Here is a 545,897-nt window from a genome sequence, read left to right as displayed (position 1 = left end):
TGTGTGCGTGAAAAATCCGACACTGTGTGTGTGTGTGAAAATCCGACACTGTGTGTGTGTGTGTGAAAAATCCGACACTGTGTGTGTGTGTGTGTGTGTGAAAATCCGACACTGTGTGTGTGTGAGTGCGTGAAAAATCCGACACTGTGTGTGTGTGAAAATCCGACACTGTGTGTGTGTGAGTGCGTGAATATCCGACAATGTGTGTGTGTGTGTGAAAATCCGACACTGTGTGTGTGTGTGTGTGTGAAAATCCGACACTGTGTGTGTGTGTGTGTGTGTGAAAATCCGACACTGTGTGTGTGTGTGTGTGTGTGTGTGTGAAAATCCGACACTGTGTGTGTGTGAGTGCGTGAAAAATCCGACACTGAGTGTGTGTGTGTGTGAAAATCTGACACTGTGTGTGTGTGTGTGTGTGTGTGTGTGTGTGTGTGAAAATCCGACACTGTGTGTGTGTGTGTGTGTGACAATCCGGCACTGTGTGTGTGTGTGTGTGTGTGTGTGAAAATCCGACACTGTGTGTGTGTGTGTGAGTGCGTGAAAAATCCGACACTGTGTGTGTGTGTGTGTGTGTGTGTGTGTGTGACAATCCGGCACTGTGTGTGTGTGTGTGTGTGTGTGTGAAAATCCGACACTGTGTGTGTGTGTGTGAGTGCGTGAAAAATCCGACACTGTGTGTGTGTGTGTGTGAAAATCCGACACTGTGTGTGTGTGTGTGTGAAAATCCGACACTATGTGTGTGTGTGTGTGTGTGCGTGAAAAATCCGACACTGTGTGTGTGTGTGCGTGAAAATCCGACACTGTGTGTGTGTGTGTGTGTGTGTGAAAATCCGACACTGTGTGTGTGTGAGTGCGTGAAATATCCGACACTGTGTGTGTGTGTGAGTGCGTGAAAATTCCGACACTGTGTGTGTGTGTGTGTGAAAATCCGACACTGTGTGTGTGTGTGTGTGAAAATCCGACACTGTGTGTGTGTGTGAGTGTGTGAAAATCTGACACTGTGTGTGTGTGAGTGCGTGAAAAATCTAACACTGTGTGTGTGTGTGTGTGAAAATCCGACACTGTGTGTGTGTGTGTGTGTGTGAAAATCCGACACTGTGTGTGTGTGTGTGTGAAAATCCGACACTGTGTGTGTGTGTGCGTGAAAAATCCGACAGTGTGTGTGTGTGTGTGTGTGTGAAAATCCGACACTGTGTGTGTGTGTGTGTGAAAATACGACACTATGTGTGTGAGTGCGTGAAAATCCGACACTGTGTGTGAGTGAAAATCCGTCACTGTGTGTGTGTGTGTGTGTGAGTGCGTGAAAATCCGACACTGTGTGTGTGAGTGCGTGTGAAAATCTGACACTGTGTGTGTGTGTGTGTGAAAATCCGACATTGTGTGTGTGTGCATGAAAAATCCGTCACTGTGTGTGAGTGCGTGAAAATCCAACACTGTGTGTGTGTGTGTGCGTGAAAAATCCGACACTGTGTGTGTGTGTGAAAATCCGACAGTGTGTGTGTGTGTGTGTGTGTGTGTGAAAAATCCGACACTGTGTGTGTGCGAAAATCCGACAGTGTGTGTGTGTGAGTGCGTGAAAAATTCGACTGAGTGTGTGTGTGAAAATCTGACACTGTGTGTGTGTGTGTGTGTGTGAAAAATCCGACACTGTGTGTGTGTGTGTGCGTGAAAATCCGACAGTGTGTGTGAGTGCGTGAAAATCCGACACTGTGTGTGTGTGTGTGTGAAAAATCCGACACTGTGTGTGTGTGAAAATCCGACACTGTGTGTGTGTGTGAGTGCGTGAAAATCCGACACTGTGTGTGTGTGTGTGTGTGTGAAAATCCGTCACTGTGTGTGTGTGTGCGTGAAAATCCGACACTGTGTGTGTGTGTGTGTGTGTGTGAAAATCCGTCACTGTGTGTGTGTGTGTGAAAATCCGACAGTGTGTGTGTGTGTGTGAAAATCCAACACTGTGTGTGTGTGTGTGTGAAAATCCAACACTGTGTGTGTGTATGTGTGTGAAAATCCGACACTGTGTGTGAGTGTGTGTGAAAATCCGACACTGTGTGTGTGTGTGCGTGAAAATCCGACACTGTTTGTGTGTGTGCGTGAAAAATCCGACACTGTGTGTGTGAGTGCGTGAAAAATCCGACACTGTGTGTGTGTGTGTGTGAAAAATCCGACACTGTGTGTGTGTGTGTGTGTGTGTGTGTGAAAAATCCGACACTGTGTGTGTGTGTGCGTGAAAAATCCGACAGTGTGTGTGTGTGTGTGAAAAATCCGACACTGTGTGTGTGTGTGTGTGTGTGAAAATCCGACACTGTGTGTGTGTGTGTGTGTGTGAAAATCCGACACTGTGTGTGTGTGTGTGTGTGCGTGAAAAATCCGACACTGTGTGTGTGTGTGTGTGTGAGTGCGTGAAAAATCTAACACTGTGTGTGTGTGTGTGTGAAAATCCGACACTGTGTGTGTGTGTGTGTGTGTGCGTGAAAAATCCGACACTGTGTGTGTGTGTGTGTGTGCGTGAAAAATCCGACACTGTGTGTGTGTGTGAAAATCCGACACTGTGTGTGTGTGTGTGAAAAATCCGACACTGTGTGTGTGTGTGTGTGTGAAAATCCGACACTGTGTGTGTGTGAGTGCGTGAAAAATCCGACACTGTGTGTGTGTGAAAATCCGACACTGTGTGTGTGAGTGTGTGTGTGAAAATCCGACACTGTGTGTGTGTGAGTGCGTGAATACCCGACACTGTGTGTGTGTGTGTGAAAATCCGACACTGTGTGTGTGTGTGTGTGTGAAAATCCCACACTGTGTGTGTGTGTGTGTGTGAAAATCCGACACTGTGTGTGTGTGAGTGCGTGAAAAATCCGACACTGAGTGTGAGTGAAAATCCGTCACTGTGTGTGTGTGTGTGTGTGAGTGCGTGAAAATCCGACACTGTGTGTGTGAGTGCGTGTGAAAATCTGACACTGTGTGTGTGTGTGTGTGTGTGAAAATCCGACATTGTGTGTGTGTGCATGAAAAATCCGTCACTGTGTGTGAGTGCGTGAAAATCCAACACTGTGTGTGTGTGTGTGCGTGAAAAATCCGACACTGTGTGTGTGTGTGTGAAAATCCGACACAGTGTGTGTGTGTGTGTGTGTGTGTGAAAAATCCGACACTGTGTGTGTGCGAAAATCCGACAGTGTGTGTGTGAGTGCGTGAAAAATTCGACTGAGTGTGTGTGTGAAAATCTGACACTGTGTGTGTGTGTGTGTGTGTGTGAAAAATCCGACACTGTGTGTGTGTGTGTGTGTGCGTGAAAATCCGACAGTGTGTGTGAGTGCGTGAAAATCCGACACTGTGTGTGTGTGTGTGTGAAAAATCCGACACTGTGTGTGTGTGAAAATCCGACACTGTGTGTGTGTGTGAGTGCGTGAAAATCCGACACTGTGTGTGTGTGTGTGTGTGTGTGTGAAAATCCGTCACTGTGTGTGTGTGTGCGTGAAAATCCGACACTGTGTGTGTGTGTGTGTGTGTGTGAAAATCCGTCACTGTGTGTGTGTGTGTGAAAATCCGACAGTGTGTGTGTGTGTGTGAAAATCCAACACTGTGTGTGTGTGTGTGTGAAAATCCAACACTGTGTGTGTGTATGTGTGTGTGTGTGTGTGAAAATCCGACACTGTGTGTGTGTGAGTGCGTGAAAAATCCGACACTGAGTGTGTGTGTGTGTGAAAATCTGACACTGTGTGTGTGTGTGTGTGTGTGTGTGTGTGTGTGTGTGTGTGAAAATCCGACACTGTGTGTGTGTGTGTGTGTGACAATCTGGCACTGTGTGTGTGTGTGTGTGTGTGTGTGAAAATCCGACACTGTGTGTGTGTGTGTGTGCGTGAAAAATCCGACACTGTGTGTGTGTGTGAGTGCGTGAAAAATCCGACACTGTGTGTGAAAATCTGACACTGTGTGTGTGTGTGTGTGAAAATCCGACACTGTGTGTGTGTGTGTGTGAAAATCCGACACTATGTGTGTGTGTGTGTGTGTGCGTGAAAAATCCGACACTGTGTGTGTGTGTGCGTGAAAATCCGACACTGTGTGTGTGTGTGTGTGTGTGTGTGAAAATCCGACACTGTGTGTGTGTGAGTGCGTGAAAAATCCGACACTGTGTGTGTGTGAGTGCGTGAAAAATCCGACACTGTGTGTGTGTGTGAGTGCGTGAAAATTCTGACACTGTGTAAGTGTGTGTGTGTGAAAATCCGACACTGTGTGTGTGTGTGTGTGAAAATCCGACACTGTGTGTGTGTGTGAGTGTGTGAAAATCTGACACTGTGTGTGTGTGAGTGCGTGAAAAATCTAACACTGTGTGTGTGTGTGTGAAAATCCGACACTGTGTGTGTGTGTGTGTGTGTGAAAATCCGACACTGTGTGTGTGTGTGCGTGAAAAATCCGACAGTGTGTGTGTGTGTGTGTGTGTGTGAAAATCCGACACTGTGTGTGTGTGTGTGTGAAAATACGACACTATGTGTGTGAGTGCGTGAAAATCCGACACTGTGTGTGAGTGAAAATCCGTCACTGTGTGTGTGTGTGTGTGTGAGTGCGTGAAAATCCGACACTGTGTGTGTGAGTGCGTGTGAAAATCTGACACTGTGTGTGTGTGTGTGTGTGTGTGTGAAAATCCGACATTGTGTGTGTGTGTGCATGAAAAATCCGTCACTGTGTGTGAGTGCGTGAAAATCCAACACTGTGTGTGTGTGTGTGCGTGAAAAATCCGACACTGTGTGTGTGTGTGTGAAAATCCGACACAGTGTGTGTGTGTGTGTGTGTGTGTGAAAAATCCGACACTGTGTGTGTGCGAAAATCCGACAGTGTGTGTGTGAGTGCGTGAAAAATTCGACTGAGTGTGTGTGTGAAAATCTGACACTGTGTGTGTGTGTGTGTGTGTGAAAAATCCGACACTGTGTGTGTGTGTGTGTGTGCGTGAAAATCCGACAGTGTGTGTGAGTGCGTGAAAATCCGACACTGTGTGTGTGTGTGTGTGAAAAATCCGACACTGTGTGTGTGTGAAAATCCGACACTGTGTGTGTGTGTGAGTGCGTGAAAATCCGACACTGTGTGTGTGTGTGTGTGTGTGTGTGAAAATCCGTCACTGTGTGTGTGTGTGCGTGAAAATCCGACACTGTGTGTGTGTGTGTGTGTGTGTGAAAATCCGTCACTGTGTGTGTGTGTGTGAAAATCCGACAGTGTGTGTGTGTGTGTGAAAATCCAACACTGTGTGTGTGTGTGTGTGAAAATCCAACACTGTGTGTGTGTATGTGTGTGAAAATCCGACACTGTGTGTGTGTGTGAAAATCCGACACTGTGTGTGTGTGTGCGTGAAAATCCGACACTGTTTGTGTGTGTGCGTGAAAAATCCGACACTGTGTGTGTGAGTGCGTGAAAAATCCGACACTGTGTGTGTGTGTGTGTGAAAAATCCGACACTGTGTGTGTGTGTGTGTGTGTGTGTGTGTGTGAAAAATCCGACACTGTGTGTGTGTGTGCGTGAAAAATCCGACAGTGTGTGTGTGTGTGTGAAAAATCCGACACTGTGTGTGTGTGTGTGTGTGTGAAAATCCGACACTGTGTGTGTGTGTGTGTGTGTGAAAATCCGACACTGTGTGTGTGTGTGTGTGTGTGTGCGTGAAAAATCCGACACTGTGTGTGTGTGTGAGTGCTTGAAAAATCCGACACTGTGTGTGTGTGTGTGTGAAAATCCGACACTGTGTGTGTGTGTGAAAATCCGACACTGTGTGTGTGTGTGTGAAAAATCCGAAACTGTGTGTGTGTGTGTGTGTGTGAAAATCCGACACTGTGTGTGTGTGAGTGCGTGAAAAATCCGACACTGTGTGTGTGTGAAAATCCGACACTGTGTGTGTGAGTGTGTGTGTGAAAATCCGACACTGTGTGTGTGTGAGTGCGTGAATATCCGACACTGTGTGTGTGTGTGTGAAAATCCGACACTGTGTGTGTGTGTGTGTGTGAAAATCCGACACTGTGTGTGTGTGTGTGTGTGTGTGAAAATCCGACACTGTGTGTGTGTGTGTGTGTGTGAAAATCCGACACTGTGTGTGTGTGAGTGCGTGAAAAATCCGACACTGTGTGTGTGTGTGTGCGTGAAAATCCGACACTGTGTGTGTGTGTGTGTGAAAAATCCGACACTGTGTGTGTGTGTGTGTGAAAATCCGACACTGTGTGTGTGTGTGAAAATCCGACACTGTGTGTGTGTGAAAAATCCGACACTGTGTGTGTGTGTGTGTGTGAAAATCCGACACTGTGTGTGTGTGAGTGCGTGAAAAATCCGACACTGTGTGTGTGTGAAAATCCGACACTGTGTGTGTGAGTGTGTGTGTGAAAATCCGACACTGTGTGTGTGTGAGTGCGTGAATATCCGACACTGTGTGTGTGTGTGTGAAAATCCGACACTGTGTGTGTGTGTGTGAAAATCCGACACTGTGTGTGTGTGTGTGTGTGTGAAAATCCGACACTGTGTGTGTGTGAGTGCGTGAAAAATCCGACACTGTGTGTGTGTGTGAAAATCTGACACTGTGTGTGTGTGTGTGTGTGTGTGTGTGTGTGTGAAAATCCGACACTGTGTGTGTGTGTGTGTGTGACAATCCGGCACTGTGTGTGTGTGTGTGTGTGTGTGTGAAAATCCGACACTGTGTGTGTGTGTGTGTGTGCGTGAAAAATCCGACACTGTGTGTGTGTGTGAGTGCGTGAAAAATCCGACACTGTGTGTGTGTGTGTGTGAAAATCTGACACTGTGTGTGTGTGTGTGTGAAAATCCGACACTGTGTGTGTGTGTGTGTGAAAATCCGACACTATGTGTGTGTGTGTGTGTGTGCGTGAAAAATCCGACACTGTGTGTGTGTGTGCGTGAAAATCCGACACTGTGTGTGTGTGTGTGTGAAAATCCGACACTGTGTGTGTGTGTGTGTAAAATACGACACTATGTGTGTGAGTGCGTGAAAATCCGACACTGTGTGTGAGTGAAAATCCGTCACTGTGTGTGTGTGTGTGTGTGAGTGCGTGAAAATCCGACACTGTGTGTGTGAGTGCGTGTGAAAATCTGACACTGTGTGTGTGTGTGTGTGTGTGAAAATCCGACATTGTGTGTGTGTGCATGAAAAATCCGTCACTGTGTGTGAGTGCGTGAAAATCCAACACTGTGTGTGTGTGTGTGCGTGAAAAATCCGACACTGTGTGTGTGTGTGTGAAAATCCGACACTGTGTGTGTGTGTGTGTGAAAATACGACACTATGTGTGTGAGTGCGTGAAAATCCGACACTGTGTGTGAGTGAAAATCCGTCACTGTGTGTGTGTGTGTGTGTGAGTGCGTGAAAATCCGACACTGTGTGTGTGAGTGCGTGTGAAAATCTGACACTGTGTGTGTGTGTGTGTGTGTGAAAATCCGACATTGTGTGTGTGTGCATGAAAAATCCGTCACTGTGTGTGAGTGCGTGAAAATCCAACACTGTGTGTGTGTGTGTGCGTGAAAAATCCGACACTGTGTGTGTGTGTGTGAAAATCCGACACAGTGTGTGTGTGTGTGTGTGTGAAAAATCCGACACTGTGTGTGTGCGAAAATCCGACAGTGTGTGTGTGTGAGTGCGTGAAAAATTCGACTGAGTGTGTGTGTGAAAATCTGACACTGTGTGTGTGTGTGTGTGTGTGTGAAAAATCCGACACTGTGTGTGTGTGTGTGAGTGCGTGAAAATCCGACACTGTGTGTGTGTGTGTGTGAAAATCCGACACTGTGTGTGTGTGTGAGTGCGTGAAAATCCGACACTGTGTGTGTGTGTGTGTGTGTGTGTGAAAATCCGTATCTGTGTGTGTGTGTGCGTGAAAATCCGACACTGTGTGTGTGTGTGTGTGTGTGTGAAAATCCGTCACTGTGTGTGTGTGTGTGAAAATCCGACAGTGTGTGTGTGTGTGTGAAAATCCAACACTGTGTGTGTGTGTGTGTGTGTGAAAATCCAACACTGTGTGTGTGTATGTGTGTGAAAATCCGACACTGTGTGTGAGTGTGTGTGAAAATCCGACACTGTGTGTGTGTGTGCGTGAAAATCCGACACTGTTTGTGTGTGTGCGTGAAAAATCCGACACTGTGTGTGTGAGTGCGTGAAAAATCCGACACTGTGTGTGTGTGTGTGTGAAAAATCCGACACTGTGTGTGTGTGTGTGTGTGTGTGTGTGTGCGTGAAAAATCCGACAGTGTGTGTGTGTGTGTGAAAAATCCGACACTGTGTGTGTGTGTGTGTGTGTGAAAATCCGACACTGTGTGTGTGTGTGTGTGTGCGTGAAAAATCCGACACTGTGTGTGTGTGTGAGTGCGTGAAAAATCCGACACTGTGTGTGTGTGTGTGTGAAAATCCGACACTGTGTGTGTGTGTGTGTGTGTGCGTGAAAAATCCGACACTGTGTGTGTGTGTGTGTGTGCGTGAAAAATCCGACACTGTGTGTGTGTGTGAAAATCCGACACTGTGTGTGTGTGTGTGAAAAATCCGACACTGTGTGTGTGTGTGTGTGTGTGAAAATCCGACACTGTGTGTGTGTGAGTGCGTGAAAAATCCGACACTGTGTGTGTGTGAAAATCCGACACTGTGTGTGTGAGTGTGTGTGTGAAAATCCGACACTGTGTGTGTGTGAGTGCGTGAAAAATCCGACACTGAGTGTGTGTGTGTGTGAAAATCTGACACTGTGTGTGTGTGTGTGTGTGACAATCCGGCACTGTGTGTGTGTGTGTGTGTGTGTGTGAAAATCCGACACTGTGTGTGTGTGTGTGAGTGCGTGAAAAATCCGACACTGTGTGTGTGTGTGTGTGAAAATCTGACACTGTGTGTGTGTGTGTGTGAAAATCCGACACTATGTGTGTGTGTGTGTGTGTGCGTGAAAAATCCGACACTGTGTGTGTGTGTGCGTGAAAATCCGACACTGTGTGTGTGTGTGTGTGTGTGAAAATCCGACACTGTGTGTGTGTGAGTGCGTGAAAAATCCGACACTGTGTGTGTGTGAGTGCGTGAAAAATCCGACACTGTGTGTGTGTGTGTGTGAAAATCCGACACTGTGTGTGTGTGTGAGTGTGTGAAAATCCGACACTGTGTGTGTGAAAATCCGACACTGTGTGTGTGTGTGTGTGAAAATCCGACACTGTGTGTGTGAGTGCGTGAAAAATCCGACACTGTGTGTGTGTGTGTGTGAAAATCCGACACTGTGTGTGTGTGTGAGTGTGTGAAAATCCGACACTGTGTGTGTGAAAATCCGACACTGTGTGTGTGTGTGTGTGAAAATCCGACACTGTGTGTGTGTGTGCGTGAAAAATCCGACACTGTGTGTGTGTGTGTGTGTGTGAAAATCCGACACTGTGTGTGTGTGTGTGTGAAAATCCGACACTGTGTGTGTGTGTGCGTGAAAAATCCGACAGTGTGTGTGTGTGTGTGTGTGTGAAAATCCGACACTGTGTGTGTGTGTGTGTGAAAATACGACACTATGTGTGTGAGTGCGTGAAAATCCGACACTGTGTGTGAGTGAAAATCCGTCACTGTGTGTGTGTGTGTGTGTGAGTGCGTGAAAATCCGACACTGTGTGTGTGAGTGCGTGTGAAAATCTGACACTGTGTGTGTGTGTGTGTGTGTGAAAATCCGACATTGTGTGTGTGTGCATGAAAAATCCGTCACTGTGTGTGAGTGCGTGAAAATCCAACACTGTGTGTGTGTGTGTGCGTGAAAAATCCGACACTGTGTGTGTGTGTGAAAATCCGACAGTGTGTGTGTGTGAGTGCGTGAAAAATTCGACTGAGTGTGTGTGTGAAAATCTGACACTGTGTGTGTGTGTGTGTGTGAAAAATCCGACACTGTGTGTGTGTGTGTGCGTGAAAATCCGACAGTGTGTGTGAGTGCGTGAAAATCCGACACTGTGTGTGTGTGTGTGTGAAAAATCCGACACTGTGTGTGTGCGAAAATCCGACAGTGTGTGTGTGTGAGTGCGTGAAAAATTCGACTGAGTGTGTGTGTGAAAATCTGACACTGTGTGTGTGTGTGTGTGTGAAAAATCCGACACTGTGTGTGTGTGTGTGCGTGAAAATCCGACAGTGTGTGTGAGTGCGTGAAAATCCGACACTGTGTGTGTGTGTGTGTGAAAAATCCGACACTGTGTGTGTGTGAAAATCCGACACTGTGTGTGTGTGTGAGTGCGTGAAAATCCGACACTGTGTGTGTGTGTGTGTGTGTGTGTGAAAATCCGTCACTGTGTGTGTGTGTGCGTGAAAATCCGACACTGTGTGTGTGTGTGTGTGTGTGAAAATCCGTCACTGTGTGTGTGTGTGTGAAAATCCGACAGTGTGTGTGTGTGTGTGAAAATCCAACACTGTGTGTGTGTGTGTGTGAAAATCCAACACTGTGTGTGTGTATGTGTGTGAAAATCCGACACTGTGTGTGAGTGTGTGTGAAAATCCGACACTGTGTGTGTGTGTGCGTGAAAATCCGACACTGTTTGTGTGTGTGCGTGAAAAATCCGACACTGTGTGTGTGAGTGCGTGAAAAATCCGACACTGTGTGTGTTTGTGTGTGAAAAATCCGACACTGTGTGTGTGTGTGCGTGAAAAATCCGACAGTGTGTGTGTGTGTGTGAAAAATCCGACACTGTGTGTGTGTGTGTGTGTGTGAAAATCCGACACTGTGTGTGTGTGTGTGTGTGTGAAAATCCGACACTGTGTGTGTGTGTGTGTGTGTGTGTGTGCGTGAAAAATCCGACACTGTGTGTGTGTGTGAGTGCGTGAAAAATCTAACACTGTGTGTGTGTGTGTGTGAAAATCCGACACTGTGTGTGTGTGTGTGTGTGCGTGAAAAATCCGACACTGTGTGTGTGTGTGTGTGTGCGTGAAAAATCCGACACTGTGTGTGTGTGTGAAAATCCGACACTGTGTGTGTGTGCGTGAAAAATCCGACACTGTGTGTGTGTGTGTGTGTGTGAAAATCCGACACTGTGTGTGTGTGAGTGCGTGAAAAATCCGACACTGTGTGTGTGTGAAAATCCGACACTGTGTGTGTTGAGTGCGTGAATATCCGACACTGTGTGTGTGTGTGTGAAAATCCGACACTGTGTGTGTGTGTGTGTGTGAAAATCCGACACTGTGTGTGTGTGTGTGTGTGTGTGTGTGTGTGAAAATCCGACACTGTGTGTGTGTGAGTGCGTGAAAAATCCGACACTGAGTGTGTGTGTGTGTGAAAATCTGACACTGTGTGTGTGTGTGTGTGTGTGTGTGTGTGTGTGTGTGTGTGTGTGTGAAAATCCGACACTGTGTGTGTGTGTGTGTGTGTGTGTGACAATCCGGCACTGTGTGTGTGTGTGTGTGTGTGTGTGAAAATCCGACACTGTGTGTGTGTGTGTGTGTGTGTGCGTGAAAAATCCGACACTGTGTGTGTTTGTGAGTGCGTGAAAAATCCGACACTGTGTGTGTGTGTGTGTGAAAATCTGACACTGTGTGTGTGTGTGTGTGAAAATCCGACACTGTGTGTGTGTGTGTGTGAAAATCCGACACTATGTGTGTGTGTGTGTGTGTGCGTGAAAAATCCGACACTGTGTGTGTGTGTGCGTGAAAATCCGACACTGTGTGTGTGTGTGTGTGTGTGTGTGAAAATCCGACACTGTGTGTGTGTGAGTGCGTGAAAAATCTGACACTGTGTGTGTGTGAGTGCGTGAAAAATCCGACACTGTGTGTGTGTGTGAGTGCGTGAAAATTCTGACACTGTGTAAGTGTGTGTGTGTGAAAATCCGACACTGTGTGTGTGTGTGTGTGAAAATCCGACACTGTGTGTGTGTGTGAGTGTGTGAAAATCTGACACTGTGTGTGTGTGAGTGCGTGAAAAATCTAACACTGTGTGTGTGTGTGTGAAAATCCGACACTGTGTGTGTGTGTGTGTGTGTGAAAATCCGACACTGTGTGTGTGTGTGTGTGAAAATCCGACACTGTGTGTGTGTGTGCGTGAAAAATCCGACAGTGTGTGTGTGTGTGTGTGTGTGTGAAAATCCGACACTGTGTGTGTGTGTGTGTGAAAATACGACACTATGTGTGTGAGTGCGTGAAAATCCGACACTGTGTGTGAGTGAAAATCCGTCACTGTGTGTGTGTGTGTGTGTGAGTGCGTGAAAATCCGACACTGTGTGTGTGAGTGCGTGTGAAAATCTGACACTGTGTGTGTGTGTGTGTGTGTGAAAATCCGACATTGTGTGTGTGTGCATGAAAAATCCGTCACTGTGTGTGAGTGCGTGAAAATCCAACACTGTGTGTGTGTGTGTGCGTGAAAAATCCGACACTGTGTGTGTGTGTGTGAAAATCCGACACTGTGTGTGTGTGTGTGTGTGTGTGTGAAAAATCCGACACTGTGTGTGTGCGAAAATCCGACAGTGTGTGTGTGTGAGTGCGTGAAAAATTCGACTGAGTGTGTGTGTGAAAATCTGACACTGTGTGTGTGTGTGTGTGTGAAAAATCCGACACTGTGTGTGTGTGTGTGCGTGAAAATCCGACAGTGTGTGTGAGTGCGTGAAAATCCGACACTGTGTGTGTGTGTGTGTGAAAAATCCGACACTGTGTGTGTGTGAAAATCCGACACTGTGTGTGTGTGTGAGTGCGTGAAAATCCGACACTGTGTGTGTGTGTGTGTGTGTGTGTGAAAATCCGTCACTGTGTGTGTGTGTGCGTGAAAATCCGACACTGTGTGTGTGTGTGTGTGTGTGTGTGAAAATCCGTCACTGTGTGTGTGTGTGCGTGAAAATCCGACACTGTGTGTGTGTGTGTGTGTGTGTGTGTGAAAAATCCGACACTGTGTGTGTGTGTGCGTGAAAAATCCAACAGTGTGTGTGTGTGTGTGTGTGTGAAAATCCAACACTGTGTGTGTGTGTGTGTGTGTGAAAATCCAACACTGTGTGTGTGTATGTGTGTGAAAATCCGACACTGTGTGTGAGTGTGTGTGAAAATCCGACACTGTGTGTGTGTGTGCGTGAAAATCCGACACTGTTTGTGTGTGTGCGTGAAAAATCCGACACTGTGTGTGTGAGTGCGTGAAAAATCCGACACTGTGTGTGTGTGTGTGTGCGTGAAAATCCGATACTGTTTGTGTGAGTGCGTGAAAAATCCGACAGTGTGTGTGTGTGTGTGTGAAAAATCCGACACTGTGTGTGTGTGTGTGTGTGTGTGTGTGAAAAATCCGACACTGTGTGTGTGTGTGCGTGAAAAATCCAACAGTGTGTGTGTGTGTGTGTGTGTGAAAAATCCGACACTGTGTGTGTGTGTGTGTGTGTGAAAATCCGACACTGTGTGTGTGTGTGTGTGTGTGTGTGAAAATCCGACACTGTGTGTGTGTGTGTGTGTGTGTGCGTGAAAAATCCGACACTGTGTGTGTGTGTGAGTGCGTGAAAAATCTAACACTGTGTGTGTGTGTGTGCGTGAAAAATCCGACACTGTGTGTGTGTGAAAATCCGACACTGTGTGTGTGTGTGTGAAAAATCCGACACTGTGTGTGTGTGTGTGTGTGTGAAAATCCGACACTGTGTGTGTGTGAGTGCGTGAAAAATCCGACACTGTGTGTGTGTGAAAATCCGACACTGTGTGTGTGAGTGTGTGTGTGAAAATCCGACACTGTGTGTGTGTGAGTGCGTGAATATCCGACACTGTGTGTGTGTGTGTGAAAATCCGACACTGTGTGTGTGTGTGTGTGTGTGAAAATCCGACACTGTGTGTGTGTGTGTGTGTGTGAAAATCCGACACTGTGTGTGTGTGAGTGCGTGAAAAATCCGACACTGTGTGTGTGTGTGTGCGTGAAAATCCGACACTGTGTGTGTGTGTGAAAATCCGACACTGTGTGTGTGAGTGCGTGAAAAATCCGACACTGTGTGTGAGTGCGTGAAAATCCGACACTGTGTGTGTGTGTGTGTGTGTGTGAAAATCCGACACTGTGTGTGTGTGTGTGTGAAAATCCGACACTGTGTGTGTGTGTGAAAATCCGACACTGTGTGTGTGAGTGCGTGAAAAATCCGACACTGTGTGTGAGTGCGTGAAAATCCGACACTGTGTGTGTGTGAGTGCGTGAAAAATCCGTCACTGTGTGTGTGTGTGTGTGTGAAAATCCGTCACTGTGTGTGTGTGAAAATCCGACACTGTGTGTGTGTGAGTGCGTGAAAAATCCGACACTGTGTGTGTGTGTGTGCGTGAAAATCCGACACTGTGTGTGTGTGTGTGTGAAAAATCCGACACTGTGTGTGTGTGTGAAAATCCGACACTGTGTGTGTGTGTGTGAAAAATCCGACACTGTGTGTGTGTGTGTGTGTGAAAATCCGACACTGTGTGTGTGTGAGTGCGTGAAAAATCCGACACTGTGTGTGTGTGTGTGTGTGTGAAAATCCGACACTGTGTGTGTGAGTGTGTGTGTGAAAATCCGACACTGTGTGTGTGTGAGTGCGTGAATATCCGACACTGTGTGTGTGTGTGTGAAAATCCGACACTGTGTGTGTGTGTGTGAAAATCCGACACTGTGTGTGTGTGTGTGAAAATCCGACACTGTGTGTGTGTGTGTGTGTGTGAAAATCCGACACTGTGTGTGTGTGTGTGTGTGTGAAAATCCGACACTGTGTGTGTGTGAGTGCGTGAAAAATCCGACACTGTGTGTGTGTGTGTGCGTGAAAATCCGACACTGTGTGTGTGTGAGTGCGTGAAAATCTGACACTGTGTGTGTGTGAGTGCGTGAAAAATCTAACACTGTGTGTGTGTGTGTGTGAAAATCTGACACTGTGTGTGTGTGTGTGTGAAAATCCGACACTGTGTGTGTGTGAGTGCGTGAAAAATCCGACACTGTGTGTGTGTGAAAATCCGACACTGTGTGTGTGTGTGTGTGCGAAAATCCGACACTGTGTGCGTGAGTGCGTGAAAAATACGACACTGTGTGTGTGCGAAAATCCGACAGTGTGTGAGTGCGTGAAAAATTCAACTCTGTGTGTAAGTGTGTGTGTGTGAAAATCTGACACTGTGTGTGTGAGTGTGTGAAAATCCGACACTGTGTGTGTGAATACGTGAATAATTCGACACTGTGTGTGAGTGTGTGAAAAATCTGACACTACGCTTGTGAGTGCGTGAAAATCCGACACTGTGTGCGTGAATGTGTTTTGGACACTATGTGTGTCCACTGCCACACTGTCCCCATCATGTGTGACTCTGCCACTCTTTTTCATGCTACAGAAGGTTCTCAGTGGTACAAATAATGGTACAAACCATGTCTGCAGCTGTTTCTCTACAGTGGCAGAGGCACTCCATTGCCCTCCATAGAATCAGTTATGAAATGTGTATAGAAAAAAATGCTTTATTCTACTGATCTACAGCCAGTAACTCATACTATTCTTTAGAATGTTTTGTGCACTAAGCAGCAATAATCGTTAGTGTGTGACATGCCACATCCTTAGAAACAGCCAAGTTACCCATGTGGTTGAGAGACCTTCTGTCAACTGAGACGTTTGCTCTTAGCTCCAACTGCTTGTACGTGACAAACCTCTACAGCAGCCCCCAGCTTCTTCAGCTCACTCAGCCAGATCATCTGCTTGTGGGACAGGCGATCGTTGGGACCTTTCACTTCTACCAGCTACAGAGAAATGGGTGTGATATTAGCTGAGTACGTATGTATGTCTGAAAGAACTTAAAAATCGTTCATTTTGCAGATTAAGTGAATAACTTTCTTTTATGGCTATTATTTGCAACTAAAATTACAGATTTAACACAATGGTAGACCAGTAGGAGCTAAATGATTAATTCACATCCCTAAAAAAGCTTAACTGATAGACAATGAAATTTTATGTATTAATTAATTACTCACCAAAGCAATCAGAGGAACTGGTCATAAGTGATCAAGAACCACGGATCCTCTACCAACCTTAACTGCCATTCATCTCCAGTATCACAGTTCCAGCTTTAACTGAGCAGCATCAAGTACAGCAGCTGCTTCAGAGAACTTCTGTATTCAGCTGTGCTTTATAAAAGCATAACAAGATGCTTTTACAAGATAATAGTCTTCTAGCTCTATTCCACTAGAGCACAAGATGCAGACCATGGCTGATTACTCCTTGTTTTTGGTAGCAGCATTCTATGTATTTCTGAGTGGTGACTTTAGCAGCCGTTGTGAACAGCAGTCAGAATCTGCACAGCTGATTTATTGAATAACAGTTGCTTTACTGTAATTTTAATCTAACAGATCTATTCTGCAACAATACCTAGCCCTCTCTTGCTGGTTTTTATTACAACCATAAAAGCAACACCAAAAATGTGATGAAACATCAGGTAAGCAATCAACCGCTATTTGCCATACAGCTGCTGATCAGAGGAGCAGTGGGTTTAGCTCCACCACAACAGGAGAAATACAGTTAGTATAGACTGACAAGTAGCAGTTGTTGTACCTGTCTTTAGGTAGGACCCACTGAGCACTACATCATCTATCTACTACTGTACCTTGAAGTGATTGCTGTGAGTACTCCACACAACCAGATCAGGAAGCCCCCCTCTGCAATGGCGCAGATCTTTGGAAAGCCGCCTAAAAACACCACTCAGAAACATTCCTCCAAGGCTTGAGACGAGGCTCTGTAAGAGAAGTTCACACAGCTGACCGTTTCACTTTCCTGTACAGCCATTTCTCAATCCCCACAAGAATATTCTATGGCCAGTTATATACAGCAATTTCCCCTCTGTGATCCTTAACGATTGTTGTAGGAAAAGTGGCCATGTCTGAAAAGGGTAACAGCACTTCTTAGCATTAGTGAGAACTGTGCTGAAGTCCCCACTCAGCTCCCCTTCACCATCAGTGAGGGAGTGATTTGTTTTCTCAGTGCATGAGGTCAAGCTTGCTCATTTTCTGAGCATTCTGAAGCCATATGGGAGCTTAATAACACAGAGCGCCCATTCTGGACAAGAGTTATTTACCTGAACCTGCTGGAGGGAACTAAAAAGTCCCCAGTTAACCAGTGCTGCTGCTTTTCCCTCCTGAGTGGTCCAGACATCAGCAATTAAGTTTGCCAGTGTGTCCAAGGAAGCTTCATGAAGCAGCTGGAGCCTGGCCTCAATGGCATCTCTCCTGTTCTCATAGAAGCAGTCAGTGTATAAATCCAGGGGGAACATCTGCATGGCAAGTGAACAAATCCAGAGAGAACATCAGCAAGACAGTGCTGAGGACCTGCTGGCAAAGCAGTGACTACGGGAATGACAGTGCCCTGCGTTACACTTCTCTTCACCTGAACTACCACTTTGTTTACAGATAATTTAACTCGAATGAGTCCACCTCAATTATTAGGGAAAAAATTGTATATTACAACAAACAGTTGATGACAGTGCAGCAAACGCTGGCCTCATCTTAACCCATGCTGTTGTTTTATTATTTTGTTTTGTTTTTTAACTCGAGTCAAAGGTCTCTTTAATTCACAGAATACAAAGGGCTGTAGGTGGGATCTGGAATCAGGATCAAGGCTGCTGTGAGGTGTCCCACCTCAACCCCACCTCAATGGGGGTGGACATTAACAAATCCAAAACCTGAAATTAAAGGAAAATGCATTTCCTTTTAAAAGTTATTGAAGAAAATATATTTTTAATGTAATGTGTTATCTTCAAACATGATCTATACAATGGAATACAAGTTCTTCCACTGGTTACTAAGAACACTGTAACCAGTGAGCTCAGATACAGGCTATCTGCATTTAACCCAATCAATCCCACTCCATCTGACAGTCAGTCCAGACTTACATGGCACTCTGTCACTGAGAAGCCCTTTAGCAAAGCAACAAGCCCCATATAACAGCACAGAACAACTAACACCAAGCCTTGTCTGAAAAGTCCCTCAGACTAAAATGTGAATCCAGTCCAGAATGAGAGCGTTAACATGGCTACAGAACCTACAGCAACATGGGTGAAGGAATTAAATAAACACAGCCTTTCAAAAATACCTGATAGGAATTTCTGAAGACATCGGGTATGCCATCCATGAAAATGATATCCCACATTAGAATACCATACAGCGTAATAAATGTTGAACCCTCTCCGTGAATACCTGAAAGGCAAAATTTCACAATAAAATACAATTATTTTGGTCCTAAAAATGGAAACATCATTAACTTCTACAACAGTTTCCTATGAAGTTCAGAGATCAGAAAGGCAAAAGAAGTGATTTTCAAAGAAGTTTATAGGAGACTTTTCTTTTTTTCCTAGCAAAAACCATTTCAAAACTGCCTTTTGCTCATGAAGAACAGCAAAAAAGGCCAGAAAGGTCAGCTGGAAAATACAGAGCATTTTGAGGAGGGAATACAATCAGACAAAAATCAGGTCTAGTTAATTACCTAAACTGCTTAGTAATTCAGTTCTTTGCTCTCACAGTTAGATAACTGTATAAAAAAAAGTTACTATTTACCCTGATCAAAACCATTCTGTCTGTAATGAGTTAATGCAAGTTCCTCAACAGAGCACATGACTGTGGATACACTGCAGTCTTTGCCTCCTTCTTCTTCATCGCTGACACCCTCCATTAGGAACACAGACTTTCCCAGTCCTGTTTGAGGACACATCTTTCCCTTGATTGTAACCTGAAAATATGAAACCTGGTAGTTACTTTCCAGCATCCTGTATTTTCTTTTTTTTTTTTTTTTAAACCAGAACTAGATTGACTTTTGGAAGTAACCATGTAAAATTTGGCTGGTTATTCCCCCAGAGTCATTCTGTTAAAAGAAATAAGCTTTTATAAACTGGACAGTTTTTAAGAAAAAAAAAATTACCCAAAAATGCTGAGCAGAAGGGAATGTTATTATCTCCATCTGCAAAACCAGGAGGAAAGAATACGGACAACAGGAGAGATTCTGGTCTGAGATGAGCAGGGCTATGGGGAGGTATGCTGAGGGAGAAAGGGGCTCTGCTCTGACTTTGCCTGGACACAAATCAATTTGCAACAGCAGAAAGAAGGAAAAGAATCATTCCAATATGATGACAGCGTATTATATTGCATAACTGTATTGTGTATATTTGTGAAAAATAAACCCTTGTGTTTTCTTGTGCCATTAACCTTATGCTTGCAACATCCAGTAACTATTTCTCACATACAGCGTATGCTGAGCATATCAGCAGCAATGCCCAGACTTCTTGCTCAGACTCTGACTTCCATCAGAGAAGTTCTGAGGGTGTCAGTGGTAAATTCATAGGGTTTCTATCTGCTAAGATTTGTACAAGAGCATTTTGTACATTACATTTTTGCTTCAGAAACACATTCGTATTCACTTTCCTACAGCATGAGTAAGCTAGCAGTTGGTGAACAGCCCATGCTGACAGCCTCCCACATCACCTCTTGTCAGAACAGGAAAGACTTATGGAGTCTGTATGTTTCAGAAGTACCCGGTATCTTTACTTACGTGTGTCACATCCTCCACAGTTATGTCTGGCAGATCTTGAAAAAGGCACCTGAACTGCCTGCAGCTCGGTGAGTCTCTGATGCGCAGAGCCCGCAGGTAGAGAGCAAGACGGTGCCCTGTCCGCACAAACGGGTCAGCCAGTCCATTCTTAATGCAATCAACGGCCTAGTAAGGAACAACGTAAGCAGCACCTTAGAAAGGTGCTGACACAAATCTGTCTGTTCTTACCAAGCCCAAAGGACTAACTGATTCAGAGAGCATATGAATATAAAACCCAGGATGTAAGATGGGGCCAGGTTTAGTACACATCTAATAAAGTTTTATCATTTTATTTTGCATTGGAAGGCTATTTTATTCAAATTCTGTGTGTGACACAAAGGAATTATTCTCCATTTGCACTGATCAATGTAAGACTGAGTGAGTTGGAATTCTACATAAATGACCAGAAAAAGGTTAAAGACTAACACTCTTCTGTACAATTTCCAATTTGAAATTTGGAAAAAACCTGATGTGAAGTTACAAGATGCAGAAGAGACACTGCAGAAACCAGACCACCTACAACAGTATTTCCTTTTAACAACCTCATAATCTAACACAGCAGAAAATATGGAGCAACTGGTTACTTAACTTTGGGATTTTTAATATCTGTATTTCCAGAGGAACCCATCCAGCTGCTCCTTTCATGAAACAACATTTTTAACTCATAGAATAGAATCATAGAATCATAAGGTTGGAAAGGACCTATAAGATCATCTAGTCCAACCATCCACCCTTTAACATACCTAAAGAAAACCCCTAAACCATATCCAGCTCTCTATCCAGGTGCTTCTTGAACACTGCCAGTGATGGCGGCTCCACCACCTCCCTGGGCAGCCACTCCAGTGCCTGACCACCCTCTGAGAAAAAAAGTTCCTTCTTATGTTTCCACCCAGCACCTGCAGGGTTTGCAGCCATATACCACACTGTAGGAAAGATACCTGCTTGGTGTTTTTCAAGTGCTGATGCAGATTCAGAGCAAGGCGATCCCACCACCGCCCCCTGCTGTCAGTACAATACACATCCTGAGCCAAAAGCGTCTGCAGCTCTTGCACTGCTGCCTGCAGCAACCAAAGTATATCTCCATTAGCAAAGCTAGAAAACCAAGCTGAAGTTCCATTATATAATTCGCTTATCATTTTCCTTTATGGTACTATTAAAACTTTGCACGATTCAAACAATATTTTTACTTCTGCACCCAAGTATTCAGTTGCCTGGGTATAAGTTACGAACTCTATTTCTATAGCTAACCAAAGTAAAATATCCAAAGCCTTTTTTAGAATAATCTGTTTTACTGTATCACATAAATCAGAGGCCTTTGGAGAACTTGATATCTCAGGTGAAAAGGCCAGAGATTCCACAAGACTTCTCTTCCAAGAATTTTCATTTTTAAGGGTAATAACCAAACTAGCAAAACAGATACCTTCAAACAATGAAATAATGTCTCAGAAACAATCCTACAGCATATTACATGTGGCAAATCTCTAAGGCATAAGCATAAATAAAAGCAATATTTAAAATCTGGGTTTCCTCCAATAGCTTCTCAAGCAGCAAAAAAAGAGACACCGTATACTTACAAGTAACACGTTAAAGAGAAGGGTATGAAGCTATTGCAAACATCATCACCATTTGCCATCCACATCAGAAGTACAAAGCAATGTATAATGCTACAGTTAAAGCATTGTGCTGTTCACTTCATCACTTTACCTCATACATGTGAAGCCTCTGCAAAATTTCAACACCTTGAGAAAGTATCCTTGTGTATTTCCAGCCAACTGTGAAATGTCGCAGATACTCGGGTAGAACTCTGTGACAGCTGAAAAGTGAGAGCAGCTCAGGAGCCATTTTAATTCATCTTAAAACAAACACCCTTACAAAAATAAGAACTAAAGCATTCAAAACATGAAATGTCTTATATATTAACTGAGTATTACAGCTGCAAAGACAAGACCCCAAATGTCTGCTAAGGCAGTGATAGTAAGCTGCATTTGTGTCACCTGTTTTTTTGATTCAAGAGGAGCAGAATTGTTAATTAACAACTTCTGCATCAGATGCAAAATAAGAAGCTATTACATCATGTTTTCTTACTGCCAACTTGTTCTCTGAAGTCAGAAGGATCACTTCAGAAACTCAGCTAAACAAAAAGGGAAAGGCTGTAACAAGCACTTCCAGCCCTGAGGATGATGAACACCTTCTGTGCAGGCACCTCTATGTTCCAAGAACTTACTGAAATATTTAAATATTTCACATCCAATTTCACACTGCCATCGGTGTGAAACAGAACAGACCTCCACGTCGCTCTCCATGAATACAAGTTTAAATCAATTGCAATGACAATGAATACAATGTCAAATTTAACACTTCAACTTTCAGTGCATCATTAAGCCAGAAATCAAAATAATTAAAACAACCACCAATGAAGGATGCTTCAAAACCAGTACACATTACTTCAGCTCTCAGATCTTTAGTAATGCTTCCTGAATGACACACACTTGAAAGTTACAACAGATGAATAACCCAGTATGTTTTCCCATAACCTTTGCAACATTCTTTTGTTCACAGTGAATTTTAAACTCTGCTGATTGTTACTGGCCTAAAAGCCATAAAACCAAACTATGACAAGGGAAAAATAAGGCTCTTGTTCTCCCACACTGGCATGTGGAACAGAAATGTTTGAGTGCCTCGTCCATGCCTACCAATTCATTCCCAAGGCTTTAGAAAAAAAATAAAAGGCTTTTCATATATAGCACTTAAAAGCTAAACAAACAGCCAGGAAGTTCAAAGCTTTCAAGAACATTAACGCTGCTTAATTTTGTTAGGCTTGAATAAGTTTAAAGGCCTCTTTCCAAACCAAAAGACAATACACTTAACAGTCTTATAAGGACACTACAGCAGTTTCCTGCGTACTACCTCAAGGAAGGATGGTTTTTCAGATTGTTCCAGGTCTCTTTTGCACACACATACAGATGATGAGCTTCTTCCCAGTTCCCATTTACCATTGCAGTGGCTATATCATTTGACAGGTGAGCAGCAGTTGCATACCTAGGGGAACAAAAACATAATTGCTGCTTTAGAATCAAGAAGCATTTACAGTTAAAAATTGATCAATTCCCTCGTACAATACTTTCTAAACATTCCCTCCCAGTCTCCAAAGCCACTGAACCATGCAGTCAACTTTATTCTTAACCTTGTACAATCAGCAAGGATGCAGATGTTACATTTTAAAATACATATAAAACCAGGGAACGCATTTTTAGTTTTGTTCAGGATTTTGTTCTCATAATCATCACAGCAGCATCAGAAACACCTTTCATCAGCAGATGACCATTAACCAAATAATACAAGCTATTGTGAGTTACAAGTGTAACACAGATACAGAGAAACACCTTAAATCACTGCAGAAGAGCAATTCTACTTATTCACTACTTATTCTACTTATTATCTGTAGTTTTACAGAAGTATCTTATTTGCCTATGTAAGTATTGTAGTAAGGCTTCTCAAAAAGAAAATAGACTTCCAAATTGCCAAAGCTCCCCCTACCTGATAAGATCTTCTCTGTCCTGAAAGACTTGTGTTTTCCTATGTACAGTGTAACTGGGGAATACCACACGTCCCGTGTTTACCATAAGAACTGTGAAGAGCTGGCCTTGACCAGCACTACCAGCTTCTTCATCCTCCACTGACTCAGACAGTGAAAATAGCAGCAGGATTCGAGAGAAGACAGCTCGAGGGCTTTTACAAATTCTGACTGATCTTCCAGCCAGATCCTTTGCCCTGGAAGAACAAGAAGAGAGACTACACTAATCATTTTTCCCCACCGCGAATAAACATTCAAATATTCAAATGCATTATAAGAACTGTTTTGTTATCACATCATCTACCGTGTAAACTCCATTTTCAAAGAACATCCTGAGTTGGAAGGGACTCACAAGTCCACCAAGTCCTGGCTCCACATAGGACTTGCCAAAATGCAAACCCTACACCTGAGAGCTGTATCCAAACACTCTTGGAACTCCAGCAGCTTGGGGCTGTGACCACTGCCCTGGGAAGCCTGTTTCAGGCCTAATCAATCTTGCAGATTTTCCCCCAAAAAAGCCCCTTGAGAATCAACATAGAATACATGAAAATGCATTAACTAATAAAAATAAAAAATAATTGGAACTAACTGCCCTTTGGGTGCAACCACTCCTGTTGCTATGGCAGGCACTGCCAACATGCATCCAATTGTGGTTAGTTGTTATGGCAGTGTTTAATGATCAAAACTTTAAATCCTGTGGTTTAGAATCTTCATAAAGTCATTTCATACAGACAAGATAACAACAGCCTTTTTTCTTGGAGAAGGGCAGGGGGTGTTTTTGGAATTTAAGTTTACCAGGTTCCTTTCCATTTCCTGGATACATTTTTTTCCCTCAATCCTCCTTCATACAATTTAAGTCAAAATGAGGATAATATTGTCCAGAGCAGAAAAGTGTTATCCTGTTTTAAAAAGGGTCTGATTCTTCCCCTTTTGTTTGATCCAGAAATTAGAAGTCAGTAACCTGTAAATCAATACTTAACACTGCCTTCTTTTATATCTAAATTGACTGAACTCTCATCAAAAAGCATGTTGATTGAGTTCTTCAAAGGATAACGTGTATTCACTTGCAAAACTTCACTACAGATTCAAACAGCTTACGAGGTACCTTTTTAAAATAACAGTTCCAATACCAGCATGATTCCTGCTGAAGACTGAACGTTGTTTTGCCAACCTCAGGAAATCATCCACAAGTTGCTGTTTCTGGCCATTTGGGTTTGGCAAGTGAAAGATCTTTGCTAAAGATTTTAGTTCAGGGGCAGAAAGCAAATCCAAACCTTCACACAGGTCTTCCAGTTCAGATTCTAGAAATAAAACAATCCACATGCATTTGTTATGTGATATACCTACACACTCAAGCAGCAACAGTTCAAAGTACTCCACATTGATGTAACCCAATTTAATGACTTAGATTCTTCAAAAATATATTACTGATACTGCCCAGTCCAGCATTAAATTCATTATCTTCAAAGGTCCAATCAAAAAATCCCTTGGTAAAGCAATGCAAAATCAAAGAAATTTTGCTAGGTTACACAAACTGCTGCTCAGGAAGAGCCTCAGTCTTCCTGATAACTGAAACTTTGCCCAGTGCAAAAAACAAATGGACTGCCAGGGAGAAGCATGAGCAGGGCTGCTCCAAAGGGAGCAGTCAGACAGGAATCAAGGGTAATCACAGCATGTTCAGTGCCTTCACCATCCACCTGTGTGGTCCCACCATAAATGAGAGCATGGGCAGATCAGAAGTCCTTGTAATACTTTCTACGAGCAGCCCCAGGAAAGACACGACGGTTCATCTAAAAGATGAGCTGGACCTTGAGTTAGAAACAAGCCTACAGCTTAGGTCTGAGTCCCATCCACAGTAAATGGCTGTAGGTAAGACTAGAAACAAACTGGAAGTGCTGGTTGGAGGTCCACCCAGCAAACGATGACAGCGCTGAAGACAGGTGGGCCTGCAAGACAGCTCCTGGCACAACTGAGAGATACTAATGGGAGCTCCTGGACCAATGTGCAGATGATGCACAGCTCAGGGTCTGAGATGAGGCTGATGAGGGCAAGTAAGACCTAAAAGACACATCAGTGACACAGACATTTATTCACCTCTCCCTACCATCTCTCTACTATGCACTAACTGTTTAATTATTAACATAATATAACATAGGGTTCATGGACCCAAAACCTTTAGTTATTTTGCTCTTCTGATTCTCAAAGGAAGGATAAGTATGTAATACATTAAATGCTAACATGCCACAACTCCATGTTTTATTTATAATACCTTTAAAACTTACTAATGCAGGCCATACCTGTTTGCAGAAATCTGGCTTCAACCAGTTCTTCGATTATTGGTGACAAATCCACAGCTATCTCTTCATACTCAATTTTGTTCACTTTTAACCAGTTCAGCTTGCGCTGAAAAAGTCTCACATACAACTTCTGGCCACCAACTGCAAATTTTAGTTGCAACAAGGAAGGAAAATAAGATAATTAAATTCCAGAACCTGACACTATGCATAATCACTACCTTACCTACAAAAAGAACTTTGATGCAGATATGTTCTAAAACACATTTTAAACCTGCTTGTGTTCTGAAGACAAACTTGGTAAAATAACAGAAAGTATTTTGCAAAGCAATCATTGCTTATCAGACTCTAAGTTTCATAGACAATTATCACAATGTACTTGATAGGTAATGAACTGTTCTCTGGTTCTTGAGCAGACTTCTTCAGCCTTTTTTAATAGAAAGTTTCCAGGATCAATTCACTGAGACAAATACATTCAGACACCTCAGCTTGTTATTTTCTCTGTAGGGTTACCTCCCCATTTTGCAAATCTGGAAGAAAAGGGCTGAGTAACACACCAACATCCTCTCTTTGCACCGTGGAATCTGACAAAAATCAGCCTGCAATTCAGGAAAGGCACGTGAGGACTGCTTTTTCTCTAAAGGATTTGAATAACAATTAAAAAATAGAAATGAATAGCAAATAAATAATTTTAAAAGTGTATGCGCTTTTTCTTGTTATGATAACTGAGAAGCAACACTTGCTTGGGTAGAAACGACTAATGTGACAAATCTCTCATCTACCTGAACTATTCAAGTATTCTGTCCAAGGTTTCTTGAAGGAAAAAGTGTTCCATCACTTGTCCAGAATTCATTATCTACTGACTTAATGCTGCTGGCTCACCATCCCTTGCCAAGTGGCCTTTGCTGATTCCTGATAAATAAAGTTCTATGTTATCAGCTCATCTTACTTATGATAGTCTTAACTTACATTAGCACTATTTAAAGTGTTCAGTGTCACTGCATTTAATTATTACAATACAATCTAAAACAATTTAATTGTAATGAAACAATCACTGTAGAAATGAGTAAATGTAGAGGTCTACTTCCTCCCCTAGAGTTTCTTCACCCTTTTTTAACAACCATCTTCTTATGTGGTTGGAGTTAACTCCGCTGACTTTTCCACTAGGACAGATGAATAATGCTAATATGGTCTTCTAGCTGCTTGACTTAAGACCAGAAGGTCTTTTCTGCAGGCTGCCTGACCACAGCTTAAGTGCTCCCTGAAGAGACAAATGTGTGTTTACTCTTTCTTTATTTTTAAGGAACATGAGACTACTCATCAGAGCTCTATTTTTCCTAAAAAGCACATACAAACAGTATTGTTAGGACTTTCTAGGAACAAACATTAAAGAACACGGAGCTCTAAATAATTAGGATAGTTTTCTTCCAGTCTGCAAAACGATAAAAACGGGGAAACAGCAGCAGTGCAGCAAAAAATGAATAGAATTGCTCAGGTTGGAAAAGACCTTGAAGATCATTGAGTCCAACCACAACCTGACCATAGTACCCTAACTAACAACCCTCCACTAAATCATGTCCCTGAGTACAACATCCAAATGGTTTTCAAACACATCCAGGGACAGTGACTCCCTGGGGAGCCTATTCCAGTGCTTAACAACCCTTTCTGTAAAGTTCTTCCTATCTAACCTAAATCTAATCTCTAGAGAGAAAAAAGAGGAAGATAAATGTCAGATATACACACAATCATATATATACATATATTAAATTCTCTCCCCAATTCACCCATCTCTTCCCTGTTTATTATTACATTCCATTAAAGCAGCATTTGCTAAGTTTACCTGCAGGAAGCTCCTGGAGGGACACGTCTCCTGAGAAAAAGGAGCCTCCATTAAGTTTAACAAGCTGAACTGCCTGTTGGTACAGTGCTCTTCACTCAAAGCTATGAAACAGTTCTCTCTACAACAGACAGCATGACAATATAAAAACAGATACCTGATAATTGGCAGAACTTAGTAATAACGTTCATATCTTGCTCATCAAAGAGTCTCACATCATCTTCATTCTCCAACACTGCTCGCAACACCATTAAAAAGTTTCGGAGGTAATATGGGTGACCAGGAGAGCTAATCTCATTTATTTTACTTAAAATATCACTAACAGAATTTAGAGACTCCATATTTTCCAATAAATTATGATTAAACTCATAGTTTAAGTCTTCAAGAACTTCCACAGGAAGCAGCTGTTCATCACTGCCATTACAGCAGCTTTGTGAGTCACTGTTCACTTCCACCTCTGAAGACAGAACATATTGAGCACGAGGCTGTGCCTCAACCTCTGAACTGCTGACCGGCTCTGCTGATGTACCAACAGCCAGATGTGTTTGAGAATTACTAGGACTGAGCACCACGCCTTTACATCTACTTCCAACTCTGGAGTTCCTTGCATCAAGCAGCACTCTTTTGTTGTTATGAGCCAGTAATGATGACTGTGCAACATCTGTAAGATCTCCCTTATTATCTTCATTTATTTCAGCCTGAACTTCAGACTCCTCCTCTGAGGGATTCTGCTCCTGGTGCACTCTCTGAACAAGCTCATTTTCTTTCTGAGAACTATGCCCGGCACAGATCTCATCAGCACTGTCACCCAGTGCTGCAGCCCCATCGCACACGCTGTGAGCAGCTGGAGGTGAGGAGTCCATCTCTTTATACACGATCTGTTTTCCTCTCTGCATGCAGCGTCTTCTGGACAGTTTAGATGACAAGCTTCCCAACGAGACGACTTTAACTGTTTGCTCCTGTGGCTCTGTGTAAACATCACCGCCTGAACCCTCACTGCTAAAATAAGGACTAACCTGCAGTGCTGCCCTCCCTCCTGTTTTCAGCACACTGCTTTGGGAAGGGCTCGTTCTGCGATGTGAGGGCTCTGAGCAATGTGGGCTGTTATTACCGCTCACAGGTGTGCCTGGCAGGCTCCGGGAGGTAACAAGTGCTGCACCACCATCACCAGCACCACACAGCTCGTCCATGTGCTGGTTAATCCCGTACCTCGGCACCATCTGCCCACACACGGGACAGGAAACTTTGGCAGGGGGGACGTTGTTGAAAAATGAAATGATAGAAGACGATGGCGGAGGTACGGCCGGCGTTCCTTTATCTTCCACTTTCCTCGCCGTTTCTTTTTTCTTCTTCTTTCTGCTCGGCGACAAGGCCAGTTGGGCTTTTCTCCTTCCTGAAAACCTGGATTCGGACATGATGGCACTTCAGCGCCTTTCTGCAGCACAGGCAGCTCTGCTCAGCGCATGCTCGCTCCTTCTGCAACAGTTAAACACGTAAAAAAAGAACAGAAAGAAAGAGACAAGCAGTCTTTGCACGACCCATGGGCCTCGCAGCGCTGCCCCGCTGCCTCCACGGCTGCTCCGACCCCGCTCACGTTACCGCACCCGCCGCCTGAGGCCCAACATTCCCGCAGCGCCCGGCGGCAGGTCGTGCAGCGCAGCGCCGAGCGAGCGGCAGGCACGGACAGCTGAGCGCAGAGCGGCAACGTCAAAGGATAAGGCCGGCAGAGGGGAAACCCTGCTCAACAACCTGGGAGACTGCGGAGTGAATCAGGTGGGTAACGCTTACCGGTACCGCCCAAATAGCTCTGCCTTAATCAAAGCGCTTTAAGTACAACAGCACAGGCTGCCTTAAAAGCAGCTGTGGGGTCCCTGCTTCACACTTTGCCCCCCTCGGAGAGGAATCTGCTCCTGGAGGAGTCCACCACCACGACTGTGCAGGAGCGGCACAGCTGAGGTGGTGTTAAAATAAAAAAGCAAATAACATGGCACTTTTTAACACAGGTTAACGTACATCTTCAATCGTCTGTTTGCTATGTGTTTTTGAAGGAAGCGATCCTTCATTGCTGACAGGAGTGGGTGAAGGTAGAGGCAGTCACGCTCTTCAAGGAAACTTTCACATCCTAAAGCAGCCTTAAGGTTTTAATCTCAGAACAGGCACATACCCAACTGTAGAGTTGCATCCCTAGACTACAAACTGAAAACTTAATACTGTTACACCTCTACTATATAAAAACATTGCATAAAAAAGCAACAGCTTATAGCCGGCACCTGTAAGTCACATCAGAAAGTTACAGATCTGGCAACTGTCACCAAGTTTTTGTTATTGAATGAGAAATAAAAGATAGAGGAAAGTGTCTGTATCACAGTGTAGACCTTCCCAGAACATTTTAATGATGTACAAAGACTAAAAACCATCCCAATTCAGCATTAAAATACAAACACTGTTTCTGTATGTACTGATATATACAGATCTAGTACGTATAAAAAAGCCAATTATAATTTAAGCTTATGGACAGATATGTCTTTCTGCTTTTTTTGTTTCTTCTTCAATTTGTTTGCATCTTTGATTTGCATTCTCACTTGGTCTTGTAACTGGGAGAAGAAGGCTTGGGATGACTTCACAGCCTTGTCTTTTCCTTCATCCTGTCAACAGACAAATGGTTACAGTTAGGAAATACATAAACAGTGTCATTGTATTTGTCGGTTCTTTAAAAGAAGTCACATCACCTGTAACTAATAATTGATTTTTGGAGGGTCATGTTTACACAATGAATAACATGCTATGCATAAGCTATGCAACAAGGTTTGGGCAGGCAAGCACACACGCTACTTGGGTCCAAGGTATCTGAAGGGACTGTAGATGCAAATGCACGAAGAGGAACAGGAAAGAAACCAACCATTCCCTGTAAGCATGCTAAACATCCCGAGGATTTCAGAGCTCCTCAGCTAGTGAAAATGAAATTACGTAGGGATATTTGAGAGCACCGTACCTTGAGTAGGGAGGCTTTTCCTTCTTTTGTAAGCTTTTTTAATTTTGCTGCAGCAGCTTTTTTGCTGAGCTTTGTGCTGTGTTCTGGTTTCATCTTTTCAAGTAGTTTTTGCCGTTTTTCCTTTTCCCTGAGCTTTATACGCTTACGAAGCTTCTTCTTTCTCCGCTCTCGTTTTTTGTCCGTGGGAGTCTTTTCTGCATCTGTTTTTACATCACCAGCTTTGTTCTTTTCCTAAAGAGAAAGAGATCTCTGTATCCATAGGCACATAAAAGAACGCTCACCTTACAGTATTCCAGACTGTCTCAGCATTTTGATTACTTCAGACATTTAACCAGCTTACTATCACATTAAGACAAATTAAAAACCATCAGAAGCCACTATTTGTACAGCTGATAGATTGTACTGCCATTCAACTGTCCTTTCCACTCAGCTATATATTGGGAAAAAGAATTACAATCACAAGAACAAAGCCCAACCATACTATCACAACCCAGGACACCTGGGAGGCATAATTCTCTCACTGATGTGACAACTGGTATATATATATTATAAAATATATAAATATATATATATACATATAACATATATGAAAGTATAAAAGGAAGAAAAAAACAAAAAAAGGAGGATTTTTATTACCTTGATCTCCTCTGGTGCCAAGAGAGCAGCATCGCTAACAGCAACAGGAGCTACTTCTTCCATACTTATAGCCGGCAGGTTTGACACTATTTTAACTTCTGGCACAGGCTAGAAATAAGGAAACATTCAAGACTAAGCACACCATTTCACAGGAGATTATAGGCAACCAGATATACTGAGTATCTGGTTTTGTTTACAGGCAATTATAGTGTGCCTACTATGGAAACAGAATAAGTTCTATCTTCACTTAAAAATATACTTGAAAAATGGAATGTCTCCAGTTTGGGAGATTAAAAAAAAAAAGAAAAAAGAAAGAAAAAGAGTAATTTTGATAGAGAAGTACATACTGGTTTGGGCGTGAAGTGGAAATTACAAAGTGCATCCAGTTTCAGGAAAAGTGAATCCATCATCTCCTGAATTTCTTTGTGCTCAGGATTTTCTTCTTCTTCTGTTTTTTCCTGCATTAATAATGCAATGTTACTGCAACATCAGTCATAAAATGATTTTACTTTAGCAAGATTGATGACATAGTATGCAATTCACAGCTATTCCACATATGAACACTCAGAAATACTGAGGTATTTCCACAGCAGTGAAAGCAGGTGATGATGAAAACTCCAAACCAGAAGGAAAAGCACTGTTCATGTTACCTGATGAAGTTTCAAGTATTCTTGCTCATAGATCTCAGCCAGACTCAATTTACTCTTTTCATGATCCAAAGTAATGCGTTTCTTGTATTCAAAGGCATCCTCTTTTGGTTTTTCTTTTGGTACTACATCATCCCATGCCTGGAAAAGCGATAAATTAATCATCAAATGCAAGTACAGACCAATATGTACAACAGCTTATTTAGAACACGAACTTATCTGGCATATTAACTAGTTCACACACATGGTAACCCAAAAGCTCTGAAAGTTCACACTCTCATTTGTAAATGAAAGACTGCAAGGGTGGCTAATATAAAGATGTTAACCAAGATGGTGGTAAATAGTCAAAGGTTATTAGCAAAGGAAAACTCACCAATGTCGATGCCTTGACCGGAAAGCTAAGGCAGTCTCCACTGGGGAGCGATCTCCAAGAGATGCTGCCTCAGTGGTGGTCAGCCCTTAAATGAGGTCTCAGAGGAGGTGGAGTCAAGGTCCACCCCTTCTGGAAGCACAGCTAGATTACTCTCACCTGTGCTCCTCCAGCTGTTCCAACACTTGCCTCAGCTGATTAATCAGAGGTTCAAGCTGTGATTTCCCATACAAAGACATACAGCTCAAGTTTGCTTACTTATTTTCAGTGGATCAGTGGAAAAAAAAAAAATAGTATAACAAATGTGTACTTTCCTTAAATACTTAAATATTCTTCCAATATATACTTTTATTTATTTAACTAACTGTAAACCTCAACATCTTGGGGGAGACAAATCCTCTATCAGTGTCTTTCAAGTAAAATAAAGTACACAACTGAGCTTTAGTTAGTACTCAGAATCCACAAATAACTACACAATTAGGGTCACAGTCCAAAGTTTGGAGACTGGTGTTATATTCTAAATTAATTCCTTACATATTTTAAAGACAGCTCAGGAAAAAAGAAACTGCCAGTTGCAGAAATCAATCAAGAAAATTCCCTATCTAACATTTCAAAAGCTTAAACACTCTGGTGAAACCAGTTTACAAACAAAATATAGAGAGATGCATCAAGATATTAACCTCATCCAATATTCTCTGCTTGATGATATCTTCAAGTTTAAAAGTAGTTTCTTCTGTGATCACAGGAGCTGAAAAAAATAAAAGATTAATGACTGTGGTAAGACATACTTTTTGTTATGAGGAATAAAAAAAAGAAAGAAAGTCCTCAATAAAATCATAGTAGTGTTACATTTCTGTTGATAGGTGAAGTTCAGTAAATAACACTGTTCCCTTCTACTGCAGAGAAATGTAAACGGGAAGGAGCACCATGTTATGTGGGACTCGTAAGCAATTAAGCCTGCCACTGTATTAAGGAGCATTCAAGCAAGTAAAAACTGAGCCAATAAGACTGTTGTTTCCTGTATTTCCCAGAATGAAAGTGCACAGACGTTTACCTGGCATTCTTGTTACCCTACTCTGGAGTCAGGGGTGTTGTCAGCATGCTTAGAGAGAAGACAATTCAACACAACAGGGCAACATGCTTTCAAGAAAGCCACCCTTCAGTACTTACCCATCCGAACTGCATGATCAAAGAGCACTGTTTCCTCCAAAAGGCTGTTTTCAGGTCTCTTATGCCCAGTCACTTCCCCTTTAAGCTGCCATGGTTTCTCCTCCAACAACTCTTCTTCTAAACTCTTTATTTTTTCACTCATCTGAAAAACAAATTTCCTAAGAAGTTTAAAACAGTTCACAAGTAAACTCAAAGAAAGAAATAGCTATTTCAGGTACTTCCAATTCCTACTCACATAAAAATGTGAGAATGTAACTCTACATGTACATCAGATACACATAAACCACTTTCCTTAAGTTGCAAGCAGGTACTCCATGTTTCTCTAACTTCTTTAGAGTCTGGCAATCATTAAAAAAACATGGCCATAGTTTCAAAGTATTAGAAAAATAAATCAATTACCTTTTCCTGTCTCTTCTCAAAAGATGACTTCATCTCATTGAGATCAATATCCCTCCCTAACTGCATATCAGTTACATCTTCTGTTTCACTGTCATCTGGCAAACTAAAAGAAACTTTTTTATTCCTCATATTTTCCATGACTGCTTCATTAATATCCTCAGCCCTGTAAAATCAAAATGCAATGCATGATAAAGTAGAAGTTTAAAAGCCACCTGTTTTACACAAAATACTTCATTCACTACAGCTTACCTGGCACAAGTAACTCATAGCTAAGAACTGCAATAGACCTTCAATGAAGGCATAGACACTAGGGAAACTTCTATATATTAAAACTAACTTTCAATAAGCAAATTAAGCTAATTATAGCTTTTACCTGATTTAGTGAAATAAATACCAAGAAACACTCAGGAGAGGAGTAAAATACTTTCTGACTAAGATGACAATACAATCCACAACGATACAACAGAAAATGAAATGGCAAATGCTGAGTAAAGAGAACCTGGATTTCACACTTCATTTTCTAAATCAACAGAGCGGCACATTTAGACTGCAAAGAACATTTTAACTGCAAATAATGCATATACTTACTCAGATATACTTTCTTCATTCTCCTTTTCAATAGCACTATCTGCTTCCTCATCCTCATAGTCTTCAGCAGCATCAGCTGCTAAGTCATCATTGTCATCAACAGGATCAAAGAAGTCTTTGTACGTTAGATCTCTAGAGCTTTTAACTGGCTAAAAACATGAGACAGAAAAACCTGTTAGTTTGACAGAAGACTAAGGTTATCCTGCCTCTAACACCTGGGGAAGTCGGAGAAAAATAGATTTTGCTGATTATTCACTGGCATTCGTATATATTCCCTTATATCTTGGGCATTCTTTGTAGGAAGAATCTCAGGAAACATTAATTAAAAAAAAATTATTTTCTAAACAAGTACACAGCAACTCAGCAAATGCAAGTTACAAAGCTGCATCCCTGAAAAAAGAAGTTGCCAAGCCCCCTGTGCTCTGTCTCTGCACCAGTCGCCCTAGAGATTCCCCCATCACCAGAGGTCAGTATGAGCAATGTTTGCTCATCCTTGTTTGCTGGGTCAGGTATTCTGCAGTCCAGCAAGGTCACAAAGTTTCTACCAAATGACTTCCAAGACCTTAATCTGTGCACAAACACAAGACCCACCTAAAGAGAAACTGCAAAAGGTAGATGGTACATTTTTCTACAGCAGCTTATTTTGTTATAGAGATTTATGTCAAACATATTGTTAATATAAAGCCCCAGAAATAATCATTAGACAAATTTAACTTGTCAGTTAACTTGGCCAGATACCAGATCGTGATTTAAAAAAATAAAAGAATTCAAAGAATCCTGTTACTGATATTCTTACTTTGACTTTAGCTTCTTCAAATTCTTCTTCCTCGTCATCTGAGATAATGTCTTCAAAATAGTCAATATCATCTTCTTCCTCCTCGTCTCTTTCCCCGTTTTCCTTCTCCACCTCTTCTAGAAAAGCTTCCATCTCAGCCAGCTTGAAAAACTTGTCATCCACTACAGACTTTCTTCCTGTTTTTTTCACTGTTGTTTTTTTGGCTGTTTTAGTTTCTTGCTCTAGTGCTTCAATATCAAAGTCAACATCAGAATCTTCATCACTGTATTTCTCTATTACACTTTCTCTGGGTTTACTTTTCTTTTCTTTAGCTTCAGTTTTATGTTTTATGTAGGCATCCTCCTGTTCAGTTTCTGCTTCTATCATGTCTTCCACTTCACTATCACTGCTGGCTTCTGCATCAGAGCCGTCATCTTCCTGGTCAGAGATAAGGCAAAGGTCGTTATCGTTGGTACACTGTGCAACAGATTTCGGGAAGACATCAAGAATCACATTATTCTGGAGCTCCAATTGTTGCCAGATCTGTTCTTCATCAAAGTTCTCTATCACCAGCTCTTTCAGAGGACTTCCACGAACTACACTGCTTCCAAGAGCTTTATTTAAATCATAAAGAGTCTTTGTTAAGGTTCTGAAGTCAGCAGCCAGCTCATCCTGCACACTGGGAGTAGGAAAAGAAAGAAAAGAACTTTGAAAAGCACAGCAGGTGTTGTGTTTTTGTTCCCACACACACACACTTCTGCTCTGCAGAACTCACTCACTTTCATTCATACACAGCTCCTACTGAGCTAACCGTGCAGCCACGTTTCTGCAGAGTCCCATCTCCCTGCTGAGGCCCTTTGGTGCTGCAGACCGGCATCCTTCAACAGTTACCGCTTTCACATAACGTTCTACATATCAGAGTACAGCTATCGAGCATTCCCAGCCACAGGGACGTTGCAGTTAAGTCTCTTTACTTGCACGTTCCCCCCTTCTGCACCCGCACCTCATTGTATTCTGATCCCATGTGAGCAACCCACAAGTTCTGAGGCAGCACAGCACCAAACACCCAAGCTCCCCAGCCACAAAACCATCTCTCTCTGCCGCCTCATCCCTCAGCACTTATCCTCGGGCAGCCATTCAGCTTCTCCCAGCACCAAAACACACAAGGAAGAAACAGACACCCCGACAGCTGAGGAAAGGTCCGGGACGTCGCATCGGCACCGGCATGGCCCGGCAGAACGCGGCTCTGCGCACCACAAGGCCCCAGAAGGCACCATAATGCCGGTCGGACCGGCACGACGCCCCGCGGTACCTGAGGAAGCGCTCTGGTCGCGCCGCAGCAGCTCCAGCCACACGGAGACATTTCTCCAGCCCGGCCACGGCCGCCATCGCCCTCACGTGCACCTGCCCCGGCCCCGCCCCGAGCACTCGCCAAAAGCTCCGTGCAGCTCCAGCAGCCGGCACCAGCGTTCCGCGCAACAACGTTCCGCCCGCACGGCCTGACCGGGCGCAGCGTCAGGAGGCGGCCCGGCCCCGCCTGCCCGAGGCTGGGCAGACTGACAGCGGTCGGGCGGCGACATGGCGGCCTCACTGGGGCGCGCGGCGGCCGGTAACGGGGTAACGGGGGGCCGGGCGGGGCGGGGCTGATGAGAGCGGGGCAGTGCGGGTAGCGGCAGCTCTGCCTGCCCGGTGCGCGCTGCCCGCCGCCTCTCTGGGTGCTTTACGGGCCAGCTGCGGGACCTGCCGGGTCGGCTTTAAAAAGGTCCGATACGAATGGCATTATCTGTCTTAGGATAAACTTACGTGGCGAGCCACCTGCTTAATACTTAGGGCACCAAGACAGAGAAACAAAGAGAAGCTTGCCTTTAAATTGTAACTTAGAGGTCAAATGCAAAATTCTTTCCTATTCACTATAGTAATTAACCTCAAGTGTTTCCTCCCCTAACAGTAATGGCAGACTCCCCTCGCTGCACAGTTTTACTGCCACCGACTGCAGGAGAAAAGTGAATGAGACCCGGTGTAGTCCAGTGCTCCTCCAGAGCTACAGTGCCCTTCTGATCCCAAAGTAGCTCTGGCACAAACAGAGCAGTGCCAAGGACAGTCCCGGCCTTGCTGGCTGGCACTTTCCAAAACGCTAACAGCACCTCCTGTGATTTCAGACAGACTGTGCCTGTTACTAGGCATGTAACTATTTGCTCCAGAAAGCTCATACGCAGTATACACAGCCCTGCTATGCCCAGCTCCACGTGGTCAGAGCACAGTCTCTGCACTTGGGAGTTTTCCTCAATGTCAAACCAGGCCATAGAGCAGTGCCTGCTGAGAAGGCTCTTCTCACTGTGACCCACTGCTCTGTAACCCCTCCAGAGAGCACTGCTGCACTCAGTAGGAGCTTGCTTGGAGCTATTTACCTCACCGTGTAAGTCAACCAACACTGCCCCCATCAGGGGCAACAAGCCTATATTCATATATTCAACGTTTGCAGGATGCCATTCTATGCCTCTATCAAGACAACTGCACACGTTTGAACTCCTGATGCACACAATGCTGGCATTCAGACACTTAACAATTAAAAAAATAACACCCAATAGATACGTTAAAAATATTCTTCAAATGAAGCTGAACATGGTAACATACATTCCACAGTAATGCCAAAACTAAAGACAGTAATCATATACTAGGGCAGGGTGTGCTGAATCTTCTATAAGGGACAAAATGCCTAAAAAGACTCAGATTGGGTTATCAGTGTCTGAAAAATTACGTATTTAAAAAGAACAGTGGGGTAAATGATATATATAGTAGGAGAAGAAACTGCATGCGTGAATTTGCATGTGCACGTTTGTCAGACAGGGACACAGTTGGACAGACACTTCACTCGCAGTCTCAGTTGGTTTCAAAAGAAACAAAGTCTTATTTTTTAACATTGGATAAAGTTCAGAATTATCTGAGTAATTGTGTAAGTTACAGGATGAATGCTTTTGTGTTTGAAGAATGTAACCACATCTCTCTGAACAAAGGACTGGCTTTGTTATGTATGCATAATTCACTGAAACATGAAAGTGATGGAGTTTCATTCTGAAGTTGCTGGAAAGCTTTCTTTTTCACTGCAGGGTCATCCTTTGATTATTGGGTGTGCTACTTCTTAGCATGAAAATGAGGCCAAAAACATGAAGATGAGTAAAGAGTAGAATTTCAATTAACTAGTAACTATATGGCTACTATGTAATTCCATAAAAATACAAATGCTTTTTGTTTATTCTCAGTCAATCAAATCCTTATGGAATTAAAATATGCATATGACTAGAGATAGAATAAAGTCACACATCTTCACTATTCTAAGAAAAACCTTCATCCATACATACTCACTGAAAAAGTAGAGTTCTTAGGAGGGGGAAGTGGGTTGATGCATAACTAATGCTTATGAGTATTTTGACTTTACAAGAATCTTAGAAGTATCCTTAACCTCTTCACTCCATTGTCATGGCAGGAAATACTGCAGAAATCAAATGCTTCTTGAGTAGAACCCAACAGAAATAACACTTTCTATTTCCTTTACAATTGCTTCAGTGTAAAGGTGGCTAATATAAAGATGTTAACCAAGGCGATGATAAATAGTCAAAGGTTATTAGTAAAGAAGACTCACCAATGTCAAAGCCTGGACTGGATAGCTGAGGCAGTCTCCACCAAGGAGCAATCTCCAAGAGATACTGCATCAGTGGTGGTCAGCCCTTAAATGAGGTCTCAGAGGAGGTGGAGTCGAGGTCCACCCCTTCTGGGAGCACAGCTCCATTACTCTCACCTGTGCTCCCGCAGCTGACCCAACACTTGCCTCAGCTGATTAATCAGTGGTTCCAGCTGTGATTTCCCATACACTTCAGTAACAGCCAAGTAACAGTCTACCTCTCTAATTTTTTGTCAGTTTACTTGAAAGTAGACAAAATGCAAATTTAATCATAATAGCTGTGTAATCTTATGCCCTGTGTGAAGCATAGCAACGGTTACAGATGGGAGATATCAAGATGACTGGGGAACGTTGTAGCTTTTCCTACCAGTCATGACTGCCTGAAAATCTACATTAGTAGTATTTCCATTCAATCATGGCATATCAATACTTGAAAACAGGAATGAAATAAGAAAAGTGCGTAGAAAACATCAGAAATAGTATAGCAAGTGGTCATTTCACATCTTCCTTCTCTTTTGGAAAATACTGACTTGAAAGTTTCTCTTGCTTCACCAAGAATTGAATTAGACCTTAAAAAGCGATGACAGGAAACAGCTGTTATTCTTAGGTAGATTGAAAAGAGTATTTGACTTTTTAAAATGCATTATTTACTTTGGTAACCTGGTCAAACTCAAGTCTAGTTAATTATCCATTCCTCTAATTATATCAACTAGAAAGTGCACGTTTGGTATGTAATAGAGCATTGCATACTACTGCTTCCCCAGGCAAGTGCTTTGTTCACTCCAGATACAGTTTCATTTAGATAACAACTGTACCTACAAAATAGTTTCTGCATAGATATTTGAGAAACAACAGATTTTCTTCAGCATAGAAGTTGCTGGTAGATTTTAATATGTAAAAGCTGAAAAGTACTTTGAAATATTGAGTTACTATACGAGCACTATTGTAACCTAAGGGTAACAAAAGCAAAGAAAGAATTTTCCATAACTTCTGGCTGTGATGAAAGTGATGACAGGATGTACTGTGTGAAAGGCTGGCAGGAATTACACCAGAACACTTACTTGGAGAGCTGAGCAAGCTTATGAAAGCACTTAGTGTAGGATGCTGGTTTACTATCAAAATATTCTGAATATGTTTTCTTTTATGTTAGTAAGTATTGAAAATATGTAAACTGCATATTGTTAAAGCTGATACGTAAGTACATACACACGTCTCAGTACTGCATCTTTCTCGTTTGTGTAGTAAAATGAATGGATAGCTGCACTCTTCCAGCTGTGAAACCAGCTGATTAATTACAGCTACTGCTGTACCTTACAGAGACTAGTAACTTTTCAGAATACAAAGAGCCTGAAGAATGTAAGCCTAAGTGTATTGGAAAGCATTCAGAATCTCAGTGCAACCTTGGCACAAACTCTTAGCAAAATAGCACATCTGTGAATTTGCAGCTAAGAGTGCATCAAAGACAAATGCTGAGATGCCTCTAGGTTGGCCTTGAGGCACTGGGAACTCTGACATGGCCTAAAGCAAACTGGCATGAAATTCAAATGCTGCCTTTCTGAATACATCCTTTCATTTGATTCTAATTGTGGTGCTAGATGCAACCAGTAAGAGCAATGTTTCCCTCCCATCTCTCCAAATTCAGCAGATTGTAATTGCTCTAATTCTACTTTTTTTTTTTTTGTTTTCCAGATTGAAAAAAAAAACCAAACAACTTTTGAACTACTTGAGCAGAACAGAAATAAGATGTAGCACAAAGTTCAGTACTGTCTTGTCAGAGCAGTCTGAAGAGTTGTATAGACATCTGAGCAGTTCTTCATTGTACCTCATTCCTCCAGGATTTCTCCGTCTTTTATCTACATCTAGATACTATCCTTTGCCTTTGTGTCATATTGTCGTTCAGTATGTTTTGTTTTTCATTACCTTTTCGTTTATGATGAGTGGTGGTTGGTGGTTTTTCTTTAAGTCATACTGAACTAAGTGGCACTAGTTGCATTAAAAAAGCAAATATTTTAATGAGCTGAATCATTGTTCAGTAGGGCGTGGTATTATTCATTGTACTTAGAAGAGAAAGATTTCTAAACACCTTGAAACATGCCAGTGAAACCAAATATAAGACCTGTGTGAGACATGAGGAAAATAAAAGCAGTTAAAGACATAATCATTGGAGAAAGGGGAAATAGGAAATGAAACACAGGAGAGGAGATGATAGTGTTCCTCGAGCCTCAAACGCAACATGACATTTCTTTCCTTGCTGGAGTTAGTGCTAACAGATAAAAGCTCAAGTCTTTAATCTTTCTTTTGGGTCTTGCAGCATCAGTTAGTTCTGTCCTAGGTTTTTGTTGTTGTTCTTGTTTGCTTGTTTTAATTCCTACATGTATAGATATGTCCTTATTTCTTTTTGTATTTTATAAAAGGCTCTGAAAAATTCAGAAGCAACTTTTAAGTACATTATAAAGCTGACTGCTGTATTTGGCCACATATTCCTACTTTTAACAAGCATATACAAGCATTTAGAACACTTCTGAATAATTACAGTCTCTGAAAAAGAAGTTCCCGTGAGCTGAGAGTTCTGTGGAGTAATTCTTTCCTTGGTCTTTGTCTACAGTCTGCATTCCACAGCAGTTTGCTTAGAACAGGGAGTTACATAGGTCTCTTAAAAGGGCAAAGAGGGATACTGATATTTTCTCAAAAGCATCACATCGATGCTATTCACTTTTTTTTTTTTCAGGGCTTCTTACCAGACTGCAGACCTCAGCTCCAACACTACGAACTTTATTATCATCAAATTCTTTTTCTCAGAATGTTCCAAGCTGTTTGTGGAAATTGGGCCGACTTAATCATGTAGCAATTGCAGTACCTGATCTGGAGAAAGCTCAGTCCTTGTATAAAGATGTGCTAGGAGCACAGGTGAGCGAGACTGTTGCTCTTCCTGAACATGGTGTCTACACTGTCTTTGTGGAGCTGGGAAATACAAAGCTGGAACTTCTACACCCTTTAGGAGAGAAAAGTCCCATTGCAAGCTTTCTGCAAAAGAATAAGACTGGAGGAATGCATCATATCTGCATTGAGGTATTTAACGTAATATATTATATAGTAAGATACCAGATATTGAAGTTTGGATTTTATTTTTTTTTTCATAGGTTTAAACTGTGTAAAGAACAAACATAAAAGGCTGTCATAGTTGTGAAAATTTCTGTTGTAGAGATGAGAGCCTTAAACGTGGCTGTTTTCTGTTTTGAAAACCAGAGTTCCATCCCATAAATTACATCAACTTCCACTCCTGGGTGCTGTAGAAATTATGTGTTGTTACTATGTATCCAGTGTTGAAGGTACACAAGGCCAAGGGCTTGTTAAGAGTACTTGATGGGTGGTAACTTCTTGGCATTGGAACTTCCTGATAGACGCTGGAAAAAGATGCAGTTTTAAGTTTAAGCTTAGGTATAGTTTAGATCCTCAGTAGTTTACTGCTGTTTGATATGTCTTTGATAATTGTATAAAGAAGTCAAAAAAAGACCATTGGTCACAGTGACCAAACATCAGCAAAGTTTCTTCTGGCACGTTATTCTCGTTCAGCAGAGAGATAAGTTTAAAAGCAATAGAGTATAAAGGTGCTGGGCATAGTAGTCAACTTATTTAGTATACTCATATTTTAGTGTAGGTGGTAGATGCAAAATTCCATAGTGCTGCCTATTTTTAATGCTTTCCATATTTGAGTATTGCAAACTTTATTATTTCACTCAAAAAGGTATAAAAAAATAAAGGGATTCCCAATGTGAGTGAAATGGTTTTCCAACTTCAGCTATAAGGACCATTCTGTTTTAGAAGCATGAAGGCTAACCTAGGAAATGGGGAGTATAGAAGAAAGAAGTGATTTGCAGTAAGACCAAAGAAATGCTCAAGCCCTCTGTAGGACCAGCACTACTGAGTTATAGGTACAAGAGAAAGATGACGTGGGCACTTTGCAGCAAAAACCCCCCCAAGAATTTTAAGTAAATGTAATCCTTTTGAAGAAGATTTAAGAACTATTTATTACCATCTGAAATTGTTCTGCCTAGTTCTCTGTTCTGTAGGGATAAGATCTTTCTTGTTGAAGACAAACCAAAGACAAACCAAATAACCAAAGTCATCAAGGGAAAACATACTGTTAATTATGGAAACTGTGAAGAATGGGACCTGCTAATTATCTCATGTTGAAAAATGCAGAAGCGTTGTATTAAAGAAGAAAACATGTCGCTGTAAATAGTAGGCAAAGAAAACCAGGAGTTGTAATGGAGCAGATAATTTGGATTGAACATATGAGGTAGTACTACCTACAGCCAGAACCTCCTAAGTGAAGTCTTAGAACTCACTGTTAGATTCTCTAAGCAAAAAAGTAAATAAAAATCAGATAAAGAGTGTTTAAAGTCTCCTATATGAGTGGTAAATTCAAATGGAAGGTTATAGACCAGTTTGCATGGAAAAAAATATTTGTTGGCTTGATCACCACCGTATCAAAAAGCAATTAACCACTCCTCCTCCAATTTCCTATTCCCCACAGAATGAAAATCTGAGCATTTCAAGGCATGTTCTCTTCTGAAATTGAGCAAAAAAAATATTTCAGATAAACAAACAAAAATGTTCATTTGAAATTTGAAAATATTTTGTAGAAATAACTTTCCATGACAAATCTTACTGCAAAAAGCTGAATTCTAACAATGTCTTTCAGTACTAAGGTGGAAGTCTGATGAGCTTATCAAATTGCTTTTAATTTCTTCCTTCTGTCTCACTGTTTAAAGTAAAATTTTATATTGATGTGTTGGTAGAGAATTTGCTTTGGACAAAATAAGCATTTTTTGAAGAAATCAAGTAATTCCAGATGAATTACAATTGAAATTAGTAACTGCAATGACAAGAATGCTGAATGTTTGGTAAGATATCCAGCCCTGAAACTCTTAATGTGATTGCAACCACAGACTTTCCACTGTTTGCTCTCATTGCTTCCTTAGGGACACAGAAATTGATTCCAGCTGAGCCCAGACACAGTTCCTCTTTTGGCCATCTCTGCAGGAGCTGCAGTAGCTTTTCTGCTTGGGGAAGCAACCCGAAGGGGGCTATAGGCTACTTCTGACACTGTGCTGTCTTTCTTTATATAACACTTGAGTCATTTCTTTTTCTCTTTTTTTTTTTTTTTCTGGCTGACTGGTAGTTGTGTGTAGGAGGAGTTGTAGGGAGATCTGAATTCTGATCAACAAAACTGCAGCAAACGAGTAGGAATTAACAGATGTCTGTTACTCTGAGTCAAGGCATTTTTCATACAATAGTGTTATGAATGTTTATTCATGGAGTTATGTCCAGACACCTCAGCTGGGAAAAAAACAATGCAATTATTTTTAATTCATTATAGATTATTGACTATTGTATTTGCTAAACTGAGTGCTAATTGTATTACACTGGAGGATGAATGCATTTAAGGTTTGGGGACATTCAAACAATTTGATATCGTGACATCAAACCTAAGATCACATTATGTAGTTTAGACAGGTTTTTGTTAATTACATTTTACTGCAGGAAACTTCTGAAATGTAATGGTAAATGCTGTTGTTCTGATTAATTTTGATTTAAAAAAAAGAAAAAGGAACAGGTCATAGACTGGGGATATTTTCTGATGAACTTCTGTAAACAGTATTTTTCTTTTATAAGGTTGATGACATAAAAGCAGCCATGGCAGAACTGAAGAAAAAAAAGATTCGAATATTGAGCGAAGAGCCAAAAATAGGTGCACATGGCAAACCTGTGATTTTTCTTCACCCTAAAGATTGCCACGGAGTCCTTGTGGAACTTGAGCAAGCCTGAGCTGCAATATTCATAAATTAGACAATAAATGAGTTGTGAAGTTACTGAGCTGGTGCTGAGAATATTGATGTGCTATTCACTCTTTACAAATTCACTGTAGTTCCTGTGGATTAAGTACGGCTTTTGAGCAATGAGACAGTGCTGCAGATTTCTTTTTCCCGCATTTGATTTTCAGAATCAATGTGTTGACATTTCTTGAATTCACTATGATTCTCAAGATGTACACCTAAGCCAAGCTGCATTTATAACAGTAATTTTGTTCTGTTGCCTCATGTTCTTGCTGCATGGCTTTACTTCTGTAACCACAGAAACTGTACGGTTTCTAGGTCATTCCACATTATTTTGTTCTACATTTTAAAGCAGAGACCCAATTCTCAGTGACAACAGTAAAAGCTTAGATACCCCCTTTAGAAATAAAGGGAAAGGGAACATTGTACTTTCTGTTTTCGCCATTCACTGTCTGTGCTTCATGCTGATTGACTGATTCGTGCAATAAATAAATCTATATTTTATTGTATGGCTATCTGAAATCATTAAATACATTTTCCTTGGCATAACAGTTAATGAGTGAGGAAGTTACAAGCGTAAATCATCATGTTGTTATACGGACTCTGCATATGCAGACAACGGGAAGAAAGTGTCTGAAAAATGACATGATAGAGATATATTTCAGACTTTAAGATGCATCCTGCATTTTTGTTTTTGTCAGCCAGTGAATACTTGTTTTCAGATTTTATCCCTAGGAAGATCTCTGAGAGACACCTGAACAAATAGTGGGAAATCACTTGCTTTACAAATACTGTTTTCTAATGCAGAAGTGCTTACAGAATCACTGGAAAGCATAAGAAACATGAATCTTGGTTGTGTACAGTCTCCTCACATCAGAGAGCATGCCAGTGTACTTAGTTTCTCATAGACTGCAGTCACAGTTTGTTGACTTATTCATGGCCAGGCCTCATGTTATTTGTGTGTGTTAAGCAAGCAGTGTTTGTCCTGATACTTTTCTAAGTTCATTTTGATATCAACTGTAAAAGCTGAATACTTTCTGTTTCTCTCATTATTTTTCCCAGTCCTTAGAAATAATATTTTTACCAGCTAAACCACAACCTGCATTTTTTATTTTCCTGCACATACTGTGAATTGTTCCACCTTGATCTAAAATAAGTTCATTTTATTCTAGGATAGGAAAACCTCTGGTTTTATCATGTTCAGTCTGCAATTAATCCACCTGGATTTAAGAAAAAATAGTGCATCAGTTTGGATTTGTGATCATTATTACCATCTTTACCCAGTTTATTGTAAGTTTGGGAATAACTTCTGTTTTGAAGCCACAGTTGCAGCATTTAAAACGGTTGTGAGACTGACCATTTGGAAAGCTGTGAATGAATGACAAGAGAAACTTCTTCTCACCACTTCCTGAATGGGATATCTTTCTTAATGCACATGCCAAAGTATTGCTGCATGTTGCTAAGGACAGTCCTTGGATTTGGACTGTCTTGCTGTGGCACATTAATGGAAATTGATGTGACCAAGAAGGTCTTACCGGAAAACAGCAGAATGTGGGAATGGTGAGATACTAACAGGAAGGGCTCAGCTGATTCTCTCCTTATTAGAAATTCATCCACTAGTGATACGGACTTGGGTTTGTTGGGCTCCAGAACCTTTAGTTAAGAGAAAAAGGTAAGAGTTAATTGTTTTATCACTGTATTTGTGAAATTATTAGACTGTGAAGCAGAAGAAAATTCCTAGCACTTCTCATATTGGTACTGGGCTGCACTAGAAGTAGTCAGTAAACTGATAGTTTAAATCACAGAATGTTGAATCGTGTAAGATTAATATGGAAATGGAAACTAACAACTTACAAGGGATTTACTTATGAACTTACAAAGGAATTGGCCAACACTTTAAAATGGAAGATCTCACCTTCTTGGAAACACAAATTCTATCACCTTTGATAAATGTTTTTAAAGCAGTTTGAATGTTTTATGAAATGCAAATTTACTTTATTGTGAAGGAGGAATGTTTGCCTCCTAAAACTGTATAGTCCTTTAGTATTTATAACGTTATGCTATCTCTGGTGTTTCATGTTCATTTGCACTGTCTCTCACGTTATTAAAAGCACAGTTAATTGCTCAATGTACAGCATAGATTCACAAGTTAGGAAGAGTTCTTCCAAACGTTTAAAGTAGATATATTTTGAAGTACTTTGTGACATTTCTAGATGTAATATGAAGTGATCTTTAACTGTTAACACTTTGTTACCATAAAAATAGTACACAGGTACTAAAATCTTCCATAAGATGTTAAATGAACCTTTTAATTCACTTTTACATTGCATTTTTTCCAGTAATAAAGATAAGTTTAAGTCATGATTTAAAGGAAACAAAAAGTTCTAAAGTAACAAGTAACTGTAAGAGACCAGACAGTTTGCATTAAATGAGAAGGAAAACCTCACTTCTGCATCAGTGGCTGGTACCACAGACAAAAAGAAAAGAAGATAAATGTAGCAGCTTAATAACAAATAGCTGTTGTGTGAATCCTAATAGAAATTGAACCTAAACAAACAAAAAATCCACTAGCTGGGTTTCCATGAAAGGCCTTTGCATATAGATGGAATTTGAGTTGGTGCTAAGCAACTGGTACAGCTACCGCAGGGCAAACAAAGCGTACCAAGCTGGACGGGATGCAGAGTGAACATTGAGACTGACCAGAACGCAATACAATGACATTAAGGCGGCTTTTCACTTTTGCTGTCATTACAAAGATTGCCTTTTAGAGTCAATAACTACAAATCTGAGATCTGCATATTGATGAGCAAGTCCTGTCATAACTGGCCTAGCAGCACTCCATCTCACATGATCTCCTTAATTTACCAAGTAACTGCAATCACCTCCCTGTGGGAAGATCTCGTTGTTTCTGGTAAAACGACCGAGAAGCCAACTGGGTTTGTCACTGACCATAAGAAATGTCATTCTTGGAAAACTACAGGATCACAGAATGGCCTGGGTTGAAAAGGCCCACAGTGCTCATCCAGCTCCAACCCTTGCTATGTGCAGGGTCACCAACCAGCAGCCCAGGCTGCCCAGAGCCACATCCAGCCTGGCCTTGAATGCCTGCAGGGATGGGGCATCCACAGCCTCCTTGGGCAACCTGTTCAGTGCGTCACCTCCCTGTGTGAAAAACTTCCTCTAGTTTCTAACCTAACCCTCCCGTCTCACTTTAAAACTGTTCCCCTCGCCCTACCCCTATCCCTATCCCTATCCCTATCCCTATCCCTATCCCTATCCCTATCCCTATCCCTATCCCTACCCCTATCCCTATCCCTACCCCTATCCCTATCCCTATCCCTATCCTTATCCCTACCCCTATCCCTATCCCTACCCCTACCCCTACCCCTATCCCTATCCCTATCCCTACCCCTACCCCTATCCCTATCCCTATCCCTATCCCTATCCCTATCCCTATCCCTATCCCTATCCCTATCCCTATCCCTATCCCTATCCCTACCCCTATCCCTACCCCTATCCCTATCCCTATCCCTATCCCTACCCCTACCCCTACCCCTATCCCCCCCTGTAGCCATACTCTGTCCTTTCCTTCACGCCGCTCTGCGGGGTGCTGAGTCGGGCTCGAATCGCGGGTCTCGATCGAGTCGTGCTCTCGGCGGGTTCCTCCCCGTCTCCCTTTGGCGCCGCGGCGGTGGCGCTATGCGCCATGCATGTTCCCGGGCGGCCGGCTGTATTCTCTCACGCAGCTTCCCGGGCCCACCAGCCGTGTCGGTGTGTGGCGCCGAGGCTGCACACAAAAGAGCGGTTGCTGCCCCCGTGTCGGTCGCCGCGGCGCGGGGTGGGGACCGGCATCGCGGCTGTCAGCCAGGGTAAGGAGCGGGGCCGCAGGGCACGGACACCCCGCGGGCGGCGACACGGCGGGGCCGGGGCTCCTTGGCGGGTGGGGCGGCAGCATCCCCGCGGCTCCTCGGGGGAGCGGGAGCCCCGCGGCGCCTCACGGAGCTGAGCGGGAGAACCTCGGCCCGAGCGGGCGCCGCGCACCTCGAGAGCGGCAGCGGGGCCGCCCCCGGCCCGTCCCCCGCCGCCGGTAACCGCTGTGCCCGCGGGGGGACCCTCCGGCTTTGGGGGCAGCCCTGCGGCATGGCGGCGCGGGGCTCGGCCGTGCGGGGCTGCGCGGGGCCGCTCTCCTCCCGCCGCCCCTCGGCCGCCCGGAGCCCGCGGGGATGGTTGGGGCGCTGCACCGGGCGGCCGCTGTGCCGCTGTGCTCCCCGCGGGACGGCCGCCCCCAGCGCTGTGCCCGGCCCGCCCGGCTCCGCTCGGCTCCGTGCGCTGATGCGGGCGCTCGGTGCAGACGGGCGGCGCGGCTACAAGCACAGTGTCAGGGTTTTGTTGCAGGGCTGGAGGCTCGAGGGTCCGTTAATGGTCAGACGAAACGCAGGAGAAGCCCTCATGCAATGCAGCACCGCTAGGAGTTTGTTTCTGATTTCATGCCTCCCATGCAGCAAACGGATCAAACATTGTCATTAGCTTTTTTTTTTTTTTTTTTTCCTTTTTTTCTTTTTTTCCCCGGCTCCCTTCGTCATCAGATCTGGAGGGGAAAAAGCCGCTCCATGAGGGGCTCCCAATTTTTCCTGGGATAAACAGCAGCAGGCATTACATGGTGATCTGCCTTCCCCTTTTGGAGCAGTTTTTGAATCCAATTCTTGTATTGCCGTAACAAAAGGGATGGGGGTGGGGGAGAGGAGGGGAATGCTGCGTTTCTGGCTGCATCTCGAGAGGTGAGGGCTGGCTCCTTGCCTCGGCAGCCTGCGCTTACAGGGCTCTGTACTTAGCATCCTCAGTGTCATCCTGGCGGCTGCTGCATGGCAGTGAGGGCGTATAAGAAGTGTAAATAAAGGCGACAGAAATCTGGTTGCAATTCAAAGATGATATGCATTACGTTGAGGGTTAAGAAAAGTCAGAAATGACTGTGGCTCGTTTGGGTAAGAAATGGAAATGTTTCAGTTGTATTACCTTGTCAAGGCCACTGTATAATCTCCGTGGAGGGGGGCTGGGAAATCTGTTTGCAGAGAAGGTATTCCATCTATTCTGCCTATTGCCCAGTGCTCCCTCATTTTAGCAGCAGAAATGAACAACAGAAGCAACTGCTATCACAGTTCTATGTGGCTGTGTGTAAGCAATAGTATTTCTACATAAGATAATCTTAAAGGGAATTTTTGTGTAATTGTTTATCAGCACTTAAAAGTAAAAACACAGTACGTGCTGGTTATCTGTATGTTGAAAAGCATATGATCGAAGCTTTTCTTACAGCATGAGATGGAAATTGATCACTGTATAATCCAGATTCTTCTCTGTGTGGGACAGTCAAGGTGGATGGACCTTTTATTTCTGTATGTTGTGCTATGAGTACTGAACCACAGAAGGGGAAGCTGCTGTACTTTTTCCTTTATAGGCTTATAACGTTTTACGCTGCAGAGCTGTCCTTGTAAACCTTGACTGTCAGGCTTCCAAAGCCTAAATTCTGTGATAGTTTCGGTCTTATCTGCACTTGGAAATAGCTAAGGCTATTTTTAAAGATGCTGTGTTGCCCCTAATCATCAGCTGTGTTATTGCTTCGCCCTGATCCTCTAATCATAAAGAAAAAGAGTTCCTGCAAACGTCGTGGTGGCTCAGCTTTTTTGGTCAGTCTTATGATTCTAAGGGGGGGGTGGGCATCTTGAAGAGTGATCTTTTGTGGAGTTACTTGGTTGATGCCAGCTTAAGTTGGAGGCTGGAGATAAATTTTAACAAGAGCTAGGTCCATAAGAAGTGACCTTTGATTAACGCTGTAAACATGAAGAACTACTTCAAGTGTAATTGTACCATCTCTCCAGCTGTTCTGACAAGAATGCTTGCTAATTTCCCAAAATACCATTGCTTAAGCCTCTTCCATGTTATGTTCCTGTGCTGAAGGTGAAGAAATCCAGCAAGAAGGGATCTGTTCCTGGTTACCACATCACAGAGAAAAATAAAGATCTTCTTGTTCAGAACTAAATGTTGGTTGAAACCTTGAACCCATCCTCACTTGAGGAAGCCTAGAGTTAATGACCTTCTGTATCCATTTCTTATTGAATCCATGCTTGAATAAAATAGCCCATGCTTTTAGCCACTGCAACAATAGAGGCTGGAGAGCAGCACTGCTGAGAGGGCTCTGGGGCTGTGGTGGACATGAACCTGCACATGAACCAGATGTGTGCCTTAGCAGCAAAGATGGCCAGCAGCATCTTGGTCTGTGTGGAACACAGCCAGTAGACCAAGGGAAGTAATTATCCCCTTCTACTCTACATTAATTACACTGTATCTGTAAAATCGTGTTTAGTTTTTGGCACACTTAGTACAGGGAAGATGATTATGAACTGGAGTGTGTTAAGCAGAGGCCACCCAAGTGGTTTGGGCTGGAGGCCAGGCCCTATGAAAGGAGACTTTGGGAGTGGGGATTGCTCAGCTTCGAGAAAGGAAGGGCTGGGGGACAATCTTCCAGTACTTAAAAGGATGTCATCAAGAAAGCAGAGCAAACCTCCTCACAGTGGTGTGTGGCAGAGAATGAGACACAACAGGCATGTGCTGAAACAAGAGATGTTCAAGCCGGATATTTAGGGAATTTTTTCAGCTACGAGGGCAGTGATGCATGGGAGCAGGTTGCCCAGAGAGGCTGTGTGGTCTTTATCGATGGGGATTTTTAAGACCAGACTGGATAATACCCTGAACAACCAGATCTGGGCCTTCTGAAGACCACGGTTTGAACAGAATGTTGGACAAGACACCTCCAGTGTTCTTTCCAACCTGAATTTTCATATCGTCCTGCAAATAGTTGTATGTTTGTGCCTATCTTTAACTGATACAAGAATTAGATGTTACACGACACAGAACTTTTTTTAGGACGAACTAGACTTACCCATGTATCTCAGCTAAGACAGAATGTAGTATCAGTATGATATGCTGGCCAACTATCATTACTTTTGCTGATAAACAAATATGTTACTATATGCCTCATGCGGAGGAGATATTTACTTGATAAATTCATATTTTAATGTTGGTGTAGATAAAAGGAAGAATGCACTCTCTAAGTATTTGGTTTTTTTTTGCCACTCCTGTCAGGCAGTTAAAGCCTTGGAACCTTAATGTAAGAGACACAGCAGTAGTTCTTAGAGCTGGAGAAAATAAAGCACCAGTGCTGCTGTATGGATTTCACAAGTTAAGAGGAAGACTTGCAAGTAGAGCCCAAATCCATGAATTTTTAGATGCTTCACGAAACATGCAATTGCTGATTACAGTGTTCATTGTAAGTACTTTGGATATTTGAAAATGCTTTTTATCTACTGGGGAGAGCAACCAAACATTAGGATTATGCATTGATGGATTTGTTGTTCTTTTTTTCCTGATGACCTATTTACCTTTGAAGACTGTGTGAAAAGCAACACCAGAAAGCACCATGCATGTCTTGAAATGTTCACTGCTTTAGGTTCATCCTGCCTGCAGAAGCTAAACACACAACATGTAAACTTTATTATGCCATCTGTGAGGAGAGGGCTTGCTTTCAAGTCTAAATTTTCTCAAAACTTGAGTCTCATCTCTTAATGGTACCATTTTCCAGAAGAAAGATCTTATACCATTGGTAAAAACAAATACAGAACAAAGCATTTATTCCTGATGCTCATAGGTAAATGCACTGTCACTTGAGTACGTTACATTTCTTTCCTTTTTTATTGCAGTACTTACTGTCTTCACCTACTGCAGCAGAGAGGGATGACTTGCACTTCAAGAGGAGTGAGTTAGAGTAGACCAGAGATGCTACAGATAACTGCAGGATTAATAGGTACTTCCACCTAGGCAAAAGGGAAAGAACTAGAAGCTCTGTAGGTGGAGATGAGAGGATAGAAGTCTCATCATTCTCATATGATAAGGCTGTGTGATGTTATGCTGGAGATGCATACTCTAAAATATATTCATGCATGAAGGGATCATTTGCTTTTAAAACAGCGGCAGATAAGATAAAGAGGAAAAGAAAGTTTGCCAAAGAGATATGTGTGTGTGTATATCTATATTTAAAACAAAAAAAATCTTGGATGGAAGAAGTATGGCAGTTGTAAGCAGTATGGGGTTTGTAGTCTAGATAGGGATTTTCAAATAGCACTAATTCTGCAGTGCTGATATCCAGCTGGATTCCCACTGGTGACTACAGGAAGGAGTATTCTGGGATAGTTGTCTGTTTTGAAGTATTAAAGATGAAGCTTCCCTTAGAGAATAGTACTTCTAATTACAGACTCCGGTAATTAAGGTTCATCCACATAGGAATTACTTGCTATTGTTTTATTTCTTAAGAGACAGGTTGAATATTTCTATTCTGTTCATTGACTGAAGTAGTTTTGACCTTCTTTTGTAAATTGATGTTGGGAGCATTTGTGAACATGTATAGCTAGCATTATTTCCAGTCTTCTGAGCTATTTTTGGAAAGATTCGCCTCTCAAACATGTTTGTCAGCTACAACCTTTGTGAAAGTTCCTCTCCCCAAGTCAGTTGTATCACAACTACGATCATTTTCAAAGAGTGAAACCTTTTCTAGGTTTTCTTAAAGCTCATTTAAAACATTTCTACAGTTGAGAGACCTGACTCTGCAAGTTTGTCTTCTATGACTCTTATGACTCTTCTATGTTCATGTGTTAAGAGTCTGTAATCCATGAAGAATTAGTGGAACTCTTTCACATAAGTTCAGTGGTTAGATTCCGCTAACATTTTGTAGTCATAGCAGGAAAGTTACTTCTCACTGTCATAAGCATAGCCCACAGGTTACAGTCCAACAGTGGATTTGTAACACAACCCATGGAAGGTGACACTGTTCAGGTAGATTTGAAGGTCGAGCTGTTTGACCACTGCAGTCCAGAACACCAAGTAACAAGATAATTTAGGGATCTGGGGGTTCGTTTCCCTTTTTTTTTCTGTAAGGCAGTGACTGTAAAGAGTCATCTCTGCTTTAATGTTGTTTTACTTTGGATTTGTTGTGAGTGACAGCCAAGTGCTTATCTTCGCGTGACACTGCAAGGTTCCCTGAAGATTTAGTGAGATAGTAATTCCAGTAAAAATTGAACAGAAAATTCATATTTTAGCAGATAAGCAGAGATTGAGAATTTATGTTCTTACATACAGGCTTTCATCTTTACATCTCACAATGGTAAAAGAGTGTAAGTGAAGAAGACCTTTCATATCTGAGGCTTTTAACAGTTAATATAAATCTTAGTTGCACTAACAAATTGGTAATAGATAGTGAAAATGTTACCTTAATTTTCCACAAACATACTGTACCTAGATGTGATCCCTAAGGATCTTTAGATGGAAGTCCATAGGCTTCCTGCCATGCAGAGGGCCACTAGTGGCCCTGTAGCACCAAGAATTCTTAATCACAGAGAGGATGAAGGTATTATAGCATTTAATACCAAGGAAGAAAGAAAGTCAGATGGAACCAACTGTTCTAGTCAGGAAGCATTTGCAACAGGGCAGGAAATTTTGGAGTGGTTTTGGTAATAGAGCTTGGGGAAAGCTCATCTATGTAAAGCAGAGAAACCTGTAGATCTTTAAATGCCGAATTACTTTAGGAATTTACTAAACTGATTAGAGAAATATTATTAGCACATCACAAAGGAGGAGCACTGGGGTGGGGTGGGGAAAGAGGGGGCACAACATGATAACATCTGTGTTGGTGGTGGTGATAGTCTGTATGTGAAAATTCTCTGAGGAGGAGGAAGTGATGAATTTTTGAAGTGTGTGCTTGGCTTCAAAAGAGAATATTTAGAGGTACGGAGTCTGGCTGACATTAGCTGTGTTTCCAGTCAAGGTGATACTTGCCTCAAATGGAATGAAACACGTAACTATGAAGTCACAGCATCACAGAATTCCAGGGGTTGGAAGGGACCTAAAGAGGATACTGAGTCCAACTTCTCCTCTCAAGCAGGTTCCCTACAGTAGGTCACACAGGTAGGCATCAAGATGGGTCTTGAATATCTCCAGAGAAAAAGACTGCACAACCTCTCTAGGCAACCTGTTCCAGTGCTCTGTTACCCTTACTGTAAAGAAGTTCTTCCCCATATTTATAAGGAACTTCCTGTGTTCAAGTTTTGGGCCATTGCTCCTTGTCCTACTGCTATGCACCACTGAGAAGAACCTGGCCTCCCTTTTGCCCCCTTTAGATATTTTTATAAATTCATTAGTCATTGAAGCAACCGCTGAATAACCAACTACCAAACAACAAAAAATTCAGCCTGTGTGCCTTTTTTTTCCTCTCTTAAATACAAACCATTTAGCCAAGTATTTTTACACTACACAGCTTTTTCCCCCATCACTACACAAGCTCTAATACAGGGGGAGATGCCCAAGTTCCACAAGGACAGCACCTATCTAAGCAAAAGATAATCCCAGAAAGAGTAGCTCTATTTGGCATTCAGTGTTCAGATTCTGTGAAATAGCTAATCTTTATATGAGAAAAAGAATGTGGAATAAAATAGGATTCCCCCACAGCCTTCCATGTATTTGCTACCTTCATCCATTAGACAGAAACAAGGGGGTTTGCGTGGAATTTCTGTCTCCCACTGTACTGTTCAAAATTAACATCCTCTGCTGTACGTTACTGGTTAGCCTGTCTTACATGTCTCAGAAGTGCTAGTTAATTTTGCCGTCTCCTGCCCCAACAAAATGGTGATATATTCCTAACTGAGCACCTGGTTACTGAAGAAACTGGAGCAACTAAAAAGAACAGTTGCACATACAAGATTCTGTTCTGGAATGGCATCATTTTTTGTTCACTTTTTCTTTGTTTATTTGTTTGATTTCAACGAGCGAAATGATACCAAGTAGTTGCCGTTACTGTCTAGAATCACTGGTCCTAGCTACCACAGAAATAACACTTCAATGCAAGGGAAATTGAACCCTTTTGCTTTAGTCAAATGTTAAAATAGGCCTCAAAACTCACACTCTTAAAGCATAAAAGCAAACCCTTTCAACACATCACAGGGAATACATGGAAATGGAATTGCTTGTTTCTCATTCAGAAGGAAGATTGCTTTACAGCTACCAGATACATACTAAATCTCTCTCCTGGGAATGAAGGCTTTTATGTATTTTTTTAAATGTTTTATTCTAATCTGTCGCTTTTCTATTTAAGGATGGCCACCCTGACTGAAATTTCCTGGGCCAGAAGGGTTTTCAGAGATTTGATACTACTTGCTACAGGGTTTCATGACTGCTGGATTATCTCAAATTAGGGTGCAAGTTCTGCCCCAATATCTAATGCTCATATTGTTTCCAAGCCCAATGCAGCTACCAATGTAGTAATAATTCTGAGTGCAGTCTCACAAAGAACACAAATATTTCCACTGTTATAACCTGATTCAGGATGGGAAAGAAGCCTTGTTTCCAAATTCTTCCTTCTCAGCATAGCATGTTGTTGCCATGCTACCAGAATTGCTTGCCTTCATATTTAAATTTACTCTTAACAGATTTACATTTAAAAAGAATAAATTGTTGACGCTAAAGTACATTAAAATATAAAATAACCTGATAAGGCATAAACCTTGTCATTCTTTTCATCATATATTTCTGACTTCTCCAGGTGTTTTTGTTTGTTTTGTTTTCTAATCACTAAATAAAGCCCAGCGCAACATCAGAAATCCCAGACATGAATGAACCAACACAGCCTGATAAGGGTCTGTGCAGCAAAGGTTAATGTCAAGAGAGGAATATAAATTATAATTTCCATACTTAATGAAAATGTGCATTTTGCCTACCTCAGTAAGTGCTTCTTCCATCCTTTGTAGAGTCCATGATTTATCATTACAAGGGGAAATCAGAGGATAACTATATTTTCTTGTCATAATTCAGCTGTGGATAAAAAGAATGTAGTTTATATACATACATACATACATACATACAAACACACTCAAAATTCTTAAGACACATAACTTGTGTTACTGGAACATAACTCTTGATTAAATATATGGAAGCTTTTAAAAGCAGCTTATCCCTGTGATATTATTAGCCAGTCAATCAGTGTGGCTTTAATTATGTAGAAGTATTTGACATGCTATGGCCCAGGAGATAAGAGCTGTGGCATAATGGGTGATAGGCAGAAACAGTTCTGTTGGTAACTAGAACTGTCATGCTTAGTGCTGCATCTGTGGTATGAAATGAGCAGTTGAGAGGAGAGCTCCTAGTAAATACTGAATTGCATTGCATTATTTATTCCAATATTATGAAGGCTTTCATGTTGGAAGACTTGCTCTGGAAATACCACAGTAGAAGCAGTAGTGTGTTTTTAAGTCTTTAAAAAATTATAATAAAGGGTTTTTCTTAGGGCTTTCAGTGAATCACAGAATTATCAAGGTGAAGTGACACTAAAATTGTGTGTTGAGATACTTGCTGTTTTCAGTATTTGGAAAGAGAACACCTTAGGGTTTTTAGCACTTCTGTTACGCCTCTGTGCACTGATAATTTATTACCTCCAGAGCATGTATTTCCACTGATATTTGCCCCTGCTTAGTATTCAACACATAAGTACTAGATGAAATTTAGCTTTTGAACATCTTATCATGAAGTGTCAAAGCAAAGAAAGTCAATTTGATGGTCCTGTGCTACAGAGAGATGCTGAAATGACTTGGCTAGAATCATTTGCCCTGCTTGATGACTGAACCAGGAGCACTGAGGTCCCCAGAATAGTTGCCCAATGGTTTATCCACGTTACTATCCTACTGTTGTTCCTGCTTTGTACATTAACATCCATGAAAAGAACAAACTGTTAACCAATGCACTTTCTGTCATACAAATATCTTGCTGTCATTTTGCTGTAGGAATGTTTTGCTTCATAAGCAAATGTACGAAGACATTTTACATTCTGATGTGATAAGGACCCATAGTCATCTGTGATTTGCTTCCTACGGACTGGAAGGAGGGAAACTGATTTTGTTGTTGTTGTTATTACTGCAGCACTGCTGGCACATATCTGTATTTATTTTGGAGTTTTTAAATCAAAATGTAGTAAAATTTTAGCCTTATTCTTCAGCCAGCATTGAACTAAGATTTGATAACACCTTTTGATATTGGGAACCATGTTATATTTCATGGGTTGGTTAACATTCCAGCTGTTGGTGTGTGAGAATCTCAGCTGGCTGTAAGAATGGAAAAACTGTGAATAAGTACTTTAAACATCTGAGGACAGTACGACATCTTTAAATAATTTTGGAATCTTTGTGATTGACAATGCTATAGCAGTTGTAGTGGAAAGAAACAGATGCTGGTTAATATTAAGAAACTTGAGTGATATAAACTTGAATTAGTGTGTATTTTTATGATAGTAGTTAACATTTTGGTAAAAGTTTGCAATAACAGTAGTCAAGCAAAATGCCATACAGAGGTTCTGAAGTAGCTGTTTTGTCAGTAATTACTCCACAGTGTTTCATGCTTATATCTGTGTAATGATAATCCTAATTAAATTAATCTAGTACTTAAGGCAATCTAATAGCCTGATGTGGTATTGGTAAATAACATCACAGGTTGGGAAACATCAGATGAGTACACTGGTAATCATAACTTCCCCAAACTTTCCATATTCTGGCACAATCTGCCTACAAGCCATCAAAGAGTTTAGGATCCCTTTGAGGTAGGCATTGACAAAGACAGCCACAGGCAGTCAATGCTTGTAAGACTGACCTATCTGGCAGTTAAATATCTTCTATTCACCTGACAGAGGAAAAGAGTTATTGCAAGACTGCAAAAATGTGGTACAGCCAGTATAACCTCGTATTGGCATAGAGATAAGATGGGAAAGACTGGACTTAATCAATAATACACAAAGCTTTTGCTGAAAACTTGGAATAATAGGTAAATCTACAATGATCAGCCTACATTTACTTAACTGGAAAAAATCTTTATTTTTATTTTACTACTCACTTTAATTTTGCTCTTAACTTTCTTGCTGGTTTGAACCCTGGTGGTAAGAATAACTACTTTTATAAATGAATGCAAAGAATTTTTTACCTCTGTAAATACGAAAAGAATCATTTGAGTTGGCAGGGACCCTTAAAAGTCATCTAGTCCAACTCCCCTGCAACCAACAGGGATACCTACAGCTCAGAGCCTGGCCCAGCCTGGTCCAGCCTGACCCTGAATCTCTCTGAAGACAGGATACAGCATATGAACCTGCGTAAGCTGGAAAGTTTTTAAGCACTTTGTGGCAGGTGTCTCTGTGAAATACTCAGCCCAATGAAATCTTGGTTAATGGGCTTTTCCACCACAGACATAATTTGGGTGGTTTTTTTTTGCCCCCAGTTGACTGTTGTTACTGTAGCAAATAAAGATGAAGAATTAAATGCAGGAAAAATACTATGTGGCTGTTGAGGGCTTGAATCTGAAAGGGAGGTGTCAAATAGCATAGAAACCGATTATAGCCATGTCATGATAGGCTACAAATGATGGTCTCAAATAGTTTTCCTCACAGGATACAAAGTGCCTTCCAAAATTGACTGAGGGCGCCAAGAAAAGGTCTATGCAGTATTACTGTTTTGCAGTTAGAGTCAACCTCAGGTCATGAAGGTATTCTTTAAATGTCATATTCTGCCAGCTATCACTATTGCAATTTCTGCCATGTATAAAAGTAACCGTAGACAAGACATGACTTGTTCTAAGCCTGTACCAGAGCTTACATACATATTGGCCAGAGTATCAGCTGAAGAAAACTTAATCTATTTATGACCAAAGAAGCAAAACACTGAAAAATGTTAGCAATACTTATATTGCCATTTAGATTTTTGCTTTAATATCTGCTTACTGCATGTTTAGTGATGAGAGAGGCAGAATACTGAATGGAATATACACAGATAAACACAAAATAGGCTATGATCCAAAGAGTACTGATTGGATGTCTCAGGTAAGATGTTCTAGTGATCTATCAATTAATTCATTTTGAAAGGAAAAGCATTAATTACTGAAAGTATTATCCAAGAGCCTAGCCCAGGATATGTAATGATCATTCAAGCAAGGTATTGTCTAGCCACAAATGAAATGAAATGTAGGGGAAAATCTTGTTCTCATAAAAGTTTATACATGTATCTCTAAAGCTTCATTAACATTCCTCAAGATACATCCTAATCCTTTGATAGACAGTATGAAACAAATAAGGCAATAAGCAGTTACAGAGCATGGCATTTCCTGTGTGTAGCTCTTTTCCATACTCGTGTCCAGCTATAACCTTCTCTTACACAGAAGTACAGCAACCTCGCACTGCAGGTTTAAAGCCCTTTATCCTACAGAACTGTTATATGTGATTTTTTACATATGATGCCATTACTGAATTAACATGCTGCATCAGGTAAATTGCTGCCTTCAACAAATATTGTGTTGATACCAACTGCTGACCTAATTAACCCTGACATTGCATCTTGTTCAACCACAGAGTACTTTTACCAAGGAGAATGGCTGAAGCTGCATTAGTGCTTTTAGGAATTGCTTAACAGTGCATTTTCAGCTTTCTTCTTGTTCTAAACTGCACTGATGCCTACTTAGCTTGTCAATAACTAATAGAGAAACTCTATCCATGCAAACTTCCATATCTTCAGTTACAGACAGACTCATTAAAGTCTGAAATATAGAATAAAAGAAAAGGAAAAAACAACTCCAAACCCAGGCACAGGAATTAGGCTGAAAATCTCTGATAGTAGAATTTTACCAGATCATAAGAATTCTCAACATTCCCATTTCTAGCAAAGCACAATAAGAGCCAGCAAGGTATTCTCCCTTGTACTTTGCTGAAGTAACTAGGGCATGCACACAAAAACTGTCCAAGATGTGCTCTAAAAAGGTATGAAAAACATATTATGGACTACCAAAAACTTATGCCAACATGATCTACAATTTCTGTTCTAATATTTGTATTTATATCTATTTTCATAATGACAGTATTTCAGCTTTACCACACTGTGGAGTGCAGGATTCACAGTCTCCAGTGTTTCAAGTGGTTGCTTTCCCTGTAATGACTTGGCAAAAATGAAATAAACATTCACTGTCTTCACGGAGGTCTAAAGGGAAATGAATGCTTCCTCAGCCCTCAGGCAGACTGTTGATAGCAGGGGAACTATGCTCAGAAGTTATTCATCTACTGGGGCTTAACCTCTCAGCAACTGATGTGGTGGTATTTTTTCCTTGAATCATATGGAATCCACTGTATAGCTGCAGAAGGCACATAAAAGTGGGATGCCCTTTTGAAGATAATCAGAGATTTTAATAAATATTCATCCCCTTTTTCTTATCAGAATCATCCAAGATCAGGAGTAAACCAGCATTTTGTCATTCTGCTTTTTCTGAGCAAGCCTAATTTTCCAGTATTCAACAACTCCAGCTAGATTAGATCCCCATGGCTGCCTTCTGCTCTACAAGCTGTTAGAATCTGATGGGATAAGAAGACTTATGCATCAGAACCCAGGCAGCTAATGGCTTCTGACTTCCTGGCTTCAAGTAGTGCCTTTGAAGCAACAGTGTTAATGCCTACATTTTAAGTATAGAAAGTCTGTTCTGTCAAGGATTTAACTTGAACTTTGCCTGTGGATTTCTGAGAAATGTTCTCTCCACCTTCACTGAAAACTCTTCTCAATCCAGAGGCAGCCTAGATAGTCAGTCACATTTATTTTTTTAAAGAATCTTTTAATGGCAGGCTAATTGCATACTTTGTTTTATACCCTGTGTGTGATACATTTAAAGGTAACATTCTCTTCTATCCCAAAGGATGAACAATCTGTTCACAGGATTTTGCTTCACCCTTTAAGTTCTTTTGTGCCCTTCATTTTGAACCACTCATAAAGATATTTCATTATTTTCCAAACAGCTGAGTGGTCTGTTATTGTAATCACTACAATTTGCAGAGCACTTGACATCAGGTAAGCTTTCTTTCTCAGACTTAAAGACTTCCATGAAATTGGTACTTGAATCTGACCTGGTCTTCCAGCCAAAGATAAATAGAATCCATAATGCTTCAACAGTTGTCTGCCACTCCACTCAAATTCATCACTTCCCAAAGAGAAGTGGCATGTTTGGGAAGTTGGCAAGGATTTCAGTGAGTGCTGAATGCCTTTTGTTCTTTATGTAGCATCAGAAAAGAAACAAAGCTTTGAAATCTTCTGTTCTGGCAGTAAGGATATTGAGTGAGAAAAACAAGTAAAACAGCTCAGTTCTCAAATAATAAAATTCCTATCCTTGGTATTGCAATTTCATGGGTAAAAATCTGGGTAGAGTATTCACCACTTGTTGAAGCAAGACTTCTTGCAAATGTCATTCTTTGCATTGGTCACACAACTGTAAAAACACTTCACATCTCAGAAAACTTCAGCCTGGATGGACCCAATTTTTCTAACACAATACAACAATGACATTTTGAAAAAGATACTTGAGTAGAATTTTAAAAAGGCTTTATCTAACATTTTACCTTACTAATTACCCCCTTCTGTTACAGTTATGAGGTCCTGATCCTTCAATGTACAGAACATTTACTGCTGAGATTTAAATCTCCAGGTACCTAAATGACTGTAAATGGATTTGCAGTAGCTTATGAGGTTTGTCACTTAGTACAAAGAAGCTATTCACATTTCTGTAGGGGGAGCTCCATACAATACATTCTGATATAGAAGTACTTCTGTGTAGTAGTGTAGGTATAAGCTGTCAAGTGATGCTGTTCTTTCCCTTCTGGGCATTACTGCTCAGTTGCGTAGGTCTGGCAGTCAGTGCTGGTAGCTGCTTTCCCCTGCCACCATTTGTTGCTAGGCTTCTCATCTGCTCTGCTATTTCATATCAGATTGTGCCAGAGACAGAACAGTTAAGTCTGCAGAGAACAGCAGCTCTCTGAAACTTGCCGTGCAATAAGTGATAACCTCCCATAATGCAGGATGCTTAAGATGTTAAAATGCAACAACAGAAGGTGAAATTAAAATATGAGTTTTGCTTGAAATGTCTAAATTGGCTGCATCTTTTCACTGTTCTCAAAGTACATTGCCTATTCTTTTATAATTAAAGCTTGAAATTATGTTATGTATGCTGCAGTGATTGATTGCAAAATGTAAAAGGAATTTACAATTCTATGGAGGGAAAGCTTCATAATAATTAGTAATATTCTTTTAGAAGTTTGAAGTAACTGTTTCTTTCTCAGGGATTTCCATCCTATTTCTGGCAAGCATTTCCTTGTGCTGCATTTTTAGTGCTGTAAATGCCATTCTGGATTGCTGATAGGCTCAGGACTCAAACAATCTGTAGTCAGATGACCAGGTGCCTTGATTGGATAATTTTGTGCTGGGTTGCAGTAAGCTACCAAAACACAGGCTAGGACTTTACAAAGAGGCTGCATTCCCTTATAGTCCAGCTAGGAGCTCATGCTGCATTCAGTTTTCCACAGAATTTGAAAAACTGATAGAGAACTGAGTTTCCCCTTTCAAGATTTAATATGCTTTCAGTGCTACTAAATCAGAATCGTGTGTTCTATTATACTGAAATTTTGCAATGTAATGCATCCTAAGTGTATTTTGCTACTTCCAAGTACCACAAAATTGTTAATATTTCATGGAACTTCCTCCCCCCAGTATTAAAAAAAGAATACCTTCTATGTCTTGTACAACATTCAAAAGCTAGAAAAATGCAGAGAAACCATGAAAAAGACTATAGGGAAAGAGGACAGTTGAATATCATTTCTGCACCTGTGCAAAGGTCATTTTCATGCACTAGAAAGCTGAGAGATGCTGCAAAATGAAGCCTGTGGCAAATACGGAGCTGAGAAACAGGCATAACCAGAGGCAGAACCTCTGGATCCATCTGCTGCTCTTGAGTGTAGAGAGATGCTTCAGTGTGTACTGCAGAGCAACCAGGGAAAAAGGAATTATTTCCCTACTAGAACCTTCCTTCCTCATTGCACAACATACATACAGTGATGTCCTTGGAGAACATATTTCAACCTTGAAAATCAAAGTGTTTTTCACAAACCTCTAGGTAATACTAATGCTTTGTAAACAAATGTGTTTAATTCTGTGCATCTGAAAGGAATTCATTCTTTCATGTAATATCTAAATTTAAGTTCTTATGTATCTCAGCGCTGCTTACTAAAATTGCTGAAGCGGGTATCTTTGGTTTTAATATAGATGCAGCTGATCCTGACTAGATTTGCTCTGCTTTGTTTCATAGTTCTACCAAAGCTTTGAATCAGATCCATTCATGAGGCATCTTGTACTACATACAGAAGTACCCCTAGGGCACTGTAGAAATTAATATTCCATCTGTGATTGTAGCTAATAGTTAATTTATCACTTGGCAGTGAGAAACAAGAGACTAGATTACTGATTAATTATAATCAAGCTTCACAGAATGCTCACGTGTAGGCAGAAGTGGAAGTGTTAACATACAGGTGGTGACCTTTTGCAATCTGCAATCTATTTTGGTGGTGTTAAATCTAGTAGTTTAAGAAACAAATAAGAACAGTGGTAAGAAGTGCCAGTAATTTTAGTTTAGCTAATTAAAATTCTATGACTAGCACAGAGGATTTGAATTCATGATAACTTCAAGTTTGGCAAAGGGAAATAAAAGAAGTCTCAAGAGTTGCTTTTTGCTGTAACCTGTCACATCTTATTACCCTGTTTCCAACCTTCTCTGATTTAAAATAAAACAAATTTTTGTTTCTTCGTTAGAAAGGCAAGGAAATAGTCAAATAACTACAACCAGCAGGTACATCTGAAATAATACCATTATTGCTGTTGTTGACTGTTCTAAGAAACCATGACATAGTGGCCCTACGAATAATCAGGTTTTGTCACCTAGGAAGAACCTTCAGAAAAATACTAGAAGGAGATGAGAAGGAGATGTATGTGAATTCCAATAATCATCTGATACATAGTTATCAAATGAAATCCAGAGAGACACTAGAATATGTCCTCTTACATACACATGGCTAAAAAGTGAACAGACAAATCTCATCTGCTTATGTGTATGTATGGAAAAGAGGTGCTTTTGGGCCAGCCTCTTCATCTGGGCTTGACACATCTGTGCCCAGGTATAACTCCAGTTATTTACAGTTGTGCACACATGCCTGCTCTGCACTAAAACTGTTTGGGGGTTTGGGTTTTGTTTTGAAACCATAACAATTTCAAAAGAACAACGTTAGACTTTTCAGGCCATCTAATGAATTCTGATGCTCATTTTTCCTAATGAATTCTTGTGCAGTGTCACAGGGTCAGATATAGCCTGATGTGAAATGTGTCATCATTAATTTATCTCTGTGGCAAATACATACAGATGTATTAAGGACATAACTGATTGGGGTTGGCTGTTAGCTTCAGGAAGCGGAAGGTGCAGGTCCAGTAATTAGTTCTAAAGTCCTCTATCTGTCAGACATTGTAGACCTAATAGATAGAGATCATGGGAGAAAAATCTGACAGCTTTTGACTCAGTCTCGTAATCCAGTTTCACTGCCACCATCTTTAGCTGAGACTATTCTTGGAGTCTTCCACCTGTGGGAAAAATGCTATCAAGTATAGTGACAGAATAGACTATCAGATAATTTAGCAGTATTAAACTGAAGCCTTCTTAAAGTAGGCATGCGTGGGAAGGACTCTGGCTCTGCTGCATGTAGTTTTAGAAGGGATCCACTGCTACTGTAGTTGTTGATTTAAGATGCAAAGCACTGTGCAGGCTGGGCTTTTCTTTTGTCATTATTTCTCCAGTTAAGATGCATTGAATTGATCAGTGGATTCAGCCCAGCTAATTGCAGAGCATCAATTACTGTTATTGTGGAAACACCTTTACATTCAATTGGAAAGAGTCCTTTAATTCTTTCAGAGAGCAAGAGGAAGGTTGTGGAATCTCCCATACAGCTTTGTCTCTATCCTAAAGAAACAGATTCTGTTGCTTTGGAATGGGAACACTTTTGTTGCCCTTAATCTTTTAAAGTGGACAAGAGCTACCATACTTCTTTTCCCACTGTTCTGTTTCATTTGCTCTATTTTCTTTTAGAAGATAGTGCTAATTATGTATTTCCTCAGTACAGTCTTTGATCTCATAGTAAGAGGGGAGTTAGATGCCTGCAGTGCACGCTGCTGTTACTTCTGGAATATATCTTTTTTCATGTGGTTTACACATTGGTGCTCTATTACGCTGCTTTTGTGTGACCTATAATTTTCTTGCTAGTCAAACTTTTGTTCTAATTCCACAAAAAGATTCATTTCTTAGTAGATCAGTTTGAAATACATTTTAGACATATACAGCTATCTGTTTTGCTTGCTCATAATATACTAGCTTTTCTAATATATACTCTGCCATGTTGACTCTCTTTAATCAGTTACTCTAGGGCTGTTTCCATAAATCCACTGAAACCTTAGTGCTCTCTGCAGACATGAAAAAACAGACAGTGGTCTTGTTAAAAAGTCTCTTTACAGGGTTATTCAGCCAACTCCTCTGCATCACGACTGGTTTTCACTGATAAATAATTTTAAGGAAAGAACTTATATTCATGTAAGTTTAAACAAAAGTTGAAGAAGTAAAGAAAAAAATCTCAGATCAGGCTTGTCCTGAACAAATAAGATATGCTTTTTTTTCCTATTGTATAGTTGTGGTACATCAGGCTTGCCCAGAATTGGAAACAGCATTCTCATACATTGTGCAGTATGATCAAGTTTGATGCAGATCTGCAGACCTACACAACAGTGATAAGACATAAACACTTATTTTAGTGCCACTATGAGCATAAACAAGCAGTTTGGGGTATAACGTAGTGGATTTTTTTAGTGTTTCATTTCTTGTCTGTAGCCAATGATATATAGGCATTTTCTATGCAGAGGAGCAGCCATTGTATTTCTTCAAAATAGTTGTCATAATTGTGGTTTTGGATGAAAAGATAGTCTTTCAAGATTTGAAAACACTAGGTTTGAGACTTCAGTCCCCAGATAGGTAGTTAATCCTAAACCCACTGAGCAATTCTAGAGCCTTCAGTTTTACTTCTAGCGATACTATTTGGGAGCTATTGGTAATAGGTGAATGGTTGGACTGGATGATCTTTTAGGTCTTTTCCAACCTTGGTGATTCTATGATTCTATTCATGTAGGTAAGAACTGGCAGGGTCGGGCTTTTTCACAGCTGAAGCAATAACATTTATTTTTAATAGGATGCTCTAGTCCTTCTATGCAGACTTGTGAAATGGTTGTTCCCCAGGCTGCTGCTTCACACACAGTAGTGGTGTTTTGGGCTGCAGATGGAGCAGAGAAGGCAAATAAAAGTAAGTGAGACTAAATCATTTGTGTCATTACAGTCTAAAGTCGAACTGATCAAGCAGAATTATCTTTGCCTAGCTGCATGAAATCTGCAGTGACTACAGTAATTTGGATTAGAGGCAAACAGGAACATTTTTAAGTGGATTTGGAAAGACATCTCATGATAATCCTAATATGCTACAAAATAACTGATGCTGTATTCAGACTCACTTAAAACCATTGGCAGAGAACTACACGTGTTTTTAGAGTTTAATATCTGTCCTTTCACATAATGTATACAGACATGCATTTACTTACTAAACCTTGAGTAATGCATAGGAAGCTGTTTTTTTCTTAGTTTATTTCTAAAGTGTTTCTGTATTATTTCACCTCTGTCCTTTTCAGTTAAAACTCAAATCCATTCCTCCAGCACTATTTATGAAATAATTGATCTCTGGAAAGTAATAAGAATGCTAATTAATTTATTTTAAGTTTTCATTTAAATTCCATTATGTATTGACTTTAAGTATCCTTTTATATATAATTTTGTCTCAGCAAACCTCATTGTTGTAAAATGGATGATAATAGGATAGACTATGCAAACTGCCCTAGGAAAGAGGAAACATGAGGTCTTTAGTACAGATGTAGTTCTTTGTACCGGACAGCTATCATGACCTACAGGGAGGGGGGAGTCCATGGTAGTATAGAGAAAGATGCTATGGCATTTAGAAAAGTGCCAGTGAAGCAAACTGTAAACTGTAGTGTCTCTAGGTAGCTACACGTGATACCTAAAGAATTTGAAATACAATTCAAGTTCCAATTATGCTGATCTGCAATTAAAGTTTAGTGATGATAAAACTAGACATGTTCAAGGGAGAGACTACATTACAGCAAAATACATGCTCCTGAAATTCTTGCGCTGCTGGTATGTTTAAGAGCCATTTTTGTTGAGAGAATGTAATGGTTATTATAAAAGGTGGACATATTTGATAGTTTCTAGACATTGTCTCTATAACTTGTATATTCAGAAAACAGCAGTTTGATGAGAAAGGGCAATTTTCTACCAGATGTGTTCTCCTGTAGTGTAGTAATCAGAGAACTTAACAGATGGATCAGGATTTGTTCACTGTTAAAATTTACATTACTTTAATACTTAGAGTGGATGTAAGTAAAACTGTAATGTGCTTTTCCTAACAATAGGTAAAATAATGGTTATCATTACCAGCATGTCATCTGATGGATGCAGTCAGTGTCAGCATACTGTAAATTCATTTTTGTTTCTTTGGTTCATACATGCACCTTTCTTGGCAATACATGTTCTGTAGCAGAGTCCCTGCTGCAGTACATCTTAATAAAAATCACAGAATCATAGAATAACACAGGTTGGAAAAGACCTCCAAGATCATCAAGTCCATCCACAGCCTAACCATAGTACCCTGACAACCCTCTGCTAAATCACATCTCTGAGCACCAAATCAGTGAATTGAAAAAGAAACTAAAATTTGGAACTTAACAAACGAGCCATATACTCAGTGTAATTCAAATCAAACTCAGTAATTTCACTAATAAGTGAGAAATAATTAGCCCTGATCAGCCAGGAATAAATATTATGCCAGTGGTGAAATAAACTGTTTCTAGGAATTGTCATGTATCTGCATCTTTTTTTTTGTAGGAGGTCTTGCTTCACTTTTCAGAGCTGGATGTTTTATTTGCTGAAGCCCAGAGCCCTTAGATACTGTACAGTCTGTTGATATTGTTCTCCATGCTGCAGCTAACGAAATGGATGAAAACATATGGTGATGAAAATGCTACAAGTTCTTCATCTTTATGGCACTATACAAACATTGGCTAATGGACAACTATTATCCTCCTATTATAGGAATAACGTTGGGTTCTTTTTAGGGGGAGAAAACAGAAGAGCAGCTTAATTTTGCAGAACCAAAATTCTGATGTTCTGTTAGTGCCTGGGACCTCAGATTGGAGAATTTCAATGAAAGATTGAGTTTAGCACACAAATTAAGCTGGTCAGCTGTTCCGACTTTCTCCAAGTACTTTTTTCAGAATCAGCAGAAACAAGTAGGTGTTCAGTTGTTGGCACAAGCAGGAAAAAGTCCATTCATAGCCCGAGCATAAGGAGCAGAATGAAGTCTGTCTTTTTTTCATGCAGGAATTGAGCAAAGTTGTACAGTCATAATTACAGATCTTGAGATCTTTGTTCAAGCAAAGGATTTTAAGAACTTAAGCTAACAAAAATATATCTCTTGTGTCTATGTCAGATAAAAGTTAATAAGTTGGCACTGTCAACTTTTTACATAAGCTTAAAGAAAAATGAAATAGTTTTAATATGTACATGTATAAGTAATGTACTAGCACGTACTTTTTCATAAAGCATCACTAAGGAAGGCTTCAGTCAGCACTAAACAAACAGCACTGTAAGAAAAAGTAGAATCATAACATCATAGGATCTTTAAGGTTGGAAAGACCAATAAGATATCTAGTAATTTATGTTTAATTTATAATCTGTTTTGGACTTTAGTGGAAACATTTAAAATTCTGTAAATTGATGGAGGGATGAAGGCTGTGAGTAGAGCAGAGCCTGTTTATTGCACAAAAAGGAGTGCATGTTTGCATTTATCATAAGCATTATTAAATACTTGCCCTGAAGATACCATGACACTTAAGGTACTTAGCACCTTACACAATGAATGTCAGCATTAGACATAATACCTTCAGGAGAAGTTTTATTTTGTTTTCTTATTAACCCTGCAAGAAGTCCATATACTGCCCCAAGACAGGCAAGATTCTCATGAAAACACTTAAATATTTGAAGATGCCTTAAAATAGAAACGAACAGATACGTTTGCTTATTCTGGTAGGGTCTGAAAAAGCTCCAGGAATCCACCTGGGACTCCTGTGAATCAGCACAATGAAAGTATAAATTTCTGTCTTGATCTGTCTTTCACTCAGATGGAGTAACTGATCAGAAATAAAGTGTCTTTTATTTTTATTGTGTAACTCAGGAACAATTTATGTCTTCCTGAACCCCCTTCCATTCCCCAAATTACTCATAATAATAGAGTCAGAATTTATTATTCATATTCTACTTGAGATATATATTTGTTATATGAGTTCTAGGTTGCTCAGGACTACTGCAGAAAGCTACAAATAAACATGATATTTTGGACAAGAAATTCCCACATACTCTTCATTATTTATTTACTAGGCTTAATTTTTTTTGTGTTTTTGGATAATTATATCTTTGTACAACACCTTGGCATAATAACCTCTATCTGTCCTCTACAGTAGGAGCACTAGTCCTCTGTTCTGGTGATTCCTTTCTTACTTCATGCCTTAACAAGAGGGTGAACAGATCTTTTCTGCCAATACAGCAGACCTTTCTTATTCCAAAAAGATAAAGTTATTCCCTCTTCGACCTTTAAGAAACATAATTGCTAGAGTTTTATTTGACTGAAATCCATGGGGTTGTTCATCATATCAGATTTGTTAGGAAGCCAGGCAGCATTTCTGTAAATGCTGGAGTTGGAATGCTACTTATTCATTCAGCATGCATTCCTGGTTCTGTGGTGAGACGTAGAAAATTGCTGCAGTATGGTGCAGTGGTACATCAGCTTGCTGCCACCTTTTGGCACCCATCCCAAAGGTTGAATTTTATTGCAGCCAAGTTTTGCTGTACATTTAAGCCCTACTGCATAACGGACTTGAGAAAATTAACTGCTCTCTAATTGTAGATCTCAAGGACATTAAAACAATGTAGTAATGTAATAATGTACAATGCAGTATAAATGGCAGATTATGTAATCTGAAATAAAATACAGTAAAATGTGTTGTAAAAGAAAAATCACAATAAGCGAAGAGAGTATGTTTAGAATGCTATGAAAGCAAGGTATTACAGCGAGATCATTTAAATCTGACCTCAGAGATGTATTTAAATGACTTTGGCAGGAAGAAGTACTATCTCGGGTGCAGCATCTAGGAAATGTACCATATTAGCTGTAACTTTCTTTCATGGACTTTTAACAGTAAGTAAGTAAGACTGCGTACCTTTTAAACAGAGTTTAACTTCAAAGGTATTTCAGTTTTAGAAACAGCACTAGAAATTATTTTGAGTCTAAAACAGACTCATTCCTGCTTACCAAGGGAAGTATGCATGACAAACTTAGATTAAGAATAGTATTTCAGATACAGATACTTAATTTCATCTGCCAAGCTGTATCAGTTTATTTTTTTGTTTCATGATGATATTCTGGTTAGTGTTAGGATATTCGGTAGTATATAAAATATATTTGAAGTATGTATCTATTGGAGTGAACATGAGCTCTAGATTTAACTGAGAAATATGTGAGATCATGCAGAGCTTTACTTTAAGATCTTGAATTCAATGAAACAGTAACATAGAAGTTCAGTTGTCATTAATCTAGTAGGTGAAAAACTCTTATAGGTCATTTTGCCCCAACTCTAAAACAGGAAATTGACCTCTTCTCTTGCCTGAGAATGGATGTTGTACTGAGAAATACAGTATGTTAAGAGATCTTAATAACTTAAAATGACTGCATGCCTGTTCATTTAATGACTTAAAGTGTTTTTCTTTCTTTTCGTATTTTTGTGTATAGGAAAAATACTAGTACAAATACTATGGAAGAAAGGATGATGCTACAGTATTTGCAGCAGCACATTGTAGGTGCTAAGCATACTAAGGAAGATGTATATAAAAATATAGGGATGTAGAAATATCACCCCAAACCTTTATTCCTCTCTTATGTTTAAGCTATTAGACCAAACTGCATTCCTCCTATGACATTGCTGGACAGTTGCTTTCTATTTTGAGACTTTACATTCTGGTAGTCAAACATCAGAACCACTGCTCTGTTCTCAACTGTTTTTACCATTGCCAGCATGATTTTCTTCTTGAAATGGTGCCCTCCCTTATCAGTCTTTCATGGCTCTATTCATTTCTGTGTCCTGAAATATTTTTTCTAGTTATTTTTCCAAGGAATCTCCTTCTTTTCCCAGTAAAAGCCTGTATAGTCCTGTTCACTGTTCTGTCCTGTTTTCCTTCATGCCCTTAGTCTCAGCAAATAACAAACACAAATTCAGTTTCCCCCCGCAGACAATACTTTTCTTATCTATCATCCAAACCTGCAATTAGCACCTCTCTTTTTATGTGCTATCCTAAGTGTAGCATATTCTTTCAGTATCTCATCCATGTAAGTCAGCTTCTTTTACATATTCTAATTAAGTCATCTGATTTTTGTGAAGCTTCCTCTGACCTTGGTGAAAGCAATTTCTTTTATGTATGATCAGACTACCACTGCAAAGATCATTTTCTCACACCCTGATGTTACTGCATCACCTCTTATCTTGACAGCACTGCTTCCATTTCCATTACACTAATAATAATGATATTTTTTTTAATGGCTCTTCAAGTGAAAACTCTTAAAGTTTTTTATTTTCTGTTTATCAGCCAACTGATGAGACTCTTGATGATATTTGAAAAGTCATGGCATTCAAGTGAAGTTCCCAGTGACTGGAAAGGAGGCAGTATAGCACCCATTCTTAAGGAGAGTAGGAAGAATGCCCCAGGGAACTACTGGCCCATGAGCCTCACATCAGTGCCAGGGAAGATCATGGAGGAGATCCTCCCTGTAAGCTATGCAAAGGCACATGGAATTGAGGGACCTGACATGAGACAACCAGAAATGGCTTCACCAAGGGCAAGTCCTGCCTGACCAGCTTTGTTGCTTTTTATGATGGCCTAAGTACATGAGTGGACAAGGGAAAATATGCAGATGTCATCTATCCGGACTGTAGTAAGGCCTTTGATGCCATTCAATGAGAACTGGACAGGCTCAAGAAGTGAGCCAAGGACCTCAAGAGATGCAGTAAAACCAAGTGCAAGGTTGGAGATGTAAGGATGGAGCACAGCCCTGCCAGCTGGGACCTGGGGGTACTGATGGATGGCAAGCTGGGCATAAGCCAACAATGTGCCCTCCCAGCCCAGAAAGCCAACTGTATCCTGAGCTGTATAAAAAGATACATAAATGCACAAATTAAGTTTTTCAGAATAGTATCATGGAGAAGATATAAAAATAAATCAATATACAGAATGTAATGTTGGGATCCTGTCGGGTGTTTTCAGCTTCTGTATGCACATCATGCCCATTGCCTTAACCCACTTAAACCGACTGTGGAGGTCGGGCTGTACAATCTCCAGGGAGATAGAGAACTTCAGTCCTCAGAAGTTAGTAAGGAATTCTATTAGAAATATGGAAATGAACTGAGTACAGAGGGTGCCTGTGTTTCCTGGTGTGAGACACCTTGCTTAGCCCAAGTCTAAAATTGTTCTGAAGAATAGCTGAGGTAACACAAAACTATTTCAAACCCATATAAATTGTGTTAGTGATGTTTTTCCTCCTCATTTTTTCCTCCGATTAAGAGTTCAGATTTTCCTCCACATTTACTCCAGAAGTATTCATTATGTTTTCAAAATTGTGACATCCTCCTTGCATAAAGGCCTAAGTGATATCCTGCCATTGTTCTGAAAAGGTAGATTTTGGCTTCCCTGTGATTCCAATATATGGGGTATTCACCAGTGATACAGCTCTATCAAAAGTGAGCAATTTAACATCAAAAAATGTTATATTATCTCTTCTTGAACAGATGGTACCCTTCCTTATTCTGTAAGCATAAATTACTGCTAAGCTTAGACTAATTTATTCACTCCTTAGAAGTGTAGCCAGTAGCTTGCTATCTAGCAGCTTGAGTGTTCACATCCATCAGCTCAATTAGTGATCCGAAAGCAAAACCCATCTCTTGGGATGTCATAACCATTCTGAGACACACCTGGGAGGACTTCACGCCTCTGCCCAAATAGGTGAATATGGATTTCATTCATCCGTGAAATAATACTGTAGAGAATCATGTTAGGCTAAGAACTCCAGGCATGATTCAATACATATTACCAATATAAGATAAAACAAACCTATGCTTGTGGAAAAAACAGGGTGATGGAAATTGCTTTAAGGACACTTCCTGTGTTTGTTGTCACTCAAAATAACATACTGCTGGTTTTCTAAAGAATGTTAAAGTTCCTGCAAAGCTAAGGAGACATTTGAAGGAAGTGACTGTGCACTTTAATTATTCCTGTTCTTGAGGACATTTTGTGCTCAGCTGTTTGGATGAGTTTCAGCTGAGGTCTGAAAAACACAACCAAAGAATGAGAAAATAGTGTTGAATAACTTCAGGATATTACTAAAACTTTTAAAATCTCTCAGGTAAAGGATTTGATAAGCATGCAGAATTAGTGGCTTTATGCATCTGGGCAGACACTACAGATGTTGCATAGAATGCCTGAGATGAATACGGGTATAGTCTCTTAACAAAGCACAAATCCAGACGCTGCTGGAGCCCTACTGCAATTCAGGAATAAGGGCACAGAACATTCTAGCTGGTCTCTAAGAATCAGCGTACGTTTTGTTTGGTGGCATTTTTGTTTTATAGTTCTCTATCACCACTTTAGTTATGCCTGCAGCTCTTCTGCAACAGTTCCATATACTGGAACAGTAACTGATATGATTTGTAGCTAGAGTTGTAACAGCTCGGGCACCCCAGCCCCAGACAGAGCACTGCCATGCAAGAGTGAGATTAGTCAACATTTGATGATTGGTCTTAGAAATGCACAACGTGTTGCAGCTTTACCCCACCGAACAGCTTATGGGCAGATTTTCTAAAGGTACTACAGTGCATAAATGATAATTTCGGACAATTTACAGTGATTTTTTCCCCTGGGAGTTGAATTTGCAAACTTTGCAAGTGTAAGGCTGAGGACAGAAATAGAATAATACTTTGACATAGTCTCAGATCACCTGACACTGTAAAATTCATCTTCTAGGCCTCCTATCATTACTTTCAACAGCATGTTCCTTAATGGTGACATTCCTGTCTATGCTGCATGGGTGGGTTTTCTCATCAGTAGCTGTCACTGTCCTTTGTATAACTGCTGATCCTTTTTCATTTTCCATTTGCTTTGCCAGCTTCTCCTCCCTTTCTCATTTTCCATTTTTCTCTCATTTATCAAAGTGCCACATTTTGCGGACATCCCCGGCCACTTATCCATTCATAACTGCAAGTCCTCCAAAAGAAGTTTCCATTTAGATGCTTACTTAAGAGCCTTCAGATGTTGCCATTCGTCCATGCATTTGTAGAGGCATGCAGTTCTGAAAGTGTTGTGCTTTCTGAAGTCAGCTTAGCAGGTTAATGTGTAGTGTATTCTATTATTTATTATTTAAACGTAACCTGCTTCAAATTACATGCTTATTTGTCATCTATGATTTGTACCCATTTCAAACAATTATTTTTTTTGTAAAATAAGTGAAGATTCACCTTAGTGGATTTATTATTAAAACTTACATACTGTTTTTGAAATTAACAGACATGGAAAACTATATTGAGCATAGTTATAACTGTTTTGAAGGATTCAAGTCATGTTTAGACAGAGACACCCAAATGCATTCACTTGATTCAGTACCTGCCTGCAGTACCCCTCCTAAAATACATGTCCTGTTGCTTTCATCTAAAATATAATTATTATGTAAAGGAAGTAGTTAGAGATAGCCTTTTCATAATGGGTAGATGGAGGAGAGGAGGAATATTCTGCTTATTAGTCACTGCTTAATTAAATATGCTGTAACTATGAAATTCTTACTGTACTCAGCTTAAGATGTGAATATTCACATGGAGGCTGGCCACAAGTGTTGTCCCCCAGGGGTCTGTTGTGGGAGTGGTGCTCTTCAACATCCTTACCAATGACATAGTGGGATTGTGTGAACCCTCAGCAAGCTTGCTGATGACACTAAGCTGAGTGGTGCAGCTGACACAATAGAAGGGAGAGATGCCATCCAGAGGGACCTGGACAGCCTTGAAAAGTGGGCTCATGTGAACAGAGTGAGGTTCAAAAAGGCCAAGAGCAAGGTGTTGTACGATGCAGAATATAGTACAGAAAAAGATTGTAGCTCCTAGCAATGAAAAAGCTGCTTTCGAGGACATTATTCCAATCTCAGTTACTGCACCAATTGAAGCGTGGGAATTAGTATCTGTTGAAATGTAACACTTGATTTTTTCCCCCTGTTCTTTTTATTCAAAAGGGTTTATTTTACTCTTTTTGAATATATACCTACCCGTACCATTTCATTTCTGAACATGTAAAAATTAATGTAGGAACTTATGGTCTATATTTAAGTATATAATATTTAATGTAGGCTGTTAACGTGACGTGTATGGATTTTCTCTAGTTGGCTCTCCTGGGAAAGATTATTTTAGAATGCAGTTGCCACTGATGGCTACTATTAATGCAAGCAGTGAACTAATTTGCATTTCACACAGCAGAACCCTTTATCAGACACAGCACAGGCATGGAAAGAGCTCAGAGTAGCAGCAGGTCTCCAGGCAGTGGGAAAAGGGTACAGAAGGTAAAGGCTGAAGGAAGCCTGCTTCACTGCAGAAGGGAGAAGAATGGCAAAGGCACAAGGAAGCTTTGAATGCATCCTTATTATCTTGGTAGACAGTCTTTCACAAACTCATCAGAGCAGCATATCTTCCTACCACATCAGTCTCTTTGCACCAGAACAATGATAGAGGTGGAACACTTCGAGCCATCAAATCCCCCAAACAAGCTGAGTTTTAATTACATTCCAATTGGTGCACAACTCTCAAATGGTTGTATGATGTTTCATCATCTCTGCTTTGGCTCCATTGCAATTTTTACCCTTCAGTCTCAAATTGCAATAATTATATTTCTGCACAAACCAAGCCATAAAGTTTCCCCTAAGATAACAATTAGTGTTACATCTTCTGTTGATAGTTACCCAGAAGAGAACTACAGGTACTACTACCATGCCTCTTCTCTTCTGAAGAGCAAGACTTCTCTAAATATATCCTAAGGCAAATCCTCAGTGCTCAGCATGAAGCAATGGGGTACTCCCAGCTACTGAGCCATCTCATTAATTGCAACTGTGCTTGTCAGGGAACAGTAAAAGAGATGCCTGCCTTGTCTTCTGTGCCAGAAAGCTGCAGGCAACAGTAAGTACAGTTGGTCCTTCAAACAGTTAATGCGTGTGTGAATCACGAAGCATATATGCTGTACTTGAGAGATGCAATTCAGCAGTACATATAACAGACCTTTGTTTTTGCTGATCATTTAAGAAGGAAACAAAGAAACATGCATTGTTTCTGAGGCTTTGACATACAAAAGTGAAGGAGTAAGGGGAATACAGCTAGACTTTCTTTTATGGAGGAAATTGTTGGGGAGTGAGGAGACAATTAAATCAGACTTCTCCCTTTTGAAAACATTGTTAGTCTTGGACAGAATTCCCCATTGCTACCCTTCACGTTCCTTATTTTCTGCTGCAGTTGCAATACAAAATATCCTCCAGCACATGCACAGGATCTACATCAAGGAGATCAGAAAAATTCAACCAGAAATAGCCGACCCAATCAAAGTTTTATAGACCAAAGAAACACTGGCAGCATAATTTATTTTAATGGATGTATTAAGCTTTCACCATCTGTTCTGCCCCTAATTATAAATGCCAAAAGAACATATTTCACAGTTACATCAGTAAGAAGATATTATTCATGCACTTATATGTTACTTCTACACTAACGCTTCTACAGTGTTCTCATACTGCCTACGCAACTCAGAGCAAGCTGCTGGCATCTGAAATTGAACTTCTTGCTATAAGGCATTTTTCAGTAACAATGTTTCAGTGGGAGGGGATTTAATGTAAGATGTATTTTTAAGGAAAAATAAGTGGGAGAATGAAAACCTTTTGTTTAGTCTCTGGGAGGCTTATTTTTATTCCTTATCAATCCCAAACATAAATGTATACTTATATAAGTTTGTCTCATGCTTCATACGGTTGTCAGAATTAAAACTGAGCAGAATTACTGAGGTGCTCAATGTTTTAAAGGAAATATTTTAAGACCTGTTTACTCGTTTTGTTCACAGTGTGAGCAAAATCTATGAATAATTTCACAGCTTCTTAAAGAAAATATATCTTCTGTTAGAGCGCAGAAGCGTATACTGGATATTTTTGCTTCTGTTCTCTAATCCTGTAGTGAATGTGTTGTGTACTTGTTTAAAATTTCATTACTTCTGAGCAAATACAGAGATAAATACAAGTAAAAATCACTTCTAAATCATTTGGGGTGAAATACTCAAATACTTTGCTAAATAAAACTGACCATATACAGGCCTCTAACTTGCATGAGGAATCAAGCTGGCGATGGATTAATCACTAGACCTTAAGCTGTTTCTTCTTACACAGACTTTGGAGAAGTACTTTTTTCTCAGCTTTCTTGCATTCCATTCCACATGTCTGTTCAGATGGTGTGTATCCAGTGAGGCACATATACAGTGCCTATCACAACAGCTGCTTTAAGCAGCATTAGTATGCAACCTTTCTTGCACCTTTCAGAGCAGTAATAGGTAGACAAGGTATCTTCACTGGGGAAAGTAAAGTGCGGCATCTATTCAATAACAAAAATAGAGTAATTTATAATGCTTACTTGATCAAGTAAAAGACCATGGGACGACAACAACAACAAAAGCCCTTCAAGTAAGGCTTAGTGATTATGTGAGGGAAGGAAATGATTTAGAAAGCCACTGATGCTAACCCAGAACTTCCTCCCATGGATTCATTGAATGTATCACGTAAGAGGGAAGCTTGAGCAGTTCTCCCTGTACAAGACATCTCTGCTGCTGGGCTGTGCTGGCTGGAAGTGTGTTCAGCACACAAGATGAAGTGTTAGCAGTATGCTAATCAGTACAGAATTACCTACTATGTGACATTCAGTGTTGCAGACTGTGCCAGTCCTGCACTTAAGAAAAACAGAACAGAGAAATAAATCTTCCCAGTTAGTCTTGATAGAGCATGATTTGTTTTGCTTTAACAGTTTAGTTGCTGATATTCACTTGACCTTCAAAGCGTTAATCATGGCAACTGTATGATGGAAAAGAATAATTGTAAGAAAAGGAAGCATATTAACACTTGTGTTAAAGGAGTAGATCTATCCTCAGGATGGTCTGAGCATCTCAAGAAATCCATAGTAACATAATATAGAGAAAAGGAAAATTAACTATGGAAAATATAATTGGTATTACACTGCTTGCATTGAAATCTTAGGAGGAAGGATCTGAACTTTTCTTCTTGAATACCATTTACATTCCCAAATAGGGTGGAAGGGACCACCCTTCTCAACAGCCTTATTCCTCTGTAACAAATCAACCAGATACGAGCACTTTTTATATTCAAGCAGCTACAAAACAATGTTCTACAACAGCATAAAGTCTATATGAAAAAACAATAAAAATATATAGATGGTAGTGTGCTGCTAAGAGACAGGAGAAATGAAAGGCATCGCCAGCATCCTACTAGGAAATTTTTTAAATGGAAGGAGGAAGATGATGCCAGGATAGGGGATTCACAGAATAAAATAGAAAGGGAACAAAAATCATTTGTCATTCTAAGCTGGTGTTATTGTGTCTTTGTATTTCCATGGAAATTAATAGGAAGCATCATTTTTGGAGCAGCCTACATACAAAGACATAAGTGGATATATAGGGGCATAAGACATATATGGGCAGGTAACAGTATTCAAACTATCCAAAGGGACTCCTTTGCATCTGAGTACATCTGTGAGTAAGAGCTGTGACCTAGAAGGAATCCCTCATCAGCCAAATACAACAGAATTATGTTCCCCTGTACCAGCAGGGGCTGAATTTTGACTCAAGTAAACTCCTAGCTGAACTAACATACATGCTACCCTTAATTCCTCCTAATTTTATACAGATACTTTTTCTTTCTTTTAAACTCTGCATAGAGACACGAGGAGAGAGGAAGGGGACCCTCTGTCTTTGGAGGTAGATGTGTAGGTTAACATAAATCCAGACATAACAAACACTGCCACTTTTTGGTTTATAATCTTGTGGTGCATCAGAAACTAAATCCTAGGAAAAAATTGGTTATTTGCTCTTTTTGCTCTCATCCTCAAAACTGTAAGAGGCTTATCAACAATGCAGGTAACTGCACACACTGAGAAATATTACCTATCCTTTCATACGGATGTGGGGAGAAACACATGGTCACAGAGACTGTGGATTGTTTGCCATCTATTTTACTTTCTTTCTGTTCCTGTTGGGTATTTCCATTTTCACTGAGCACAGGCGATGTAAAGATAAATGGAAAGTTAACAATTAAGCAGTAGAAATCAATTTTCCATCCTACCTGTATTTAGGTAAAAAAAAAAAAAGTTCATATTCTTACACTGTTTTTGATCTCCTTGTTTCACAGGAAGAACAATTACTGTAGCCTTTCTTTTGAGTGCTAAGGTAAAAAGAAAATTTCTTCTTTAAGATGGATGCATGCAAAAGAAGAAGGGTAGAAAAGAAAATGGAATGCAAGACTTAAAAATCAAGTTTCATGCACAGGCTGGGATTGGGTGTAGAAACTGCAGTTACACATGGAAACACATTCTTGAGTTTCTGAGGTAAAATAAGGATTAAGAGAGAAGCAAGGGATGAATGGTCTTGTATTCTCTTTACTTTAGAAAAATACATAAGAAACCTGATGTATTCATGTTGCCAAGTGCACAATCGCTCAGAAGAAACCTCTACTATCTAAACTTTATACCTGGGGAAAGTAAATGTTTAAGTATAGGAAGTACAATATGAAGCAAAATATCTTCTAATATTGGACAATACTCTGAGTGTCTTTATCTCCCTAATTCCCTTGAAGATGCTACACAATATTCTTTTCTGCACCCACTCCTCTTTTCCTTTTTGGTGTTTTAATTCAAGTATGCAGTCATCAGAGTGCTGTATTATCAGCTCAGTTTGTTAGTCTGATAGTACTAAACTGACTGTTGTTCAAACATGACCTAATTTACCTTGAGTGCTTTTGTTTCTTGTCTAAATTCATGTTGAAAATGTCTAATGCACATTCTCAGCAAAGATAAGTCAGATACTTTTAGGAGAATGCTTGGTTATGCTTTTGTTATCCTGAAATAAGTAGTTGTGGCAGTTTGCTGTGTATTTTTACATGGATTCTCTGCAGTCAGTGATATCATGTTCTTAAATATCCCCTAAAGAAACAGCTGAAATCTTCATGCAGAAAGTGATCTGGAAATGCTGTGTTTACTGCTCTTCTGGTTTTCCAAGACAGCCCATTCCTAACTGCGTATCTGCAGTCATTTTAAGCCTTGCTTCTGTTCTGCATTGATTACTGCAGCATGTCCTCAGTTGTGCTGTATCAGCATAAAATAATAATAAATCTTTTGATGTAGAAAGAAAGAAGTGAAAGGCATTTAGTGTGTGCTTAGCACCATGTGTGAGTATAAACTCACAAAGCTATACCATGGCAGTAGGTAAATACTTAACCTTTTCTCCTCAAATGAGCATTTCCTCAGTAGAACCATATGACATTTACAGATGACTGCAATAAACGGAAAAAGGAACAGCTTTAAACATTTTGTGAAAAGATTCTCATCTAACAAGTGCTTGATTATCAGCATGCATTTCTTTGTAGTTGGTATTAACTGGCTTAATAACTGCAAGCTCACGAGTCAAGGGAAAGCAAGGCCTCTCCCCCTCCTCCTGCAATAGGAACACACAGTCTTCTTGTACATGTTATTTTCAAATAGCCCTTACGAATAATGAAAATTTCAAAAAAGGAAAATGAGAGGATACTCTGAATTAACTTTGGCTGCCTGCTGACCTCTGCAAGACCAAGGATCACAATAAGGCTACTTTAAAATGGCCAGGAGGAACATTAATTTGTAAAGTGCCTCCTGTCCTCAGTGTTAGTGTTAGTGCAGCAATAAAACTCAATTAAATTCCTTACTGGCTGTAAGTAATAGGAAAGCTCTTAAAGATTTCATTTCACAGCTATTCTACATGAGCTCAAAAAAAAACCAAACAAAAAACCTAATAAAGTGTCTGCTATGGAAATGTATGAAATGATTAAAGGAGATAAGAGAAAAGCATTTTTAGATTTTTAATTTAGTACTGAAGGAAAATTCTATTTGTATTTGATTTGTAGATGACGTTCAAATTAAAAGCATTTTTAGTTGCATGTTTGTATTAGTAAAATTAATTATTAATGACATCCTAACTAAATACTAAAACAGAGTTACATAGAGACAGACATAGTGCATTATCCTCTACTTCTAAGATACTGAAAATGCTTTTGAAAATGCTCATCAACATTCAAGGAGAGCCTGGGAGCAAAACAATAAGGATTCCTTTTAAATGTATACCTTGCAGAGCATACGGCCTCTCTGTCAGTTGATGTTTTTATGTCTTATACATTTTTTAAAGCACTGATTACTTCGTTATGTGAGTAGTTTTATATTACTTGAACGAGACTAACAGCTGTATCAGTTTGGATCAGAATAGTTAGCAGTAAGCAATCCCATCCTTGCAGCCCTTACAAGAAGTCAAAGCCACAAATCCTGTAGTCTCTGCACTGCCCAGCAAGTCAGGGAGAAGACTCTGTGTGCATTTCCTTCACTTGTTACTAGAATTATTATACTTGTGTGTTAAGGAAGTTGATAGCCAGGTGCTGCTGCCTATTTATAAAGTTTAACTTGCTCCTTTGGATAATCTCTCTCTCCAAGCTTTGATTAAATGAACTACTATTAACAAAAACTATTATTTTAATGGATACTTTGGCTATTGAATATTTTAAAGTAGTTTCTTACTGTGCTTTGTAGGGCAGATGCAAAATTCAGCTTTCAAATTCAGAATAGAAGTAGTGAAAGGGCTTAGGAATTCTAGCAGAAGGTGATGGATCTTATTTGCATTGTGTTGGATGATCAGCTTCTCAGATTGATTATTTAGGACATTAGGATTATTTAGGACATCTGACTCTTGGATGCATTCTGGATTGTTCTTTGAATTCAGGCTACTGATGTACAAGTTAAGACATCATATATGGCCAAATAATCCATTCAATATTCATTCATGTTAATTCCTGCCATTTTCTGACTCTGCATTACAGATAACCGAAGCAAGGAGGTGCAGAATTGGCTTAGCAGAGCTTGCACACCTCGTGCTGTGGGTGTCAGCTGCCATAGCAGAATGCTTATTTTTGAGCTACACTTGAAAAGCTACGCTGGGTGTCTTGAGCTTATTGTATCACATGCACACACATGCACAGTCTCCATGACTGTTAAAATGCGACAGATATGACTTGGAGAATACAAATTGAGAAAGGAAATTAAATTGGCAGCATCTCACCCGTCCTTTCAGGGAAGGTGAGGAGGGTCACAGAAATAGGATCTATTTATGGATATGCTATCAATCCTCACTGAGGTCTGAGTACATGGAAATTTGCTTTTGTGGCTGAGATATTAAACTGGAATTTCAAGCGAATATCCTGTACATTTCAGATTGTATTTTTATTTCTTGTTTCAGTTTTTTTTTTTTCAGATGCATGTGTGAATTTCATTCACATGTACGTGGTCTGAGAGTACTTTCATGTGTTTCATTTAACCAGTGAAATTATCATCCTTTTACAGCAGCATCTCAGTGAGTGTTTGCGGCTGAGCAGCACTGGCATTCTGAGCAAGATTACCAGTTAGAGAGAAAATAGGATATTTGGATGCATTTGGAAAATACCTGGAAATTATTAAAAAGAAAGAATCTTGGTAGCTAATTGAAGATACTGAAGTCAGCTTAAATTAATATAGGCAATTCTTACTTCCCTTTGTCAAGTCAGTCTTTTTAACCACACAGCACATCTTTTTCCAGTGATATTCTCTTCCAAGTGACCATATGAAAGGCCAAGAAGAAATTGCATATGCTTTACAAGCAATGAAATCAAACCCAGAGCTGCAAGGAAACTACACACGGGAGTAAAAATTTGCTGATTACTTCCTGCTACAGTATTCTTAAAGGGTCACAGTTTTAATAACTGTAGACAGATCTAATATTTTAAATTGAAATCCATCTAAACGTGATGAAAAATAAATGCAGCTGTTTTGGGGAAACTCATTTGCAACATTTCTTCCAGATATTCACACCTCTTGACAACAAACAGCACACATGAATTTGCTACTTTCCTATCTTAGTTAAATGAAGTAGTGAACACATTCTCTTGGTGAGTTAGGAGCAAGTTTTATCCATAGGTACAATATTCTCTACATCAATAGATGCATTATAGATGACTGGCTTTGATCTCTACACTAAGTACATGGCCACATGATATTCAAGATGCTCAACAGCTATGATTTACTTTAAGCCAGTAGATTTCAGTATCCCTGCATTATCAAATGTTAAATCATTCCCTTAAGGCCTGTTTAAAGTGTTCCCAGCTTATTTCTGTGAAAAGGACAAGAAGATGGTCATTATTTTGGAAAACTGTACTTTGAAACAAAACCACAGCAAACATTTCAGACAACTGCTCAAGGAATAAGATACCAAAGTACAGAAAAAAGAAATGTGGTACAATAACGTACGGAAATCTCAAGTCTGTGAAATTCAAAGCCATCTATTCCCCAGCGCAAGTTATCAGCCTGGTACTCTTAAGCAAGAAAGATAAGGCAGAGCATTAATAGCCCAAACATTCAGAGCTCCATTATTTATCAGATGGAACCACTCACATGTCTCAGCAGCAGATTTGGTAAAGCCAGGAATGGAAGGAAGGAAGGGAGAAGTTTAAAAATATGCCAGTAAAACTATAGGTGCCTCATGTTTAATCCTTATGGTGGGGAACAAAAAGTATGCTCCCCTTCTCATAAACTGAGAGAAGAAAGTGTGAACAGGGGAAAGAATTTGCATTGAGATGGCTTAGATCCACACCATCTACTGATAGAATGGAAATATCCTGATTTAAGACATCCAGAATACAGATCTAGTGCATGCACCTAAATAAAAAAACAAAAAAAACCAAAAAAAACCCTGTTTTTTAAAGAGCAGTTTTCATACCTGCTATAAATATACAGTGTTTTGGGTGTAAGATGGCTGTTATCTTGCCATTAGTGGCCATACAGTCCTCGACTTTTCTCAGAAACCATCTTCAAAGGTTTCTAAGTACTCTGACACACACTGATGAGAGAAATGCAGACATAAAATTGGGTACCTGTAATCTAGCAAAAGGGTAGGGCCATAAAGCACTTGAAAAATTCATTTGTTTTTTAATAAAGAACTAAGCTTAATATTTATTCAGGTTATCGAGTCCATCATAGTTTATAAGAAGTATGTTTTACTTGTAACTATGGCTACAGATGCAGGACTTCTCCCTGAAAAGCATTCTATTTTTCCTTGGTAAGATGTTTCTTGGAGAGAAGGCATATTAAAGAAACTGCTTATGAAAAATAAGAAGTCCTGAATCAGAATAAAGATCTCATCTGTCTTGTACTTTATTGAGCAATAATAATGGGTTGCTGGAGCTGACATTAAAATTTGTAGCGTCTTAATGCTTGGTAGCCAAACTCCACAGTACTCTGCAATTGAAATGCTATACTGCATTCAGTCTGTTGCTCATAAGGCATTTGTATGTCGCAGAAAACTTACTATTCTTACCTGCTTTGAACAGATAAAATGTTTGAAGTTCAGAAGGCTTGCTTTCAGCAGCCTGGCTGTAAACACGTTACATCTCTCTTTAGAGATAAAAGAATTTTGGGGAGCCCTTCCTTGATCAGAAGTGCCTCAGTTTAAACATTTTCTTTCCAATTATGAGTTTTCCCCAAACAATTTGACCTCCTGCTACCTGAAGTGATTTCGTGCTGTGACTTCAATGCTTCCTAATGATAACATTTTTTGTTCAGCATCTTTGAATTTTAATAAATATTTTGAGTGATAGTTAACTACCCTTTATGGATAAAGTCCTTTCATCTCACCTGTGGATATCTGCAGATTAGGGATCAGATTCTCTGCAGTGCATTCTGCATGTCAGATGTAAATGAGTGTGTAAGTACCCTACAAAGCAAGGGACAAAACAGGCCTTCAGATAAACTACACAGTGCATGCAGGTGTTCTTCCAGACACACCACAGTCCATTCTATGCGCTGCTTCTTGGGCCTACTTGAAAGTGCTCATATAGAACCTAGCAAGGGGTTCCAGACATCATCTCACTGCTCATCTTTCACACTAGCACCTAATCATAGTTTAAAGCACATCACTATGGTTGGTACTTTGCTTTCAGTAACTACATGTAAACATATGAGACTATAACAGTATTATTCAGAGCATCTATATAGTTCCAAAATCTATATTTAAGGAAGCTGTTCTTTTCATAAGACACATGCAACTTTTCTGCTGACAACTGATGGAAAAGCTGATGTTGTAAAGGTTTCGAGACATCTTGAGCATCTACTAAAGTGACTGACAGAGTATTTATCTTCTAACCAGTTTTACAAACAAGGAGTATTTACTGATATGCAACGTGTGCCTTAGACAGAGGGAAGATCTTCCTAATCTCACTGCGCAAATGAGATGATCATCTGCTATGGAGCAGTGTGCCTGAAACACAACCAGCTGCAGCCTGAAAATATTTTCTCAAAGCTTGCAATTGTAAAATCCCATGACATAATGCACTGTTAATGAAACCCTTGATTATCTTCATTATTTACTATTATTATTAAATCTGTATTCTGTAAAATGCCTCATAATTTAGCTTTCCAGTTTGCTTATTCTGTTTAACAAAGGCAGGATATTTTATCTTGAGAAGAATTATCACAATAGTCTACTTTTGTATTATTTCAGTAGTTTTGTGGGGGAGCTTTTTGTTTGCTTTTTTTTTTTTTCATTTACTAAATCTGCCAGCAGCTCTAGTATTTCTAGGTTTGAAAGAGACAATACTGTGCTAACAGGAGAAAAATGCAATGTAATCCTCTTACACTAATGGGATAGGGAGGTGCTAATGGCATTCAGCAGATTTTAGAGGTTTCATCGCTGGGAGAATTCTGTAGAACTTCCAGATGTTAAAAGCCTGTTCTGTGTTCCACTGCAAATGGCACTCAGCAGCGTCTGCTACTGACTGTACTTTCACCTGGAGAACTGTCTGAATATGATAAACTCCTTAAAGCACACTGCACATTTTTAACTTTTTATTCTTCTTATTATTTGAGACTCAAGCACTCGAGTGTGGTGAATGAATGGTGATGTAATAAATCTTTTTATATTGTTTGCACCACAGTTAATAATTCATTTTTGAATGACCATGCTACCTGTCTCCAGCTAGCCAGCTATAAGAATAGCTACCAGCAATACCTGAATTTTATGACTTTTATGTCAGTAGATACTGCTCAGTAACAAAGGTATCATCTGTTAAGGCCTGGAGATCTTATTTCTTTTGACCCAATCTGATTTTCAGCCTCAGTTTCCACAGCAAAAAACAAAAATAGGTCTAAACTGCTAAAAATTCACCCTTCGTGCACTCAGGCACCTCCTTTCTTGAAAGGTATATTTTCAAATAGGTAAATGAAGCCATTTCATTAGTTTAAAAATAACAGCTCAACATCAAATGAAACCTCAAGTCACCGTTTTTAGAGCTGAGGACTACAGCGTGACCAGATCTCTTGGTTTGGTGGAAAGCTTTGTTCTTCCACAGACTTTCCCTGAAGGTGGGGGGCACTGGCCATCTCTTAGAATTATTGGTATCCAGTTAGAACAGCACCTCAAGATCATTTATGTCCACAAAAATCCCATTAAAAGAGGCATTAGGGATATGCTGGACCTGCTGAGCATGTACACATGCCTTTTACTCCATACACTTGATATTTATGTGTATTTACTGCACATGCATGTCTAACATCCTAATTATTAAAAAAAATAATAAAAATAGTAGTTCTACTTGTATCCTAAGAAATAATTGAAGCTTCTGTCCTAGATCTTCTCCACCCTGGAAATAAAGGGTTGTAGTTTTGTGCGTGTATATATATTTATTGCTTTAGAGAAAAAGTCTAAATGTTTTTAACAAACCCAGCTACTACTTACTGTCAGGCTACCGGAGCTGTACTCAGAGACAGTAGGGGAACCTTCACACTTGTGAATTTTCATAAGACTGAGATGCCATTCAGGACGAAGAATGTCACAACAGACCCCTAATTTAGTTATGCCTTGGCAGTTCTGACTGTAGGATACATTCTTTTTGCTTCCAAATACACTACTAGACAAGGAATGCAAAAAGAAGATCAGACACACTCAGCTATTCGTCCCCCTACATTTCTTTCATTGGAGTCATTGTGCCCTTTCTGAAATCAGTGCCTGCAAGCTTAATCACCTGTGCATTACACAGGTAGATCAGAGTTCCTTTGGAAATACAGATCCTCTTTGCACCTGCTTTTAGAAGAGTCAGCAGGTCAGCCTGCACTCCTGTTATATAGCTCCATGATTCCTCACTGTCTGTAGTATCAGATCTACTGAAAAGGGAACATGTAGTTAATGCAGTTTGGCCTTGGGGAACCAAATGACTGCAGAATCCAAAGTCATGGCAGGCTCACGTCCTGTTATCTGCTCATTATAAATTCTATTTCCCCAGTCTAGAATCAGTCACAATTCATCTTGGCTGACTTAGCTGATGGGAGTCAGTTAAATCTTCTGTAATGAAAGCCTACTGAGAAATACTATTAGTCTGATATTAAAATTGTTTTGAAAAAACTGAAGTTAGACTTTCTCCTGCTTTAATTATTTGCTTATTAAATATATATAACTAGCATAAAGGCTTGGAACCACAACTTTTCTAGTACAGTTTTGTTGAAAAATTCTATCATTCAAGTTACAATTGAACCAAATAATTTGCTAAATACAGCTCTTATGGACCTGTGAAATTACACATGTTTATGTATGTGAAAGGATCAGTTTCTTGGCAGTATTTTTAAATGATGAACACATAGGACTGATCTCTGGAATAGCTGAAGCCTGTTGTGCTTTGAAAACACTGCTCAGCAATAGAGAAAGATGCCAGCAGACCATGTGCAGTAATGCAGTCTTATGGCAAAGCACATTGCAATGCTTATGATACACCTACACCTAAAGACAACCATAATAAAGGGCAGATAAGTTAATAATTTTAGAAACAATTTAATTGCAGTCAGACTGTATTGGATACGTGGGGAAAATGGGAGTCCCTGAATTATTTGAAGGAACCATGACTTGAATGGGTGTTTTGCAAAACGCAGGCTGAAAAGATCATGTAGCTGTAGAGAAGCACACAATGGTACAACACATTTACAGCTGGAGGAAGCTAACAAACCCCACCAAACTGCACAAGCCACTCAAACTGCTGAGTACATTAATGGAAAAACTGCCAGAGAGCTTGTTCTACTTCTTGGAGCACTGTTCAGCTCCTGAATCCACTATGTATGTAAAGCAGTTCTTTAAACACAGCCAGGAGTGTTCTACTGGGTATTTTACTTTATTGCTGTGCTTACATTTGTGCACTGTTCCCCATTTCTAGTGGGAATTTAGTCAGTCTCTCTCCATAGGAGCAGTAATGAAGGTAACTTTCTACACAGGTGAAAAGATGTGCAAGTGCTAACAGTTCATAACCCTCTCTCTGCAGCTGTCTGGGATTAGGTGCAAGGAATTCAGGAGAACGCTAATGGCTGTTCAACAGAATGCATTCCAGTTATAAGCAGTAGCCCTGCTGCAGGAGTGAGCAGCTCCCCTACACACACTCATTTAGAAATGCAGCACATGTAGGCTGATTCCCTTTTCTGCTCAGTATTTTGAGGCAGGGAAAGTAGGAAAGGAGCCCTGTGTAGCTTGGCCCTTAACCACTGATGAAGATTTAGCAGTGTACTATACAACACAGATTTGTCTAATCAAGATAAAAATGACTGAATTCCAAGGAGAATGAAGAACACAGCACTGACTTCTGTGCTCTCAGGGACATTCGTTTTATCAGAAGTTGAAAACTCCACTTTGAATGATACAGAGATCTGAGTTAACTCTCCTCTGCTGAAGAGGGAACTGTGGCAGTAGGAGGGAGCACTACACCAAGCAGAGCAAGCGACCCGTTGACTGACTGAACACGTGGAGCTCCTTACCTTTAAGAGCAAATCTTGTCTCAAAACGCAGTCTTCATACGAACTTGGGTTTGAAAACTGCACTTAGTAATTCAAATGCATCAGTATGGTTGTGGAAGCCACGCTTACTGTAGTTGAAAAATAGTATAATCAGCACACATTCAGTCTGCAATTCAAAAGCTGAGAAAAAGAAATTCTGCTTTATTTTTTTCTTCCATGTAATCAGTATTTGGATTCTTGTCATGTAGTGCCTAGCTGTGAAGTTGGCAAAGAAAAAGAAGGCAACCATAAGTGTAACTGCTGCACATCGCCTGCTTCTGAGTTCAGTTTTAATACTCTGAGATCAGCCTTGCCTCTTATTGAAAGAATTCAGACTTTTTTTTAAACCTCAGTTGTGTACTTTGTGAACAGGTGCCTCAGTTTTTCCCATACTTGCATAGACAGACTTGTTTCATGGGAAATTGCTATAGGGTCTGTTGTGGTACAGTCCTCAAGCAGCACTGTTCTTGACTAGACATAGTTATCTTTCAGTAAAGACAAAACAGGTCACTGTAGCCTACTTGCACTGTCAATCAAAAATACTATTCCATAGCTCTTGATCTTGTTTTAAGTTTGTATCATGTGCTTACCCATTCCTGATTGTTTACTTGGTAGAGCTAAGAAGGCTTTATTGCAAATGCGTCTTTTTTCTTGGAATGTAGTTTAAATGGTTTGCAAGCCAATATTTGATTTAACAATAGGAGATTCTTAATGGCATCCAGCTAGTAAGAGCTAATAAACCAGTATACAGTTCATTTTTAAAATAACATAATAGTAATGCATTATACTTAAGTGCCGTATGTGACAGCTAATTTAATAGACACTCCTTTCCTTTAGTTTTCATAAGGGTGGGTCAGACCTTCACGGTATTTTTTTCCAGTACACGTGAAAATTGTACCTAAGCTGAAAATTGAAAATAACTACAGCTTCCTGTATTGCAGTCAAAGCATGACCTCTTAGTGGCAAGAAAAAGGAAAACTAATTTAAAGGTTCCAGATTAATTTTCTATCAAATACACACACACACAAAAGCTTCATTAGAACATGCTTTGTATAAGCGTAGAACCTTTTCTTTCTGTTCCTTTCAGTGTGCAAGTTATTATACTTCATATCACAGTTCTGCAATACCAGTATTTTAGAAGTTAGGTGTCTGTGAATCTAATTTAAATACCTATAAACACATCCTTTCTACCATTTTAATCCTGTTGTTTCTTATTAGCATCACCGATCTCCGATGATGACCTTCCCTGAATGTGTTTTTCCTTTTCCCTACAGTAATTGCCTAGAAATGATTGTCATATAAGGAGTTGGCTATGGCAAACAGGAAGCGTCAGAGCACTACAGCCAGCATGCTGGATCACAGAGCAAGAGCTTGCCCAACTTCATCTCACAACAGGGAGCCTGAAAATGAGGAAAGTGATCTTCCTATTGAAGATTATCCAGCAAAGGAGGCAGAACTAGCAACCATCAGACAAGGCAGTCCTACACCCTTGGAACATGAGTGCAATGATCATAGTGGAGACGGTGACTCCAGCTCTGACTACGTGAATAACACCTCTGAGGAGGAGGACTATGATGAAGGCTTGCCAGAAGAAGAGGAAGGGATCACATACTATATTAGATACTGTCCAGAGGATGACAGTTACCTGGAAGGAATGGACTGCAATGGAGAAGAATATGCTGCCAGTGAGGAACACCATGTTGAAACAGATGAATGTCAGGAAGCTGTAGAAGAGTGGTCTGAAGATAAAATTCAGCACCAGGATGAAAATGAGGTGACAGACAGGCAAGAGTGGCAGGAAGGTCAAGACAACGGCATTCAGGTTTTAGAGGATGAAGCATCATCTTTGGAGATACAAGACCAAGATGAGAATATACAATACTGTCAAAGTGAAGGTGGCTACCCGGACTATTACCCAGCAGAGGCTAATGGAAACTCACAGGGGATATCGCCATATCATTCTAGAAAAGAGGATGCAGAGCTAGAAGAGCAGGAAGAGGACATTGACCAGATTGTAGCAGAAATCAAAATGAGTATGAGCATGAGCAGCATAAACAGTACAACGGAGATGAGTCCAGAGCACACTGGGACTGAAAACATGGCACATGACTATAAAGAGACTTGTTCAAAGGGAGAAGCTGTTCACAGTGCTAACAGGCATGAAGGGAGGCCAAAATCACTGAATATCCCATCTGCCTCTAAGCACAGTGGAGATGTGCCTAGGGGGTTTAAAGCAAAATCAAGAACTCCAGAGGACAGACAGAAGTGGCCACAAGAGCAGGTATGAGATTCTCTTTTTTTAAAAAAATCCAGATTGTCAGAGGCATAAATAGAACTATTATGCTTAATAATTATTCTAGACAGAAATGAAGAGCAATAGCTCTGCTTTTACTCTATATTGTATTCAAACTGCATAGTTACATTGTATGCTTAGAAAAATGTGCTTAATATAGTCAATGTAGGTCAATCCAGGACAGTTGTTTTAAACAAATCAGAGAACTAAGTGAAACAAGGTATTCTAGATGCATGGCATAAAACAGTTTTGCAGTTCTGTAACTCCTCCCTCTCCCCCCCCCTCCCGGGACAGACTTTATACAACCTTAAAACTGAAGGTCAGAACTGAAATAGCTGAGAGTCTTTCCCTCCATTAAGGTCTCCTCTTCCACCACCTCTGTAGCCAATTACTGTTAATTTTCTTTGCTTTCAATAGAGCATAAACCAACCCTAGATGCTGCATGTGTGAAAACCAACAAGAAATATCCACTCATTTCTGTGTTTGTGCATTGCTGATCTGGACAAGAAACTTCACTCATACAAAAAATGTTATCCATCAGTTTTATCACAGTGATGTTGATTCCAATTTACACCATGTGTGGTTTTTTGTTTTACAAAAAAGTCCCAGAAAAAAGAATCCAAGAACAAAGCTCAAATTTTTGTTCCAGACAAACAGAGCTGTGAGGTTTTCTTCAGTGGCTTTTTAAATTCCAAACTGACATCAGACTGCTCTCAGGTCAGATACTTTGGATCTTTGACCGCTCACCCCTCACCACGTGCAAGCAAAACCTAATTATTCTGAAATTTTATGCAGCTTAATATTAGTTATTTTCTTTAATGAACGGATCTGCTTAAAAGAGGTAAAACCAAAGTGTATTTAGCTGGCAGACTAGGAAAGATAATTGGGTTATTTTATATATTATCTTTTAATTAAAACACTTTGTTAAGCTTCAGAGGTATAAATTTCCTGTTTCAGTTTCACAGAAGCTATCGCTATTGAAAACCATAGTACTGTAATGCCCCATGTCTAATGGAGTAATGCATCCTAGGTTAATCCATAAAAGCAGACATCAAAATACATCAATTCCCCTTAAAAATCCACAACAAAAAGAAATCAAAAGTCTAAGTACAAGAGGATGGAACAGATCAGCTTCTACTATAATGAACAAAAAACCTTAGGGGGTTTATTCACAGATTTTCCATACCTACAGTAAGTTTTAAGTATTCACTTCTATGTTCTATTTTCAAAGCACAATTAGAACTGAATTGCATCACTTGCTATATTCAGTAGCTTAGTGACAGCATTAAAGTGATAGTTTGCACAACTAAAGGATTGATGATCTTGTTGGCTTTGAGTAGCACCTAGTCATTGTCGAGGACCAGAGAAATCCTGCGAAGTTTTTTAGGCTAGTGAGTGTCAGAAAGAACTGGCTCATCCAGCACACCAGAAGCTGCTGCTTTGCAAGAAGAGCTCTTGAACAACAAAGTTATGCAGTGAATTCTTACATATGGTTGAATAAGTGTGTTTTGTTTTGCTTTTTTTTAATCCTGAATGTCTGCTAGTCCCAAACCGACTTCAAAATAGGCTTTTCTTTCAACATCCTTTTGTGCTCTCTCAGTGTTTATTTATCAGAAGTTGAGCTGAGTTGCACTGTACCTTCACTATTCTTCTCAGACTTCTAACAACCAGGATTTTGCAGCACAAGGATATTGATGTAACTGCCGCTGGAGTGAAAATAATCAAAGGGACCCAAGCATTGCTGAACTGCCTGAGTTCTAAGCATTATTTCCCATATGCTATTGTCTAACAGATAGAGCATTAAGCAGTGCACAGTATTTCATTTCTCTCTTCAAACAAGAGGGGAAAAAAAAACTAAAGTAATTCCTCATGTAGATATCTGGAAGCACAAGCATCCATTTCAGCTCTGTACAAAGAGATAAGCCTGCAGGGTGAGCAGACATGCTCTTATTTCACAGTAGAGGAGATGGAGAAGAATTGCTGTGTCCTCTCTGGGGAGAGGGGCACATAAGTCCGTAAGCCCCGAAAGTGTGAAGAACGGACAAACAGAGGTTGGCAAATGAAGACATGATCAGACTTTCCCCTTGCCCCATTCTAAGTCTCCAGGGATATAAAGGAAATATTTTAAAGAACATTAAATAAACTTTAACGAGTACCACCTGAATGTATTTATAAGCTAAACCTTATCTTGCTGTGTTCTGTTCCCTCACTGTAGGTTGTTCATCCTCAGCTGTCTGTAGAAATCAGGCTAGATGAGGCAATATTATGGTATCGTTTCTGCCAAGATGTGTCTTGCACTTAATAGTTCACTAAATGCCATAAGCATGAGGCTGTGCTGCACCTTTAGCATAGGCATCAGACCTCACAGAGTATGGAGTATATGCCATTTTCTGTTTCTCTTCTGAGGCATTCAGATCTTCTGATTCTCACTATAAAATGTGTGAGAGCTGGATGCAGGCAGTGAGCTTTCTAGAGGAAAGTATCTCTCATTTGTGAAAGCAAGGTAGTAATGATATTATTTACAATAAATCTAGTTCATCTGGAGCAAAATGAGAAAAATTCAAGGCCACTGGTGATAGATTTTCACACTAGACTTCTTGCCTAAAAGATTCTCAGATTTGCTGTCTTATTCAAATGTCTGCTATTTGTAAGCACATCTCACAATACAAAATACTGTGGCAATAAGAATAATAATGAAGTGGAAGTTCATGCACTGCCCCAGACCTCTAAGTGTAAACTTGGATGTTATTTTAAACCAAAAAGCTGCATGAATGTCAGTGTTAGTTGTTTTCATTGATAAGCGAACAAACGTGCATAAAAGCACAAAAAGCATGTACTGCACTGTCTTTAATTTTTGTTTTTTTAAGGCTTCTGCTCCCATCTCCCACGTCTGTCTACACCATATATAAATCTTAGGTTAGTCTCCAACAACTGAAATTGATGTACAAAATTATTTATATGTTTAAGAAATGTACCAAGTCACTGCCTAGGATAAGCACTAATATACTTGCACATCAAGCACTAAACAGTAAAGCAAAGAAAAAAACAGTACAATGAAAACCCAACAGCCACTATTGTAAAGGTTCCAGTAGGTAAGTCTGTTTTTAGCAACCAAGCTCCAGAATACATCCAAAAAGGACCCAACAAACTGGAATCTCTGCGCACAAGTCAGCCTCCAGATGTAAACACATACACTCGACCCCAAAAACTCTGTGGATATGATTTTCAGAGTATGAACTTATGTATTTCCATATTCCCAGGAAAGCACAGAAGGATATCTGCACTACATAAGCCAAAGAGTAACCTGGCAAACCCCAAGTAAGTTTAGATTGTATTTCTGCTGTTGCTTACACAACTTCAATTTTTCACGTTTTCTACTTCACATTATAGGAGAGGCATCACACCCCTTAATTTGAAACTGAATATTTGAGGCTTTTTTATGTGAAGGCACAATATTTTGACAGCTTCATCAAGCCAAGAGATCCACATCTGTCCCATTTTCCCCTTCGACACCTGAGACTGACCATCTAACAGTCCCAAGCACATAACAGAGAAATTAGTTTAATAGGAACTACAGCCCTGCACCAGCAGCAGGACCAGCACAATGAGAACAAATCACAAAAAGAATGCTCACCCATCTCTGAAGACCCAAGCTTGCAAAAAGAGTCCACAAAGGAGAGATCCCCCACAAGAGATCATTCCTCAGTGGCAGTCAGCTCATAATGAGGTCTAAGGGGTGGAGCCCATTATTACCCTCACCTGTGCTTCCAGAGCTGACCAGAGCTCAATCAGTGGTTTGAGTCATGACTCAGTAGATCCCATACAAGCACTATGAACAGGCTTACTACTAGGCTACCTCCTCTGATTCAAGTTGATGCTTTAGTTGCACATAGATAATTTTCTAGAGACACAGTAGCATTTAAATACCAGGAGGAGGTACAACAAAAAATCACCTTCGGAAAACACCAATGGAGATTACAAAGTTAAAACCAGAAACTGACATTTAGTGACATGACAGTGCCCATTTGCCTTGCCTTTGTTCTAGAGATAAAAAAAAAAAACAAATCTAGATGAAAATATCAAGGCCTGCTGGCTTACTCATGCAACAGAGAACTTTACAATCTAGTCAAGGCACTCATTGGAACCTATCACAAAACATTTCATTTCAAAATGCAAATTAGCTTCAGAGTACATGAGCAGGTAGATCTGTTTCTCAACTCATTACTTAATGCAGCATTTGAACATCGTTGCTAGTGAAGAGATTGGCAGGAACACCATAAGCCCAATTATTCAAACATTTAAAACACTGTAATAAAACTTCAACCTTCTTTCAAGCTGCACTCAGTGCTTGCTTTTCAACTCTTGACCAACAGGATTATCAGTTACAGAAAAGTTAATCTTTCATTTCTCTCCCAAATTATTCCTCTAAATAAAGAAATAAAAAGAGACAAACCTGCTCATTTCTAGCAGAAAAGCACACATTCAGTGCTTTGTACCACCGCAGCATTCAGGAGCACAACCTCGAGGAGAACCGCAGAGCTGAAATGAGCTTCTAATTGAAAAGAAGTACGGCTTAGAGCAGAATAAGCAATCAGCATGCTAAACACCAACTGCACGCACCACCAACTTAAGCAGCAGGTGGGATCCACAGGAGGCAGGGCAGGGTAGTTATAAGGGGGTCTGATAGCCCTGGGGAGAGCAGCCCAGGTGGCCTCAGGCTGGTCATCAGGGTGTGGGTGGAACCCTGGGTTTGTTTCTGCACCACCTGTGCTGTTGCTCCAGTGATCTCAGTTGAGTTAGTGCAGTCAGGTTTTCCTCACAGCCTTAAGATGACTTTTCTAGTTGTTTTATGTTCTACCATGTAATGCTGGATACTGCTTTGGTGCTCTCTGAGACATAAATTTCAATGACACCACACCTTTAATGTTCTGATAGTTGCTGGGTATCTCCTGTTCAGACTGTGCATGATGGTTAGTGACACCCAAATGGGAACAGCAGTACCTTTCAGTTGTTTGAAACAGATTTTGCTCAAGAGCGTACAGTGTTGTTCTTAAAGGGAAGGTAAACATGTACACAAGCAAAGCAAGTCTAAACAGAGCAAATTCCTTGAGCTCCTTTTCTACAGATTACAAACAAGGACACCTTCCCTACAGCAGTGAACGATCTCTCAGAGAAATGCATGTTTTCAAGTTTACATTACAGTGCATTCTTTCTTTCTTTCACTGTGTACCTGTGCGTATGTATGAAAAGACAGGGAGTTGCAGGATGTAAAATGATCTGTTACTCAAATTATTTGAAAAAGTAACAGCGGAATAGTTTGTTTAAATAAGTACAAATCTACTGAGTCCAGGTATAAAGTATGTACAATATCTTGCAGGTGTTTAGCTCCAATGTGCTTGAAAATAACTCAAAAATGAAATGTCATCCATGTATTTGGTGATATTTTACAGTAAGGCATGGAACCTTCTTTGGAGTTACTATCAAAGAGCATAATTGGAACTGTGATCCCAAGGGCTGCATAAGTCCCATTTCCACTTAGGATTTGTGACAGACATATTTCAGTAATGTTTTGCAGCATCCAGTGTGTGCTTAATAAAGCAGCCAACCAATTCTTTATTGACGTGCAGGTGTGCTTTCATTTTATGGAGGTGTGTGGTAATCAGAACTGACAGTGATTTAAAAGTATTAAAATCCTGTTGTACGTATTGGATTTAATTTATTTGCTGTCACTCTTTTTACAGTTCAATGCATCTTCATTATGGCCATGTCATGTTTCCTGCTTAAAGCATATTTGGTCTAATCCTACTATTTTAGGGAATAACGTATGATTATTATAGTATTATTATCAAAGCCCTTTGGGTATTTGTTTACCCATATTGATATAATTCACTGCACATCAACACATATTGCTCCATATCAGTTCAGCCCTGCAATACGATTAGATTTGTCTTGTATCAAACAAAATAGCATTACTAAGTAAGCTTCTTAGCTACTGCAGCCATCTACACAAGGCACTGGTCTGCTTCCCCATATCGTGGAGCTCTGTGCCTCAATCCATCTCAGGTATTCTACTTCCCAAAAACCATGCTTACTTCTTTCCTTGTGTATGCTGTCTTACCTGAATGTTGTTGTTATGAAGTAGCAGCACTAATATATCTGCTTCAGTCTCACATTTTATTTAGCTGACAAACCATTATTCATGGGGAGTAATTTGTCTAGAGACAAACACAAAAACATTCTTTGATCTACAGCTGGGTATTGCATTTGGAAGTCAGCAGACAAGGAGTTATGCTCACAGGTAACTTTCATGCTGATGCTTTGAAATAATAATGGCTCAGCATTTTCCATTAGCACAACTGTTCGTACAGAACTGCATTTGTCCAGCCTTCCAGCACATTTAGGCACTCTTTTACACATAATGGGGAAGCAGAGAAAAAAGAAAGTGAAATGTCCTTAACCATAAAAAATGACATCTAGAAATCTAGAATTACCTGGGTAATTCTATGATTCTATGATTCAGGCCTTCCAGATTTCTAACAGTGAAACGGTGTCAGGAAAACTTCACTTTCTTGGCAGTTGTGGGACATGCAGTCCCTGTTCCAGGTGCTGTTCTGTGACTTGGGTCAGTCTTGAGAAATTCTGCTCATGAGGATTTTGTGGCTGAGAAGAAAAAGAGCATTCCCTGGTTTTAAGACTCATTTTTTCCCTCAAATATGCTTTTATATTTTCACTTCAGCATTTAGCCTGAAGCTGCGCTACCAGCTATCGGTACATGTCCAAAAATGGCCCAAAAAGAGGGAGATACCATAAGGAGTATCCCATGAACAGAGAATCCTGGAGTCAGTGCTAGGATACTGCTTTCCCAATCAGAGGTGCCTTTAGGACTGTATGATTTTGTCCACTGCTAAGCATGAACATACTTTAAAATTCTGATTTTGGTTTGTAAACAATTTCAGAAAACAAAAGGATTTTAAGTCCTTTCTCTCTTTTCTTACAGATGTGCAATGGTTTAGAACAGCCACGGAAGCAGCAGCGTTCTGACCTCAATGGGCCAGTTGACAATAATAACACACCTGAGGTAGGTGCTTTAGGCCATTCTGCGGGTTGAGAACCCAGTTACCAAACTGTCAGCTTTCTCCCTCTCACAAACATGAACTCGTCCTTTTCCTGAACTGATGATAAATTCCATGACTGTGTATTCAGATCTTTAAACCATACCCATCAGTCACTTGCTACCACATTCATTTAATTTAACCATCCACACTATATACTCAAGCCTAGAATTTTCTGATGACATAAATAAGAGAGAAAACACGTCAGAAGTTCTTGTATTACTGAAGAGTAAAAGCAACATCAAAAAGAAATTGGCTTCTCTTTGTTTTCTTTTCCCCTAAAATGCCAGATTTTGAAACCAAAGGACTGCTTAATTCTCACAGTCCTTTAAATAATCCCTACTATGAAGCACCTCATTCAGTTCTGAGGGCTCAAATGATTCGTTTTCTTTTAGTGGCCTCAGGGGTGAATGTGTCCCTGCTCAGTCAGCTCTGGAAAAGACACAGTGATAGGCAGACCTGCTCTTGTCACTGAAGAGTGGAGCACACAAGGCACCTCAGAATGCACAATGAGGTTAAGCTCGAGGCTGGACACAATCAAGTAAAATTCAGACTAAAAAGCAGCAATGAGTTTTCTCACAAACATACAACCATATTTAGCCTGCTGCTTTACTGAGGAGACAGATTTCTGAAACTTTTTCTCATTAGAGAGAAATCAGCCCCTTCCTTGGAAACAGTGGTACCTGAGGAGGCCAATGTAAAACAAACAAATGGCAGGACTTGATCTGTTCATTTAGAGTATAGACAGTAGTGGTAGGCTTAGGCAGTGTGCAGTCAGGGACAGTTCTTTTCATTCATCGACTAAGAATCTTGATTTGTGAAATACTGTTAAATGTTCCTAATGGTAAATTTGGGATGTTATGTAGTGTGATCCAGTGGATGAGTTACTGGGCTGGGATTAGAATCTGTGGTTGGTATTGCTCATTTGACAGCTGACTTCATTTTTTTCCTCACACCACCTTATTTTTTGTATGATAGGACCTGCTTAAAATACTTTAAGATTCCAGGAAAACAGAACTGTGTAACAGGTTGGGTTAATTACTATAATGCACTGTGTTTCATTGTTGTAAATAATGGCGATGCAAAAGTTATGCAGAGAAAACTGTGTTGTTTTTTTTTTTTTAATTAATAGTCAGCTGTTTGTAATATGAATTCACTTGAGTTTGTGAAAATTATTTCATTACATTTACACCATGTATTACTTTTATTTTTCAACAGTCAAAGAAAGTGTCTTCGTTTCCAAGTTTTGTTGATGGTAAGTTACGCATCATCCAAGTTAAAGTATAAACAAGGAAATGATATATTTTAAAGATCAAAATTCTAGAATTCTAAAAAAAAAAGTCAAATTCAAGAGAAGCAGCTCCAAAGTGTAAAGAATTAATTAAACCTATTTCTGTTCAGAATACACCACGCATGGAAATATTTAACATTCTTATACATACCACTGACAATGAGAGCTGATGACGATAAGAAGGGCAAACAGAGCACTAGGCGAGATTAAAGGCAAGATGGAGACAGCTACAAACCTGGAAGGAGATCAAATGGCAGAAAACAGTGGGTCCTGTCAGGGTGAGGTTCATGGAGGTAGAAGAGCACTCTGTTCTTTATTGCTTTGCACAGAGAAAGGAATCAAGCAACTGAACTGTTCAGAGATCTGCTCTGACACACTTTTCTCCACAATGTGAACTGTAAATGAAGGACACAAATTTTATTTCTGATGCCATTCCCAATACAAGGAAAAGTAACTGTGGCTTAGAACAATACTAGAATGTTCAACGTGTTTTTCACCTATTCCCTGACCCTGTCAGCTTGACTAGCAGCTTCTGTTTCTAATCATTTCCTCCAAGATCTAGAGCAAATGGAAAGTTCAAAGACAGCCCCATTTACACAATTGACATCTGACAGAAACTACGCATCACGCTTGGCATATACTGGCTAACAGGCCCTAAATAGAAGTAAATTAAATGCATTTCCCAAAGGCAGGAGAGACAAGAAGGCAAGCTGATCCTTTGTAATAAGCATCTACTGAGCATATGTTGGACAACTATAAAGGGAGGGCAGCACAAGTGGAGCTTTAAAAGAAAAAAAATGGTCCCTAACAACGCTGGCAGGAACAACTACACTTTTATTTTACTGGAGTAAAAAGGTTACATTTATTTCTTTTTTAACCAGTCAGCTCACCAGCTCTCTAATGGAAGGGGGTCAGCATACGCTTATAGATAACAGAGGGGTCTTTTTTAGTGCAGTCTTTCTGCTGTCTCTGATTTTTGTTTTCTCAAGTATCACAGTGTGAAGGGATACACTGTCCATTGGGCTTTTTCTATTGCAGGTATTACAGAGCACTGTCGAATAAAAATAAACATGTAGCTCACTAGGAGCTTCTGGGCAGTGGGTTTGGACTTGGTGATCTCCAGAGGTCTCTTCCAACCCCTATAATTCTGTGATAGCTAATCTCTGCTTTCTGAACCCAAAAACCACTCACAGTTCTAATAATTAACTTGTATATTGTGTCCCAAAAAGAATAGGACACCGCTGCACATGAAAAAGAATCTGCCAGCTAACATCCTTGTACTTGAGGGCACCATAACCACGTTCTGGTCACCATTCATCTGTTGAGGCATTTAACATTCAGTATGACTCCTCAGCTACAGTAGCCTTATCTGTATTGGATGGCTTGGTGCAAAAAAATATAGGAAATGCGTGTCTTTGCTCTTGTAGTTGTTTTGGTAGTTGTACCAATATGTGCCTGCAGTGGTAATCTGTGCAGCGTTCAGGAGTTTTGCCTTGTTCCCACCCTACATTTATCTTGTCATCTTAAATCTCATTTCCCTTGCAACGTCTCAACCAAAATGAAATAACAAAATAAGCCAAAATATGTGATTTGCAGGTAGGCATTCTGCGAGGTGACGTATGCTCTGTGGCCATTTATTCCTTACTGAAAGTTTGCTGCACTGCCACTCACTGTAAGGTCCCAGTAACTTCACCGAGCACAGTGGTTCCCGGCAGGAGCTGAAAGTGCTTCAGTGCTTTGAGTGCAATCCCTGACACTCCCTGAATCTCTGGCTTATGCATTATTTCAGATAAATATAAAACATGTCATCTGAACACCTTATTAAATTCAATTACGTTGCATTACCGATTTATTTTCCTTAAAAATAATTAATAAGTTAATTTAAACATTTTTAGAGTCTCCAGTTTTGGTTTAGAAATATTAAATATACTCACTGCATTACTAGTTAAGCAGAAAATCAAGTAATCTCTATTGCCTCCTATGGGACAGAAATTTGAATTGTTCAGAAAAAGTTCTCTAACTTTTAAAATGTCTACACCAACTTAAAATTCCAGCCTTTAACATTCAGATCTCCTTCTTTCTCCTTCCCTTCCTTATTAGGAAGCATTACATATTCTTACAGCCAAGGGCAGCCCTAAGTACTCTGATGAGCTGGATTTCATCCAAGTCTGCATTTTTATATTCTTTAAACATCACAGATAAGGAAAGAAAATACTCAGGTAACCCAGTTTGACCCTGGCAGTTCTCAATACCATTCCTTACATCCCTCCTACAGATGTCTTAACCTATCTGACAGTACCTCCCATTTCCCTCATGTTGGGAAGTGTACGTTGGAAATGTTTTCTGCCCAGCACACTTGTGGTTTCGGTGGTTTCTGTGGTTGATTTTGTTTTGCACTACCTGTTGCTGTAAGCATTCTGTATGAGCTTTTATTTTATACTTAATGCAGCAGAATTTGTTACTAGAACAGTAATTCTGAAAAAAGCACCAATTCTAGTTCTATGAGATTATATCCAGCCAAAAGGAAACATTTCTGAAGAATCAAAATAAATAAAATTAGTTTAACAGAATTGCTTTAAACGCCAGATTTTCACATTTTCAAGAATTTTTTGGACAAACTTGTTAAAAATACTGTTGCTGGCACCAAACTACGGGAATATGAGAAGAATTTGTTCTTTCCTTTGTAATGCTTATTGATTTCACAAACCCATGAGGTATAGTGAGGTATTACTGTCCCATGCTCTGAGCTGCCAATAGCACATGCAGACAGGCTGCTAAGTTTGTCTTTGAAAGGCCTTTGACAGCCAGCAGTCACTTGGAAATCAAGATCTAAAAGAAACAAATCTAACAGAAAAAAAAGAGCTAATTTCACACTCTTGAAAACAATTAGAAGAGAACACGGGCTTTCTCAAATTCAGAGCTTCTGGGATGGGAAGGAAGTAATTTAGGACTGAAATGTTTTAAATAACCATGATCTTTCTTTCTTATTTTTATTGACCAGTTCTGCAAGGAGACAGAATGTTGGTCCTTGCTTGATGTGGTAGGATCTATATTAGAATTTGTATCAAGCATTCCAGTTTTATTTGTCTTCATGCATATAAAATATTTCAATAAAATGAATTTAAATTAACTGCCAGCAGAGGTTAGTTAAACTGATTTAAACATGATGTGGATAAGTGTATTTCAGAGGTAACACAACCCTGATTTAATTTAGCCTGATTTACTTAGCCTGAAGTGAGTGAAGGTAAACCAAATTAAAGCCACTTCAATTCTGAATGATGCAGGGATCTAATGAAATTTTGTTAACCAGCATTAAGATCACATCTTTAATTATTTTTTTCTCTTTGCTGTCTGTGCAACAAGATATCAGCGTGATACAACATGAACATGTTTTTTGCTTGCTGAAAGAGGTACAGATTCACCAAACTAAGTTTTAGGCCCAAAAGGATGTCTGAATGACATCATCCTAAGAGCTACCATGGAAAATGCATCACTTACCTGCTGAAAAACTTAATGGTGCCCAGTAGTAAACAAATGTGATCAGAGATAACAGTAAATGGAGCTTTGTTGGAATTTTCTTTTTAATTATGTCATTCAACAAATGATCACTACAGGAACAAGGATCGTTTTTAGAGGTACTGAAAGACTTGATCTTAATGACCAACTTACGTGACATTTTAAATTAGGAGATTCAGGAGGATTTTGTTGAGGTTTTTCACATTTTTAATGAAAATCATCTGATTTTAATGAAGAGGCAAACTATCGCTGGATTTATATGGATGTGACCTAATGCAGAGTATGTCTAACTGTGGTCTATACCTGTACTCTTGAGGCTTGAAACTGAAGTGTTTCCTAGGAAAACAAATGGCTCTAATTTGTGAATTTTTGGTATAAACAAAAAGGCTTTTACTTACATATGTATGTATGTATATTTTTAATACCAAATGACAAGGACTGGTCTGCTTTTCAATGGTTGATCATTCCAGCAAAGGAATGTGAAACGTGCGTGGAAGTATAGGAGGCTGCAACACTGGCTGAGGAAGAAAGAGCCTTCTTGCAATCAAGATCATTTACTATTGGAACACTTCTTGTAAATTACAACAAGAGAGTGAGGGGTAGGAATACTCACCAGCAGACAGATCTGCAAACCACTGCTGAGTGCTCTAACATGCTTTCTGTTTTCCCATCTCAGTATATTAATTTTCCACAATCATTTGCTTATAAAGGAATCACAAGTCCACAGTACAAGAATCATCTTTTGAAATTGCCACTTCCATTCAGTGTTGCTTTTCCCTCACACATGAGGCTGACATACATCAAGAAAACGTGGCAGCTGCTTGGCAAGTTGACAGAGCTGAAAGAAAAAATATTTAAAAAACTCTTGGGCAACAGAAAATATTTGCAGTCCAGGGATTTCAGATTCTGGGATGGCTTTTCTTACGTGTTGATCTAATAAAGCTAGGTGTAAAGCTGAACAGAGGGTGATGAGCATAGTCCCAGTAGGAAGTAAATGCTGTCCTTGATTCTTGTCCCTGTCCCCTCCTCTTCACCTCTGGAAAGAAACAACTTAGGTAAGGTTCTAAGATTTACTCATATTTCAAAGTCACTCCATAATGAATATTAAGCATATACAAAGGCATTTTGCTGAACAAGGTATTAAACATTAAGGAATACTAAGTTCCACTATTTCCTTCTATTTTTTAAACTAATTTTTTCCTAATCTTTCCATGTGTTCTATTTCCATAATTGCCTTATGTCCCTTCCCTGCTTTCAGGGGAAAAGGCTGTATGACCTTGCGGGTGCTATTGCTCAGACTGTGAGGCTTTCATCCTGCTTTGTTCAGCAGCCTGTTTCTCCAGCTCTCTATTTATGCAATTGGTACCAGACTAACAACTGTATTTCTCTATCAGTCCCTGAATTTAGGCCTTACACATTACTATATGGCATCAAGATGCCATACTTACTGCTGTCATTTCTCCAAATTTTAACTGTTACGTTTCATATTGAAACACAGCACATCTTTCTTCCAAACCTTAATAGCCTTAATTCAGTTTCTCATCTCTATATCCTCTTCTGAGACACAGTAACTGTAAACTTGCCATGTCAGTTCCAGGACCTTGTGAACCCGAAGACCTCATTGATGGAATCATCTTTGCAGCCAATTACCTGGGCTCCACACAGCTGCTCTCTGAGCGCAACCCTTCCAAAAACATAAGGATGATGCAGGCTCAAGAGGCAGTGAGCCGTGTTAAGGTAGGGGGTCTTTATGGTTTGTAGAATACTTTCTGGTACATTGACAGCTGATCTCTAAACACGATGAGATCTGCAGCTTCAAACCCACTGTGAAGTGTATTTATGTTAGTACAGACGTAGTACAATACACACCATAATTTCCCAGTGCTTGTTATGAAGAAACATACAGCTTCCCCTAGGAACAATATATAAATTACTCCACAGTCTATTCAAAATCGTTTCAAAGCTGTATGAACAATTTATGTATTAAAAACAAATTGCATTTTGTAATTAGAAAATATTCCAATGACAAATGGATGTTTTTTTACTGCGTTTCCCATTGTGTCATTAATTCCTTTACTAAAGATTGTGAAAATGACTCTGAATATATTGAATGATCTTGAATGTTCAAACCTTTATATTTCCATTTAGCCTTTTGTGAAGTCTGAAGCAATAACAATCCTAACCTGCCAGGTATACTTGACTACTTTGGGTAGTCACTGAAAGGAGCTTAAGTTATGTTTTATATGACAATTGCATTTTGGACATATGACTAATATTACTACAACATTCATAGAAACACTTAAGTTTAAAATAGTGCATGTCCTGTCAGTTTACTGCTGTATATTTAGCAGGATAAATGTTATCAGCAGGATAAATGTTACCAGACAACACTCTTTGGTATTTTTTTTTGTAATCAATCAACAACATGCATAATGCCATGAAACCCGGTTATGCTCCAGAACAGCATAAGATACAGACAGTCCCTTCTCTCTCTCACATCCTTCTCCCACTGGCCCCAGATTTTTAATTTTCAACATTCTGGATTCATAGTCAAAAGGTTTCCCTGACTTCACACACTGTCTTTTCTCTTTTTTTGTGTGTACATCTGTCTGCATTCTTTTTTTATGCTACTCTTCAGAGGATGCAAAAGGCGGCTAAAATCAAGAAAAAAGCGGTGTGTAAACTGTTTTTCTTGAATTCTAATGTTTACTTACATTTCTGTTGTATTTGTTCCTCACAGAGCATTGTGTCTTTCATTATGGGTCCTCATAAAGTTGTCATTTTGATTTATTCTTTGTTAAGTAATAGAATACTGGATGGAATAAAATTAACTCATTTTCCTCATTGTTCACTTGCTAGAGTGCCTGTCTGCTGCTGCTCTTCTTCTGTTTAATACTTCTCATTTGTTTAGTCCAGATATATAGTCAGTGTTTTCCAGGAGACTTTTTAGATGTAATCCTTATCTGTATTTTGCCAGCCAAAGTGATTAGATCTGTTTTCTATGCCTATGACTTACATATATTTACTAAAATACTGTCAATATTTAAAAAACAAATAAAGTACATTAAGCAAGTAGTAGCTGGAGCAATTCAAGAGACATTTCATCTAGTAAAAAATATACGTTAGTTAGCTAACTCTATTTAACAAAAATACTACTAAAATTAATCTCTTTGTAATAATCATGGATAGAAAGCACCACAAGTAATCTCTGCCAAAGTAGATTTGTGCTGCTTTGTATTTTGTTGAAGTTAATTTAATTTGAATTAATATGAATGAATTATAGGCATAGCTAAGCCTTTCTAACTATAGAAAAGGATAGCAAATACATCACACTTCCTTGTACCATGTCATCAAAGAAACACAATTGTAACCTGGAGACTGATGCCTGCATTTAGCAAAAGGTAATATGGTCTGTGGCCTTTCTATTCTAAGGCGGGTAAGATGGGTGCTGGTAAATATTGATTGCAAGGGTGCACTGTGGATAAACAGCCTGGAGGAATAAATAGATTCCTGGTGGGAGTGTTAGGTGAGCCCTTGCATGATGCCCCTCTGTGAGGCAGAAGCTTCTTGGCCACCTTCTCTTCTGTTGTCTCCCTGGTGTAGAGCCAGGCCCTATAATTAAGAAAACACACGTGGCATTGTACTGCAGCCCCACTTGCTCCGTGACCTTGTTTTCTTATGGTATATCATTTCCCTAAAAAGCAGTGCTTAGAATTTGAGGTCTCCAGTGCACCTACCTAAAGGCTCTCTGTGCAGGAAGAGATGTCAGGTCAGCTCTCAGCTCTGTATTTTTTGGGGAAAAAAAAAATCTAAAAAAAAGTCCAAAGCACAGTATTGAGCATCATCTTGAACTTCTGTTTGTGAGCTCACTGAAGGCAGCAAGGGCTAAGCAGCTGATGGAAGTCACTTTCTCAGTTCCAGAGCCTCAAGAACTGATGTGCGTTAATAAGACAGTGGGGAAGAAACAGCCACATTGATTCTCCCATTCTGGTTATGCACAGAGAATTACAGTACCTGAGCAGTCAACCCCAGGGGCTCTGAACATTCACTCTTAAGCACAAGAGTACACTTCACTCTTCCTATGCAGTCAATGTGTCCTTTGCATGTATGTAGGAACACTTTTGAATAGCTGTCTTTGCAGTGGTTCAGCAATGCAATTGGCTCACATCACATTATGCTTGGAGTGATCTGTGAATTTGTTATTCTAAAGACAAAATTAAAATTTCCACTGTAACAAAGCATCTGTCTTGTAGACCTCGGAAGGAGAATCCCAGGCCTTGACCGAGGTGGACCTGTTCATCTCCACACAGAGGATCAAAGTTCTAAATGCAGACACACAGGTGAGCCGTGATTAAACATCTCCATGAATAACGTTGATTGTTTCAAAGACATCTTTTGTTAGTCTGCACTCCTATTATTGCCAATGGGAAACAAACAAGTTTGAATACATTGAATCTTAGAAATATTATTGTTGTAACACTTGCCACTGACTGATTTTGCTTATTTGATGTGTGAGAAAATGTTTGAGGTTGAGATCTATAATTCTGTTTAGGAAAAGATGTAACATTCATTCAGAATGTGTGTACCCTGTCTCTGAACGTACCAGTACTTAGGACCTAACAAGAAAGTCATTCACTTCTTTGACCAAGACATTCCTATCTTGCCATTGAAAAAATTTAACCTACAACTTTTCATAAATCATATCTGTGCTCCCATCTTCTTTGCCCAAGGTAGATTACTCATTATTAATTATTCATATTAAAACAACATCCAAAGGCTGCAGCAATGATCAGCCTCATCTTCTAGGAATCACATATGCATTCAAAGAGGCCATCTTTGTGAGGATGCTTTTCTTAAGGAACTGACCATTATTAACATATACCTTATGCGTGTTTCAGTACTAAGTGTAATCATCTCACAGTATCTCTTAGTCTGCAACCACACTTACAGAAATATATTCAAATTTTCATTCTTATGAGAGGTTTAGAGAAGGAAAATGTTACCAATGTTTTTGCTTTGGTTTTTATTACAAGTCTCCACTGTATACAGCTAATAACAGCTGGAAATAATAGATAAGACCTCCGGTTACAATAAGGAAAGAAACATTCAGAAAATGTTCAGTTATGTTTGATAGATCCAAATCATAGAGGCACGAGAAAATTCATCGTGCAATGTTTGGGAAAATCATTGGAGCAATTTTAAGACAACTTTTCAATTATATTCTTCCAGAACTTATAAGTTTTAGTTCTTTTTTTTTTTTTTTTAAATTTAATTTAATTTAATTTTTTTTATTTTAAGTATCAGAGCACACCAAGAATTACAGGAAAGTTCAATGGTCAGAAAGATGCCCAAACAAACCAACTGTTTGGAGAAAAGCAAGTGTCAGCATAGGTGTGTCAGAAGGAAATCATGTCCAATCAGTAATTTCCATCTGTGACAAGGGAATAGATTTGTCCACAGCAGAGAAGCAGCCAACACACCTACTGACTTAAATCAGGCTTTTAATGCCTTTAATTGCTGTCTCATCGAACATTTCTAGATTATATCATTTGCATAGAGGAGATACAAGCAGGCCAAACAGTTTTCAGTGTACTTATTACTGATATGTTGCCATGTAAATGGAAGCAATATAAAGAGCAGAGGGAGTCTCAGAAGCATGCTTTAATCTAATGCTCTTCCATGTTCTCATTAACAACTTGGAAGAGGGAAACAGAAAATGGTTTATAATAGCTAAAGTAGTATTTAAAGTATATAAAGCTATATACTTTTAGCTTGGTTTATAAGATCAGAGCTCAGAAATATCATGGCTAAAGAAGAAAAAAATCTTCCATAAAGACAAATGTAGCATTCTACATACAGGACTTTCTGTTGTTTTTGATTACTATATTATTGTATTGATTATTAGCAAGGCAGACACCTACTTCTCCCTAAAATACAAGACAGAGTTATCAACTGTTAATGTGTGGGCAATTATAACATCTCTAGTAGAGTCTTTTTCTTTTACCATAAGCAGATGTCCCTAACATGCCATTAGAATGCCCAGGGCATGGCACCAGATGAGAACAGAATAATGCATCTAACTTGGCAGAACTATTTACAGTCTGCCAACCATAATCAGTCCCAGTACAACCCTTCATCTATAATGACCAATACAACTACTTGTTATGTCAGCATTTTTTTGAACTCATGCATTATCCAAGAGCATATAATCAAAGTTTGATTACTTTTTGCATTTGTGTAAAATAAAATGATAGTAATTATAAGTGTAAAGGCAACTAACCTCAATTATTGATAGATTAACAGCTGCATTTTGTTAGTAGATAAAACAGATGAGTTCTCTCTGTGAAACAAATGCTATTCTTAGTTTAAGTCACCCTACCTTTCCATCTTTGTTACTTCACTATGAAGTACTTAAAGCCTGAACAGCAATTTTTTAAGAAACAATTTTAAAGGAAGTCCTTTGAGGAACCCAACAAACACTTTGTCAGTCACTGCCATCCTGCTTTCCTGATTCATCCCAGATAACACTAGAAACGTGTTTAAAATGTTATCTACCATGAGGAATGCTGTCCAGTGTGATCTGTTCAACTAGAACAACAAAAGCAACAGTGGAGTTACAAACTGTCTGGACATGCTTTGTGCTCCTTTCTTTTTATACAGCCTGTCTTTCAGAATGCTGTAAGGAACTTCTTCATTCCGCTGTTGGCACGCTTTGCTTCTTTGGCCTGGTAATATTTTTCAGAGCTTGTGAAGTTTCTGTGGCAGCTGGCAGAGGCAGTCTGTTATTTCATGGCTTTATCAATTATATAAAATCTATATCTGCAGCGTGCCATCCATGTTTTAACCCATCTGTAGCTCTGCATAGCTCACATGAGGTAGCAGCCAATAGTGTTCTCAGTTAAAAGATGATATGCAGTATGGCTGAATACGATGACTAGCATCATTATGGTTACATTGCCCTGTCAAAATAAGACCAGCTCAGATGGCACTAAAATGGCCCCCATGCCACTTTTTAGTTCCCTGTGCTGAAAATATTCAGGTCAAGGTGACCACTTCCTCCTTAGTAGACAAGATAGAAGCATTGTTAGGCTTGGTCACATACCTGCTTGGAATGAGAGCAGCTCTTTCCTGACTGCTGTAGCTTTACATGCTGAAAAGCAGCAGAAATATCATTGCAGCCTTTCCCCTCTTCTTGCTCATTCAGTGGAAGGATGCTGGGAGTGATGCAACTGGGACAGCTAGCAGACAAAAAGACAAGAGACAACTGTATACATGGAGTCCCTGCTAGATGACTGGTTTCATAAAATCTTCTGGCTTCACAGACTGATTCACACTGCCAAGGACTAATTCATGTCAGAGGTTACAAAAATGCTTCTGAATTTCAAGGATAGCAACAGGGGATTCCAGTGGAGTTCCATGGAAAGAAAGGGAGATTCTGAGTAAAGGAAAGATGGACAGGAGAAGACAGAAAGGAATTTGGAAACAGACAAACAGAATTGTTAAGGACAAATAAAAAGACAGGAAGAACTGAGTGGGCGGCACTAGACAAAGGATGAGTGAAAAATAAAGCAGATGGGCAGGGCAGAGATGGAGGCATTATGGAATGTTAAAAAAAAGTGAAGATGAGATGAAGGTAATGGAAAATAGGTTGGAATGGAATATGGAATGAAAGCAAGAAGACTGATACATGTTTACAGTCGTTATATAATATTTACCTTATTCCAAAATAAAATTGCATCAGATAACAAAAAGATGAGAAGGAATGGGGGAATGCTTTCACTCCTACAAGGGGAAAGTAAAAACAAAACCTCTGTGTAACTCCTGTGTGATGTTGAAGACAAAGGCTTTCTTGGCAGGTGAGAGAATCGTATTCATTTTCCCAAGTCCATTCACTCTTGTGAACACTGCACGTTTGATTACACACTTGCAGAACACTCATTGCAGACTGCTGAACAGCAATTATCTCTGCAGAGCTCCCAACATCCTGCTGAGAGATGTCCATTATGAAACATTTTTCCATACTGAGAGAGGTGTTATAAATCGTAATGAGCCCCTGCAAATCTTAGAGAGAACCCCCAACCATCTCTTAACCATCATCTCTTTTCATACTGTAGATATAAGCATAGAACATTTTCTTTCAAGGCTGAGAAGGATCATTAAAATCATTTTATGGATAATGAGTCTCTTAAATAAGACAGGTGGTTCTAAGAAACAATCCGCATTTTTCTCTGTCAAGTTAAATCACACTGAAATTCTTAATTACTTGTCAACTTGACACTCCTCTACTGCTAGGCCTTAGAGATTTGTTCCACTAATGGTAAAGTAAAACCTTGCTATTTATATAAATGATGCTGATGCTTACATAAAATAATGAAAATTGTGTATAATCTCATATCTCAATAAGGTTTTTTTTAAAGAAAAATCAGATATCAATTGAAATGCTGCTACTGCTGACACACGAGGAGGGTACCTCAGTCATCTGATATGACTGAACTCGGTAAAAACTGATCTGATGCTGCCCAGTAGGATATTCAGGTACACACTGAGAGTCACTAGCAATAACATAAAATACATCGGATAAAAGAAGAAATAAAACTTCCTTGAAAACAGGGAAGTATCATTTCTATGGAAACTACAACAGATACAAAGAGCACAACAACACTATCTGAGAGAGCAAATTCTCAGCTACAAAACGCTCTTTTTCAGCAGAACCACCACCATTAGCTGTGCCCTTTAGCAAGTGATGAACAGTATCAATAAAGATTAATATAACCTTGCTGTATGTAAGAAAACATTATCTTCGGTATTACTGTTGTTGTTGGACATAACTTAAACAAAATCAATTGTAATTAAAAAGTAATTTTACACATTATTGCTACTGAAAAACATAAGTACAAAAAAAAAGTCAGGAAATTGTAACATTTTCTCTTATTGAGATTACTGCTGAAACTTGTTCTGTCATTGTGAAATGCATCTGCTTCATTTAGCACAACAAACACACAAGCAAAGTGTAATTTTCCAACAGCATGAAATTGTTTAGAAAACATTATTATAGATCTTTGTTACTGCTTCACCACGTTGCATCTGCTCAGGCAACACTTTCACCAAAGCTGATGCCTTGAACCATGAATACATCCTCAGAGTTCATGCCCAGGAACTGCACAGGTATTGTCAGGTTGCCCACAGAAAGCACAGCTGCAGATTCTGTTATTCTCAAGCAGATCATCCAAGAGAGCAGATGCAGCATTTGTAGGATAACAGCAGGTATGAAAAATGTTTCTCTCTTTGCGCCATGTAGGAAACAATGATGGATCATGCCCTACGCACTATCTCATATATTGCTGACATTGGTAACATTGTGGTGCTAATGGCACGCCGCCGCATGCCAAGATCAGCTTCTCAAGACTGTATTGAAACAACACCTGGTGCCCAGGAAGGAAAGAAGCAGTATAAAATGATATGCCACGTCTTTGAATCAGAGGATGTAAGTAAACTGAATTTAACTCTATTCAAAAACTGTGTGTCACGTGGAGAATGAAATTACATCTAATTTTTTGAATGAGCTTTTTTTGTCAATAATTTTTTTTTTTTCTGATTGAAGTTAGAGCTGATGTGGGGGAAAACAGTCCATATTCTCGTGTTTTCTGTCTCCACAAAGTTATCTCAGTCCCAAAATGTCTCCTTTGTCTCATCAAATATCATTGAATCATTTCTGTTCATTCTGCAATGCTTCTCCAACTGCTTTAGAACTTAGTTATCTTGAGTTGTCTGACCTCCCGTGGTCAAAATGAATTTATGAGATATTAAATGGATCGTCCTGGATTAGATTCACTAGCCCAGTAGATAGCCAGATATGCAGGACTCCAAGATGAGAGGCAATGGGCTGGAACCATTCTGGTTCTCTTTCAGACTGAAGCCAAGTTGCCAAGAACATCTACCAACTTGGCAGCTGTGGTACAAGATGGCTTACTTACCTCTGGTTGGTACGTGACTCCTTCTCAAAGATGCAACTTGTTCCTTTGATATTTAAGAACACATTCAGTTCATTTTTTTCAGTTCTCTCTCTTTTTTTTTTTTTTTCATCCCAAGTGAAGATTTTGAAACAGCAGTTTAGGAGTAAATGCAGGGAGCTAAGGAAGGAAGTCTCTCTCTATTTAGGAAAATGTTTCCTCACAAGCAGAAGAGTTCGGTAGGTCTTCAGCAAAAGGCTATAGTGTGATAAAAAGCTACACAAGAACTCTCAGCTATTGCTTTAGAGCATCTGTGCGACAGGAAGGATAATTTCAGTCAAACTCTGAGATTCAATTCCACAGCAGCCGTAAATTGAGTTTTACCAAGAAGTGCTTTAAGAAGAAATGAGGTTCAGGTTCTTCTGGTAATTCTGATGCAACTGAAAATTGGATGAATGTACCTGTAACCAGTCTCAAAATAGAACTGCAGATCTAGTGGGTGCAGAACACTTCTGTACATACTTGCTTCAGCCCTGTGAAAATTAATGGCGTGCTACACCCTTATCTCTTGTGGCAGAGTAGATCACCTTGCTTTGCTGCCATATGTATCTAGGCATTGTTTTGTAGCTAAACAGAAGGTACTTGTGTCTAAAGCAGCAGACCTGAGGGCTTCAATATTTATGGAAAAAAATACCAAATCATAAAAAAGAAGAGAAAATTTGATATCTGTTTTTAATTGGGAAAGTTGAAATACAGGTATGACTTATAGGCAGAACGAAACAATTCTGAGCACTGTTGTAGAGGAACAGCTTTAAATATAATTTCTATCATATGAATTTTAAATATATATATCTTCAGTCACAATTATCAGATTGCACAGTTTGTGAGCAAAGCAGTCATTTTCTTTATTTTAAAGCAGTTAAGCTTGTGAAGGAGAAATGGTGCTGTCAAAAGGTGTGAGCTCTAGACTGGGTCTGTTCTCAGACCTACACCTGAGCTCTGAAACTGCTCTGCTGCGGTCATCTTTTCAAGCAACTGAATTACATTATCTCTAAGCCGTGCACAGTACTGAAGGCTTTCAAAAACATTCATAAACATTTGCAAATACAGATGAAATTGAAATGTAATTACTGTCTACTACCAGCAATAATAGAAGATGACATCCAGGCATGTTGGTTTTGAGCATGTGAAAAGTAATGGGCAGGAAAAGAAAGCAATTACACTGGAGTTAGTAAGTCAGTAAGAACCGGTGATAAACTAATAATGGAACGAGACAGAAACATTCTTGATGACTTCTGCACAACTACAAACATCGTGGTATTAATTAATCACTCTTATGAGAGTTGAGAAGATGTTTCAGAATGTGAAGGAATAAGAAGTGAGTGGCTGTAGGCTAATTGTAGCCCTTGTTTTCCAGTCATGCAGATTGGTGCTTCTTTGTACTTCACCACAATTGAAGTAATGTAGCATCAAAGAAAACACTGTTTATCTGATAGGTAGAGCGTGAAAAGACTTAGACTGGTGTTGTCCAGAAAACCCTGTGCATCACATTGCACTGGACATGGCCTACTGTCTAAGTTATAATGTTTCATTTCCAGATGAGTTTTATAGTTGTCATTTCGAGTATTATTCGGGAGTTACATTCTTCAGATCACTGGGAGTAACTTTACTCATATTCTCTAATGACAGATTACAGTTCCTGAAAACCACAAACATAAACCCCAACTTGGCATTCTCTTGTGAGCTTGAGGTGGCGGAAAAACAGACCAAGCTCCTTTTAACTTACCTCTTCATGTTTCTCTGTGTTCCAGTGCCACCTAGTGGAACCAGAAAGTCAGTTAAATGACAGTTCATTCATTCCTTAATCTATGTGAATATTGCAGCAAGGTAAATGTGCCAAGCAATCAGTATCATTATCATCAGTTCCTGCCAGTTTCTTTCTAATGCATATGTACTTCTGGCATATTGAACTATCTGTAACTGCAATGTTAGATTGACTGCACACACTATACAGCCCACTTTAATGAGAAGTCATATTACATACTGTAGTAAAATCCATACCTAGATAAATGCTACAAAAAGTTAATAAAGGTACAGGGGCTTTGGGGTAGTTAGCATGAGGAGGCTGTAGTCATGGCTCCTGCTATGCTCTTGAAAGCATCTCTCACACTACTAGTGAAAAGGTGGTAACAGCAGTAGCTACTGTAATGTCCAGTGGTCAAGTAGAGCTATTACTGGTTTGCTCGGAACATGAGAGATGTCACAGCAGTAACGGGAGCACAGATGTTTTTATTGAAGCGGTGTTTTCAGTTGCATAATACCAAGGTGGAAAAGCATCAGGTGACACTACAGCCAAAATGACTGGTGTGCAATGTCCATGAAGTCATGTGAAAGCTTAGCAACAGCTCTTGTCACAACTGCAAATACACGTGTGAGAAGCACAGTCTGTGGTGGTGTGTTCTGAAAACTGTTCCATATTGCTTCAAGGCCATGTTCTCCAGTGCTCACTGGCACAGAGACGTAAATAGCATGTGGCTGCTTGCTGCTAAGGTGTGCTCATGGAAGGAGCTCAACAGGTTGTTTTAAAATGGAGTTTACAATTTGATGTTGGATATAAGGCCTTTTTTCTGTACAACTGACCTTTGAGTGACTTCATACACATACTAACATAGCAGCTTTGCAGGATTGTTTGACTTTGTCTCAAACCCAGTATCTCTTGTTTCTTGTTGTTTCAGACCTTTCTCTCAGCTCTCTTTTATTTTACATTATAGGCACAGCTGATAGCTCAGTCTATTGGTCAGGCTTTTAGCGTGGCTTACCAGGAGTTTTTAAGAGCCAATGGAATTAACCCTGAGGATCTCAGTCAGAAAGAGTACAGTGATATCATCAACACCCAGGAGATGTACAACGATGATCTCATACACTTTTCCAATTCAGAGAACTGCAAAGAGGTAAAGTAGTTTTGGAATCTTCATTTCAGACTGATTTGTCTTTTTCACAGGAATGTGAAACTTCTTTGGCACTTTAAGGACGATTCAACATCTCTGGATGCATCATTTTATCAGCACTGTGCTACTAAAGTCTCTTCTGTGAGATTTAGAAAAAAAAAAATTCCAGGTTCTTTCTGATTCCATTGATCAAAACTGTCACCTCTGACATAAATTACCTCTGTGCTTACACCATTTCCAGTACAGCACATAAGGTGTTTTTATGTTTTCCCTGTGTATTGACAAAGAGAGACAGCAATCTGTCTTCATGTCCACTCTAAGATATTCCTTACTTAACAGAGAAAAAAAATACATGTCTAGGATGCTGTGACACTGGGCAGGCTATCTCATCTAATAGAACACAAGCAAAACCAAGACAAGAAATGGAGTTTCACACTTAAAATGCATGAAAAGGCAAGAATTTCCTTTAATTATCCCTGAATTACTTCAGCGTAACTCTTAATATTAAGACAATAACAAGATATTTTATATTTCATATGCAGGTCACTGTAATACTGAGCATTCCAAACCAGAATGTGCTAACTGTAACTGCACCCAAACTCTGCTCTTATCTTACACTGCTGATCTGTGACGGGGACTTGGCCCATGTTCCAAAGGCAGGGTTTCTACGCTGAGTCCCAAAGCAAACTTACTTTGACTTGAATTCCTATTGCCTAATCCTTCAGCCACAGTTTTCCTACTTGTACTCTTTTTTTTTTTTCCTAGCATTAAAGAGTCTCATACAGAACGTGTGTTCCTGGGGAGAGAACATTTTCCATCTGTACCTCCAGATAAGAGATGTTAGGATTCAGTGTGCTGTGTAACATGATTACAGTCCCTAGGTAGCAATAAAGTGTTGTCACGTACATAGAAACATTCTCTTCTCTTGTAGTTTATTTTGTTTATCATAAGAACATACATTATCACCTAGAACAAGCAACTGGAAGCCGCCCCAGCAAAGAAACAACTATGCTACGCACAGTTCTAACAGCGTTTTTGAAGTCATGCTACTATGCAGTGGCAAAACAGAATGCAATGGAATTATCTCTGTAATTTGTAGGTGTTGGTCAGGAACAACTGAGATGCCAGTGCCCAAATCTGGACAAAGCAAAGGAAAAAGCTTTTTATTTTTATTTTTATTTTTTATTTTTCCCTCTTTTCCTTTTTTGCTTTAAATAATAATAATTATATATATATATATATATATATATATATATATATATATATATATATAGTATATATATATATCGGGGTTTTTTTGTTGTTGTTGTTGTTGTTGTTTTTTAATTTTAAATTCTCTAATTTCAGCTCCAGCTAGAAAAACAGAAGGGAGAAATTCTTGGAGTGGTGATTGTGGAATCTGGATGGGGATCCATTCTACCCACTGTTATCCTGGCAAACATGATGAATGGCGGCCCTGCAGCTCGTTCAGGAAAGCTGAGCATTGGAGACCAGATTATGTCTATTAATGGGACCAGTTTAGTTGGTCTACCTCTTGCAACATGCCAAGGGATCATAAAGGTACCCCAAACTTGCCTCTTTATGCTGCAGACTGTGAACTAGCAGAGACATGATAATCTGACAAGCAACCCTGAAGATGTCTAGCACATATGATTTTATGTATCACTATGAGAAATAAGGAATCTGCCACTAACAAAATGTAGACTTGGAAAAAGAAGCTCAAGGGTGATAATGTACAGAAAGTTAGAGCTGGAAAATTTGGCTATGCCTTTGTTACTGGACTATAGCAAACAAGGCCATGTCTGAAAAACCTGTCCAGCATTAATTATCTTTAAATTTCACGCTTCCCCACAATTAAAATCTGAATATTAAAATCTACAGTGCTGCTCTTGAGCTCTATGTAGATGAACTCACAGGAGGCCGAATAGGACCTGGTAGACTGTAGGACAGACCAAGTAAATGAAGATTCCTCAGAGACAATGCAGTCCCAGGATGCATAATGTACCTTTAAGTACTGAGACTAAATCTAGTGTCTGTTCAAATATAACTAAGATCAGCAGCAGATTAATTATCCAGAGACTGATAAAGGGCAGGAAATAGTCAGTCTTAGTATTTCTTGACTTGAAAGATTTTATGGTAATTAAAGTTAAGGCTTTGATGGGTATTTCTGGGCCAAACAGCTTAGGAATTACAGTCCTGTTAATGGAATAGAGACATGTATCTCTAGGTTAACAACAGACTTCTGTTAACTCCAGCTGTTGTTTCCCAAATCAACTGCTTTACACTCTTACAAATAGGAAATGTAATGAAAGAGCAAATTAAGATCTTTTTCAGAAATATTCTTGTTTGGGATATTTTACAGGGTCTCAAGAATCAGACACAGGTCAAACTGAACATTGTCAGCTGCCCTCCTGTCACTACTGTACTCATAAAACGGCCAGACTTGAAATACCAGTTGGGTTTCAGCGTACAGAATGGAATTGTAAGTTTCTGTGTTCAGTAGCTGTTATTTTTCTGAAGAAGAAATACATTGAAATATTGAAAAATTCCTTTCAAGTGCCCCTCTATAGATTTTGAGAACTTCCTGGTTAGTGTTAGTTCATGTTGCATTCATATCAAGCTAGATGTGCGTAAAATACGTATACATGGGCTGCTCTCTAAAAATTATCATCAACTTCAGTGATTTGTTAGTTACTTTTGGAGGCTGGATATGCCAGTGCTTGTCAACTGTCTCTAACAGCTACTGCCTTCACAGCCACTCATCTCTACCTGGAGCTTCTACACAGACCCAGAATGGCTGTTAATTTATTCGGTATTCTCATTTAATGAATTGCAAGTTAAATCATACTGATACACACCCACATTCCAAGACCTTCATTTTTATACTCTGATTTCTTCATTAATCAAAACCTCACAGTTAACTCTGATAACATACTGGAAACGAACAACACCAAAAGAAGTGCTGCTACTCTCGAGGGATTTCCCTTTGTAATACAGTTAACAAGATTTATAGTTCAGGTTGATTGGTGTAATATCTGGATCAGCTAATATACACGATTCTGTCATTAGTGTACCGGAGATGCGAGGAAAGCAGTTATACTGAAATTGATTTTTGCAGTTCTAACTTTGTAATATCAGCTCTGATCCTTTTTTTCTTCCTTCAGCACAGTCTCACTATGGCTTTAATGTTTTTTCTACTGTGTAGAATATATTTGGATTAACTGGTAGAGGACTGCTTCCTGAAAAGCAGACACAGGAATGTAACTGTGACTGCCTCTGATTAAAGCTAAGCCTCTCTCACTACAAGTTTGAAAAAGAAAAAAGGGCATTGTGGCCCAGGTATCCCTTTCCCTTCTCTGCATGCAGCAGTTTCTCTGTAACAACAGGAAACAGGAGAACAAGTGTGACAAGTAACACTCACCTGGTGCAGCTCAGGGTTTTCTCATAGCCATTTTCTGGTACAAAGCAAACTTCCAGGGCACTGCTAGCTCATGTAGCCACACAGTGCTTTTGAGGACTGATACAGCATTAAGGACTGCCTGCAATGCAGGACCATCACATTTTCCTCTTCTTCCAGTCTATAAAAATAAAAAAAATCAGGCCATCCACACAGAAAAGTGCATTAAAAAGCAACTGTGGGCTGTGGTTCCTGTTCTGTGAAACTCATGGACTGAATTTGCCAGATTTGTATGTCACCCTTGAAAAGAGTAGCAGGTGGTTTTAAAAGATACTATTCCTATCCTTTGGGAAGCAGGTGGCTCATTGGTGGATTCTCAGCTATTGCTGAGAAATTATTGTACTGAAGTTTTACATGTTCCTACCTAAGATCAAATATCGTTGCATGGTCACGGCAGGCTGGTGTGAATAATGTTACGACAAGGCTTTCTCCAGCTGGAAGTACTGTAATGGGATACCTCCCCCCAGGCTGATATTCTTTAGAAGCACAGGTTTAAAGCATTAAATTACGTTTGGGATTAATGCTCTGATACAAGCGTAGACAGAAGTCTGTAAAAACAAAAATACAGAAAGATCATTCATAGTATTTCTGTCCTCCTTTGCACAACTTTAAACCCTTTTCACCTACATACATGTCTGTTCAGTGGGTCTGGTCACTACTGGCAGCGTACTCAGCATTAGCATTTCCCAAGTGTTTGAATAAAATGATTAATGGGATGGGATCTGATTTTCCAAGATTTCACAGAGGATGCTGAGAGCGGCTCATTGTGTGAGGCAGAGATTTATTTCCTAATTGCCATCCTCGAGAAGCCCAGTATGTACAGCTGGTGCAATGATAAAAAGAGAAAATACAATTAAGGAACAATGAGCAGTACTACAGTGTGTTAATCACCTCTTTCAGGTGGCCTGTCACAGTACTGTCAGGGGTGGGCCAGGGCTGCAGGAAAGGCAGATTAAAAGAAATGTACGTCCTCGCAGGGTGCTGACAGAATCTGAGAGACAATCCAGTCATCAAACTGTCCCATCGGATCATCTCCTATATACCTGGAGCCTCTGTCCTGCACACCTTGGTTGTTCCCTTTCATAGTGCGCTCTCTCCCATCTACTGGACGTTTGTTGTATTTACCTCTGTGGATGGTCACGAATCATTGTTTTTACATTAGTAGCATTTAGAGGACATGCAACAGAAAGTTTACCAAATTCAGCATAAAAACCTTTCATAGAAAACAAAGAAGAGGGGCTTGTAATATATATTCCATTTGTGAAGCTTCTGGTTTTGGATCTAAAAGCCAATGAACAAAAAGAAGAGTTTAATATCTTTTGTTAAGCTACTACGTAGACTAGTTTATGGTCCTGTAATTCCTTGCTCAGATAAAGATTTCCCTTATTTCAATTAACATTTGAAAATGTGACTCTGCAAAGTATATTTTCCTGGTAGTTTATCACTTAACTTTCAAGAAGAAATTCTTCTAAATGGTAACAATTGTTATAAAACGTGATGGGAAACGACATGCTAATCTTCTGTTTGGCTTAGCATTTGCACAGTGAAGAAACAAACAGCTTGGTGGATCAGGTATAATTAAATCTCTCCTACTGCTGTGCAATCACCTCATTATGCATGCATCTGGTACTTCTGTTCCTCTGCTGATAACAGTTTTGTGGTGATTCCTTTTCAACCTGCCTATCTCATCTGTGCTGAATGTGCAGCTATAGTCTTTGTGAATAGCCCCAAAACAACCTGAACATACAGCATTGCTATTTGAGCTGGGATTTGTTTTTATAGGATATCAGGGAGCAGCAGAGACTACATTGCTGTAGGTGACTGCTTCTGTTTGTGTATTCTGTACAGCCTATTTCATGTAAGGCTGAAGCTGTGCCTCAGGGAGCAGCAGAAGAGCCAGCTTTTGGAAGTTTTAGTTAGGGAACATCACAACTGCACAAATCCAGAGTGTTACATTTGCAAAACTGTTCTTGCACTAATAATTGCAGATATTCTACGTGGCTCTCAAAAGCTTCTACGGAACACTTAGAGAACTGAAATTTGAACTTCAAAACATTAAGAAAAAAACTAAAATATCATGCATATACATGGAACAATTGGCAGAAATGTTGTGTGATGGAGAACTGAACATAAAGCAACCTATCAGCCTTCATTTGAAAATTATTATGCCATATTTCTTGTAAAATCTGTATACAAACACAAGTCGTCTCTCGCATCATTTTCTTGTTTCCTGCATTAGGAGAGATAGAGCCACCAGCTGTAGTTCAACCACTAATAATCTACCACTTCTCAGCAAACTCTGGGCTGCTCACTCACTTCCTCCGAGAAGTCTATCAGCCCATCACCAGTCCAGCAGCATTCTATCTAAAAATACAGTATAAATAGGTAAAAGTTAACTGAACTGAGTGTCATTCTTGGTTTCTTGCCTTTGTTTGTATTTGTGTAAACTTTAAAGAAAAAAATATATAGTGCTTAGACAGAGAAGTACAGGTATGACATGAGGAGAAACCTGGTTTGATAGGTTGTATTTAGGTATTTGCTCAGACAAAACAGTTAATTTGTCTTGCACTGTACTGCAGTCAAAATTTTGATACACAATGGGCAGTTACAGTAAAACTGATGGGACTGGAGTTTCATAATGATTCACTGCAACTTGCCTAGGACACCAGAGAATACCTAACAGCTGAGGAGGTTCATCTAATATGGTTTGCTTCTATTTTTTCTCTGTTTACACAAAAAATAGAGCACAGGCTCAGTTATGCTTTATTTAATAATAGTTGCCATATTTCACAACTATGATATTAAGGTAAACAGTCCTGGCTGAGTAGAATCTCATTTACTTAAGGATCTGCTCACCTTAAGCTTGCCAGCCAAATATGTCTCACATACGTGGGCTGGAGACTGAAGTCTTAGGCTGTTTTCAGTCAGTCACTCACAAATACAGGAGCCACATAAATCTGTGCTAGAAGTGCAGCACATTTCCTTACATCTGCACTCTGCCTCTAGCGCAACACGATCTGTGAAGCCAGTCAGAGCCACTTGAGATCTGTGTCTGTTCCTTTTTCTACCTCATTAAAATATCTAATGCTTACAAAAAGGAAGCCGAATCCTCTCCCTGGAGAGGGATCATGTTCTTGAATCAGGATAAGAGACCACTTCCTATGTCTGAGGCTGCTAGAAATTCACTGCTACTAAAAGAGCTTTGCGTGCCCCAGAAGAAAAAAAATGCTCTGGGTAGATACACAATCCATTACCTTTTACTTTATGCCAGTAGGGTTAGAGGCAGCATTTCCATTTGCTCTGAAGGCTTTTATTTCAGAAGGTTGTATGGTCTGTATATTTTATTTTATGAAATGTGTGTATAGGGTTTCCATTGGCACATTCTGCTCTTGTCCTGCCACATGACTCCATACAATCCCCAGCAGCACTGAACTAAACTGAACACTGAGTTAAATGAGAAGCTTTGTATTAAGTCGGGTGAAGATCTGTGTAATACAGCCTATCTTGTTAGGGCTATGATTAGAAGGCAGGCAGCCTGCACGATGCACTGAAATTCAAGATGGCAGTTTTGTGAAAGGTCTTGATGGTGCCTCTAACCATTAGAGTCCATCAGAAGCAATTTAGGAGCCACAGTGGGCAAAGCTCAGGCACTCATAGAGTGGCTGCTGCAAGACAAGTATCGCTGTAGGATAAACTTTTCCATAATGTTAAAGAAGGTGGGTTTTCTTTGTTTGTTCTATAATAAATTAAGATCTGCATATTTTCCCTCCTCGTATCAGACACCCTGAATTTGAGCAAGGATTTCATTTCTCTTAGCACTTACATTTGCAAAGAGGACTTCAAAGAAAAGCACGGGTCATACAGAAAAGATACTGCTCAACCACATGCTCCACTCTAATTTTATGCTAGCTTGTCCATCTTCCCACGCACTATATTTGTTTCTGAATTAAATTATAAACTTGCTGAGACACAAGCCACATCTTATCATACTTACATTTAGCTCAGAGCAAACTATCAGATCTCAACAAATAATTCTTGGCATATGATTACAGCCACTGACAGTAACTGCAGAAGCAGCCATCACAGGGTGCTATTCCTGCAGCACTTTTCCTCCAAGAACAGGTTTCTCTCAGTAAGCAGTGGGTGCATCTCAGCACAGTAAGCTCTGCTCACTTTCAGTGATTCAAACTATACCTCACCTGCCTTACATGCTGCGTGAACTTAGGTCTTCTGAAACAATTTAGCAGGAATTTCCATCCAATACACATCTTCCTAGACTGACAGGAAGGCCCCATCATAGCACAGATGTCGGTTGCCGTTAAGACAGGTTTTTAATGAAGATCACCATGCTTCATTGAGCTGTATTCCTTCTACTTATACACAAAGCATTTTGAAACCTCAGAATCATTTCAAATACCAGTGACTCTTAAGATTGCATCTGATAAATATAATTCTTACAGAATTATTTCCTGTTATAGGAGGCATAAAATTAAAAATCTGCATATTTCTTTACTGGTACCTGTGGATGCCAGTTCAAACAGTGGCCTGATTTGCCTTCTTTGTCCTAAGCTCTCTCTAGTCAGCAGCACTATAAAACATGGAGAAAAGCGGTGGCTCAGGAGGGCAGAATGCCCTTTTCCAGCCTGCAGAGGTACAGAAAACAAGCTGTCATCCCTTGGTATTCAAGCAGTTTGCTGATAACAGCCTGTAATAAGAATGTGCTCACTCAGGACCCTGCACCACCTTTCAATACAGAATGCCTACATGGCCTCGTCTTTTCATTCAGCCTACATCAGTGCTTTTTACATCCCTCTGTTCAGAGAGTACAATGTGGTAATTTCAGAAAGAGTCTGGATGGTACAGTGAGAAACAGTTTTCAACATAATCACTTTCTTATCCCAACAGTATGTAAAACTTCACTTTTCCACATAACTTCTGCTGCTGCTTCTGCCTTGCAGCCAGGTGTATCTTCGTACATACTTAAACGTTGCCAGTACAGAAGAATCAAAGCAAAAATAGTAATTTCCATAAGTTTTGAAAAATGGTGAAATGCCAATACCCTGTAGTACTGCTCACTGCTTTCTGCTGGTATCTTCTGCAGTGTATTAAATCCTATTCACTGCTATATTCTGACATTTCTAATCTTTAATAACTTTTGCTTTTTCTTGGCAGATTTGCAGCTTGATGCGAGGTGGAATAGCTGAGAGGGGAGGGGTTAGAGTGGGTCATCGTATTATTGAGATCAATGGACAAAGTGTTGTTGCAACTGCTCACGAGAAGATAGTACAAGCACTGTCTAATTCGGTGGGAGAGGTAAGAAAAGGATTACATAAAATTTAATTTTTATCAAAGACTTGAAACTGTTGAAAAAGTATCAGTTGAAAAATGACTTAACATAGTATTAAAACCATCACCTCAGTAAATTGGAGATGAGCACTGATAACAATTAAGCAAACATCTTTGAACAATTAGATGCATATTCTGTACGTTTTCACACTCATTTCAAGAGTTCATGGCATGACTCTGAACCTCAGCCTGCTGTTTGAATTAAACCCGTCAATTAAAGGAAGAAATCAAGTACGCATGTTAGCTATGTCTGTTAGCTATATCTCTTAGCTTTTGACTACAGCATCTGCTGTAAAAATAAATCAACGTTCAAAGAGCTGAGATTAAAATCTATATGTATTTTAATTCACTTTGATGGAACATTTCCAACTTACCTTGGGAATAAGACATCTCTCTGCAGTACTTTTAGAGAAATCATCAGTGGATGAACAAGATCCAAGTTTACCAAAATCTACCGAATTTAGAGTAGGATCACACTCAGCCCTGGCCAGATCTTCCACTAACTCCTCTGCCAAAACTTGTAGGTACCTTCTTTTCCTGTGGAAAACGGTACTTGAAAAGGAATTCAGAGTACATGTGGTGGTACATGCATGTTGGCAGGAACAGAGCTGTGTAGATTCCAAGAGAGCTTCCATGTCTTTGTGGTACCTCTTTGCTGCACAAAAACTCACTAAACACAAGAACATCATGAAACTTTGTTTTTCTTTTTTCAGCATTAAGATACCAAGCAGAGTGGACAGTTACTAAAGTACACAGTCCTCAGCCTCATAGTCTGATAGCTACTTTACAGGTGTTAGCAAGTTTCTGATGCCTTCTGATGCTTACCACAATTCTCTTTGTAAAAACGAACAGACCAGCTATGCAAGAACTTGGTTCCCTACACTCTGGGTTGGAGGACCAAAAGGACCCTCAAATTGGGGAGCAGAGTTGAAGAAAATGCAAGTCCAGTTAATGTTAGAGCAGCAGGTTTGGTGTGCAGAAACACACCACTAACAATAAGAAGTATTTGAGCATCCCCTTAACTTTATGGGGGGCTTCCTGACAGCTGTCGTTAGAAAAATAAAATGCAGCAATACAGCTTTTCACATCCTGAAAACTTTTAACAAGAAATTCTGGTGTTGTTCACATCAGTAGGAACAAATGGGGGAGACAGACTGAGCCTTGTAAATTATAAATTATTTAAAACTAGTAGAAAGCAGTTCTGTTAATTTTGCGTAAATCAATCTACAGATTCATATGAAGACGATGCCAGCTGCCATGTTCAGGCTTCTAACTGGGCAAGAGACACCCCTGTACATCTAGCATGCGACTCTTGCAGGAAAATAATTAAATGATCGCCTCAAAGCTGAATGAGTTAATGATTCCATCAGAGCCCTCAGAGCTGAAGAGAATTTTGTATTTTGTACGAATGAAAGGCTTTGAAGCTGCCATGAGGACTCCGAAACCAGGAACAGACGGGGGTCTGTTTTTTCTCTCCTTTTTATTTCTTTGCCAAAAAGCGATGAGAAGGATGGTCAAGGACAATAATCACTGACACACAATCTTTGTAAATCATTTAAGTATTTTGCAACATCTTCTAAACTCTTTTCTCATAAAACTTAAAACATATTTATTTGTAACCTTTACGTGGAGTGATGTATGTATGTCTGTCCTGTTTGATAACACGGTGAATGCGAAAACTTGACGAATGAGACTATAGGAAATGGCAAAGAAAAGCAATTGGAGGAAACTACGGCTGCCTGAAGCTTAAAAAAGAATCCCAGTCCATAAAGTGGTCCAAGAGCATTGTGTAATTTTAAATCTGGTGCTGAATAGGTGGTATTTCAGTGGAAAGGAATGTGTGCAGGTAAACCTTTTAGATTCAAATGTAAAGAAAACCACTGTAGTACTTGGTATTGTTATGACAAGTGTAACCTGTTTGGCAAGGTGTGAACATAAACATGTAACAAGTGTTTCATATGCTAAATAAAGAATAATTGCCACAAGATAAAAATCAAAATATTTATTTAGATACATATTTATTTTTAATGCTTGTGATTTTTATGATTTAACTGAGTGATTTCATGGATGACTTATTGCACAGTTTGTGTAACGTATGTGTTGGGCTGGTTTTTTCTTCTAATTTTTGCATATTCTTTGTTAATATGAGCTCAAAATGGGAAAGCCATGCTTACCTGTTTTCTGTTGTTTTTTATAAAGCATTCTTATTCCTGAGGGCAATGTGTTCTGAATGTAAATTGTTCCAACCAATAACCTAGCACCATCAGCAGTACTGGAATGTGTGTAGATTTAAAAAAACAACAAGAAAAAGTAGTAGTAAAGTTGTATTCTTTATGCGATAAATGTTAATTGGTGTAACTTTTTGTCTAGGTTTTTTTTGGGGGTGGGAGGGGGCGGGAGGGTGCAGAGGGGGCAAAGCCTTGAGAAAAATACACTGTGACTTAATAAGCCTTACCATGCAGTAACTAAAGAGCTTTAGATGACTGTACTTCAAGGATTAGTGTGTTGCATGCAACTGACCTTAGGAAAGAATTAACCTATTATCACTAATAAATCTGAAATAAGAAAGAAAGTTCGCTTATTTTGTTTGTTCCACAAGTTTACATCGTAAAGAATTCAACTATCATTTAATTCTTCAACTAAGTGCAGTTGCAAAGGTCACAGATTGTTTTTTGCAGAGAAAAGAATTCGTCTCTTGAATTAGTAATTAACGTATCATCGTCTTTAGAGCTGCTGCTTTCAAATAGCATACCTTGTTGCCACTGGATGTCACTGTAAGTTCACATCAACACAGAAGCACGGTGCACTCTCAAATGGATTATTCCATAAAAATTAAACCACCCATCTCCAGCTATGTTCCTTTGTGACCTTTTCACAGGACGTCTGCCCAGCTCGGAATGACACAAATGAAAGCAGTATATGATTAAACCTCAAATGGAAACTGTAATGCTACTGACAAGCACTACTGTAAAAAAATTAAAGCCCTGAAACATCAAAACCCATGGTAGGTTCTTTATGAGAACCTTTTGTTTAAGGCCTTTCCATTTTCCTCTGAGAGAGCTAGGATGAAGCTTGCACTGGAAGATATTGCTGGCAAAGCTCTGTTTATGCTGGTAATCATATTAGTGCCAACAATACTTACCTTTTTTCCTAAGATAATTTTAATAAAAATGCAGCAGAGCCACAAGGAAATGTTTTAGTAACACAACTGCTCATACTTGTAATTGGAATAACAATTCTTTTAGCAAACGTTCACAGCTCTGCTAGATAAAAATCCATCTCATTTCCTATCACCTGATGTTTACAAGCTTAGAAAACCTTACTGGAAATGCACAATTTCAGCAACTTCTTCCCTAATGCACCTTTCGGCCACAATTCACAGAGTACTTGCAATGTCAGTTTTCAGGAGCACACACTACTCCACTAATAACCTCATGACCATTGAGAACCAAGTAAAAATAAACCACGCCAGAGCCTTCAGTAGTATTTAAAGGGGCAACACATTGCAGGGGCTCAGAGGAAAAGAGTAATACAGCAGGTCAGTTAGCCTGGCGTGAAAGACATTGGAAAAATGAATTAGAAGCAGCACTCAGTGAGCATACCAATCGACATTACAGTTCTATTCAAGTCAGTTGTTGAAAAAGCAAAGTCCAGAAATACTTTTTATTAAAACACTGATCATAGTTAAAACACCTTGAGGTACATTAAATAAATACAACTTCTAAGTTGTACAGCCAGTCTGTGGTGGTTTTTGCAATGGTTTTGAAGAAATGCTAGACAGCATCAGCAGCATTTCTGTAAGTACATTGAAATATATGCATTTCTGGTCGGGAAAACATTTGTTATGAGTTTACTAATAAATCAGTTATTTTTTTTCAAAATGCAGGGCTGAAATTTACATTCAGAATAACAGGTGATCTCTTCCTGCTGCTGGAAAAAAAGCAGAACTCCAAAGGAAGACACTTTTTCCTTTTTAAGCCATCCACTACTTGCATTTTTCCCAGTCCTGGTTTCTTCCTTAATTCTCTCTGCTGGAATCACATACCTGTGAATGTTATCAAAGGATGGTCTCCTGGCAAACTCCAATTAAACTGTGAGGCCTGTCCCGTTCTACACTGTGAGTGATAGGGGACCTGTGTAAGAAGGCAACTGGAGAGCTCAGAGCACCACAACTCTGCAGATGAAGGTCTTCCTGAAGTCGCTTTCTAGAGGTATTCACACTCAGCCGGGAACTTGTAATGACCTGTTCAAAAGGGCAGGAATGGAGAAGGAAAAAGTGGAGAAAACAGGGTCAATTTTTATTTATTTATTTATTTATTTATTTCCATCTAGAAGCTTTGGCCTCTGAACATAACTTTCAGTTACTGAGTGATGGAGCTCCACCAAAGGAGATGCATGTTACACAGCCACCCAGAATCTATCCCACTTCTGTTTTTACACCTGGTCATAGCTGGCTATTGGAAAGCAAAGTCAGATTTGCACCTGTATTAAATCAACAAAGGAGCAAACAAATATTTGTTTCTCTGTACAAGAATGGAAAGGAAAGAGATGGAAAGGAAGCTAGTTTTGCTTTATAAGAAACAAATGCAAGACTGGAGTAAATTAAACTCATCTATTTTTTTTTTTTAGGAGAAAGAAATGCTTTTGTGAAGGTGGAAGAGAACTAAAACCTCTCAAGCCTGATAAACATTTTGGAGTTAAAAGAACAATCAGGCTGCTTCACAAATCTGAATTATAATACAGCCATTTCACCAAAATCCTGTCACTTACATAGTCTGCTGGGATGGCCCGGAGTTTTACTAAAGAATGCTGTTTTCTGACTGAAAAAGTACCTTTCCTACAATGATTTCTTTATGGTGAAAAAAACCCACACATATCTCCTCTTGGAGCGAAGAGATGTGCACAGGGTAAAAGCTGTGCTATGAGCTTCTAGTTTTACGAGCTCCATAAACACTCACGTTCCTCCAACCTCTTCTGTTTTGTGGGAAATAATGTTTGGTTTTTTTTAAAGGTACTCTTTTTGTTTTCAGCTTTCTAACACTGAGGATTTAAAGGCCTACAAATACTGCACAGCACTAAAAATGTTAAAAGTAGACTCCACACTGTCACTCTAAGTGTGCCATGGTAGTACTGCTTTTCTACTGATATGACCTGAGTTAAATGATACAATGCTCCTTCTACGTTCTACTTCATCATTAGCAAAAGGCAGTCTTGCAGCAAGACTGCAAATGGTGCATGTTTCCTGCTAAGCTTCAGACTACTTCACATGCAGTTTAAATGTTATTACATCCCATTTAAATACTCCGGAAATTTACCCCATTTGGGGATTGGCAGACAAATGCTACATATAGTAAGTATCTCAGAAGGTAAAACCAGCAGAGCCAAGTGTCCACCCTTAATCACCAGTCCGGGTTTGTGGAAAGACAACCTTCTGTCAACCTGAACACAAATGGTCAGTGTTAGGAACATTCTGCTTTTCAAACCTGGCCATATAAGCCAAACTTCATTTCTACATCTATCACTCCGGTAACAATAATAACAAGAGGTGATTCATCACATTCCTTCCCCAAAGAAGATTTATTATTAAGTATGTATTAGATTATAAATGTTGCTGCTGCTACTAATTCCTTTGTTTTATAATCCTTTCTGAGCTCTACATCTGTTTTATTCTATCTCATGGTGAGAAGATGTACTATTCTTTCATTTGGAAAAGCACAAAATTAGCAATTATTTTCCTTATAAATAGCAAGGATCGTTATCATTCTTCTAACCAGCTTTAAGGGTAACTGCAGTGTTCTGCTTCAATAGATTGTGGTTCTACTTGCTTATCCACCCTTTCTTTTCAGCTAGTAGCTTATGCTGTACAGGCACAGCTGCCTGAAAAAAAACAACACACCCAAGTCAGTTCTGGAAACTATCCCTCAATCTATGAATACAAATGAATGTATGGAGAATAGTATGTCCCAGGTGTAAAAAGGCTTTGGAAATAGCTATGTTATTTATAAAGTTATTTCCAAAAAAGTTATGATTACCAATGTGTAAAATCAATTCCTTGGAGATCATGAGGGTATTACCAGGACTGGGTCTGGCTGAAGAGTTCTTTATACATCTATTACTTCCTCAGCATATAACACATTACCCCTTGATAAATTTACTTAATTTCTTACTGAAGCCATGCTATTATAAAAAATTTCTGTAATAATTCTTTGAAGTATTTAAAAGTGTAGAAACATTTTCATACAGTATGTGTCTATTAGAGTTGAACAAATCTTTAGAACATTTGTGGCCTACCTGGTCTATAATATTGGCACTGAAGATGGCTTCTTCCATGTGTCTTTCATCAGATTTTATTACTGATCGTATACTGTTCACTACATGACGTACTTCTGGAGGGAGATTACAGTTTGAATGTTCCAAAAATTTTGCCACTAAAATTTTTGTATCTTTATAGGCCTTAAGGTCCACTAAAGAGTGTGGTCGTTCTTTTGAGACTGTTTGCAAAGCCTTTGGCTTTAAGTGTAGATCAATTTTGCTTGCATCCCTCTGTTTTCCAGTTGGTAGGAAACTGCTCAAAGAATGCTGACAACCAGAGGCAGCCATATGAGAACCAGAAACAGGAACTAAAAAAGGGGGGGAAGAATATCTTTAAAGTAAGAGTTTGATGATTTTTTAAAGAAGAAAAAAAAGCAAGTCAAGAATTGCTACAAAAGGTTTTACTTTGTTTTTGTTGTTTTTTTTCCTGGAGCTAATAACAATATGTAATCAAGGAAACACTGCAAAAATGGGTAATTTTAACCAGACGTTGGGTTACAATTTGCTCCCATGAGCAAGAAAAACTGCATTTAGTTAAGTGAGCGGGTAGTTAAAGCACTTCATACATTTCCAACATTTTTGTTACATCCACTTTCAGTGATGTCAGTTGACATTAATGGTAAGGGGAAACACCAACCTGTCAGTGTTATACATGTAACTTGCCTGACTTTAAGAACCTGGTTCCCCTTCTAGTTAGACCTCACAAATAAGAAGAGTGAATATGAGACATCAGCAAGAAATAGAGATAGCAAAAACACCAAACTAAATGGGAGACTTCAGTCACAGCATTTGTAATTTGTGATGAAAGGCTGCTTCCAAAAAAACTGCAGCTGTAGCTCTGCTATGGAATGAGAGAATTCTGCATGCACACCACATGGTTGGGTGGGGGAACAATCAATTTTCCCCTTTTCACAGTATGCTGTGAGACAAACAAACCCAATGCACTACATTCAGTACAAAAACAGCACTCTGTCAATAGGTGGGCTCTATTAATGTGTGTAAATACAATTCCATTGGTGCTGTACATCATGCATGTATTGAGTGATTATTAAAGTGATTTTTACCTCATGTTTTATTCATCTTATTTCCTATATCGGAAGCCAATTTTAATTTATATATATATATTTTTTTTTTTTAACGGAACCCACCTGCTTTAGAAAACTGATCTCACCTGTTTCTAATGTGGCTGAAGATCCTGCATCTTGATGCTGTCTACATATAGGACTCCAGGCACAATGATCACCTTTAAACAAAGAGCCAAAAAGAGCACAATCAAGCCCTGTTATGCTCTGCTGAAAGCAAGGAAAAAATACGTTTGGATCTTTTATTATCACCTTTACTGAATGAATCTACTCAGATGAAATATTACTTGCTTTTCCGTTCATGATGAGAAGCTACTTTGTACAAATATGTCCTTTGGTTATTAGATAAACACAGACAGAAAAATACAGTTCCTTGCTTGCTGGTTTCCTCTCTGTTATGCTGCTCACATCAACATATTTCAGGCTGAGGTACTGAAGTTAAAGCAGGCTCAATGACTTCTAGGGGGCAGAATTCAGACCGTACTGTATTTCCTTGGCAAACATAGTTTATCTCAGAAATAAAATAAAATTTAAAAAAAAACGGAGAAACAGGAAGGATGAAGCTTCTTTCCCCTCCCCAACCCCCCATGAGAACAGTTTTTTGTTCAGTTCTTTTTTTTTAATATTTTCTGTTTTTTTGCAGAACAAAACTGAACAATTGAACCACGGTGCTCATCCAATTAGTAACAAATGGTTTCAGAGCATCTGAACACAGCTCTAAACGTAGTTGCCCTCTCATGAGAAGGCTTCTGAGATGCCAGCACAGGTCAGTGATCATGGGATCACACTACACATCAGCACAGTCTTTGTGATCTCAAGCTTATGACAGCCAAGGTGAAATAAACCCTCCCATTTATGCTATGCCTGTTTACATCTGTTTTCAGAACCGATAACTGTTTTGGACTTATTAGCATAGTAGAAGAGGTTTTCTTCCACTTCTGGGAAGGTCTGTCATGAAAAGCTGGCATAACCCTTTCTGGTGGAAAGAACAATTCAACAAAGTCAATCATAAGATGCTACAAACACAGAGAAGTTGTGAGAAATTAAGACACTTTCACGTCTTTCATTTTCCTTTCCAGTGCACATCGCACTGAAGTCATACAGATGGCTGTGAAACAGAGCACCAGCTCAGCATACACAGTAGGTGCACGCCTTCTTTTAGCACCTCTCAACTCATATCATGACACATCTAAGCCTGCAAACAACTTTAAGTGTGCTCCTAATCTCCCATGCCTGTCAGTGTTACTGGTGCCATACATTATCTGCTGCATGGGCTTTTTCTTACTAAAACTGCAAGATTACATAATGTATAGCCCACAGAATTATGAGCATTTATCATACGTATCCACATATTTAAATTCAAGTACAGAATTGTTAGAAATATTACTAAGAATTTCAAACTTTGAAGTAGAATCCATAGAGCAGCAGTCAGTGATGAAAAATCTAGAAGCTGCCACAAGCAGCTGGTACATGGTAAACTGGGCCACCTCCAATCTGAGTGGTTTCCAAATGATGGACAACAAAAAGTCAAATCAGGAAGGCAAGCAAAGTAGAGGGAAAAAAAAAATCAGACAAAAAAATGTGGTAAACTCCGTTTTTGTAAAATACAATAATGAAATGAAGATGCAAATCAAATCTGAACTCAAATGCCTTTCAAACATTTCATTTTAAGGTATCTTCCATACGCAGAGCAGCAAACTAGGCCAGTACAGACACTCTGTGTTACTCCCATAATCCCCTTTGCCACATGTGTATCAGTATTTCTAGAACCATCTCTGCATTGTTATTGAAATCTTTACTAAACCCAGTTAAACCTCTGCAATGTTCAACTCTTGTTCTCAGCTCATACAGGGCTAGGAACTTGGAAATTAGTCAAAGTAATTCCCATAAGAAGAGTTAATTAAATAATGCCACTCCTCCAGAAGAAATGATGGATGTATTTAGGACACGTAAAAATAAAGGCAGAGCATCTGTTATGGCAGGTGTCCCAGAAGTCAGCTAGAGCACATAGATATGGCTGCCTACATTAATATCTCTGTCAAACACTACTCAAAGAGCATATGGAGCACAATATGGAAAACTTGCAAAGTGTAATCCAGAAGAGAAGGAGCTGTTCTTGTGTTTGGCCCAGTAGAAAGGATTCCTACTTACTGTCTGCACAACAGCTTCATAGAACCTATATATTCTAGCAAATTGAATTTCATAAAATAAGCACAGACTTCTAGATTAAAGATTTACATTTCTTTGACAGCATGCTGAGGCCAGACTTCTAAAGGTAGTTCAGTCAATTACTGAACTAGCTATGAGGTCTCTGAAATTCATAAGAGAATAATGATGCAGAAAACACCATACCAGAATCAACATTTCTACATTAAAATAGCTATATCAGCATTTTGTCTCCTTTTTCTTTTACAGAGGTAGTCAGTTCTTCCCCTAGATACCTTAGAGAGCCCAGTGAGCGCTTCTATATCAGCACAATCTGCCTAACACCTTACAAAGCCTTCATCTTTGCTTTCAAATCACTTCTCCACGTTAACCTCTTCAAAGAGCTTATATCCCCCCATAAATCCATAAATCAATTGCCTTAGACGCTTCCATATTCCTGTTATTGTTTGATCAAACCACTCCCTACTAAATCTAACATATAGTCTCCACTAACAAGCAGATTTTTATAAAGATAGTGTTCGGCTAATAATTCCTCTTCTCCCCTACCTGTCTAAAAAGAGATTCGTAACAGATGCTTATCTTTAGCAGTCACAAGCTCTCCTTTCCCTTTATCACCTTGTTGTATGCCTCATCTCACCTTACTCTAAAACTTTTCACAATACAGTCCAATGTAGTCATATTGTGACTGCCTCAGAAATGAAACTGTCCACATCAGTGTCACCTTCAGGAAACACAACCTGCTGTATTAAGAGCATGACAGCTCAACTAATCATTTCCCAAATAGACCACAGCTACTGTTTAACCATTGGTTTAGTTTCTCACAGAAACAGGCGGAAGCGTCTACTCATGGGGACAGCTTTCTGACAAGCACAGAAAGGCTGGGACAACTCAGACAAACTTAACATCACTGCCACTTATTACCACCTCCAGTCTTGAAAAAAAAAAGATCAAATCTAGAAGCTGTGCATGGAATTAAATTCCCCACAGGTAAGTCAATATACAAAAAGGTTTCCAGTAACATTCAGCAGCACCAATAGCATTAATCCAACACCCCTCACTTGTTCCACACTCCATCAGCCTCGCTGTACCACACCTACCTTCTATATAAGACGAACACGATACAGGATCACTAGTTGAGCGGACAATGTTTGAAATTTGGTGTTTTGTAACATGATGCTGCTGGGAACTCTCAGAACTGCTCACATATGATGAAGTATCTGCAGGCCCAAAACAGGGAGCAGCGTGGGCAGGGACAGAGGGCTGGCTAAAGACCCCGCAGCACATTTTCATTTGTTTCAAATGTAATGAGACACTGCTTTCTTGCGCAGAATTCCGCAGTTCTCTTTCTGAGGGACTGAAATTCTCTGAGGAACAGTCTGAGGATCTGCCGTGGGCACAGTTTTCATTTTCCTGTCCTTGAGACTTGTCCATAGAGACTCTGCTGTGCAAACTGACATCCTCATCAGGGAAACCTTCTGAGCGAGTTCTGTGGAACCTGCAGCGGGTGCTGTAGTCCAGACTGCTGCAGCTCCGGCCTGTGGCCCCTTTGCAGTTTGTACAGGAGGGAGAAAAATCTGAAGAACGGAGAGATCCTTGAACTTCCAGCGAACAAAGATCTTCTGAGGAGCAGCTATGGTCTGGGATTTCAGCAGTTTCAGAGGTCATCAATGAGGTGCTCTCAACAGAAACTGCAAAAGAGGAGAGTCAGAGAAAAAACAATCACTTCACACCTCTTCCTCCCTCCAATTTCATCATACAGACGTTACGGATGTAAATGTCCTCTTGTCCAAATAAGTATTTGGCCCTGCATTATTCCCAAATTTGTGACATCTACATTATAATTTTAACGTTATATTAAAAACATACCAAATGCACTGCTCAAGCTGCAGTAGTTGACTGGATTATTTATTCTTGTGATTTGTCCCCCAGAATTTTTTTTAACCTAATGAGATTATTCTTTTTCAGCATATTCCATTTAGCTGAGCTAGAGTTTAAAATACCCTCCACATCAACAAACATGTTAAGGAGACCTCTTTTAGAAACTCTTAAACACACTCTGTGCTGCTACTCATCTACATCATTTGCATCTATTCTTCAGCCAGTAGGTTTCTTGTGCTGGCTTCTAGATGCCATGCAGGAGAAAGCCTCGTGGACTAACCAATCAGCACCCCTCACTATAGACAATGAGAAGCAAACTGCTGGTTCTATGCATCAAAAAGAAATGACAGTTGCTGCATCTGCCTCAGAGGCTTTAATCTAAACGTGCATGTTTCCAGGGGAGCTATACAGCACACTTGGTTAAAAACAAATCCTCTTTGATTCCCCCTGTGTTTCCAGCCATATCTGTTTATGACTAGGAAAAGGTTCTTCCACGAATAATCTGGAAGCAAATCCTTCTTTCTCCACTGGGAATGGTAGAAGAGAAGGAAAAGTCCACTCAGGAATCTGACGCTCTCTCAATAATGCTGTGATTACCTTGTGTGCTGAAGCCCAGGGTCGCATTCCTCTCACCCATGCTTGATTCAGATACTTGCTGATCAGTACCAGTGACCTAAATGAAAATTGTTTAACAAAACAGAACATCATTGTGCAGCTTACCAAAACAAAGTACAGCATTAATAATCTGAACAATACATCTGGCAGCATGGAATAACTACATGTTGTTATTTGGATTGAAAAATAATTAGAGTATTTTACATCTTTGTGTCAGGAACAAACCCGGTGAAAAAAAAGACACATGACGCAATTTTTCACTTCTCTAAAATCTACAGGCTAAATTAATCTTGAATACATATGCAGCTGGGGTTGCAGGCCCACATTACCAAACACGTGTCTGCAATGCTTAAAACATTGCTTAATGGTGCTATTAAGAGCAAACTACTCTCAATACTGTGCATTTTTTCCATATTATGTTCTTTCCCCAGCCATGACACCACATTGTATCACCTTAAAACAGGATGGAGAATAACAATTAATGATAAAAACAAGCACAGGAGATTTATTTTTCTCTGTTTGTTTTACAAGATGTTAACATCCACCATATTTCTAAGCCCTCTAACAGCACTTAACCAAGCTGGGCAAGGTAGGCTGCTCTCCTGCCTAACAGAGATTGCTTTTAGAGTCATCTTTTTTCTAAAGAATAGATCTAAGTGGGTAACTTCCCTTCAATTATGAGAATTATGTGAACAAAACCCAGAACTGGCCCTGCTGATCTATAAACTTGATCCACAAACAACTAAAATTTAAGAAATTTTCATTCTACTGATTTTAACAGAACCCTGCTGCCAGTCTCATTCGATTTTCAGCAGTTCTTTGTGATCATGATTGGTATGAGGAAAAGAAAAAAGGTTCCAATCAATAGCTCATAACTACATATGAAAAATATCCAAAGACAAAGAAAATGTGATTGAGACATTGATACAGTCTTTAGTAGAAAGCATCTAATCTCCTTCTGTAAGGCCACAATTAACTAGTAAAAGCTCATTACTGATGATTACAGACTTAAGAAATAACCATCAATCACTTCTTTAAAAACCTTTTAGTCAAGAGCTTTATTCGTATCTGGCCTTCTAAAAAATTGAATGTGACACTATCACTCTGAACCTATTAGGAAAAGGGCTTCCAGCGCACATGCCAATGTAGATCAATGCACATACACACCTAAATTACTGTGCCCACTCTGTTTTATATATGTATCTATCCAGACCTTACTATGATCAAGCAGTCAAAAAAAAACACTTTCCTAATACAGCTTTAAAAACTGATTCTAAGAGTTTGCAAATATATGTGGGTTTTTTTGTTTTTTGTTTTTTTGGTTTTTTTTTTCCCACTATAGTGGCATTTTAGACATGTTCTACTGCTACTGAATATAACAATAACAGCCTTTGTCAACAAGGAGATCTGCAATAAGTCTAAAGTCAAAAATAGAAACTGTAGTTTTATTTTCAGATCAGGAACTCAAGAGCACCTTTATGGAAGCAAGTGTAACCTTGTGAAAACAATGTTAAGTTTGGGAAATGTTTTGTCCAAAGCAAGAAATGCTCTTCGGTGCTGGACAAAATTGGATCAGAAAATAAATATATTTAATTCCTCCAACTAGATTTCTGATGAAACAATGTTTTCAGGGTGCTTGCTAGGTTGCATCATAAATTCTCAATCACTGACAAAATAATATTGCACATAAGAATCTAGTGATGTTTAACAAAGCTAAGGGTGATAGGTTGCATGTATGGGATGAGGCAATCCCAAATATGAGTATAGGTTGTGAAATGAACTCATTGAGAACAGTTCTGCAGAGAAGCCAAACACCAGCCAGCACTGTGCACTTGTAGTTCAGAAGGCCAATGACACCCTGGGCTGCATCAGAAGAGGAGTGACAGCAGGGAGAGGGTGGGGGTTATCTTTAATGCTGGTGATTTTTAAGACTCCCTCCAATCTAAGCCTTCTATGAGTCTACGATCATATCCGTTGAGTAGCTGTGCTGAAATGTTTATTGACCTCCTACACTCTTTCAGTCACCCAGCAGATGTAGTGACAGTGACCTTCGACACGGTCTAGTACCTATAAAATCAGCTGTGCAAGGTTGAACTTTTGGCAAATCTCTACCAAAGAGAAAAAAGAACTCTCTGTAGCTTTGATCTAATAACTCTAAAATAATTCCGAAATACACTTAATATGCATTCTGAATCGATTAATCTTCTTGTTTGAGCAACAGAGAATCATGGTTTTAATTGTAGGAGGTAACACTGACAAATTTTAGTTAGGTCACAGTTGCATACAGATGGCAGGTGGGCTCACACAGTTTCCCACACTGCCTAGACTAACAAAGATCAACTTGCACATTCTCAGACATAATGGTTGGCAAATTGTCACTACATTAATAACAGGAAAAAAAAGTGAGAAAAAACACCCTCTAAACAAATCTGTACAGCCTATAACCTAGTAAAGCTTACAGAATAGTCACTGGTATAATTTATCCAGAACCTTAATCTATCTGTTCTTCACTACATCCTTGTCAATTCTTCCCATGGAAAATTGTTTGGAAAGCAGTTTTTTTTTTTTCATGGTCATAAAACCAGAATTCCTAATCAGTACAGATGACAACAGCAATTTTTGTTTAGATGCAACCAGTTAAAATTAGCATTGACATTTATTGTGCATGAAATGTATGAGTACTGAGTCTAATTTAATAGAATTTAATAAAACTCAAGGGAGTTCAATCCATCTAAAAACAAACAAAATCTATTCCTTGATGATAAGTAAGAGATTAATAATTATTGTCGCATAATAGCTCCCAGAAGCGCTTCTGTAGCTGAAGCACTGCTATGATTACCATTGCAAAGTCTGCCTGAGGGATTTATAAATCTAGTTATTTCAGCTCAGTCTGCCCTGTGACTTGATGCATACTAGACAGTAATATTCGTACCATGTAAGAATTTAGGACTACACTTGATTTGTCTTGAAGACTTAAAACTGTCTTAGACGCTGGCTCTATTCCTTCATTTACAGATTGGTTGGGATGCTGTCTGCAAAAAATGTCAGAACTTCTGACATCAAGAAAAGCATTTAACTACAGAGCTGCTGTGCAAGCTGTAGTTAGCAATGCCAATATATCTCACTGCTGATAGTCAGATCCTGTTCTTACTTTGCTCCTACAAGCCTTCCTAACCAGCCACTACCAGGCACGGATACACTTATTTGGTATTTACCACCATTCAGAAATTTAAAATCACCAGATCTTAACATTGTGTGACAAATGCTTTTGGAATTCAGGCGGCCCCAGATGAATAGGTGAGGTACCAAAATGGACCCCATACACCAAACGATAAAGTTAATACATCTGCATATCAAATCCGGTGCTCTCCCATAGCAAGAACATGACTTTGCTACTTCAAATTACTTCATTATACTTTTGTCACATGCTAATGTTATTGTGCTACTGGATGTTGAAGTACATGCAGAGTGGAATCTCAGTTACAAAAGTGCCCAAAGCAACTTTGTGCTCAAGTATAGATTGTTCTCTAAACCTTAGTGAGCATCACATATAAATTGTTTTCACATAAATGATTCTTCTCGGCCCCTCATTTCATCTGTAATTCATACCATTTCTGCCAATTTTTAAAATTAATTTCTGAAAAACATCAGCTCCTCCAGGACTTGCAGGTTCCTCTGACTTACTGCAAAGTCAAAAAAAAAAAAAAAAAAAAAAAAAGAAAGTACATTGATAAAACATTTTGGCCCTGGAATCTTCGATTTTGCTTTCAGCAAAAAACTTGCAAGCAGTTTATGTAGGTTCATTTTATGTAATCTTTTATATTTTAACAGACAGTGGAGGGGAGGATAGCATGAAAGAAATGGAGAAGTTGTTAGAAGCTGCTTTGTCAATTAACTTCTTCAATCATATATATTTTGGGGAAATGCAAAGTACAGTATATCACAAATGTGCAATAGGCAACATCATGATTGTTCGACTCCTTGAGTTTTTAGTGAATTCTGCCATAAATTACAGTTTATAGAAACAAATATAGTTCTTTAGAAGGCCATTCTAGTCTATTCAGTTATGACAAGTCTCTTCAAAGAAAACTTTCCTCACATTAGCTTTGGTTGTACCTAGATACATTACAATTCTAGTTTCACTAGAGGTGATGCTATTCAGTAAAACACAAAGCAAAACCTATAATAATGCAAGTATTTGTCTGAAATACACTGGGTTCTCATAGTTCCAAATTAAGCTGTTAATATACTCTAGAGTTTATTATTTCACTGATATTTCACAACATGAAAATATGGAGACTATGCAGTAGATTTCCTTCAGCTTGTCTTACCTGGCTGGCAGGTGTTTCTCCAATCACTGCCTCGTAAGGAGGTGGCAGCTCAGTTGGATATAGCATTCCTGGGCTGTTAATGGTGACTTCATACAAAGCACTGAATGGGGAATGAGGAAATTCCAAATGGAGACTTCTGCTTAAAAACAGAAACAAGGAAACTTAACTATTAGGAAATTACATCAGATTTATTTGGCATACTAATATCTGTACCACAATGACGTAGAGATATCTCTGAATTCAAAACCAAAATAGTACAAAGAATCAACTGGAGCAATTTATAAGACAGTCAAAACAAAACCTTCATTCATCTCTAAGTATTAGAAACTATGTTTCATTTTGGATACCAGCCATCTGTCCCAGTCCATTTCTGTCACTAAAGCCTTTCACTATTACACAGTAATGCATATACAGAGAAGTAATTTCCTTAGGAAATTAAATCTCACATTCAACCTCAAGTGTACAGTGTTAACTGTAAAAGGATTACCTATAAGCTCATTTGTGCTTCAAGTTATCCTTGTCTGTTTATTATTACCCTCGTCTTTGCTAAGTTCAATCACTTCTCTATCACAACAGTGCTTTAACAAAAATATTTCCATGTGTTTTTTAATAAGTCTGCAAAACATTTACGTAATCTCTCAGGAAAAGAAGAAGCAAATGCAAACAAAAGGCATTACTTTGCTTCATATTTTTTGAAAGAGTTTCATAGTCTGTAGCTAAGAATTATGGAACAGTTAACTACAGGTAAGAAGAATCACCTCTGTGCCTCTACCACAGGTGTGCAGGTATATTCTGGTGGGTAGTAGGGTGGAGGTGGTATTGGTGGGATGAATTCATCGAAGTCCAAAGTTTGATGCAGAACAGTCCCATGTGGAGTCATGCAGTCTGCATTGGCAGAATGTGGCCGCTGTGGCAGAAACTGAAAATGAATAGGTAAAGTTCCTTCAGATGGTAGGAAAACCATTTCCAATTATTAAGAATTGTAAAGAAAGGTCAATTTTAGCAACTCTAAGCAATATCATATTTCATGAATACCCATACCGAAATAGCAGATACTTCTGGAAGCAAAAAAGTATGCGCAATGAGCGACATCACTGAGAGTCAAATTACTGAAATATAGATCAATGTTTTACCATAGACAAAGAGATACCTTCCTCAAAGCCAGTTACTCCTACAGTGGAAAACATGGGTATTTCAATTTAAATAACATTTCAAGAACCAATTCTATCTTGTAGTACAATCTGATTATAACACTACATACCCAGCTGTATATTAATAATTAACAATAAATAGAACTAGTAAAATAACTATTTGCATAGTTTTGCTTCTAAACTGAAAGCTTTGTTCTAAAGACAATACCAAACAAACCTTCAAATAAACCAAACTAGAAATAAAACAAACTAGCAGTTATATATTCATTTGATCTTGACTACAGCCACTATGTTTTTCACTAAAAAAGCAGTAGTTATAACTGTTCTTTAATAGACATAAAATATTCTTAATAAACATTTATAGTTTGGTGATATAGACAGAGCACACATACGCTAAATAAAGTTTTGAAATACCAGTAAGAACAAAAGAAAAACATTTATTCTACCTCAAAATCTCAAAACTAGGAAAAAAACTAACACTGTGAAGCAGTCTTAATGATCGTGATAAGAAATTAATCAGCTTCTAGCATGGCAGTGATATCAAGACACCTTTCTGAGACTGATAGTAGGAAGGTAAAATAAAAGCTCATATCAAAGTCTTAAACTGCTTCAAGATCAAATACAGACCATTCTGCAGATTACACAGAACCCAGAGGCCTTGGCCTGGCTTTATATGGTTGCCATGGAGAAAGTGGGATTTACAATCAAAAATGATAGAATTCTTCCTTCATCAGACAAAATGTTTCTTTCGCTGCCATGCCACTAATTTGGATCAGTAGGTAACCTGGTCTTCAACTCCTGCCTTTTAAAACCAGTGAGGTAAGAAATTGGGCTACAGGCATATTTCACTTTTAACACTGAAATTTCTGAAATATTGTTGCATAGCATCATTACTACTTACACTTCAGAGATCCAGTAAAGAGTGATTTATTTCATTTTTAATACCAGTTTTATATATATATATATTTTCACTTTTCCAGAAGAATTCTCATTGTCAGTTATTCTGACTTAATACTACTGTCCAAGTCATGTTGGTCTTTGGTATTTAGAAGGTTGAGCTTACTTCCACCAAACGTGATCTCTGCATGTTGCTTCAAAGGCTGAATTTTTAATAATGCAACACAACAGAAGGCTGGAAAGGACCTATTTCAATTGCTTGGGAAAATGAACTTAGTAGCTGCTTAGTAATTGGATATCTAGAGGCATTTTTACAATTAGTAAATAAACAACTTCCTCTGCAGAACACTTTTATTATGTCCAATAACCAGTGACTTTTGGACATCATAGTCTACTGATGTTACAGCAATAAGAGACATCTATTTACTCCTCCATTACATAACATGTCTAATGCTCCTAAGCAAGCGATACTGTTCTTATAACCAGACACTTCTACAGGTTTTTCATACAGAATAAAGAAACATTTTATGGTAATTCAGTTTAAATTCACCTGATCTTTTTATGTCTGTTTCCCAAACTAACATTACATTAACTTATAAATACCACACCTATGTGATATGATCGTCAGTTTGTTATCACATAAACATATAACACTGAAGAATTTGGTAGAAAAAAAGGAAGCAAATAAAAGTAAACGTGAAGTACTGATGTAGGGCCAGTAAAATAAAATAAAAAACCACAACCTTAAAAGTCTTTCCTGGAAAATAAAAAACTACTTAATGACCTAAATCTTAGAAAAAAATTATCACCTCTATATATTCAGGTTCTTATTTTGTACCTTACTTGATCCCACCACACTCAGGACTACAGTCATTTTCCTAGAGGAGCTGATGATGTGGTAGTCTTTTACAAGCAATTTTCTTTTACAACTTTTACAATCACCCACAGGCCATTTACATACACTGCCAGTAAAGCAAAGATTTGGCTTCCACTAGGAAAAAGGTAGCTCCATCTCTTCAGTTCTCAAGTTTCCTGGAGCTCACTTAATTCAGGTATCTATAAGAGGCAACAGACTTAAATGTTTCTCAAAACAAGGCAATTACTGCAGAGTACTTCCACAGTGAGTGAAGTATCAGCATCCATTCTGTGGCATTTCAATGACAAGAGGTAAAGGTGCTGGACAGGCTGTGATTGAAGAAGGAAAAGACCTAATCATAAGATGCAGTTCAATTTAACGGCAGAATCTTTTGCACCACTTTCAAGAAGCTTTACTGCGAATATAAATCATAACAATGAACTGCTTGACCAGTGCTGAGAAAATGAGTGGCAAAATGCATATGAAAGATGCACACATTTGGAGGGGAGTTTCTAAGTGACAGTTTACCTATGTGATATCATCCTGCTGGAGGCACAGAAATTAAATTGAAAGAGGGAGACTGGCAGGAAATGAAACAACACCAAATACAAGGGAATATCAGAAAGAACAGACTGCTTGAGAAAACAGTGAAAAAGCTATTAAACAAGAATTAATCATATGTTATTCTACTCTACAATATCTCCTATCCTCTGTTGGCCTCCAAAAGTTTTTTCTGCCTACAGTAAAATGTATTTTAAAAATCCTGAAGAGTTAGTCTCAAATGTTGAAGGCTAGCAGGAGTTCAAAGACAAAGCAGTGTCTAGGGGAGACAGCCAGAAGAAGCATGGCAAGAAAACGCTGACAGCAGACATGCAGACAGAGCTGCATTAGGTGGAGGAATGCTGACAAACACTTGCAAGGAAATACACTTTTTAAAATTTTTTTATTATTATTATTTGTGGCTTTTTGTTGTTGTTTGTTTGTTTGTTTTGTATTACAAAATAGTTCCTAAATAATCATGCTCAAAACATTTGATGGCAAAAAAAATAAAAATAAAAAAAAAATGGCACGGCTTGCATAGTCACAACTTCAAGCTGCATTTAGCGTGATTTCAAAACCAATAGCTCAGACTATTAAACCTTTCAACATGCTTCCAGCCAAGGCTTTTGGGATTAAACCGATGATGACAGCAGAAGCAACAGATACATCACTGCAGATGAGGACAAACAGTAAACAGCACTGCTGCTAAATACAGTAAGTTGTCAGCACTTCCAAAAGCTTGGCATGACTTCATAGTTAGCAATAATCACTTTGAACATAACAACTAGGCATAAATTGATGTGCCTTGAAACTGGAAATCCCAAATACTCCATCTTGTCCCACTGGATGCTAGGAACTTTCAGAAATCCACCAGACAATGGAAAACACAGAGCCAGAGACACCAGACCAAATGCCAGTGACCTTTCCAGCAAGCTTAGAACCTGCAAAGACAAGTACTGTTATTTCCTTGTGAGGGCAGCAATATTTTATGGAAAGAACAGGACTCTATCCAGTTCTTACCATTAGATAGGTAAGAAATAAGGCTATAAAACATGCTCTTTCTTTCCTTGTCAAATCAAATTTCCATCTCTTCACTCAAAATTCTCACAAAGGCTAGCCTCTGAAATGACCATAAAAATTGTGGCTAATTACTTATATTTCTAATACTGAGTATATTCAAGTAAACACTGATGGTGAAGTATCAATTAGTGAACAGAGGAAACAGCAGCAAAGGACTGTATATATTATTCTCTGATGGAACAGTTACCTGTTGTGATACAATGTGCTAAGTTCTTCTGAGATCTGTAAGACTAAGAACTTCATCAGTGCTTCCAGGTATGGGTCATCCCCACAAAACCTGAACAAATTACCATTAATTTAAGTAAGTATTTAATCACTTAAGATCAATTCTCACTCCATTTGCAGCACCTCTCAAAAGATTTTTTAAATTATTATTATTATTTCAACATTATGCAACAGAAGAATAGATTGAAGAATGCTAGCAAGATGTCATCCAACATTATTTGACATATCTGAGTGACATGATAGAAATGCTGAGAAACAAAACAAAAAAAAAAAAGAAAAGAAACAAATACGATGGAAATTATTCTTCAGAGTAATAGCGAAATTTAGCAAATAATTTAGCAAAATATAAATTCAACAATTCTGAATTATTCTAAAAATAATTATTTAGGAATATGGAAAAGGAAAAATGTTCAGACTTCTTTATGATGTTTTCTCTTTTTTTCTTTACTTAAAAGAGACTTTATTTAACATGTTGTTAAAGAAAATGGCAGTAATTTATATTCAAAGTAAGTCACCACACCCAATAGGTGCTCCTAAGCTATCGCACACGCTATACATGTTTTCAGGAATCACTCTGCCTAGCAGCTATGATTGAGGTTCAGAGTAAACAGCTTAGTGATAAAACAGCCTGTGTGACAGAAGTGAAGAAAGACTTATTTAAAAAAGCTCACTTAGAAAAGAACATGTGTTAGTTCAACATCAGATATGCCAAAAGCACTGCACGCTTTCAAATAATCAGCAGGACAAGTGCACCATAAACAGCAACAATCTGATACTGAGAACGCAGTAGCTACCAATGAATCTGGATTCTAGATGGTCTCTCTTACGCTTTAGAACAAAAGTATTTCAGAACAGCCAGAGCTTGTCTCACTTTCAGCTGTCAAAGCACAGACAAAAAGCACAATTATAAAAAAATCAAATTGATTAGTTACTTTCAGATGATACGTATCAGAAAGCATTGAGCTTCACATCAAGGGCTGTTTATATGCAGGGCCAACCAAGAAAGCCTGTCTCTACATGTTGTGTAATCTATATACATTGAATAAATTTCATACACTGAATTTTGTATGCTTCTATAAAATTTTAGGCCAGCAAAAAGTTCACTTGTTAAACAAGTTAAGAACAGCAATACAAACACATTGCACATGTGGCTTGAAAATAAGCAGTTTCATCAGATTGCTTTGTATATTCAGTTCTTATTATAGTTTAGCATCTAACTTTTTTTCTAAGTGAAAAACTGTTATCACTAGATGAGGCACAAATAACTGAAACAAAATAATGGAGGAATAAGACATTTAAGAAACAGTAGCACAGAGGTTAGTAATATATTCCTCTACCAAAAAAGCCTTAAATGAAAATTAAAGCTGACCAACACATGGTTGTAACTCTCACATTAAACTGGAAAAGATTATTTAAATTACAAACAGAGAATGAACATTTACTGAGATTAATAACGTATCTGATCATCCTTTCTGTTGTTGTGTCATTCAAAAATTCTGCCAAGAAAACTCAGTGTTTTACTTCAGAAACAAATTAAATTGATACCCAATACATTTACAATCTTAACAATATGAATGGAAACAACTGCCTACTGTTGCCTAAGAAGGTTTTATACGGCAAGGTGTTACAAAAGAGTGCACATTTTAACAAATCCTATTAATTAGTTATTGTTTAGAAGGGAAAAAACTTCAAGCATCCTTTAAAGGGAATGAAAAGGCCCCGGCAGCAATGTAAGAGCTCAGTGTTTTGTTACTACATATTGACACAAATAATTTTAAAAAGGAAAAAAAAAAAAAAAAAAAAAAAAAAAGTAACTAATGTTATACGTATCTGCAGAATGAGAATAAATAAAGATGTAAAAATATTAAAGAAACATCCGACATCAGCACTACTGCTACTTTATCTTCCATCAGAATATTTATTGCTGGAATTGCCAAATGCTCTTATCCTTAATCTGAAATTATCTGAAAATTTTGTTAAAAAGTAGAAGTCCTTCTAAAAAAACATTTTTCGTCATCCAGAGTTGCTGCATTCCTGCAGCACATACTGAAATAAAGCAGATATATACACAGAGATGTATAGATCTCTTTAAAAAAAGCTAAGTCTTACTCCCATATTAGTGGGAACTTTTCCTCTGACCAAGAAGTCAATACAACTTGATAGCCCAGATAGTGTGGCTACACTGTATAATTTACATTCCACAGAACAGATAGGATTTATTAATAATTTTTCTATGTTAATTTCAGTAATGATACACTCCATTATCATTACAGCTGATGAAAACAGTAATTAAATGTTACAGTTTGCATGTGTCATCATTACCTTATTTCCTTTACAAAATAACAGATTGTTTTAGATATCACATAGCATGATGAGTGGTTAAAAAACAGTGATGGTGATAACATCAGAACACACTGAGTAATATCAGTGCCAGTACTTCTAGGATAACCATGGTATAAACATATCTGAAGAAGGGTACAGGTATACTTCATGCTTTAATCTGACCACAATGGGCACAACTTCTTGTGCATTGCTTTGTCTAGCTGTGGCAGCTACCCTCCGAAGAAAATAATGTGAATTTTTGCAGGTGCCATTCATCTGACAACATGGAAACTGAAACTGCCTTCAAGCAACAAATAAAACATCCTAGAAGTGACAGCTCGGTTATTAAGGAATGTTTCCTCACATTTCATAACACTGATATAATCTGATATGATTCACACTTATCTTCCGGAGGAGTGTATAAACAGAAAGAACAATTCTAGGAAGCCCTGAAAAGGAGTGCAGTCTTAAACTGTCCAAACTAGCAAAATATGTAACAAGTGCCATTTGCACCTGTAGTATACCCACAGTAGGCTGCTTCCCTGCAAAGCTGCGTATGCTTAAGGGCTGAGAAAGGATAAAGTGGGGTGAAAGATTTGGGATACTCCCTGAATGGTTCAATTCAAATAAGAAACAATCTAGGAGAATTTTTGTGTGTGTCCTGTAACAAAAGCTCAAACCCCACAACAGTTCACTGAGTCTTGTATGCTTCATCTGACAGAACAGAACAGCATGTATTAAAAGCAAAAAAAACCCCACCAAAATAACAACAACAAGAAAATATTTTCGTTTTTAACCTTTCCTGTTTTCAGCTTTTTTCTTTTTTTTTTTTTTTTCTTTCAGGATAAGATCTCATTGGCAAAACTTAGATTTCAGCAGTTCAAATCAATGGCTACACCTTACGCCATTACCTTCTTCAAATTTGCATGTAATAATACTTGAGAAAATTGAGTTACATTGTACTCTTGCCAACAAATGCTATGAAAGACACTAACAAAGGGGAGCAGGTGCTCAAAGAGTTATTTGTCCTTTTATTATTGGTGATTGGTGAGTACTTAAGATTTATTTTAGTTTCAGGCATTCTGCAAATTTCAGCACGGTTTTTGACAACAATCTCAAGATTTCTACTTCTGCAAGTACAAAAGTAAGAACAAGAGGAAACTAAAATGTAATGCAAGAAAAACAGTCTGCAATATTACCAAGAGAGATGTGATTGAGAAAAGCATATTATTACCAGACCTTAAAAAAGGACTCCCACCAAAGCTGCCTGCAGTTATGTCCTCTTAGCAGTATCAACATTCCCTTATTAGTTGTGCAATTTAAATTGTTTTTAAGAGATTGTAATTGGTATATTATGAACTGATAGGAGACCAGCAGTTCTGAGCACAGAACACCTGCCAAGCTATAATGGCATGAAGAGCCTGAAGAGAAACTTCCAACACCCCCAGTGCACTAACAGAATCAGAAGATGATGAAGAAATTCAAGACCTGAACAAGAGTCTTCCATATACCGGTATTACATCTCTGATATCCAAAACTGTTATGTCTTCTCAAGTCTTCTAATTACACGGAAGGTTCCCTAGTCTGCTCAGTTTCTCTCAGAGACACTTCAATAGTTAGTAGTGGACGTTCTAGGGACGTTTTTGAAGTCTCTGTGTAGCAGGTGAATTTCTGACAGTTAAACCATGTCGGGACTTTGGTACTCTTCCGCTGACATTATGTTTGCCAGGACTCCTACACTGTCCTCCCAAATGAGCTCATATACTTTAACAGCAGTTTGCCCCTTCCAGGATGTGCTTTTGAGCTGCTGGAACACCATAGTTCAGATTAGAGGACTACCAGAAAGAATGCTTCATCATTTACTATGGTGACAATTAAAAACACATGCCAATGAAGATTAAAGAGATTTTTTTTCCTAAATTTTGGCATAGCTACAAAACTTTTATATAATAGGAATAGAGGAGACAAACACAAGCAAACAGAAAAGAGCAGAAAAGCATATTTTTAGCTGTCTGTCTCCAGATAGCTGCATCAAAGATTAAGCTGTTATTAAGGACAACTAATCCTATACATGACTGCAAATCTTATTCTTATTTGCTTCTTGGACTAGGTTCTCAGGATAGCTTTCAGAGAATAGTCACATGCTGAAGCACTTTTCTTATGAGGAAGCTATCACTAACAGAAGAGTAAGGTTGGCATAAATTAACGAATTACTGTATTTATTAAATCAGTATAAAAATGAGTTTAATAACATTTATAAAAGCATCCTCTAAAAATGCCAGATATCTTTTAAGTTTCTACTGTAACAAATACAAATGAAAACATGGATGTTACTGACAGCTTACGTAAAATCAATAACATTGATATAATGTATCGTAGGATATAATAAACATGTTTCCAAGGCACCTGACTTCCTATATTCATTCTCTCTATTTCTTTGTTCCTTCACTTACACCTTGAACTTTATCTTCAAAGTAACTAGAGAGTAAGGATATGTGTGACAGGTCATTTCATTTAAAAAGTGCAGGAAAAAAACAGATCAAATGAAGTCATTTCTTTAAAGACTGGAATTGGAAACACAATTATTTCTGTTCATGTATCTTAATTCCTATGGAGCCTAACACCTGTAGGTACAGCCTCTAGGACTGAAGAATTAGAAACCAGTGTGTTTCAAACCTCAGCCCAAGAAGGGACCTGCTTGGATACCACAAGAACTATTTTTTTTCCTTAATACTTGAAAGCCAATATTTGTCCAGTGACGTTATTTTTAAACAAAAACCTTCAAATGTAATGAAAAATTTCACCTGTGTGCACTACTAGACAGTTTGTGTTGTAGTTTTCAGGGCATTTTTACTAAAAGATCACTATATCCAATTCCCACTGTTTATAAGCTGCTGCAAGCACACTGACTATGAATACAGGGCACTAAATGAAAATATGCTTTTATAGAACATCAGATTTTGCCTGCCCTTTGTTACTCCCACTAACACAAAGTAATCCCCAGCTCACAATTAAGAATGCCTTTTAACTAAGTTTGTAACCCAGTGACCATGAATGCTTCTCTAGCAAGGACATCCACATCTCAAACTCACATACTTAGAACTCAAGTAAAACCCATGGTATTTGAATATATTTATTCATTTAACCACTTGGGACAGGTTATAGAATTTCTCACTGCTGCACAGAGTGTTTACAACTATCTCATTGGGACAGTATTTTTGCCACACAGACTTTTAAAATATGACTTACAAATGGCTAGCATTAGTCTGCATGTCTGCTGTCTCATTACTACACACAGGACTATTTCATAGATCAGCTGTGGTAGAGGTAGGTTAAATAGTTTATATGGCCTGCCAAACACTAATTTAAAGTTAGTACTGTTTATGTTTCAACATTAAATTGAAACCTTGAGAAGAAGAGCACTTACACGGGATAGAGAGCTCTCTTCTTCCAACCAAAACAAGACAGCATCCTGTAATGAAGCTGACTGTGCAGAAGTCTAATGATCATTTCCCCTCTTGTTTTAAACACAAGTACTACTCTGGAGCTGAACATGTTTTCCTTCTGAAAACACTGTTATTGGCACAGTGCCATGAAAAGTTCTAGTTTTGAACTTACAGTTCTCACACTACATAGTTCTCATACTTGAAAAACATTATCTCAAAGCTAAGTAATTGCTCTGGGTAGTGTAAAAAATTTACACAATGAACATGCAGCAACAGAAAATGTAATGTGCATATATAAACCCAACCTTGTTACTAACCCCAGTAACCAAAATTTTTTATTCCCAATGTCAAAATCCTGAATTTAGCTCTCTCATGTAATATATAACACACATTTAATGCAGCAGCTATTCATATTACATACATCTATACGCTGTATTTATAGAGATGTACACAGTTAAAATACACACCTACGTATACGCATTCTAACACTGTGCAAAGATAGACAAGTAGGCCTAAGTTTACAAGCAAGGAGTAGGTACAAATGAGTAAATACAGAATAGGAAAATAGGTTATGTTGGACAACATCCTGTGCTGTCACTGAAGTGCACTCACCATTTGCAGAAGATCAGAAGAAACCATCTGCATGCAACACATCGCTGTTGCCAAAGCACAGACAATGGTGGAGATGACATTGAGAGCACACACGCTGAACAACAGGTCCTGTGAAAAGACATGCATCAGAATATCATCTCTTATCTCAGGGATGCAAAGGACAGGAAACATTTTTAGTAATTTGATAATAAACACTGCCAGTTGCAAGCAAATTCATATGGTCTCAATTATCTGTGTAGAATTCTATTAATATGGAATACTTGCTTCAAATCAGTCACCAAAGGAAACCCTCACAGAAACATCTTTAGGGACACAGTTTAGTGGTGGACTTGCTAGTGTTATGTGATAGCTGGATACCATCTTTCCCATCGGAATATTCTCAATCCAATTGCTTACAATCATTTCTCTTCTTCTTCCATAGCTATTAAGAACAGACCATTACATACTTAAACTCCATCATCATGCTTAAAGTCTTACATCCTTTATTTTCAGACATTAACCCCATTTCTTGAAATCCTACACAGATCAATTTCCTAGGCCTTTGATCACTTTCATTTGGTTCACCTTCAAGCTGGCCCACATTTCTCCTCAAAAGCAGAATACTAAACAGTACAGTGATGACTAAGGACTTTTGCAACTGTATTTGTTGATTTATCCTTTATGCATATAATCCCAGATCCCTTCCTGATGAACTACTTTGCTCCTCTTCCTGCTACTAGATAAGGGCAGAAGAAAAACCACATATATATAGACATATATGTATTTAAATTGGAGAAATGCCACAATGAAAACCTCACTCTGACATACCACTATTTAAGATTTTTGAAAGAGGGCATGCTAATGTAAATCCATGTAAAGCCCATGTAAGTCCAGTAGTAAAGTTCATCAGAAACATGAAAATGAGTGAAACACAGAAAACAAAAGCGAATCCGTATAATTACCCCTTAAATAAAAAAATAACACAGACTGTAAGCTAAACTGAAATTCACTAGATGAACTTGATATTAAGTGCCTGCAACTTCAGAAAAACATGGGAGTGAAACTATAAAAAAGCAAATATTTTGGTATTTAATTTTACATCCATTTGGCTATTATTGCTATTAAATATGAGATATCAGACCACACATTTGTAACTTAAGGTATTATATACAAAATGCTGATATTAGATATTAGACTAGCAAATCTGAAAATAGTTTGTGGAAAACAATTAATTGGCCGGCCTCAAAGTGGCATTGTTTCACATACTACTACTGCTCTGTTCCTGTAACAAAAGACAAGCACTAGAGAATTTCACAATCTAAAGACAAGTAATTAATTTAAAAAACAATTCTAAAATCTGTTTCAATTCAAACAGGAATCAAACCACAAACCTTCCAGTAACATTCACCTCTCTAATGTTTGTTTGGGGGTTGGGTTGGGTTATTTAGTTTTTTGACAGTTTAGCATTTTCAGGAAATTTCCTATGGAACAGATAATGAGGTCATTCATAAGACACTCATTTATTCGACAGTAATAGCGAGTGGGAAAGTAACAAGCTTTCAAAATCCATAACTCTCTGTGGCCAAACATACTACCCAGAAAGATAATGTTTATGCTCAGGCAGATCCAAGCTGTAACACAATGACAGTTAAGATTTCCTTCAGGAAATGTCTCTAGAAAGGCAGTAACCACAACAGAGACCAGACTAATTCTCTGCAGCACCTGCCCACAGACAGTTACGGGAGTAGGAAACCTGTGTCTATTAGCAATGGGATTTTTATTGACTTCTGCAGTATCTACACTGATCAGAGAATACAAAGCATGAATGTGTATGGTGTGAAATATGATTCTTTGCTCTTCAGTTTTACAGCAGTTAAACCAATTTGATTGTCACCCAGAGTTTTTCTAGGTATTTTTGCTCCTTTCTAAAGGCATAATCTGATTCTTCCACATGTTCATGTAATAATTAATGCTCTGATAGTTATAATGTAAAACATGAAATTATTCTGTTGCAGATTATGTATATGATTTCCTTGCCACGCCTTAACTCTCTAGTAAAGACACATTTCCCTTTAACAATAGACGCAGCTGTCAGAATTGCCTGGAAGCAGACCTGGATCAGTTCAGATTAATACCCACAGGAGCTGAATGGCACTGTGAGCTCTTTATGGCCAGCTGTTTTTCTCGACTAGGTCCCCATGTAAATCTCAGAAGCTGAATTTAATACTGATTTCCAAAAAAAGCTGCACTGCTCTGTATTTAGAACACCTTAATAATTACCAAAAGAATTGTTCCATTAACTAAGTATCTGTTCATGGCATTTTCCTTCTCTCTTAACAAACACTTTCTACTCACACTGTAGTTCTTCAAAGGATATTTGTGCAGTTTCAAATCATTTTCACACTATCATCCATATGTTTTAAGGAAAAAAACTGAGCTTTTGTTAGTTTTACTGTTTTAATACTGTTCCTATGCTAATGCAGTTCTATGCTTGCCTGTGCAATTGAAATACTTCCCAGTAAAACATTTTAAATTATACCTTTTCCAAAGCAAGCAGTCAGAAAGTAAAACGTATACTAAAAACTCTTCATTCATTTCTACTTGGAGTTTATCTTATTTTCTATTGGGATTTCCTTATCATAATAATAATCGCACAGTTGCTACACTTTTCTTACATGACAGTCAAAGCCACATATATCATAAGACTGGTTTGGAAGAGACCTTCAAATTCACCCAGTTCCAACCCCCCCCGACATGGGCTGGTTGCTACTTATTAGATCAGGCTGTCCAGGATCCCAACCAACCTGGCCTTAAATGTATCCATGAATGGAGCATCCACAGCTTCTCCATGCAGTCTGTTCCCATGCCTCCCCACCTTCTGAATAAATAATTTTCTCCTAACATCTCATCTAAATTTTCCCTCTTAAAAACAGTTACAACCCTCCAAATCTTGAAATAAACGTAATTTTACACTTCTGAGAGTTCAAAACTGACTCAGAAGGAAACTATGTTTTTTGCACAAGTTTATGGTCTTGTACAACATCTCAGCTGAAGATTTTCAGAGTCAAAGCAGAGTATAATGTAATTTTCCAGCTATACAAAGACCCTGGACTAATCAAAGTCTTACTCCACCAAAAAGTCCAGGGCTGTACGAGGTGAGTCAGACCAAACCGTGGTTGTATGTGGAACAGAAGATGAAGACAATGGGATTAGCTGCTTGCAAAAGACATCCCATGTCAGCATTTCTCCAACAGGTAACATTACAAACAACGTTGTTTTTAGACTTCAAAATGGCAGCAAACTTGAGTAACTGCCAAATTCAAGAATAGAACTTTATCAAACTATCTGTCAAGCCAAGATTTTATGTGGCATTGGGTACAGTATTCTCACATATATCAACCAATTGTGAAGCAGAGTCTGCCTAAGAAAAGGTGGGATGTCATTCAGGTCAAACAGCTGTATGTGTCTGACTGTCTTTTTATCTTCTATTGATAGGATTTTATGAAACATATTAATGAAGAGAACAGGCTAAACCTTTGAATTGCAGAGGAATCACTGAGATATTTAGGAAAGTGAATGACAAAAATGAAAGAAACAAGAAGTTAACAGATATTTTTTTACACATTAGATCAAAGTTCTACCTCAGAGACTAAATGTGGATTACATTCAGAATTTCATTCTGCCAGTGACAGAACTCAGGACATCAACTAAAGTAAAATCCACTTTAGGAGCACTATAACTTAAAGAGACTCAGCCTATTTATCACCTACTAACGCACTGAACTAATCTGGTAGATGTTCTTAAATATTTATCAATTATCTTTCACAAGCTAAATTTGTGTTTGCATTCTCTTCCTTTGTTGCATTTTCTTCTACAAAATATCTAAAAACTACCTGATTAGAACCAGATGTAAATTAAAAATGTCATAGTAAAACAGATCATTTTAGTTCCATCCTACATCCCCAAAAGAAACAAATCTTTCAAACATTAGCTTTAGATAAACTTGACTGTTCCTCCAATCTGAAAGTAGTCAAGTCTATTAATAAAGCTAGTAGAAGTATTTCAGCCAAAAATGCCATTTGGACACTGCACATTTATTTAACTTCATTTAGAATTTTGGCATGAACAGAGTTGGAGCTCCGTCAGATCTATTATGTAGCAATATATCACAGAACTGTTTATGTTTGGGAAGACTGAATGGAAACAGAACGGAGATTCCTCATACCCTTGCTCTTGTTTTCATGCATTAGTACTGCTTATGCTGAAATATTTCCCCCTTTGGGTTTATGTCTACTTGCTAGACTGGAATGTGTTACGGAACGTGTTGGTGGTTTGTAGAAAATTTGATTTTTCCAAGCTGCTTGTAATAAAGGATTTACTCTGCTCCAAAATTTAATCATTATCAGAATTGTTTTACTAATGCCATCACTACAACATCTTCATGTGTTTCTATGCAGCATAGCTACAGGAAAAGCTTACATGCATCAGAATCAATCACAGGTTAATTTTTCTGGTGCTCTCAGGTACACAAGCAGGCATTGCTGGCTACACAAATTGAAAGGTCTATTATATAGACCCCACTCACACTATGAGCAGAACTCTCCAGCAAACTGACAGCTTAATATTTTGCAGCATCATTCTTTTAACATCCTTAACCATGACTCTGTAAAAAGATCGCTGATGCCTTTTTTTGAAAATTTTACTTTCTCTTTCAACATTCAAAACATGTTTACTTTTCTGTAATGCAACTGCTTGTACACCTTCGCTGATGAATGCAATCTGCCTCAGTTATGATCTCTGCAAGTATGATTTACAGACTGCCTTGCTGACTACATTTCCACACATTAAAAGAAGAAAATAACTATGTTGCTATCTCATAAACCTCCAGAAACTCTTAAATTTACAGCAAATACACCAGGAGTTAACAAAAAAAATCTATTTTCTTTTATGCTCTACATGATAATCTCTAGTAAATTTAATCCTATCTGTTGAAAAGAGAGCTAATGAACTGTGAGACATCCATAAACAGGTACCCATCGTATTTCCACAAAAGGCTGCACAAGTCCTGACATTATATTTTGTTATAATAACAATACGATTGTTATTATTTTTAGATGTTTTCACACTGAAAACAAACATAATTCATTGGAATCTTGTGTCAAGGCCTTCTTTGTTTCATTTAGTACCAGCGGAGCAGGAGAGTTTTCTGTTACCTCAGTGCAACATGTGAATCAAGTTATCTCACATTCACTACTGGAAGGGCATGGAACAAACTGTTTTCACATTGAAGCTGTCCAGGTCTAATCGAAAAATTGAATCAGCAGTGACTCACAGCAAATGATTTGTTAGATATTATATGCCTGTTTAATAGGCGCTTTTAAGAAAGGTACTCACAGCAATAAGAATCAGATATCTTACATCTTTCATAGGCCTCTGGATACCCCCAGTTGTATGCTCAAATATCCGAGGGATCTTAACCACTTCATGGCAGTGAGCTCATAACACACAAAAAACAGCTAAGGAACTTCAATGCCTCAGAGGCTGATGACCCTTTCCCCCTTCACTTTAACCATGTTAAGGCACATTAAACCTTGAGACTCCGTTACTATATCTCCACCCTCCTCCTCATATCATTTTCCATCACCAATTTACAAGTGACTACTGAGAAAAGTGCATGGATTTTTTGTGATTAGCAAGTGACTGAAGGCAAGGGAAGATAAACTGGCAGAAGAGATTGCCTCTCAAAATATTATCAAGAGGAAGATTACCATTAGGTAATAATTAGAGTAAAATGCAAAAATACAATACAAAAACAAGTTGCAGACAGCAGTGCTACAAGTTGACTACTTCTTGCTGCAGTCTAAGGAAGATATGGCCTATATTTTCAAGTACACTGTCTTTCAGGTAAACGACTACACAGAAACACTTCTCTAAATCTGAGACTGTGTAAGGCCTATGGAGTTTCATTACAACATCTGAGTATGTTTTAAAAACTGAACTTTATATAAGAATACTTATGAATATATGGTAGTCCAAAAATATTATTTTACATTATACTTTAGTATGAATATCGTAAGAAAAAGAATGCACAGTAAAATACTGAAAAAACAATTTGCTTTGACAACTCATTTTCTTTGTTTTCCATCTAAGTGCTGGATGAGAGTGTGGTCATGTAGTATTAAACTGGAACTGGGAAAAAACTGGTGATTGATTTATCACTTTGATAATTAAACTGTAGAAATGATTATTTAAAAGAGCAATCCAGAACAGATGCTAACACACAATTGCCTGATAGAAGCAAAGAAAATCTCTTGCGTAAGATACAATTCAAAATGAAAAAATACAATAATGAAATGAACTCCACATTAATAATGGGAAAAGTGGAGGAATGGAGTCCTTTATCATCAAAGAACACTCATGGAAAGTGTATTCCCCTTTCTGATTTTTTCTCCTTTATAATGTAATTTGTCCATCCTATCACAGTTAACACAAAGTAAAACTTGAATGCTACCAATGTGCTGCAATGAATAAGTATTTTCACATCTTAGAAAACGAAGTTATAACTGAATTTCTCTCTAATAACTTCTGGATGACTTCCAGAAGACATATTAATCAATCATAGCTGCAAACAGGCTGCAGTGCATGTAATAATACATGTATTCAGCACTTAGAGCAAAATGTCAAGGTAATTTTAGGCCTGGAAGGGAAATACCACATGACAGACAGCAATCCGAATACCAAATTGGTCAGTAAGGTAAATGCCCAAACAACTTTGCTACCATATATAAAATAACTCCAAACACAACAGCAAGAGTAAACTCAATAGCCAAAACCAGTAAGAAGAGTTAACTTTTTGGGTAGTGTTCTACCTTAACAATACACACTTAATTCAACAAATGCATAATACACCACATTGTAAAAGAGAATGTTTCTCTGGAATACCAAAGTTTCAATTACCCAGCACAAAGCATTGTGTTGTAAAGGTTTGCCATGTTCATTCACATACCCACAAAGTATAGAATAGAAACTAGGCAAATCAAAATACGTAAAACCTCTGGATAGCTTCACAACAACTCAAATATAGATTTTGCTAAATATTCAATCACTCTCTTGCCTCTTCTTACCATAGTGATGAACTGTACTTTCAATTACATGCATTGTTATCAAACCAGGGAATTTAGCATTAAAAAAACCCCACACATATCACACAGATGAAGCACTATTATGACAAAGTACTTGTTTTTCCTCAACTATTATGGAAAGATATCCACCTGTGTTGCTTACAAAGAACTGAGATCATGCATTTAAACCTGTTTTGCTGTAGAAGGTACCAAAATACAGATCAAAGCTTTGCTTTGTCTCCAATTTTCTCTCTACACATTTATTTACAAGATTTAAGAGTATTATTCTTTGTGAACTGAGTTACTTAGGCACACACAACCAAAAAATAAGTCACATAGTACAAAAAAACAGTACTTCTTAAGAGTCCTAATCCATGCAACACTTTAGAAGTAGCAAGTTTCTATTAAACTTGAAAAAACACTCCCATTTTGCTGGTTGAAAAAACTGTTTTCCTAGGGAAATAGGTTGGTATTTCTGGAGGTTCTCAAGTTCAGTGAACTTTTGAAAGCTTGGTCAATAACCAAGAAAAGGAGTAAAATAAGCTAGCTGATGTGTGAAAAGGACACTCTGTAACCAGTAGCCCTGAACTCACGGATTTTAACACCTGCACTGATCAGGGGCTAAAGCCAGCTTCACATTTCCATGATGATGATTTCTTTTCTTCTTGATCGACTTCAATAATGGTGCTTCATTTTTAATACCACGTTAACCTGAAAATAGTGAGCAATAAAGCTTTTTCACCCATTAAATGAAACTGTCTGTACTTATCTTACTTGTAAATTTGATTAAAACAACCTCTTTAAGTCAAATCATAACTACAGTTGTTCTGCTTTTTGATGAAGGTGAAAACATGTTGTTCTAAATGGAAAAAAAAAACAAAAACCAACAACAAAACCATGGTTAAACTTGGTCATCAGAAAAATAAATACCGATTCAAAGGAGACTAAAGGAAAGCTTTGCCTATGTTACAGAAATCCCTAATAAAGATGCTAATAAGAAATGAAAAATGCTATTATTTAATGTTCTTTAATTTCAGTAGCTCCGAAACAATTCTTTGTGCTGAAAATACAGGTGGAAATACCTTTTACTTAGCCTGTACAGCCACAAAACCACTCTACAAATGCACTTAAGTAAAATAGGAAGCAAATATTTCTATATATTAATAATTTAGCATGTATCAAGGATTCTGAATTATATAAGCCATTAAAGTAATTTAAAAATCCCACTGAACATTTCTAAACCAAAGCCACATAACATTATGCTCTTACATGCAGATAGCATATATTAATAATATACTAGAAAATAATTCCATCTTCAATGCCTGTATTCATCGTCTCATAGAATCATAAAATGGCCTGGGTTGAAAAGGACCACAATGATCATCCAGATCCAACCCCCCACTATGTGCAGGGTTGCCAACCACCAGACCAGGCTGCCCAGAGCCACATCCAGCCTGGCCTTGAATGCCTGCAGGGATGGGGCATCCACAGCCTCCTTGGGCAACCTGTTCAGTGCGTCACCACCCTCTGTGTGAAAAACTTCTTCCTAATATCTAACCTAGACCTCCCATCTCAGTTTAAGACCATTCTTTCTTGTCCTAACACTATCCACCCTCATGAACAGTTGATCCCCCACCTGTTTATATGCTCGCCTTCAAGTATTAGAAGTCCTCTCAAAGCAAAAGCTCAAGAAGACAAGCTTTGCTGCATGTAACTCAAAGTATCTGGGATATTCTGAGTTCAGAAGGAAGACATACTTTCCACAGATGAAGCCTGTCAGGAAAATTCAGTCCCTGCACTAAAAAGCTGGCTCCTAGTTTCAGCCTGTTCTAGCCGAAAATTTGATATTATGTGATTGCTATTTGGTAAAATCATATCCAGTAGAATAATACTATGTAATTAAGTTAAAAAACAACTGAGTTCCACAGAATTTGCCTACAAACCAAGAGACATTTGTTGTGGAATAATATGTCAGCATACTATGCCTCTTTAACTGTAATACTGTCAACAAAAAAAAAATAAAAAATGTACCTCATTCATATCTATCTCATCTTGAAATAGATTCAGGACTATTCTTGAGGTATAATCAGCAGCGTAACCCAGAGATGACACCAGATTTACAATTATGTCTGTGCATGCTTGTTTATATGTCTGCACACGCGTATGTGTACAGGAGATTTAAGCTCCAGCATTTTTTCTGGTTTCACTTGAATAAAAGTCAGCTTGCACAGACAGATCAGGTGACAGAGAGTCAAGAAAGTCTTACTGGGAACAAGATCAGACAGGTGATATGCGTGCCATTGTTCTGTTTACAATGGAGCTCCTGTAGTTACCACCATCAAAAAGCACAGATTAAACAGTGGAAAGATGAGATTTTCCCCCCAGTCTCAATAAAGAAAAGGAGAATGGAACTTGCATAACACCAAAGATTTATAACCTTAACTTTGGCATCCCCCTGGCACTCTAAACAATGAGCACAAATGATCATCTAGTAAAAAATGTGTTCGCCCAAAATCACATCATAGTTGTTAATTGAAATTAAACAAAAAGTAAGCTTTTTCTCAGTCAGTTGTTTAAGGAACATCCTGTAATCTTTTTTGTTTGTCTTCTTTTTGTTGTATGACAGTAGGTTGCTAATCCTTAAATTTGCCAGGAATACAGAACTCTCAAAGCAAACTAATGCAGAATTAAAAATGAAAGATTTAAGAAACACTATTATCATCCTCTCTTAACTGAAAGTATCTGATGATAATTAATCTTGCATTAAGTTTATACTCACAGGAACTCCTGATTTTAATTCAACTCTGCTGGTGCAAGCAGATATTTTACCAGATTCTCTTTATAAGTGATTCAGGTATGTTTTTACAAGCAATTACATTTTGTGCACCTGTTCTTACTGCTGTATTTGTTAGAAATCTTGCCCTGATTTCCAATAAATGAAGATCATACACAATTCCATATACTGACAACATCCTCTAAGATTCAGATATTTTCTCTCCATTTTTGAAGCTTACTTTATAGTTATACAAACAGCAATTAATCATACATTCTCTACATTTTTATAAGATCAACTAGTAAGATTTTTCTATATGGTAAGTTCATACTTTTGCATCTGTTAAACACTGAAGACTGCCTTTCCTTCATATTAAAGAGAAAGCACCACAGAGTAGAGTCCTGAATTCAGCATTCTAAATCATAGTTAATGCTACATCTGACCAACAACGTTAAATATTTGCTTGTCACCTACAAGACTCCTGCTAGTCAAGAGGCTTTTGCTCCCAGTTTTTCCCCCTCATTAAAACATGAGGTACAAATTTTTAGTTTTAGTGCATACCAAATTTCAAATTTCTATCTAATCCTTTTTTATAAGCATGCAGTCACAAAAACACTTGCCATTCTCTGCCTGAAGTAACAAAACTTGAAATACATTTTACTTAGTATTTCCTTGCAGCCTATCACATCACTGAACAAAACCAACCAGCACCTTCCATTCCCGTTTGCTTGAGCAACAACCAGAAAAATGTCTGCCTTATAGCCGCTGGTTTAGTAAGATCTACGAAAACGGTTACGTATGCAAATCAAAGATACTGAATGCATAACATAAATCCCGAAACGCAAAACATTTAAATACTAACTTCCACTGGGTTAAGGGTTTTAGGGGATTTTTTTCTTGCTTGTTTTCAGGTGTAAGTACACAAACATTGATAACACCACAAGCTACTTCTAATTTCATCACACTCTTTTGTCTTGCTACAAACTTACTACCCAAAATTGAAATTAAATGCTAATCCTTCTCATAACGCACCTTTAGGGTCAACCTCACAACATTACATTCCTGCAGAGGGTTCAGTTTCAGCATTTCTCCAAGGTTACTGCAACCTGACGTTTGATGCTGCATTTCACAGCAAACGCAGACACCATCACTGTCAAATTTAATCTGGGGAGGGAAAAAAAAAAGTCAGAGAAAATGCCAGTAAATAGAAGAACACTTTCCAACAGTTACGTTTACATTTACTGTGACAGCAATGACTACTAAATATAAAATGCAAACTTTATTTCATTGTTTATGATAATTCCCTTAAAGCAGAATGTCATTCATTGGCTAACAAAAGCTATAAAAACAGGTGAAATACAAGAAGTACACAATACTAAAGAACAGTGACTGCTGAAAATGTTCATCTGCAGAGGCAGATAAAACTATAGTAACTCAAATGAATACGCATGAAATCATACGCAATGGAGAAAGATAAGGAAAATAAGAAAATAAGTCATGATCACAAAAGTCACGTATACTTACACACATGTACAAAAATAATTATATTATCAATTACATCATACTTGAGAGAATACAGCATTAAGAAAAAGTGGAGAAAATAAAAGTTAACATAATTCCATGCTTTTACTTTGGAAAAGATTTGCTCACTGTTTTCCTGAATTTGGGTTGTTCTGAATACAGTAAGTATTCATTAAGCATCAGACTCTCATTAGGTTTCTGTGCGTGATTATAAAATAATTCCATCTTGTTCAATGATGAAAATTGTCATACTGATTTTGAATTCCATATTTGAGAGGGAAGACGAATTTCATCATCTGTTTTTATGTCTCCTTCCAACAAAGAGTTTTAGGCCAAAATTTAACTCCAGAAAGGTTTTTAACTACTCTGCTGCCAAGAGTTATCATTGCACTTATTTCCTCTATGTAGTATTTCTATGATTTCTTCATTCCCATTTTTGCAGGTTATTTAAAGAACTAATAAAATGGATATTCTCAACCTCCTCATGTCACCTGTTACAATTCCATCTGAACTGTTAGGACTGAATAGTTAGTACTGAGAAAAGGAATTCATATCATACAGGAGTTGCTTGACCTACGAGTTTAAAGATGCCAGATAATCAGTACTAAGAATGACACACACAGGAAATTTCCACAGCTCTCCATGAGAAAAATAATAGATTCAAGGTACCATTCAGTCATCCTGAATCACTGCTGTATTCGTCCAAGTAAAGACGGAAGCAAAATAGTTGGTTGCTATGAAATCTAACCTACCATGCTTCTTACTCTTCTACAATGGTAAGGTATTTTAAATTTTCCAGACACTAATCCAGCAAAAACATTCCTAGTGAAAATGTGCATTTACTATTTTTAACTCAAATGACTCTCTATGGTGCCGCCAACTTCCAGAACAAAGGAATTATGATATAAACCTTCCTTGCAGAAGTACCTCATGGAGCCATATATGTAGAATCACCTCAACAGAAGTTTTCCTTACTGTATAAGACCTTGAAGAATATTAAAGTTGTTAATATATTTAAGTATGTTGTGATTAAGAATATATATATACTTTTATTACCATTCCTGTCAGGTGTATTTAGTACTCTGTTTTCATGCTGGTAACAAGAACAGCAAAGTCCATTAAAAATAAAAAAAATTATCAGCTGAGATGCAGATGCTTTATGCTTCCCATACACAGTGATGGCACACATGGCAGCACTGGAAATACTTCACTCTACTAACTCACACAGACTGATCATACCCTCAGTCATTGTTTGCACACCTTCATAGAAGTTGTACTGTTTATTTCTAACTAGCATACAATTTGTGAAGCTGCTTTAAAAATTACAGAGAGCTTTTTTCAGATTTTACACTTGTCGGTTTTTAATACTCTGTTTAAAAAGCAAAAGATTCTAAACCAACTACGGTTTAGAACTGGACAACCTCAGCTTCTCAAGTCAACAGAAAATACAATGTGAAAGGCCACTGGGGAGGCCTCGCTCTTGAATCCCTGTAGGAATGTTAGAAATGGTGTAAACTGTTAGACAGATAAATGCACAGGGGAGTTTGAAACTTGAACTTTCAATTTAGAGTTGCATCAAAGAGAGTAGTCAGAAAGCTACAGCACTCATGCTATATTCAGCACCAGGCAGATCAATACAGTCTCCAGCTCCTCAAAAGTTTTTATAACTTTGTCTGAGGTTCTGAACTTCAGACAAAGCTACCTACCACTAGAATGCTTATTCCTGTGACCTGTGGTGACACTGTTCAAGGAAAAATAGTCACTGACTCAAGGTGAGACATACTTGATTTTTCTAATAGAAAATACACATCCCAGGTCTACCTCTATCTCATGTAATGAACTGGTGTCACACACACAAGAAAGGCTGAAAGAAGTAGTTCCACAGTTACAATCCAACATCTATGAAAGATTCTTCATACATTCTGAAATATGTTCTATAACTTCCCACTTCCTGATCTCTTGAGGTTCCTCCAACTCCTGCAAATCTGTGATTCTGTAACTCTTTAATTCACTTTTTAAACATTATTAGAATTGTTTATGTGAAAGATCTTACAAAACATCATGGTGTCCTAGAAAGTACAGTATGCTCAGAAAACAGTAACACCCGCAATCAGAATGAAAAAGAAAATTTCAATATCAAACACACATTTTTGAAGAACTTTTACAATTTGCCCTACTATGCACCTTTTCCTTCAAATATGCCTTTGAAGTGACACTATTTTTTTTTTATGGGAGGCAGTAAAGAAGGCTGAATGTCATCACCTTTGTGCATTCAGCAAACAGCAGCTGATTCCATACCAAGGTTCAGATGGACCCCCTAAGCATTATTACATTATTTACAATTTTTAGATAATATTAGAGTGCAATAAATGTCAAAAACACTTGTTAGTTAAGAGCATTTCTAATCTGAAATCGTATATATATAACGAAGAGAAAAAAGTTTTGTTTTGTTTTTTTGTGGTCAACCACACAAAGAATGGCCCACTAAGCAATAATAAGTAATTCCACTTATTTTCCAACATCTGTTCTTTTCTTTTTTTCTTTTCCTTAGGACTTTGATGCTATTTCCATACACAAGATGTGACAAGATGGCATTCCATGAGAACACCAAATACCATGTACCAAACATTATGTCCAGAAACAAATTCAAGGTACTCCTTACAGAGAACTTCCATAAACAAAATCATTTGCAGGTTAGAATGCTTCTTATTCCTCTACAAACACACAGCTGTTTCATTAAGTCCTCATGGGAAGTTGTAATACAAATGCACACCCCAAAAATAAATTAAAAATAGTCTTAGTACCAAAGCAGAGAAGCCAAAACAAAACTGTAAGACTCACTTCAAAGAGCTCCCAACAAAAGATATCTATGCTACTTGTACCTATGGTACTTAGTTTCAAAAAATGCCATTCCAGAATGCAGTATACACCCTGTAACACCTCCAGCTTCCGTAAGTTGACCATTCTAGCTCTGCAGCACAATTCCAAATTTCCATAACAATGAGAAACAAACTCCCATCAAGTTTCCCAAATAAAAAAAACATATATATAAGCAAAATCCTCCCTGCCTCTCTATGGGTTACTGGTGGTTTTCCACACATTCAGCTACCTGTCTCCATCCATTTGGTTTTGTAAAGCCTGTACCCTAACCAGGGCTGGAAATCACGAACACTGTAGAAAGTGTAGCTCATTTATGGAGTTGCAGACACACTCCTTTGAAACAAGACATGGGTGATAGGAATACAGAATAAAGGCTTAAAATCTGACCAAGCAAGGTAAAAGCACATGGCAAATAAACACCCAAATGTTCTCCTGTTCTGCATTTTTCATGTCTCTTTCAAAAATATTTGCTGAAATCAAATAAATGCTTGAAGGGATTTGCTGGACAAAAAACAGAAGAGGAAAACAATGCCTGAATAGGAGAGGAGCAGAAGCATTTTGTGGATTCACCTGATGAAAATTACTTTTCTCTTTATCATTCAAGTCAACATTTTGGTGTGTGTCCAAATGGAGAAGGCCAATACAAGCATAACGCTAATATTTAATCAATATTATGCATACTCACGTAGTTTAGAGAATTTGATTGGTTTACAGTCAGAATACATTAAGAAAAACTACTGATGCGTGTCCATAACCATTCTATATCTCATTCATCATTCTTACAATCTAATGTCATTTGTCTTCCAAATTCATAAGAAAAATGATCATTATTTTAATATTTACTTTAAGATTTCAGGCAGGCTATGTGTGTTTTTTCATGAGATAAAAAACAAAGAGTTTAGCTATACTGCACCTTTTAACAATTTAAAGCATGCCATATTATGGCAACTTTTTATTATTATTCTATATTTTATTTAACATCCATTTGCTTTGGAAATTATAAAGTTAATACTTTACGAAGGTCAAAAAATATTACTGTACACATACAAAAGCATCAGTATCAGTATGTTTACGCAATATATTGGGTATAGAAGGAGATACTGGATGAAACTGTGACACTTCTAACATTAAATGGCAACCACTGCACTGCTCTGAGGGGGTCTTTATTTCATTTATTCTGCCTACAACAGAAGCAAGTCTTTTAAGGTGGGAAATATTCTCAATACGTTAGCTCTTAAATTCTCAAATTTAGCCCAGTATGACCTGTCACATGGTAAAGGCAGCTCTACAGAACACAGAGGGTTTGAAAATTAAAACAATGTGTGTATAAAATGCAAACAAATGAAAAATAACATATATCGTCCTTCTTAGAAGAGGCTTGTTTTTTATTACTCACCAACTGACATCCTTCCAGGGATTTTACTAGCTGAGCATTCTGACAAGAAAGAATGGAACCAGCTAAATTCAGCATTACACACACTGCAGAGAGCAGCATGAAAAAGGTTATCTGGAAAACAAAAAACAAAAACAAGCACACTATTGATTATACTCTGCAGGAGGCTAACAGGAGAAAATAATCATTTAGATGTTCAAGAACTTCCTTCCTACCGCGCAATTAGGTGGTTGTTAAATGGACTTTATAAATTTTTAAGGAGAACATAGAATATTCATTAATCTTAAAACAAACTGAATCTCACACAGTAAACAACACAAAGGAGATCAGACTTGACTATCACGTTTGTCCATGCATTTCAAAATCCCCCATTTGTCTGCCATATTGGTCAAATATTCTGCAGATTTACAGTTTTATTAATTAACATCATTTACCAGAAGTGTTTTTATAATCACAAGCAGTCTTAAAACAATTCAGACTTCTTTTTGATGAGGACATAAGCATCTTAAATAGGAAAAGCATTGATGAACAGCATGCATAATGAGTTTCTGTAAGTTGGAAAAAGAAAATGAGTAAGATTTCTGATAAATAATCTACTTGACTTTAAAGAGCTACAATTTAAACAACATACTCCATATCAACTACCCACTGGGTTAATGACTCCTTCACCCTCTTTTCAAAATGTGTGAAAACAATCATTTACTTGATTGCACCAGCTTAACTGTCATTTTACTGCTATAAGCATAAGAAATGCTGGGCCAGTATAAGCAGTAAAATTTCAGTATGTGGAGAATTCAATATGTAGGGAAACTGAAAGGTACAAGCAGGAAGAGAACAAGAACAAACATGATCTCAATGCACTTTTGAGATATACACTAAGCTTTATCTCCTAGAAGTACTTCAATTATATCTAGGGTCTTTGGTATTGTTTTCTGAATATTCAGGTTATTTATACAAATACAAGGTGAACTTCTAGCCCTTTTACTGCAAAGTGCTTTGAACAGTTCTATGGACCTTCTGAGAAAAATAAATTTGTTTTTATTATAATTTATTTCTTTAATTACCAGAATTTCAAATGCTAGCCTTGTATTTCAAGCTGTCCTGAAGAAAAAAAGAAAAAAAATCCACATTACAGGTTACATTCTATTCCTCTTATGAACTACACACAGGTTCCTGAGAATACACATCTTCAAAGAAGTGCAATGGATATCAAAACTTGTTTGAATTAAAAGAAAAAAGAAAAAGAAAGAACCCATCAGTCACCTTTGCTCTCAGAAGCAGATTTCAGATGAAGTTCTTGCATTTCATCCATCTCCAAAGTAATAAAAGGTGAACATCCTGTAACTTTACACTAACTGACTTTAACATGCTCACAAGTGAAAAAGACATGTTGTGAGAGTAAGCAATATGGCCATAACTTTTCCAGCCACAGTATATAAGGATAAGTGTGATTCAGTGTCTCGGATGAAAAGTGCATCTGCACCTCACTACTTTTGGAAATGAAACCACATTCGGAACAATTGTCTGAAATGGTGCAAAGTAGACCTAATCAATGCTTTCCTAATATGCTACTATTTAATTTGGGGCTTCGCTGATAAGGTGACTACTACAGCACTGTTTATGTTTGCGCTATTTGCTTGTGTATTACTAATACTGCAGCTCTGCAAATAAAGAAAAATTGAGAGAATTTGTAAGATAACTCTTCCAGATTCATTATGCTATCCTTCATAACCCATTTATTTCTGGAACGATCGTAGTATTTCTAAATATTCATTCTAACGAAGGAACCCAAAATGGATCACGCAGTGTATCTGCAATAAATATAGAGTTTCTTTTTTTTTTTTTTTTTTACTGAGTGGTTTTTAATGAACATACTGCTTAAGTATAAAATGAAGATAACAAAGATACCCACATTTAACTAAAAACAAATCAATGTACATATTAATCTCAATTCACTAAAAATTGTCTTAACATTTTGTCTTTCAAATAAGTGAAGAAATATACTGAACACAGTGACATGTTGTTTATGCTTCACTTCAACACAGAAAGCATTCAAAGTATTCAGTTCATTTAAAAAAATGTGAGAAGTGTCTAACTGCATAACACAATAGGCATCCGATTGATTTCTGTAACATTTTAAAAGGAAAAGACACAGGACTTACAGAGTTCTAACACATCAACAATAAAAACCAATATTTGATCAAACTAAAACCCATTTATGAAGCTGCCTCTGTCAGCAAAACATAAATAGATTCATAATAAATAATACACTCCATGAATGGGAAGATAACACATGTTAGTTCTCTTTTCTAATCTATATCTCTCTTGAAGTCTGCACAAAAACATCATCTTTAACAGCCTAGATATGAAAGGTCATGTTAGTCTGCTTTTCCTTGCTCCCTTTCATTTTGTTTCTCCTCTTCCCCATAATCGGTCAAATTTCTACGTAAACCTACAGAACACACCAATTAAACCAAAATAAATATATGCATTTTGCATATACTTCCTTGGTAAACAGCTACAACTACTAGACAGGACGAGCCCAGGCAGAAGAAATAAGGTTTAATTAACACAGGTACTCTGATAAGCCTTCATTATCTTTGCAATATCAACCTGATAAAAAATATTTTGCAAAATACCAACGGGGGCTGTAAGACAGGCATTAACTAATGAATGCAAATTAAATTTTGGTGTGGAATCATCTCACTTAATTATTCCAAAAACTGGCTTTAATTGAATTCTACATTTCTGAGAACTGTTTAAAATACAAATATGCTCAGGATACGATCAAGGATGAATTTTAAACATTGCAGTCCCAACATGTACACTTAAATATCACAATGCACTCATCTGCACAGAACAAAAAACGTGAGTTCTCTACCCTGCCAATTCCAGAGACAGTTTACAATGCATTAAGACTGCAATACCTTCCATGTTAAAAGAAAAAAATATTTAAACAATCCCCTAATAGGTCATGTTAATTCTCCAGTCCTATCTTTAAAATGACTCTTGTAAACAAATCTCAATTTATATATAAATAGCAATGCATAAATCATTAGGATTAAGAGAGCTCAGCTATAGTGCAAATGTTCAAAAATAAAGCACACTTACCACTTGCTTTTTCCTATTCTAATGCTTCCTATTCCTTTTCCATGTTTCTAATAGGAAACCACTTCTGATAATTGATTTAAAATGATATAAAGTGCTATTTTAAACATTTATCCACATGGCTATTCTAAAAAAATTAGTAACGAACTTCCCAGTCACACAGCAGCAGAATTTTCTGTGATGCTCTTATCTTTCTTAATAGACAAGTCCAATAATGTACATTAATTAAAGAATACAAGAACATATACACACTATTATTTTACGAACTGCACATGCCATTAAAAGTATATTTGTCACTGTCAGAATTCTGCCGTGTGTTTTCAGTTCGCTGTTTTGAACATCAAACTAGGAAAAACTAATGTGAAAGACAGCTGTAATTCCCCAAACAATTACTTGACACTAATACACAACTTAAGTCAGCATCAAAACGGATGTCAATCACACTGCAAGAAAGCCAACTCTGAACATTACATTATGCTTTAGAACAGTATTCAATACTCAGAGCACTCTTCTTTAATGATACTGTAAACATTTTATAAGTAGCATGACACATTTCTTGTATTTTGTATAATAATTATTAACTATGTCAGTAGATGAGATGGAAAAGCAAATATGACATTTGATATGTATTACATGCTGTAAGCTTATTTAATTGTGATACAACTTCATTAAAAAAAATAAAAAAATGATACAACTCTGATTCAGGACAAATCTCTGAAGGCTTTACTGACTAATGAAGTATAGACAAGAAAATGGCTAAATCCAGTTTCATTACGATTGGTTCCAGCATCAAAGTATGTGCTGTCTCAAGAAATACTTCCTTTGTTCTAAAATTTGCCATTTTCTTTAGAGCCATCTTGTGCCAAGATAAGTTACGAACTATTATTTCTTAATGACCTTTTCAAGGCCCGCAATGTCATCTGTAAAATGGGAACTGTCTTAATCAAGACAAAGATTCATCATACCTATCATTATTCCTGTCACCCTTCTCTTAGCTTTTCAATGAGGTAATTGGAATTGCACTCAGCATTCAATATGTGGATTTAAACTGTGACACATATAACAAGATATTGTGGCTTGTCCTGTATTTCTTTTCTGAGAACCACTAGCATTTTGTATATATTACTGAAGGGCAAGTACTGAACTTGGTAGTTTTGGAAAACCACTCACAAACTCCAACTGACTGTAAGTTAATATCTCACCTTATATCAGACTATTTTTTCTTGACTATTTCTTAAGTCATAATTTTGATAATAAGTATAATGCATTATTATGTTACCTCAACTAACTGATAAGTCTTTATTTGTGTGCTCTTCAAGTGGTCCCTCTGTAAGCTTTGCAGAAGTTAAAAACCCTATTAACATGGAAGTCAAGGAATACAAATTACTTCTCATCAAATCAAATACTATTAGTTGTACCTTGTTGTTATTACTACAAACATTTTTTTTATCTTAATAAATGAACTGTATTTAAAAATAGAATCCAAAGATTGCGGTAGGCAATGCTTCTTCTGTTCAGAAGGTGCAATGTGCATTACCTGTGTGGAGCCTGAAGCGAGGCACAATGAGCATGCTCTCAGTGAGGAGCTCCAGGTTGCTCAGGGCAGGGAGGATTCCTGAGACCCCAAGATGTGGGCAGGAAGGTCTCAGCATAGAGCAGAGCTCAGCAAACACACAGCAGCAGCCAGGATGGACAGAACCACATCAGGGACATGACAGCGGAAATGGAGTAACATGCTGCCACTTGGGAAATAACTGAGGCAAGCAAACTAGTGAGGACTGAACACAAAGTTACCTGGATTCCAAGAAGAATCATATTAAAACCCTTCAATAATTTCCAACTTGTCTTATGTAGTTGCATTATAAAAGGTAACTATTAGGTTTGTATTCTAAAAAAAAGCTGGTTTTAAAGCTTATTGTTTTTTTCTACACAATTAACAATAAAAAGATGCCCAAACAGATCTGATTAAAAACTGGCCGACACAAGATCCTACCATGAGCAAAACTGAAGGGCCTCTTCTTAAGCTAAGTATAAAGAAACATAATAAGGTAGTAATAATGAGAAACTAAAACCCGGCAGACACAGATCTGGGTCTTGATTTTTACTAAGATTTATTAACTATCGGAATACTGTATCTATGAGCATGGTGAACGTTCATCACAAAGGCAACACAAAATACACTTTTTCAATTATTTTGGTCTGTATACCATGACTCCAGAGGTAGTTTTGGTGTTCATGGTTAACTTTATCTTATCTTTATCTTATTTATTTCAGCCTTATTTATTCAGCTATGAAGTGTAAAACACAAAAATATCAGAAGATAAGGTTGATTTAATTACAATTCATGTAATTAAATATATAACCCACAGATCATTTTAAAATGAACCCATTTATAAAACTTACAGCACAGAAAAGGTAATCACACTAACACTTGTCTAATGGTTTCCAAGTGCTCACGGAGCAAAATTTAGCTTCCCGTTATTTTCTTTGTAATTGAAACTCTTCTATTTCATGATTCAATATATCGTTTTCAAAATTATTTCTCAACATTTGCCAAGAAGTGACTGATAATGAAAAAGCACTGGCATTTCAAATCTGTTTAATTGAGCATTCCATGTCCTTTGCCCAATTAAAATAAAGGTCTCAACAACAATATTCTCTATCGGTCTCAAGTAATGATCTGTATTAAACAGGCAGAAATATTCTCTGCTCTGTAACATAGCACCGTGTTAAAGATTTAATGCTTCTACATGAAGAAACACAAATTATAATATTTTATCCTGAAATATATATAACCATTAAATTCCAGACATTACCAAATTGAATTACATTTCCCATAGATACAATTCCTTTTGACTTGGTCTAATGAGGCTGTCTGACTTATATTTATACTTTCAAAGCTAAATACTTTCCAGATGAAGACTCCTAAAATTAAATTTAGAATGAACAACTTTAATTGACCATGTTAAAGGCCTTACTGACTTGTTTCTATCCACACAAACTTATAGTTCAATTAATTTATTAACTGTTACTGGCAAATATTTTCCTTTTTTTTTTTTTTATTTATTTGATGTGTGTATGAAAAAATTACTATATGCTACTAATTAAAAAAATACATCATTGGAGGTTATAATAAATGCTATTGTCATTAAATTATAAGAAAAAGGTATGGTCACCCACTACTCAGGCTCCGACCAAGAGTCAGGACATCCCATCTTTAAACTAATCATCTGAAAGCTGCCACCAAGAGCATGGTGCATGAGCAGAACAAGGCACTGTGCACTTCCAGCAGGATTTGCATAATGAAAAACAAAACTTAAGGACAAGTAGTTCAGTTTCCTCCTGTGGCATTGCACAGTAGTATATAACAATAAAGGTAGGGATTCAATAGCTGCTTCTATAGCTTTTGAAGATCTCCAGAATCGAAAATGTGACCTTGTCCCTGCACAGACAGGGAAATATCTGATAGTATCGAAACTAATCCCCTCTGATATCTTATAATGAGAGTGTACCATTCAATAAACCCAAGAAACTCACTAGCAGTGAAGGCAATTTAGATAGGTAGATAGGCAATACAGGTTTTTTCCATACATCATGATGGCTAAAGGACTGCAACACAAGTGAGTTTAGCACTATCACATTCTACACATCAACACTATGCGTTTGTTTTTTCTGTGATGCTATATTACAGAGGTACCAATTCACTGTGGTTTTTTTTAATATTTTTTAGGGAAGTATACCAGGAGGTCTGATTTGGTAATAAAGTTCTAATGCTCTTGGCTCATAAACTGATTAAACAAATTTGTCAAAGCTAGATAATTTAGCATCTACTCATTTTTTGCTGTTTTCCACAGATTTCTGAAGTGGATGTTTTCATTGGAAAATGGAAAATTAAAAACTTAGTCCAAACAGATAATTTTGACATCTCCCTACCATTATCAACAGCACAACAAACATCTGCATGTAGATGTATTATAATTCAGTTTGGTAGATAGAAAATGTTTTTGTTGTGTTTCACATCCTCACAATAGTCTGCTCCTCTTGTCCCCCCCCCCATCTTCCTTCCCCAGCTCAGTAAGCTGCAGAGTTATGCTGCAGATTTCACACATACTTGCCTCTACATGTATCCTCTGTGATCAAAAGCACCTAAAAACATAATTCATTTTTAATAGAATTTTGACCATATCAACCAGATTTAAAACTTGCAACTACTTCAGACATATCTCCTTTCAACATATTATCTGACAAAGAAATAATTACATTAATTACATTTTTTATATTACCTAATAAAATAGATAATCTCAAATCTCAAACATTTTCCATCACAATTATCCACAGTTCAATTAAAAAACAACTTTTTCTACATTAGTTTTGTTTACAACAAAATGTTACATATGTAAATGGAAGAGCCAGCTAGATCAGTAACCTGAAATCAATACATTAAAAATAATGGATTTATATTGCAGTAATTTTTCAGTAAATCTACATGAGAGTGAACTGCATTAACAGACTCCTCCATTTATACAGTATATTACTTTTGCAACTGTCACATTGCCACAACAATTCACCTTCAGAACAAATAAAAGTCCCAGCAAGATGTTGCACTGTGTAAATTAACCTTCCATAACATCTGTAGCACAATGCCCTGAGGAAATAAAAGCTCACGCTGTCTTGCTGACAAGGACAGGCATCAAAAGGCCATGCAAGCAGCCCCCCTGACAGCAGCGTAATTAGAGAGAAGCTGGTTGCGAAGTTCAAATACACAGATATTTTGCATCTGTCCTTTCCGAAATATTAATAGCAATTACTTATTCATATGTAATTATCCTCATTAACAAACAGTTATGTGGTATCAGTGAAGGCTACTACACCAGAATGCTTCTACTTTCGCCACTGGGAAAGAAGGCCTATATGCATTTCTCTACTCAACATGCCTTAAGTTTCTGTTCCTCCATCCCATGCAAGTAGAAATTTATCTGGGCAGCAAGAACAACAAAAGGAGAACAACATCTAGGCTGGTCCCTACTGCTTACTTCAGTGTTAGAAAAACGATAACATTTCTTCTTTATCACTGTATCCACGAGGACAATTTCAGCAGAAAGTAAGCAGCCAGGTCTTTGCTGATTTCTATACCATCTGAACAAGTACCATAGAAAACCAGTCCTCTTGACACAGAGCCAATCTTTTGGTTTTCCAATAGAATACAAGCAGTGATTCTGTACTGCGTTGGTTAGGGAAGAAGGGAAAGAGATCAGGAAATGCAGTAACTTCACAATATATTTATCTCTGTGCTTATAAATAAACTCAAATCATGTATATGCTGTTGTCACGTTGTTGTACTACTGTAAAATACAGGTCTCCTCAAACAGAATAAAGTCACTGAACTATTGTAATGGGCTGAATTTTCATTAAGAATATCAGCCTAAAGCTAATGTGTTCTCTTAATTCATCTTCAACTCAAATAGAAACAAACAAAAATAAGTGGATATGCTCTTTTTTTAAATAACATTGTTCTACAAGAATAAATACGAAAATAGTATTAATGGACATGTTTGCCTGATGATCAAACACATGAGCTGAATAGGGAGCAAAACAAGCCAGAAGACTACTGCTTTTTCCCCTTAATCCGCTTTCAAGTACTACAGTGCTATTGAAATTGACAATGAGAAAAATGTGTAAACCCACAGGTAAAAGCACTGAGGGACTACACCGGATCTTCTGCCTGTACTGCTCACATCTATCTCCCTGTCATACACAAACCATAAATTACAGAAGCTTAGAGGACCTTAGCTTTTCCATGGGCCTCTTTATAATATACTACTGCAGGTAGAAGTAAATTTGTGCTGTACTGCTACAAGCATACAGGGAGAAAAAGCTCTGGCATACTTTGAAAGCACCATTTTTGTTGCTTACTCCCTCTGGACAGAAAAGATACTTTTTTTACTAGTGTCTAATTTTGTTCTCTTTAAAATGATCACGTCATTTTTCAGCCTTCTAACGTGACAATACCTGTATCTGGTCTATGAAATATCCCAAATTTTCTTTTGCTGATACAGCTCAACAAACACTTCTTACTTATCTTCAGAAATGCATTTAATTACAATTACATCTAAAAGATACAACTATAAGGGTATAACGGACTCCAAGGATTTAAAAGTAGTTAATTTTCTCTCTCCTCATGACCACGTGATAAGAAGCTACATATGGTAAAATTAAGAACAGGGAAGGGACTAAAATATCTATAGTGTGGAAAAACTAGTCAAGCCTGAGGAATAGTTATTTAAGAAGCAAGGGTAAATATTGTGACATTTCCTGCATATCAACAAAAAGTGACCAACAAGGGAGACTAAAAATGCCTAAAAAGTGCAAACAGAGATATATACCTAAAAATAAAATGAAATAAATTTGCTTCTCTGGTGCTTATGGAGGAAGTGAGGCAGATGTCAGAAGCAGAGATTAATTTCCCAAGGAGGAAGAAATACTGGAGGAAATAAGGCTCATGCCAAGAAAGAACTGAAGAAATTAGAAATGTGCAAAAGCTGCCAAAAAGTCCAGGACCAGATGGGCTGCAGCCTACATTTCTAAATGAAAGAGCAAATGAGATGGAAGAACCATTAGCAGATATATTTAGAAAGTGTGTGAGAACAGGGGAATTACTGATGGACCAAAGAGAGGCAAATGTAACACCCACACCATACCCTTTGTTTAAGCAGCAGCAATGATGCTGGAATTGTGACAGTTCCCTATTGCCAAGGTATTGTGCTAGCATTAACTGCTGACATGGCAGAAGGGACTGCTGCTTAAGGGTAACAGAGATGTGCTTGTTTAGAAGAGTTAAGCGTTAGTCCCAGCAGGCTTTGTCTGCTCTTCAGGAAAAGCTATCTTAGAGTGTTTTAAAATTCTACCAATGTCCCAGAGAGCAGTCCACATTCCAACTAGGGTGAGGCTGGTGGCAGCTGGGCCCACGAACAGGAAGCCTCTGCAGAAAGGGTAGGACAGACAGATCCAGGCAAGCAGAGGTCATATGAAATGCTCAGCAGTGAAAAGGGACACCAAATCTTCATTCAAATAGATGCTTCACTCTGTGACACCTGTTCTCCTCCGGTTTATAAAGACATCTTGAATTCACTGCCTCAGTTTTCATCTCAAGTTTTGTTTTGCTTTCTCCCAGCCCACAGTTTTACTGGGTCATTTCCATTTTAGTCATTTTTTTTCCTGTCACATTCCAATAAAATGGCAGTGGGGGCAGGGATTTCTATCAATTGTTTTCATCTTTCTACTAGAGAAGAAAGAATTTACAGTCTTAGGGGGAATATAAACAAACAGCAAAAACACAAACAAAACAGCAGAAGATGCTGATCATGATTTCCTATGCAAGTACTTTTTATTCTTTGTTTAAATTGTTTTTGCTTCTCCCTCTTATCAAACCAGCAGGTAGACCAAAAGCCAATTGTTTTTTTTTTTTCCCCTAGAAGTACAGAAAATTAAGCCTCTTTCAAGATTACAGGCCTATAGTTTCCATTTCGAAGCACCCGAAAATAAACAGCAATTCTATGTAAATTGTTATTTACTTCCACTTTTCACCACAGCTTCCTCTGCATTACATAGAAGACCACCAAGAACAGAATCTTTATTATTTTATATTACTTTGAACACAAAAGTATCCATTTCTATATTTTTTTAGGTAATTTACTGAAATACAATATTCAACCAGGTCAGAGAAAGATTTACTACTCCTGCAATTCATATATATCTTTAGCCGGACTAAAGCAAGCCTTGAAAGCTAACTCTGCAACTAACTTTGAAATTTAACATTAAAATGCCAAAAACAAAATAAAATGCCAAAACATAGGAATTTTCATAAGTGAATCACAAAAGTAGTAATTAATCTAGATTTCCAAATATTAATTCCAAGTAAAACAACATCCAATAGTATGGGAAGAGGAAAAAAAAAAAAAAAAAGCTGCTACATTACACATGAACATTTTGTCAAAGGCCATATTTACTTCCTGGACTCGTATTAACATCATCATCTAAACATTTAAAAAACATTGATTTCAATCTAGTACTGCTTTGTGCTAATACATTAATTGAAGCTGTGTTAGCATCAGCATATGAAGCATAAATTAATTTTTATTTCTAAGTGAACTACATGAATCTCACAGAATATATAATGTAGCTGAAAATTGTTTTTCAGACAAAGAACAGACAGTAATTTGGAATATCCTTTTTTTTTGCTATACAAATAACTGGTTAAAAAGAATTCTCTGCCATCTCATTCTAGGTAAGTCAGAATTAAGTTACATGTAAAGATGCATGCAGACCACTACTGACAGACTAAGCAATTCTAATTTCACTATTATTTTTTATATTAATATTAATAAATTTTTGAATACGGAAGCATGTTTCATTAATACCTATTAATTCAAACCATAGTCCAGTTTGCAACGTATCTACTAATCACCAATTCATGCCCTTCAGCCATTTAAGATTTCACACATGAACATGACCTTTCTTTAAAAATGCATGTTTATCGAAATGTTTATGATTCATTAGATCTTCTATTTAAATTATCAAGCCAAATTCTATCAGTGTCTAGTTGTAACAGCAACATAAAAGCAGTACTAGATATCCATATTTGTTTAAACACAATGAATACCGGAGTCTCTCCAAGACTAAGTATGAGTAAAACAAAACAATAATACAAGTACTTTAATGTCTATTATATCAATCTCTGTCAGATTTTTCCAATTATATATTATACTACTATTATACTCAGGAACATTTACATATATATATACACATGTGTATATATACACACATAAGATATACATATTAAGATAGATTGATGGGAAAACTTATCACGATATTATAACAAATATATTTGAAAAATAAGAATAATATGGAAAAGAATGAAGTTCACGGTCAGCAACAATCCATTTCAAGAAATATTTATCTAGAAAGATGTAATAAAAAGCAGCATAATGTATAGGCAATAGGTTTTAGAATTAAGTTAAAACTGTAAGTCTCCATACTTATCTGAGTGAGAAGTGACAGCTGGGAACTGAAAAACATTTTCTGAAATATTACAAGGTTCTTATTTTCCCTTAAATGCAGTCTTAAACTGTACTGCAGTCAAAGGAAGGCAAGTAACAATGAATCAGTGTTCAATGCAGAAAATACAAGAAGTGAAAAATAAAAGACCTGTAATTTTTCTTGGTGTGGAATGAAAAACTTTTGTAATCCTAATTTACACCCTAATCATACTGAGATTTTTTCAGTGTATAAATGCATACCACAAGTTCATCTAAGTTTATTTCTACACAAATTATGCACATTAAGTGTTAAAAGGAAGACTTCAATCACATACTACATCCACTCAGGTTATCAGAGTAATGTAATGATTATCCTACTACAATAATGCTTATATATAGAAATGTCTGTTCATGTGATATTTACAAAGAAAATGTGTAAATGCACTAGAAAATAATCATGGTAAAGACATTAAAGTATATTTTAAGAAGCATTAACCTTAGTATTGGGATAGAGAGTTGTCCACAGACTAATCTTACATCCACACACAATAAGGAAATACAATTTTAATGTATTCTAATTGAAAGAATATTTTATATTTATATTTTATATTTCAAAATGTAAGAGTAAGCAGCAAATGAAACTATAAGTGTCTGTTAATGAATTCATTAATTTATGGGTTAACATTTAACTACATCAAATTATTCAGTTCATTTTAATTGGTGTTTCACTGTAAGACTTTACAAGCATGTGAATTACTTCAAGTGGCAATCAATCATATGTCTATTAATAACAACATTAGTTTATTTTTATCAGAGCGTGCATGTTCTTGTCAAATATTAACCAAAACTTTACCATATTTTATTTCTTCCAACTGTTCCAATTTCTATAACACATACATACTAGAAATACATGACATACCACAGCACTCAATACATACCTAGCTATCACTATTTGGGTTTTTTAGTGCTGTATTGCATTCTAAAATCATGTAGGCCAAAAATCTAGTTTTTTCAATCTTATCAAATATAATAATTTTCCCAAATTAATCTTTGTATCCCCTTAAAGAACATACTGCACACACATAATTCCTTTTCCCACTTAGTGCGAATCTGTACTTGAGGAGAAATTTAACTGATAAACAGTAACAATTATTATGCTCAGATTGCTGTCTGCTTTAGAAAAGACTAACAAATATTTTTCAAATCTAACAACAGTGAGGTCTTACTCAATTATTTCCTAAATCATACAAGCAAAATTAGTATCATTTCATTCATTTTAGATGCATCTTCATTCAAACTCAATGCGGTACATAAGAATAACTGAAACTAGGCATTCTGTTTACAGAATGAAATAAAGATCATCATTAATAACTATTATTTAATGAGTGGAAAAAACAAAATGATTTTAAAACCTTTTTTTCATTTATAGTAGTTTGGAGGCATATATAATGTTACATTATACTAGCAAATACACAAACTGCAGTAGTATATAGGTGCTCTTTCCAGTTTACCAGTCTGGAACTCATCATCAGCCAAAAGTACAATGGGATGCCACACGATCCACAGTAGGCCATCAAAGCCCTTACTAAAGTCAATGTATAGCATTTCAAAGTAGCCAGATACCAAAACCTAATCTTGATAGGCACAGGTCAAAATAAATTCAAAACGTCTAGCAGTTACTTATGCAGAATCCTTTAGACTACTTATACAAAGTCTGTATAACACAACTGATTGCAGTCCTGCCAGCACTCACCACAAGTGAAAGAGGTCTCTTCCACGAAACAACACCAATCAATCCTGACAGCAGCACCTGCAACAGAGAGAGCAGAGTCACCAGAGACATGGGTTTTACAATTGCATTATTAAAAATAATTATAATGGTACGTACTAAGGTGAATTTCAGTCATGACATGTTTCTAGAGTCTATCTGGAAACTATCTGCTATAAAGATAATGTTTTCGTTTTATTCTGAGTAAGAATTAAACAGAAGTACTGTTAATCTGTTCTTCAATCCAACTGTCAAATCCAATTAGTTCTGATAGAATACAATAGGTCTTCAAACAAGTCCCAGATTTTATCAACAATAACAGAGAAAAAATGCTTAGGGTAAATTTTCACATGGTCTCTCAGCATCCACAAAAATCAGCTCAGAGAAACACACAAGAAAGGGGGTCAAGATGTAGAAATCATTAATTTTGTTAGTATTTCATCACAGCTACAGTAAAAACAGAAAGAGTAAAATACAACAGGGGTGGGGAAAAAAAAGACATCAGGAAATCTTCCCATTAGGATATTTAATTAAAAAAATAATAAACCTCAGTGTAAATAAAATCCAGGGAATGTACTTATTTCATGACTCTGCAGTGTCATTTACCCTGTCTGACTAACAGTAACACTTATACTTAGCTAAGCTGATACAATAATTATTAAATCTTCTTGCAATTGCTTATAGTAAACTGTAGTATCATTACTGCTCTCTATAGACCTTTGATATTCAAAGGGGTGAAAGACCAGGAGCTAATAAATACTGTTTCCCATGACATGGTATTTGAAGTTGGCTGAAATTCAAATGTCACAAAGTCACCATTCTCACTGTATCATGCTCTACTAGCAATCCTTCACCTATAATAACAGTAGAGCATAATAGTTTAAAAAGCATCTGTATTTATCATCTAGAAAAGCAACACTATGCAGTCTTGCTGGTAAACCAGACTTGAAATAAAACTGTCTGCTGATGCTTGGTTTGAATATGGAAGGAAGATCCGTTGTTCTGCAGAGAAGGTGTGTGGTGGAGTGCCCAGTTTAAGCTCTCACTACATCTGGTCTGAGGGCATTTTACTGTAACATATTACACGCAACCTGATGAAATCCACAGCTACTGCAGTTGAAAACATTATTCAGGAAGACATGCTGAAAGATGCATCTTTTGATATCTAGCATCTATGGAAAAACTTCAGATAAGGTTTCATAGGAAGACTACAATGTTAGTTCTGAATCCAAGTACAAATTGAACTGGCGAGAAGAAATAGAAAGCATAGCAAAAGTGAGCCAAAACCAGGATCTGGACATCTAATGACTATGCAAATGGTCTCCATACAGAAACATGTGGTTTGTATTCTACAGCATATCTTATAGCATTGTATTATGCATCATAATTCTGGATGCTGACCAAGGCAGAGAAAATCAGAGTTCCATTTCTCAAGTTAATTTAATTTGCTCACATAGATGCATTTGCCTATGACTGCTGTATAGCAACTGTCTCTGGCTGATAATCATGTAATGTGAAGCTGCACTCAAGAAGGTAAAATGACAGGGTTATCTAGCTCTACTTGAGGCTAGACAGCAGCATGCTCTTAAATAAACAAATGGAACAGCTGAAACTGCAATGTTATTACAGAAAATCCTTTAGGAAAAACAAAAAACAGCCTTCCAATATAGAGTTTGTGTTGATATGTAAAATACTCAATAAATCAGTATTTCTCAGTCACCAAGTTGGGTTACAAGTCAAAGTAATTTAGTACACTAGGTACATAACACTATCAAATCCTCTTTCATTTGCCATGTAACCTCCTCCCTGTCTTAACCAAAAAGTAAATTGGTCTTAAACTTTGACAATGGGTTTGATTTCAGAACCCACATGTAACATTATCTAATGTCTTGGACCTAACTTCTATCTGCTGAGCTACAGTGAAAATGCCCAATCGCATCATAATTATATAATCAAACTACTAAAATTTTGTTCAAAAGCTTACATTTGCCAGGTTTTGCAAATTCGTACAGCTGTGTGTACCTGCTCGCTATAACAATGGTGTTGATTTACAGAGCAAAAAATAAAATATATCAGACCTGACTTCTGCAGTATTAGAAATGCCCATACATTAGGTACAAATGCCTTTCAACACACATATAAAAACTCCATTGTCATTAATGCAAGTTGTGCTCATGCACAGAGAAAATGCATTTATTTTAATATGCACATACAGAGGCAGGACAAACACAGAAAGTAAAATTACTTTCTAGGACATGAATTTCAAAAGACAGATTTAAACCAATGGGGAAGGGGAAGAAAAAAATAAAAGCCCATAACAGTTTGTTTTCCAGCATTTTCAGACAGCTCTGACTTTGAATATGGGACAGTTCAGATGATACATCTTACACCACTGTTTTTATAAGTCTTTACCTCCACCATGGTTATTTGCACATAATTCTTTTTATGGTACCCTCCTTTTAAACATTTTCTTTGGACTACAAAAAAATTATATTTATATAAACATTAATTCAATTTAAACCACACTGAATACCATGAAACACTATCAAGGTTAATTTATGGAACAGTAAAATTACTGATGTTTCAGCATTGATTTGTTCAATAAAACAAATTCTCTTTTTTCTAAGTACAACTTGATATCTTGCAACGCTTTTCCAACATACAGCACATTAGCTGCAGAAAACTCAAAGCTCTGTTACCTATCCTTATTTCTAGTTTCTTGCTGAGGATAATACGCCATATGCCAAGTCATCTGCTCCTGTTCTGCAACTTTAAGAGTTCCTCAGCTCGTAAACTCCGAACAAATTCTACAGGCAACAGATTTGGTTACCAGTAAAATAAGCATACATATTCTTCATAAAAACTGAAGGAAACTCCCCCTCAGCCTTCTTCTAAAATACCAGACATTACCTCAATTTCCATTATTTGCTATCTTTAGCTCCTAAATTGCTGGAATAAACAGAATCAACAGCTTCTTCATTTCCTCCCAAAGTACAGGTCAAAATGCATATAACATGTCAATTCAAATGTACACCAGTTCAAATATGTTGAAATAAACTATTTTTAGTGAGAGAAAAAAGAGAGAGAAATATCACAATGTTTAGTTTAGAGACATTAACTAAGCTACTAAAAGCATTGAGCATTCCTGCAAGGGTGATGAAGAAGAAGCCAATCCCAACTGCGTCAATGAGCTCTAGTAACAACTGAAATTAAAATGGAAAGACTTGTCTAACAAGTTAGGTATAATCAATAAAACTACAATCACTTTATTTTGCAGAATAACATCTAGCTTCATACCATAAGAAAATATATAAGTGCTTCCAGGTGACTTAGAATAGGCAATGTCGCAACCAAAGTAAATTAAGGCATAACTGCAGAAGCAGAGCTTAATGGAGTTTCAAAGGAACTAATTATGGGACAAAGTACAACAACTGAGGAGAATACTAAAACAGCAAAGAATGTGTTGTGGTTTTCTTCATTCAAAAGGCTCATTAATAAAAAAGCTTTACCTACAAACAAATGAAAGTATTTTTAAAACAATACGCCAAAATTATGCAGCATAGCACTGGATATAAAGAAAACACTGAGGGCAATCTAATTATATTTAAAAATACATAAACATCCACGATTTAATGAATAGATTTAATATTTTAAAATAAAAAGCCAGAACTCTTTTTAAAGGAGCTATGAAAAATAAACATGATTTTACACAATGTAATGCACCCTGGAAACTGTGTTTAGTTTAGGGCCCCTCACTATAGGATAGATCCTGAGCCACAATAGGAAAACAGAAACAAAGATGGAGATGGGGCTAGAAAATGAAACATATGAGGAACAGCCAAGGGAACTGGAGTTGTCTGGTCTGGTGAAGGTTGAAGGGAGTGCTCACCACTTTCCACACCTACCTAGAAGGAGGCTGCAGTGATGATGTTAGTTTTCTCAGGTGACAGGTAGAAATGAAATGACCTCAAACTATGCCAGGGTTTAGATTGGACATTGGAAAGAATTCCTTCACAGAAAGGCTGGAAAGGCATTGGAGCAGGCTGCCTAGGGAGGTGAGGAAGTCTACATCCCTAGAGGTATTCAAAAGATGTGAGGATGTGGCACTCAGGGGCATGGTTTAGTTATTTGGTAGTGCTAGGCTAATGGTGAGACTTTATTATCTTAATTGTTTTTTCCAACCTAAACAACTCTAGACTGAAGTACGTAAGAGAAATTTGAATTAATTATTTGTCTGTGATTTCCAATAAATATAACAAGGGCCATAGATAGATGTTACAGATGTATACATACACCTTTACAAAAATGCATGTTTTGTGAACCTGTATGTGAAAGCATACAGACTGTCTGAATGTCTACTCCAGGACCTGCCAATACAATCTCTATCAACATGGGGAAATTTCTTTCTCCACATAAGCAGTCTAAAACTCTTCTGTTTCAACTGATGCCCATTTGTCTCTTATCCCTCAATGTGCCACTGTGAAGAAGCCAGTATTTGGAAGAACATGAAGCAGGCACAATTACAACAAAAGTCATCAATTTTCATCTCAATCTAGATTACAAAACTAGATTGCAAAAATATTACTTGTCACACTTGAAGAAAGGCTTAACTTTAAAATTTAATTTGTCAAGCTGGTATGCAGAATAGTAACGTAAGAGGTGTCAAAGAAGGGAATACTTTTACAAATGAGGAAAAGTGTATACAGCTGTCAGTCGCCTTTAATTGATCTTAATAACATGAGTTCAGACGCAGTTAAGGAACCATAAGTCACTCCTCTTCACAGTTTTGGGACTTAACACTTTCTGAGACTCAGATTCCATTTTCTCTTTTCCTTATAAGACATTAAGGACATCAAACATCAGTACCAACATTTCACAGTAAATCCAAGGGTATGTTAATATACTGTTAATGCATTTAATGTGCTGTGCTGGAAGTGGAGCACAAAGAACAAACTTTCTAAGTTATTGTAAGTTTCTGTATCATTATCTCCTAACATTTTTTAAACACTTAGTAGAATTTTCCTATTTTCTATTTATTTTCTCTGAAAAATCAGAGACCTTAGGGCTAAAACTTAGTTTTGACAGGGATGTCTTATGCAAAATAAAGATATGTACTTTAAAACGTCATTTTGTCGTCACTCTGCAGACATTCCTCACATTTGGAATGGAACTCCTGTTTTGTTTACATCTTTTTAAAGAATAGGCTACAAGGTGTTAAAGAACACTGATTGCACAGGAGACTGAGATGGAATACAGTAAGTTTCAAAAATATACAAGATAGATCAGAAGAGAACAGTCAACTACTTCTCAAGTATATTAAGTGTTGAACAAGAAATAATTGACTTTCATTCATACTAGAAGAAATTTCAGCTAGATACTAAAAAGAATTTTCTAACGATTGACACATTTCAATCTTTTCCAAAGGGATAAGTTATGGAATTATAGGGGCTAAGTCACAAATACCACATACTCCAAGGCTTCAGAAGTGACACATTAGTACCAGGAGCATTCACTGCAGCGACTGTGATCCATTCGAGTAAAATGATGGTAAGTGAAATTCAAGTTATAGGAGAGAGATCTGGAACAGCATGGGACTTAGCTAAGAGGAGGTATTTACTCCTAAAAGTATCTACCAGAAATATTATTCTTAGAAAGCAGCAAAGGTAAAGAAGTCCTTGGGATGAGGGTGGTGGAAATGTATTAAAAATTATCAGAAGAAAATAATCACTCAGATTTCTATATGCATATACATACACGCATACATTCCTGAAAACTGCAGAACAGCAGAATGATTTTGGAATGGCCTTTCAAAAAAAGTTGTCATAAACAGTAGATACTGCTAAAAATCACACCATACTGCCACATGTGCATAATGCTTAAAAAAATAAAATAAATAAATAAATAAATAAAATCAGTCATAGGCTAAAGATTCTTGAAAACAGTCAATATAGATAGTTGTGCACTTATGCAAATTCCCTCTTTAGCACGCATTTTATCACTAGAATCCAGGCATCCTTTAAAGACTACAGTACAGTGAAAACAAGGAACACAAATACCACCAGATAGCATACTCTGAAGCAGAAGATCTTTACTGTGCATGATAAATACAACTAAAACAATAGCAACCATTTCAGCGTTGCTTTGAGCTAATTTCTAAAAACACTCAATATGTTCCAGACTAACAAATACTGCACCACAGCTTCATCTCATTTGCCCACTGTGAACCTAAAACTAATCTAATTCTAATTACCATGGAAACAGGAGCAGAGAAAATCCCTTGGTGGCCCACATGAACAGGACAGTAAGATTACCTACATATTGACACAGCTACCTGAATGCATTCAGAGCATGCAATTTTGATCTCATTTTAAGCTCCAGGGTGGGCTTCGTTGTTTCATTTTTCTTTTCCTGTGGAATATACTCCATACCCATCAAAACCTGCTTGTTTCACATCTATAGTTTATTTACTGAATAAACAAAGATTATAAAATTGCAGTACACTCGCTAGATAATATGTAGAAAAAAAGATAAAAAAAATATTTACTCCTTCCAAATAAAGAGAAAACCAAGGTCTGGAAGCAGACAGATGTATTATTCAGAAATATATTTTCCAATTATGAACATAATGTCTATATTCTCTGCATTTATTATTCTTCTAAGCAACTCATATGTTGCATTCAACATTACTACAAAATGCAAACTGTATTGGAAAACTGTGGACAGGGATTAGGTAAACACAGAGATTAAATATCAAGGACTCATAACACATCTTAATTCTAACCTGATTTTTATTGAAACATTCACTGAACATGCAGTTGCACTATTTTAAATGTCCCATGATATATTTAATGAGTTTAATGTGGACAGCCATCGGAATAAAAATATTTAAACTGAAAGGAAGCAAAGCAGTTTGCAAGTAGTCCTTCAGGTTTTAAAATTTATTAGGTCTATAAACAAATCTGAAGCAAACAGAGGACTGAAGATTTACTTCAATTCACGCCATTTCACAGTTGAAAAGCTTGAAATCAAAATAAGATCCATTGAGATAATGTAAGAGAGTACCTAAGAAGCTTTTGTGACAATTGCAGTTTTGGACAACCCTTTAACATTTAAATCAGGATCCCCACAGACAGTGTGTGATCTCCATCCTCTAGAATGACTTATGAATGAATCACAGAGCACTGTTACCATTGAATATCACCACCACTACTGCTTCTGCATGACCAGTCTCCATATGCCTTATGATTTTCAAAATGAAAGAAGAAATAACTAATTATTTTTAAAATAATGGACTTGGAAAAAAAAAGGATAAATGTCTGTCTATACATGCAATCCAACATCTCTACAACAGCTCACATTAACACCAGATGGCTTATTGATCCTTTGAAGCAGGCAGGTCCTACTGAGGTAGCAACCCAAAGCTTAATTAAAGTGCAGAGAACAAAAATAACAACAACAACAATAAGTGAAATTATAAATCGACCATTATTTGTATGTATGCATTGCACAGTGCTTTCTCATCTGAATATCTCCTTGACTTTTAATGTGCAGTCCAGACAATGGATAACAATGATGACTGCTGTGAGAACAAAAAACCTCCTCCCTTCCACACCTGCCATCCAAAAAAACACAACTACTGAATTTCCTTTTGAAAAATATTGGTAGATATTACATTCTCTGTAATTTTATTGTAGTAAAATTTCTTCAAGGCCTGAAAACGAACAAAGAAAAGATTCCATGTTTTTTTCACTACAAAGGCAGTTTCTAAGATCTTACCCAGTGATGAGGACATCACTTCCAAAATTCTCATTTTATGTTTCAGTTACAAAGAGAATAATGACATCCATTATGCTGCTGTGACAAAGAAAATATTGTGATAAATTTCTTCAGGCATTTTCCTAGTCTATTTTCACACCAATCTTGACTTGTATCATCAACTCAGTACAGAACATTATTCCAGAAACGTTGTTTTCCAGTAGCATTAGGAAAACACTAATCAGATTTTTGCTGGTGGGCTCTGCCAACAATTATACGAATGAAGACTGAAATTGCTTTAGATAAGTGAAATGAGAAGATGGCTCTTTCAATTACTGACACAATTCCTCTAGGGATGAAACCTGAGCTGCACTGTAAAGCAATCTAAACATCAAGAATAACAGTATTTTCTTTGCCTCATACTCAGAAGAGCTTCCAAATACAGACAAACTTGCTTCTACACATCTCTAGCACACATGAAACTCTAGTCCTCTGGTTCTCTGGATCATGTGAACCTATGTTTCTAATCACTCAAAAACATAGCACATGCCCAAATAAATCAATCAATATATAAAGGGAGAGGAAGGATGGATGAGTTAATATAAGCACGGGTTTAACATCATCATGTCTTCCAAACACACTGAGGGTTATAAAGACAGATTTCACGTCTTTTACATTATATCCAATTACAAACATAAAGTTCTTCAGTTATTTGTCTCAAAGGATCTCACTATTTTAGAATGTCTAATCAAGTTAACTTATTAGTGTTAATTAGCTGAGCAAGTATATCTGAATCCCAGCATTTCTCTTGTTCAAACTTAAAATTTCTGTTTTTGGAAAAAAAGCAACTATAATTGCTACTAAGTTACATATTAACAATAAGAAGTCTTTTTGAGTATCAGGAACTCAACACGCATCTCAAGGTTAAGCTGTTACATAAAATACAGCAAAGCATGAAATACTTTCAATGGTAGTAGCAAGAACACTAGCATGATGTCTATACAGTATTTAAACCTTCCTCCCTGACAGGATAACAGAGAATCAACTGCAGCATAACATGATTTAAAAATACAAATTCACACACTCTCCCTGAAGCTAGGGAAACACCTTAACGTGTTAAGTATTACCAACCTCCTTGTGTTTCGAACCTCTATGTGCAGACTAACTACATAGGCTGAGCAGCTATATTTTTAAGGATTCATTCAAAGCTACAGAATATGTAAAACCAATGGTTTAGAGCCTTATGCTCAATATTTACTAACAGTTCCCAGTCAGCAGCACTTCAGCTCTCACCTCCATATGCTGCCTAATGTACCTCAACTACCTCCTAAAGACAGTAATGAAAAACCTGCACCTCTCTATGCAGTGGCCTGACTGCCCAGACATTTCCCATTTGTGTCAGCTGCTACACTGCTTGGTTGGGTTGTAAAAATGCTTGGACACTTTCCCTTCAGAGTGGGAAAAAATAAAAATAAAAAAGCAGGGACACCTCTGCTTCAAACTGAGCTTCATACATTTTACAACAGCTACAGCAAACTTTGCAGGGTACTGGAATTGAGTATCTGGAGGTGCAGATTTCAACAAGTTCCACGTTCCGTCAGCCCATTGAAAACACACCCTCCCAGGTCAGCAAAACGCTTTTGCAAAAGGCATCATTATTTCTCTCTTGCTTTCTAGAGATGTTTTAAGAAATGCAGTAAAAATTACTTTCACCTCCCATTAATTGGTTGAAGATCAAAACCTCAATCTTCCAATTCAGTTTTTCATCAGAACACCCTGCACGCTGCCTACACCTCCTCTATTTGGCAGGTTCCTTTCAACTCTATAGAAATGTCTCCTGAAATACACCAACTCCAACCTGCACTTTCATTTCATCTTCCTTTTCAAAGCAGCCTCACTGAAAATATTTTTCATTTTCCCTTTCCACTTTTTATGCCTCCCTCCCCTGTACATGTGCATGTAGAAATAGTCAGAGAGAAACCAGAAACACAATATTCTCAGTGCATTCCATTAATGTTCCCTGCTTTCAAGTATCATAATGAGCTGTTTGTTTCAAATACACTAGCATATTTATGTCTATAATATATGTATAGATATATATAAATAATGATAATTACCAGTAACCTTTAAGAACAACTTAGTAATAAAATCCTTCTATTTCACGGTCATGCATGTGTTCTCAAGCACACCTGTATATGTAACTAGACTGTTTCTTCCAAATTGCTAATCAAGAAAGATGAGAAGGATGAGAAGGGTCAAATTTAGCTACTCATTAAATTTGACCTTTATAGTTGGTAAAGTTTTGTGTGACTGGTCAATCTTTAAGGTTTTTGGTTTTTCTGTTCACCCATCCCTATTACCGCAACTAAGACTTCTTCTGAGCATAGGACATGTAGCACGCAAAGATGTTTGGGAGATAGACATATCAGACCTGTCACAGTAATCCTCGGTAAAGACCACAAAAAGCACCTGACCTCTGGCAGAACGAAGAGGATTACAGCAGAGACAGTGCAATTAATTTCAGAAATCATAAAAAGATCAGCCTAAGGTTTTGTGCCATCTGAAGCCCTCATCTTTCATAAAGCAGTACAGCAAAATAAATTCTAGATGCAGGGTTTTACTTCATGCAAGTATCCACAGAATATTTCACTACTTATTATTTAATTGTTTTTCTGAAGGCACAGCAAATGCACTTTCAATTAAAATTGCAGGGAATGAAAACATCAGTTTGTCATTTTGAAAAATCCCATGCTAAAAATAGCATGTGACCTCATATCACGCTTACTGAATATGAAAAATTATGCTGTAAAAAAGCAAACCCATCACACAGTACATGGCTCCACTAAGAGCAAAGATTTTTTTTTAATTTATTTTTAACTAAACTAACCTGCACAACCCAAGAGCAATCCAAGTCATTCTGGTTTGCTGCGTACTTTTTACTGGCAGCACTGGAAGACTATCTAGTATACTAGTCCTTACTTCATTAAGTAAAAATATCTCTTTTCCATAGAATACAACACCAAGTTTCACACTACCCCACTGACATGAAACTCACTCAGCACAGATACATAGCCTTACCTTTACAAAAGACAAATGTTAGATTGGGTATATCTACACTGAGAATGTTCTTCTTCATCTACTCCCAAATCAAACAGTCTCAAACATACAAGATCTGGGATCAGTTCCTCCACCTGGGCCTCTCCACCCTGGGTGCCACAGAATGGCAGTGCTGGCACAGGAGCTGGTGCCGTGCAGCCTCTCCTTGCTCAGAGGGCAGCACAGCAAGGTGCACTGCACCTCCTGACATAGGCTGTCTATAGCAAACTGCAATGCCGGCACAAACAGCCTGAAGAATGATGCAAGGCATTTAGAACTAACACTCTCAAGTATTCTATTCTTAGTTCTGATTAATTACTATTTAAGACTTGAAATACATTATTTTAGGCATGCTAAATACAAAGCATAGGAAGTCTATTGCGTGACAACTCCTGTGACTTTTATGAAAATCTATTTCAAATTAGAAAGAAACAACAAAGAACTTGGAAGTAGAACAGCGTATATCATTCCAACAACACGGTCAAACCACCCCTGAGCATCAACAATGCCACCGCAAGAAAAATGAGCTATGGCATTCCATTTTGTGATGAAAGCCATCAAGCTCACTGAAGAGAATGCACATTATTGGAAAAATCTAGCTGAGAGTTGTTTTCGCATCAAGCTCTTTGGCAGCGTGCTGACATGCACTTAGAGCTCAAAACGCCAGAACTGCTTTGCAGAAGTTTCGTTGTCTTATGATGCAATATGATATGTTACATGCCACCAAAACTTAAGCTAAATATTAAGAACAGGTGAAAAAATAGTAGCTATAACAATAAATAAATGATCCAAGTCTAATTGTAATAGAGGCTTTTTAGATGTCAGCCCGCAACAGACTTCTGCAGCATGCAATACAATATTTCAGTAATTTTACATAAATGAAGTATTTGGGCAGTGCTAGCACAAGCACTGAATAAAGCACAACCTCCCAAAATCAAAACCCACAGCCATTGTGTGTGTAAGTGGGAAGCGGGGAAAAGAGAAAATCCTAGAAGCACAGAGTTCTTTTTATTGTGCAACAGCTTCACATTGATTGCTGATGCACAGTACCACACATCTGAACAGCAACTGATGATTTATCATAAACAATACCAAAACACATGGGCACAGAATCATTAGACAGAAGCTCTTTGTGCACAGCACCAGCTCTGAAGCCATGCTGGATCATCATGTGTGGGGAGACAAACAGTACATAGAATGTGCTGTCTTCCCTGTCTCGGTGCCAGTATCCATCAGCTTTCACCATGGCACCTTCACTCACACCAGTGGTATTGCATCACTTGTTCCATTCCCTCTGACGCTGACATTTGAGCAGAGAGGTGTGGGGCCCGAGAGTGCTTCTAGCAGGGCTAAAACTTATTTTTAAATAAAATTAAAAATACTTATGAAATTACAACTATCCCATAGACAGTCTTGTTCTTACCCAAACCAGAGCTGTCGCAGCCATGTGCACACTATTGTTCCCTTGAGGTACTTAAAAGACAAGTAGATGGGGCACTTGGGGACATGATTCAGTGGTAGCACTGCACAGTACCCTCCCCACGTCCTCGTTTCAGCCCATGCAATGCTGATTGCGTACTGGTGGGGAAGAGCTGCCACCATGATGGCATGGGACAGACAGTGGCTGCAGGCTGGGCTGCATATGGCACTGCCTTGTGCCACATGTTGGAAACACCTGCTTTAGGCTGATCAGTGTTACATTCTCACTGTAATATAAAATGTACCTTCAATTCAGCTTATTTAAGCAACACAAATTCTTGCATGTCATATTTGCAGCCTGCATATTATTTAGAAGTGTAATAAATTCTTCTGGAGAAATACTTAGCGTGTACATGCCTTAATCACAATGAAATCAATAGAGCTTCAAGAATTCTCTTTCCCATCCTGTAAGTGGTTGGGTTTTTTTTTGTTTTTTTGGTTTTTGTTTTTTTTTTGCCATAATGAAACAGCATTTGTATCATCATAATAGTGATTCAGACAAACTAGGAACAGAAATGATTTAGATTAGGTTAGGATGGCTTCATCTACCTTTTTTCACTTCCCTATTCTAATGTGACTTGTTTAACTCTCTTGAGAACTCAGTGACAGATATTTTAAAACACCTTAAGTATCTCCTCAGAAATCACAATAACTTCATTTCTGATTTCTCACCCCAGTACGATTCCCTCATCCAATGCTTGTGTTACTGCAGCTTGGCCGATCATAGACTCAACAAAAGAGTAACAATGCTGACTTTCATAAAAGAAAGTATGAAGAAAGTATGTCCCTACTTCAATTTTTAAACATTTTATTCATTAGAACAGGTTAAAATGAAAATAAGAAAGGCTGACTAAAAATTATTTGCAAGGAATCTTAGCAGCATTGTATTTTACATGCATAGACATTCAGCATACAAAAAAAAAAGTCAAGCAAGGCAGGAACATAAGATGTTCAGATTTTTAATAAGACTCTGACAACTTCAACTTGTATTTCAAAAGTAACTTAGACTTTTAAACTCCTAAATCAGATGTTTTTGACAATTAGCTCTCCAATAAAAAAATGTAATAGGATGGTATTCCAGGAGATAAGCATCAGCTGTCTCTTCAAAACATGCCCTTCCTCTTAATAAGGTCAAGTTTATAACAGAAAGGGGTGGCAACTTCTATTGTAAAATCTGTTTCTAAAAGTATTTTCTCACTAGAGGAAAAAAAAATAACTGTCAACAGTTACCAACACAGAAAAGAAATCTTTACTTTTAAACTGCAGAATGCTAAGAGATTAAACTCATTAGAGGTGCTCTGTCCAAGGGCATTTCTTTGTGTACAGCAATATATTTGATGGGAAAGCAATGACGGCAATACATATCCTGACAAAGTTTTCAGGTATCAAAAGCACTGAACAGACAGAATTGGCCTTTCAAGACAAAGGGCCGTACTGAAGCACACTTCTCTAACTGCTAAGTGGAATTTACATGCTGAGTTGACCTCAAACTCCCAGCTTGCAGCCAGCTCGAAGAAATTCAGCCTTAACACTCCAGTGCTATCAACAAATATTCTCCCAAGCTCTTGCTATTGAGTTCTAGGAACACAACCTGCATGTAGTGGTTCAAGAATCTGGACAGTGGGTATAACAGATAATGATATCTTAACTAGGAAAAAGATTCTCCACAGGGTAATCTGTAATACATTATACCCTATGTAGTGTTCCTGAAAACATACCATGGCAAAACCAAAGGAAATGCAGAACTGTGGCAATCTAAAAATAAAATTAGCAGATTTTGGGTTTGGTTTAAAAAAACACAATAAAACAATGCAAAAATATCAAGCAAGCTGGTGGGAAGGAGAGGGAATAGCATTCTGATAGTCTGTAAATCACAAAATCAAAGAATCACAGCATTGTATGGTTGGAAGGGAACTCTACAGATCATCAACTCTAACCCCTTTGAAAAGCGGGCTCCCTATTTTAAAGCTGTAGTAATAGTGTCTTACAACATTTTATGGTCTGTGCTATTTCTCTTCCATTATTAAATATTCTGAAAACACAAGATGACTAATTTCCTAAAATTTCCACAGCTTACATTTCAGTAAGGTTTTCTATATGTAGTAGCCAACAGATCCCAGCTCAAAACAGACTTTACACATCTGAAATTATACACACAACCTAGACTAGAATTCCAGAGATGAAACTCTCCTAGTCTCTCACATGCTCTAGCATAATCTGATATTGGCCAATCTCTGACACTCAGAACACACACATAAGAGCTTCACACATAATGTGTATGCTCAGCATGTAAACATAAAGGTGCCATGGCTATGAGTTAGAAATTAATGAGCTGCAGCCATGCAGTTATGTCGAACACATAGACAGCAGAAGTGAAAATGAAGTCTATGCAACCAGTACCTTCGATCCTTCTATCTACTTGCCTTAGTTCAAAACAGTGTCCAAATGTAAACAACTAGACAGACAATGGGGACGGGGGCAGGAAGCAAATGAGCAAGAATAAGCTGAGAATTAAAAGTAAAAAAAAAAAAATTGTTGTCAACAAATGACTCAGAAGTCAAAAAGAATCTCATGTAAACTAAGGGGAAATGAAGACTGAAGGTAAAGAGAGAGCACTTGCAAATGAGAAGTAGAAAACGTATGCAATTTTAAGGCTAAAAGAAACAGGACAGGATAGAAAGTTGAAAGGGTAAAAGCCCACATCTTTGGTAGTTCACCACCAAAGATCCAAATTCCACTGTTTCTCCTATGTCCACAATTCACCCACCATATAAGCCCTTTTTTGTTAGTTTTAAATGACATTTTACATCTCCACATACACACAAAATCAACTGCACAATATTGAATTTGTAGACAGATACACATAAATGTGCAGTGCAACATGATTTACTAATTCTTCACACAGCAGTTTTAAAAAGATGGCAAGTAAACAAACAGGATTCTAGATAAAAGAACTCAACAAGAACTGAACAGGTGAGTAGCAATCCAGTGCTGCTGAAATCCTTGACTGCCAAGTATTTTAACCAGCATTTCACTGTATAACTTTTCATTAGTTAAAGGGAAGGTTAGAGTAACCTGGGCATTGCAGCTACTGGCAAAGCCTGAAAGTGAAGATTAATATTAAGCTTGAATGTCCAGCTGACACCAAAGTTTTATTCCCGTGGGACTACTTCTGTAAGAGTTGTGACTGTGAACATCTATACTTGAATTGTCTATATTTGAATCCAATTGATTCAATTAAGCAATGAATGGATTTCACTAACTTTCCCAATACTTAAGAAGACAAGCAACAAAATAACTTAGCATCCAATGAGATTACTAAAAATTACTAGTTTACTAAAAATTATTACAGAAGATAGCAACTATAAAACTCAAACATTCTTAACAACCATGAAACACAGCAGAACAGCAGAAAAACACAACTGATTCTTAGTTTTACATATGCCTTAATAATACCCAAAACTGTATTACTATAAAATACAATTAGCAAACAAATATTAGTTCTAAGTGTTCTAATACATTCTACAATTTGATATAGTTTCTTTAATATTTGTAAATTTGCTACATTGATATTTTTTCAAATCCTAAGAAAGTTTTTTTTTCATAACAAAGTTTGAATACTCACTATTGACATTAGAAGTACTATTTTAAGAAAGTCTCTCTAAGCCTGCAAATACAAAAAGAAGGTTATTTACTTGGGTAATGGCTAACCACAACAATTCTCTTTGGAGCTTGTTTAATTTCATAATGCAATTAAAATCTAGCCAGAAGTAAAATCTTTCTTTTTCACTAGGAAACTCATCTCAACTTTTCCCAAGACAATATGCAAGATAAAGTGTAGCCTGTTTTAGCTGATCTAGTTTTCTGACAGCTCCTGCAATGGAATAGATTTCCATGCTTTCAGTCCAGCTTTCAATCTGGGAAGACCTTAAAGCATTGCTACCAACCAGAGTGCACAGGATGCACAGAACAATGATTACCTTCCAGCTTTCCTCTGTAATTCTTAACTTTCTTCTCCTATATGCTGCTAAGAAACTGAAGTCTAAATATTCCCTCTACAGAAGCATCGTTCTACATAAATATACAAATAAGTGAGGCTTCCACTCTCAGTATATCTTCAAGAATATCGAAGGAAAATTACAGCAATGTCTTCAAGATGAATGTAACTATCAAAATGTTATCTCACGAAGGGATAGGGAATAAAGATTTGTTAAACTAAAGGATTATTTCCTTCACTTTTGATAATTTCCTTCAAATTATTCACATTTTAAAAGGAATAGAAGAATAGGTCAGAACTGAATGTGTTTCAATGTCCAGAAATTCAAAATATACAGATACCTGTGGATAACACAGGGAGCTATAAGTGTTCTGTTTAACTATAAAAAAGACTCCTAAAACATTACATAATGTTATTACAGTTCTCTTTTGCACGTTCAATCTATGTTCCATAAGGAATATTTATTAAATAATAAGACAAAATAATAATAATAAATTCAATAATTTAGGAGTAATGATCCCCAGAATCCCTCAAGCCATATCTGTTACCACAAGGAGTTCCAGTTCCCCAGTGAGTCCCAGTAATATTTCATTCTCATGTTCAGTAAGCAGCAATAGTATTTAATTTGAATTACAAACTCCTCAATTATAATTTCCAACTACAAAACGTCCCCAAGACATCTATCATTTCCATTTAATTTTACAAGAAAATAAAATGAATCTGCAAGCCATCAATACAATCAAGAATATTACCACTTGTAAATCAAAGCTTTTAAAAATTATCTTAGAAATGTTTTCAAGGAAAACCCACCACATCCCAGCTTTTCCACTACAAAAAATAATGCTTTTATGTATTTTATGTAAGTGCAGTTTGACTGATTTTAGAGTAACTTGATATTTCCATCAGAATCAATGCATCAGAACTGCTCTTTAGGGATCACAAGAGCAGCAGGTGGGGTAGCAAGAGAACTCATCCACAACAACAATATTCTTTTTATAAAGAAGTCAGCCACTAGAATAATTTAAATAATAATAAAACAATTTATTATAATTTATAATAATAATAAAATAATTTAATAAAAGTGAAATGTAACGTTTGTGGTAATGTGTCAATGAGGAGGAAAAGCATACACAGCCACTGAGAACAGAGGACACCATACTTTCAGGTACACCAGTAAAATGAAGTTTGTCATTTTATCAAAAAGTCATTGCTCACATGGCAAGTTATATACAACTACTTGTATAATCCTTTCTGAGTTAAAACCAAACTATAGTACATAGAGTGGAGATTCCAGCTGAAACATGGACCTGTAACAGCTGGGAGACAAAATGCCAGTAACCCATCCAATACATTTACCTGAGAGTTTTTCTCTTTTAAACTTATTTATATTTATTCAGCATACTGACAAGTACACGGAAAACCATCTCAGTGCAGACTGAATGAAAGCTAACAACCGTCAAACAATCTGTAAACCAATTAAAAAAAAAAATTCCTTCAGCTCTTGACGGTGGAAAAGTTTAAAAACAAGACAGGAGACAACTCATATGAGTCTCAACACAATAGCACGTTGGTGCTACTTTGGTTTCAGCTACTTGAGCTGCTGTTGAGAAGCCAAATCAGGGATGGACAATATCTGCATGGGTTTAGAGCCTTGTTATCCCAAGCCAGTCTACCAACACTATATTTATCAGTCACGTGATGCAAGACAAGCCTAGATAACAAGATCAGAATTTCAGAGACCAAATAAAACGCACTTTTGTCAAAAATAATTTGGAATCAAAGACATTTTTGTTAGAGAGCTGGGATACACAAAAGCAGAGAGATATAACTGAAATTCAGTTTGATCTTTAAGATGGCATAGACATCCTCAATCAGTTTCTGGTACATGAAGTACTCTACACAGAAGCAGCAGGAAACTGAAAATTAAAGAATCATAGTGCTGCTGGGAACAAAAGGCAGTGATTGATATGCAGTATTCAGTCACTGTGAGTGTAGATCGGGGTGAAAAAAATGGTGGGAATCTTTATTTTAAATTCTGTTCAATAATTTCTAGTAACATATTAAATTACTCTCCAAGTGACACTATTTTTGTTACCCAGTGTTGGAAAAAAAGAAGTCCGTATATTCTCCATCATGTTTGAATTTCAGCACACAAAGGAACTTTTATCTGTACCTCCCCACTCCACACTATTCAGAATTTCCTTTTTACTCCCTGTAAACGTGATCCCAGATAGTACAAATTCTCCTTAGCAACACAGAGCATGAAAACTAGGTGTGACTTTGCATTGGCCAAAGCAGAACCTCAGACCACAATACCATGTACTTTTCTGCATACATGGAGTTAAGTACAGTGAGACAATAACTACAAGCATCACTTAAAGTACTGGCTGGTCTAATGACACAAAGAAAAGATGAAACAGTATCAAAAGGAGAAAACACTAAGGAAAAAGTTGAAGAGATGTTTTGTATTCTTATTTTTTCCAACAGTAGGCTTCTCCATTCTGAAAAGCCAAAGTGTTTATCATTCACACAGATCACCTCAACGTGACATGCTTCAGGCTCCCTCCAACTGACTCAGCAAAGAGTTGTCTCAGTGTAATACTGCAAAATTTAACTAACTTGTAATACTTTCTTAAGTGCTTTGAGCACCTAATACCACATGTCAAAGTCTGCTTTTATTGTGTTGTCATAAACAAGCTATTCTGTATTTTCTCTAAACTATTTCAGAATAGACAACTTTGATATAAATCAGTAATTCAAATTCATCCCAGCAGTAGTTATCTAGAACTGTTCCTGATCTGTATCCTGATATCCTTCTTGAGAAGACCGCCACAAAAATTTGGTGGTAAAAGAAGACCCCTCACTCATGTTTGAATACTTTCTCATAATTCACATTTGACTGTTTTATTTCATCTTACCTATACGTATGATCAACTGTTATTTTGCCTAGTAACACTTCATATGAATTACTTAAGCTGTGCATGGCTGTCAACTTCTTTAACGCAACTTAAATTAGCTGCTTTAACCCCAGATACACTTCTAATTCAGCCAAGGATGTCAGCAATGCAGTGAAAGAAATATCTTTGTTAAATATATTTACTGAGCTTTGGCACAGTCCTCCCTTATAAAATCAAATGAGTTCATATTTCAGGGCTTTACTTTATCTTGTATAGCTTAGCAGGACAGAAGCTTCTTTTTTAACACAGATTATGTGAATGCCTACTGACTCTCAGTTCTGCAAGCAGGGTTACAATAGCTCCCTACTGAGCTATTGTTTCCCATCCTCTTCAACACATGCCAGCTCACCACTCCTCAGCAATGTCATATATGCTAGCATTTGGCAAGGATATTCATATAAGGGTTGGGAAAAAGCAGTAAACCAGTGGTGTTACATTTCCCTACCTCAATCTCTAAAATGCAGCTACAACATGGCATAACAAGTTCAAGAGCATTAAAATCAACTACCTGAAACTCAACAGTAAGGTGACGACATTCCTTATGAAACCGGAGCTGAAAAGACTAACGTCACTGCACTAGTTGGTTCAATTGTCCTCTTTTTATACAAATCATTAATTATATGTTATACACTGGCATATAACGTAACAAACCATGCCCCGGAAAAAAGTGGAGTCACTGTCCTTGGATGTGTTCAAGAAACATGCAGATGTGGCACTGAGGGACATGTGTGGGCATGGAGGGATGGGCTGACAGTTGGACTAGTTGATCTCAGTGGTCTGTTTGTGACCTTAATGATTCCATGGCACTGGAGATCAGCATGTATTTCGCCATGAGTAAACCATCCTCACTCTCCTGATTTATTTTTTTTAATTACGCATGTCTATCCTAGAAGCTATCATCTTTTTTGTAAAGTTCGAGGTTAACTGAACAACACATAAGAAACAGAAATATATTTCATTTTAACAGTCTTTGTTTTAATGTTTAAAAAAATTCTGCAGATTCCAAGACAGCTTTCTGCGAAACAGTACTACTGAATATTATTGATCATTTTGCAGGTTCCTTGCATCCCAAACATGACAGGACTGAAGGAAAAGCAGCAAAATCTTTCTTTGTCTCCCATCCCTTTAGTCTGACCCACTAGACTTGCAATATTATTGTCTATCTTAACAGAAATCAGCAACAATAACAAAATAAAGCAGATTATCAAGAGAAGAAGCATACATCACAGTGATGCGCTGGGTTTTTTTCCCCCGCAGTAGAGGGGATTTGGGGAAATGGCACATGAAAGAGTAGAGCTGGCACATATGGTTGTCTTAAATACACAGATCTGTAATTAAGTAAGAATGACTCATTAATCTTTGCAGCATTGCACAGTCTTTAAAGAGAAATGCCATTAAACACCATGATCAAATTTTGAAAGACTATTAAAACTAAAAGCAGTGCTGTAACTAATAAAATTATTGCAGCCAAATGCACAAAATTCTTCTACAACTCAGTAAAAAATAAAAAACAAACAAAAAAACATTTTATGACATAAAAACAACTTAAAATTTTCAACTACACAACAAAAGATCTTTAAAAAAAATTATCTCATTAAAGCTAGAAAGCTGCCATGAAGATGGCTGTACATTTGTCTGCTTGTGTAACAGCAGCTTGAAGATTCAAACAGTTCAGGTGATAAAACACTAGACAGCAACTAAAAAGATTTTGCACAACTTTCGTTTTGCAGTGCTTCTCTTCCTAAAGATATACTAGTGATCCTGCAGCATCTCAGATAATCACCGTGAACATTTAGTCAATGCAGCCAAGTTTCTCAGTTTATCTATCAGAAACAGCACCATTACGTTTATTTGGTGCAATTCTTGCAAGACTGACTTACTCAGCTGCCTTCAGCATTAAGCAACTTAGAGATCTGCCTGCACCACTTTTTTAAGAGAAGTTTAGTTCATTTTCAGGCAATCAGCTAACACACAACTGATCATTTTTGTAACAAATCACATTCAACCTGCCAAATCCCACACGGTTGACTTGCTGATGTTCAACCTACTACAGAACCTGCTGCCAAGGCTTCAAGTTTGGAAAACAGCAGAAGTCTCAATCACACACACACTGAATACACAAAACAACATCTTCCTAACTTAAACATATTTACTAACAGAAGCAGTGTTCAAACCACGGTTCTATCTTAAAGCAGACTAAATCTGAGCTGCAACTCAATAAGCACAATTCATTTCTGCTTTACAGTACCACAACTCTGAGCCAAATAATTCAGAAGAATTTGTGCTTAAATACAAATTAATTAGACAGTAAACTTTTGAGCTTGCATGCATCTCATTATCAGATTATTAAGTGAAAGCAAAAAACAATAGCTCTTTGGGAGTATTCCCAGATGAACATTTATACTGACAGGGCTACTTGAAAAGCCAATTAAAATAAAACCTCACGAGTTGTACTTTGCTGCAGTCTGTGATCTGTACTCCAATTCAGACAACTAAGTGGCAGAGAAGACATTTTACAACTGCTGAGCACAGGGCACTGAGATCCTCCCAGTCAGGGCTTCCTTTGTCCAAGCAGCCAGTGACTGAGAAGTCTAAAGCATATAAACTCACTCTGACACATGCTGCGATCCAGAAGGACTGTAACACATTGAATAATGCTAAAATGGTAAAGGTTACACAAATTCTGATTTCCTCCATCTGAAAGCTTTACGAAAATATTTTACACTTTTAAAGTCAACATGGTTTAAGAACAGGGCTTCTGATAAGCTCAGAAGATAAGAAAGAAGTGAAAAAGAAATAAAAGAAATGAAATTTATCATCTCCTTCGCTATGATACAAAGAAAATACTTCTCAGCTGTCCCTTTACATCACTTTAAAACTACAGACCTTGCTGTACTGTTGGACAGCTATTGGGTTTAGTATCTCAGAGAAGAAATTAAGGAAATGATAAAACTTCTTCACATCCCCAAAAAGAAGCACTTTCTGAAAAGAGGCATACTTGATAAAAATTTGTTCTGCCATTCTTTTGCAGCTTCTTTGCTTACTGGACATAACTTGGTTGCTAATTTTCAGCAAAATCTCTGGATCAAGTACAGCACTGTAGGGGACAGACGACACTCTACATATCCTACTGATAACAAGTGAAATCACTGGCTCCCCATAAGCACCCAACCCAACCTCACCGTATGCCATATGTACAGATCCTGCTAGGAGATTTCAGTTCATCTTTTCAAAGATTTGTCAAACATTAAGCAAGCCATTTTAAAGCCAAGGAAAGGCAGAAGTGAGAGTACAAATGACTACACAAGATAGTTCACAACTTATAAAGCACCGACAAGTCTACTTATATACTTCAAGAGCATTACTATGCTAAATCTCTAACTGTATCACAATGATCAGCAGGTGCATAAACTACCAGAAATTGGTATAAAATTCTTGTCACTGAGTCATGTATATATTTGTTGCCATCATTAAAGTTTTGCCTCTGAGAAGCATAGCTAATACATTACAAAGCACCACTGAGTTCTTATTATCAGCGCAATACAAGGTTAATTCCATCGCTCTCCTCTCATGTAATGAAACAAAATGATAACAAAACAGGTATTTTTAGGATGTTTAACTTAAATTTCAAATAGCCCACTGGCAGAAAGAATTTGTAAATCCTAGGATAATCCCTTAAGAGGTATTTAAAGCACACAGATACAGTCTGCTCAGATCACATGCTAAGCAAGATTCAGAAGATTGACCTAGTGCATTTTTATGAAGCATAAATGCAGATATTAATATTCAGATCACAGATTGACAGATACCCTCAAGAACAGCCCCTAAAATCTTAAGTGCATTTAGAACACAAGCAGATAATAACGTGTCTTTTTTGAACAAACAGTTAATTTGATGAGAATAGTAATAACAGACAAAAGCATATTCTTTTGCCTTGTTTTGACTCAAGGAAAACAAAGCATGTAGAATCTTCTAGGCAAAGAAATTGTGGTAATAAATATATCAAGATTTCTGTCTACAATGTACACTGAGATCAAATAAGTTGTGGTATGGTAAACGCATTAGTGTAAGGCTTTTTTTTTATTCCAAATTAATCTGCTTTGCTTTACTTGCTATATTATGAGAAATCATTTCATACGGAAATATTACAATATGGCTAAATTGTAGAATAAATATTAATATATACATTGCTTCAATCCCTGTTAATTCTTAATTGGTTTTGTTCTGGATGGACATAGTGTTAAACTGGAGGGACAATCTGAAGAGCCTAAACCCCAACAGTTATGTATATATTTTTGAAGAACACTGTAAAATACCAGTAGTCAATACTCAGAAGTCAATATCTGGAAGCACATGCTGCTCCTGAACTTTGTTGCAATATTTAGCTAGTAATAATTCTTGATACTTTAATAATGCAGTCATCAAGGGCAGACTCCTAAAGCTACTTAAATATTGCCTTAATTATAATAAAGCAGTGCAAGCTGCAAACTAGAGCGTCTGCTGCATGTTCTGCAGGTCACTAGGTCACCAATTATATTAGCTACACAGCAAAAGTCACAACGCTTTCAGCTAATCTCCTCTTTGAAAGGTTCATAAGAACATATGCCAGAAATCAAAGGTAAAATACACGACTATGTTCTGTATCTCTAATGTTCCATATGGCCCACTGTAAATAAATACATAAATAGATAAAACAAACAAACAAAAAAAACAACCAAGACCACCAAAATAATCATAATCAGACCTTTAACACAAATTATTTAATTCTCAAGTGAAATATTTTGAACTAATATATGCACAAGTACAATCTAATTCTTACCACAAAAGACAAAGTACAGGAAACTTCTAAGCCGGAATGAAGATAACCCAATTAGGCCAACTGAAGAAAGCAGTTAGCTCAGAAAGAAATTCAACAGCAAGGAGGGAGGACAAGAAACAAACTGCTGATTTCCACAGCTACACAGCTAAGGAAACAGAAGATACAAAGAACAGGAGGTCTTTTCAAAATATTTTGTGTATGCTGCTTTCACTGAGTCATCTGAAAGAAAGTCAAAAAAAGCTCTAAAACATATCCCCATTTTATTTGTAATCTTTCACAGAAGCTAAACTGAATGTCGTTCATATTTCATTTTAACACGTATCCATACTGATATCTGATTATTTAATACTCTAGAAACCAAACCATTAACTTGCAAACACATTACGTAGTAGATCAAAAGAGAAATGTGAGCAGATTGGGGCTCACATGGCTACGGAGATTTATTTTTTCATAAGCATGTACTATTTTAACAGGCAAGAGTCTGCTTACACGAGTCATAGCAACCAACCACAGGATTCTGTCCCTGAACAGCAATTCCATACAAATCAAAGTGTAATTATTAAGCAGAGCCTTTCACTCCTGAAGTTTAAACCAGTGTAATTTGTGATAAGAAGGGTAAGTAAAATCCAACACAATCTGCAAACAGCACCTTCCCCCCAATAGAATGAATTCAAGCGTGACACACAGCCCACTGTCCTTTAACTGGAATGTGCAATGCAGTATTTAACATCCAGAGAATCTTCTCCATCGCAAATGGAATTCCAAGAATACTGATTTACAACATTCTCCTGAAATTCTGCAAATAGCTCTGAAACCAATAACAACAGTTTGTGTCCTGCCCCCTCAGTGCTGGATGCCCATTACAAGCTGGCATTTAATAACCAAGATTTCAGGAATGCAGATGGCATCTGCAGTGTGTGGAACGTCAGCTTGCTTCAGTTTGAGGTTTTCTGTTTTTCAAGAAAGCCTAGGAATGTTACCTGCAATCTCCTGAATATTAACATACCCACCTCATCTTAAAGTCAACTTCTAAAACACTGACAACCAGGGACAAAATCTCAACTCAGAAACAACTTCATAATTCTCTGATTCATACATTGCTAATACATTAGTAATGCAAGAGAACAGCTCCTCACACTCACTCAAAGTCATATGCCAAAGCACTCTTCTCATCACAGGTACCAGCATGTAACTTTCTGAGCAATTAACATATAGCATTATAGACAGAATTTTAATTTTTTAAACTCAATTTTATTTCAAATATAAAAAGCAAATGTCAAAAAATAATCTGTAGCCGTAGCAGTTATGACTGTCCTAGAATCACTAATCTTTCTTTCCCCAGCTACGTGGCACTTTCTGGCAATGTTCCAACAGACATGCTTTCTGCAAAACAGAGAGTGTCTATTGAGCTTGGTTTGCTCGTACCTGAAAAGGAAGCTATACCCTTCTCCCCCCATAAGGAGAAAAAGGCAGGTGGGAGGGCAGAGCTGGCCAGCTGCCATGCCCAATGACATCCCTGTACGCAACAAGCCCAAGGGAAGGCTTCGGTCAGACTCTCAGTAGTCAGCTGAGAGGGAAGTTTAAGTTGGGCTGCGGATAACTGGAGACAGCAGACTCTAATGAAAGAAGAGTTCCACAAGAGCTAGTGTACCAGAAGATGCAGATTCAACACAGAAAACACTGATGCTTTCCACAGGCTTCTGATCTGGTGAAAGGAACAGAAGCCTTCCATTCTGTGATCTGCTACCCCTAGGCTGGATTTATATTCATTGACATGACAATATTCAACTCCACCTGCCAAAAAACACCCCACTGAGCCCACTCACAAGGTGCTGTACCAGTTTCAGTAGGGCACAGGCACCAGAGATGCATCTGAATAAGTGCCACCTTCTGTGAAAACAGTTATTCTGATGGCACATGGTATCCAATCAGGCCCACATGTTTCAGTAGGTGACACACTCTGCACCAAGATCTGTAATTTACTTTTACCCCCTTGATCATAAACTCCTATGAAACATTATTAATTGCTTTAAAATGTCTTGCTGGAAAATAAAAGGAACACTCAAAAGAAATCTGTCCTCACTTAACTTCAAGCCCTCATATCACAGCTGCTCTCCTCGCTGTCTTTCTGTGTACTGTTATCGCCTGTCAGTTTTCAAGCAACCAAACCCATCTTCACCTTTCAGAGAAAAAACTACTTTACTTGCAAACCTTTACTCTGGTTGTAATATATGCCTACTCTGGTATTTGCAAAGCAAGATGAAGATAGTAACATCCAAAACTGAAAGGAAATCATATAATTCATTCTCTGAAATTCAACCCTTCATTTTTCTGTTTAATTAAACATGAGTTAAGTTGCACAGTGCCAGCTTCCAATTCATAAAGCTATTATAGAAGCATTTTACAAACAGAAGAGAAAGAATCCTTTTCTCCAAGTACTTGTGTAGTAATTACTCATGGGATCAATAAGAAAAAGTTGAATCAGAAAACACATCCAAGTATTCTTCAGTAGCAGATCCATACACTTTTAAGAGAAGTCGTTTCAATGATAGCTTATCATTCACTTACACTTACCACTGAGGGCAGCCCTAATGAACTGCAGACAGCAAAACTACTACAGGACAGCCAGGGCAGGATCAACTAGCAATACAAAACAGGCTTCAACTCCAAAAGGACACGATAGGTTTGCGCTAGCAAAAAAAGAGAAAATACCAGTTCATTCCCAATAGGGAAGCTCCTTTCATGAAAAGCTCATTAGCAGTTTTTTTGTGGGTTTTTTTGTTCCCCATAAAGATATCTCTTCGGCTTTCTCCAAAAATGACAGTTAGGTTCACATCAGGCTGGCAATGTGCATCAGAATAAAGAAAGAATACTGAGATGGTTTCTTCTATATATCTAATCTACATTTATTCTATTTTAAGTTTAAAGCTCTTACTCCTTGTCCTGTCACTGCACTCCCCAGCTTTCCTGTTGGCCCCTTTAAGTACTGAAAGGCTGCTAGCACGTCTGCCCACATCTTCCTCTTCTTCAGTCTGAACAGCCCAACTCTCTCAGCTTCTCCTCACAGGAGAGGTGCCATAGCCCTCTGCCCATTCTTAAAGGCATCATATTTTATTGAATGTGCCCAGCTAGTAGAAAAACTCCAGGTTCTAATATAAAGTTGGCATAAGACTGGGAAAACATGACTTATAAGTTTGACAGACTAGTTTGGTTTAGATCAAGATAAAGAATAGCAGAAGTATTTTTGGGTGCAAAAAACAGATTTGCTTTGCATCCAACAAGGATGAGTAAAAATAAAATAAATAAAACTCAGAGGCTTAACTTGCAGCAAAGATTTATGGTATTTGCTGAGACATATACAGATAACACAAGACTCATATTAGCACAGAAACAGATAACCTCCCACAGCACCTGACCAACAATCCACCAAGGTTTCTTCATTACACAAATTTAGGAATATATCAGTGAAACTTACAAGGAATGCTGTAATTACAGATGGATCTCAAAGCAACAACAGACTGGATGAGCTGTTAAATCCCTTCTGGGTCTGTATTTCCATGGTTTTATGCTTTCTGTCACCAAAATATGTTAGTGATCTTTTACTTACATATAAAGTATGTTAATTTTTTACTTGAAGTGAGAAGGCAGCAAGCAGGGTTTCTTTGTACTCTCCACCTCCAGGATTCAGATCGGGATTTGTAGTTACCAACACCCCTTTCCTATATCTTTCGTCAATGTCTTTTGTCAGTGTCTACAGTTAAAGACTTCTGGGCTTCCCAGTTTCTTTCAAGGCGAAACCTAGGTCTAGAAGTTAAAATGTGATTATCGATGAATCTCTAAATATAGAAAAAGACTATTAAAGGGCCAGTTGGCATTTAAAAATGATGAAAGTCGATAGTGTTCTTTGGCATCAGCACTAGCTGGTGTTGCTAAGCTACTGCTGCTGTCCACACAGTTATACACACCGCTAGGTTAATTCATGCGGGTTGGTGGTCTGAAGACAGAAGGGGAGGAAAAAAAAGAAAAGCAAATACAATGGATTTTTATTCCAGTAAAACTGAAATCTCACCATCTGAGCCTATGAAGGGCAATACAGCCTGTGCCCATGATTAAACAATATAGAAATGAAAAAAAAACCAACCATAGTGCTCTTTTAGAGATGTTACATAAACTTGCTCTGTTACTTTATGTTTCTTCGATTTTGCTGCAATGTAATTACAATATTGACATTTAGTGCTATACTTCTCCACTTTTTCCCCACCTTTGATGAATTATTTAGACTTTTGTCAGATAAGTACTTCAGTAAGAAGAAGGAGATTCTGCTTTTGTGGACCAGCTGAGACCAGCAACTGGAAAAAAAACTGTGAAGAACTTTCTGGGAAATTAGATTAAAGCCAATGAAAAGAACGTGTATTTATGTACAATGTACATTATTTATATGCAATCCCTATTTAAAAACTGCTTTCTCAGTTTCTGTCGGCTTCTCTGATATTATACCAGCAGTCACTGGTCACACTTGTTATTTGTAGCTTCCAAACATAAGCCTGCATTCACTCTTCACAAAGTCATGTAGCTAGCCCACTTAGCACCATTATATTGCTTAACAAAAGAAAAGGTTTAAAACTCAAAGAGTGCCTAATACCTTCATAATCACAAGCATCTCCAATATAGTGCTTGCACTCCAGCTTTTATTCTTTTCTATTATGAATTTTTTGTGTCCTTAAACTTAGAAGTGTGTCACCTGAAAGTCATCCTTTTATCTCTGCTGATGAAAAGGGAGACACATCTATTGGCAGAAAACAATACTGACATCCTAATAATCAAATCCTTCTTGTCATTGCCCACTGTTAGCAGAAACATCATGACCATAATGTTTTTTGGCCTTCATCATATAACTAAGCTGGAATCATTATTAAGGTAAATCACAACTATAGCATTTTCAGTGAAGGTTTTTGGTTTTTTTGTTGGTTTTTTTTTTTTCCTGCTGGCTGTGGTGCTGTGTGTTAAATATAAAGCTAGTTGAAAAGCTATGCATGAGAAATATTTAACCACTGATTGCTATCAAGTAGTCAAGAATTACTGTGTAAAATTCTGTAGAGGCTTTTCTTTGATCAACACTTTCAGTAAAGGAGCTACATGATGAAAAAGAGCAACAGGGAGGATCAGAGGTTCTACAGAAAACGACAAATTTAATTTGCTGACAGAAAGAGAAACTCAGTAGATGCCTTCAAATATATCAAAGGCTGCTGTGAAGTAGTAAACCGTTTTCAAATGACCACTGAGAACTGGAGAAGAAATAATGGTTTTTGGAACAGAAATGGATAAACAACTGCAAGAGATTATAAAAGAGATGGGTCAGAACATACCTGATACTAAATTGAGAAAGAGTAACAGACTAGATCAAAAATCACCAAAGGGAAAGATTCCAAAGATGATTTTGGATGGCATATCCATAGGCCAAGAGCCAGGATCACAGGCAACCTGAGAACAGCAACAGTGTATTGCTCCTCACTTCGTAACACAGGAACTGAGTGCTGCTACCTACACAGGCAGGAAAGTTACTGCCAAAAAATGTAATGCCTTTACCTAACTAAGAATAAGCATTTTCTAGCTCCCAATAAACCGTTTTCTCCTGGAAAACTAAATTTGTAGAAAAAGATACCACGAGCATTCCATTCTTAGAAGATCAGCTGCCAGTTTACATAGTTCTGTTTTGTTCTTACATCATGTTTTAGAAATTTCAACTACAAAAAAAGGCTGTGCAGAAACTATTTTTAAGTTTAAGAAGGTTGCTTCTACATATTCATGACTCCAAAGGATTATAAACTGCAAAGCTATACATCTGCTAATGCTGCTATTATAATCCTAGATTTTGAATTATAACATTCCTTGCGTTATCTGTTAATACTTTCCCCAAAGCCTTCCTGGGTCACTAAAGCAAAAACTGATCTCTCGGTCACTGAAGGAAGTCTCTTTAACATCTTAAAAAAGATACAGACATGTTAGACCAAAGAGTTTTCAGGTTTCAGGCAAAGATGGTCAAGAACTCATCACTACTACAATTATTACAGTTCCCTCATCACATTTGTACAACCTTGTTAGCCAATGGTACAGACTATTTATAGCTTACTAAAATAACAGATCATCACTTGTCAGATGTTGAAACACAGAAGGAGCAGATAGCACATTTCTTAGAAAGTACTTCTGGGCCTGAGGAGGTGTGAAGCCCGTCTGAGAACACACTGTGAGCTTACCCTCATCTTCCCACTCCTGAGGCACTTCAAATGGCAGCTGGGGGAGCAAGTGTTTCTCCCAGGTAAGTAATAGCATTCTCCTTTAGCAGACAGCAACTACATTGATTTCTGTACTACAAATGCATCAGATTGCTTTGTACTGAACTTATGAAAAGTTTGATGTCTTCTTCTGAGAAATCTGGTAACGATGCAGCCTTAACTTCAGCTTCTAAAACAGCTGCACGAGTTACCTTTTTCATACTAGAGACTCCACCTTTTCTAATACACAAGCCAATTTTCCCTTTTGCAGCCCGTTGCTTGTTAATTTAATTAGAACAGAATAAAGTCTTTTTTTTTTGCAAATCTGTTTGAGAAATTAGTGGCTCAGTTTCTATTTTCTTCAGGCTGGCCTCAATCAAAAAACAAACAAACAGACCAGCCCCTAATTTTACACCATCCAGGACATCATTATAGGTATTACACCAACCTCTCATTTCCACAAGTATCTACTGATTTATATAATCATTGTGCATAAGTGTTATGCAGCAGGCTCCTTATGGACATTTAACAAATATAATTACAGTGACAGCTGAATTTTCTGCTTCCAGAACACAGAACAGTTCACAAAGCATCATTAAGTATAAGATTTTTATATCCTGTTCACCTTTAGCACTCTCTGTGGTGCGTGATGTTAGGCAGAACTTCACATCCATCTGCTCTGTTTCTTACTGTAGAACTGCCTATAAAGAAGAAGTCAACAGCTAACTTAGAAAATCCTCTCTGGTTGCTTTGAAATAATTCAAGGGAGTTAAGATGCATGATTGAAAATCTGCTTTCTAACAAGTAGGACTCACTTTTACAGTAATGCCTTTTTGAGATGGTTGTTTGCATTTCTCACCACTTTCATCAGACGCTGCTTTAAAAATTAACTTACCAGCAGAATGACCGACATAGGTCACAGCTCCAGCTTCATCCAAATACACACTCCTAACATTGTTTTAGTCCATATTCTTAAAACTCTATATGAAGCTCTGATTCTAAATGCAAAGGAGGCATATCTTTGACATTTTGACATAATTAATAGACTGAATGAAGTAAGATACTAGAAGAAATATTTCCAGATCTCCCTGAATTAAAGAAATATAACTTAAAATACTGGTCCAAATTCCTTAACAGGGTCATTTTTCAGAATTTGGTTCACTATTGCAATTTAATAAATTATTCAATTTGGCATCAAATTATTTTCCTTGATTACAGCAGTGTAGGCGCAAAAAAATGCAGTGTGTATGGACCCTCATACAGTTCCTAAGCATTCCTAATGATAAGCAAACAGAATGAATAAATAACAATCCAAGTCATCCTTATTTTGCAGACCCACTAGACTCAATCACGTTTCACTCACATTATACGTATTGTAACAGCTATGGATGGAAAGAAATACTCAAAACACCAAAAAACAAAACAAAACAACAAAAACCCACCACTCCCCAACTAAATATTGTCACCTGCAGAAACACTGAAGATTGAAAAGCAACTGCCACTCTCCGGCTCACTCCTATTTTGCCCATTACTTCTTACCTTACCTGATTTTCACAATCAGTTAATTAACCAGACAATGCAAGATAATTACCTGTGTACTTTTGGAACCAAAACAGCTGATCCAGAGAAATGTCAAATTAACCCCAAATAATTCATACTGTAAGGGAAGCTTTTAAACTGTCAGCACGCAATTGGGAACTGTCAAGTGAAAGGACATGTGCAGTGTGTCTATTGCTGAATACTGATTCTATAAGCAAAAATGTACTGCTTCTGAGGAAGGCTGAATGTCAGAAATGGAAAACAGTTGGTTTCTCCCTCCTACTTTCCTCCCAATTGCTTTGGATTCACAAAACAGCGAAGGGTATGACTGAACATTTTAGACAACTGTCTTCAAGAACTGATGGGTGTTGTCACCAGCAACTTCTTCTTCTAATGGCAGGATTGAGATTTTCACTGTCAGACACTTCCTTCACAATAAGTTAGATTAAGGAAGATAAGCATATATTGCTGGTTAAGGAAGATGAGCACATGGTCTCTGGGAGACTTCAAAATGCCATTTTGATGTTGGTTTTACTTACCATCTGTACAATCTTTTACTGTTTGTACTGTCATTATTGCTTTTCTGGTAAAGGTTCCTCTCCATTCAAAGGATACGTGCTATGTACTAACAGAAATTATTCTGTCAAATCACAGCGGGAGTTTTTTAAAAGCTAAAGGGAAAACTGCATTGACTATTTATACTACTTACGTACCTAAGAACATGTTTACTGAATAAGCACAAACTTCAGAAATAGACGTTAATGCTTTAATATGGTTGCTAGTTATTTCCTACAGTAAAATCAATTCACAGGAACCTGGAATGCTGTCTGATGATGGATCCTTCATGAAGAAGGAGAAAAAAATGTTCAGGAGAGAAAAGGAAGTAATTTTTAAATGACTTCCTAAATTCTATCCCCCCACACTAAACTCTGTTATACAAATTATAAGAAGGCAAGAAGAATTAGAAGGAAAGAGCTATGTCTTTCAAGAGCTCTCCAAAAAGCTAACATCTCTTTTTCTACCAGAAAAAGCAACGAGGGATTGGTTATATGGACTTAGGCCCGTACATTAAATCTGGCTCCTTCCTCCCATAGCGACAGCACTAATGTCCTTCTGAAAGGACAGCTGTTGTGAGCACAGTTTCTACCTTCATGCATAACAGGCAATGTGAAAAAGATGCCAACGTTTTAACCATTCTGCAGTGTTACAATGGAAAGGAAGGCACCGGGCATCCCAGCTGCCCTCCCCATGCACACAGCAGGCTGCGGTGGCAGTGTCACAGATGGGTCACACGCTGCATGATGCAGCTCTCACACGTTCCTGTGCATGCTGACACAGTGATGACTTGGACTCAAGCTTGTTACTTTATGTACACTTGCTTCACTTCCTGGCTTGTTTGCTCTGTATTTAAAATGGAGTCAAATATCTGTGGCTAAAACTCCGATAAACATCCTTTTTTGACATCCCTTTTTGCTCTTTACATGTAATGAAAATGTATTTTTGCATGAAGGTTTATCCATTAAAAACTAACGTAAAACCAAAAATTCAAATCTGACACATCTTGAGTTAACGTGGCTCTGTCAGAAATAACTGTGAAGGCAGAGTAGAAAGGCATCTGTTTATCTGACTTAAGAGGGGCTGATTTTTTCCTGATTCTTATCATTTATAAGAGATACAACAATCTTCCAGAGATAGAACGTGTACTCAGCTGCCAGTGTTTCTGTACCGGAGGAATCTGCCACTTTTCACCCAGGATCCCATAGTTTTGTTAGGACTTATCAGAATCTGTTTTTGACGCACAGAAAACAAACATCAAAACCAAAGTGCTAAAACAGAGCCACATTACAGGGAAACGTGGGAGGTGCTACGGCAGCAGGCTGGCACCAGCACCACCTGGGGCCGTGCATCACACACTCAGCTCCCTCCACACTAACACAACCATGAGATTTCAGCCTTTGCCTCCTTCCCCTCTCACATTCCACAAACACTCCGTTCCCAGCCCCACAGAAAACACTGCAACATTTCATTTTTATAATGTCATTTTTCACAAATTTTCAAAAGGTTTTGAAATTGCCTCTTGGAAAAACAAAATCTGTTGGAACCACAGCAACTTTCAATACCTAATAAAACCACTTTCTACCAGTGTTACTTTCAGAACAGCAGAGCAGGCCGTGTGCCAGCCAGGTGTTCACAGCTCGACTTTAAAGGGCACGGCTTAGGAAGCCCCTGATGATTTTTACAGTCAGAAACTGAACACCTCCTATTTTAGTAGTGTTCATCAACAAATGTTTTCTTCTGTTGTAGCAATAAAAGCCATTCCTTTCACTTTTCTGCTAGAGCTGCAATCAGTGGAATGCAGGATAGGGGGATAATTACCTGCTTTTATTATTGATAAGTTACACTGTCCATTAGCTCCTTTTTATGAATGCCAAAGTAGTAGTTCTGGTTTTGACTTTTTTTCAACTAGAAAGCAGCCTTGCTTATAACAGGAGGACAAGTATCTAATAGAATATTTTGAAAAAGCTGCATTCCCCAGTTTTCACCTAAGTAAAATCAAACTGCTTCTGTGAAGAGTGAATGTAAATGTGACATTGAAGTTACACGTTCATTACCCCTCAGTATCTCTGGATGAAACGCATTCAGCTTAGAAGCTCCTGTTCTTATCTCACCAACAACGAAGGCTTATCTGAGGCCGTCACACTAAGCCATGCTCTTTTCTGCTACAAATGGCAGCAAAAATAATAATAATAAAAATCCCCTTAAGTAAATTATGTCCTCACACTAATGCAATTTTGCTGACATGGGCTCCTGATTGCTGATAGGTGACTGGATTACTAGAACTACACAAGGATATTACTTGCTTGTTCTGCAAAACATATTACTCACAATGACGGCATTTAGAAAGGATGAAAGTTCATATTCAAAACAGAAGGCAAGCTTGCAAAGTCACCTACTTGCTTTTATAAACCAGACACACTGTATATGTAAGTTTAAGCTTGTAACACTGCTCCAACTATTGTTTTGCCCACAGATGGGGGTCAGCACGGACACCAAGTCAAAACAGTGAGTTTATCTTTTCTTACATTTAAAGCAATAGAATAATAAAACAGTGCAGCAAGAATGAAACAAAACAAGGTGAAACGATACAGCAAGAATAAAGCAAAACATGGTAGCACGCCTAATTATTCCTATACAAGAGTAACTGTGGTGATTAAGAAAGACATCACCAATCACAGAACTACTGCACCACCACCCAGATCCATGCTCACAGGGAAGCTCCGGTTGCAGTGAGGATCTGGAGAGTCTTTCCTGGTGACCGGGGGGCCCTATGAAAAGCATCCATCCTCAGGTGAGGGCTCTAACTGCAAGTGGGTCCAGCTTATATACTGCTGAATAAGTAAGTTTACATAATATCAAAGGTGAAAACATCTGATTTCATTCTCTTTTTTGGATTCTACCTCAAGCCTGGCCAGGGCTCAAGAAGGAACCAAGGAAGTTTACGTACTAGGCCCTGATACCCTGCTTCTACACAAGGAAAGATTAGTAACGTCCTCGTAAAGTTTGATCTAAAATAATCTCTTGCTAATGAGCCATTCTATCCAAGACACGTATTCACTAATGCTCATAATGACTTTGCTAACCATCAGATGCTGATGTTATGTAACACTTGGTTGTGAGGTTCATCTTGAGGTCAGCCTTGGGTCAGGGCCTGCTGTTCAGGCCATACTACTTCAGCTACCCGTGTTTCAGCCAAGCTGCTGTGAAGAACAAAGCTCCGCAAGTTACTGTGCAGTTTGCCTCCTCTCAGCCAAAAACAAAGAGCAAAGCAAAAACAAATAAAACCCCAACAAAACAGCCTTAGAAGCACTTACACTGAAGAAGTTTCTCTTTTTTTTCTGCACGCAACACTAAAAAACAAGGATGTATTTGTAAAACGTTCTAACTACAAGTGTGTAAAATTATTCCTTTTTTAAATAATCACAGTCTAACAACGACACCTCATTACAAGTGGTTGTGTACTAATTCAGAAGCAGTTCTAACTTACTGCCACTTGGCTCTGCAACACATCACACTGCATGAACTCAAAACCCCACTCGAAGGAGAGACAGGCAGCCCTGTGTCTACATGCAAGTACCATTCACACACTCAGAACAGGCTGAACCCTTCTGTACGGTGACAATAATGAAAAGATGGTAGCAAATACCCAAAAGGTTATTTACAGGAAAAACTCACCCGTATGGAAGCCTTCAATCTGCTGGGAACCACTGAGGCAAACTCCATGGAGGAGCGATCTCTAAGAGACGCTGCCTTAGTGGTGGTCAGCCCTTAAATGAGGTCTAGAAGAGGTACAGTCAAGCTCCATCCCTTCCAGGAGCACAGCTAAATTACTCTCACCTGTGCTCCCACAGCTGACCCAACATTTGCCTCAACTGATTAATCAGAGGTTCAGGCTGTGATTACCAATTTCCAATACACCTTCATACTCCAATTCCAACAACTTGAGGGTTCTTGTTTGTTCGTTTGTTTCTAAGAAATGCACCATTTTTGCACAGAGTTAATTTTGAAAAACGGGAGTTTGAGAGAAGGAGAAAGGAGGAGGAGGGGAAAAGTCCCTTCCATAATACCACTGTATTGCAGGTTCTAGAGAGCAAACTAAGTTTCCTTAGAACACACAACCCACCAAATTTATACCCAAACAGTGACACTGCACCAATGATGACTGCAGGAATGGCTACAACACAGTTTAAAGTAGAACAGCTCAGGGTGGAAAATGGATACCAATGGGTTACATACACAAATGGCCAATAACAGCTGATCGGAAAAGCTTGAACAAATGTATCACTAATGTTACATTTGAGGAATTACTCTGTATTTTCCTAAGTACTGTAATATAAATTCATAGTAGTTCCACAGCCATCAGAAGATGCACTTTCTAAAGCACATGCTACCTACTGGTTGCATTTATTACTACCCAAACACGTGCCCCCACTAAAGCAGTGTTCATGCAGGAGACATATCCACCAGTGTAAGACTTCCACAAGGCTGCTTTACGACATCAGAGTTTGAGCTTCATGCAACAGCTCCACAGCCTGCAAGTATTCCTACTCACCAAGAACATCCACACGCATAACATTAGTGCTGTAGCGAAGATCACTTCACCCTTCATACCAAGTGCTATAGATGGAACACACACGGCAGAGCAGCCGCACATCTGCTATGAATTAACCACAAGTGTACTTTGAGGAGAAACTCCTGGCTGCTCTTAGTTACCGGGCTGTGCTTAGCAGCACACAAATGCCTTGGAGCAGGTAACCTCAGTTCTCCCAGATGAAGCTAAATTGAAAGGTGGGCTCGGTGTTAATTGGCTCTCAAGCTGTAGCACCTCTTTAGAGACACTCAGAAGTAACACCCCCTCCCAGCTGGCTCCTTGGCTCTGCAGACCCACACACAGCATGGAGGCAGGTGAAGGCAGCACACTGCAGCACCAGGAATCCCTTCTGTTGGGCTCTATAGACGAAGGAGCGCACAGCTCCAGCAAGCAGTTTGCAGACTGACTTTGCAGGTTCTCACTGAACTAACTAGGAGTAAATGGAACACTGCCTTTGTTTGCAAAGGAAATGGAGCTTAAGTGAGCATCCACGCTGTACACATTTTGTACAGGTAGGTAAATCAGACAAGCTATGGTTTGGTACTGAGGCTTAACGCCTACAACCATCAGACTGTATCTCCTAAGCTCTTACAGCACACCTTTTGGTCTCATTTTATCCCCAGTAAAACAGGTTTGGATGCTCTGAGAATGACTGACAATGGAAAGACAGCAGGAGCGTGTATGTGAACTGAAGCACTGACACAGCCCTACAAACCACCTCCAATGACAATAAATTACATTGGAGACAGGACTATGTTTCAAACACCCTCACCACATGCTTTTAAAGGAACTACAAACACAGTGCTTTTAGAAATCCATGTTGTGGCCTCTGGTGATAGAAGACCCTCATACAAATAAACCACCTCAATTGTTACACATTGTTTCAGGCAGCCCCATTATCTCTTCAGTCCTTTGATTCCAAAAGGCACAGGAATTAGTAGAAAAATTAACCAAGAAAAAATAGCCAATTAAGCATGATAATTCAGAACTCGTTCCTTCAACACGCTGCAGCATGAAACTAAAGCAGAAGTGTGGTAAGTTCAGCAGCTACTAATGAACAGATTATTGACCTTGTAAATTCCCACTTCAACTAAGCTACTTAGCTACTCCAAAGTGTGGCAGCACTCTGTACTGCTCCACACAGGCAGCCCTAAGTTCCAGGACAGGATCTACAGTGGCTCCAGCAAATGCTCACACATTAACAGGGTACAGCAGTAACTGGAAAGGACAACCAGAATTCACTTAGCCTCTAAAAGGCTTTTAGGATAAGGTTTGTTAAAGACTAAGATCCTGAAAGTTCTTTAAAACTCACCACAGTATAAAGAAAGTGCTTGATTTCTACGGTACAGTGCAATAAAAGTGCTTTTAATTTACCTTATTTCTCGAGACTGAGAGAAAAGTGCATAGGAGAAAAGCATGCTGCTTCTTATTCTTTGATAATTTATTCTATAAGGTAGAATTTTACATAAAGTCAGTCCCATTCCAACAATGTAAGTGAATAAGGAAGGAAGGCTTTCCAGTGAACAATCTTGCAGTCCCTCCCCTTACTTTCTATGGCCTCCACCAGTTCACAACACATGTCACAGAATCACAGAATTGTAGGGGTTGGAAGGGACCTCTAGAGATCATCGAGTCCAACCCCCTGCCAAAGCAGGCTCCTTACACCACCTTTATCCATGTCCATAACTTACATCTTTCTTCTCCATTACCCCACACTGAGTGAGTGCAATCAAGAAATCAAACCAGAAAGCAAACCTCTCTATGGTGTACAGAGAGAGGGAAGTTGAAGGCATCTAGAAAATCAGAGGAGAAACAGCACATCTTCCAGCATGTTGATAAACCCCAAAAGCCTCATAGACATTATGGGATCAAGGGGAAAAAGACATCAGCTGGGAGGGCTGTGCTTGCTGGAACGCAGTCAGCCGCGTACACTGCAGTTTGCTCTGTGGAGATAAGGAACCAGGTCCGCCTCAGTGGCGTTGTTTTATTAGCACGTTAATAAGTGAGCAGTCAGATTCCTGATTTAAAATCCACACCTCACCACGACAAACACTGGCATATTAACTTGCAGGGCTTACAACTCAAAGGACGCGGTTATGACAAAATCAAGGCTACCTGCATAAACCGACACTTCCTCTCAATATTACAGACCATCCTGGAGGAATCAGAAGTACCTCAACAATCAGTGCCGGCTGCTCTTCTGCTGGGAAGGACCGGGAGAAGTTACTGAGCGCTGCGCACAAACAGGTGGCTCCGAACCCGCAGCGCTGAGCCCGCACTATTCACCCAGCGGCTGCCGGCACAGGCTGATGGGGCGCGAGTGGAGCAGCGCACCAGGATTTATTACCGCTGTTTAACGGAGGACAAACAACCAGATGCTACCAGACCCGAGCCGCCGCGGCTCCTCGGCCCACAGGCCGTGCCCGCAGCCCTCACAGCGCTGCCCGCTGCCGCCGCTTACCTCGCTCTGCTCAGCGGGCAGCAGCGCCTCGGGGCCGGCACCGAACCCCGCGTTATTCGCGGCCGAACTTCCACGCGGCGCTGCCGGCAGGAGACGGGAGGACGCAGAACCCGTTCGTGGCGGGGAGCGGCCATCACGAGGTTCGGAACGGAGCCTCGGAACGGAGCCTCGGAACGGAGCCTCGGAACGGAGCCTCGGAACGGAGCCCCGCAACCGCCCGCATCGCGCCCGGCCCCGCTCCCACCCGCAGCGCTGAGGCGGCACGAGCCCGCAGTGACCGTTAGCAGTGTTTAACCCCCCCACACACAGACACACACACACACATATACATACACACATACACATACACACACACACACACACACACACAACACGACCCGCCCCGCCGCGCGCCCCCCGCTCACCGAGAAGCCGGCCCAGAAGGGACACGAGTGTCGGACTCGTGCCGAGGTGGTGAGCGCCAGAGCGGCGAAGCTGACGGCCACGATGAGGCAGCCCAGCAGCATCTGCGTGACCCCCAGCGCCAGCATGGCCCGAGAGCGGGCGCGGTGCTCGCGCAGGCGGGACAGGCTGCGAGTCAGCGCCGCGGGGCTCAGCGAGCGCGCCCCGCCGGGGGGCCGCGCCGACACGGCGCCGGGCGGCATCATCCGGAGGGGCCTCCAGACCCACCGCCCCCCCGCCCCGCGGGCAGCCGGCAGCAGCCGAACCTCATGGAGCGATCGCTGTCCGGGGCGGCCCGCGCGGCTGCGGCCGGCGGGTGGGGACGGGCGGGCACGGAGCTGCAGCCGCCTCCTCCTCTCCCTCCTCTCCCGGCGGCACAGCGGGGGCGGCCCCGGGCAGCCAGACGCACGGCCGGGAGCCGGAGCCGCCGCTCTCCGGCCCGCGCCCCTCCCGCCGAGGGAGGCGGGCGGGCAGCGAAAGGGACGGGCTGCGGGCGGCCAATGGCGGGGCGGGATGAGGAGGGAGCGGCGCGGTGCGAGGCCCGGCCCTGGGGCGCTACGGATGAGGGGGAGGCACCGCCGCGGTGCGGGCAGCGCGTTTAGTGGTGTTGTACGTAAGGGAAAGCCCAGCAATAACCTGCCGGTGAGAGCAGGCCTAGTGCTGAAATGAAGCCACGAGCATCGCCCTGTAGAGCAGGACAATGGAGGTGGTCAAACACCGCTGTAGCACCGGACTGGGTTGGGAATGGGTGCTCTGCGGGCTGCAGTATTAAGGCTCACATCTTCATCCCAAGCTCCTTGTTTTTTCGTGAGCTCTTTGCATACAGTAGTTTGGATCCTCAGGAGGTAATGGGGCAGTGTGCCTTACGGAGAGCTTCACAGGACTGAGTCCCCTCTTTTATTATAGTTATAGTCAAATATTTTGCTGTAACAGCAAGCAAAACAAATAAATAGAAGCTTGTTCTTCTTGAGTTAAACCAGCACTTGTACCACTAAATCAGCAAGGAGAGCAACTGACAGTGGTGCCACTCCCAACATGGCTGGATGCAGCCCCAGCACAGGTGCAAGTAGTATTTAACCAGTCCCAAAACACACTGCATGCTGAGGACAGCTGTTTTGCTAAGGCAAACCTAATGCAGAACGGTACCAAATTAACATGGGTGTAGAAGAGTTAGCTTAGAGTGTCTTAGTTGCTCATATGGGGTATGAGCCAAACAGGAGCTGGTTAAAACAAAACACCCACATGGCTTTTGGCCCAAGGTTATGCCCCAGCTGCCATTCCTGATGTGACTGCTGACTTTCAGATGGCAGTGCTACATCACACCTGAAAGTCAAGATGGAACAGCAAGATGAAGAGAAACTGAAATAAGACCAGGGAAAAGAAAACAGCAATTAAAGCTCTCTGCTACCCAGTGCTGAAAAGTTACTTCAATAGACACATTTCAAAGTGTAGGAAGACTGTTCTATTATGCCAGAGTGAAAGGGACTAGTAAAGAAAAAACAACCAACCAAGACAGAACTTGGGCAGTGATCACGATTACAGTTCATTCCCCAGACCAGAAATACTTAAACCTATTCAACAGCAGGAAACTTAGAAGCTTATAAACACATTTCATACGCTGGCTTCACATCTTGTTCATTTCTCTGAACACAGCTTTAGCTAGATATTGCACAAGGTGCAGCTTAGCTCTGGATGCATTTCTTGGATGTTTGGAGTCTCTCAGTCATGGCATCTGTTTAAAAACGATACAAGAGCAGTTTGGGAACTGTTGCCATCTCCAGCTTTGAACAATGTCATTGAGGCTTTCAGAAATATTCTCATTTTTCATTACCATATCATTGATCCTAACAAAGTGGGATACAGCACCGAAATTCCTTCCAGAACTACAGTAACAAAAGATCTGTAGTAGCCACATTTACATCTGAAAACTATAATAGATTCATTCCATATTGAAAAAAACAATCCTGAAGGCAGCCAGAAGGGCACTACGTATCTGGCTGATTAAAATACATCAGAACTCTGCAGCCAGCATGAAAATGATTTCACTTCTACTGTAACTGCCTCATTATTGTCAGTCTTTACCAGCTCCCAGCCAGTTCAGAAGGCAGCTTCAAGCCTCATACTGGGAGCTATATTGGTGCACTGAAAGTTTTATTTGCTCCCAGTGTGAGCGAATTTCAGGTACGAAGCCTCTGGAATTATTACTCACAGTCCTGGAGGCAAGTCGCGTTTTCAAGTTTGGCAAAAACAAGAAACCAATTAAAAGAAGTTATTATTCATAGTTATAAACCACAAATCTTGCTTATCAATCAAGATACAGCTATGTGGTATTATTTTCTGAAATGGTTGGACAGAGCCAGAGTCCACTACTCCATTCTTCTCATCTACCGAAGTCCTATGGCAGAAAGTCCAAAATAAAACTTAACGGGATCATTTTTAACAGCACACAATAACATTTTATTTTAAAGTACATCTGGATTTTAGTGACTTAACTGAAGAATCGTTTCAAGCATTTCCAAGTAGGCTTTTATTTCCTTTATTGAAAGAAAATTGAATGCTAGATTGTGATTTAATCGAACTCAAAGACTTGGTTTGCTGAGAAAAACATATAAGATTTACAGGTAAGTGGTTTGAAGTGCTTAGAAAGCAAAAATCAATAATTCCTTGGGTTGCTGAGATGGTGGGTTTTCCAGTAAGGGACTTGGAGTCAGAAATGAATCTGCTTGTGGGCATCTACCTATTCTGTTTTAATAACACGCACATGTCAATGAAGATAAAAAGGAAAAATCCATCAGATTTCCGACTGCCATCAAGCTGAAGTTATCAAAATATTTGAAAAAATACCAAGAAAGTCTTCATCTCTTTTCCCTCTTACACAGAGCTTTCTGTTGGTAGATTGCTAAACTTCATTGGGCCCATCACAATTATTTGGTAATGGGACCTGACCAGAAGAAAAAAAAAAGCATAATTTCCCACTGAACCAATCAGTGCGGTACAAAAATTGTGATACTTATTTGGCTGCATAAATTTACTCTCCATAAAGTTGCCTTTTAAAAGCAGATGGCCTTTTTAGTTGTAAGGGAGTGAAGTTTTAAACACAGGGCAAAAGGAATTTTCTTAGAGGAGCAGAAATTGGTGTTGGGTGGGTAAGACATTCAGGTTTTATTCAGAGGGACGAGGCAGGCAACCACAACAGGTCAGAGGCCAGCTGAGCTGCTCGTACCAATTGAGTTAAAACCCACAGTAGGTAAAGCACAGCTTTGTCTGGTACAGATGTAATAAAATATTCTTTCCAGCTGAAGTTAAGGATTATTAATTTTTTTCCTTCGATGGAATGGTAATTCACATGGGATTATTTCATACAACGTTTCTATTGAGATTTATTAAATCAGTCTCTAACAGGATATTACATATAAAAATATACTTTGTTATTCATTTGCTGTGAACTGTCAGATTTTTTTCCTCTTTGACCTTTATTGCAGCAGGCTCTGGCTTTCCTTCTATAATTTTCATCATCTCCAGCTGACTTTCAAAGAAACAACAGGTAGAAATTATGCCATATGCATCTTGTGAGTAAATTATAGCAAAGTTGCAGGAATCTGGGAAAAAAACCCACTGTATTAAGGTAAATTTTAATCCATCTACAAAACAAGAACTCCAATCTACTCCAGAGCAGCAAATAAAATGGAGACAGTGCGTAAGAGCAGAGTAAGAGCTGATTTCTTTAAGTCCACTCGACAACATGCATCAGCTTTCAAGTAAAATTGACATGAACTGGTCTAAATAAACATGGAGATGTGTGGGACAGGCCAACAGTTCTAAACAGCACCAGGAATGAACATCACTTCTTACCTGTAGCCTGTTCCAATAGCAGAGAATCACAGAATCACCAAGGCTGGAAAAGACCTACAAGGTCATCCAGTCCAACCATCCACCCATCACCTATAGTTCTCACTAAACCAAACATTCCTCGAACACCCCCAGGGTCGGTGACTCCACCACCTCCCTGCACAGCCCATCCCACTGCCTGGCCATTCTTTCATAAGAGAATAAGAGCAAGGAAACCCAGTTAAGCTGCGCATCTCAGTTCTGGTGGAAGTGAGAAAAGAGGATCCATACCTGAGTTTAGAATCCTTAAATTCTCGCTTCACTTTCCATGGTGTACAAGCCACTGCTGTATTCCTATTTACATGCACCAAACTGCAGTTCCTACTCTGAACATTTTCAGGCTATGTGGTTGAATATGACAGAGCTTTCTGTAACTGAGGAGGGGAGGTCTTTCGGAATCTCAATGAGTGATTTTGGTAACATCGGCCCCAACTATAATTACTGTATGGATATGTTTAACGACTGAACATCAAAACATGAGAGCACCTGGATGTGACAAATTTAAGAATCACAACTGATAAAAAAGTAAGCGTTCAACAAGCATGGAATTAACAACAACAGGTGCAGATAATTTATGTAATAGGTATTTATGGGTTACAGAAAATAGGTACTGCAGAGCTGAGAGAACTTTGAATGCCATGGAGACTAAATTGTAAACACTGCACCCATTTTTATATACTAGTTTCCTCATTCATGAAGTACAAGAGAAATAAGACTTACACATACCTTCAAAATTTGAGTTTGGTTTTGAATCTTACACGGATCAGTATAACTGAACAGTGCTGAAGAAATAAAGCCAGTCCTGCCACAATGCCCATAACACAGCTAGTTGGTATTGAAATCCTAGACATATCACAGAGCCATAGAATGGCTTGGGTTGGAAGAGGCCTCGAAGATCATTCAGTTCCAACAAGACTGCCCTGCACAGGGATACTTTCCACTAGATACGCTTATCTGACTTCAAACATCTGTAGAAAAATAAGTACAGAGGATAAGGAGAAAGAGAGGGATTTGATTTCCCCATTACTTTAAGTACCACAGAAATGCTTTATGAATGCACATACCTGATTACTCAGATACTTGTGTGGTGGAAATAGGATCATTCTCCAAAGGAGAAATCTTTGCACAGCTACTGATAAAATTCCATAACTCCTGTCCAGTTCACCATAGCACTGAATCCACGCTTCTAACTTAGGCATGCCTTCCCACATGAAGTTAATTATAGTTTTCCTTATAATTAATCATGCTTTGCTTTCAAGACCACATCCTCACCTGGCTTATTCGTTAAGCCTTTTAAAACCAGCTGAGGATCTAACATTGAGCATTTCATGTAATTGGAGACAGTTGCAATGGAGAAAAGACTCTCACAGGTGTTTCTGATCACACCTTTGGACATGTTTGTTTCAGCACAGCCAGCAGCTAGCAGGTAAAAAATATATAAATTTACATATACACCCTGACCTATTACTGAAGACCCATAAGAATACACCTACTTGATTTATGAGTTAGGTTTCCAACTTCAAATGCAAAGTATTTTTAAATAAGATGAGTTGGCTGCAGAATTAAGATGACCTACATGAATAGGCATTCATGGAAAGAACACCAACTTCCTAGATATAAAGATCTGCAATTTAAATAGATTAGTAGTGGTGTTGTTTTGTTGTGTTGTATTTTTAAAGTATGTAAACATGCTTATGTATAATTTAGATATCCCTAAGGTTAATTTTTTTCCCTCCTTTCCCTTAAGTTGTTCCTGAGAAAGACTCCATTCATTTTCTTTACTGTAAAATTTTGGAGCTCTTGGATGACTTAATTTAAGAAAAGTCATTTGAATCTTTACATTGTTCTTTCAGCTACAAGCACGAAGCTGGACTATATAACCTAAACTCATAAGATACTGGACCATGTCCTCAAGATTGTTCTTCGTGAAATGCAGATGAAAACCAGAAGGCAAAGTTGGCTGTCTGTGACACATTTAAGTAAACTGGAAGTCACTACTGAGTACTTTTCATTGGTGTCTGAACGTATGTGATTAGACGTGCACACAACAGCAGTTCTGCCAGGTGTGGAACATTTAAACTGTATAATTATATTGAAAATAAAATTGTACAAAGGAAAAAGAACTCAGGAAGTTGCAGTTTTGTCATGTTTGTAGAAAACTTGCATGTCTAAGTCAAACCAGCCTTCAGGCAACTTCAGACTTCTATAACTGACAGCTACACAGCAAATCACTCACTGACCTTGGCAGTGCTCTAAGGGTTACACTATAACATGCGCACTTTCTTAAATTGTATCTCAATCTTTTTGGCACAAGAAGTCTTCCTTCATAACACAGGGCTTGAAATTTCATTTCTAAAGCAGGGAAACTTGCTTGGCAGCATTATCCAGCTACTCACATCTAATAGAGCTGCACTGTAGATGTGGTCATGAAATGGTTCTCTCTTATCCCTCTCTCTCTTTGGAGATCCAACTATCCAGAGAAGCAGCATCCTTCTGCTGATATTTGAGCTCCCACCACTCTTCCCTCCAGAGAAACCACAGCAATAGACTGCAAGCAGAAACCTGCACATTCTGAAATTATGCTGCCTGTTTTGATTTCTACCCTCTTCCACCAGCACAGACCAACTTCACCAACACTCACATACTTGTCATTCATTCTTTTCTCACCTACTTAGCTCTCATGATCCTCTGAATTTCTCTAATCTTCCTAAATACCTCTACCATTCCTTAAACAACTGTAAGTAACTAAATGTTCTATATTAAGTTTACAGAGAGAGAAGACATAGAACGTAAGTGAGGGAAACGACATCAATGTCCACAAATCTATACTTGCTGAGCACATTTATTAGGCTAATAAACTTGTTTTGTCATGACCATCTGCAAGCAGTAGCAGGCCTGACAGGGCCCAATTCCCATCGAGCATCATACACTGCTGTAGCACCAATTTGTTGTGTCCACAGCTGAACTACAGAATGCATTTAGGGCCAAAAAGCTTCCACCATAAAACCATCTTTATTTATCTAAACTAGCAAATCTGCATGTTATGCAAACAAGCACAATTTGTGCTAAAGGCTGCACTGACATAAAATGACCCTTTATTGTTCTTTTTTCTTTAATATAGCAGAATGCTTAATTGTCATGAGGTCATGTATAAGAACTGATTTCCAGTGTAACACTGTCTATATAACCTATGATACAGAAGTTCTTAGAGACTAAAATACATGTCATGTAAAGGTGGCCATGGAAGGTGAACTGCCAGCCAAGTTCTGTCACACCCCTGATAATTCAACATAGTTTTCTCACGTTACTAAGAATCTGAAATAGAGATTTAGATGGCATACATTTATGGTTGGTACATTGATGGTCTTCAGTGTCTACTGTTTTAGAAGGAGTTACAGAAAAACATGCTGAAAACTCTTTGTAGAGTGTCTGAGAGAACTGAATTGCTAACTTTGGAAACAAGAAAACAGGTTTCTTTAGCTCTCCCTGTAGAACAACCTATTCCTCATCTCAGGGTGGCGTTCAGTAGGAAACTCTCTGCTGGATGACAGCCTGAAGCGATACTTCTGCCGCTCTCAGCCACACAATTTTTAGAGCAAGTCAGAAGAAAAACATTTGCAAGAGGGGTGCTTGAATAATCTATCAGCTGAATTTAACAGCTGGATGAAGAGGAAAAGAGTACTTCAGACATTTTTTATAGAGCTCCAGGGCTACACAGCTTGCACTTTGAAAAAAAAAAAAAAAACAGAAAAATTGTCACACCTGAGATAGAGATTTATAAACAACACAGACAAGGAAATCATTTCTTTCTCGGTTCAGAACACTGCGTTAATCTGACATCAGGTACTGATTGCTTTAGTGTAATTATATCACCCTCCTGATGCTACACTTAGTAGTGATTTGGACTGTTTTACGAGTGAAACAGCTTGTCCTCCTCCAGCAGTACAGGATCAGTCCAGCTAATGGTAGTAGATATATAAGTGAAAAGATCCATCAAATGTTAAAGTACTTCATTTAATGGTCACTTTGTAGTGCAAGGAGAAACATCTGTTACTGTCCTCAAAGCGGACATTTGGTTCAAGTCAGCCTTGAAATGTTTGTAAGCAAAATTATGTGAAACTTAACATGGGTTTGCTCCTCCCCCACTCCCTTTCTCTTTCCTCCAGAGATCACATTCATAAACTTACTTTCTAAATAACAGGCAGCTGGGGAGCACCTACTGAGAAGGAAGAGTGCAGGAGATACCACCCTTCCTTCTTGCCAGCTGTAAAATCCCAGCCTCTGTCTCTTAAAACGTTGATACATTAAAAAGCAGTGGGTCAGTGGTGAAATCCAGTGTTCCTTAGGCCTTTAGAAAATATACACATCTTTCCTAGCAGCACAGTTTTGTCATCCCTGTCTGCAAGGAGCAATGACATTTGGTATGATCCCTGCCAAGTGCAAACAAGATGCAGTCCATGCAGTCCAATGAACTTAGTTTCTCTTCTACTCTGGATATGTTCACTACCCATTCATTGTCAAATTACCATACAACACATCAAATTCAATTACTGACAGAGGTAAAAAGATACAGTCTGTGGAAACTACCCTCTGGAGACATACATTTCCTGTGTATCTTGGTGCATGGAAGATTTGATGCAGCTAATTGTGATTGCACTAAACTAGACACAAGCAACCTTTCTCTTCCCTTATTTATCCCTCTCTTCGGAAACTAAAGAGCCCCAATGGCTGGAGGAAAGGCTGGAAGGACATACTGTGTTCTTGACAGGACTGTGGTACTGTTATAACAGCTACTGCGTAACTGATCAAAAATTCCTAGGATCCATCACTGTGTATTAATCCCTGTGACAGAATAGTAGCTTGACTGTTTAAGCACGATCAATACCTCCAATAGTTCAGACAGTTCTACTGTTTGGATACTCACCATTAAAATGCCCAAGTCCACGCTTCATGGGTATTCATTCAATACAGATGTGCAGCATTCCCTAAAAGAGGCTTTGTATGGTCAGGTGTTTCTTCTGAAAGACTGAAGTAATTCACAACAGTCCTCTGCTTACATACCATATCACAACAGGGGCCGTAGCTGGTATTATCGAGGTAAAACTGCTCTGTCTTTGTCTTTCCAAAATCAGCTCACCATTGGGCAGGAGCAAGAGGGGAATGGATGTGGAATATCAGTGTGTGACAGGCAGTGTGCTGGGTCATCACTGCTGGGGAATGTGGCTGGACACATCCCTAGCCGCAGTGCCCCTGGGTAAGAATGGCAGTATGGTTCAAATCTCTTTGCTTCTGGTGGTGCCAAAACAAGAATTAGCTACAATATTCTTAAGACCTTTAATCAGATCATCTACCTCTGCTTTCCTTTTTACTTTTTTTTTTTTTTTTTTTTTTTTTTTTTCCCCTCTTTCAAGCATTAAAATGGTAAAATGCATTGAAATACTAGAAAGAAACTTACATACCTTTCTTAAATTGCAATGGCTGTCAGAGAAGAGCGCACAGATCACAGCTCTGGCAAGAGCCATATAGGCAAGAAAGTACGCCAAGGATATAAACTGGTTTGGCAGAGAGCTATTCCTTGGAGAGTTTATAATAAAAGCAACAATATGAAAACATTAAACAGAGAGGCGCGTGGAAAAACCAATTACTCTCACAGCCTTAGTTACTACAACAAGCTTTTAAAAAAGCAGAGTTATGTTAACTGCCAAAAATAATTGAGCAGTTTGTATTGCTGCCCTTCATATGAAGAATCGGTGAGATATTCCATTAAGGTTCCATACTTGTTTTTTTTCCTCCAAGAACTAACCAGCAAAACTGACAAGGTCAGCTTAAGTATGAGCAAGGATTACTCCTCATCCAGTATTATAGCTGAATTCTTGATATTTAAACAAAAACAAAGCATTAAACTTCCTGTCTACTTCACTACAGCAACAGGAACTCCATCACAGCAAGCTGGCCATGCTGGCATTTGCATCGACAGCAAAGGCCTTCAAAGCTCAGCAGAGAACAGTGACTTGGGTACAAGGACCAAAAGTCCTTCCAGTATGCCTACAAATCTCAGTTCCAATGCAGCTCTGCTGCTCATCACTGATGTAACAGAAAACTGAGGTGGCTGCCCACCCGTTTGATGCCAGCTTTGCTGAACACGTGGAGAGATAACACACACCCAAGGAAGCAATATCTCAGCATGGCAAAATGAACTTAAGTTCGCTGAAATCATTTAATGGAAGTGTGGACCAAAGCATAAAAAAAGTCAAATTGCTCTCCTCATCTTTGAGTTTTGTAATATTTAAAAGCAAATGTTTCTGAAACTTAAATTGACTCTTCCTAATCTTTTGTGTTTTTCTTCTCTGACACTTTTTGTAACTCATTCAGCTCTGGAAGATCCCCATATCTGGAAAAAACACTGGCATTGGAACCGACTGACTGACACAGGAAGAGAAGCATTTCTAAAGCCTTTGTTTTCACTCTGATCACAGGTGGCCTTTAGAAAAGACAAAATTGCCAGTGTACTTGTCTCACCTCCAAATGTTTTTTGGAGACACACAATCAGCTGCTGCCTCTGACTGAAAAGGACGACTGGCATTGCTTTATGCAATCCAATACAGTTTTACTCTGTGAAAATGATTCTAATGCCATTCTTTCATCTCTGTTCCTTACCAGCTGAATGATAAATAGGCTTAATAGGCCTTACAGATCACAAACAGGTGGCGTAATGATGGACTTTGCATTAGCTGCATTAGCACAGTGCGGTTTTAGAATTTCAAGAGGAAGCTGCACTGAGCTATTTGGGCTATTTCAATAAATCACACAGCACTTTATTTAATTAAGCTCCTTTTAATAGCAAGATTAGAGATATGAGTATACCATGCAACCTTTTGTTTGTAGTCAATGATTCTTTCTATCTCTCCTAAATAAGCACAAGTATATAATCTGACAAAGATAGTTCTGATTCACAACATGAACAGTTACGACTTAGTAACAAGTATTTTATACTACTGGGCCCACAGTAGTATACAGAAGCTACAGTGTGCCAAAATGCAAGCTGTGTATTCTCTCTTGGACAGCATAAGAGCAATCCTATTCAATGCTGTGCAGCCAGCCCAGTCCTTCCCAACCCATGCTCAGGACCTCTCATTAACCCCCCTTCAGAGATGGGAAGACTTCCAAGAAAGAATGTAGTCTTTTGATCTCATTCTCCAAAGGAAAGAAATCCTCTGAGGATCTTAAAACCCAATTAATGACTACCGTAAACAAACCACTGTAGATTTTCTGATTTTCATCAAGGTCAGTTCTCTATGTACCCTTTGGAGACAGCAGAGTGCATGGAGGGGCCAGGTCTGCAGTGCTAATGGATTCCACATAGGAAAGTAAAGTCTCCTGATAGTTCAATCAATTATTTAGTTTGAACATTCATTACAGAGGTATGTGATCCTTTTGAGAATGAATTGCTGACATTCCTATACAAATCAGGTGGCACTTCAGAAAACATGTCCATTGCATTATGATTTGCTATCTTTCTATCATTCCCAGTGGATGGGCTGATTCCCAGCTGGGGAGGATTCAGCAAACAAGACCAAACCCCTTCTGAACTGCTGGCTTAAAAACAAAAACACAAGTACCTGCCCACTGATGCACATCAAAAAAGATTTTCAAGCACCCATAGAAACTTACAGCATGCATCTTCCCCATCCATTGGTACCTTGCAGAGAACAGCTTTGATCCTAGGCATTCACCACTGGGACAGATAGCTGCAAGCGGGGCTGTGCTCCATCCTAAGCTGCCACCAGCCAGTGCCAGGTGGGTGCTAACCAGCTGTGTGGGGCTGCTGACACTTATCTGCCACTCCTGTCCATCCAGGCGTAACTGCTCATCTTATGTGCCTCTAACAAGGGATTTTAGGATTGCTTAAAAAACTAATCTGGCAGGGTCTCCCTGGTCTAGTGGCTGGCAGCCCTGCATATGGCATTGGGATTGAAACTAGATGATCACTATGGTCCTTTTCAACCCAGGCCATCCTATGATTCTATGATTATTTATGCAGAACAAGATGTTAATATATCTTTTCATCTAAGTCAGTCTGACATTTTAAGTCGTACTGTCTTCACTGTCCTTGTTTTCAGCTCCTCTGGTGACAGGGGCAGCAGTAAGTCCTGTTCCCTCACCTGCAACAAGGTCAGAACCCCCCATTAATAGCTAGAGAGATGGAGCAAGTGCTCCCAAAGTCAGTGGGGGAGAGCAAAAGCACAGGTGCTGCCACAGTGCCTGAACAGCACAGCTGTTCCAGAGCATTACTTAGACTAAGAGGAGCTCAGACACAGGAGATTATATTTCACTTTTAACAGCACAACATAACACAGTTTGCTGATACTGTAGGAAACAAATGTGGCATTTTCTGGGCATTTCCAACAATCCTGTATTTAAAATGCTCAAAATTTCACTAACTAAAAGCTATAAGTAGATTTTACAAAGTTCAGATGGAAGCCAAACTGACGAGTTCTTGACTGCAGGAGATAAAGGCAGCGTTTCACCTGTTCCTAAGGTGTACGCTCCAGGAATATGGTAGGCTCTGTTCTTAAAGATGCAGCCTCAGTAAAAACAGACTAATGTTAGTGTAGGTTTGGGGAACCCATCAGAAACGTGAGGCTGGAATACAGAAACCACTGGATTTTTATGTATATTTTTATATGCCCAAATAGTAAGACACCATTTTGAATTATTATGCTGACTTCAGTATTTACTTTTGCTCCCAATAGTGTCTGTGTCTGGATGGTAATGCTCATAACAAGGCCTTCCTACAATCATTCTCTGAAACAAATCCAGCAGCCGGTTTTGCCTCCTTTTACCAGAGAATAAAGCTCCTTGCACGTCATGGCAGGAGTGGTGTAAAACCCACGTAAGTACACAAAGGCTGGATTAACAGTATGCACACACATTTCTGATTGCTGGGGGCAGCCCTTGCCAGCTTCAGCAGCAGAACGCTGTAACAATGAGTCAAACAGCAGGCAGCAGCCTATTGCATTGGACTTACCATTTAAATGCACTAATGAGCCTGTGACAGCCAGGCACAAGCATCGATGACATTTATTAGCTCTGATGTGGCAGACAGTTTCGCTCTCAGTGCTGCAATAACAGTTAAATGAAAACGTACTTAATTTGCCAAATCAGAACAAAAACTATTACTTAAAGAGCTGCCAATGAAATGCTACTTGTCATCACTTGATGCCCAGCAATCCAAAATTATGATCCCACACAAAGAAACCAAAAAGTCAAGGTGAATCTTAACTGTGTACAATGGATACAAGTTTTTCCTGTGGAAGCTGACATACAGAAAGGCTGTGCTAGCACCAAGCAGCTGGTTTCTACTTTTGCACCACGAGCAGAGTGGGAATAACAGCCCTGCTGGGGACACTATGAAAACAAAATAAAGCACAGACTGCAATAACCTGAAAGCTCAAAACACTTTTTTTCCCTTTCATTTGATGAACTTTAAAAGTACTGCAATGAAAAACAGTGAAGTTGCAGTTCTTTAATCTTTTGTTTCTGTTGAATTCTCCCTAAAACAATGAAGTGTGGGCTGTCTGCATCCAGCTGAGACAGAGTGGTTTTGAGATTCTACTAAGAACAACTGCATGGGTTACCTGTGCCATTCTCATCTTCAAAGGTACGCTGAGGTTCACCGGGTGAGAAGAATTGATTTTATGGTTCAACATGAAACCTTGTTGGGAACATTTAGAGAGAGAACTACTCAAGCATGGAAAGGAACAGAACACACGTACCACAGAACTACCACCATTGCTTTAAACTTAAAGTTACAGACTGCAGCAGCTGAAGACCTGCATGATCTACAGTGCTTCATTTGTTTCTGTCCATTACACACATGGATGTGTCACAGTGCCCTTGCTGCTTGCAGACACCATGCACAACTATTTCAAAGAGACACAGAAATGCTTCAGTGTCACTTAGGAGAAACAACAGTCTGGAGAGCAGAGCATGACTACTACAGCAAACACCACATCACTTCTACAATTAGAGCTTTTAATATCTCCTGATGTTGGACACACAATAGAATGGAGTTAATTTACCTGCTGAAGACTACAGACATTAACACAGACTGGATGAATAAAAAAAGTTTCACATCACATTAAGAAAGAAGAATATATGCTTCAAAATATTAGAGCATAAAATCATATTATGGGGTTAATGGCACTGTCAGCAACATCCATGCTGTATTTTCACAAGTTTGCAGCAATTTCACTCCAGAAGCCTCAAAGAAAACAATATAATTAGATTGAAGAACTACAGACGGCTGCATTTTGGTCAATTAACAGCAAAGACACATTTCCTACTAACAGGGATCTTGAGACAGAACTAGCTGCTGTTTATTGACTTCTATTCTTCCATCAATAACAAAGTGTGACAGCAGGCTAGAACACCAATAACAGTAACTGAGCTATTTCTTTAACTAAGCTGTAGCTCACTTTGATGTCTCACAAAAGTAAACAGCTTTATGAAGTGCAGCATTTTTGCCATCATACTTCTTTGGTCACAAGCAGATCCTCCAGATGCTATCAGGCCACAGGAATTTATAGGTTTCATCTAATTCAGGATCTTAAAACCCAGGAAACAACTTCACTGGAGCAAGAGTGATCGTGATGCTACCTGCTCAGAAAAAGCACTGTTCACTGAGACCCTTAGAAAATGGTCTGATGGCAATACAGCATGGCATGGAAGTTGTACTTCCAATACATTAAGATGAAAGAACAAGCATGCAGTCTGACAGACAGTCAGCTTTTCCCTACCATAACCTGCCTTATGTTAGCAATAAAGAAAACATCTACACTGTAGAATCACAACTGATGCACATTAGGAAAACACGGTATTTTCATTTATGAATTAAAGATATGCACTGTGAGTCACAACTAAGGCTGACCATGAACGCAGTCTCATTTTGCCTCAACCCTCAGAATTATTCATACATGCAGCTGCATAACAGCTGAATGGCACTACTGCTCTAGAAGAGTTGTGACCAAGGTACACTTCTTCTCTCTTTTGGATACACTTTTCCTTCCCCAGGTTAATTTAAAGAGATCTACTGCAATGTATTTGAATTAATGCCAAAGACAAAAGCCCTGAGCAGCTTCCATGTGTTCTGTTCAGACATGTGGGGATTTCTGGTTGGTTTATATGCTCTGAGATGTTCTCATAAAAGGTGGGCACTACACTCACTCAATCTACCTGAATTATTGAAAAATACTTATAGTGCATTCTTGGCCTCCGGTAGAGGAACTGCTTTTAACAGTTGACTAAAATATAAAGCAAGAAAACATTCCTGGAAGAGACAGCACCAAAAATAGCATACTTCAGAGCAGCGACATCATTACACTGGAAATACATGAAGAAAAGAGGAAAAAAGTCTTTGAAGACTTTCCACAATAGAGCAAAAAGGGCAAAAAACAAGATTCTGATGCACTGCATCATGTGAGAGAAAGAGAGGAAATCTCAGACACTTCAAAGGCACCAGAACATTTAAAAATTCGGCAAGCATTACGTGAGATACAGGGTTCTATAAAAACTGGGAGGGAGGGAGGGAGGAATGGTCACCTCTCTGTCAGTGAGGGCTGATAAGATGATGAGGTTGCTCACGGTGGCCGTGAAGTTTGAAGGTATTCTGCAGAGAAATTTCTGTTTAGGATTCGATCACTCTTCAATGTCCAGGAACCTCTATATATTTGAAAAAGACACAGCACCTTCATGTATGCATGACGGTGAGGTTTCAGTGATGCACACCTGGATGCAGCTCTGGGTCGTAAGGGGCCAATACTACTTTTGAGGCTGAACAACAGTACGATTAAGGAGACCACACACTAACTGACCTGTAGGCAAAAAATAACCCCCCCTCCCCCCAAAAGAAAAACCCCATGAAGAATAAAAGGCAACAACTACAGGAAACAAAGCTTCCCACCATCTAAATACCAGGGTGGCAATGCTGCAGAGAATGTAAGCGAAGAAGTTCAAGGCTACAGAGAAATGGCACTCATTTTAATTCAGGAAGATGCTCAGTCATGACACAACTCAGTTGCCCCACAACTAGTTGCAATTACCTACATGGTTAAGCATCCAGATAAGGGATGGTGACTGACTCCATTATTCATTTATTTTTGGAACACAAATACAGTCAAACATTTTATCACAATACTTACAAGCACTCAAAAAGTATTTATTCTTTATTCTTAAATTTTACTTACTCTTCACTACACTACTTACATCTGAAGTGATCTGCATAAGAAAACTGTTCATATATTTGATATTTTACAAGGAAGACTGATCATGTAGATGTCCATTATTTACTGAGAACCACAGAACTAAAAGAAGTACTTCAGTCCCTTTCCTTTGGATCTTTTTCTCAACGTACTCACTGGCTGCAATACAACTGTTCTAAATGCAAAGCACAGAAACTACTCAGCTAACACTCCGTGCCCATACGCACATGGGAATGAAGTCCTAGATTTCTGCACACAAGCAAATATTATTTCCAGTTATATTTATCCTTACATAACTCCGCACCAGAACCTCAGCATCCTTCTCAAAATATTTTTAGCTGTGACTATAAATGTTAAATTATAAGAAAACATGAGCTAAGAATATAATGATGCACAGATGGATCCCTTAATCTCCTGAATTTCACTGCCAATCTAAATGCTTCAAAAAGTGTCAGGTCTAGTTGAGAGCAGAAAAATTTCTGGTGATGTTAATTTTTCCACTTAAAAGGAAGAAAGACAATTCTAATTCAAGATGCAATTGCTTCAAGAAGCATTACCTGATCCTGCTACCCAGGGTTAGTACACTGACACAGAACATTAGTTAAAGGTACATTAATCTGACCTTATTGGATTTGAACACCCTTTCTTCAGAAAGAAGACATTAAGACTTCTAAAATCAGGTGTAGGTTTCATCCCTCACTTATGAGGTTGCACAAAGATATTTGTAGAACATTTGAAATTTAACTTCCATTGTTAGCAGTTTTATTTATAAAGTATTGCTTAAAAGCAATTAAAAAAGAATTGAAATGAACTTAATGGACCATATGTTAAAATGTGTGCTCAAATGCTGGCAACTCTGAACTCTTCTTGACTCCCTTTCTAAAAAAAACAGAAGACAAAACCAACCAATGTAGTTTGAACAAGAGTATTTGTAACTGACGTTTCAAGGTAGCTGATGTTACACTCATAGTACTTGCCCCCAAATGCTCATATTTAAAACCAAGGGCCCTCTTTGTAAGGATGCCTTTATTTCTATAGAACAAAGTAAACCAGTTACCAGGACGTATTTCTGGAGCACAAAGCTCAAAATCTTCCCTCCTCAAAAGGGAAGCTTTGCAGGAGAAGAATTCCTTCTGGTTTAGAATTTGTTCTCAATTACACCATTCAGACTGTGGAAGAATTCTACTGTCATACAGACATTGCTCTGAAAATACATCAACCCTGAGAAGGTCAAAACCTAACAATACACTTGGTATATCTTGCTCTTTAGGAAATAACTCTATTATGCTTATTTTTTCCTACGGCTTATTTCCAATTTTCTTATGAAAAGGTAACAGTTCATGCAAAAAGAAGAGGAAAAGTGAATTAGCTGCAGACTACAGAATTCTATAAAAGCGCATCATCTCTCTTGGGGGAAATACTAAGCAAACCCTTCAGGTATTTCCTCCTTAAGTTTATTCATCCATTAATAAAATGTAGAGTCCTGGATAAATGACAAAGGAAGAAACTAAAAGCTGAGTGAGACAGCACAAACCCAGTTATACCTCAGCGTCTTTGAGACTATTCCACTTTCTTCCTTTGCTTTCAGAGCTGACTAAATAACAACATCTGGTTGGTAACCCCAGAAGCAGCTTTCAAGCAAACGGACTCTAAGCAGCCACTGTTTTCTGAAAGAGGAGGCAAGTCTCAAGAAGTTAAATCAGCTTCCTTCATAGGAGAACCATGATAAAGGATTCTTCCTGGCTGTGCAACCACTCGTGGTAGATGTAGCAGACATGGGGAGCCTGGGCTCTATTTGTACAGGCTGCTCTGGGCTCTGTTAGTGCACAACCGGAGGCCAAAGTAAGCTTCTTAGCCACTAATTCATAATACTATCAACATCTTCCTCTTAGCAGCTATATTTAATAAAATCAAGCTTCTTGCTTGGGAACTATGATGCAAGGTTAAAATCACAGTTAAGGCTCATAAGCTTCTACATTTATGTAATTCTTACACAAAAACAGCTACTCAGAGCACAGTGCTCTGAAGGGCAAGGTGATGTTCACATCCATGAGGAATAGAACTGGCCCTTATTAATAATAGCTTATTATTTCCAATAGTTATCCAACACTGCTACAGAGTGGTATGGAAAATCCTGGAGAACTAATAAGAAAAAGGAAAGGTCTCAAGGTTTAAGGAGCATCCTTCAATAAGCGCTGCCTTTCACTGCACTTTCCCAGCTCTCGAGCTGTTTGCCAGCTGAGACACCCCCTAGCGGCCATGCGGAATTTTCACACACACACAAGCTCGTAAAGATCTGCTGCCTTAAACGATTCGGTCTGTAGAAATGAAATCGGTAACACTTGCCAGCAGCAAGTCTTATGGATCAAAAGGATTCCCAAGAGGCTGTCAGGAGCCAACTGACTGTTACAAACACACTGCAGAGGAGTTCTGCTGGAGAGCTCTCACAGAACCGAAGTCTTCACCTGACAACATAAAGGGAACTGAAAACAGAACTCGGTTGATCAAATTACTCCTGTTAATCAAGAAATTAATTACATATTCTTTCCTCTCATTGTGAGAGCAAGCAAATCTCTAAGAGATGTTTTAGTTCTGAAGGAAACATTCTTCATTTTTCTGGTTTATTTCCCATTTTTCATGAAAGACTACTTGAAGGTGAAAGTTTATCCACACCTGCTGCAGACTGCCTCATATACTGCCCCATGGATTGGATAACTTGCACATCAGTCTGCACTGCTGCTTAACTGCAATGCTCAGTCCTCGAGGTGGTGGCAAGTACGTACATTAACATGCACAAAGCCAGTCTTAAAGGGTACACTGGACAGACATAATGGTTTGCTAGGCTTTCTATCAGGTTAAGGCAGTAAACTTCCATTCACGTCCCCCTGCTGTTTCCTTGAGCGTTTTTCAGAGTATTCCTCACTGACAGCTACTACCAAGTGTTGCCCAGAAACAGAAGAAACCATACTCCCACAATACTGAAATGGAGCACCAACCCACACAAAATCTTACATTCCTCCATTTTTCCCATTTCTTTCTCAAGCATAATGCTACATTGGTATTTCTGCATCAGCATATAGTGTCTGCTCTCTCTTCTTGCTAAATGATTTCTTGTTTCATACAGAAATTTGTCAGAAACTACAGAATCAGAGCTGGGTTTTGTTTACTTTTTAATAAAACACTGTGGCAGAATCTGACGTATTTACAGCCTCTGGGAAAGCCCTTGTCTTCTGGTTTGTGACGCATCTCAACTCATACTGGGGGGGAGGGGAGGGGGTGTGTGAGGGGGGGAAGTTGACCCTGCTTACTGGCATGGTTTAAAACTGGGCAGTTATTACTGTCACAGGCAACAGCTCTGTGCCATCCTCACATTTATAAACTGACTACCCAGAAAGGAAACCTGTTTCTAGACTCCTGAAAGCAAACCAAAAAACACAGGCTTATTTACTAGTAGAGCACCACACAAGGATATAGGATGGAAGAACAGATCCGAGAGGAAGTTATTTTAAGGAGACTAACATGCCAGGGAGATATTACGGCAACAGTTTATGTTCCAATAACCTCTCCAAGACTGCCTACAGCCATAAAGGTATCAGTTATTAAAAAATAAAAGTGATAGCTTGCGTCTAAAAATTCTGAAAGGTAAGCCTGCTCAGCACTCCTGCATCCTCAGGTGTCTCAAGTGCTACAAATAAATCCAACATGTTCCTGGGGGAAATTAAATAATTAAAAAAAAAAAAAAGAAAGAAAAACTGCAGATATGGTAGCATCAACAGGGCAGCCAGGAATGCTCAGGGAAAAGGGCTGCAGCTCTTTGTTCTGGCCCAGGCTCAGACTATTCCACTGTCAGATGCAGCAGGTTACAACATAAGCAGCTAATCTTGTAACCTGTGTATAAAGGTTTGCATCTATACGCATCTTGTCCTCCCATAATTAGCCAAAACAACTTCAAAACTATTGGGACAAATCTAAACCTCAATCACCTGGTCAGTAACATGGCTTTCCTGATGTACTTCTTCACCAGCATACTACGGTCAGTAATCAAATACATAAATTATTTCATTAACAAATTAGTTAAAGCTGCCTTACCTCTTTAACTCTCCAGTGTAATGAACTTGAGTATTTGGCCTCTTACTCAACAGCAAAAAAATTAAGTATAATTAAAGAGAAACTACTGCAGATGGCTTCAATGTTACATGACACATATTGGTTCTCTATCAAGCTCTGCACTACAAACACTCCTAGCAGAGAAGTTCTTTGTTCTCTTCTTTCTGTAAAAAAAAAAAATTCAGTGCTAGACTTCCACTCTGGTGAGATGATCTCAAAATCCTTTACGTCTTTGTAAAGCCTTTAAAATACACTAGACAATTTTAAGTACATGCCATAGGTTTGATATCACCAGTGATAACTCAATGGCAAGATATAAAACAATCCAGGAAACTGAAATTCTAGAGCCTGCCTCTCACTGAGATTTTCCCCCAAACTCTAACCTGACATTTAAATGGAAGAGAAGGGTGGAAAGAGGACATTTCTCTGGGAAATGGCTTATTTTTAAATGAAATTTACAGTATTTTAAAAGAACTGATACATTAGCCAACATAGTTTTAGCTTGCACTCATTTCTGCACAGATTAAAATTTATATAGCGTTTTCACAGCTTATCATACCTACTGCTCCATAACTTCCATAAAGAAACAGACAAGTATTGCAGAAAACTGCAACAAGGTACTTTAGTTGAGTATCTAAACAAGTTTTTCCTTACATTACTTTCAAAGAAAATTTAATATCCAGCCAGTCCCTAGAATAGATATGTAGTCAACTAAGTAGACTGCAGTTTATTTCCTTAGGAATCTTCTTTTTTCAGTTGTCTAACTGATTTCTATTATAATCAAAAGAGAAGTCCGTTTGAAGTTGCCAATCACTGGCATTAGGACAAATAGAACTACAAGCTTTTCTAGCAGAAAGTGTTTGCTGCAGCACATAACATATGTGCAACAGAGGTATGAAGTGTTTAACCATATTGGAGAGAAGTTATTTTCAGGATTTATGCAAAAAAACTGAGTAAAGCCAAAGAGATGCCCCTGGTTTGCATACCTGGCCAGCATCCCTCTCTCCTACCTTTCTTCATCATGAGATCTTGCTCGCCACCACAACCTTCTGTTAGCTTCAAAGTAGGAACAATGCTCAGCAAGCTTCATGTCACGCTGAGAACAGAATTTGCACAAACCAAAACCTCTATAGTTCCCAGTTAATGCTATCTGTAGCAATAACGGACATTCCTATCTATAATGCAAAAATAATTTATGCTACTGGGGATTTTGGAAAGACTCCTGACTAACAAAGTTCTTCACCAACAGTAAGTGATAAAGAAAAAAAAATTAATAATCAGCAGATGTACATGCACTCAGACCAGAGGCAGAGCACCCAACTTCTTTGCATCCACGTGAGGCATTTTACCAATTCAAATTCACAGAACACATCACCTGGTGAGGTCCAATTTTGTACTACAAACCTTAAGTTACCACCTTGTCAGCTGCACCAACAGCAGCACACCAACATACCAACCACTCCTCCAGGGCAGAGGGAACAGCAAGGTTCTGCGCTGCTCCAGACTCTGCCACCCTCACTCTGCTGATGCCAGAGATGAGGTGCAATTGGCAGCTCATGATGCATAATTGGCAGCAACGGGAAATTTTAAAAATACTGCCACAGGTAAACGAGAACATTAATGAATTAGCTGACAAAGTTGCCCTTAGATTTGTTCTTGCTGCTCTCATCCCCAGGTTAATACAGTCCCATTCTAGTCCCAGAGCAGCACAAAAACCGTAACAGCTTTTTCATTGTTCTCCCCCTCTTAGGTTCTCCTTATTGTTTCTTCAGTAAAAGGATATGACAGTTGTGCTTGTTGTATGTGCTGAAGTTGTCTTGGACCTGTTCTCCGGTCTAACGCACAAATAGTTGTTATTTAGTCACTGATGGACAGCTGTGACTATAGATAAGCCTAATAAAAATGTGAGTCTGCATATGTATGCACGGTTAGCTTCATATACTTACTATAAGTCTATGTATTCTCCTGCACTCACTCAGAGGGTCAGAAACGCACTGTTCATTTGGACATAATGAAAAATCATTTTACGCATTCACCTGGCCTCATTAACAGATGGAGCTAGTTATCAAAGAAGCCTATACCTAAAAGAACAACATGAGCCCTCAGTGGGGCTATAACTGTCCTCCTCTAGATTAAGGCAGTAACTAACAACGCATTTTTCAGAAAGGCTTACTATCTTTTATTCTCCAAACCTGCATAGCTTTGCATTGTCATCTGGTCCAGGTTATGTTACAGCAGAGAATCTTCCAGCAGACCCTAAACCTTGCTGATCTGTTCCACCTAAGCCAAGATGGAAGGAAAACAAAAAGGTACATTTACATCTATTTGTTTGTACATGTCTGAATAAATTCTCATCACTGCTTTCCTAAAATATACATATACACACACTTTTTAATATCAAGAACCTAGGCCATACAGCAGAATTGTATCCATAAGACACTTTATGTGACACTGAAGCCATTTGTTTAGAAATGAGCACAACTGGATACCTATAGTATTGAAGCTTATGTACAATTTGCAGGGCTGCAGTTTTTTGGTACATAGTTAAGGCACACAGGAGACAGTTTTTGAAGTTCATGTTAAATAGAAAACTATTGTAAATGTCGTATGTGGACTTACCTCCTGCAGAGCCTACCCTATATAAAACATGTAGAGAATGTAATCTCTTGCAAGGATAGATTCTTCAAAAACACTGGTATTTTAAAATAGTGTTCCAGAAAAAGGATTGATAACAGACATGTTTTAACTTTAAAGTCTTAGGTTTTAAAGACAAGGAAAATGTGTGTAATAGTTTACATTAGCCACTTATGCAAATATACTTACTTCCTCATTTGCCAGTGGCAGACAAAGACAGTCCAACTGAAAAGAAGCTTAGCAATGCATAATTTTACAATATTTTTACCATATTTTACAATACCAAACTTTCTCATTTCAACTACAAACGGACAACGGAGCAAAAAATACCACCTTCTTTTTTCCTTCATTCCCTACTCCAATGCTTGAGTAACTTCAGCATTCCTAGTGTCTTCTGGTTGACTCCCTTTGTAGTGTTTCACATATTTCTCACTAAGCTATGAACTAGAAAAGAGCACTTTGAAATTTTAGCATTGTAACTCTCTCCAAGAAACTGTGAATGCCATCTTGGAAGCTTTCTTTCTGGGAATTTAAGGAATGGTAGCTCAATATATGTTATCACTGACGCATGCCAAATGTTGTATTGACATGACATGGCTCTAGGCAGCCTGGTCTAATGTTTGGTGACCCTGCCTATGGCAGGGGGGTTGACAGTAGGCCATCTTTGAGGTCCTTTTCAACCCAGGCCATGCTGTGATTCATTGTGTGAACAGATTCTTTTGCAATTCAAGTTACCTCTACTCTAGGAGCAGGGAGACAAGTGAGTGGTGGCAGCAGTACTACGAGTAACAGCAGTGAATGCATCTTCTTGAATAAGTCATGTCTGAAAGACAAAACTTCTAGTGGGGGTACACAAAGAAAATGGCTATGCATTGTTTTTAAGCATTATTTCAAGTCACTCCTGGAACTTTTTCTAATAGAATCAGATTAGCTTACTACTTCATCACTGAGTACTTCAAACGGGCCTCAATGTGGGACTCTATAGGATTAACCCAAATACTTCACACCTACACTATGTGCATATGGACATGCGAGAACACTAGCAAATATTTGGAAGAACAGGTATAAGAAACAAACTAGTATCTGTATACAGACTCCAGGGACAAATCTACCATTCCTTCTTGTGTTGAGTATTTCAAGTGGATCCACATTAACAAACATCATCCATACCCAACAAAGTAGCTCTCAGGAGCCCTGTTGTATACTATTATAACTTATGACAGAATCCACTTATTTACTTACGCAGAAAATCAAAACTGATTTTGTTGTATTCACATAAATGCATTTCAGAAACAATAAGGTACTAGAATCTCCTTTATTATTTTAAAAACAGTTTTATTCTGTATATTTAGAAATGTGTAATTTTAATAACTGCAGAGAAAAAAAAAATCAGCCACACCTGAATAGCTAATAACTCATTAACAGAATGCAGTGGTATATTATCTAAACAGTAGTAGTGCCGATGTGCCGTAATAAATTGTCTATTAGTAAAAAAATACATTTCAGGGCACATAGTACAGCATCCTTATGACAAATTACAGTAGGGATACTTTTCAAGATTTTAACCAAAGTAGAGAATTCCGACTTATACTCTTTAAATGCAGCACTTAAAAAGGTAACAACTTTGTGCATTTTCTAAAAAACATCCTTGTTTGTATATTGTAGAAATGCTGCTTTATTGCTGCAGATGTCAAAGTTCAAGGCTCAAAAGGTATGAGAATACAAAGATATCCTTAAGAAACTTCGTTTGTTTTTATATATATTTATATATATAAAAAGGTAAAGCTTATAAAAGTTAATTTACAAACCAAGAACAAAAGTGGTATGCACGCATTATATACAAGCGTTCTATAACATCTATAAATTTTCAAATGCATAGCAGAAAACATACCATCATTTTCCTCTGGTTCTCTTCTGGCTGATGAACACAAAATACTCATTCTCTAAACCAAATTCACAATTATTTTTTTGTTCCTCTCTCTCTCTCTCCAGCCTCTCATGATATATTATCTAGGTAAGCACAAAAGCCATACAAACTTAATACAGAGAACTATGAGAGCTAAGACTATTAAAAACATGAGGGTAAGGCATCCCTGCTGGTTAATAGGTTTGTAATAACGTGGTTAATTTACAAATCCACAGAGGCAACTGAACCATAGTCATCCCACATGCTTTTCCCCCTCCCCCCTGTTCTCATGACAATGTTTTCCACATAGAGCAATTAAGTAGATGTGTTTGTTTTAGCCTCTCAGCAGAGAGAAACATCTAAACTGTGCTACCCATAGTTGATTGCCATTTCATTGGACACATACACCGAAAGTCATTTAAAAACCAGAGACCAAAATGTAGTCTTGTGAATTAGAAAATACATAGTATTAAAAATGTAGGCCAGATTCTGTGGTTTTGAAAGTGGAGCATGAACCAAATTCAGTTCCTCTGAATGTAATCCCATTGGTACTTTCAGTTTTTAAACAATGAAATACTAGTAGTGTCCTTTAAAACAACAACAAAAAATTAACACAAAATAACAACCAACAAACCAAAGCATACAGAACCTGCAAGAACCCTACCTTGTTCCCACAGTACACTCCCTGCTTGCGGCATGTATTGTGACCATGGTTCAAAGAGTGTACTTGCTAAACCATTGTTAGTTAAAGCAAGATGCTTAAACACTAAGATCCGTTATCACTTATAGAACAGTTAATACTTGATAGAGTGGTTCAGTTTATATGTAAGGTCCATCTCAGTTTCACATTATTTACTTGAGTCAGCTAACTTAATATTTAGAAGTGGTCAATTAGGACTGAGACACAGTTTGCTCCAACAAGATAGTTTGGATCTCCAGGAAGAGACTTGTTCTGCCAGGTTTTGGGGTCACCTGTGGGAGGAAAACACAATGCTGGTGTTTAGTATCTGCTGTCAAACAGTGTACAACTTGACACAACCAAGCTTTTGGATAGGAACTTCTAGGTTCTGAATCAACATGGTTTTTTTTTTTGTTTTTTTTTTTTAAACCTGCAGCTGGCACATTATTAACAAAACCTTTCAACTCATTTGCCTATAACAGAGAATAGATCAGTTGTGCTACACAGATGGTATGATATTCTGGAAATGTTAAATACAAGTCAGGCTGCTCTGCAGCACCAACACAGTGCTTTTCATTTCAGAAGCGTTAACAGCGAATGAAGCATTCACTGGCTCTTAACTAAGCTGCCAAAGAAAGTAGGAGATATTAAAAGCAACTATGGTTAGGATGCATTTGAAGTCTGGAAAAATTCTGAGCACAAACAAGTCAAAGCAGAAGCAATGTTTTAACTAAGCACCAGTACACTGGTAGATTTGCTTTTCTATTATGAAAATTATTGTAGATGGAATCAAAATCATTATTTTGCAGCTACAGTCAGTAAGTTATTTTGAAGTCTGAAGTACTGACATTCTGAAAATATTCCAGTTTGCGGGTACATAAAGTTTTTTTTCTTACAAGAGAACGTATCAACTCATGGTCAAAGTTCCCGTGTAATATTCTTTTACAAGCAAGCGTCACCAGACGCCATCTCAGCAGACAAAGGTTAAATTCCATCTGTATATTCAGTCATCTCCTTTGACTAGAGAATGTTTTTCTTTTAATTTAGCCATTTCTAAAAGATATTGCTGTAGAAAAGGCATTATCATCCCACTACTGTAAAAGAGAGGAAAAAAAATGCTGAATACTTTCCTACATCTGACAGACACAGGACATTAAATGGCTCAAAGCAGCTCCTTCTAGAGAAATGTGCAACACATTAAGAGAACCCTGTCACGATGGGCTGCATACACCACAGACTTCTGCACTGAATGAGTGATGTCACTCCACAATTTTCTTCAACTCATGAAAACAAAATGAAGTACACAATGCGCTGAGTGATGGCAACATCTGATGTAGGGACAAAGAAGTACGAGTGGCATGTGTATAGTTAGAGAATACAAACAAGTTTACTGCTGCCAGCCAAAACTATTTATTTCAGTTAAGAAGCTTAATGCTGGAGGCTTTTTCATTTTATAGATGCAGGAAGTTCCACTTAGTCTCAAAACTCACAAAACTGATTATGTTAGTAGAAAGGCAAAGCAGGATTGTAGGACCAGGCCCCACTCTTGCCCACAAGACACAAGAGTGGACTTTCTCCAGCCTTTCCTTTGAAATATGCAGTAAGGATTAGACTGCAGCCAGTGCAACATCTACCTGTTGAAAACATTTGTCCCATAATTACAGAAGTCTACTTTGGAACAATGATCCTTCACTATTTTGTACTGCATTAAAATAGGTGTGGCCATAAAAACTTTCTTGTTTATTTCTTTTTTGATACCAAAATCTTAAAAGTGTTTGAAGGTGTTTACCAGTAAATTGTATACGAGGCTTAAGTGTAGCAGAAAGGATGTTAAGTGCGAATGAATGTCATTTTTAGGACAGAACATGGATACATTCAGAAAAGATGAGGCAGAGCAGACAACTGAAAAGAGGAGAACCCCAGAATTCTATTAACTGTTAACATAAAGCCACCTGAAAAATCAGAGTCCCATAAGCAACTATTTTAAAAAGAGAGAAAACAATAATTTATTTAAGACACAGTATGGTCTACTTACATATCATAAGACAGAATTGCCTAATTTTAAAGTTTGTCTCAAAAGAGCAATGTTATGGTATACATCCCATTTCAGATTAACAGAATGTGGTGTAATATTTACAATACAGAAAGTGTTAGTGTTTAATATACACGCTCTTGCTCCCACACATGCGCGCACGCACACACACCACTTTGGAAAGGGAGAAAAATGTCTCAGATTCAGTTACTGTTTAGATCTTTTGAATTCTCTCCCTTCACTTCAAGTAAGTTCATGAACAGGTGCTATTAGTTACAAAAGTATTGTGTCATTTTCATATGTAGTTCTACCTTTCAGGACCTTATCATTTATGCATCCGTGTTTTAACACTGCCATATACACACATTGTTAAATAGATGCATGCAATAATCCATGCATATAATAGCTTATAAAAACAACTAAAAATTATTGCCTTTAATACCTCTAAGTTATTGAATCACCATCAAGGAGATTGATGCTTGACATTTGCAAAGCATCAGTGCTTTGGTGTTGACAGTGATAAATACATTAGCGACAGAAGATATGCATACATGGTGGCTTAAATGCTGCATACAGAAGTACATTGTTCAGTCATTGCTTAGATCATACGTACACATGAATGGCTTATATCTTCCACCATAGTTTTTGAAGGTAGCTGAATAAAACCTTAAGACTTATTCCCCCAAAATGTGCAATTTTTTTATTTTTATTTTTTTTTTAATTTTTATGTTTCTGTAACCTCACAGCCATTTCATGAAATTGCTTGAAATGCTTCAAGTTTGCCCAGAATTCTAACACAGGCTTCTCATTGACAATTTCAGCCAATACATTTTCCCCCTGTTCCCAGAAAGTCACAGTGAGGTAAAATGAACAGGTAAATAGAATTGCAACCTAGTTGCAACTTTTACTATCAACCAGAAACTTCTGGGTAAAAGGCGGTAGAGGAAAAATAGGCAGAAGGAAGCAAGAAAAGTCTTGTGGAAAATCCAGCTACATTAAAATGAATTGTAAATGCGTTCACGGAAACACTACAGTTTTCTTAAATGACCCAATTGTTAGCATCAACTTGCACACATGGAAACAGTTAACAAGCGTTAAATCATGATTTAAGAGCATGCAGATTGTTAAGATTTGCCAGAGTCCTATATGGTTAATTAAGCAACAGACAAACACCAGTTATGTTACAAAGGCCAATCAGAGGTACATAATCATTTCCTCTCAATTTTAGTGCGATTATCATTTCAAGTGTATTCAGCTGTAGCAGTCCTCAAGAAAAGACAGAATAGAAAAATACGATTATATTTAAGAGACTAAATATATTACTCTGTTTTTCTGCTGTCAATCATGGCTTTAGCTATGAATTTGCACCATGAATAAATGTAAGAAAGACATTTGTAATGAAAGTGAAATGAGAGAGTTTGACACAAATACAATGATCAAGTTTCTTTATATTACACATCACCTTTAGCCAAATTAACTTAAATTATACGATAGCACCCAAAAGCCCCAAAAGGACAGAGGGAGGACAGCATACCCGACGAGGAGTCAGAGGATTTTAGAGCAAAAGACCAACCATCAGGGGTCATAGACGCACAGTGTGGCAGGCGCAGCTCCACTGGCTTCAGGAATTTTAGTCCGTGAGGCCCACACATTACCAAGGGGCTAAGAAGTGTTTCACCTACAGTTGGGAGGAAAAAAAAAAGTTAACCGTGGTTCTAGAAACAGGTTCAGATTATTAAAAATTACATTGCAGAGATAGTCAACTCAGTTTTAGAGAGAAAAAAAAAAAACAAAAAAAACATACTGAACTGTCAATAAAGTACAGCACTTCACAAAATCATTCCTCTAGACATGAAATGACTTCCCCAAAGCTACGCATCACAACCTCAAAACCAACAACAAAAATCCCATCCCCTTATTAGAAGCAGCCTTGTTCATACTTCTGCTGTGGCTGGTGGCATTCTACCTGCATGGATGTATGGCACACCAGGCTGAATCCAGCCTCCTGCAGCTCAAAAGCTTATGACTTCTTATCCTAACAGAAGGCAGAACATACAAGTGTGTAGGTCTAGTTTTAGCTTAAAATTCCCACTGGAACTCAGCTGAGGAATACATTATGTTTGACTTGTACTCTGCAGTTACTCTCAATCTTTAACATCTTTATAAGTAATGCTTAATTACAGAGTTAAATTTCTGGTTTCTTGACTTCAGGAAGCTGTTAAGTCAGAAGTTGTGTGAATGTTGAAGTAATGATATGAAAGAGACTACTAGGAAAAACATTACTCCAACAAGACACACTACTCAACTTGCATTAATAAGGTATAGTCAGGAATATGCTATCATAGGCAATCTGAATTTTCAAAAATCCTTGAAAAAGGAATTTAGAACCATATTTTAGCAAACTTCATAAAAAGCTTTAAAACTACACTCAACTCTACAAATACTCAAGTTATGATTCAACGCCTCTATCTTGGTTGAAATTCTCAATACTGGGCTGAATATTTTTCCTTATAACTCTTGTTTCTGATATGTGTGCTCCGTACCTCCCGACAGAAATAAATAAAAGACATTGGAAGCATATTCATATGTTTTTAAAGCTCATTTGCTGCTGTTAGAAAATAGTAATATTAAGTAACAGCACAATACACAGTACCAGCTCTTACCTTTCTCTTTGTCCAAAGGTGGAAGTATACTGTTGTCTCTGCAGACTTTAAAATATATTTCTTGCTCTATTCCCTCTGGAATGGCTCCTTGTGGAATAATAATACTAACTCCAGTCTCTATGGAGCTCAGTACACCACCATTGCTGTTGAATACACCTCTTGCTGTGGCTACAACAGTGTGTCCATCTTCCTCCTCCTCATCCTCTAGCGCTGAAGGGCTGAATATAAAAAAAAGATGAATCCCAGCAGTTTTATCACTATCTTCTTCCCTTTACTTTGCTAGTTCACAGACTAACGCTAGCTAGCAAGCCCTGATTTCAGGACATGCTAATTGTGTCTAGCACTCAATTATTTGGGACACCTAAGACATATGCAGCAAGGTCTACCAGGAGAAAGGGACATTTGCACCAGAAAAAACACAAAAGCCAATGTACATAAACTCTGAACGTGTTTAGAAAATAGTCAGGGTGAGAATTTGGATAACATGAATGTTATGTTTTCATGTGTGCACATCCAAAATTTTACTGAAACAGCCTGTTCCTTGTTACATGTTTCAACTTACTGAAAAACAAATGTATTGCACACCCAAAGATTTCTTTTTCTTCTCTAAATTCCCTTATGATTTTAATAACATTAACAAGTAAAAGTGCGTATTATTCTATCCCCACTGAGCCTTTCATTTCAAGCTTTAATGAGAAAGAAACTTCACAGCAGCAAGACACGCACTGAAAACAAAACCTTTAAAAAAGTTACACATTTCCAGATTGTAAAGGTACAAATAAAACAATACAGAATAGTTAGTTCGAATAGATTTTGATTTCTAAAAGAATTCCACTCAAACATGACAATAATTTCCAGATTTATTCAGTCTGCAACTGCACAGCATCAAAACATTCTTAAGATTAAGAGCAAATATGATTTATTCTATTAAATTTCTGAGTTACTGAAAAAGCAAGCAAGATTAAATATGATTTATTCATTACTAACTTTAACATCATAATAATCGAACACTATTCTGAAAATATTAATGAAAGTAATTGAGTAAGTCAGCAAAGTTTAGAGTGCTATCATTTGCTGGTGACATAATTCTTATAGCTTAAGTACATTGGGAAAATAAGTGCTTAAAACCACTTGCATTATTTGGTCTCACAGAAAAGAAAATCAAATGAAACTGATGGAGTGACTTTCACTTTTTATGACCACTTTTGAAATATCTTTTAAACAAACAAATAATGAACTTTCTCTAAGCACGTAGAGAAAAAACAAGTTGTTGTGACAGCTATACTTAGGAATGAAGTTTATCTTTCAGAAACAAATAAGAATAAATCAATTATTTATATTATGAGAAACAAAATTAAAGCCATGTCATTTTGTAGCAATGATGCAAAAAGACATAATGATGCTGGACACAGGCTAAGAATCTGAGCAATCCAGGACTCTTTTGAACAATTGTAGAATCACAGTACTTTAAGCTACCTTTGCTTATGAACTGACATCAAGATGGAAGCACAGCAAAAGTAAGGTATATGGTTTCACAGACTAACTCCTACAAACATACTACTGGAGACAAAAAAAAAAACCAAGCAGCTTACCTTACAGGAATGGCTTTAGGCACAGCATTTACATTATTTGGTTGATATTTAGGCTTGTCGACCTGTACAGAGTAGGTGTCCATTCCACTGTCAAACTCAGGAGGCTGTGATGAGCTGTGTGCTTTCAAAATTGGTTGAGGAGAATTTGGAGATTTTGATGGCAACTCTGGCTTATGTTGAGCTTCGTTTGGCAAGAGATTATGGTTGAATTTAGGACTTTCAAACTTGCGCTCAAAGGGCCTTGCAGCACTTGTGTAAGGTTTTGTTGTAAAACGGTTGTAAGAAGGAGTGACTGTTTTCTGAACCTGTTCAGTTCCATTAACGGGACCTTTGTCAGGGAAGCTTTTCTGAGGATAAAAAGTGGACTGCACAGTGTCCTCTCTAGAGGATCTGAAAATTGCTGGCTTATTCTGAGGTGGAGGAGGGTCAGACACAGAGTTAACTGCAACACAAATAAAAACACCAACATTGAAGGAAAATTATCAGAATTTCTAGTCAAACAGGCATGTTTAGTCCACTTTTGTACTATATAGAATACCTATTTATACATTCAGCTCACCTGTTCTATTACACTTAATTCTAAAAAAAAATAAAAATCAAAATTATCTATTGTTTCAATAAATAGTGACGTTAAGCATGATGGTATAAGAGTGCAATAGAGAGATTAGACTAATTTGTACTTTCAAAAATTGAAAACAGGTATTACAATATCATTCCACACCCGCAAAGAACAGCAAAATTCATCTGGACTGGGCATTCTTCTGAAGAATGTCAAAAAGACAACTCCTGTTTTCAGAAACCTACCACTATTGCTCATGCCTAAAGAATTCTCACCCGAAAGCATAAGGAAAATCTAAATAGTAAAAGTTTTATTTAATCTTTTCTGAGACTACTCAATTTTGGAACAAAAAAATTCTTGTGACTAACAATACCTAGTAGTTAAAGCTTCAGATAAGGTTCTGAATTGTTTCTCAAAACTCAACCTCAACTTAGTAAGAACTATTAATAATTACTTAAAATATCAATTAAAGAGAAACACAGCTACCAGCTTACATATGCTGAAGCATTCACAAAAGAACGCGATGTATTATACCTGTATCACCTGACCAGGATAGCGTTCTAATTGCTCACCTTCAGAAAGTGCAGGCTTGTGATGTGCTGGGAGAGACAGGACAGGACTATTAATTGACTGAGGCTGTGTATACTGTACTGAAGGAGCAGGAGGAGGAGTTGTAACTTGAGGGATTGGCTCATAGCGCTTGTCACCAACAGATCTATCCATTGATTCAGCATCAGTTGGCTTCCCCCTGTTGAAATGAATGGAAAAAAGGAAGACTGTTTTGTTTCCTCAGGGCTCTGAGCTCCTGCTGTATTTTTCTCCTATAATCACCCGATTTCCATCTTTTTCCTATAATCATCAAAGCACTTTTTCTTAAATATCTTTCCTCTAGTATAAAAACATTCATTAATAAGCACAAGATATTTCAAGACAACATTGAATCTTAATAAGATTAGTAACACAAACCAAGGCAAACAAAAGGCAGATGACATTTCAGGTGTATTTGTACAATAACCTACAGATCTTCATTTTTCAATTTTATTTAGGGGTATTTTCAATTCAGTACTTTCCAGTTTAGCACATCTTCAAAATAAGGATATAAATCCTCAAGGGGTTGATGGGTTGTTTTCGGTAAGCATCGATAGCCAAAAGGAAGATGAGTTTTAGTAAAACTTTTCTAAATACACCCAGTCTTTGAACAATGCCATCTTAATTAGAAATGCAGTCAGCTTAAGCTTCACTAGCTTTATGTGCATACTGTAAACAACTTTAAAAATCTCATTTTTTAAAATATTTCTTGTTTACGCTAGAAATATTCCTCAAAAATGCTTATTTTGGAAAATGAATAATTTTACAAATCCCTGCAATTTTGGGCTTCAATAGATAGTAATAACTTGCAGAATTCACGTGTTTAGAATTTAAAGTGCACATAATGCCTGTGATGAAATGTAACAGTGAGAGGACACCTGGAAACATCCTCACATCAACAAGTCTTACCACTTGATGTTCCTTTTCAAGTAGTCATAGCTAGTGTAAGAGCCAAGAAATCTAGGTGATGGCAAAGCAAACAGCAATAGAAGAATGAAAGAAAAATAGTCATTCTATCTTAAGCATATCATTTCCACATGCTTTACATTACTCCTTGCAGTTCTCATATGACAAGGTTGTTTCAGCAAGAGCTATTTTTGGCAGTGGTGTTGACAATGCTTTTACCAAATGCATAAGTACAACGAGGCCCTACAGTTAATGTGAGATTCTGTCAGTGAATCAGGTAGTCATGTTTCAAATCAACAGGTAATAGAAGTAAGAATGAGACTGTGCAAAGCCATTTGTTAAGATCTGTATAAACAAAGAGTTAGTCAACATACTGAAAGCACAAACACTAAATCCAAAATTCTAACAGTCTCTTGCTTATGGGCCAGTTTTCATTCATCTTTCTTCAGTCTTAATATAACACAGAACATTTCTAGTTTTGTACCCCCAGATCACACAAACATTCCTTTAACACAGCACATATTTAATTGGCTCTACCAGCCTGCCCAATAGCAGAGCCCATACTCTGAAATGCTTCTGATTGCGTTCAACCATCAGCTGTATGTTAAAACAACTGTTCATATATACTAGAGGAGAGACTGGGAGAGTAACAACCATACCAGCAAATTTCCCTCCTTTTTAACATATAACTTAAAAGCACTTTAAACAGTATCTAGATTAGAACAGCTTTCCATCATGACTTCACTTTCTGTACCCTCATGATAACTAATAATTTTAGACAGCCATTGTCTTAATGCTTTGGAGAACAATCTCATGGAATGAAGAAAAGAGCTGATCAGCTTTTGGCAGTCTGTTTGATGACCACATGAACACAACGCTCAGTGAGCAACACCTGTATGGATTTGTCAACGTTAGTCAAGGTTGCAAAAAAAGATCAGAGACACTGTATAAAGCTTCTGTTGTCACTGAAACTACACAAAGCTATTTATGCTACAGCAGAAGTTATGGCTGCACATATGCTGACAACATAAAGTCAGTCAGCAGTTACATATGATACAAAGCACAACTCGGTTACACACTCGTCGACTACAGGTAAGCCAACGTCCTAACCACATTGTTCAGAATTCCCTTGCAATGAAATCAGTGCACAACAAAACACCTGCTTACAACTTGTAGGTGAATAGATGAAGTTCCTATAATTAAAAAGCTCTGCTGCTTCCTATTTCACTTTTCTTACAAAACCATCATTTTTAATTAGATATGAACCAGAAATGAACTATTAGAACAAACCAGTGTGCTGCAGCCTATAAATCTCAGTGTGGAGAGAAAATCTGGCAAAGTGTCCCATGGATCTGCAGTGTACCAGGCTGAACAATATAGGAACAAATCCACTACTCAGCCACAGGGCAGTACTCTCAAAGTGCTCCAACCAGAGCCACAGAAATGCGCCCCCTTACAAGTTCTGCTGTCTTGAAACAGGAGGAATCATCCCTTATTGTACAGTTACTGACAACTGTAACATGCTTACAGTAATTACTCTTACAAAGTAGCTTTATTAATGGCACAGGTTCTCTAAATGAAGTGCATAAAATCAGAAGAGTAAACTAAACTTGTACATATATAACATTAAATATATACGTTCACAATATTTACTTAATAGCAAATAATTTTACTTGACTTAGTGTTTAACATACTTGAAACTGAAAAAGTCATAGATATTGATCCTAAGAAAATTAAATCTGTCTTCAACACCCACAATACAGTACGTGGATTGCACATTATTTGTATTACAAAGGAGCAAGCAATGGTATAACTCAGAGTTCCTGTGTTATAATATATAATTCAGATTCAGTCCTGTGTTTTTGTTTGTTTTGGGAAGAATTCACAGACAGAGTTACCACATAAATAGACTTAAAAAAAAAAAAAGAATAATGAGGAGGCAAGAGGGTATAAAGGGGAAATTGGCTAAAGGGAAAGGTCCTGAGGACAAATGCTTTCTTCAGTCAGCAATAGTTCAGTGTCTCCAAACAAGCACTCTGTATTATGTGCCTCTGGAGGCCATTCTGTCAAGCTGAGTAGTTCTCTCATTTATTTCCACTTACTACCATTAGTATTTCAATCCTTTGCCTCTTTGTACTGGACTGCCCTAGGTACATTTTCTTTCCCATGCCCTCCTATTTCTGTTACAGATTACATTCTTTCTTAAAAGAAAAATCCTACACAATTTTGTCCCCTGACACATGAAACTGCATCACACTTAAAAACAGAATCGATTTATTTCTCTGCGGCATTCAGATGTTACTTTTCTCTAAGTGCAAGCCTTCAAATCACTGACTCACAAAAAAACTACCACTGAGCAGCTGAAAAATAGAAATATGACAGTCGGGAGTGGTAGGTAGAAGTATGGAACCATTTACATCAACAATTAGCTTTTCTGCAGGCAAAACACTTAACAGTTAATGTTTATTGCTCCTGCTCTGCCATGGTTGACTACAATGCAGGGAGTAACAAATGTAAAATTCTCTGTTTAAGGAATTCTACAATCTTTATAATTACTTGCTGAGAGCTTACAGGATTCCAACGTAAGCAATAGTTGCATTTTCTATGGCAGCATAGTCTGGTGTTTACAGATCAAAACAGACATTTATAAGTAATTGTTTTGAGAGGTGAAAACAATTCTGAGAGCTGCTGTGATGCACTGAAAGGCCAACCAAGCCTTTTTGGCCTCCCTGTGTTGTCCAGAAAGCAAGACATTAATGCTCCCATCTTTCTGTCAGATGATGCAGGACAAAAAAACAAACAAAAAAACAGAGAATCAGAACTGCTTACAGATTAGTATATACATTAAACGCTGAGTGTACAAGAAAGTAAAATAAGAAATCTTATTAGATTAATGTGTGAAGATTTCTTGATTACAATCAAACTAGCATTCCTTTAAAACCAAGCAAGACTTTTGGAAAGATTCCCAAGTTTTTAGATCCCAATGAAAAACACTCTAGGTGACGGATCACCTTACAGAAATAGGTACAGAATTCAGGAGCCCCAACTCCAATCCTTAAAGACAAGCGCTAGAACACAGTGTATAGAGTCCACAAGACAGCTTGGACACACAGTCACAGTTTAAAACAAGTATTAATTAGCAAGCTAATTTATTGTTTTACTATGAAAACCCCATTTACACTAAGCTTTCCACTAGACCTGAATATTAATAATACAGATTTAAAGTAGGTGTGCAACCAAAGCCTTCAAAAGTCATCTGACTTGCAGCCTTCATTAATCAAGCCAAGATAGCTTTCCACATGGACAGCTACAAAAACCTTATTTTGGTTTGAATAAGACCTAAATAACTGTAGAAAATAGAAAACCTGCTTAAATACTCCCCATGACAACCAGTCCTCTACCTGAGCAAAATCTGTACTATGAACTTTCACAAAATTTCCGTATCAAAATGTTCCAAGCCAAGGAAGTAGAACAATAAAGGAAACAGATGTTTCCATCAACAGATTAAATTCTGGCATCAACAAAATTCCCAAAAGGCTCACTTTCCTAAGGTCAAACACAACTCGTGTACTTGCAATAAGCTGAAACCTCTGCTTTGAACAGTATTTAAGAAATAATTATGGAAATACTTCAAACGACATTAAAAAGTGGTAAGCAAGAGAAGTAGCATATTAAAGGTCCTGAAACCTACAAAAACTAATCACGTCATTTACAAAAAACATGTAGACTGACACCATATCTATACAGAGAAATGAACTTTATGAACATAAAATATCAGTTAGATACCATGAACTCTTGAGACTCTGTTTGCATGGAAAGATTTCATTTTTAGCCCTACTTCTCCCCCTCCTTCATTCAAATATAAAAAAAATAAAACTCCAGAACTTACTTAGAATAATTGGAGAAGTTCAGCTGATTTTGTGAATGTATTGGTTTGGTGGAGTCAGAATGATGGCTGGCAGGAACCTGCGCAGAAGGCTTATTTTCAAAATTCCTGCGATCAAAGTATGAGAGCTGCTTTCGATAATACTCTTCATCTTCTTCAGGATCATAATGATTTGAACGCACAATATCTTCAGGTGGCTTCACTTGAGGTCTCTGTGGTTCTGGGGCCCTAACCAAGAATAATAATACACACTTGCCTTGCACAGTTTTAACAAGGACAATTACAAGAATTAAAATTCTGTTTCCTAACCTGACTAGTAATAAACCAACTAAAATAATTCTTAGAACTACATGCAATACCACTAATTTATGTAGTCCCGAAATGTCACAGCTGTGACGTAGCACAAAGAAAACTCTTCTTTCATCTTTTCACTTACGCTTCACTTTTATATTTGTCCCAAATATACCCAGCATTTCCATCTTACCTTCTTCCTTACTAACAATTACTTGCTTAAAAACACCCAAAAAATTCATTTTGTATCCCTGTTCCCTTCACTAATTATGTCCATGTCAACTCTCTTCTTGATTTACTACTGACACAAATTACACTCACAACACCCTCCCAACTCTGCAGCTTCTAGTTTAAACCACTACAATGTGCTGTCTGAACACTCTAATCTTGTATTGAAAGCTAAGTTTAATTATCAGTTGTGCATCTACCTGTAAGTTGTTTTGTCATGTTCATACTGGCTTTGAGAAGTTGGTTTTGGACCACTCATGGCTGGGAGCGTAGGCTTCGGTGCTAGTTCTGGAGGCTGTAAAGAGAAGCACAGCACATTTTCTAACATCTGGAAAGATGCAGCATGTTAGAGTAAGAAACCTAACACAGCCCTGCCTTTCTATTACTTCAGAATAAAACAGCATGAAAGACTAGTAACAATGAAAGAGGCAGTCAACACTGCAATATCCTTATTAGTTTTCAGCTTCAGGTTTTCAAACAAACTGCATTTAGGTTGCTAAAAGGCTGCTCCACAAACAGCGATCTCTTTCCAAGACAGTATTTATTTATTTTTTTTAACCAGCAATTCAATCTCATCAGTGAAACACAAGAATATTTAAGCAAATTAAAAACATACAAAACTTAAATGACTTACTTTGACAACTGATGTGTCACTGGGGTCCTTCATTTTTTCCAGAGATGGTGACCTTCTTCGTTCAAATATCTTAACTCTACTTCGCACAGACTGTGGTTTCATGGCTGGATCCTCCTCTTCCTCTGCTAGAGATGGTGGTGTAGGCAGTGGTTTACTGTTGGAAGGCAAAACTTCTGGTTTTGTTTGCGAAGAAGCAGGAGGAGGAAGAGAAACACTTGAAGTGCTATGAGAAGGCTCAAACTGTCCAGCTTTTGCATTGTAAGCTTGAGGAGGACCTTGCTCATAGCCCCTCATATGTGGATCAAAGTACTGCTTGGGTTCAGGAGATCGAGATATGGCTGACTGGTATGGCTGAGCTTCTTGTTTATATCTACCATGTGCATGTGTGTCATAACCAACAGGATGTTGATCTTCATACCGCACTTGTGGTAAGCTGAAGTTTTTGGGTGCATGCTCATAGCGAGGTCTACCATCGTAGCTCATTGGAGGAGGTTCCTCAAATCGGGGTTGTGCTGGATAATAACTGCGTTCTGTGCTCTCTTCTGTATTTTGTCTGGAATCAAGATCTCTAGGAGGTTGGCTTTCATAAGCTGTTCTTGGTTGATTGTAGGGCTGTTTTTCATCGTAATATGACCAGTGCTCCTCATAGGGAGGCACACGATCTTCATAATGTAGTCGAGGGTCATACCCACGAGAAAATTGATCTACATAGTTTGTAGAATCATACCTGTATGTTGACTGTTCATAGTCCCTACTTGGTTGTTTTTCTGCATACTGAGTCTGAGATTCATAGATCAGATTTGGGTCTCTTTCCTGCCTCTGTACTGGGTGATTAACGGCTGGCTGTTTTAAGACATAGCTTTGTCTGGATGCTTCTTCACTAACGTATGGATCCTTTCTGTATACCTGTTAAATAGAGAGGTGTTTCAATTTATTTGAAATGAAGAGTAACTAGAGCAAAGTTCTATTCAAAATTAGCTGAAGTTTTCATATTGGCTTTGATTTTGTTTAGAAGTACAGTAATTTGATGCACTTGTCTGCAATCACAGGAAGCTGAACTTGATGATTCAAAGATTTATTGCAGTTACATGTTTGAGTAAAGACATACACACAGATTAAAACTGAAAGCCAAAGGTAACAGCCTCCCATTTGACTTCTGCTGGTGGTGGCATGTTGCTTCCTCTCTGTTGGTTTTTTTTTTGTTTTTTTTTTAGGTCAGGGGAAGGGTGAGACAGGTTTGCTTGCAAAGTAAAGAGATTTGTACAAAAATTGACTTCAAACATTGCTGGGGAAGCATTTAAAATTACTCAATAGATCAGATTTATCTTCACAATCAACAGGTAAATATAAAAAAAGTCTTCTGACATTTTAGAGAATGAACAGACTTTTCATCGACAAGATGATAGATTTTTCATCAACAAACAGCAGAGCACTGACAAGCTGAAAAGGTCACATGTAAAGTAAAATCAAAATCCAGAATGCAGCCTTTATATAAAATGCCATCTTTTTGATAAGTGGAAAGTATATAGTTTGAAGCCATGCACACAAAATGTTAGATGATGCTTAGCAATTTAGATGCACTGTGTTTTGTAACCTGCATGATCTCGTAGAGGGAAAAAAAAAATAAAACAAAGAATTCTCCAAATAATGGCAAAGAAAAATATAATCATGTGCTAGCTTGATGCATAGCAGGAAATCAGCGCAACAGTGCAGCACAGGTACCTTTGCTGGATCTATATGCGGCGGTAAGGATGATGGCTCTTGATCTCTTAGCACTACATGAGCTCCCTCAGTACTTGATGTTCTTAAGGGGCCCGCTTGTGGTTGATAAGAGTTGTAAGGAGCAGCAGTAGGCTCCTCTAGTCTGACATTAGTTAGGTTTACATTAGCATTTACTGCAGAGGTTGATGAGGTTGCAGGGTTTGATTCAGGCGACGGGGAAAGGTAAGGGACTGCAGGTGATGCTTCTGCTTTCTGTGAAGTGTTTAAAATATTTTAAATACACTGCTATCGAATCATTGTATGACTTTTTGATTTATATAAAAGTAACTTAAATTGATGCTCTGATCAACTCAGCTACATGCAGAATGAAATGTACTGAAAGTATCATGCACTACCACTTATGTTGAACACTTAGGAAAAAAATAAGAACATTAAAACAAAGTAGAATGGTACTTTAATCCTCCTATCTGAAACACTAACATGGGTAGCGCAAGCTGATTCTCCAACTCACTGCAACACATTACTGCTTTTCACATATTTTTGTACACATGTAACACTTGTGAGTAGACTATAGAGATAAATTTCTTGTTCAAAAAAATTGCTACCTGAACTAAATGCACAGTGGTCAGTTTATAAAATATTTTCTTACCGGCTGAGAAGCAGCTGTTTTAAATCCTGAAGAATCTATTCTAAGATTTGGCTGTGGCTGAGCTTGAGATGCATAACCAGTGTAAGTTTGAGTTTCATGATGCATTCCAGAGGAATCCTCTCTAACAGGTTCAGAAGAACGAGTAATGGCAGATTCAGGAGGAGTTCCAACCTCATCGTTCAGAGTTTCATCCAGTTCTTGATCGGTATAAGCACCACCTTCTGTATCTGTGTCTTCATAGTCAGATGTATGTCTGCTGTCTGTACTGTACATAGAATATTCACTACCAGGAGCTGAGAGGTAAGAAAGGCGGTCATCATGTAAATCAAGGTCATCACTTGTAGCACCATCTGCCTGTGTCAAATAAAATTAAGGAGTACAAGTTTATTGAAATATCTTTCAAAGCATGCTTTCCTTTTTGCAACGTAAGGCTAATACATATTTTTAGTGACGTGAATAAATGTAATGTAACATGTAATGTAACATCTATCTTGATCTGATCCACAACAGAAAGTACAGTATTTTAATGTGTTAGTAATGCTCAAAATCCAGCAGCACACTACCAGGTTAGAATTCCACAATTCTGAATATCGCAGGGGAGGAGAAATTAAGTTTCAATTGAAGATATTAATCTTATATTTAAGAGCCTTTTCTGCAGTCTAGCTCTTTATATCAGAGTCAGATGGCTGCCACTGCAAGGAATGGGACAGTACACAGCGTCCATTGAAATCACGCTGTTGGACACGAAAAGCTATACTTAAAAGCACTGTCTTCATACTGGAATCACTAGCTTGGAGGTTGATCTAAGAAGGTGAAATGAGTTCTGTACAAGCAAAAATAACCCAAAGATTAAGAAAAATGTAATGATAGACTCATTGTTTGCTTACTTGAAGTTGTCATTCCTCTTGATATTAGTTCCTCAATAGAATGGATCTAACATACATAGTAAAACACGTTGCTTCAGAAGACAACTGGAGTTTTAGAGGGGAAAATGATTCTAACTTTCACATTTTGTATTTGTGTTCTCAAAATTGAGAGAAGGCAAAAATCAGAACACGAAGATATTGCTTGCTTTTAATATAAAATACAGCAATTCCAAGAATAATCCCAGCCTTTAGTACTGACACAGCAGAGCATAATGATGTGTGAAGCTTTTTGTGAGTACTGGATGCTTTTTCCATGCAAAAACAATAATACATCCTTCAGTAAGAGGTGTCAACAGGCAAATGCTCCCACTGTTACTGCGCTGCTACATGCAAAAGGACAAGCATGCACTCCTTATTAACAGAGTAACCACACTCATACAATGACAAATCAGTTTAAAGTAGTTCATACAATCACAAAGCATTACGATTTTAGATCTTCAAATGATCATTAAAATCGTATAGAGGAAAAAAGGAAAACAGGTTCAATTCCAGAAGTATAGACACATAGCAGCAATATCAACAACCTGGTAAACTCATACATTTTTGTCACTTCATCTCTCAACCAACCATACAATTATTTCTTACCTTTCCTTCAGAAACCCACACCAGCTGGTTCTGTTGTTGCTGAATTGCTTCTTTTAGAGCTCCATACCATCCTTCATTCATTGAATTCAAGTTAATGGTAGCTAGAAGTACAGTAGATTAGTTTGACTTTTTTTATTCTATAGATTTCTGAGAATAATCTGTAACACCAGCACTAAAATCAATCTAAGTTGTAAGATTTAAGTACTATTTTGAATATCAATATTCAAAGCAACTTTAAAGTCTGATGTGGTTTGGTTTTGCAAAGAGTTAAAAATAAAGTGAAGCTTTAGTTTAATCAGAGTAAAGTTTCTTGTTACATCCTCCTTTTACTGATTCCATGACTGAATATAACTGATGGTCATCTTGCAGAGCCACCAGATTTTTTGTAATGTCATTTTAATGTTTCAAATAACTTCTGTGCAGTTGTGGGCATAAACAATGAAAATGCCAAGGAACTGTTCGTATTTGAATGGGGGAGCCTCAACAAATGCACAACTACTTGACTGTATTTGTAGAAGCAGGCACATTGTTCTGTCAGCTTCCCAGTCCTGGTGTCATAAGCAAGCCTGTGCAAACCAGGATAGAAGAATAAGGCAAGCAACCTGTTTGTAGGCATTAGGTCATAGTAAGAGCAGGAAAAAATGCCATGGAAGAAAAAGCCCGATAAACAGCTAATGTAAAGCAAGCTAAGAGATGCATCTGCTCTCCTTTAAAGGAAGAGAAGCAAGAGAAAAAATCTAGAGGAAAAAGGAACCACAGAGAAAAAGCCATGAATATGCAAAATAAACATATCTAGTACAATTACATTCACTATCAATTGTAAAGGCATTGCATTCATAAGTTCATTAATCACTGCATACTGTAATTCTCAAAATCGGGGCTTAATTTCAAGAAGAAAAATTGCCATCCAGTTACCCAGCACTAAGACCAAGTGTAGGTAGCAATTTTTACATAATAGAACAAAAAACCTCCTGTTCAAGTCTGGAGACAAATTACTCATCACACTTCTGCTCTCTCAATTATCATGACTTAATTAGTATTGCTTTTTAATTGCTTACTTGTAAAGAGGTGGTGATTATTTTTGCGTAGCTTGTGAGCTCTTTCATATAGCTTCCTGGCACTTTTTCGTGATTCCGGGCACAGCCTCATTCTCATGGTCTTCACACCCTGCTTAGAATCAGGGTTCAGGAACACTACAATAGGATACCACTGTGCATAATTCAGACGGTCCACTGCATTAGGAGTGACATCTAATAAAGCGTGTTTGTCCTGTTATGATAAAAAGAGCAGAGAGAAGAAAGTGAAGCACTCAGTAAGGCTTTTTTCTACAAATTTCTTTTGTATTACCTTTACAGAGTTTACAATACAAAGTACTGATTTAAATTCTTTTCTGTTTCAACAACCAGACTAACTCAAGCACTAGGCTACATGGGCACATGTTTCAGTTATACAGTTAGTTCTACAATTATTTTAATTTATATTTTTAATATTTAGCTCCCTGAAATAAGCAGTACCTCCAAAAAAACCAAACATTCAACTAAAAAATACACAAAGACTTCTGACTGTAACAAAGAAGAGAGAGTCAAACATAAGACCTTGGGTCTCCTTACACACCACTCGCTTTTCCCTTCAAAAAAAACCAAACCTCTGCATTCAAGAACTTCAACAGCTTTCAACCACTGCAAGATTCATATCAAATACACCGCACGCAGTAACCCCATTTTGCTGCTAAAACAGCTCCTGTTTCACAATCACAAAGGTTTGCAGCTGGTTTTTAAGTCATAAAGCAACAGGGGAGGAGTGCAGCCTCAAATTATGAGCTAAGATCAGAGGTTCTCATGATATAAGGGAAGTGAGAATGAAAGACTCTTCCCTTTACCTTCTGCAGAAAATTTCGCAATTACTTATTTGTAATCAGGAGAGGTAGGGCACAAGCTGTGGCTGTAAGCAAAACAGGATGGAACTTAAAACAGCTGTAAAGGAGAGGGAACAACACTCCTTGGAATAAAGCCTAGAAAACCTTTTAGACCAGTCACGAAGCAGGAATATATTTTTGAAGTCAATCAACAGAAGATGAGAAAGCTGTGGTTGTGCTTCTATCTTTAAAACATCAACATTTTATTTAATAACCCAGTTTTCCTGTGTTAAGACATACAGTGGCAGTAAAAAGACTTACTCTATCAATTATTTGTTTTATCGTATGAAGACGAATAATGCCAGAACTACGTTGGTCAGTACCAGCATCTCTCGGTTCACTTTCTGGTAGAGAGAACACAGTAAAAACCTGTAAGTTTACAACATACTCTGCATTTCCATGTTAAAATAGTCCAAACTATTTTATCACTCAGCATAAATTCAGATTGAGAACAATGCTCTAGTTTTAAAAGAGAAAAAACAGCTGCCCATTCATTTGGCCCCAAAAAATCCCAACACCTTTGCATAAGCATTTAGGAGTAAGATAATGTACTGAAATAAATTTTAACTTGGGAAGGCCACTAATAGAACAAACATTACTTTTGCCTATGGAGAATCATCATCAATTAACCAGTGAGAAAGCTTCTATATAGTCTGTTACTTAATATTGTTAACACTTTATTACTTTAGTTATTAATGTGTTTAACAACAGAGGAACAAACTAGCAAAAGAAAACTGGCGATTTTATACCTGAACAAAATCTCTCACACTTACTTGCGATTTGAAAGATATCTGGTTCTTCTCTGGCTAATTTCTCTCGTGCAACATCAGCAATTGGACCAAAAATGGTCACAGGTCTGAGAAACCCAGCTAGATTAGAAAGGGGAAAATAAATAAATAAATATCTCTTAAAACAAATGCAATATGCTTTGAAATACATGGGTGAATACGAGGCAAACTCCACAACTTACTAGTCTTCAACAGTAAATATTTAAGAATAAAGCCATACCTTCCCGAAGAACAACTCTTTCATAGGCAGGGAACTTTGTCTGAACAGGCTGAGCAGAAAGATCTTCTCTACTTTTTCGAAGATTTCTTTTTGAGCTACGCAAACCTCGGAATCTCCAGAAATCTGCTCGATCTCCTCCTGCTGTCTTTGGAAGCGTGTACTGTACACTAGCCAGTTGCTCAGCTCTAAGACAACAAAACCCAACAAGTTACAAAGGAAGCCAGCTTCTGATGCTTCCCTACCATCTGCTGAATCAAGTTTTCCTTTCTTCTGTCTTAGAAAGTTTAAGAATGAACTACACAGGCCACATTCAGATTTCCAAAGCTTTATCTAGCTTTGAGTCTCGCATTCACAAGAAAGAGCTATGTTACAGCTGTTTCTTTTTCCTGTGGATGTACAAGAGTTGAAACCAAATCACGGACTAGCAATCCAACATCAGTTTGTTTCCCATTTTAACAGGCACTTTTTCCCCAACCAGCTGAACAGGTTCTACAGACTGATGTCCAGCAGACCCAGCAAGTTATACAGATGTGTAATTAAAAATTGTAGTTTTCAAACAACAGCATAAATACTTTAATACCGTACCTGTTTTTGTTAGGTATGATACCTCTTTCAACCTCCTTATGATTCTTGCCAATTCGAATTGCCAGCCATGAACCCAGTTTGCCATTATATAGGGTGTCCACAACCCGAAACACTTCACCTTTGTTGAAGCTTAGTCCATAAGGAGATTCTTTTTCATATTCAAAATGAGTTCTGATATAGAAAGAATCCCCTACATCAGACTCAACAATGCGACGATAAACTAAAAGAAGAAAAAAGTTGCTGTTATACTTGTCCCAGTAAATTGCAGTCATAGTGCTCCTGAAAAGTGTTGGGAGTGCAGTGTTTCATTTTAATTCTCCTTGTTTTAAATATTACTTCAGAAAACCTTAATGACTCACAGCTTCTGTTTTAAGCTGTGCAACTATTACAAAGAACTCTACAAACATAAATTCAACTTATGCTGTCAAAAATTTGTTAGTATAAACTGAATCCACTTCCTCAGGAAGGAATGAATCTCACTGGGAAAGAAAGATTTTCAACAGAACAGCATAAACCAAACTTCTTTTCCTGCCCCCTCATCCCATCCCCCAAAAATTTCATTAAATGCTGTTTTTTAAAAAAATAGAACTGTTGTAGTTTGCTTTGGGGTTGGTCTTTTATTGTGTTTTCTTGTTTTTTGGGATTTTTTTTCCTTATTTAAGGAAAAAAATTACTACAGTATCAACCTTTAGCCCATTCTAAACCCAAAAGAACTTTGAATAGCCTTTTAAAGATGCTAATCTCCTTCTAGCCAACAATTATCCTTTCTTAACTGTATTTTTTAAAATCTGTTTCCAATCAGCCCATTACACTGCTTCAGATACACAAATACTTACCATCTTTCTTCTTCTGTGCCAAAATGGTTACTTCTTCGCCTTTAGGGAGATCAAGTAAAAAAAGGACAGCTTCTTCTCTGATGATATTTGTGAAGTCTACGTTATTAACCTAGCATCAATGAAGTAATCAGTTTGATTTAGCATACATCATTTAATAGACACACAGCTACATAACAGGTAAACTGAATTAGTTTATTGCTGAGATTGTTTACTCAGCTTAATATATAAGAACACCAAGGACATGGATCTCAGGAAGATACAGCTCTAAAAGAATACTACTGTTTGAGATAAGCATAACCTCTGGAACATTAGACAGCTGCTCATTTTGACTTCTTTAGATTAATATTACAGAACATCTATGAACATCAGTAATATTAAACTGTAATATACAGAAGCTTACTTGAGAATCCAGTGGGGCCCAACAGTTAGAGGCATTTTCTTTGAACTGAATTTAGTCTCAGAAATTGAACATAAGTCTTACAAACTTTTCTAGCAACAGTAAAAGGAAATTCTGTTGCCAAGTCATGTAATAAACATGCACTAAAGAAACAAAATCCACTTTGGTATGACAGAACACTTGTGCTATTATATTCAACATACCCTGAGAATTTGGTCTCCTTCCTCTAATCCTTCTTTCGCCGCAGGGCTGTCCTCCAAAACACCAGCTACAAATATGCCAACATCATTGCCACCAGCGAGCCGCAGGCCCACACTATCCCCTTTCCTGAATTTTACCAGTTTCATGCTTGGCCTAGAAAATAAGAAGATATTCCACTTTGAATTGCGTATACATGTGTGTATAGATATATACCTATATATCTATCTCTGTGCACATGTGTGTAAATATACATAAAGTGTTTGAGTAATTCAGACTGATGACATGCATATAATTTGCCTACTGCTTCAACTAGAGGAGATATTATACTATGATTACCATTGATTGCTTATCAACTATACCATTATACAACAGACTCATCTGCAGCACTTAAAAATAACAAAAAAAACAACTTACTTTACTAGTACAGCAAAGTTTGTCTTACATTAATATAGTGTTTTAAGAAGCATTTTGACACTCTCTTCCCAAAGCATTCTGCCCTTTGGAAGAGCTGTGCTAGTACAGAGATTTATTCTGGCTCTTCAGGGAATAAGATGAACTTTTGAGATTACCTCAGCTAGAATATACTCTCACTGATGCTCATAAAGGAGATTCAGTTGAATTAGACTCATTTGCATACCATGACTGTATATTTCTGTAATTATTTTAATTGGTCTTCAATAATTACAAAAGGAAAAGATATTTCTGAAATTTTTACTCTATTATTTTCAAATAGAGGCACCCGAACAGCACGCTGGACTTCACATCAGGCCATTTATAAATGTTATTCATTAACTTAGAAGAAACATTGCTCAAGACCAAGGCAACAGGACTCGAATAGAATTTAGAGTTACGTTACCGAAGCATTCCATCTTCATGGGTTGAGTTGGGTAAAGGACCATCAGATGGACTGACTGGTAAATCCACATCTGGCTGACCTCCTTGTGCATATACTGGCTTTGGTTCTATTAAAATACAGAAGACACTGAATATCCGTTTGGGCATTTACAGATAAGAAAATAAAGCTTAATTTCAGAGCTTCTTCAGTAGTTTTTCTCTACCCACCAACCCTCTTTATGCTAGAAACTGAACATTAGAAATTTACAACAAGAAACCTTGTCATTCAAAGCAGAGCTTCATCAACATTGTAGAACTGCAAGAACTAAAAGGTTTTATGCTCTCTCAAGACCATTTTCAGCCTTGCTCTTTCCTTTAAGTTAGGCACACTTAGATGCATCAAACATAACTTCCCACATTTAAGAGTGCCGTGTCCAGTCTTGGGTGTCTCAGCTCAAAAAAGACAGGGATCTCTCAAAATGAGTCCAGCAGGGAGCCACAAAGATGATGAAGGACTCGAAGCATCTCCTATTTGAGGAAAGGCTGAGAAACCTGGGTCTGTTCAGCCTGTGGAAAAGACAACTGAAGGGGGATCCAATAAATGTTTATATCTAAAGGCAGATGAGAGGCAAATGAGTGAAGCCAGTCTCTTCTCGGTGATGCATAGTGATACAAAAAGGAGAAGTTCTGTATAAACATGTGGAAGACCTTCTTCACTGTAAGGGCACTGGCACAGGTTACCCAGAGGGGTTTGTAGAGTCTCCTTCTAGGGAGATTGTCAAGACCTGTCTGGAGACCTGCCTCTGTGACCTACTGTAGGGTACCTGCTTTAGCAGGGGGGTTGGACTCTTAGTGCCCCTTCCAGACCCTGCAATTCTGAGACTTCCCCCATTAAAGAACCCCTTGATTTATGCAACAAAAGTACTTCAAACACTAGAACTATTGCTGCACAGCTTGAGGATGGCAAATCTCACTGTATACTATGGTGCAGTTGGCTCTTAAAGATAAATACTTATGACTCTGCTGCACGGATTCTCTAGTTACTGAGAGGAAAATATCACTGCAATCATCCTCCAGCAGTGGACACTATTACTGTCTATTATTTGCTACATGGTTGCACATGATACAAGAATTTGTATTTAAAGTATTATCTTGATGCACTTGAAAGAAGCCAATTTCAAACTACGCTATCTTCAAACTAGGCTAATGCTCCTTTCTGCTTAATCTAGCTATCAAATCACCTTCTTTTCAAATTACTGAATAGACCAGTTTGAAATGGAGAATTTCAGACTGTTTGATAATATACTTCCTAAGGTTTTTGTTTGTTAGTTTTTTTGTTTGATTATTTTTTTTTTCTTTACGGTACAATAGTATAGCATTTTTCTTTAAGCCTTTAGTGACTTAAGCCCTTGACAACCCCTCTCAAGGAATACTTTCCTTCTATCCCCTCCTTGACTCAGTCGTGACAGACTTCTTGCCCTTAGTCTAAGAAGCAGTCACAGAACCCATCAACTTACTTTTCTAACCATGTTTTTATTACAGACTTCGAAAGAGCCTCCTCATTTCTCTGGAGCTCTCTTTGAGGCTCCTAGAGAATCAGGCTCTTTATTACACCATTTTATTTCAGACTACACATAATATCAAGTTAATTTTATCTACAGAAAAAGTTACATATTATCTTTATGTACTGGCCTATGACTTTTTCAGACACCACCTCCCATACAAATTGATTTTCTCCATGTGTCTGTTCCCACTCATCCAGGAATAGCACACTTTTCCCCACTAACAAATAAAACCCAACCTCACAGCACTTATTATGCACTTGGCAGTCCCTCAAACCAACAACGTTAATTTCAGATGAGAAACACCCTTGCAATCCTATCCTGACTGATTTTGTTTTATGCCAATTATTTTTCATTATGTTATAGAAATACTGAACTAATATTTTAAATCTCATTTGCTGCAGTATCCTTTTACTATCTCTGTAAAAAAAGTCATAACTTGCATCTTTTAGTAACACTGTTGCAAAGGACTATCTCTGATGACAGCCTTGTTAAAGGCCAATGCATCAGAAAATCCACTGTACTTGTGTTCAAAATCTTTCAGAGCCTATCAATATCATAACTACTTCAATTCCTCATTGAGTAACTGAACACTACACGCAATAGTCTCATTTCTCATCCCTTAAGTTGTCAAGCATTTTCAAGCTTGAATGTGCTTTTTCTCATTTTACAGCCTTCCAAGGGCAGCTCTGCCTAAATTAGTCCATGACTATATTTGAATGCCACAGAAAGAATGCACTTCAGAGTGATTTAAGTTTTGTTTCGGAATAGTAGTTCTGAAAGAGCTTAGCTTCACCATTATTCAAATACAAACTACTACCAGCAAACTGTAAGAACCAGACTACGGCCTGACAGAGATCCAATGAAACCTTCTTCTAGAGAAGATGACTAAAAGTGTCTGCAACTAACACATACAGTTACAGCTTTAAGCACTGAAGTTTGAGCTCACAAAGTGGGCAGACCCCTCTCAATTGAGGTTTTCATGACCAAAACTCTGAAATATAAACAGGCTTAAGAAGTAGTTATAACTTGTTCTGTTTTAAGACTTTAGTAATTATTCCACAGCTATACAAGAGCACAAAATCTCTGCTGACCATGCATTCTCAGCAGCACGCTGAATTAACACATTTAATATTTTTACCTGGGAGTGGTGGTGTTTGTTTTTCAGTTCTTTCGACTGCCACCTCTTCCATAGTTTTAGAAATATCATCTGCATTCTTCACAGGTGTAGAGACAGCTCCCGGTTTAGTTGCTCTTTCATCTTCTCTGCTTCGAAGACTATATTAGAAAAAGAGATTTCACTCTGCATATAGAAATATTTCTCTGAACTTGAACTGCTAGGATGAGTAATCATCAATTACAACATTTTGCTCTCCTGCTCCTATGGCTATTATGGTCTCGGTATTTTTACCATTTCAAAATCTGAGCCTTTTGTCCCTAACTTTATGGCAATAAAATAACACGATAAACATCTGCATATGATTGTTTCAAAAAAGGAGTGACATGGTAAAACAGACTACTGTCCTTACTGCACCCAGCCTCAAGCAAGCGAGTTGTACAAATGGGCTGTACAAAAACATAAGAAACAAAGGAAAGAAGGGAAGAAGAGCAATTATGATCCTTTCTTTCCTCTCCCTGCAAAGGTCGTGGATTTTCAGACCTGACCCCAGCTTTCACACTAATCTATCTGCTTTTTCATGTGGCAGCTCTCCTGGAATACAGGTGCTGCTGCCATTGTTCTTGGTAGAGCTTTCCTTAAAAAAAAAAAGACAGTACACAAACTTACCTCTGACTTCCCAGCCTTTGAAGAAGATGGGACTACTACATATCTATCATACTTGAAAGCAAAAAAAAGTGCTTCTCATACACTTAGCCATCTGGCATATTTTAGAAAACAGACAACATGCCTCTTATACATTTCTCACATAAATTAATAGTATAAAAGATAACCAAATGAATATATGACAAGATAAAAGGGAAAAATCTTTCATTCCTTAAATGAAGGGAATATCTAAATCTCAAGTAACGTAATTTCTATTCTTTTAGCTGAACAGATGAGGTATTGTGGTATATTGCTATAGGGAGGTTTCTTTGCTACCAGCTGTAACACAACAAAACTCAACAGAACACTTCAGCTTGCAGCACGTACCAACTGTTATGCTATCACCTGTTGAAAGTGAAATAATTTAACAGGGTAAAAGCAGAGTACTAACAAGCAGATGGAAAAGCTGAAAAGAATGGCTTTAATTCCAGAGTATGTATACCCTACACAAAAAATAGTCATGAAATGTCCTAAACATCTATTGAATTTGTGGGAGTTGATGCATAAGCAAGTAGTATCTGAGAGGAGATTGACACCATCAAGCAACAACTTCCTAGATCTCCTACATCTCCTATCTTACAGGAAGGGAGAAGTCAAGTCTGTCACTGCTAACAGTAGATGGTGCTACTGGGCAATAATGAGTCTCAGTTTTCATTAAGTACAGATGTACTTAAAAAAAAAAAAAAATCTATTATACACAGAAAGACTATTTAACAAGAACCACTAACTCAAGAGTTGTGAAGTAGGACTGAGAAAAACAAGAACCAATAGATCATCTCAAGGTTCGGATGAAACAATAAAAGAAACAGTAACTATCTAAACACAAGCAGAACATGCGTTCATGAAGGAACATTAAGTTTGAAACACCAGAAACAAATCTCAGCTTATCAATTCAGACATAGTAAGGCCCTTCTTTCTTCTGCCAGAGTTTTAAAATTCTGCCCAAAGGTAACTAAAGTAAAATAGAAAACAATCACCAAACTTGTAATCATTACAATGATCTCGAAAGACATAGGCATCTCGCCACTGTAAACAACAAGCTCCTTATAAATATTTGGTAAACACAAGTACAGCAGTCTGAGCTTTATTCTTATAAACTCTTCTGGCACTTTCAGAGTTGATAAAAACAATGTCAAAACAATTCTGGCTGGACCACCAGGTCTAGCAAAATGAAACACTGATTTTTCTACTTTCTCCTTCCTACCTTCATTACTATGAAATGCAGTATTTTTCCTACATCCTGGGTCAGTGAAGCCAGACATTGACATACATTTAAATGCACGTGTCTTATAAAGACAGTAAGCTACAACGAATTCCCTTCCCCCAGACTGAAGACTTTTTGGGCACTAATGAGTACTACAGTTGATTTTGCCACAAGCCCTTTCTACCTGTTTCTTAGCATCTCCTAACACTAAATAGAAACAAGTATTCCAAAATAGTAGTCTGTTTTTCTTTGACAAAAAGGCAAAAAAAAAGAATGCTAGAGTTACTATATGAAAGCAAAGGTTATTTTACTTCTCATCTTCACGTTATCTCAAACCACTAGTTTAAACACAGCTTTTATCCCTGCTTTAAATGCCACTGGTCAGCATACATCTCACCAAAACTTTGCCTAACTCAACCTGTAATCCACAACAGTAAGACTAGATAGTAAGAAAGAATATATATGGTACATCCCCAAGGTACTCTTGGCACCATGTACAAGTAGCAATCATTATAAAATTTCTACATACAGGAAAACTGCAGTTTAAAGTACTGAAATATGGACCACAGTCAAGAACCTATCAGGCACTGAAGCAATACTGGAACAAATGCACTGGTATATATATCTGTTCTCTAATGCACTTAAAAAGTGGCTGTCTGCAGTTAAGCTCGTGTGAAAGGACTGAGGATTCCTACACAATTTCTCTCACCAACACACAAACACTTAGAATAACAGCAAAATTTCTAAAGACAGACTAATTATCTTCAATACATTTCAACATCCACCTTGATTTTAGTTTGGTTTCTCCCCCACCCCCACTTTTCCTTCCTCATCTTATTCTCAAGGTTTCTCCCTCTAGTTTTTCCACCATATTTTTAACAATAAAGCATGGTTACAAATCCAGCGCTACTGCAGCAAACCTGAACTTGCACAAATAAGTACTACAAGAAGCAGCTGCTTTTAACATGTTCTTAATGTGGTTTAGGGCCCAGCAGATTTTCTGATCTCAAAAGTGATGTGTCCTGCAGGAAGTCAATCCATGCCAAGGTAACTCCTGCTCATAAAGCAGATAACAGAAGCACTCAGAGTTAACTTTGAAGTTCCTTCTCAGGAAGGACATAATTCTTTGACAGCATAGTCAGTAGGGAGGAAGTGACCATCCACTGAAGCCACTGCAATAGAGGACAAAAGCACTAGCACAAGAATAAGTTGTATGTAGCTCATGTATGATGGATTTTTTCCTCCGTCAGCCATCTTCACATTGCATTAGAAATGCATGTTGAGAAATACAAGTTTCATCTCTGACAGGAGCACTACAGACTTTACAATTTTTTAAGGTGTCTCCTACTCCAACAGTATATCCAAGAAGAAGACGAAACTACAAAATCAATTCTGTTGACACAAAGGAACTATTCAACAGACTACTCCTAATGCTGATTTTATGCTTTAATCCAATCTTCCCTTCCCTCAAAGGGCTCAGAAAAATAGTTTCCAAACCTAAACAACTCAATAATGTACAGCAACATATTTCCCTTTGAGACACTCTCAGGCAGTCAAGCATCAGAGGACAAAGAAGATAGAAATTTCCCATGGCGCCTTCAACAAAACCAATGCCATGGAGCTGTAATCTCTTTCTAAAAGAATATTTGAGTTACTTACTGATTTAAACAAAGAATGGAAAACAGAGTAAGAGCTCACTTGCATTTTTTTTCTGGGACACCATAGGGAGAAAATTATCACGAAAGGACAAGGGACTCTCTACATTCATTGTGTTGTTCTTGCCTATGAAAGCAGGAATTCAATCCATCTAGTACAAGACAGAAAAAATGTATGGCTGAACTTGCATTCTTCTAAATAATGGGATTCTACTAATTACTAACAGCCGCTAAGCCACTCTAGAATAATAACTCTAGAATAAGCAGAAATTTGTAGTTGTACTTAACTTGAACTGTTAGGTCACAGCTAAAATGACCTCTGTAACATGAAGACAGGCGATAACTATTGAGCTAGCCCTCCCTGCATTCCTGCTGCTTTAGCTCTCATGGATATTTTACTGATCTATGAAGTATGCACTTCTAAATCAAATGAAGACTGATGGCATCCCTGAGTTTAGAATCCTGCATAGAGCCCCTACTCGAAAACAGACCTTCCTGCCTTGTAGTCTCTCTCAACATATAAAAATAGGTACACGTGCATGTAAGAACCATCTTGCAGATTTATTAGCTCCTAGAAGTTATCAAAAATCTTGAAGCACTCTCCCCGTTGAGTAAAAATAAATAAAATTAATAAACCATTGGGTTTATCTTAGTTTTATCAAACTGCTAGCAGCCACTTGTTTCTCAGAACTTTCGATAGCATTTTAAAATGCAGACTCTGAATTTGAAACTGGTAAAATTTTCTGTTCTGTCAGCTGGAATTACCAATTGTGAACTCCTCACAATACAAAGACAAATTTGTTTGAAGTTTTTTTTTTTCCCCCATTCTTTCTATTGCACATTAGAGTTCCCATTTCCAGAGGAAAGCAGCACGAATAAGAAAAAAATGACTTGCTGTCAATACTAACATTTCAGAAGAAATGGCATTAAAAAGAATATTCTAAAACATAAAATAGATCATTCCTAAATTACATCCGCTGAGAAAAACTCCTTATTTTGCAGGAATTCAACTTACTTGGAAAGATTTAGTAACTTTTAAAGAGAGGTAGCAAAGAAAATTAAACGAAACAAAGAAGACCAGTCAGCTCTAGTAAGATTGCTGCAGCTCATTGTTTTGTTAAGTAAACTGCAGTTGCACATTCTTCAATCTCTTTAAACTTGAAAGACCATTTATAATACTCATGTTCCAATTCTTGTTTTTTTTTCTTTTTAAATAAAAAAGGGGCAAACCAGAAGTTTAAGGTACCACTTCCCCAAAGTCTCCTAAAATCTGGATCACAATTAGTTACACCTCAAGAGAAGGAAGTCCACATTACTGCTACCACAGTCGTGCATCGCACCAGTCAACGTATACATCCAAGCACTCCTACAACTTAAATGTCACTTTAAACAATTGATTTAAAAATAATACAATGCTGCCATCACCTGCCGTTGCTGGGCTGCTGTGGAGAATGTCTGGAATGGTCTGAAGGCTCTGACCTCTGGTCAGGAGATCGTGAACGACTGCGGCGGGGCCTGTCATGTGATCGGTTGGAATGATCTGATGCCAGCGACTGAATTTCTGAGATGTCTGTTAAATAAAAGTTGTTTTTCCATGAAATGACTGTAATTAAAATGGTGGCATGACCTGCTCAAATGGAAATAAGCTTTTGCAGAGGTTTTTTTTGTTTGTTTAGTTGTTGTTTTTTTTTGTTTTTTTTTTTAAATGAAGATGTTAGAATCTACTATTTCAAAAAGAACTAAACAATACGCCTGCAAGAACAATTACAAGAAAATTACAAATTACATGTGGGTTTTTTTTTTTTAAAGGTACAGATTTAAAATAACATTCAAAAGGAATTTACCCACACCACAATCCTACTCCTATCATCCTTCCCACCCTTCTCTCACCCCACCAAAGTATTTCACATCTTCATAACACAGGGAATTCCTTGCCTTTGGAAATTAAGTTTATACTCACCATCTCTTTCCGAAGCGTTAGCAGAATGAATACTGTCAGAAAGATCAGGGACATTCAACAGCGTAGCTCGTTCATCTCGTTGAACGACCATCTTCAACTTGCCTTTGGACCTTTCTATTAGCGTTTTCGCATCTGCTAAGGACATATTTTCTGTCACTGTGCCATTTATCTGGAACAGTAAGAAGAGCGCAAATAGAAGCTTACTGAAAAACAGTGAACCTGCAGTAAAGGCTGTGTATTTCTGTCTGATAATATTTAGAAACATCCAGAGATTTTTCAAATTGCCACAGTTGACCCAGAATGCTGAAGCAATAGGTTTTATCCAAGATAGAACAAAAAATATTTGCCTCATCATTCAAATACAAAACCTCTACCACTCAGTAATTAAGAGGTTTTTTTCACAGAAAAAGCTTTTTTGAACTAACAGCAGTGTAAAGAATAGTATGTTCTTCTGCACCAATGTTTGTTGCAAGAACATTATTAACGGGTTGTTTGTATTTTTTTGAGATAAAAATTGCTGTGTACATCAACTTTTTTTTTCCTTCTTAAAAATCACATTTAACCTGAAGGTAAGTTTCAGCGTTGCTCAACTGCATAACACCATATGGTGTAACGATGCATGTAGGTTCAGAATCTCATGCCACTCTAAGCACTTTATTTCTAATTATGCATATAAAGTGAGGTTCTTTAGTTACATAAGCATTGTTCGACCAAGTCAGTCCTGTGAAATAATATCCAACAAAAAAAACCTGCTTTATGACTTTTTTTTTTTTTTCCCCCCCCCTCATTTAAAGTAGGAGAGTTAGATTTATCGGTACTTGAGATAAGTTATTTACTCAGGTCACTAACAATAATTAATGCAAAGTTGGTTCACCAACAGATTTTATCAGAGAATTTTTCCTTTGAACAACCACCACCACAATTCACTGTACCTTCAGAACAACATCTCCTTCCTGAATATTGCCATCTCTTGCTGCAAGGCTATCCTGTGATATTTCTTTCACAAATATGTGGCTTGCCAACCGTAGACCATATTCTTTGTAACAAAAGAAAAGGAAAAAAAAATGATGAAATTATTGTTTAAAAAAGGGTATAAGGACGTAAAGATTTACAGCACTGCTTTATAGAAGATTTAAACTAGAAACACAAACAGAAGAGTGAACATAGTACGTGAAAGGCTTCAGCAGAATCTCTCTATGTATTTCTCTATGTATTTACTGCTATACAACTCCTCTTCCAACTATGTCTGTACTTATTTCTGGTTTTTAGTAGCTCAGTATGTGTACTACCAAACAATTTTTCCTTCATTTAAAGAGTAGGAACAAGGAAGACTCAGATGAACTATATATAAGTATGTAGCCACTACCACAGCAGACATATAAATGGGATTTATTTACAAAATACTCACCCCTGATTAGCTCATGTATATTGGAACATGAAAAATACCACGAGAAACACAACAGGAATTTTCAGTTCTTCAGCTAGCTACTTGTAAAACTGGCCAACGAACTGAAACAACTCTTCCCATAAGGTTCACAAAGCCTTTACCACAACACTGATATTTGGTCTTTAAAAATAGGCAAAGGCCTTAGCGATAGAATCCTGTACAAGTTACCTTCATTTTTCCTTGATTTCACCAATGTTACTTTGGTAGGTTTTGCAGGCTGACTGGAAGTAACTGATCTTCTGTCAGATCTTGGTGATAAGCTTCTTTCTCTGCTTGCACTTCGGTCTCGCACCCAGCTCTTCTCATGCCTTCTGTTGGAACTGGCAGCACCACGGCTGGTTCTTGGGTCCCGTATCTCTTCATCATAGCTATCATCCTCATTTTCAGACACTGGTTCAGGTTCCTGTCGAGCTACTGGAATCTGAATTTTCTTCATCCTTCGGATCGTCTACAACAAACCAATAGCTATTAGCTTTTGGCTGCATTTTAATCACAACCCATGTACCAATTAGTTATGCTGGTACAGAAGCTATGTTGGCTTTTTGTTTGTTTGTTTTTTAAGCGTGTGTGGTTTCTGTTGTGCTTCTAGGAACAGAAAGCCTTTTAGCAATAAAGATGGGCTGTGAGTTTTCCTCAAGTGAAAATCAGCTGCTATGGAACAGATTCAACAGGTTTCTACTTTATTAAATTTAGAGAATACTAAGCAATGAGTTGTTAATGATTACTTACCCATAGTTTCAATGTCAATATGAAATTAATGCTAAAATTAAATTACTTTCTCTTTCACAACAGCAATTAAATACATGATGCAAGCTCTTGAGGCCGAAAGAGGCCGAAACCAACTACTACTTTTAGCTTTCATCCCTTTCCACTTCAACTCATCCTTTAAACAAATAGTTACCTTTTTGTAACAGACAACATAGATGAGGTAGAAAAAAAAAAACACATTTCCAGTATGTTATTGGAAATCTTTATATACAAATTACTGTTTATTAAAATAAACTTCCTGAAAACTAGTTGAGGATCTACCAAGGAAGGAATATTTTGTACGGTGACTGCTAACCCAGTAAGACTGGGGAAAATCCTTTTTGATCACTCATTCCTTGATCACTGCTTGAACACAGCAAGCTCATGACAAAGAGAATCCTTTACACAAGGGGAAAGTTATACAAGACTTAAAGGCTCGAAGTGATAGTCATGACACCTGTCATACAAACAAAGCATAAGATGTCTAGTCAACCTTTAACAGAACAGATCCGTGTAACATTTACAAAGCAGACATTTTCCAGACATCCCATCCTGCCATTACCAGCTATAGATCCAGACTATTCTGTGAAGATGAGGTCTGTTACTTAACATGCAAAGCCTAGTAATAGCTCCAAGATAGATGAGATTAAAAAGTTGACTGTCAATGGCACAAAGCTGCATCAGGAGATTATCACACAGTATATAACAGGAAGAGGTTATTCACCATAGCATGACCAGGCCCAGAAACAGGCTGCCCGGGGCAGTGGTCACAGCAGCAAGCTACCGAAGTTCAGAGAGCGTTCAGATACTGCTGTCAGACATAAGGCTTCATTTCTGTATAGTCCCATGTGGAGTGAGTAGTTGGACTCAATAATCCTTGAGGGTTCCTTCCAATTCAGGATATCCTGTGATGCTACATGTACAGCCTAAATCTACTGAAGAACATTACCCTAAGTCTTCTGAAGAACACTGTTGCAAAGAAATGGGCACATGAGGCAAGATTATCACTACAGCGACATAAGCCTTTGAACAATCTCTCTAACAAGGTCTCCTGAGAACCTGCTATGGTCTGGAAAGAAAAGAAGTAATGAGCCCATGATGGAAGACAATTACAAATGAACTCCAAGACCTTTCACTGTTTTGTATCCAGAATCACACAGACATACTTTGGTCTAAATGAACCCTTAAAGCCCTAGTCTACACACCTTATTCCAGAATACAGAAATTAAAGATCACAGCTCAAGACTTCCTATCTTGGAGAAAAAGCGATTTTAAAGCCAAGTAAGAAGCCCAGAATAAAACCTCAAGATTGATTTACAGAATTTGCTTATCAGGTGTAACAGATTCCATGCTGCTCAATGCTGACAGTGTATTAAACATCAGAAGCCAAATTCAAAAGAAAATACTTGTGAATGCTCTGAATTCCTGTATTCTTGTCATAAAAGTCTATTCAGCTAATAGAGAGGACAGCCATCAGTACAGATTACTAGAAACTCCCCTTTAAAAAAAAAACAAAAAACAAACCAAACAATGAAACAAGAACAGCTGATTTAGTCATCTACTGAAATATATTAGTTATTTTCCTCTACACTAGGAGGAAAAAGGGTAGTAATGACAGCCTTTGCAGCACTATTTTGTTGCCGCAGCACTGCATATTTGAACACCCTCTCTTTCCTTAAACCCACCAATCAGTCAGTCACTGGCACTGCTAAAAACTTTTTTTACTAACATGTAATCTATTGTATACTCAAGTGTGTTACTGACTGTAATTCTCTTTACCTTTGAAGCCTGCCAGTACTAAAGCTATGTTTATGTAGGCCACAGAAACAAGGGAACATTCCTGATAAAAGTTCAAAGTCAGTTTGCACTAACACAGATGGCATTTTCCAGAATAAAACCTGGCTGTCTCTAGGATTTTACTCCCTAACATGTAACAAATAAACGAAGATACACACAGAACTTCTGCCATTGATTTTCTCCATGTAGGTATAGAAAACACTGCTTCTGTTGAAAACAGTACTTCTATGACCAAGCAACATAAAAATATTGAACACTATAACAAATATTTAGGTTCCAAAACCCCCTGTACAGCTCACTGCAATGACTTTTTTATTTTTCCTAAGTTTTAAATAATTGCTAAACCCACAAGTGCACAACATGGTACAATTCTGTGCAATCTTGTTAAAGCACAGAAGAGTACTTGAAATCTGTTGGAACTGAAGTTTTACTACAAGCCCCTAAAACCCTTTTCCTTACATTAAGAAGTCCAAGATTGTTATTTTTGCATTCTACTTTTTTCATAATGTAAAAAAAAAAAAAAAAACCAACAAAAAAAACTACTCAAACCTCCAGAGAAAAACAAATTACTACCCTCTAGTGATCATCTGTTCTGTTTTGCTAAGTTCAAAAGCCAGCCAGTCACTTTGAATAAGCCTACAAAATTATAGGAATTAAGGTAATTTACTTTGGCACACTGTTTGCTGAGACTAAGAACAACATTTGTGCATGAATAGTAGGTAAGGATCTTTAGCACACAGTGCCAGTGAAAAACTTGATAAAAGAGCAGTTGGTAAAAAAAAAAAAAGAAACATTAAACAAAGCCAAGAATCAAACTTTCGGCAACCTGAGGACAACTCTACTACAAAGAAAAAGAATCTTTACTGTTTATTGATATGATAACCAAACAAACCAAACATGATTGTTTGGTTAGCAAACCAAATGACTGTTCATATTTTAAGATACAGCGTTTTGGGTGACTCATGTGATAACCATGTCATTATCATCCCTTGAACCTGAAGCACCTTTCAGGTAGGTATTATGCAAGAACTCTGATCATGTATGTATATCAGCAAAAATTATGTCACTTCACTTCTGCTCTGTAACTTCTGAATTTAAGCATGCTTAAATCTTTGGACATTCACTTACAATTTTTGCATTCTTCCCACTTTTCCTCAGCTGCTGAACAGCAAATGCATGCTCAACATTATCCATTGAAACTCCATTAACCATTGCAACACGGTCATTTTCTCTGAAAGAACAAAATATGAAAACATGGAGTTGAAATCATAAACAAATTACACATAGTATAGACCTACTACATAAAGAGTTTTTGATATCTTGAAAGCCAAATTATTAGAAGGTTAAGCTTCCACCAAAAAGACAAATGCCCCACATTCAAATGCAGCTGTAGTTTGACACTTACTGTAGCAGTCCTTCTGCTGGGCCTCCTTTCAGCACATCAGAAATTACTATTGAGGTCTCACCACTCTGAAAGTGAGGATTATCTCTTCCTCCTGATATTGCAATACCAAACCCAAATCCAGGGGCCTGTAATGCAGCAAGAGAAGCAATTTTACTTATTAATACTCACATGGCAACAATTCACGTTACTGTGTAAAACACAGAGAGAAATGCAGATTTTCGGAAGAAGGGTTAACAAACCACGCAATGCTATGCAAGCCACAAAGAAAGCTATTAAAAAATTAGAGTAAAAATATACTTTTAAAATAAGTTTATTTAATTGTGTAGGGGCATACCTTACAGCTTTCTTTTTACACATACTTGACTTCCTCCAAAGAAGGCTGAACATCTTTTCAAACACATTCCAGTCAGATCAACCAGAAATTGTGGCCGAGATTCAAGAATCACTAAGTGAAACCCTGTGCCATGCAGGAGGGCAGCATAATGGCTCATAATGATCACTCAGGACCAGAGTTGCAGATCAGGTTTTTAAATAGTTTTTAAATAGTTCTCAAAGCAAATACATATATTAGCCTATGAAAACACACAAGGAACTTTCCAAAACAGTAACATTTGCCAAGGAAACTTTTCTCCCCTTTCTCATACCACTGTTCCTTCTTTCAGTTTTCCAATACTCTAAGAAATAGAACTCAGTTTGCATTATACTTGGATGGGAAAAGGGAGGCAGAAGAGAGATTAAGACATTTATGTCAAACTTGATTTAAATGAAAAAGATTTACCTTTCCTTAAACCATAAAGATACATACAAAAAAAACTATGTCTCCACTCATGAAAAGAAATACAATCATCACATGAATTCAGAAACACAGAAACTCACTGTAAATCTATCTTACAGCTTATCATTCTATTTTTGTTAGAGCAAATCAACAAACCAAATGAACAAAATGAACATGAACAATGTCCTCCTCATCAGGTCTGAAACAATGCAGCCTCATATGCTGGAAGTAGTCAAAAGAAGAGTACCACTCTGAGAAAAGCTGCCTAGCAATATTAATACGAAATAACCCAAATTGGAAAGCACAAATCAAAACCTGTTTTGTTGTTGTTGTTGTTGTTGTTTTGGGTTTTTTTGTTTGTTTTAAATGTACGAGCTCAAATAAATAAAGCTTCCCATAACCTTCTGCCTACTGCTTCACATTTTATCCCGCTGCCTAACATCAGCCTAAAGCGATAAACTGAACTGCAACCAGAGCTGTAAAACTGAACCCAGTTCCTAAAAAACCTCTGAATTTGAAGAAGGAAATAACCACATGATCACTATGGGTTACAAGATATAAGCACATATCTTGTTAAAGCTGCCTTTTATTTGCTTGCAATGTGTCACTTCACAAACTCCCATCAGACGACACAACAGCAATACAAGGAGGGGCTGTGCTGTTCTGTTCCTGCAGTAAGGCTGCATGGCAGAAGTAGAAAGGAGCGCACACACGTGATTTTTATTTTACAGGGTTAAGAAACTCTTCTAATACTTCAATCCTTGAATTCCACGGATGAAAGAAATCCCACTTCAAACACAAAGTGTACGGCCCTCCCTCAGAATCACAGCTAAGAATATAAAAATATAAATTTCTCAGTAAAAGAAACTGCAGCTACCAGTAAGCTTTAACTGAACCTGAAGCTGACTCAGTCTCTTAAGAGCCATGTAACAGCCCACAAAGTTACAAGTGTAGTAAAGAAATTGAAGAGGAAAAAAAAAAAGAACCCGTAAGTTCAAGCTGCTTTTTCTCCCCCTAAGAAGTTTGTAGTACATCTTCTGACAACAGTGCTGGAAATCATTAAGTGCCATGTTAAATATCAGATTTAGATCTCTATGCAGTCAGATCTCTATGCTGTTACAGGCTCTGTAAGATACCTGAAACAGATGGATCAAAAATATTTTTAAATTAAACATCTCGTGTCTGAACCATGGCAAAGCATCTGAACTGACACGTATACTGCAACTACTGGGATTATGAGCACTCAGTCCCTAATTGGTAATGACACCTCTTAAATGCAAAGGTAACATGAAGAAACCCAGCAAGAGGAAGTGAGAAAAGAAGCATTCTTCAGCAAGAACTTCCTACCTCCCATAACGCACTCCCTTCTCTTTTCTAAGTCTCATTTTCCAAAGGCTATCCAGCATTATACACCCTTTTTAAAGGCCCATTACCAACCAAAACATCCCCCTCTGTTTTCAAAGCTGGCAATTGTAACAGAAGTCATATCTTCTAATAGGTTTTTATCCAAAAAAAGTTTAACAACAGCTAACTGAATTGAACAAGAAGCCACACTGCAGTAGCTTCTTTCCTCACAGGGAAAAGGCACCAAAGATCTGCTCGCCACTGTGCTGACATCTCTGCATTTCTCTGCCTCTTCCAAGGAGACTTACCAAAGTTTTATTCTCAACCAGGTTTTTCCAGCAACTTGTCTACCTTCAGTTCCAGAGCAAATACTGACCAAACGGACTGAAAGGTAAAAGACCTTTGCAGACATACCAAAAATAAAATTACTAACACCACCAAGGAAAAAATAACAACAACATGAAAAGCAGAGGAAGCCAACACTCACACCTACTCTACAGGTTCAGAGGTTCAGTGCCAGTCCATTAGTTGCAGCCAGCTCACTGCTCTCAGCTGAGCCCAAATTAAAAACATTCAGTGACTTTTCAGCATCTCTTTTTATAAAAAGCAAATCCAGCTCTTCAAAATGCATTGCAGGGCAGATAATAGACCATCTCCTGCAGTTCCATGGATCAGAAGATGGCAACAGATGAACTCACACAGAAATACTCCACAACCACTCTGAAGTATTGTTTTCAGACTATTCCACTTCTGCTAACTTCTACACTGAGAATGCAACAAATCTGGTACCATTTCTTTTCTTACAACTAAGCAGAAATACCTTTATTTACTCGATAACCCAGCACTACAAGAATGTCACAAGAAAGTCTAGAGTTTAGCAAACAAATATACAGTCAAATATCCTGAAAAGCCCTTCACAATGCTGAGAATAGATTCTAACCTTCTATTTGTTTAACACTTGCCAGATAAAACATACCACAGTGTTTCATTATTCCTTTGTACCCTGACTGAACTCACTTTGATGTTTCATTAAAGTTATTGCTTAGATTAATAAGAACATCTCCTTCCAGAAAAACCGAGCTATCATTAAATCTACCATCAGTGATCATTGAATTAGACAATTTTGAATACATTCAGTTGCATCCAACTACACTGTTTAAAGCTTTTGCAACTCGAATTGTAAAACAAGCAGTACGGTTTCTGTACAATCTTTAACGCATGAACCCTTTGGTTTCTAACTACTTCCAGTGATGGGCAGAAGTGTTTGTAGGCAGGCTCGTCTTAGAAACTTAAACTGAAACAAACAGACGAAATAGAATTACTGTCACACAGAGCTTTTACAACACTTCTAAATTTAAACAAAGGGGTAAGACAGTTTCCTTTTCTTTCACTTCCTGACATCTGGCTTTTTCCTATTGTTTTCAAAGTCTACCAGCATCCTGAGTTAGGCACACACAACCAATTGTATTAGCTTACCCTGTGAAGAGTCACCGTGTGTTGTTCCCATATAGCTGTTTCTTCCATTGTTGCACTCTACAGAGAGAGAGAAAACAAAGATCAGACTTCACTGTACAGTGGATAGCTGTAATACCTGTCTAGTATCACAAACAGGAACTCACACTCAAAGTGAACAGTGATATTCATATTGAACCGTAATAGAAGAGCTGGCTCACTTGTTAGATATCGCCCGCCTTTACGTCACATCTGAACTTCCTGCTCTCTTGCTCAAGGGGAGAATTCAGGGAGCAGAACTTAACGGACATGAGATTTCTCATCATTAGGTATAACACTAACTTTGGAACTAAGTTTAAAGGGAAGAACTACAAGAAACCTGTAATGCAGTCTCTCTAGGTTGTTCATTAAGCACACAGTAAGGTCCAATGCCCACTTTCCATTTCCCACTGATTGCAAGTATAATGTACTGACTTTCACACTTGGCATTTTTGAATGTTCTGTCTTTTGCTTGTTCCATAGTTGTAGGCAGATCACTGTCAGCTCATCACGAGCACCCAGCTCTGCAGATCACAGTACCCCTGCAACTGTGTTATGCTTACAGGTCACTTAACAGACTGCAGTTCAGCGTACACTAATTTCTTCAGTCAACGCCATGAGAATCGCAGAAATAAATGAGGTCTCAAAAGGAACAGGATTAAACAGTCACATTATGGCAGTGTTTACATACTTGCGTTTCTGCTTAAAAGAGCAGATGCACTAAATGTGCCACGAAAAACATTCAGAAATGGGGAGATGGACTGGGGGAGTTAAAACTGGAAGAATCAAAGCCTTGAAAACAGGTTGAAAGGCATCAGGAAATACACAGCAAGCAGTAACAACCCTCCTGCTGCCACATTCTCTGCCTTTCCACAGGCAGTGCCCAGTGCTTTGCTCCATATCCTCCCTCTCACAAGTAAACAATCCACGAACTAAAGCACAGAATCACAACAGAAACATCTCTGAAGCCAATCAGAAAGAAGCACATTGTTAACAAACAGCCATCATTGCAGCAACACAGCCATTACAACAAAAATGTTTCCAACTTTTCATCCAGTTGTCTATAATTACAGAGAACTACATCAGAAACATTTACTCCCACAGTGAACACCTATGAAAACTTAATCCACTTTGGTAACACCAGAACTTGCAACTGCATTTAACAAACGAGCTCTTCTCATGACCCCAAAAAGCTGAGGGTCTTTTTCCCCCCCTCTGCATTTCGTGCTCCAATTTCAGCTCTTTGGATGTGTTACATTACAGCTCATTTCTCTTTCAGGGTTCACTTCTCCTAAAAGCATCAGTGCAACTTAATTGGCAAACACCTCCTTCCATCAGCTCTTTGGTTCTCTCACTCAGCACAGTGGATTCCTCTGCATTAGAAACCAACACCACTGGAGCCTCAGATCAGATTCTTTCTTTCCAGTTAAGTATTTTAAAAGCACATCAGATCAGTTTTAGCACAGTAAAAACTTCCACAAACAGTGCCATCTTTGAAACAAAATAGAATGTTCTACTTACTAAACGGTTAATGAATACTGATTTTCTTCCCCATTTGTGATGCTCTCATTCTGTCTTAGTTTTGGCAAGTGTTTCTCAGGCTAAACATCTCAACAAATGAAGAATTATCTCTGCATGCAAACTTCCAGAAGAAGTTCTTAAATAGCTCCTATTAGGAAAAAGGTGAAGCAGGAATACAAGAACACTCTGCGCAAGTCACAATAGACATTTTAACCAAAACAGGCAGCCCTCCCTGCATCAGGTTAGTCCAGTTAGCGGAGAAATGAACCCAGGATCCCACTGACCACACCTGTCCCAGGCACATCATACAGGTGCTCCCCTCAGTTTGCAGCTGGAGCACCTGCCTACAGGTCAGCTTGAGCAACTGGGTGATCAGGCAGCAGAGCTCCAGGGCTGCCAGCTGCTGCTGCTGCTTGTTTTTGGAGCAGGGCACCCGAAGGCACAGCTCAAACACACTGCCTGCTCCTGGATAAGGCTGATAATACTCAGTTATCCAGCTAAGCACTTGCTCCTGCTGGAGCTGAGAAAACTGGTAATGCTGAAGAGGGAAAGATATATGACTAGCTGGTAAATTTACCATGAATAAGAAGAATTACACTGCTCTACACAATGTGTTTCTGAGAACTACGGCTCTATACCTCACAGCAAAACAAAGCAAACCCCCCAGAACTCATTTACTACCACACAACTTAATCCACCTTTCTTTCTCCAAGCAGCCAGGGTGCTCCTTGGTCACATTTACTGATGAGCTACTGTTTCTAACTTTTCTTTCCACTGTAGTTCAGTCTTTCCACTTCCATTCTCCTCCATTTTTCACTAAAGCAATCTCCTTCCTCATCTACTGCTACTGCCTCTCCAAATTTTGCTACTACATTCGTTTCAAATTCACAGGAGTTGGAAACATCAAATATCCATTAGTCAGACAGCAAACCAAGTAATACATTATTTTCATTCTTTCTGCATGCCCAAACAGTCCAATCCAGAGCAGTTAAAACAGTTCAAAGGCAGCTTGAGGTGAGTTGCTGGCTTTAACACAAACTGCTGAAGTGAGTTTGCTTCTCGTCTGTGAGGAACTGCCTTCACTCATAGAAGACTGAGAAGCCTGATGAAGACTCACAGAGGTTCTCACCCTGCCACGCACCAACACTGAGGCAGAAGAACTAACTCTTGCTGCTCTGCATCAGCTGAGGTGTCTGTTGAGATGCTGCTCTTAGACACACACTGTGGGTATGCTAATGCTGTGTTCTGCATGGAACATTTGAGTTTCACACATCTTGTGAGGAAACAGGTAAATTCCAAGTCTGTAGAAAGAGCAGCTATTAATTAAGAGGTGTGGGCAGATAGCATTAAGTTAGCCTTGATGGCACCAGCCCTGCTGCAGCTGATGCCAACGTGGTATTCCAGACAATATTACCAATATTGATTTGGGGAAAACAAGGTGGCACAGCAGGAAAACAAACACACACCACTAGAAACCAGGAATAGGACAATGAGATGCTACAGTCTAGGGCTGGAGTAACTCAACAGAAACTGTTAAGAATCTTTGTAATGCCACAGGATTTGATGTAGTTCTCTAAGAGAAACTGGAAGGGAAGGATAGTTATCGTGACTTCAGCATTAAAAAGAATGGTTTACTTTCTGCTTTCCTAAATCAAAGTTTCCTTAAGCTCATTTGAATCACCTTTATGTAAACAGTAGCACCACCACTTCTGTAGATGGCTCCTGAATCTCTTTTCTGTTTGTTTTCCAGAATAAAGACACACAAGATCGCAATTCATCAATATGCAAACAATTGAAGTTCTTGCTCTTTGGTGTTGCTCTGAGATATAAAATCACCCAACTAAACATCTTTCCATGAAGGCCCCATTGTGGACTAAGGGTCCTTCACAAAGTACAAGTTCTTCTTTATTCCCATACCCACCACATTTCTTTGCTATTTTTCTTATGCTGGTGTTTTCTTCCTTGACCTTCCCCCGCTTCCTTCATCCCTCTGTGCTTCATTTTATTAATATGCCTTTGTTGTGCTGCTCTTTTCTTTGTGCATTTCTGGGTACATGAATACACACACAATACAATTTTCCCAAAGGAGTGATTCTGTACTTATGCATCAAGATTTTTCCTCCAAGCACCATCACCAAACAAAAGCCTCGCTGACTGCCAGCGCTGCCACACTTCTGGAACAGCACCGCTCACTTTGCCTCTCCTGCAGCTGGGAAAGCTGTGACCCACAGCAGCACCACATCTCCCCGCAGGCTGCAGAAGGCAGCTCAAGCTGACATTTGGGGAAGATGCAATTCCCAGCTAAAGAAGCTAGTAGCTCATGCCTAAAAATAATGCAAGGTTCCTGTAGTGAAGTTTCTTCCACTGTAACACTCAGTTCTTCAGACTTCTGCACCTAGAAGACAGCTAGACTGAAGTCAAACCTCCCATGTGCTTTTGCAATCAGACAGAAGAAACTTTCCAAGCTTCTTTGCAGGTTTAATGGAGCTTACAAGAGGAACCATCGTTCTTATTTCATCTGAACTGATTAAGTTCAGTGATAATTTGCTCACTTATGAACAAGTTTTGACATACTACATGCAGAGCATCATCACTCCAACCTTACAGCATCATGTTGTTGCTTCTTATCTACCTTTACTTCCAATAAAATATTGACTTGTAAAAGCACTTCTACTTGTCCTAGAAGAAAAGGTCACAGTAACCTTGAGAAACTATTTCCTGATCTAAGATCCTGGAAGGGGAAAAAGAAAAAAAAAAAGAATGAACTGCTGATGGACTGTACCAAGTGATGGGGGAAAAACACTGTTTCTATTTGGCTTCAAAAATTAATTCTCAAAATTATTCTTTGGAGAAGTCAGCTTCTCAAGTTCAGCAGAATTCTATTTCTGAATTCTAGAGGTTAAATGCAGAATCAATCCATTTTGATTGACGGCACTTCAGGGAACAAGAAATAAAGTCTGTACTATAACAATTAGCATTTGGAGCTGTTGTAAGAACTTCTGCAGGTTTATTTGAGTACTACTGGATTATATGCATCATCCAGTTAAAAAAGTTATCCATACCCTAAAGCCAATAGCCCAAACAATGGCTTCCTGAGGAAGTCCACAGAAGGAAACAGAATCTTCCTCAGCCAGTCTAGAACAGAAAATGAAGAGGTCATTTCCCCCTTCCAACACACCACCTCTCAGCACACACTTGGAGCCCTGCACTGCTTCCAACCCCGACCAGGAGGACTTCCTGCAGACACTCACCTTTGTCCTTACTGCTTACACTACAACCACCATATACTCCAACAGCTTTGTTCTGATTGTCTTACATAGATACCACAAAGGTCTCTGTTAATTAAAAATCTTTTTTTACTGCAACTAGTGCAAGGAGGATAGAATCCTACTATCAGACTGATTATATCAATTGAAAATCAGAGCTTTTTCTTACATATCTTTATGTAAGACTCTAATTCACTCAAGGGAGATGAGAAGGCACAGCTCAGGGATGTTCCAAACTCCACTCTAGTTGCTACTCATGTCTTTTATACAGCAGTGCTAACTGGAAAACACCTGCTGAGGCCTTGCCTTGCAGCACGTGCAAGCACAAAGTTCTCACTCACCACTGAAGCTGACAAGTCACTCCTTAGCCTCATGTTCTGCTCAAGTCTATAGCCATGGAAGTGACAATAACCAGCCATCTCTTTCAGAAGCAGAAATACCAGCCATTTTCTCCTGAACAGATAAACTAAATACATACAAGATGAAGTAGTTCAAATACTTGTTTCAAAAATTTGTATACTCATCAGGTCACCTCCTGAAGAGGTGCTGGCTACAGAGCACAACCAATCAGCCTATATATTTGTATTTATCTTAATGGAGAGATTTCCAGAACTCAGTATCCAAGTGAACTGAAATCAAGGACTGTCAATCTCAATCGTGGTATTGCAGCTGGTGCTGGTAAGGTGGGAGCATGAGCAAGCACTGACTGCAGCCCTGCCAGGGCCTAGAGCAAATCCATCCACAATGTTGGGGTGTATACAGAGTATTTGATCTCTTATGCAACAGAAACTAGAAGAAAATAATTGAGTAAGCTACATGAAAAATGTTGCTCTATGTATTTTAAAAGTAGATGAACATTAAAGCTCATCAGCTGAAAATGTGCTACCCAAGCTAAAAACACGTCCAAGATTCTCAAAGCAGCTCATTTTAATGAGGACTCTACAACAGCAGTACATGCCTCCTGCCCAGCCAACAGCAAAAAGCCATCTCTGCCATCACAAAGTACACCTGTGACAAGAAAACTAGAACCAATCCTATTTTTAGCTAAGTTTTTTTTCATCCTTCTGTTCAACTCAACAGATGCATCCATAACAACACACCTCTGCACATTATATTACCTTAACATGTTTTCCACTGCTTCCCGCTCTAAGGTTTTTAAGATGACTTGCTATATATATACATATTTTTATTTAATTCCTTTTTACAGGTACATAATGCATTTCCCCAATAACTTTATCATTTCTGCTAGCTTTCCAGATGACTGTGCAAGTCATTTTTGCCCTTTGTGTCAGCAAAATTCTCCAAATTAAAAATGCAGCTTGATATTTAATTCATCCCATGTAATAACCAGGTTCTTTTCTTTTAAGCATGACTCCCTTCCCCAGAACGCCCTCTCAGGTCCAAACGTCACCCAGCTCTCTGCTCAGCCGTGCTTCTCCTCAGCTATTGTTGCTCATGGAGGCAACACTTAATTCAGCTGACTCTACTTCCAGAAGTTTTCAGACACCCAAGAAACCATCAAATGACAAAAATACACAGAAGCTAAGAGGGAAAAAAAACACATTTTGGTGGAAAGAAAATTAAAAAACCAAAGAAAAAAAAAGTCAAAACCGGATTGTAGATCCAGTTATATCCCACTATTTATATTAGTTTTTATGTCATAGACTTACTGAATGCTATTATTCCAGACCAGCTGAACACTGGCACTCAGGAAACCTGTAGTAAGGCAAAACAAAGCAGAACATAAAGGCCCCAGTAAAGATACACCTCAGCGATCTCAGTTTACTTCAGGTGCTGAAGAGCAACACTCAAACACCCTGTTAACAAACAGTATCTGCCATCAGCTGAGCAAAGCTCACTAGTTCCACGATCTCTAAGGCGTGGGAAAAGATCATTAGAATTTGGGATCCTCATTTGTTTTGCTTCTTTCCATTTTGCTTTCCAGCTGGCAATGAAATCATGTACAATCACAAACTCCCAAGTGCTGGCAAGCAGTATTTCAAAGATCACGACTTCCAGGAGAATACGCTAACAAAATAGAACCAAATCACAACAGAAACATAAAATACAGCTTATTGCCTTGGCTTTGCATTCAGGAGTGATGGTGTCACTGCCACAGGTAGGCCTTTTTGTCTTACTTAAAGTAACTTCTCCATTATACTCACTGAAGTTAGCATTAATAGGACAAAGATCCAAAAGAGTTAGGATATAGTTTCCATATATTGATCTTTAGAGATCAGCTTTAGTTCAGATGTGAATTTCTCCAATTCAGAGACTAGATCCTCAAGAAACACCATCTAATGTTTTAACTCTTTGCATCTTCAGGTGTAGCCAGAATAGCACCTTCTTAGCACAAGTAACTGCTTAAGCAGCACACTTTGTCCTGCAGCTTGTTTCCACTCTCAGAAATAACCCTACCCTCTGCTCCCTTGCTATGTTTCTGTATGCTACGTGGCCACAAGCAGCTGATTCTACCGGAGCTGGCTCCTTATCAGTTTGTCTCATCATTACGCAACTATACAAAAGCTCATCGTGCTATTTCAGTTTTATTTAAGAAACGTAAGTCAGCTTCATGTACCTGAATATTGCTTTCTAATTGAAAATAAAAAGTGTATAAACAAGTGCGAGATAGGGCCACCCAAAGTTACAAACACACAGCTGGAGATCAGAGCAGCAGTCAATGCTCAAAAACCTCACTGTAAGCACGAAGGTTGTGACCTTGCTTCTCCTCCAGAAGATCATTATCCCGTTACCACACGCTGCACCAGGTAAACATCCATTTCAGCTGTTACACTCTGAAGAGAGATCAAATGAGAGCCTCTGGAGAGGCAACAGTATCCCCCAAAGACACAGCCAGCTGTTTTTCCAACATACTGCTCAAAGCTTTCTGGCATCACTCAGACCAAACATACATTTAAGAGGTTTGCATGATACTTCAACTCACAGATGCCGTGCTATCTTCAATACTTGGACAAAACCTATGTGTTATTTCATGTGTGAATTTTTCCTTTAACATGTACTGAGTTACTTCCCCTGAATGTCATCTATCACTATCACAAAGCTTCGGGTTAAGTGCCCTTCCCTACTTAGACACCCAGGCATACAGATGCTTCTCAGCACTCCAATTTCGGGGAACAGTCAGTTAATAAGATTCAATTTCAGCAGCCACTCTGCTACTAAAGCACCTGCAGCACAGACTGTAATTCTAAGCTTATATTAACTCTGCACATTCAAAGGAGGTAAATGAAGAGCCAAGGACACAGAAACACAGGACTTGAAAAAAGAGGAGACAGCAAATAGTGTTGAATATTAGGGTAAGTTAAAGGTTGTTAGTGACTTTGTAATAAAGAAACAGTAGTAACAACAGTTTGGTTTAAAAGGTATAAAACAGGGAGAAAATCAGCTTTTTGTTTTCATCCTTTAAATTAAGGATGAGGAGAAAAAAAGTATGAGAGGTCAATGAGAGAAAAGGGGTTAGAATGAGAGCAGCACAGCAATGCCCTGCCTGTCAGAGACCGGGATGGGCACACAGGTTCACAGTGGCACAGCTTGCTCAGCTGTCAGCAAGGACAAGGTAAGTGCACTTCCTTATCAGCAAGCATGGAAAGTGCAGAACGACATTTTTCCTTGTGAAACAGGAGAATTCCCATCCTACCATAAAAGCTCACTTTTGCATTACTTCTTTGCAACACAAGTACTCTCTTCCCAATTTTCCAAAACACAGTCCCTGCAAAAGGGAATGAATTACCTGGCAGAAGCAGACACAACCTAGTGCTCTTCAACCACTCCTTTCACCATAACAGCTGCTCAGTCTCTCACCACACACACACAATCTGCTAGTTATAACAAGGAGGTTTTTCAGAAAACACCAACTATTAACTGAAGAAGAAAAAAAAAAAAAATCCACATGCTGCAGTTATCCTTACATCTAGTTACAAAACTAAACCACAGCAGTGGTTCCTCAATATCAGCTAGTGCTGCAAGTTAAGAGACACATAATGTAAAAAAGTCAAAGCAGTATTGATGCACGCTACCAGTACTGAAACTCAGAGAGTCCTTCCCTGGTTTGCAGCAAGGCATCGTGTGTGCTTGGTAGCCTGTAGACCTACAGATGAACTCTGGCCCCCCAAGCAGCTTAGTGCTGCAGCTTAAGTGCTTATCTTTTACCAGTCCTTTTTGTTTAGTGTCTGCAAAACAAATCGATTAAAGTTATTAGCTACTCATCAGGAGGAAAAAATGGAAGTGACTGTACAACTTCAGCTACAACATACCTGGGGGAAGGGGCAGATGGGTCCCATGTGATTGTGGGCACCCAGCGCCACTGCACATCAAGGCACAGCAGCCACTGAGTTTAAGCGGCCTGTCCCATCGGAACCAACAGAATTGGAAAAACAGCTCCTGGGGGCTCCTGCTTGCCAACACCGAGAGCCAGGAGCTGCAGCAGCAACCTCAGCTCAGCGCTGCTTGCATTGTCAGGGCAGGCTCTCCTCTGTTTGCAGAGTTAACTGAACCAAATCAAGGAGCCAAGGGGCTGGCAGCTTTCCTGAGTGCAGGAGGAGCAGGCAGGCAGAGAAACTAACAGAAGAGAAATGGAAGCCTGTTCTGGTGGGTTATTTGTTGACCACGAACACAGAAGCAGACACAGCACAGCACGCATGTAGCAATGTGCACCCGCAGTCTTTGCCATAGCACCAGCTGCTTTACAAGGGGCATGACATGCTTTGCAGGTAGCGAGAAAAGGACAGTTTCTTCCCATTCAGTCCCACCATGTTTATTGCATGTTTGTTTTCCAACTTAAGCATAACTATACACAAAGGTTTGAAAAATACGGGTGTTTCCCTTCAGAAAGATAAACAAGACTCATTGTTATCAAAGTTTCACAAACACATTTTTATGGAAAATATACACACATTTTTCCACCTTCCACTTTATTATGGCCCCATAAAAAAAGTAAGATAATCATCTGCTTCCATCTGTTCAGACATCACGGCCCCTAACGAGCACAAGAGAAAAATACCAGCAGCTGGTATTTTTGTATATTGTAAAATACAAGCAAGGAAGAACCAGGAAAACACTTCCACATGTTTCTCTCCCTCCCCTTGCAGTGACACGCATCAGGAGCAGGAACACCCATGTCACTACAACCAAGCCAGAAACACCTTTCTAAGGTAATGAGAAGCTGCGGTAGGAATAAACAGCAGCAAAAGCAATTCCACTGGGGAGCCAGGACTGAGCAAGAGGCAATGAACGCAGGCCTGAGCTACCGCCCAGTGCAAACAGCTGCCTGATTATAATCCTCCCCTGATTTTCTGCTGGCAGCGATCCCAGCCTTGCCTTTCCCTCTACCACTGCTTTACAACCCTTTCCAATTTGCAGATCTCAAAAAAAATAAAAATAAAAAAAATTGGATGCAAACTGCCATATATTAAAACTTCAGATGAAAAATAAAACAGAAAGCATTTTCAACAGCAGCACGTTCTTGGACTTTAGGTTTTGGATTTCCTCCTTGCGGACTGCATCCATACTCCCACCCTAACAATTCAGGGGCCGCCAGGAAGGCCAGGCCCAACAATACCCCAGTCATTTCCGAACTCAGCCCGGGTAGGAGAGACATTGGCTAAAGTTTCTAGAAGAAAATCACAGCAATTTGTGGACAAGAGGCTTTATACAGGCTTCAAATTAAACTCTGAATATATTCAGAGATACATAGTGTCTTTTCCCATCCCACCCCACAGACTCACAGCTACTGTTTTCTTTCCTATTTGCACATCAAAGCAAGGGAAGGGAGCAGGGAATTAACTCGGCAGCATTCTTTGCTGACCAGGTCAGAACTGCCTTGCAGCACTCTGACATACACATGCAAGGCAAAACAGCACACCTGAAACTAGGCAGAAACCCACCTTCTCCACAAGCACCATTTGGTAGCCTGTCAGTTATTTTGACTGCTGCAGTTCAATTAAAACACCAAATTTTATGTGACACATCATACAAGTTCAGAAAGCTTCGCAAGTAAGGAAACAGCAGAACTTTTGCCATGAGATAGAGCTTGGAGATCTTTGTGCTGCAGCTTAACTTTCATCTTCCTTCTCCCAAACCGAGCATTTAAGGTGATAACAAATAGCAAAAATAACTAAAAACAACAACAAAAATCCCAATCCATCATTTAACTTGCTTTAAAATCCCACGTGCTTTAAGCCCGACATACCTAAAACTACCAGGAACCAAAAGTTAACCTCAAAACTAAAATATCTTTGTGACCACTTTTAAGAGTTGATATAAATACAGAAGTGAAACAAACTGCTGCCTCCTCACCACCGCAGCTTTAAACACACAGCACTGTGACTTCTTCTCTTCCCACAATTTCTGCGTCTGCACAGTAAATCAGAACTGCATCGTGCCCCTTCATCATCACTCTGGAATGCACACTCCCAATTAGGCAATAAATTATGTGGGCTGAAATGATTAGGGCTACTTTATAATATGTGCTGTGCTTCTTTCTACCGTAAGTGCATCTGTACCTACCAGTATTTAAAAATGAAAGGCTTTGGATTTGAGAGGTTTCAAACGAGGATAAAATTTCCCCTTTCAGAAAGTTCAGTTTCCACTTCAACACCACCAGAATCAAAATTATAAACGCATGACATTCTGCTTTGCAAACCAAAAAATGATCAGGTTTACAGAGCCTTCACCTCACCCCAACATATGCCAGCACTCCTTGCCCTTTGTGGCACAGAAAGCAGCTCCACTCCACTTCCAGATTGTGAACATAGTGTTTCTAAACCCCCATCCTCAGCCCTGTGACTCTTGAGGTGCATATCACATCACTATTACAGGGTTAAACATCTTGCAGAACAACTTGCCGTCCTCCTGCCCTCAGGTCTTCCTCACCAACAGCAGCCCATGTCTTTGGGATCTGAAGTCAAGCATCCAGAAGGTCATTTTCTGTGACAACACATCTTTTCTGAGCTTTCATAAATCCACAACGGGGTTTTAAGACTGCTGCATGATTTTTGTTGTTATTAAAATAACTTTGCTACAAGACAAAACAGAAGAAGTACACTTCCAAGCTCTTCTCCTGTTCTACTTCTGCTTTACATCTTGCAACTACACAGCAAGCAAACTGAAGACACATTTTAGCCATCTAGATGTGATTTTAAAGAACTCTGCGTCAGAAATAGCGAGCGCATTACATCTCCAGTAGCACATATCAGCTTGCATAAACATACCACAGTGCTGTCATTTTTTCTTAAATGCAAGCTCCTTAAATATTACAGGAAAACGCGCAAGATAAAGCAGTAAGCTTAGTTCTCCTTGCTGTACTTTACTTTTCAACCCTTAACTGACATTTGTTTCACAACACAGGTAAGGGTTTGGGTTGTTCTTTCCCCTTCCCCCCTCACACTAAAGTATTAGTCTACTTCAGCACAGGATAAAAATGCAATAAGTATATTTAGCCAAGCCATGTCCAGTCCATGAAAAGGAGCATCCAACATCACAAGAAGCAATACTCATAAATGCTTTGGCTGCCTCAGACTCATCTTCAAAAGTGCAAAGAAGAAGAATTTGTATTCCCTACAGGTGCTCAACAATAACCACCCCAAATTACTGAAGATTACAGCTCTGTAAGCACAGCCATTAGTTTAACATCCATCACAAACTTCCAAAAAGGGAAATCTAGACACATCAGCACTCTAACACACAAAGCCTTCTGTTGGCGGGTCAAACAGCAAATAAAAGCATTTTCAGCAGTGTTCTTGTTGCAGCTTAACACTACAGTGGTCTTAGTGCACCATCTTTAAGACAGCAGTGGTGTCAAGTCTTACCTGTGAGAACTATTGATACAGCTTACAAAAGAAGGTTGATCTGTACCTGCTTGAAAGGGTAGCTCCATTCTCATCCCGTGAAGTTATCTACCTAGATATCTAATACAGAAAGATCACTGAAATGATCTCCTCGAGTAGGCAGCTTAACACCTTTTATAAGCACACAGATAAAAAAGAATATTTACATGTACGTACTTGTATTTAAATCTGTGATATTGCAAAACTAAGACTCATCAAATGAGAAATCCCCCCAGAAAACGTCTACAGAGACATACCCACATAAGTAATAGTGATGCAAGTAATAGTGGATATCACAGCTTCAACCTTACTTTGAAACAGTAATCAAACAAGCAATAAATAACAGAGGCAGATAAGCTTTGTATTTAAGAGTCACAGCAGCTTCCCACGTGTCTTCCTCCCGAGGCAATCATCATTTCATAAAGAATACTCCCCAGTTGCCAGACACACTACAGCGAAGATGATGACAAGCATGTAGAATATTTCAGAACAAGAACCTTACAAACAGACTGAAAATAAAAAGTCTACACATACCTACTCAGATGTGCTACCCGTCGAAACCACCTCTTGGCAAGCATTTCCCATCTGTGCTTAATGGGCAGATGTTTATTTAGTTTACTCAGCACATTTTTTGAAGTGAAAAGGCATGAGTGACATTCTAGCTGTTTATCCAACCAGCTGGAGAAGAAACTGGATGAGCTCTCAGTTAACAGCTGAAATGCCTGCATACTTTTGGCCAAATGCCTGTATAATTTTGGCCAATTACCTGTTTACCCTAGGTTACAGCCACAGCTCATTCAACCACTGCTCCCAAAGCTCTCAAGTTACACAACTGCAAGAAATAGATTGGGGAAGGAAGCAACTGAATCACCTAGGAACCTGCAAAATCAGCTAAATTTAAGGGAAAAAAAAACCAACCACCAAGCATCCTTCTTGGATGAGCAAGAAACCTTAAGAGTTAGCTTCAGAACACCAGACGAGTCTGTTTGATGAGGCAGTGTAAGGGAAAAACCATATCAGAGGCCACAGCTTGAAAAAAAAATTGTGATGGCTTTTGAAACTATTTAAGAAGTTGATGATTCTGCAAAAAATTCCATGTTTTGTGGGTTTTTTTGTGTTTTTTTTTTTCTATAAGAGAAGTTCTAAGGAAGAAAATGGCCCACGAACACAAGCCGTGTGATAACATTTCCCCATATTAGGATAAAAGAACTTAAAAGATTAAACTGGGGGGGTGGGCGGAAGAGAGCTTCAGTATCATGATTAACAAATGTGGGTATCAAATGACTGTCCAATTTAGGTACAACCTCTCTTCAAAAGAAAGGTTTAAAACCTTAAAAACTCAATCATCCAAGTGAGGATAGAATCAACTGGCCTCACTCCTTCCTCCTTCTATGTCCCTCATGCAAGTTTTCTTTTTCATTTTGTATTTATTTTTACACATCTGTCTAGGAAAACGCCACCTCCTGTTTATAACACTGAGGGTTTTAATCCAAAATTCTTAAACCACTGATAGTACAGCACAATTAGCTTTTCTTGTCAGCACACACAAACATTGGTAGGAGAGTGCACTTTGTTATACAGGCAGGCCATCTGCCCTGTTATCTCTCATAGCTCAAGAGCAGATAAATCAGAACATAACCAGAAGGATAACTGTATGAAGCTCTATTGTGTAATGTCCTTTTTTAGTGTCCTGGGAGCTGTGATCAGTCTTCATGAAAGTCTGACTATGTGACTGAAAATTAGTAAACAAACAGCTGATCTGAGAAGTGCTGTGTTTCAGTCTAGCTACTCCTTACAAATAATACACGATTAGTCACTGGGCCAACACCTGTAGCTCTTGCTCAAGACATCAGAGCTATACTGAGGTTAGAAAAACACAACTAAAGCCAAACTATAAGGAAAAGGAACTGATCTACAGGAAAAATGCCTCATCAAACAGTCTTCAGATACAAAATGAACACACTAGTGGTTGTACAAAACTGGAGTTAGCTGCCCTAACAGTTGACCAGCACAACAAGAAGTCCCACATTTCTCAGGACAAGCCATTCAGCTCCCTATAACTCAGGAAAAAAAAAAAAAAAGAAGAAGGAATCAGCCTTCTGCTGAGTTAATAAGACGAAGTGGCTCACCACGTAGCCAGAAAAGCATGATTCAGAGCAGGAGGCAGTAGACTGCCTAGATACAGGGAAGGAAGCATTGTTCCACTACAATGAAGTTACATCAGCCAACCTTTTTGTAGAACCTCATCACTTAAAGGGACAGCTTTAAAAGGACTACCTGTGTTTCAATACCCAAATAGAAATGATTTAAAAAAAACATTTACTCATACTACCTCTTATCCCCTACCTATTTTTAAAGCATTTAGAAAACAGAAGCTGCGTTGAGGCCCCACCCTTAATTTCTTAACACAGTGAAGAACCACAGCAATTATGCTGCAGCCTTCCTGCAAACACACTGTAAACTACTATAAGTGGTACAAACAAGAGCAAAGTAACATTGATTACCTGCCTTCTGAATACGCCTTACTGCTGAGAACAGTCCACAAGCTGGGGGTGAGCAACTGCCACCCTGCAGCCAAGACCCAGCTTGTGCATGAGTCAAGGACAAGAAATCATCACCTCCTCACACCTGAGCTAATTCATTTCTACACCAGTGTATATAACATGCTGCCATTCTGCAACACATTTAAGTTCAACTTGTGGTACACAGGCTTAACAAGCTTCAAATCCAGGGCTGATGCCACACATCCTTCAGTAAGCAAAAAAACACCTCTACAAAAACAGCCCCAGAAAAATGGATGTTCCATCCTACCTTGCTGATGTGCTAACAAGTATCAGAGGCAGCAAAAGGGCCACAGGGAGGCCAGAAGCCTAAGCCAATATTAGGTTACAAGTCCAAAAGCTCTGCATGCAGGCTAAAGCCCCAGTGAGGTTTTAGCTCGGACTAGCCTTGGCTCTATTGTCTTCACAATCATCACTCTGGAGGAGCACATACACTTCCATGTACGTTATTGTATATCCTTTTTTGGCACCTGTACTGCTCTGTCTGACCCCCTCAGTCAACTGGCTCATCTTAATAAACTGAGAATGGAAATAAATAGGAAAGAAGAGCATTAGGAAAAAAAAATAAACAACACAACACTATTTAAATAACTGCAGTGACACAAAGAACACTCAGAAGTCAGCCATGGATGGGGGGCAAGAAAGATCAGTTTGTCACATCTCTCTTTCTGCAGCAGGCAGCTTTCACTGTCTTTGCCAATGCTTCCTTTCAGCAGAAAACAAAAATCGCTCCTATCAAAAGGAAAACAAACAAAACGCTCCATGGGATAAGATCTACTTTACTTGCAGCATTAGAAGATAACAAGATAGTTACAATGCAAAAAAAAAGGTACAAACATTTCAGGATCACACTGAACACAAGAAACATCTAGATTAAAATCCAAGCTAGGAAAAAAAAGTACATTTAAGCTAATCACACTATATGACAGGCATTAAATCTTCCAGGGCAGAGGCCTACCAATACCAGATGAACACACCACCTCTAATGGCAACAGCGCACTGAATATGCATTGAAGCATCAGGGAATTAAATAAGAAAAGAACCAAAATTTTCTAAGTGAATTCCAGAATTACATCCTGGCCACAACACACTGAATTATTTTGCAAAAAAAACCCTGATCTGTTTTCTGCTCTTCCAGACCAGCAATTACTTATTTTTGAATTACACTTTTGTAATTATCAGAGCAAAGACAGTCTGCATTTTAAATGCTTTGACTAATCATCTGGTTATTAATAAATTAACAGAAAGCACCACTTATTTCAAATCTTTCTAAAGCCATTTGTAATAAAATCTTGTCTCACTTTCCAGATTGTGATTAATAGAATTTCTTCCTATTCATCCTAAAAATTACACTCTCACAACTCCACTACAATGCAATAAAAAAAGGCAGAAATCAATAGCACCACACAGCTTTGGGTTGGTGAACACAGGAATGGGGAGAAGTTTTCCTTTCAGGTACAGCCCTAGAAAGATACTGGAAATACAGTGGTAGCAGATGGGAACACCTGTAGTCACTGCCAGCCCTCCAAGCAGACAATGACAGCAGGCTGCACAGAAGGTCAACTCTAAAAATGACATAAAGCTTCAACATAGCAAGAAAATCTTTGAATATTTTCAATAATAATTTTCTGCTGAGAAATTATTGTTTAATCCAAACCTACTGAACTCAAACTTGAACAGACTTAGAATCAAGGTGCAAGCAACCAAGATATTATATTCAACATAAACACAATCAGTAGAGTCAAAGGTTAAGTTGTGAGCTGGTAAACTTTGTTCTGTTAGTAATGCACTACTATGCTTCTTTTTATATAGGCTTGTTTGGATTAGACTTTCAATTCAGGTGAGCATGCAGCACCCCGAATTGCAGCAGCAGGATTCTCTAAGTGAATTCAGAAAGCAGTTGATCCTTGTGACATTCCAGTCAGGCTACTGGAATTAGAGTTTCTTATTTTCAAATTATCGTTCCTCTTTCAGTGCCTGACTTGCACTAATAACTATTAATGTAACTAAATAAAAGTAAAGAGATTAAACAAAGAAATCAAGTCAGTTTAGTTTCCCATTAGTGCCCAAGCCCTACTTCTCATACCGAAGGAGGTACTGGCAGTACAGTTACTGTACACAACGCTCGTTCAGCATCATGCACAAAAGATAACATTTACTTATCAGCTTCCTCCTGTTCTTCCCAGCAATTCAAGACAAGACACTAGATCTCTAACTTCTCATGATGCATGTTCCATTTCAGCAAACCACTACTCACCGTATTGGTCATCACGAATAAAAGACCATTGTTTTCTAATCCTCTCCCTCCCCCTTCATGCCCAGTCACACACTCCCCTCCCCTAATCCTCCTGGCCTTTCAAGCCACCACATCAACTTCTGCAAGCTGCCTGTTTGCAGCAGCTCTAAGCAAACCACACAAACCAAAACTCTCACACATGACTATTTTTGAAGTGAAAACTAAGAAGAATACAATTTAACTGGAGACGAGTCAACAGTTGGGCCCAGACGAGAGCTGTGCCTTAACCAGCAGGAAAGAAGCGTTGTTAGTTAGAGAAAACGGAGCTAGAAGCACGGAATGAGAGCCAGCTTTGTTCCCAGCCGGTAGCCGAAGTGCCCATCAGTCAGCAAAGCATTCTTAGCACGGCTGCATCAAAGCCTTCTGCAGTCAGTCCGCACGTGACAGGCCCGCACAGCAGCGCAGGCCGCGGCCGTCCCCGCATAGCAGGAGTGCCCCAGAGGTCAGCGCTTCCAGGCATCTCAGCAATCTGGGAACTGCCTTGGCTTATCGCTTGGAAGCAACATAATTACACAGCTTGCAGGGCCAGGGCAGCAGTTCCTAGCCATTATGTTTTAGTGAGCTACAGATTACATACAATTTGTAAAAATACAGGAACGTTACAACATGGAAAAGTCTGCTTTTCCAACAGAGAAAAAAGAAGCTACTTTCTTTTTTTCTTTCTCCCGACACTGTCATCAGTGCTCACTTGAGTAACTGAGTTCTGTGGCTTCTGTTTTTTGTCATCCTTTTTAAAGGAAAACAGACCAAAATGCTGAGCATCCTACAGAAAACTGACTTTTCCCCATACAGAAAATGAGCTAAACCTACTCAATAGAAGGCCCCATTTCAGAGTTAAAAGGTAGAGAAAGTAAAACCTGGATTCATGCTCAGTTGGTGGCTCCCTACGAACTGGAAAGTGGTATTTTTCTACCAAAAATAAATAAATAAAAAGTGAAATGCTTACTTCCAGCTACTCAGAAGCCAAGTATTTTACTCCCAGCAAAGCAAGTCAGCCAGCGGCTCTAGTCTTCCAGCTACAAAGGGGGGATGGAGGGGAACGGAACAGGACAGTGGATCCCATCAGCCTGCCTACCTCACAAGCCTCAGCAGCACCGCAGTAGATTCCAGCTGCTCCAACTCGCTGCTTGACCCACATGTTCCTCTCCCATCACACACCCACCTGACGACAGTGCTCACCCAACAGCCATCAGCATTTGTAACTCACCACACACTATTTACTCCATTCCATCCTGTGGAGCCCTTTTGCTATACAGACGACCACTGCCTGCTTACTTCAGCACAGAGCTGTTATCCACTAACAAGCGTATCTTTGCTAGTTCCCTCTAGGAGACTTCATGCTCTTTAAGTACACAGGAGAGGGAAGGAAATAACATCACTGAAAAATATAAAAAGTATCACAAAAATTCTCAATTTGATTGCAGAAAAGGAAAAAAAAAGCCCATACAGGACTTCCCTGACTGCCTGCTTTCATGTAAAGCATTTATTTTTTTAATTGTCAATAGCTATTTAAGTTACAACAGATTCGTGAATGAGAGGATTAATGTAATTAGAAGTTCAGCCTAGCAAAATGCACACTGCAAAACTTAAAGGTGAAGTTTAAGAGACATTTCCTTTCTGCTTCCACGTCAAATTAGAATGTACACACAGCGTGACACAGAAATCCCACCCTGATGTCAGTGGAGCTGGATGCACAGGCAAAGATAGCGCTCACATGAGCGGTGTGCCAACCATTTAGGAGATATCCGCATAATGCTGGGAGGGAAGAGGCAGGAGCCAGAACACTGGCCATTCTGAAGGAACAATGACCTCAGCGACTGTCAGTGGTGCCTTCTTACCATTGTTCACTCTTCCCGAGATAAAGAGGCATTTACAGACAGCAGACAATGCAACAAGTAAGAAAACCTTTCACGTTTGCACCGCTTTACTTCAGATGAATCAATTCTAACTTACATAACCTCAAAGGGAAAGAGATTCCTTTCATTTTGAAAGACAGAAATGTACGCTTTGGTCTACATCAACTTTCACCCCAAAATTCCTCCTGACAGGCAGCTATCAGACAAGGACTACAAGATTCCATTCAGAACAAGGCATGTATTACTCCAGCTTGTATCTCGGATGGCAAACATAAGCAAACACCACCCTGGAATACAGAATGGGTTCCTGGGAACAGCACAGCAGTAGAGACATTGGGACTAGCATATGTGAAGAATTAACCTGGAAAGCAGTAGAAGGAAAAGGGATTTAGTAGAGATCCACATGCGTTTTCCATTCCTGTCTGCAGTTCTTCCCAACACGCAACACCCACATCTCAGCTCCTCCCCAGAAACAGGAGGGCAGGAAAGATATTTGAGGAAGCAAATACATGCAAAGGAAAGCCACATTCCTGACACTTCATTACAAACATGGCTGTTATCAGACAGGGTTTGCAGGACACTGCTGGAGCGGTGCTCCCTCTCACATGGAAGGGAAAGGTAGAGCCTGAAAACAAGGACTTCTGACCACCCCACTTAATGCTTCAGCCATGGAGAGAAAGACAACAGGAGCTGCCATATGCCAGCGTGTGTCTTTTCTACATTTGACAGAAATTGTTATCACCTTTTGAACTAACTTAAACTATCAGCCCATGCACAACTATGAGCACTGAGCTCAGGGCCTCCTGTCCCTGAAACAGCACAGAACACTCTCAGAAAGGTGAGCCCTTCATTCACCTGCATCCCATCTAGGTCCTACCTAAACTACCAGCTACACCAACACAACCAATGACTTTGGGTTAGACTTGCTTTGTTGGCTGTCTAGGCAATACTTAAAAAATAAATAAATAGAGAGGAATTTCAGAGGAAGCAGCTTGCTAAACCATCCTCATACTTAGGATACTGCCCTTCCCCACCTACCTGGGAATATTTTTCAGATAAATATTATAATTGAGGAGGATCATCTAACCAGCATCTGTGATTATTCCCATGATTTCCAAACGCAGTACAAGAAAGGATAAGCAGTAGACACATTCCAACATGTTTTATTCTCTCTTTCTGGACTTTAACCGTAGTCTCAGCAGGCCAATGTCAGGGATTATTTCCCACCTGAACTTTCGCACACTTTTCATTTTAAGTGCCTGGAGCAGGTTCTGAAGTGTGTCCAGTTTGCACTGGAGTCTTACAAGCTAGAATTTTGTAGAACTTTGTCCTTCAAACTATTCTTTGTTTGCCTTAACATTCAAATTTATTATGATTTTCTTCCTTCTCCCCATTCGTTGCCTTCAGCTCCATTACAGAAAGCAGCAACAAGCAGATGAGTGAGCATTACAGATACATAAAAACATACAGCTGCAATTTCAGTAGCACACCTAAGTTCCTATGATGGTTCTTTCAGAGGTTGGGTCTGATTGCATCATCTTCATTTTTAATTGCAATCTTCAAATACAGCTATTCAGTAAGTCCTGATGAGACAACTCTGTGAGTAAGCCTTAGTCATGGAACACTAGGTTTCACAGTAGTCACTTGGAGAGTCCAGACACCTCAGCTTTTGTGCTAAGATTCTCACTGCTGGGGAAGGCAGAGGCAAGAAAGGAGTGAAAAGCTGCTTTGTTTCAGTGAGGTCTATGAAATACCGAATGGCAAAGGCAATGCTCAGCCAAGTGACTGTATTGGAAGAAGCCGGTGGTAGGCACAACTTAGAAATGACACAGCTCCTTGGTTATGGACCCCACAAGGCGACACTGCGAATATCATCCTTCCAGACAACCAAAGATCTGCTGCTGACCATAGTGTAAACAAAACTCTGATAAACAGAATTCAGATATAAAGTCAAGAACTTTCTATTGGCCCCCCAACAAGACGATATTTCATGCTCCAGTTAAGCAATACTTATTTTTCAGCCTCACCACATAAGAAACAGAACTGGACGGTCAGTGGGTGCAAGTTGTGTACAACAAATGAAATTTTCAGTTACGTACTGACAAGGTGCTTTTACAGGTAGATCCCCTAACTGAACCTCAGCTGTTTCCTTAGCAGCTCTAGGGGATATCTACCCTCTAACCTCCCCCAACACAACTACAATAGCACAACTAGGAAACATACACAGCCGTACTACAGACTGCATCTACAGCATCTCATCCACTTCTGATAGAACGTACTCTAGGTTCCAGTCACTGCTATGCTGTTTATAAACAGCGAACCTTTCCCATTTCCTTTAGCTAAATACTCCCTGTTTGGGGAGCATTCATCCACTCCACATCATTCAAAGGAGTCAAACAAAACAAACAAAATGAAGCCCACTTAATTCTCTCATGAGATAACCCTCCAGGAATTTCCTCTCCAACATAACGCTGTTATTCACAGAGGGGCTTATCCTGCAGAGGATGGCCAATCACCTTCCACAACTCAATCTCAGTTCTTAAGGAAACACAAGTTCTTTTGTCAGAAAGCCATGCCTCCACGCTTGGCTTCAAGATCTTAATACCCACTAGAAATACAATTTCAAGGAATTAAGATTCACAGGCTTTACCAGGAAAACTACCTTACATGGTGTTACACAGAACAACGTTGTTCCAATTACACACAGGAACAACGCTGGGTCAAGTGAGACCCATTTTTTCAAGAAGCATCCCGTGCCAAAAGAGTTAACACGACCTGGCCTTCTCCCAGATAGAATTGTGGGGGAGCCAGCCATCAAAAGTGAACATGAATTACAGATTTATTACAAGCCTTGGAAATTGTTCAGATAAACAATAACTTGGCATGCTTAGCCCCAGGTGCTGTTCTGATCCCGTATTAATTACACATGACTAATTGTTTGATAACGCATTGTCAAGTACCACCTTTTTAGAGTTACTTCTCCTTGAGTTCTGCAGTCTCAGTAATTTGAACTGTTATGTTCTGCTACAGACAACTTAACCCTACACAGCATGACTGAAGACAATCATGTTTCCACACTTACTTCAATTTTGCCAAGGAGAACCTATCCATTGCAAGTCCTGCTCTACAGATTCATTTCTAAAGAAAGCCTGCTAGAAGACCAAATCAAGTATTAATCTGAAGTATAGTAATTCCATATTAGTTCCCACTGTGGCTGCTGTTATCCCACTGTGCAAATACCCATTATGAAAAAAATATGTTCACGTGGAAAATGCACTTAAAAACATGTAAGGATTTAAGTTCAATTTGGACAATCAGATCTTCTCCAGAGTGGTAGAGCACACTCATTTCCACTCAGTGCGAGTAAAGAAATTGGACCATTTGTTAAAAGACTGCTGACCTAGTAGGGCAGAGGGAAAGACGCTGCTACTGGACCCCATTCAAACCAGGCAAGAACAGGCCATGCAGTCCCACAGGACTGTGAGCTGAAAACTAATTACTGCCTGGTTGAGCAGGGGTGAAGGGAAGTATTTTGCAAGGAAGCCTCCAAGAAAGATCTTCAATGCAGAAGGTAATGGAGAGGAACACAAGGAAGCTACAAATCAATGAAGCTGCCTACTTTTGCATAATTTCTATTTTTAGCAAGTCAGCATTTAGTATATTTAGTTAGGCGAGAGGGACAACAGGACTAACAGAGTAGCACCAAGTTCCATTATTGCTCTTCTGCTATGGAAACCTAACTAAGAAAACACATTATAGCAAATTACCCAGGCCAACAGGGTAAAAGCAGTTCTCTCATAGGAAGGTGAATTCCTACCGCAGTGCTTCCCACTGCTACCATGTTACTGAATTTACCCTCCCCCACCACAAAAGGACAGAAACATCTGTTTGTAGCAGATCAGGAAACAAGAATCCTGTTAGAGATTACTAAATACCCTTGAGAATATCAATACTTTTTGAAACATGATGTCAATTTAATTTCTTAGCACCTACATTGTGCTTAATACTTGTAAATACAAGTGAACTAAAAAGAAAAAATCTTAGCGGGGAAAGGCTAGAAACAATTCTGAAGGAATACTGAAGATCCCATAGAGTTACAAATAGCAGATGTGAGTGAAGCACCCAGTGCTGCACACTTGCTTAGAGCCGACCAGTCCCCCAAGGGCATTCAACGCAAGGAAAATCCATGGATAACAGAAGCAGACACCATTTTCCCCAGCCAAGTCTCTACCCCTGTGACCTTGGCAGTGCTCACTGCTCTGCTGGATCCACAAGACTCAAACTGGATCTGCCAGCATTCAAATTAATGCTTTCTTCATTTTCTCAGCACAACTCCTTGAAGCAAGAACATCCCCGTGTTCGTGAATCCAGAACGCATATTTGAACAATATGCCCCTAAAATAGCATAATTATAAGAAAAGACAATGTTTCCAAGACATTTGGACTCAACATACATAAAGGCACAGAACCACAGAATTCATTTTGAGACTTCCCTATGGCTATTTGCTTAATCAGTACGTTCACTGAAGAAGTCATTAGCAATATTATTTGCCTGAGAAAACATTGAACATAGCTTGATACTAATTTTTGCTGCGTTTATACTATGACCAGGAAAAATTCAAGAGATACAAATGACTGATGTCTTTCTTCACCAGAGGGTAGCTTGCTGTACAGATTATGTAACTTCAAATATCCCATAAAGTAAAAAACAAGCCTTTGATCCAAGTACCACCAATTAACTCAAACAGACGTCTAGAGTTTGACTCCCTGTTAACAAACTGAACACGGAGACCAGAACTTTTCACATTTAGACACATACAGCTTTGCATCCTTCACGCTGACCAACCAGATGTGCTCAGTGCACTACACATCACCTTTCCTTTCAGTTCTAGAACGGCAGAAGATCCTATCTCAGCCTGCTAGCTGATTGGTATGGCCGGCAGCACTGCAGGCAGCCAGGTGCCTGCTCTGAACACCACTGACTGACAGAAACTGGTTTTGGATGAGTGTTTTTAAGTCTTTTTTCACAATGGCATAAGCCTTGTATTCATTCTCACAGTACACAACAGTGCGATATGTGCCTTAAAATACCTATGAAGCACAACCACCCATTTCCAGTTGCCTCCCTCGAAGCAAGGATTAGTTAGCTGCTCACTGATAAGGTTTTACTGATTTTTCTATCCTATAAAGATAAAATCCGCTCCCAGGCACAGTCAGATCTCAATCTTTGTTTACATTCATCTTCATGCGTCGAACTAGAGGCAAACTCCATACATACTTCACAACAACGTACAGACTGTAGAGCTCTGAGCTCCTCTCATGCAGCTGACACTGGAGAAAAGCACCTTGTCTGCCATTCAATAGCCGCAGTTGCCTATCACCGTAATTGTATGAATCCGAGTTTTAAAAGTTCTGGGTAATCTCTTTTCTGAGAACAGGATGTAAACTGAAGTAATTTCCAGGATCCAAGCACAACCTAAAGAACAATATCAAAATCAAATGTTACAGGATTGTTTGCAGCAAGCAGAAGGTAATTTCTGATGTTAAATTAACTCAGCTTGTTTCTAGTACTTCATATTAGTTCTTCACATGCACTTTCCACATTTCTTTACAGTTTTGCTTGAAGAATCTCACCAACATTAAGAGAACTGATCTAACATTCTAGTGTTTATAAATGTCTCAAAGTGAAGAACAAAACACTGTTACAAAACCTATATTGTAGACTTATGCATAGCATAAAGCACACTTGAAAAGCTGGTGTGTATGGCTTCTACAGAGAATGAAGTCATTAGTGTCTCTGAACATGATTTTGGCTAGAACACTAAGCTATGTTTATGAAAACCATAAGAGGAAGCAAGGAGTCCCAGCAATCTGCAAGTATTGAACTGTTACTGTGACCCATTTCTCTACTTCTGATGGAAGCAGGAACAGATTCTTGCCTGGAGCTGGAGAGGCAGTTAGAACAAAAATCCAATTAATTACAGGACTGAGGTGAGGGGAAGGGAAATATCCTCTGCACATGCATTTAAAACTAGAACGAAGTTGAGAACTCAGGTTCAAAATACAAAAGAGGTCAAAGAATCAAAAATTCTCCTTGCATTTACTCCTAAGGAACTCTTCCCTTCTTTTTAAAACCCAGCGCAGACTGCATATGGGCCCTCAGCTTAAAGGTGGAGAGCTTTACATCTCATTACTAATACCCTGACACAGTCATTCCCACAGCATCCATTAGTATTGTTCGAGACTACATTAGAAGAGATTAGGCCCCCAGTGTTTTACAATCATGGCCACCACCAGATTAGGCTGCAAGCAAGACTTCATTTCTCCCACCATTTTGCACTGTACACTACCAAGAGCTACAGCAAACACTGAGAACCTTCATAAAGCACATTCTTTCACAGCATAGCTATGAAAAAGTCAAGCAACCAAAAACGAGAGGGAGCAGAAGGCAGCAGGAACTGCTGATAACGGGGTGTAACACAGCAATGGCAGCCAAGATTCCCACACGTACAAATCAAGAATTACTGAGCTAATAAAAAAAACTGTTTTAGTTCTCCTCTGGTCAAGCGTGCCAAGATAAACATGGGCATGGACACAGACATGGGCACGGACACAAACCCTCAGAAGCCAGTAAGTATGTTAAGGAAAGCTTCTGTTAAGAGAAAAACATTCACACCCTTTGTTTTAATGCACTACACCCCTCAAAATGAGAAACTGGATACCGCGCCCGGAGGGGTGACTGAAGGAAACAAGACCTGAAACTTAACACAGGAGTCCTCCAATATTCTCGTATTTCTGAAATATTTATCATCTCTCCTCTATCTTCTCCGTAACTATTACAGCTACAATCAGCAGCCCAGGAATTATTAGCTGAAGTAGAATTACGCTGCCTACATACCGACAGGAAATTCTGACAAGGAAATTCACGTGACCTGTAGACATAAGAGCCCAGTCCTGGACGATGTTATGTGACAAATTAGGAGCAAGAAGACAGGCAGTAACTTCAACAGGAGACAATTACAGGCCGCAAGATCTTCCTTGACAAAAAAAAGAAGGTCTGAAAATAAAGCAGTAAAGAGTTACAGCAGCAGCAGACTATTTTGCAACACTCTTAAATTAAGATAAGTTCCAGCGTAATTAGTTGGGCTGCTATCATAAACATGCACATGTGCTCACGGTGCCAATTTAGTGCCAAAGACCTGAAGAAGCATCAGGTGACTGCTAAAGGGAGAGGCAACGCTCGGTTTTCCTCCAGAACGCACACACACCAGTCCAAAAATAAGAGAGGTCACGCCTGCATATTTCAGAAGTTTGGAGTGTTTGGAGTTTCTTTTGTTTTTCACTCCCTGACGCAGTGCACACACGCAGGGGATGTTATTTTTCCACTACCAGGGAAGATGGCCATATTTCAAGACAAAGTTTTGTCTTACAGGTGGAAGCTCAGCACACCAGCTCTACAAGAGAGCACAGCGTCCAACATTTAAGCCAACGCAGTTTCCCACAGTTCCTCACGCAGCACAATTCCAACACAAGCTTACTAGTTATAGGGACAAACAGCGCTAACCTTCACTATCGTGCTTTCTATTAACACAAATGTATTTAAACAAGGTAAAAGTACGTCCTACCCATCCACACACTTACGTGACAGCACCGGTTTGAAATGTAACACACAATAAATCACTTTGCTAACTGCATACATTCATCGCTGATATTTCTGTGTACACATCGGTTAATATGTAGTAAAAAAAATCTCCGATGCATACTTAGAAACCAGAACGCAACCGAGTACGGGCGCTTCAGCCTCGCCGCCCGCCCAGCGGTGGGTGCCGGCTCATCCCGCGGGGCCGCAGCTCAATGCTCGGGGCAGCGGGGCGCTCCCAGCCCCAAGGCCGCAGCGGGGCGGGCCGTGCCTCGCCGCAGGTCGCTGCCGGGCGCGTTCCAGCAGGTGACATCAGACCGAAACCGCGGAGTTTCACCGAGAGCAAACACCGGCGGCGGCACGCGTGCGGCTGGAACTCGTCACGCCGAAGCCGCTCAGGAGCCGCAGCCGAACGACAGCTCCAAATTCAAACCCGAACCTGTTTCCGAGCGCCCCGTAATCGCGGGCGGAGCGGCAGCGACCTGTTGGGCGCCGTTCCGGCCCTGCCCCCGGGGCCGCGCCGAGTTACTCACGGCAGAGGCGGGCGGCACCCGCCCGTGCACCTGTACCTGTACCCGTACCTGTACCGGCACCGCCAGGTGCGGCCTCCCGGGCCGGGCCGCCCGCGTGTGACCGCGCGTCAGCGGCCGCCGCCCGATTCAGCGGGACGAAGAATCCTGCGCTACCGGCCCGTCCCGGTTAAGCCGTGCCCGGCTGCTCCCCGCGCCGTCCGCCCCCAACAAAGGGACACGGCCTTTCCCGGCGACTCTGCCCCGCCCGCGCGGGGCCCCTTCCCCGGGCCCTGCCCACCTCCCCGCAGTGCCGTCCCACCGCCGCCCGTCCAACAGGTGGGGAGCGGCCCCGGCCGGGGGCTCCGAGCCGTCCCCGCTCTCGCTCGGCCCGGCCGGTCCGCGGGGCTGCGCTCAGAGCCCGGAGAGGCCCCGTCCCGCCTCGGCTCCCGGCCCGGCCGGGCTGCCCGCACCTCAGGGAGCCCTGCAGCCGCCGGGACGCGACTCCCGAGCGGGGAGCGGCCGTGAGGAGGCGGCGGGGCCGCCCGCACCGCATCGCGCCGGGGATTAATGCGGGGAGCGCTCCGCCACCGGGCCGAGCCTTACCTTGCTGGACGCGGCCCTGGCAGACATTTTGTTTCCTTCTTTCCCCAAGACGAGGGAGACGGCGCCCGCAAGTACCGAGAGCGGGGAGAAAGGCTCCCCGCCACCTCCCGCGCCTCACGCAGCCGCCCAAATAAACATCCCACGGGCAGGGAGGAGGAGGAGGAGGAAGAGGAGGAGAGAGGCGGGCGGCGAGGGAAGGGGCGGGGAAAAAGGAGGAGGAAGGAAGGAGAAGGAGAGCGGAGCCCCAACTTTGACCAAAGTGCCGGGTCTCTCCCCCGGGCCGGAGCTGCGAAGGGCGGCGGCCGCTGCCCGCTCCGCGATCCCCGCTCAGCGCTCAGCTCCCCTCACACCCGCTCATCACCTCCCCTCACGTTCCCTCCCTTCACCTCCCGGCGCCTCGTGCCGCGCAGCCCCGGACGCTCCTGACTGCGGCGCGGCCCATCCCGCCGTGTGGGGGAGCGCCCCGCCCCGCACGGAGCCCCGTCCCAACGCCGGGCCCGGCTTTCCCCGATCGGCGGCACCTGCGGGGCTCGCGGCTCCTCCGCTCCCGGCCCCGCACCCCTGGGGGTCGTCGCGCGACGAAGAAACGACCGTAGAACCCGGCGGCCTCCGGGCTCCCCCCGCGCGGTGGTCGAAGCCGCGGGCGGCAGCGGCGGGGGCAGAGCGGCGGCTCCCGGCACAGCCTATGGGAGCGCGGGGGGCGGTTTGAAATGCCGGAGCGCAGCCGGGGCGGGGGGAGCGAGGCGAGGAGCGGCGGCGCAGCGGGGAGCGGGGAGCCCGGAGCAGGGCCGCCCGCACCGCTATAACCCCCTTCGCAGCGGCGGGGCTCAGCCCGGCCGGGCGCTGCCGCTGCCCCCTGTTGTCCGCGGGGCGGGCGGCGGCTCGTGTCGTTGTCCAGATAAAGGAACAAAGGCGCTGACCGAAAACAGCCGAGCGGGTCCGGCCCCAAGTGGCGGCCTCAGCGTTCCGTGCGGCGCCGCGGGCTGCAGCTTGGGGGTTTTGGGGGTTTAGGCGCCTTTTTTCAAAATAAGTGTTTATTTAAGAAATAAGAGAAATCACACGAACGTACTTTTTCCAGTTAGATAAGTGCCTCCTAAACACACCGCCCCAGCTGTGGGTGTGGGGCCTGGCCGCACCCAGCACCCCGCGGGGCCCCGCTCTGCTCCGGCCGCAGCGCCGTGCTAACCCAGACCGTGCTAACCCCAACCCAGAGCCGTGCTAACCCCAACCCAGAGCCGCGCTAACCCTAACCCAGAGCCGTGCTAACCCCAACCCAGAGCCGTGCTAACCCCAACCCAGAGCCGCGCTAACCCTAACCCAGAGCCGTGCTAACCCCAACCCAGAGCCGTGCTAACCCCGCTTCGCTCTCAGTGTCAGACAGAGATGTCTCGTGCTAGTTCTGGCACCGTGTTACTGGGAGGAGAGCAGCACAGGTGAGAGAAACCCCAGAGCTCAGCACAGCGCCCTATTGGGGCACTGTATCGGGGCCTCCAGTCTTTTGCGGTTGTACGCTTTAGGCGCTATCAGCTGCCATAGTGCTCCGTGCACGATTCAGAAGCATCTACATTCCCCAAAGAGGCAACAAGTTAATGGCCAAAACACCGCTTTACAAAGGAACGCCCAGCCCAAAGCCTCCGTGTGAGTTTTGTGTTTGTTCTCCTTTGAAAATAAACAAATCCATATTCCAGGAAATAGCTGGAGCAAATTCCCAAGGCAGCAGCCTGAAACCAAGGGGGAAGGGCCGTGGCAAGGAGGACACATTGTGTGGGGCCCGGCCAGCTACAACCTCCTGCCTGGGCTGGGCCCACCAGCACCCCTCAAGGCACAAGCACAATGTGGTTGTGTCCCCGTCCCCAAGGCTGCCAGCACTGAGTAGCCCTGCCGTACACCTGCCCCTGTCCTCTCCCACAGTGTCTGGAGGCACGGAGGCCATCAGGATTTCTCCTCCTTTTGCCTAAGTCCCTCAGCTGACCCCACCACACGAACACACTGCAGATCTGTTCAGTTACGCGCTGCTAGAAGTAACTGCGCCTCAGATATTTAAATCTGTCTGCACGCCGAAGGAGGAACGCGACAATTTTTATGCCCACATCACATGCGTAATTGCTGGAGGAGGCAGGAAGGAAAAGGCTAAGATCACAACAGGAAGGAGGGGGAAGATTTCAAGGTGTTGAGGCACGAGAAGAAGCTCGATGAAGGAAAAGGGAGAGCAAGTTCGCAGCCCTCCCTTGTGTCTGCCCCACGCTCCACCAAAAAGAAGGTGCAATTTTTATAGCACCTTACAGAACACAGGATGACTAAATGCCATATATCCATACACTGAAGTCATCATGGATGCAGATTACTTGACCAGGCAGAGCTGCCAGCAGAGTTTGCAATGAACATGTGGCAGTGGATACCAGATGACCTCTTGCCTGGCTGGAAGAGGTCTGGCCCCAAAAGACTCACGTATTTGTTTCTTTCTTTCCTTCCTTCTTTTCAATCTCATTTCCTTTTCTTCCTTCCTTCCTTTCCTTTCCTTTCTCCCTCCTCTCCTGCCTTCTCCTTCTTTCCACAGCTGTGTACAGCTCCACCTCTGCTGGTGATACCAACCAGAGGAGCCAGAAGTGCCAACTCATTCTCTGAGCATCAGTAAGAGGTCCACACTTATTGGTGCCTTAATAGATATTTTAATGAAAGCAGGTTTCGTTTCTGCAGCCATTTCAAATTCTTCTTTAGAAGAACTTTTTTATCTCTTCATTAATAAATTACTGACAAGCAAAGCTACCACCACAGTACGAAAAGCACCAAACCAAATGTTGTACAAATGTTGGTTGAATAACCTAAATCATTGTACAAAATGGAAAAAAAAACCAACCTTGACTGATCCTCTTATTTACCTTGCCCCAAAAATTCTGAATCAAGTATTACAAAATTCACCTCTGAAATGAGAAAGTCACATTTTTGAATGTGTTTAGAAATGAATTGCCTGATAAAAGTCTCTGACAACAGCAAACATCCACACACACACTTGCAGCGATAAACAGCAGAACAGAGACAAGCACAACAATGTCCATGCAGCCACATGCACTGCAGAGCATACATTCAGTGAGGTAGATGTATACCAGCTCTCGTCCTCAAGGTCTAATGGAAGAATCAAACTTTAAAGGACAGTTCTGATACTGACTTTTTGGGTCCTGAAAGTGGGACAGCTTTTTTGTCTTTAGAGAGAAAACTTTGAGAAACCAACAGTTGAGTAACAGCAGTACTGTACTCATCTTTAAAACGACTGCCACCAAGAGATGTCTAAAAAAAGTACTATTGCACTTTCTTGTTAAAAATAAAACTGCTTTGATCAGTACGGTTCAAGCCACAAACTTAAATTGATTCAAAGGACACAGAAGGGCAATCCGATGTGTGAATCCTTATTTCTGTATCTGTTACTCTGCAAGAACAGGAAGTCTATTCTCTATGTTGATTTAATTTTTTAAGAAATGTTTTGATCACTTAAAGATGAGGAAGAAGGAAACTGCAGAACCACAGCCACTACCGAGACAACTTCCTGTGGTTTTCGTGGTCCATGTGGCTCTGAAAGAAAACAATTCGTAGCAGATCTTTCAAAGATATCAGATGTTTTTACTGCAGCATGAAGTAGTTTGGGGGGAAAATAGCTACAAATGTGCCTGTCTGGGATCAATGATGCCAAGCAGTTGGGTTGATATCGTATGTTCTCTGTTTGTAATTGCCACTTGATTTCAGCTTTTCAGGAACGAAGAGAAAAGGGGAACTGAAAATCAGAATTCACAGTGCAAACCACAAAAGAAGAAAGTACCTTTTTTGCCTCAAGAAATAAGGAAGTGGTTTAAACAAATCATTAGGAAATTCATGTGCTTAATATTACATAATTTTTTTAGTCTTTTCAAATCAAGTCCCTAGGGGAAAAAAAAAAAAAACATTAGTGTAGAAACAATTTCTAGTAATGACTTTTATCTTCCTCCTCCTTACACGCAGTTAAAGCTCACTTCCTAAGCTTACAGACCAAAGCTTACTTCCTACCTTCCTCTCTACAAGGCTGTGATCCACTGCAGGTCCCTCATCTAAAAACACTGCAGATAATTGCTCAATATTATAGTGAATAGAGTCTTCCAATACCTCATTGCCCCTCACAAAGTACAACTGTTAGACAAAATCCCATCTTTAATTTCCCTCTAATTAATAGGTGAAAGCATATACCTTCGGTACACACCAGAGGCTGAATACAGCCTGACGGGGAATAAACCTGTTTCACCAGTGAGGAATCTCAAACACCCGATGTGCTATATTCATTGCTATGTCTTATTTATTACTAAAAGTATATTAGGTTTAACATAGTGCAAGGCTCTTCTGTTCAGGCAGAACAGCATTTCACTTTTTAAGCAAATGGCAAGTGTATGAATAGAGTTGAAAGTAGGTCGTAGGGGCAATGCAAGACTATTTCCATATTTGAAATATTAAAAGAAGTTATTATTGTAGAGCTGAAGAGAACACAGGGTACACTCTTTGGTTATTATCTTAGGATATCCTTATAAAAAGAAACCTCGTCTCCTTGGTTTTGGCCAAGTCTTAGAGAATCTCTGTCATTCCTATTATTACGTACAGTGACAAAGTCTGGGAACACAAGAACATGTTATCAGTAAGTTTTAATCTTGGTTCATGACAGCAGAGCTAATTCATTACAGCAGTGCTGTGTAAAAGTACATCCCATTGACAGACGCTTTGTGAATGGGGCTGTGTACTTGAAATTCACTGCGGCTGATCAAGGCTGATTTTACAGAATGCTTCACTACAAGCAGCCACTGGATGTCAGAACACCAGATACACTTATTCTGCATTGTTCTGCTTTCTCCAGCTTTATTTAATTGAGAGGGGACAGTAAAAATACTCCAAGAGAGTTGAAAAACTTTAGCAGTTTTACACTGGAGACAATGCCACCTATGCAATATTGGTCCTAATGTTACTCTTCTTCAAATTTGCTTACACAGAACAGGATTAGTTCATTCTTAAAGATGTGTGCCCAAACAAAAAAGAACAGGTTCCACAGTTGACATGTACAGGTATCTTCGGTGAGTAAAAGCAAAGAACTAACACACATCAGTACAGAGGTCTTTGACACTTACAAACTGTAAGGATTTTGGAAAGGCAGACCAGGGATAGCTTCATAAAATTGATGGATTTAATTAATTGCTGGCAGACTCCTCTGGACTGCAGATTTTTCCAGGAGCTCTTGCACACAATGCAAAGTGACAAAGCTGTTCTATGAAACCCAAAGAGAAATCCCCATCTTGTAGGACTGATGAAGCCAAGCACGTGGGTTCTGCAAGGGAGTGGTTTTCCAACCCAGATCATTTTGAAACACGAGATGATGTCTCCAGTTTCTCGAACACAAATACCTCACTTGCAATGTGCACCACAGAAAAGCATCACAACTCACTTTTGTTAATGAGACGGCACACATACAGAATGGGAAGGTTGCTGTATTCAACATCAAAACAGAACAACAAACGTTTTTATACCCCTAATAGATTTTACAAATACTGCAAAACTTAAGCTCATTTCCTTCCTAGTTCTTCATTTAGATACTTCAGCGTAGTTGCAGAAATGTACAAACTTAAACACGTGAACTTTAGAAGCAATAACTCACAGTAATTGCCTCAGCTTTTGGCATTAAACTCTCTACTCATTTTTGCCCCTAGATGTTCTTACAACAACTGGCACGAGACTCCATCTACAATCTTAAAAAACACACACCCATTTCCACCAAGTCAAGGAACTGACAGTGCACTCAAAAGCAGGAACAGCAGCTTAGAGCCAGTAATGCCAGCATAATCTTTACCTCATCTGGTATCTCTGTCCTAGCAGCACCTGTTCTGTAAGAGTGACTTTCGTAAGGTTTAGGGGAGGTAAGTAAGGTGAGTAAGCTTCTGATGGTCACACCCACAGGGTTATGAACCCTTTCCACCTTGGTACTTGTTTTTATTTCTACTTCCTGATATTAAGGCATCTAAAATAAAAACAGTTTAAAAGTCTGTTGTTTGTGGCAGTAGAAGAAATTCAGGTTATCCCTTCTGTGCCCTGTGCAGCTCTTAGAGCACACTGTGGGATGGCCATACAGCACAGCGGTGTCACAACTAGTCCACGATGGCTTTCTGAGGATGCCTATTCAAAGCCAGTATCATTGAAAAGTTTAATCTGCTATATTAATATATTAATATATTAATCTGCTATAAAATGCTACAGCAGAACACAGCCTTATGAATTTTAGCTCAACTAGCTTCAATAATTCACCCTTCACCAAAAACAGTCTCAATTAAGATACATTTACTGCGCGTAATATACTTCTCATCTTAAGAGTTAAGAGCGCTCTTCAGGCACTTCCCATGTGCAGCAGCCAGGGAGACATCTGGCTATCTGTGATATTGCACACTCTGGTTTTGGCTGTCCGTGATTGGCAGGAAAGCCCAGCTCCCAGGGACAACATGTGGTTTTGCAGCATGCTCTGGTGGAACAATTCATCTGCAACCGTTAGACTAAGGTTAATATTAATCAGTCTAATTATGCAAACACAACTCACAACAAGTTTCTAAAAGAAGTTTAAACTTTTTACTTTATATAATAGTTCCAAGTGGCAATAAACTAGAGAGGATAATAGAAAATGCTTACCATGGGAGGATATTGCATTATTTCCTGAGCTGTTGTTGTCAGGAAAGAAAAAAACGTCACTGGTTGCCTGTTGGGCTTTGGTATCACAGCACAAAAATCGTCAGGCAACACACACCGATGTGACAGAAGCCCCACTTTCTCCTGCTGTTACTCAATCACTCATTTCTGCCCCTGAACCTCTTCCCACCACCTTCATTGCTGTGTCAGGCTGTGAATGCGAGGTAGTAAAAAATACCTGTTAAAAATTATTCTTGTAGAACAGAGGCAAGAGTAGGTGGCCAAAGATGGGGAATTTTTAAGCCAGGTTTACTGGTAAAGTCAACATGATTATGTACCTATGACTGCTTACCATTTACCTAAGCTTGAACCACATAGATCTCTTCACTCTCATTACTTCCAAACTGAAGGACAAAGGGAACCCTCTGCCTTACAAAAGCAAGGCAACTGCACTTCACGTGAGCTATGATTGCACACTTCACTCCTACGAAATCTGCATTATATGTTTCAAGAGGTCCTGTGAGACGTGCATGCATTTGCACCATGCAGGTGCAGGAAATCCCGAGATGCACACTTCCTCTGTTTGGAGATTCCCGTAGTGTTGGCTGTGTTGGCTCAGTGAATCCAGCTGTTACCAGCTCATTCAAAAGGCAGCAGAAAGCATCTTTTCACACTTTGTCCCATTAGCAGGAATTTCTCATACATTTTCCATGCTTGTTTGGTTTTTTTATACTATGAAATACTATATCGGTTCAAGATCTAAAAATGTGATATTTGGTCACAGAGCAATACTGGGTATGTTCAATGGGATAAACATGAGGTTCAAAGAGATTTGAGGTACAAACAGTCATCACATTGCTTATACCATCCTAGGGTCTAAATTTCACTCATTTCTCTCAGCAGAAATTCTCTCCATGTGACTCAGACTCAGTCCAGCACTCAGGCACTTTCGCTGCACACAGATCTGTGAACTTAATTATGCTTGCCAGACCAGGAGCTTCAGAGAACCTCACAGGTGGCATCTGCCTTCAGGCAGGGGCTCAATTCTGACCTCAGCAGGTTAAAGCTGGTTGTGTACTTGCTTACTGAGTACACATTCACACCTCAGAAGACAAGCATATGTTACAAGGGTACATCTCAATCTCCAACTTTAAATCTGAGAAATCAGCAGACAGAAATGTTCCAGGTTCTGCTGCATTACCAGAGAAACGTTCCTTGTTTAAGGCTGCACGCCACAACCTACATGCTGGCAATGCCAAGAGGCTCTAGTCAGTGCGATGCTTTAATCTGGCTAAACACACACAGAGAGCCCAGCAAGATTCCAAGCAAAAACACTTGTAGTGTGCAGCTAACTGTTCAGGCTCCCTGTGCCTGCACTGGGCAAAGGCAGACATTCTATCTACCACATCTGGACGAGCTTTTCTCACCTCTAATATTTTGAGGTTGTTAGGCAGCAGAAGCTTCACCATTATATCCATTTCATTAGCTAAACCTTTTCTTTACACATCTGTCAGTTCCATCCGGTGTGCAAGCTGAAAACCTGTAACTGCCAGATCTTTTTTTAAACGTGTGAGATTTTAATCCTTGTGAAAGGTGCTAAAGCAAAAGCCTGGGGAATGAAATGCTTCTTGTTTCCAGAGCAGGTAAAGCTGGGACAAGCAATAAAGAAAGCTTCCCTGCAAAGTCTAGGCTGCAGCTGTTGGCAGACCCTCGATCCCTTCACGTTCCACATGCACCTACAAGCTTACTTGTTGCCTTCAGTGCTAGGCTTTGCTGTTACAAAGATACAGCCTCTGCCTGTAAATCTCACTCTCTAACTCATAAGTCCTTCTGAAAGCCCTTTTGAAATGGGGAGAAGTCAGTTTTGCCAAGTGTCAGAATCTTTGCAAGTCACACAACTCTGGTACTTCTCCGAGCTGAGATTGTAACTGACAGCAAGATGCCTGATACTGTTGTGCTCTATATGGTTTCTTACGAGGAATGTAACGCATTCTGACAAAGTTCTTCCACAGATACTATATTAAGCCTTTTTTCCCATGCTTTTCTAAAGCACCTTATTAGAAAGAGCAGCCCTTCAAACACTTCTTTTCCTCACGAAGGCCCAGTTACAAACCTGGAGGCTAAAGAACATCCTATGACTACTCATCATAGAATCACAGAATCACTAAGGTTGGAAAAGACAACTAAGATCATTAGTCAGACCGCCAACCCATCCCCACCAAGCTCACTAACCCTGTCCTTCAGTGGTACATCCACCTTTGTCTTGAATGCCTCCAGGGACAGAGACTTCACCTCCCTGTGCAGCCCATTCCAATGATTCACCCCTCTTTCTGAGAAGAGTTTTTTCCTAATATCCAACCTGCACCTCCCCTTAATTGCAACTGAAGATCATTACCCCTCATCCTACTATCCAATGATATGCCATGATGACATTTCTCAGAACATCAGTGGTGCTATTCTGACACGCAGTACTGGACAAATGTTTCTTCTAAGGTCGTGTATCATGACATCAATACTTTATTAGGACGAATACGCATCTCCTTTTTTTTCTTAACAATATACACAAAAAGCATGCAGAAACCAGAGCAAACATAGCTCCGGAGTAACCACAGAAAGTATTTCAAATCATTTTACCTGTGTCAGCACCCTCATGGGCCTTAATGGTGCTGACAAAATGATTATGAAGATAATTAGTGGTTTCTCTTTACAGGCTCCATAGACTGAGGGAAGCAGCCAGGGTTGGCTGAGATCTTAATGGAGGAGGGCAGAAGGAGGCCAGGGAACAGGGAGCTGCTGCAGCTCATGTGATGCCCCTCTGCTGCACTCTGGCCAGCACTGCACCAACATCACCACAGCTCACCTACAGCAGGGACCCAGAGGGGTCATCACTGAGCGTCTGCTTCGCATGGGAAAATCATTGGAACTACCTACCTAAACATATTCAGTGAGGATTATTAATCATATCTAGTGTTTGTTAAGTTTGCTTGGGATAATGCAGTAGCCCTCACTATATTAAAAACCACAGAAAATTCTAAGCTGTACAAAATCTTTGCTCATATGTATGCAGGGTCAGCTTTACCCACGCGTGGTCATAAAAGGCCCAGAGACAAGGGTGTGTGCAGCGATGCCTCCCTGGGGCAGCACCAGCCCCAGCTTGCATAACCTGCTGGAGAGGCAGCAGAGCTGTGAGATGGACGTGGCCTCAGAACGTGTCACTGCGCTCACAGTGTTACAGCACAACTTAATGAGATCTTACCTGAACAGGATTTCATGTTGTGACTAAGGGTGGATGCTGAACATGTGAATGTTGTTATTTGAACTCCTCCTCCAAGCAAAACTTCATTATGTATCATGTTTAATTTTAAAAAATAATGTTTTGTTTCTGAGTGATAAGACTATATCATCAAAATATATCTAAATCATATTTCCTTCTCACTGCATACAGAATTCCACTGATCTCGCAGCTAAGTTGGCTGAGGTCTCTGGAATGCATCTGTGTTATATGCACTGTCTCAGATAAAGTCCTTGACTTCTAATTAATTTATTATTATTTTTTTAACTCCTCCTGGACTGAAAAGACAAATACAAGGCATACACCACCCTCCTGCATCTCTTCACCCCAAATCTGCCAACAGTGGAGATGGTCAGTGCACTACTGACATACCCTGCATGCTGCCAGCAAAGGAGAAACGACCAGTCTCAAAGTAAGGAGCACCTGGGCAAGCTCTGCTTTACCAATACTCGTATTATTAGTCAGGATGAAAGGCAGTATTCTACAGCGTCAGCATCCCCACTTTTCAAGAGTTGTTTCTTGTATTTGAAACAGACATTAATTCAGCCAACGTATGCACTCCATCACTAAAAGGCTCTTTGAATATAAGGAGGAAGAGATTCTCTGAAATCATGCATATGGAACTGCTTGGGTGCAAGGTCTGTGTTTGCTCAGTGTGGGCAGCCAGCAGCAGGCTGTGCCCCCTGCCCAGTGTGCTGGCTGTGCGAGAGCGGGCAGCTGAGGGACAGGCACTGCTGGTGCCCAGCCAGAGCCCCCCGCCATCTGGGGACAAGGCAGCTTCCCTCCTACTACAGAACCCCACCACAGCCCTCCCAGCTGTGCCAGCTGCAGGACAAAGAGATGCTCTCCCTGTGGCACACTCCCCAGGCCCTGCGCTGCCATGGTCACTTCTCAGGGCTCCAGAAGGTCCCGGTGCTCTGCTTGTCTCATATTTTTAGCAACGACCCTGCTGCTGCAGTGTTTTACAGCTGAAACAAACACGCCATTATATAACATTATTATGGTTGTATAGCAGTCCTTGCCTCAGAGAGACAAAGTGCAGAAACTATGAACATTCAGCCGCATGGAGAGGCAGAAGACAGTGCACAACTGGACACTGTGTGCATTATATCTTGATTAAAAATAGGGGTGTAACAGAGTGCTTGGACCGAGGATATCCCCTTATCCCATCAAAAAGTTATGCACATATAAATTTTGAATGACTTGCAGCATGAAAACAAATTGCTAGACCGCCAGCTGAGATTTCAACTCATTTTGAGCCTCTAATTATGCTTGAGCAGCTCTTCAAAACACAGAAATCTGCTTCTGCCTGCATAGCAGAGCATGGAATGAGCAAGACAAATATTGTAGTAACCTTCATAAGCAATCCAAAAGCTATTGTGCAAACTGTCCCCTGCCCCTCTTCCCTCTGAAGTCAGTACTGATTGGGGAAACAATAATAAGATGCTTCAATTATTGACTGAGTTCTCTATTTTTAACATTCACTACAACGTTTTAAACAAGCATTGGATGTAGTCTGTGATAGCATCTTTCCCTTCTCATTCTCTGCTGTGTGGAAGAAGTATTTAACAGACATACTTTGATCTAAGCACAGATCCACAGACAGATAATTTTCTTCTGAACAAACTGGTTTCTCTAAGTATAAATGCAGCGCAAACGTAACTGGCACAGTCCTGTCTGTGGTAACAGATGTAATTAAGCCATACTTGCTCCTATTGTCAGGGATGTTTATTAAGCTCCACTTTGCAATGAAAGGGCAAACAACTGTGACTACACCCATGTTTTAGCAGCAGCAGGATACAGATGTTACATTCTGGACTGCATTGGCCTCACATCCCTTCAACTCTGCAACAAAACTGGTATTTTTCACTTTTCCTTCCTAGTTTATGTGTTTTAGAATATGGAGAACATTCACTTGGCTCTTCTGCTTTGTTATATTACATGTCTGAAGGAAGTGTAAAATGCATTGCATGAGGCATACTGCTTTTCAGAATCCCATTTCCAAGCATTTTCAGGGGTCCTTTTAGGAGGACACACTCCTTGTTCACAAGGAATTCCCGCATGAGGTTAGTATTACTGCCTGTTCCTTGGTGGCTGCTGGGACAGGCAGCACGGAGGCTGGCTCTGACCCCAGAGGTGCCACAGGCACACCACCCACCTTGGTTTAACCACTGAACAACTTCCAGCATCAGTAAAACGTCAACAGGGGACTATATGGCCTAATTAATTGCTTTGATAAGAGTTATATGCTTTGGAAATTAACTGCTGGCACATAAATACACAATACTGCTGTAGAACTGCTGCTAAGAAAGACAAAATTAAGTGACATAAGTTGCTCTGAAAATAACACCTCCTATTTATTTCTGTGGAAACTGCAGATAGAAAAAGCACAATAACACTATTTGATAGAGAAAATTCTCAGCTACAGAACACTCTTTTTCAACATAGTCAGCACACTGTTACCACTGTATCCCCACTGTAGCTCCCTACAGCGAGCTGTGTGCCAGGAAGCACCTCTGGCTGCTCTGCTCCACAGCACTGTGGTTTGCCACATCCAGAACAGACAGTTGGGCCTTCCTGAAAGCTCTACTATACTGCAAAGGACAAATTGATTTTTAAGTTCTTCATATTATCTCCGCAGCTCCTCCTTCAGCATTACAGTTGTGTAATCCCCATCTTTGGAGGGTTTCAAGACCAGAGTGGCTGAAGCCCTGAACAACCTGCTCTGCACCCACTGATGAGCCAGCTTTGATCAGGAGGCTGGGGCTCTCCTGTCCCCTCTGACCTAAATTATGCCATTATCCTAAGTCTACTGTTTCTTCCTAGCAAAAATCAGGATTTGTTAGGGTTTTCACCAGTGTATCAGCCTGTTTTTGCAATAGAATAATAGAACAGAACAATCCAGACAGGCTTGAGTAGTAAGACCAGGAGAACCTCATGAGTTTCAACAAAGCCAACCACAAGGTCTTGCACATAGGTCACAGCAACCCCCATTTATCAGTAGAAGCTGAGCAATGTAAGGATGGAGCACAGCTTTGCTGAAAAGGACCTGGGGTACTGGTGGATGGCAAGACATAAGCAGTAATGTGTCCTTGCAGCCCTGAAAGCCAGTCGTATCCTGAGCTGCATCAAAAGAAGTGTGACCAGCAGGGAGAGGGAGGTGATCCTGCCCCTCTGCTGTGCACTGTGAGAGCTCACCTGAAGTACTGCATCCAGATGTGGAGTCCTAACTCCCACAGGAGAGATGTGGACCTGTTGGAATGTGTCCAGAGGAGGGACACAAAACTGATGGAACGAGGGATGGAACACCTCCCTTCTAAGGACAGGCTGAGAGCCAGGGCTGTTCAGCCTGCAGAAGGGAAGGCTCTGGGGAGGTCTGAGAGTGGCCTTTCAGTACCTAAAGGGAGGCTATAAGAAGGAAGAGAACAGGCTCTTTAGCAGGGTCTGTTGCAATAGGACAGTGGGAAATGGTTTCAAATGTAAAGAGGATAGGCTTAGATTAGATATAAGAAAAAGATTTTTTTATTATAAGAGTAGTGAGGCACTAGCACAGGTTGCCAGGAGAGGTGGGGGTTGCCCTGACAGTGGAGACATTCGAGATCAGGGTGAATGAGGCTCTGAGCACCTGATGGAGCTGTAGGTGTCCCCATCCACTGCAGGGGAGTTGGGCTAGACGACATTTAAAGGTCACTTCCAACTCAAATGGTTCTATGATTCTCCAAATTTTAGGTTCTGCACATTGACAACCTTTCTGAAGTATTTCCCACCTCCAGTGGAGGTCACTTTTCCCAGCTTCTTATATAATCACAGTGAGCTTTATTATGCCTCTTCTCTCCTTCTACTGTCTGACAGGAGGCATTACCGCCATTTGGCAAACAGTGTGTGCTTTTAGAGGTTTCTCTGTATCCCTTTCTCCAAGATATATCGCATGAATTCGAAAAAGCAGGTCAGCCTTGCATACGCCTATAGGAGAATTTCTTCTCTCTTTAAAAGCCAATTAACAGAGAAACAAAATAACTGACATACAAAACATAGTAAAATGACTGCTGGAGTCAGGAACCAAAAGGGAGAAGCAGGAAAACGGACAGCTCAGACATCCTCTTTGCTTTTTACTTCCAAGTTCTCTGTTCTTGGGAGTTTTTTAGGAATTGTTGACAGCATTTGATTTCCTTTAAGCACCCTGCGATATCCAACCATAGACACCACAAGTATCTTTACTTTTATGGATTTATAATCTGTACTGCTACAGCTGAAAATCTTTTTTTTTTTTTTTTTTTTTCTTTTTAATTTTCCTTGCAAATACAAGCTGGTATAAATGGCTTCAGTGAGTAATTTTCCTTAAGGGCCACTACATAAGTCTGGCATATTTTCAGACTATCCACATCACTGAAGGTTGCTTACAGCTTTGAGCAAAACAGTGAAAGTACTGCCATCCTCATGACCAGGCATCCAAGGAGACAACTGTTTTGCTAGTTACAGAACAAAAAGGCTCTCTGTTTGCATAAACTCTTGTGTGCCTTTTGGTTTCTTCTCAAAGCCTGTCCATGCTTACAGCTCCTGGTGGGCTCTGACACGTGAGCAAGGCAATCCACATGTGATCAATGAGCCCCCATTGCATGCTAATCATATGATTAAACCACTTGAGATTCCCTTCGCTGTGGTCACTGCAATGGAGCCTTTCGCATGATGTCTACAACATCCTTCTCAGAGATCCATTGTTCTCCTCAGTACAACAAGGATTGTAGGATGGAGCACTACTGGCAGGCAATAAATCACGATGCCAAACAGTAATTTCTGACTGTCTGTTCAACTTCTCACCCAGTTCACCCAGGAGAGCCAGCAGCACCCTCCAGTTCTGACAAGCCGGGAGGAAGCTCGGCTAAACCATAAAAAGAAGCTGCCACACACCTCAGAGTATAAAGACTATGTGATAGGGGAGGGTGAAGAAAAGGGTGGCGTTAAAATGAGGGGCTGGAAGATGAGGAATGGTTGTTTTGGGGACTGGAATGTATCCAGATCTACTTTTGTCTACATTAATAGAATCCACAGCCCAAACTGAATCCACTACACTAGCAAAGTGGCAGATAATTTACAACAAAATACTAACACAGACAAGCTTTCTGGAAAAAAGACTCCAACAACTAAAACCAGAGTGTAAACAATCTGTAAGACTCAGCCCCACTGAGTGCAGTGAGAGAGTGGGCAGTACAGATCAACAAGCAAAGCAATGCTCCAGCTCCCACTTACGACCCATTTAACGAGGATGGCTGTGACAAACAGCTTCTGGTCCTTGTACGACCTCCACGGCCCTTGGCCACATCCCTAAGACTTCTGTGTCTTAAAGATAAAAACTTATCAGCCAAAAACAGTTTTATCAAGTGTTTTATGGCGTGTTTCTGCTTTCTTTCATTAGACACTGAGAGGCATTTTCTCATCATGGGTTGTGTGCTGATATCTACTTCAACATAGGCAGTGCAATCGTGCAGTAAGATGCTGGTTGCCTGAGCCACACATTTCCTTTTCTCTGATTCTTCTAAAATGGTGGTGTCCTTAAAAGAACAACCCCGTCATGTAGAGAAATGAAAGAAAACTCTAATTTAACTGAAGAGCCCTAAAGCTGCCTCAGTTCAGACTTGTTCCCAAGAGAAACTGCTGGGAGCCAACTACCGCTGCTTCCCTCTTTGCTTTCTGTTGCTGGCAAGATTGAATCTATTTTTTACTGACATGCCACTTATAATATGCTGTGAAATGCAGACAAAATGCAGAGGAATTGCAAGCTGTCTTGATAAACATTTGGCATCCATTTCCAGTGCTTGGAAACAGCCCTGTGATGTTCTAAGCTCAGGTAACACAGGGAGAATCAGTCAGCAGTTCAGCATTTTTGCTGTTTATTTATACTGAAATATCAGTTGTGAGGTGACCAATTACCTTACAGGAGAAAATCTTCTAGCAACCTTACATTTAGACCACTGCATGTGGTGCATGCAGCTCTTAGTCCACAGTTTGGCTGTGCTGCTGATTTTCTGTGCAACTTCTCAAGTCCCTTAATTTACTCACTTTGATCACCTATAAAGTAAAACTGAACTACAGAAGCACTTCAAGATCTCGTGATGGATGTATTATCTAAATGTTGTTTTTTACGGTAAATGTTTTTTGGCCACAGTTGCAGTTTTCTTATCTGTCTCCAAACAGAATTGGAAATACATCTTGTTAACACTTCACCAACATCCTTTGGTTTGCAGCTTTGATTTTAAACGTGGACATCCTGATCTGCTCAATCTACCTTTTCGTTCTCAGTGTTTCTCCTGATCCCTAGATAGGATCTCATTTGCTCTGCTTTGGCAATCTCGAGCTCTCTGGCTGCCTTTAACCTACTGAATCACTTCCTTCCTTTACGTGATGCCTGTAAATTACTCTTTGCCTGATTTGGAGATTATCACTTCAGTTACATTTCTCTCCTCCACTGTGGCAACCTCACATGCTGGAATGAATGTTGCAAGGTAAGAATTTGTGCTGAGTTTCAAATTCAGCTCTTCTTTCATCTTTTCTGTCCTTTTCCTTTTGTCCTGATAGGAAACTTCCTGCCCTGGCTTTGCTAAGAGTTTCTACTTCTTTCTTTCTGTTTCTTTTCATAAATTACTTTGAGCAGCAATAAAAATAATGTTATCTGAGGATGCAGGTACATTCACAAAATGTCACAAAAACATATTTTTGGCAATAATCCCAGAGCAAAACAAAGATATTTCAGGAAGCTTTCAATATAAAAATAAATTCTATTCTAACTGAGGAGCCCCGTGCTTTGTCAGAGGAATGGATTGTGCCAGCTTTTTCATAGCTGCCAGCACCTTTCACACAGTGAGATCCTCACTGAAATGAGATGAGTCTTTGAGTCACACAACAGTCCTGAGCAAGGCATCCCTTGTGCTACTGACACCCCTCTGCCCAATTTGTGGTGGTGCAGAAACCACAGCCACTATCTGAAGGGAGAGAACTATCGGGATGCTATCTAACTCATTTTTCCTTGTCTTATAAAGAGGTTTGCATTTGGAAATAAAGGCAGGAGACAGCAGCTGGTCGTTCATGGACAGCAATAATAATGAGAGTATAGCACCAGTTTGGTGGAAGAATCGTTGAAATTCGCTCACTGGACACAAGCAGAATTTGAGAGTTTCAAAGCTGCCCTTCCATCTCAGCCCACAACTCCCCATATGACCCTGAATAACTAAAATTAAGTTTTTATCTACTCGTACCTCCTTGGGCAGACACTGCGCCTCACCTCTGATGGAAGGTGCAGCCCAGGGGAGGGCAGAAATGGCTTCAAATCCTGCCTGCATTTCCTGAACTCTGCCCATGCCCGCTGTCATGGCAGCTCCCTAGAAAAATCAGCAGAACACTACAAGCACACTTCATCACATCCTCAGTGGACTTCCTATGATGGGAGCTGCAAAACACAGGCCTCCTTAAATCAGGCATGCCATGGGAATTCCCTCCCGGCCTCTTGCAAGTCCTCTGAAATTTTCCACGTCCCTGCAGCAGACAGGAAGACAAGACAAAACTGGGATCCCACTGAGCTAATGAAAAAGCAGAATCAGCAGCCACAGCAACTCCTCAGAACAGCAATGTATTTCTTAAACTGGCTGACTTTAATAAGAAGACATGGCAGTAAAAAGTACAATTGGTACCTGAAAAATACAGGATAGCATGGAGGAATGGCTTACGCATCCTCCTGCCAGTCTGCTGTGTGTGAGGATGTGGTGGACAGAGCTCATATAAAACGCTCTTCTGGTACTGGAGAAACACTTTCAGACTTACACAGGAGACATTATTACAATCTCTTTGTATCATCAGTCTGAATCATTCAATAGCCCTCAAATTTGGAGTAGTACTCAGCTCAAGTCAAACACTGCTGCACTTCAGACTGATTTCACTGCCATGTGGAATGAATGGATGTTACATATGGCAGTACAGTGTTTCCAGATTTCCACTCTGCAGATGGCCACGGCGTTTTCCACATGACTCCTACTGTAATACCAGAACCACATAAGTCATTTATAAGTAACTGATATGTCACAGTGCCTTATAGGGTGCTGTGCAGTGTTCAGAGCTGAACAGACAATGCAAAAGAAACACCAACACGTCTCCGTGTTACTTTTACACACAGAGCGTATGCACATCCCCAAAAAGCAGGGAAGTAGAACAGATAGTGATGTGTAAGCTAGTACACCAAATGTCAGAACTACCATTAAATATGATAATCTAAAATGAGACACAGTTACAAAGACTGTGCCCACAGGAAATGGATGGTTATTTGTGGTGTAGTCAAGGCACTGAAAGTACTATTACCATTGATCTGAATTCACTTGTATTATTGGCAATTACTTTGTTACCGGAGAAAAAAAGCATCTAATTGCTGAGAGTGACCCTTCTGTCTTTATTCTCCATCCTCCTTCCCCTTCCATTGGGCTAAACAATCTCACAATGCATGTATGTCTTCTATAATTACTGGAAGAAAAAATAACCTTTTTAAAAACCATTAGCAGCAAGAAACACGTGATGAAAAATATCGAGGGATACAAGGAAAACTGGTTTTGCTGCTAAGAGTACACAGAGTGAAGAACAAGATCCCACCAGCTCTGACCCTTGAAGAATTTGATGGGCTACCCAGAGAAATCCAGATGCAATAAAAATAAACATAAAAAGAACATTCCCACTGGTGCCACAACTAAATATTCAGAACACATGGATATCCATTTTCTGTAAATATTTTCTGTTTGTTTCTAAACCTATTTCATTGCAAAGCCTTATAGTTTACTGTCTTCTTCAGGCTCCCGGCAGTGACATTCAGCTATGAAGTTCCAGGTGTTGTTACCCCAGGCAGACCAAGACACCACTTGCAGCACCCCTCCTCCTTTCAGCAGCAGCCATGTATTTAGCCCAAAACAACCAAATAACAGCAAGACTGTACTTCCTTCTCAGAAAAAAAAACTTGTGGAAACATTTTTCTGGGAGACCATAACGAAACAGCCAAAACAGATACACCACTGAAACTGAACACAAGTGCCTGACATCACTGAGATAGTCAAATTACAGCTTCGATCCGAACCGGCAGTATGCTTCCTTTACCAGGTCTGACACATCTCCACTGTGCCTGGGTGCAGAACTAGCAGTCAGACATCAGAAGGTTTGATCTTTTTCTGGGAATACACTGGCCTGTGAATGCCAGCTGCTTCCAGCCTGGCTGGAGCCAGCACTGTCGCAGAGGAGGGTCTGCAACAGCTCCTTGCTGGGAATTTAACGCCGAAATATCAACAGTTGTTTGCCCACATAAAGGAATTGCTGAGCAACTGAGAATTGATCCCTAAAATCAGGATTTATGTCCCTGTATACAAAGGATATACCAAGAAGCTCGGTCCAGCGATGCGCGTTTTGCCTGTACACCAAGTGGCCCACAGCTGGGGCAGGTCCAGCATGTAGGTACCCGCGATGTGGGCAGCTGTGTGGTTTCCACGTCCACGTGCCAGCTGGGAGCCCTGCGGGAGCAGCTCTGCCAGTCCTGAGGCTGCACTGCCACCAAAGCACCCTGAGCTTGTCAGCCCAGGTGACTGCAGCCACTGCACTTTGCTGTCAAATGTTATAGAAAGGGGGGGGTTTTGTTTAGTTTTGTTTTTTCTATCTGCTTATCAGTTAGGAAGACAGCTCTTGTGAATGCTAACACAGACAACTAAATGCCCATCTCCTATCTCAGGTTGGTAGGCACCTGTCTTCACAGGGAATGTGACACTGGCTTACATCTCCGTCACGATGGAGACAGGTTTGTACAGAAACACGAAGAAGGAAACATTCCTTTTGGATTATGCGAACTCCCACACATGCTGTCATATGAAGAATTTGTGTGGGAACCTATTTACAAAAGTGGAACTCACTGTCATTACACTGCACTGAAGCAGAAAAAAAATAAAAAAAAAATTAGCATGCTGTAAGTCAAATGTCACAGCAGAATTTAATATGCTGGAATTCTTGGAAAGTGTTCTAATGCTTTCAGCTCAAACAGCGTGCATCGCTTTTTATAGCAAGGAATTTTAATTATTATTAGATTCTGGCAATCCCCGTAGTCTGCTGGCATTTTCTAACCCACAGAGCTTAAAACCTGAAGAGAAACAGAAGGCAGGAAAAAGGGGAAGAATGCCTAATGCAAGTACTCAACATCTATGTATTCAAAACTTACTAATATGGTGACACGCAAGCAGGAGTTCAAGGTTGACACATTACTCTCATTTTGTCCTCAAATGTGCCATTACTAATCAACTGAATTCTCGTAACAGCAAAAATAGGTCAGAGAGGAGTGGGGAAGTGACAAGATCACATCAAGGATGGCAGTGCTTCAGATGGACTGAGAAAAGACTAGCAAAACGCTCTGAGCAGAGGACAGAGGGAACCACAACATGCTTCTGCTTCTACCAAAATCAAGTCCCGGGGGCCACGGCACACACACGTAACTTTGTCTCAGCAGATTTACAAGTAAACAAGTTCTGCCCCACGCTGCCTTCAGTATGAAGATGTTAACACTGCTGGGTTTCTCATTTCTTCTCCTCATTACTTCACTACCCACACACTCCCTTATGAGGCAGCACCACCCCAGCTCACCAGGTCCACCTCCTCCATTCTCTACACTGATGTTCACCATGGTTGCACTTGGCCATGAATTAACAATATCAGCTTCAGACAGCCCTGTGGCAGTGCTGTGGCCTCCTGCTCTCCTGCCCATAAGCCACGTCCTGCCTGCTTCCACCAAGATGCCAGCTGCCCCTGCTGTCACCCACCAGCCCTGCCTATGGCGGCTGCCCCAGGCCCAGCTGTCCCTCTTGGCCAACTCCTTCTTGGCCACACAGAGGGTGCGACGCAGGTTTGCTGTGTGAGGCAAGAACACACTCGTATGCTGATGAATATCTGGAAGGAATACCTCATACACTGTAATTTTGACTGTGGCAGTCAGGCAGTTATTATAGCACCATCTAAGGCCAGCTTCTTCAGTGTGTGCACTTGGGTGTAGGAGAGCTGTGCATCAAAGGGATGAAGCAACACTGCCACAAGGCTCTGTGCCTTGGCCTGATGACTCGTTTGCTCTGAGTTCTGGTTCCCACCAGAAACCTTTCTTACTGGAGCAACAGGAGGAAGAGGATTCTGGAAGAGTTCCCACACTGAGATGGTGATGTGGCAAACGCAGACTCTGGAGCCTGAAGACCTGTTCTAAACTGGATTGATAGGACGTCCTACACTCTGCTTCAAAAATAAAAAAAACAAGGACATGAATCTAGAAACTATTGAGCACTTCCTATCATATTTACTGTCACTGTTGGTGTGAAAAGACAGCAGTTTCCTGCTCTGTGGCCACATTCAGAGCTGGAGAGAATCCGTGTTTCCCTGCACTTGGGTGTTCTGTGAGCTGTGGCAGTGCAGCACTGTCTGTAAGAAAAGGATTTCACAGAAGCCTTTTCCCTCTCCAGAGGATTCCCTGCACCTTCTTTTACGCCTGTCAGCATTTCACCAAGAGGGAAAATATTTGTACAAGACAAGAGTCTTCTCAGTATAACCTTATCTACCCTTCAGGATTTGTTATATGAATAATAAAGCAACTTGAAAAACTACAATATTCATGGATTTGTATCTTTATTTATACTTTTTATATAGAAATAACACTGTGATTTTTCATGCAAGCTTCCACTGTTAACATTCATCAATATTCAAAACTCAAAAATTACTGGTGTTGTCCTTATAAATCTTTTTCCACTCGGAAATACCTTAGGGATCTGTGGGCTGTTGTGTTGTGTTGCATATAAAATCCATCCAGATATCTGTTGATGACTAGAATTCATACCAAATTGGTTTTGTTCCTCTGTGGCAACTGAGAGGGTCTGAACTTCTTGATGCCTAAGAGACCTCTCTGTAGCTACTGGCCAAACAAGAACTCACACCAACTTCTTATCAATACTTCTCCGGGCCTTCCCTTACTCTCCCAGGTATCCTTTTAAACCTTCCACTTGAAATGTTGTTACATAAAAGGAATTATAGCTGATGCTTTAGGTCAGAGGCTGAGGGAAATGCTCTCACACACCTTTTTCTCTGCCACTTACTTTACTGTACCACCACTTAAAATCTCTTTTGGAAAGGCTAAACAAGCTGTTCTAGGCACAGAATAGCGTCTAATTTACTGATGAACTGTAAAAGTATCCCCTATGTGCTCCTTACCCTACAAATTCATGAAACCCAAGATGTTAACATACGGTCTGCTTCAGATCACCTTGCTCTACTCCAGCCTCACTAGACCAGGGCTATGTCAAGTCTACATCCATTTAAAGTTATTAAATTTTCATAATAAAACTTTCTATTTGCCACCTGCTACTTCAACACAGAAAAACTCACAGATGGGAGAGACGGCAGATCAGAAATGATAAACGTTGCCAACAGTGAGATACAAGAATAACATAGCTGAAATTCATTCCCTCAATTACCTCCAGTTCTGATTAATACATAGCTTTTCTATTTATCTTTTACAAGAACTTCAACAACTGAAGCACCACACATGGTGCCCAGGACTGTGAGTGTACCTACCCTGCAGCATAAGAAAACAGATAAGAGTGCTCAATAAAAGGCATTGAAGAAATGCAAAAGTGGAGCGCCAAATGCAAAGGGATGCAGTGGGTGTGGGAAGAAAGGAGCCAAGAGGCTTGATGTTCTTGAAACGATGGACCAAACCCAAATGCAAAATTACTACAGAGCACAGGCAATAGTAAGCACGGACAAACTCCACTGTGCTGGGCTGGCACTTGTACAGCCTGTCATTACACAGTGGTACCCCATGGTGCTGCACCCCTTACCAGCAGAAGGGGATTTGAGAGGAAAAGAGATGCTGCCTGCTCTCCCAGGGAAGCCACCAGCCACATCCCACTGTCCCCAGCTGCAGGCTGCCTCACCCTCACATCTGGCTGTGCCCTGCAAGATGGGGGAACATCAGCACATGCAGACCATACCAAAGCTCCTGTCCTGAGAGCCACACAAAATCCTGCACCAAAACACTGCACAAAGAGGCAGGAGAAAAGAAAAAATAGGAGTGGATACAAGTTCTACTTAAGATGACTGACAAGAAAAGGAACAAGAAAGAAAAAAGCCTGAGTGGTTGTACTTTCGATTATATTTCAGTTTTAATTCCCTGTTGGCAGTAGCTATTCTCATTTCATTGTCCTTAATTTCTCCTCGGGCCTATCTGCAAGTTTAATAGAAGTCTTTGTGCATGCTCAGGACTTGTTCACTTAATTGAGTGAAACTAGAAGCCGCAGTTATGCCAAAAGGTTTTATTAAGGTATTAAAGAATAATCAGCAATCTCTCCCCAGCCTCTCCCCAATAAGACTGCACAAAGATTTAGCTGATGTTTTATTTAAGCACAGGCATCATACATTATCTAATGCAGTTATTAAAATTAATCAGATATGAGAAACTTTACGAAATGCAGGGCTTCCTCACACAGGATCTTAAAGGAAACATCAGTACCCCAAGAAATCCCCACTCCACGAAGCAGTCCATACATTTACAGCTGCTCCTGATGGGTTTTTGTCACAGGTAGGAAGGTTTGGATAAAACAGCACTCCTTGCAAACTGATCCTGTGCCACTGTTACATACTATGGTCCTTTTCACCCAGGTGAACTAGCTGAAGAGTCCACTCCTACTGCAAGTTCATAATAAGCAAAATCTCTGCCTCCTAGATATGTTGGTATTGTGCTCTATTAAATGTTAGTCACAGGAATGGTACCTGCAGCATTGCTCCTAATGTTTTTGAAAGCAGAGCTCTCCTTCTTTCACCCTTCTGAACATGGACTTCACTCCATATTTAGTATCTGAATAACTCCTGGCTCCATGTTGTCAGGGGCTTGGTTCCATGAAGCCCAGAAAGACTAATTTGGCAGGATGCATCACTGTCAGCTCTGACTTTCCTCCTCACATTTCCCCCCTTAAACCAACATACTCCTTACAGTCTTCCCCTTTCTCCTCCATCCTTTAATCCTGCTCCCATTCTGAACTTCTCTACCCAGGTACCCTCAGCCAGCTGCAGGACTTGGCCTGCTGGTTGTGCTCCAGTCCTGGTGAGGATCATTTGGGCAGAACAAAGTAAGTAAGCTTCAGTACTGACGTGAACACTGAAGATAAGTAGTTGTTTTCAGGAGAGGCCACTGGAAACCAGGGGCAGGGAGCTCTGTTCCCAGCTAACTCAGTGACCAGGGCCTGGATATGGGGATGTGCTAACAACAAACAGCCTGCTCCCTTGTTCCAGCTGCTTGGGCCCTGCAGTCCAAATCCTCCCTTGGACAGAGTAATGCAGCAAAGCCTCTTCATTTTAGCAGCTGGTGATATGATTTATAAGCCTCTCCACACCACTTCCCCTGACAGGCTCCCAGCTTCACCGGAGGCCACAGTTCTTGGCTCCTTTCACTGCAGCTAATTCCATGATGACAAAGGGAAAACCAGGAGTCTTTGGCTACAACTCAGCTTCCTACATAGAGCAAAGCTCAGAAACAGATTCAGAACCATGTTCAGATGTGGACCCACAAAGAAATTTCCAGTATACATTAGCCAGACTGAAAATGTAACTGAGCAACTTGTGGACATGATTCCCCTCTGTCGGACTTTATATCAGTTTACAGAACCTTGAAATCATTCAAGTTATGGTCCTGAAATGAGGCACTGCCATCAGGCACTGCTGTCATGCAGAATTTTTCTCCATTCACATACAGACACTTCTAGTGAGGCTCTTGCTGTAATATCTGTTGTCCTTTGTAACACAACCTCAAAGACTGTGACTACTTTCTTACACTTTATGTGAAAGGTAACTGCCTGGTTGGGATACATCAACTGTTTGCCTGCACGCCTGGCACAAACCTGTGTCTGAAAGCAGTAAACCTTGATCGTCCTGCTGAAGTATTTCCAACCTGTCCTCTGCCTGCCAAAATACAGCCCTGGAATGCAGACTCCATATGACTTGCCCCTCAACTTTAGATCCTGTCAACTTGCATTATCTATGGTAACAGTAAGGTTTAAGAAATACCCTTTAGCAAAAAGCTTACACACAGTGTGTTGTTTTTTTTAGCTCAAGCAGAATAAGTACCAGATATCAGCAGTACCACACACATATCTTAATTCTGGAAACAGCTCAAAGTGGGATTTTACATTTATAGTTTCTTAAGTCTGTTAATAATTTACATCCCATATGCAGTATACCTTAATGTTCATATAGAAATTGCATTTGTAATATTAAAAAGAACTTGTGTTTAGAATTTCCAAGTTGCAGGAAGAAAACTAATGGAAGTTTTAAAAAGGAAAACTATCAAAGGAGTATTTTCTTCTGCCATCATTACGTATTTCAGCTTAAAAGACATTTTTGGCTGCCACTGCCAGCTCTTTGCTTAGTAAAGTAAATCTGGACATGAGTCTTTGTAAGTTAAATTAAACAGTCATTCACTTTTTTAATGATAAAGAGAACAAAATTGCAATCTGGAAGGACATTTGGAAATCCACAGTGTTAACTGATTATCATGCCAAATTGATCTTTCCAGATGAAGTAAGACCAAAATCTGACAAATTCATCTCCCGACTAGTAACAGCCTCCAGTGAAATGATGACAACAGGACTACACTGCTTCCTCTTACAAGCTCATTTACAATATGCTTTGTTGATATTTAAACAATAGCTAGTGCCAAAGGGGATAGGAAATGCTGATTATTTTAATCAGTCTCCTTGTTCAAACTAAAAAAGTGTCAACTCATCATCTTATAGATCTCCCAAGAAAACAAACTTGTTTTATCAACTTGCCTGCCTGCTATTCCTACCCAGCTGACAGGAGATGGAAACACCAATGAGTACTGAGTACAATGAGGCTGTAAATTGCAATTGGTTTAGAGCATATCTCTACTGAGAAAGACGTCGCAGTAAGAGCTGTAGGGTATTCAGGCACACACAGAATATCACAGATTGGTATTTCTGCTGATCAATGAGGAGAGTTGTTTTCATTTGTCAAATTTTGAAGACTATTTTTGTTTTATGTACTTTTACAGGGTCAATGACAAAAGAACAGTTTTCAGTATATGGCTAATGTGAAATCTGTTTTATAGTGAGAAGACTGAATTGACAGAAAATGTGGTGTTTCACACTGAAAGTCCAACATTACTACACTTAAACTTAAAAGCATTTTCCTGCCAGAAAATCCAGCTTCAAATAGGAGCACACATCCTTTGCAAAGTCAATGTTAAGTTTATTTTTATGCTAGCCAAAACAGGTCTGCACTAACTAAAACCAGAAATGCTCCCTGCTTCTCTGCCTGCAGGTCCTTTGCTGGGCCAGGGAGCAGAAGCCATAAACTTGTGACCCACACCCATAAATACCTCTGCACAGCAGCAGCCAGGAAGGTGCAGCACGCAGCCACTACAGGCAGCATTTCACATTGCCTGGGAGTGGCACAGCTCAATTGCCTCCCACGCTCCTGTACAGGGCCATGAACTTCTGGCACGCACAGATGTGCAGCAATCTGCACTGTGTGGTCTGTGATATCCTAACAAGCAAATTTTACTGCAAAAATTGAAGGGTGATATGAAATGCATTCAATACACACAGTATAAATCTAGGAGGTATCATTTACGGACATTTTTATGTTGGTTCCAAAGACACATGAAGCATCTTGCATTCATACTCCTGACATGACAAAGACAGAACCATGGTACTTTTGCCTGAAACTCTGCTGATGGCAACATGCAGCTGACATGGTCTAAAAATATCCTTTCTAAGTAGCCTTTTGAAAAACAATAAATAGTCTGTAAAGAAGTGCATTTAGGAGCTCTACTGTTTGAATAAATAACACTGTAACTCAAAGTTAGGTGAGGCCTTCAGGTAATGGATTTCAATGAGCATTACCAAAACCTAAAATTGAAGACAAAACCTTGCAAGAAGGATGCACAATTTTTTTGTGATAAAGCTGAATTAGGGAATATCTTCCTGCTAATAAATCATTACCACAAGCAGACAATGCATAAATGAGCACTGTTCAACTGTGAAGATCTCTGGATTACATAACAGGAATTTGCCTATATAGCTCAGCCAGTATAGAGCTAAGGAAAAATCCTCATGTCACATAATTCAAACAGACCTGCTCCTGCTGCCCCTGAAGCCAAAAGTAGTGATGCCCTGGAAGTCAGCAGGTGTATGACAGGATCGAAAGGTTTTATTGTTTATGTTCGTGCTACAGCTATAATAGCCCTCTGACTGGGGAGGACACTATTGATGGAACTGAAACCTTTTTAACAACAATTCCATTTGCAGCTTTGCCTTAATCTGAGGTACATATGGCTGTGAAGCAATCTACATTCAGGAAATTAAGGAATCAATTTGCTAAACAGGCTTTGCTTTTTCTTCCTATCAGTTATTTCCACCACTGCAGCTTTTCCACTAACACAGACCTAGAAACCTACTGACTAAAATTACCCCCTTAAAATCATATATATTTAAACAACTGTGGAAATTCCTAATGAAAATGTTAGCTTCTTTTTGATTCCTTCCTGCCACACAGATAGAGAAGAAAGCAACATCTCTGTTTCTAAGTTGTGTCAACATCATTACCCGACTGGATAATGACACAACGTATTGAAGCAGTTTTGACAGGAGGCAGTATTCTATCAATCATCATTTCCAAGTTTCCCTTGGTGAACTTCACCAGTTTTCTCTAATTTCTCCTTCCAGTTCCTGGCAGACCATCCTCTCTAGTTAAGAAGACACACTGTTGCCAAAATAAAGCTATGCTTTTAGGCTCCATAATAAGCTAACTTTTGAATTGTGTGCAAATCACATTGAGATAAACTGTTATTAAATTGCGGACTCAAACCTTCAGGGACCATGTAAGTCACTGTTAAAAATGATGTGTGTTCCAAGTAGCAGCTGGCCTTGTGTGCCTTGTCTCCACCAGACAGCACTTCTGCCAGGAGCATTAGGTGCTCCATGGGCAGCAAGGAGAGTCCCCTTGAGGCGATGAAGGCATTTCCCACGTAAGCAGGAGTGGATCTGGCTCTTGACATCTTGCTGTGATACCACACCCTGACTCCCACACAAAACATTTCTTTTGTTGGTTTTGAGGAACACCAGGAGAACCAACTCTGGATGTTTTGATGTGCCTGAATCTTTACCTTGCAGTAAAACCTGTGGTTGCAGTGACAAAACACATAGACTTGTCCTACAGAGAATGCAAAGAGTTATTTCTGACTGTGTTGAAAGATCTCAACATAACAGTTACACATTTTACAGGACTCCTACTCATCTCCCCAGCACTACATGTATCCTTCTCTTTGTCTGAGTACTTGGCAGACCATCCTTTCCAGCTAAGAGGACGGACTGTGTCTGAAACAAAACTATCTTTGTAAGCTACATAATAAACTAGCTTCTGAATTTGTATGAAAGTCATGCAGTTGACAACTTAGTGTTTAAATGATGGATTTTTATAACATTATGTAATTATTGCCATAAAATGAAGCATTTATTCTGGGTAAAATTTACAGAAGCATGAAATCAAATAACATATACATATACATTGAGAGCCTTGAGGACATACAAGGGTAAAGAACACTATATTCTGTTCAGCTCCCAACTCCACCCCTTTGACACCAAGAAGGCGAGATCTTCCTGAGTACTTGACATGGGGATTTCCCACTAACTGAGGAACACTGAAGTGGTGAAAAATTGCCATCTTTGCCTCTGTGCCACCACATCATGGCTTACCAAACATGGAAAGCAGCAATCAAATGATGCAGTTCATGTTCTAGCGCTGCGTGTGACTCTTCTTCAGATACATTACATGTATCAATGCATATAGAAACAACTAGTTTGCAAATTTTACTCTTTTTCCCTTGATTTCTATGGTTTTCATGCTTGTAGTTTAACTGGTGAAGAAAAATTACTTTGCAGTTGATAACTACTTTTTACTGACTACGCTTTCTCATTTATTAACACATAAAAAGGCTTACGAACATAAGCACACTACTTTCTAGGACTGTTTTTTAAGTGCTTGCCTGCTTAAAAACATGCCTCCGAAATAAATGACTGTTAAAAACAGTTAACTCTTGTGCACAGCAACTTTAAGTTCTTAGGATACACTTTAACCTTCAGTCTTGCAGCATGTTTTCGTGCTGATTTACTGTCTCCAGGAAAAGAAAAGAGGTGAATGTTTTCCAGGAGAATATCAGACGAGGGGAACTGCAGTCTGCTGTTATCAAACACAACATCAGGCACCTCAGAAGCACCCTATAACTGTGATTTCATCCCACCCTTCTCCAAAGCCCCCTCCCTTTCAAGGTTTTCTGTGCACAGGAAATACTTCATTTCTAAGGCAATTAATTTTTGTGTTTAATTAAGCTAAAAACAAACCTATGCCTCGTGTTCTTTAGTGCTACATATGATAAAGACTAAGACAACCTGAAGACTGTAGGAGCAAGTTCAAAACAACAGTCTATACTATCTTCAATTTTGATTTGATATCCCTAGTCCAAATCGTGTTTTAATATCAGTAATGAAGGAAGCCAGCATTACATTTCATGTGAGCACCAAGCTGCAGATGTGGTCACAGAGGCTGTGGCTGCTGCGATCGCTGTGAGCTGCAGGCAACTGACAGCTTTGGGTAAGATTATGTAAGCTTTGAAAACTAAGGACAACGCTGCCTGCAAAACCTGCCCTCTGATAAGGACCAGGGCTGTTCGTTTCTCCCTGACTCCACATTGATCGCCCTTCTGTGTTCAATTACTAGCAAGAGAGCATTTCTGCAATAAGCATTAATTAACATGCAGTTTCACTGACCTTACTAGTATTTTTAGGCAACAGTTGAAAAACATTAATCAGAATATCAAACTACGGCATTTGTGAAAATATAGCACTTAAGAGAATGACAAAACCCTCTAAAGAAAATAAAGAGCACATTAAGTGTAACAATGGGGAACACTAAGCCATTCCTTAAGTGCTGAAAATGTTCTTTCACTTTTAGACTGTTTAATCCAAATGCCACAATTTAACAAAAAAGAAATGTGTGAGACTTGCAGTCACACTGCATAAAGGAGCTTTACATAAGTGAACTTTCTCTTTAGCAATCATGCATCCTTCCACGGAGCTGGACTGAATTCTTTCTTATTATGGGCTTTTCTTACTAATATGGCTCAATAGCTACTTACGTGTCTGCTTGAAGAATCAGTGCAGGTGTTGCCTGAGCAGGTCCTACAGGAGTGTTAGTAAGGCCTCAGGAGAGTTATTCAGATAACTACAGAATTTGGTACTATTCTTAATGCCAGGCAGCCACACAGTCCAATATGAATGCATGTAAGAATTTACAAGGAAGATGCAAAGAGTTACAGTTCCTTAAATTCCCTTGTGATGCTACAAAGAAACATGTGTACATGCCTGATTAACTCATCAGTAAGATATGATAACAGTGATGGGTGAGATTTGACTACATAATGAAGTCAGAATGAAGAAATGTAAGGCAACACAAGTCTGCTTAACTTAATTGGACTAGCCAGGAATACATTCTGTACCTAGACCATTAATGTGGATTGCTGGACCCCCAGAGAGGAATACTTGGTACATATCCAGAAGAATACCTGCTCTAGAGGATCCTATGATCTGTCTTACTTTGCCAGCTGGGCAGCATAACCCAGAGCAGAAGCAAGAAAACCCTTCAGCAAGTAGAGAAAACGGGAGTGCCAGTTTCCAGGGGCTGCCTGGGGGACAGCTAAAAGAGCACAGCTCTGAACAGGCATCTGGAGAATCTGGACATACCAGACTGACATGTAAATGAAACAGCATTTTCCCATCTACAGTCTGATATCCAGATCCTCCTCCCTTATGTTTTTGCTTATATAAATGATAAAGCAAGTCCATGTTGCCCTCATGTTCATATGTGCAAATTACTAAACACAGCATACAAAATTCACCAGATTTCACAACTGCCACTATCAAATGGGAGTGCCATCACTGCATCTCCTCAGATACACCTATCCTTCATATTACATTTGGACCAATGTAGCTATTTTTGTTTGTAGTACTGAAAAGTTAAAAATTGCAATAAAAATCAAGCTTGCCCCTAACAGCCTACCAGCTAAGAGAGGAAGGAAAACAGAAACATTTAGAAAGCAGTCATTCAAACAAGCTGCATGGAAGGCAATGAGCTCTGCAACAAAAGCCTGTGGTTTTTACAGTTTCACCTGGGGTATACTTCCTCACATTTAAATGATCTTCTTTAAAGCCTGATACCATGCAGGAAAGCCAGAGCTTTCAACAGAGCTATTTCATCTCAAACAGGGCCACCACTTGGCTTGAAGCTATGCTGCGGAGCAGTCTTTAAATATGGAATGAGTTGCATGCCCTAACTAGAAATAGAAGCAGAAGAAATCTAATGAAAGTGTGAAATATTCATCAGGGAAATTTGGAAAAGCTATCATAGCAGTTTCTCTAAATGGCTTTGTGAATTTTACTCTTAAAGGAAATGAATTACTTAGTAAACTTAACAATGGGTATAAAAATAGCCAATAGAGAAATCAGAAAACCTCTGCTTGTGATGTTTGTTAAAAATCATTTTACAAGGGTTCTTAGATATTACTGCACCCTAGAATTTCTGTCCTTCCATGGGGGCCCATGAGCAGCAGCACACAGCAGTGCCCATCCACCCCACTGTGAGCAGGCTGTGACTGCAGCTGTCCCAGGGCCTCAAGGAGGGGCCTCGGTCCTGCAGCCCCTCCTCAGCAAGGCACAGGCACCAGAGCTGAAGGACAACTGACTGTCACTCGGCCTTGTGCGATCAATTCCTAAGAGTGCTGACATCCTCACTGTTGCAGTTTCATGGATTTGGCTGCCAGGGCTAAATGTTACTTCTACCCGGAGTTAATGGGAAAAGAATAAGGATGTAGCTGGAAGCGAAGAGTCGGAGGAACATCCCACCACAGCACGGTGCTGCCAGCTACTATAACCTCTATATGTGAGACTTGCAGATCATAATCCTTCCTACAGGGTTGTAGCAAAGACAAAAAGAGGATGTATGATTATTGAAACAGTGACTGACTTGGCTAAACAGAAAATACCCACACTTCGTTCATGGTCTGGCATTTGTCAGCTTAAACAGCAAGCAGGAATATGCTTGAAAAGCTTCGTGAAAAACATGAGGTCTGCAGTAAACTCCTTTCTCGCTTGGGGGACGGTCCTGTCTTTGTCACAGGGCTGGTTTAGGGATGGTCCCTGTAACTCAATCTCTTGATTTCCCTTAGATAAGCCTAATTATTTCTTCCCTTCAGGATGACTTGAGGGAACGATTAATCCAAAGCTGTTCCATCTTAATAGTCCCTGGGTACGAAGAAATTTCAAAATTCTTAATTTCTAGACTGTTAATAAGCCAAAGGCTTCCTCAGACCTTAACAACAGCAGTCATTGATTCTCTCGTCATATTTCAAAAGCCAAAGCAGCAGCGAGCAGTTTAAATTTGATACTCCCAGCGGAATTACCTCTTTCATCTCCGCTATGATCTGAGCAGCTCTGCTATTACCAGTTTCTCAAAGTAGCCTTTGTAACTGAAAGCACTTCAGAAACGCCAGGTTTAACGGGATCCTGACCTGCCACCATTTGTTTTTCTAATTATTGAGTTTTCTTCCTGTTAAATTGAAAGCACTGCAAACCATTTTTTTTTAAATATATGTAGTACCTGAGTATCTAATAGATGGTAATATATTTCCATATCTTTCAATTCTGCTACATTACCAGGGGGCTACTGGAATATCTCACTGTATAAAACCCATTATTCTTAATGGGAAATGAATTTAGCCACGTGTTACTTACACAGCCCGTTCCTCTGCAGGCAGTAGGAAAGGGTTTTTCCCTCTATCTGCTCAGGAAGTGCGAACAAACAACATCACTCAGTCTTCAATGCTCACCTTAACCTTCACCTTGTCTGGCCAGCCAGCTCATTGCAAAGCTAACTCAGATACCCATGCACTTAAAGGGCAAACTTTCCTTGCTGCACAATAATGACCTCAGCAAAAGAAAGAAAGAAAACAACTCTATTGCAAACACTCCGAAGTCAGATTTCACATGCTCGCAGCTCAGGCAAGTCAAAGCCAATTAATTATGTACTTCCATTTGGAAAGGATTGTTGTAGAGGTGATATTCAGTTTACGATTTAGCTGTAGTGTTGTTTGAATAAGAAAATGCACAATCTCTATATCAAAATGCAAAATCAAATAACTAAACCAAACTCCAAAGCCTTTCTTAGCCTTTCCAAAATATAAATTTTAGGCTAATAAGCGATCAGAGTGCTTCAATACTGTGGGTAGATTTTGAAAGTTAATTACATTTGAGTTCTTACGGATACATCCTTAACCAGGTCTATAATGAGGTCTATATTTATACATTTGTAAAAGTCCTAAATTAAAGATTATTGTCCAAACCTTTCAAAAACGGTATCACCACAATACTTTGCATGGACTTGTCACAATCTACATGACTTCTAATTAATAGAGTAGGTACCATAAGATCCGATTTTTAACAGAATTGTGTAATTTGTGTGACTTACAAAACTATTCACTCACTCTCTTTGCATACATTCATCATTGCATATGATGAATGTAAAGATACCAAAGTAAATGACAGCTAACTTAGATGTCTACTGAAAACAAACTAAGGCTACGCCAGTGCTTGCGTGTCTTTTCTATTTATAGTTACACACAAAAGAGTCATATGCACAAACTGAAAGAACACTGGTGTTGATAAATTCCCGGTTGTGTGTACCAGAAGAATAGCTCTTGGTCTGGTTTGGCATTTAAAGTCTGACTCCTTTTCACACGCCCCAAACCCCACACACATTCTACTGCTAATGCTCAACACAATAGCATTAATACCAGCTGATTAGAACATGCTTCAGTAGCATAATTCTCTAAAGAGAATGAATATCCTATAAGTTAAATGATGACACCAGGTTATATGAAATCCTAATTAGGTCAGCAGAAAAGAAGAAAGACTTTAGAGGCACAAAACCACCAAAGCACACTGCTCATAAAGGGCATTATTTCCTCTTCACTTCTTCATTGCATTTTCAGAATAGCTTCCTAAACATGTTTGCAAACACTTCTGTTTCTTTACACACAACAGCTACTTCCAGCCTGCAGTCCTTGCTCACCTGACAGTGTAATGGGTGTGTGTTGGTCCCACAAGCACCACGAGTGAAGTCAGGATATGTGGAAGAACTTAACAAAAACTTTGTCCTGGGCTACTGTTTTCTAATAATGCCTGCTGTTTGCACCCTCTGCCACTTTACAAAGTGCAGTTCTGTCTTCTGATGGCGCAGTACTGACGTGAGCAGTTTCCTGTCCTTTGTAAACACTGCTTCCGAGTCTGAAAGGTTCTGCGGGTTGGGCTGTGCTGCAGGTCGAGATGCAGGACCACGCTGGCTGAATGGGACAGATTGCTGCTGCTGCCTCCTCTGCCTCCCCCTCCACTCCTACAGTCTGGAGAATGAACTGAGGCTGGGGCAGGCAGAGGGAAGGGCTATCTAATGTGTACTTAGTAGTCCTGTGGAAGTTACCTAGAAATTAGAATATAACCCATCTATTCAGAATAGCTATATATCTCTTTATAACAACAGGTACTAGGAAATGAATAAAACTCTTCTTTCTTGAAGACCTATCAAATGTATTAATTTATAGCTTTACAGGAAAGCTCATGTATGTGTGCAGATGACAACACACCGGACATGAAAGGCAATGCTGTGCAGACATGGTGTCTCCACATTCATGTGGGCATGCTGGCTGCACCTCTTGTGGAGATGAAGCTTGTGAATTGAACCCGTGATGCCAGTGATTAGAACTGGCAATTCCCTGGCTGTGGCTCTTTCTCCCTCTCAGCGCAGTCAAGCTGTTCAAAATCACAGCACTTGTAGAACAGAAGCTGAATTTAATCACATATTCTGCGCTTACGAAAGAACCAGTTTAAGGAGAAGCAGAAATTTTTCAAAGGAATGGTGACTTGAGACCAGTTCTGTTAGAATTGTTTCACAGAGTACAGCCAACAACAAACGAGAGGAAGTCAAGCAACAGAAGGGGCACGTAAGAATCTCTGGCTGTAACTGATCCTGCTACTTCTTTGTTTAATCATAATTCCAAGTGGCGGAAGCGGGTGTAGCAGGAAAAGCAAATAACAAGAAGCCAAATGACAGATTAAAGTCTTTTCTGGTTTGGACTTAATGTTTGACCAAACTACCACAGCGCTGTTTCACTTCCCATTATTTTTAATGCAAATTTTCCCAGCATATGGTTAAGAACATTATTATTTTGAGAATACAGGGTTAGCTGCAGTAACCTTCCAACTCTGTGCTGCCACTGTCAGAGACAATATTTCTCTGACCAGTCACACACTAAACTTGGAAGAAAGGAATGAAAAGGAGCAGAAAGGAAAAGGGGAAAAGAAGGTGAAACGGATGAAAAGTCATACACAATTACAATTTATTGCTGTCTGTCCAGTGCTACAGCTCTGCAAAACCACTAACAGGAAGAACGAAAAAAAGCAGCATTAATATGTTCAAAGAGTCTTTCAGATGTTCTTAAAATTGAACCATAAACGAGAAAGCCCAGCTCCTCTCTGCAGTCTTATCTCAACAGTCACTTCAGATATCAAGTATCAAAAAGAGTTTATTCACTGAGTTTAGACAAGTCAGGAGGATCTGAGTAATTCTGGAAATGGAATAAGAACCAGGATCTTTCCGATGATGTCACTGGCAATGCAAAATTCATATCTCAGTCTGCCTTCTCGTTGGGCCTCCATCAAATTATGTTTATGTTGGCCTAAATGAAAAATGACTTCACTGATGCCAGCAGAATTAAAGCGGTGTAAAACCACGATGAGGTCTTCCATAGCTATATTCTTGTGTCATGAGTCAACCTACTGTCAAGAAGGCAAAGCAATAATCACACATTAATTCGTACGCTCACCACTTGGATGTCTCTTCTCTCATTTGTACACAATGTCCATGAAAAGCACGAGCAAAATAAATGCAATATCATTTGGAAATGGAGCTGCTACACTGGGTCTGTACAGAATCTCCGGGAAATAAAATTCATTCCTTCAGCATGAAGTAGCATGTACAGATTTGTCAGCCAGACTGACCTTGAATAACTATATGAATGAAACAGAGCGGTTTCCCTAGGTAAGGATGATGATGACAGTGAGGCTGAAACACATCTCTAGCAGACGCTGCCATCAGCATTGTGCCTGCACCAGCACCAGCACGGGTAGTCGGCTTTCAGCCTCAGCACAGCTTCACTTGATGCTCTGTTACCATTTTGGAAGTAAATCTCACAACAGAATCTCATACATTCTCTACAGACTTTGCATTGGAAAGCACTGCATAGCAGTGTGAATCAGGGTGAGGATGCTCAGGAGGTTTAAGAAGACAGACTGCTGCTACTGTAGAGAAAAATGTAGAAAAAGCAATGGAGAACGATGGTGAGTTCACACACTCCCAAAGCCGCTGATCAGTGAAACTGTCAAACCCAGCTTTTGTCCATGTAAACAGAGGAAGGCTGTTCCTGTAACAAACTTGCCCCAGTGTGCCCTGCAGGGATTCGGGCTGCAATCCTTTATCAATTCCTGTCAGGCATTATTCCGCCAGCTTGTAATCCTATAGCAGAAGTCTGCATAAAAAAAACACTCAGGAAAGAAAAAGCACAGCAGCTCATCCTTCCCCATACCAGACATACCAAAGCTCTGAGAAAGCAGTTTGCAAATGTGCAAATGATTTAAAAAACAAAAACAAACAAACAAACAAAAGTGATGTTTTATTTTGTCAATGGCTGTAATGCAGGCTGGGTTTGGAGCCCTTCAGAAGCCGTCTTGCACAGCTTCTGGGCAGTGTGCTGGTTATTGCACAGCACGGCAGCAGTGACAGGAGCTGGGAGCACTCTGCAGGACGCTCTGCAGGAGCAGCCATGTGGTTCTGAACGCAGACACAGGCTCCAGATGTGGAGGACATTGCACCCCTCAGCTTCCTGGGCTGCACATTCACTCCTTAAGCACTACAGGTTAACTGCTATCGCAAACACAATCACATACTAAAAAATTAACACAAATCCCAGCACACACTTCAGTTCTTTGGAAAGACAACTTTCTGCTCTCACACGCACGTGTGCACCCACACAGCTCTGCATTTCTAACCATGGTCTGAGCCCACTCTGCTAAGAGCAACACCACGTGCACTGAGCAAAAGGGGGTGAATGGGAATTCTGGACGTCAGCAGAACTCCAGCAAGAATTCTGTGCACCAGTACTTTACAGAACAGCAGGTTCTTTTTATAATAAGTTCATTGAAGGAATTAGTGTGCAAAGTATGCATTTCCTGTCCATACATTTAGAATACTTTGAGACAGAATCTTTTTCCCTCTAAGGTCATTCAAGTGCAGCATCTACACAGAAAGGAATCTCAAATCTGTTCTGATCAGACCTTTATCAGAAACTCTAACAGGCAGCCAGCAATGACAGCACAATATACCATATTTCACTATGGTATAGAGACATGTTTACTTTGTCAGAAGCAGTGACCCAGATTTCTAATGCCAGTCATCATTAAATGCATATTAAAACTTACACCTCTAGAATCAAGTATTTTGCATGTCTCTTACTACAATACAGAAAGACTTAGTGACATTTTCTGACTACTGGAAACAAGCTCTATGTTAGACAAGCTGTAAGCTGTAATTCTCTGTGGCCACCTTCCACATGTAGGAAGAAGCTGACCTGTGAATTAGTTAGCACCTGACACTTCCACTTACAGATTAAAGATGTACCCCCACCTCATCTTGTAAACAGCATCTGCAAACTGTTCCTTCTCCCACCAGGCCTTGTGCAAAGAGATCATTTCCAGGATTGCAGGAAACCTCATGTAGCACTTAACCTCAAGAGAATTCAGAGGAAGGGACAAAGCAGTAATTTTATGGTACTTACACAGAGAATGGAAAGTGAACGTAGCAATTCAGCAGTCCTGAAAATGTTGGCCTATAGCACAGCCAGCACAGCCTTCAGGTTTTTATGGGCCAGGAAGCCGCATGTTTGGGGAACTGTGTGGGATGCGAGTATGTAAATGTGGGATTATGTCAGGAAAACAGAGGGGAAGGGGAGGGAACAGGGCAGAGGGCAAAGGGGAGCAGAGTCCATCCAGACCTTCCGCTACTCATGTGCTGGGATACTTCAACTCAAAATAAAAATGATTCTACTGGCCAGAGAAAAATGACAAATTAACTCTTTCCATACATGCAGATTGATATTTGTCAACCAGAATGAAGGCAAGTAAAGGAGGCACAATGCTTTCTGCTTTGTTCAATGAACTGGGAGGGCTAGACCCATCTCTTCTTTCTGTAACATTGAGAAACTGGCTACTTTTTATGTAAGTGGAAAAGGCAGTTACATTAAAATATCATTCCCACCCAAGGTCAAGCCACAAGACCCAAACATTTGCCAAGCTTTCGGTGTATTGCTAGAAAATAGTGCTGTGCTATTTTCCAGGGTTGGTCTGCCACTCCTATGTACTCTCCTCTCTTCAAATATTTTCTCAGAACTTCTTTTGTTACAGCATTTTTACCTCCTTCTGAGTGGGGAAAGTTTATTCTGCAGACAACAAACTCCAGCCCTGTTTAACTGCATGATTTAGTTCCCAAGTATAAATGCTGCTGCTATTGTTTGCAGTTGAAGACATAAATAATGCAAAAAAAAAAAAACCCCGCTACTAAGTATGCATAAAGTTTGATCCCCTGTGCCCAAAAGATTTTAAATTTTCATAAATCAAAGCAAATATATTCTTGCAGTCAGAGCTGCCAGAAAAGTAGTTCACTGGTCCCTTTAAACAAGGGAGGATGTGCCTGGCTATCTGTGTAAAAGATCAGCGGGGAGAATGGGCGGGTATTATTAGAATTGCTCATGGTCATAATTTGGTAAGTCAGTTTTTCCCTCAAGTCTACATGGGACAGGACACTAAGGTATTGTTGTCAACCAGATAAAGCATTGAAATGCCTAGAAAATGCATGGCCATGTAAAGCAATGCATACATGGTCTGTGTGCCCATGCATGCAATGTAGAGTGTTAGCAGTCAGGTCATTTTTGAAAAACAAATAGCTATCTTATGCTTAATATTTTCCTGAAGTCATAAGTGCTCTATATAGTTGTCCTGCACCATTAAACAGTGACAATATTGCAGCCTAGAGGTAGCTTTTTTTCAGTGGTGGGTGAAGAGATTTTTATGTTCTTCCCTTGTATAATTCATAAGTTAGCAAGACCACATTTTTGAATTGCAAAAGTAGGACATCTGTCACCATGGGGAAGTAATGGGGGAGTATGCAGTGTGCTTCTGACAGCTATGGGCTTGTGGTCAGTAGAAAGGTGCCTACTTGATTTTCTCTCCACTTCAGCATTCCAGCCAGTTGGCCCTGTCATCTTACAAACTTCTTCCTCACTTGTTCCACTTACACTGTATCCGAGATTGCCCACTAGCTCCTTCCTTTGAGCTACTGAGACCCACCTAAGCACCCTGAGCCCTCCTAGCTGTCCTGGTGGAGTGTATCAGGCAGTGCCTCAAGCTGTACAATCACTGCAGAGAACAGGGGCTGATTTCTATGATTTTGGAGAAGGGACTCTGAGTTTGCTGCTGACCCAGGCTACGGTGAGCCAAGCTACAGTCTCAAGATAGAAAACAAGTATATAGGCACAAAGGAAAGCATAGCACAGGACTGAGTAATCAGAGGCATCTGCCTGCGTGCAAAGAAAATTCTGCATTTGGTAGAATTAGGCAGATTTCTTTGAGTACTTGCCACAGGGATATCCTGCTACTCAGATTACTTCTGTCTGAGATTTCTCCATGCAATCAAAAGAAGTTGCTATGCTGATTTAATTAACTACAAACATTTAACTTTTGGGGCTCTTGTGAAGTCGGTGTCTTATTACTGCAAACCGCTTTTTGGCCCCGCAGATGCAGTTTGAGATGATGAATGTATCTTCTGTCCTTCCTGGAGGACACGTATGTCTGTGTTTGCAGCTCAGTGCTGGCTGAAGCACAGTTCTCTGTAAGCACCAGGTCCAACAGAGTCCAACCCAGGAAACACTTCTCCAGCCAATGTGACAACATAGTTCTGCAACCGCAGGCACTAACACTGGCTTCTCACCTAGCTTCTAGAGACATCCAGAATGCGCTGAGCTGCGTTGAATTCACTGAGGATTTGTGCAGGATGACTGCTCTCTGGTGCAAGAATGCACCATGGGGCCCATGCTGGAAGCCACAGCAGGGCTCTCTCTCAACTTGGTTCCTGCACAGAGCTGGTGGATCTACATCTGCTCAAACTGCTGCAACCTGACTGCAGCCAGCCCTGGCTGCCAGCACTGCTCAATGCGGCAGCCACGGTGTCCGTGAGGAAGCAGGCCTGGGGCAGGGCCAGGCCTTGGGGGGCCCAGAGGGCAGCCAGGCATTGCCCTCGCTGACAAGCTGCACCCACCATGAGGCCCTGATGGGGAGGACAGACCTCAGCCTGGAGCTCTTGCATGTGACAGTCTCCAAGGCTCTCTATACTTGAGCACCAGTTCACACTCAGTTTTACACCAAGAAATACACAACGCTCCAAAAACAAGTGAGTATCAGGCAGCTACATTCAACAGCAGCACTTAAAGTAATTCATTTAAGAAACTCCACTGAACTTCATGTTTTAAATGCTAGCTTTTTCCAGAAAATACTTTTGCACGTCATGGTCTTTTTTCCCACCACCAACAAAACAAATACCCTAACAGATGATTAACAATTTCCCCCACTGTAGGAACTCAATTTTGAGCAAAACCCCAAGGTGTCAACAGAAGAGTAACTGTTTGTCCCTGCCTGAAAGTGCACAGAGTAAAAGATTTTTGTTACTATATTCCACTAATGACACATTTGCTTTGCTACTATTACCAATGCTTCAAGAGTATCTTGCTAGAGGTTGTCTCCAGCTCTGCAGGAATTTCACCCCTTCAAAGAAGAGTCCGGTTAGCAACCAGAAATACCTGGCATTAAAGAATGTACAACAAAAACTGGAAAATCCTCTCAGCACCAGGGAAAACAGCTCAGCACGCAAAGGAACTTCTTAATGATGTTTTCAATTTTCCAAAATAATTACATGCCTCCCTCTAGGGCAATCCTAATTGCTTTGCCTCCTCTAAACTAAAAGCCCTTTTGCTTTAAATAGTGCATGACTAGGAAAGCGCGCTGTGTCAGGGAGACGCGGTATTTCCACGTGCTGTAATGAAGTCACCTCCCAGATCCTCGGCCTGTGACCCCTGACAATGCTCTCCCTCCCCTCAAAATATTCTGTTCAGTATGTTTGAAAACAAACATCGTATCACCTCATTTACTGTGAAACAATGGATGATAAAAAAGCTTTAATGTCATTCTTAGGGAAAAGCTTCTAGCCCTCGCTTGAAATATCTGCTTGCCACTATGGTAACAAGGCACATTTCTGTAATATAGGCAGGCAGGGAAGACATGATATTCACATCATGCACATGAGAGAGTTCAACTCAGATATATTACTCCAGGATATTAAAAAAAACCCCACACCCACCAAAGATAAGCTTGCCCTCTGATGGCTTATCTGTGCATCTGCTTGGACACCAGCCATTTGGGAATGCAGCTAACGTGCTGATTGGCCTTGATGAATTAAGACATGTGCACTTGCTACCAATAAACAAATGGGTGCTACCGCATGGACTCAGTGCCCCTGCTGTAGGTCACCCTGAGACTCTGGAGCAGCATGAACAACCAGAGAGCCCCCAGGGTGGCCAGCCCTCCTGGAGCCAGCTGCCCTAAGATGTCCACTCCCCCTTCTGCATGTAGCAGCCTGTTCCTGGTTCTACCAAAGTTGTAATTTTAGACATTATCATAAGTCAGCCATTACAAATGGTCATAATTGGCCTTAAGCTGCAATGTCATTTTTTTTTATAATATGGAAAACATATGAAAGAGATTTAATTGACTTCTATGCAGATTCACATTTAATAGATGTTTATCTCTCCAACTGTAATAATAATATTTAATCATAATTTCATTTATACTCTCAACAATTCAAAATTTAAAATATAATTTCTGTTTTAGGGAAATATATGAAAACACATGTGAAAGATGATCTTAATCACAATACTGACAAAATACCCCTTCTCCCTACCAAGCAGTGCCCAGCTACATGGTTACTACAGGAAACCAGCAGACCATAATGGTTCTTTTAGTCAATGAACCATAGAGTAACACGTCTAAATAGCACTCATTTTAGTCTGCTGACAGAACATGACATTTAAATAACCAGAGGATCACAGGACAGCAGGTTGCATGGGACATCGAGATCATTCAGCCAGGGAGGGCATGACAGCTTGAGGACCCTCCTCCAGGCCAGGCCCACTGCCCAACCAGAGCTGCAGGCACGAGCCATGAGCCCAGGGACGGCCCTGGAGGCACCGCACCACAGCACTCAGTAGATCACAGCACACACTTGGTAAGGCTGCACTGCAAGAAGCAGCTGAGACCCAGCCTTTAGCTCCTTACATTGTCCTGTATGATTTAGCCTGTGCCCACCCGGTGACTCAAGATGAGCATGACCCAACATCCTACAGGTGTTTGCCAAATGTTTTCAGAACTCTCCAAAAGCCAGTCTGTGCTCGTGTAGCTCAGCACAAATGTGACAGGAAGGGGTTTTAAGACAAACTGATGGATCCTGCACTGACCTACGTCTGTCATCTTTGTTAGACACAAAGCCCTTTATATCTCTGATCCTACATCCTGCTTTTGACCTCACTGAATTGCATCTTGCTGATCTCAGGCCATTTCTTCAATTATTCAAGATCATCCCAAATTCTGACCTGCCCTTCAAAAGATTTAGAACAGTTTCAGTTTGGTGTCATGCAGACATTTTAGAAGCACACTTCACCTCCTCACACAAACTTTCATTACAGCCACACAAAGGATAAACACCTGCTGAACTGCACCTGAACCAGCTGTCCTTTCTGACAGCACAGGGGTGTATAGCAGTGCATGGGTCCTGTGGTGTGGAACAGTTTTACAGTGGATTTCTATTTCTACCTCACTAGATTGCTAATCAGGATGTTCTATTTTGGACAATGGAGTTGTGTTCACAGCCTTGCTAAAGTCGGATAGGGAACACCACTTGGACCAGGATTCTTACCTGTTAGAAAATGTAACTTGGCTAAATAGAATTTGAACATCTAAAAGGTACATGTAAGGTGTTTACCAGCTCAAGAAAGCTGACCATGGAACAGGTGAGTCTAGAATCTTGCTGATTCTAGTAATGCTCCTTTCCTTATGATGCCTCAGCTACTCTTTTTCTCCTGTTTAAAGACACACTGCACAGCATCATGTGCATCTCCAGCCCACTGGGATCCCTCCCCCTGATCCCATATAGGTTTTCAGAGATAATTGCTAATGCTTCAGAGACTGCTTCAGCTACTTTCGTAAGCAGTTGTGGACAAATCCATCAGGAACTGCCAACCTGAATACACCCAAGTAATCTAAACAGGGTATAACCTGTTCCCTCCAGTTCTGAACTGCCTCTTGTCATTTGCTAGAATCCTGCAGCCCACTCTGTGTGTGTTTCTCATGCTCATGCTGGTGAGTAAGGACAGTTAAACTCCATGTGATGATAACTGAAATGTCTGGGTTTGCATTTTAAATTCAACCCTTAAAATACACATTCAAGAAATCCAAGCGGAAGAATTAACTCTCCTCTTCTGCACCTACAGCAGTATTTCCTAAATAAATGAATTTCAAAATAGTTTAAAAGCTTTTTCATGTTTTGTTCCCAAGTATATTGTTTCACAACTTCCAAATATTGTCAGATGTGGAGACTCCCATGGTTAAATAATCTCATGTCCAGAGGTATACTGTACACTTCATATTAACACAGCATTTCCACCATTCAGCTGCATTTCTGTAAACCAATACGTTGAAAGCAAACAGAAAACTGTCACTGAGTTTTAATTTGGAACCATGCACTATTCTAGTTCTATTTTTATTTGGAGATATTATTTACTGTAGATTTCTCTCACTGGGTAATAAATGCCAATATCTCCCTGACCATTACAGTAGCACTTATCTGCAGCGTGAATTTAAAATCCCTCCTTTCACTCATCCTTGTTTTTTCAAAAGAGCTGAATCTTAGAACTTCCACTTGGAACTGTTCAAGCAGTTCTTTGGCAGATAATCTTACAATTAAGAGCAAATGCTAAAAATTGCTAAGGACAAACTCACATTTGTATACACTTTACTTCCTCTGATCTAGACATACAGCAGAGAAAAGATGATTCTTGAGCTGATCAGATGTTCCAAATTCTTCCTTTTACCAAAGAACAAATCACTATCCGTGTCTGCACACTGAGGCAATAATGCCTTTTGTGTACCTTCCTCTCCAAAAAATAATACAAAGAAAGGATAAATTTAAAATCAGCAAAAGACAAAAACATATATTTAGGGAAAGAAAAGAGCTATAATGAAGAAAGTCCTATCCACTTAGTGATACATCAACACAGGTTATGTGAATTTTAAAGAGATTATTGTGTATTCTTTAATATTTATGCCTAATGTGCAGCGAATGTCCAAAGGTACACACATTACTCTGAATTTATCTCTACCTTTATTTAATGAATGAACTATTCAAAACTTCTGTACCATGGCAACTTAGCACTTTGCATCCTCTCCCAAGAGCCAGCTGTGGTTTCTCTTTTCCTCTCTGAGTTTGCACGAATGACTTCTCAGCCAACCTTCTGCTGATTCCTAATGTCAGAGGCAATGCAGTGATCACCTGGGAGCTGCGGCCACAATGCAGTGTCAGCATTTCCATGCAAGCCCCCAGTGTGCTGAGCCAGCAGGGCCCAGCTGTCCCTCATCACTGCAATGTCTGCTTGCCTTCAGCTAACATGCTGTGCATCCAGATGTGTCAAAATGTCTCTCAGAGTAAATCCTTTACTTAAACAAGGGAGAACTCTGGACAAGCATCTTTGAAGAGTACTTCATATTTTATTTAACAAAATGTTGCTTTAGAAATCATTTACCATCATGCAAGACTCAGAAGCAAGAGCAGAAGGCTGCATCCATCTATCTGCTCCCTCTCCCTAGGTGAAGCAGTATGCATTTTATGGCTTCCTAAATGGCAGCAATACTCTCATTCTACTTACCTGCAGCATATATATACACTGATAATCTATAAGGACCCAGAGAGTTACTAAATTCTCTTTTTTCCAGCAGAAAAAGAATTGCATTAGTAGAATCTTGCAATATATCTGACAATTCCTTGGTATAGCCTTCACTGCTGAAATCAAAGTCTATATTACTGAATAATGGACAAGAAATCCTGACAACACAGAGAGACTATGCACTCAGCAGAGATGTGTCCTGAGGAAGCTGAGAAGTACACTGGGGAAAGCAGAGCCAAAATATGTGAAGATGACATTCCCTCTCAAATGTATGACTGCGCAGAAAGTTCATCAAAGGCGTATTAAGGAACAGACATTCCTGAGGGGAGGGTTAATTTTCTTTCATAACTACTGTGTACTCAGCAGTAGATAAGTGTCAAAACAAAATTTGCTAAATGGTCTACTTCATTTTGAAGTTTTCCTTCCACTGTTGCTACACTTAAACTAATAGAATGTGAAATTTGACCCTGGAAGCACCCCGCATACTCACAGTATGCCCCTATTCTTTGAACTGTTAATTGCATCTTCTAAGCCACTTGACATCCAAATAAGTTTGCTTCTGACTTTCAGTTATTTAAGAACTGAAGAAAGGTGAGTTTCTTGGACAGCACCCTGACTACAAGCAAACTGAGTAATTCTCCACAGGTGCTAATCAAAATTGCTTTAAAAAACAAAACAAAACAGAAATAAGAGCTACTGCATCAGCTGCCAATCCCAAAACAGGGATGTTTATTAGTGACAGATAAAACTACATCCCCATCTACTGCACATACATTCAAGCAGCTATTCTGCCATCTGGAGGATGCTCCATAAAAGCTCTATCCAAACACCATCCACTTTGGTCTGCATTTAGAAGACAGGGGTCAAGTTTCTGAGCAATAACTGCTAAATTATGTTAATAATGTATTTTTCTCTCTTGTATTTGATTTTTAAGAGTTTCATGGTTTTTGGTTGAAAATTTCTATCTATCAATCTGTATAATGGCAGGTGGACTAACATCTCTGTGCCCTGTGTAGCATAAAATGTACCCGGTGCTGCTGTATAAGTACATGATGCTCATAAACCTACCAAAACCTTACTCACCTTTCATCCACATTTTCTATCAACCACTTCAAATTTTCAGACTGGACACTAGTTAGACCAGTCAGCACAAAAGGTTCATCATGCCCCTATGACTTTTTTTAAAGAACATGAAGGGCCCTAACTGCCTGCTATTGCTTTTATATATTCCATAGAGCATACAGAAATCATCAGGAATTACATGCAGGAGGTGCATCTGGAAGGCTTTCTAATTCAAGCTGTCTAAAATAAATAGCTCACAAAATCTGCATTTCTATTTTCCCTCTCCAGATAAAAGAGCAGTTTCACTCTTGAAGTATTTTTTTATTCCTGAGAACTGCCACTTATTGCACAGACTGCTGGCCTGGAGCTCAGAAGATGGATGCCTCTCCTGCCTTTCTCACTGCTCTGGTGAACAACTGTTTGCACGCTTCCTTCCTTTGCTTTGTCTCTTTTGTATTTACGAGTGCAAACTCTTCAGGGCAGGAACTGCCTCTTACTGTATATACATACAAGCAGAGCTCTCAACACAATTAGACCTATCACCAGCTGAGGTCTCCCAGTGCTACCAGTGCAAATAAGAGTAAACACTGCTAAGCTGGGCATTGCTAGGTGGCACTGTAGCACTCGGTTTCACCAGTGCATTTCTTTAGCATATAGCTAATTTTCAGTCCCTGAAGACTTTGCTATTCATGAGGCAAGTTGGTTTCATGAAAACAAGGGAGACTGCTTCCCCAGCTTTTGTATCTGTGTTGATCTTGGTAGAGTTTTTCCCAGGTTGTAGATACTTGTGCTGAAGGAGACTGCATGTTTACCATTTGTGAATATCTTTGGTCAAGATAACAGTACTGGTTATAGAAGTCACCTCCGGAAAGCATGATACAGTTCAGATCATGACTTTTTCCTCCAGTAGCCATAAGAATGGAAAGCCTCCAAATGCCAAAGCTGTTCAGCAAGGAAGCTACTGTAGGAACTGAATGGGATTATTTCTTATTGCTCCTTCATGAAAACTAGGGTGCAATTCAACAAGTAATCAGCTGAGAGACAAATCATACAAAAAAAAATTAGATACTGGCTACTTCTATTTTTTTCCAACAGACTGCAGTGCAAGATGTACTTGCTCTGATGTGTTACCCTGTAGTCTTCTCTAAAATAAACATATGATGTAAAATCTGGTTTCCAAAACTCAAATGAGGAGCTCATGAGCCCCACCACCTGTTTTTTACATTGAATGCATGCTGAAATAAGGACATACAAATTTAGAAGATGTTAAAATGTTTACCTTGCATATATAAATTCCATTGTTCTTTATGACCAGAATGTAAACTATTCTTTCTGTGTGAGACTGGCAAGCATAATACTTCATGTGAGAGCTTCACTGTGTGAGCAGCAAGTACATTTCTAAAAGCTCTGTTCTTTTGTGTGACCCCAGAACATCAGTGGGAGGTGTTTGCAAACTGAGACAGGGCTGCAGCTCAAGCGATTAAAGTAATGACAAGAAGAAAGGGAGAGACATCAGTAAGAGGTCTTGCTAGGCCTGTTCTAAGATACAGACATCCTGTGAGGAGATTGCAAAGAGCACAGCGTGGTTTTCCCACTGGCCTGCATATTTGTGACTGTACCACCAGGTCATGCTTATTGAATGGAAAAAACTCTCATGCATAGCTCAGAGTCTGGCTGAAATTAATGGCAGTTAATTTGTCCCTTTACATTTTTACATCTTTGGAATTGATTTAAACACTGAGGATCCACACTGAAATACAAACTGTGAGTCACTACTAGGAGGTGGGATATTTACTCTGCTTGTGGGATTACCTTGTCCACAAATGTTAAAGGAACATGTACTACTCCACCTCTTCCTATGGGAGTAAGAAAAGGAAATCAAAAGCCATCTTTCTACTCTCACCAGATTTGTTTCCCTTTCCTTACCAGTTCTCTCTCCAGCACGTAACTCCCACTGTTACAGGAGCCATCCCTGGTGGAGACATTCTGGCACGCTGTTCCCTTGCTACAGGAATATGGGAAGCCCAGCAAGAAGTGCTCCAGGCTGGAACACGGCCCAATGGCTCCTGTGCTGATAGAGCTCCCAGGGACACTGCAGCACTAACACGGGGAGAATGCCAGGAATGCATGGCATGCCTTGGTTTGCATAATTGTTCTCCTTCAGGAGAGCCTTCAATATAATTGTTTGCAAATGGGATTTCTACCATTTTTATGTACTTAAGATGGATAAAGACTTGCTGCAAGGAAGTACTTTCTGGCATGTTTTCAGCAGATACTTCTGCACTGCTCAACAAAGTCAAATCTAGAAGACAGGAAGGTCATTTTTCCTCCTGTGCTTTCCTTAACTCCAGCCTGTCTTCTCCCACAGGGCCAGGAGCTGTGCTAAGCACAGCGCATCTTGGAGGCTCAGCAGCACACCTGCAAGGCCTGGCTCCCAGAGCAAGGCTGTGGGGTGCCTGCACTGCTGCACCCACCAGCATGCAGTTCTCACACCACTGACGAAGCAGCACCTGTAAACTGTATGCACACACACACAGCACGGCATGTGTCAGGGCAGGGCGAGCAGCAGCTTTCAGCATCACGTTTTCAGCACAGGAGACATTCTCACCAAGGAGGCTGCGTTCACTGAGAAGTTTTCCCTGTAAGGCAGCCAGGATCAAGGCTGCTTTTGGAGAAGTGGCTCTTTTTGGTTTTCAGTCTGCTAATCTCTTCTCAACGTTTCACTGTTATTGCTGCAAGCACTATTTTATTACCTATCTAAATTTAGAGTCTGTTTCTCCATACTGTCTCATGTCAGAGAACATTTTCTCAGCCTTTGATTATCTTCGTCCTTTCTCAAAATCTTTTTCTTCAACGTGCCATATGCACAGTTAATGTCTCGTACTTCCTACTCCACCTGACTTTAGGCAAATTAAAAGGATATATTCTAGCTGATAAAATGTCACAGGTCAAAAGACAGCAGCCACGCAACAGCAACATGTTTGTCTCGTGCTAAAATGACCCAGTAAAAAATCACCCGCTACTCAGTTATCAGCCAACAGATCCAACAGAAGCCACTTCTAAGGGTGTCATCTCGCCTTTTAGCAAGAATTTTAATCTTTGAAATCACATACATTACTGATAACTGTAAGAAGGGTGACAATTAAAAGCAGATCAAAAGTGGATATGGAAGCAGAGAGCTCAATAAGCACTTGTCTATCTGCTGCCACCAAGGCAGAAGAATCTTCCACAGCTCAGTTTCCCTGCTGAAAAAATAAGGAACCTTCACCTCTTTTAGCAGCACCACACTTCTCAACTCAGCCCTCATTCCTCTGAAAAAAGTGCATTTTGAAATCACCTGCACCTTATTTCTTGGTGAGTTCACATGGGAAAAAAAAGGTATTTGGAATCAACTGTTTTGAAACTTCTGAAAATCCCACGCTGTGGATCTGTAGTTTCATAACACTCAACACACACACAGCACAAAGTTTAGTTCACTGGCTACAGCCGTGTTCCTTTCCTCAGAGCACAATTTCGGCTTATCTCTGAAATGTGAATGCAGTCAGAACTGCTTATTCAGTGTGGGCAGTATATGCCCTCAAACACATCCATCACAAAATCCCTTCCTTTACATAAAATATAAATCCTACACTCCATCAGCCTGCTGCATCAATTTGTCCTCTCTCTTTTTTTTTTTTTTCCTTTTTTTTTTTCTTTTTTTTTTTTTAAATAAGAAAATCTAAATGGAGTTGGCATATATCATAAAATGTTTACAGCCTTCGTGGGTCCCAATGGCATGTTCTTCCACTGGGGCTCATTCTGTCATATCTATAAACTTTATTCGTAGCCATTGGCAAAATATCTTGGTTTATAAGACCAGTCTTACTACCAGTATTTCACTTTTCTGTTGGCAAGTTTAGATACTGTTACCTAACTGAAATTTCCTTGGTATCCTAAGGATATCACCAGTTCATCAACAGTGCTGTAAGTAAGTTCATCTTTTTGCTGTAGTAAAGAAATACGGGACTTACATATGTATTAACAAATAATTCTATGAACATTAATACAGAGACTTGCCTTGATTTACACGTGTGTTAGATCATCTCTGAAACCTAAACAAAGAATAGCTGTCGTACTGTCAGGAGTTGTGGAGTTCCATTAATTCACTGCACGTTAATGAAGAAATGGCACAGGAAAGTGAGAACGAGGAGAGTTTCTCTCCATTTGCACAGCAGGAATAAAATTCTTCTTGCCTCCTGGTACTGAAGTGCCCTGGCTTTTATTTCTACTATTTCACAGCAGGAACTATTCACTTACCATGGCAGTCTAGCAGAACACAGGAATCAAGCGTTAAATTAGGAGTACAAATTCATTTTTCTCAAGATTTAACTTTCTGTTCTCAAGTGACAGATGAAATTTCCAACTCAGTTGCTAATGCAGCAATAATGGAATAATGTCCTGCGTGTTGATTACTTCAGAGATATCAAAAAGCCTGTGTAGATGGTTACACTTAGTTGGTCAAGAGCAAATACAGTCACTTCAGATGAATGGATTGACTCCTCATGAATGACTGCTGTCACTTCTGCAGTACTGAAATCTTGGTCACAATTTCTACACCAGGATAGGAGGGACAACTGTGAAATCTCCTTGATAATGCTTCGGGGAGGATGTCTGTAGAATGAAAGAAGCTGGCTGTTCCTGCAGTCAGGCTCAAACTTTGAAAAAGGACCACAGATGGAACTGGTTCTACATAGCTTCCAAGGCAGTGCACACAGAACTACCTGCTATTGCTGTACATGGGAATTATGCTGCTGTAGCGTTCTGTATTAATGAAACTCCTTTCATATCCAGTTTACTATAGATACATTTAAATCAATTTAAATAACACTCTGAGGAATTAGATTCATCCATTAATTCATTAAATTAAATTAAAACTGTATAAGTGCAGCTGAAACAATTTCAAATGTATCCACAGTAACTAAATCAATCCCATTACAAGAGTGTAAATTATTCATCTAATGAAACCGTTAGTGATTGCTATTGATTTGTTTACTAGTTAAATAACTATTTTTACATTGGCAAGCTGAGACAATTTGCATGACCTCCAGTATCCACACATGCACACACATATATCTGAGTAGGGATATGTCCAAATACACAATCTTCATCTCATCACCTTGCTCTGCTGGAGGAGCTTACTCTGCTATGCCACCATTACTTCTTTTTCAGTGACATGCACTGTGGTTTTATTTTCACCTACTTCTCTCTTTATTCTGGAGATTATGATGGTAACTCTCTTTGTGTTGATTATCTAACAACTTAAACACAGCACTGCCTATAAAAGAACTGACCTACAGATAGATAATGCATAAGGACTGTGATTGATACCCTTGTCTCCTGTGCCTAGCCTAAGCATGCAATTTTAGAAAAGAAAATGATTTCCAACACATACTGACAGAAACTATGGTCTGACAACAGCAGAATGCAGCCTTCTACGTGTGATTTGTGGGCAGTGAATCTGCAGCTTCTTTTCAGCCTGGACACGGGGCCCAGGTATCTCACACAGCAGAGATGCTCAGTGAGTCTGTGCAGCCTTCCAAGACTACAAAGAGAAACCATGAAGGCTCTGCTATTCTTTGGGAGTTCTTTGTACATGAAAATTTTGAATTGAAATTGATAGACCCAGATTTTTGTACGTCTTAAATATAGATTTTTCCCCCCAGAAATGCCATGTCCTAAATTTAAACTCTCTGAAAGAGAAAAACAAAAACAAAACAAACAACAAAAAAATACAACAACCATGAAATAGAGGTTAAGTAATAAAATATGAACAATTCCCTTCTTTGGGTAAAAAAGAAACCTGTAACCCTATGACAGCATGTAGCTGTCACAATACTACATATCTGCTTCTACTGGCACTTATACCGGCAAAGTTAGGAAAGGGTCCTGACCAGATTGAAGTTACCAATCAAAACATACAAAATGTAATTAAACCAACATCTGAGGTATTGAGGCCAAAGGAAGATGAAAATAGCACCAGTTCATAATTTTAGGAATGAAAACAGCTTCTAAATATTTTGCAGACTTCTTTTCGTGAAGTTCAGCTCCTAACAAACGAAGCCTCACTCTATGATAATGTACTTACTAATTGCAACATGACTGTAGTAAAAACCTTTGGCTTCTAACAAAGCAGTTATTTAACAACTGGATTTTAAGCCTGGATCTCCTTCTCCATCTTGGAAATTCTCAAACTTGGGACTGTAGGAACACTACGCTTTCATTCAGCTCAGCAAAATGGATATATGCCAGACTGTTATGCAAGATAATGAAGTAGTTTCTCAAGAGGCAGAGAGATCACATGAAATCACATGGATAACAGGGATTCAAATATAAGGAATGTCAAAAGTTTTACCTTCTATTAACTTCATTAATTGCACAACATTCTTGTTTCAAGTAACTACTTTGCTCTCCCCGCATGCAATTTTACATTTCAATTCCAAATACTGACTTTGTTACGAACTTTGTGGGCAGAATCTGTGATACAGACAACCACAGAACTGACATTCTTCATAGCTCAATACACACAGAAACTCATAAGATAACTAAAAACATAGATTTTGTTATAAATCCATGAAAAGGGAAATTTCCAACAGTTGTTTCTAGTCCAAAGTTTCCTTACAATTAATTAAATCATTCTCTTCAGTATGAATCGCCCTTTTAGAATCCGTTTAGGGGCTATGCTGATTGGAGCTCAGCAAGTGAGAGAAATCAGCCCTGAGAGACTTAATAAAAGATAGTCCTTATCAAAGATTGGTTCGATGACACAAAGCAAGGAAGGTGTGGTATTCTCAGATGTTCTGAGGAAAAAAATACTTAGAACCTGTCTGCTTCTCTCTTCTGTATAGCTGGTACAATTAAACTAACTTTTATGTAGGTGAACTCTCTTTATGTAGGTGAACTCAGCTTTAGAACATCTAATTACACAGTACTGAGGAAAAGGCCTAACACATACGCTATAGTAAATTCAAAGCCTTTCAAGCACTTATTTTCCTGTTCTGTGCTAAGTAGAAAGCTATCTAGTGATATCAATCCATATCCATTCACTTAAGATCTTCTATTATCACAGATTATTTCTTATCAGAAGTCCTACAGCTTTACATATTCCTCTGCAGGCCAAGTAACCTGAAAGAAGTATTCAGTTTCACAAGATTATACTGAGATGCTTGACAAGACAGCTGCCATACTACTAAACTGGTAAATATAGTCACTGATACTCAGCTTCTTGGCTAGAACTGCCAGTGCAGAATAGGATGCTAGGCTGCTCAGTCATGTGTCCCTTCAGACACCAGTAATATCTGCTGTTGTTTTGCCAGTATTAATTCATGCCTTTTGAACCCAACACATCACTGCCATATGACACACGCAGCCACAGGCGCACATAGATGCCTTGGATCCACATTTAGTTATTACCTGAGTGCTCTCTAGGTCTGAATGTAAGTGAACAGAGGATCAATTTTACATCAGGATGTCTGTATGGACAAGGGAACAACTTCAGGTTTCTAGTTGAAGAACAACAGTCCTTTCTTGAGTATCCCTGTGGAGAATCTTGTGCTGACAAGGGATGGAATAGATGACCCAACAGGACTTTTCCATCACTAGGCTATGATTCTCTGAACTTCATGCTTTTTGACAGTATTACAAGGTTCGACAGGCATTTCTCTTCAGAAGAGGGATTAAGGTCAGTAAGAATCAGCATCAACCAAAAAAGTGCACATGAGGCAATTGTGATGGCAGTAGGGAAAAAGACATTCATAGTCAGGAAAGTAGTCAGTGCTTGTGTCTTCCATATATGCTAAAATCTGCCATGTAATCAAAGCATTAAGTGGAGGAAGAACGAATATAAAAGTCACGAAAAGTGTGGAATTGTTTTTTCTGTTAAAGTGAAAGAAGATGCAATATGATACAAATAAAACCAATAAGGTTATAATACTTTATACAGAGCAGAAGTAAAAACTGAATTCCAAATTAAAATTTGGTTTGGAAATAAATGGGGCAGGAGGTTGGTTACTGTGTCCATCAGTAAAAGCTCAATGTCTATTGAGAGCTGAAGTTGAACTTAAGAAAACAAGCTTCATCATAGAATGCAAGTGACACATGAAAAGATACTCAGAAAATGTGAAGTATCTATACTTCATACTCATGAATTCCTACCCAGGGACTATCACAGGGATATGCTTCTTGCCTTGTAAAACCTGCATAATGTAGTGAGATAACACACATACAGCATCTCCAACAGCCATAAGACATAACGAACTTGAACAATCTATGCCAGAGGGACCAACGTGTGGCTCTTGAGCTACATATAGCTCTGAAACAGCCCAAGTCAGCTCTGATACATCACAGGGTCAGCAGTGTGGCTGTCCTGGAGAGCGGCTGCTAAGGAATGAGAGTGCTAAGACAGCCGTGACAGTGAGTCACCAGGGGCTTTTGGGATGCGTGGTCACCATCCAAGCCAGCTGTGCTCCCATCCTACGCTTCTTAAAGCTCTCATTCCTTGCAGTTCTCTCAGCATATCAGGAAGGCAACTCTGCTGTGTCCAGGGAGCACTGTATAGATAAGAATAGCAAAATGTTATTGTTACCATTTTTGGTTATATACATCAGTGTAGAAAGATTCACTAAGTAGCTATTATATTTCCATCAAAATATGATGTTATCCTTTCTTTCTTCTCTACAAGGCATCACAGAGATCTTTACACTCACTCCTAAACATCAAACAAAATTCAATGTCAAGGAAAGAAAACACTTTGTTTTCTGAAAAAAAAAAAAAAAAGACAACTCAAGAGGAGGTGTTGTTTATTTATGACTGCATCTCATGCATCAGCGAGTTACACACATGCTTAACTCCAAGTATGGCTCCATTTGAAACAGAATGTTCACATTTTCCACTTTTCAGAAGAAAGATTTAGACAAACGAATTTCACTAGACAGTCTCTCAATCTAGAGACAGCAGATCTGGCCCAAAATCCAAGGTGAGTATCTCTATTTGCTGGAATGATGAGTGTTTTGAGGTATCTCAGATTCTACAGAGATAAAAGACAAAAGTTAAAAAAACTCCAGGGAATATTCTCATTTCCACAGATCATTTGCCACAGATCACCCTTATCCCTAGTTCTAGGCCTCTGGCTTTCTTTCACTTCCAGTTTTAGATGATAAAACTTTGTTTAAAACATTCTGAGATTTACGCTTCGGGATAAGAGATGCAGTATAAATTATTTTTTCTAAGAGAGTCTGAAAGTTCTTTGTGACTCATGCTATACAACATGCTGACGCATTCCAGCATACAGTGTCAGCTTAAGCCTTGAAGTGACACTAAGAATGATGTACCTGGAGCACAGTTTGACAATTAAAGAAGATTTACTCACACAACTGACAAAATTCTTTTGTGTCAGCAGATTTTGTGGTTTTCCCTAAAGAAGAACAAATGAAAGAACTACAGGTTTAATATGGGAACCCAAGAGAGGCAAAGAGATAGAAATAAAGCCAGCTAGGGCGAGACAAAAGTTGATTCAAAAGGTTTTTGAATAGTTTCTCCATTTACTTAAATATTCAGGTCTGCATGTGAACTGGGCTTAGACCTCAAGGGAATAGCAATGAGATAAACCCTTCCTGCTGGTAACGGCAACTGCAAGTCAGCTGCTTTGTTTCTAAATTCACTTGTCTTTCCCAGTCATTCTGTCTGCTGCTTGTCATGTTCTAAAAGGTTGGTGTAAACAAAGCCAGCAGCACAACTACAATGTGAATCTTAACAACTTCAAGCTGTTTCAAGGATTTCCTTAAACCCAATCATTTAAAACAACTACTGACCATCTTCTGATTGCTCACAATTATATCTAAGGTACCTGGGGAACAGACAAGGATTTCAAGCTAAATAAATTTGAAAGCACCAGAAAACCTACAGACTTACTCACAGTAAGAGAAACTTCACGGTGGATAGACCATGTTTCTCCTGCCAAAACCACTGACCAAATGGCAGCTTTGCACCTTAAGAGGTCCTGAGTTGTGACTGCGGGTATGACATCCAAAGAAATCCATGCAAATCTGCAGTTAGTAACCCACAGTTACCCTTCTGCATGCTCTTTCGCAAATGCCTGACAATGCAAAAGCTCACTCCAAAGGAATACAAGGAAAAAGAAAGATGTATAGAAGCTTAATTCTCTGCTTATTTTACATGCCAGATCTTCTAAACAAAGGCACCCCCATTCACATGAGAGAGAAGGATGATTATCAGAAACATGGATTTTGATCAGCGGAAGCAATATACCAATATTTCGGTTGTAAAATCTACTTCTGAGGATTCCCCTCTAATTCTTGGATGTGTGAAAGACTAATCTTATTTAGAGTATCAGTGGATTTAAAGAAAAGCTATTAAAAGTGAATCAAGATAGCACTACTGATGTCTTAACTAAATAGTCAATAGTCTTAACTAAATAATCAATATTCTTAACTAAAAGGCAATAAAAAGACAAAATGAACAAAGTAAGATTAAAAGCAGACACTGATAAAGTTGAAGTAAAGGATTTCCATTCAGTCAATGGTTTCTTTTACTTCACTGTGCCTTTATATTTCTATTTGCAGTTTCCTTTCTATTGTAGCAAGCCGGTAAGCAGTAGGAAAGCTGAATGAAAAGCACTGAGCTGGTGACCTGTTCCTACATAGCAAGATGCCTCACTGTGGTTCTCCATGCACCAATGTTTGCAAAGTGCATTTGCAAGGTTGCAGGCTTGCTGGGTATTACCAAAACAAAAAATACTGCAATATATCAATTCTTACAACATTGATCAAATACTTTAAAACATGAAAGGCCTCTAAACAATTAAAACTTGCTGTAAAACAAGTGCTTTTCACAAAAGTATCTTGTAGTCAGGTAGTACAGCAATGTTTTAGATATCTTGGTCAGAACTGCTCTCTGTTTAAAGGTGACACAACTCTTTGGATCAATATAAAATTGCCAAACTGGCTTAAATCAGGCTGTAACGTGTAAACTAACAATAAATGGCCAATTTTCACCTTGCTCCATACTTCTGACTAAATCTCCTCTTGTTTAATACTGTGATTGATTACTTTGGAAGAGTAATGAGTAGCAAATTTAAAAAACATCTAGAGACGTCATAAAACAACTGACATAAGTCGTGACCAAAAATACCACAAACAGAACAGGCAGCATAAAGTAAAACTTAATGAAGAAGGGAAAAAAAAGCCAAATAATGAAAACTACTGAATGTATATATTTAGAAGGAGAGTTCTACATTCATTGTATCGAACCAAATACACTTTGAAGCCACAGATTTAACAGTAGACATTTCAGTAAGAATATTTGATCAGTCTGCCAAACCGAAAAGTAACACAGTGTTAAGATACGTAGGGAACTGAATGGAAAATAACACTGAAAACACAGTAATTTCCTCAGCGAATCAATAACGTGTCTTCAATCACAGTCTATGTGCCACTTCCTCCTAAAAAAGGAACAGCAGAACCAGAGGTGCTGTGAAGGAAGACACAAGTTTGCATAGGAAAATCTCTTTTATGGAGAAAAAGGCTGCAGCAAGGCAACTGTTCTCACAATAGGTACCAAAATTAGGAGAATCTTCTTTTAGGAGAATCAGATTGTGAGAAGGAGACAAACTAATATATGAACTTGCTGGAAAACAGTAAAAAAACTCACAGAAAGAACAACTTCATTAAAATGTGACTGAAAGATGGAAGTGCCTGCCATGGGAGGCTGTCAGGGCAGAAACTTCTGAAAGCACAAGCAGCAATGAGATATTTGCATCTCAACAACACACAAACTTTGTCATCAGTTCTGAAAAGAACAGCAAAATTTTGGTTTGTGGCCTAATCTGATACACACGCATATGCCTTTACCAAGAGAAAATTCCAAGTGTGCTGAAAGCAGACAGGAAAGCAGAGATGCAACTGTAAGTAAACAGCCTCACAATGTGTTTCTGCTTGACCCATACATTTGGTTTCTAGGGATGACTGAGAGATACACATCTGGATATATGGCCTTAAGTTAACTTTCCTGTGTTACTGTAGAAAATACATGAAAGTATAGGAATTCTGCAAAAAGCTGTGTGACCAATAAGTGCGATTAGATAAAAATGTTATATATCAGTCTAGTGTATGAGGAAATTAATTAACATATTTAGCATGCAGAGAGATGGATTTCAGCCAGTGTAAGACAGAAGGAAGGGGATTCAAGCACTGGTGTGAGACAGTGAGAATTGGCATTGAGAGAAGGCAGGTAGGAGGCTAATTAGCGTAAGATTTGGAGAATGAAAGAAAATGCAGCAGTATGAGAGAAGAAGCAAGTGGCCCCTATTAAGAAAATGCCAGTAGGCTTCCCATGATGAATTCCATCCATTTTTCAGATGCTATTTCTTTTCTGTGAGCAGATTGCTGATAGAATACATTCCTTATCATGCATACAGGTATTCCTCCATGCTAAGACTATTCTCTTTAAAACTTTATTAATAGGATTCAGCACTAAGCTGTATTTCTGAGGTCTATATGGCATATTTGATATTGACCTGTTTTGCAAGGCAGATATGCTTGTAAAGTGGTCTCGGATAAAATACAGCTTGTCTCATCAATTCTTCTAGCTGCTTTTCCTGCTAAAATCTACATTTCTTCACTGCATTCAAACTGGCTTAGCAATTTGATGTACATCACGTTTAAATTGAGCCTGCACACCCTATTTTGAAAAGCTGGCTAACCTAATTTAATTCCAGTTGTCAAGGCTGCACAGTGATGGAATTGTCAAATGATATTCACTTTTTCTTGTCACTAAAAGAGTAACAAGATTAGTTTGGGAATATGGAAAGGCTAAAAAAAAAGGAAGGAAGGAAGGAAAAAAGGAAAGAAGAAAGTGTTGTCCAGCATATAAACCCAACATATAAACCCATATGCACTGTTACTGTAGAGTTACTGGGTACGTCTCAGCTGCCTCTGATGGGAGGCTGTGAGTGTATGAATGGATGTGGAGGATTTCCTTCTGAAGAGCAAATACTCAACCATCCAAAATGGTAAGAAAACAAAGTCAAGAGCAATTAAATTGCACCACAGCAGTATTTTCCTGATTTGTGAATTCATAAATCAATTAACTGTATGAATTCAAAATCACAGAAAGCAAATACAGCAAAATGCAAGAAAGTCATAGAAACTACCCTTACGGGTCATTCGGGAATGAGTCACTGAAAATTAATCTACCACATTTATAGAGTATATTTTAAAAGGCATCAAAAAGGATAAAATTGTGCATTACGTTTGAATTCTGCAGGAGTTGGCCCAGGGCAGATCACCTTCGGTTTCCTGACTTGAAATGACTGCAGCAATATTACTTCTGGTAATGCTCTGCCAACACTCCAGCAGCTTTACTGCTAACTAAACTTCAGTGCCCAGTTTTAGGAGAAAAGCTTCAGAACTCTGGAAGCAGCTGACAGAGATCTGATACTACCTTATCTTTGATAATACCTTTCAATACCTTAAATCTTGAACAACCTGAACTCTGACATTCTAAAAAATGACTGTCAGGAGGGATTTAATTGACTTAATCTGATTTTATAAAGTATTTTTGATGTCAGACAATATTACTGTACAACTGCTAAATATTTTCTTTAAGATTAACTCGCTTTATATTCAAATACATGTTATTTAGTTTGATCAAAGAACAGAAAGCAGGCTTAGATGGCTGTCTAGCCTCCAAGTCCCAGTGTAGTTTCCCTAAACCTCTGTCAGACCTTTAATTCTGTTAATTTACTCTAATTGAAGAACACCACCGTTTACTGGGGTCCAGGCCATTGGGCCCTGCCAAGCATTTCAGGTGATTCACCCTAACACCAAACAGCGACCATTCTGCGCCTGGAGGCTGGGGCACAACCCACCCATCCCTGAGGACGGGACAAGGGCAGGCACTGCGGCTGCAGGCAGGTTGCCACCAGCTGTGCAGGACAGGTACAAGCTGCTTTGGTCAGTGCTGCCAGCAGCCCAGCTCCCTGCCGCTCAGCCCCTCTCCTCGCAGCCGCTCGACCCGCTTCTGGCTTGCTTCCCCCATGCCCCTGCCTGCTGGGGGCTGACTCCAAATTCCCTTCCCTCTTCTGGAGGAGGCACAGCCCCTGCCAGCTCCGTGCTTCTGGCCCCGCTCCCAGGCCTTCTGCCCCTGATTAAAGGATAGAAAAATGGCAAAATACATCACATGTTCTTTACATAATCTATTTAATAATACTTTTTTAAATAACTCAGAGCCAGCTCTCACTCCTGAAAAGATCTCAAAAAAAAAAACCAACCAAACAAACAAACAAAAAAAACCCAGACATTTTAAAATACTTAAATTTGTATGGATTTCTGAATATAAAAGATGAAGAAGCCCAAATACACCCAAAATGCCACGACTGTTGCCAAGTTCAGTCCATCAACACTGTGACTCATAAGTGACTTATAAGGCATGGGGTCTGTGTGTTTCTGGTTCTTCCAGGCTTTTTCAAGATTAATTTTTACATCCTTTCTAATTTCAGCTTTTGGTATTGACTGTAACCAGACTGAAAGCTGCTCCCACAGTTAAGTGGGAGCAGATAAATTAAAATCTTCCTTGAGAAGCAGAACTTGAACACAGACCACATACACTGAAACAGCTGGACTGAAACTACAGTTAATGGCAACACCGAACCACTGCACAGCCCAACTGTGCACCCTGCTGGTGTTTTTCCAAACTGACCACTGTGCATTTTGATAACCAAGAGGAAGGTTTTGTTAGTTTCACAGTTTCTACTTCATCCCACCCTCCATTTGACTAAATGCCTCTTGGATTACATACAGTCTCTGAACTTCATCATACTTAGGTATGCTGTAATACGAAGACCATTTTTCCTCTTGAATACAATTAAGAAGAAACTAATTCATTTGTGAGAAGCGATATCCCAATTATTTAACAATTTAATTTCAAGTTCTGTATCTTATTTTTTTAGACCTTCCATACTGTTACTGTCACATAATCTGTACAACAGTTACCATAGAAGACTTCCAATTCATCTCACTGAAATAATACCTTGCACTTGATCCTTCCTCATTCAGTTCAAAGCACTTAACTCAGAGATAAGGTGAAAAACCAGGGCATGTTGAAGATGATCACTGTGTATACTGTATGCAGTCGCGGGTTGCTTAGTGCAAGAGAAAGCTCAGCAAATGCAACTGAGAGCAAGCAGTGACTAGAGGATGGGAGCAAGCACAACATATTAAGGCAGAGTGAGCAAATGAGGTTTGAAAAAAGGAGGCTAACTGGAGTCCTTCTGCTATCTAATGGAACTGGAAGCATGGTGCCAGATTTCTTGGAGGCACGCAGTGACATTAAGCACAGCTCAGAAAGTTCTGATCACATATAAGGAAAAAATGTCTGTGGGAAGGGACAGAAAGAAGCTGCCCAGAATGCCATGGAGCCTCCACTCTGACATTCTCAAAAAGGAGCAGGAAAGGCTCTGAGCACCCTGGTCCAGGCTGCCGCTGTTCTGAGCAGAAAGCATGGGCTACATGACTTATGCAGGGACTTCCAGCCTAAAACAGCCTATCATTCTGATATTCCATGAAGGCCATAGGACAAATAGTCTGCATCAGTTGTGAAAACATTGTAGGAAGAGCAGTAACTTTTATAAATGGTCCTGAACTGGGGACTAAAATTCTTCTTCCTCTGAAGATGTCTGCTGTAATTCTTGATTGATCCTGAAAAACAATTCTCTTGCTTATTTCAAATAGAACAGTGAGAAATGTTGACTCTTCCTACTTTCTGTCAGATTTGAATTGTAACCCTTACTAAAATCAAATCATTTGATTCAGAGGGAAACAGCATCTACAATTATTTGCAGTCACCTCTAAGCTATGTATGTGCTATATCTGGGTGCTGGAAAAAGAGCTATCTTTCTGAGATCATTTAGTTTTAAAGGCTTAGAACATATTCTTTATGAGAAAATGCTACGACAAATCAGCTGCAGTGATTTTATACGATTATGCTCTTCTTTCTACACTAGGGCTAAAGGGGTCCTAAAAATAACCACTATCCCTGATAAGGTTAATGGCATCTCTTTACTAAGAGGCAAGCAGACTTCCACCAATGCATTAATTTCGTTTCTTTCTGTTTCTGATACTTTATTCTGCTGCTCTCTTTATCACACAGGCTCTCATTCATTGCATTCTTTAAGTTACATCTATTCTTCTTCCCAAGACTGTCTTTCTTACTGTTCCACACTGTAATTTCTTTAACCTACAATACAGTTTACACAGCACATTTTGTTCAGTGCCAGGCAAACTTGGATAAAATTCCATTACACACCTCAGTATTATTCGGTGTTCCTTTGCACCTCTTCATAGAGGAAGGCCCCAAGGCCTTTTCTGCTGCAAGTATGCTTCCTTTGTTGGTTTTTTTATTCCCCCAAGAATATCTAATAATAATAGTTGCTAAAATAACTAATAACTCTTACTAATGTTGAGCATCTCTAGGGGTAGTCTTGAAATGCAATTATCATCTTTATTTAAGCAGCACCCTAAAGCATCAGCAAAACCAGGCTCATTCACTAGTCTGGAAGCATAAAAGCATCACACTAATGGGTCTAATTCTTCTCTTGGTCATCTTCCGTATCAGCAAGGAACTGCCTGAGAACAGCTCTATTCACCCAAGATAACAAGGAGATCTGCATTTAAGCTGTGGCCAATTCTGCTCTCAGACATTCTGCTGAAATTTGCCTGCTTTCTCTGCACCATTACAAGGGAACACAGTGTTTGAGGCTTAGGATTCCCATGATGATCCCAAAATAAAATGTTCTCTTCTCAGCACATTATGAAACACAACCAAAATGTTGACAAGTAAAAGTCTCAGAATTGTTATCCTTTTTGTTTGTTTGTTTGTTTCCCAAAAAAGAAAACATTTGTTTTTTGTAATGGTTATTTTAAAAGGCTACTACTCTCAATTCCCTTCCTATGAAACATACTCTATTTCAGTCAAGGTGTTTCCTCGATGATATTTCACATGGCCTTTAACCAAACACTTTAAACTATGTCCTTTGGGTGAAAATGTGCTACTTGAGTTTCCTCCCCTGTGTTCCCCTACAGCATGTTTGTTTTGTTCAGTCCTGAACCTTTTCTGCTCATTCTAGTTTGCCAGCAATTTCATCTTATGCTGCCATTCTGCTTCCCCACATCCCTCATTTTCATGAGCTCCATTCTAATATTCTTATGCATGGTTTTCACCATTGATAGGGTACTGAGTATCCACTCTAAATTAGACAAGCCACAGAAAAGCAGAATGGGTGGCCACTCTTTAACACCACAGTAAATACATGGTGTGGTGAAAAGCAACTGCAGGATGAATACAGCTTGAATTGCTGAAGACTTAATATTTCAGAATGTTTGTACGAAAGTCAAGAGGTAGAAAAGCAAATGCTTACATGCAGTGCATTATAGGCAGAATCAAAACTATCACTGTGGTGATAAGTCATCCGTCCTTTATTAATTCTAAGTATCTGCAGCATCCTTTTTTAACACATTTTAATGTATCTGATGCTTAGAGAACTGAATCTTCTTCCATGTCAATGCAAGATCTGGTAAAGCGGAACTCTAATGCTCAAGATACTACTATAACACAAATAATAAAAGCAACAAAACTGAAGATAAAAACAATAAACAGAAGACAGCAGTGTGTAAATATTAGCATGGCAGCCACTGTAATCAGTAAGTAAGGAAACCTTCACCATAACTAAAAATCTTTCTGGACGCCTTGAAGTAGTATGCTCTAATGAAGGATACCTAATGTCTAATCCCAAACACGTACAGTGTGATAGTCCCAGCAGTTTACCATAGGTCCTTTTAAAGGTATGGTCTGGAAAAACCACAACCTCCATATGGAAAATCCCAGTCTATCTCCAGAACCAGAGGGTTTTTAAGAAAGACTTCAGCTGGCTGGGAGCCACCTCACTGCTTCACAGTTACCTTATACACTGCAACTTTGTTGCCCACGTCATTACATGACAAGTTCAGAAGATAATATGTATCAGCAGAATATGTAAAACACAGCAAACACTTTGTGAGTGTCGCACAGAGCCAGGTACTCTTCTGAGCTCAATCTTAAATGGAAAAGTTTGTAGTGGCAGAAGAGCAATGAAACTCCTGTCAGGGAATTTTAGGCCTTTGGGATGAAGTCCAACAAATCCTCCTGACTCATCCGTTATCTTCCTGGTGTTGCACTCGTTCTAAAAAATGCCTGTGTTGATACCTCCAAATTGTATTTCTTCTTGGACTCATCTTAGAGCCCCGAGATTCCCTCACAAAACACAGCAGCCATTCTGGATCCACAGGATAGATACTCCACAGGAGATTAACAATACGAGACTACAAAGTACTGGCTGTAAAAGTTTTGGATTAATGCATTTTGTTTCTTGGCATCTGTCTGAACTCATTCTTTCCTGCCCATGAGCATACAGCAGAAGAATTCCTACAAAACAGAGAAAGGAAGGCGGGTCACCTCTAGATGACTGCATCTCGGAGTTGCTATAGCTTTGCAAGCCTTTGGTCCATCAGGAATCATCTGGACATGCAAAGCTGTTTTGCTATACTGTCCAAAACTGCAGCCAAAAAGCATAAAGACTGTGTGCAGTTACTAGAAAGATCTTTAATGGCAACATAGGAAAGCCAGATATAACCCAACATTACTTTCTGGATAGAGAAAGAAAAAGCCATGTACTTCTCAGGTAGCTTATCAGCAAAGTATAACTAGGTTAATTTGGCCAACCAAATCTCATGGGGATTGCACATTCAAGAATAAAAGAACACAGACTGCATATCCAGTTATAAACTGTGAAAAGCTTTCGTGCCTCTGTTGAGGGACTGTTAATTTGGGAGATCACATCCTTATTTTGTTAGATTAAATGAACCATTATTCCATGAAGCACTGTTTTATGTCCACACAGAAAAATCACACCTGAAAGTAAATGCAGCTGAATCGCTGCCTGGGCACTTCAGGCACTTTGATGTAACGCAGTTCACCACCATTAGGTCAAAGAATAAGACACAATGGCTTCCCTAAAGGGGGAGAAAATCAGTTCTGCTTGTATTTGTTCTGCTGTGTGCTCCTCACCTCTCACTAGAGCTTGATGTTTTCATTTCCTTTCCCCACAGAACATCTCACTGGAAAGCATATCTCTCAGCCTTGAGTACTGTCTTCCTTAACTTCCACCCAGAGCAAGCTCAGAAAGCATGCTCTGATTGCTGAATATCTGAGCAGCTCTTATTTTCCCTTTTCTTTGTCATAAACAACCTTCTAGTACAAGTCTCTTGGACAGTCCTCAAGGGCAATGAATGAGAGCTAGAGGAATTCAACAGACACCAAAAGCTAAATGTCAAATCTTCATAAAAATACAAATGTTTCCTATTTGCTTCTCACTTATGCAGTGGCATCCACTGTGGTGAGAACAGGAGACGTACTTCTCAAATTCTCTAGCTCTGGGGGGTGCGAGGTAAGTATAATGATAGCACAGCCAAGATTGCTAAATTTATTACAGAAGCCTGTGATCCCAATAGTATATTGCTAATAACAGTGCCAAATATCCAAAGGCAGCTGCTCTTTAGAGGTTATCTAGCCCTGTGCACTTCCTCGCAGAATACTGCAGAGCTATCAGCAAAGGCATATTATACCTGTGGGAGAAGCAAGCTGCTCTTCTTAGATATAGATGGGCAACAAACACCCAATAATTCTTTGAAAAATCGACTAGAACCGTGCCAGAGGGCAAAGAGGACATCTGTGCCAAAAGCAACCAGAACCTCTGCAAACAAGATGTGGCTTTGTTGCTGCAGGTCCAATGAGGCAGCCCACGCCAACTGCCCTGGCCCATTAATGCACTGTAACTCTTTTTTTACCCTAAGCACAGAGTATAAACAATGTAGTTTGCATTCGCAGCCTTGGACTTGAAAATTTTAAAAACCATTAAAAGTATTTGGAGCAGAAAAACACTTCCTCCTAGAAATTTGCTACAAATTTTTTGCAAATTCATGCAGTCTGAATTCCAAGGTTCTTACAATCAATCTTTTTTATTTTATCATGCACTCAGGTCAGAGACTTTGGTACTCGGTGTGGAATGTATTTTGTCTTCAACTTTCAACACATAGAAATTATATTTTATTGTTTTAGCAACGTTTCCTTTATTTTTAGTTTTCCAGAAACTGCAGCAAAACCTTATGCTACAGCACATACATCAAAATCTTTTCTGACTGCTGAGAAGCATCCTGCCAGTTCTTCTACATTAGCACTTGTACATCCTCCTAAAATAAACCATCTGCTAAAGGCAAATTCCTTTGTTCCCTGCCTAGGCACACTTGTCAGCCATTTGGATGACAAAGATTAGGAGAGGGCTGGACAGTTTGGAATGATGAGGAATGTTTAAAAATGCAATACTTTATTAGAGTGATAAATGACACGTTCCTGAGAACCTACCAGGACTTTGAGAGAGTAAAAAATAAAATAAAATTGGACAGAGCAGCCCTTGGCAGGGTGACGAAGACATTTCTCAGCTGCTGCTGAAGGTCTGCCCACGTAGGGTCAGGGCCTGTGCTTGGAGGTGCCTGCTACCAACAGAGCCTGAATGATTTGATGGCAGAGTTTAGTTGACAAAGCTCTAAAGTGTACGTAGAGGGCATTCTGACTGAATGTGAGCCTAACCAGTACAACACAAAAGTGGACCTAACCAGTGTCTACAGAATGCAATGAGCAGGCATCTGCATTAGACGTGTATAACACATTTGTATGTTCCTATATGGTTTATACAGACAGATGTATGACAGTAGCAGCAGATAACCTTAATCATGGCTGCTTTTAAGAGATATTCTGCTGCTGCTTAGGAACTTGTGCTACCTTCTCATCTAAATGTAGATCTAAAACGTCCTTCTTAAAAGCTTAAAGAAAGAAATACAGCCTAGTGCTGGGAATCATCCACTGTGAGAGTGTACTGGCAGCAAATGGCTGGAGCACCTCAGTCATGGTTATCTAATACTCTGATTAATATTTCTCCTGTCGTAACCTAAGAAAGAACAGATTTCAAAGACCTTTTAATGAAGCCAAGTGTTGTATTTCAATATCTTGAAAACCACAAACACTGTATTTGGAGGCTGACTGTACCTTCACTATAGGATCTTTAATATTCCCAAGATATCATTGCACCTTAACAGACTGGCCAACGATGTCTACGTTTGGATGTGTATTACATGACAGAAAATTCCAAGCATCCTTTATAAATAAAAGCAACTCAACCAGGTTCATTTTAAAATAAAAAATATACTGTAAGACCACTACAATTAATTGCTCACTAATTCTTATTTCTAAGTGGGAATGATTCCAGTAAGGCCAACTAAGTCAGCAAAAACACACACACAAAACAATCAAAACCAAGGGAAAACAAAACAAAACTACTAAAAAATATTAAAACAGACATGCTACTAGAATTTTCAGCATATACATTCTGGTGAAATCTTTGAAAAGCCATTCATTCTGACATTCCTATTATTTGCTATTTTTAAGCACAAGGCTGAGAGCCTGCAACAGAAATCATTACTGTCTTTGTTTCCTCATATTTATAAACAAGTCTGCCTCTCTTCAAACACAGTAATGGAGAAAGGTCAAACAAATAACCCTATCAATAACAGGAAAATAGACTGAGCAACAGAATGTTAATCTCCACTGTAGAAATAAATCAGTGAAGAATTTTTGGCATGAAAGACAAATGCACTTGGACTTGAAAACAGTACAAATCCACTCACACAAAATTATTTCAGACAGAAATAACTTTTTACTACATAAATATACAACAGTTAACAAAATGCTAAGGTAACCAGTCTGTGAAGATGAAGAAAGTCTGATTTCCAGAAAATTAGATTAGCTCCTTAAAGAAGCTTATACAGAAGTTATTATTTTCCCTGAGTCATCCTATAAAATGACTTTAAGACAAAGCTGATCTTCATTTGGATGCATACAAAATTCAGGGCAGAAACGAAGACACCAATGCGTGCTCTCAGAAGCACCTTAAACCAGAGAAAATGTCCATTTGCTGTCCTCCTTGTGCTACCTTGGAGCCCTGCACCAGCTGAAGGACGAGGCATTGGACCTTCCCCCTGCCTGGGGCCTCAGCAGGCTGGAAAGTAATGGTGTGTATACTGAGATACTGAAATTGAAGGGATATGGGACACCAGCATCCCATACTGCCGCATGTCAGGGGCCTGATATTATATAACTTAAACTACATGATGGCCTGGATATCTTTTGACATTTTCTAAGGAAAGAAAAGACCTGACAAGTCACAATTGTCAAATTATGATGGTACTGAAATAATCAGCGAGATATTGCTTTAACTGATGCCAATTTCAATGCAGCTCAGTCTACTGTATCCCACGGAGACACCCTCAGAAGAAATAATAACCTAAACAATATACTTACTTTAAAATATATTTCTAATTAAATTTAAATGTAAATCCAGTCACCAGTATAATGACTATTATGAAGTTAATATCCTTGGCAGACTTAAACTGGAGCCCTGAATTTATTCAGGGGCATAAAATAATCTGAATCGATTCAGAAGCATACATCAAGGTCAATCACAATTTAAAACCAAGCAAATTAAATTACTCATCCTTACATTTTATGTCCTTACTCAAAAGGCTGCACACATTTCACCTATCATAGTGGTAAAGACTTATTAATTTGCCTCAATGTTTAGAACACTTATTGTATAAAACTTCAGATTTATGTTCAAGAGAGGAGAGAAAAAAACAATGATGAAAACACTCCTTTTTCCTATACAAATTGTAACATTGGATCAAATGCCTGTAGCATTTTCTTTTTTAGATTGCGCAGTATATAAAAGGTTGCACCAATCAAAGGTAGTTTAAAAAATCATCTGTCTTTAAAACTATTAACTGCCTATGATAAAAATCACATGGATTTTTCCTCCTTTCTTTTCTACATCATCACTGAAATACAAAAGAGAAACATAAAGTACATTAATCTCGTTGTCTGTAAAATGTGTTAATTGGCCAAATAAAACAAATTTTCTTTTTGCACATATCATTTAAACTCTCTTATGTAAAACAATCTGCCTAAAACTGTCTCTACTGTATAAAGTCCGTATTGTGTTCATGTATCCATCAACAGATGAAATTATTAATGTAATAAATGAGTCACTTTTGCATGAGATTTATTTTGCACAACAGAGGATTTAATCCTTGCAAACAGCTGCAGAACCACACAGTTCTCTGAACGGGAACAAATTAAGGGCATCCACAAGACTCCAGCTGTGCTAACGAATTCCTCCTTCCACATCTACAGACAAGGCTAAAATACCTGCAGGACTTTTTAAAGAATGCCAGTGTTCTTACATCTCCATCCTAAGAAATAACTCATGTACATACAGTCTCTGCTATTCTTCATCTATCATGATGATGATATATACTTTTACAGGTAGATGTTCAAATTGGAATATCCAGCGATAAAATCAAGACAAATGGAAGTATAAAAATATAACCATTTTATTTCAAATTAAATTATAGAATACCATTTACCATCTCAGAAGTGATTTACATGATGACTCCAAAGGAAGAGGAATTTGAGTTAGATGAAATAAAACAGAAATTGCAACAAACCCATGATTTCGGCACAGATCAGATTGCTTTACCCAGCAGTATTCTCACCCTACGAACTAACAGAGTGATGCAGTACGGAGTCCTGTTCTAATCACTGGATTTTCGCACTGGGGGAATGGGGCTAATCACAACGACAGTTTCTCAGTAAGGACATTTCCAACAGTGAACAAATTCTTCAGCCTGCCATATGCTTGAAAAAGCTACCAAGCAGTCTGGGGAAGTGAAATAAGGATGTCATCAAGAACATCCATGCAAGTTAATGTCTAAAGCCCCTGAACAGCCTTAAAACATCATCACAAAACAGAAGGAAGTGAAAGTCCTCATACAGCGGCAGAGCACCGTGCCTACACAGAGGCACACGGTGCACACACGGTGCTGGGCACACAGCTCTTCTGAGCATGGGTGAGGTTGGCCCTGCTGACAATGGTGGGCATGAGGGAAATACACAGCTCCTCTGCAGGAAGGCCCACGAGGTACCATGTTCCCCGGGTGGCATAACAGCAAGTAAATCTAATGCGATGGGTGAACACGTGCATTCCCTACCTAAAAAAATGCACTCGTGCGGCTACTTCTTGCTTTCTGATGATCTCCTCCTTTGTTGCCTCTTCAATTTCCTCCTGCATTCCACACTGTTTTATTCAGCCTGTCCTTTGTGCTTAGTTGCCTCTCTCTTCTCTCCTTTTGGGTTATATCTCCCACCCCACTGTGTTACTTTTGTGTTTTCTTGCTGACATCCACTGACCTCTGAAGTGTCAGCACAAAGAACTGGAGCCAATCCCACTTTATTGCCAATACCTGATGAGACAAAGCAGTGCATCTGAAGAAGGAAAGATGAGAAAAGAATGGTAAAATGGCAGCAGGACTAAGCCTTTCCACTGTATTTCACAGAATTCTTCCTTGGGATTCTGCCGCAGTGCAAGTGGAAGCACACCAAAGCTGGATCTGCCTGCCTACAACACCTTGCTGTGTGCATGCTTACTGAGAGCATCAGCTGTCTCCAGAAAATATGCAGAGCTGGGCTTGTTCATATTGAAATTATCTGCAGTGCTCTGATTTCTGAGACCTCCTTCTACAAGGGCTGATCTTAGTATGAAAAATTTATAGATGTATTCCTTCAAACATACTGAGTTCCTAAGATGATTATTTTGGTAATTTCTTGAGTCTGATCAAAATGTTACAACATTGAAAATGAGAAAGTGCATCTCAGACATTCCATATCCATTAGGCCTCTACACTTGCCCCCAGCAATCCTCCTTGGTCATCGTTCCCACAGAACATCCCCGCTGTCTCACAAGTAAGGAAGGAAGGAACAGTTTCTTGGTGCCCACACACCAAGGGGGCAGTCAGCATGTGTAACACCATGAGTCACACACAAAACCTGTAAGGCCAGCAGCCATCAGTTTCCTTCAGGCACCTCAGGCAGCTCACAGCCCCATGGTGGTCCCAGCACGCTCCCACAAGGAGGCCTAGAAGAAGTCAAAGAGGCAGAGCCCAGTCACACATCACCAACTGGTGTTACGAGTCCAGAGGTCCCTGACAGGGAATATCGAGTGTGTCAGCACAGCGCCAAGCACAGCAACATCCCTGCTGACAAATTGGACTCAGAAGTGCTACTTCTGCAGAGGGTGGCTTACACAAGCCCAGAGCTTGTTTCAGCACAGTAAGCATTTAAAAATGGATGTAATGACCATGAGTATAACCAGCTCATTCTACAAGGTAAGATGTATTTCACATCTCTCTGAGAACTTATAATACTTTCCTTTCTCTAGTTCACAGCTTTCTGCAGCGTGTAAAAGGAGTTACACAATGTTTCTGATAACCGTTTGCCAGTATTACAAAAATACACATTTTTGTTATATTGTAATAAAGCTGAGTGTTTCAGAGACTAAAAACTGGGAAAGCACTGCATGGTGCTAAGGAGAACTGAATAACAATAAAACATTTTTTTTTAGTGGGAACCAGGCCCTAATTGGACCAGCTGGCAGCAATACTACATGGAGAGGATAAAGAAAAGAAAAAGGATGAAAGACATACTAAAGGAGCTGCTGTCCTGTCACTCTGTGGCTTATCACTGTCTCTCTGCTTTATCTTCCTGCTCACCATCTTAGCAAAATGGTAATGGGAGCCATGACTTACAAACCCCAGAATCACCCACTTCAGACAGCAGAGGTACCAACAGAAATAAATCCCAGATCTTTTGTCAGCAATCTTGCAGACTCCCATCACTTGGAATAAGGAAGAATTTATAGCCCCTAACAGGACACTAAGGATGCCAAAACACCAGGCAGCTGCTAGACAGTAAAAGGGGTATGCAATGCAGCAGCCAGGAGCCCTGACAGCCTCCCACATACACCTGAGCTCACAGTAAGTTCCTTACAGGCTGGCCTGCCATTACAGCAAGTTATACAGGCAAAGACACCTCCAGCATTTTTAGATACGTCACCCACAGTAATAGCCACAGGAACAACAAATTGTAAACATCATAGGCTTCACGTGGTGAACTAGGAGCAGGGTAGCATCTCCTGTCCCAGGCAGCCCTCAGGAGAAGGCTGTGGGATTCCCTCCCAGTCACAATTTGGTCTCAGCTGGAACTTTACACATGCAGTAGGCTCTTTTCTGGTTATCCTTTCAAAGAATAACTACGTTTTTAAACGAGCCTCCCAGCTTAACACTGTTCCCACAGCTTGTGCTCCACCATAGCTGAAGTCACAGTAAGTGGTACAGCGTTTTCATGTACTGCATTTTTGTATGCACATGACAGCATGGAAATCCAGACCTTTCCCACTGGGGACACATCTCTTCACACTTGGAGAAAATGAAACATACAGCTTATTTTTTCTTTTTTTAGGTCCCCACACTGTCAAGATTTGTACTCAAAATGAATTTGCTTAGAGGTAAGGAACAAAAGCTTTACAAAAAAACACAATTTGGGATTCAGATAGACGTGGAATTCTCTAACAGTCAGAATTATTAATAGATTTAAATTGCATTATATGATGAAGAAAGCCAGCACTTCACTGGCTCCTCCAGTTATTTTGAGCTTGTCAGCATAGAAATCATCCTTTTAATATGAAACATTTCATCTTTGTTCTGCGTGAAAACAATTCTACCCCACCAAAGAGCTCCAAAGAGAATGTTTTAAAAATCTCTTTCCTTTGCTGTGTAAAATAATTCCTCACTTCTGCTTAATGTTTTATTTTCAGTTTTATTCCTTCTGCCAGTTCATGAGCCTTCCTACCAGACAAAGATGCATAACACGAATAACATTCAGTTCTGGGAGTACATTGGAAAGATTTATTCATATTAATTCCCTCTATTATTTCTTTAGATTTATTTTTAATCACAATTTTATAACAATAAAAGTACTATTAAACAATATTAAGACATATTTCAGTGTGATTATAACTTAATTTTGTAACAGCATCAAGAAAATCCATATGTACAACTCTGTTTCTATGCTTAGCTATTTTAGACCAGTATCACCTATTAACATGTAACCTCAGAATAAACAGTGGTCCCCCTTTCATGATCCTCATTTTCAATGCCTTGCTATTAATAGTTGAGTTTCATGTGGATAGATGTACATACTCTGTATATTGGTATATTTCATACACAGTCATGGGCCATTATTACATCTCAGATCTCCTTGCAAAAGTTTTATGGCACACAAGATATTCCTTTTACTGTTGGCTATGATCGCTTTTTTCTTAGAAAGCCTCAAGAGTAGAAATTTAGATAAAACTCCTTAATAGGACCACACAGATGAAGACCCATATAGCACAAGCTAAAACTAATGTTTTAGCAATCTCATCCCCAAAGAGAATTTTTACCCTTCAGTAAGGTAACCATTACATCAACATCACTTCTGTGACTGCGGTCTGCACAGACTCCAAAACTAGCTCTAAATCAGCTATGAGACTTGACTTTGCAGCAATCTGCATCCTAGAAGCAGCTGGACACCACAGAAAATGTTAAATCACAAATTCTTGATATCAGTTTCATCATTTCCTTACACAGCAAACAGGCTCTTTGTTCCAAAGACAGCTTGACAAGACATCGTAATTAGAAGTAAAACAGTCCTGAGAAAAAATATCATTGATGCTATTGACATCATCTTTAACAAAACAAACCAAAAAGGCTGCACATACTGAGTTTGATCTGTTGTTTAGTTATTCACAAAACCACATCTGACCATTATAATTATGTTATTTGTATTACCGTGTAGCACCAGACAATGCAATTACTATTGAACTGTACATCATCATAAAGACAACACATACTTCCTGATTATGTCTTTCCTTCTCACATTTAATAGTGGGTTTATAATTCAACATATTCTTATCCACTACATTAGTATTTGATAGCTATAACATATAAGTTTGTTAGATCAGATTTCCACCAGCCATTGCAGAGGTGCAGCATATAGTGCTTTTGCAGTAAAGGACTTCTGAAAACACAGCACAGCTTTTTAGAAGTAACTCTAATCTTTTCTGACCAGTATAAATGGTGGGAAATCTATCCCTACCTAATAAAAAAGCTTTTGAAAATTGCCTAAATATATATATATATATTTAATGTGGATACAACTTCCACATTCTAAGTATGAAAATAGATTTTGAAAACACAATTCATTTTTCACATTTACTCAACTTCCAGTTCATTCCTGCATCTTGTTATGCATGAGGCAATATCAAAACCTGAAATCAAGCTACAAGACTAATGTCTACTCAAGAACAAAAATGAGAGTATGTATCAGTAATTACATAAGCAATATAATTTTCATTACATTTGCCAGCACGGAACCCTAACTCTTAACATTAAATACAACTCCTTTTTCAATTCTAACAATGACATAAACCAAATGCAAGAGGAATGACACCTTTATCAGCAAAATTCTTGTAATTTCAGATAGAATAAATGTAAAAGACAAAGTACTTACAGTGAATTCACAGAAATCAATGCTATCGAGGCTCTTGCTTCTGTGTATTCTCCCTTTTATTCTTCTTAAAGAAGGCTTTCCCTGACTTACACTACAGGTAGCACCATTGGGATTTTCGGAAGATGGAGTTACCCTGTCAAATAAAAAAGAGATCCATATCAGAAGAAGAATATATCGCTTTATTTTATATCACATTTCTAATATACAAGTAAAAAAATGTGCAAGGGTGATATGACAGGGGTCTCAATCCAACCTTTAGTTTTCAAACAGGCAGCATCAAAATAAGATAACAAAAGGTGAGGAAACACAGCTCCCACGAAATCCACCACTGCTTGCAGATTGAGTCATCTGTACATTTTCTGTACTGATGTAAGAAGCATCAAAAAAGTACAGAGAAACATATTTTACTTTTGAAAAACTAGAAGGGATATTTTTCACTATTAATTCAATTTAAAAACTGTGTTCTGTGATACAAGTTGTTGTCTGTTGGTTAAATCAAAGGGACACTGGCAGAATTTGGCTTTTGACCTTTTCCAGTTTAAGCACTAACAGCACTTCAGATGTTTTAGCGAAGAATAATGATGAGCAATAACTAAATGAAAAGGACCTTTTACAGCTCAGGTAATTACAGCCTTTTACAGTAGAGGTAATTAAAACTATAGTTTTTAAGGTTTTTCATCACATTGGTCATCTAAATATAGTTCTAAGAGGAGCTTGCAATTGAAGTATTTTGAGTAAGCTCCCCAGATGCCAAATAGATTGTTGCAAGTTGTTAATGAGTAAATGTAAATGGGGTTAACAATTAACTAAATATAATAAGTCTCGAAAGGTCAATATTTTAAATGCAAAATAGTCTCTAGTCAGTGTGACACCACATTAGGAAAGCGAGTACTGTGTTCCAGCAAATACGTGCACCCAAAAAACGAAGTCTTATTTTGCAGATTTACATTTCTTCTTTTTCTCAACTGCAGGCGTAAGAGGCCACCAAAACATGTGTGCACACATCTATCCATACACATCTTTTTTGCATTGCCCAAGGCTGTGGACAACAACAGTTCAGTGATTTTCTCTGTAACCATTAAGATTCCTATATATCTTAGGATTTCTTTTTTTAAACTTGGAATTAATGGCTTCAGTACGTACATAAGTGCTTTGACAAATAAAGAGGAAAGGTGTGTGCCTTTACAGGTACACGCCATCACAAAGAGACACTGCATAGAGTGGGCCATGCTAATGATCGACACACAAAATTTCAAGTACAAAATATCCAGGCTGAATATACTTGTGTAGGTAGGGGAACCCTGGGATCTACACTGTTTCACGGCTGGAATAAAATGTCCCCATGCACATTTGTAAGAGGCTGGAGAAACAAAAGTCACAGCAATAAAATTTGTAAATTAAACAAAAAAAAAAAGAGAGAGAGAGAGAGAGATTCTAAAATTTCTCATTCAATTTACAAAGACCTTCATTTTTTGTTGAATTGCTGTGATTTCCAAATTAATATATTCCCCCTTGGATTAATTTACCCCTGAACTTTCAACTGCAAGAAAAGAAAACATTCAGAATTGTTACATAACTAATATTCAGAAACGCATAAACTTCCAGCTTAGACAACACCAGATTTTTTTGGTGAAGTTATTTATGGGGTAAGCTCAGAGAAAGATGCCGCGCTGCTACTGTAATGGAATTGTACACAGAAACCAAATCAACGCCACAGATTTCCTGCTGAAATGTCTTAAAGAATCAGCAAAACAAAGTCCCAAGGAAAGACAGCCGCTCTGTCACAATGCCTGTTCACAGACAAAAAGTGACATTTACGCTGATCATACATCTTCCTTGTATGAATGTCTCATGGACACGTTACAGGACTCTGCAAACACTTCTGATAAAGTGAATCCAAAAGTATTTAATGCAACCGCACACTGACCATGGAGCCCACAAGGAGATCCACTGCTTTCACCACAGGTAAGTCTGGATTTATTCTCACCCCAGAAAATCTATGAGGGTTGCCTATTTCAATAATTGTCACCTGGGTCATTAAGTCCTCATGTTTACCTCCAGCCAATTAAATGCTTAATAACTTCATAATATTTTCTTCCTCACATTTAATAGAAATATTTTTGAACAACTGTAAGCTGCACCAGGTTTTTCTGAATTTTCCTTTCTATTTCAAACCACTTAGTCCGGGGCCTTTAGATGTATAGTTATTTAAATTCAAAGTCTTTTAATGTTTTCTCATACTAAGAAGCCTTAAAATATATGTAATAAAATAAAGTGAAAGAAAGCCTATAAAAATAACAGACTAATCAAAGTCACACAGCTTTTGAAGAAGTAAAACTAGTGATGCATTTTGAAGTCTTTACCACTTGTGTGATCCATTCTTCTAAGGTGCTTGGGAAAAAGAAAAAAAAAAAAACAGAAGAGAGGAGCAGAGCTTGCTGCCCCTGGAATCCACCCATCATTCCATTCTGATGGAGAACAACTGACAGTGATCATTTCCCAGCTTCTACAGTTCCAAATCCTGCTTTAAAATTCACACTTAACTTTCAAAGAATAATTTAGTGGGAAGGAATATCACGATTCAAAGACACGGTTTTTCTTAAATAACATTATTTACTTGTGTGTTTTTACAAGTAAATAAATATTTAACCAACTAAAGAAAAATCAAATCAGTATCATCAGTGGAAATCTTGAAGCTCAGTGTTGCAAGATATCCACAGGTTCCTGTGAAACTTTGGGGCAAGAGTGAAGAAATGAAATGCCAGCTCCTGTGGTGCCTCTGCTACTCCTCTAGCTTTAGCAAAGGGATGCTAACAAACCTGAGACAGAACTGGATCTATGTCACCCACCCTCTTGGAACGCAGGGCACAGCAATGAAACCCTCAAGAATTCCAGTGACATTGGTGCAGTACAGCAATGGCAACTGATTCAGGCACTAGGGAAATTCCATGAGGAAAAAGATGCCAAAATGAAGACCACGAGGTTGCAAGATAAATGGGAATACTGGTTTCAGTGAACCCAAATTCACAAGGCAAGCCCCAAAGTGTTTGAATTGAAAGTATATTTTGCATAGAACCAAAAGCCAGATTTTTAAATTCTTCTTATTTTTCTGTCTTGCTTTCTGCCCTCATCATTTCCATTGCAACTTGAGAAATAGAGTTGTTTGTTTATTTTTTAAATGAAGGCTGAAACTATTATGTGATACTACAGTCCTGGCATCTGAACCACAAGTTAAAAAAATAAATTATTAATGGAAGTTGCTACATTATATTACATCTTCATATTTTATTTGTGTTGTTTAATTAATAGAAAACTACTAATTGAGTTGCTAAATCTCTGGCTGTAGTACAGGGGTATAGAGGAATTATCACCAGTTAAGAAAGGAAGATTTCTCCATTTAGGATGTCTGCAACTGATCAACTACTTCATGCAAGCACTCTCAATTCAAAGCTTAAGAATGAGATGTTTAGAGAAGCCTAGATGTTTAAAAATTTGACTCCAGATCCTTAAAAGGAGTGAATGATTCTAGATGCCTTATTGCAAATGCACTTGTTTTGTCTATCAAAGAACATCCTCAGTATTCTGTGGAAGCATAACAGCTTTCTAACGTGGCTCATCTGGGGTTTCCCAAATCAAGGCACTCCAATTCTGGAAATTTTACTTGGTAAAATGGAAGGGCTTTGTAAATCCCACCTTGAGCCAGAGATTCCTGTTCATTCCCCACAATTCTTACAACAGTTACATTGACCTTGCTGGTTCCTGATCAGATATCAGATTACATAACTGTGACTGAATTATTTCTCAGGTTGGAGAAATAAGCAAAAACATCAAGACACTTCTAGTATCTGTGCTCCATTGATGAGCACATCATCCTAACAAAATACTAGTCAACATTTACCTCAAAGTGCACAGTCACATCAAGGACTAATGCCTCTATGCACGCTCAAATATAATTAGATGCAATCTATGTAACATACCTCAGCTTTTATTATTAAAAACTACACTTATATTTTGCTTGCAGAAAACTACTACTCATAACAAGCTTCAATATTGCCTAACATTTGTTTTAAGTTCTATTTTGGCTGAAGGAGCTAAATTGATGTCACACTAATTTTCTAGGGAGAACAGTCAGACTCAAGAGATTTAAAGCCCATTATTTATTGATTTAGAGTTCTGAACAATTTTATAGAGCTGTATCCAAACAATTGAATAGTTTGTGGACTGAAACAATTACTGTATTTGTTTTCTGAATATAACAGATAGAGAACAAATCTTTGACAACGATATATCCTCAACAGGACTTAGTGACATCATTAATCACTGTGATTCTCATATCCTGCAAGTTGTCCACCCATCTTATTAAAAAGCACTGAGGTATCTGTAGCAAATGGTTACTGCAGGTGGTCATGCGAGTCTGAAACTTCTATCTCTAGTAGTTACACGGGTCTCTATTGAGAAATGTGTGAACTGTCTGTAATTGTGTCCGATGAGAAGATAGGCTACCCCACTATGACAGAGATGTCAGCTGGGTGCAGCTGAACGTGGCCAGTATGCCTTCTGGCTCCAACAAACAGTGGAATAGCTGAAACTCACTCCCGATTGCCTGGAAGACCTAACATTTATAGTCATTCAATGCTAGGTTTTGTTTTAAAAAAAAAATATATATACACACACACATAAAAGCCTAATATGAAACAATTACTGGCAACCCTGAACAGTTCCCTACTGTGAAAAACATTTGTGTATCTCTGCAATATCTTCACTACAAAGCGCAGCTTCTCACCTTCATCAGAAAAAATATATATATGTCAACTAATTTGCAACACCAATAAATCTTTACAGTGGACTAGGCTGAGACTTCTATTCCCATTTCAAACAAGTATTAACAGAACCAATAATAAAAAATGGATAACATCCATTCTGGTGATCTGTGTTTTTCCACATACATCTGCAGCCACACCCAAGAGGCTGAATCGTTGATGCCTTATTTCTTTTATACTGAAATGACATTTCCATTATTTGCTTTTTTCAGCTCTGTCTCTACATGGAACATAAACTAACAGTGACACTTTTCTCCCTAGGGATGGTCCTAATGATAAAACAGGCATCCTTCGCTATGAGCCTGAACTTTCACATCTGACCCCAGCCTGAACACAAACACTCAACCAGGCGTTTAAATCAATGCTTAATGCCGACTGTTCCACACTGAGTGCAGGCAAGTTTACTTATATGCCTAAAAATAAATTTGCCCATGCACATCTTACAAACAGCATCTATTGTTACCATCCAGACTGCTACCTCACACACTCACTTAACAACGGCACCGATTAGACCCCGTCAAAATGCAAATTCTGTAGTACACTGCTTCTGCAGGCTTTGCTGTAACCTATGGATTACTTCAGACGACTACCTAACACTCTAAAAAGACATACAGACATCACCATGGATAGCCTCAGTCATTTCCATAATATCCTTGGTAACAAAAAACACATCAGTAACAGCATTTTGCCTTTTCGTGACTTCACACTTGTTTGCACCACGGGGAGCCAGAGGGAGCAGACCCAAGCAGAGGAAGACTTTGAAGGTAGAGGTAAATGCTTGAAGACACATGAGAATATCAGTGAAGATTATTAGAGCTGCTAGAAAATATCCTGGGTTTTTGTTTGTGGGGTTTTTTTTTCTTCTTTTTGGCTTGGTCCTTCTCCCTTTGGGAGAGAAATACTGTCAGCGCAGTAAGAAATTACTGAGTATTTGTATAGTTCTCCTTAAATACATTATCTTTCGTTTCCTATTCTAAAAGCATTCCGGTTGTAGATACTGGTATTTCAGTAAATACTGATGTCAGTTTAGTGTTTGAAGGTTCTCTCGGGTCAGCAGTTTTTCTTGAGTATTTTAGCAAATGTGCTAATCCATGCCACCCTCACCCTTAAAAATAATAACAGAAACTATTAACAGATGTTGGCCAATAAAGTTCTGGGTTCTCTTACCATGGTGAAAGAAACTGCTGCAGTTTCCAAGGTGCAAAACAGCACATCCCCTATTGTTAAATCTGCTCCCCTAATAACTGCTCTAATGAAATCTCAGTGCCAGAAATGATGGATTTCCAATTTGAAAACCTCTGTGAAATAACCGACTTCACAATAGAAATTAGAAATTCAGAAGAAAATAATAATTATTTAGTTCCTGTAATCATTTCAACCATAACACACCAGATAAAACCCTACTCTTGGAGAAATAGAGGTAGTACTCCAAAGAAGTATTACTACACAGCCTCAGAAAAGAGCATCTGTCCAGGAAGAAGCTCATCACAGCCTGCAAGATTCTCATGTTGCCTCAGCCCAGAGCTGGAATGAGGCTGCCGCTCTGAATGAAGACAGCTTATTGACTTGTTAGACTCTGCTAACTGGCAGCATTATGACAGCACTTTTTTGCATCCAGATACAGCAAGACCGTTAAGAACACCCTACTCATCTCATTTGGTTCCTATGTATTAAATTACAGTGCCTCACAAACACGGGTCTGAATCAGCAGCTCTAGACTCCAGCAACTTCCTTCATCACTAGAATCAACACCCAACTGCCTCCAACAAACCTCACCCCAAAATGACCAAGTTCCACATTAAATGCAGTCAAATTTCCATCTACACCACTTCCCACAGCAAGCTGCAGCATCTGTTTTGGACTGCTCTCTGGTTTATACTCAGGCAGTCTACACCAGTTTATTGTGAACTCATCATGAGACGTGGGTATCCACCTTCTTTGTTTTCATTCCTGACTCTGCTTTTCTACAACAGGAACAGAACTTGGATTCCAGGGAGGAAAGTAGTAGGAAATTGGAGTGACAGATGCTCCATAAAGAAATAAAGCATCGCTGTTACCTTTTTCATTTTCATTCAGTAGGATTCAGGTGGATTATCTCAACCTACAAAAAGATGAGTATTTTAACCCTTTTTTATTAAATTACGCCTTTTGCTTCCACTTTCACTAAGTACCAACATATCAAAGAATTCACGAATCTGACTGCTTAAACAAAATGCTTTCTGTTGTTGTGGTTTTCTTTTCGCTAAACTAAAACGAAAGAAAATCAGCATCCATTGATTATAAAATTGGTCAGTTACACATTTTGTTTATGCTTTTTGGAGATTCTCAGTGATTCAGTTCTAGAACACACCTTTGCTTTCTGTGTTGGAAATACACTCTAATATCGCATTGATTTTAGTAATAACAGTATCTATTCTTGTCTCTTATATTCACTTTTTCTTAGTGGATTATTTGATACAGACTAAGCTCAAAAAAACCACCCCAAACTAAACAATAAAGTAACCTTAAGCATTTCTGTAAATGCAACGGAGAATAGTATTTCTTACATGAGCATAAATTCTATCCAAAGATAATGCCTAATGCTATTAAAGTTCTCGAAGAAAAAGTGACTGCATAATATCATGTCACCTACTAACAACAACATCCTAGAGATACGCTGCCAAACCTGAAATAATTCATAGATATCCCTAAAAATAAAATAGAAGTGATCTTATTTCTCCCTAACACTCTTAGCTAACTAAATCTCCATGAAGCCTACCATTGCAGCAATACTGAGACAAGTCACAAACGTTACAAAATGCACAGCTCTTAGCACACATCAGTGGGGATCCACTCTGTTGTTTTGAAATCCCTCAAAAAGCACAGCACTTTGCCAGAAAACCAGGCAATATAGAGCTGATCTAACTCCAGCTGCAGACATCACATCAAGGAGAGAGTGAAGAGGGAGCTTTCAGACTTTTAAAGTAAGTAAATGCAAATAGCCTCATTTTAACATGTCTAAAAACGTTTCCAAGAAGACATAGGAAATAAGAAATAGAACAAGTGCTAGTGTTGTATGACGCATAATTAGACTGTCAAAAGAAGTAATATATTGATGGATGTGCTTCTGTGCACAGACAAGAAAAGCACTGGAGGAGAACGGAGCAGGTACAGTGGTAGCACTTTATGTAACTTACATAATCAAAATCAAACCACTGAATATACTATAAAACCTTTAGATTTGAGTAAATGTCATAAAATTATCTGCATGACAACGTATGTGTAAGACTACATTTGATCTTGTGCATTACAGTTAATAGAAATGGATCTGCAATCTGTTTTATAGTAAGATTTGGAACTAATGACAGAGCTTAGCTATACATTGCTCCTGCAAGGGACGCATTTCCTTGATACCGTGTATGCTAACTGGCAATACTGGACGGGGGGAGGTGGTTTAAGGGAAAAGCACATTGTAGAATAATTCAGGTAATCATGTATTTGTTGGGGCTGCCGACATGCAAACACCTCTGTCCCTGCAGAGGGTGCCCCTCTAAGCAGCATGACCTACCATGCCTTCTATGGCACTTCCCTTCACCGTGAGCGAACAAGTACAGTGAAAGAAAGGAACACCGGCACCACTTTGTCTTTCTGAGGAGAGAAATTCTCGGTGTGTGTTTGTTCTCAGCGGTTCCCCCACGAAAAGCCCGAGCTCGTGGACCTGGCAGCTTGTCCTGACGGCACATCCCGCTGCCTCCATGCAGCCAGCAGCGGCCTGCTCCCGCCAGCGAGTGCTGAATAGCACAGTGCCATATGCTTGTCGCTGCCCTACTCACCCACATTACACAATTACACTTTAATACATTTTTCATAACGTATTGTTGATTCGGCCAGAAAAATCGGTTCAGCACACCCATCGGCGAGCAAGAAAACACCGACAATGAGTCGAGGAAAAGTCCATTTCAGCATCTCAGCCGCCGCACCGAGGCCCGCACCGCCGCCCGGCCCACCTGCCCGGAGGGAGGCACGGCCCGGCGGGCTGGGACTCGGAGCCGCCCGTGTCAGCGCCCCGCACGCAGCGCAGCGCAGCGCCTGCCCGGCCGCGGCAGCGCCCCGCGGGACGCCGAGCGGGACCGTTCGGGCGCTGAGTCGCGGGCAGCTCCCGCGGGGCGCTCGGAGCCGGAACGTCCCGCCCTGAGGAGCGCGGCAGCCCCGGGCCCGCAGCGGACCCGCACGACGCTCCGCGGCCGCCGCCCGCCCGTCCCCGCCCGGCCGCAGAGCCGCCCGGCCGCGGTGCGTTACTCACCACAGCTTCCTCTTTAAGGGCATCAGACTGCCCCTGTTGGAGGCGGTCACCCCTATGGCCATCTGCAAGACAGTCAGGTATTTCTGATACTTCATTTTGCCGTCGCCCCCCCTGTCCCTGCCGCGTCCCCGCCGCCGCCACCGACAGAGTCTCTCCAGCCGCTGCATGCAATCATCAAATTTTTATTTCCAGGCATCTGCCGTCCCTGCGTCGCGCTCCTTCCCCTCCTCCTCCTCCTCCTCCTCCTCCTGCCGCGCTCCCTCGCTCTCTGCCCCCCCGGCTCTCGCTCTCCTCCTCCTGCCGCACTCCCGCTATCTCTGCCCCCCGCTGACGCTCTCCTCCTCCTCCTCCTCCTCCTCCTCCCGCCGCGCTCCCGCCATCCGCGCTCCAGCTGACGCTCCTCCGCCTCCCGCCGCGCTCTGCCCTCCCCTCGGCCCGCTCCTCTCCTCCTCCTCCACAGCCGCCCTGCTGCCCGCATCCCCCCGTTCGCACCTGCCGCTTCCCCTCTCCCGCACCGCCGCTGCCCGCAGGCCGCAGGCCGCTCGCCCCTTCCTCACCTGCGCCGCCTCTCGCTAGGCCCTACCTCCCCCCCCGCCGTCCGTCCCCTCGCGGTCCGTTACCCCGCATCCCCCCCAGCCCTGCGGGCCTCCTTCCCCTCCATCCCTGCCCCTTTCGGACGCCACGTTGACCCGCTGCCCGGCCCCGCTACCTGTGCTTTCCCCCCCGCCCATGTGGCGTAGCTGTGGCGCTGCCCTCCCGCCATCAGCGGGGCGCCATGCCGCAGCCCGGCCGCGCTGCCTCGCCCTGATCTCCTTAGCGCCCGGAATAGCCCCGCGCCGTCCCGATCTGCCCCTGCCGCCACACACGGGCGCTCGTGGCCGTCGGTCACGGGGGGAATCGGCGCGGTACCCGCCTGGGCGGCGCTGCGGAGGCGGGGAGGGGGAAGGTGAGGTGAGGGTGAGCGGCAGGAGCTGAGGTGCGGTGAGAGGGAAGTGCGAAGGTGAGGGTGAGAGGATGAGGGTGGAGGTGAGGGGAAGTGAGGGTGAAGGCGAGGTGAGGCTCAAGGTGGAGCTGAGGTGAGGGTGAAGGTGAAGGTGAGGATGAAGTTGATTGTGAAGGCTGAGGTGAGGATGGAGGTGAGGAGGTGAAGGTGGAGGTAAAGGTGAGGTGAGTTGAGGCGTGCTGGGCTGGCAGGACAGGGCAGTGCTTCCAACCAAGCCTCCTTCGGGATGAGAAGGAGGGATGTGCACCTCTGGATCCTTCAGCAAATGTAGCTGACAACATAACTGTAATAGTCCTACGTGTGACCATTATCATTACAACCTTAATTTGGTTTGTGCCCTCTTCAAGTTACACACTGAGAGCTGTAGAAAGAAGTCCAGCTCTTGATGAGTGCTTTTGGAATTCATTGTAAACGTCAGAGAGACCCATCTCTGAGCAGCCATACCTGAAATGAAGGGCAGCACGGGGCTGTTGATAAACAGCAGTTGGAAATATGGCTAGAGATAGCTGGTGGCTGTGCCCCGGCAGGAAGCTCTGAGTTATCCTTAATTCAAGTCTGAAACCTTCTCAATCCCAAGTAATATGATAAATCCACTGAAATGGGTCCATTTTTTTCTAGGATATTCTGTAGATGTTCTGATACATGTGTTGAGAGATGGTTGTTAAGTGTTTTAATGCAAAAAGTTCTTTTTCTTCCTCCAAACTGTCAGACCAGGGGAAGATTAAGGTCCCTTGATATCATCTGGGGTATTTTGGTTGTTCCAGTACTCCTAAATTATGTAGATATTTTGCAGAATATAGATAAGAGCAAATCCATTCTGAAGTGACAACTTTCTGTTAAGATAACACATAAGGGCTGCTCCAAAAGTAATGCCTCCTATTTTGTTCTGCTGCCCCACAACATGAGTTGGGTGTTGGTGGTATGGCAGCAGAGGTTGAAGCTTCCCACCAATATTCCATTACATGTTGCCTTGTGACAGATGGCAGCAGAGGCGCAGTTGGACAGAATGGTGTCTGACATGGAAGTGCAAATGAAGCAGAATTCTGGAATTGAATTTCTTTGTGTGAAAAAAATGACACCCATTGACACTGATCAACTCTTGCTGAAGCTTTATGGAGGCCAAGCAGTGGATGTGAGCACAGTGGGGTGGTGGATGATGCTTTTCAGCAGTGATGACAGTGGGTCACCTCTGCTAGTACAGGTTTTTTTGAGCACAGCATGCAGGCTCTTGTTCATCACTGGTGAAAATGCAGAGCTAACGGTGGTGTCTATGTTGAAATGGAGTTCATTCTAGCTAAGAATTTGCTCTACCAAATAGTGTTCCTGTCCTCTTTGTATGCGTTGTACTTTCCATGAAAATAAATAGGAGATGTTATATTTGGAGTGAACTATGTATAGTATGTATGAATTGTAATACTTGGCTGGAGTAGATGTCCCAGTTGACATTATCAGCTTGGAAAAAATACTATGAACAGCATTGTCACTTTGAGGCTAAGAGATGAGCGATTTGGTGATTTTTTGGTTCTTTTTCTGTGTGTAATCTGTGCATTTGGACTGTAGTATGATGTAGTACAAAGAAGGTAAATGTTTTACTTGTAAACATCAGATCTGAATTACAGGCATCTCGTAAGAACTGTATTACTGTGGTTAAGGATATGGGTGATTTTGCATTTTCAGCTAGAAATGAGATGTGTACAAATTCTATGTCAGAGAAGAATTTAGAATTCAATTGCTAGCTCAGTGTCCAGCCTGAAGATCTATGTCACACAAGATACCAGTGATGGGTTCTTTGTCTTTTGAGAGATCTCACACAAAAAGCAATGAAGGATGGTTAAACTGAAATTACTAGGAACATTAAAGACAAGGAGTTAATTCTTGTCTTTACATAATGCCAATAGTAAGTATACTATCTTCTGTAGACAGAACTTCAAAGCAGTTTGAAAACCTGCAGAGACCTTTTTTTTTTTTGCTGTGAAATAAAAAATATAAAACCAACACACTGTTTTTCCCTGCTGTGCATCCAGTCATTACTTCACTGAGAAAACACCTGTTGCCTACACAAGTTATGGGAGCGTGAGTGTGGGCTGGACTTTACTCTCACTGCTGTTAGCAGAATGGGAGCTACAATATATTCATTTACACTTGTGCAGTCCTCTTAAGAAAATCATTGCACCTTGAAATGCAAGGAAATACTGACTTTCAGAACAATGAGACTGTATTGGTTTGAATATCATATTTCAATTTTAACGTACCTGTTATAACTGTCAGAAAAAAACACATATTATCTTCAAAGAAATTCTTGAAATAAAAAACCTAGTCTTAATCTGTTGGTAGTTGTAGAAACATTGTAGATAAGGCAATGTAAGGGTTCAATGGGAGGAAATTTGATTTGAAATCTCATAAAACAGGGAGAAGCAGCTAAGCACTGAGAGTCCCAAAACATTGCTTGTCCCATTTTTACAATGGGAGATTTGGAACATAAATCTATTTTAAGTATCCATATACTAAAGTGTTAAGAAATGTGCCAACAATAGCTTGCATTTACCAATGCAATTTAACAATGGAACCTGGCTACACATTCAAATCTTTATTCAACAACTTTAAATCTGTTAATGAAGGGTCGGAATCATATAAGTAGGACTTCCTAATTCTTTTTAAATTTGAAAAATAATTATTTATTTCAGATGTAGCTCTATAGTTTTCAGTGACTTCACTCTGTTTATCTGGCTCTAAGGAATTAACTTTTGTACAGTTAATATATCATCCATAGTTCTTCGTGTGCGTTGCAGAGACCAATAAATTAATGATATAATGTTATTCTCTAATTTTAATTGCCTTTATTTCTGCTTCCCTCATACCTGTTCGTTCTTAGTGCTGCTCCATTATATATTTCTTTCAGAACACTGTTTTTTAAGCGTGTTTTTTTATATACCTAAAAGAGTAAAATGGTCCTGTCTCTCTTGCCTTTCAGATGAAAAGCCTATTTTTAGAAGGAGTCAGTCAGCAGCTTCCAGATTAGGGTAAGCGCCCAGATATCCCTCTGTTACCTCTGAGGCTATGTGGACCCTTTAGCTGAGCTTACGCCATAATTTATACAGTAGATATTCCCTGCCCGAGAGTGAGATACACTCTTCTTCAATACAGAAAGCTGAAAGCTGCTTATGTTTTTTGAACCTAGCATACATTTAAAAACAATTAATGTTCTGTTTTATTACTTCAGTTTAATGTAGTCGATTCATTATGGCTTTTTTTCTTCAATATGAGACCATGCAGAGCTGTAATTGTTCTTTAATTTTATTTGCATGGGTAAACTGAACTGCAGATTTTATTTCAGGACAATCTCTGTAATATGTCTATTGCCTAGTCCCCACTGTTTCTTCTGAAGCCTGTCTCTGCTATGGCTTCCTAAAGCACGTCTTGCCTCCAGAAGGACAGACCACTAGTTTAGAAAGTCACAACATTAGTATGACTGCTACACTTGAATAGATGTGTGATTGGCCCAAATTCCATTCATGATAGTAAGTTTACGCTAGTATAGTGTGCCATGTAGCAGATAGATGGTCAGACCCTGAGGAGGTGGAGATTAACACTGGTGTGTGTGATCTGATCTTGACCTATGCCTTCGTGTTTGTAGGTAAGTGGGCTATTGTCAACAGTGGGAAATGGACAGGCTGCAACCGAGAGCATGCTATTGATGCACTGTATTTTGGGAGCTCCTATCATCTGCAAAGCAGATAACTATCATAGAATAATAGAATGGTTTGGCTTGGAAGAGAACTTTCAGGTCACCTAGTTCCAACCCCCCTGCTATAGGCAGGGACACCTCCCTCTAGACCACGTTGCTCACAGCCCCATCCATAATAACAAGAGAGTACAACAGTGTCCTAACACCAATTTCATCCTAAAGTACATCAGTCATTTTTTTTTTCAATTTTGTCATTGTAAGAATGGGAGATTGCAGGTAGTGCAAAGCAAGAATTTTCAGTATTATTTACTTCTGCTGAGTTTGTGTTTAATTTAAGAAAGCCCGTTGTTTATCTTGCTTTCTGGCCATGTAGTGCCAGTTGTCATTAGCTGCCATCCTAAACTCTCACCTGTGTCACTTAGTCTTGATTGAACTCACAGAAGCTGGAGAAATTTAGGTCTGACATTAGTTTGGGCGGCAGAAAATTGTTTTCAAGAATGAAGAGAGGAAAAAGAAACTGTGTATTCAACTGACTTAGCTGTGCTGGTAGACAAGCAAAAATACTAATTTTTGCTGATTTAACTCTTTTTTTTTTTTTTTTTTTGCAAGCCTGTATATGCTACATTGTCTGGCAAAAATAAATAAATAAAAATTTTACTAGAATAAATGGCATCCTTATTGGTGCTGTAGTCACTACATCAGCACCTTTTGAGGGTAGATTAGGTCTTAATAATAGATTTTTGAGCAGTCAAGTGCATTCTTTTTTGAGGTTGTCAAAATCATATTTGAGCTGAAGCAGACGTTAAATAAACTTGTTGCCGCTTTTATCGCATATTAATCTTCTATTAATCTTTTATTTGCATTTTAGAATAGTCTTAACCTTAGCTTTAGTCTATATATAAAGGGGACTTCTCATAACACTACATTGTCCATTCCATCTATTTTTCAATACCATTGCTAGAGTGTAGGTGGAACAATTGATATTTTGTTAGTTAGAATATATCTGTTCTCCTTACTGATTTTTACTCTAATGATTGATAAAAAATCTTGGTGTATGCATATTGAATTCTGTTCTCCTATGGTATTTCATATGATTTGGGAACTTCTTATTACACATCTCCCTTTGTTAAGTGGTGCTGCAACATCCCAGACTGTGATTAAAACATGACTTCAGATTACTGATCTCCAAATGGACTCCAGTTTAATCTAAATCTTCCCCTTCACCAGAAGAGTTCTTTTACTGCATTACATTTTAGTACTAGTTCCAATAATTTTCACAGTTGGTCAACTAAAATCGTAATATTAATAAAGATTCCCTTTTACTAACAACATTAATGCAGATCCTTCAGGCAAGACAGATACTGAAACAGATTTCCTTGCCATTAATGTATAGACTTCATATGTCCCATGTCCCACTTTCTTTCTGGGGAAATAAATGTGTTATATTTGCCAAAGGCACAAGAGTTCCTTAGAATCTACAGGTACATCAGATGGGGAGACTCCAGTGCTTCTTTGTCCTCAAATATCTTCACAGAATTGATGTATTTTACTTAACCTATTATTGACAATCTGAAGTTTCTTAGAATGTGCTGTTAGAATTTTGAAAGAAACTTGCAAGCAAGCAGGCAGGTGTCTGTGTGGTCAGAACTATTCTCCTGTATGGACAGTCCTAGTGCTTTTCTACTGTGTCTGATGTGGAACTCCTTTATGCTACTACTATCAAATTTTACAATTTAAGATGCTATTAAAGCCAGTAAATCAGGCTTGTGCAAAATAGATCTGTGTTGCCACTGTCTGTTCAATACTTGAACCTATTTGTCGCAAACTTGTAATTCTGAGACATTACTTTAAAAAAAAAGAAAAGCACCGTAAGTCAAAATTATCCATATATCACATTATGCCTGACAAACATGACCCTCTCACAGGATAAAATAAGCTTAATGTAGAAAAAGATAAGCATATGCATGAATTCCATTAGTGCTCCCTGATACAGATTATTCATGTAGAAAACTACTGGAGGGAAGAAATCACCAAGCACACAATTTCAATGTGAGATGCAACAGAAAAAGAAGCGTAAGCGGCCTCACTTCCCATAAAAGATTCTAAGAAATATATTACCATCTGCAACACATCACAACTTCGGTACACAAAGATCTAATTAATTAGTCTTGCTAACTGCATATTGTTAGAGCTGAGAGAGTATGTAATTCTGATGGGAAGTGTGACCAGACTGCTATCATTCTGGAATGTAGAGTTGCTAGTAGCTTTCATTTTTAGGTGATATGCCCAATGGGAAAGTCTCCAAGCACACAACACTTAAAAGAAAAGGGGAAACTGTTGAAGTGTTGTGATAGGCATTATAGAACCTTTGTGAAAAAATAAAGAAAGTAGACCAATTCATGAGACTGTACTCAATTGCCTAGAAATAATACCTCTCTACATTTCCTTTACATTTTAAAATTGGGATAGTGAGTTCAGTGCATGGTAGCTGTACGCATCAGGATAAGTCAATCAAAATGAGAGAGAGTATTACTAAAGTTTCAGGAGCTTTTTGTGCCAGAAAATGTATGCGTGCCTCATTTTATAAAGTGATATTAATTCAGACCCTGATTTAGATTCATTAATATCTTTGATTAAATCCTAATGGAAATGTTTCCACATCCATGGGACTGTAAAGCCCGAAGGCCAGCTGGATGTTGCATGAATACGTTGAAATTGTTCAGAATGTGAAATGAAGGCTGTTTTATATGTCGAGTTGCATATTTGTACTCTTACCACAAGTATGAAACCCATTTTGCACTTCTGGGAAATAAGTCATTGTCACTACAATCTGTATGACTTTTACACTATACAGATAATCAGATTACCAGTACGATGAGCATTAATGTAATAGGATTTACTATAATTAGAGTCAAGTACACAGTAATCTACAATGAAAGAAACACAAAACTATTAGAGAAGATCATTAGAGGGATATTGTTTATGCTAATAATTTAACTTCTTAAAAACGTCTGATTTTAAGCAGGACTTTTCTTTGACAAAGTGACCAATCAGCTCTACCCACAAGTAATTAGTAATAGTTGAGTATTACTCTTGTCAAGCATGGGGACAAGTGGAACTAAATGAAAACATGAAACCTGGGTGACTGCAAGCTATCTGTTTCATTGTCCATCCTGAATAAAAAATAAAATGACAACAAGCACAAATGACAAACTGGTGATATACAAGGCTTTTAACATGTAGATGAAGTAGCCACATTTTAAATTATGGTTTGAAACCCACGAGACCTTAATATATGTCAGTATCAATATATGCCAAATGCTCCTGTTATTTCTAAATAAGGAAACATCCATGAAGTTTTGGTACAGATTGTAGATCTAGCTCCCAAATGATTATACCAATATATATACCAATCTGTTGTAACATCCTGATGGATCATAAAACTTAAGGTAATAAGCTAAGCAGGTGGGAATTAAGAAATGAAAAGCTACTGAAAGATAAACCTGCTAACTAAAGCTTGATGCTGCAGGGAACTTTTTTGTGACTGTCTGGGGTGACGTAATGAAAGGATGACCACAAAAGTTTGAAGGAGTTCTTCCTGAGATTCAATCTAGCATCCTAAAAGATGCATCTAGCAGATAGATGGACAGGCCCTGAGGAGCTGGAGGTTGATGCTAGTATGTGTGAGCTGATCTTGGCCCATGCCTAGGTGTTTGTAGGTGGGAGTAGGCTGTTGTCAACAGAGAGAGATAGACTGGCTGCCACTAGAGCATGCAGGTGCAGCTGTACACTGGAAGCTCCCATCAGCTGCAGAGCAACTAAGAATAAAGGATTGCAATGTTTTCATCAGCAGTTAGCTTCTGCCATAGCTTAGTGTCATGGTATCCTATCATATGAGAGACAGTGGGTTAGATTCAAAATCCAGTCATGAGATACAGCGTGTATCTTCAAAATTTTGTGAAATCCAATCCAATTATGTAGAGCAAAAGTTATTTCTGCTGTTAAGAGTTTGTAAGATTAGATATTTTAATCACTGCATTTTTAGTTTTAAGAAAATAGCAGAGGTAGCATTGCTAACATTCCAGGAAAGTAAAGCTCTCCCATTATGTGTGAGTGTGTCAATATAAATATCAGCTTAAAGAAACTCTGGAGCCAAGGTTTTAAAGATGCTTCAATTTTTGAAAGCCTAATTCAGAATACGTGTTATATCTTTGGCTGGGTATCCCACATTCCTGCTCATCCTTGAAAATATTGGCCCAAATAAATACAAAATGTATGCACAATATTTTTTCAGTACAACAATGCAATAAAGATTTTAAATATGTCATTAAATAATCAACAGTTGGATTACGTTCAGGAATATGGAAATTAAGTACATAAAAAGTTTTTCTCTGCAGTTTCCTTAGAGACTAATACATCATCATGAAGAATGGTTCTGTTTATTACAGATACAGGTATCTTTGAGTAATTAATATACTTTTTCTACTTCAAATTTGGCTACAAAACAGATTTAAAAGCCTTTTTTTTACTAACTGGTTTTCAGACTTCTCCAGCCTCCAATAATTTCTTTATAAACAAGGAAGATTCATGTGCAGATCAACAATCTCACTATAAACCTGATTTTTATAACAAATAAGCAATTTTCTGCCCTCTTCTTTAGGGAAGACACAATCAATTTTATCTTCTTTTCTACACTGCAGTTATTGCTACTTTTGGCATAGTTAATCTGGCTCCAAATTTGCTGGGAGTAGACTGTTTTTTTTTTAATTGCCCCAGTATAAAAATAAAATTGCCTTTATGGCACTCTTGATATTACACTATCAAATTGCATAATGCCTGGAAAAAAGTGCACTAATAGCAGAAGGGAAAAAGAGGAGAATTAGGAAACTTACTATTACTTACTTAACACAGTGCACAGAGTTGTTTTTTTTTAGTTTGGGTGTTTGTTTTGGTTTCTGTTTTTATTTTTTATTTTTGTTTTTTTATTGTGTTTTTAAGCTAAAGAACTAGGGGAAGTAAATAATGCACTGATCAGATTTTGTCTAGTAAGGTGAACAGACTTAAATCACCTTTTGCTGTTACTGCAGCTTATTTGACATTTTTCTGATCAGATCTGCTTCTCTTGATTTAAGACATTAGAATATATATATATATATATATATATACATACATACATACATACATATACACATATATATACATATATATATATAAAGAGAATGTATTTATAAATAGAATATAAATACAGTAGTGTTTTTTTCAAGATTTTATTACTCTAACTTAAAATCCATAATCACATCAGTACTCTTTTTAATCTAAAAATTTCTACTTTCTAGGATGTTCCAAAAATAAATTGGCAAAATATATTAAATAAATTTATACTTTAATACTCTGTTCTTGAACAGTGAACAAAGAACTCTGCCCTTGTTCTTTGTTTGCTTCTTATCATCTAACACTTTACCTGAAGCATCCAAAGCATGAGCAAGACCCTGTTAGGGTCAGATGTACCCAGAGGGCATAAAATAATAAGGCTTCACTAAGGTCATCATTTTATAGCATGTGAGGGTCTAGCAACATTGTTTATTCCATTCATTTTGGCGAATGTTGGAAGCAATGTTTACACTGAGTGTTTTCCTGGAGCTGACCTGAATAGTATCTGTCCCAAGGTCTATCAAGCTGTGATCTGCACTGCTGCAGTGCCAACATACACTGCATAACAGTTACAGTGTAATTGCTCTTCTCAGTATAACCTACAACCTTTTTTCTCATGATACAAGAGCAGGCTTCAGAGCTCACTTGCTATCCTGCCAAACAAGCAATTTACCCACCATCTGCATGTAAAGAAAACCCAAGTCGTTATGAAACTGCATACTTCTTACTCAGCATTGTATTTTTCTGGAGCTGTGCATTGACTTTCCTGTCTTTGAAACAGCAAGACAGGCTGCACGAAGCTCTCTTTTTTATTATTTTAGTTTTGGTTGAAGAACCTTACTTTTAGATCCTGTGAAAATTCCTCTAGCATATGCAAAGGACAATGTATGGAAAATAACTATGGATCCATAAATAGAGATCTGTACTGACATCCTAAATAGTTCTGCAGATCTATTTGTTTCATTGCAGTAGCAGAAACTCTTCCTCAGAACCATCTGTACCGCTACTGAGATCTGAAAACCAGAGCACACAAAAGGGATGGTGTTCAGTGGATGGTGAGCAAGGCTACTCTCTAACCTCCTTCACTTATTTGCAAACCCACTGTCCAAGTTATTCTTGCATACACATCGCTCTCACTCCCAAACTACAGAAGCTCAACCCGTTTCACTGTCAAAGTCAGCTGACTTCACACAGGTCTAGAGGGATATTCTTCCACCAGAATTTTGCTTGGATGTTAGTGACAAACAAATAGAATAAAACAATGACTGGAAAAATAAATAACAGTGAATATACAAATGGAAATAAGGAAAGCATATTTCATTTCTGCTCATGTAGCCAAAAAATAGCGTTTCCACTTTTGTGAGTGGCCTCACAAGTAGCTGAAGATACCTTTTTTTCAGCATGGACAGTTTGAAAGTACCTTAGTGTACACTGACAGTCCAAGAAAGTGTGTGCATCTCAGAGGACAGAAGATGTAGTATTTGTGGGAATAAAACCAGGACACCAATACTTGCAAGTAGTCACTGAATTCAGTTTCATAATCTGTGCATTTTACTTGGACAGCAGCAATAAATCACAAGCCCTGCAACAGTTTGTGGGGAAGGTTCCTCGTGAAGCTGAAGTCAAAGACTAAGGTGGGTCACTCTGCATTTGATTCATTCCTTACAACAGATAAGTTTCTGGTTATCTTATCATGCAGAAACCATACATACCATCTGTTGAGCAGTTGTGAAATATTATTATTATGGTATGCACAGTGTGAGTGAAACAAATAATTTCTGCTTTTGTCTTCCTATATTTTCATGTGAACATGCCTCTAAGTACTCCACGTTATTTTTAAAAGCCATCTTACCTCTGCAAGTTCTAAAAGCATGTCGCTGTTACCATTATGCTGCACTTGATGATGTAACATAGTAAATAACTTGAGTTACCAGTGACTTCTGTGCATTTTCACAGCGTGCTGATATTTTACCAGAAGGAAACTTTCCAATGACTTATGCAGAGCTGATACCAGCAGTTCCCAAGGGGTGGAAAGCACAATAAGAAAAATCATCTAGTACAGAGGCAGGATGCAGTTTTCCAGTAGCAAGGAGAAAAAAGCAATCTATAAGCATTCTGACGCTATTCCAGCTGCAAGGAATTCTATTCTTTTGATGAATTTAAAATCAGGATAATACCAGTGTCATTTCTTAGTTACTCTTCCTCCTACTTGGTGTAGAAATCTGACATCTCATGACAAATCTAATGCTCCAGAAGCTCATCTTCTCTCTGGTGAATTATATTGCAAATATAACCAAATTCAAGGTCATAGCTAAGAATCCAAGTGAATATGATTAAATTAAATATAATGCATAGAATCTCATTCCCTTTTCTGTCATCTTCAAATTTATACCTGCCTCATTGAAAGAGTATAATGGTGAATAACACCAAACTTTAGACTGATGAATTTCTGGAGGAGTTGACTGTATGAGTTATCTAAACCTTCAAGAAATCTTAGTATGTAATTTGCATTCTCTTTACTATACTGACACCTTGAACACATACTCTTGATATTTGTGTATTTGCTGACTACCATTAAATAGAAAGAAGTTAGGAAGGAAATTACCCATATAAAATTCCCATGGATTTTCGCAAAACTTCTTCTGCAGACCCAGCATTGGTCTTGAGACATTTCTAGATCATTGCTGCTTTTGATGTGCTGTTATTTCGATGCTTCCCTCCTCAATATCATAAGCTCAATTTTTCTTTGCAGTCCACTGGAAGCATTCTAAGAACAGCTTAATTCACCTTCTGTCACCTGCCCAGAGTGGCAGTGCTCCCATTTGTTCAGCAGCAGCCCTGAAGTTGCTGATACATTGTGCTGTGAATTTTACTGCAAAGCCAGCTTCTAGAAGAGGCAAACTCCTCCATCCTCAAATAATATTCCTCCATCCTGTTACTTGTGTTTTTCAGAGACTGCTAGTTACTGTAGCTTACATAATTTATGTTTTACACACTCTTGTCAACCCAGATAAAAGAAGAATTCCATCACCTGGCTTGCATATGCCAGGTTTATATGAAAAAAGGTTTGGAGATGGTTTATGAAAATATTCTTCATGTTTGTTTGTACTGGATGTGTATTCCACTTGCCTATATTTCAATAATAACTACTGTGAAAGTTATAAGAAAACTCACATAAAGAATATAGAAATGTTATTAAAGGGGTGAACAATCCCAGGATACCAAACAACTTGGAAATGCTATTTTAATTATTACCTTGTGCCTGCTGGCTTCATATTGTGTTTATTTTTCTATGTCTGTACTAATAATGACGGCTTATTTGCATGTGTGGAATACAGGAAGTACATGGGCAAAATTCTTGCACAGAATATGTTTTGAAATGCTGCAGAGTGAGATATATATCTACGACATCTACTTTTCCTTTATCAAGTAACCACTCTATCTGTACGGTGTGTGTAGCAACAGTTAACACTGAAAGACCTGCCCTTCTACTCATCTGAATAGACCAGAGTTATTTCCAGCCAGCAGTTACCATTACTCTGGGGGAGGGCTAGAGAAAGGCAAGAGCAAGAGCTACCCATGTTTGTTCAAGTATCCTACCATGGGTTGATTAAAGTCATGTGCTCCTGCTTGTCCCTTATCCTTTATCCCTTACAGAAGGAGCATGCGGCAATAATTTGCAGCAAGATTTTTATGTAAGCGTCCCCCTTACATGGATTTTATGCAGAAAAGGAACATATGGTTGAGAAAGAGCATTAATACCCAGGTACAGCTGGTCTTTGAAGATTTTAAGTGATCCAGATAGAAAGATTGAGCAAATGAATCCCAAGGGGGACCAGCTATTCTGATACTGTTCTTCATCACAAGTATTACCCTTACAGTGAGATGTCTATGGAAACCTACAAATAGAGCGACGATGGTATTGTCAAAAATAAGATAGTCATATAAGAAAATAAGACAAAAATAAAGCCCTTAACATAGCCAGTAATAGAGAACTTAATCAGTCTGCCTAGCTAGCAGCAAAATATAAGCAAGCAAACTGATTAATTTGTCTATTGTTATTAGTTAATGCAACAACCTAACATTCCCCCATGACAGCAATGTCTCTGTGCCAGGTTTTTATTATCCTGCAGTACTGGCACTCTTAAAATTCCTATTACTCAGAGAGTTTACATTGATTTAAGGAGTTTTGTTTGCTGGATATAAAAAGAGCTATCACAAAGAATTTAGTGTCAGACCTTAGTTGAGGATCAACCCTATTTTCTATTTAAAGTACTCAGTGGATTTAGAGAAAAGTCACTTTTAAAAAAGTTCTAAGGCACTAGATTTATCTGAGGAGCTGATCCCAAATAGCTGTGCTTTTTTAAATTTTTTATCACATGGAAATATCACAGCACTCCTGAGATAGTCAGGCTTCATTATTGTATATTCCAGAATCCCAAACAGAATTGCTGCAAGCAGAGACTAGGTGTAGTCAACTGCTCTGATGTGGGGTAAAAATCCCCAAGGTATATCTTCCCATTATAAACTAATTTGCCAGAGGCATAAGGAATAAAGTCAACATGGGAAATAAAACAGAGCCCAAAGAAGAAGAGCCTTTCAAACTCCCACTGAGATCAGCAGCAAATCTAAAGGTTACTCTCAATACAAACAAAAAAGCTAAAGTACAGAATCTGAAGCCAGGGGCTACATTTGGATAAATGAAGTTTTATTTGACAGGTCTACTCAAGGTAAAAATCCAGTTTCGGAAGTAACCCACATTGACATCTATGGTTACAGCATCAGTGACAATGAAGTTGCTAATACAAAATGGACATACAAAATGAAATAAAATTTTCTCTGAATTCTGCAGGAAAAAAATGCATAGCTAAGGTAAAAATCTTGTTCTGGAACAGCTACTGGATAACATGTCTGTAACTGGTAGGATTAGAACTGCTATGACACAAGAAATCCTAAGCTAATTTGGAAGCAGAACAGCTGAAGAAAGGCTGTTCAGCAGAAGTTGGAATTAGAGCAAGAGGTTAAATTGCTTCAGATTGTTTCTGTGCCGATCTTGGAGCCAGATGTGAAAGTCTGGGCGAGATAACCATCTTTCCAAACCAGCAAATCTTTTGTAGGCCAGGAAGTTAAGAAGGCAAGATCACAGATCCTGTATCTAGGACTATGAATAAGAAAAATTTCCTTTTAGCTTCTCGTGTAAGGTTAATTTAACAACCATGAAAATTAACAGGGAAGATGAGGTACCACTTGAAAAAAACAAACTAACAAAACACCATGAAATAACCGACAAAAACAAAACAAACAAACAAAAAACTAAAGTAATTAAAAGTTGCTTCGTATTTCCTAGGACTAAATACAGAAATTTGCTGAATTACGTAGATTTTCAGACCAAATGCAACAAGCTAGAGTAAATCTCAAGGAGGTCCAAGTCACAGTCTTGTTCTGTAATATCTGCATGAAGATTTTATAATGCTGTATGTTATTAAACATGTTGATGTCTAAAAATGTGCAGAAGGGCTGTCTGCTTATAGATCATGCAGCACAAGGAGATACTAGCTACATAACAAATTAGTAACGGCTGGATGATTTGAAACTAGAAGGCCTAACATGACAGTACAGGGCAAATTCCACTCAGTTTACGAAAGAAGACTACTTTACCTTGGGCGATAAAACAATGCCTCTAGATTGGATTTTGCAGAACCTGGGGCTGCCTTGTGAAGCTGTGTGATAACTTAGTCATGACAAAGATGCCACAGGATCAAGGAGCCCAGCAGAGAAATTCTGCTGCCCAGAAAGATTCCAGTTTGAGAAATCTTAATTGCTTGAAGAGTTGTAATGAATAAAGGAATTAAGCTTGAGGTTAAAAAATTTAGAAAGAAAGTCAATTCTTCTATGTTCCTTTATGAAAATTTTGATTTCTCTAAGCAATAAACTTGTGTTCTATCATCTTTTTCCTTTGAGAAATTCATTGTACGAAGTGCTTTAGATCTTCTGGTTTTAGATTTTCTTTTGGCAGAGGTTGTTTTTTTTCACTGGAAAGAATCTTTAGCTTTAATGTCATATTTCAAAATAAATTTTCTTGCCCTTCTTTCCTTTCTCCCTTTGACAGCCATCATTGCTGAGTAATGCCCTGGGTCATGCTTTCAAAAAGTAAATTCTTCATTTCTAACTTTGCTGCAAAACCTACTGCAGAGTATATATCCAGTGGACTAGGCACTTGTCCCTTTATGAAATAACAGTTGAATTCTGTAAGGAATGTGTCTGACACAAGAGTTAGATGTAAATCCATAAAGAAACATGGAAGGAAAGATGACCAACTGTAGAAATGGTGTTAGGAATATATACACACGTACATTCACATGTACATGCAATTTAGGAATATTATGCAATAAATGCATTAAATATATAATTTGTTCCACCAGAAAACACACTGTGAATCCAAGTCATTGCTTTGTTAAACAAGACTCCAGACCAAGCCAAAATCTTTGTCACGGAGTACAGGCAGCTTCATCTGAAGTCAATACAGTTGACCCAAGGTATCAAAGATAAATTTTATCTGGATAAAAAAGTCCTGAAATTATGCCTAGATAGCAGTTATTTCCCTCGGAGAATTTATTACCAGAAGAAAACTTACTTTAAAATAAAAGGAATCTTCTTACATCTCTTGGCAGAACATCAGGTATTTCAGTAAAATACAATCGTCTTCTCCAGCAACAAATTTCCACCCCTATCAAATCTTAGCACAAAAAACCACTAGCACTCAACTCGTATTTTGTGAATAAACTGAACCAATGTCTCTAATGGGAGCCTTCACCTAAGTAATATATTCTTTCATTGCTAAATCCTGCTTTCACTAAATTTTTAAATTCTATTAATTGTATGGAATGCAGAAATGAGCCTTTAATCACATAATGGTTATTGAGATAATCTTTGTTAAAGAGCAGGTTCATTACTGCTGAAGGTGACAGATTAACAAATCCTGGCAATAATGGCTGCTGTTTATTCCGTTGCATGGCAGGTCTTTTCAAGGTCCTTAGGATTTGTGTTATATATAGTTTGCTTTCTACTCCCCAGTTGTTGTTTTTTTTCCCCAGCATTTTAATTCAACTGGTTTATGGTTGCTCAACAGAAGAAAATGACTTGTTGGTGTATGACATGTTACCTCTGTGGTGTATGAACATATTTTGATTTCCACAGCACTGAGTCAGCATTCTGATGAGTTAGCATTTATATTCCCGACAGCTGTTTATTCCTCTCAATGTAATTTCAGAGATAAATGTCCAGAAGGGATTTGTTGCCCCAGATCTATCAGAAAACATATTTAAGATATTCTGTGGTATTTAAATCATAAAAACCCTATTATTCAGTAATGTTAGGACAAAAAGGGTTCAGTTTTGAACGTTAAATAATATAATCCTTACTATATTATTTTTAACTGTAATGTAGTAAAAAAGTATCTTACATTTTATTTTCTATGCAAAATCATATTGATGATTTTCAGGGAGAGAGTAAATTTAAGAAACATTCTGAAACTTCCAATATGTACAATTTTGGGTATTTTTTAATCCTTTTCTTTGGAATTGAGAAAGTAGCTCTGAGAAGAAGAGATAGTAACTGGTGCACATCAAGGACCAGACTTTGCCTGGAATAGCTCATCAGCTGCATCTTACAAAAGCCACAAGACAAGCAGGCACAGTGGAACATGAATCTCAATAGAAGCACCAGTGTACAACGATTCACTGCATTTTGAAATTCTACAGGCAATCCTCAAGGGTTTTTTGGGCAAATGTGATGTTGCCTACCATCATTCATTTGCAGTGAATTTTATCTACATTTTTTTGTTTAGATTTTAGTCTTGTAAAGTTATGTTGATGGTGCAGAGTAAATAGATTTTGTTTTCCTGCACCATCTGTACAGACTCTGGAGATGGTGTGCTTGGGATTTGTGACCACAGCTGCCTGATCTTTGGATTTTAGGTAAATTAGTGCCATGAATGCCTGTAGTAAATCCTTCCAGTAGACTTTTCTCTTAGACTTGGGTTTGCAATATGGCGGAGTTACTGTTAAAGTTACTGTGAGTCAGATTATTGATGTGTATATTATGCAGACAAAAATAAAATGCAGTTCTGAATCTCCTTACATTACTGATTTTGACCATAGCTGTTGGCAGTGAATTCTACAAATTACTTTTGATTTTGATAAAAGAATTAAAATATGGATATTTGCTCTGCTCTCTGCTCTTTTAACCTCGATTTTTTTCTTGACTCAGGAAAAAAGTAAAGAGGGGATCTTGATATGAGTGTTCTACAATCTCAGTTCATTCATAATGCAATTCAAATCCTGCATTACTTACCTTCTGTCATTTCCTACTCTCCAGTCTAAATAAAGCAATTTCCTCTTTCAAACTTTCTTTAGTTAGATTAGTTATATATATTGCTAACAATTTTCACCATATTTACATTGATTTTACATTTCTTCTTTTCTGGGGTACAGTAAAATGAACACTGAATGGTATTTTGTCTGCTCTTTTAGCTGCTGTTTACCGCCAATCCTCAGTTTTCACTGAGCTCTCTGCTCTATCAGGTTCTTCCCCCTAGCACGGTAACTATAACTTGAGAGATAAAGACAACAGGCCAAACTTACTTGCAGTCAGTTCCATCCATCTCAGCTACAAATACACCCATAGATGAACAAAGCAATAAATAAAAGCATCATGTTTTCTACTCCAGTTAATTGTAAAACATTTTAAATACAAGCAGTACTCTTGATGCTAAGCTCTTTATTAAAGTACCAACATTTAAATGTTACTATCCTAGAACTGTTCCCCCGAAGCCTTAGTCATGTCAATATATGATGCAATTACTGAGGATTACTGATGCAAATAATGGTGTGAAGGATTAAGCTTTAGCTTGCAAGCTTTAGTCTCATAATGTATGTGAGATTGCCTAGGAACACTGGGTGGTTTTAGTTTTGTTGTAAAGAAGACAGATAAAGAAGATAAATAAAGACGCTCTCTTTTCAGTAGTGCTGGATGAAAGAACAAGAAGCAGTGGGCACAAACTGAAACACAGAAGGTTCCATGTGAAAATTAGGAAGCACTTCTGTGCTGTGCAGGTGACAGAGCACAGGCACAGGTTGCCCAGACATTGTAGAGTCCTCTCCTTAGAGATCTCCAAAAGCCACCTGAGCATGGGCCTGGGCAGCCTGCTCTGTGTAACTGTATTGAATCTAGTCATTCTAGATCATTATGGCTGTGACATACGTACCATAAATAAAAAGGTAGAAGTAGAAGATAATAATCTCTATGAACTGTTCATGAAAGTACATTTCAGCCATTTCTGTACAAATGTTGCAGCCCCAGTGTAGACTTTTGTGTCCTTGTCAAAAGTCCTTAAATTTATATTGAGATGTGACAGTGGCTACATGTTACTGTTATCCCCTGTTTGTGCTTGTCAGTCTTTTTCTGGCTTTGTAGAACATCCTGAAGATTGCAACACCTGTACTGTAATTTTATATTTGTGTTCAGCATCCCACTTACGTTTAATAGCATAGTGAGAATGGTCATTAGGGTCAATGTGTTTTTCTAGAAGATACTCAAAGCTTAATGGTCATCTTTAGTCACGTCTTTGTGGATAGTCTTGTTTCTATCTCAACCTTAAAAGATTTGGGAAAAAGAAGTGATTTGATTGTTTGAAATACTGCTCTAAGTGATAGTGCACGTAGCTCTCTGCCTCTTGAGAAATCACTGGCTTACACAGTAAGCAACTACATGTACTTCAGCTGCAGAACTTTAAAGATTTTGCACTTATTCATGATTATTCATGTAATATTCAACACAAAACTCCTGGTACTCACTAGTGATATAAACATCGCGAATAGTACCAAGATCAACAGCAATAATGCATTTCTTTTGCATAAATTGAGTATCAGCTTCTTGGTAGTACTGTTATTAGTATTTTGTGTGACTTCTGTGACTGGAGCTCTCAGGTGAGACTGATAATCATCTGTCTTGACTTGGCAGTTATGTCTACATGGAAGTATTGCTATGACAGAAAGGTCTAAATGGAGTTATTACATATTGTTTAATAGAGTTGTTTCTCAGTCTGCAAGCAGAGCATATGCCTACAGCACCAAAAGAAGTAATTCCGTGGTAATCTTATGATTCATTGCTGTTGTGGTGGAAATAGTAGCAAAGAATATGCAAGCTTAAAGAGCTGTAATTTTTCTAGGTACATCCTATTTTTAAGACAGAATGCTTCTCTGAGAAGTTTGTGTTAAGATGCAGTCATTTTATATGATCTTGTACTCAAGATGTGTTTAAAATATGGAAAGAGTATGTGTGCATTTCAGGTGACTCGTCAGCACAGTAACAGTGGAAATGTATATTGCTAAGTCCACTTCCTTTGGTACATATGCCTGCTCAAAATTGACACTTCCATTTTATTAATATTTACCAAAACCTTCACTTTTATAATAACAAAACATTGCAGAAGGGAAGAGTCTTCTTAAGAGAGAAATACAGGCTGGGTGAGTGGATGGATGGATGGATGGATGGATGGATGGATGGATGGATGGATGGATGGATGGATGGATGGGAGGACAGACAGACTGACAAATCTTTTAGGTATTTCTAGCCAAGAACAGTCAAAAAACCAAAAAGATTAGTCTGAGACTGATTAACCATAGAAGCCTGACATTATGGAAAGTCAAACATCAGAAAAGAAAGTTCCAAGGCCAGAAGATACCTTTTTTTCTGTTTTTGTCACAAGCTAAGGAGGAACAGATAACTGGGTTTTAGGCATTTTCAGACACAAGATATTGTCTCAGAAGGCATACATAATGCATTGCTATGGTGATGGTTACCACAGATGATATAGAAAATTTGTAAATATTGTGTTTAAGTATAGTTATCTTACATAAGCAACTGCAACTTCAGCTAGAACTGCCTTTAGTTATTTATAATGTGTTAGAACTTGTCTTACATTTTGTGTAGCAGTTAGTTTGAGAAGTAATGATTTAAATAGATGTAAGTGCAGGTTATTACAAAGTGCATCACACTGGGCACTTTGAGTGCCAACCTGGCTTGACTTTTCAGTACAAAAAGAAGCTTGACAAGATGGATCCAGCTCACAGTAAAGCCATATTCTGTTTCCTTACCTACTATGTCACTGGACGAAGCACCACTGGGCAGGACCTAAAAGTTGCTTGGACATCTAGAAACTGCGGGTGCTGTTAGGTCCAGCTTACCTTATTTTGGTTTCTTATACTTGCATATCTGATTCTTTAATTCTCACCCTCGCATTTTCTTAGTTTTAAATTTCCTTCTATAAGCTGCTTCTTTTCCAGAAGAAAAAAAAAAAGAGTTCCAGCTTTCTCAATCACTCTCCATGAAAGAAGCCATTCCTTCTCACATGTCTGACCACTGTTACTGCTCTCTGTACTTTTTCCAGATCTAATGTAACCTTTTCAAGATGCAAGCACCAGAGCAGCAGACAATATTCCAGGTGAAAGCAAGCTACAGCATTATATATTGCCATGATTATATTTTCTGTTTTGTTCTTTTTTCCTGTCCTAACAATTCCTAACATTTGCAGATTTGAACTGCTGCTATGCCCTAAATTGATGTTTTTATGGAACTATTTGTCACAATCCTAAACTTTCATTTCAGCGGTAACAGGCAGCCCAGAGCTCATCACTTTATTCATAAGGCCTAGAACACTTTTGCCCACATACATCATTTCACATTTATCTACGCTAAATTTCCTCTGCCATTTTGTTACCCAGTCACTTACTCCTACAAGGCCCATCTACAGTTCCCTGCACTAACCCTCATACTACATTGAGTAAATCTGTATCCTCAGCAAACTTTCCACCTCACTGCTACCACCTTTTAGAAAATATTTCTGGAATTTTAAAAATAGAATGAATCCTCACAGAGTTCCACTTATGTTTTCTGTATGTAATTCCACTAAGCTTGTAGAGCTGAAAATCTGGGAGGGGGCATAATTACAGTGCTGGGTAGCAAGGTATTCAACCCCAGTCTGTAGGGTGGTACAGAGCTGTGTGATGACATATCTCAGACTTGCTGTATAAGAATTATTTGCAGTACTGTACTATGCTCTGTCCCAGCAGTGGAGAACTGTGCATTTTCTGGCAAAGTTCTGCATTTTCTGAAGTCCTCTTGAAAGGGATTTCTTCTATATACAGTCCAGTCCTGAAGCCTTTGCCTGTCGTGTTTGGACACCCATCTTACGTAGCCCCCTTCATGTGATTAGATGCATGCAGCCTCACAAGTCAGAAAAAGAAACTGAAGTCAAACTTCCAGTAAGAGGTAGGAGGCTAATAGTCTTTGCCAAGGGAATGCATCAGAGCACAGAAACAGCATTTCAGATTAGTGGAATTTAAACAGTACACAGCCTCGTGACTGGATGAGACACAGTGCAGCAGTGAACTACGTAAAGCAGGTGTAGAAAGTCCTTGGTGGTATGATTTGGTTTGATATATGAATGCAAAAAAGGAAGCATATATAGACTGTTTGAAGCGATTGAGTATAACAGCAGCAGTTAGTAAAACAGATGAAACCTGAATGTTGAAACAGTTACTTGTTTATATTTGGTTTGGACTTTGGTGGTAGGATTTAACAATACCCTGAACTTAATTTTATCATTTGAATACGATAAAGGGAATATGAGAGGTTTCCAGATCAGCAAGGAATCATCTCAAAGTTCATGAAGTGTGAAAACTATCACATCTGAGATGTATTCTTGTATTTGGCAGTGAGTTGTATTTGGGTGCCCTTTGCCTATGTCTGGGTATCACAGGTTCAGAAAGAAATACTTTGTTTAACAAATGCAATGAAGTGGAGGCAATATTTGTCACTAAACCTTTGAAACATCCTAGTTATATTTGTATTGACTGGTAAGGAACATAAAATAATGAACTCAATAAGTAATACTGACAAATTGAAAATAAGAAATGTTTCTAACCCTCTGATATCCCTTCTGTTTTTGCTGTTGGCTTGTTTTGTAGCATGGCCAGGACAGTTAGGCAAACAAATCATTGCAACAAAATGTTATGATAACGTCACAATAATTCATCATCATTCACAGTAACAATTTCCAGTAGGTAGCAAAGATATTTGTAATAACTGTTATATGGTGCTACCTAGTGGCCAGATTGAACAGAACTTTCAGGGACAGGCACCTTCAGTTTTCACTGACTGCCAAAAGCTGCAGTTGCTGCTTGAGTTTACAAGTACTGTGGTACAGCAGACGGCCTTCTGCTCTTAGTAGATACACAATTTGCCTGCAGCTCTAAACACTGTAAGGCCATGGCTTCTGCACCAACCTTCTCAGACACAATTTTTTGAATCCTATGTTTTTGATTGGCAAGGACAGAAGAGAAAGGATGTATTTTCAGCTGTAAATTCAACATTGCTCTTTTGACAATTTATGTTTCAATTACTAATTCTAAGTATTAATTGCTGAGAAAAGTAAGTTCCATCTCTATACAAAAGAGATTGATGAACTTCTATAATTTTATATATGGTATGGAAATGGGGAAAAAACAGCTTACACCATTCAATGCATGAGCTTGTAGTAACTTCTCAATCATTTTATCTTACTGTGAATTTATTTTTTGTAACTTTATTTTATTTCTAGAAAGCAAAAATTTGTATTTATTTAGTCTGAGCATAAACAGATTTAGGATGTATTTTGAGCCTAATGTATAGTAGCATATAACCCGACATATGTATGATGAAAAAATAGAAGTTAAACAGGAACTTAGATTTACAAGACAGATCACCACCTATCTAAATAAATGGTAACATAGTCCTGTCCAAATGAATTGTAAAACTCTGGGGCTGTGGCTTAGCTCTGCACTTCTCCCTGAATCTACGATCTTTAAACAGTTTGTACATAATATTTTTATTAGCTGAAAAAATGTAGTGCTGTCTGTTCTCCAAAAGGACTTATAATTACAGTGATGTTCTGCCAAAATTGAGGTTTTTTTCATAATGAAAAATGTTGGATTTCAAATGTTAACAACTGATCCAAAAGCTTTAAAATACAGTTGCCGTAGATTTCTGGAAGGTATATTCTGCAACAGAACAAAGCCATTCCAAAACTGTAAACATCAAGAAGAAATCCATACAGCAGACTTCAGGAAGAAAAGAATTACACGCACTACAATGTGTGTATAAACACAAATGTGTCACATTTACATGGAAATGGACAAGCTGTATGACAAGTCTCTTGTTGCTTGCAGCATGAAAATTAATGGCTGCATAACATCACTTTCAAAAAATAGCATCTGATTTTCACTGTAAGGACATAACTTATTCAATTATTCCTTTGGCAAGCACTGTGATGGAATCTTAATACATGAGATAGTAACTCATACATGTATTACTAATGCAACTGAGAGTTTTCTGCTTCAGAACTTTAGCCCTCAATAACAGAATAAAAACTTCTCAAACGAGGTGCAAGTACAAAGTCAGAGGAAAATTACTGTTTTCTTCTCTGTGATCTGCATGACTTTAAAAAGGGCCATTGTCAAACGTCTAGTGATGGATATTTGTGCAGGAATAAAGGAAAGCAACAACAAAAAATTAGTTAATTAAAAAAAATAAAGAGTTTTGACAGCAGCGCTAATTAATTTGAGGTCATATTCAGGCAATTAATGACCTTAACTACAATTCCATCCTTTGCCTAATAGAGATTATCTTTTTTAGAAAGGACATTCTGGGAAAGAAGGGACAGACAAGACAATGATCAGGTCTGGGGACAACACTTTCTGATCCAAAACTAGACCAAGAACATATCATTAACACTGATATGCAGAAGCCATGCACTGGGCTACTGGTGCTTCTGCCAGGCCACTCTGTAACATGGACGGGCTGCTTGCCCTTTGAAGTCCTAGACCAAATTACAGTGTGCAAAACCCAGAGTTACTTTGTTTCAGCTCTGTTAATAATCACATTTTTACTGTATTTATAAGAAATGCTGTAACTGTCTCAAGAGATAAAACTGTGAAGTAAAGCAGTATGCCCTTAGTAGGACTTTTACCCTAAAATAAATAAATAAATAAAATTGAGTGTGATTTCACACCTCTTTTGCATCTTTACATTTGTTTTCTTTTTGCCCATGGTGCTTTATTGACTGAGCTGTGTAGTGGTTGCTTTTCCTTGACTCCTAACTAACAGAATAATCCTAACGTTTAGAACTGAGGTGATTCTTCTGTTCCCAGACCATCTATTCTGCAATGATAAGACTGATAACTTGCATAATAAAAGCATAGCTTTACATATGCTCTGTAATTGTGTAACATCTATCATTATCTGTGTTACCAATGAACCTTTGCTTGCCATGATGCTTCCATTAACTTCATCTGTTATTTTGCCATTTGTTCATTCATTGAAGTTCTTGAATATCTATCTGGCATTTTTCTATCATTAGAAAAAATATTCAACAAATTATTGAGAATATTTACAAATACTGGGCAAAGGGTAGTTAAGGTAATTCCCATTTTCACCTCTGCTTATCCCTTTTTCCCCCCCCCCCAACACTATTTTTCAAGTTGCCTGTAGATACACCACATTTACTGCACTGGTGTTTTTATAGGTGGTAAACTCTGTCTCTTCTCGGTTGTCTTGTCGATAGGTAGCCTGTTACTTTGTCATGTAAGGTGTGAATGTGTGCAGGTTATGTGTGGGTGGCACATTTGCTTTGCTTCCAGCTATGCTGCTTTCTTTAAAAGTGAGGTCATCATTTTTCACAATTTGTTACAAGCACTTGAAACTCTAGTCTACACAAATACAGCAGTGACCATGGAAAATTTTCTTTTGATGGTTGACACAAATGTTCTACTTGAGAAAATAATAACATAAGCCAGTTACATATTACATTTTTCTCCTTGATGGAGGACATGAGTGTCAGCATACAGAATCTGAACAATGCTCTCAGACACAGAGTTTGAATTTTGGAAGGTCCTGTGTGGACCTTGATGGTCCAACCTGAAATATTCTGAGTTTGCTATTCTTATCAGGAAGAATGTACATAACAATGTTATAGTGATACTACCTATATGTCTGCAGACTCTGATAGTGTCATGTTTTATGGCACCCAGTTGAGGTTTTTAGTGCTATTAAGTGATTTTTAATATAGTCTAGCTTCAGGAAAACTTCAGTATTTGTCTACTACCTCCCCAGTGTGGTTCTGTACCTCCAGGCACTTCTTAATTGGTTTGTTTCTGTAACTGAATTGTCTTGCAATGTTAGAGAACCAGAGCTATCTCTTTAAAGCCAGACAACACATATTTAGGTTACAAATGACTGCAAACTTCCTAGAAAACAAGTGAATGCTTACAGAGAAAAAAATAGTACTTGCTGGGGATTCATCAGTGGATGGTATAGAGTAGCCCATGCTGTTCAGTTTTGGCCCATGATACATAGCATTATTTGGCTTTTTATATACTTCTACCATTCTTTGTTTCTCTGCTACTCAAGATGAACTTATTTCTTCCTACTACAATATTTTTCCATCACTTCACAGTTGTGAAGTTTCACAGCATCTCCACAAGGTAGAGCAACCCAGTCTGTAGCTGAAACTGAACAAAACTAAGCTAGACCTGCAAAGGAATGAAGGCTTTTAAGTTTGCCTTTTATATGCTGCTGACACATCAGAACAGAACTACAGCTTTTAACTACTTTTTAAGCATTCTCCTCAGTATGCAAGTTTCTGCCCATGCTATATACAGAATTTTTTCACAGCTAATGAGCTGTAGTCCAGTCTCAGTTAGCCTGCTCATTGAATTAAGCAAAGCGTCTCTCACATTTTAAGCAAGTTTCTTTATGAATCAAATGTTTTTCTGTGTATGTACTTAGTCCTTGAACACTGAAAATTAGCAGTGTCATCAATGCACTATATCACTACACATGGTAGTAATAGGTGAGCCCTGGCATTCATCAGCATCAAAAGACATCGGTTTACAAAACTGAATCATAGTTTACAATTGCCAAGTGTAATTGGATGCAAATGAAAAACTTCTTGAAAGCATCTGTGGTGTACTTCACATATGTGGAAACTATGTGACAGGAAATATTGTGATCATTAATATTAATATCATCATGATACTGATAATTTTAACCTGTATTTGTTGAATGGTTGATTCAGATGCTCCTCAGCAGAAGGGGTTCCTTCCTGGTCACTCATCTCCCAGGTTTCATGCAGCTCCATCTCTGATACAGCCCTCAGCTTTGTTTGTTCTGATAGTGCTGGGAAATGTCTGTGCATACAGTCTGGATAACAATAAAGAAATAAAATAGTTGATACATAGTTCAAAAAGCCACCTACTCTTTGATGTGATGCAACCTGTGATGCTTCATTTGAAAATATGACTGTTTTATGTAAACATAAATTCTTCTGACCTTCTATGGATAAAATCGTTTCCATATTTCCATTTCAAATAGCCTTAAGTGGTACTGGCCAGACTAAACCTGTGGGCATTTTGCAAATAAATTTGAAATTATTACTCTGCATCCACCCTTGCTCAGCCAATGAAGAATTGGTTTCCTACTGTATCAAATGGACAAGTAGTAACGAAACATTTTTTCCTGTGGAATCACTAGTTGTTGTGCTTTATATTACTGGGAGGATTTTACAAGAGAAGAGTAGAATGTTCAAGACACGAGTGTTTTGAAGAACAAATTCTCCTGTAACACCTCTTAGATTGCTGTGGGTGAAATTCTTTGAAATAATGAGGCAAAAGAGTTCCAAGTGGTGTTAAATCAACTGTGTTGAAGTGGCAGCACATCACTCACTGCTCACATTTCACTAGTGCAGTTTGCAGTTTTTGCATGGATCTACATTAGTCTGAGTGACCTCCTGGAGCCATGCCACATTTCCACCACCTATCAGATGGTTCTTTCTGTAGGGCATGAAGACAATGGAAACATTAAAATACCCATATCTGCCAACATGGCCAGGTCCAGAAAACAGAAACTGGCCTCTGCTGTGCATGCAGTTGATCAATAGCATGGATTGATTCTACTTGGTGTGCTCAGTCAGCCTGCAATAAAGAGCCTCTTTAACAAGTACAGTGGGCAGGATGGCACGCAAGTGCTAAGCCTGCTGTGATGCTGAAGCCATTTACCGCAGGCACAGCAAACCTCTGACCACGCGTCTGAATCAGGCAATATTCCTTCCATTTTGAATCCTTTGTCTTATTAATCAGCTTTTACAGGGTACTGGAGGAAATTATTTTAATGGAAATAATAAACAACACTCTTTATCATACCTTCCTCTGTACCTCAGAACAGGATTTATCAGAATCCATCTAGAAAAATTCACAGTGTACAAAAACCTGCAATTTAATTGAATCTGCAATATATGTTTGTGAATTAAAACCTATTATGTGCATGACTTACTGTGAACATAGCATGTGTTTTTCTTTGCCCGTTATCTTGTAGATTGTTTGCAATAACGGACTCTAAAATGGGCTTTGCATATTTGATGTATGCTAGGGGGGAGGGGAAGGAGGAACAAGAGTAATAGTGAATGAGCTAAGGCAGCCCGAGGCATTTTTCTGCCTGCACAAGGCACAGACAGACAGCATGGATTGGGGACGCTGTTCCAGCAGTATCCTTTACTCTTTTATAAATGTGCAGCACTGGCTTTCTTATTTTTCCTCCATATCTACTATGATGTTGTCAGGGAGACAGAGTCCTTGAACTGCACTCAGCTGCAGAGGGTGCAAATCTACCCTCTAGAATAGCACTTGTCCCCCAGCCTCATACTCCCAGGAAGATGTAAGGCTGTTCTGTGACATGCTTCTGTATGAAATGTTTAGGTGGAGTAAAAGAAAATTTTCTCTGCACTGTCCTTGCAGACAATTCAGAGAAAACAAAAAAATTGAGTCCAAAATAAATATTCTCAAAGGCTTGGGTTTATAACATATTTATAACCCATTGTGTTTAGGTTTGTGTTGTACTTTTGCAAAAGACTGATGATGTGAAAAGACCTTAAGCAGCCTTTTCAAAACTGGTAGTTGTCCATGTAAAGCATTCTATTCTAAATGTTTTAAAATGCACAAGAGCACTTGAGAAATCCACCATGCTGTCATTTTCCTGGGACTGCCATAAAACTGTACGTAAATTGATCTTGAAAAGATACACTGTATGGACATCTGTTCACAAGTAAATTATGGTAAAATGTCTGTTGCGTTCTAGAATAATTGGATCTCTAACTGCCAAGTTAAAACTATCAGGTTTTCAAGAGACAACACAGGCTGTAGCTATTTTAAAGGTTAACGTGATTTTAGACTTTAATTTTTCTTATTTATTTTATCAAAATTCTTATGATATGCAGTCCTACAGTTTTTCTTTATGAGGAACCGTGACACTTAGGTGTTTAAATCTGTTACCGATGGATTGGTAAAATACAATATTTTAATTACGTGCTAAGAGGGTATTCTATACACAACCCTTGAACATAACTCTGCAATCTTTAGTGAGAAAACTCAGACCTAAAAGACTCAAATTCGGAATAAAATAGACACGAAAACTGAAAAATAGGTCACTAGGATATAATTGTGAATACTGCATTTTTTTTTCACGTTATCACCGCTAACATTTAGTCAACGTTGTTTCTTAAATACTACGAATGCTTCCTGGTGGCCAAAGAGCATTCTGATTAATTTCAATTGTTCTGTTGATATTTGTATACCAACAATATAAATATTGAAACCCTTTTTAAGCAGTTGTTTGTTGATAGGTATAATAAATAATACAACTCACAAGGAAAACGTGGAGGAGATCACACACAAATACTATCCGTCTATTTTTAAATATTGTAGAAATGGAAAAGAGACTGAAACAACAGTGTTACATTTCTGTGCTAAGCCTTGTCAGTATTACTTAGGAATCCTTCTCCTTATCCTGACTGTTATTTACTATTAGCAGCAATGTTAAAATACAGTAATTTGCTAACGGTTTAAATATTCAACAACAGTGCTCAATATGACATATATTTGCTTAATATATTTTCCTTCTCATGATTTTCTCTTTTATACAAACCATACAGAGAAGAAATACTCTCCCTTGTTTAGTGCAAGAGAGAAAGTAAACACTAATTATAGCAAGTAACTATTAGTGTCAAAGGATTCCAAGACATTACCAATATACACTTAAGCATTTCAGAGCAGACAGTGACCTTACCTTCATAGCCAAGGAGAAAACATGTCAGCAAGTTAGGGCAGACCTCCTCCAAAATGGAACAAAAAGCAGAGAAAGCACTTGGGCCTTTTAACGATAGTTTATCTAAAAAATATTCAGTTCTCTTCTCGTAGCTTTCCCGGGACCAAATGTCTTTGTATTCCTCCAAGGAAAAGACTCTCTTGTAAACCAAATATGACAGCACTTTGTTCACATCCAGCTCCTCCAGTATTTTCTCTCTCTGATTGCTTGGGATTTCAGAAAGCCACTTATTCCTATTTTCATTTTCTCTTTTGGTATGTTTTGCACAGTTATAAAACCAGGATTTGCCTATTCTTCCAAACATGTTGGTATTTAAATACAAAATTCTGCCTCTGTATTTACTGTGCAGTCTTCAGTATGCAAAGTAACCATAATGTGGATGGATAGAATGCAAATACATACTGCCGACTGTAATTATTGTAATTCTAATGGAATAAAGAAGGCCTACATACAAATTATAAAGAAATCTAGCTCAGTGCCTGCAGCCTCCTAAGAGGATTACATTACACTAATTAGCCCTTTACAACTGTTAACGGCTTCTGAACCGTAATGATGAGATGGAGAATTGCTTATTTAACTGTTACTTTGTAATTCTGTAACTGATCTTCAAAGATATCCCTTTGCAAAATGTAATTCGTCCGAGAAGACAGCTGATCAAATAGAAATAATCTATACAAGCTGCTACATGACAGTGTCTTCTGTACACTTTAATTTTGTATTCCTCAGAGGTTACAATAACTGTGTAAGTGCTTCGCTTATCACTCTTTCATAAAGTATTAACTTTATAGTGTTATATTAATATATATTAACTTTATAGTGTTGTAATATAGAATTATACGTTTAAAAAGCATGTTTCTGGGAATATATTGCAAACCTATATGTGAAAGGGGAAAAAAGAAATACATTACAGAATGACTTTTTAGCTGTTAAAATCAATATGTCACAGAGAAAACATCAACTTCTTAATGTTGGTATCTCTAAATTGTGTCCAGGCAAAACAAAACACAGTTGAAACATCTGTTTTGTGAACCAGGTTTAACGTGCAGATTACTGCGATCCTGGTGGAGGTGTTCTGCCACTGATAATCATTCATTGAGGATCACATCTTACATAACCTTCCTTACGCAAATGCTGCTTAATACATGGGCTTTTTGTTCTTGTTTTCATAGTTTCTGTCAACACAAATTCCCCGTCTGGAAAAGCTATGAGCATTTCCCGCCTCCTCCTCCCATTTCTCAGTCTGGTTTTTCTGTTTCCATTACTTCCAACTGATAACGTGTCCACGTCCTCACTTGTGCAGCTTTACCTGCAGAATTTCTTAGGGGCTCTTTACCTGTTGTGCAGCAAACAAAAACACTTTCCAGTGCTTCAGGAAAATAAGCTTCATACTGTTTTCTGACTTCCTAAGTAGCAGCCATTGCATCTTCCTGTCAGGCTGATTCTGCTTCTGCAGTTTCAGGTGTTTATCAGTTATCACTGAAGGTGACCACTGACGGTTTCATCATTTAGGATTTGTTTTATTCGTGCCAGGAGACAGACAGTGAACCAGTCAGGTTTCATGCAATTGTTCAGAAGCAACGCCTGTCACCTTGTGGTTGGCTGCAGATATAACAAGCCTCGAATGTGACCTTAGCTGGAGTAAGGAGTGGAATTACGTGTTATTTTGCATGGTCCCCTTATGGAATGTGGTGGCTTATTGACCATAGCGATGAGATTGTCACTGCTTCTGTAATCACTGCAAATCTATTCCAGTAGAACTGCTTATGCATTGCACAGTGTTGCAGACCACACGGCAGGTGACCCTTTGGGAGAAGAAAAGTGGTGAAAGGTATCAGTGATCTGACTCGTACCCAGGTAACATGGCTAACCAGGGGTAGTGCACAGTAGGCAGTGAAAGTGGTCAGCCCATCTGGAAGGCCTGGAATATCTTTAAGGCAACCACAAAACCCTTAATTCCTAAAACTGCCTTTGATTTTTGAACCTCCATAAGGGTAGTACAAATACTGTTCACCCATATTCTTTGTATTCTCAATTAAAACTTATGCTATTTTTTTAATCCAACTTGTTGGTCTCAGTAGTTTTTCTTCTAATAATACTGTGATATCTCAGCAGGTAAAAAGATTTTGATGAAATCTGTAATTCCAGATACATTAGGATCTGATTAATCAGCCTTCTCAGCCACTGCTGCTTCTGCTAAGCTTTTCTGTTACTGCAGCAAATGATAGATCAAGTGCAAACTACAGCTCTTGAGTTCAAAAACCAGTACCCACAGATGAGACACAGAAGATGTAGTATGAGCACATTCCTCAGAGTCTAACCTCAAAGCTATATCTACATTTATTTTATTGCGCTGAGAACACTGATTGTCAATGCTAAATCTAAAGATCTAAACTAAATCTGAAGATGCTCTTTAGTTCCTACTGCCTACTCAGCACACAGCAGCGCTCAGGCGGTACCGGAGCAGCCCACCCGTAAATCGGCCTCAGCGGGGCAGCCCCCCCCGTCAACACACGCCACGGAGCCGGACGGTGCCCGGTGGGCTGCCCCAGGGCTCAGCCGCGTGTCGGGCGGCTCCGTGGCCGTGGGCAGGCGGGGCTGGGCGGGGCGGAGCCGCGTCCCGGCGCAGAGGGCGGAGGCAGCGGACGGGCGGCCCGACGGGAGAACATGGCGACCGCCGAGGCGGCGGAGCGGCGCGTGTCGCGGCAGGAGCAGGAGCTGCGCTGGCTGGCGGCGGAGGTCGGCCGGCTGAAGGAGCGGGACGGGCCGCGCTGTGCCGAGGGCTGCAGCCCCGAGCTGCAGCGGCTGAGGGCCGAGAACGAGAAGTTGCGCTACCGCCTCCTGCACCTGCGCCGCAGCCTGGAGGCCGAGCTGGCCCGGGCGGAGCCCCGAGCCGGCAGCGAGGTACCGGTGCTCGGGGCGCGGCGGGATGGCCGGGGGTGCCGGGGAAAGGGGCTGCTGGGCGGGGCGGCCTGCGAGCGGACACCCGGCCCGGGGCACGGCCGTGCCCGTGGGTACGGAGCGGTGCTGCTCCACATCGTGCGAGCGGTTCGTAAGCACAGAGTTACTGTATCGTATCACCGAAGCCTGTTTCTATTGCTGACCGGGCCTTTAAACGCCTCAGGAGCTCGGCGGTGGTGACTGAAATATCGTTGAGAAAGTGATATCGGGAAGGCTGGTCAGCAGCCTTGCGGTGTTTGCATCAGATAGTGTGGCCCAGTTCTTGCTTTAGGTGACTTGTGTGTGTACGAAGGAATGTCTTTGTGTGAGCTCACTCCCTTTTTAGTACAGGACCAGGCTGGCTTCAGTTGGTTCTGTGACTGCTTGGGAAAACCTCAAAAGCAGAGTGCTGTACTTCATGTTCTCGTTGTTTTCAGGAAGCCTCCACAGCAAGGCCTGCTGTTGCAGTGGACCAGACGGAAAAGGAGGTCATCAGTGGACACAAGAGTGAAGTAAGTGGATTTAATACCGTGTAATTAAAAGAGGGGTGGTTTTGTTTGATATTCCATTTAGGAGAGATGCTGAATTCTGAAGTACCTCTCAGATTCTGAAATCTCAGATTTGGTAAGAAGGCTTCCTATAACGTGCGTACTGACAAAATGTATCATCAGAGACTTTCAACTTGCATGTGGAATTCTTACACATTCACAGTGCTGTACTTTCTATATGATGATAGTATGTGGGCTTTGGGGAAATAAGGGTTAGGATACAGTGGATGCTAAAGAGAGTGATGTTTCATGAATAGCTAAATAATGTGCACTGTGAAGGAGAATGTTGACAGCAGTGACTGTTGTTTGATCATAATTTGTTTCCTGCTGAACTAAAGGAAACTTTCCCCAGACTATCTTGAGTTACTTGTATCTGATTCTTTGAAAGGACCAGCAGAAGTGGGCTCTTGTTGGAATGATCCAAACTTCTCTGGGATGTCAGCCAAATGCAGACTGGGGCAGAAGTATGGGCTGCTCTCTGAGGTCAAATACATAAAGCCATTTATTTCCAGATGTATGAGGGTGCATTGGAATATTGGAAAGCCACTGTAAGATAGTCAGCAATTTGGACTGGACTATTATTTACAAATGCTTTATTCCATGTTAGTGTAAATTCTATTATATTGAAGTCTAGTCTCAGTTGGAACCTCTAGGGGTGTATCAGCACTGTGAACCTCTTCCTTCCCTTTCTCTTGCAAATAATTTTTGGCAAACATGTATGATTTCACTTCCTTGTTACATTTACAGTGTGAGCCAAGTTTCATAGAAGACAGACTGAAGCTTTATGAAACACTGAAGAAAGAACATGACGCTTTGCTAGCTTACAGAGCAGCCAATGAGACAAAACCTATCAAGATTACTCTGACAGATGGAAAAATAGCTGATGGGGAGTCTTGGAAAACCACACCCTATCAACTGGCTGTAGGAATCAGGTAACTTGCAGATTGAAGGAATTGTATTTTTTGGGGACTGAATGTCTTTAGGTGCTGTAAGATGTGAGTGGGGTCATCAGGTATAGAAACCCAGCTACTTTTGTAAATTTGAACCTAAATATTTTGGTCTCTTTGTGTCTTTTAGTCAAGCCTTGGCTTCAAATGCAGTCATAGCCAAAGTGAATGGTGAACTGTGGGACCTGGATCGTCCATTGGAGGGAGATTGTGCTCTGGAGCTGCTTACATTTGATAATGAAGAAGCACAAGCTGTAAATAAATCTGTTTTTTTACTTGATGAAAAGAACTGATGTCACTGTATTGATTGTAGCTTTGTGCTTTTTAAATATATTTAGAAAAACGAAAAAACAATTTTTATCATCATTTGGCAAGATATTTAGACATTATGTAACTACTTTATAGGTAAAGACTGAAGGCAACAGTGAGGTTGCCTTAGAATTCTCTGGAAATTATGTAATATCAAATTTGAGTCATAAATGAAATATATATCCCTGTGTATTGACAATACTTGTTAGAAACAGGTAAGCACATCTTGGTCACTTAAGCTATGAATGTAGTTAGTGACATGCCCAGGAATTTTTTGTGGGATTAGGATTCTAGCCCGTCTTTATGCATTGGACTGAGACTTCATTTTGTCCAGTTCCAAAGGGCTAAGTTTGTTCAAGGCATTTCACAGGCCTTTTGGGCTATTAAGTGGCCTGAATTAGTAGGGGCTTAGAAGATGGGTGGGTATTCGTCTATGGAGTTGTTGACTCCCACCTTCTGGTTTTACACGTAGCATGGTTTACAATCTTACTGTGAGTGTACCACGTGGGAACAACAGGCTACTTGTCTGTATTGCTTTACATGTAGTTAAAGCTGCATAGACTTCAAACTGGCTGGAAATTGACTTGCTAATAAATGAACAGAATATGTCTATTACAGTGACCGAGTTCTGCAGAGGTATAATTATATTTCAGACTAAAATAAGATGAGGCTTTAATGCTACGGCTGCCAGTGTGTTGTCAAAGAAGCAACTATCATATTAAAAATCACATAATTAATATTTGCCATGGTTAAAATACTCAGCAAAAATAAATAAATAAATAAATAAAGGTATAATTCTCACCAAATTTAAAAAGCAGTGACTGATTTCTCAGTTTCTCATCTTCAGCCTTAACATGTTTTGTGTGCTTGTTTTTTGTTGTTTTTTTTTTAACTTCAATTCTGTAACAACGATGATCCCACAACTTGCTCTTCTGACTTGATTTGCAGGTTTACTGGCATTCGAGTGCTCATATTCTTGGAGAGGCCATGGAAGGATACTATGGGGGCTGCTTGTGCTATGGACCACCAATTGAGAATGGATTTTACTATGACATGTACATTGAGGACAGGTAAATATTCATTAATGAGTGCTAAAGTTCTTACTAAAGTGCAGCACCAGAGTATTTTACTCCGTAATGTTTCTGTATGTTAAAAGTAAAGTCGTGCATCTCTAAATGTCTAAATCTGAGAAGTTGTCCATCTTTTAGTGGAGATGTATGGAAGGAATGTATGTTTGTATAAATACTTAAATTCAAGTGTTCAGGCAGCTGCCCAGGACTTGGGATTTTTGAATGATTTTTGGGGGGGGGGGGGGAAAAACAACCTGGAGTGGTTTGGTAAAACTTACTGAAATTCCTGGGACACAGAGGAGGAAGTTTCCTTAAAGAATCACACGTGGGATGTGTGTGGGATTTGGCCATATGTACTTGGAGCTAATGGTCTTCCAGACACGTGAATAAAGTGAAGACTGTTACCTGGGTGAATTTGAATGGGATTGTTTGGAGTGATACTGTTTGTGTTTCAGAGCTTTGTTGCTTTTTGTGGTGACAAATCACATGTCGTGTGGTTTTCAAATTAGACCACTGTAATGTGATTACTTAAATAATGTGAGTATCAGAATAATTGATTTGAGTTTCCTTTGTCCTTGTCTGTTTGTTTAGAGGTGTTTCTAGTACTGAATTCCCAGCACTAGAGAACCGCTGTAAAAATATCATAAAAGAGAAGCAGCCTTTTGAAAGGCTGGAAGTCAAGAAGGAGATCCTGTTAGACATGTTTAAGGTACGTCTTGGAAGTGCCTGTGATTCTGGTATGATGATGTTTTAAAATGTAATTTCTATAAAAATACTTCCTATAACATCAGAATTGTAGCTATCTAATAATAATAAAAAAGAACTGTAGCATTCTGTCTCTCTTCTCCATATCCCTTACAGGTATTCAGGTGTTTTTCAAGCAATAAAAAAACAATTTCTTGTTGCACAAAAACATCTCAAGTTCAGTGAGACTGGTGCTTAAAAGGCACACATTCATTCACATTAACTAGATGGTGAATATTAAGAGTCTCACTGTGCTGTGTTGTAATTGCCTCTTGGAAGTCCTTTGTGGTTTTCAGATAGTAATCCCCATGTTTAGCACTAAATCAGGATAATGAATATACTTTGTCTCTTACCCCTTTTGTTTTATAGCCCTTCTGGAAGGCTGTTGAATATTTACATTGTATTGTGACCATCTGACTTGCTAGTTGTGAGTCTTTTACTGATTCACGTGTATAAATGTATTAATACATCGTTTTGGAATAGAATGTTAGTAGCTGTTGTAATGGTGTTCCTGTGTTCTCATGTTTCCTCATGCAGTATAACAAATTTAAGTGCCGTATCCTTAATGAGAAGGTGAACACACCAACTACCACAGTTTACAGGTAAAATAAATTAAAAGGTGTTACAAAACACATATACTGTTAAGTGTATTTTGTTTTATTTGAGAAGATAATATTTTTGTTTTTATTTCTGAACACTTGTATAATCAGGAATTAGACTTTCAATTAGTAATATTAATTCATGTAAAACCAGATATTTCCTTTCTCTGTTAGGTTGGGTCAGATCTCCATTGTACTCCATTGGTGTACAAATGGCAGATCTTTTGAGTCTTTGCCTCTTCAATGAAAAGACTAAAGTAAATTACCACCAACACAGTTGATAATGGACAGACTAGATAATGGATAAAACTAACTTCTAGCTAAGTGTGTGTTGAGATGTTGAGAATCCTGTTCATGCAGTTGCAAGGAGTAAAACTAATTAGTAAGAAAATGGGAAAAACATTTTTTGATGTACATAGTTTGAAATTTCCTGAGCAATTTTATATGAATTTACATATGGAAATGTATGAGTTGCTGTGTGTGATACAGTGGTTTTGGTAATGCATCAAATGTGATGAGTGTTGACCAAGTGAATATCTTTCAAATATCAGATGCAGTTAGATTAAAGATGCGTGGGATTTGCTGAGTATTACATACATAGATACTTATTAATTATTTGAGCATGTTGTAAAGCAGTACCCTGTATGTCATTAGTTACTGTATTTTAAAATGCTGGACTATTTTGGAATAAACACTTCCATTCTTTTGGTGTTTAGATGTGGTCCGCTGATAGATCTCTGCAGGGGCCCACATGTGAGACACACTGGAAAAATTAAGGCTCTTAAAATATTTAAGGTAAGTTTAAATAAGACACATTTTAAAACTTATCTACCATAAGCTGGTCGTTTGATTTATTTCTTTATCTGTTTTTCCTGAAGTGGCGAGGTCCACTGTATTGTTTTTTTCGCTTACTCTAAAAATATCCTCTTTCTCATCAAACAAGTAGAACCACTGACTTTCCTCCTTCACCCATTTCCAGGGCTCATTCATTGTTGACCATAACAGCAATCATCAGTGAAAACTGATAGCATCTTTTTTTCTTTTTTTAATCAGAGTGTTAGTGCAGTTGAACTGTATGACTATAACGAAAAGCAAAGTAAACACACTCAGGGTAGTGGAACTAACTATCCCATGTACAGTAGAGAAGATAATGTGGCTAAGCTAATGTGCTGGTATCTTCAGCAGCATTGCACTGTGTAGTGCAGGTGTGCTAGTCTGGCTTTGTACTAGCTGTCACATCTCTGTGCTATTCTGTTCATGCATTTTGCATGTTTCCTCCCTTCTGTGGTAAATGATCATCAAGATGCAAGTTGGATCAGAAAATAGTGTTTTGAGCTTGTAAGGTGGGGGGTCTTTCAGGCATAGGAGGTAAAGTGGGCAGTGGCAGGTCCGTAAAGGTTGCTCTTAGAAAATGGCATTGCTGATAAGAACGATGCAATTTAAGTTACTTGCAGATGCTAATTATGATGTTGTCAGACTGACCCCATTGGAACATTAATCATACTTGCTTCTGCTGACTTCCTGACTGAAGTCTGTGGGACGTTTTAGTTACAAGGATTAAGTGTTTGACATGTCAGAAAAGTAGGTTTTAACTGAGAGATCTTCTTCTGTGTTGGTTTTTTTGCATTGTTTTGAACTTAAAACGAATACTGTTGGTTTTTTTTCCAGAAGATACACTGTGAGGTAACACATGGTTTGAGTTAAAATAGAGAATCAAAGTCAATATGACTTGACCAGTGACTATTGTTTATAGCTTCTGCATTAGACTTGCTGACTAAAAGGCAGTGCAAGTATCTGTAATATAAATAAATGCTGGATGACTGCATGTAATTCTGTTACCAAGTTAAAAGCTGTAACATTCAAATGCATTAACGTCTGTTCTTGCTGAGAGTATAACAAAACTTATCCTCAGTTACGGGTTTTGTGCACCAGAATTCCTCTACATACTGGGAAGGAAAAGCTGACATGGAAACTCTGCAGCGAATCTATGGGATTTCCTTCCCTGATAACAAAATGATGAAGGAATGGGAAAAATTCCAGGAAGAAGCTAGAAACCGGGATCATAGGAAAATTGGAAAGGTGTGCTCTTCTGTGGTCTGCTTCTCTTTCATGCTATTGTAATAGACTTCATTCTCTTCCTTTTTATTTTTTACCATTTCTTCTGTTTAGGATTATTTGAATGGGAACCTGTTCTGTGAATTTATCTTACAGTGTACTTTATATTTCAAATTTTCATTTATGCGAATTTGGCTCATCAGTTGCTTACAAATACTGAACTAACTTTGGGAATAAGTTGGGAGGTAGCCCCTGGTTGTTGTAAGACACAATGGGCAGCACAGTTGAAAGCAGAGAGACATACATTGAAACGCTGAAGTGTTAAATGACCATTAGCATCAGTAACCAGCAGGATACCAGTGTGAACCTCTTGTTACTTGTTGGTAGGTACCAAAACACAAATATGGGCTGCCTTCATAAGCAGTAATGAACAGCTGGGGGTTGTCTCAGAAGAAGGAGAGTCAATGAGAAACTTACAGAAAACTGACAAAGGAGTTCTTGTTTGTTTCAATTAACCCACCAAGGCTTGAATATTTATGTAGTAATTGGTGATAACTTACTTGCGTTTTCAAAACCAAATTGTCTAATGTCACAAAAATTTACCTTTTATCTATGTGTCTAGTATCTAATAAATGTAAGAGGGTATGATTCTCTTAAAATGTACCAGAGCCTCATGTCTGAGCTTGTATTTGAGGTAATTCTGATGAAGAATAACCAGCTCATGAACTTAAGCTGCCAGCCCTCAGATCTGATGGGTGTTTGTGTAATTGCATTGGTTACTAATGGTAAGATTACTTAAGGCCTCAAGATTTTGAGGAAATGTCCATTTAAGTAGCCACTGAGTCAAGTGGGCTACCAGTACTACTACAGGCTTCTAAGAGTACGAACTGGAGATAAATTAACATCTATTGCTGAGAAATTGTTAACTTTTAGATATCATCTTGCTACTGGGCTCTTCCATTTTTGTCAAGTCTCAGTGTGTGAAATAGTCATTTTCTGCAGGGATATATAGAGATACACCTGGAATGATGCTACAGAATTCTCTTTTAAATTTACATAGGAACAAGAGCTCTTCTTCTTTCATGACTTGAGTCCTGGAAGCTGCTTTTTTCTCCCCAGAGGAGCCTTTCTTTATAATACACTCACAGATTTCATACGGGTGAGTATAGACTTGTTTAATACCTTTTGTTGATCTTAAGTGGCATGCTATTCATTGCACTGAGCTGTTCTCAGGGGGGAGAGATGGGTCTATGTATGTAAACATATGCCATTTTCACCAAGGTTGTACAGATTGAGCCTTTTTCAAAATAGGACAGATAAAAGTATTATTAGCTGACATGTTTTACAGTTAATGTAAAACCTACATGCATGGTTTACTGTCCCAGTAAACTGCCATAGTAAGAAAGCAGTTTAAAAAAAGAGTAAGAAAATCAGGATATTGGTTGTAGAAAGTTGTATCATCTTGTAACTGTTTGATTTGTTCTGCAGGAGGAATATCACAGGCGTAATTTTACTGAGGTTGTATCTCCAAACATCTTCAACAGTAAACTCTGGGAGACTTCTGGGCACTGGCAGCACTACAGTGAAAATATGTTCTCTTTTGAAATTGAGAAGGAAACTTTTGCACTTAAACCGATGAACTGTCCAGGACATTGGTTTGTACTTTCAACTGAAAGCCTTCTTACTTCACTGTTTTTATCCCTGTGAGGCTGAGGAGCAATAAACGTAGTGTCAGTACGCGTTATGATCTGTGTGTGCGGTAGATGACTGAGCAACTGGGGTGTCTTTGGAGCTCCCTGGCAGCAGACCAAGTAAAACGCTTGTAGGTCTAGACTAAGTAGCTAGGTTTGTGTGTATTAATATTAACAGTGAAATCATCATCTGTATTAACTGCTAGTTTATGTACTGACTTAAGTCTTCTGTAAGAAGGATAAAAGCAAGGTTCCTTCATGTTCTTTTTAGCTTGATGTTTGCCCATCGTCCGCGATCCTGGAGGGAAATTCCTCTAAGACTTGCAGATTTTGGAGTTCTTCACCGAAATGAACTCTCTGGCACCTTAAGTGGCTTGACTCGCGTAAGGCGCTTCCAACAAGATGATGCTCACATCTTCTGTACAATGGAACAGGTAAAAGAAAGAAAAAAAGATAACAAAAAAGATAATCCTCACCAACTCAAACTCACATTAGAAAAGTAAAACTCCTAGAAGTATTTTCACTCCAAGTTTTTCCGTTGTTTTGTAGCATTATGCTGCTTTCAGTGTTTTTTTTCTTAGATGTAGGAGTTTTCTATTTAATGATCTGATACTTCATAGTAGCGCTCATTGGTAGCCTTTTGAAGTTATTCTGTTAGAAGTCTCTCAAATAGCAGTGCTGTAATTTGCTTTCTTTTTTTTTCTTTGGAGTTAAATAAAAAGAATAAAACTATATTTGAGGGACACTATATGAATTACAGGACAGGATCTTTGTATTGGAGTTTTCCCTTGAGTAAGATATATCAGGCAAGTAAATTACAAAAGTCAGGATATTTTTTCCTCCTTCATTCCCACCACCCTGAAAGAAAAGGGCTGTTGATCATGTTTTACTTACCCTACAGATGCTGAATGAGTACGTAATTCTCTCAGGCCCCAGATTGTAGTGGAGGAATGTGAATTAGTAGACACACTCTTGTCAAGTCTGACTTGTGCAATTCATCTCCAGAAGCCAGGACATAGCACCATTTTTTTTTTCTTTCCTTGCTTTTTCTTCTTAGGTCTTAGGATATAATTTTTGTATGTGATGTTTGTTATGTAATGGCCTCTTAACTCCTGGTTATGAAGAATTCAGCAAATCCAATTAGGTTTTGATGTAAATGAATTATAAAAAATATTGTTTTATTTTTCAACTAATCTCTTTTGTTTACATTTAAGATTGAAGAAGAAATTAAGGGCTGTCTTGATTTCTTGAAGTCAGTTTATTCCATCTTCGGCTTTACCTTCCAACTGCACCTTTCAACAAGACCAGAAAACTACCTAGGAGAATTAGAAATTTGGGATCGTGCAGAAAAGGTAACTGACATTCAATATGTATATTGAAAAAAAAAAAATATATATATATGTATATATATATACATATATATATATATATATGTTTTCAATACTGCAAAGTTTTATAGAAGTAGATATTTAGTTTGTTTCACATTGAACAGTGACATTTGTGAAAGTATGTAAATCAGATGCTAACTATTATCCCGAATAGAAATGCATGTTGAAAAACTGTACAATATGTGAGGTTTCTAAATAGAATGAGAACATCTACATTTTGACGGAGTCCCTTATTTTGAACTGATTTTTTTTTTTTTATTTTTATTTTCCCCCTCAGATTAATCAGAAAATGTTTACAGGGAACTGCTTTTATTTTAAAGAATATAATAATATATAATAAAATTTTAAAGAGTATAATGAATGATAGTCATACAGCATGTTGAGTTGCTTAGTATTTCTGAGAATAATGTTTGTACTTGGACAGCAATGAAAAGCTCTCATACACCTGTAAAGGTTGTGGGGTTTTGTTGTTGTAATTTCTCTTTCTGTTTCATGATTAGCAACTTCAAAACAGCTTGGATAACTTTGGAGTACAGTGGACACTGAATCCAGGAGATGGGGCATTTTATGGTCCTAAGGTTGGTGAATCAATATTTTAATACAACTTTGGGATGGACAACAATGTAGGCAACCTGTATCAGGTTACTGTGTAATCTTTCTTTTGAGAAGAGAAGGCTCTGGGGAGACCTTATTGTGGCCTTCCAGTACTTGAAGGGAGCATATGAACAGGAGGGGGTATGACTGTTTACAGGGGTGGATAGTGATATGACAAGAGGGAATGGTCTTAAACTGAGATGGGAGGTTTAGGTTAGTTATTAAAAGGAAGTTTTTCACACAGAGGGTGGTGATGCACTGGAACAAGTTGCCCAAGGAAGCTGTGAATGCCCCATCCCTGGAAGCATTCAAGGCCAGGCTGGATGTGGCTCTGGGCACTTAGTAGGGGGGTTGAAACCAGGTGATCATTGTGGTCCTTTTCACCCAGGCCGTTCTATGATTTTGTGATTCACAGATTGATATTAAAATCAAAGATGCTCTTGGCAGATACCATCAGTGTGCTACTATCCAACTTGACTTCCAGCTACCCATTCGATTTAATCTTACTTATGTTGGGTGAGTGATTAAACTACTGATCTTCCTCTTCTAATTAAAACAAATTGGATACTTATTTACAGTTTCCATAAACTGAAATATCTTAACGCTTTGTTGCTCACCTAACAAATTATCAGCTTGCATCTCAGTAGCCTGCAATGGTTTATGAAGGGAAACATCTCCTGTGAGTGGAGAGCTGAGTCCAGAACAAGAAGGTGTTTTTTCAGTCTAATGGTAGCTCACTTCAATTGTTAATGCCATTGTTTGTGGGGAAATCTGGTGACCTGTTTGCTTGTCTTGAGAAAACCGGTAGGCAACCGTGGCTCAGTTCTTAATTTCAGTCTAGTCATTGTGTCTTCTTCGAGGATGTAGCATTCGTATTCAAACATATATTAAGGAGATGGTGTGTTTGCAGTAGGGAAATGCTGTTCTTTTAGTCGGATAGAATTAGGTGACCTTGAAGAACGTGAAACAAATGCAAATAGGTTTTGTTTTTTTTTTTTAAAGGAAAATGTCACTTAGACTTCCAGCTAAGAAATGAGACATTTTATCAGCTGAGTGGGTTAATTTTAGAACCATGTCTTCTGGGTTGTTCTCCTTACAATGTTTATTTTTATATAATACAAAGGAGGTGTTGGTTATTTTTGGTTCTGCTGCATATTCTTCAGTAGACATCATAGCTCGTCAGCAGAAAATAAGGTTAGAAACAGCAACTGGCATATTTTATTTTAAATAATCAGAGGTGTGTAACTTAAAGAAATGATTAATAAGGGCAGGTAAAACCCTGTGCAAGAAGATAAATTCAAGTTGTGGTGGAAAAGAGAGGAAGGATATAAAATATTAAAACAAGGAGACATGGAGCTGTCAGCTTTGGAGTCAAATTGTAGTACATGATTTTTAAAACTTAGGAACTTGTGTCCATGTCACAGTCATTCTGAGTACTCGGCATTCCTTTAAAAGCACAAGTCATTCTGAAGTTGATGTTTAATAGCAAATGGCAATTTTTGCTTAGTACAAATTAATGTTTGTTTGTTTGTTTTTCTGTGATAAGTAAAATCAAAAGAATTAGTAGCATTGCATGTGTGAGATCTGGGAGAAGTGTGGATTTGAAATTATCTTATTCTTTTCCAGTAAGGATGGAGATGATAAGAAGAGGCCAGTGATTATTCACAGAGCTGTTTTGGGATCTGTGGAGAGAATGATAGCTATTCTAGCAGAAAATTATGGAGGAAAATGGTATGTGGCACAAATACAGTTCTGAGAAATGTTTAACAACATGGATAGAAAATAAAGGTCCTCCCTAATATCACCAATGTATCACATATTTCCAATGCAAAATAATTTCTGTAAGGTTTTCTCAACATCAGGCGAGATGAAAAGAAATCTAGTTTTACAGTTCTAGCTGTGTATTCTATTAATAATATTAATAGCTCATGGTCAGAAATTTTATGAGATAAGAACTGCAACTGAATGTGTGTGCGCTGCATTTTACCTCTTCCATTTTACCTTAGAAATCCAGTTTTGGTACAGGAAGATGCTCAGTGTATGTAAAGTAGTTACCTACATGGACATAAATTAGCCTAAATATGCGATCATCCTTTTATTTGTAAGTTGTTCTATTTCATCTCAAGTTATCTCTGGAGATATTTCTTCTTTAATAGATTGAAGGATTGAGAAAGAGTGAATTCTCACCTTTAAATGCATAGACTGCCCGCTTAGTACTGTCAAGTTATGTAATAAATGAAAGCAGAAATGATGTGAAGAACTGAAATTCTATTTACATTTGTGAAATTGGTAGGTAGTGAACTGAAGGCCAAAGTTGTGTGTGTGTCATTTCATTAGATTCAGTCTGTTTGATATTTTATGTGAGTTGGAAAGTGTAAATGTAATGTTATGCAACATTCTTAGCTTACAATTCTGTGGATATGAATGAAAATGTAGAATGCTCATTTATCTTTTTTTCTTGTTGGGTTACCAGGCCATTCTGGCTGTCTCCACGGCAGGTCATGGTTGTGCCTGTGGGACCTACTTGTGAGGAGTATGCACGGCAGGTGAGAGTAGAGCTGTATGTAGCAAGCAAGCAATTTTAGTAGCTCCTTAAATACTCATCCTTGAGCCAACAGTAAATGCTTTATTAATATGGGAGACACTTTGGGGTCAAGTCATTTCTTCCACACCCTCTAAAAACTGTGTAAGCCCAAGAAAGGGAAATATAACTAAATATTTGGGGTTTTGTTACCGTGAACAAACATCAGTAATAACTACAGGAAAAATGCTCTGAGCTACAAACCGAACATACTAATAAATGTTTCATTATAGAATTATCTGCTTAAAGTAGGGGTAGACTTGGTTTCTTCCATTTCCCAGCAATATACCCTTGGCTACGCTGCATTTAGGTAAAATTCTTTTATCAGCCTACCACCCCCTTTTCTTCTTTCTGTGGCTGGGGCATTCTGGCATTCAGCACTGTAGCTGTCTGAGAGGATCAGCAAATGTTTGATGTGGATGCTAACTTGTATTTCTTCTAACAAGGGATTGCTAAAGCATTAAGGTCCTGTCAAGCTCTTAAGGATGTGCGCAATTTTCTTCAAATAATTTTGTTGACTTCATTAATACAGCTGTTCTTAAGATCAATATTATTTACATATATGAATTATTTATGGCATGGAATCTTGTTAAATATATGCTGTAATGTTAAACGTCTTTTTTAGGTTTGCAATGAGTTTTTTGAAGCAGGATTTATGTCAGATGTGGATCTAGATCAGGGCTGCACACTGAACAAGAAAATCAGAAATGCACAACTGGCTCAATATAACTTCATCTTAGGTAACTGCAGAGTCTTCCTGCATATGGTTTAAGTTCTAATGTTGGGCATGGTTTGTCTAGGCTCACTTAATAAGGTACCTTAATCTTGTTTGTGATACATCTTGCAGTGGTTGGTGAAAAGGAGAAAGCAAATCATGCTGTCAATGTGAGAACAAGAGACAACAAAGTTCATGGAGAAATTTCAGTGTCCTCCGCAATTGAGAAACTCGAGAAATTTAAGAGTTTGCGTCTCCCAAATGCAGAAGAAGAATTCTGATGTTGCTGCTAAGGAAAAACTACAGATATTAGCTGCCCATGTGAAAAAATGGCGTTGGTTCCCTTCTCTACAGCAGTAATGTTCATCTGGAAGAATTTGAAGCATAGATGTGCAAACCAAGCAAAGGTAGCAGTGTTGATTCTCCAAGAATAGCATGAGAAAACAAATACAGTGGGCGACTCCTCTGACAGTGCTGTGAGACTCCACTCCGTGCTGGTTGCAGAGCGCTTTTTTAAGGCATCTTACACTTCTGTAACACATGTCAGTTTGACTGGGTAAACAAATAGAGCTGTGCTAGCTGAAGGAGCAGAAGGATGGGAAGTCTGGCTGCTGCTGCGGCTGCTCAACTACCTCAGTCATGTAGCAGCTGCTGAATTGACATGGCCTGGGATCCAGAGCTTGGCTCCTGGGTTTTGTTTTTTTCTAACTGAGTTGTCAAATATGTGTTCTTGGAGTAAGGGGATGGCCTGTTCCCTCATTAATTTATGCTCAGAAGTGACAAATAAATGGTATCTGCTGGAAATCACATTGTAACAAGGGACTGAATGTGCCTGTGCCTCCAGTGACTGCTTGCTGTAAAGGTGATCGCCAAGAATTCAGTTGATTTAACCGCCGTATCTGTGTGTGGGAAGTGTTTTATTGCTGCCTGGGTTTGTTGCTGATTTGGTTCTTTGAAAACAGTCAAAACAAATCCCGCTCAATTTGTCTTTCAAAGAACTGGGTGTGTGATTTATTGCTGTGGTTGCCTGGGATGCTGAGTGCTAAAACTGTGGGTGATGTAGTCTTTATTTTTTTTTGTTATAAGTGTGTTGGGAATCTTCTATTTCTAACAATATATTTCTGCCTGTAAAAGTTTGCTTTGTGTGGGCTGCGTTTGCCTCCCATGATCCGCGATGTATTCGGGCTCCAGCACGGAGCGGCAGTAGTTGAATTCCCGTGTGTTCCACTGCCGGGCTTTAACACGTGTCTCCGTGCTGCAGCCGTTGCCGTTTCCATCGGACCTGCGGCGTATTTACCAGCTTTGTGCGGGTAGAAGCACGTTCGGGGACGGTGAGGGGGAGCGGAGCCGCTGTGCAGGGCCCGGCCCCGAGCACCGCCCTCATGCGGGCGCGCTCCGCCCCCCTCCGGGCAGTGCGGGCGGTGAGGCGGCGGCAGACAAGATGGCGGCGCCGTTGGGGCTCCGTGCGCTGCGGGGGCTGTGCGGGGCCGCGCTCTTCGTGTCGCAGCTCTACGTCCTGTCCGGCCGCGGTGAGCGCGGTGTCCGTGGCGCTGCGAGGCCGGGCTGCGGCGGGCGGGCAGGGCAGGGCAGGGCAGGGCCGGGCCGGCGCTGTGGTGGGCGCTGGGACCGGGCGGGGCCGCGGCTGCTGGCGGGGCTGATGTGAGGCGCACGGCCCGGGCTGCCGCAGGCGGTCGGAGAACGGTGCCCCCTGACACCGCCGGGCGTGTGGGAGTCCTGGGGCCGCAGCTCCGTGACGGGGAGCGGCTGCAGGGCGGGGGGGGGCGGCTCCGCTCGTAGCAGACGCAGCGGGAGATGAGCTGAGCTGTGAGCTGAGCTGTGAGCTGAGCTGTGAGCTGAGCTGTGAGCTGAGCTGTGAGCTGAGCTCTGAGCACCGCTGCTTCGTCCTCAGGAGGGAAAGAATAAGGCTGAGCTGAAACATAAGCGTAGTTTCTTGTTTGAAAGGTGTGCATCGATTCTAGTGCTCGTCCTTGACGTTTAATGTTTACTTCCTACTGTTTATAAAACAGGAAATTCTATGTATTTTTATTGCTGTTACACTTTCCATTTATTTATTTATTTATTGAACCAGTGTGCTGAAATTGAACCATTCCTGGTGCATTTTATTCTAAAAATACCACTTTCTCCTTTTTTTCCCCCTCACAGCAGGATCTCTGATGGCCACAAAGCATTCACAGCCACAGTCTACGTTGGCAAAAAGCCTGACATCCACAAGCACAAACGCTCCCTACTTCAGGGCAGCAGGTACAGTGTCCTCCTGTTCCCTGTGTTTTAGCCCTCTGGGTCTTCCCCTCTGAGTACTGAGGTTAACTGTTAAGTTCTTCAATTCTGTTTTGGAAGCCTCTGTGTTTTTTCACAGTGATAAAGACGCTGTAGAGTGTCAGATGAAGAATTACTCTTAAATAACCGTAGGAAATGATTTGCGTTATACAGTTAGAAAACTCATTCATGTAAAACCTTAGAGTTAAGTTGGCGTTGTGGTTCATGTGTTTTATAACTATGATGGGTGGCAGAAATTCTTGAGAGACTTCAGTGTTCTGCAAGAAGTTGTTACTGCTCCCAGTCCAACGTAAATACAGCTGCTGTATAGCCCTGAGGGCACACAGAGCTACACATTTCAGCCGGGGGTGAATTAGGAGGTGTTTCTGAACATATATGAACAAAACATGGCTGAGCTAAGTGTTAACTTTGTCCTGAATGAGTCCATGCTGAGTGTTGTGCTGGGATGTGCTGTACTATACAGAACTCCTCAAGATCCTTGCAGGTTGCTCTGCTGTGTTGTATGGCTAGCATGGATTCTGTTCATTGCAAAATAAGGAAAGTCCTTTATAAGGTATCAGTGCACTTGCGTGTATTTGAATGTGCACACTTGAGACTATATAGCTTTTTTAATTTGACTTCTTTTTTGTAATTTTATCCACGTATTTCACTTTTCAGAAAGTACAGAAATTCCAGCGTATGTGACTAAATGTCCAAGCAATGGGCTTTGCAGTAGGTTGCCGCCAGACTGCATGATATGTAACACGAATTATTCCTGCGTATATGGGAAGCCGGCCACTTTTGATTGCAGAGTCAAACCACATGTTCATTGTGTTGTAAGTAACCCATTGTTTTTAAAACTAATTTGAAGTAATTCAAGTGAACTGTGACATCTTGTCATAAAATAAATGTGTATTTTTAAGAATTTCTTACCTTAGGCAGCTTGTTAGGTTGTCATAGGCAGGTTATCAGTTTTGTGACTGAACTGCAGGCAGTCAGACCTACTCTTGGGTTGCTGTTCTTACGTTGGGTCTTGTCATGCGGCCACTGATTGATTGTGTTTAATCAGCGTGCTGAAAACTGAACCAGTTTGAGAACAGGGAGGCTGAAGTCTGTCAGGTTGAAACCCAGTGAGTAAGAACAGTCAGTTTGGCAGCATCTGGATTAGAGGAAGCAGCGGTACTAGAACTGTATTGTATACTAAAACCTTTGTCAGTTTTATCACATTGATTTTTACACTGGATGTGGAGGTACCAAACAGCAACTGTCTTTGCCCGATGTTTCTATCTATGAGATGTAGTTTGATACTGAAGGCTGACATTTTCTTGATTGCTAATGAAGTGCTAATGCTGTCCTTCTGTAGGATCAGAACAACCAGGAGCAGGAGAACTTTACAGTTAACATGACGTGCCAGTTTTGCTGGCAGCTTCCAACAACTGACTACGTGTGCACCAATTCTACCAGCTGCATGACGGTCTCTTGCCCACGGCAGCGATACAATGCCAGCTGCACCGTGCGGGATCACATCCACTGTCTGGGTAATGTGCTGTACCTGGGATTTGTAACAACTACATCTCCGTAGCATTTTAACATTGAGTCAGCAGAGTGATTCTATTGATTACAATAACAATCTGCAACTTGATCAATAGATTGGATCTTTTTTGCAGTTGCGTTTTAATTTTTATTTATAGAAGCGATGGTTGACTGCAGACGTTGTTTTTCAGGACCGTTGTGTACCTTTCATGTGAGGGTGAATCGATCTGTTTTCTTTTTGTCAACTTTCATGACTTAAACTACTTTGCACAACATCATTAGACTCAATGTCAAATGTCTCAGCAGGATAATGGAAAAAAATCACACTGGTTTCCCCCAGCTAGTTTGTTTTTCCTTGTTTATTTTTCAATTACCATTCGTGTTTTCTGACATGAGGCAGAGTTTGATGGTCTGCAGAGGACTGTAAAATGTCTCAAAAATTCTTGTTTCCATCAGTGCCAGCCCTTACAGTGCCTCCATAGAGGAATACAGTGAGTTCGGCTTTGTATGTCATTTTCTTACTCATCATGGGATTTTTTTGTCACTTGCATTAAGTTTCAATCCTTTCCTAACATTTAGGTAACAGAGTCTTTCCAAAGATGCTCTATTGCAACTGGACTGGAGGCTATAAGTGGTCTACTGCCCTGGCACTAAGGTACACAATTAGCTAAGATGTTCATTGTTATAAACATATCGTGTATGCAGTCTTTGTCCGGTGTTATTATAAAGTACCAGTGGGTATTTTATAATGGCTTGGAATTAGGAACTTGGAGGCATGCGGTGCTTGAAGGTTTCATATTAGCTGTCTTCAGTAGACCTTGAAAGAAAACGATTACCCTACTTCTGCCTTGAATGTGCTTTCTTCAGTCAGTGCCAATGATCCTGAAGCCTCACGAGTGATTCTCTGAGTAGAAGGGACGTGCTGTCTTTATTCCGTGTGCTGACACATGAGGTAGCAATGCTGAAATAATCCTGTGGATTTAACATTGTTTGCTCCCTCTTTATAATATGCTTGAAGCAGTTAAGGCTGAATTGCATCTCGAACGCAGCTATTTCTGAATGTGAAGGGTGTCACTGATCAATGTGTAGATGGTTTACATTTCTTAAGGCTTCTTTCCCAAGTGTTATAGCTGGAAATGCTTTACAGAGGAAGAGTCTTACATCTTAGAACTACGGGGGTAGAAAGCAGTGTGGTGATTCCGAAATGAACTATTTAGGTCATTTCTGACACATTCAGCCATTAGAGAAGATAAACCGTGGATTCTCTGGGTGCTATCGATTGAACTACAAAGTAACATAAGAGTAATGGATTGTTTTTGTTCTCGCAGCATCACCCTGGGTGGATTCGGAGCAGATCGTTTCTATTTGGGCCAGTGGCGGGAAGGTCTGGGAAAACTCTTCAGCTTTGGTGGACTTGGAATCTGGACACTGATTGACGTGCTGCTCATTGGTGTGGGCTATGTGGGACCTGCCGATGGCTCTCTTTATATTTAAATGTAGTTTCAGAGAGGGGAGTCATTGCTTGGAAAGGGCTCCCTATAGAATTACATAGGAGTCTGAGCCCTTAAGATAGAATAAAGAACAGTTGTTCTTTCTGTGTGGATACATTTTAATGTACAGTATCTGTACTTAGTTTGCCTTTAAATAAGGTAAAATAAAGGGGTGGATCACTAAGTTGAAATTAATTTCCCTTCATTTATGGATGTGCTGTTTTTCCAAGAAAGGTTGATGGCCAAAACGTGTCAGTAATCGTTTGATTTCCTGTTGCATATTGGGGGAGGTTAATTTATTTGCCTGAGGTCACCGTGCTTGATATCTTCATTACATTCATCTCTAGTGTTTGCTTAGCGACTGGTTGACTTATAAATGGGGTTACAATTAGATTGTGCTAATGCTCAAAGCTAAATGCAAAATAACCGCGGTACCTTTGAGGCTGGCTTTGTTTGGGTTGGGTTTGACCTGTGTCCCAGTGAATTATCTATTCCTATGCCAGCCAACCTGCAAGTCCATCTCCAGGCCAGCGGTGTGGCAGCGCGGTGCCGGTCGCGCTATGTCCGCGGTGTGTGTGCCGCTGGAGCGCCGAGGGGCGGCGGTCAGACGCGTTTAACGCGAATAAACTTGAACTCGGAGCGGTAATTGAGTTTCCCGTTTGTTGTGCTTTCTATGAACTCTCTGATCCGGGCGGCTGATCCCGGCCGTCCGGAGCCGCCGGGCGGGCCCTGCAGGGCGGTGCGCCGCTATGGCCCCGCCCCGGGCCGCCCCCCAGCATAGGTGCCGTCATGGCGGCGGAAGCGGAGCGGAGCTTCTACCGGGAGCTGCCCAAAGTGGTGAGCTGCGGGGCGGCGGGACGGGCCGGAGACCTGCCTGCCTTCGGGATGGGGCTGAATGTCGTGGTGAATGGAGTCAGGTCCAGCGGGGGACCACCAGCTGTATCCTCAGGGCTCAGGGTTGGGGATGGCCCGGTGTTATATCTTCATTCATGGTCTCGATGAAGGGATTGAGTGCACCCTCAGTAAGTTCGCAGCTGACACCTCGTTGGGAGGATGTGTCGATCGATCTGAGAGTATCAAGGCCCTACAGATGGATCTGCATAAGCTGAATTGCTGGGCTGAGGCCAACGGGCTGACGTTCAACAAGACCAAGTGCCGGGTGCTGCGCTTCAGTCACAGCAGCCCTGTGCATTGCTGCCGGCTGGGGCAGAGCGGCTGGGGAGCTGTGACAGGAAAGGGGCTGGAGCTGTGGGCTGACGGATGGCTGAGCACGAACCAGCAGTGTGCACAGGTGCAGGGCAGCCTGGCTTGTATTGGAGACAGTGCAGCCAGTAGGAGCTGCAGGTGATCGTCCCTCAGGATGCAGCTCTGGTGAGGTCTCAAGATCTTAAGTCTTGTGTTCAGTTTTGAGTCCGCCTTTACAAGAAAGACACTGAGGCCCTGAGTGTGTCCAGAGAAGAGCAACAAAGCTGTGAAGGGTCTGGAGCACAAGTGTTATGGGGAGCAGCTGAGGGAGCTGGGGTTGTTCAGTCTGGAGGAGGTTGTGGTGAGGTGAGGATCAGCCTCTTCTCCCATGTAACAGTGATAGGATGAGAGGTGATGGCCTTAAGTTGCACCAGGTGAGGTTCAAATTGGATATTAGGAAGCATTTCTTCTCAGAGAGGGAGGTGATGCATGGGCACAGGCTGCCCAGTTAGGTGGTGGAGCCATCATCCCTGGTGATGTTCAAGACAGGGGTAGATGTGGCACTGAAGGACATGGACTAGAGCAGTCACAGGCATGGACTGGTGGTTGAACTAGATGATCTTAGTGGTCTTTCCAACATTAATGATTCTGATTCTGTTCCATGCTCTGGAAGGTGCTGTGTCTGTTGGCCGTCTGCTTTATTTGCAGCTTTTGTAGTATGTTCTTCCATTTAAAACAGTTGAGCTGAGCTTTATTTTCTTTATTTTGTCCTGTTTACTCCAAAGCTACCCAAAGAAGTCTGTCCCCGATAACATGCTCCATGTTCCAAAGGGTGTGTTTTAGAGCCTCTGTGCTATCTCTGGGTGCGTGCTGCTGCATCTTATCGGTGTTGCAGTTCTGCACTTCCAAAACAGCCAGCGGCACGTACTCACCACAGAGTTTGGTTGTTGTGGATTGGAGTTGTGCATTGGTTGAAGTGATGAGACCCCTTTCCTCTGCCTGGGATTGTAGTGCTTTAGGAATCCAAAATGTAATAGCTTATAAAATTAAAATCAAATTTTCAAGAAGTTATGATTTCAGTATTTTCCAATCAACGGCTTTAAGAAATACTTCTCCAAATCTACCTCTAAGAAGAGTGGAATGCCAGAGGGTTCTGTGTAGCAAAGCCTGTGCTTTGCACATGTGTTTTAGAGTTTGGAGGGCTCTAAGGAACTGTTTCATACCTCAGCAGCCCAGAGACCATAAGACAGAGCTGGCATCTGTGCTAAGCCCAGCCCTCCTAGTGAGAGGCAAAGAGGACAGACTCTGCTGTGCTGGTGAATGCTAATGTGGGGAAGTGATTGTTGGCCAAACATAGAGATAATTGCTATTTTCAAACTTGGAGTGAAGCAGCAATACAGGATATGTGAATGGTAATACAGAAGTAAAGGTAGAAGCTCTCTTTCTCACTTAAACACACACAATGTGTTTCCTCCCCACCCCCTTAGGAACTTCATGCTCATTTGAATGGCTGTATCAGTTCTTCAACTATGAAGAAACTTATGGCCCAGAAGCCAAACCTTCAGATCCAGAATGGAATGACTGTGATTGACAAAGGAAAGAAAAGAACCTTAGATGAGTGAGTAAACGTGCGTGAGATCAACATTTACCATGTACCTTTTAATTAAGTTGCAAACTTAATTGTGACCTTGTATACTGACTGCAGATATATATGTGAATTTCAGTTTAGTAAAAACCATTAGGTTTTGTTATCTAGTTGTACCTGTAAGTTCATTCCTTAAGTATTTGGAAAGAAAATGGAAATCTCACATTGACATTAATGATTTCTGTTGCAAATGTGTCAGCTTCTGAAACCAGAAGTGGCCCTTAAGGTGGTCTTGGTTGCCATATAAACAAAATTCAGTGTGCATTTAAAGCTACAAGCTGGTTAATTAACATGGTACAGGTTCTCACAGCGTAGATTTTAATGAGTGCTCAATTTACTGTTCAGTGTTTATTTTCTGACTTTATTTTAGGTGTTTTCAGATGTTTCAGATCATCTATCAGATTACAACAAGGACTGAAGATATTTTACTGGTAAGTCTGTTAAAACAGTTTCAGACAAGCAAGTGATGTACAAAGTCAAGGTTTGTTGGTTCAATTCTGAATAACAGTGGTATCCATGAAAGTCCCTTCAACTGGAGGACAAAATTACTGGTGTAAAATACATTAATTTAGAAATACAGGATTAAAATAATATTTCCCTTTTATATTTTTTAAAAGCAATGGACTTCTAATATGGTGGTCCTTATTACCACTCAGATACTTGGACCGGTAGTGCCTTAAAAATGTGACGCCTCTTCTTCAGTAGCAAAGCTTTGATTTATTGTAGTCACTTGTTTCTTCTTTGTCTCATTTATATACTAAAGTTATAGAGCATAGAATTGTCTTTTGCTTACCTAAGATTACAAAATTAACAAGTGGTTGTGTGATCACTATAGTGGGAATAAAGTGATGTATCTTTTTACTCATCTAAAAGGATTTCTAGGTGGCCTGTTAAATTACAAAAAGATACAGGAACTGTGAAAGGGTTTGTAAGTGCACCAGGTGAGGAGTGTCCTCATTCAGACTTGGAAATGCTTGTTTGTCATAACTCTCACTAGTATCTGTATGGGAAATGAAGGTTCTTCCATGGGGAGTATATTCCAGGGTCAGAGAGCTGGAAACACATCCGTCCTGAAAACTTTAAGTGTTCCATCCCAAAAGATAATTGGATCTCATTTAGTTGTAAAAGAGAGTGAAAACCATTACAACTGCTGTTTTAATGCACTGTTTCTTAACTAGATAACTAAGGATGTTATTAAAGAATTTGCTGATGATGGTGTCAAATATCTGGAATTAAGGAGCACTCCTCGAGAAGAAAAGTCCACAGGTATAATATGTCCTTGTTGTTAATCCTGTCTGATGTGCTCTGAAACTTAGTGAAGACTGTGTTAATAAGAAGGCAAGTCAAATTCACTTGGATCAACTAAAATATAAAAGTAAAATGTAGTGATATAAAAATGTCATTTTACTGCTACATTTTTGAGGAAAAAAAGATGCATTGGTTATAATTCCATTATCCAAGAATTTGAGTTACTGCCTTCAGTTGAGCATTTGACTGTGCTAATACTTTCAGTAGCTGATATATTTTATTTTTATAATTCCATCTTTTTTTTTTTCTTTAATGTTATTTAATAGAAGCGCATAAGAAAATTGCTTTTGCAACATCCTGATTCATAATGTTGTTTTATTTCTCTTAGATGCTTAGCAGGAGGTTAATTAGTACTACGTAAATTAAAAAATAATGGAGAAAAAGTGCAAAATAAGCAGTGAGACGAGAGAGCTGGTGTGCAGTGTGATGCAATTAATTCAAATATGTTGATTCCAAATGTGTGCCTGTGTTTGTAGGTATGACCAAAAGGATGTACGTTGAAACTGTACTTGAGGGTATAAAACAGTGTAAAGAAGAAGGCTTGGATATAGATGTAAGGTAAATGAGCCCATAGAGTGCCTCTGTTCAAGGTTTTGTTTAGTCTGATGCTCCGTCATGGTTTGCAGAGAGGTTTACAAAACAGTACAGAAAAGATTGTCTAAACCAGATAAAATATATCTGTATATTCATGTATGTATCTTTTAATTAGCATATGGTTTGGCTAATTAAATCTTTCTTACAGAAAGTCACCTTTGTCATGGAACAGAAAGTTAATTTATATGCTAATTTAATTTTTCATCTTTGTTTTTACTGATAGAGAATGAAACTGGGTGCAGCTTTTCAGCCTTAAGGCTGCTCATTCCCTGCAGTATTTTCAGGAAAGGCAGCGTTTTGAAGGAAAGGCAGTGAAGTCTCTTTTTCAGAGCCTACTTTCCTAGCAAATGTTTTTGCTGGATTAGCTCTACAGGCAGCCTGCAGTAAAGGAGAGGTTTTTAAAAGGATCGGAACAGTTTTACAAGGTGTCACTTGTTGCTTATGGGCAGTGAATCTACATGCCTGGTTAAAAGATTCTCAATAACAACCTGTTAGATTTGTTTGTGAAAGCTGAAGGTTTCTTATTTTTCATGTGTTCCTCTCCAAGAGCTTGCTCTGCTGGTACTGCAGGCAGCAGCAGAGCAGTAAATTGTTCCCTGCCCTCCTTCTCTCCATGGCTACTGCATTTCACAAGCTATTGTATTTATCCAGTTGATGTCCATCTGTGCTTTACTGCCTTTGTTCTTTGAACAGCTTGCAGTGCAAATGCTCTCTGTTGTCACCCGTGAAGGAGGTGAAGTGCCCTTTGTATTGGTGTGAGATTTGTTGGTCTCCTGGCACCATGGCTTATGTTTTACTGAACCTGTACATTTCTCTCCAAGATTATTGATAGCAATAAATAGAAGAGGTGGCCCAACAGTTGCTAAGCAGACTGTTAAACTTGCTGAAGAATTCCTTCTTTCCACTGATGGGGTTGTAGTAGGACTGGACCTCAGTGGTGATCCAACTGTAAGTTTTTGTTTTGTTTTGATCTGTCTTTGAAAATGAGTATTTAATGTTGAGTAGCAGAAAGCAGTTCCAAGGATACTTTGTTCTTTTAACATTTTGCTTTATGTTTATTGCTTGTTTGAATTAATTACTCGTAGTTCTGATGCCACATTAATCCCTGTTGCTGTAAGTGAAATACACTCTTAACAAAGAATCAAAAGATTGTAATGGTGAAAAAAAAGAGTCACTGGAAAGCAGTGTTTATCTGGGAAGTGTCTCTTACTGGATTGTCCGAGTAGATTGGCTGGATTTAGGTGAATTAAGTACTACAGCAAGTCTGCACAAGTGTACATTTTGATTAGCTGCACCTACTGGTCTTTTGGTATCAAGAAAGCAAGAATATTTGAGGATAGCTGCTGAACTGAAATGAAATAGCTCGAGGTGACAGTTATGGAAAGGGTATCAAAATCAAGATGTGTGAGTGGTCAGTGCTGGGCATCACCTGAACTGCTGAAGTAAGGCTTATTTGTCAAAACTGCACCTGTATAGCAGAGCGTTATCTGCTGTGCTGTAGTCTAAAGTGGGGTAATGGCGAAAGAAAAGTAAGCATGTGTAGCTGCAGTGGAGCTAAATATTTTGGTATTGCTGGAATTCTTAATCATATGATGAGAGAAGTCTGGTGAAACTGGATGTAGAATGACAATGCTTTTCTATCTTCAAGGCAGGGCATGGTCAGGATTTTTTGGAACCCCTCTCAGAAGCAAAAAAAGCAGGTCTGAAGCTGGCATTGCATCTCTCAGAGGTAAAAGTTTTTGTTATTTTAGTCCTTTGTGATTCCTGTTTCATAAAAACCTGGAGGAAGCTGACAGTAGCTTCTGTGGGCTTTGAACTTCTCATGAGAAAGCAGTAATGGTTTGAAGCATTTTGACCAGAGAAAACAAAGATAAATCTTCATTACTCAGCTCCGAGTAAGAACTGTGGAACTGTTCCTTGCTGATTTGATGCTTTTGACTGAAAGTACTTGGGAATTTCAAATAGAGGTTATCTGTTATACATCCTTTTAAGATTACGGCTTCTTTGTTTAAGAATTCATAGTTGACAGTCACTTTCATACCTTCTTTCTTTTTTCTTTCAGGTTAGCAGTGCAGATATTTAGCCTCATTTATGCTCTGTTTTGATTAGATATGCTATGGAAATAGAACTTGAACTTCGTTGAGATCATTTATAGAACTTGAACTCGGTTGTGATCATTTATTATTTTATGCTGCTTTAATGGAATGTAAAATATATCCTCCCCAGATTCCAAATCAAGAGGAGGAGACCAAAATTCTCCTGGGCCTGCCTCCTGACAGGATTGGACATGGAACATTTCTCAACTCTCCAACAACTGGCTCAGAAGAGTTAGTGCCTCTTGTTAGACAGTATCATATTCCTCTTGGTAAGGAAACAAGAAATCACTTGGTTATCCCTGAATTTAAGAATATCATAATTACTGCTGATTTGTCTTTGATGGCACTTGTATCTTTTACATATTTGTGGCAGCAAACAATTGGTGTCTCAGATGAAAACAAAACTAAATCATAACCCTTAACTGTGAAAGGCTGTGTGGTGTTTGTGTGTGTGGCTTGCAAGCTCCTTGTGTTTTACACACAGCCAGTAGTTAAGAAGAAAATGGCTACAGTGGGCTCATCAGAAGATCTTACAAAATATTTGAAGCATTGAAAATTAAGAAAACAATTGATTTCAGTTTTCATTTAGAATGGAAGCAAGCCCAGTAATGTGTAGAAAGTATCTTTCCTTGATTATTCTTTTTTTCTTCCTTAGAACTTTGCATGACATCAAACATCAAAACTCAGACGGTGCCTTCCTGTGACAAGCACCATTTTGGATACTGGTACAACATCGGACACCCCGCAGTGCTTTGTGTAAGTTTTTTAACCAATTTTGTTTTTTAGAGTAATGTTGGAGTATGTCTCCTTTTATGAATTAGAGCTGAGTTACTAACAGTTTCTGTCATTGCAGCCTATCGTCTGCTTATAGCAAATCATAATATTCCATCAGAGAAATGTCAGTAGTAGAAATGGCAATGCTTAATGTTAATCTTCTTTTTATTGTAAAGCAGGACATTTTCCTTATGTAGATAATCAGCAAATTATGTTCTTAAATATTTTTGTATTGACAGATTTCACCCTAGCCAGGATTGAATGTTTTTAAGCTTGCACTTACATCAGTATTTATTGTGTTGAATAAGGCTTCTCAAATTCTCTTGAGTTCTCTCTCCACCTCATGAAGGTGCCAAGTACATGGCAGGATTTTACACTCTACCATCCTGTTGTAAACCATGTTGTACAGGCCATCTTTCAGCCATATTTATAGGAAATAATATGTTCTGGGTAATTTATGTTGTAGGTTATCATTTGTTTTTAAGAAATTTATAAGTGATTTATTGCTTTGCCCTGTTTTCAGTCACAATTAAGGATGAAATGATACTTAATAGATGGAAGAACTGGAGTAAAATGTGAAATATGTCAAAGTAAAAACTGTTTTGTAACATGTAGTCAAAACCCTTTAACTAATGTAACTAATTTAAACTTTGTTTCTCTTTTGATTTAACTCCAGACTGATGATAAAGGCGTGTTTGCAACAGATCTGTCTCAAGAATATGAACTGGTTGCAAAAACATTTAATCTGACTCGCTCGCAGATGTGGGATCTTTCCTATGAATCAATCAACTATATCTTTGCTTCAAATGGAGTGAAATCAAAGCTGAGGGAACAGTGGTGTAAGCTGAAGCCAACTCTGTTTGTTTAATCAAACAACTGCTGTAAACAGCATAGGAACATTAGCTTAATTAGTTGGTCTTTAAAAACAAGGGTTGTTTTGTTGTTTGCTTTTTTATAGACAGAAATCCCTGGCTTTAGCCTTTTCCAGACATTAGGCTTATAAATCCTGTCCACAAACCATGCCATTGAAAAGAGAAGACAGACAAGCTCCCTTTGGTTGCAAGGACAGGAGTGAATGCCCTTTCATGATTGGGAAGAGCCCTAAATCAGTGATTAAAGTTCCAAATATATCATCATGCAGCTTCTCTCTGCTTGATCGGACATTGAAAGCAAATAAAATACTTGGATGGAATACATTGTCTTACTAGAAACATCAGAGACTGAGAATAAAGGAGCAGTTGTCAGGGTTCAAAGGCTGTGTGTTGGCAGCACTATGCCAAGCCGTGTGGGTATGGGTTGTGGATTTGTTTCTTCGTATTGGTTTTAAAACAAAAGTTTTAAGCTATTGATTGAATGTGAAAACAAGCTCAGGGAGAAAGAAATATTTGTCTCAAGGGACTTGAATACTGCATCTGCTTTTGTTGGCATGCCTGTATGATGGAAACCTGCTGTGGGTTCTGCGGTGTATTGGGAGTGCCTATGGGTGCACTCAGTACCTATAGTATTTAGGCAGAGATTAGAATCTTGAAAGCCTTAGCAAATGGTGAGTGGCTTGGAGGAAATGGTCTAATTCTTGAAATGCTCTTTATAATTTCTATTTGATTATTGTAAGCAATAAAAATACTTGGAGCGCGCATGTTTTCAAAACAACTCCATCATCGTGTGTGTGTGTGTGTGCGCGTTTGGGATGTGCAGGACAGGGATGTGTCGCAGGGCAGCACCGTGTTTGTTCTGACAGCAGAGGGTGCTCGTTCATTCAGGCCGTGATGGAACATTTGTACATCTGTATTGGGGTACTGAGATAGCAAAATATGCATGATCAGTGGCGTGCAGCTGTGTTAGGTACTATATTGAGTATCCCTGGGGAGCGTTGGACGTACCCCAAGAGCAGGTATTTTCTACCTAAAGCAGTTTTGTATTGATTAGTTAGTTACATGAGGAAACTCTGGGCCTTGCAAGGAATCCTGAGTACAGATACAACGCAGCAGCTGTATGGACTTCTGTCTTGGACTTTTTTTTAATATAAATTTGGTGTAAACGATAGAATGATCACGAGGTACAGTGCTGACAGGACATACAGGAGTGGCTCTTTCCCTGAAGTGGCAATTAGAAATGCCACACACACAGACTTACACAAAGGAATCCTACCAGGAGAGAGCTGGGTAAGGGGAGAGCATCAGGGTTGTTCAGGAGTCAGCGTGGTTACCTGGGGTTTCCACAGAACGTTTTCCAATTACAAAACCTGTTTGAAGGCAGGTTATCTGTGGCATGTTACGGTTGGACAGATCTTAATCCCAGCATAAATGGGCCTGTGCTGATTTGAGATAACACTGTTGTAAGTTTTGTAATATTGCTGAGGTTACAGCCTGCTAATAACTGATAACATCACCTCTGTGATGGTGTTTGCTTTATTTGCAAAGAAAAACCACCGACTGGCAGTTCACAGCTGTCAGCTTTGCCAGTTGTGTCTGCCGAGTGCTGAACTTCCCAACACAAAACAGGCTTTGTAATTAGAGTCTGAGATTCTAGTTTCAAACTGTTAAATGTTACACAGATTTGTCTGAGTTTTAATGTTCAGGTGATAAATGTCACACATCTGTTGTGCTCATTCAGGGAGAACAGCCCTGATAAACATTACTGCATCCAGTTACTGCATCCAGCCTTTTTTTCTCATGCAAACATCCAGTACCTCTGGGAATTGTAACCTAATGAAATATTATGTACACTTCCCAGTATTTCTGCTTAATTGATTTCTGGGTGTCTCCAAAACATGGCCCTGTATCAGTTGTAGTCCTGATAAAGGCAGGCTGGCACATGGTGACACGTGGCTGCTGCACAGGTTCATGGTGACAGGTTATTAGTGAAGTGGGGCTGGTCTGGATGCACCGTGAGATGATGTGGTTGTACATAAGCTAGAGTTAGAGAACTGCTCATCTGATGGCTGTGTGCTCACCTGTCTCTTAGAAGCTCGCAGATATGCTGTTGATTTAACAAGTAAAACAAAAACAACAACCAAATACCACATAATTTTTAATAATATATATGTATATTTTAACATATATTATGTATTTTACAATGCTTTTGCCAGTAATCAAAGTCAGGAGTCAACTTGGGGGATTCCATTTGTGTGAAGTCAAAGGAAAATATTAGAAAAATACATGTGGGCGGCTGAACAACGATGCACAGAACTGGTGATCTCTGCCAGTCAGTCCTGGCAACGTGTTACTGCAGTTATTTACAGCACAGAGTTCTACCCCTGAAATTAGAAGCAGGGGGAAGAGGGCGCGTTACTGAATGAACTGTGAATTCTGAGCAACTATTTCTAGAATCTCTTACATTTGAAGTGAAAAAGCAGCAGATTTAGACCGAGTTAATATTCCGTTTATTTCCATCTGATTACACAAGATAAAACTTACAAAACAGCCTTCGATGCTTGGAGTTTTCACATCACGGGAAAGCAAGCGCTTTGGTCCTGTTAAACAAGTGACTTGGGAGGTTCTGGCAAGCAGGGAGCAGCTGCTCACTGGAGCACATTGCTCAGTTAGAGACAAACCCAGAAGGTCTTCAAAACTTACATTTGTTAGGATTTAAGAGGAATTCATACCAAGCTTATTGTAATACAACTGCTGAGCAGTAAACATTGGCACACTGCTTTTCAGGTTTGCAAATAGTGTCATTGTGTTAATGATCCCAGATGGTGCTTCAGTGTGTTCAGGCATTTCAAGCGAACACATGAAAAATGCAGATAAGGGAACTGCAGTAGGTAAGTGTGTAAATGGCTGAAGTACTGGAGCATCTCATGGGAGAGGATGAGAGAGATGAAGCTGTTCAGACTGGGAAAGGCTCAAGGAGATCTCAACAATGTATTTAAGTATGAATGAAGATGTAGCCTGGCTCTCCCCAGTGTTACATAGTAAAAAGAAAAGGGGCACAAACTGAACACAGGAAATTCTATCTGAACATATGGAAACAGTTTTTTTTATTGTGTGTGTGTTTGAATGCCGGGGTTGGATTACCCAGAGAACTTGCAGATGCACAGAACCCAAGCGTGGTGCTCAGTGACCTGGTGCGGCTGACCCTGCTCAAACAGCGATGCCTTCCAATCGTAACTATCCTGTGATTCTATGAAGTGAAAATACAAATATACAAATGATAAAGTCTCAGCGTGAATATAAAATGTTTAGAAATTAAATACTGACTCAACTCAGTCACTTAAAGTGACAGTCTTTCACCAGGCCTGAAGAAAAGAACTTGACTGAATGGTGATATTATTTTTAAGGAAGGATTTATTCATTCTTCATGGCTTTCCTTCTTTCACAGCCACTGTGGAATCCTTTAGTGCCATCAGGACCTCTGGGCAGCCGCAGCACCCCTACGGGTAGACCATCTGCATTTTGTATTTTCCGAGCTAGCATGGGGCTACTGACCGGACTCTTCTCTTGTGTTGTAGTCTGAGCTTTTCTTCTCTGTACCCAAGGACTACCAGACGGTGTAATGCTGCTGTCTGAGGAATAATCTGTGCATTTTCTTGGAATTTCAGGACTAGTGCTCAGGTTGAGTTTGCTGTCTTCAGCCAGTGGAGACTTTTTGGTCACTTTCCTTAGAGAGGATGGACTGTTCCAAGGACTTGATCTGGGTGATACGTTAGGACTCAGATGGTTGTTTGGGTGCACGACGGGACTCAACTTGCTTGTAGTACTTGTCACAGTATTTCTGCGTCCTGAGAGTGGTGATGTAGGATTACTCTCTGGCTCAGAAGAGCTATTTGCTGATGATTCGTCACCAGTAAACTGAAGTTCCTCAACTCTCTTGTTAAGGGATCTAACTTTCTTCAGACTCTTGTTGTTATCTTCATCACGGTTCTTGTCTTTAGGGACTTTCTTCTTTGGAGGTTTCGTGCCAATGAGGACAACTTTCATGCCAGTCTCTTTCTTTTCAGCACACATGAATTCATGAGCCTGCACAGCAGCATCTACTTCTTCAAATTCTACAATTGCACATTCCTGTGTTCCCATTTGCGTATACCGACTGCTGAACCTCCTGATATCAGGGGGCAGATCCCTACCAGGCTTGAGAATACGAACTGATGAAATTACACCAAAATTTACAAAAGCTTTGAGGAGATATTCCATTACTTTTTCTTGTATACATCCGTTTTCTTGTTTGTTAAGACCCTGCAGTTCAGAAATCATGTGGATATCATACACAAGTAACATCCTGGTAGGGAGGTTTTCACTTGGAAACACTGGAACTGGTGTATTTCTTCTAACCTTTCTGTTATCGTCGTTGAGCTCAAGCATGTCTGAGTACTTCAGTGCGTGGGCCGTGGTTCTCCAGTCACGGGTAAGGTGTTTCACCTTGAAGACAGACACAGGTTAAACAGCACACCTGATCAAACACACATAAATTGCATTAATTTTGGTACTGAATAGCTTTGCAAAGATCGACAGTCCTGACAAAGTACTTAAAATGTAATTTGAAAACCGTTACATGCACATACATGGGAGCTCCAAATGTGAAATAAATACAACCGGAGAACTATGAATAAAAACCACCTCAACTTAGAGTTACTTTAATTACTCGATAACTTCTAATTCTTGTTTGGTTTTGGGCTCTCTGTGCTTTTGCCAAGGCCCTTCTCAGAGACAATAAAGTAGCTCTACCAGGATAACTGAATTACTCGTGCGTAGCTGATCTAGAAATGAATCTCATCCTCTGTTCTGCTCATGATTCCTTCCTGCTCCCAGAAAGAGAATTTAAAAGTGCAGTCCTGTAAATGCCTGTGATTTCCCCAGGCCATCGTGAAAGAGTTGAGAAGTGAATGCTGTGGATGAGAACAAGCCTCACCACCACATCAAAACCGAGTCAAGGCCTCAGAGAGGCAGGTAAAAAGAAGACTGTAGAACTGCCTGTAGAAGTTCTTTTCATCCCTCTCATATATCTTTGTAAGAAAATTACTTTTAAGAAGTTAACTTACTTTCTTAAAAGAAGTGAGGAGTTTAACACTGACGTAGCCCATCTTATTTCTTCTCACGTGCTTTAGAAGGAAGGCGTCTTTCTCAAGGTTCTCATCTGAGAAATAATATTCAATCTGTGCAATCAACTTCTGGATCAGGTCATTTTCTGGTGGTTTCCAGTTCTGGTCAGAGTCATCATCATTTTCCCCGCCACTGAAAAACAGATAATTTGATCAATAGGACCAATAGGACTCCATCTCTTATTAATAGATTAAAAGAATGAAACAAAAAACAAAGTGAAAATGAATACCCATAATGTTAGTTTCCAGCTTCTTTTATAGATAGGCAGTGGATAGGTAGAGCCCTGTCCATCTGAGGCAGGAGGCCGGCTCAGATGATGCTTTCCAGTCAGTGTAAGGAATCAAATTCCTGAGCTCGTGCCAAAAGCTGATCTCAGTGTGGAACAATGACACATGTTTACAAGTGTCTTCAAAACGCTGCCGGCTCAAATCTTGCACCAAAACAAGAAATGCAAGTGCACAGGAGCTTACATCTCTGCTGTGGCAGCATTTGGTTTTTCAGCACGAAGGTGTTAACATTTCTGTGCTCCATGAGTATAACAGGGAATTCATGTTCTAAACTGATGGAACCGTATTTTCTCAAGCATTTTCACTTTCTGAATGCAATTGGTGTCAGCAGCCAGTTTCCAGTGAGTAATGCAGGCTGACAGGACTGCTGAACTTTTTACAGGTCAATCCTGCAGTGTCAGAGTAACTTCACTGGCTGTTTACTGAGGGACTGGAGCTCTCTGTAGTGTCAGATTAAGGACAGTGCCGTGGTAGTGGTTCACGTGGTATCCCTCAGGAATAGCTGTAGGCAGGTTGCTTAAGAGATCACACCAATTTCCTGTCTCCCCCTGCCATGCTGCTGTCTACGTATCTGTGCAGCGTAGAGCACTGCCCAGAATTCTGTCCTAAGAAAAGATCTTGGAGCCATGGAACTGAGACCAGCTTGTTGCCACATCCCATTACAGCCACGTGTTTGTTGCTGGAATACAAACAACCTTTTGAGCTGCCGTCCAGCTCTGAGGCAAATAGCTCACCCACACACTGCAGCCACAGATGTTGTTATAAGAATTATAATGGCAGTCTAGGAGATGTTTGGGGCTTTTTCCAAAGCTATGAGCTGTCTAGTTCTGCTGTGGGACCATCACTAAAGTTCCTACAATAATAATAATAATAATAATAATAATAATAATAATAATAATAATAATAATAATAATAATAATAATAATAATAATAATAATAATAATAATCCACTATGTTCCCCAGTCCTTAAAAAATCATGTAATTGTTATTGTTCAGACTGTCTCTCATATACCTCAGTGGTAAAAAGGAGGAGCCATTTCCTCAATTTTTTCTTAAAGTGGTTTTTGCAGTTTGTGAGATTGCTGAACAAGAGGGAGCAGGCTTCACGCTGGGGTGCCCTGAGGGCAGCTCTGTAGGCAGGCAGAGGCTGCAGCCATTTCTTGTGGGGACAAATTAGAACAAGGTCCTACTGCAGGCTGATGTGCTGCATGGTGCTGAGCTGCCCACACCATTGAGTTGGCAGCAGAGCCCACACTGCTCTGGTCAGTGGGTTCTGCACAGGGAACACACTGCACTCCCAGATGTGACCAGTTACTGCAGGCTTTTGAAGCTAGCTATTTATTTATGGCTCTTCCCCTGGGCAACAGCTACACACAGCCAGTCTGTCACACAACCCTAGAAATCCCGTCAGAACCTCTGTAGCCACTTAAGGAGGTCGGGCTTCAAAGGCTGACAGGAGTGAGAGCAAAAGAACCCAAATTTCAGTCACTGGAAAATGCTGGAAGTGGAGGGTAACAGATGAAGTTGTTATTAAGACAGGAAAAAGACTTCAGTGGCCTCCAGTTGTTGCTGATTTGAGAAGGAAGGAAAACAAGGTAAAGTGATCGTTTTTCATTCTCTCACTCCACAACCTCTCGTCTTCCATTCACTGTGTGCAGAAGAAATCACGTGAGTATGTCAGCACTTTAACATATCCACACTTTGCTAAGTAGAGCTTACCTTAAGTACAGGATGGAGCTTACAACTTTTACAGGTTTTATTAGTACAGACATTTGCAGGTATTTTGAAGCTTCAGATGGAAAGAAAATGCAGCATCGTGCTTGGAAAAAAAAAATGGACTGCATCAGTTCTGTTCTTACAGCGTTAACACACGGAGTCAGGGTGACACATCTCAGCTCTCTAAAACATTAAATATCGGGCACACTTTGAACTGTACAGCATTTCTGTGTTTGGCAAACAGTTCAGCTTTCACAAAATCTTCAGGGCTCTTATAGCAGCTGTCAGTAATTATTGTATTGGGAGCTCCCCATCCTGCAAAGGTGGGAATTGATAATTAGCTGTGTGTTAACTCCTATTAATGACCAACTGGTACTGCCTGCGGGGGGGGTATAACTGAAGGCTGATTTGACGATGAATCGATGTCAGTCAGCACCGTGAAAAAAAAGTGGTGTTTTATCTGCATAGTTTTGGGGTTTACAGTATCAAAACTCACAAACAACATATTAATGTAAATGGAATCTGACACCTTTGCTGAATCTAGAGAACAGCAGTGTTGTTGCATTAATAAGCACTATGTGGCAATATAATAAACAGATCCAACAGCAGGCTCACTCAAGGCAATGGAAATGTGTTAACAGAACCAACTGGTACCAGCAGGTGTGATATAAACTAGCAGGACTGACAGCTGCAGATATCATTAAATCTCAATTTTGATTGCAGAACTGATACCACCATTCAAATCTTTCACCTTTGAAGGTCGGATTCCCGTGTCTGGCTGCACTCAAAAGACATTTAAGTTGGGCAAGAATTATCTTTTGTTATGTGTAGAGGAGCAGCTCGTCCTTCTAAAGCCTGTATATTTTTGTGAAGTACCTGGCAGCTGAGAGACTGGGGAACAAACACCCTAAATATTCACAGGACTCCCCTAGAACTGTGGTGTCTCGACCATGTAGGATGGCTTTCATTTTGTAAGCAATAAGAAGACAATTCTGAGTAGTGCTGGAGCTCAACTAGGCTGAAGCTGTTCATTCCCAATGCTTGGGTAAATCATTTCCTATCCAATGCTTCGTCCCCATATGTAACTTCTTAGCTAAGGTTATATGCAAAGGGCAGAAGCAGGTGTCAATTCCACTCACCGGCTTTTGGTGCAGAGCCTTTACAGTGCTGTCCGTGGCAATACCTCTGGCTTTCCCTGGATCAGGGAGAGGCCATTTACAAAAAGGCCACCTCCAGCAGAACTGAACATATCGGCATTGTCTGCAAACATGTCTGAAGACTGTGCCTACTGTAGAGGATTAAATAAGTGATGTTTAAGAGTTAGCTGCTACGTGTTACAAAATTGAAAATATAACCGCACCTTCTGCAGTTATAGTGTGAGCTGGGGCTAAAAGCTCATAGACATACACAACGAGTCAGAGCGATGCTCTACTGTTACTGCTGGTATGGCCTTATGGTGACATCCTGTTTGAATGTTACATGATCTGCAGGCCAGCTCTGCTCAGTGCTCTGTGCCGCTTCCAGCAGGGCTCACACCACTTACTGAGTGCAAAGCAGAGCGTGCACTCCAAAACCAGGCAACTGAGAAGGCTTTGAAGGTATCACCGCCCTCTGTGGAACTCGTCCTCATCCAGGAGCAGCCTTACTCCTCATTTTGTCAACCTATGCATCATTAAAAGAATAAATCTATTGATGAGTTCATACAAATTGGCCTCAGTGCTGTACCCAAGAGCATCTGCACACACAGTGCTTTCCCGAGGGCAAGCTCTGAATTTCCTACTGTTCAAACTCTAAATGTACATTCTGAAGCCCTTGCTAAGGTTGGATGCTCACACGGTGCACTGCCACAGGTCCGTGTCTGCTGATCTTACCACTTCAGCACAGAGAGCACTATGGGCGTTATCAAACGGTGAGTCACGGAGTATGTTATAAGGCGGTCCGTTATTTCACCTCTGAGCAACTCGTGTCCAAAGCCCCAGCAAAATCTGCTGCTTCACGTGTAAATTCTACTACAGAACATCTAAATGGTTTCCTGCCAAGAACAAACACAACAACCACCACAACCCTCAAACCGAAACAAGCAGCCGGGCCGCAGCTGCGGGGTGTCACGGTGTCACATCCAGTCCCGATTCACTCCGCACCGCCGCCGTTGCATCAGCCGCGGCCCCGACCCGTCCCGTCTCACCTGGATCTCCCGCACCGCCCCGACTCCTCCTCGCTGCAGCTGCCGCCGCCACGCGCCGCCGGGCACCGCGCTCCTTCCTCCTCCTCCTCCTCCTCTTCCTCCGCGGCCACACGGATCTGCACGGGGCCGCCGCTCGCTGCGAGTTCCGGGCGGGCGGCCCCGAGCTCCTCGGCCCCGTGCTGCCGCTGCGCCATGGCGCCCCGCTCCGCTCCGTTCCTCTCCGCCCGCGGCAGCGCTCCCCGCGGGCCCGGTCCCGCCTCGGGGCTCTCCCTCCCCGCCGCTCCTCCTCCCGCTGGCAGCACCGCCCGGCGGGGCTCAACCCGAGCTGTGCGGGACGGCGCTGAGCTGTAGGGCCGGGAACGAGGCGGGGAGTGGTGAGGAAAAGGAGGGTGTTTGTTTTTGTACAGCGGCTCCGCGTGGGATTCAAACGGAGTAAAGACTTGAAGAAATGATGACGATCTCGAGCCGCCTTAACTCACAGCCCGTAAGGCTGCGTTGCGGTGGGCTGGTTCTGCTATTAAAGCGACAGCTGCGTTTTCGTCTCATCGCAAATCCCTCTGCAGACATTCAGGGGGACCTTCCCCGTCAGTCAGCCGTGCTGGCGATTAACGGCGCTTTAAGGAAACACCACCACGCTGACCCAGCGCCCAACGCTCAGCACCGATCACACGACGCCCCGCTCCGAGGACGCTGTGGGGCAGCGGTGGCTCTTGGCGCTGTGAGGCGGGCGGAGAACCGCGCAACCGGGCGTGGCGTCCGTCATCCCGCCTCCCCGGAAGCGACAGTTACTGCGGTAACGGCGGATTGATTTCCGACAGGGCGGCGGCCGGCACCGAGCAGCGGGTGGATGGACATGGTGCCCAGCAAGGGCCGGCAGGGCAGGGGATCGCGGGCCGCGCCCGGCCCGGTACGTGTCTGTGTGTCTGTGTGTCCCCGCGGGGCGGACGCGCGGTGATGGCGGTGGGTTCTCCTCAGTGTGTGAGCGCGGAGCTGGATGTGCCGCCCTTGGAAGCGGGATGAGCCCGCTGTATTGGTGATGGAAGAACGTAATCCTGTGTGTTTTTCTCTCTTCCCGTGCTCAGGCCGGTAGCTGCGGGCTCCAGCTGCTGATCCAGGCATCCGCAATACCCAGTAAAACCAAACCAGTAATTGCTCTTTTCTTTCTTCAGTAGATAGGTGGATTCGTGCAGTTGTGTGCCACGTTTCTGTGCCACATGTCTGTGCTTTCGGATGGGCATTGCCTTTCCAGCAGTGCCGTGGTGGTTTTTAACTCTCCGCCTCGTGTAGCCCATAGCCCTCTCGTGATGTCTGTAGGGTGTGTGAGGTGAAGCTGCTGGGCTGTCCCACAGCCTGCTGTACATTCAGTGTGTGATCTGTCATGCTTCCTTCTGTACCCCTTCTCCTCCCTTGGTTGCAGTGGTCTTTTAGGGCGCTGTGTGTGCGTTGTTTTTTTTTCCCCTTTGTTTTGTGAGAACCGTATTTGTTCCTCAGGCTGTGTTTGTCTGTTTGAGGACACTGTTTGCCTTTGAAGACCTCAGTGTTTCTCTCACATGTTTTGTTCTAGTTTGACTTCAGGATAAATAAAGAATCACCATCCCTTCACAACAGACTTCTGCAGCATGACCTGGAAAAAAACTATTCAGGAAGACAAGGTGATGCTCAGGAGCCTTTCGGTTTGGTTTTTTCTTTGTTTTTTCTTTGTTCTTTTATTTTTTGGGGGAAGGGAAGGTAGTGTGGAGGGGTAGAAGGGAGAAGCTTTTAAATTTCTTCTTATGAGCTAAACAGTAAAGAAAGGCTTTATTATGAGTAGAAAAATGTTACTGTCTTTCATACATGACTGGTTCTCCTAACTGAGCGTGTTATATCCTGAAACTCCATAATCTGCCCTCCTCCTCCCCAGTGCAGATGGCTTTTCTCGTTGTTTTTCTGTTCTTTCTGCCCATAGAGAAGCATTCCTTCTCTCACCCACAGAGCTTCAATTCTGTGAGCACCACACTCAGCTCCCCTGCCCCCTGAAACCACACAGTTCTCAACCGTAACCTCTTGTCAGATGTCTGGTATTTTAATGTATATAGACAAAGTCTGATTCTGAGATGTGAAGGGATGATTTTCCTCTTGAGTGCTTCTGGCTTTGAAAAGTGAGGTATTTGATGGCGTCACTGCTAACTGGTGAAGCCTGGAAGAGCTCTGACACACAGCTCTACTGCTGCTGCTCGCCTGTCATATAAAGGCAGTGGTGGGCTACGATAGGAGGTGGTTGCTCATTCTTGGCAATGAAATATCTGTATGGCACTTCATTATTCATCCCAGAATATAATTAAGACTAACAGCTGTTTGTAGTGGGTTGGCTCTCAGGGCTGTTCTGCAATTTATTTTTCTATGAAGTATGTTTAAGTTCTGCAGGTTTGTTTTGTTTGCCTTACAGGAGACCCGAGAGTGTTGAGTCCTTTGGTGCGCAATAAGCAGCTGTATCTTCCAGTGCCATCCACTCTGACAGAGCTTTCTGGTTTGGAGTTCAAGCAAAACGCAGGTTCTTTATCTGGATTTGGGGAGTCTTCTATACACGCAAAACCCAGATCCCGACAAAGCAGTCACAGCATTAGTTCACATGCTTCGGGTAAGAGTGCGAAGTTCTCACTAGCCTTGTATTTATTTACTTATTATTTTAACTAGGTGTTTAATTGAACAGTCACAGCCTCTAAGATGTTTCCTCTGGCTGATGGGCTGCATAATTGCATAGTGTGTGTTGTCTGCTGTTCCCGTGGTGTATAAAGAGATCATTGTCAGGAAACTGCTAGTAATATCTTCCAAGTTTTAATGAAGGCATTTAAACATCAGCTTTTTATGTACCTTTCTGTAACGAAAGGACAATGATGGGGATCTGCTATGACATTCAAAGTAAAAAATAATGTTCTTCTCTAATTCTTTATGTTTATTGTCTTGAAAACCTGAGGCACAAGTCCTTTAACTTCAGCAACAACGTTAATTGATTATTTTTAAGACTCAGAATTTAAAATTCTTTTTCTTTGGCAATTCATTTCACTTTGAATGGTATGTAGAGAATATTGATTGTTACACAGCGTTTTTTTAGAGCCGCTATTAATGAAAAGTTAGAAGGTAGCACCGAAGAGCTTCTAAATCAAATTAAGCACAAACAAACTTTGGTATTTATTTAGCTTTTTTTTATAATGACGTGTTCTACACAACAAGGAGGTTGCTCTCTGTACAAATAAAGAAATTAATTCTTGCTTAGTGAAGAATTTGTGTTTATTTTCTCCATTAGCATATTCGTTAAAAGAAAGTGCAAACATGGATGATGACTGTGTGTTGTTGAGATGACATACATGCACGATCTATTTCTGACCATTATTTTTCAGTGGGTTGTTCTCCAAATAAGCTAAAGCTTGCCGTACAGGTTGCTGATTTGTTTTTTTGTGTATCTTTGATCATTTTCCCTCTTTATCCTTATATTAACAACATGAATATTGCTGGTTGTTTTGTGAACATGTTTTAAAAGGTTGTCTGTTTTTCCCTTGTAATGGTGTGAAGCACGAAGCAGTCACAACTAGGAAGCGCATGCACTCACATGTGAAAGAATTCACATTTCTTTCTGGCTCAGTGGGACTGCTGCTGTGTTTCGGTGCTTTGGTTTTTAATCGGATTAACTTCTACTCTATCTGTGTCATTGTGGTTGTTCTTAATATAGATGGTATCCGCATTAAGTTCAGATGTTGGAATTGTGAAACTAGCATGCAGTCTTACCTTATGGCAGCACTGGGTAATAAACAAGCATCTACAAACTGTCTGCTTACCACAAATTATTTAAAAATAACCCTGTTGTGTGTGAGCTCAGTTGATGCAGGTTTGCAAGTGGGATGTAAACTAAAAATGGCAGAAAAGAAAACTGGTGGGCCTGAGTCCTGAGTGCAGGCAAAATGCATTTCACGTACTATGTAATTCTTTCAGGAAGAAGTAACTATTAGTGATAGTTATTGAAATGTTTTTGTGGTTGTTCATGTGTTCTTTTGATGATTTTCTGATAGATAACACCAATTTTGGGAGCAGTTCATCAATAACATTTCCTGTCTTGCAACGTACTGCTGAGGAAAAAATACTGAACTCGGATAGACTTACCCTGGAAAGGTGAGCAGGGAGTGGAGTCCAGGCTCAGCAGCTCGCTGCTCTTGTGGCTGCTGGTCTCAAGGGATGAGTATTCCAGCAGTGCCTGTGTGGTGATGGTAGGTGTGGGGAGGTGGGCTGCATTTCTTGCTCTTTGTTTCCTCTTTTAGAGGGGACCTGTGTTCCACTGAGGTGTTCTGTGTCAATTTCCTTGTGGTAAAAATTCAGTGGTGATAAATATATCCATGCAGCAATCAACTAAGGCAGGTAGGGTTTTTCATTTTAAACTAAGGAGTTTAAGAGCTGAAGTCAAAGCCATGCAAGAAGTCTATAGAAAGTTGGGGCCTGTGCCTCTGTTAATTGTAATCTGATGCATTAACTGTAGAGTGTCCGTTTCCTTAACCGGGGCATAAATAAATAAATAAATAAATAAATAAATAAAGCTATGTGTGAAAACCACATTTAATTGTAAGTAATTGTGTGTATGTACATACACATTTCCATTTATTTTTTTCTGTTTATTGGTGATGTTTATGTAGTCAGAAAAAGTTCAGTGAGGCCAGCAGGATGTCTTTTGGAGATAATCCTGCCGTGAGAATGACCATTATCAGCATCATTTCCTGTGTCTTTTAGCTTTCCCAGTAACACCTAACATTTTGTGCACTTATACTTCAAATGTGCAGTTCTGTAACGTAAATAAGCACATAGACATGGTGTGCTTTGAAATCTGACCTCAATAGGCTCCCTTATGTGGAGTCTGGGTAGCACATTGATGTGCTGCATCTGCTGAAATTGTGGTGTGGTCACAATGTTAATTCTTCAAGTAATTTCCATGTGATGAGGAAATCTCTGATTTGAAGGAGAGGCCTGAAGAAAATGTTGAAAGCACTTCTGCACTGTGTTTATATTTTTCTACATTGAGGAGTTACTTTCCTGTTCCGTAGTTGTCTAATTAGCAAGCCCCTTAATCAAGATAGTATCCTTTTCTCAGTTCAGTTGGAGTGGGTTAGTAAAAGGTTGATTGAAAATTAGTTACTTTCATAAGATGCTTTTTGTTGTTGTTGTTCCAGGCAGAAGCTGACAGTGTGCCCAGTTATTGATGGAGAAGACCACCTTCGCCTCTTGAATTTTCAGCATAACTTTATAACCCGGATCCAGAATATTTCCAACCTGCAGCACCTTGTTTTCTTAGATTTGTATGATAACCAGATAGAGGAAATAAGCGGGCTTTCAACTTTGAGATCCCTGAGAGTTCTTCTTTTGGGCAAGAACAGGTAAAATAATCAAACTAGCTTTAAGCGGCCTACTTTGTTACAGGGTAGTGTCTGTAATCCATCTTTGCATCTATTACAGGGTTTTCATATCGTCACATTGGCTGTGTTAAATGGTGGCTAATAATAGCAAGCTTTCTAATAAGACAAAAAATAGTCAGCTCAACAAAAAATGTAGATTGAGATGGGCTTTCCCAAGAGCCATCTGGCTCAGTCTCAGTGTGCTCTGTAACTTCACTGTGCCCAGGGGAAGGCAGGAATTAGACTTGCTAGCATGTGCTGTTTGTTGCCTTACCAGTTCATCTGCAGCTGCTGTGCTGGGCGTCCCCTCAGTTATTGGCTGTAGGAGAGCTGCAGCCAATCTGTCCCCAGCACTTCTCGACCTTCATCTTTCAGCTGTGTATGCTTCATTCACTTCAAAACATAAACCAATGGAGAGTGATCTTTTCCTTATCAGTAAAATGCTAGTTGGAGAATTTGGCTAACTTCTAATAGTACAGTTTTTTACTGGAGTGTTTGGCTTTTATAGGTGAAATCTCACCTCTAGCTGTTCATTTTGGTTATAGCAAATGTTTGGGTTGTGAGTTGATAACCTAAATTGCTATAAGGAATAATTTTCAAAAATTAGCTTCAGTAAGTTCTGTAAGGTTTGGAGACAGATAGGAGGAGATATACTTGCCATAAGTCGGGCAGAGTTGCTACAAGAAACTATTTTCTGCTGCTTCTATGCTTGATTTTTAGCTTTTGAAGCAAATGCATAATGCCTGTGATGTTTGATGTAACCAACCAGCAGATGGTGCTGCTGATGCTTCGGTATCCTAGGCCTGGCATCTGAGAAAATGGGACAGAACAAAAGGGTGTTGTCATGGTGAGATGATGAAGCTGTACAGGTGGAGAAGAAATGAGGCCAAATGCAGAGACCTGCCTTGTCTAGGAAGGGCCAGCAGGGCTGTCAGATTTGTTTTATTCTCAGTTCTTGTTAAATAAATAAATAAATACATTTTAAAACTCATCACTACAGTTTTGCTTTACACAGGTTGGGGAAGAATTTTTGTCAGTAATAGTATTTCTCACCTTTTGCATAGGTTGTATGTTGACTTTGTTTTCTAGTAGTGCACGGATTCTTTCCCCTTTCATCTTCCTGGAAGAGTGACAGTGCAGATTGCCACTATTGATGACTAGAGAGGAAAGTGGCAATTTAAGGCTTATTTTATCGTTTTTAGGAAGTTGAGAACTCTGCTTTTCTGTTCCTGTTGGTAGGCAGGAGCAGGCAGCTAAGTTTTGTATTAACTTGAAAATGGAAGGTGTTTTTAATCTAGTAAAAACAATTTCTGTCATTATTGAAATATTTCAGAATAAAGAAGATCTCAAATCTGGACAGCCTAAAAAATCTTGATGTTTTGGATCTTCATGGAAATCAGGTACAGTACAATAACTTGATTAATAAGTTATGTAGATAATGCATTTCCCGGTGTCCTTAGTCAAACTGTTGCTTTTTTAAAGGGAATTGCTGGCAAATCTTGCAGCGTCTGAGTTCCCAGAAATCACATAATGGTATCAGCTTGGTCCTCAGTGTAAGCTTTCTTAAACTTGGAGTGCTGTGCATTACAAAAGTTACAGGCTCTAATGCTGAGTAAGCTAAGCCTGGCAGCACTTGCTTGTGCCCATGGAGTAGTCATCTCATGTCAGTGGTTAAAACAGTCATAAAGTCGTAAAAGAATTTAAGTTCTCATTGGTCTTTGCATTGTTTCTTCTGTTGTTGATCTCATGAACCAAGATCACCTATGTACCTGGACAGGACTTGAATTCATATAAGAGAAAAACAGAATCAGTTCACACTCCTTGTATTGGCTTCTGAATGGACTTAAGTCACTCAGTGTCCTTTCAGCTTATTCAGTTTGAGACCGTGCAGCTATTTCTATTGGTGATGCTCAAAGCTTTAGCTCTGGAACATATGAGAGAAAGGTTATTAATGATCCTGTCAGAAACAGCACAGGGTGTATATAAGGGCAAGCCAGATAGAGTATTCTTCTGTAAAATAAATCTAAAACACGTGTGATACAAAGTGTTCTGTAATTGAGCTGTTTAACAACATATGGTTATTGTGACTATGTAAGACTGATGTGTGATTTTTATTATTTTTTTTTCCTGGATTCTTCTTCTGACAATTTTGACTTGTTATGGTTTCTGTGTGTGTGTTCTTTCTTATATCATTGCTTCACAGTGGGGAATTAAAGTGCAATAGGAAAAGAAAGAAAGGAGTTAGCACTGTAGTGAGTCACTGTTATATGTGATGCAGTAGCTTCATGGCTTCTGTGAATAGCACAATCAATCCAATAGTGCGGAGGCACAACGTAGTGTTTGTGTATTCTTCATGAGTGGACCACGTAAACTCTGCAACTTCTCATCCATTAAGGAATTATTTTCTGTTTCTTCCTAGCTAGTCAAGCTGTGATATCAATACTCTTTTCTCTTCTAGTTAGGTATAATGAAGATGTAAAGAAATACAGATTTCCTTAATGCTGTACAATGCTTGTGTCTTGGTTTTAAGTCTGGCTGTTGCTGTTTGTTTGTTTATTAATGAGTAGGTGGTCTTGTTATTTCATTGAGATTCTGGGGGCTTCGATTACACTTCATATCAGATTTCTGAAGAACCCACTTAATCTACAGAATTGGATTAGAGAACAAAGCAATTTCTACAGCAGATCAGTAGAATGAGAAGTGAAGTGTTGATGCATAGCTCAAAACAGTGGACTCCGATTGGTGTTCTGTTGACACCGTGCTCTCCCTCCAACATACAAGATTTTTTCCTTTGATTCTCTTGAGAGTAATGAGGACCAACAGTGCAGGAACAGCCCATCTTGCTTATCTGTCAGTATGAAAAATAATGGAAAGTATGATTTGTGTTATATTAACCAGGCATTTACACATCTGTTTCCTCGGATGGCTTGTGGCACTACGCTTTGCTCAGTTCTCACAGGAAGGTTAAAAATAAATCTGTTGTAAATGTGGTCTGTTTTACAATCAGAACCAGTCATGGACAGCAGTTTTCCTTTGTCAGAATGTTTTTCATTCCAGGTAGATCTGATGATGCTTCTATGATGTGTGTCGTGTTTTCTCACAGCTATGGGGAGGGAAGAAGATAGAGTGGCACTAGCAAAGAGCCACAGGTGTGTTGAAGAGGAGTGGCTGAGAGAGCTGAGATGGCCTTGTCTGGAAGAGAGACCACTCAGGGAGGCTCTGCTGCAGTGTGGAGGTATCTGCCAGGAGGGAGGTGCTAAGGTAGAGCCTGGCTTATCTCAGGGGTGCCAGCAAAGGGACAGGAGTCACTGAGCATGAACTGAAGTACAGGAAAGGTGTTCAGACTTATGAGGAGTGTTTCTGTCGTGGTGGCCAAGCACAGGAGCATGTTGCCCAGGCATTCTGTAGCGTCCCTATCCATGAGAGTGGTCTGAGGTTGGCAGCACATGGGGCTGTGGGCAGGGGCTGGACCAGGGGATCTGCAGAGATCCCTTGGACCTCAGCTGGTATTAAAATATATATATATATGTAATAATAACAACAACCTCAAAAAAAAAAAAAAAAAAAAAGAGGATTTACAAATATATGGTTAAAATGTCCCTCGTAAAGCCACAGAAAACCTCTCTGTTGAATGAGTGGAAAGTGCTGTGGGATTAAGCTGCAGGGCTCTGTATCAACACCCTATTACTGCGCTCACTGTGAAAGGCACTCAGTGTTTGGGATTAGGATAGAAGTGTTTCTGTGGTTTTGATGTATATAAATCCCATGCATTTGATGGAACTAGAAGCCAGTCTGTTGGTCTTTAGAGTGTGTCCTTGGCAGCGCGCTCCGATTGCTTCTATTAGTCTGTTCTGAAAGTGCTTGAAACTGTAGGTTGTTCACAGCATTTCAGTGTTGTTCATTTTTTTTGGTGTTTTTTAATGAGTATTTTGGTCAATTTTTTGAGGCATAACGTAGATGATCAATTTATATATATATATATTTAATAGTTTTAAAGTCTAGGTAGACACAATTTCATCTTGTTTATGGCGTAGTAACAGTTAAGAGCAAAGCTGCATTCCTGATTTATTCTTAGTCTCTCCTTCATTTTTTGGGTATAAGTCAATCCCATAGATGGAATGCAGATTGTGAAACTTCTAAGACTGCAACGTTTTCAAGAGATTGGAGGTGAGGAGAAACAGAGGAAAGTTTCTTGGAAAATACTTTGATTTATTTGGGTGCAGAATATTTTGGCTAATATGGTTTGGTCTGATCTCGGAGACTTTGCTGCTGCCAAGTGAGAAATTCAATGGGAACTGGATGTGCTTGAAAGCCACGAGATGTGGTATTCCACGATGCTTAATGCTGAACCTTTCTTCTTTTTTACTCAAATCAAGCCTTTAAATGCAGAAAATGCTCTCCTATAATGAAGATCCAAAATAAGGTTCTTATATTAAAAAAACAAGCGCAGTGCCTAATGTAATGCCTCTTTACAGAAAGGACAAAATGCCAATTCTCCTGTCACGTCATTCCTCTTTGCTTGTTTTTCTTCATGATTTTTGTAAGGCTTTTAATACTGCACAGCAAAAACTTGTAAGCAGACAAAGCAACTTCATGCCATCTGCTTTAATTTCTGTGTAGAATTTGCAGTTGTGTGATGACTATCACACTAATGCGAACACCGTGAACTTTATGATTCAGAGACTCTGCGTACAATTATGTGCAGTGTACGATTAAAACACTGCAATTTCTGTTTCATTTTTAAACAGACATTTGATTTCTAAATACTGTAGTTTCAAACTCAGTCTGAATGGTCTTTGGAAAGAGCACTGGTTGGTGGCCATCTTTTCTGTCAGAAAAATGTCAGAAAAATAGCAGAAATGTTACATGTTCTATATAAATGCCTTGAGAAAGAAAATTCTCAACTACAAAGTGCACTTTTTCAACATAGCACCACAATTAGCTGTGCACTTTTGCCAGCATGCTGTGCTTGTAAATATCTGCACCTGTGGAGGTGACCCACTGTCACTGCTGCTGAAATGCACCCACTGCCCCACTGTGCTCACATCCACTGCTTGGTCTCCATGAACCTTCAGCAAGCATCAATAAACCTCAATGAGTGCATTTTTTTTTCCCTCATGGAGGAATCCTGTTCCACCTCTTTGTTAAATCCACACTTCCATGTCAGATGGCATTCTGTCAGTCTGCCCCTCTGCTGACATCTGGTGCATGGCAACAACATGTAATGGAATACAGGTGGGAAAGTTCAGTTTCTACTGCTATGTTGCCATCATCTGCCTCTGACATGGTGGGCCAACATAGCAAAATAGGAAGCCTTACTTTCGGAGCAGCCCTTGCATCTTCCTTTAATGTGTATTTAATATAAAATTGTCTTTAAGATATATATGGCATATATATATTTTGCTGAAAGAAATATTGTCATCTTCTAAAAAGAGGTGGTATTGCTTGTTAGCTAATGCATAGAATGTAACAAAAGCTGATGGACTCACAGATGTGTGAGGGACAGAAAATAGGGAAGCAGAGACAGCCCTAGAGCTGAGCAGCATCTCTATAACTGTTGATGAAATCATTGTCCTAGAGGTAGTAATAAAATGCCAGGATTGATATTCTGCATTGTAACATGCTTTATTCCTGGCTCTAGAGACATCTGCAGGGGTCTGTGCTCTTCATGCTCACCATCTGCTCTTGGCTGTGCTTGTACAAATATTTCAGTCTAAATATATTGTTCTAGGCAATAGTGTCTCTGTCCCTTATCTTTAATGTTTTGTATCCTGCTCCCCTTTTTTCCTGCATGTCATATGCGTAAATAGAGCCTATGTGTTTGATTAGCAGTTGAATCAAAAAGGGACTTTAGTGCCATTTAGTTACTGTTTTTGCTATCTACTTTTCTGTACTTTTTATGGGGAGAATTGCCACAGTACTTTTTACAGCAGTATATTCAGGTCATACGTCATACAGTTAGATACCTATATACATGTGCTTTGTTTGTATGACTCTTATCCATGACATTGTGCCCCCAGACTGTTCAATACCAGCTGCCTTACATCTTCTCCCATTCCAGGAGTTGCAAGTTCTGGGAATTGACACAGCCAAAATTGTACTGGTCTATATCAGCAGAAAATTCGGTATCACTGGGGAGGTATATAACACTAGTCTCTGTGATGCTTGCTTACATCTAATTGCTGTTGGCAGTTTTGAGAAGGGGCAGCATGGCTGGGCATGGGGTGTTGCAGGGAGCTCCAGTGGTCCTGCGGGTGGAATAGGCCCTTGTGGGTATGGAAAGGGAATTTGTCATAGCTGTGAATCTGTAAAGCTGCTGAGATTTGGATGCATAGACATGTGCTGTAGAAGGCCAGTCTTTTCTACAGGAAAATGTGCTGTCTCCTTTCTGCTGTAGAATGTGGGTTAGATTAAGAACATGATACAAGTATCCCTCTATGCGATGGCAGTTGTTTATTATCTCCGTGATACTTTACTGTATGCGAATCCTACATAAATGTCTGGGTAAGTTCTGGAGAACAGTTTTCAGACCACTCTGAGAAACAAGTACCTGGATAGGGGTCGTGGAGTCCATCACTGAGAAATATGGACAGCAGGAAATAAAATGCCACATTATGTCAGAAGAACAATAATACCTTAGTAAAAAGATCTCCAGAGGTAACAATTAAATTTAAGAGGCAGCAGCTATTGTTATTCCCTTGATTATTGTTTCAATATCACATGTTATAATTCCTAATGCCTTATTTTAAACGTACAAATGTAGAGCAGCTGATTTCTCACTGTAGTTTAGTCTTGTTTGAACATTCCATTTTCTGATCACAGGTAGCTGAGAGTTGGCAAGGAATTGCTGGGAGCTTTTGAGCAAGTCTGCAATGTATCCTAATGAATGATGCTGCTGTTTTCTAATTGTTATTTGAGTACATCTCCCTGAGTCCAACAATTATTTGCTTGCAAAACTTCCTTGCAAGTTCCAGTGCAAGAATAATTTTGTTCTTCTCCAGAGGGTTTTGGCTACTTGCTCCTTACTCGTAGCAGCTTCTTGTCCTCTTGACCTGCCTGTAGAGCTTGTGTGTAGCTAGAGCTGTGGCTGCTGCTGGCTTTTTAAGTCATGAACCAAAATTAGTACAGATTTCTGTGATAATATGGAGGTACAGTGCCCTGTAAGTCCTGCAGTAAAAGTACTACCAGATTCCAATGTGTGCCTTGAGTGCCTTCTTGGTAAAATTTAGGATCAGCTGTGCACTTATTTCCCCACTTTGGCATACTATGATCCTAACAGTGGTTTCTTAATTACGTGTCTTAAAGGTTGCTGCCTTAGAACAATGCAGTTGAAATAACTGAACTTTGGATGGTAAGAAGGGAGTGTGGACTGGTATTAACTGCTGCTTGATTAGAAATATATTATTGATGTGAATACTAGTACTCAGTCTCCACCAGACTGTAGCTGGTGTTCACCTATTTATGGTTAGTAACATAAGCACATTATTAAGTTGCTTTTTTAATCTGTATGTTTTAAAGTGTGTGAACTACACGTATCTAGATAAAACACAGTATATGTGTTTATACCTCTTTCATAGATCGCTAAAATAGAAAACATCAACCATTTGAGTGAACTGAGAGTGTTAAACCTTGCCAGAAACCTTCTGTCCATTGTAGAAAATCTTAACGGACTGGATTCACTTACGGAGCTCAACCTTCGTCATAATCAAGTCTCTGCTATAGTAAGAAACAAAACATCTTTCTCTCTTCCTCCCCCTCTCACCTTTCCTTTGTTGCTTCCTTTCTTTCTGCCAGGAGTACATTATTACTGTAACTGAAAGCATGTCAGTGTTTCAAGTTTGTCAAATCTTAGATTATCCCATGCTCTTCTGCTTGTGTTATTTTCTTGCAATGCTTGATGTTACAATTTGAAGGTGGAAATAACAGTTCAGTTTTTGCTGCAATTTTGTGTGAGTGTTTTCACTTGTAGAATAAAAGTCTTGTTAGATCTTGATGGTTCTCCTTGACAAAAATATTCTGATCCTTTTTGGTTCTAACATATAAATTCAGAGACTCTTCCATACAAGTTTGTTTCTTGAAACAAATCTTAATTTCTGTAGCTCAGCTAAGCAGTGTTTCAGAAGATAATGTTCTATTCAGGGCTGTAATTTATTTGGTGTATAATTTAAAATGTAGATGTTGTTACCCTGGTTTAATTCCAATGGAATGATGTTTTGGTTGTGGGTGGTGGTTTGTGGGCTGTTTTTTTTTCCTTTGCTTTTTTGTTTTCTTTTTAATTGGATGGAATGCTACATAGCAATGTAGCAGATCAGGTAGGGGGAGGGAGAGCTGTAGATTTAATCTGTGGCTAGAATCAAGGTGATGAGCTCTGTGCCACTTCATTGTGCTGTGGGTAATGGTTTGATGTCCTCTGACGTGAGCTGAGTATGTACCTATAAGGAGACACACACTTAAAACTGATGGTTTGGTCTACAGTCTGGGTGGAACATGAATCACTGCAAACTGTGCTGTCTGGCCATTATGGATTTTTATTGCATAAATAAACTTCGATCATGCTTAATGTGTTTCCTCTTAGCAAAATTTGGAGCTATTTTAGGTTTTCTACAAAGTTCTATTGTACAGTACATTAAATTCATGATTACTCATTCTGAAAACATGTTCCTTTTTATATAAAATTGTAAAGGTTACAGAGTCCTTCAGATGATCCTTGTTTAGAGCAGCTACTGCTGCTCGGTAGTGCTGATTGCACTGCAGCATTGCACTTCAGCAACCTTGTTGCTGCATGGTCTGTTTCTTTTTTTTCTTTAAGCACTGTATTTATCCTGCTGCTTAAATGCTGAGACAGCACCTTGGCTCCTTTCCCAAAAGCTTGTTCAGAAACCAGCAGCAGCCTCATCCTCTTTCCTTTAATATCATTTGCTTTGCAAGTGATGCAGCTTGTTCTGCATAGTAGATATCTGCACTGAAACACTCCCTTGCAGTCTGCATTAGGGAGAAATGGATCTGCACATTCACCAGAAATCAATGTTGCAGCAAGGTTATAGTATATAGAAATGCAAGTATTTCATCAGGCAAATTAGAAAGGTTCAAAAGATGTTATCCTTCTGCTACTGAATTTCTGCTTCTGTCTTTTCTTCTAGAAAGATGTGGATACTTTGCCCCGTCTCCAGCGTCTGTTCCTCAGCTTCAACAATATATCTAGGTAAGGGGAATTAATATTTTGTTTCCTATAAGTAATTTGAAGCATCCTCTTAGAGCTGTATATCATTAAAATTTAAACTCTATGAATGCAGGTTGTGGATTTTATTTTTCCTGTCTAAGAGCATAATCAAGCCATTGTGCATTTGCTACTTTAAATGTAACTTATTTTAACCATTTGCATTTGAATGGGGATCCTACTTCAAAAGTTAGATTTTTTTTTTTAATTTGAAGATGAACATTTTCTTTCTGATGATGCTGAAAATTATAAATAGGTCTGTAATTATATCATTTTTACTGTTAAGCTATGTATCTGGTAAAGCAAGATCAGTGTGTTTATAGAGTTAAAACAAACTGCTGAGTCAGATTCTGCTCATGAGGATTAGGTAATATCATGCTTATGTTTTACTTGTCCCTATGGTAATCAGGTTTGAGGAATATATTCCTGATGATTTCTCTTTCAAATCAGAGGGCAGAAGCAGAATCACTGAACTTTCAAGGCAGTCTCTGTTGTTTCAAGTAACTTAGTGCTTTTCTGTATAAATAGAAAGTTAGTCTACAACATATTTCATATTCATGTCTTTCTGACGTCACATTTGTACTGGTGCCAATATTAAAATCAGCAGTGATAATAGTGTAGGCACATTTCTTCTGATCTTTATCTAAGTTAGGTATGTGCTTCTTCTTATCCCTTAATCATCACCAGCCTTCTTTGTTCCTTAGAATCAAATAATTTAAATTTAGACAGAGAAAGATGCCTCACATTCTAATGACTGAAAATAGCACACTATTCTTGCGGTACCCGTTTTCTCTGTAAAATGTTATACTCAATATGAGCTTTTATTGCAAAAGCTACTTGAATATTGTAATTTGACCTGCATTATGTTTTCTGTAGACAGTTCCAACCTACTTGTATGTGTTCTTCAGGCTTTTCAAGTAGCAATGCAGTGGATATCCCTCAGTACTCCTGGGGTTTAAGTATCTAAACAAAATTACAGATGAGCTTGTAGGAGCAGTTAGTATGTTATTCCCTTAATTGACCCCCCTATTTCGTTTTTTAGCTTGACATAGTGAAGAGAAAGGATTAGCAGTTTGCTTTGCTTATATAATTTCTGGCCTTGGAACATGCCTTTTGTTTCAGTTTTTCTGACAAATGTCTTAGCCTGGCAAGAACAATGAGGGGACTGCAGTATCTGGCTCCTGTGGCATGAGGGAGCATCACTGCAGTCAGTGGAATTTGTGTGCTTTATGTACTTGGTATATTTCACGTAGCTTTCTTACACTGCTGTTTGTGCAGTATTTTGCTGTTTGTGTGCATTCCTTGGCAAGATTTATTGAACTTTGTGTAATTGGCAGCTTACTTATTAATACTTTCTCACTTATTCACTGGGGTTTCAGCTGAACTGTTGATGGATCTGGTGTTAGTTTTCACTTTTTAAGCTGGAGAGAATTAATTCAAATATTTGTGCAAGTATCTATTTAGGTTTAAGTTGTAGTTACATTAGGTATAAAAATAAAATCTTATTGTCAGACAGACTACTGTAATATCTATTCACATATGTGGGTAGCTAGGTGAATAAATGTATCTGTTTAACTCTTTAACAGTCTCAACAAAAACACATATCTAGGTCTACATATCTGTATATGTATATGTATGTATATATATATCGCTTGTTGCTTTTGTGTGTTGTTTTTTTTTTTTTTTTTGTGCGTGTTTAAAAAAAAACAAAACAAAAACATTTGATTGGATTCAGCAGTTCTGGAAGTTTAAAACAAACAAACAAAAAAAAAAAACCAGAAAAAAAACTCAAAAAAAACCCTCTTCAATTCTTCATTTTAAAATACATTGTAGATGTATCTCCTCACAGGAAAAATGATTAAATATAAGATTATGTTCTTGACCCATCTGTGATTACGATACTTAATACTGTTAAAATGACTGAAAGTAAAAGCAGCCATAATAGTAGTGAATTGCTGTGCAACCTCTGAACCTTACTACAACCCTTTTAAACACTTTTGAGTATTTTTTCTCTTATTTACCTGGGCTTATGATGTGCCATATGGTAATTCTAAAAATGTATTTTCTAGGAACAGCTGTGCTTAAACAACTGACTCTTGTTTTAGACAATCAGTTATACAGAAACTCTAATTGACTTATCCATAGATGTGTAAAGAACCTCCAAGTGGAAACCATTTATTAATTGTGGGAACAAAATAAGTATCTTCACTGTTGAAGTGTTCTCCGGGTCAGTGTGATGTTGGTTTCTAAATCTAATGAAGTATTTAGTATGGCCACACAGGAAAACAGGACAACAGCTCAAAGAACATATAATTTATTTCTTCAGTTGATTGCTTAATTGGAAACCTGAGCGAAGGTCTGTTCTTAACTTAACCAAAACAGGAAAAAATTACTTTACTCAGTGAAATGGAGAACATTGAATCGAATGAAAACATTATAAATACATTGTTAAATATTTGAATGAAAGCAATACAACAAGAATGAAAGGTTGGCTGTGGTAACATCTGTTTTCATCAGTAGTGTAGTGATTAGAAACATGGAAAAGGCTGGGTTTTCTACTTTGAATGTTTTTTGAATGTTCAGTTCCATCTTAGGTGTTCTCTCATACTAGAGCATGGGTGCTGGGTAGGAAGTCTGCTTTCTCCAGAGTTCTTTGCAGAATGTACTTTATCATCGACGCATCACTGATAGAAATGTACAGGGAAGGAGCAGCTGTCTTCCCCAATATGCAGACTGTATTAGAAGACAAGTGCTGCTTTGTCCTGTTTGCACCTACTAAATGTATAAATAGCAATGCATACATTGGTGGAGATTGAGCATACACCACTCCAGAATGCTGTGCTGCTTAGTCCAAGCCAAATTTTTGTATAAGGTTAGAAAAAGTGTTTTTTTCTGTTTTATTGGCACTGAAACTGCCATTTTAGCAGAGGTAAATTAATTTGGGAAGAAAGAAGGAAAGAGGAATGGTGGTGGTTGGGTGGGACTTGAGGAGACTTTTGGGGAAAGGAGCAGACGTTCAACTCAGGGAGATGGTTGACTGAATTGGTCTGGAATGGCATCATCCACAGCTGTTTTGTGTTCCTTGAGCAGGTCACAGACTCATTTACTGTGAACAGAGGCTGGAGAGAGCACTGCCAGCAGCCTCTCATTCCCACAGAGTGGTCACCATTTGACACTGTCTGCATGCTGGGAAGCAGACAGATGTTCAGTACTGAAGTGAATAAGTCACTTGGCATTAAGGCTTCATGTACTTTTGGATTGGGCTTCCAGTGCACTAAGTACAGCATATCAAGTTTTTGAAGTTGAATTCCTGACGCTCTAGTTTTGTCATTTGTGCTTACAAAGATATAGAAAGGTACATCTTTTGCACAACTGTTTTGCTCTAAAATCAAGCTGCTAATTAAGGGAGCTAAGAGCAAGATGAAGCAAGCATGTCTTTTTTAGCTGCTGAATGAATGTTCAGGTGTGCTGAGAAATTCAAAGCACAGCAGTATTTTCAAGTGGAAGGTTTAAAAATCACTAACAAACTTTCAACTTTTCTGTTGTTTCCTGAAGATACTGGGTTTGCTGAAGAGCATGTGTGATGGCAGAAGTACAGCCTGGTTAAATGTATAGTAGGCAGTGCTTGGAGCAGAACATTTTAATAGATACTATTAAATTATTTGAAACTTATTTTGAAGAGCAATGTGTATTCATATTTAAGACAGTTTGTCAAGCAAAATCAATGGGAATTCACTTCTTTTTCTAAAATGTTTGAGTTTGCTTTTCTCTCTAATGTGTTGTGTCAGTTGGGAAAATCGCCATCTAGCTTTCAGGTATATTGAATAAGTGAAAAAATGTGCTTAACCAAGCTTCTTTATGGAAAGGAAACCAGATTGCAAACAGAAACTGATAATAAACGTGTCTTTTAAACCCTGGATACAGAACACTCAGTTGTTCAGAGATGCCTTCTTTGGGACCTGTGCACAGCTCATTTGTCAGTGTTTTCCTCTTCAGTCTGTTTTTTTCTCTGCTGCATCCTTGAAGTAATATGGAAGTCACTTGCATGCTTTACTGTCTTTGTTTTTTTTTTAATTGGTGGCTATTGAAATACTTAATGAGTTGATTATTTTATAATATACTCCTTTTAGCTTGTGTGGATGTCCAGATCCTTCAAACATCCAGGCCTTTTCTCAGCAACTTGGGACTGACTGCTATTTAGTTGTTGGGAGGATTTTTTTGTTTCCATGCAAACAGAAAAAATATCTCTGAAAGTTTCTGGTGATTAGGCAGGATATCTCACTTTAAATCTGTCACTCTGGTAAATCTAAAGCTTTTAGTGACTGGACTTAAGTGCTCAGCAAATTGTTGTCTGGGTGGTGTTCTTGGAAAGTTGAGTAATACCAATGATAGTTGACATTTTCTTTAAACTGCAGTATTTACAGTATTTGTATTGCATGTGAGTTGTACATTCAGGGCATTCCTAAGGTTTGATGTCCTTCCAAGTATTAGTGCCACCTTCCAAGTATTTCCTGCCAACAGGAGAGGTAAGAACCGTATCCAGTTGATGCAGTCAGTAAGGTCACTCTATTTAAAAAGTACAAATATTTGAACACTGATTCTCTGTTTTCCAGTTCAGAAATGGTTTCTTTTTTCAGAACTTTCGTTATCTAGTAAAATGATCTTTTTTTTTTTTCTGTATATTTTGGTGTGATCATCGTTTCATCATTTTTAGATTTAAGCTTTGTGTTCAAGTGTTCCAAGTCCAATTATTTCATATTTTCCATTTTAACCTACTTGATTTTGTAGCAGAGACACAACAATCATGGGCCGAACTGCGTAAGGATATACAAATATTTATATTTATCCACTGTAATCAGTTTTCTGGAAGTTTTTGGGTATTTGTGCTTACTCTTAGGAGTGTTTGGTTTCTTTTGAAATTGAAGTAATTCTCTGTTTAAGAACACTGTTTATTTGGGTCAGCTGCTTTTTTTTGCACCTTTCATCTTTAATAAAAGGAACAAGATAGGGGCTGTACATGTCTAAATACATTTTATACAGGCCGGTTATTTTTGTCAGGAAACTGTATGTAGCTTAGAGAGCCAACCTGCTGGTGTTTGTAGACTGGACTCAGAACAGTATTTTAAAGATAAGATGCTTTTACAGCTTTCCTTTCAATATTTAATGATGTCACAAACACCCAGGATCATTCTGGGATTTTTGTACTTGTCTTTTTTCTTGCATTTTGTGTTGTCTTCGTGCTGGTTTTGATGGCTAATATATGTGTGACTTTTCATAGGCATCCTATTTTACTGGTGTTTTTTTCTTTCTGAGTACAGGTAGAAATGAATATTGATTCTATCCTTAAGAAGTAAAATCTTCCATCTCTTAATTATTCATACTCTGTGGCATTAAAACTTTAAACTTTTTTGGTTACAGTTTTGAGGATATTCTGTGCCTTGCTGATTCCTCATCTTTGTCAGATATCACCCTTGATGGCAATCCAATAGCTCAGGAGACATGGTACAAACACACTGTTCTCCATCATATGATGCAGCTCCGACAGCTAGATATGAAGAGAATCACAGTAAGAAATTTATGTTTTCATCAAACTTACTAGTTTCTTAAATTTAGGAGTAAAATGTAGGGCTTTGTGTGTATATGTAGGGGAAAAAAACAGTAATTTAGTGGTTTCACTAATTCACTGTTCAATTTAATTGAATGGTATGTAAACATTCTGATATTTAAGATTCCTTTTCATTTTGTGCTGTACTATGTAAGGGCCTGCTTCTTCATTTCATTTATAACATGTTTAAAATAAACTTTTAAACTTGTCATTAGTAGATGCTGTGTGACCAGTTGTCAAGTAACATGAGAAACTGCGAAGCATTCTGTTAGAACTCTCTTAGTGTAGTCTTTATGGGTTTGATGTATAGTTGAAAAATATTCCTTTCAATGAAAACAGTGTTCTGTTTACACTAAAACTGGCATCATTTATATTCTTTCATCTAAAAATTCCACTTAGTCTGCCATTCCAAGGAAATGCAGTGATCACACCGTGTATCTGTTTTTCTCCTTTCTGTGCCCAACCTACTCTCTCCCCTTTCATTTCTGAATCTGTTGGTAAAATTAAAGTAACCTTGATAAAGGGACTGAGGACATGAAGCTAAGTTCCTTTAGACCTCTTGAAAATACGCAGTGAGGTAGAGGATGAAGGGAAATCACTGCATGGGGCTTACCATTAAGACATCCCGTTTGTTTCTTAGTGTAAGAATACTCACGCTAATTCTTCTTTGTCTGGTTAAAAGAGAAATGTAACCACAACCTTCTTATAATATAAACCCAAACATCAAGACCGTGACACTAAGGGACATGGTTTAGTTCACTGACCTTGGGAGGTCAGGTTAGTGGTTGGATGTGATGATCTTGCTGGTCTTTTCCAATCCAAATGAGTCTATAAATCTGTAACAAATGTAACCTGCTTAACAAGCAGTGGTATTGGCATTAACTTTTTTTTTACCAGGTGCTGATATATATACCTTATTTTAAATGCTCATTTGCTTTGTATAACTGCATTAAAAATTGTGGCTATTGTTTTACCATACATCCTCTTGTACTGTAGCCAGTATACTGCAAATATGAAATAGAACCAATTATGATGTAAAGTAAAACATGTATGTGGACAACGTGAATTCTAAAAATGAACTGCTTTGGGATATTTGAGTTTTACTACCAGTATCTAAACTACTTTCCCCTCCCCCAGGAGTTTGTTCAGTAGGTTTCTTGCCTTCTGTGAATTTATACTGTATAGTAGCTGATTGCTTTGCTTTTTAAAACAGTGCTTTCTCAGTGTTATTTCAGAAACTTGAGTCAAATAAAGAAATGCCTTTTTTCTTCTACTTGAGAAGAGAAAGATTGTGATAGAAGTCATTGATGGCAAACCTGTAGGAAAAGCTCTAATCCCTTTGTAGACTGTATAGGATCCATATGGGAAAAGGCTATTAGAAATGCACAGTCTTGGGAAAAACTTAATCTGAGTTCACACCTTGTTAAACATAAGAGGATCAACCCACAAGACAAAAAGCCGTAGAAAACCAGGCTTCAGCAGTTGTGTTGCTCATAAAATCACTTGTAAAAAAAAGTGTGGTTTGCATCCTTTTTATTTGCCTTCTGGATTTTGAGCCTCAAGAAAATGTTTTAAAATCTTTTCTCAATATAGATGGTGCTGTAAGTTTTTCCAAAAAAAAACCCCAAAACCTGTGCTGCCCAGATAATCATAGGACTTTTAATCATAGAATCTTTTTTATTATCGTTTCTAAAGAAAAATAACTAGTGTGATATTTGTGGTTAAATTAGACAATTGGCAATGCCAAACCCAGTTATTCTGTCTAGCAATACAACATGCAGTTGCCGTTGGCTGTAGGGTTAAATGTACCCTGGTGGGAGAGCAGGCACACAGTATTGGGTATATGATTTTTCTCACTTAATTAGTATACTTAAGGTAATACATTCATAGGATCTTTCATTCATTAGCCTGAAGTGCATCCAGACTGTTTTGGACTTAAATATTGCTTTTTCTTGCACAGAACTGAGAGCTGGACCAGGGTGTTCGGTCTAAGTATTCTTCCCTAACTGTTTCAGAAGTTGGTTCTACTCAAGAAATGGGGATTACACAATTCTTATTCTTCTTTTATCTTTCCTTTTGCTTGCTGGCTTCACTGGGGCAAGAAAATCATTTTTAAAAAGAATAAAACATAAAGGATATTTTCAAAAGCTTGTAAGAGGCTTTGAAGCTGGCTTTTAAGAGAACATTCTCTCTTTAGTGCCAGGCATTTTCCATAGAATCCTCTGTAAAAAGAGGACATTTGAGGAATTCTGGAGGCAGCAGCCTTAGGAGACTGCTGGGAAACATAGCTGCTGCAAATATCAGATTCTCTGGAATAGCAACTAGTTGTGCTAGTATTTCTTATATTGGAGCAGAATTGCTTTAATTCAGGGAATTCTATCATATTATGACAACTTATGAATCATTTTCCCGTGAGGAAATTGGTGTTTGCTCAAGCTATCTCATTACTAAGCAGTTTGGAAAACAAATTTTCAGCTCTTAAATCAGTGAGGCGCAGACCCAAGAAATCATTGATAGTGATGTCAATGGAACTTAGCTGCCTGTACCTATATATGTATATAGGTGTGTTCGTGTATATATATATATGTGTGTGTGTATGTATGTATGTATATGTATGTATGTGTATATACAGCTATATATACAGCTACAGTGTATGTATAATGAGAAGTTTGGCCCGAATCCGTGTCACTGTTAGGGTGGAGCTAATGGGCAGCAGGGGGAGCTATCGCCATGACCAAGCTCCAGGCAATTATGTTGCAGGGTAATTGCTTTTTAATACGTTTTCTTCTTTTTGGCGTTCTGTCACTGCTGTAGCTTCACGCTGAAAATGTAAATCTGTATCCTCAGAAATCTCATTAATGCCTTATGTGTTTCAGAAAGCAAAACTTCTGCTGGGTGTGTGTGTGAAGATGACTCCCTAGCCATTTAGTAAGTGGAGATTTAATAAATGGTGGTGGCAATTGCATTACAAACTCTGTTTGTAATGATTTGGCACTTTCACCTTCTAGAAAAACATCCCCCCAACATGGAGCTTAGAGATTTGGTTTCTTCCCTGGTCATAGAATTAACAGGCTCCTTCATGTGATGACATTTTCTTTCCTGGCAGGCTACTGCAGTAGGAACCTTGACTTCTTCCACAGATGCCCAGCATGCTTGTCTGAACCCTCCAGCTGGGATTTAAGTTTTTCTAAGGTGTACTGGAAATTCTCTATCAGTAGTGGGTCCTGACAATCTGGAATTAGAATTTAGGAAAGACTGCAAAAGGATACTTGGCAAGTTTTGGAGGATGACAGAGCTGTCAGCAGCTCTTTAACTATTTAAAGATTCATTATTGTTAGCCTAACAATTTCTTTTGAACACACAAAAAGAGAAGATGCAGGAGATAGGATTTAAAATAGCTTTAGTTCATCTGGCAACTATCAAAAAGACACAAAGTTATGGATGAAAGCAGCTGAATAATGAGGGGAAACAAAGGGAAGTGGAGAAGGAAAGAATTTCCAAAGATCTGGAGCTAAAAGGGAAGAGTGGGTGATAATGAAACTGAATTGTAGCAGGGTTATTAAAGGCTTTGTTTTATAGCTGAGTTTTGTTTGTTCTTCAGTGTGTTTTTTCAAGATTGATTGCATGTGTTCTGTAAGATTAATCAAGAAATGTATATAGACTTGACTTGTATAAGAAGTAGATTTGGCCTTTGAACTTCATTCAGATGTTTTTTCCATCATTCTACTTCTATAAATACTAAGGAAGAACTAGTTGTTTGAGGAGGTTGGTTTGTATTTCTTTTTTTGTGTTATTTGTTGTTTGTTTTATTTCAGCTCACTTGTTTTGTACAATTGTATAATAGATGTAGTGCTTTTTAAATGTCTCAAATTATGATGAACTCTTGATAAAGAAAAAAAATCTGACTCCAGTTAAAACAGCATTTGCATTTGTTCATCTCAGTACAAAGAATGAGGCTTGGTAAAGTACTGGACAGACTTGAATGTGGGCAACAGGCCTTCGTGGCTGGCAGATAGTGTCATAAAATATGGATTTGATGCTAAATTAAGGGAAGTCGTTGGGATAGAAGATAGGGTGGAAAGGGACATTTGTGGAAGCTGCAAGAACTGTATTGGAAAAGTTGGTGGATGTTTGTCTTAACCTGAAGTTGTTTTGAAAGGTGGTGAAATCATGAAGCACATTTTTTACAGATTAGTGCCACTTTTTTATGCAGCTTTCACCTTCTCCTGTGCTAAAGGTAATAGTAGTTCAGGTAATTTCAAGCTGAGCATATGATGACTGGCCAGCTGCTTCCTGCCAATTAGGATGGATAATTCCTGCTCCCTCTCTCTTGGTGGGACAACTGGTTTGCATTTCTCTTCTTAATGCCTACCAATTTTATATAATCAAATGTTTGAGGAAAAAAACAACCTTCATTTCAGAGTTCTAAACATACTTTAAGTTACTTAATATGTTCGATCTGTTCAGTAGTTGAGAAGGTGAGATCAAAAGTTGCTAGAGAAAATGGGAGAGAGAAAAAACCTTTAAACTTTTCAAACAATGTTAAAGAGCAGAAGTGCCATATCAAATCAAGACATTTGAAAGCTAGAAATCAACTTTTAATTCCTTTTTAATTGAATGGTGTCATTAATGATGCTATTTTAAGCATTATTATAAGACTTTTTCAAATTTTAAGTAAATGTAAGATTAGTACACTTTGAGATAAACAGCTGCCAGAAGAATCATGCTTGTCATTCTTAACATTCTGTATCATATACCAAGGAACACTGCATTTTTATTTTGTATTATTTACACATTCATTTTTGTAGCATATACCTACAGGCTTCTTTCTTGATTTTATTTTATTTTTCTTTTCATAGCTTCCCTCAGAATCTCATTTACATATTGGGCCTCATTGTGTGGTATTCTGTTGTTCTGATGTGTCTGTAAAGCTCTTCTTTTTTTCTTTTGTTTCTTTCTTTTTTTTTCTTATTTTACTTTGTTATTGATCTTTCCTTAAGCAGGTCTAGTGACCTCCCAAGATCCATTCTAACCTGAATTATCCTGTAATTCTGTGACACCAACTTTTTGGTAACCCCCTGTTTAGGAAGACCTGAAAAGTCCAGAAGCAGATGAGTGTGCCAATGGAACCTAACCTTCAGAAAGCCAGGAGCCTTCTAGGGTGAAAGAATGTAAAACAAATAGAAATAAAATAAAAAATTACGCTTTTCAGTTTGTGTTCCAAGGAGGTCGTTGCTAAGGCTGAGTAAGAGAAATGTACTTTACTCAAAGCCTCTTTCCTTAATTAAGGCAGGCCTTTTGTTAATGTATGTATGTTAGGCTGAAGTCAAATGAAAGTTCTGAAGTTCAGTGGCCTTACAGACTGCTGTCAACGTGTGTGTTGTGTCATTAGTCTTTGGGGTAGTATGCAGGTATGTTCACATCTCAGGTGTACTTCTAACTTACTAGTTAATTTATTTATATATTGTTAATATAAATGGAAATTATTTTCTTAAGCATGCATTAACAATGCCAAGTGCCAAGTTCCTTTTCTACTTGATCTTCTGGTTGGACACCGATCTGTGTGCTTGGGGGTTCTTATAGTTCTGTAATCAGAGTATGTTTGATTTGTATCAGAACTTTGTCATATCAGTATCTTCCTGTTATCTCTGTTTACTGATATTCTTCACTTGTAACTTGCTGGAAGGTGGAAGTGAAAAGCCTAGGACAGGAGCTTTCTGTTTTGATGGAAACCAAAACACTTCATGTTCTTGGAAGATATGTTAATAGAAACACCCGAATGGCATATGAAGTAAATGAAAATAAATTTAAGTATGCTTACTAAATATTTTTCTTGGAAGAACTCTACACTTTTTACTTCATAGGGAACATTTCTTTTGTTACTTGGAAAATACATGTTCTAAAAATACTGTGCTGTGAGAATGTTTAGACTTCTGTAAACAGAGAACATTCAACCTAATATGGTTGTATTGCGGTATTAAATTAAATATCTCCTGGACCAGGACAATTTAATATCTTCAATTATATGGCTTCCATTATTCAGGTAGAAAGAACGTGAACAGGCAGTAATACAGACAAGAAATAATACTTGTGGAATATAGTTAATTTTGAAAATATTCTTCTCAAGTTCTGATGTTGAATGAGGAATAACTAACTTTCTAAGGAGTATATAATGATAAGATTATTATTTTGGCGTAAACTGAGATATGTCCACTCATCCTGTGTATTTTCTTATCAAAAAACATACTAATCACAAGAAATACTGTTCTACTTCAAAATGTTTGTTATTGTTTTCCCGATTGTATATTTATGTTTTTTTGAAGAGCTGAACAAATACAAATATTAAAATTCATTTTCAGTATTTCCATCTTGTAGACATTTTTTTAAAATTTCTTGATTTACTTGTAGAATCATTTTTTGTTTTACTGTTAAAATATTTAGTTATTAAAATACATAATTTTTTTTACTTTTAAATGCCAATGTAATGAAACTTATTCGTAATATTAAAAAAAAATCAGCAATGAGGTTAATTCACAGTTTTGTAAAAGTGTTATCTTTTTCCTCCTCTAGGAAGAGGAAAGACGCATGGCATCTGTTGCAGCAAGAAAAGAAGAAGAAAGGAAGCGTGAAAGTCATAAACAGAGCTTGCTTAAGGTATTTAATGTGGCTGTTCTAACTAAAATGAGATCAATCTACCATAAGCCATTTACAGTGTTCTCTAGCCTAATATTTTTAATCTAGGACTTAATTATCCTGGCATACGTTTATCTTTTAAAACTTCTTACAGCTTAAACAGTTTACCCTACAGTTGAAGTTCTTCATTCAGCTATTCTAGTTACCTAACAACCAAAACCCAAACCAACCAACCAAATGGAAAAAAACAACAACTGAATGTGTGAGCATGGTGCTCTATGTAAAAAGAGAGCAAACTTCATTTTCCCAAATACAGAAATAAAGTAAAACCAAGAGTGAAAGACTTTTTGATGATTTCAGGTTCCTTGAATGCGGTCTCCCACATGTCATAAGTGCTTTGATGCCATATAGGCTTTTCCGAAGTAGTTCTTCCTTTGTTCTTTCCTGTTGAGGTTCTTGCCCTTTGTAGAAGGAGCTGAGCAGTTAGCAGAGCAGCAGCCAGGCTCCAGCTGTCTTTTTCAGGGGAGCACTTATGTACTGTACCAACATGGTTGGTCAGTGCTTGTTCGCTTGAGATGGAACAGCTCCAACAGGGGAGGCAAGGGCACACTCCAGAATACTCGTGCAGGCTGGTGACTAATTGACTGACTGCTAGCAGGAAACTAAAGTTCAAGGATAGAAGGCTATCAGCATTCCCTTTATTGCATTAATTTGTTCCGAGATCATTTCCTACTAATAGAGGTGCCTTTAAACCTTCTTTGTAGTCCAGTAATGGTTATACAAAATGCTCTTTTAATTTGGCAAGTGGGGATGGGGGTGGGAGGAGAAGGTGGGGAAATGTGTCCATACTGTCAAGTTATCTAGGTAAAATTGTCCTTTATGAAGGGAATTAGACTACATGAGTTGCACGAGTCTGTAAGAAGTATAGCAAATTTACATACGTCTGAAAATAAAAGCATTTTATCAACAGATTTGATGATGTTTAAGCATAAACTTAATGGAAAAAAAGAATTGTCTACGTGATTGATCCTGACATTGCACTAGTCTTAGTGTTTTTTGTTGTTGTTGTTGTTGTTTGTTTATTTTTTTTAAATAGAGCTTTATACTAGGAAATAATTACATATCTGAAATGTATTCCAGTTTGACGTTTTGATGTCTGGTCTCAGTAAGAGAAAGAAATGGGAAATTAGGAAATAATTATTATACATAATGTTTTATGCTGTTGACAAGCTAATTGGAAGGAAGTTTGTGTTTATTTATAGTTCATGTTCTTAACCACTGATGTAATGTTTTCTTGTAGCTGAGAGATTGTTTGCATTGGTGGCACAGATTTCTCAATGCATGTTGCCAGTGAAAACTTCCCATAGAGGAAAAGGCATGTTTGAATATAATGCCCTTACTACTCAGAGTTCAACATTAAGTTGAAGGTTTTGTTACTTAATTGAGACTACTTGCACATCTTCGAATAGCTAAGTGGAATAAATGTCAAATGGAAGTATATTCTGCTTGATTCAGTGAGATGCTTTGTATCTCTTTCAGTTGTTAAAGTAGGTTTCAGTGAACTTGGATTCTCTGTTGTTTATTGTCCCCCCTGACTTCTGTTTGAATTGAATGGAACAAATCTGCTAGTAGCTAACATATCCAGTTGGGGGGGGGAATCTCTAAGCACAACATTTTAACAAGAGTTACTTTGGAAGAAAATACTTAGAGAATGATTTTCTGGAGTTCTGTTATTGTCACTTTCCTACAAGCCTTTGTAAACTATGTGCTGTTTAAAGGAAATCATGGGCATTCATTTGATAGCAAGTAGTTGCTGCTTTCCTGTATTTGCAGCACTGAAAAAGTTGATGTTGGCAGTGCTGCCTCTTCTTGCAAATACTTCTCAGCCTTGACAGTGGTGTTCTTTATCCTTTTTCCATACAGTTTTTTTTTTATCTTGCTAAGGCCCATTCTTCAGCAGTGAAAGTCCAGTGGGTTTATCTCTGCATTATCAGATGTAGCAGGCACCAAGATCTGTGTCACTGCAATGAGTCAGCACCTGCAGCATGAGAGATTTCCATGTTGCTATAGAGTGTTTTACTATGAATCGTTTATATGCTCTTTATCTGTCAGCCTGAATGGTAACGTTAAGGAAATACCCAGGCTGTATAGTCACAGCTCATGAACATTTTCAAAAGACAGTGTTCATTTGTAAAGGTTTATACTTCTCATCTCCAACATGGAGTACGGTGAGGAATGTTCTTTGTGAACTGTTACAGTGATGTCTGCAATTTGCCCAATGTGAAGGAGTTACTTAAAAGCATAAGATTAACAGTTCAGTGTTGCTTTTATAGATTAAACTTAAGCAAGAATATAGGTTGAAGTTAATGTATCACAGTGTTCATTTCAAACCATAAAACCACGTTAACTCTGATTTTCTCCATGGGCAAATGAAGTAAATGTTCATTTTTCTTTTTGAAAAAAGACTATAATGAAATGTTGTGTTTTGTGTCGATCTGCCCTGTTTTGTCTGAACATTAGTGCAAGCTGCACACTACCAAAGCAAGACTTGTGTGGTTACCCAGATCAGCTAGTTATAACTTAATTTTCTTGTCTTGATTAAGTCACTTGTTTCTATTGTCACCTGGTGGTTATGCAAAACAGTGCTTGAGCAATGCATCGTATTTACTATGTACCTGTAAACCAGTGCTTCTGTTTCTTCAATTTAAAATGGTAACAAGTTTTTGATTAAGCAATATATTTGTGTTTTTTGCATCGGACAAATACGTTGGTACTATGCCGTCCTAATTTATTACAACTTTCGTTTCAGGAAAAGAAACGGTTAACAATTTGTAATATTGCTCGCCAGTGGGAGATACAGCAGAATCGAATAGAACTTGAGGCTTCTTTAAACCAAGATAAAGATAACCAGCCTTGTCCGATCAATGGCAGTGCTGCATATGTATTTCCCGAAGAAAGCAGGTATTATGTTCAGGAATTTTTCTTCCCATTCTTGTCTTACATTCTTATTCTCAACTTGGAGATCTCACTGTATTTCATTGTCAAATGTAATATACCCAAATTTATTCTGAAGAGATGTTTTACGTCATTGTTGAACATACTGGCTGTTGATTGTAAGTTATGTGTACTTAAGAAGTAATATAACAGCAGCTAATTGGCTAAAGAAGCTTATGCAAAATTTTTGTGACTTTTGCTAAATGAAGGAGAACTTAATGTTTGAAAGAGGTGTTAAATACGAATTCTGGAGCCAGCATTGGGGAAATCAAAGGAATTATTTTCAAAATAAAAATATTCAACCCCCCCAGGGTTTTAACAGAATAAACAGTGGGATTTTTGGAGCTGTTGAATCATAGACTTTTGTTAGATACTGTCAAGAAAACATCAGCTGAGTGGGGGAAAAAAAAACCACCGAATATTCTAGGACAGTTATAAAGAACAAATCAGTAACAGTTGTTGCACAACTTTCTGAGCCTGTGGGTTTGTGGGTTGTGTTCATCTCGAATTCTTTGTGTGCTTCAGGTCAGCTCAGCTGTGTATATTATGTGGGAAGCAAGATGTGTAGAGAGGAGTGTTGAAAATACCAGGATCTGTTGTTTAATTTTAAAACGGACATTACAAATTTGGAAGCACACGCATTTTAAAATATGTGCTTAATAATCCTCGTTAATGAATTAATAGTTAATAATAATAATAATAAAGCCCTTATTAAATTATTAATTAAAAATTAAAGAACAATAATGAGATTATTTCATCTCTAAGGAGAATAATGAGTCTTGATCAGACAGTGTGACATAAGGGTTTTAGCTGAGTAGAGATACTGCTTTTAAGTGTGGAACTGATTGTTCAGCACTGTCAATAGCTTCATCCTTTGTTGGTATTAATAACTGTGTTGTTGGGATGGATTCTAAAGCACTTATTCCTACCATATCTTCTGCAGTGCATACAGAGAATAGAATCTGCAGGGGTCTTAGCTCAGAAATTCATGTTGGTTGAAGTTCTTTTTAGGTAACTAAAACATGCTGATTTAGCATTCTGAAGTAAAATTCTCAGTGAGGTTATTAAATATAAGTGATGTTTTTTCATGTTGCCTAACTCTAAAACTGACAGAGCCTTCCTGCTAAAGCAGTTGAACTTTTGTAATGTTACTTGATGGGAAGAGAGTTTTCCATCTTGTAACACTTCTGAACCATGCTGGGTAAAAAAGAGTGAATACTGAGAATTGCCGTCATATTTGAGTTCAGGTTTGGGTGAATGAAAGGACTGTCATTCACTAGAACAATTTTACTACTATGAAATAATTTTTATTACTGAATTTTTGTTTTGTCCACAGGTCTCTTGATACAATATTGAACAGCGCAGTACAAGGCTTGTCTGTCCTCGAGTCTCATCTGGTGGAACTGGAAGGAGACACTCTTTACTTGTATGGTTCTGGGGCACTGGAGTGCTTGGATCGGAACTGGAGTGTTCAAACAGCTGGAACCATTGTCACAGTCTCCTTTGTGTTCATAGAATTTGATGAAATTGTGCAAGTGTTAACAAAACTGAAGATAAAATTTCCCAATTCTGTGGTAAGTATATCTCAGAATGTCAGCTGTGTGAGCAGCTTGAGAATATTTATTTTGTAATAGAACTTTAGTTTGGGAGTCACTATTGACTGTTTTATGTAAATAGATGTATTTTTGAATTACACTGGTTTCATCCTTAAATGTTTGTTTCATTTTGGCAGTTGTGAAAAACAGGATTTTAATTCAGATTCTTCAACAGGATGGTTACGTTCTTTTCATTCTAGTAATTATTTCCCATAGTTTGCTCGACTTGCCTGATTATCTTTAAGTTGCAAAACTGCTGTGGAAACACAGTATTGTTATTCTACAGTATTACAGATCAATGTATCAGGAGACCTTCATTTGTATTGTGTATTCTGAGACCATCTTATAAATATCCAACCATGGTAGGATAGAAAAGAGAGGTGAAATTCATAGGGAGTAGCTGTCTAATTAATACAGCTCTTGGAATTCTTCAGTTCCTGTTGAAACAAAACATTATAATGAGAAGTCAGTTTAGTACTTTCTTGGACACGTAAATCTGTAGATTTTAAGCAAGTAATAAAGTAATGATGACATATTTAAATAAACTTGTCATTCGGATTATATGCTTACTTAGCTTGCTGCATCTTTTTACAGTTGTTATATAATGCCACTTAATGGTTTCATTGAGAAATGAATTTGTGGGGAAATTATGTCATTGAGATAAATTTGTTGGGTGTGGCAAAATCTCAGCAATCTTCACCAACCATTTTTCCCCTGTCTGCCCTTCTGTAGTGCTGCTGAGTAGCTGCACTTTTGATGCTCATGGGAATGCTAGTGTAGGGCAGAGTTCAGAGAAACAGCTGACTTTAGAGCTAGTCAGTTACAATAATGTTTAAAAACATATTGTACTGATTTTATGTGTGAATCTTACCTTTGTTAGCAGAATTGAAATAAACCTTCCTCAAGCAGCATCACAGGTTTGTTTGTTTTTTTGTAATATGAAAATGAAAATGATGTAACTAAGTGGTTTATAATTTATTTAGTGTCTTATGTAATGTTGACATTTTAGAATGTATATACACCCATTGGTTTTATACATCAATGTTTTTCTCCCTGAGGACTAAATTAAGTGAGCGGTTTATTGTTATTGTTTTCATTTTTAAGCACCTGAAGTTTAAGGAGACAAATCTTGTGACCCTGCAGCAATTCAATGCATTAGCCCAGCTGCATCGTATGGAACAGTTAACAGTTGATCCGCAGGGAAATCCAGTTGTTAACTTTACTCTGTGGAAATACTATGTTCTGTTTAGATTGAACCATTTTAATCTACAGAAGATAAACGGAATTGAGGTAAGATGTTGTTGCTTATTTCTTACTAGTGATCTTACATGATATATTAGCAAATAATATTGCAAACTGCACCTGGGAGGTAGGGAAAGAACTGATGGCAAGGCTTTTTATTATAATTTTTGAATATGTTTTTAAAAAGGTAAAGATCTGTTACACGTGATTCTAGGCATAACTTTGTGACATTATGTTCAAAAGCATCTCAATTCTTAGAGCTGGATATTTATGCAGAAATGTGCATTTGACAGACTGCCTTGTAGCTTACAGTATATCACTTACTATATATTCCGGTACTAGATAATATAGCTCAAATTGACTTTCCTTCAAGTGTATTAAGCGCACAGTATTGGTGGTGGTTGGACAAGATCATCTTAGAGGTCCTTCCCAACCTTAACGATTCTATGATTGAAGAGACTGTCAAGTAGACTTTTTTATTAATGTTTGCCATGTACAATATCATTATTGTTTAAGAAGCAAATTCTTTTCTTTGAGATACATTATTTAAAATTTCCCAATGATAAGAATCTCAGATTAATTAAAATAGCTGTCAAGATTTGAAGTTATTAAACTTGACAAAATGCTCTGCGCCAAGTGGTATGGCATACAGGATAACAAATGCACTACAGTTATTGAGTTGGTGCCTGTTTTCCTAACGTACTACACTTGGCAAGAAGGCTGTGTAATGGACTTGCATTGATGTGGTATTACTGTTATAATCCTTTTGTGATTAATGGAGCAAAGAATGTATTGGCACAAGATGGAGAACATGAGTTTCTATGAACTATAGTGTGTATTTAGCACTGGTGTCTCTGTTGACCTTGTCCTTATGCTTCTCTTAACATAAATAAATTAATTAAAATCCCTTCTTTCTCTGGCAGATCTTTTTCTGGCTGCAGTGCCCTTTGTTTCCTTCACTGCCTTCTGTATGCTTTGTTTCAGACCTTGCTTCTGTTAACAGACTTTTAGTGAGGTCCTTCACTTTTAGACCACTAAAGATTTCTTTTATTTTAAATGAAAGTGATCAAAAGTAAACACTGTGAAAATAATGTTTAATTTAATTAATTAAGAAATGTAATTAGAAATTACATTTCTAATTTCCTGCACTGGCTTTCTGTGGGGAGTTTCTCCCTGCATTATGTTGTTGCAGTATGTGCCATGCAAGGATATGTTGTATAGTCTATAAATGCTAAATAGGATTATAGTAAGTAAGATCATGTGAATTTTGACTGAAATTTCATTTCATCCACACTTTTTCATAAAGTAGAAGAAAAAAAGTTATGTGAAAGTATCTGTTAAATATTGTAGTTAGTGAAATTTATTTTAAAATGGGTTGCTTACCAGAAATATATAAATCTTGACAGAAATTATATTTGATCCAGAAGTTAAAAAGTCATTGAGTGAGTTTCATTGTACTGTATTGTACAGGTGAGATTTAAATGATCATAAAGATTCCTTGAAAAGGCAAGGCCTACAAGCTGTGCCAACAAACTTTTGGCAGCTAAAATCTGTTCATAGTTTGGTCCTCTGGCAGTGATGGTCTCTGTTTCTTTTGCCCTGAATTTAGTAGTTAAAACAAAAATGACAAAAAGCAACCAAACAATGGAAATATTCTATCTGCCTGATAGTAAACCGAAGTGTAAAAATCATTGTGAAAAGTTTTCATCCATTGAAAGTAAGTTAGGAATATCTTAGTTGAATTAATTGTTACTTAACAGTGCATATGTAGTATATATTTGCAGAAATATATAATGAGCAAACTATGTACTCTTGGCTCCAGAAATGCAGCCACTTAATTATTTTTTTTTATGTACATATGTGCACATGTATACACATACGTGTGTGTGTGTGTATTTGATAAACCTTTTATATGATTCTTCCAAAGTCAGAGAGAATATAACTTTTATTATGTGGATGACAGTGTCTTCTGGTGCCTTCAGCATAACTTGATCCAGTATTTCTAGCAGACCTTCTTTAAGCACAAGCAGTGCAGGGCAGAATTAATGTCTGACATTCAGATACTTAATAAATCATTATGAAATTCCTCATTTCAAGAGGAATATTATGAAGCAAGGAGTACCATATCCACATGTTAAAGTTTCCTGAATTATAGGAAATAAAACAAGAACAAGTATCTAATTTGGTTTCTTTTAAGGTATTTAGAAAGTGCTACTGAAATACAATCTACGTTTTCTAGGTATGCCTGGAGCAGATCTTCAGTGTTCTGCATAATAAATGTCAGTTAGTCCTGAGTCCGTGTATGGAATGAATTATGAACATGCCAGTTTTTAAACTTCTCTCTCACTTTTTATTTTTCCTCCCAGGTTACTCAAGATGATGTTGTAATGGCAGAAAGGCTCTTTGGCATTCTGGCATATGTTGCATCTTCTGAGCTGCCCCGTTATCGCTTGCTTTCGTCATTTGGAGAATCTAGGTAAATTTGTTGTTAAGATTCAAGAAGGAAGGCAGAGGCTGTGTTGTTCTTTAGATAATGCAGTCACTGACTGAAATTGCTACGCGTGTTTCTGAGCAAATGGTTTTCTCATTTAGCTCATTTTGTTTCTCTGTTATTATTTTGGAACATCCTTGAGTTTGTTTCTTGTAGCACATAAAAATTGGTACTATTAATGAACCTTGAAAAACTGTGTATATTAGAACATAAATACCGTAAAACTGAGATGAGGTTTGTCTGAATGGAATGTACTGCCACTTTAATGGTACACTATTGTAGCAGATAGAACTATGAAATTACCAAACTGCATTGACATTTTAGAGAAACTATGCAGACAATATATATACTGTTTTAATTTTCGACCATGTCATTCATGATAAATTCTTTCTAGGTAAAGAGATAAAAATGTCACAAGTAACATCTTATGGAAGATAGGTTCTTTGCATACTGCAATATTACACTTCCTGATTGATGAAGACAGATGTTTTCACAGAGGCTGTATGAGGTCTGCTGAGTAAGATGAGAGGCACATGAACACAAATTCCCTGCTTGTTTAATTCTCCAATTGTGCTGGTATTGGTGAGGATTCGTGTGGTTTCACAGCGCAGATGCAGACTTTTTTGTGGCTTTTTCATAATAGATGACTGTAACAGTTCACATATTTAAGGGTTGTTTCTGTAAGAAAAAAGTTGTTAAAAAAGACTAAAAATATTTAGTCTTAGTCTTCTACAGATGGTTGCTTTTAAATTTAAATTGCAAGGCTTCCTATTTAGGTGATGAAATGTGATACGTGTCAAAATGTCAGTCGTATAGGAGTAAAGTAACTACAGACTAGTTAGGATCATCTGTGTATTGTGAGGAATTTGAGGATGTAATAAACCTGAAAGCTCATAACTGACAAGTTCAAAGAGAGTAGAGGGGAAAAAAAACAAAACCTCACAATCATTAGGAACATCTGCACTTAAAAAAGAAAATAATAAAATCCATCAATTAAAACTGTAAATCTCTATATTTTTTCTGAAGGATGAAGCAGTTCAGTTATCTTCTGGAGGGAAAGGGGAAGAAACCTGGGACTGGAAATGAGGAAAGTAGTGATAACAGAAGAGCTGGGAGAGAAAGCTCTGCTCGAGCAACATTGAATTATGTCACAAAGGACTTTCATATGGAGAAGCTTGAGGTAAGAATATCATTATAAAATACTTCTTTACTATGTAACCTTTGACTACTACCAAGTTTCTGTACTGCTTTTGTGAGCAGTTGTTTTAAAATATCACTATTTACCATATTTGCATGTTTAATCAAACATTTCAGCTAGCTGATATGAATCCTGGGTAATGGTCAGTTTCTGTCTTTAAAGAAATGGTTCCCAAATGGCGCTGCAGTCTCACAAATCCATTCCCACTTAGAAGTATTGCATTGGTAATAAAATGTACCTGCATTAGTAACATTTTTTTGGGGGGGAAAGTAACAACAGCAACAAAAAACCTGCTCATTTCTTATGAAGATAATGCACATAATAACATATTTTTAATGGAAGTTAGGAAGCATGTCCCAAAGTGAATTGGTGAAGAATACCTTAATCAAAACTTGAGTTAGCACCAGGTCTACCAATAAAGAATGTTTTCCTAGCTTTTAAGTGAGATAATCATTAATAAAGTTGCAAGCTGGCTTTTTTCAGACACGTACATCAGTCACTCTAGCTTAAATTTCTGTTTCAGATCTTCTAAATCTTCTGGTAGAGCAGAGAAAAAAAATATTTCCAGGGAGAATGTGTTTCTTTCATTGACAGTCTCTTTTCCAAGCAGACACTGAACTACAGCTGTATGCATCCTGTTTCCTATATTTGTTCTGTTACTTGCTTTTTGATTATGTTGAAATATGTAAATCCTCTGAGTACCAGAAATTTAATCAAAGGTCACGAAGCACAGTTACTGCATCGTAGTTTTATTATCCAAGATACATATCATTGAAAAAAGAGGGCGTCATACAATTGTAAACTAGTAGTAAGTTAACTTGGTTAGCTAACTAAGTTAACTTATCAGGTAAACTGGAGTAAAGTTATATATATAAAAATATACATGTGATTAAATTAGTATATTGCTGAAGGTGACAGGGTAAGTTAAATGAAAAAATAATCTGTTTTATCAGGTAAAAGAACCAGGAAGTATTTTCTCTACTTTATCTGTCGTTTAGGAAAACTTCAGTTTTAATGGCCTGAGGTTTGACCTAACACTTTTAACAGTCCCACAAACCAAATTGGTTAAGTATATACCGGCAATTTAACTGTTCTATGCTTATTATGGAGCTGCAGAAACAGAGATTAATACAGTTTGTTTAAAATGCAGAGCTATGAGGTGTTTTTTTTATTATTAATCATGAAATTACTGTTATATTTTTGGATTACTTCAGTACCTAATATAGTACATGTTACAAGCTACACACTTGCCAGAGTCCATCAGGAAGACTGTGAATGGGGGTGTATACTGTCTTATTTTTCTGGTGATAATATGCCTGTTCTTAGCACAGGTAGATAAATGTACGCTCTCCAACTGTTGTGGTGTACTCATTGAAAGCTACAAAGGAGAGTGAGGAACTGGCTGGTGCTTTGTAGTTCTGTAATTCGTAATAGGCTTCACACTGCTTCACACTACTGTCTCAGAAGGCAAAAAATAAAAAAAATTGTTATGCTGGTAAAAGATACTTATATGACTACTTACCTGGATTTCAGATAAATTAATTTATTTATGTGCTTTGACTATTACAAATACAATAACACTGTGTGGCCATATTCAAGAAAACTTAAGTAGACACTAGGTTGTACAATTTTTAACAAACAGAAAATTGTGCCTTTTCTCGTGTTAATCACTTTTAAAACTTAAAAAATTTCTGTGGCTTGGGGTTTGTTTTTGTTTGTTTGCTTTGAGTTTGATTTTGTCTAACCTTTCCTTCCTTGTCTTATGCAGTGTGTAATGGTTTCTCCGTTGCAGGAAATAAAGGAAAGAAAAGCTTTTTGCCAAACATACGTCAAGAATTTGGTGAAAGAAGCTGCTGACATCCATATGAAAAATGAGTCCTTGCAGAAGCTCTGGCCTCAAATGTTCATTGAACTCGTCAGAGATGCAGTGATAGAAATACGCAATAAAAATTCCTACATGAAACTCAGCTTACAGCGGATCACTGATCAAAAACAGTAGAATCAAGGCCTGTTTTCTTGCAAGCTTTTGGTTTCTAGTTTGGATAATGATTCACAAACTTAAAACAATAGAATGTAAAATTACCATCATAATGAAACACATCCTTACTACCCCTTTGCTTCCCCCCCCCCATCATACAAAGGTTACCTTTAAATCTTAATTAACTCTTGTTTTTGTAGCTTTCTTGATAGTGTTCAATTACAAATTAACTTGCATAAAGCGTTAGCAGTGCTTCTTTGGATGAAGTAAGAGATGGCATAGAAGTCACTCAGTGGTTATGCCATGGTTCACTGCAATCTTGTTCTTTTTTTTTTTTCTGCTATCCTTGCTTTGGTAGTGCTATAGCATTGATGTTAGAGAACAAGAGTACAAGCTGCTTATTTATTTATTTATTTATTTATTTTTGCTAAACAATTTCTGATTGTCAAATTTTTGACCATTTCCTGCTGTCTTTTAAAAAACAAAAAACAAAGCAATGGAATATTAGCAAATTTTTTAACAATCAAAGATATTAAATTATTGCATTTATATCCTAAGGTTGATGAATGCTTTATATTATTTGATTAGTCAGATTATGGAACACATTTTCAGACCATGTCCATGACAGTTCTTGACATATTTAATTACCCTAATTCTTAACTGAACAAATGGCCCAAACTGGACTTGAAGTTCTTTTTTCATTAATTTATGTTAGTTGTGTGAATTATTATAGGTAAATTATGAAATTGGGGATATTGTACTGAAGCTTTATTTTTATTCTTTTATAATTTATTGACATAACAAATTATTACTTTTTGAGCTTTGTTGAATAAGGTCAAATGAACTGAAAAGCACGCATTAAATTTGATAAGGAAACTGTTGAATGCTGTTCAGTTGTAATCACTGTTTCATTTCTGTGTCTGTGTGAGAATTTCAGACCTTTATCAATAAGAATGAATTACTCACTTTTACCTTTCACAGATAATTGGAGGAAGCACTATATGCAAGGAAACACTTGTCCTTAATGCTGCATGAAGAGATGAGATGCAACTTGCCCTCAAAATCTAAAACACATTCCACAGTCTGTTGTAAATACCATATTACTCCTGCCCAGAAATTGAATTTAGGAAATGCTAGCAAGTTCAACTGATTCCTGTAGCTGGTGTTTATATGTGGCTAGAAAGTTGTGCCATTTGAACTTAAGTTTGGCATTCTGTGTATCTTACTACAAGAATCCAAATTCTTCATTATTTTTTTACTCAATTCAAATTGGTCAGATTTTATGTAAGCTCACTTATAGGGGAAAAGAAAAAAACAAATTGTAAACCAAAGCAAACTTCTTGGAATGGTTTATATGGCTCTGAACTATGTTGTTTTTCCTGCTTTATGTGAACAAGGCTGCCTGGCAAAGCAGAGGTAAGTTTCTATGTCCTGAAAAAGGCTTTGAGTCAGTAGCAGGACTCAGGTCAAAGCTTTCTTGGAACACAGTGTATTTGCAATCAGATAACGCTGATGTATCTCAGTTATCAGAAGGAACTCATTTCCAGAGCATTTTACAGGCTAATGGTGACATGCATACCACTAAATATAGCTTCCAAGTATTTTTCTTTTGGTTTATGGTATATGTGAGCTTCAAAAGCATACTTGCAGATAGTTACCTTTTAGTATTTACAGAATTAGAGGTTAAATTGCTTTAAATTTCATGAAATATTAAAAATACTGAAGAAACTGCCTCAGCAGTCATCAATTTTTAATAGAATTAATCACCCCTTCAGGCTTTTTGAACAGTTGAATGGAATTTTTAAAAAAAAAAGTGAATGTATTTGATAGGATTTCTTTTTTCTTTCTATTGGAAAACCACTCTCTCTAGTTTTATGGTGCCTTTTTATTAAGGGAACACATAAAGTCCATATGAAAAGGGGGCTGTGTAGGGGTGGAGGTGGGGGGAAGAATTAGGGTTGCTATATAGATATGCCATCAGTATAGAAAGAAACTTGCAAAAGTTTTTTGGATCTATCAGTTACTTTACGTCATTTCTGTGCAAGGAGGGGCAAGTGGAGCAATTCCAGCTTCTGCATGGGGACAAAAAGCTCAGCAGCTGTGTGAAAGTGCAAAACTCTCTTGATGATATAGCCAGAGCAGATGGGCCCCTTTTGAATCACATTCAGCGGTAATAAAACATTGGAAAAAAATGCTTTAAGAAGGGTGGGTAGGCCTAGGAGAACAGGAAGTTCTCCATGGGAAAATCCAGAGAAAAGCCAGACTTTGTGATGCTGAGGCTTTAGAGGTGTAACCCTGATTGAAGGCTTTAAGGTATGATCTTGGAAAAAAACAAGTGACATAAAATAGAAGGTATTAACTGTGAATTGTATGAACTTCTCCTTAGAATGCTGTGTATCCCCAGTAATCTGTGAATGCTGTGAGTTTAATTATTTCTGAAAACGAATGAATGAGGGACTGAAGTGATGTTAGGCCTAAATACTTCGGGTTCTGAACTGCCAGGTGATTTTAAAATTGTTAGTATGTTATGTATAGCTTATATATGCATCAGATTTGTTTATATCAATTCATGCATTACTGTGACCGATTACTGTAGTTGCTTATTAATGAGTATCTGAGTCACTACAAATACGAAGCCGGTAGAAGCAGCAGGTTGATACAGATTCTGAAAATTAAATGCTGCGTACATAAACTTTCCATCTGTTCACATGTATAAATCGAGGAGTTAAAATAGCTGTTGACTTTTAAGCTGATGACCTTTTACTAAAGCCTTCCAGTATGGAAAGTGTTGTTCTCTTGCTTCAAAAGCCTCTAAGTGCTGCACAGAACCATATTTTGATACCTCCTGTATTTCATTCACCACTGAATATGGACCCTTGTGGTCCTCTTGTGTAGCATGACTTTGTGCACAAGGCAGGAGGTGTAAATGTATAATTCACATATATCAACTAGAAATCATCTTAAAGAGTAAAATATTTCAGTCAGAAGCGTATCTTTTTAAACTTTTTCATTGATTGATGCATTGTTCTTGTTTTCTGAGAAATATTTCCTCTGTTTCCAGCTATGGGTGGATAATAATGTATTTTACTTTGATTCAGTTTTGGTTTAGCTTTGTCATGCATGAAGGCTCCATTATGTCATGAAGTCATCGTTTATTCTGCAACTGAAATTTTGCCCTTGGTAAGGAGGCTGATGAAGAGCTGTATTTCATTCACTTCATTTGATATACGATCAGAGAAAATAATATAGCTGCAGATAAGCCACCAAAGTGGAACAAAGAGAGGTATGATTCACTTAGAGCAAACCAAAAGCTGATCCTGTCAGTTTTGAGGAATAAAAGGTACTGGGAAGAGTTCTATCAGAGCACAGTAAAGTAAGTAAAACCAATTTACTGACTTGGGCCAAGTGTTTGTTTTGAAAGCTGTTTTATATCCCTCAACTACACTGCCTACAAAAGCAGAGTATCTTGTCTGATACTACAGATGGTCGTACTTATATAAATTATTTAATATTAAAGATTAACCTATCGAAACATCAATGTTCTGCAAATTTTGGCAGTTGTACAAACATTCTGCAGATATACGATTTCTTTCTTTGTCAAAGCTGTCAGCTGTAAAAGTAACATTTATACTTCTTATTGCTATTTTTTTTATCACAGTGAAGCAACACAATTAGTTGCTTTTTGTTAGATAGTTTAGTTAAAGAAGCTGAAGCAAATGCCTGCTATTTCATATTGTTAAGCAAAATGAACAAATGCATAATATAGTTTGAGAAGTTAGTACTCCGATTGAAAATCATGGTAAAACCACTTTGTTTTAATTTGGGACAGACTACTTGAACATTCTGGTTCTCACATCACATAAACTTCATCTTGAAGTCTGGTATCAGTGCAATCATTTTCTCTTTGGTTTAAATTGGAACCATCAGTCTTTCAGAGAACTATGAAAATTAGTGCTTTGTTACTCGCATGTAGAAGGAGTGGGAAAAGATAAGAAGAGCTATCACTTTGCTCTGTAGTGTGATAACATTGTATGCACTCAGAAATCAATGTAAGCTGATTTTTGTGTGTAAAGAGTATAGGTTACACACACCTCAGATCTTTTTACAAAAGGCTAATTAGTATTTTCTTATATGTAACTACAGATATCACCTGATAGCTGGATCTTCTTTTACACGAGCTAAAAGAAGCTGAATTTAAGGGACTGTTTATATAACCTGAGGATCCAGTTTTGTTGGCCGGCTTTGCTAAACTTCTGTTATCAGGAAGAAAGACAAGCTTATCTGGAGGAACTCTTTTTATTTGTCCACTGTGATTTTAATTTAAAAAAAAAAAAAAAAGAAAAAAAAAGTATTCCTCTGCAGGCTCTGTACTGTACTTCATATACTGTGCTGGTCTATCAATGGCTGAATGGATGCCTCTGCTGGCCTAAAATGTCAGGAAGACCTGGTGAAGATTGGGAAATATTAATGGAGAAAAACTTTCTCAAAGTCTGTATTTCTTTGTTTATTTCAGTTATGGATGGGTGGATGTTTTGCAAGTGGAAACATCATTTATGAAATTACATTGAGCACAGAGCAGCAGGAAACCACAGGTTATAGTTTTTATACCAAATCCAGCGTTGGAGGTATCCACAACCCCAATAAGCATGTCTGTGCAAGGCAGCCCTATGTTGTTAAGTACTGGCTGTGTTGGTTTGAAGAAAGAAAGTGTAAATATTTATTCCAACAATTTGGAAACACAAACTGATAGTTTAATGATTGCTTGTTGGTTGTAATGGTATAAAATAATGTGATAAAAGCAAAATCAGGTTAATTAAAGGCAAAATCTGTTAATTATGTACCGCTTAGAGCTGTTGCTTTCCTGGTTAGGTGGGTGCCTCCATGCTAAAAAGGATCACTGTTTTTGTTATATAGTGCATGCGTGCTCGGTCCATCTCTTACGTGATTATAGATGTTTTATTGGCATCTAGTTTAATGCTGCCTCCATGAATACTACTCTCTAGTGTGAGACAAACTATTCCTCACACTCTTATTTGATTAAAATGTGCACCACAAAATTATTGCAGCGAGAAGTACTTTGTTTTTCACCTACAGGTCTGGAACTTCATGTGAACGAGGAACAGGCCATAGATGAACTCATTCATGCCCCTGTGCAGGTAGTCTGTAATCAGGTCTTGTTTCCATGTATTCATAGTATACCATTAGATAAGAGTAATGTAATTCACATTACATTTGTGGAGTAATTGGACCTATGAATGTGATGATTGTATTACATGCATGCATAGCCTAGCCACTTTGCTAGGTTTTGCAAGGTACTGAGGCACTTTACTCTCAGAAACCATTACTTTCTAGTAATCATTATTTAAAAAATGAATGATAAGCTCTTACAATATACATAGAAATTAAATTGTGAAGCAGTGCATGCTGTAATTTGTGTTGCATTTTGGCACATGGCAGATTTGCAGCCTGCTCACATTAGTCTCCAGTGACCTGTGCTCTCTAAAGAAGTAACAAAATGATTCTGAAAAGTGATTAAAAAAAAAAGCAAAAAAAAAAAGCAGCACAGTTCCTGTGGAAATATGATATATTAGATTTCATGCAACTTATATCCTGAGTCAAGCATGTTAAACTAGTGTTTGATTATGAAGTTTTTGTGTAAAGCTACAAATCTTTTGCCCTCTAGCAAAATGTCACCTAGTTCTTAACATTTCTCTGCAATCTATAATGTAATTAGGTGTTTTTGTAATCTGGAAAATGCAGACTGGCTTGTCAGCTTAGAGAGAAGAGAACAGGGTCAATACTAAAGGGAAGATTATGGTGAGTGCTGTTGGATTAGAGACCGTGAAAAGTGTAGAAGACTTTGTGATCCCGGTGTTCTTTTGGAGAATGCATGAGCGCGTGTAACATGGAATATATAAACCTGTACCAAACGACCTGAGCATGAAGATCTCTCTCTGAAAGTACTGGTATGAAAATAGATTTGTTGTATATTCTCCAGGTTGCTACTCACTGCATTTTAAGTTTTAAAGAGCGAGGGGGGGAGGGGGGGAAGTGGTCTGCATCTGTAAAGAGAGGGAATTATATTGGTTAAAATGACTTCAGATACATGGTAAAGACCCTCTAGCCATGCTGGTACAATTTCTTTAATTGCGTGACTCTTGATCTCCTTGCCGGTTTTGGAAGAAAAAAGGAACCACAGGTGTCTTGGAAGTTGTATTGATGATTTACTCTTTCTTTTTTTGTGCTGAACTTTTGCCCTTACTTGCAATGTAGGTTCATTCTCAGGGCTTGAAGGCTGTGTCAGAAAAATATCCTAACTGATGTAGGTGTGCTCAGGGCATTTTTCAGATTTGATCAACATATGTTGGCTATTTAAGATTAATAATTTATTTTCACATCTTCTGTTAACACCTCACTTTGACAAGCTCTGTTATGTTGGGGTTGGGGGGGGGGTTGGGGGGGGAGGGAGATGACAAAGTGACCTTTCAATAATGAGAGTCTCAGTTTGTGATCTAAGTGAATGTGTTTTAGCTCTTACAGGATAATTTATGAGCATCAGTTGTGAACTGCTTATTGAGATGTCTGTGCTGCCTGGCTCTCATTTTATTTTTTATTTTATTTTTTAAATTTATTTATTTATTTTTAAAATTTAAAATTTATTTTAAAATTATTATTATAATTTTATATAATAATATAAAATTATTTATATATTTTATTTTATTAATATTATATTAATATTTATTAAGATACATTTTCATAAGATGCTCTTGTCAAACTCCTCCAAAATGGTAAGGAGGCTGTAGGATAAGAAGTTGTGCCTTGGAGAGGATCATTCCCTCATGGCCTGAATTTTAACAGCAGCAAAAGTGAAATAAACATGCATTAGATATCTGGTAATGAGCTGACAAAGGTGTTAAGGCAGCCAGGTGCTACATATCTCATCTGAAGTGTATGTTAAGTGTTGGGCTCACAGAGTGAGGCAGCCTTAAATATTTTTAGTAGTGTAGGAATTGCTGTGGGAAGCCAGATCCTTCTGTATTTCTCCTCTGCTTCCCTTTGAAGGCTCTCTTGTTCCCTGTGCTTTAATTTCAAGCTCCAATGTATAAGAAAAATATTGTCAGCATTGCTTGTAACTTCAGTGCTTTATTCAACAGAAAGCAGGCGCAGGCAACTTTTTACTTTTCCCCATCATACAGCAGGAGTCTAGTGGCCAAGAGGAAGAAACCCTCAGGGTAGGGGTGTCTACCAGCATGCAGTGAAATAGCTCTAGCACATGTTGTTTCAGCAGAATTGCCTTTTTTTTTCTGCACTGTCTGTCGTGAAGGGAGGTGTATACTTGGCTACCACAAACACAAACTTAATTAACTTGCACTTTCACCTGTAACAGTCACAGGTCAAGGATTGCCTGGATTTTGTGCTTTCTTTTTCTTTCTTTCTTTTTTTTTTTTTTAAGTAGTCTGCTTTATGTTCTAAAGAAGATTCATTCTTCTTTCCTTTATTGATTGCAGTGTCTGTAGAATGAGAGGAATTTGCAATAAATAAATTACTCTGAAAGTAAGTATTTCTCTGTGTGCTTATGCACTATCTAATTACTGTTTATTTGAAATAACAACAAGTACAGTACAGCCAAAAATCTTGTACATTTGTAAGTTGTTGCACACTGCAGAGCTGTGCAGATGTGTGTCTTAGGTGCAGTTTTGTTTACTGTAGGCCAATGAGGGTTTTGTTTTTGTTGTGTTTGTTTTGGGTTGTATTTTGTTTCTTGAGTTAAAGTATGTTGAATCATAGTATTTACATTTACTGAAATTCTTGGAAAAAATTCATTTATTTTCAGTGTTCATAGAGGATACTTGGAAAGGCCGTGGGTTCTTGCAGCTGCTTCTGGAAGGTTAGGCTCATCTTTGATCATATGTAGACAAAGGAACTATTTTATTTATTTGCTTTCTTTCTGGACTGGTCATCAGGAACAAACCAGCTCAAAATCTGTAATTCAGGTCTTTCTAGCTTCAGACTTCTGAGGTTGTTTTGGTAAGGGGAAGAAAAGAATGTAAGAGTGGCAAAAGCAGAGGAGTACAAGCTATATGATAGGGAGGGCTTATAATAAACAGAAGTTAGCCCTGTCTAGAAGGGCTAATTGGAACAGGCAGAGTCAGGAATACTGACTCTTGCTGCATTGAACTGCAGACCCGAAGAAGGCCTATGGCACTCGAATTGAGTGAAACAGAGGTCTAGACATGAGAGAGAGAAAGAGAGCTGTGAGCTATGATTGTAGTCTGATTTCAGACCTGTACAGCTTGGCAGGTCGTAGTATTTTTCAGTAGGAAATATGTGCAACTCAACCTCAATGAATGTTCATCTTTTTTCATAACATTCTTTAACTGTTCTCTTTGGTTGCTCTCCCAGTTCATTCCAGAAGGCGGCTTTCTTCAGACTATGTATTAAAACAGGATGCCTCTGCCAAGTGTCAGGTCAGTGATTTAGCTCTCTAGCAAGTATTTTCTACTATTTTATTTATTCCAGAAACTTCTAACCATCACTTTATAAAATCACAAAGAATGGCTGAATCGTATGAGTTTTTATCTCAATGAAGGAAACGTAGGCCTGAGCTCATTTTGGTAAATGAAGAGAGCCAGCCCTTTTACAGATACTTTCTGAGCAGCATTGCTGACCTTTACTGTATGATACCTCTTTCCTGCTACTCTGCCAGAAACATTGCCAGCTTCATGTCTTATGAAAGTCAGTAATAGTGCAAAAGTTCATAGAAATCTGTTGCATCCGCCATCTTTTTGTTTTCTAGAGGGAGCAGTTATTTGTTCACTGGTATGAAAAAGTTAATAAGTTTATTGGAAAACTTGTTCTCAGAGAAATGTTTTGTTAGAGTGGATACATTCAAGAGAAATTCAGGCCAGATAATTGTTTTGTTGCAGCAGCAACATCTGCAGCCCTTGTTGGGAAGGAGGTAACTATAAAGTTGAAAGATGTCATTGGATAAAATACTGCCAGTCATAGTTCAGAAGGCACTGAAAATGGGCAAGGAGCAGTGGGAGCCAGCAAGAGGCCCTCAACAAATATCTTTCATTGATGCTATGGGCAAATGTCATGTGTGTGTAAACTAACTTTACTGTCTATTTCCAGTGATGATTCAGGTGAGGGTTCTGTCCAGACACCTATCCCTGTTTACTGGGAAGAAGTTTGTGGTTCACTCTGCCAAAAATAAGAGTAGAAAGAACTGGATCATCTAAAGAATTGTGTAGAATTCATGTATTTCTTGGGGGCTGCCTGTCTGTTTGCTTTTCAGTTCAGCAGAATTGGTTTGAATGTGGTTCATATTAGTTTCTAGGGTCAGAATAGGACCACTCATCTTTGAATATTCTAACCTGCCAGCAGTTCAGTGTTCAGTGTCATCCTTTTACATGGGATTTTAAGAGGGCATGTTAGCGCAACCTGTGCAAGTGAAAGGCAAGAACTGGAGACAGTGTCCAGGATCTTAAAAGACTCCTGAATAATCTTTCAGGTAGAAATGTGTTGGAAAATCAAAGACGAGCATGCATAGCATCTTCAAACTGCCAGATTTTTAATTGGACAATTTGCAGAAAATGATACTATTACTCCATTGTGCCTCTCCCAGATATTTAAGGAAAAAAAAAAAAGTATTTTCTCTGGCAAGACTTGAGCTTTAGGCTGTAGATCAAACAGGTTGAAACATTTTTCTGACCTCTTTTTTTTTTTTTCTTCTTCAAATAATCCTTTTTTTTTATTATTGATTCTTTTATATTCCCATCAACGTTACTCATATTTCAAAGTGGTCTGGCCAACAGTCTTGATACAGAGACGAAAGTCTTGAGTACTGGTTAACCAAGCTAGTAAGAGATGCATATTTTCATCCTGAAGCACGATGTTGTCCTTGCAATATGTTATAGGTGCTTTGTCTCAATTTTATTGGCAGTTTCCAACGCTAGGTATTTAAATGCTAATTCATTGGCTTTGAGCTCTGTCAGCTCTTTTCTGGAGCTACAACTAAATCAATGTCCAACAAGAAGCAACATTAATCATTCCTCCAATGTGCCTGCATGCAAGAGAGAATGGAATTAGGATTGCTTGCAGTTACTTAACGCTGCATCTGTCTTTGATTCTGCAAAAGTGTGTCCTTAAAACTTTTCTGCTGGAGAATGCAGCTGTTTTTTGCATTGCTGAAAGTTGGCTGACATAGTAGTAGCATCCAGACTTTCTTGGATGCTTCATGAAACATCATGATAAAAATACAGCACTGCTTCTACGTCTGTTATTTGTGGAGGTGCAACTACTAAAAATAATTTGTTCTCTCATAAGAACTTTGCAAAGACGATAGTGCAGAAAATTTCTTTCTGCCCATGTCTCGTTTGCTTTCTCTATGATCTGCAATTGAAAAGGGCCAAGAATGTTCATGTATAAGGAAATCTCTTACATGATGATCCCCTCAGTCTCAGCTTTGATACACTTTAAAGTAAGTTAGGTCTAAGCTTTTTTTTTTTTTTTGGTAACAGGGAAAACCTCAAGAATGTGAAGTTGGATGTAGGCGATGCAGACACAAGTCTGCACAGAACTTGTAGTAATAACAATGGGAGTTGTGAACAGCTGCCTTAATCTCCATTGGTTGTTAGTTCAAATATACAGCTGTGATGTTTAATTGTGTGTGTTAAGTACTTCATTCCTTAAGATTAACAGAAAAAAAAAATGGAGGGGAAAGAGGGGCAGAGAGCTGCAGGATGACTATTGGGAGGCATTTAATTTTGAAGGCTTGAGCTACTGGGATCTGACATTTGCTGCTGGTTGTCTGTTTGGTTAAAAAGTAAGGTTTAGAAGTCCAGCATTAAGCCTTGGAGGAATGGGAACCAAGGAGTCTGGCTGAAAGTTTTTTGGCAGCTTTCAGAGGTGTGGTTTATCCTGTAGATGGAAATCCTACCATCCTTCATCTCCATTCCTATTATGACTAACATTAAACAGGAAAGCATTGCTTTTTTTTTTTTTTTTTTTTTTTTTAAATGAGGCAACTATGAAGCTACTCCTGAACACTTTCTGATTTGCTTTTTTAACCTTGTGCCTGTCATCTTTCTTAATCCTTTTTCCTTTGAACAAACTATTTTTAACCTGATCAAACAGAACTATACTTACCAGTCTGTGGGTGTGGGAGGTAGGGAACATGAAAATAAGCTTCTTCAGGAAGGAAGAATTTAATCTCTGTCCCTTTGTTTGTGTCCTGTGCTACCTGAAGGTGAAGGTTTGAAGGTCAGCAAGGTGTTTTAAATGTAAAGTGAGAATTAGGTAGAAACCATACAGTGGTTTGTGTTGAAAGGGACCTTTAAAGTCCATCCAGTTCCAACCCCATGCTATGGGCTGGCAGCCATCCACCAGCTCAGCTTCCCAGAGCCCCATCCAGCCTGGCCTTGGGCACTTCCAGTGATGGGGCACTCACAGCTCCTCTGGGCAGCCTATGACAAGGCCTCACCACCCTCTGAGTGAAAACTTTCCTCCTAATATCTAACCGAAATCTCCCCTCTTTTAATTCAAAGCCATTTCCCCTTGACCTACTGCTATCAAGCCATGTAAAAAGTGAGCCTCCCTCCTATTTATAAGATCCCTTTAAGTACTGGAAGGCTGCAGTGAGGTCTCCCCAGGGCCTTTCAAATCTTGGGATCTGCAGTAAGTTAAGAGTTGGTGTTTTATAATGGAATGATGCAAAAGAAAATTGCTTATTCATCTGTAGCATTTTGGATAGCAGCATTAGCTAGAACTGCTAACTGTTCTAAAGGTGCTCACAAATTAAACCAGGCAAGTACTTAATTTTGAATTTCCCTAAAGTTGCTTGTTATATATTCCACAGAATTATACGAACTCTATTTGATTGCTTAAAATATTAATTTAGGTTTTATATATTATACACTATTTACTATGCCAAAGTTGTTCCTACCCATGGAATAGTCTATGGCTGATTTCTATAGCTGTACAAGTTCCTTGGCTTCAAACATTTGTGTGCTGCTTTTCTTTTTATTTTTCTAGAAGCAAATATGTTAAAGTGAAAAAACCTACTTCCGTGAAGCTCATTCTCTCTTTTATTAAGTGTTTCATTTTGTTCATGCAGTTTTGTCCCACTCAATGGCCTTTCTCAGTCTGTAATATTGATCAGAAGCCTAACAAGCTAAGGAAATCTGAACAAAGGACTTTTAGGTTCCCTTACCTACTGCAACAACTGCTATGTTTTGATCATACATGTTAGAAATAGACTGCATACGTGCTTGTGGCAGCTTTGTACGTCAGGTGAGTTCAGTCAGGCTGAAGTTGCCTTTGGATCAGTTACACATTCAAATTGTCTTTGTAAGAATAAGAAATGTACTGTAGGGGAAGCCATAAAATGGTCCATACCTTCACAATTTTTAAGTGGAAGATGCACATTACTCTTCAAAGTAGTAGAAATTAAAGGTGCATTCTATTTTTTAATGTTTTTTTTTCTTCTGTTTGCTTTTTAATTACTTATTCACTAATTTACTTTTTCCCTTCAGCTATGAAGCTTCCACATCTCTAGGAGCCTGAGAGAAAACATCTGTAAGGTAGAAAGACATTAGCCTTGAAACCAAGATGACAGAAAGGTTTTCCATGCTCTTTTCTATCATTTTTCTATCAGAAACCAATAGATTACCACTGATGCACAAGCATACATGAACAGAAAGTTTATGCATGTGTTTGCATACTTTTGTACGGATAGAATTTCAAATAACCTTACAAAGCAGTTGCCAACAAAAGGAAATGCAGCTTTATGCTTCATAGTGCAATCTAGAGCAATCTGAATCTGTCCTATAAAGAAGTAGGTCATAATGCTGAAAGATTCATCTTGTACAAAAAGTATATTCATAGGAGACTTAACTATTCAACAGATGTCACTAATCTTTATTAATGGAAGCACTGGAACTTCTTCTTGTGATGTTTCTAAAATCAGCCAGAGCCAGTTGTTTGGTGTTTCGCACAGGACAATTATAAACACCTCAACCTACTTTTTTCATTGGCAGGTTGTATAATCCACAAAAGTTCTTTAATTCAGATCTAGGGGTATTTAATTTTTCTATTGTTTAGCTACCACTAAGAATGATTACCCTTCTTTCTCTTTCATTAAATGCCATCTTATAACTGCTGTAAGAAAAAAATCTTTAAATGCTATAGAAATTAAATTTGTAACTTTTATAGTACGTTACTCTTTTCAAAGCTATAAATTCTATTTCTGAGGCAATACCTTACATTTCACCCTTAAAATTTTCTCTGTCCCTGATGTCTATGGAAGTACTGTGAAATTTTCTGATGGGAAATATACTCTATTAATTTCTGTTTATTCTTCAAATGTTAATACTAATTATTAATTATTATTAATAATAATAATAATACTATTGCTCTTGGAATAGATTTTTGAAATTACTATTGTTTCTGTTTTAAATAATAAACCTTGCCCCATTTTTATTTATTTTTTTTTCAGAAGTACTAAATGAAATGTTGCTGTAAGCATTAACATTGTGCATCTGCTCATAATGAGTTGCATTCTCGCAAAGTCTGTGTGTGGATGTTAGATGTTAATACTGCAGTAAGAGCTTATAGGTGGTCCTGATTTTGTATGCGTTATGTGTCAGGATTCTGCTAGTGATAGTAGCAGCAATTTAATCTTTTGTCAGTGGGGTTGTGATTGTTTCCCTCGCTCCTTCCAGGTAGAAGGAGTGATATGAGTTGCTGCTGCTGCTTAACAATTTTGAAACCACCAAAGTGAGAATATTCTCTTCTTTGCTGGTGTTGGAGTGCAGTCCATTTCCCAAAACTTACAGAGAAAGATTTTGGTTTAGAACCAGGGGCTAAGCTCAGAAGTTGAGTAACCCAAGACAGGGAATTTAATAAACTTAAGCAGGATTATTAAATAGGTGTATGAAAGGCTTTTTAGGACACTGGAATAATCTTAGAGGAAAACCAGCAGTGCCTTGGCACATGGGACTGTGCAGCAGGAGAATGGATGTAAAATGTCTCTTTATACTCTCTTGAAGCCATTGCAGTTTCCTTGCAGACAAGTGTGAACACTTTAATGTATAGACTTCTACCCTTCTGCAGTTCACTCTCAGGATTTTAAGCTCTTCTCTTTACAATCCCTTTTAACTTCAGTTAAACTTTTAACTCTTTTAAAATTCTTCTCTGAATTTGTAGCAATGTTTTCCATGAAACAACTGAGGAGGGCAGGAATTTAGCAGGGGGAAAACTTAGGTTTGTAAGTCTAATCACTACTGTTGACAGTGAACAGCTGCTGGGGCCTAGCAGCTGAGAGAAAAAGGCAGGGCCTTTTGTCCTGAGATTGATTTGCTCAGCAGGATCTCCCTTGCATCACTGTGGATTTTTTAAATTACATTAATTCCTTCATTCCAGAGCTCCTACCTGAAAATTTGCAAGCAAATGTTCAAAGAGGGAACATTCAAGAAGTACATAGTTTTGCAGGAGGCTTCAGAAATGAATTAAATTCACATAGTGTGCATTTAGGTCAATTAACAACTGAGTAATTTCTCAGAGCAGCAGGTACATCAGCAGGATGGTAACTATAAAAGCTGTATCTACACATGTATGTGAGGTCCTGTGATCTTCAGAAGGGCTCTGCCCCAAGAGCAAAATAGCAAGTTTTTATTTCCCAAAGGTTACAGGTGAACTCTGTTGCAATTTTTTCCCCGTTACTGGACATGAAATTTGCTATACTAAATAAATGTGTCTTTATGTTTAATTATTTTTATTATTTTATAATATTATTTTATTATTTTAAACTATTATTGTGTTGTGCTTCATCATTCAAGTATTGCTCACCTACTTACTATCACAAAGGAGAAGTTCATTTCCTCATCCAAACGTTTCCTTTGCAAGGTTTGGAGAAAAAGTGTGTTCTGTTTGGTTACTTTGTGTCTTAGAGAACTATCAGAAGTCTGTAGGTTTTTGTCATGTGTGTATTTTTTCAATGAAGCAAAAAAAAAGGAAGAAAAGAAGGGGTAAAAAGAGAGTGTGAAGGTGTCCAGAGTTTGTAAGAACTGGATCTCAATTTGATTCTTAAGAAGTTATGAAAGTTTTCCCCTTGACTCTTAAAGTATTCTTTTAGCTTTTCTCTTTAAGAGCATTAGTACATGTGCATGGACACTAGTGCGTTTAATAGTAGAATATTAATGTCTTTTCCATGTATTTTTGTAAGTTCTGCTGTCTTATAAAACTTGAGATTTTTACTGGAGTGGGGGTGGTGAGGAGTAAAAAGCATGTTTTCTTTCTTTACGCTTGGAACGTTTTGTTCAACAGAATGCACGTCTGTGTGATTTCACCGGCTGCTGCCTAGGCCATGGCAGGTTCTCTGAAAATCTTATTTCTGCTCAAGAGGAAGACATCCAAGAGCAGGGCTAGAGGCAGATTATGAATGCATGGGAGCAAAGCATCAGTAAACTTTTGGAACTCTTCCTTAGAAAGGCTTGCAATGTTCCAGCTGTTAGACTTAGAGATGAAATATGACTCAGAGTATTAATCTCTGTAAGAACCATTCAGATGGAAAATAAATAACCTGGAGACTTACGTGTAATTAAAAGTTTAGTGATAACCTTTCTTTTTTCAGCAAAACACTGCACTACTCAGAGCCAAGCAGTCATTTAGGTACTTGCTAAAAATTCACAAAGCATTTTTCATGGCACTAGGTAGTAGATTATTGTTTTTCTCTTAGGTAGTGACAGTTGTTCCTAATGCCAAGAGTTGTACTGCAACTACTACTCTTGTTGCTTAAGGCAGGACAAAGGTTGGACCAGCATCAGAGATAAAATAAAGAGAGGCAAAAAGAGTTATTTGAACTTGGCATTCATCAGTTAGCGATACACAAGAAGGTAAAGAACATACATGATTTTTTTTTTCCTTGTATTTAGAGAATCTTGTTAGATACAGATGTGAGAGCTGTTTCCAATCTCTCATAATAGTGGAATTTGTACTTGCAATATTGGTATTTTAAAGGTACTTGTGAAGTCAGTGTGTGGAGACTATAAGTCAAGAGTAAGCTGCTATGAATATGCCAACTTTCCTAAGTACTGAAGGTATTAATACGAGGCATTCCAGAAGGTATACGTGTGAGATATTTGGGGCTTGTCTGTTAGGTGACTTCGGCAGTCTGCTCATCTCCTACCATGCCAGTTGTCCTACATCTGAAATTTCACAGTATTTAGATTTTTCGAGTCCAAATGCAGTGAATTGCTTCTAAATACTTGAGCTTGTTGTTAAGATCATGCACTAATTATGTAGTCAAGATGGGAGCCAGATATTTTGTCTCTCTGTCCTGTACACTAACCTTACACTGTACTTCTATTAATAATTATCAGATGTTCATCTGTATTATAGCAGGCATTTCCTCGCATAGAATTCTACCTGGTGATCTTTTAGGGAGATAATATTTGGTACTGCTAGTACAACTCAGAAAAATGTGATAATACTTAGTGATACAAGTTAATCATTTAAGAATAGTACCTGAAAGAAATTTTCCTCATGCTTCTTAGTCTGAATCAGCTAGATAAAGGTATTTTTTTTTTATTCTAGGGAAACTCTAGTTCAAGTATCACAGCAAAACTGGAAGGCACCTCCTTGAATTAAGCTTATTCCAAGGACTCGACTGAATTAATTCAGTTTTACTGGTGGATGCTGTTTTTCTTTTGTTGACTCAGCAGCAGGTTCCCTGAGCAACTGGATCCAATGTCCAAGTGAATAATGCTTGGAACAGGTGTTGAACTAAATGAACTCCTGACATTATTAATTATTCTGTGTTGTCAAGTGGAGAAGAATTAGATTCCCAATAGTTTTCCTTCTTAAGTCCTCCTTATTAGTCCTCCTGGGCAATTACTTTCTAGGCTTGATGCTTAAAAACAAAAAAATGTTAAACCATTTGAAACTATTTTATCTCATACCAGAAGTTCTCCCTTCGTGCCTTCCTCTTCCCCTCGAAATAACACTACTTATCTATCACTAGTGCATTTTTTAAGTGTCTGAGTAATCAGTAACTCAATTAATTTCACCATGATTTTTTTATTGTTGTCACTGTAGTTGAAAATTTCCAAGCAGCTGTGACAAATTTGGATAAGGAAGCTAACTTGGCATGCCTTCATTCTCCATGTGTGTTCTAATGTCAGTGCGTGCTGATTTTTTTTCTCAGTCTGTCGTGGTAGGTTTGCCTCATACAATGCTATGTGCTGAAGAGAGCAAGCTTTATAAGAAAAGAAAATCTAGACCCAGCTCAGTGCTTGAACAGGCTTCATATTTTCTGGTTATAACTGGTCTCCCAGTGATAACATAGAATTCACATGCAAGGCAGTGGTTTCTGTAAAACTCTCAGTGTTTTCCTTGAACTAAAGTACTGAAGAACAGGACAAGTTTGACGTTCTTTCTAATAAAAACATTTTATGGAAGGTCTGGGAAACAGCAATATATTCATTTCAGATGCAAGTTTATCTTCTCTTGAGCTGATCTGATTCTGCTGACTTCATCATGACAACAAACTAAACTAAGAAGTTTTTCATTTGGTAGCTTTTTTTTCAAAGTGCCATTTAAGCCTGTTCAGAATCTATTAGGAGAAGAGATAGAGAACTAATAATTACACTACCCATAGGATGCTTGTCTACACTTTTTCTTCTGGCATCACAGGATTGATCTTAGAAATGTATGCAGTTCTTTAGAAAGTTTATCAATTGGAGAATGTCTTCTCCTGGGGCAGAAACTCAGTTCATTAACAGGAAATGTGAGGCTCCGAGGAACTGTGGTGTGAACACACCTGCAAATCCTCCACTGCAGAGCTACAAGGCAGGGGGTGAGGGGAATACCTCTGTCAGACTGTAAAAGCTGAAATTCAGCTTCCATTTTACTCACATTGAAACACAGAGGGAAATAATTCCATGTTGTGGTGAACTGAATGTGTGATTCAGTGTTTGGTTTGATATGTGCTCCTCTGCAGAAGAAACCAAAACCAAGAAGCATGTATTTGGGGGTACAAACTTAATTTTGGTGCTAAAACGCACTGCTTCAGAATCTGAGGGAATCATTGTATTTCAGCAGTTATAAAAGCTGTCCCTGGTCCACTGCTTTGCCTGCTGAGTCTGAATTGTTGTGTTTGGGCCATGAGGGGGACAGAGGTGGTCCAGGGGCCTTCCCAGAGCCTCTTGGGTAGGTAATTTTCCTTGTGTTGTCTTCTCCAACACTCCCTTCCAAAGGGAAGTAATAAATTGTCTTGAAGTAATGGAAAAATAAAATTACAGAATACTTTGTGCTCTTTGGTTTAGTTAAAAGTAAAAATAACAACAAACCATGCAAAAGGTGGTGATGATTGGTTCTAATGCTCAACAAGAGTTTGGCTCACTCAGGTTTGCTTTCCATAGAGCTATGCAGACGATTAAGCCTTTGTGCCATATTTTACTATACTTAAAATAAGTAATAATAGCCTGTCTGCGATTGCTCTTAATTTGCTTAGCAAGTCTATCAGCTTTTAGGAACTGTGTTTTCACTTTTCATTTGTTACCAGTCTGGCTCTGTGGGTCCTGGTTGCCTTTCTCAAGGTTCCTAGGAGCTGACATTACATCACTTCTACTCCTAATTTTTACAAGTTCTTCAGAAGCTTAAACTAATATATAATATCTGGTTGTGTAGCTTTTTACTGATTCTCTGAAGGTCAGAAACATCTGAAGAGTATGTCTGGTAATTGTAGTCCAGTTGTTAAGGAGCAGATATCTCTGTCTTAGAAAGTTTGTTTCTGCCAGTTGGACTCTTTCCATAGCAATTTAATCAGCTAATCAGATACATGTACCCTCTTCCTTACAGTATACCTGAGGATAAATTGTTTCACAAGCAGAGTGAAACTGTGAAAAAGGTTAGAAACCAGCATATCTGTACATCAGCTGAAAGAGATCTCAGAGTGTTTACAGGACTGGGTGCAGAGTCTTATGCATATATTGGTCTTAGAAAACTTGTATGGGATCTAAATGCAGATCTCTGGATTTCTGTTCAGTCACAGATGCGTAGGTAGATGGTAAGTTAGAAGGCAAGATGAATATAATGTGTTGAAGAGAATTATAGGGCTTTCCTGTAAATGCTGAAAGGAATATACTGATGCTTTAGGATATAGCTTCCTGAAACCAGAAATGTACATTTGAGTGAGAATTATAACTTAACACTATAAATGGCTGCTTCTGCCAGATAACTGCCAATTATTGGACTCTAACTTTCTGGTAGGTAGTAGGTGGGGTGCACAAAATAAATAGCTTCATTTAGTTCAGGAACGGAATCTGGTTACTTCATTGTTGTTGTTTAATATTTGTTGTGATCACACCCAAAACAATAATCAGGGCTTATGTCAAACAGTGTGATATAAAATGTTATTTGGGTGTGAATGCAGGTTAGTTCTTGTCTGAGTACAGATTTTCAGGAGATTCATGTGCTTGCAGAGCTTTGACTTCTGATATCAGGGTGTTTCCCATGTCATGTTAGCATGAAGATGACCACAACACACCAATTAAATGAAAGAAAAGGCAAAATGTGGATTTAAAGAATGCTGCATGATCTTGCATATGCCATGTCAGCACCATCAGTAGTAATATACCATTGAGGAATCTGGTGTTCTGCTTCATTCTCTTATCAGACTGTTGAACAGTGAGAGGCAAAATACCTTTTAGTGGAAATTATTCCAGAAATTTCCATGGCAAAGTGACTTTGATTGGTATTGATGAATGACACAAGCTTAATATCTGGCAAGGAAAAAAACAGTCTCTGCTAGGAAAATTATCTCTTACTGATATTACGTGTCAGCAACGCTGCAGCTGAATCAGAGGTGAATGTGGGTTAGCTGCCAGCATACACAAGGACAGTCTGTTCAGAACGATTTTGGCACTGATCTGGCATGCTCTGCAGCTAAATTGTAGTTGAGTGCTGTTCTGCACTCTCAACCTTAAAACAGAGTAAACTAGGATAGAGTGAAAACACTGTGAAGAAAACCACCTTAAATCAAAGGAGTAAAGCAGGACAGTTGCAGGTGTGACTGCAAAGCCACTTCATGGCCCTGTTGCCTAAAAGAGAACCAGTGAAGCAGCTGCTGAGAGGGAGTGATTGCCCTTACACCTGTTGCAGAAAATAAATCTGTTTTTCTCAGGTGTTAAAACTCAGGTGTTAAAATAATTATGTTTTCACTTCCTTTAAATTCTGAATTTGTCAGGAATGGAGATGGATTTTTGACAGCTTGAATGAAAAACCTCAGCATTACATGTTATTTTTCATAAACGCCACATGGTTACAGGATGAAGGCAGCTGACAGTGAACTGGGGAACAGATGTTCAGGACTAATATTGATGGCTGTTGTGAAGAAATCAATGGATGGTGAGTTGACATTTGGCATAAGGGCTTTAAAAATGCTTTGTGAAATGGATAGTACTAGAGAAAGGTATGGAAGGCCTCATGAAGTCACAGGCTCAGGCACCACAGTGACAGATGGAATGCTTGTCGGGTGCTCAGCAACACACTGTAGAAAGGCTAATGCTAGCCAGTCAGCTGTAACTTGGCTGTAAACCTCAAGAAAAGACCAAATGTATTTTTGAATGACTCGGTAAAATTATCTGCTCCATGTGAAGCAGTGATCAGAGAAGCAAATGAACTTTGTATGTAGGTCACTCTGAAAATGAAGGATGTGAGAGGAAAGCAGGCCTGTTTCTGTTCAAGAGATGCAGGAACCCTGTCTGGTGCCTTTGAGAAGTGTGCTTTGAAAAAGCCTATCTGTTTTCCTTTAACCTCTCTCATAATACTCAAACAAAGCATTTAAACAGAACTGTTGAAGTTTTGGACTTTTCTCTGAAGTACTGTTGCTGGGCACAGTGGGAAGAAGAACCATAGTGGCTCTGAAAGGACCACAGCCTGGTTTGAGCGTGGTTGTTCCTGTTCAAAATCCTATTTGAAGCACCAGGGGATGGTATTTCTATTAGTGTTGTGTACAAATCTTTATACCTACTTAAACTCCCCTGAATTTAGTGCATAGAGCAAATGTTTATTTACGGAGTCACAGACTCACAGCAGTTGGAAGGGATCTCTAGGAATCGAGTCCAACACCCTGCTAAAGCAGGATCCCTACAGTAGGTTGTGCAGGAAATTGTCCCAGTGGATTTTGAATGTCTGCAGAGATGGAGACTCCACAGTCTCTCTGGGCAGATTGTTCCAGTGCTCTGTCACTCTGACAATAAAGTTCTTCCTTGTGTTAGTATTTAGTGTATATAAGTCCACCCCACTACATTTATGGTTTTGTTGCTGCCTTTTGTTTGTTTGTTTTAACTCAAAAAACCAAACAAACAAAAAAACCCCCACAAAAGTTTTGTTACTTACATATGTGAAGTATGTTAAATATTTTATAAACTGCCCAAGACAATCCCTCGTCACCTGATGCAGCTCCATGTCTTAGAGACATTTACTTAACAGCCCATTGAGTACTCTGCCAGTTATTAATGAAAGATCTTAATATCAGAAATTTTTATCTTAATACAAAGTGTATTTATTTGAACAGGATTTACCTAGACTCTACAAAGTATTTATTCTTTATGTTTTTCAGGTTCATTATTATTCATTTTATTAAATTGGAATAAAGCCTTATAGGGTATCAGGGGAGCAAGTTCCAGATGCTCAGTTTAAAAAAACATATCAATAAGGACTGCAGGTTGGCTCTGCTGTGTAGAAGCTCACATTAATTTCCAAGTACCAGCACTTGAGTGCAATTGGTTTTTAATTTTTGTAAGGATTCTTTTAGAAAAAGGATCTGTTCTTTAGTGCTAGAGTGAAATGGAGGCCAAAGATGGTATGTTTTAGAGACATGAAGAACATTATATCTGACCTGAACTTGTCTCAATGCTGAGTTTGACAACAGTTTTACTCCTTGCATGGTGTATACACTCACAGATATGGTAAGGGCATGTTCCTGTCAGAGAGCTGTCATCTGATGCATTAAATTGCAGTCAGGGCAAGGATTCCTTGCTGCTTAGGTTCTTGGAAGGCTTGAAAGCCATTAACATTCCTAGAATTGCATGCATCATAAACTGTAGTATAGCAAGATTAGAAGTGAGAAGTACGTGAGTATGTATTTGTCACCATTCCTTCATGTATGTTAAGCTGCTGTTGTAAAGTATGCCAAAGCATTTAGGTACTAATGCTCTCCACAAATGTTTGGGTTTTTTTTGTACTCTGATGGGCATAAGATTCTCTGGTGACCACAACTGCTCTATCCTGCTTCTGTTGGCCAGTACCGAAAGAATAGAAAAACATGCTAGAAGTTATTAATTTCTTGGTGCCATAGAATAGAAAGAGTCACTGTGTCACCTAAAATTCTAGAGTGGTTGTGATCAAGTATGTCATTCATATTTGATCTCTACTCAATACTAGGAATAGGAAGAGCCTCCTTCAGTAATGCCTTCAGATACCTAGAAGATTGCTGCAGAATAGAAATGAATAGCATATTTTCCCATTTTGATAGGAAAATAACTAAAGAGCTTGAATTTCAGTAAGAAAAAATTCTGCTGTGTTTTGGCTAATGCCTAATTAGGGATAATGTACAGCTTTGGGAGCATAAAGTCTTTGCCACTTTGGATTTTAATAACTGTTGTAACTGGCACCTGTCAGGTGGATCTGATCGTGCTGTGGAGCAGGAAAAAGAAAAGCCCCTGGAGTCCCTGCAGTTAATATTTCTGTGATCACCAGATTTGTGATCTTTTTGGAATTGTTCACTCAACCTATTTTTGAAGTAGATTTCTGTGATGATTTAAAAACACAGACACAAGTGAAGGCACTAGAGAGAAAAGCATTCATAAATTTGAAGAGATTAAGAGAATTATAGCCATTTTGATAACTATAAGAAATACAGCGAGATTGCAAGAACAGTGTTGAAGTAATTTAGCCTGCACTTAGGTGCCAGAATGTCTGCACATAAGCTTTGGAGTCATTATTTCTTTTTGCTGTCCACAGCTAATGCTTACAAAGTCCAGCTGTGACAAAATTCTCTCCTTTGTTTAATGACATCTAGACAAATTCCTGGAAGGAGATGAATTTGAATGTGAATTTAACATCTGTTGAAGATGAGGAAAAGAGTCAGTCAGCCTTCAGCGTGGGGGAGTTTTACAGGCAAAATTAAAAGGTTAGTGCTGTTCTCTGAAACAAACATATTTGCAGTATTTAAGCAAGTGATGTATGCAGAGAAATGGACTCTTTTTACCAGTATTTTCTGTCAATGGCTTTTATTGTGTGCCTGAGTAGGGCACAAGGGTGCACAGTTTGTTGTGGTACCAAGAAGACAGCTTGGTGGCTGAAGCTCCTGTAACTTACTGCTTTTTGGGAATGGCGCAGAAAATGATATATCAGTTTTATCAGGTCACATTTCAGACTGTAGGTTGTTATAATCTTGAAATGATTTTCTTTTTGTATGCTATGACTTGAGAAAGGCTGTCTGGCTTGAACATGAAGTCCATGCTATTTTTGGTCAGCATTATCTTTGTACATTGCAACTCTAATAACAACTCTCAGTGAAAAATGGGTAGTGTTCATTCTTGGCCAATACTTTCAAAAGTCTCATTAGAACTGTGTGACTGGACAACAAGCTCCATATCTCCTATTACATGGCATGGCATGCTTCTCCTTTGATTGCAAATGTTTTCTGTCATCCTTGATTAGGAATTGAATGAGCATATTATTTACTGCTAAAACGGCATACTGGCACCAAAAACAGTGTTGGAATTGGAAACAAGCTTGTTGAAATGTAGTTACTGACAAAGCATTTATTTCCTTTTAAATCAATAAAAGAATAAACTAAAAAAAAGCAAGCAACCAACCACCAACATTAAAAAAAACAAAAAAAAAACCCAAGCAGAACAAAAAATAAGTCAAACCCACCAAATAAAAAAATGGCGACGCTGTAGAAGAGCAAGAGTTATAGCAAGAATTATAGTTTTTGTACTTTGGGGTCACACGAGAGTGAGCACCTGCGATCACAGGGAGAGTAGGAAGGTAAAGGAATAACGATTTGAATAAAAACAGAGAAGGGAGAGTGAGCGAGCTGGAGCTGGCGCTCACATTCATGTTGTGAGCCAGCACTGGCAATGTACCACAGCAGATGGAAACGTTTCAGCAATTTACCACATAAACAACCAAACAGCCTGGATTTCTCTAATCAGCTGTTTGTGATAAAGCATGTCCAGGATCCCCTTTTACAAAACTAAAGGGATTGCAGCAATGACAAGAATAGGAATAGTGTGTGTGTGTGCTCATAAGTATGGATGTATTTTTCTTTTTCTTTGAGTGTTTGCCCTTATGAGAGAGTAGATGTTTAAAAAGGCACAAAGGAACATAGCAGTAAGAAATGGGCACTGCTTCAGCAAGAGTTAATGTTGGCATCTGGGAAAAATTTCAACATCTGGGAAATTTTTTTCCCCATTTCAACTGAGTGCTGTTACTCAAGGTGAGCTAGCAGAACCTTTCTAGGTGGCATCAGAGCTTGGATGAAAATGTGTCCATGGGAAATGAAGTAGAAGAAGATGATACAGGTTTCTTCTGCCATGTAGTGTTGGCTGACTTACTGTTTAATCTATTCTTCAGCAGATAGGGGACTGCAGTTCTCATCTGCTTCTTGGTGTTTTGGTATTTCTGAAGAGAGGTGTGTGATTGTCAGCAGTACGTATCTGGATCATGACTCACCTTGTTATACTACAGCTGGGCTTTGTAAGTGCTCCACTTTCCCATGACACACTGCTGTATGCTTTCAGCCAAACAAAATGGTGTAGACAAGTGTGAATGTCAACAATAGAACAGACGCATTTGAAGCCTTTTTTTGTAACAGAAAGGAATAGAAAAATCATTTATATTTTGCTTAGTCTACAAACTAGTCTTCCATCTCACTCCACCTCCTGTTGCTTTCAGTACTTCCATCTTCCTCAACAGAAAAAAACCACTCCGATAAGTATTCCTGGCCCTGTTAAGGATGACAGGAGTCATTAAGAGAGGTGTGAGAATGCTTTAGTGTCAGCATGGTCCTCTCACAATCCTGTGCATTGCTATAAAGACTTAAAATGCTGTGGTTTTTTGTGTTTGTAAATGTTACTGATTGCTGTGAATATGACAGGTTTTAGCTGTTCTTTAGAGTGGCATGGAAGAGTTCTCCTGTTTTCCTATTAACTAGAAGAAAAGCAAAGCAGAAGAGAGAACATCTTGAATGCTTTTCTATTTTCTGTAGGGAAGTATTTCCAAGGGAGGGTTAAAAATGTGGTGAAGTAATAAGACCTGTCAAAGACCTCTCTTGCTGCAGCAGGAGCAGGTAGGGTCTTCAAATACCTGCACTCCACAGATGGGCTGGGTGTCCTGTGGAACTTGATAAAGAACAGATGAGTTTGTTTCTACAGTTGTTTTCTGAATATTTAGGCAGTACCCTCCTCTGAACAGCACGTACACAGAACAGGCCCAACACAAATGCCATTTACATACTAGCCTATTACACTTTCTAGCTAAGGAGATGGTCTCAACAGACAAATAGCTGCTGAAATAAAGGATTTAATTAATCTTGAGCCAATTCTGAACAATGCAAAAATATTAATTCTACTTAGATCATACCAGTAATTTCCTTGTCATCATACAAAATCACTGAAAAATATAATGTTTACCAAAGATTAGCTACAGTTTTATTAAATAAGGGTTTTATTTCTCTGTGCCTTACAGAATAAATGCAGAAAACAAGCCTTCAACCTAATGTCCCTTTTATGACCTAACTCAACAGCTCTTGGTTTCATGTCTTGATCTCTCAGCAGTAGTTGTATAGAACTCTGTTTACCACGAGGTAAAAAAGGCCTCATCTTAAGAAATTTGTAAATGTTTTATGAATCCCCAACTAATTTTGCAAGATACTGGGATTTTTCTGAGGGAGGTATCAAACCTTATTAGCAATTCAAGCTCAATATTGTCAGTTTTTAACAGTAGGGATTTTAGCACTTCTTACAATTGAACTTTTAAAGGTAATTTGATATTGCTGCCTAAGCCTAAACCAATATAAATCAGAATTAATCTGATTAGAAGATCCTAAAGGTCCTTTGGCTTGCCATGAAACTGCCTGCATCTGGTTTCACTTAGTTCCTCACCTTGTATTTTCTACTTCTTGTTTGCACTAATGACCACAGAAGTAATTTTTCATCTTCTTTTAGGCACCAAATGTTGTCAGTATTTCTGAAGCGAGTCTAAAAGACAATGGAGTACATTCCAAAATACTTTTTTCCCCAAAAATATTTTCTAGAAACATTTCTGTCACAAATTCTGTTTAATTCTTCTGTTTCAAGTTTTATTTCAGAACGTTGTAATTCTATCACTCCTTGCATGAAGTTCTAATCCCTTATGGCATTACAGTACTTGCTGCATCAATCTACTGTGATTATAAAGCAGAAGGATTTCTAAATTCTGTTGATTATTCCCCCCCTTCTGTCTTCACCAAAATATTTCCATCTGCTATCAGCAAAGTTGAAAAGTTCCCACTCTTTTTCATGTAATTGAATGATTTTGATCAGTTTTCTTTCTCCTGCTGCTCCAGTTCCTTTGGAGCTTGGTTTAATCTTGCACTAATGGTAATCTTGGAATTCCAAAAACTCTGTAATTATTTGCATTTTGTGACTTTAATGGATTGAACTTTACAGTTTGAATCTTGACATTCTTCTAGGTTACATCTGGGTTACTGTAGCAGTTAAGAAAAGGCAGTTTTTGCACTTCTCCATCTTTTCTCCTGTTAAGAAACAGTTAAGAAAAAAATAAAAAAAGGAAACTTGAAAATCGATGGGATTGGAGGATTTTTTTCATTCTCTCTTTCTTCCCCAACCTTTTATCCATCTTACTTCTTCCTATAGGAAATTGTGGAGTAGAAGTGAGAAAACAAGAAAGTTGTGAAACAAATATAAACAACACTAGACATATGCACAGAACTCTTATTTGGAATACTCACAATCTCAAAGCTCTCAGCTTTCCCTTAGGAGGAAGAAAACTGCTTTTCTATCCAGCCCCATTCAGATATGGTGAGGGAAAAAGTTTGCCTTCCCACAGAATGGGCCCAGGGCTGGATCTCTGGCCAATTAATTGTTTCACAGTCTCTCAGGAAATTCTCTAGGCACCAAAGTATGTGTTGGATTGTCCCATCCAAAATACAGTGCCCTGACTGAATGGCTTCATATTCTTCCTTGCACGTACCTAGGGGCTGTAGGTATGTGTGAGGAGGAGAAAAACCCACCATTGTAGTTGACTTTGGGATTTTCCTGCAGAACATTTCTATGACTGTCAAAAATGCTGGCTGTGCAGAGCCAGTGTTCTCCAGCAACACTTCCACCCCAGCCAACTGTACCTTGCTGTTGGAATCCCCAAGTGCAAGGTGCCCTGAGAACATGAGAAGCAGAGCAAAGTTCTGCTTAAGACTGAAGATTTCTCTCTCCTCCTGACAGATTTCTTGACAACGCACTACGTTTTCTAATCCTTTCATCTGCTCCATGCCTTGAAGTGGAGGTTATGATTTGGCTCTGGGTAATTGCATTGACAAGCTGTGTTTGGGCTCTGACTTGCTGTGCAGACAGTATGTGTGATGTAAAGATGTTGGTTTTTTTCTAGGTCTCACAAAGCTGAAATTGCATCCATAATTTTAGTAGGGAATGTTAAACTTTCCAAAGGATGTTTGTTGAAGAAAATGTAACTGTACAGTTTTTGAATAGGTGAATGTTGAGCTGTGGAAAAATACTACATAAGGTATGCATGATCGATGTGCCTTGGTGCTGTAGAGAATTTAGAGAGCTGATCCAGTGTTGTCTCTGGCTCTGAGCTGCAAAATGTTCCAAAATCTGCAGCGAATGCTCAAGAAATAGTGGAAGTAAAATACATAATAATATTGAAAACAATAACCAAGTCACTTGGAACTATTTTAATAGCTCATAAAAAGTCTATTTTGCTGAAGCCTACTTGGTAGTTATGTAAGTACCAAAACTATTGTTTATTATCTGAGATGCTGGACTGTTGAACCATTACTTGTGCTATTGTGGAAAAAAATTGCTAGCAGGGGAAGATTCTCATAATGGTTGTGGTGTCATTTTAGAATGTGGTTGTCTCCTGTGGGGTCAAGGGAATTGCCACATCTTATTGCAGAACATTTTATCAGAAATAACCTTTAAGAATGTTTAAGAAAAACGATCTCCTCTTGTAGATGAGAAGAAAAAAATATATATATTTTATTGCAGGTAGAAGTATCTAAAATGTGTTATAACTTCTTTTATCTTACCACAAAAGTTTCTCATTCTTTAATGCTCTGCATACTTTTTAAACTGCACAACTGACTTGCACATCAGCGCTATTTCAGTGAAGATGTTTTACTCTGTTCTGTGTTTACCATGGCACAGTGATGTACACTGAATGTAGATGTGGAACTCTTGCCACCCATGGGCACAACTTGAATTTAACTAGTGAGACCAGAACAGGTAGAATTCCTTGTAGCAAATTGCATTCCTCAATTTGCAATCCTCATTGCAGCCTTTCAATACCTGAAGGGAACTTACTCCCAGGAGGGGAGTAAACTCTTCGAAAGGGCTGATAATAGCAGGACTAGGGGAAATGGTTTTAAGTTAAAAGAAGGAAGATTTAGGTTGGATGTTAGGGGGAAGTTCTTCACTAGGAGAGTGGTTAGGCCCTGGAACAGGCTGCCCAGGGAGGTTGTGGATGCCCCGTCCTTGGAGGTGTTCAAGACCAGGTTGGGCAGGGCTCTGGGCAACCTGATCTAGTAAAGGTGTATGTTTGGTGGCCCTGCTAGGCAGGGGGTTGGAACTACGTGATCCTTGAGGTCCCTTCCAACCTGGGTCTTTCTGTGATTCTGTGTGATTTGCATCTGCCTGCTGAACAGATGCACAGAGGAGCAGGTAGGTTCAAACAAACTGATCTTTAGACACAGGAGGAGTATGATCTGTCAGGAAACCATGGGAGCAACTTTCCTTAAAAAGAAGGATTGCTAGAAAGTGAAATGTAAGCTGCTTCTTGCTCACAGTGCAAGGCTCTGACCCAGCTGGCTGAAATCCACATGGTATTCCTTAGTTGATTTCATTGCTTTTGGATCATCTCATGTGTTAGAAGGTTAGAAGATTCTACACAAATGTGGAGGGTAAATATAGTTTCAATACTAGTCCTTGTATCAAGATAACTTTACATATGACTTGCAATGGCTACTTCTTAATTACTATAGAGTCTTGAAGTAGGAGTTTCCAAGATATTGCCTATATAGTAAGAACTGAAGGCTGACTTTTGCATTAACAAAATATCATGTAAACGATATTACTTTTGTCTTTCTTTTAAGAAAAGCATGCTTAAACCATGTATGTGTGCATGCAGTGTATGCAACTAATGGAAGTAAGAAAACCAGCTACCAAAACTGGAATGCAGAGAGTGACTGCCCTGGCTGAAGTGCAGACTTGTCACAGATGTGTGATTGTGTATATGGGACAGACTTCATTTGAGATGAATGGAGAGTACATAAAATGCACACTTGCCCTCCCCCATCCCTCTTGTTTATCTGATTTTGTAGAAGGATTTTAATTAGCCCCACAGAACTGCAATAAACTACAGGAACTGTAAACTTAATATCCAGAAAAACTACAAATAGAAAAATTGCTACATAACTCTATGGTTATGTTATTCTTCTTTTGTGTCTATAAACACATCTGTTCAAAGCTACATGCAAACTTCTTTACTTTTCTGCACAGCTGAAGTGCATAAGGAGATATTTTTCCTGGGGGGATAAAAAAAAAGAAGCGATGCCTACTTTAAGGAATTTGAGGCTTAGATATTTAGATAGTGAAGAGTACTGCCCTCGCTCTCCAAACATCTCTAAAAATAGCACTTGTTTAACTACTTCTATTTACTTCTTTACAAGTTGAGAGAGACTATCTGTTCTGATATTCTGTGTATATACTTGTATATACATACTTGTGTACTTGTCCTTCTGCTGAGCAGATGTTGATGTTGCAAAGATTAGGTTTTTGTGGGAAGGCAGATCAGTGAAGCAGAGTTTGGGGGTTTCATTCTTTAGTATGTAATACCTACCAGTGCTAGCAGCATGCCTGTAGTGAGGTGACATAACCCCCTCGATCTGCTTCTCCAGTTGTGCTTGCCTGTTCACATCCACAGTTTAAAGTGCTTGGTGCTCACAGACCACCTACTTGAACTGAATTCTGTTTACCGTATGCACAAAGAAAGGCAGTAGATGAATTCTAGCTGGCTAATTTATCCTCTTGTGATTCTTGAAATGAAACAAGATCTTTTCCTTCTCCTCCCCAACCTCTTAGTTTCTCTCCTTATTTTACTGTAACAGATAAATTTGGTTCAAGTTTTAGAAAAAACAGCTTTTATGAGGTTAGATTGTCCATTTCTTAGAGGGCAAGGAGAGAAGAGGTATTTATCTAGCTGTTGCACAAGTGCACATTAGAGGGCTCATTGGCAGGGCTCAGCCCCAAGCTGCATGGAGTCCAGCTCAGGCCTGGAATCTGCCTTTAGAGCAAGCTTTGTGCTCTCATCTGATCCATGCACTGTACACAGGTGGAGGGCAGGCTGGAGTTACACAAGGCTCTACACAACAAGATGAAAAGGTAGTAGGTCTGGAGGGACTGTGCCACTTTGCACCTCCGTGTAAACCGAACAAAGAGAAAAGGCAGGATTTTAACAACTCACTACAGCCTAATCTTTCTTAAGAGCCCAGCTGAAATAGAAGGAAGTCTGTTTTGTACAAAAAGTGTTTGTCACTTGTGCTTAGAGTCCATTGGGTAGTTGCATGTTTGGCAGTTAAAGATTATACATTCCTGATATAAAATGCTGGAAGTACAGCCTGAATCTCTGGCATAGAAAATGTGTTCACGTGCGTTAGGACTTCTAGTTACTGTGCTGGTAGAATTTCCAAGAACAAATGTAGGAATCTCTGGTTTAATAATCTTTATCCAGGGGTGGGTGAGGGAATGGTGTTCATGAGTTATGTGGAATGTCTTGATATCTGGGCCCAAAACTACTCCCTTTTTCTAAGAAGGACAGTGTAAGATCTTGTTCACATTTTGCTCAAAGGCTTTTGGCTGTAAATACAACTTTTCAGAATAGAAGTGTGTTACAAAGCATCTGGATAGTCCTGGCCGTGACCATTTATGTAAAAAGATGACTCGTGCATATCCTTCCTGAACTGCTGCTATAGACATATGCCTCATCCTTTAAAACCTTTCTTTTTAGAATGTGAAGTTGAACACACATCTTTTTTCCACTGTCGTGTCTCTTTCTCTCTTTAATAACCTAATAATTCAGACAGTACACAGTGTTCAAATGTACTTTTATTCTTCTCAGCGTAGAATGGAAAGCATGACTGTACAGGGGTTCACACCCTCCAGTGAGAGTGAAAGATGATGCAGACCTATTAATGCTCGAGAGGTACAGGGGAGGGGGCAACCACAGTGTTTTGTTTCATGCTGTTTCTTGTGTGCTGAAAGTGTTTTGGGGACAGACCAATGTTTTGACATAAGATTTGCCTGCAGATCAGAACGCAGGTTGCTTATGATCCAACTGTTTTCATGAATCAGAGGAAAAACATCTAGGCATGTCCACTGCATAGGGAAGCAAGCCCATAGTTCAGCACTTACATCACCCATAAGCCTTTTATTTATCTTTTGTAAACAACTCTCTTCTGCTTCAAATTAATATCCTGATTGAATTGCTGATATAAGTGTTAAACTATCTAATGTCAAGTTGTCAGCAGATAGCATGACAAAAAATGGTGATAGGAGCACCCTCTCCAATGACTTGCATTGGAGAATCTCATCAGAGCCTTACTACGCAGCCTGCATCTCTGGGTACTGGTCTCCAGGTCAGACATCCAGTGTGTGTTTGGCTATGGATACTAAATCTTTCTTCAGTGGCAGTTGTTTTCAGATAATACATTCAGTTCTACCAAGAATCAATAAATCAGATGAGTTGGTAATGTTAGAGATAAAAACTGTCTGAAAACAGCCTCTGTGGAAATGGAAGTTTGGTTGGGCAGCATGTGTGTGTCTGATATAGGTTCAGCGATGTGCACTGAGATGAAGGGGCAAGAAACTATTAGTACAAATTGAGTAATAAATATTTGGTTCCTGCATTCCTGGAAATATCGCTGGAGGATACCAAGCTGCTTTTACCCTTGCCAAGGGAGAGCACAGCTACGTGCCTTATTTCACATTCAATCTCCTGTCTTCTCAGATGCAGTTGTTGTCTGTCTTCATCTCCTCTGGGTTAAACCCTGTTCTGTTGGGAATAAGAGAATAGAGTTTTGGGCGTAATTCAGCAAAACACATAAATATGTTTAACACTGTGTGTATTCTGAAGTGTTTTGCCAGGTGAAAAAGTGTCTGACTTCCCTTCCAGGGCAGGGAAACAGTCACTCCTTCAGTGCACTTGTCTTCACCTGCAGCCTCCTATTTCTTTTGCACTGGATCACAGCTTTCCTGTGCATACTCTGGGTGAATTGGGTATTGCTGTTGATTGGGTGATAGTCGTTGTGGGTGTGAACTTGTGTGCTAGCACTCTGAGACAATTATATTCAAGTCATACAGAGAAAAGTAATACTTTTCCAGAGTGCACTACACCTAATCAACTGCATAGGGATAATTTCATTGCATAAATTATATTGCTGTAGATTTCACGCTGCTGCGAATGAGAAAAGAAGCAGGCCCAGAAGATTTATTGAAGAAGATGACTTACGGGTAGAAGTACACTGCTTCTATGGAGAGGAGAAAAAAGCACAAATTGATAAGTGTAAAAAACAGCATTTTGGCTCAAAATCAATAGTCTTCTGACATGTGTTGGCAAGAACAGCACTGAGGTGACAAAGAATCCAGAGTAAATCAAGCAAACAGCATGAACTCCCCACTATCAATCAAAATGCAGGCCTTTTTCATTTCATGACCAAGCACTTGCATCACTATTCAAAGGGCTTATTCTTGTGTCATGTATGTTGCCTTAAGCAAATTAGCTCAGGGAACCCACATGGGAGGAAAAAGAAAAAAAGAAAACCCATAGTTGTGTCAGAAGCTTTTGCCAAAGTCAATATTTATGGAGTCATAACAGCCCGGGAGGAGCCCATGCTGTTTCAGTACCACAAGCAGTGCCATTGCTTCCACTGCGTTTTTTAGAGTTTTCACACCTCTGAATCAGCAAATAACTTCACAAAGGCAGCTCATGTGCCAGAGACTTGTCCAGACCATGTGTCTCACATTCACTGCCCAGACGGGTCAAAGCTCATGCTGGAGCTTCCTTGGTGTCATCATGGTGCTCCCACACAGGCCAGAAGGTTCATTTGTAAAGCTCCAGCACAGAGAGGAGTGTGCAAGTCTGTGATAAGTGAGGAGGAGCAGAGCAAGAGCCAGGGCTGGCATACAGAGGAGCAGAGATATCTTAGACATAGACTGGTCATCTGCAGTCTCAAACATGAAAGATGCCAAGGCCTGTGATTATTTCAAAGGCCCAAATCCTGAATTCTAACAGCTTCCCCTTGCCACTATCAGATGTGTGGGCACTGCTGCCAGCACAGTCGCTTGCTTCCTGGCTGCTTTGTTTCTGAACAGAGCCCATTTTCTCTCCTTACTACAAGATACCCAGTTGGTTGTGAGTGGGTTTCTCACCCAGCTCCTGCACTGTGGTCCAGACCTCCAGTTATGTCTGTAGCCCTATGGCTTTGCATAACTATTCTCAGAGGAGATTGGGTCTTAAAAGCAGTACAGATTTCCTAGCTCTCAAAGCGGATAGGCTCAGCTGGAGAACACAGCCCCAATGGCACACAGGCTGCACCCAACACTGTGCCAAGTCACTCTCCATTTGTAAATACTAGAATGTGCCGCAGTTAGAAATACAGCAAAAGAAAGATTTAAATTGTATGGCTGAGAAACAACAAAGGAAATTAAATGTAAACCAGAAGACACAGCGCGCACAAAGCCATGTGTGCTGTAGGTCTGTGGTCTTGCTATTGCACAGTAAAGAAAATAAATACCAACAAGAACAGCCACTCAGTTGTACACTTCTCATGTTTTCTAAAAGCACGTTGTTGCTTCACCCAAACCGGAATATCCTGATAAATGGTTTTAAAAGGAACACTTACATAGAAAATATGTGGATACATTATTTGACATACCATTGTAACATTAGCTCGAAGGGAATAAAGATGGTCATTAGCAAAAGGCAGCGATTAAGAAAAAAATAACAAGTTCACCTAAATAGAACTGTATTGGGACATTTATGTGTAGCACAGCAGTAAGAGGAGAAGTTGTGGTCTGTGCGCCCGTACACAGCCACACGTTGCTGGTGCTTATCTACAATGTGGAGAAGCCTCCAGAGTGACCGCAGGGAGGCACCTGGTGCTGGGCAGGAAGCAGGAAGTCCTTTCTGTTAGTCAAGGAAGTCAGATTGCTCTGCTGTGCTCCTGGGAGCTTCTTGAGGAGTTGGTGCTACCTCGGCCCCGTGACTGCTGGTCCCAGGGAAGTGCCCTTCCTGGCATCCCCCTCACCAGTGAGGTAAAGTAAGTGTTGAACTGGTATGTTCTCCCATTTCTGTAACTGAAAAGCTTTACAACTTCTGTCTGTCTCCAGTGCTCTCAGAACTGACCTCGTGCCAGGGAGGGCACAGATGGGCACTAATGGAAGCTTTTCTGAGCACAGCTTCTGAGTGTGAATTGCAGAATTATTACTGCTGCTCAGCATAGCGAAGGACTGAGTTAATGCTTTTCTTCCTTTAGTGTCACATATTGAGTTATGATGTTTAAAGGGAATTTGATCTAGGAGTGAAGAGAAAACTCATAAAACCTCACTGCCTTTCGCCCATGGCCACCAGGTAACTGTTTTCTCTGTGTATTCTTTTATTACAAGTATTGTTTTTTGCTTGTTTCTTTTCTTTCTTTCCTGTCCACGGTGTCATGTCCCATCCCACACCCTGATCTCACTATAACAGGTACATTCTGTGCCTTCACTGTGCCACTGACCCGTGCCAGACCTGCTGCAAATCTGACATTGTCTCCCATACACTGGGCAGCAGATTCCCAGCTCTCTGCCATGTTTGACACCTGCTCTGGCAAAGAGGAGGAAATGAAGCAGAAAGATCTCCTTGCAACGATTACTGGCTCACAGAGAAGTACTTAAACAAGTGATAAGTAGCTGAAACAATTCAAGGCAGGGAAATTCTAGCTTCCTGCTCTACTACAGTCCGATCTCCTTTCTCAGATTCCCTCCTTCCTCATCCAGGTGGGGGAACATTATGCACACTGGTTCTCACTAGTAGTGTGAGATTCATCTTCATGACTAATGAGGTGGCAGCTCAGTCCCACCGGGCAGAGATCCTCGTTCTACCCTATTGTCTGTTTGCCAGTCCTATCGCTTCATACTGTAATCGAGTCTGAGTGTTCAGAGCAGCACTGCTGTCTTATTCCCAGGCTGCTGTAACCCAAAGAATTTTAGTGAAACCAACTGAGAGAGACTTCTGTTCTTTTAGATGCAGCTGGCCAAGGAAATGACTCATAGGCAGTGAAGTCCTCCAGCTTTAGAGTGAAAATACCCTGATACTCATTGCATCCCAGACCTTTGCATCTTGCTGGGTAAGTGGAGCTGGTGGCTGTCCTTATCTACTAACTGGGAGATGAGATGTGGCTCAACCACAAACTGAACAGATGAGCAGATAGGGTGATCCATGTCCTCCCCTATACCTTTCTGTGCTCAGCGGTTTGGATTTCTCCTGTATCTTCCTCAAGTGCGTTACTTTCTACTACATATTGTGGCAAAAGCTTTAAAAAAGCATTTCCTTCAGAAATTACAATTTAAACTCTATGTGAGTGCTGTTTTCCTCCAAGCATTCACGTTTTGCTCTCTGCTAGGAATAATGATGTCACCCCACCATGCCCTTCATGTCCATCTCTAAGATAAGGGCAGACGTAGCCTGAATACATTGTTCTTTTATATTTTGTACATAGCCACATTTGTTATGTGGAGTATGAAAGACTTCAGATAACACTGCGGTGTAATGAGAAGGGGACTCCTCACTCTGTTGTTCAGAACAAATCTGGTGTCAGCTCTCTGAAGCACAGATCTGTGTGGGAAGATCTGCTCCTCTCCTCCGCAGCAGCCCAACAGCTTCCTCCTACATTGCTGAGAAAGCATTAGTGTGTGCCTCTGAGCTGTTCAATGGCAAAGGGAGGAGGTGGGGGGAAGAGATAATGCTCTGCATTAGCCCTTGGGAGGGAGCAGTCATTCCGAAAGCCAAACAGAAAACAAAGAGATATTAGGGAAATGAGAGTAACAGCAGCATGAAAGAGGAAGGTGCTGAGTGTGTGTTCTTTGGTGTTTCAGAAGAACCCCTCATGCTCTGTGCTTTCATGTACAAGGATGCTGAATGTCAGGCTCCAACTCTCCTGAGTGCTGTTAGCTCCAGCAGAACAGGCCTCTGGGGCTATCAGAGTGTGGGCTCACTCTGCTCAGCTTCTCTTAGTGCAGAAACAAGTCCTCCACCCTTGAGAGCTACTGAAATTAGTTAGCTCATTTTTCACTGGTATGGATTAAGCAAACTTCCCCTGATACCATGAGTTAGGAACTCTCAAGCAGAGCAATCCCTCCATGTGGGGATTAGTTAATTTATTAACACCTAAGCACCTGGGGCTCTGCTCCTGAAAAGAAACTCCTGACTTTCATCCCTCTGGCTGCATTCGTCTCTCCCAGAACAAACTGCAGTTGTGTAATCAGTGGAGCAGATGAAGCAGAACATCTAATCTGGTAAAGATCAGAACCGAAGTACTGTAATCTGCTCCTGCTCGCACGCTGCCTGGCTTAGCAGGTAGCAGTGATTGATGCACTGCATTGTGCCATGGGCAGAGCCGTGCAGCATCCGCTTCCTGCAGCCGCCAGACAGGCTCCAGCCCCCCCTAAAAACAGGTCCGGGCCTCCAGCTGCCCAGCGCGGTGCTGCTCTGGGGGACTGCAGGAATGCTCTGTAGATTGAATCGTGCGCTTTCCAAACCCATGTACCTACTCCAGGTGAGACCTCGGTCTCGGAGGTACCTAACTGCCTCTATCTCCGCATCACAATGCGGCCTTTCTTCGCCCGTGGGAAAGCCCTGCAAGGCTTTAGCACGCAGCTGCCTACAGCTGTCTGTTTACAGCCACAAAGCATCTGAAACTGCCGGGGAAGCTGTGCTGCAGCGAGCGCCTGCTGAGCACGCAGGGAAAGGAGGTTGTCCGCAGTACATCTCTCACTTAGTGCCTGTTGCTGCACGTGGGCTTGGAAATGGAGTAACCGTGTGTCTGTGCGCAAGGAATAGCAGTCAGCACTTCATCTTTCAGTGGTTGGGCTGCGTTCAGGTATAATTGAGTTGAGAATGTTGCCAAGAAAAAACAACGTATTTTGCTGTGTTTTTTAAAGCAAATGGGGTCAGCTGGTTGGGTCGGTTCCTGCAAGAATAATATATACACATAGTAAAAAGGCATTAAACTCAATATTGCAATGGGTTATTGCTAGTACCAATCTGGTTCGGAAGCTCAGGACTCGCGCTGGATGCTCATTGT

The 545,897-nt window shown here is 39.2% G+C and overlaps 11 protein-coding genes across 68 annotated transcripts; 6 read left to right on the top strand and 5 right to left on the bottom strand.

Annotated features, from left to right (window-relative positions):
- Positions 1–15,330: 15,330 nt before the first annotated feature.
- FAN1 (FANCD2 and FANCI associated nuclease 1) lies at positions 15,331–28,794 on the bottom strand. Its single transcript, XM_015872516.3, has 13 exons — positions 27,314–28,794; positions 25,323–25,463; positions 24,131–24,326; positions 22,989–23,222; positions 22,359–22,490; positions 21,156–21,264; positions 20,390–20,509; positions 19,413–19,577; positions 18,425–18,596; positions 17,964–18,067; positions 16,951–17,145; positions 16,483–16,611; positions 15,331–15,622 (listed from the first exon to the last, which is right to left on the bottom strand). Exons 1-13 carry the CDS (start codon positions 28,569–28,571, stop codon positions 15,485–15,487), a joined length of 3,093 nt encoding a protein of 1,030 aa, XP_015728002.2. The 5' UTR covers positions 28,572–28,794; the 3' UTR covers positions 15,331–15,484.
- Positions 28,795–29,528: 734 nt separating this feature from the next.
- Positions 29,529–126,073, bottom strand: MPHOSPH10 (M-phase phosphoprotein 10). 5 transcript variants are annotated; one of them, XM_085515716.1, is made up of 23 exons: positions 125,911–126,073; positions 124,710–124,833; positions 120,555–120,738; positions 120,155–120,311; positions 111,551–111,822; positions 110,938–111,073; positions 104,761–104,871; positions 104,449–104,673; positions 100,555–100,714; positions 98,408–98,576; positions 96,370–96,468; positions 56,066–56,159; positions 45,788–45,905; positions 34,755–35,412; positions 33,959–34,107; positions 33,371–33,533; positions 32,972–33,113; positions 32,482–32,549; positions 31,435–31,572; positions 31,132–31,242; positions 30,785–30,892; positions 30,149–30,379; positions 29,529–29,801 (listed from the first exon to the last, which is right to left on the bottom strand). In XM_085515716.1, the coding sequence occupies exons 14-23, from the start codon at positions 35,118–35,120 to the stop codon at positions 29,652–29,654; spliced, it is 1,626 nt and encodes a 541-aa protein (XP_085371842.1). In that variant the 5' UTR covers positions 35,121–35,412; positions 45,788–45,905; positions 56,066–56,159; positions 96,370–96,468; positions 98,408–98,576; positions 100,555–100,714; positions 104,449–104,673; positions 104,761–104,871; positions 110,938–111,073; positions 111,551–111,822; positions 120,155–120,311; positions 120,555–120,738; positions 124,710–124,833; positions 125,911–126,073; the 3' UTR covers positions 29,529–29,651. The 5 variants fall into 5 exon arrangements, with proteins under 5 accessions (XP_085371842.1, XP_085371843.1, XP_085371845.1 ...); XM_085515717.1 differs by having other exon boundaries at positions 111,644–111,822; XM_085515719.1 differs by lacking the exons at positions 96,370–96,468; positions 98,408–98,576 and having other exon boundaries at positions 111,644–111,822.
- Positions 36,277–44,761, top strand: MCEE (methylmalonyl-CoA epimerase). Of its 3 annotated transcripts, none has more exons than XM_085515722.1 (3): positions 36,277–36,342; positions 41,141–41,319; positions 44,092–44,761. In XM_085515722.1, exons 1-3 carry the CDS (start codon positions 36,312–36,314, stop codon positions 44,242–44,244), a joined length of 363 nt encoding a protein of 120 aa, XP_085371848.1. In that variant the 5' UTR covers positions 36,277–36,311; the 3' UTR covers positions 44,245–44,761. The 3 variants fall into 3 exon arrangements, with proteins under 3 accessions (XP_085371848.1, XP_015728013.1, XP_085371847.1); XM_015872527.3 differs by having other exon boundaries at positions 41,141–41,481; XM_085515721.1 differs by having other exon boundaries at positions 41,141–41,481; positions 43,398–44,761.
- Positions 48,014–127,894, top strand: APBA2 (amyloid beta precursor protein binding family A member 2). Of its 3 annotated transcripts, XM_085515711.1 has the most exons (14): positions 48,014–48,121; positions 51,390–51,573; positions 90,898–91,904; positions 98,914–98,994; positions 100,247–100,283; positions 105,427–105,572; positions 106,474–106,509; positions 108,089–108,175; positions 113,134–113,319; positions 116,557–116,736; positions 118,081–118,293; positions 119,096–119,215; positions 125,363–125,503; positions 126,767–127,894. In XM_085515711.1, exons 3-14 carry the CDS (start codon positions 90,936–90,938, stop codon positions 126,836–126,838), a joined length of 2,268 nt encoding a protein of 755 aa, XP_085371837.1. In that variant the 5' UTR covers positions 48,014–48,121; positions 51,390–51,573; positions 90,898–90,935; the 3' UTR covers positions 126,839–127,894. The 3 variants fall into 3 exon arrangements, with proteins under 3 accessions (XP_085371837.1, XP_032302832.2, XP_032302833.2); XM_032446941.2 differs by lacking the exon at positions 51,390–51,573; XM_032446942.2 differs by lacking the exons at positions 51,390–51,573; positions 106,474–106,509.
- A 1,291-nt stretch (positions 127,895–129,185) lies between these two features.
- ENTREP2 (endosomal transmembrane epsin interactor 2) lies at positions 129,186–223,052 on the bottom strand. Of its 5 annotated transcripts, none has more exons than XM_085515713.1 (12): positions 222,556–223,052; positions 182,613–182,669; positions 168,720–168,830; positions 163,955–164,086; positions 153,050–153,157; positions 142,679–142,839; positions 141,921–142,059; positions 137,572–137,647; positions 136,194–136,784; positions 133,020–133,091; positions 131,828–132,156; positions 129,186–129,779 (listed from the first exon to the last, which is right to left on the bottom strand). In XM_085515713.1, the coding sequence occupies exons 1-12, from the start codon at positions 222,796–222,798 to the stop codon at positions 129,594–129,596; spliced, it is 2,205 nt and encodes a 734-aa protein (XP_085371839.1). In that variant the 5' UTR covers positions 222,799–223,052; the 3' UTR covers positions 129,186–129,593. The 5 variants fall into 5 exon arrangements, with proteins under 5 accessions (XP_085371839.1, XP_085371838.1, XP_015728006.2 ...); XM_085515712.1 differs by having other exon boundaries at positions 141,921–142,056; positions 222,556–222,959; XM_015872520.3 differs by having other exon boundaries at positions 131,828–131,922; positions 222,556–222,946.
- A 23,743-nt stretch (positions 223,053–246,795) lies between these two features.
- Positions 246,796–430,895, bottom strand: TJP1 (tight junction protein 1). Of its 30 annotated transcripts, none has more exons than XM_085515677.1 (31): positions 430,538–430,895; positions 427,471–427,621; positions 391,383–391,515; positions 288,298–288,354; positions 284,703–284,827; positions 284,426–284,528; positions 280,922–281,201; positions 280,239–280,342; positions 279,307–279,475; positions 278,772–278,916; positions 273,807–273,943; positions 271,126–271,231; positions 270,272–270,422; positions 269,672–269,780; positions 268,836–269,055; positions 268,251–268,435; positions 268,016–268,111; positions 267,504–267,586; positions 266,386–266,596; positions 265,328–265,428; positions 263,817–264,170; positions 263,168–263,419; positions 261,446–262,351; positions 261,012–261,106; positions 260,296–260,520; positions 256,410–256,460; positions 255,485–255,660; positions 254,354–254,795; positions 252,762–252,979; positions 251,633–251,776; positions 246,796–248,359 (listed from the first exon to the last, which is right to left on the bottom strand). In XM_085515677.1, the coding sequence occupies exons 1-31, from the start codon at positions 430,878–430,880 to the stop codon at positions 248,265–248,267; spliced, it is 5,967 nt and encodes a 1,988-aa protein (XP_085371803.1). In that variant the 5' UTR covers positions 430,881–430,895; the 3' UTR covers positions 246,796–248,264. The 30 variants fall into 30 exon arrangements, with proteins under 30 accessions (XP_085371803.1, XP_085371804.1, XP_085371806.1 ...); XM_085515678.1 differs by having other exon boundaries at positions 251,672–251,776; XM_085515680.1 differs by having other exon boundaries at positions 251,693–251,776.
- Positions 430,896–433,225: 2,330 nt separating this feature from the next.
- TARS3 (threonyl-tRNA synthetase 3) lies at positions 433,226–447,890 on the top strand. Its single transcript, XM_015872580.3, has 19 exons — positions 433,226–433,477; positions 433,951–434,025; positions 434,809–434,993; positions 435,139–435,262; positions 436,266–436,387; positions 436,979–437,096; positions 437,669–437,733; positions 438,447–438,525; positions 439,663–439,809; positions 440,846–440,944; positions 441,274–441,440; positions 441,748–441,910; positions 442,691–442,828; positions 443,365–443,442; positions 443,874–443,974; positions 445,085–445,189; positions 445,932–446,004; positions 446,665–446,779; positions 446,887–447,890. The coding sequence occupies exons 1-19, from the start codon at positions 433,241–433,243 to the stop codon at positions 447,033–447,035; spliced, it is 2,340 nt and encodes a 779-aa protein (XP_015728066.2). The 5' UTR covers positions 433,226–433,240; the 3' UTR covers positions 447,036–447,890.
- A 287-nt stretch (positions 447,891–448,177) lies between these two features.
- TM2D3 (TM2 domain containing 3) lies at positions 448,178–452,700 on the top strand. Of its 4 annotated transcripts, none has more exons than XR_014934405.1 (6): positions 448,178–448,283; positions 448,918–449,016; positions 449,710–449,867; positions 450,395–451,055; positions 451,144–451,219; positions 451,893–452,700. XR_014934405.1 is itself a non-coding variant. In XM_015872595.3 (6 exons), exons 1-6 carry the CDS (start codon positions 448,196–448,198, stop codon positions 452,056–452,058), a joined length of 759 nt encoding a protein of 252 aa, XP_015728081.2. In that variant the 5' UTR covers positions 448,178–448,195; the 3' UTR covers positions 452,059–452,700. The 4 variants fall into 4 exon arrangements, 3 of the variants coding, with proteins under 3 accessions (XP_015728081.2, XP_015728080.2, XP_085371836.1); XM_015872595.3 differs by having other exon boundaries at positions 448,921–449,016; positions 450,395–450,569; XM_015872594.3 differs by having other exon boundaries at positions 450,395–450,569.
- Positions 452,701–452,828: 128 nt separating this feature from the next.
- Positions 452,829–461,290, top strand: MAPDA (N6-Methyl-AMP deaminase). 5 transcript variants are annotated; one of them, XM_085515707.1, is made up of 11 exons: positions 453,201–453,650; positions 453,722–454,269; positions 454,727–454,857; positions 455,255–455,315; positions 456,063–456,150; positions 456,669–456,750; positions 457,608–457,734; positions 458,435–458,515; positions 459,013–459,151; positions 459,538–459,638; positions 460,333–461,290. In XM_085515707.1, exons 2-11 carry the CDS (start codon positions 454,060–454,062, stop codon positions 460,522–460,524), a joined length of 1,212 nt encoding a protein of 403 aa, XP_085371833.1. In that variant the 5' UTR covers positions 453,201–453,650; positions 453,722–454,059; the 3' UTR covers positions 460,525–461,290. The 5 variants fall into 5 exon arrangements, with proteins under 5 accessions (XP_015728077.2, XP_015728079.2, XP_085371834.1 ...); XM_015872591.3 differs by lacking the exons at positions 453,201–453,650; positions 453,722–454,269 and adding an exon at positions 452,829–452,891; XM_015872593.2 differs by lacking the exons at positions 453,201–453,650; positions 453,722–454,269 and adding an exon at positions 452,829–452,891 and having other exon boundaries at positions 454,727–454,867.
- Positions 461,291–462,673: 1,383 nt separating this feature from the next.
- LARP6 (La ribonucleoprotein 6, translational regulator) lies at positions 462,674–470,655 on the bottom strand. 5 transcript variants are annotated; one of them, XM_085515704.1, is made up of 5 exons: positions 469,883–470,199; positions 468,837–468,985; positions 467,701–467,800; positions 465,634–465,826; positions 462,674–465,013 (listed from the first exon to the last, which is right to left on the bottom strand). In XM_085515704.1, exons 3-5 carry the CDS (start codon positions 467,751–467,753, stop codon positions 463,943–463,945), a joined length of 1,317 nt encoding a protein of 438 aa, XP_085371830.1. In that variant the 5' UTR covers positions 467,754–467,800; positions 468,837–468,985; positions 469,883–470,199; the 3' UTR covers positions 462,674–463,942. The 5 variants fall into 5 exon arrangements, with proteins under 5 accessions (XP_085371830.1, XP_015728071.2, XP_085371829.1 ...); XM_015872585.3 differs by lacking the exons at positions 467,701–467,800; positions 468,837–468,985 and having other exon boundaries at positions 469,883–470,655; XM_085515703.1 differs by lacking the exons at positions 468,837–468,985; positions 469,883–470,199 and having other exon boundaries at positions 467,701–467,962.
- A 33-nt stretch (positions 470,656–470,688) lies between these two features.
- Positions 470,689–509,130, top strand: LRRC49 (leucine rich repeat containing 49). 6 transcript variants are annotated; one of them, XM_015872581.3, is made up of 17 exons: positions 470,689–470,789; positions 470,965–471,027; positions 471,447–471,534; positions 472,308–472,499; positions 473,926–474,025; positions 475,072–475,275; positions 476,627–476,693; positions 482,871–483,014; positions 484,434–484,495; positions 489,929–490,076; positions 496,686–496,769; positions 499,558–499,709; positions 501,079–501,316; positions 502,442–502,627; positions 504,946–505,055; positions 506,097–506,250; positions 508,061–509,130. In XM_015872581.3, the coding sequence occupies exons 1-17, from the start codon at positions 470,730–470,732 to the stop codon at positions 508,265–508,267; spliced, it is 2,259 nt and encodes a 752-aa protein (XP_015728067.2). In that variant the 5' UTR covers positions 470,689–470,729; the 3' UTR covers positions 508,268–509,130. The 6 variants fall into 6 exon arrangements, with proteins under 6 accessions (XP_015728067.2, XP_015728068.2, XP_015728069.2 ...); XM_015872582.3 differs by lacking the exon at positions 470,965–471,027; XM_015872583.3 differs by lacking the exon at positions 482,871–483,014.
- Positions 509,131–545,897: the final 36,767 nt, after the last annotated feature.

This window comes from Coturnix japonica, chromosome 14, assembly GCF_054131305.1.
Source record: "Coturnix japonica strain WE chromosome 14, WE-NBRP24, whole genome shotgun sequence".
Lineage (NCBI taxonomy): Eukaryota > Metazoa > Chordata > Aves > Galliformes > Phasianidae > Coturnix > Coturnix japonica.
This window is presented reverse-complemented; position numbering and strand designations above follow the sequence as displayed.

Bases quoted from the DNA above. Each gene is read 5' to 3' on its own strand.
- FAN1 (XM_015872516.3), bottom strand. From the start codon at position 28,571: ATGTCCGAATCCAGGTTTTCAGGAAGGAGAAAAGCCCAACTGGCCTTG. The intron at 18,068-18,424 runs GTAAATAGTAAC...TTTGCCTTTCAG, and splicing joins ACAGAATGGTTTTGATCAGG to GTATTCACGGAGAGGGTTCA. The intron at 17,146-17,963 runs GTATTTTTGAAA...CTTGCCATGCAG, and splicing joins TCTTCAGAAATTCCTATCAG to ATGTTCCCCCTGGATTTATA.
- TARS3 (XM_015872580.3), top strand. From the start codon at position 433,241: ATGGCGACCGCCGAGGCGGCGGAGCGGCGCGTGTCGCGGCAGGAGCAG. The intron at 434,026-434,808 runs GTAAGTGGATTT...TTACATTTACAG, and splicing joins TCAGTGGACACAAGAGTGAA to TGTGAGCCAAGTTTCATAGA. The intron at 435,263-436,265 runs GTAAATAAATCT...CTTGATTTGCAG, and splicing joins ATAATGAAGAAGCACAAGCT to GTTTACTGGCATTCGAGTGC.
- LARP6 (XM_015872585.3), bottom strand. From the start codon at position 470,076: ATGGCGCAGCGGCAGCACGGGGCCGAGGAGCTCGGGGCCGCCCGCCCG. The intron at 465,827-469,882 runs GTGAGACGGGAC...TCTGTTTTTCAG, and splicing joins GGGCGGTGCGGGAGATCCAG to TGGCGGGGAAAATGATGATG. The intron at 465,014-465,633 runs GTAAGTTAACTT...TCTGTCTTCAAG, and splicing joins TCCTCACTTCTTTTAAGAAA to GTGAAACACCTTACCCGTGA.
- MCEE (XM_015872527.3), top strand. From the start codon at position 36,312: ATGGCGGCCTCACTGGGGCGCGCGGCGGCCG. The intron at 36,343-41,140 runs GTAACGGGGTAA...TTTTTTTTTCAG, and splicing joins ACTGGGGCGCGCGGCGGCCG to GGCTTCTTACCAGACTGCAG. The intron at 41,482-44,091 runs GTATTTAACGTA...TTCTTTTATAAG, and splicing joins TGCATCATATCTGCATTGAG to GTTGATGACATAAAAGCAGC.
- TJP1 (XM_085515677.1), bottom strand. From the start codon at position 430,880: ATGTTTGGAAGAATAGGCAAATCCTGGTTTTATAACTGTGCAAAACAT. The intron at 288,355-391,382 runs GTAAGTACTTTG...CTCTCTCTGTAG, and splicing joins TTGATTTCTGTGAATTCACT to AGTGCAACAATGGAAGAAAC. The intron at 267,587-268,015 runs GTAAGTGTGAGA...TCTCTCTACCAG, and splicing joins AGATATCTTTCAAATCGCAA to AAAGTGAACCGAGAGATGCT.
- ENTREP2 (XM_085515713.1), bottom strand. From the start codon at position 222,798: ATGATGCCGCCCGGCGCCGTGTCGGCGCGGCCCCCCGGCGGGGCGCGC. The intron at 153,158-163,954 runs GTGCGTTATGAG...GTCTTTTCACAG, and splicing joins TTGTGAGGTTGACCCTAAAG to GACCTGTTGTTCAGCGTGTG. The intron at 137,648-141,920 runs GTAAGACAAGCT...ATTTTCATTTAG, and splicing joins GAGAAACACCTGCCAGCCAG to GTCACTGGTACTGATCAGCA.
- LRRC49 (XM_015872581.3), top strand. From the start codon at position 470,730: ATGGACATGGTGCCCAGCAAGGGCCGGCAGGGCAGGGGATCGCGGGCC. The intron at 474,026-475,071 runs GTGAGCAGGGAG...TTGTTGTTCCAG, and splicing joins GATAGACTTACCCTGGAAAG to GCAGAAGCTGACAGTGTGCC. The intron at 499,710-501,078 runs GTATTATGTTCA...TTTTGTCCACAG, and splicing joins GTATTTCCCGAAGAAAGCAG to GTCTCTTGATACAATATTGA.
- APBA2 (XM_032446941.2), top strand. From the start codon at position 90,936: ATGGCAAACAGGAAGCGTCAGAGCACTACAGCCAGCATGCTGGATCAC. The intron at 105,573-106,473 runs GTAGGGGGTCTT...GCTACTCTTCAG, and splicing joins AGGCAGTGAGCCGTGTTAAG to AGGATGCAAAAGGCGGCTAA. The intron at 119,216-125,362 runs GTAAGTTTCTGT...TTTTCTTGGCAG, and splicing joins TCAGCGTACAGAATGGAATT to ATTTGCAGCTTGATGCGAGG.
- TM2D3 (XM_015872594.3), top strand. From the start codon at position 448,196: ATGGCGGCGCCGTTGGGGCTCCGTGCGCTGCGGGGGCTGTGCGGGGCC. The intron at 449,017-449,709 runs GTACAGTGTCCT...TTCACTTTTCAG, and splicing joins TCCCTACTTCAGGGCAGCAG to AAAGTACAGAAATTCCAGCG. The intron at 450,570-451,143 runs GTAATGTGCTGT...CCTAACATTTAG, and splicing joins GGATCACATCCACTGTCTGG to GTAACAGAGTCTTTCCAAAG.
- MPHOSPH10 (XM_015872523.2), bottom strand. From the start codon at position 36,122: ATGGCGGCCGTGGCCGGGCTGGAGAAATGTCTCCGTGTGGCTGGAGCT. The intron at 33,534-33,958 runs GTAAGTATATGC...TTGATTTTACAG, and splicing joins AATGAAGAAAGTATATCTGA to GGCTGAGGATATTAATGAAG. The intron at 29,802-30,148 runs GTACGGTGCTCT...GTCTGTTGACAG, and splicing joins GAAAAGCCTCCCTACTCAAG to GATGAAGGAAAAGACAAGGC.
- MAPDA (XM_085515707.1), top strand. From the start codon at position 454,060: ATGTTCCAAAGGGTGTGTTTTAGAGCCTCTGTGCTATCTCTGGGTGCG. The intron at 454,858-455,254 runs GTGAGTAAACGT...ACTTTATTTTAG, and splicing joins AAGAAAAGAACCTTAGATGA to GTGTTTTCAGATGTTTCAGA. The intron at 456,751-457,607 runs GTAAATGAGCCC...TTTCTCTCCAAG, and splicing joins GGCTTGGATATAGATGTAAG to ATTATTGATAGCAATAAATA.